The following is a 519871-nucleotide window of genomic DNA, read 5'->3' as shown; positions in this document are numbered from 1 at the left end:
ACCTTTTCAAAGCTTTTTTTGAACATTTACAGTAGATACTTGAACATGCTATTAAACAATCGAAGATAATACACGGGAACAACAAACACTAGGAAAAATGCTCGGAAATGTCAACCAGGCTAAACAAGACTTTGCAATGCTGTGTGTGAGTGCTGCTTATATGTGTGTGTAAATGAGGTGCAGGTGTGGCAAGGTGATAGTGATGCAGAGCCTCATAGGGAATGTAGTTCGGGTGTGGTGCAACAGTATGAGGGGTGCTAGTTTAGAGCTGAAGATCTTTGCCTGAACCCGACGGGACTTGGGGCTTAATTTATATAATCTTACGCGGACTCGGGCCGGGCTCGGGCTTGCGCTCCAGTTTGCAAGGTAAACGAGCGGTCATGTGATGTGTTTCGATTAACGCGAGAAAGATGCGAAATGAATGCTGAGTAGGTGTAACGGAGACTTGCCTCTGGCGATTACGTTTTGGTTGCACCAGCAACTAAAGCAAAGTCTGAAGTGTGGAAAAGTTTTGACCATGTTTATAATGAGAATAATGAGTGAATAATGACACACCATCAGTGAGCTTAGGAACGCGCTGAAGACATCTACAGTGGATTCAATCATTTTCCTCCACAAAAACATGTAAGCTTAGCCTAACCTCTGTGAGTAAAGGTTTTTCAAAAGATAACTAAATATTAATTGAGTCTTAAATGCATAATGTGGACAGAGTATTTACGCTAATGTTGGCATTATTTTTTATTAAATATCATCTGCCAGTGCGAAGCAAATCCGGCGGAGCATTTATCTTAATTTCGTTATTGCCAAATACCCATCTTAATTTAAAATTTATCTTAATTTGTTAAAAATGACTCGTTTTTACTGGTGCGTTGGCCTATTTATAGGTTAAATGAGCCTATGTCTAGAATGCTGAGATGTTACGATGTCACAAAGGACTTATTTTATTTCTTTATTCCAACTTCCAAGTGGTCTAGTCTATGTTTATTATGAATAAATTATGTTAAAGCATGTATAAATGATTCATTTGGCAAAAGACAAAAGGCAAAAGAGCTGTATGTGTGCGCACATTTGAATAATGTCGGGCTGTAAACGGGTTCGGGCTTAAAAAAAGTTGTCAATCAAAATGTACTTGTTGGGCTCAGGCCGAAACCTGTCGGGCTCGGGTCCTGTCGGGCCTAACTATTAAGGCCCGGTTGCAGCTCTGTGCTAGTGTCCAAGTGACATCTGGTGGTTGATGGGTGGAATGGTCCTCTACTGAAGTTCAAGGGCATTCCATCTAATGATCGTGGCAATTTACACATATTAACAAATAATCTATTAATTATTTGTTCACGTTTTTTGAGCCCCCCAACTAAAGTGGAAACTATTCATCATTGCAAATGTTTATAAATGTTTAATAATCATTAATAACTTCATGAGAAGTCATCTAGATTTATTTATCATTTGTTCATGTTTTTGCAGTAGCCAATCTAAAATTGTTCATTTGTAAATGTTTATAACAACTACTAATCATTTAGTATCTTTATGGGCATTGGACTTTTATCTAATTTAAATAATATTGTTAATATATGTAAAAATTTCTAAGTCATAACATAACATCATTTCATATATATAATTAAATAACAAAAAATAAATATTAAACTGTTACTATGCTTCCACTATTCGAGCTCGCTGATTGGTTTGAGAATAAACCACCAATTTATCTTAGATATTTTTGCTGCATATGCTACAGAACATCAAATTCAAACATGCATAAATGGCTGTCGTGTTTCCTAATGACTGCTTGCTCCAGTGACTATCTACCCGCTGCCGAGCTCTGCCTGGATCTGGTTGTCCCGTTTCTGAGTTATTTTCTGTTCATTTCCAGTCCATTCTAGGGCTGTGCGATTAATAGAAATCGTCATAAAATCACGATTTGAGAATGCGCGATTTCTAAATCGCTTTATAGCACGATTTTCCGCGGCCCTGTCCTCCCGTAGTATGCTATTCGATCCAATCAGAATGCAACGCGCCTAGTGCGAGAACAGAACAGATTGGGCATATGCCTGTAACTCCAGGTTCACACTCTGTCTGTGATGCGCCTTTTTTCAGAGCTCGTGTTAACGGATCAGAGCGTTCACACTGCATGCGGTAAAAGGCTAGAAATAATAATATCTATGAGCGATCTCTCTCAAATATTAGATGTAAAAGCATCATCTTATGTTGATGGTCAGTTTGAAAAAGGTTTTTGTCCCAGCCTCTGCAATTAACAGTTTTTTCAAGTGGATGGTGATAGGGTTGGTCCCCTGCTCTCCGCTGAGCTCTCTCTGCATTTCATTTGCTGGATGACTGCTTCTTTGAATCCTCCCAGTGTGGGACGAGATGAGTGTCAGTTCTTCTGTCGACTGTGGAGAGGGAAGAGAAGCTGAGTGAGAGAAAGCGAGAGAGAGAGAGAGATCCCAGTGGTCTTCACTCAGCTCAGCAAACCGGGCTGATGTCTCAGGTGATGGTGAATTTGCACGCTCTCAGCTCTGGGCAGAAAACATCCTCTCCACACACTCTGAAAACACTCAAACTGTGGAAGTAAACCAGTATGGGAAATTTGAATGCGCACTGATATGTACAACTTAGGAACACAATTTTAGAGATTACTGGGGAGGCAGGGTTATGAAAGTCATTCCCCTACGTTCACTATCTGCCAGCTCAGATGTTACAATATGCCTGATAACTCATTTCCATTAGGTACTAAAATTCAGTTTTTCCCAAAAGCCTGTTTTTATGATGAGGATTTGCATATAAATAATTTTTTGCTGCTTGCTATGGTTCTTGCTATGGCATACTTTTATGGATTTGGATGACCCTTCAACCCTAATACTTAAATGGGTTATGTTATTTATTTATTTATTTGTCCCTGAGCTACACTTAGTGTGTTTGAAGTCTCCTTTCTCTGAACTGAACAATTAAGATTGGTAATTTTTTTGCAGCTGTCTGCATTTTTACAAATGTTATTATTTATTTTGCATATTTCATAAAAAAATAGTTGCTGGAACCACCAAAATTTTAATTTATGTTTCAAGCATGCATTCCCTTTTAAAATGATAAATTTTTAGGTATGCACAATATATCAGTACTATATCGGTTTCTAATGGGCTTTTTTTGTTTGTTTTTGTGTTCTTTTAGTATTGGTTAATATTTTATATATCAGTTGGTGGCTGATATTTACAGTATTTTCTGTTTCTTTTTGGCATTATTATTATTATTGCTTCTTATGTCTGTAATGGTTAATTTTTGAAATACCGTAGATTATCATCCACAAAATTAACTCTTTCCCCAAACACAGAATTTTCCGGGTTTCTGTGCTCTCACTGTTATATCGTCGGCGGCACTATTACACATCTCCTAAATGAGTTCACCATCTCCCGATCAAAAACACTGACTAGGAGAGAAGGGTCTGCCTGCAGACTTGCACTTGCACTCTCAGATGCTTGCACTTCCACTAGTGATGTCACTTGCAGTCTTTTATTTATTTATTTATTTTTTGTTCTGTTTATTGATTACTTTTAGTTTGGATCGCTCAACATTTTACAACAGTATCATAAGTACTTCTCTGCAGCCATCTACTAGTGGTAATTTAATATATTTTTTTATTTTTTAATAATTGTTTGCCTTCCTACATTATGAAACTTTTAGTTTTATACACGGGGGAAACCTATGAAGGATGAACAACTATTGTCACATTAAAAATAACTTTCAAATTCGGTAATACTTAAAGCTTTGAAGTGCAGGGAAAAGTTGTGGGAAGCATTTAAAAACACATAAAAACATTAGACCATTTCTGCCACAAGTTGTTCCTGTAGTTTTACTATGTTAAATCCTTGGAGAATGGTGGTGATTTGTGTTTATTGAACTATGTTTTTCCTGGTTTCCACATTAGTCTTAAACAGAATTCTGCGCCGAATTTGAATACTTGTCACAAGATTTAACAGAGATGTTGATTCTGTGGCGAATTCAGTGTTGTGTGATCGAGATCAGCACGGGGCTCCGTCTCGAGCAGATAAACGGTCTGTGCTGCGTAGGCCAAACTAGTAGCATGGATTCGTTCTGCTTTCGGTCCTTGGCAACATGCACGATTTGTGTCGATTGCAAATGACGTCACGAGTGCAAGTGGCGATTGGAAGTGACACTATAATTTATTTTTTCTTGTCTTCCCCATTTGAGAGATTCAAATAAAAAGTAATAAAAAAAAATACTGCAAGGGAAGTCGCTAGCAGAAAAGCAATTGTCTGAGAGTGCAAGTGTGAGAGTGCAAGTGCAAGTCTGCAGCCAGATCCTCTTGGACTAGGAACAATCTCATATGTAAGCAGATGCATACTGTATGAAAATAATGCGATCATCAACAATAAATAGCATATAAACTAAAATTTCCTAATATTACAGAGTGAAATTGTGATCCTGAAAGTGGTAGAGGACTGTGAAGCTTTGGGTGTGTTGATGGAAGTGATCTACTGCATCTATGCTTTGATCATCAAATTAAATATGTTCCAGATATAGTCTTTAATAAAATAAATAAATAAAAATTCTCAGCTTTTGAATCAAAATGTTGCTTTTTTTATGAAACTTACCTACATTCAAGTGTGCTTGAAGGTACAATAAAAAGTTTTTAGGTATAGGCTCTGTTGTTTATTTTGAGGTATCACATGTTCAGATATTTATACAACAAAATTAAGATTTCAGACTGTAACAATAAAATCTCCATATTCATCCGGAAGAAGGAGGCGGGAACCGGCGGACAATCAAATAAGGACTTTAATTACAAAAATAAACACAAAACAGCGCATCAGCACCTCAACCGACAACTGATGCGCACAAATAAAAAGCAAAACATAAAATAAAGCCCAGGCCTGGTCCTCTCTCATCCTTCACTGTCGTCGCTCCAGTTTTATATCCTTCCATCTCCTACGTGGGACTCGAGATCGCAGGTGTAGTTCATCTGCAATCACTACACCTGGCCTCACTCCTCGATCCCACGTCCCTCGACCCCGCCCCACTCGTCACATACCCCCATCGCCCCTCGCAGGCCGGGGGGTACTCCTGAGACTGCGCTCTACTCCCCCCCCACCCCCCTGCTCACGGGGACCTGCGGGAACCTGGGGGTAGGACAGACGAGGTGAGAGAAAAGGAGATGGAAGGAGGAGCGACAGAGACGAGAGAGGGGAGAGAGAGAAAAAAAAAATTCCGGCTCCCAGACGCACTGCTGCTTGGCCCTCCACCAGCTGGATGATCTCCTCCGCGGTGCCTGGCGGTGGCACTGAACGGCCCTCGGCGGATGGCATGACACTCCTCCGCTGCCCGGTGGACGGCGACAGCTCCTCCGGTTTTGGGCAGCTGCCAGGAGTCCCCCGTTCCCTGCTCCTCCCTGTTCCGGCAGATGGCAGCAGGCTCTGGCCCCCTGGCGAACGGCGCCGACTCCTCCGCTCCCTCACGGACGGTAGCCACCCCTCCACATCGCGGTCGGCCGGCAGCGAGCTCGCCCGTCCCCGGCAGCTCACTCCAGCCCACCGCCTCGGGCGTCCATGACGGCACACTCCTTGCCAGCTCGATGACATCCGCGGATTCACCACAGCGGCGAGGGATCTTCAGCAGCACGTCCCTCCTTCTCCCGGGTTTCAGCACCACTGTAACAATAAAATCTCCATATTCATCCGGAAAAGGAGGCGGGAACCGGCGGACAATCAAATAAGGACTTTAATTACAAAAATAAACACGAAACAGCGCATCAGCCCCTCACGGACGACTGATGCGCACAAATAAAATCAAAACATAAAATAAAGCCCAGGCCTGGTCCTCTCTCATCCTTCACTGTCGTCGCTCCAGTTTTATATCCTTCCATCTCCTACGTGGGACTCGAGACTTGTGGTGGGTCGCAGGTGTAGTTCATCTGCAATCACTACACCTGGCCTCACTCCTCGTTCCCACGTCCCTCGACCCCGCCCCACTCGTCACATACCCCCATCGCCCCTCGCAGGCCGGGGGGTACTCCTGAGACTGCGCTCTTCTCCACCCCCCACCCCCCTGCTCACGGGGACCTGCGGGAACCTGGGGGTAGGACAGACGAGGCGAGAGAAAAGGAGATGGAAGGAGGAGCGACAGAGACGAGAGAGGGGAGAGAGAAAAAAAAAATTCCGGTTCCCAGACGCACTGCTGCTTGGCCCTCCACCAGCTGGGTGATCTCCTCCGCGGTGCCTGGCGGTGGCACTGAACGGCCCTCGGCGGATGGCATGACACTCCTCCACTGCCCGGTGGATGGCGACGGCTCCTCCGGTTTTGGGCAGCCGCCAGGAGTCCCCCGTTCCCTGCTCCTCCCTGTTCCGGCGGATGGAAGCAGGCTCTGGCCCCCTGGCGAACGGCGCCGACTCCTCCGCTCCCTCACGGACGGTAGCCACCCCTCCACATCGCGGTCGGCCGGCAGCGAGCTCGCCCGTCCCCGGCAGCTCACTCCAGCCCACCACCTCGAGCGTCCATGACGGCACACTCCTTGCCAGCTCGATGACTTTCGCGGATTCACCACAGCGGCGAGGGATCTTCAGCAGCACGTCCCTCCTTCTCCCGGGTTTCAGCACCACTGTAACAATAAAATCTCCATATTCATCCGGAAGAAGGAGGCGGGAACCGGCGGACAATCAAATAAGGACTTTAATTACAAAAGTAAACACAAAACAGCACATCAGCCCCTCACGGACGACTGATGCACGCAAATAAAAAGCAAAACATAAAATAAAGCCCAGGCCTGGTCCTCTCTCGTCCTTCACTGTCGTCGCTCCAGTGGTGGGTCGCAGGTGTAGCTCATCTCCAATCACTACACCGGCCTCACTCTTCGTTCCCACGTCCCTCGGCCCCGCCCCACTCGTCACACAGATGTTAATGCGAGTGCCATCTGAAATTTTCATCTCAAATAAAAAAAAAATATCTTTAACGGCATAGAAAATAACCAATAAATTGCCATTAAAGTAAAATTACTGAAACTAAACATAGCAGCCTGATAAAAATTCAGATTTTAGAAGAAAACGTCAGACGGCACTTGAAGGCATTTGTATCTGAACTCTTTAAATATACTGGAGACCATTCAATTTTTGTGAATGAACAGGCAACCTTTTTCCAAAATGCTGGTGGGTTAATTATCAGCTTAGCGGCATTGGCTAAAATCTGGCCTCTTCTCTCCATTTTGGCCTTCCATCCACACGGAGACACCATTGTTGTTAAAGAAAACAAAGCTCTTTGAAAATGCTCTCCAAAGTGGATAAATTTGAAAATACAGTTCCTCTTCGGGAACTCGAGCTGCATCGTAGCGCTTTTGGGGAACGCCTTTGGCAAGAACAACTCTGAATATCGTGTGCAATCAGTTCAATGGAAGAGCGTGACGTCACGGACGGGGTGACGTAGCGACCAGGAAGCTATAAAAGGCACGTGCCACGCAGCTGGCCTCAGCTTTCGCGTCTTTCAGCAAGCGCTCTGTGTGTGCATGTTCATAAGTCTGTCTTGTAAGTCTTATTTACTGTTGTCTGTCCAGTATTATTAGACTAAGATGCCTAAGTCTAAAGCAAAGACCAGACATTTGAAGGGCGAAACCAAATCGCGCTATAAACTGTGTGTTCCTCCATGACAGCGCTACATCACGGCTGGAGACACACATGATTTATGCGTGGTTTGCCTGGGGTCGAAGCACGCTGAGTCAGCTCTCGAGGGAGCTGATGCCAATGCGGACGATTCGATCCCGGAGGGCTCTCTTCGAGGAGGGAGCCTTCGCCAGCGTTCCCCGCGGCTCTGGCCCCGCTTCTGCTGAGGCAGAGCGGCTGCTGCACTCGTGGGGTTCGCAGGTGGATCTGGCAGAGGGAATGGAGACGGGCCAGTCCTTATCTCCTTCCTCGTCTGCTAGATCAGGCGCCCAAACCCTGGGATCGGAAGCACGCTCGTCGGTTTCTTCCCCCCAGGGCGAGGGGTCGACACTCCACCTCTCTTCGTCTGATGAGGTGGATGTGGAGACAGTTGGTAGGGATTCGCCACCCCTTTCGCCCCAGTATGAGGAGCTGCTGGAGGTGGTTACTCGCGCAGTCGAGAAGTTAAAAATAGACTGGCCCCCACAGAAAAAACATGAACCGCAGAGAAGTAAACTCGATGAGCGGTATCTCAGGCCCAGACAACCACCTCCAGCCCGGAGCCTTCCCTTTTTTCCCGACCTCCATGACGAAATAGCGAGGTCGTGGAAACACCCATATTCCACCCGTCTCTTCGGCCCTGATTCACAATATTATGGAAATGTGACAGGGCTCGATGAGCGTGGTTACAGAGCGATGCCACGGGTCGAACAGACGCTTGCGGGCTATCTGTCACCCGGTTCGGCATCGTCTCTGAAGGCTCCGGCCTTGGGTCTAAGCGACGCTCTGAGTCGGGGGCTCCTAGATTAAAATCTGATCTTCGTACAGTTATCGAAGCTAGGAAGTCCTCGACAAAGAGGTCCTGACGCCAATATCCCAGTGACCTCGAGGGTAGCCCCTACGGGGTCAGAGCGGTATCCACCTCGTTATACAGTGCCCGCCTCTCCCCGGTACCCTCTGGAGGCCGGTCTGCCAACCCTGCTGGTGCTTCAGGGCGCAGCGGTCTCCCGCGAGCGTCCCTCCCAGTTATTTCCGCCCGTGAGCGTAGCGGAGCTGGGAAGCTCGCCTCCCCTTCGGGGGCCTCTTACACCAGAGATCAGTCTCGAGAGACTGATTCCCTTAGTACATTTTCGAGCAGCGTGGAAACTTCTGCCAAATGTATCTCAATGGGTCCTGCACACAGAAAGAAAGAGTAGAAAGAGGCTATGCTATTCAATTCGGCCGTCCACCGCCGAGATTCAATGGGGTTACACCGACAGTCGTCGGCCCCCAGCAGGCTCTGGTTATGGAACAAGAAGTGAATACCCTATTAAGGAAGGAGGCCATCGAGGTGGTCCCTCCTCTAGACAGGGAATCCGGGTTCTACAGCCGGTATTTCATAGTTCCAAAGAAGGATGGGGGGTTGCGTCCGATCTTAGACCTACGTCAGTTAAACCTCTCAGTTATGTCACTGAAGTTCAAAATGCTTACTGTCAAACAGGTTGTAGCTCAAATCAGATCCGAGGACTGGTTTGTCACAATAGATCTCAAAGATGCATACTTCCACATATCCATCCTTCCACAACACAGAAAGTTTCTGAGGTTCGCTTTCGGGGGCAAAGCTTATCAATATCAAGTACTTCCCTTCGGCCTTGCACTCTCACCCCGCACGTTCACGAAATGTGTAGATGCGGCTCTGGTACCCCTCCGTATGCAGGGCATCCGCATTCTAAATTATATCGACGATTGGTTGATTTTAGCTCAATCAGAGCAGATGGCGGTTCGACATCGAGGTGTTGTTCTCGCCCATATTGGGGAGCTGGGTTTGAGACTGAATGCCAAGAAGAGTGTACTTTCTCCAGTTCAGAGAACCACCTATCTAGGCGTAGTATGGGATTCGACCACGATGCAGGCACGTATGTCTCCTGCTCGGATCGAGTCGATCCTCACATCAGTCAAGAGAGTCAGAGAAGGCCAGTCATTCACTTTGAAGCAGTTTCAGAAACTGTTAGGGCTCATGGCAGCTGCGTCCAACGTGATACCTTTTGGTCTCCTGCACATGAGGCCCCTTCAGTGGTGGCTCAAGACCAAGGGGTTTTCCCCGAGGGGAAATCCTTTCCGAACTATTCAGGTCACGCGGCGATGCCTTCGTGCCTTAGACATATGGAAGAAACCTTGGATCAGATCCTTCTTGAATCAGGGCCAGGTGTTGGGAGCTCTTGGTCGCCGTGTAACGCTAGCGACAGATGCGTCCCTCACCGGTTGGGGTGCGGTCATGAGTGGCCACCCTGCCCGCGGTCTGTGGAGTGGTCGCCATCTGACATGGCACATCAATTGTCTAGAAATGCTAGCAGTATATCGAGCTTTAAAATATTTCCTCCCAGACCTGAGAGGCTGTCATGTGTTAGTGCGCACCAACAACACAGCGGTAGTCTCTTATATCAATCACCAGTGGGGTCTGCGTTCACGCCCCTTGTACAAGCTGGTGCACCAGATCCTCCTGTGGTCCCAGGGCAAACTCCTCTCGCTAAGAGCAGTGTATATTCCTGGGCGATTGAATGTGGGAGCAGACATGCTGTCGAGACAGGGGCCGAGGCCCGGGGAATGGATGCTTCATCCCGAGGTGGTGAAGCAGATATGGCAAATATTTGGCAAAGCTCAGTTGGACCTCTTCGCGACTCGAGAGACATCGCAATGTCCCCTCTGGTTCTCTCTAGTTCACCCAGCTCCACTGGGACTAGATGCCATGGCACAGACTTGGCCGAGGCTTCGTCTGTATGCCTTTCCCCCCATCGCTCTGCTCCCGGGAGTTCTGGCGAGAGTACGCCGGGACGGGGTCCGTCTGTTGTTAGCAGCCCCGTTCTGGCCGGGCCGAGTATGGTTCGCAGATCTGATTTCTCTCCTCGACGGCTCTCCATGGCAGATTCCGATCAGGACAGATCTACTCTCTCAGGCGCAGGGCAAAATAATTCACCCTCGCCCGGAGTTGTGGAAGCTGTGGGTGTGGCCCCTGAGGGGGCACATCTGTTAGCAGCTGGTCTCTCAACCGAGGTTGTTGAGACCCTACTCCAATCCAGAGCTCCCTCCACGAGGAAACTGTACGCCCTGAAGTGGAAACTCTTCACTTCATGGTGCAGAGATCGCCACCTTGACCCTGTTAACTGCCCAGTTGGTACAGTTCTTGAGTTTTTACAAGCTAGGCTCTCTGCGGGGTTAACCCACTCCACCTTAAAGGTGTACCTGGCGGCCATTGCTGCTTACCACGTCCCTTTCAGTGACCAGTCACTGGGTAGACACCCTCTAGTTACACGTTTCCTCCGAGGTGCACTGAGGCTGAGACCTCCAGTACGGTCCCGTATTCCCCCATGGGATTTGGTTGTGGTGTTAGAGGCTCTCTGCAAAGCTCCATTCGAGCCAATTCAAGAAATCTCAGACATACATCTGACACTTAAAACTGCCCTATTACTGGCTATTACCTCTCTAAAGAGAGTTGGAGATCTTCAGGCCCTCTCGGTGGCCCCTAACTATCTAGACTTTGCCCCTGGTATGGCCAAAGCATTTATTTACCCTCGATTGTGTTACATTCCTAAAGTTCCCTCTGTCACACCACAACCTGTCGTACTGCAGGCCTTCTGTCTTCCTCCCTTTCGGGAGCCAGACCAGGTGAAGCTAAATTGTATGTGTCCAGTGCGAGCATTGGACGCATACATCCACAGAGCTGCCCTGTGGAGAAAGTCTGACCAATTGCTTGTATGCTATGGTCCTCCTAAAAAGGGTTCTCCTGCCTCTAAGCAGACCCTTAGTCGTTGGATAGTCGAGGCTATCAACGTCTCCTATGAGTCCTCTGGTCTTCCCCTTCCTTTGGGAGCCAAGGATCACTCTACGCGGAGTATGGCTGCCTCTAAGGCCTTTTTAGCAGGTGTGCCCCTCTTGGACATCTGCAATGCTGCGGGGTGGTCCACGCCCTCTACATTCGCCAGATTTTACAATCTCGATATGCGAGCCGCTCCTGGCTCTTCTGTCCTCTCGTCCTAAGCTGTGCTCTTCGGATACACACTAGGCAGGGCCTTGGTAGTCTGGCAGCGTTGGCACATCGTTCCCCAAAAGCGCTACGACGCAGCTCGAGTTCCCGAAGAGGAACGTCCCTAGGTTACGTATGTAACCCTAGTTCCTCGAGGGAACGAGACGCTGCGTCGCCGAGCCATACTCCCGGCACCCCTGCCTGCGCTTGCTTCCCTACTCGAAGCTGAGGCCAGCTGCGTGGCACGTGCCTTTATAGCTTCCTGGTCGCTACGTCACCCCGTCCGTGACGTCACGCTCTTCCATTGAACTGATTGCACACGATATTCAGAGTTGTTCTTGCCAAAGGCGTTCCCCAAAAGCGCTACAACGCAGCGTCTCGTTCCCTCGAGGAACTAGGGTTACATACGTAACCTAGGGACGTTTTCACATTCAAGTGTGGACGGTGAAAACGGAGGCTTTTGAAAATGATGACGCATGTTTAGTCATGTCACACATATTGTACCAATTAACATCTATGTTTATACAGGTATTGTGCCTGTAATGTGCTTTTCATTTTCACACTGTTGCTAAAGATATGTTACTTTGTACACTCTTCATATTACAGTCCAGCAAAGATGACAGGAAATTTACTCACAATTACTGTCCTGTAGACAGTGTGGATGAGAAACTTTTGGAAAACGCTAGTGCGGATGGAGAGCATTTTAAAATGAAAACACAGTGTTCATTTGTCTCTGGATTAATGTAGACGTAGCTTTAGTTATTTCAGCTGAGGCCATAACAAGTAGTTCTTCATGATTATGCTCAATTGGTCTCTGCTGAATGCTCATCTCCTCCAGAGACACTGCAGATCCTTTTATGTCGAACAAAGGCACTCTTGCTAGCATGTGGGGGGAAGCACTAGAGTACATGTTTAGACTAGAATTCATTCATGAATGTATTATCTTGGATAGTCCGTTTGGGTATTGTTGGTCAGGAAACTGCTTCTGGATGTTTCAGTACAAAACAGAAAACAGGGATGTCGGAAGCACTTGTCAGTACAGAATTATAATTTTATGATTTTCATGTTTAACTTCTTATTTTCTCTAATCCGTCAGCTCGAGGGGATGATGTTTGCTTGTTAAGCCTCAAAAGGCGTTTTGCAAACCATAAATTGCTACACTATGCAGTAAGGTGTGTATACATAACAGATAGATTGATCTTCCTCTGGCTATTCTCCTGGTGAGAAATGTAGAGGGGAAAGCAGCAGATGAATTGGATATTAATGATTTTTGTGCCCCATAGTGCTCTAGAAGCCCAGGGAATTATGCAGCTATTTAGCAGTGATTGATGAGTTTGTCGTTCAGCCTCAGAAAAGAGCGATCAAGCTGTTATTTGTGTTTTCGATGTAATCTGGCCTTGATAAGTTTGTATGCCGATAACATTTCCTGTGAGAGTCGCAACATATTGCGTGAACCACATGGAGCAATTTATTATTGCTCCACCAAGTCAAATAATTCATATGAAGTTGCTCCAAATGAGCATTTCGTACTTGAAAAAAGCTAATTAGAAATAATAATTAAAAAAAAAGGTTGCTAACTCTCAAAAATAAAGGTTTCAAAAGAGGTCTTTATAAGGCCTATTTTGAAAAAAAAAACATTTTTAGTAAACCAAAGGGAATAAAAGTGGCCAAAACAAACGGGATCTGGTGCCCTGCTGCATAGTCTCGTGTGGGTCGGGCAGTGTTCATGGAGGAAGGGTCCAGGTAGAATCCGATCTGCTCCTGCTCAAAGTTAAAGCACATGAGCAGATCATCTACGGGACAAGCAGACATCCACCAAAGCTCGCGCAATGAGTCATTTACATATATATATATATATATATATATATATATATATATATATATATATATATATATATATATATATATATATATATATATATATATTGTCTGTATTGGCACGATTGTTTAATTAATTCGCTAATTTAATTAATCATTATAAGTAGTAGTAGGCTGAATTGCAAATAGGTAGCCTAATTCTAATACACGCAATGACTATCCATCATTACATTTTTATATTCATGTAGCCTACACAATAATATTATTTTACATTGTAATCCTTTTGTTTTTAATATTTGGCATATTTGTATGATGCACATCCCTGTGTATAATAAGCAAAGTCAACGCGCACTGTGGACCCACCCAGAGGCGCATTTTCTACCAATGTGCTCTTGAAATAACAAAAAAAAAAAAAGTGCGCAATTAAATTTAGACTTTAGAGCAGGTTTGAGTTAGCTCCTTAAAATAGCAATGCGCCTGAACACACCTCTTTTTTAGACCAGCACGCCCATGGGCGCACAAATGGGCACAAATGCATTTGCTAATTAAATGAAATGGTGCCGGTCTGAAACTAGCAAACACACTTGCGCTGGGTGTATGATAGGGCCCAAAGCATTTCAGGTTTAATGAAATAACCAATTTATCCTTTAGTTTCTCCACTGGAATCAAATCACAGCGATCTGAGAACCAGCCAACCCTCTGCACTATAGCTTATACTAAAGTGGTATTCCCAGAAGAATTCAGCAGTTTTGCCCACATTTCAACACTGACTAATGGCACACTGTCTAACGACAGCTCTCATCAGCTCCTGACATGACATATTGAAATATTGCACAATAGTTTGGTCCAAAAAACACTTGACAGCCCAACTCTATAGTGCAGATAGAGCATTATCATTCATTTTTGAGCATATGCAGATCCCCACTGGAAGTCCATAGTAATTCAGGATCAGTCTTTTTGCTCAGGGATAAGCAAGAATGTGGGAGATGAATGAAGATTGTTTGCGACAGCATCTCCTTGATCTGGGTGCTTTAATGACTCCTTCAGATATCTGCCAGCTATTATAGATATGAACATACTTTCTTTACAGCTATTATGGAGGTCAGGGGTTTAAAGAGAGGTCTGAGTGGTGAATATCATACACTTATGAACCCTATAGAGGGATAATGGCCATTGTTATTAAGTCTAATCATATTGAATTAATCACTTTTAAACTGTAGAGAGTCTTCAGGGTTAATCACACTAAATGTGCCTTATTCTCATGGTGAACAAGATAGAATCCGCCAGCTGTGGTTGGTACAACTAATACAGGTGGAACTATTACATGACATCTTAAAGTTCTTCAAAACTGGCCTTGTTTATGAAGAATGCCATATGAACATGCACAGCAATAAACACACGTGACATTAAAAATACAAGAAAACAACTACTAAAAACCTAAAATGTAATAAAAGACCACAAAGTGCATAACTGCTAATAAAAATATGCACTATTTTTTTTTTATATTTTGAATCAGATTTTATTTTTATATATTTTTTAGCTTTTATGTTAATGCTGGCATCCCTGCAGATTATGTAGGTGTATCCCGTTGAGCTCCCGTTGAGAATGATGCTCTCGCGAGATCCAAGTTTTGTTTACAGCAAAGGAAAACCTCCTTTTGGCTTATATCGAAATCCTCTGACATTTTTCTATAGAAATCCTCTTTTTTTTTACTTCTAAATCATTGTTTTGTTTTGCTTTCTCCACATTTGCCTACATCGTACATCCACACAAGTAAATCATGGGCTAATTTTCATTTTGTGTGAACTATCCCTTTAAGGTATTAAATGTAAATTTTGTATGGTTTCGTAGTGGTAGTTAACTATAACAATCCTGCCTTACACAGGCAATATTAGGAAAGCAGTTTTACAGATTTGACTGTAAATAGGTTTTGATGACTTATATTTTTTTTTTACCCCCAAAAAATATTTCTGTTAACGTGTGTTGTCTTGTTAAATATATAATTTCACCATACATTGTCGCAATTCATAATTTCTTCATAAAATACTGTACAATTTGTTTCAGATATAACCTACTTTTTCCACGTAAGAAATGCTATTGTACCTAACCATAATTTACAGTTAATAGTTTTTGCTAAAGCATTTTTAGTGTTAAATTATGTATGGAATAAATGTGGTTATGTTTGCATTCAGAGTGTGATAAAAGCATTTGGGGTTTGACTCATGCGACACAAGTGTGCAACCAGTGAAGCAAACACCATCCACTCAACAGCCCATGGAGAAATGAGGCATAATTCAGAGCATTATCAACACAAGGTTAGAGTCTCAGTAGCTCAGCAGAAGCCCAGGATCATTATCATTATCTGATGAAGAGAATAGAAGATAATGACTGGCAGAGCGTGTATGTATTCATGTATTGTATATGGCCATGATAGGATGTCTCTAATGAAAACTGTCTGTCATTATGGGAATCGCCATGTGCCTTCAGAGCTTTGTTTTATTATTATTACACAATTGTACTGATTTCTTTAAACAAAAACTCAAACACACACAGCATGTATGTCAAACAGAAACACCCTGAAACAGCCCCAGCAGCATTCGGGTTCTTATCCTGTGAAGCATCTCATCTGGAGTTATGTTTGTTTGTGAACTTTTCCAGCCCTTTTTTTTTTCAACTTTATTTCATTAATTAAAAACAATTTTTACATGATTCGTGTTCTAAACACCCTTTGATTGTGTTCATCCTATGTATTCATCTACTGGAAAAAATGAAAATTTGAACAATTTCCCATGATTTACTTACCCTCAAGCCATCCTAGGTTTATATGACTTTTTTCTTTCAGACGATTACAATCAGAGTTATATTTAAAAATGTCCTGGCTCTTTCAAACTTTTTTTAATGGCAGTGAATGGGTGATACTCAATAGTTCAATAGAAGTCCAATAAACTGCATCCATCCATCATAAAAAGTAGAGATTCTCTGATCGATCAGCCAGGGATTGTTGACCGGCCGATAAGTCTCACTTCTTTCAGATTTTGAGCCGATCCGTTTTGTTATCAGCAGCACAGGCTCTCTTCTCTCTCACGTCCCCTTCTCTCTCACACACGTTTCATTCGCTCCGGGTTAAATACTGCTTGTATTGCACATTATTTTAGTAATTCTCGCAGGTTTTGCATGCACCACTGCTGATCTACATTAGTGGAGCACATAAGCCGCGCTCAATCTCAAACAGCTTGTGAGCCACAAATGCCCAAATGAGTGACCAACTGCGCTAAAACGTTCAAATACATACAAAATTATGTCAAAATGCCTGTCTTGGCAAATATCCAGTTAAATACAGTCAGTTTTGGAACTTTAAATAGTTGAGAAAGAGAACATGTGTTGTGTAACAGTATATTGGGTCCGTGGATAAACTCTTAAAGAACCGCAGTCAAACCTGCTGTCTCTAACGTTAATCAAAGAACAAATGAAAAAGACCACCACTTTATGCTCTTGACTGACTGTTTTATAACTTTAAAGGGATAGTTCACCCAAAAATGAAAGTTTGATGTTTATCTGCTTACCCCAAAGTCATCCAAGTTGTAGGTGACTTTGTTATTTAATTAGAACACAAACCAAGATTTTTAGTTCAAACATTGCAGTCTATCAGTCTTATAATGTAAGTGGATGGGAATCACAGCTAAAACATGCAATAAAACAACAACAACAAAAAACATACACAAAACCAAATTGTGCTGATACACAAAACGATTGGTGTGTGCAAGAAATTAAACAGTATTCATATAATTTTTTACCTTTGATTCACACAATATCTGAACTTTTAGAACTCCACTGAGCACAACCTGTTGTGCACTTTCTCAGCAACAGGCGTGTGAAGCATCTTCTTCTTTTTCTTGCTTTATGGCGGATTGCAGCCTTATAAGTGCATTACTGCCACCCAGTGGCGGCTCCAGACAATTTTGATTGGGGGGGCAATGGGGGGTCCTGGTTTTTTCAAGGGGGGTCTCATGAAAACCAACAAAAAATACAGTGGACATGGCTAATAACTGCTTATTACTGCTACTCAACAACAAAAACACCTTTGCAATGTAAACAAATGACAGGCTACATTTGTTATTCATATCCTTCACACTTCACTTTCATATCAGGTATATTATGCATTTTTATTGACATTGATATTTTTACATTTATTTCCAGATAGATATTATTGAGTTTACAGGCTAAATTGGTCTTGCTGTGGTAAACACTGTTGCTATTGTAGAAAAAATATTTGCATCACATTTAAACTATAATTATATTTTAATTCATTTCTGAATTGTTTTTATTTTTATAATGATAATTCAGAGAATGAGAAAATCTGAATAAGCCTTACCAGTGTTTTGATAATTATTTTTACATGTTAAAAATAAATAAGTACTGTAATATAATAAAAGTTTATTCAAATAACATAAAAAAGACCAGACCCCTCGATGCCTGTGAAACTTTCCTCCCTCAAACAGCACGCTATTGTTACTTCTACACTACAGGCCACACACAGCAATATAAACAACATATCTGCATGTTCTCACATCACATCGTTCTTGTAAAATAATAATAAGTAAATAAACATCAAAATCACTTCGCTGAGAATGAAACAACACCAGCTGCCACGATGTTGAAAATATCCTTTAGCAATCAAAAAATGCGCGTGCAGCATGAGGAATCTTCCAGGTTGGATGAGGTCGTTGTCAGGTGAACGGTCTTCATGTTGGTCATTTTATTTACGGCTAAATTATTACTAATAAATTGTACTAATATTATGATTGGGCATGGGCAGGCATTCACAAAAGTGTATGTTATTACAAAAAAAATTCGAGGAAATTTTGCTTTTGACAAAAGGGCACTTAAGGGGCAAAGGAGCAGGTGCTCAAGTGAACCGGTTCTTTCGGACAATTCGATCAAATAAACCAGTTGAGAAAAAAAATGGGTCACCGGTTGTTTTGCGCTCGATGTAATGCCATTGGCGATGATTGCCCTTCATTCAAGCCTTTGGTTTACCCGCGCTTATAACATTAGCACAGAATCAGTTCAGAATCAATCACCAAAAGAATCAGTTCGGTTCAGATGCGCTCTGTGTCATTCTGCTTCACACTGAATCACGCATGCGTAGTTATCATCAGCTCATCGGTTCTCGAATTGAACACGTCCGACAGAAACGGTTCTCGGTTCAGTGTATGAATAAATGTCGAAATAATTATTATTTATTCAGTGTTAATTTTGACAGCGAATTCGGATTTAGTCTTAGTCTTAGTCTTTTGAATAACACACCATTTAGTTTTAGTCACATTTTAGTCATCTGAAATGTTTTAGTCTTAGTCTAGTTTTAGTCGACTAAATATCATAAGAGTTTTAGTCTTAGTCTAGTCTTAAGTCTTTTAGTCTTAGTCTAGTTTTTTTTTTTAGTAGAACAAAGTCAACTTAGTTGATTTGACTAAATGTTTCCATCAGTCTGTTATGGAATGGTATTTATAAAATAAACATAAGGCCTGCTCTCAATGAAAAATATACATGCTCACTGAAAAAGATATGCATTCGTCCTGAATGATATGCAATGCATATGACATTCTTTCAAGATGAAGTACAGTATTATTGAAATAGACAACCACATTTATTATATTTGTATTGTTTGTTCATTCTATTTCTTTATTTGTGCTATTTACACAAAGTTTACATTTTTTTAAGTTTGTTTTTGTTCATTTAAAATAGCACTGCATAGTCTTCATTGTAAAATAAAATACACAATCAAACCAAAATGTATTCAGACACCTTCAACGTTTCTTACAATATCATAGTTTATTTGCTGTAGTTTAGAAATTGGTAATAAAATATGACAATAACTCAGGGTTAAACTGTGTCAGAACAACAAATTCATCTTGATAATGTCTGATGCAATGCTTAATTTGGTTCAGTCTGTGGTGTGAAAAGGTTGCATTAGCAATTAAAGAAAGAAACACTTAAGCAAAACATGGTCAGGTCCCTATTATTTTTATTTTTTAGTCACTAGTAAAACAATATAATCTATTCTATCTGATTTTTGGATTGACTTTGGATAAATTCTTGTTAAAACTACAAAGTAATTCAATCAAGAGCAGTGAGTGATTTACTTTCATTTTCATACATTAAAGACACTGACAGCAGAGCTAGTAAATTAGGCGCGGTCACTTTAAGAGACAAATGCATCCATTATAAAGATACGCATCCGATTTCTTTCCAACTCTTTACTTTCACTGAAGACATAACTACAGACTTTTTCGAACACACTTTCCAAGACGGGTATTTCGACATATTTAGTATGTATTTGTTGTCGGTACAAAAGCAAGAAGACTTTGAGACGCGTCTCTGCTTGCTCCCTGAACACCAGAACACCACACTGCTGAATTGAGCTCTTTCAATTTTCGCTCTTTTTCTTATGTTTATTTAAAATGCGATTTGTATTTGTTCGTTCAGGTGCAGGAGGACGCAAACGTCCTGAAAGAGAGCTCGGTTCAGTGTTACGCGAGTAACCAGCTGCTCAGTTCAACTTTCCTGCATCGCGGGGCTGAAGCCAACTTGATGTGTTGAATGCTCGGAGCACGTTATAAAACGTATTCTTAAAATACACATTTCTGTTTTAATAAATGCTCATATTAAAACATAGCATTACACATAAGTAGGTACAAAAATAATCAGTGATACATTTACGACCCCATAAAAATTTGGGTCCAAATGGCATTTCAAAAGGTCGCAGTGTAGTTCCCTGTGTAAACAACTTAACTGTTATGAAAACGTCCTCGAAACTGTGCGAATTTCTGCAAACTCATCTTTGTTCTCTTTTCTGTGTAACTGCTGCTGCGTTTGTTTAGCTGTTGCGCTTGCATTTGCCGCGGCTTTTTAAAATGGCTCGGCTGCTTCTGCATAGATCAACCTACCCTCAAAGATTCGCTCTGATTGGATCTCTTCTCCATTCGTCCCTCCCATATATTTTCGTCTAATTTTTATTCGTTGACTAAAGTGTCAGTTATATTTCGTCACGTTTTTCGTCATCATATCTGACTTTTTATTTAGTTTTTATTTAGTTTTCGTCCGTGAAAAAGGTTAGTTGACGAATATTTTTCGTCATAGTCTTCGTCAACGAAATTAACACTGTATTTATTATTGTTCTGCGTAGTTTAAAGAGAAACATTTTTGGATCTTTATCCCGAATATATATTTTTTTTAATCAGGAAGAGGCTGGGGGGTCAAATGGGGGGTCAAGGCATTTTTTGGCAGGGTCTTGAGACCCCCCAAGACCCCCCCTGGCGCCGCCGGTGCTGCCACCTATCTCTCAAGTGGACCATTGACACTCCCAATTGAGATTGTAGATAGTGCTAATGGTCCATCTGAGGTAGGTGGCAGTAGTGCACTTATAAGTCTGAAGAAGAAGACACCTCATGTGCCTGCTGCTGAGAATGACTGATGCACAACATGATTCTCAGGAGAGTTCTAACAATTCGGACACTGCAATAATCAGAGGTAAAAAATTATATAAATACAGTTCAGTTTCTTGCAGAGACTGATCGTTTTGTGTCGTAGATTTTGTTTGTGTGTTTTTGTTAGAGTTTTTTGTATGTTTTAGCCGTGATTCCCATCCATTTACATTATATACTAATAGACTGCTATGGCTTGAGCTAAAAATCTTAGTTTGTGTTCTACTAAAGAAACAAAGTCACCTACATCTTGGATGCCCTGATGGTAAGCAGATAAAGATCAAACTTTTTTTTTTTTTTTTGTTATCCCTTTAAGCGTAAGCATTAATTTGTATACAATTTTTACAGTGAAGACTACAGAAAATAAACATTTGATTACTTTAATTTCTGTAGTATTTCTTACCTGAATGAAAACTTAGTTTCATAACTCTCTTTTTCTTTTGCATTTATTTATGCTGTTATTTGAATTTATTTTTACTTGCATTTTTTTAATGAAAATAAACTTTGCGTTGAAGAAAAGTAGGTTTTTGTTTTTATATGCTGTCAACTATAGCTCTTAGAAGAAAAAAAATTGGAATAAGCAAAAATCTGTATCGGCAGATCACACTAACAAAAAATCGGAATACGGAATCGGCCAAGAAAATTGCAATCCGTGCAACTCTATAAAAAAGTGCTCACATGGCTCCAGGGGGTTACTAAAGGCCTTCTGGAGAGAAGCGATGCGTTTGTGTAAGAAAAATATCCATATTTAAAACTTTATAAACCATCATCTCTAGCTTCCGCTCACTGTCGTATGTTAGTACCCGAGAGAGTGGTGTCCAGCAGATGACATTGGCGTAGCAGTTTATTAGACTTCTAATGGATTCTTGAGTATCACCCATTCACTGCCATTGTAAAGCTTGGAAGAGCCAGGACATTTTTTTTTATATAATCATGATTGTATTAGTCTGAAAAAAGAAAGTCATATACAGAGGGCTTGAGGGTGAGTAAATTATGGGGTAATTTTCATTTTAGGGTGAACTATTATTTTAAGTAATGTAATTCTTTAAGAAGAATATCAAACCTGACACTGGCCGTTCTGTGCAGTACATGGTCTAACATTCTTTTTTGATTGAATTCCCTTTTTGCATCAGATGGGATGCCTGCAGAAACACTATGATTGCCCCTTCTATAGTACATCTTTCACCTCTATACCAACTGTTATTTTACTCAGAGGGTTCAGAAGTAAACTATTTATGGTATTTATCTGTCGTGTATGCAAGAATTTTTTTAAAATTTTTGTCCAAACAAAAGTGAAGTAACAAATATATACCAAAAGAAAAAACAGGGACCAAAGCACTACAGTGAGCCAACCCAGACATTAGCATTACTCTGGTTCCCTTGACCTGGTTACCCTTTTTTAACTGGCAGTTTGATTATTGCAGAAATAAGCTCTGTGATAACAAAAGTTAATGATTTTCACATATTTTGTTCAACATCATAATCTTCACAAATTAAAAATATTTTAATGATCTTTAGCAATCATCAGAAGTAAAGAGCTAAACGTACTACACCACTTCAGAGTCACCATTGCTTAGCTTCCGAAATAAAATAAATAAATAAATAAATAAAATACAAAATTCTCTGAAAATTTGAGTTCTGAATTGAATTCTAAACACAGTGAGGTTGTGAAAGTGGTCTGGTGAGAAGATGTGTTCACTTGATCGTCATGATGGCATTTAATGTTCTGCAGTCCCATTCACCTTATTTCAGGCCCTTAACCAAAAACTTGATTCAGAAACCCCATGGAATTTACGATGTTCAAGCCTACAGTGCTTGTTTCTTTCTTGTTTTTGGCATTCGAAAATATGCTATCCTTTACATATTGACAATTTGAACATTGAAAAATGTATACACTTTCGTATTGACTCCTCCCTTTACGGTATTATATCATTATACTACATTTCTAACATGTTTTTGACATTAAAATATACTATTCTGGGTGTTTCTGGGTCAGTCAGACCTAAATGTTAATATAAAATGTCATTGTCTACTTCAGAAAACTGCGCTTTCAAGTAGTTCCATGATTCATGCTCGAATCTTCTCCTTTTTTTCCCCTCCAGAATGCCCTCCCCACTTTCGGTGCACTTGTTCTTGCAATCCTAACCCCTCCTCACACTTTTACTATGATTGCCTCTCCTATAGTATCACTTTCCTCTCTTTACCCCTGCCATTGCACTCCTTGAGAGTTTTTTTTTTTTTTTTTTTTTTTTTTTTAATCTTTGGTCCATCTCTGGTTTATAAGCCTGGGGATGGATGCTAATTCCTCCCCGGGGTCTTGTTTTAAAGAATCCTGGATGTCTGTGGCCGGACCTAATCTGTGCTTGCAAACAACACAAAATGTTTTCAGGGAAGCACCTTTTGTATTCAGGGCAAATCAATCATCCCAACAGGGAGCATCGTCGTCTCATCTCAAATCTGACTGTGTCTGTGTTTTTTTTTTTTTTTTTTTTTGTGCTAATTTTACCACTCTTTATTCCACCCTCTGTTTTTCTTTTTTTCTCTTCAGTCATATCACCTAAGAGGAACAGAAATATTAGAGGAACATTCTCTGTGTGTCTTTCTCCTGCCGGGGAGGCGATGAGCCCTCAGTATGAAGTCATAGGAGCCTCTGCGGCTCACAGATTAAGTTGGAGGATGAAGATGTAGGCTTTACCTTTCACAAACACACATGGGATGTGTGATGCTGATGATGCTGGAAGGGTTACATCCAAACAGACCTAACAAATGTGTTTCTCTTGCAATGCTTTTTGTGTTCTTTTACACTGTGCCAGTACTTATAATTGAATGTTGTGTTGTCAGGGACTAAACTATTGTAGGTTGTGGAGTGATAACTTAAATGTATTTGAACACATTTGTCAAAAGTACAACAATATTACACCAAGTCTACTCTAATCAAATGATAACTATTTATAAGCCTGTTAGCTGTTGGTTAGCAACAGTGTCTGACTTTAAGTAATAACACATTAATAACAACGTAATAAAAGTAATTATAATAATAATTCTCTCTCTCTCTCTCTCTCTCTCTCTCTCTCTCTCTATATATATATATATATATATATATATATATATATATATATATAAAGTGTTGCGTTATTTCAGGTCACGTTAGTCAAGCTCGCATCAGCCTCAGCTGATCCACGTCTACCTATAGGGATACGACACCTACCACAGCATCCAAATATAAGGTCCTTCAGTATTATTATCTAGGGTTGTGCGATTAATCAAATTGCAATCGCGATTTGAGACACTGCAGTTTGCTAATTGCAAAGACTGCGGTCTAGGCGTGACATTACTCTGTTCCAGAATCGTTTTGTCAAAATAACTGGTACTTTGGTACCAAGTCTGTACTAAAAAAAATGAAAATGTTATGGTTCCAGTTTTTTTTTCAAGTACCAGTTTTACAGAGTTCCCGGTCAACTCAGTTCTTGATGCACTATCCAAAAGGTGCGTTCTCCTCATTAAAAGCACTGAGACGTGTCAACTTCACATTAACATTAAACTAACAAAATACTTTAAAGACAGGCACCCAATCTTTTGTTCATTATCTGGCTCTGCTCGGTGTTCATCTTCAGTTCTCTCTTCACAGCAGTTCAGTCAGTGTACTGTTTTAGTAAATGAATTACTCCGGGATATTGGTTTGTTTTAACTCAGAGGAAGTGTCAGACACATTATAAAAGTTAACAGCTTAAGTCATTTACGGATTAATGCTTATTGGTGATGTGAGCCATTTTAAACGATTCAGTTCGATTTGGTGAACTTGTTCAAGAAGATCCGGTTACATCAAATGATTCGTTCGCAAACCGGATATCACTACACTGTTGTGTTTTGAACTCTCTCGCAACAGACATCAAAATAGTCATTCATCAAAAATAAAAATTAGCTATTTTTGGACCAAAATGTATTTTCGATGCTTCAAAAAATTCTAACTGACCCTCTGATGTCACATGGACTACTTTGAAGATGTTTTTCTTACCTTTCTGGACATGGACAGTATACCGTACACAAAGTTTCAATCTCGGACTAAATCTAAGATATCTTAAACAGTGTCACGAATATGAACGGAGGTCTTACGGGTTTGGAACGACATGAGGGTGAGTTATTAATGACATAGTTTTCCTTTTTCGATGAACTAACCCTTTAACTAATTCTTCAGTTTAGTATTTTTGGGTAAGAATAAAATGCACTTCATCCGGTACTCATTGTCTTTCATTCCAGCATAAGAAAACATTTCTGGAATCTGCATGTGAAATAGCATGTATTTACATGGTGTATGTGTCTCAGAGGGGACATGGATGCATTTAAACTGCAGATACAGATGTATAAATAGGTGTAATGTTTTGTTTTTAACATAAAATGTTGAATACTGATATTTCAAATAATTTAAAACATTATAAAAAAAAACAATTGTCGAAATGTGAAATTAAAACCGGCAGTAGGTGACAGCAAGTGAATGTTAATGAGTGAGTCATTGAGACTTAACCAATTCATTCAAATGGCTGATTCATTCAGAAACAGAGCATTTAAACAGTCTATGATTTGACCATGTTAATGAGTGAATCGCTGAATCATTTATTCAACCGATTCATTGAAAAAGCTGAATCATTCAATAAGTAAACACTGTCCATTGCTCAGAGACGCAAAACAGTGCTGTGATCTGTTTGGAACTATTTTCGTTAGCAAGATTTGTCAAACACAAGCAATATTATGTCAAAATGTAAGTCATTTATTGCTTCACTGAACTTGTATAAAATTATTATTTAATGTGTTCATGCGTCTGCAGAAAAATGGTACTCTTTGTATGATATAGATTTAGTTAACTAAGCCTACATGAAATTATATAAATAGAAAAAGCATATAGAAGCATTTCTGCTGTCTACCATTTAGAATGCCTGTAATTTTGAGTTTTAATAGACCAATAAATCAATGTGCATGTACTCTGTGTATGATTTGGTGATATAGCGTACTTGATAATGTCAGATTGCACATCATTACAACAACACTTACCGTATTATCGCAGATGATGCTGTATCATTCACCCCTGACTCTACTTCAGTGGGAAATGAAATCATTCACTTGTTTGCACTTGAGAAAAGGTGTTTTTATGAATCTAACTTGCAAACGGCAGACCACTAATTCGTCAAACCTGCTTTCCTGCAGTCTGTGATCTTCTGACTATTTTGTAGTAAGTAACGAATATACTTAGGGCAAATGTATTGGAGTAAAAGTAGAAGTTGGCTGAAATATAAAAACTCAAGTAAAGTACAGTTACTCCCAAAAAATACTTTTTACTTTGTTACATTACACCACTGGTCAATTCCCAGAGATGTTGCATTTTGGGGAATATTTGCAGAATTTAAAATTAAAATTGGAATTAAATGATGTTTAAAAATGAAAAGATTCATCTTAAACATAGTTGAGAGTACGTGTCTCATATTGGCAGCTACAATAAGATAAGCCTAAACATTTAATAAATGAAATGTCAGGAGCAGGGAATAATATTTTATGAAGTTCAGACAGTTTGCCATTTTCCAGTTCTGCAATATCTGCAGAATGTTGTGCCTGAGTGCAGATGCTGCTTTGGTCTTCTCATAACCTATAAAAACAAACCGAGGCTCATTGGAAAAACATGCCTCTAACTACAGTACATTCCTGAAGAACTCCAAAAAAAACATTTCCAGCTTCCAGCTGAAATGAGCAATAGTATCAGTAAAACACCGAAGCTTGTATTCCTTTTTAACTTGTTTTTGTGTAGTTCCTTGCACAATACTGTTACTGTATGACCTCAAAACATGTTTACCATACCGCATGACTTGTGAACCAATACTTTCATGTTTGCATCACACAGTCACAGTAGTGGACGAAGTACACAAATCAAGCCCTTGAGTAAAAGTACAGATATGTATAATACAATATTACTCCAGTAAAAGTAAAAGTAATCCTTGTTCAATTTTACTCAAGTGAAAGGACAAAAGTACTAAATGTTTTATGTATTTCAGGAAAAAAGTACAGAAAGATAGATTTTGCAGTTTTATATAGGCTACTTAATTTCATTTTTTATATTAGCAAATTTTTTATATATATATAATCCTACTACTCAAAATACCTGGGATTTCCCCAAAACAACCACTATATAGAGTCAAGATAAATTTTTGTTGTTAATATGGACTATGTTGACGAGAGTAATGTTCCAAGTGAACCTTACACTTGCAATGTAACTGAGAGAAAACAGAGTTGACTAGTGGTCGACCCAGTGCCCTGTTGATTACAGCGTTTACTTCCTTTTTATTATATTTTTATTAAATATATGTTTATTTGTGAAAAATACTGTCATCTTAAGTATAAACATGTTTCTTTTACATATTTACTTTTTAATCCATTGTCAAATTATTTCACATTTCAACCACCCTGTAAAACCACCCTGGCCAAATGACCCCACAGGGCATCACTTTCCACTTTGATAATTACTGTAGTTACCATGTTACCATGTATGATGTAATCTACATAGGTGGTTGAATAAAAATATTTGGACTTAATTTAAAAAAAAACAAATGACCTCAACTTAGCACCAGCAAGCTTGTTAGCATCAGCTAAGAATATTTACTTATTTCCAGTATAGTTATGAATAAACATTCATATCTGTCTACTCTGCTAGTTAATGAAAACAATATAAAATGTATACTGTTGATAAACAATATAAAAACAGATGTCACAGAGGGTATGCGTAGCATTTTTCATAAAACTTTTAACATTACAGTGGGGAATTTGAACGTGCATGAGTTATTTTATTTAATGTGTGTTATTTTAAGGTTTTTTCTTTTTTTTTTTTTACCTAAAACATAAGAGACACTGATTGATGTGTCTGCATCGTCTGCATTCAAGCATTTCAGTGGGCTTAAATATATCACTATTTATAGCAGATTTAGTTTTGACCTAATTGTGATTTTTCAGTTACAATAATTAATCCTAAATTTTGACATTAATAACTTACTTTTAACAGCTTACTTTTAACAGCACAAGATCTCCCGGTTCTTACTTGTGAATTCAGTTTAATGGAGACTCGCACTAAATGGTTCATTTAAATCAATGAGTTGTCCACTCTAGAACAGCTGCAATCAGATCATTCTAATTCGTAAATGAATCGTTTGGTGCGATTTGCGAACTGATTCAAAAGGTTAATTGAAAAGACGTTCAATGAATCAGAAACCGCTTCTGCGTGTCGGAGCATGTGATATATTATAAGGAGTAACGATATGTTTTATGAATGAAGTAAAAAGTATGATCTTATGCTTTGGAATGTAGTGAAGTAAAAGTAAAAGTGACTCAAAATAAAATATATCCAGTAAAGTACAGATACTTGAAAAATGTACTTAAGTACAGTAACAAAATAAAGCTACTCCGTTACTGTCCACCACTGCACATTCATATCCATTTGTGCTGATTTTGTGCCATAGTAAACTTGCTTGGCATTTCACCTGGTACAGCACAAAACTTTGCCATAATAACATTCATCTTTTACAGATAAATCTGAACATGCTTTTAGAACCACTCTCTAGACATTTCACTTTGGAGGTTTTGCGTTTTAAGTTTTAACAATCAATGTATTAACATTTTGCAGAAATGTTGCCACAGCCATGGTTTGCCTATGAGCCTGGGTTGACAAAAACACAGTGCAGATTGAGGCATAATGCCCTTTGACAACAGCCGTATTTAGTAGACAATAATAATATCCAGTTTTTCAGAAACAAAAAACAACTTTGTCAGAAAGTCTCACAGCCAGAACGGTCATTCAGAGATTAATGTTCTGTGCTGTTCCATTATGAGCAGTGATGACTTGACTTGTTTGATATAAACCATCACAGACAAGAACATCACCAGACACTTCAGTACATTTTATTTTTAGGAAAAAGACAGGTACCTTCATCTACAGCTATTTGGATCTTTTTGAAAGTAAATAAATAAATAATAAATAATAATAAAACTCCTGTTTCCTCCTCTCTTTCTCCTCATCTGGCCTCTGTGCTATTATTGGAAGCTTATAATAATTGGTTATAAACTTCTTTTTTTTAGAATATTTGGCAAAAAATAAAAGCTTTTATCTAATTAAGAGCATGCAGAAACATGCAACTTGGACCATCAGCAGGGTGATGATGAGCCGCCGATGGGATTTGGCTAATTGCTGCCTGCTTTGTTATGGCTGGTGCACCCCATTGCATCTCCTTTGTTAGCTCTGTATATCATGTGGACCGCAGGCCATTCAGGTCAGCAGAGCAATTTTGCATAGAGTCAGCAATCTCGGCAGGGCCTTTAATCGACAATGCCCCAGAGCCACTTCCTCCCACAATGCAAATGCACTTTTATTTCCTCTCTCTTCACTGATTTGAAAGAGATATCTATTTTTTAATTCGAGATTTGCCTGCAGCATGTACACTGAGACTAATCACTCCCTCCCTCACTATCTTTTTGCCTTCATTCCTAATTGTCTTCCCCGAGTTCCTTGGAGGGCCAACTAAACCTCATGGATTTTCAATTCAGATCTGTTTCTGAACAAAGGAAGTTTGCTGAAAAGAAGCCTGGGGCAGACCATCTTAGATCTTCTATTGTTGGGGTGTTAAAATAAACATGAAATCAAAATTGACCCTACTTAATTAGTATTTTTCTAGTCTTATTATGTACAATTCATCAAACACATTCATCAAACAAATTGCCACTTTTAGGATATGAGACAAAATGCGCTGTTATTTGTGTTTGACCCCTTTAAATGAAAATGAGTTGCTACTCCCGCCTCCCTTTTCAGACAAGTGTAGAGCGACTGGAGCTTCAAGAGCTCATGCTCGTGGGCATACCGGTTTAACTAGTGGTGACTGTGTTACTTACTTCACTTTGCTTCCAAATGCAATTTTTAATGACCACATTCCTATTTACAAGCATTCTGGTAGCACATGAAGGGAACATTAGTGAAAACAGGCAGAGACAATGTTAGCTTTAGCACCATTAGAGAGAGCCACAAAGCTCTTTTGGAAAACAAAATATGATGCGTGATGCTTACTTTGTCTGTAGTCTGGATGTTTGTGCATGAAGAGTTGGTATCGATCCCTCTTTCAGAAGCAATCTTTGCACAACTCAAGCGCTGAACTGACCCTCGTTTGTGAGGCAGTCCGGTGTAAAATGTTACCACAAATGTATAGGACTTTTCTGTTTTTATTCCTGGAACATTTCCTTCGAAAATGAAAGTTAACCACCGGGTCCTCAGTGGTCTATGGAGACTCATTGGTGCATCCCAACACACAACACTTTTAATGACTCTTTGACGCTGACATTGTACCTTCAGCAGCTACAGCAAGAGAACAGTAATGGCGGACCGCAGCTTCTCACTCAGGGCTATGTATATGCTAAAAGGGCAGAGAGCATCACAAATGGGCGGGACTTTCACTGACTATGTCGTCATAGTAGTGAGAAACCTGGAACTGCTAGTGTGGAGAGACTGTTTATTAATTATTGGTATTATAAAGCAATGAGTGGGTGGATTTTTACCATTATAGGATGGTTTTTTCACACATTGCGGCCACACAACGGTGTTAAAACACCTTATAAAAGTGATTTTTGCATTCTATGGCACCTTTAAAGAAAAAGGATTAACAATATATCAGTTCCCTTTCAGTTGGTCACTCTCAACGTCACATCGGATGACCGATGAAATTGGGATATCGCATAGAGAGACCAATCTAGTTCGAGTGTAAACTAAATGAGCCAATGCACAGTGGCATGCAATTATTGCATCCAGCTGTCACTGATCACAGAGTGAGTATAAAGAGGCAGCTGGGGCAGCGGATATTCAGCTTTTTGCTATGGTGCCAGTTGGTGTTATTGTTCTGATCCTGATCTTCTGCTTCAGTGAATGTACGAGTTTGATTACAAGCACACTCTTAGGAAGCTCTCGTGCTGGTGGTACGGAGCTTCAGTGGTAGTGGTTCTTCCCATGTCAAGTGGGTTGCACACATCAGGCTGCACTACCCCCTGTTTGTGCTGCAGACGGCCATCTCCCTGTGCACTTCAGCACACTAAAAGAGCTGTTCTAAAAGAGCATTCATGGGTGGAATGAAGATGCGTCTTTTCAAAGATGCTTTTCCATCCGTATGTTTCTGGATGCGGTCATTACCTGGTGCCAGGTGTTGGTCACCAGAGGTGAACCAAGATGAATTGGGGACCCCAGGCAAAATGAAAAGATGAGGCCTTTCTAAATTATTATTTTGTTTTTATTTATATATATATATATATATATATATATATATATATATATATATATATATATATATATATATATATATATATATATATGTATATATATATATATATATATATATATATATATATATATGTGCACACACACACACACACCCACACACACACAACATACCAAAAGTAGGTAAAATATAATATAACATAAATTGTTTAATTTTTAAAACAAAGTAAAAGCTAAATTTTGATCATTGTTCTATCAGCTTTTACATACTCAATCTGCATATGTTACCTTAACAATGGCAGATTTTTACAAATGCATAAATAATAAACTGAATGTAGGCTAATAAAATTATAAAAACCATTCTCACGTTTCGATGCTTCGCTGCTTATTTATTTATATTTTTTTTATTATCGTTAACATTATTTTATTTTAATTTACTCACATATATGCTATATTTTATTCAGGTTATTTGTCCAGTTGGACGAGTAAAAACAAAAACATTTTAAACTAGCTAGAAGGCTGATCCACGGAGGAGAAGAAATTTTTTTTTTTTAATAATACGCAGAAGCCTCCAGCAAAGAGGGTCACAGGGAAGCCACCCTGCCAAACCTGGCGGCAAGGCTAAGAGCAAGAGGCCCTGAGATGGAGAGACCTGATCTTCAAGAAATGGTGAACACACCAATCCCTCCCCCAGAGGACCGGGCGGAGAATCTTTTGTTTCTTTTTTCCCCGCCACTGACTTCATGGTTGGCGGTACACAAAAACTGGCACCTTATGGCACCCTCGTCCAGACCTCTGGAAACCTGACATCGGCTGGATGTGATGCGGAGGTTCTAGGTGATCTACCCCAAGAGGTAGTTGACACCATCATTTCAGCCAGAGTACTGTCTACGAGACACGCTTATGCCTTGAAGTGGAACTTGTTTGTCAAGTGGTGCTTTTCTCACAGAGAAGATCCTTCTTGCAACAAGGGTTGGAGCGAAGGCTGTCGCCCTCCACCCTCAAAGTCTGTGTCTCTGCGATTGCTGCTAACCATGACGGGAAGTCGCTAGGAAAGCATGACCTGATGATCAGGTTCCTTAGGGGGACGAGAAGGTTAAATCCTGACTCTAGTGTTCATTTGAGCCTTTGCAGACAGTCGAGCTAAAGTTTTTGTCAATTAAAACTTTGCTCCTGCTTGCTTTGGCCTCCATCAAGAGGGTAGGGACATTTTTATATTGGAAATAACATAAAAATAATTATTGTCAACTTGCCAGAATTTATTTTAATGCATCCCTAATTAAATCAAATGTAACAAATTTTGCCTTCTTCAAACAGCTTTATTATGGACATTTGGTACCAAAAAAAAAAAAACATCCATGTTTTGTAGATTACATTTGAAACATGCTAAATTAGCTTTTTAAAATATTCATTCATTTAATCATTTATTTTGAACCTTCACAGAGTGGCACTCGGTAAATATAATCTTAGCTGACCTTTCGTAGAATTACACAAAATGCTTCAATTCTCAACACGTCATGCCAGGATAGTGTTCATGTGTCATTTTGTAAGATTAATCCTGTCATCTGTTTCTCAGGTGTCCATTAATCTGATGGTGTCATTTCTCAGTGACATTTCCTTTTGATGGAGAGAGTCTGGCTCTCTCTGCAATATGTAATTCACAGTGTAGTAAAAGCTCAAGCACTGCATAAAAAACTCAGGATACTGAGGTTCACAATCTAAACAAATCTGATTTGGTTTTCAAATCAATCTTTATGATTGACTGTGTGGACTTTATCATTTTTCAAGTGATGAAAAATGATCTGTTTGTTCAGCCATTGTAATCAGTATCCGGTGTGTTTACAATGGTTACTTCAGTAATGATAGAAGCGTCAGCACCATGCCAGGAGAGTTTATCATAAAAGTTTGAGTAGCTGTCATTGTAGAAAGAAAGGATGGAAAGCCATGAGCCATGTAAGACAACAGATGACAGAGATGTACTGTATCACGCATTCATGCGTATACTCTTTCCAAAACTGCTGACTCGTTTACTATATACTACATAGTGAATGTGACATGCTCGAAATATACGGTATCAAGCCTGTTTTCATTCAGTTTTTCCAAAGTAGTTTTGCTCAATTTTAAGTAATGCACTAAAGTTAAGTGAAAAAAGATTGTGTTGAACCTCGGTTACATCTTTAAACATTTTGATGCGCTACACCTTTTCTTTTCAAGACCAAGATCCTCAAGATAAAATCCACAAGCAAGGATCCAGTCATACTGAATGGAAGTCCCCTGGATGAAGACTAGTCCTTCATCTACCTGGGCAGCATCTTTAACCAAAAGGGTGGTACAGACACAGATGTCAAGGCAAGAATTGGCAAAACAAGAGCAGCCTTCATTCAGCTCAAGAATATCTGGAGCTCCAGAGACCTGTCCTTGCCAACAAAGATCCACAAAATTCAAATCCAACATAAAGTCAGTGTTTTGCTGTATGGAGCTTAACCCTCTGGAGTCTAAGGGTATTTTTGGGGCCTTGAGAAGTTTTGTCATGCCCTGACATTTATAAAATCATTATAAATATCTAAATGGGTAAAGTCTAATATCACTGTAATCAGCACAAACTGGGCTATAATAATATGTGAAATGCATGCATGTACATGATTGTATTTTTGAGAAAAAAAATGTTATGCATGGTTAGTGAAAAACTAAAAATGTTAAATCACTTGAATAAGGCAATAAAACACATACATAAAATTGGTTGCCGGACAAGTTGAGAACTGGAGCTTGTAGCCTAGAATTTTTCTTTCTGAATGATGTGAAAATCATCTTGTTTACTCACTCACAGAAAACAATATATTGATTTAAATTTTCTAAAACACTTTTTGTTGGTAAAAGTCATATGCGAGTAGGCGTCAACTACCATGAATATCATTGTGATTTACACCTGAGAAGACAAAGGCCTGCATAATGAGCTGCATAATGAGCCTCTCATTCAACTGTGCCACTGTGAGGGAGGACTTACAAGAAAGAATGTGAGAACAAAATAAAAGTATATAATTTTATGTTTGTAGTTTATTAAGAATATATTTAATTATCCCACAACATAATTTAATATCCACTTGGGGGAGCAGTTAAACAGTTTATTAGGAACAATCAAAGCTGACTTTCAAAAAAATTTTTGGCATCCTTCAGTCACACAGTCCTTCAGAAATCCTTTTAACAATATTATTTTCTACCAAATAAACCCCATTTATTATCATCATCATTATTATTTTTATTATTAATGTTGAAAAGAGCTGATAATATTTTTCAGGTTTTTTTAGGGGGAATAAATCGAAAGAACTGCATTGTTTTTACATTTGTTAGAGTTATCTCTATTTGTCACATTTATATTATTTACATCAAGCTTTTGAATGGTATAGTATTGTATATTGTTATTGAAACTTCATAATGTTTCACTTGATTATACATTTAGTCAGGAATTATAGTTTGGAAAAAGTATTTGGAAAAAGTCTAACTAGTAAAATGTTTACACTTTATGTGAAAACTAGTACAAATAAATAAAAAGAGACTTACTCATGTTTATGATCTCTGCTAAATAAAGTGCTTCATTCTTTTTTCTGAGGAAATCCATTTCTCAAATCCTCAACCACATCACATCTTTTTGGGGTGAATTATGTCTTAGTCCTCTCATCGTGAAGCAAACAGTAAAATAAAATAAAAACTTGAAGAACAGTCTCGCTGCCTTTTCTTCTGTGTGGGCGTATTCAAGCCGCGCGCTTCAGTTTGAATATGAATAGCGTGTTCAGCACGGGGGCGTGGTCACATTAAATATAATGAAGGGAGATATGAAAAACAGACATTGCGTTGTTTTCATATGGATTACTTTATCTCAGAATATTTGTTTTCGGCAGCACTTGTTTAGTTTAAAAGTAGACATTCCAGGCTTTCTATAGATATCTCTCTCATGTCTCTTCGTTGAGTATTCACGGAGTTACAGTTCATTTTAATGAAATGTTTGTACATGACGATCAGCGGAGACAAAGACTGTAGACAGCGCACCTTGTTTGTTATCTTTATTTTATAAGTGCACAAAGGTTTTTTGTTATTATGTCTGTATCCAAAAAAACTAGACCCTTTACAGATTCGATTGATGTATTGCTCTTATCTGTACGATTAAAACTGAGAGTGTAATTTAAGTTATTTTCGGGGTTATCAGGAGAAAATGACTCAAAACGCATATATGCATTAATCGACTCGAAAGGGTTAAACCTGGAGGACAACTAAGATGATCATTGGAAGGGAGAAACTCTTGATGACATGGCCTTGGTGCTGACATCGTCAAGATGGGAGACACCTGGAACCAGTTAGAAAGAATCCCCAAGAACAGAGGACTCTGGAGATCGTCTCGGTTACGTACGTAACCCTCGTGATGGAGGGAACAGAGAAATTAAGTCGAACGGCATATGGGGTCTCACTTGGGAGGCCAATCATCTCTGAGTTTAAGAGAAAATGCCAATGAAAATTGGCAGGTGGATTTAACACAACTGAGCCACTCCCAGTGCCAATGGGTATAAAGGGCGAAAGGTGCATCCACTCATTAGGTTTTACGCTGAGGAGCCGAGAATGTGTCCTGGCAACAGCAAACGGTTCAAGTTTGTGGCATGGGGACATAACGTCTCCGTTCCCTCCATCAGGGTACGAGGGTTACGTACATAACCGAGAGGTTCCCTATCTGTTGGTCACTATGAGTTATGTCGAACGACATATTGGGTCCTATGGAAAACGCCACAACACCAACACTGTCACAACCCTGTGGAGCTGCAATTGTCCGTAAGCTACGCTTAAGGTCGTAACCTTTCCAAAGCCCCAGCACAAATTTACTGACCTTGGTACCAAGGGGCCAAAGAGTGAGTACATCGCTGCTGGAGAAGGACACACTGCTGTTCCGCCCACACAAAGTTGGAGGAAGGGATTTCAACCGTCGGTGAAAGATTGCTTCAATTCTTCCCTATTTGGTCTTTCAGCTTGGCAAGACAATGGGGAAGCGAGCCTAGGAACAGGCCACTACAGAGACCACATCCTACCCGTAGGGAGGTGACATGTGGAGATACTGATATGGACTGACCCAGGGGGCAGTACTACATATGGAAAGGTTCTCTGAGGCAGGTCCTACCTTAGAGTAGGGATGGAACAGCTGCCAGAAGAGACTGACAGAACGGGTCTGTCAAGGGAATCCTGCAAGTGGGCCCTCACCCCCAGGGTGCCTGGCTCGCCTTGGGAACAGTACGCCAAGGCGATGGCATCCACTATCCAGTGGGCCAACATCTGCTTGGAAACAGCCTTCCCTTGCTGCTGACCTCCAAAGCAGACCAGGAGCTGCCCGTCTACGTGCGGTCCACGTATATGCAAAGAGCTCTTACGGGACACAGCAACGCCAAGGCTGGATCTGCCTCCTCCAGGGGCAGCGCTTGCAGGTTCACCACATGGTCTCGGAAGGGAGTGCTGGGAACCTTGGGCATGTATCCAGGCCGGGGGCTCAGGACAACGTGAGAGTAGGCTAGCCCAAACACAAGGCACTCTTCACTTACCGAAAATGCTTGGAGGTCCCCGACCCTCTGATGGAAGTAAGCGCAACCAGGAGCGCTGTCTTGAGAGACAGGAACTTAAGCTCGACTGAATCCAGCGGCTCAAAGGGACTCCTCTGAAGTCCCGACAAAACAATAGAGAGGTCCCAGGAGGGAACCAGGGGTGTTCTAGGAGGATTTATCCTTCCGGCACCCCTCAGGAACCTAACGATCAGGCCATGCCTCCCCAGGGACCGACCGTCCACTGTATCGAGATGGGCTGCAATGGCAGCCACATACACTTCCAGGTTGAAGATTACAGCCGATGCTCCAACCTTTCTTGCAGGAAGGAAAGCACGACTCTGACCGAGCATCTCCGGGAGTCTTCTCGGTGAGAAGAACACCAATTTGTGAACAGACTCCACTTCAGAGCATAGGCCTGCCTCGTAGAGGTGTGATGGTGAAACGATGTGTACCACGGTGCCATGCCCATCTAGGGCCTTAGGAGTGCAACTAGTGCTGAAGTGGCCTCATATGCAGAAACCAGAGCGGCGTGACTGCGGCTGCGTATGCCATATGCCCCAGGAGCCTCTGAAAGTGTTTCAGTGGTACCACTGTCCTGCCTCTGAAGGAACTCAGGCAGTTCAGCACTGACTGGGCATGCTCGCTGGTGAGCCATGCTGTCATACTCAGAGAGTCTAACTTCATACCAAGATAAGAGATTCTCTGCACCGGGGAGAGCTTGCTCTTCTCTCGGTTGACCTGAAGCCCCAACTGACTAAGGTGCCGGAGCACAAAGTCCCTGTGATCGCACAACTCCTCTCGGGACCAACCCATAATGAGCCAGTGTTCTAGATAGTTGAGGATCCTGATGCCCACTTCCCAGAGTGGGGCAAGGGTGCCCTCCGCGACCTTTGTGAAGACACGGGGGGACAGGGACAGGGACAGGGAGAGCCCGAAGGGGAGGACCTTAGACTGCCATGCTGGACAACAACAACAACAACAAAAACATTTATTTATAAAGCACATTTAACACAATAAAAATTGATCCAAAGTGCTGTACATAGTGCATAGCAGGACTACAGTATAAAAAACAACAATTACAAATTTCCAAAAGCTAAAGAATAAAAATGTGTTTTCAGAGTAGATTTAAATATGTCCAATGAAGGAGCAAACCTCACATGATAAGGAAGAGCATTCCAAAGCTTGTGCCCAGCCACAGAAAAGGCACGATCACCCTTTAATTTGATGTCAAATGTGAATGCAAACCGCAGAAGGTCTTTGGTGAGGGAGGATCAATTCATGAAGTACGCTTCTTTCAGGCCGATCGCTGCAAACCAGTCCTAGGACTGAATGCATTTGATAATGCATTTCTGCGTCAATATCTTGAACGGGAGCTTGTGCAGGGCCCGATTCAAGACTCGCAGATCTAGGATAGGTCGAAGGCAACCGATTTTCTTGGGTATGATGAAGTAAGGGCTGTAAAAGCCTGTCCTCATCTCGGCTGGAGGGACCGGCTCGATTGCATCCTTCGCCAGCAGGACAGCAATCTCCCACATCTCTGAGTTGCCTGTGTCAGGGCCGCTTAGTCGTCTTCCTATAGGATTTCGCAGCCTGGAGTGACACGGGGGGCACCGCTCTCCTGCGCCGGGCTCAACACGACGGCCTCGAAGAACTCTCAGCACGGGGTGGAGCTGGTTTGGAGGATGCGGGGGGCGCCCACGGCTACAAACAGGCTGAGGCACTGCCCGCAATGGAATGGTGGCAACCGGAGGATCACGTCAGGGCGAGATGTGCTGTATGGCCTCAGTCTGCTGTTGTTCTGTCAGGAGCTGCTGGGCACAGCCCCTGACAGCGTTGCCACACAGGACAGCCTGGGAGATGGGAGCGTCGAGAAAGTACACTTTGTCAACATCTCTCATACCAACCAGGCTGAACCAGAAACTGCACTACTGGACAACCAGAGTGGACATCGCCTTCCAGAGGGACTGCATTGGCTTGGTGAGTTTGCAGGATAGCTATGGCATGCAGGGCAGAGGCAGCTTGGGCCGCAGCACTGTAAGCCTTGGCAGCGAGAGCGCCCGACAGCATACAGGTCTTGGGTGAGATGCATGGACTATTCCTCCCAGTGGCGGACACAAGTGCACCGCAATCCCACTCTCCTGCTGGGGAATGTCGATGCACCCCTAGCTGCCCCCCATCGAAGGTAGTGAGGACGGAGGAATGAAACGAGCTGCTTCCGGCCATAAAAGGGGCCATCCACAACTACACTACTTTCCCATGCACATCCGGGATAAGAGGTCCGTGGGGCGTGGCCCGGCATTGAAGCTCTGACTGTCACCTTCAAATCTCCTCGAGCACTAGCCAGCGGTCCTCTGCTCATGGCAGAGAAACCGGAATGGGTAGTGACAGAGGGGTCTGCTCCTTTCCCGTTAAGAAAGGAGAGACATGATCGCATCATTGTCATGGCACACACGCAGTGCGTGCATGAACCATCCACGAACGCGTCTTCAGTGTGCTGAATGCCCAAACATGGAAGAACAGGAAATGACCTCATCCAGAAGGACACGGATGAAACGGCATCTTTAAAAAGACGCGAATCATCCGTGATTTGCTCTTTTAGGAAATCTGCTCTCTTAGTTGAAGCGCCCAGGGGAATCGCTGAAAGGGACACCGCTGTTTGTGCCGTACCTCCAACCAGAACAGCTTCCCGACACACAGCAGATGAATGGCTTTGTGGAGTATAACAGCTTTCATACAACTACTCGGCTCCGAAGCAAAAATCTAATGAGTGGATGCACCTGTCGCCCTTTATATCCGCTGGCACGGGGAGTGGCTCAGGTATGTTAAATCCACTAGCCAATTTTCATTGGCATTTTCTCTTAAACTCAGAGATGGTTGGCCTACCAAGTGAGACCCCATATGTCGTACGACATAACTCGTAGTGACCGACAGATAGGGAACTGGGGTTGGCAGTCCATACCCTTGGCAATGGTGATGGGCATTAGTAAGTACCCCGTTTCTGCAAAAAATCCAAAAAGATAGAAACCTGTCTACAGTCACATAAACAAATTTGTGTCTGTGGACACAGCAAGCCACATGTGAATGGATCAAGTGTGGTTTGGATCAAGTTTTTGTACTTCAAAATCGCATGGATTTGAGTTAAATAATGACTGTCCCAGGGTAGATTTAAATGCCCTCATGTTAAGAGTTATTGGGCAATAACTGCTCTATTCGTTTAACCCTCAATAATGCCACATCTGGATAAAACAGACCTCAAGAGTCTACCGTGCAGATATGTACTATATCAGGACCTTTTTCAGCAATAAAACAAAAGATTTGGTGTGTAACAGGAAGCTTATGTGGAAGATTTCAAATGCTTCCGGCTTCATTAAACATTATGTCAGTGGAGCAACCTGTGTCTTCTTTGACCTATGGCTGAGTTTCATTACAGAGAAAGCAATGAACGCCAAGAGGAGATACATGCAAATGCCGCAGCGCTGCCTGCAGAATACATGACGCCATTTGTTATTATTATGTCCCACACAGCAAATGCCTTCATCCAGGACAAATTATGTAATGCTGGCATCGCTCTTTGCATATTATTGATTTAAAGAGCATGACAGATAATGGGGAAGAGGAATTTCACCATAAATGCAACACTTCCTTGAGAAGTGAAGCTGTGCATTTATTACTGAAACACTTATCCCCCAAGGATGGGGCTGAAGGGACTGTGCCCTTATCACTGTAAGAATACCAATGGTGCTTTTATGTCAGCTTGGAATAATTCATGGAAAGCTGTAGAGAATGGAAAGACATACATATGTGGTATGAATGTGGAGATGTGTTGGAGAAGCTGGACAGATTTTAAAACTATTCAAGGTCAGGAGGCCTGAATTACCAACCACTTCAATTATGTCTGACCAGCAAGATGTTGTGAATAAAAAAAAGCCTCTGGTTTGTAAGATTGCTTTAAACTGCAGACTTGGCAACACTGCTTTTGGTTGAACGCTCACTTTAATGTCATTCTTTTAAATGTGTTTTATTTAAAATGCATTAAATATACACAATGAAATTAAATTTTCATACATTAATTGTGTAATTTAACAGAATTACAGTTTGATTAGAAATGACACACAATACAAATATTCTGTTCATTATTATGTTCTGCTCATAATATACTGAAACCCAATTTTTCTGTTTTCTTTTTGTATCATGTTTCATATGTTTCAGCATGTTAGCAATGCTGGAAATAATGCTACAACGGTGAAGTGTTGTTATTGTTAACTAAACCAATTTATTTTTTGTAAAATGAAGCTGAAACTAAATAAAATGTAACTATTCAATGAAAAACTTAGAAATTAATTAAGAAAGAAAATAAAGCTATATAGAAATATTTTAAATTAATACAATCAAAACTATTTAAACTAGAATTAAAATTTTAACTGAAAAAATATAAATAAAAAAGGTTAATTAAAAATATAAATATCATAATAATAACCCAGCAACTGTGGAATCATTGTATTTTGTGGAATGTAAATGTAAATAATATAAATATTATTAATTTAGTCATATACATTAACCTTTAGATGTTAATGATATTTGTATGACAAGATATTTTTTATTTTAATATTAAAAGTCCTTATAGAACATCAATAAATAAGTAATTTTTTTAAAATAAGTAAAAAAATGTATATATATATATATATATATATATATATATATATATATATATATATATATATATATATATATATATTGATGAAAGTCTGATAAAAAAAAAGTTTCCAAGACAATTTTACTTGTCAAATACAGTACTTGACTTGAACTTGGGAATGCTAATGAAATCTCCACCCTCAGGTCAATAAAAATGTAGTTAAAGAAACACAGATAAGGCATTGAAGTTTATCATTTTTGCCTTGAACTGGTACACTGATATTTACATTTGCTGTGCCACGTATACATTATTTAAATGACCACTGCATCTATTAAAGACTGTCTATGAAATATTGACTATGGGTTTACACTTGCATAGATTTAATCTTTCCTCTCTCTTCACCACAGCCACTGAAGATGCACTGCAGGAGCTGCGCACTGGTCACCAGCTCGGGTCATCTAACCGGTGGAGGTCGTGGAAAAGAGATCGATCAGGCAGAGTGTGTCATCCGAATGAATGACGCGCCCACGGCCCATGGCTACGGGGTGGATGTGGGTCACCGCACAAGCCTGAGGGTCATCGCTCATTCCAGCATGCAGAGAGTGCTGCGCAGCCGCCATGAACTCCTTAACTCCAGTCAGGACACAGTCTTCATCTTCTGGGGACCCAGCAGTTACATGCGACATGACGGGAAAGGACTGGTTTACAACAACCTGCGGATTATGAACCAAGTGCTGCCCAAACTCAAGGTCTATATCATCTCCTGGCAGAAAATGCTTCAGTTTGATGAACTATTCAAGAGAGAGACTGGCAAAGACAGGTAATGGGCACATTATTATGTTTTACAGAGCCAATTTAAAATTGTATTATTTGATAAGAGGCCCATTTTAGTATCTCTAATGATACGGTTCAGGAAATAAGCGTAACTATGCGATGATGTACTACTTTGATGTTTCACTGTATTTTTTCAAACTCAATTCTGAACTAAAATGGGTCTACAGAATTTGATTAACTGAAGGCATGCATTTACATTATTGAGACACCAGACGTTTTCATCATTGTGCCAGTTTTATCCATGTGAAATGCCCTAATTTTTAGTGACCTATTTTTATTTAAAAAAGGTGTTTTAAGGGAAAGATGATGCGTGTACTAGAAGAGAGAGGCAATTCTTATTTCACATTTACTGCTCGCTGAGAAGACCAATCTCTTTTTCCCTTTCAACTCCAGGATCACATGGGAAATCAGTTTGTGTGGGTTTCTAGATTTGAACATTAAGCCAAGATCTCCACTTAATCAAAGCAAAAAAGAGCTTAGTGTGTATGCAGCAAATGGGGTTGAATATATTCATTTTTGTCCACAGAACATGGACTCATTTGTCCCCATTTGTCATGCACTCTTAAAAATCTAGTTTTTCTATCGGCATCAATGGTTCCATAATAATTTTTTAACACAAACGAAACCCTTCCATTGCACAAAAAGTTCTTTATAGTGGAAAACAGTTCTTCAGATTATTATGTTCTTTACACTATGAAAAAAAATGTTATTTTAAGGACTGTTCACTGAAAGATTCTTTGGGGAACCAAATTGTTTCTCTGTGGCATCCCTGTTGGAACTTTTATTTTGAATACTGTAAATTTACAGGTCCTGGTTATATTCTGATACTTCAAACAAACACTAATCTAGTTATGGTGATGTGTCATCCTGAAGATCTCATTAGTGAATGTCTTTTCATGTGGGGTTTATCGCAGAAACACTATTTTTATAGGGTGCTTCTTAAAACTCTTTGGAGGCTCATTAAGAAATGTAAATATTGCTACTGATGAACTGGCTTAGAATATGTCACAAGAGGGTTTTTTAGCTGCTGTCCCTTATGAACACAGCAGTCTTATTCCAGCCATCAAAGTGTGTCTTTCTTTCATCTTGTGTCTGTTTCATTGGTATTATTCCCAAAAGTTGAAAATGAAAAGCAGAGAAGACAAAATATTGCTTTGAGAAGAATCATATCAACCATTCGCAACAAAAACCTGCCACTGTTAGATGTCAGAATTGGACTGGAATAGGATGGCTGCTGTTGCTTTATTGGTTTGATCAGTGTTTTCCAAAGTTTGTTCACATACAGAATTTCAAAGAGCTGGTCTATCAAAAGCAACTTTAAGAAACTACAGCAACTAATAATCGCTACTGCCTATAAATGCATTAATAATAAAAAAATCATATATCAGTAGGCTAATTAGTGTTTTTAGAAGGAAGTTTCAACTCTTGCATTGTCATGTAGGAAAAAGGGTGAATGCATTAGAAAAAATAATGATGACTAAGTGATGTTATACAGGTTGAAAATCTAAAATGCTAATTCACAAAACCTACTATGGCTGAGCTCATTACTGTAATTTACTGTAATTCAAGGAAAATTTCCATAAAATTAATGGACAATGTCCAGGCAGAACATTAGCAATACTTTTTATTGTGTACACTGACAATGCAGGCCAGTTCTCTGAACCCAGCATGCACATGACAAGATCAAGAAAAGCCTTATCTATCATTTGTTGTAGTTTAAACATGATGACTCAATTTTTTTCCCTTTGTTAAAATTTTTATTTTTTTGTTTCAAATGAGTAAACCATTTAAGTTTCTTCGGCTTTTTCTTTTCTGTTCTTTTTCTCTCTTTTTTTTGTATTTTTAGTTAAATTTCAGGAATTAATAAATACTGTGCCCACATGTTTTAACTCAAATGAAGGAAGAATATGGTAAAAAGTTATTAACAATTTCTTTAATTAATGGACATTATATTTTTTGCCATGTCATGAGCAGGACTGTTTAGTATACTGAATTAGATGTGTAAAAAAGGACAGATAGCAAGTCGGCTATGTATTTAAACTGCTGGAATGCTATTTGAATTATTAGTTTTAATCCTTGTTTGTGATATTAATGTGACAATATAAATTTACACACCTCAAATACTGGCTTATAGTTTACAGTAAAAAAAGCACATTTCAAACATTGCTGTCACTGTAATATTTCACTGTAACAGTAGTCAGATAGCTGCAATATTAACCATTTAGCTAATATGATGAATGATTAGTCGAGATTTAAAGGAACACTCCACTTTTTTTTTTAAATAGGCTAATTTTTCAACTCCCCTAGAGTTAAACAGTTGTGTTTTACCGTTTTGGAATCCATTCAACCGATCTCCGGGTCTGGCGGTAGCACTTTTAGCTTAACTTAACACAGATCATTGAATCTGATTAGACCGTTAGCATCTCGCTCAAAAATAACCAAAACGTTTCTACACTTTTCCTATTTAAAACTTGACTCTTCTGTAGTTACATTGTGTACTAAGACCGACAGAAAATATAAAATTGCGATTTTTTAGGCCAATATGGCTAGGAACTATACTCTAATTCCGGTTTAATAATCAAGGAACTTTACTGCCGTACAATGGGTGCAGCAGCTGCAGTGATATCACGCAGCCACTAAAAAAAGGCTTATTACCTAGCTGGGACTATTTTCAGGCCCTGCGTTCCACTCCTAGCCATATCGGCCTAGGAAATCGCAAGTTTAGATTTTCCGTTTGTTTCAGTACACGATGTAACTACAGAAGAGTGAAGTTTTAAAATATAGAAACTCTTTGGTCATATTTGAGCGAGATGCTAACGATCTAATCAGATTCAATGATCTATGCTAAGCTATGCTAAAAGTTCTACCGCCAGACCCAGAGATCGGCTGAATGGATTTGATAACGGTAAAACTCAATAGTTTAACTGAACTGTTAATAGGTGAGTTTGAAAATGAGCCTATTTTATTTTTTTATTTTTTTAAGTGGAGTTTTCCTTTTAATGTTATATTACTATATTATTTTTATTATATATATATATATATATATATATATATATATATATTTTTTTTTTTTTTTTCATTATTTTTTATCTTATTCACAAGTCAAAATGTCACATTTCTACACATTTCTACTACTATAGTGTAAACCCTCCCTTTCCACCACCTGTTGGTGATTTTGCGAACGACTTTTACATGAGTGATTTGTATTTACCACAGCGGTAATAGGCATTCTGGTTGACTACATGCTATAACTTTCTAGTAATTCTGAAGGCCTTGATTAGCTTGTTCAGGTGTGTTTGATTAGTTTTGAAGCTAAAGTCTCCAGGAAAGTGGACCATGAGGACCAAAGATAGGGTCGGCTCCAGTAGGGGCTTTCGCGGGTCTTGCCTCCCCCTCAAACAAGTTATTTTGCCCCCTTTCTCATTCTCACCCCTTCCTACTGAACTTGATTGCATTTGAAAGTGAAAGCAAAAGAAAAAAAACAGCAAGCACACGAAAACGATTGCACACATTTGTAAGGTTCAGTGATTACACACTTCCCACACTAATGTATGTATGCAATTCATTACAAAGAACCGGTACAAAAGGTTAATTCATTCGGGAATCAAACTACAATGGATGCGCTGTATGGTTTTAATTCACTAAAAACAAGCAGTTGTTAGAGTCATTCGTTTGGGAATAAGGCTACTGTACTTTGAGCTGTTTGTTTTTTAATCACTAAAAAGAACCAGCTCGCCATCCGTTCTATAATCAGACTACACTGGCCGTGCTCTCTTTTTTGCACTGTAGATTGAGTAATGGGGTTGTAGGGCAGGAAATACTGTCAGAGTATTTTTCTAGTGTGTTCCATTTATATTGGCAGAAGAAAACACATGCGAGAACCGTTAACGGAAATAACGTTATAAATGACATACGGTTTACAACTTTACAGATCTTTTAGGGCAGTGGTCACCAAACTATGTCCTGGAGAGTTGGTGTCCTGCAGAGTTTTGCTTCAACCCTAATCAAACATATCAATTTACATGCCATATAATAAATATCTTGTTGATTAGTTCCTCTGGAAATTATTCATTCTAAAATAAATGTTGAACATAAAAAACTGTTTATTGAACAGTGGTGTCTTATCATATTGATGTTTTTTTATAAAAGCCGTAAGCCACTCTAATCATGTAGTGGACACTCCTTACCCGCAGTAAAATAACGTATAGTGTCTCATGGCTTATTGCTTTTTTAAAGAATCTTATTGCCCTGAGAACCTCAGTCCTCACTCTCCTTCTGAAACGGTGCTTACAGTTACACCCCAAGACTTCTTTTAAAGTGATTCAGACTGATGGTGCTATAATTTGTGCATTGCAGGTCATGTAAATAGTCAAGCAGGAACCCTTGGCAGTGGGGACACTGTGTCTTTGCTCTCTGGCCTGGCAGAGACAGACATCCCTGCGGCACAAACACAACCCATTCTCTGGCATTATGTTTTTCCACGACTTAGCTGTTCAGTTTTCTCCTACGCTGTTGTTTTCTACTGCAACTGGTCACACTGGCTTCTAAACAGTCCTGCTTTGGAGAATATGGCCTGTCAGAACGTGTTTATAGGGATTCTGAGCATATATCTAACCACTATGTTTCCATGATACCTGGATAGTATTTGCTGGATATTGAACACTAAATATTATGTTCAATGCTATGACATCACTGTCCTCTAATAAAATACTTTATTTATTTATTTCTTCTGAAGAAGCACTAAAAGAAACTAGCACAAAAAGAGTTCTGTATCTATGATTTTATTTAACTCTCAATTGAAAGCATCTTTATCCTTGGATGGTTTCTAAATGAACCAACCAGTTTTTAATAACGAGTCAAACATCCTCTATTTGTACTTCAAGCTGAAATTTCAGAAACAAATCCATAACAGATAATGATTTTTCTTAATTATAAGTTCTTCCACATTGATAATATACATCTTGTATCTTTAGGGCCCAAGCCACTGTGGGGAATATATTTGGGAATATACTGCAAAATATAATACAATATATTCACTGATTTATAATAGATCAGTGGATATATTACATAATGCATTTCCATACATGGGAATCTAGTGCAATATGCATTGACCATTTATGACTATATATTGATATATACTGTATAAAAGTGTTTTAGAAATGAAGACAAAAATAGCATTACATGTAATATTCATATTCATAGTTTTATCTTTTATTGTGCACATACATTGCACATACATGTTTCCATATAAATGTACACACATATATACAAACATTCACAGAAAAAGTTAAAGCAGATTTTTAGTTCCCAGCAAGCTTTGCTTCTGACTGTTAAAGGAGGGTAAATCTTAAAACAATAGTGCTGAAGAGTAGAGCCTGTGGAACAACAAAATTCAAATATTTTAACTAAACATAAAACGAGAGAAAATATGAGAGTGAAAACTAATTCAAAATATTAATGAAATCTATAATAGTATCTCAGTGATACTTAAATAACCCTGCACAAGTAAGTAAAGAAAAAAAAATCGATAATAGACAATGTCTATAAAGGCATTTTTTAAAAGTTTGATTTTATTTACCTTTTTTTTTTTAAATGCCATGTCATGCATTAAATGTTGCTTTTGACTAAATAGAAGAAATTTGAAGAAATAACTAAATGACCACGGAAAAGTAGTGCAAAGATATGCAAAAACACGTTCTGTGTGAATGACCCCTTACTGTGCAAGAGGTTATAGTTCAGATGTTGATTAATTCCATTGTATATTCTAGCGCATGCGTGAGAGATTATTTGCAGTGCATCTGCCAGACAGTGAATGCTCTGTTGTCTGAGGTAATTTAACAGTAATCAGTGGCTTCTAATCAATCACGTCCGGGTTGTTGTTCACTAACGCTGTTTGTTGTCCTTTATTAATGTGTTATTTGTCAAAGATTCACCTGGGCTTTCATGTCAGATGGCAGGTTGGCAGAACTGATGAGCAGTTGATGATAACGTTCAGTTGTAGAAATGATCCTGACAGCTGGACTGCGCTCTAAACGCAACAGCATCTTTGTCTTGCATGTGTTGAATTTCTATCAGAAATATCTTCTGGAATATTAACTACAGCACGCCTCACAGTTTGGTATTCAATTGTATTGTTTTCAGCAGACATCCACTCTCTCTGTGTTTCTCTTTTCAGGAGGATCTCTAACTCGTGGTTAAGCACAGGCTGGTTCACAATGACTATTGCCTTAGAGCTCTGTGACAGAATCAATGTGTATGGCATGGTGCCTCCAGATTTCTGTAGGTGAGTCAGATTTCACTGCTTGCTTTTAGGTGTCAGGATACAGTGACGCCCAAACGTCTGAGACCACAAGTTAAAAGCTTCTCTTTTGGATTTTACATACACTACTGTTCAGAAGTTTGGAGTCTGAAATATTTTGAATCAATTTATTTGATCAGAAAAACTGTAAAACGCATTGTGAAATAATATTATAATTCAAAACTGTTTTCTATTGGAACATATTTTAAAATGCATTTCAATTTAAATTGGTGCTTTTCTATCGTAACAGTTGAAAACAAATCTGCTAATTAATATTTAATGGAAACCACATTATTGTTTTTTTTTTCAGGGTTATTTGATGAATATAAGGTGAAAAAATAATTTATAGTAATTAATAATAACATATAACAATATAAAATGTATTTATTTTAGAAAAAGTCTTATTGACCCCCAAACTATTGATTATTAGTGTAGTTCTGACATTTTAATTAAATTTTTATTTTTATTTTTTCAAAAAAGGTTGTTAAAAATGTGTTTATTTGATTACTGATATATGACATATGATAAGCCAATAATTATAAACCATTGAAAGGCAGATTTAAAGATTCTATACGTTTAAATAAAAATAAAATGGTAACACTTTACAATAAGATTCATTATTTATGATGAACTAAGTATGAACAATACTACTTTAAGAATCTTAGCTAATGTTAATTTCAGCATTTACTAATGCAGATGAACTGACAGTGAATAACGTCTCTAGGTTACGTATGTAACCCTAGTTCCTCGAGGGAACGAGACGCTGCGTCGAAACGCTTTGGGGAACGCGTTTAGCGTGAGCGACTCTGAATATGATATCTAATCTGTCTTATAGAAGAGTGTGACGTCACGGGCGAGGTGACGTAAGCGACCAGGAAGCTATAAAGGCACGAGCCGCACAGCTGGCTTCAGCTGGGGTGCCGGGGGTATGGCCTCGAGACGCAGCGTCTCGTTCCCTCGAGGAACTAGGGTTACATACGCAACCTAGAGACGTTCCTCTTCAGGAACTCGAGCTGCGTCGAAACGCTTTGGGGAACGAGTACCAACGCTGCCAGACTACCAAACCCCTGCCTAGTGTGTATCCGAAGAGCACAGCTTAGGACGAGGGGAATGAAGTGCCTGGAGTGACTGACTTGTCTAAGCCATATAATCTTTCAAAGTAGAAGGCTTGGAAACCCCGTAGCATTGCAGATGTCCAGCATGGACGCACCTGCTAGAAAAGGCCTTGGAGGCCGCCATACCCCATGTAGAGTGAACCTTGGCTCCCGACAGCGGGGGACGACCAGAGGGCTCAGAGTGGCGTTGATAGTCTCAACTATCCAACGACTAGTAGTCTGCTTAGAAGCAGGGAAACCCCTCTTGGGGGGACCGCAGCATGCAAGCAATTGGTCCATTTTTCTCCACAGGGCAGCTCTGTGGGCGTATGCATCCAGCGCTCAAGCTGGACCCACACAATTTAGCTTCTCTTGGTCAGGCTCCCGAAAGGGAGGAGGACAGAAGGCCTGCAGCACTACAGGTTGTGGTGTGATAGAGGGCACCTTAGGAACATATCCCGCTCGAGGGTATATGAACACTTTGGTCATGCCAGGTGCAAAATCAAAATAGGTAGGGGCCACTGAGAGGGCCTGTAAATCTCCTACTCTCCTCAGAGAGGTAATGGCCAACAGAAAGGCAGTTTTAAGAGTCAGATGTCTATCTGAGATATCTTGAATGGAGATTTGTAAAGAGCCTCTAACACCACACCCAAGTCCCACGGGGGAATACGGGACCGTACTGGAGGTTTCAGCCTCAGCGCACCGCGGAGGAAACGTGTAACTAGGGGGTGTCTTCCAAAAGACTGGCCATCGAGAAGGGCATGGTAGGCCACAATAGCCGCCACGTAGACCTTCAACGTGGAGTGGGTCAACCCTGCAGAGAGCCTAGCCTGTAGAAACTCCAGAACTGTACCAACCGGGCAGTTTGCTGGGTCTAACTGGTGGTCTCTGCACCATGAGGTGAAGAGTTTCCACCTCAGGGCGTACAGTTTCCTCGTTGAGGGAGCTCTGGATTGGAGAAGGGTCTCAACAACCTCGGTTGAGAGACCGGCTGCTAACAGTTGCGCCCCCTCAGGGGCCACACCCACAGCTTCCACAACTCCGGGCGAGGGTGAATTATCGTACCCTGCGCCTGCGAGAGTAGGTCTGTCCTGATCGGTATCTCCCAATGAGAGCCGTCGAGGAGCGAGACTAGATCTGAGAACCACACTCGGCCCGGCCAAAACGGGGCTACTAACAACAGACGGACCCCGTCCCGGCGTACTCTAGCCAGAATTCCCGGGAGCAGAGCGATAGGGGGAAATGCGTACAGACGAAGCCTCGGCCAAGTCTGTACCATGGCGTCCAGTCCCAGAGGAGCTGGATGAACTAGAGAGAACAAAGGGGGCTTTGTTCTACTTGAGCCCTGCCAAATACTCTCCATATCTGCTTCACTACTTCTGGGTGAAGTCTCCATTCCCCGGGCCTCAGCCCCTGCCTCGACAGTATGTCTGCTCCCATATTTTGTTTCCCAGGAATATATACTGCTCTTAATGAGAGGAGTTTGCTTCTGGGACCACACCAGGATCTGGTGCGCCAGCTTGTACAAAGGGCGCGAACGCAGACCTCCCTGGTGGTTGATATAAGAGACCACCGATGTGTTGTCGGTGCGCACCAACACATGGTGACCCCTTAGGTCTGGGAGGAAGTGCTTCAGTGCACGATAAACTGCTAGCATTTCTAGACAATTGATATGCCATGTTAGATGGCGATCGCTCCGCAGACCACGGGCAGGGTGGTCACTCATAACTGCACCCCAGCCGGTGAGGGATGCGTCCGTCGCTAGTGTTACACGGCGACAAGGAGCTCCCAGCACCGGGCCCTGTTTCAAGAACCAAGGTTTTTTTCACATGTCTAAGGCACGTAGGCAGCGCCGCGTGACCTTGATAGTGCAAAGTAGATTGCCCCTCGGGGAAAATCCTTTGGTCTTGAGCCACCACTGTAGGGGTCTCATGTACAGTAGGCCAAGAGGTATCACGTTGGACGCAGCTGCCATCAGACCCATCTCTGAGATTGTTTGACAGTGAGTGACTGGCCTTCTTTGACTCTCTCGACTGAGATGGGATCGACTCGATACGAGCAGGGGACAATCGTGCCTGCATCGCGCTCGAATCCCATACTACGCCTAGATAGGTGGTTCTCTGAACCGGAGAAAGCACACTCTTCTTGGCGTTCAGTCTCAAACCCAGCTCCCCCATATGTGCGAGAACGACACCTCGATGCCGAGCCGCAACCTGCTCTTCACTGAGCTTAACTCAACCAGTCGTCGATGTGGTTGAGAATGTGGATGCCCTGCATGTGCAGGGGGACCAGAGCCGTGTCTACACATCTTCTGGAAATGCAGGGTGAGAGTGCAAGGCCGAAGGGAAGTACTCGATATTGGTAAGCTTTGCCCCCGAAAGCGAACCTCAGAAACTTCCCATGTTGTGGAAGGATGGAAATGTGGAAGTATGCATCTTTGAGATATATTGTGACAGACCGGTCCTCGGACCTGATCTGATCTACAACATGCTTGATTGTGAGCATTTTGAACTTCAATCTCATGACTGAACGATTTAAGACCCTCAAGTCTATAATCGGACGCAACCCCCCATCCTTCTTTGGAACTGTGAAATACCAGCTGTAGAACCTGGACTCCCTGTCTTGAGAAGGGACCACCTCGATGGCCTCCTTCTCTAATAGGGTTTCACTTCCTGTTCCATAACCAGACCCTGCCCGGGGCCGACCATCGTCGGAATGACCCCGTTAAATATCGGCGGTACAGAGCCGAACTGAATACGGTACCTTTTTCTACTGTGTGCAGGACCCATTGAGATACATTTGGCAGTAGTTTTCACGCTGCTAAATAATCTACTAAGGGAATCAGTCTCTCGAGTCTGACCTCTGGTGTAATAGGCCCCCGCAGGGGCAGCGAGCGTCTCAGCTCCGCTACGCGCACGGGCGGAAAATACTGAGAATGATGCTCGCTGGGGACCGCTGCGCCCTGGAACACTGGCAGGGTTGGCAGACCGGCCCCCAGAGGGCGCTGAGGCGAGACGGGAACCGTGTAATGCGGTGTATGCCGCTCCACCCAAGTAGGGGCCGCCCTCTGCAGTCGTGACCGAAACGTGTCAGGACTTCTTAACCGAGGGCCTCACAGCCTGAAGTACGGCCCTCAGATCCGCCTTCGGCTGGAAAAAACCCTGGTTCAGAGCGTTGCTTCAGCCTCCGGTCCCTGACTACAGACTGGGAGGGCTGCTCTCGCCCAACAACCCCTCCAGTATATATAATTTCTCAGAGTGAGATAAGTGTCATTATATTCCTCAGAATTTAATGCAAACAAACAATCAGACGAGTAAACACGGTCTGCATTGTTAATATAATTCATATCTAACTTCTCATAGTCAGATAGATACTGAATTTAATTCCTCAGAATTAATGCAGTTAACCAATCAGACGAGTAAAGACGGTCTGGATTTGGTAAGATTTACATCAAAACTGAAAATGATGTAGTACACGCGCTGCCTCGGCAACACGCGAGCCGCTTAGTCACACAAACAATATAAATCTCCTAGAGATAAGTAGCTGCAGCTGCGAGTTCACAGAGGGGGAAGGAACCGCTTCACGTGCCTCCGAACCTCGATGAACTCTAAATCTAGGGAATACGGGTGGAGATAGGCAGAGCCGTCTTCGATCCGTCCTAGATATGCGAGAAGCACAGTCAGCACCCTTATTTTTATTTTTATTTCGAGAGCTGGCTGTGTGAGCTGCGGTCCTCATTAATGCTGCTCGTTATACAGTTAGGCATAATATGTTTGTGAAACTGATGCTTGTGTAACTGTTTGTCTGTGCAGCTGATGTTTATGCAGCTTATGTTTGTGCAACTGCGAGCTCATCGACGCCCTCCGTTTTAATCTCCTCGGAGAAAAAAAGGCGGTGCGTCACGGCCGTCACTCGGGGGGAAGGACCGAGCACTCGGGCTTCCGCACCCGGAGATCGGGCAGATCTGGCGGGTGAGGTAGGAGATAGGGACGCGCCCGTCTCCCTACCCTCCAGCAGATCTTATCTGCGAACCCAGCGAGTGCAGGCGCTGCTCCGCCTCGGCGAAAGCCAGCTGTGCGGCTCGTGCCTTTATAGCTTCCTGGTTGCTTATGTCACCTCGCCCGTGACGTCACACTCTTCTATAAGACAGATTAGATATCATATTCAGAGTCGCTCACGCTAAACGCGTTCCCCAAAGCGTTTCGACGCAGCTCGAGTTCCTGAAGAGGAACTGTATTTTCATTTACTAACATTAACAAGGATAAATAAATACTGTAATGATTGTAATGTCCATTGTTTATGTTAGTATTACCAGTAAAATGCATGTGTAAATTAAAAATAAAACTAAAAACTAAATTAATCTTTTAAATGCTACAAGTGAATTTAAGCATTCCAACATGCACAGTATATAGAATGGATATTAATTATATATAATTAGATATACAATACATAGTAATAATAATAATAACATATTATTGCCCTATTGACCTCAATTGAAACAGGGAAAATTTGTATAAACAATTATACTATAGGATATATGGATATATGTAGAATATATGTATAAAATATTGATATCGTGTGCCCCTATTAGAAAAAAGATCATTCATAAAATAAACATTTTTAGTCAGTATTTTTTTTTCATTTCATTTCATTTTGTTGTTTACAGTGTTTCAAAATCCTAAAACTTTCTAAAGTTTAAATTGTACTGTAAATTGCAGATTTCCAATATCGTCAAAGATCTGATCTTTCTGTGTGTTCATTCAGGGTTTCCTCCCTGTATAGTGGGTTATATTGTCACAGCAGCCCATGCGGTGTACCAGTGCTATGAGAAAAATAACAGAGAGCCGAAAATTAAATGATTCACTGTGCTTCCCTGCTGAGGCATGACCTCTCCCCCCAGCCATAATGTATTACATAAAATCTATTTATTCCCCTTAAAGCCAGTTGTTCTCTGAACCAAATCAGGTTAATTGCCTTGAAAATGAATATCTAGCCCAGGTTTAATTTGGGAATCGGGGAATGTAATGGTACCTTAACATGGTCCCCATTTTAATCTCTGCTCTCATTGTGAACAGGGAGTCTCAGCACCCCTCTGTGCCATATCACTACTACGAACCAACGGGTCCGGATGAATGTGCCATGTACATCTCCCACGAGCGAGGCCGGCGAGGCAGCCACCATCGCTTCATCACAGAGAAGCGAGTCTTTGCCAGCTGGGCTCGGACATTCAACATCCATTTCTACCAGCCAGACTGGAGTCCTCCGCCGTTACCAAGAAATAACACGGCAACCACAGCCTTCACCCGATCGCAGAAGACGTGACTCTTACTAGAGCCTTCAAAAGATCTCAAACTGCCTCAAACGGATCTCTGGATAATTCCTTTTGCCATGTGGATGGATTGACTGAGAGAGACTCGGACTCGTGGAGAACTGATGCTAAAACCTTTTCTTTTGCACATTGATTGTTTAGGTACAAAAGTCATTCCAATAGTGTGTACTCATCCACATTTCAGAAAATTTGATCAGTAGCTTCTTGAGCATCACTGGAAGTTCTTAGTTTTATGTGGTGTATAGAAAAAACTAGAAAGGGTGGTGGATCCAAGAGCTCTGGAGTGTCCAAGATCTGCTTGCAACAATATTTGTGCTAAAGACAATGTAAAACAGCACTCACAAGTCATTTTACTTTCATAATATCACATATTTCTGAGTGAAACAGGATAGTCAACGAAAGAACGGGAGGATGCCACTTGATTTTGTGGAATTGATTTGATTGTGAAAAGTGGTCTCTAAATACTCTCTGTCAGGTGGTTTACAACTGCAGAACAGGGACATAAAGAAAAATACTGACCTGAAATGTGCACCAAGTAAACAATGCCAGTTTTGATTCATGTTGACTTAAATAATCAACAGACCCAAAAAAAATGTCCCAAAAAATGTGTTTTAATGACCTGTACACTCTTTAAAATATATATTTTTTTTTTGGCATTGATGGTTCCTTGAAGGAAGTTTGAAATCCATGGAACCTTTTAACTGCACAAAAGGTTCTTTATAGTTTAGATTTTTTTTTTTTTTTTTTGATTATTATAATGTAAAGAAAATAATTTTAAGAACTGTTCACAGAAATAAAGTACTGTTTTTAAATATGTTTTACATGATCAAACTTAAACCTTTTTACAAGTTACATGAAACTTGATTTATTTTTTATTTTTCTTTTAAGAAAATTAATTAAATTTCAGTTGAAATTTCTTATTCAATTTCCAAATTGATTTTGCCAATTTTAGGGCATTGCTCCTATGGCATTATTTTTAGGAGTGTATAATATACATATATATATATATTTTTTTTTTACAGAAAAGTTAAAAATATTCACTGTGATTCTTCACAGATCTAGCTTTCTCACATTTATCAGAACTGAAAGTTTTTAAGATGAATCCAGCTGGAATGCGTATGGATCCACAAGAAACGCTGCAGCATGAAGGCTTATAAAAATGAAATCGTAACCCAGCATAAATTATTTTTGTGGTCAGTCTGGTGAGGAGCGTGTCAGAGGTGTACAGGACACATACTGGTGTAATTACGGCCGTCACAGCTGAAGGCCATGCATCGTTGACCATGACCACACTGCACCTGTCAATCATGCAAAGTATACACGCGTCGCGACTGTTAAAGCAGCCGCCGCATTAATGCGCCCCAGATGACTGACAACTTGGCATTGCTGTTGAATACACAATTGTTTGCAGACATGCTGCACAGCTTTGAGTGATGAGGCAGCCTGTTATAGCTTGAATTATTGCAAAAGCTACTGTTTATTTTATAAATGCAGAAATGCCTGTCCATCTCGGGGGGAAGAACAAGAATTTGGTGAGATTTATTTCTGTATGCTAACAGCTATAGAACAAATCAGGAAAAAATAACAGCAGTAAGAATTTTTTTTTCAAGATAAAGTAATTCCTGTAATAATAGGGTTGTTGTCTTAATTGACCTGGCCACAATAATTATTTATTTTATTTTAAAAGCAGAGAAATGATGCAGTTTTAAATTACATTGGTAAACAGCTAAAAGGTTAATTAAAGGAATAGTCCGGGTTCAGAAGTTGTTCAATCAACAGCATTTGTGGCATACTGTTGATTACAATGCAGAATAATTTCAATTTGTTCTTTAAAAAAAACACAAAAAAAAGGCAAGGCTGCAGTCACTTACACTAGAAATTAAAACGTTGCTTTCACCATTTCTAGATTCTATTATAATTAACAAATTATTGTATTTTTTAGCTGAAATGAAATAACAACAATATATATATATATATATATATATATATATATATATATATATATATATATATATATATATATATATATATATATATATATATATATTCAGCCACTGGTCAGAAAAAAGGTGCGCAGCAATAAAGGGGTGACTCTCCAGAATATCAGGAGTGCAAAATAGACAACAATCAATAAATGGAAAAAATACAAAAAGGTCTCTCTCTCTCTCTCTCTCTCACACACACACACACACACACACACACACACACACACACACACAAATGAACCGGTAAGACTGCAACAATAACATTTATTGAAGTACATTGAATAAAATATTAATTAATTACAAAATGTTTGTATAGTGTTTTGAATGATCACTTTTCATTCCTTGTTGTGTTAGAGCTTTTAATTATCAAATACGGAGTTACAAAAATGCTTTCTATGTGTTCCCTTTCTTACAAGATTTTAATGTTGTAAAATTCCCTAAAAATCATAAATAATAATCAAAAAATATTATTGAACAAAAATATATTACATTGGCTTTCCTTAAGAAACATTCATTCATTTTTGACCATGAAGAAGGTAAGTGTGACTCTTAAACGAAGAGGGCCATGGGTTAAATGACAAAGAAAAAACACATTTACTAAAACTATAAATTCAAATTAAAACTAATTAAATGATACTATGAAAGTATTACAATGATACTAAAATAACTGATGCTGTAAATTTGGATATAACTTTACTTAAATGTTGACAGGCATATTGTTTATATCTAAACTCTTGAATGAATGAGTAATATTTACAGATTCAATTCTACTGTAATTATCTTTTTTAAAACAAAAAGTATTTTAAAAATTGCAATCGTTATTGTGTCATAAAGCTGTCGATTAATCTTAATTTTTAATATAGCAATAATATTGGTACAGCATGCATGAGTTCTTGTTCATTTTATACAAGACCACTTTCTTATCTTTGGTTTCTCTGATTTGTGCAAATACTGCAGACATTCTCTGAAAACAGAGTTAATTTTTCCGGAGGATAAACACCATGAACAGAATAGCTCTAGTGTGGCACTGTGGTATGATACTGGAAGAGAGAATTGGTGAGAAATAAAGCAATATGGGCCAATGCATCTAGACCCAGATTACTACGCTAGGAGTCATTCTCTTGGTGGTGTATTGATCCATGGTGGCCCAGCTATTTTCCAAACAGTGAGTCGCTGACTGAAAGACAAATGTCTCCTGCTTTGAGAAAACAGACAGATGAAATAACTGGGTGCTGAGCTATAATTAAACCCAAATATGTCCATTTATATTTTATGAGCAGCAGTTAAACCAAACCTGGAATTACATGCTAAATGATTTCACATCACAAAATCATGAAATGTACTGCAGGATCAAAAAGAACTCAGTGATTTTCCCTCTGTGCCAGCTTATAATTGCACAAAAAGCCAAAAGGTCTGGTTGCATTAAGCTGCTGTTCACTCTTTTGAAGGATAGTGAAAAAATTGCTATATATATATATATATATATATATATATATATATATATATATATATATATAGATATATAGATATATATAGATATAGATATATAGATATATATATAGATATATACAAATTAAATAAATAAAAAAGAACACAAAAAACAACATGGGGCCAAGCACGGTACAGCAAGTACAGAAAACAGAACAAGCACAGCAATTACAACCAGCAGGGCAAGCACAGCATGTACAGCAAGTATAATAAGCACAGCAAACTCATCAAAACACATCACACTGGAAAGACAAAAGCTCTACAATGTGCATCTCAAAAGCACAAAACACTGTTAAGATTTTAGATATAAATGCACCACACCTTATGTGCCAAACTGGATTCAAACCCCCATCCTGAAAGGTTTGGGGTATGTAGCTTAGCATGTAGTGTGCACTTAGTTGGTGCATGCTCATCAGGTTGCTGAGGAGAGCTTTCAGTGAGAATGAGCACACTAAGTGTTCCCCATCTGTCGGTCACTACGAGTTATGTCGAACAACATATGTGACCCGTCACAGAAACCAGTGACACAAGTCGGCAGCACAACTTTCGAGCAAAATGAGAAAGAAGCATTTTTTTTTTTCAAAATTGGTGATTTTCGTTTTTTTTGCAGAATCTGTTAGTTGATATCACAAAGAAGCCTCTCCGTGTTTGAGATAGCAGTATTGGTATATTTAAAAGTGTACATTTTGAGGTTGAAATCAGGTTGTTTGTCTGAGATTCTAGCACGCAGTAGGGGCGTTTAATTGTCTGTCTGTATTTCCATACTGGATAAGCCAGCTTTTGTTTCTTTTGTTATTGTCCCCGCCCTCCTAGGGAAGCGTGGCTACTTAGTATGCAGCGCTCTGGCCGACTGAAAATGGACGCCGCAAAGATGAACGCAGACGAGCTGAACTGTGGCCGTTACACCGACAATGTTTCAAAGTACTTGTTCAACAAGCCGGATGCTTATAAACAAGCGCTCACTGATTCTGAAGACGATCTGAGCGACGTTGAAAGCGGCATAATAAGACTGTAATATCCCTAATCTACAACTGAGCGAAGATGATGACGAGGAAGAATGTATTGGACTGGCGTCAGACGAGTTGGACCGTAAGATATCAGAGGCTATATCGTTTCTTATGGGGTGAGTTTCCATAAACATCAAAGTTTGTCGTTTTGTGTTCATTCTAAGAACACGTACACGTTATCTCATGTTTAGTCCATGTTTAGACCTTCCCATATCTACCTATTGTGATATCCTCATCGGATATCACAGAATCTTGTTAAAAAAGTCTTAATGCTACACAATGAAATCAATTCACCAAGTTTTATGTAGAAAACCAGCAAATAACAAATAAAATTAGCATCAATATGTATGCTTGCCCAGGTAGCCGTGAGTATCGGGCTGGAGGTGACTACACCGCCCAGCCCCGAGCCCTAGCGGCTGGATGGTTGGTTTCTCGATGCAGAGCGCGGCTCACAACCTTGTTCTGCCCCGGTTCCTTTCTTCCCGGAGGTGCATGAAGAGGTGACGAAGTTGTGGACTTCCCCTTTCGTGGCCAGAAGCCGCTCGTCTCCCTTATCCATCCTCACCACCCTCGACTTTGCCCAGCAGTTCTCGGCGGTGGAAAAGCAGACTGAGGCCATCCAGCACATCTTGCCCCGACGTGATCCTCCGGTTGCCACCATTCCTTCATGGGCAGCGCCTCAGCCTGCTCGTCGCCACCAGTTCCGCCCTGTGCTGAGAGTTCTTCGAGGCCGATGCGTCTAGCCCCGTGCAGGAGAGCGGCGCCCCCCCCAACTTGGAAATTTCCCTTTGAGAGCAGTTGTGCGATCACAGGGACTTGGTGCTCTGGCACCTCAGTCAGTTGGGGCTTCAGGTCAACCGAGAGAAAAGCAAGCTCTCCCTTGTGCAGAGAATCTCTTATCTAGGTATGGAGTTAGACTCGGTGAGTATGACGGCACGGCTCACCAGTGAGCATGCCCAGTCAGTGCTAAACTGCCTGAGTTCCTTCAGAGGCAGGACAGTGGTACCACTGAAACACTTTCAGAGTCTCCTGGGGCATATGGCATCTGCAGCTGCAGTCAAGCCACTCGGGTTGCTCCATATGAGGCCACTTCAGCACTGGTTGCACTCCCGAGGCCCGAGATGGGCATGGCGCCGCGGTACACATTGTGTCACCATCACACTGATATGTCACCGCCGATTCAGCCCCGGGTCGGACCATGCCTTTCTACGGGCTGGCGCGCCCTTAGAACAAGTGTCCCGGCATGTTGTTGTCACAACAGATGCCTCCAACACGGGCTGGGGCACGACATGCAACGGGCAGGCGCTATCCACATCCTGGGGGAGCTCGATCGTGCAGGTGACATGCTCTCACAACAGCTCACCTTTCCTGGGGAATGGCAACTCCATCCCCAGACAGTCCAGCTGATCTGGAGTCGATTCGGGAAAGCCCAGGTAGACCTGTTTGCTTCCCATGAGTCCTCCCACTGCCAGCTGTACTATTCCCTGTCCCAGGCCCCCCTGGGCACGGATGCACTGGCACACAGCTGGCCTCGGGCTCTACGCAAGTATGCATTTTCCCCAGTGAGCCTGCTCACACAGATGCTGTGCAGGGTCAGGGTGGACGAGGAACAGGTCCTTTTGGTTGCGCCTTACTGGCCCACCTGGACCTGGTTTTCAGAACTCGTGCTTCTCGTGACAGCCCCTCCCTGGCGCATCCTCCTGAGGAGGGACCTCCTCTCTCAGGGGCTTGGCACCATTTTTGGAACCTCCACGTGTGGCTTCTGGATGGGATGCGGCAGACCTAAGTGATCTGCCTCCAGCGATGGTAGACACTATCACTCAGGCTAGAGCCCCCTCTACGAGGCAGGCCTATGCTCTGAAGTGGAGTCTGTTCACGAAGTGGTGTTCTTCTCACCGAGAAGACCCCCGGAGATGCCCGGTCAGAGTCGTGCTTTCTTTCCTGCAAGAAAGCATGTAGTGTGGGCTGTTACCTTCCACCCTGAAAGTGTATGTGGCTGCCATTGAAGCCCATCACGATGCAGTGGACGGCCGGTCCCTGGGGAGGCATGACCTGATCGTTAGGTTCCTGAGGGGTGCCAGAAGGTTACATCCAGTGCATAGGAGGAGGCTACACTCCATGTGGAGTGGGCCCCCACCCCCAGGGGGCATGGCTCGCCTTGTGAATGGTACACCAAGGCACCTCTCTGGCAGACATCTGTCGAGCTGTGGGCTGGGCGACACCCAACACCTTCGCAAGGTTTTACAACCTCCATGTAGAGCCTGTTTCTTCCCGTGTGTTGGGTAACTGGTAATTGGCGGGAAGGGCTGGCTGGGTGTCATGCTTTCTGTGCCATTCCACCTAACACAGGAATGTGAGCACCTTTCTTCTCCCAGTAGAGTTCCCCAGTTGGCGTACCCTGGTCGAGCATCCTCCAGCACCCTAGGCAGTCAGACTTGGTGGAGCAGTCTGTCGCTAGGCCCAGTACTGGTGTTAGCATGCCCGGAGTTCTGGTCAGCCCCTGTACTGGGCTAGGTGTTCATATGGCTTGATTCCCTACGGGTAATCCCATATGTGTTTTCTTCCATGGTAAGGTTTCCCTCTTGGCAAACCTGTGTCTTCCCTTGACAGACCTGCTCTGTCAGTCTCTTCTGGCAGCTGTTCCACTGTTCCATCGATACTCTAAGGTAGGACCTGCCTCAAGAGACCCATTCCATATGTAGTACTGCCCCCCAGGCCAGTCCATATCAGTCACCTCCCTACAGGTAGGATGTGGTCTCCGTAGCGACCTTTTCCTAAGGGCTGCTTCCCCATCATCTTGCCAAGCTGTAAGAACAAATAGGGAAGATTTGAAGCAATCTTTTTCCAAAGGTTGAAATCCCTTCCACTAACTTTGTTTGGGCGGAACAGCAGCGTGGCCTTCTCCAGCAGCGATGTACTCTCCCTTTGGCACCTTCGGTACCAAGATCAGTGAATTTGCGCTGGGGCTTTGGGAAGGTTACGACCTTGAGTGTAGCTTTTGTGGCACGCCAGGGCTTGTCGACCATTGCAGCACCACAGGGTTGTGATGGTGTTCAGGTTGTGGCGTTTTCCATAGGACCCCATATGTCAATCGACATAACTCGTAGTGACCGATAGATAGGGAACATCTCGGTTATGTACGTAACCCTCGTTCGCTGATGGAGGGAACGGAGACGTTATGTCCCCATGCCACAACCTTGAACCGGTCGCTGTTGTCAGGACACGTTCTCGGCTCCTCAGTGTAAAACCTAATGAGTGGATGCACCTGTTGCCCTATTTATACCCGTTGGCATGTGGAGTGGCTCAGGTATGTTAAATCCACTAGCCAATTTTCATTTTTGAAAAATGAGGCCGTCAGAATTAGCATAAACCATACCAAACTTTAGCATATTTTGCAAAAATCCTTAGATCTCTTTAACACTAGGTGGCAATGTGTTCAAACTTCTCAGGTACCTTTGGAACATGAGCAGTGCATTCCAAACTGGATTTATATTGCCCTCAATTGGGCACTTCAGAGTGAAAACAATCATTGCCGCCATATTAAAGGAACACGCCAACGTTTTTCCATATTCCACTATGTTCTTCCCCAACATAAACGAGTTGATACGTACCTCTCCCGTCTCTGTAATCGCTGTAGGGTGCATCGCCACTATGCTAGCATTTAGCTTAGTACTATTCATTCCTTACGATCTAAACAGCACACACCAAAACGCTTTCCCTTTCTACCAAACACTTTCCCTGTTTTCCGTTTTTAAAGACGGTTACATGAGTAGTTACAAGAGTAAGTATGGTGGCACAAAATAAACCGTGGCGATATTCTAAGACGATAAAAAATTATAACTATATTGAATGGTGGAAGAGCACTTCGCAGCGCTTCAACCTCGATGCAGTAATATCATCACTGTGCATGTTCCCTCACAAAAAAAAACAAAAAAACATATATTTTAAATAAACCCCAAAAAACACAACCTGGGATAATTTCACACAGCTTTACAAAAATAGAAGCCCAAAATCGTGTATAACACGCAGACTTGTTCCTTGAATTCATCAGTTTTTGAACAAATCAAGTGATCGAGTGATTCAAGTTGGACACTTTCCCTGCGTCCCAATGTGCATACTATCCACCTTATCTGCCCAAAATAGTAATATCACATAGAATTTAGGATTGAAAGTACACAATGCACATTGGAACACAGGTTTGTTTAATTTTTAATTGTATCAGCCGTTTTGAATGAATCGTTTGATTTGAACGATTTAATGAATTATTTACCAAAACAGGAGATTGCTGCCACCTATTGCCGGTTTTATTGTTATCATTATTTATCCAGGACAGCCCTAAAACCAGCCAAGGTTTCCCCACTTACTTTCTTTTTTTCTTTTCTTTTAAAGTCCATATCAGATTCTAAGGCTATATTAATGGCGAGAATAAAGTGCAATCAATCAAAAGGTTTCACCACAAAAGCACATTTAGCAAAATATTATTTAATTATCAATATTGACCAATATTCATCCATTTCAAGCCGAAAAAGGAAAAAAGCAGCTTATAAATAAAAGTTAATTTAATAAGACTCATTCAATAAAAACCTTTAAAAAAATGTGTAATCATTTAACATTAGCTACAGGACCCAGATACATAGATATAATTATTATATAATAATTTAACCCTTATCAAAGAAAATATCTCAAAACAGGGTCGCATCTGGTACTCACAAACAAAATTATGGGTGCACGTGCACCAGAAGAGGAACAAAATCCTGTTAAAGAACAAGAAAATCCACGTCCAGGCCCTCAAACACAGTTAGAAAGTTAAAAAGCCTTTATTATAAGACATGAACTTTCACCATGTATAATAGTGTTCCGATCAGTGCGTTTCCTACAGAGGTACAAAAATTCCCATGTGCAATGTGAAATTAGCATAATCAATAATAATTTATGAGTTGAGAGATCTGGCATCCTGTAATTTATATTTTAATAAGACTGTATTTCATAGCCTAATAAATATGTGTGAATATGTAATAGGTAGATATTTTAATACAACCTAACCAGCAACTGCTGGTGTTTAACTATTCACAGCTCCCTTATAACTCAACATTTTGTTATTAGAATTAATTTTCATAATGCTTCTCCATTGTAAAATGTGAGTTCGTTGCTCTTTCATTTCACACAGAAAAAGAGCTCCACTATTTTCTGCTGCTTTTCCACTTTATTACTTTCCTTCAAGTTTAAAAGGAACAGAACATGAAAAGCTTTCAGAGTCTTTTCACTCGAGGCTTTATTCAAAATGTCACCTTTAGCCAGTTTTATAATAGAAACATAAAGAAAAATGCTAGAGAACATAAATGGGAAAAAGACATAATGGCACTGTAGAAATTCTCATAATGCATTTACTCCGTGAGATCCAGTGAATATTTTGTGGGTTGCTGTCCTAAAGAATCATTGATGTCTTACCTACCAACAGTTAATGATGCATTAGACAGAGAGAATTGTTTTTTATTAAAGAGTGAAATTTGTCAACCTCTCATTCACACTTGCTGTGTCTGGGGCTGAACACAGTTCAAGTGCAGCAGAGACGCTAATGGACAGCTGTTGTGAGCTGATTGGTTGATGTACATTGAAATGTTGTTTGTTGTCCATTAATTCCACATATTTATTGTTGGGTCTTTCATGAAAACATCTAGGCAACAGAAGAAAAAACCCAAAGAGCTTAGGTGTTGCTTAAAAACAAAGCCTATTTTAGGACCAATGAGATATTTCATGACATGTTCTACTCACTTCATGTCAGTTAATTGTCAGCAGTTTAATGATGTGTGGAAAACAAGTGTTATATTATTTAAACTAAGGACAATATTGATATGTTATCATTTCTTGTACTTGATTTATGCGGATTTAAAAAGAAAGAAAAAACATCACTGTTTTACATTTACGACAAGAGATTTTTCTTTTCATTATGACAATTTGGGATTAAAATATGCTTGAAATACAAAAACAAAACATAATGATCCTAAAATAGGCTTTATTTTCTTTATGCAAAAAAGAACTCATTGTTTCAATCGTGGTAAAATGGGACCATACATTATTTGTGCTACACCCAAAAGTAGTTTCATTTTCCACTTCAAATAACCATTAAATAACAAAAATGCTAATTATAAAGTGCAATTGAAACAACAGATCAGCAATTGCATATACACATTTAGATAATCTCTTTAAAACAAATCTCATCCCACTGAGAACAAATGGAGAAATAAAGAACAAACAAACCAACAAACAAGCGTCTTCCCTGCAAGCTGTCTGTGTGTTTAGTTCAATAGAAAGTCCCTGTGTGAAATTCAAATGCTTTCCCCACTGAGCAACAAACAACAAAGAATGTTTCAACGTAAGAAGTCAGTGCATGTCACTTTCAAAAAAATGATACACGGCAAAACCCAAAGAAAACAAACTTGCATCAAAAAATAAATAAAAACCTATTCCTGACCAAATCAATCATGAACAAAGTTAGGGTGGGCTCTTTTATGGAGCGATGGGTTCTTTGACCTCTGCGGTGCTGGGAGGGATGAATCAGAAGATGTGTTTGAGATGCTTGATGCCATAGGTCTGGAAGAACACCAGCAAGATCAGAGTCCAGAGCCCCAGAATGAAGCCATCAGGTGGGTGCCAGTCTTTCTGCTTGGGTTTCTGTGAAGAAAGGTCAGAAAGGCGAGAGAGAGAGAGATAATTATTAATTTATTTGTTTGTTTAACATAGGTTACAATTATGGCACTTAAACAGATTTTTTAATATCTATATAAAAAAAAAAAAAAAACTTTACATTTCGAAAAAAAATTCCCGCCCGGCAGCGCCCTAGTAGGTCTATATATGCATGCAAAATACTTTAATGTATATTCAAAAATGTCAAAACTAATAAAATTATCTGGTCATGAGTAATCGCCTCCATGGAAGAGCGCTTTTCGCTGCTTAGAGACCATGGCGCCCATGGTATTTGGATTTTTATATGACATCGCATCTCTCAAAGAAAAGGAGAATACAATAGTTCTTCAGGATTGCTTAGGACTGGAAAAGGCCCTGACTCATGGAGACTTGCTGGATGTTGATGGCATGAATTGTTTGAAGAGCTGACTGCTTTGGGCAGACGCCTGGTTGCTGGATCTAAACCACTGGATGCGCTTAAATTCATCTGTGAAAAAGGGATGGAAAACAATCTTCCAAATGTTTTGTAGCATTGAGAGTGCTTCTCACTCTCCCCGTCACTGTGAGATCTGGAGAACGCAGTTTCTCAAAGCTTAAACTGATAAAAAAATTTCTCCGAAGTACAAGTTAAACTTGAGGATGCAATCAAAGCGTTTGCCGCTGCGAAAGCCCGACGTGCACGCTTCTGAAATGTAGGTGTGTGAATGTGTGCATCAGTCAAGAAGCTGTGAGCTAAAGAGTTTTGTGCATATGTTTAGTTTTATTATTATAGAAATATTTAGAAATATTATTACCAACCATAAAACTTTTCAACACTTTAGAAAGTGCTAACAGGAATGCACTGTGAAGAAACAGAATTTGGGCAAGAAAGTGAATCAAAAAAAGAGAAACAAGCAAGCAAGCAAGAAAAAACAAAAAGGGAAAACAAAAAATTTAAGAATTGATTCAAAGGAAAGAGAGACTGTTCAAACATGGACCAAAAAATGTGCGAATGAGCAAACGAGTCAAGAGAAAAAATAATGAACAGAAAGAAAGAATGAAGGAAAGAAAGAATGAAAGAAAGAAATGGTCAGAGATGAAGGAAAGGATGATCAAGTAAACAAAGAACATGCAAGCAAATAAATAATTGAATGGAACATTGCACAAACTAAAAATTAGCAAAAAAACATTGAATTCAGAAAAAAATGTAAATAACAGAAAAACACAATAACGGAAGAGTAAAAAAAAATCAAGAAAGAAAGAAAAAGACAAAGATAGATATGCATACTCGCGTATGCACAAACACACACTCATCCGCCTCACTCAGTGTTTGCACATTTATAGCTACATCATCACTATGTGTATGAATATTATACATTTAAATCAGCCACCATTAAACATGCATCAACAGACGTGCATTTATATGCTAATGCAGACTGAATATTTTACTGAGAAGAAAGATTTAATCTCTAAAAAGAAAGTGCTCATAACTTTTCCAACTCTAACAGAGGGGCTTGTGAAGGCCTGTGCTGCACTGTAGGTGAACACAAGTGTGTGTTTAACAGAAGACCTGAATACAGCTACAGCCTTTGGCCCGACTCAACAGTGACCTACAAATCAGACGGATGTTCCTATACAGCTGACCACATAACCTGACTCACGGATGCCTCCAACCACTGGAACACTGGAAAAAAGGTCTTTGCATTTCCCAGATGCATCGCTAGCTAATTATGGTTGCAAGTTCCATCGTTATCAGCATAGTTTAACTATGTCTGTGTATTTCATTTTTCAATTTTCGTTTAGTTTATGTATTTTTCCAAAAGTTATATTTATTCCAGCCTAATTTCATTGAACAAAAATGTTTACAACAGTTTTAGTTTTATTCGACAATAATCACCTTGCTTGATGCAGTCGTGAGGGTTTCTATATTATTTAATTTTGTTTTTCATTGCATGCTGCATGCTGGTTGGACCACATGATTTGGTCAGACTTTTATTTGGAAAAATATTTCAAATAAGTATAATAATAATAATAATAATAATAATAGTGTATATATATATATATATATATATATATATATATATATATATATATATATATATATATTATATATATATATATATATATATATATATATATATATATATCAATACAACTTTCTTTCTTTATTTTTTTTTTAACCATTTCATTCTTTAAATGCGATTTTCTTTTTCATTATGACCTCAGGACAGCTGTACCTTGCTAATATTTTATTTACTTTTCACATTTTTTTTTTTTGCTAAGCACATTCATATGGTGCAAGATGATGTCTCTTTCTGCACCGGATTCTAAGATAGCAATAATGAGTGGCTGTCATCTGCATAATACATTGCATCTGAGTGGAGGACAGCGGAAGAGACGTCCTGAGTGCTGAGGTAGTTAAACTCCACAGCTAAGAGGGACATGGGGGGTGACGACTTTACATAAGGGGGCTTCTCACATGGCTGAACACAGACTGATGGATTGACTCTGACGGATTGCTCAGTCTACCCCCGGGAGCAGTCGAGGAACTGAGCTGCCGTTAACAAGAGCCACGCTAATGAGGAAGAGGAGATTATTCCGAGATTATTTGCAATTGAAAAGTCAGGCTGAAAATTGTTAAGATCATAATGTTGGCACGTTGGAAGGCAAAGTCTTTTGATAGTCAGACATTTTCACTTGACCAATGATGGAATGGGTGAACATTTTCAGACACTGCAGGAGGAATGCAAGAGATTAGAATAAGTCCCCAAGTCTTGGGGATGGACTCTTTTGATTTGTACAAGGAAGTAACCATACGGCCACCTCAGAACAACATGCTAAAATCACCTGAACGGCATAGCATCGGCCAGATGTCGGGCTAGACATTATTGCAAAATAAACCTGGAAAGCATAATTAATTTGTCAAAACCAGCTGACTCTATTTCAGGTAACCCCAAACTTTTTTGTAAACTGAACTGATTAGATGTAAAATATATCATTTACCCCATTTTAAGATTGATGCATTTTCATGAATCACTGACATTGGTTAATCGTCAAATGCAATTAAATAGATATTTCAAAACATGTAATCTCTTTTTAGTAAATGCTGCGTTTGGTGTTTGTAATTGATTATTGTTGTTGTAGTAATACTGTGGAAATGCTGTAGACCTCTGCCGCCCAAAAATGTGAAAATTATGCAAATGTGTAAATAAAGGGGACCTAGCGCATGTTGCATTCCCAAATACATGATAAACTTGCAACATTAGCAGCATTTTCTGTGAGCCGAGTACACCAGATCATCAGCTGCTTGCATCAACAAAGTACCGTATCAGACTGAGCAACTGTCTAATTCAATCACACTATTTGATTTGATAATTGCACTAAGCTATATGGTGATTACTGTGCAATTATTGTGAAGTATTTCCAGATTTGGGCTGAATTTCAGCAGCTCCATTTTACTTTGCCAAATAATATCTGATATTTCAAAGAACTGTATACTCTACCACAGCTAAAGACACAAGAAAAACTATGATATTAGCCAAGGCAAGCTCACAAACAACATAGAACCTTGTTGTCAGTAACACACCCTTCTGCTTAATCACATGCTCATATTATATTATGAATAATTCAATCATCTGTTGTCAATTATTTCACAGAGTGCAGCGGTTGACCAATTAGAATCAAGACTTGAGAACTGAGAATCGGAGACCTAAGGAATGTGAAGTGACTATTGCAAAAAATGCTAACATACTGCATAAGATTGGTAATATAATCTTTTTTTTTTTTTTTTTAAACAAAACAAAAAAAACAGCTGTTTGTTTCTGTAGCAGTATTTAAACGTTTTAATTTATAAAAAAATATTCTACTTATTTCAATAACAAACGATCACTAATTATGCCAATCAATATGATGTGCTTGTTCTGAGGGCGAGGAAGACAATTTTCACCATTGTATGTGCTAACTAGACTTCTAATCTATTAAGATTATTGTGACTACAACGTGAGATACATACTGGTTTCCATGGAGATTAAGACCTTTGTATCCATATCTGGGAAATCTTTATTTTACTTGAGGTCTGTTAAAACTGAATACTTTTTACTCTGTTGCAAATTTCATGTGAACTCCAAAGTACACTTTAACTATGACATCATAACTTTCCTCAATGATTTAAAAATATAAATTTTCTTTTTCTTAATCCTAATGTGACTAACAATCCAATTATTCAGGCTGACATATGTTCATTTTTGGGTGAACTAACAGACTTAAAACATGTTTTTACTATATATAACACACACACACACACACACACACACACATATATATATATATATATATATATATATATATATATATACAAATGTTTATGATATCTAGATGTTAAGTAGAACACAATAGAAGCTTGAAAGTTTTGGATCATAAACAGAGGAAAAATTTAGAAAAAAACATATTTCGATGTAAGACAGAAAGTCATTCAAGGTTAGAAAGCCATGAGGGTTTGTAAATTACACAATTTCTGGATGAACTATCACTTTAGGTTCTCTGATAAATCATACTTTTTGCAATGAAATTGCACTGCATTCTGTTGGAATGGAAAAATCTCAACTCATGCTATTCACTGAGGAAATTATTTTCAGTTCGACTGGTTCACAACCCAGCCAGAAAAGGACAAAAGGAGTACAGCCATGCATCCTCCTCTTTCAGCTTTGATTCCCTAAAGCCATAGCTCTGAAGCATCAAACTGTCAAGCCAACAAAAGCTGAAGACAAGCCTTCTCAGAGCAAAATCATCACAACAAGCAGAGTAATTGAGTCTGGAGAAAAACACCTTCAGCGGAGTGCTCTGTGATTAGTCTCTGACATTTAAAGTCTGATTTAGAAGCGAGAACGATCGCTGCACAAAGCGGATAACCTCATCCTCAGCCGGAGATACACGGCTTGACGCAGGAGACAGCACAACTAACAAGTGCTCTTGGAGGAAAAGACGAGGTTATGCTCCAGTGTTCCCACTGCTATGACCTCAGGCACTGACTAGATTTGTTAAATACATTAAACATGGGGGATTTCACTAAGAATTAATTGTGGCCGCTGATGGAACGGTTTATTTGCATTTGCAGTCTGCACTGTTTTAGCAGCCAATTCATGAAAATAATTACACTTATGGGGTTTGGAATAATCTTTTTTTTTTTTTTTTTTTTTTTTTTTTTCTTTTTCATTTCCTTTTTTAAGAAGTCTGTTATGCCCACCAAGGCAAGTCACCAAGTTTGAGAATATATTTATATATATATATATATATATATATATATATATATATATATATATATATACATATATATATATATATATATATATATATATATATATATATATATATATATATATACATAATATATATATATATATATATATATATATATATATATATATATATATATATATATATATATATATATATATATATATATACATATATACATATATTATATCATTACTCCAGTCTTCAGTGTCACTTGATTCTTCAGAAATGATTCTAATTTGCTGATTTGTTGCTCGAAAAACATTTCTTTTTATTGTCAATGTTGAAAACAGCATGGCTGCTTAATATTTTCATGGAAACCATAATACACTTAAAAGTTCAAAACTTCAAAAGTTTGGTGCAAAAAAAACAAAATAAAACATTTAAAACATAATCAGCAAGGACACAATCAATTAATCAAAAGTGACACTAAAGACAATAATGCTGCAAGATTACTTTTATTTTTATAAATATGATATTATATTATATTATATTATATTATATTATATATAAATCCAAAAACAAACAAACAAAAAGAAACAAAACAAAACAAAAAAAGCAGAAACAATGAAAATTACTTAAATGAACTATGTCTGGTGAAATGTGTCCGTCTTAAGAGTTATTTAACTGAACCTTGATCATTAAACGTAATTTTTTTTTTTTTTTTTTTATCTAAGTAGCGATCTTAAACTAATATAGGAAAGCTTTAAAACGATGTGGCTTGCAGAGAATTACTTTGAAGTATCAGACATCACATTTTAACTGATCTATAGCTACACTGCATCAAACATTGAAATCAGTTCTGATTTTTCTAGGTTAGAAAAATTATTTCCATTTCAGTCTACACAAAATGTGATGAATAACTGATCAGGGAAAGTACAAAACAATATCCCTTTGGCCAGCAGAAAGCATGATTAGAAATACCAATTAAAGAAATTAAATAACGTTTTAAATTGCAGTAATTAAGGTGAGACACTGCAGGCAAAAACACTTGTTTTTTCAAGCATCTGTCAATTTTGAGATTTTGGGCTTTTTGGTTTTTCATAAAGTGCTTTTTCAAACTAGTGGAAGGAAAACAGACACTGTTAAGAGTTTCTTTTATAGCACTTTATCTGTTTGTGTCAATAGATTTCAATTACAATACATATTTTTAAAGGCCGTTTTCTCAAAATGAGTTTTTTCTTCAACACTGACCCATAAATCTCCACTAAAGTAGCACTTACACACACCAAACTTGACATTTTTATTCCTGTCTATATTCTGAAGGTTTTCACTGAGGGATTTGTTAATATATATTTTCCTTGATTATATACAACATTTTATTCCCCCCAAAATTGTGAAAATATTTTGTTTTCTGGCTGTTCAAAGTATTTTCTGAATTATGGAGTGACAAAAAAAGATAACCAGAATTCCCTCTGTAAAAACATTTGACTCTAATATGTCAATAAAAATTAAACAAAATTTTTGAAACTGACTTCATCTAGTGTTCAGATTTTTGTACTAGACATTTATGCTAATTAGCACATATTTCATTAAATAATGCCTCATTTGCATATTTAAACATAACATTTTTTAAAACTTGTAATACAAAAAATGTTTACAATAATCAATGTAATCAATCAACTGGTTAAGTAAGGTGATAACTATTAGTTATTTATTTTTTTGCCCTATTCACCTGCAGTGTCTCGTGTTTCTAAATTTACATTAGCCAATAACTTTTTTTTTTTCAAATAAGTAATTGTTTTATAATTATTTACAAATATAACTGAAAAAAACATCCCCATTTAAAGTAGTCATAGTGAGAGAGAAAAAAAGTATTGTTATATTATGTTTAGAATTAGTAAAATTCAACAATACTGTTTAAAGGTAACACTACCCATTAGTGGATGAATAAACTTTCAAGGGCTCTTGAAAGTCTTTATACCACGTGACACGAAGTAACGAGTCTTTGGCTTGATGAAAAATATGTCCATCCAGCATACTCCTAAAACACTAAAACACTTTCTCTCTGAAACAGAGCAAGAAAAACACCTTCATTATCTGTGACACGTGGCCACAAGAGAATCTGACCTGAAAACCACATGCTTATTTTTTGAGCATTACATTCTTTCACAAAACAGTCCCTGCATCACACCACAGCACATTTGCATTAAATTCTGCTTTCATAGAGTCTCTATGACTTCCTGATCCCTATTAATGGCTTAGACTAAAACTTCTAAGTTAATGACAGATATCATGTCTTATCTGCAACAATGTAAATGTTGACAAAATGACAGCCAATCAAAAAATATTTAATGTTTAATATTCAATTGTGGGTCATGATTTTGAGTGAGTCTCCTTATAAAAACAGCACATTCATTGATTTACCATGTTTTCCACCAAATCCATGTGTTATTTTAAGATGTACATTTCACAGTACTCATACACTGGGGCGCTGTAAAGGGGGGGTAAACGATGACGATTCTCGGGGCCCATGACTAAGAGGGGGCCCAGAGAAGCCCCCAATAAAATTGTGGTGCTAAAAAAAAAAAAAAATTGATAGTAAAAATTATTAACTTTCAATTATTTTATTTGCTGTTTCCTGGTGACAAAAAATTTATTTTTTTAGGAAACACAAACGTCCGTGGGCCCCTCACCCCTCTCGATTATCATATAATGGTTCAGTCCGCCCAAATTGTATCCAGTAACCAAGGCAACACAAACAGCTTTACTTCACTTATAGCGCCGGCAGATTCAACTTGACAGAGGATGTGAAAATTCCTCAAAAATCTGAAAGTCAAAAACGGAAAGAGAAAAAAATAAGAGAAGTGAAAGAGGCAAAGAGTTGACAGTATGTTACCTAATATTTCACAAGAAAAGGTGGGTTTGTAATTAGGCCTAAATTGTTAGTGGACTGCCCGTGACAATGATCGTAGCCTACGGCACTTTTCTGTGCATACGCACGCTTTGTACATGAGGCCCTGGGTCTCTACGGTAGCATTTTTCGATAAGTTAGCACGTTTCGATAGAGCAGGGTGCAGCGAGTGTACGGCTTTACCTCACATGCAGCCGGTGTCGGCATCTTTGTACGAGGCGGCGCCCACTTTTAGCACCCTGCTGCGGTCCACGCTGTTGCACCCGTCTTGCAAGCAGTCTAACTTCATGAACTCTGATAAAAATCCTCTGCCAGCTACTGTACAAACTACTATCAGCTGTTTGTGAGGTTTCAGTGCATCTCTTGAAGATGATGTGGAGTATTACTACTTGAGGTCTACAATGTCTCAAGAAAGGCTTTGCAGTCTTGCAATGCTTTCCATTGAGAGCAACTGAGTTGGCATGATTTAATGATTTTGCTGCTGAAAAGGTCAGACGTTTTTTTAAATTGAAGAGTTTTATTTTGAAATTTCAGTATCAGTGTTGAAGCAAATAAATATAAATACATTTCTTTGTATTAAGAGTGCTCAGTGTTTCCGTTACATTTCAACTGTCATGTTAAAAATATTAGGTTAGATTAGATTTACTTTATTGTCATTGCCAGTGTACAGTACAAATATGTACAGTACATTCATACAAATATAAATATATGTGAATACACTATATGACACATGTACAGCTATGCACAGTATATACATTATACAGTACTGAAGTAGTGCAGTATTGCAGAGGAAAAAATACGGGTGTGAACATGGGATGGAGTTAAATTGTCTGATTGACTTAAATATATGAGAATGATAGTCAAAATACCATAAAAGCGCATTATTTTATGTAAATTAATATGAAAAAAACTCTCAGCTGTGTTGGGGGCCCTGTCAAGATTCTTTTCATGGGGCCCAAAATACTTAGCAGCGCCCCTGCTCATACAAGTGTCATTTTCATGTTAAAAATTCATGAAAATCATGTAGTTCTTTTGTAAAGGTGTACTCAGCACAACACCACAGAAACGAAGTAACAAAATGTCCTGTTACTTGCTGTTTCTCACGGTTGCAGCTGGATAGGACAAAAAGTAGCTTATGTTGCATCATGCCTGGTTACAACACTGTGTTAGGTGCATGAGCATAGTGAGGTTTACCTTAGCCAGAATCACTAATGACAGAGCAGAACTGGCCCAGAACTTTTTTAATTTAGTTTAAATTTTATAAATTTTACATTTAAATATAGTTTGAATTGTACTATATCTGGCAACTCATAATACATAGCACCATATGAAGGACTAAATTGCTTCCCCAGTTCAAGAATCTGCTGCACTATTTGAAAATTGTGGCAGACAGTAAACATCCGACTGAAGCAAATCTGCCATGGGCCAAAATCACACCTGCACAGCTTTTTGTCTGCCTGATAAGAATACTGTGGATTTGGGTTAAAAGCAAGCAGAGAAAATATAAGTGTTTGAACATAATGGGAATGGCAAATAACCAAACGCAATTCCTTTATTAAAATATGACTTCTGGACAAAATGTCCAAGCATTTGAAATTATCCCATCTGAAGACCAAAAGCAATGATCTCATATGAACCTACTGATTAAATACACACACACACACACACACACACACACATATATATATATTTCAACAGTAGGTCACATGAGATCATTACGTTTGATCTTCAGATGGAATCATTTCAAATGCTTGGACATTTTGTCCAGAAGTCATATTTTAATAAAGGAATCAGTAAAGAGACTCTCAGCTCAACATTCTCGCTAACAGAAATTGATGAAGAGAAAGAACGAGATGGATATAGAGAGATCAAAGGTTCTGATGTAGTCTGCATGAGTCCAGCACGCAGTGGGAGGGAATGTCCAATCATCAGATTCCAGACTGAACGAATGCTAGAGGAACGACTCCTCCAGTTCCATATCGCCTGCATTACCCCCCTGAATAGAGCATTCACATATTTATGAACATCATTAGCAAATCTCTGTTGTGACAGTTCGATATCATCAATCATGGCAGCCCTGAATCCATAGCAATATCCTGTAGTCCTCCAGATGATTTCTTAAACCCACTGGGGTTTGGACAGCAAAATCACTGTATCAAAAAGTGACAGGTGTTCCTTCAGCCACATTTGGATATGACAATCCCTGGATCACATTCAGGAAAATATTCAGGAATATAAAAGAAATACTGAAATATGTCTTAGATTTACGCAGAAATTTAGGAGTCAGTGTCCACCTCTAACATTTGGTTCATTCCGAGGTAGTTTGCAAGGATTTGGGCTGGTATGTAAATGCTGGAAATTAATTTGAAACCTCTCTAAGGCCAGAAACATTAAACAAATGCCAGAACAAGAATACGGTGATAAAATAAATCTTATGTTCTATGCAAATAACTCTCAAAAGTTAACTACAGTATAGTAGGCAGAGCACAGCAAATATCATTTTTGCATTCATATTTGCTAGACCCATATTTTCATTTCCATTCCTCTCTAATATATATATATATATATAGAGAGAGAGAGAGAAAGAGAGAGAAAGAGAAAGAGAGAGAGAGAGAGAGAGAGAGAGAGAGAGAGAGAGAAAGAGAGAGATTATGGCAGCAGAAGTCAAAATTACACTCATTCCCTTCAAAGCTCTTATTAGAAACCACATTGCAGCTGTAGTTTCCTGTAATGTAATGCAAAGGTACAATAACACAAAAATAAAGTGATGTAAATATACATTCATACAAAAAAAGAAAGTTTCATTTGGATTATTTTACAAATTAAGTACTGCAGGTTTGTATAAATGACTGACTACAGTAAAACAAGTTATCACTATTATTTCAATCTTCCGATTAGTTTTATTTAACAGCAACAAGAACAACAACGACAACAAAAAGTAATTTAATGAAAAAATGTCAATGAAAAAAAGTGAAAAACTGTTACTTAGGTGAGTCATTTGTTCAGGGCATGTTACAGTATAATAATAATTGTTCTTATGTGGATTTTAACAGTTACACACCAAAACAATTCACGGCATAAACATCTGTCCAAATGAAAGGTGCTCAGGAATAATGATTGAACTCTGGTCATTAACAAACCTTGATCACCCTGACCCTGTCTCAGATCCCATGTTTCCACTGCTTTGAGAGCTGTACAACACACAGCTGACTGTTACCAATTACGGTGAATTGCTGTCATTGTTTAAAAGTCTCAAAGTCATTGCACACCGAGTCCGAAAGTTTTGTCCTAAATTTTCAAACATAAAAAAATAAATACGGCCTCATGTTATGTCAATCACATTTACACACTGCCTCCAAAATATTCGTCCATCATAAAAAAATTGGGATCGGGTTCGATTCCGTTTTTCACATTCGTAGCAGGCATTTTGAGCGGTGTTTTGGCAGTTCAGAGCCACCGTACAAGCAAACGCCAAAATCCAGAATGGCAATTTTTAAGTTGATCCACTTCGTCTCGCAGCACAAAGCACTGTACATAGATCCTTGCACATTGTGCTCACAGAAATTGATGGTCTTCTTTTTAATATGTGGCTCTAGTATCGCTAGCAAAAACATCAAACTGAGCCACTGACATCCTGAAGTAAACTCTGAATGCTCCTGAGGGGGAACTCTCCTTCCTCTCTATATCTCATGATTGGATGAACCCAATATTTCATTTCTTTTTCTTTTTAAAGAAGCGAATTTTCAGGTCTTATTTGTACAAGCCCTAAATGTTTCCTCTATGATGCTACATGAATCTTTGCAGTACAACAGTGCAAATTGGTGCACCTCCTTTGAATCAAATACATAGTTCAGCTGGTAATGGGTTTCAGTAAGAAAGCTGTTAAACCCTCAGCCTGCTGTTTTCCGAACATTTCCTTATTTACACTTTCCAGCAACATTGAACTGGTCTTACCTGATGAATAATTTCAGCCACTGGGAGTTGATCCGCATATGTCAACGATTCGATTTGTATATCACTGCTTACGGACCTGAGGAAAAAAAAAACATGAAGAGATAACAGTCTTTACAGCAGACAAATCAGGTCATTTTAAATGTAATGTTATCAAATTTTGCCTAAGGTGAAAACAAAAAAAATTACTTGTTATGTATTCTGTAACATTGAAGCACCTTCTAATCTAGCTACAATACTATGCAGTGGGCAGAAGAAGCCAACGTGCAGCCATCCCCCTCATGGCCCCTTTGGCCCTCATGTAGACCAGTAAAGCTCAGGAAAAGACAAAAAGAGTCGGCTTCAGCCCGTCTGTCAGGGACTTCATACATGAGAGGCTGCTGAAAATAAATTCAGTATGCAGCTCTCAATACCGCACAATAACTGACTGAGATCGAGTGTGATCGGGAGTGGAAGGTATCAAAACAAAAACAATTTTCCTCGATTTCCTTGACGAAAAGAGGAAATGGTAGAGCTGTATGAAATGTATCTGTATATTTCGCTCAAGGAATACATGCATCCAGAGTTAGCTGGAGCAACACTATTACACAGCTTGTAGGACAAATAAAATGAATCAAGCAGTTTAAATATTCATTGGGTGACGTGGTGGTGGTGATTGACAGGTAATTTTAGAGGTGTCTTTGCAATTCACTGAACAAACAGCAAACAAACTGAAAAGTGTTTGCCTGAAGAATAATACTGGAGGTTAACAAAACGACTGTAGCACAGCTATGTGTTTGAGACCGGAGGCAATTGGTAATCTATAGTTGGGCACAGCATTTCACATGACAAAACATTCCTGTATTTCAATAAGTGGCCTGCACAGCCAATTCACGGCCGAGGGGATGAGGCTTGTTCTGTTAGCTGACAAAATGGCCTGTCAGTCTAGCCATGTATAGCATTGGTTTCAGTTCAAATGGCTAGACTGCTAGACTTGAATTACTGCAAAACGGAAAAGCAACAAGAACACAACTAGATTATTTACTGTCGGCTACAAAATCTGCACTCGAGCAATGGAACAGCAATGAAAACACTGCAGTAGCAATGAAACAAATCGTTTTTCACTGTTTCATACTGACAAGTAGTAACAAACTAAATTTTTTTATTAACGTTTTCAGAAGAAATCGCACTCTCCACAAAACTCCACATTGCCAGCAATGAGCTTGCTAATATGTTCTGAATTGGTTGTATCATTGCTGCTATGTGGCAGATGGGATATTTTTGTTGGTTGTTTTGTACTTTCTTGGCAAAGTCAAAAGAGCACACCTTTTTATATAATAATCTGATCCCATGATTTATATGCATCTCATATGGGGTGGTGTTAGCGCAGTGGATAAGACACATGCCTTTGGTGTGAGAGACCCAGTTCGAAACCACTGTGAGACACCAATGTGTCCCTGAACAAGACACTTAACCCCTAGTTGCTCCAGAGGCGTGCGACCTCTAACATATATAGCAAATGTAAGTCGCTTTGGATAAAAGCGCCAGCTAAATGAATAAATGTAAATGTAAATCCCAATATCTCAGAATCAGCCTTCAAATCTTTGTTGAGAATCTCCTCTACAAGCTGCACAGTTCAAGGTTCAATTCATGTATGTAATACAAATGACACAGGAAAAGTAATGCAACAAAATTTAATACTTAAGCCTAATTACACAGACACCAATTAACATCACTGGAGGTGATCCGTTGGTTTGCTACTTGACTCCATTATCCGACTGTGATACTTCCATTGGTTGTTGCTACATTACACTGCATTTGCATAAAGGCCCAGACACATCAAACAGATAAAAAAAGAACATCACCTCACATTGCCTGCCTTTTGGTCAGAAGGTTGTGCTTTAACATACCGCAAAGACTACAGTCCTCGGCCAACAAGCACATATGTTTTTGGCCTGTGTGAGCGAAAATTACTATTTTACTAAATTACCGAATTTATAGTATTGGAAAACAAATAGCGGGATGACCTACTACTTCCACCTGGATTTTGAAGTGCACATGCGATGGACACTTTACTATCCCATGAGGCCACGGCAGAGGTTTTTTGAATAACAGTGAATTGACACAACTGACACTGGTATAGGGCTGTAGCTATCAAATATTTTAGTAATCGAGTATTCTACCAAAAATTCCATCGATTAATCGAGTAATCAGATCAAATTAGTTTTTGCTTAATTAAAGTGCAATATTAATTATGCAAGAGAAAATAAGACTCCTGGGTCTCTTAAAATGAAAAACTTTTTCATTTTTTTTTTTTTTTTTTTAAATGTATAGAATGCAATGCATACATCAAAAATAAGCATTTAATTATTACCCATTGTTTCTCTGTCTTTACTTGTACTGTGAACAATGACAATAAAGTTGACAGATGAATTAAGTACATTTAAGTGCCATTCAGTTGGGGTTTTAAATAAAGCATTTTTTGAGACGCACATTAAACACATAAAACATTAATTTATCTTTTAATTATTTAAAATTTACTTAACTTTTTGGTAAAAAAAAGGGGATTTACTATAAAAAATAAAACATGGAAGAAATGTTGTGTGATTAAAACTTAAAAAAAAAAAAAAGGAAGATTTTTTTTTTTTTAGTAGTAGGCTATGTACATTCTGCTGAACAACAGTCTTTAACCGGACTTTTATTTTGAAGGGTTGGCGTGCCTTTCAAATGCTCATGAAGGGACTGTCAGAGCAGTTCTGGAGATGTTTACATGTGACGCGCCTCCATTCATTAACAGAGACACACATAACATGCAGGATTCATATTTAAACGGACTAATCCGGCTTAATATTTACAGATATTAGTCCATATCATGATTTGATGTAAATGCAATGAGCTATTTTTGATGAATTCATTCAAAATTAGGCAAATTCCTTGCCATTCCGCGTTAAACTGTAAATTCCATTTTTATGACTGGATTCCGCGATTCCCTCCGCGTTTTCTGCATCGCGGAAATCATAAGGCCCTAGCTGTGGTATGCCAGCTCTATCTTGCAATGGACACACGCCACGACGTTCTCTTTACGTTTGCCCGCGCCCTCAAATCAAAACACTGCTGATTCCTTGCAGTATGCAACTTCGGACGCAGAGCTTGTGTCTCCTTCCGCTTTGTGAGTGATGTAAACGCGTTGTCACATTAAAAAAATCATTGCCAAAGAACCTGATGTGAGATTTAAAATAAATTAAAAGAGGCTTCGAGGCAGAGGAATTTGCCTTGATCATTTTTTGTAATCGAGTTACTCGAGGAATCGTTTCACCCCTACACTGGTAGGTCATGTGATGTGTAACAGCATGGCAGATGTAGTACTGTACTGTAGAATTTAGTAGACTAAATCTACAGTAAATTCAGTCGGCTAAAATCGAATGTGTAGTGTAGTGCATTTATTAAGCATTTCTCTAAAATTTCTGAACTCATGATATATGTTTCATGTTAAGGTTTTATCATGATAGACACTGATTTAACTGCAGTGACACACAACATGCCTTTATGTTAAAATTAAATAAAACCACTTCTCATTAAGAACAAGAACATGGTCTTATTAATGAAATACCAATGGTTATATAGACTATTCATGCATTCTTTATAGCAACTTTTTCCATATTCTTTATTCTTTAAAGCAGACATACAGGCGCATCTCAGTAAATTAGAATGTTGCGCAAAAGTTCATTTATTTCAGTAAATCAACTCAAATTGTGAAACTTGTGTATTAAATAAATTCAGTGCACACAGACTGAAGTAGTTTAAGTCTTCGGTTCTTTTAATTGTGATGATTTTGGCTCACATTAAACTAAAACCCAACAATTCACTATCTCAAAAAATTAGAATATGACGGCATGCCAATCAGCTAATCAACTCAAAACACCTACAAAGGTTTCCTGAGCCTTCATAATGGTCTCTCAGTTTGGTTCAGTAGGCAACACAATCATGGGGAAGACTGCTGATCTGGCAGTTGTCCAGAAGACAATCACTGACACCCTTCACAAGGAGGACACGCCATAAACATTCATTGCCAAAGAAGCTGGCTGTTCAAAGAGTCCTGTATCCAAGCATGTTAACAGAAAGTTGAGTGGAAGTAAAAGTGTAGAAGAAAAAGATGCACAACCAACCGAGAGAACCGCAGCCTTATGAGGATTGTCAAGCAAAATTGATGAAAGAATTTGAGTGAACTTCACAAGGAATGGACTGAAGCTGGGGTCAAGGCATACAGATGTGTCAAGGAATTGGTCTACAGTTGTCGTATTCCTCTTGTTAAGCCACTCCTGAACCACAGACAATGTCAGAGGCGTCTTACCTGGGCTAAGGAGAAGAAGAACTGGATGTTGCCCGGTGGTCCAAAGTCCTCTTTTCAGATGAGAGCAAGTTTTGTATTTCATTTGGAAACCAAGGTCCTAGAGTCTGGAGGAAGGGTGGAGGAAGCTCATAGTACAAGTTGCTTAAAGTTAAGTTTACACAGTCTGTGATGATTTGTGGTGCAATGTCATCTGCTGGTGTTGGTCCATGCAAGCCACAACACCCGTTTACCAAGAAATCTTGGAGCACTTCATGCTTCCTTCTGCTGACCAGCTTTTTGAGTATGCTGATTTTATTTTCCAGCAGGATTTGGCACCTGCCCACACTGCCAAAAGCACCAAAAGTTGGTTAAATGACCATGATGTTGGTGTGCTTGACTGGCCAGCAAACTCACCAGACCTGAACCCCATAGAGAATCTATGGGCTATTGTCAAGAGGAAGATGAGAAACAAGAGACCAAACAATGCAGATGAGCTAAAGGCCACTGTCAAAGAAACCTTGACTTCCATACTACCTCAGCAGTGCCACAAACTGATCACATCCATGCCACGCCGAATTGAGGGAGTAATTAATGCAAAAGGAGCCCGTACCAAGTATTGAGTACATGCAGTAAATGAACATACTTTTCTAGAAGGCCAACAATTCACTAACACATTTTTTTTTATTGTTCTTATGAAGTATTCTAATTTGTTGAGATTGAACAAATTAGGGGTTGAATTGGTGGGGTTTTGTTAAAGGTGAGCCAAAATCATCACAATTAAAATAACCAAAGACTTAAATGTGTGTACTGAATTTATTTAGTACATAGTTTCACAAATTGAGTTGAATTACTGAAATGAACTTTTCCAGGACATTCCAATTTATTGACCTGCACCTGTTTTTATTTCTATAAATAAATTTAGATGAATCTTTACGGCTACTAAAGTCAAGAGCAGTGAGTGATTTTCTTTTGTTGCTTAATTAACATCAATGACTCAATTGCAACTAAATTAGTCCCTTTAAACCGAATGCACAGTTGCAATGGATGCAATGTTCTGATACGTTCTCTCTACTGTTCATGTTCACTTAAGAAGTTATCAACTGTGTTTACATGAAGACTTGTCAAAAGAGACAATTCAACATAATTTTGTCTGTAATTCTTTATTCATCTGACACGAAAGAGGCCACTCCCACACTGTGAGACACGCTTTCTGTGTGTGTATTCTTTAGTGTCAGCGCCCTGAAAACTGGACCGAATTAAGTTCTCTCTTGAGTCGTCAGATTTATCCATATGTTTGCTCTTCTCTTACTCCCACATATTTGAATTTTTGACCATTTTATGAGACATGTAGCAAGCGTATTTTAGCTTATGTCCTGCCAGTTCAAATGTACGCATCTTAGCTCATAACTATGAAGTAGAGTCCTTCTGAATGAATCCCTTTCCAAATCGTCCCTCCCTAACATTTTTGACTCTTTTTTTTATTTGTTGATAAAAATGTCAATAGATTTTCATCATAGTTTTTGTCATTCAAAAGTAGTTTCGGTTCGTTATTGTCTTATTGATCTGGGTGGGGAAAAAATGTAGTTGACAAAAATTATTCGTCAACGAAATGAACAGCTTTTGCAAACACCACTAAGTCAGGAAATATGTCTCAATGCAGCAAATAAACCATTTAAAGAGACTCAAAATGATTCATCATTCATAACTGCAATTTCGCAGCTGTTATACAGGATAAACTTTTAATCTAAGAGTTATGGTAAATTCATAAGAAAAACCATCAGAAGGTTTCTAGAGAGGGTGAGTGTGTACTGAAAGTACACTTCCATTTCCTTTACGCCCACACCATACCTCCTGATTTATTTTTCATCTCGTAACATCACCTGACATTTAATTACTTTGAGACTTGAGATCTGCGCTAGGCAGTCAACATCATCACCCTCGGCAAACCTGAATCACAATATAGTCTGGTAAAGAGTGGGCATGTATTATAAAGACGAGTGGGGAGTCTATTAAACCGTCCTCCTCTGTAAACTTAATTTACCTAATGGAAGCCCTCTGATAAAGCAGCAGTGAATGCGGAGGAAAGGAGGCAGAAAACAGGATGGCTAGAATGATTTAGTGTTGTAACACCTCTACTGTCATGCTCAGAGAGACATCTTATGGAGGGAGAGAATAAGAGCCGTGTTGTTTTAAACACACTAGAGAACATGATGTTCTGCTATGCTGGAAACCTAAAGGGGTAATTCACCCAAAAATGAATATTCATCATTTTCTCACCCTCATGTTGTTCCAATCTAGTAGGACCTTTTTTCATTTGAAAGAGTACACCTGCTATTTAACTAATTTGATGTGGGGGTTCAACTGAATTGACTGGAAATCAATAATGACACTATTGTCTTGTGTAGTTGAACTATAGTTGAACTGAACTTGTTTCACGATTGATGAACTCTGATGAACTCTTCACAACATTGACCCTGTTACTGAACTAAACTGAATCAGCACTGGACTAAATTGAGCTGAATGACACTATTGTCTTCCATAGAGCTGCTTTTCAGCTGAAACTGAATTGGTTCCATAATTTCCTGTTTTTTATACTGTGAAGTTGCTTTGAAACTGTGTGTATCATATGAAACCCTTTATACAGTGTAGGGAAACACCGATACAACTTTTTCCAGTACTCACCTGATACCGATACTTTCATTTCTGGTACTTGCCGATACAGAGTACAGATAACAATATTTTTATTGCATTTGTACATTTTGAAAAAATTGGGTAAAGAAACCAAAAGAGTATTGATTTATTAAATAGATACAGTCAAACCAAAATTTATTCAGATGCCTTCAACATTTCACATAATCAAGGTTCATTGCTCCATTTCAGCGGCTTAGTGCTGTAATCATGCGCTTTGCTGTAATGATGCAGGGTACCACTCATTATACATTTTCTAACTGTGACATTTTCACAAATAGAAGTCGCTTTTTTTTTTATCTGAAAGTCGCTGCGATTTATATTCCAAAGCCACTCATATAATGCAGAAAAACTCAAGCGAGCAAAGCGCAAAACATCATGCATGTACGTATCTGCACTGGTGCTGGACAAGTATAACGCACTGCCTAGTGCATTACACGCAGCCTGCTAGATTCACTTTCACCAGACAGTCATGCATGCCTAAGGTTGAAAATAAATTATGTTTGTAGCGAATGTCCCTATAAATGGTCTTATTTTTACAATTTAGTTTTAATCTAAATGTGTTTGCTAAGTGAGTGAACATCAAAGATCACACAACAGAAGTGCGCAAGCTCTCTCTCTCCCTCCCTCTCCCAACCTATAAGTAACTTGTTGCATTGTTTTACTTACTTGTTTTTTACCTATCCGACCAAACCACAAACTTTCCAGTGGTTAAATGTATTCACTCGACAAGCTCAAGCATCTCTGCCGCCGCACGCTCAATCGACTCAGCTCGCACATGTCAGATATACATGCGTTAATAATAACTCAATTCTCCTGTCTGTTGTTCTGTTGGCTGTGTTTCTTTGTCTGAATGTGGCACTTACCACATTCTGTGTGGTATCGGCATTTGGTATCAGGGCATGTACGAGAACAGGTGCCCAGTATCTGTATCGGTGCATCCCTAATGGGGTACAGAAAATAATCACACCCCTTGATAATAATTATATTTTGTTGCACTACGAAGGACTGAAATGCTCCAGGAAAGCTCTTTTCATGCTGAGCCAATCAAAATGACACAGATGATCACAGTTGGAAGTCAAATGGCTTTGTGTGTCATTGAGAAGGTGATTAGATACACCTAACTGAGTTTACAAGTCATTTTTAGGAGGGGGTGATTATTTTCCCAACTCAGCGATTCTGTTTTTTTTTATTTCTTACATGTTGGTATATTTTTCACTTGAATGTTATAAGTTGCACTGAAATGCACCTGGATAAAAAACAAATGCTGTGTCCATCTTCATTTCAGGCTGATTGGGGTGATTATTTTCTATATCCACTGTAAATACCGTATTTTTCGGACTATGAGTCGCATCAGTCCAAAAATACGTCATGATGAGGAAAAAAAAAACATATATAAGTCGCACTGGACTATAAGTCGCATTTATTTACAACCAAGAGAAAACATTACCGTCTACAGCCGCGAGAGGGCGCTCTATGTTTTCAGTGTATGCTACAGGAGCACTGAGCAGCACAGAGCGCCCTCTCGCGGCTGGAGACGGTAATGTTTTATCTTGGTTAATTTCTCTTTGTTCATGTCAAATTAATTTTAATAAATAAATCACACCTGACTATAAGTCCCAGGACCAGCCAGACTATGAAAAAAAAAGTGTGACTTATAGTAATTGTGTAATTGTGACTTGACTATAAGAAGTGAACCTGTACATTTTTTTTATTTATCTGAAGCCATACAATAGCTTTGTGTGAGGAAAAGACTGAAATTATCTATTAAGATTTTATTAACACTTTACAATAAGGTTCAATAGTTAACATTAATCAATTACTCTAGTTAACATGAACTTAAAATGAACAATACTTCTACAGCATTTATTAATCTTAGTTCATGTTAATTTCAAAATAACACAAAACTGTTAAATATTTCAAATGTTTTTGAAAAGACTCTCATGCTCAACAAGACTTGATTTATTTTGTCAGAAATACAGTAAAACTTTAATATTGTGAAATATTATTTCAATTTACAATTAAAATTTAAAAGAACCGTTTTTGATTTGTATATATTTCAGAATTTAATTTATTCCTGTGATGCAAAGCTGATTTTTCAGCAACCATTTCATCACTTTAGTTTCACATTTTCCTTTAGAAATCAATAAAAAATTATGATTTGGTGTTCAGATCTTATCAATTATTATTGTTGCTTATTTATTAACAATGGCTCTTATTATCATCAATATTGAAAACAGTTTTTGCTGATTAATATTTTTTGTGGAAACTATGAAATGCTTTCAGGATACTTTGATGAACAGAAAGTTCAATGAACAGCATTTATTAGAAATAGAAATCTTTTGTAACATTATAAATGGCTTTACTGTTTATCAATTTAATGCATTTTTTCTTCTTTTCCTTTTTTTTTTCTTTTTTAACTTTCAAGTTATGACACTCTTTGGAAACCTGAAATCTGGGTTCCATAGAAGACAGAAAGTCAAAGCTGTTAACCAAAGAAGGTTAAGTGAAAGCTGTCCACCCCTAATGGCTTGTGGGCACGTTGTTTCCACATGACAGACAAGTGTTGCTCCAGATGTGACACAACTAGTCCATAATGTCAGAGGCCCAGACAGAGTGAGCAAGGTGACCGGGCCTTCGAGACTGGACTCATGTCCTTGTCAAGGCAGTCTGATGGTAAAAGACAGCAGGGACATCAGCCATGCATGACAGCTGTAAGACAGCGAGAGACAGGGGACAGAGACCTCCCCTCAGGTGCATATGCTGCCGTTTCAGCCACAGATGTGCCAGTATAGTGAGTCATGACAGCCTGTGACCGTGGGGAAAGAGAGAATACTTCCACTTCCCAAAGCAACAGTCACTGTTAGAAACTAGCACTGGTTGACAGCTTGTTCAGAGCATAGGCTGATGAACCGGTGACCTAACCTACTTCGGTATGCTTGAAATGTCAGTTATTAAGAACAAAACTAAAACTATCACCATTATTTAGTATTATTTTACTATTTTTTCTGTTATGATTGTGAACTATTGTGATGCTTTTATCAGCTGTTTGGACTCTCATTCTGATGGCACCCATTTACTGCAGAGAATAAATTGATGATGAAATTAGTCTGTTCTGATGAAGAAACAAAACCATTTACATCTTGGATGATCTGGAGGTCAGAAAAGTTTCAGGAAATTTTCATTTCAATATACTCACCTGCCAATTTTTTTTAAATCTGTGTGAATTTATTTGCTTTTGTTGAACAGAAAAGAAAATATTCTGAAGAATGTAAATAGTTGGTGGTAATCACTGAGTTACATAGTATTTTTTTTTTCCATAATATGGAATTCAATGGCTCCCATCATTCTTTAGAATATTTTCCTTTTTACTCAATAGAAGAAAGACACTCAGTACAGGACCATTTCTCACTATTAACCATTTGCTTATTAGCATGCAAAATAATAGCATATTGGCTGTTTAGATAATTGCAAAGTACATATTAAAGGGACAGTTCACACAAAAATGAAAATTACCTCATGATTTACTTTCCCATTTCTGAAGCAAGGTATTGCCCATTATTTGTATAAGAAAATATCCATATTTAAAACTTTATAAACCGTAATCTCTGGCTTCCGCTAACTGCTGTACACATTTTCACAAGAGTGGCATTCCGGACGAATGCAGACGACTTAGGACGTAGACGACTTAGGACGTAGGCATAGTGCAATCTCTGGTGAAAATATGCCAAGTCTCACGAGAACCAAATTTGGTTTACAGCAAAGGAAAATCAGTCTACTGTACTCTTGGTTTATACTGGAATCCTCCGACATTTGTCTTTACAAATCCTCATTTTGTACTTCTAATTTGTGACCAGTCTATTTTGTTTTCTTACGCTACACATACATCTACGTAATCTGCTGGAGCGCTACTCTCTCATGTACGTGCGTATGACAGTGGATTATGGTTTACAAAGGTTTAAATATGGATATTTTTCTTACACAAACGCATAGCTTCACTTCAGATGGTCTTTATTAACCCCTTGAGCCATGTGAGGCACATTTTATGATAGATGGATGCACTTTTTTGGGCTTTAAAATCTCGACCACTATTCACTGCCATTATAAAACCTGTAAGAGACAGGACTTTTTTTTTTTTTTTAAGAATGAAGTTATGTACACCTAGGATGGCTTGAAAGTGAGTAAATCATGGGGTATTTTTTTTTATTTTTGGGTGAATCATTTCTTTAATGCCTTATTCCGCATGACCTTATTTTAGATGATCCCTTAAAAGGGTCATTATATATATATATATATATATATATATATATATATATATATATATATATATATATATATATATATATATATATAAAATGTATTTTCCACATACTGTACATTATTGTTTCTCCTCTAATGCCCCTCCTTTCTGAAAGGTCTCGATTTTTACAAAGCTCATCAGTTTGAAAAGTGAAGTGTGCTCTGATTGGCCAGTTATCCAGTGTATTGTGATTAGCCTCAAGCCTCAAGCGTGTGACAGAAATGTTACACCCCTTAACATACTGTGATGCATGCCCCAGTCAGAACACCGGCGCGACAAGACAATAACAATAAAACCCATTACAAACAAGCCATTTGTTGCATCCAGTGGGGACATAATTAAGGATTATAATGACCAGTTCTGCAATTGTGATTAAAGATCAGATTAGGGGGGCATGGATGAGTCTTGACTTTTATAAAGAATATCTCTTTGAGTTGAAAACTTTAGTCTTTGCAACTTTAGGGATTTAATCAATTCACAAACAGTGTGTAACACTTCAAAGAGAAAGGAAAATTTTAAATCGCATCATATGACTCCTTTAAACCTACTCCATACACTCTCAGGAAAAAGGTACAAAAGTTGTCACTGGAGTGGTACCTTTTCAAAAGGCACATCTTTGTACCTAAAGAGTCCATATTAGTCCTGTACCTTAAAGGTACATATTAAAGTGAACATGTTTGTACCTAAAATGTACAAATGTGTACCCTTTGAAAGGATACCACCCCATTGACAGCTTTTGTACATTTATTTCTGAGAGCGAACATTAACTTAACAACTACCTTTGCTGAGGAGAAACTGAATATACGTTCCCTAATGTATTCCCTAATCCTAAATGATTACTGCAATATGCCTTTAATCATGTGATGTAGACAATAGGTACAGCCTCATTTGACTGGTTTATCCTAAAGAACTAAGAATCTAACTTTCATTAGATTTAGGAAAATTTTGTAAAATTCTTTTTTCACCTTCCAGCCAAAAGAAAAAAAATAAATGCAAAAAGGACACTGGAGGGGATCCAAGAAATTCAGCTTCAAGATGATAAGGGACGTGTGTAATCACTTATCTAATTGTGTATGCCTGCAGCAGACTTAAATAAATAAACAAGATAATTCATTCATTTATGTGAACACTGCAGAATGCAGTGAAATAGTATTATTATTATTCAAAAAGTTTCCATGGTCCATAGTTCAGTATAACTTGGTTTTCAATTAGAAATTTTTTTTTTTTCAGTAACCAACAATATTAATAAAAAGAATAATAATAATAAATCAGAAAGCATGGAAGACTTAAACGATTTAGCTAAGTGAGCTGTACATGTTAATTAGTTATAAATTATCTTTGAAGATTAAAAAAAGGTATAATGTTGTTTACATAATCTGACTTTTAACCCTGACAAGAGTAAATAATGAAATAATGTAGTAATGCAGGCTTTCTGGTCAAAAGCACTGTAGTTTCAGATGAATTAGGATTCAGATAGGTCCAAATTTAATTTAATTTTAATGATATATGCTGCTATTCAAATACAGCTACAGTAAGTCAAATTAATTCACTACAAAATGATGCTAAGGAATCTAATATGTGTTTATCTAGTCTTATCCACACACTGACTGCATTACAGAATAGTCTGACAGCAGAGAAAACCTGTAATATATATATATATATATATATATATATATATATATATATATATATATATATATATATATATATATGATTTTCTTTTCAGATTAGTAAACCAAGAAATACTACTGCCATCTTGTGGCCTACATGTTTCATGGCACAATGCTGCCAATGCTGTTAGTTTTTTAGTCTCTAGCACCCATTTATCATTACATGGATCACTTTTTTGAAACTCTTATCACAGTAAGCTCAACAGCAGTCTTCACGGGTCAAACTGTGTCTCATTGCTTTGGCACAAAATGCATTTAATGACTCCATCAAACTGAATTATTTTCTCACTAAGACAACCACCACCAAAATTCCTACAAAATGTACATACATGCCATTTGCATGTTGGCATACACTTTTCAAAATGGATAAAAATTATGTTCAAAACTTAACATAATACAAAACTGAATAAGACTGTAATGTAAAATCACACATATTTGGAGTAACTTTTGTTACAGTACTGTAGCTGTGGTCATGCTCTCAAAAATTTCCTGCTCCTATTTGGATTTGATATTCTTCCAGCCCCTTCACCAAAGGTCAACTGCAGTCGCACAGATCTCATCTGAGACTAGGCCTTCCTTCTTTTTGTCTTCCGCCCTCTTGGACATTTCCCTCTTGTTTTATTTGAGCACTTTGTTTTGACCTGAAGCCAAAGGACCCTTTTGTAGCTACTTTATTCACAGTAAGGTTCTGAATAATGGTGTTTAAATAATTCAGCTCGCTCAAGTTCACATAGCGAGGACTGTCTGCTAAATGTGTTTTGAAGAGAAGGTTTAACAGATCTTTCTATTAGAAAAGTCATATTTATCATACTGGAAACCTATGTGACCCAATATGGGAGATTTCTCAATAACCATGGTTTCTCAATAACCAAAATCATTAGTGGGTCATTAGAGGAGTCAACATAACTAATACAAACAGCTACAATGCTTCTAATGCTTCATTAAATTAGACTGCTTGCTCTGGAACATTTCAAACGGGTTAATAAGGCCTGTCGCTCATAACGCCAAACACTCATTAAAAAATATATATTAATTAAGCCAGACCAAAGAAAATATATAAATATTATTATTAAATATATTTTAAATTTTCACATTAAAAGGGACATTCAATTATGAAAGCCAGTTTCAGCCACAATATAAAAAAAAAATCAATGAATGAATAAATTAAAGTGACTTTTTTTTCTAGCAATTCAGAGAAAATACATTTATAAAAATAAAAATTGTGAGATAAAAAGCCAAAATTATTTTTATTATTTTTTTTTTTAATCAGTGGTGGAAACAATCTTAAATATTAAATGGCCAGTCCACCCAAAAATACAATGTTGGTTACCAAAATTCTTCCAAATATTTTATATTACGTTCCACAGAAGAAAGAAAATCATACGTTTTGAATATCATCCCTTTAAGAGCATGCCTATAAGCAGGGATGCACATCATTTTTTTCCACCTGGTTCTTATAAGAGAACCTTGAGACTCCTCACACTGCATATAGCGTGACCCATTAAAGGCAACTATAAAAAATTAATTAATAATAGTTATAATATTATTACACTTTATTTTTTTTAATTAAATAATAGTAAATAAACTAAATAATAGTGTGTGATATTATTACAAATAAAAAGCAGTCCTAGTATTAAATACAAATGCATTTATTTTATAGTAAATAAACTTAAAAATAAAATGCTAATATTTCCTACTACATTGTTTGCCTCTTTAAGTAGAATCGCTTTATGTATTCCCCAATTTTAAGTCGCTTTGGATAATAGCGTCTAAAAATAAATAAATAAAAGCGTTTTCATCATATCCAAACTTAAAATCAGCAGGCTTTTATTTTGGCAGGTTGCCGGCAAGTAAGTATACGCGCTTCCGGATTTAGCACTGCTGCTGATTAAAGAGCGTCAGTGGATGCTAGAAAAAACTGCTAGAAAAAATGTCAGAATTGTGAGATAAGTCACTTTCATTCATTCATTCATTGATTTTTTTGTTATACTGTGGCTGAAACTGGCTTTCATAATTGAATGTCCATAAAGCGATATATACCGTATTTTTCGGACTATAAGTCGCACCTGAGTATAAGTCGAATCAGTCCAAAAATACGTCATGATGAGGAAAAAACATATATAAGTCGCACTGGACTATAAGTCGCATTTATTTAGAACCATGTTTTCTCTTGGCTCATTTCTCTGGGTTCATGTCAAATTAATTTTGATAAATAAGTCGCACCTGACTATAAGTCGCAGGACCAGCCAAACTATGAAAAAAAAGTGCGACTTATAGTCCGGAAAATATGGTACATATATATAAACACCAAAAGGGCTAATTAACTCAATTTACTACAGAAGATTCACTGCATTTTCCAAGGAAACTCAAGATCATTTAGAGACTAACAGCTTCTTTACTTGCCTCTTTATTGGCGGTTCTACAGGGGACGTCAGATTGATAGTATCCTTGGTGATCTCCACTTTGCGGACACTTCCGAAAAAGTCAGTGATGAGGACGCTCCCCGGATCCCTCTGGAACAGGTCAGTTCGGTGACCCGGAGTGGACACACACTGACTCTGCGGGCACACCTTAAACTGAAACAAACACACAACTATCAGTCAAATGAGACTGAGACACACAAACAAAGAGATTAATTATGGGTTGCCAAGTTCTAAGAGCGCATTCATTCCCAAATGGATTTGCAGTTTAATAGAACTGCAAGCTGTCAGAAATGAACACAAAAGAAAAAAGAACAAGAATTACCATTTAAATAACATCTGTTCCCACACATCCAGATATGGAAAGTGCAGGAAAGTGTCATTAAACTTGTGAATTCTTATGAAAACGGACTCTGAAAATTAATGAAAATCGGTTTGAAAATGAAACATGGACATGAAAATGTAATCAGTAACAGCTGTTTAAACTGGGATGATCGATCATAGAGGTTTTCAAAAAAACATGAAACCAATGAAATTAAAATGTTGCATACATTCCATCCTAAACAATTAAACATTTGTTTATTTATGTACAGAGTTACGGTTAGGTTTAGGTCATTATCTAAACATTTAATAAATCTAAATTTGGGACTTTTGACTCTTAATCCACCCTACGCTCTAAATCATCCTTTTTACTATGACCTCAGGATGCAATATTTTAAGAACCAATCCTGTCCAGCTGGAATGAGGTGTGTGTGGGGGGAAGGAGGGGGTCGACATTAAATTGCATTCACAGTTCATTTTTTTTCTTCCCCAATGTGATATATTTCAATGAATATTCCAAAACTGAACATTGAATGAGATTCAATAATGTCTGATTTTATTCACTGGGAAATGATTGGATTGTGAAAAGTGGACTTTCTGTATCAGAATGGATCCAGACTTGAATGCGGGTTTGCAGTTGATTGCGGAAAGAATGGACATTTTTTGACCTGCTGGGAGCTGAGATCATGACTGGGGAATGGAGACATATTTTTCCCCTCTGGAATAGAGTGAACATATGAATAATGCACAATAAGACCAATAATGTGGACTAAGATTTTTGATTGAACAGGAACATGTGCAGACGTATATCAGCTAACAATAACGACCGCAATATAAAATAATAGAAAACACAGAAATATAAAACAGTTTTAAAATGATACAAACCTACCTAATCAGGATCATTTAATACAATTATCAAAAACATCAAGAAGAGCTCGTTTGAAAATGTTTGATGAATGAAAGCATTTGAGAATAAAAGCAACAACTAAATGGTAATTTAAAAAAAAAACGACAACAAAAAACAACAACATTTGGATTAAAGACAAAGTAGTTTTGTAAATTACTGACTATTTGAATGTTAATGAAAAGAAAAAGCAGCTTTTAATGAAAACATCACCATCCAGCAATTCTAATTAACATCAACAGTTTAATAATATTAATAATAATGATAATAATGATAATAAAAACATAAACATTTAACATCTAACCCTTTAAAATTTAGTCCTGCAATGGCAAAGCTGATGCAGCACAGTGAAAGCCAGAAAGAAATTTCACAATCTCTCTGACGACAGTGAAAGAGAGATCATTCATGAGAGTTCAAGTGCTCCTTTTCCATCAACATTAACACCTCTCTCTTTCTCCCATGGGAAATCAATGATAACGTTGCTAATCCAGTAGAATGGAGAGAGAGCGAGAGAAGAGCATGGGGAACAAAACAGCACCAGAAAAGAGGCTGTTGTTGGACCCGTTTGATCTAGGAAGCACTGTGCCAAGCAGAGAGGATGTGGAGGGCAGGAGAGATCAAAATGGATTGTGGGAGTTGGTGGGACTCCAACCACACAGATGAATGGAAGAGAAACTCAAGCTCAGCCAGGTCTTCAGAGAAAAGGTCTCCCTCCTGACTGTTTCAAAGCTGTCTGACCTACACCTGTATTAGCCACTCTGTTTAAAGTGACCTGTGGTCCACTAAGGCTGTTCTTTTCATCTGAGGCGACAGGACGTCTTTGTGATGGATGCTTTTTAAGTTCAGTTCGTACCAGAGGAATTATAAACAGGCACCACACACACACACACTCTTACCAGATCGTTCATGTTGGCCTGGCTAGCGGGGTGGACTTCCTCCAGGAACTCCAGTAAGTAGAAGGTGTACTTGTCCATCAAATGCACTCCTATTCCCAAGTCTGGCTGATGCTGTATGGATAAAACAAAACAGGAGAACCAACTCCAATTTCATATCCTCTCCTAATAATTTAAAATCTTTATTAACTATAACAGTTTAGGGCTTTCTAGGGAGTCATGGTGTACAGATTTAGAGTCTAGTTAAGTGTACTGTAGCGTGTTCACCAAGTCCAATGTAACTAGATAAAACTATATAAAATATTTGCAATACATTTTTTTAATGTAATTTAAAAATCCCATATTTTGTCATTTTGTCATTTTTATATACATACACAGTACAGACCAAAAGTTTGGAAACATTACTATTTTTAATGTTTTTGAAATAAGTTTCTTCTGCTCATGAAGCCTGCATTTATTTGATCAAAAATACAGAAAAAATAATTGTTTTTTTTATTTATTATACTTTAAATTATCATTTATTTATGTGATGCAAAGCTGAATTTTTAGGATCATTATCACATGATCCTTTAGAAATTATTCTAATATGATGATTCATTGTCAAAGTTGGAAACAGTTCTGCTGCTTAATATTTTTTCAGAACACGTGATACTTTCTTAGGATACTTTGATGAATAAAAAGTAAAAAAAAAAAAGTTTTTAAAATATAAATATTTTGTAATAACAATATACACTACTTGTCAGTAATTTGGGGTCAGTAATTTTTTTCTTGTTAATAAAATCAATACTTTTATTCAGCAAGGATGTGTTAAATTGATAAAACGTTTTTTCTTTTTGAATAAATGCAGTTCTTTTTAACTTTTTATTCATCAAATATATTAGACAGCAGAACTGTTTCCAACACTCATAATGAATCAGAATATTAGATTATTTAGTTCAGAATATTAAATTATCATGTGATAGACTGGATGTTACATGTGACACTGAAGGCTGGAGTAATGATGCGGAAAATGATGCTTTATATATATATATATATATATATATATATATATATATAATTTTATCTCGTCAAAGTTTATTCTTTTTCACATATTTTGTCAAATTTTGAAACATTCAAAAATGTGTAAACATGTATTAAAGCATGTATTAAACATAAATATGTATTAAAAAAAATACTGTACATATTGTTCTGCCTCATTTTATTACACTAGACCAAATAGTAATAAACCATTCAGAATAAGTTTTGACAAGATTAAGAATCCTTAACAAGATTATCAATGCTCACATAGCTGGTCAGATTAAACATTTTAGACACACTTCCATTCAAAGGTTTGAGGTCGGTAAAATTTGTATTTTTTTGTTTTTGAATGACTTCATTTATTTGAGCAAAAATACAGTAAAAACTGTAATTTCATTCTAATTGACTTTAAATGTGATATCTTCCAGTCTTCAGTGACACATGATCCGTCAGAAATCATTCTGATCCTAATTCTAATATGTTGATTTGGCGATCAAGATACAGTTATTATTGTCAGTGCTGAAAAAGGCTGAGATGCTGAATATTTCTGTGGGAACGGAGATATTTTTTTTCAGCATTCTTTGACAAACAAAAAGTTCAAAGGAACTGCATTTATTTTTTCTCCATTATAAATGCCTTTACAGTCACTTTTTATTAATTTAATGCATCCTTGCTTAACAAAAGTATTCATTCATTTATTTTATAAAGATGCTTAATTATTCAAAGCAGTTAGCACTCGTTACACATTATCCTCGATGCTTGTTTGGTTTGTTCCCAGACCTCATCATGGTCTATTTAAACTCCAAAAACCTTGTTATCTATGATTTTTATGTCAATGATTTTCAAAGGTTTTGCAGAACAGCTTCAGCTAAATGTTAACTGTCAGGTGTGCAGAAGGTTAAACTCACAGAGAGCGAGTCCTCTCCCACTTGGCTGCTGGCCAGGGCCATGAGGTTGGGCGAGTAAAACCTCTCGTACATGGAGGCCCCCTGGCACGTGTCTATGATGAACAACAACTCGTTGTACCTGCAAAGAAAGGAGGCCGTTTTAGAGCCGGTGGATACTTGGCAGTTTGAAATGATTTTCCTTCTATAACATTGCAATCTAATGTTGTTTAGAATTAAAGCCGGTGGTGAAGTAAGAATAGCCAGATCTGACCTCCAGCACAGGGAACAAGGCTCTGTGAGCAACGTTCACTACACGACCAACACAGCGCTCACTGCAAGCCGTTGCCACGGTAACAAAGAACTCAAAGAATGCTCCATTCACAAAATAAAACATATAATAAAAATTAGAAACCACTTCTGGCCATCTCTGACTAGCGAGAGAGAGAGAGAATGAGAATGAGAAGGCTTGGAATCACACGAGAACATAAGATGTAATGAGGGGAGCAATCACGCACAATAGGGGCTTTACTAATTTATTGGATCAAGCCTGCAATTACCACATTGACAGGCACAAAACATCCTTTGCTGTAGTCCTCGACAGGAAGAGAAGAAGCTCTCATTGCACCTAACTCTAGCCTCCCACAATATTTACACAGTGCTCGAACCTAAACAGCTTATTAGAGCATTTATAACACACAATTAATACGTTAGGCAGCTGCAGCACTTCAGCCGTGTGCTGTACATCAACACTGTGTCCAGGAGCCACACGATGAAGGCTAGACTGCAGATTTTATGTTGTGCTTTGATGTCATTTGATGTGCGTTTTGGGATTTGTTTTGGTCAGTTTCTGCAATGCAATCTCTGCAGTAAGTATTAAACTGAATGAATACATTTGCTGATACGACAGGAACTGTGACATTGCTTATATTCAGCGGTTGAATAAGCATTCAATGAACATTTATACAGAGTAACTTAAGTACTTTTATTTTTCCTCCTCCAATGAAAAGAGTTTCAAAAGAAACCAAGCCGCTACTAAATGAATCTGTCTGTTGAGTGCTAATAAAGATAGTTGTTGGTTTATTCCTGAATAAATCAGGGATGAACCTACAGTGCATGAGGATATAGGGAAAAATTCAACCTAGATCCTGTATGTGTGTGCGTGTGTGCGCGTGTGTGTGTATACAGTACAGACCAAAAGTTTGGAAACATTACTATTTTTTATGTTTTTGAAAGAGGTTTCTTCTGTTCATCAAGCCTGCATTTATTTGATCAAAAATACAGAAAAACAATAAAATTGTGAAATATTATTACAACTTAAAATAATAGTTTTCTATTTGAATATATATAAAAAAAAATGTATTCCTGTGATGCAAAGCTGAATTTTCAGCATCATTACTCCATTCAGTGTCACATGTAACATCCAGTCTATCACATGATCATTTAGAAATCATTCTAATATTCTGATTTATTATGAGTGTTGGAAACAGTTCTGCAGTCTAATATATTTGATGAATAAAAGGTTAAATAGAACTGCATTTATTCAAAAAAAAAAAAATTCTAATAATATATTTTCTTTACTATCACTTTTTATCAATTTAACACATCCTTGCTGAATAAAAGTATTGATTTTATTTAAAAAGAATAAAGAAAAACAATTACTGACCCAAAATTACTGACCAGTAGTGTATATTGTTATTACAAAATATTTATATTATAAAAACATAGCTTCTTTTTTTTTTCACATGTTCTGAAAAAAAAAATTAAGCAGCAGAACTGTTTCAAACTTTGACAATGAATCATCATAGAATAATTTCTAAAGAATCATGTGATAATGATCCTAAAAATTTAGCTTTGCATTACAGAAATAAATGAAATATAATACATTTAAAAACAATTATTTTAAATTGTAATAATATATCACAACATTAAAAAATGTTCTGTATTTTTAATCAAATAAATGCAGGCTTGATGAGCAGAAGAAACTTCTTTCAAAAACATTAAAAATAGTAATGTTTCCAAACTTTTGGTCTGTACTGTATATATATTATTATTATTATTTTATTTTTTTTTTTTTTTACTAACTAAATTATTGTTATTGTTAATTATTTTTTTAAATCATACTAACAATTAATATTATTATTTAGTAATAATAACAACAACACATTTTCATCCAAATCATCTTACAGTACACTTGTTATAGTGGCAGTCTCCCTGTCACAACCCAAAGTTAAGTGGCTCTGTCAAGGGTATAACAGTGATATCGATGGATAGAGGGTGGGATTCAAACCTATAACCATTCGTTCACCAGGACAGATCTTTCACCACAACACTGAGATTGTCATAAATCAAACTTATGTGATAAATCATGATGCTACAGTTACTGTGTGTCCACTGCATCTCTTTCAACAATTACCTTCTCTTTTGCCACATCTGCTCAAAAGCATCAGCCAGCTCCATGTTGCTGATCTCCTCAGAGTCCTGAAACTTCAGGAAGCCGTTTCCACCGTGACCTGTGGAAACAGAGACCCACAGATTCAGAAAAAGAAGAAGAAATGCAGAAAAGCCAGTAATGAGGCTGTTACCGGTCTGACCTGTCAGGTAGATGAGAATGTTGCTGCGGTCGTCGGAAAGCAGACGTTTGGATCGAGGGGTGCTGAGGGGGAGACGCCCTGTCAGGACTCGCAGGAAATTCTCTACTGTGACCTGGAAAACAAAAAAGACATGCTTTTAAAATAAGACCTGCCACAGTAAGTGTATAGTCTTGATTTGGGTCTCAAAAATAATTCTGAATAAATAAATAATTCAGTAGTTCCTGTGGCTCAAGTGGTAGAGCGTTGCCTTTGCAGCGCAAGGTTGTTGGTTCGATTCCCAGGGAACAATGGTTAGGTACAAAATGTTAGCCTGAATGCACTGTAAGTCACTTTGGATAAAAGCATCTGCTAAATGCATACATTTAAAAATGACTGACTGTCCTTAAGTGAGTAATTGGTTATTAAAAAAAAAAAAAAGAAAACAATCATTCAGGACACATCACTATTGTATGCTGCTGAAAGACAAGAAATCGTTGATTCTGCTTTGACTGCGTTTAGAAATATTTTAATTAAGTTGAAACTTTTTCTTGTGCTGAAACAGAACAAGCCTTACTGGCATCTAATATTAGTGATATTAGTTTAAAACCAAAAGCCGCTTCACCTCATATCCGCGGTAATCCACCTCCACGTCATCTCCATACACGTTCAGCTCCATGTTCTTATGACTGAACACAGTGGCTGGCTTGGGGTTTCTATAGTTACAGGCCATATCATCGGCTAGCATCAGCACAATGTGACTGGGAAAGAAGGGCAAACACATCTAATCAGAGCAGACAGGAACACAAATATCACTGCCTCGTTGAGACAAAAGAACAGCTATCTCTGGAGAAAACAGATATTTTCTCAATTTTTCTCCACATTTAAACAATATGTCACTGTGTAATGAGGATGCCAGGAGGAAAAAATTGTTGATATACAACAGTTTGGTCCAATGGTATATTATCATTCAACAGGCCACTGTTTTTTTACAAGTGTCTAGAGAAGATGCTTTAAAGCATAATTGAAGTAAATGAGTAAGTTTACCTGTCTGGAATGCCTAGTCTCTTTACACTTCTGTAAACCGACAGCGTGTTCGCCACATGCCGATAATTAAACCAGAATCTAGACGTGCAGACCTAGACATAAACATGTTTATTAACTTCAAAAAACATGGAAAAAAAAGTAGCATTTAAGAAAACATGTTGGCAAGTTAGAATTCAAAAAACATTATGAAACCATGTTATACCTCTAAATTACCTTTTCTTCTTCTTTTCTATTATTGCTATTATATGCAAGTACAATATATATCTATATGTAACCTTAATTACATTAAAGCTAACCAGCAATAAATGCCTGCGTTAACTTAAAAACTAAACAGCATTAACCAAACGTCTGAGCCATCTTCTTCTCCTATTTAGACTGAATCTATTTTTATTTTACCTTTTGTTTAGTAATAGTAGTAGTGATGTTATGACTTCAACTTTTAAGTTTAAGTTAATTAATATAATGTGTATATTTTATTCAGCTTTATTTTAATTATCAAAAATAATAATATAGTTTTAATTAACAATGTCAATACTGACTGCAACACAGTGGTTCTTAAACAGTGGGTTAGAGCCCACTAGGGGGCCTCAGCAAACTTCTAAGGGGGACACGAGATAAAATAAAACATGCATTTAAATAGGTGAAGAAGAAAAACTATACTACTACTATACAACTTTACGACTGTTTCAAATAAAAATGGAGTCTTATTTTAAAAATGTGAATTCTAAACCTGGAAAACTCATCATGTATATGAATAAATTCACATATTTCTATACATTTTATACAAATATACTTCTTACTAGTTATGCCAAGCTCTACTTTAAAATTTATTCTACGTTGTCACAGGATAAATGTAATTTACAATGTTGAGCATTTGAAAATTAATTGCTTATCATATGTTGTTGTCTTGTTAGCAACAAAAGTACACATTTAGGAATTTATTCATTATGAATCCTTATAAATTCTCAAAATTCAAACTTACCAGGACTGCCCAGTTGTTGGTGTGGCCACTGCTGAAAAACTGTCCAGCTTTGCTCTAAAAAAAAACACAATTCTATAATAATGGTGTACAAAAACCATTTGAAACATTTGATACCAATTCGATTTCAGACATTGTGGGTCCTTAATGCAGACTAATAATGCATTCATAATTTAATCAAACTCTCTAAAGAAGTACAAAATGTGAAAATTGTCTCTTTCAGATAAATCCATGGGCAAAAGAAAAGTAAATGGAGACCATACATTCAGTCTTTGTCCATTTTAGCTACCGTATGGAAGCTTATGAAAGCCACTTACATTAAGTAATATGATGGCAAAGTGTTAACAGCACAAATTGCCTTCACGTGTACTGAATGAATGCTGTATGCACTTTATAGAGAAAAATTACAAGTAATGAAATGACTGCTTTGAGATGCATTTGCACATAAAACTTCATGCCCAGGTTTTGAACCAGTGAAGCTTTAAAACTAGTTAGACAAAGAAAACAAAAATTAAAACATTAACATAAGAAAACATATAATTTTACATCCTTTAAAAAAAGAGTTCTTACTATGAAAATATTTAAAATAATATATCCAAGTGGGAAATTAATTTAACAATGAAATGTGTCATAGTTTAAATTGATATAAAATGTTAATAGTTGAACTTAAAGGGTTATTTCACCCAAAATTGGAAATTAGGCTGCGTTTTACTCACCCTCAAGTAATCCTAGGTGTACATGACTTTCTTCTTTCAGACGAATCCAGACGGAGTTATATTAAAAATTGTCTTCGATCTTTCAAGCTCTTTCATTGCAGTCAGCGGGTGTTGCATTGCTTCAGTCCAAAAGAAGTTAAATAAAAAACACCCTTCCATGAAAAAAAAAGTGTCTCACTTGGCTCCGGGGAGTGAACAAAGGCCTCCTTTAGCTACTGCGTTTTTGTAAGAAAAATATCCATATTCAAAACGTAATTATCACATGAATCTAGTTTGCGCTCACTGTTGTAAACGAAGCACGTTTAGAAGTGACGCAAACAGAAACACAACAGAGAGATCAAAACAAAACAACGGTCACTAATTAGAAATACAAAACTAGGATTTATAAAGAAGAATGACGGAGGATTTCATTCCAAACAAGAGGAGACTGGTTTTCCCCTGCTAAAGTAAGGAAAAGCTTCTTTTGATGGAGCTTTGAATAGCCAGGACAATTTTTAATATAACTCCGACTGGATTCATCTGAAAGAAGGAAGTCATATACATCTAGGATGCCTCAGGGGTGAGCAAAACACAGCCTTATTTCCATTTTTGGGTATATTATTCCTTTAAGTCATTTCATAATTATTTCTACTGTCTCTGAAATGGGTTAAAGTGTACTGTTGTATCTATTGATGATTTACACATTTTACAGTATTTTACATATTATATCAATATATTTGTTTCAATTAAGAACATTTAAAATATATAATAAAGAATATACAGGTATGATAGCAGGAAATTGGCGAAACAGATTTGGTAAACGCCCCAGTGTATATTTGTGTTTCCGCTCTGGAGAACATCTCTGCAGACCTCGCACTTTAACTCGATGTAAATTAGTGGTTCATTGATTACAAAGAAACTTTGTGAGTTCGCTATGAAGTAAGTGACAAATTATTGTAGATTATAATGGAAGGGCTTTATGTGCACTTTCTAGATGAAATATAATCTGTTCAGATTTCAAATAAAAGGTTTGTTTTCTCTTTTCATCTGAACAGAAAACTGTGAGACGAGATAATGAGTACTGAAAATGCCTAAAGAAATACATTTGATCTGATCACATGTGATGTTTAGAACATACTGGCCAGCATAATGTAACACACAGGCTGTGATTCAAAAACCTAGCAAGCTCCCTAATGTTACTGTTTTTGGCCATCACAGGCGTTACATGTATGTGCGTGCTTATATATAAAAAATCGGAATGAACACAGCCATAAAATAACATAACAGACATTTTAACATCAGCTACTACTGAAAGCTTAATTCCATTCAATGAAACAAAGAAACGTTTTACAACAGCTATGAATAAAGACACTTACCTCAACATAATTACTGTATCCATGTGGTATGAAAACAAGCAAATTAATAAGTGCAAATACTGCAATTAAATTGTAATAATCCATTTTGTTTTGTCATCGGTTTAGTGACAGGCTAGATTTGCAACTGCAACCAGGAAGCGTTTAACTTCCGGTTTGATTAAAAGTCCCATTTTCCGAAATAAAAGTCATATCTCTGCTCAGATATTTACATGTAGCAAATAAAACGGAGGACATGAATATATGATGATGCATTACATTTTTATAAATAACTGTTTTCTCAGAAACCCATAAATTTATGGGTATCCAACAACTGTGGTACCGTTTACTGTTTTTTTTACTGAGTTATTATGAACTTTTAATAGGGAACAGACCTTAAGCAGATTGTTTTCTGTATTATTCTCTTTTCCCCTACCAACAAATTAATCAGATAAATTCCGTGAGTATTCCAACAAAGGCTTATGCAGATTAATCTGAAACTGGCTCTTTGTTTATATTTAAGACTTTTCAGATGGACAGATGGAAGGCTAAAAATGTCAAAATCCAGCATGAAACATTTGGTGCCTTTGTGACACTTACTGTGAAAATGATGTCAGGGGTTACTCCACACACACACTAGTTATATAGGCCAGTGTAGGTTTTTATTAGTCTCACTGATGAAATATTAAACTCATCAATGATTCATTAAATTATTATTATTATTACTATTTTATTTTTATTATTATTATTTTTTTATCTGCAGTGAGCATATTTTGTCGTTATTTTTTTAAAAAGCATTGTATTTAGGACAATGATTATTTTTTCAGCTCTATTAATTCATTCATAAATTATTTTGATAATTAGATTTAAGATACTAGATTTAAGAGATTTTAATACAAAACGTATAATTAAAAGGCTGCAATTCCATTAGTAGTTTTTTGTTGTTGTTGTTGTTGTTGTATTAATTCATAATAAACTATTATTATCTGACAACATTTTGTCTTCCAAATCAATACATAGGATGCCGTTACCAACATCTTATCTTGTTGTCATGTGGCAGTTGTAACATAAATCAGGAAATTATATCATATAAATAATAAAATCGTTAATATAAATCGTTTCCTCCTGAACTCCAGAGACGCGCATCAGTCTTCTGGACGCGCGCATCCGCCGGACTAACACACACTTGAGTCACTCCATCAGCGCGCGGGCAGCGTACAGGTGTATCGCGCTGTGTTGGCGGTTTCAAACACTGAAGAGAGCTACTAGACCAAGACCAAAACTAGAGGAGAGCTTAGAAGCAGCATGTAACAGGCTCAGCAGTTTACTGAGAGCGTCGCTGTCTCCGTCCACCTAGTTTAGTAGGCACTTGGAGAATGCGTTAAGATCGCAACAACATCGCGGATTCGTGAAGCTGCAACAGAATACCTTCTACGCTCAACGCAAAAGGATCGATAGTTTTCCAAAAACAGATATGAACACCAACGATGCGAAGGAATATCTCTCCAGGAGAGAGATACCTCAACTGTTTGAGGTGAGCATTTGCGTGTGTGAACTTTTTGTTCGAGTGAATCCTAAAGAAGATGTTTCCACATCAGCTGTTACAAATGAAGAATAACATGAAGTTAGGCTACTTGCATAGAAACATAATCAGTAAACCAATGTTGGTTCGGTATATTTACAGTTATGAAAAGGTTATGGATATGATTAAAGTTGATTCATAATTAAAAAAAAAAGGTAATGATTCATTTAAAGGTACGTGTATGTGGGGTACTGAGGGTTGTAAATAATGCAAACTTGAGTTGCTGAGTGTTGCATCAGATTAGATTATATGGAAATGATCGAGGTTTATGTATGTGTTTATAGTCGGTAGTGTATGCGCGTCTTTACGCACAAAGCTGAAAATGACCGTCGATCGTGTCTGAAATGCGGGTCAACATTGCTGATTGTCCGTCGTTGTTTGTTATGGTAGGCGAGCTGTCAGTAACCTACACATGCTTATCAGAGTCAAGTCTGATAAGAAATAACAGGATATAATAAGATAATTTAATGACTGTTTTCAGTCACCTATATTATTGTTTCGTAAACAACATCATTTTGGAGTCAATACCTCTTTTTAAACTGTTGGTACTTATAGGAGCGCAATGGCAAAAATTCCCTTTTACTCAGAGTTTGGGCCGGCTTGGGTTGGAATATCCTGGGCATATGATGAGGGTAATGATTTCCAGTAGGGTATTTGCATTAAATATATAGGAAAGTGTATATTTTAGGTGCTTTCACTCTGCACAGTTTGTTTATAACCATTTTAATCACCCTTTGCCTTCTCTAGTTCATTTTAAACAACCCTTATGTGTAAAAAAAAAATGTTTTCAATGTGTAGTCGCTAAAGGGTGTCATGCATAACAATTATAAAATAATGAGCAAAAAATCTGTTAAAGCTTAAAAGTAATTTAAAATGGTTTCACACTGCAATATACCAGCTTCCCATTAAATGCTGGATTCATTTATTGCTACTATCGTAGTTATGTTATTCTACTGACTGATTCTATTCTGATTTGTCACTTGTTTCTCAGAGTCTGCTGACTGGTCTGATGTACTACCGACCGGATGACCCCGTAGACTACCTAGAGACCTGCCTTAAGAAGGTGAGGGAGCTCGGCGGGACTGACCAAGTTCGGTGGGACACGTTCGTTGGACAGGAGAAGAAGTCGTTACCGCCTCTCAATGGTGGGCAGTCACGTCGATCTTTTTTCCGCAATGGTGAGTAGGAGGTGTTGTCATCAGCCAGTGCAGCTCCAAATTGTAGGCAATGCTGAAATTCATGCAAACTAGAACAGGCCACTGCTGTGTAGTGGTGTATTGCACAGCAGGCTCATGATTCATTATTTGGGTGTTGTTAGAGCATGGCAACCATCGGTAGAGGTTTTCATTTCTTTGTGCTGGGCAACATTGTTCTACCCACCTCGAGGCAATACGAAAAGGCAAATGAATGCAAAGTACCTTTACAGTAAAACAATGAGTTTGTCATTTAATCAGAGCATGTTTTTTCAATGATATACTATCATGGGATTTCCTTTTGCAATATATTGTTGCGGATATCAGAAGCTCTTATGATTAACTATTTGCATTCTTCCATACAGTTCTCCCGGACAGTCCCAATTTCCCCTATCGGAGATATGAGCGCCTCCCACCCATCAACCAGTTTTCCATTGAGAGTGACTCAGACTTGTCTGAGACAGCTGAGCTCATAGAGGAATATGAAGTGTTTGACCCATCTAGACCCAGACCCAAAGTCATCCTCATTATAGGTAAGCTCAAAGACTGGGTACTTCATCACAGATGCCAGGCTAATGGAGAGGAACGGGCTGGTGTTTGTGTGCGTGCACTTTTTATGTTGGAATTTGTATGAAAATACACTGCCATTCAATATTTTTTTCCCTTCAAGTATTAAGCAATCAATGCTTTATTTCAGTAAGAATGCATTAAATTGATCAAAAGTAATAGAAAATTGTAATCTTAAAAAATGTATTTACATTTAAATAAATGCATTTTAATTTACTTTCAAAGAATCCTAAAAGTTTTATAATTTTGATAATGCTAATAATAAGAGACCAAATATGCATATTACGATGATTTCTGTTACTTTAAATTGTTATAACAATATTTTACAATATGACAGTTTTTATTGTACCTTTGATCAAATAAATGCAGCCTTCGTGAGCATAAGAGACTAAAAAAAAAATCTTACATTCCAATCTTTTGATTCTATAGTGTGTGATAAAACAATAGATGACAAAGTGACATAAGTAACTCCCACTCACTTGTTTATTATTATTATATAAAAAAAAATTGTGACTAAAAGAAGATGACCATCTGATCAGCCCAAAGTGGTTCAGTTATGCCATTTGCAGTGATCATGAATAAAGTGATACAAAAATTAATTGTCTATTAAATGTCCGATATTGTCTAAGAATATTTAATTATGCATGCTTACTTATATTTTTGCTTTTAGATTGCCATTTTCATTATTTTATTCTAACTTATAGTTGCAGTTAATAAAGTAGGATAAAGACAATACATTTTGAAAATCCAACTTTATTTAAATGTTATGCTTAAATTATCTTGTAAAGGTTACAAAGCTTTATTTATTTTTTTATTTTATTTTTTTGCCATTTTAATATTGGCCATAACATGAAATTAAAATTTTAATATTATTAAACTAATATTCCACAGGTACAGCATTGGACTAAAGTAACTGAGTGTTCGTTTCAAATGGTTGTGTTTGTGGTTAAATTAAAATTCAAGTAAGGTTTATTTAAGAGCAACACTATTGACTTTCCTGTTATGCATGCAGTAACACACTGATGTAATAAATGATGTTATCATGAAATCAGAGACCATCCCCTCATCAAAATCCAATTACATGTGTTCACTGGGGTTGTCTTTGAGATGGCTACCTGCTGTAAACAGGATCGCTGAGTGCTAGGGATGCTATAGTTCAGACAGAGCTATCGTTGTACACTTCCCTCCTGCCTTATCAGACTTCCCTGAACAGCATGCAAGTCTCTTTAAGTTGACTGATGTAATTTGTGAGGGAAACGTTATCTGTGCAGAATGTAACCAACAAGCAAATCTTATTGAGATATTAGCTCTAGCTCAGTAAATGTTTCCCAATGCTGCACGGCTTGCTATTTTGTTTACCATATTTTCCGGACTATAAGTCACACTTTTTTCATAGTTTGGCTGGTCCTGCGACCTATAGTCAGGTGCGACCTATTTATAAAAATTAAATTAATTTTACATGAACCGAGAGAAATGAACCAATAGAAAACATTACCGTCTCCAGCCACGAGAGGGCGCTCTGTGCTGCTCAGTGCTCCTGTAGTCTACCACTGAAAACATAGAGCGCCCTCTGGCGGCTGTAGACGGTAATGTTTTCTCTTGGTGCTTGGTTCTAAATAAATGCGACTTATAGTCCAGTGTGACTTATATATGTTTTTTCCTCATCATGACGTATTTTTGGACTGATGCGACTTATACTCAGGTGCGACTTATAGTCCGAAAAATACGGTATGTGTTTTAATACTGTTTCTTATAGTGGTCAACTAATATTGATAACCAATGCCTGTAGTTTGTTGGGCATTCAGTCCATAATATGCATTGGTGTAGGTAGAATTTTTTTATTATGTGATGTTTATTAATATTATTTATTGTTGTACAGCAATTACTTCTATTCCTAGAATTTCCTGGTGTTTAGTCCAACAGCAATCGGGCTGCTTATTGTTTTGTTCACTCCGATTGTCTGTGTTGGAACAGACAGACCATCAGTCTGTATATTAGTGGTGTGGATGTTTCAGTGACTCTTTCTGCAGGGTACATTGTTTCGCCTATAGTAACTGTCTATAAGTCAATGAATTATTCATTCAACAGATTTATGAAAACTTTGTTCAGAAGCAAAACAACTGACTGTCTGTATGAGGGAGTAATTGAATTATTCACTTAATCAATCCGTTTAAACCACTGATTCATTCTGGAGCATAACAAGTGGAAACTGTTTTCTTTGACAGAGCAAAAATAGATGAGCTGTCTAAAATTACTCAACATTAATGGTATATAAAAGCAATATGGAATTACGTTATGTGTCTGAATATCACAGCATCTTGCATATGGCTACATTTATTCAAAATATGCTTTTCTGGAGTGTCTGCATATATGTGGGTGTCTGTGAGTGAGTCAGTATGGGTTCATAAGTCTCATCACTATCTTCTCTAACAGGTGGCCCGGGCAGCGGTAAAGGTACACAGTGTCTGAAGATTGCTGAGCGTTACGGCTTTGAATATGTCTCAGTGGGTGAGCTGCTCAGGAAGAAGATGATCCATAATGCCACCAGCAACAGGAAATGGAGTCTGATTGCCAGGATCATTACCAATGGAGAACTGGCACCACAGGTATGTACATGAAGTCAGAATGTCAGAGAATATAAAGGTCAAAAACACATGCCAGTAATTAAATATGTCAATAAATAGGACATAGCTGGACTAACACACACACACCTAGAATTTGGTTTACTAAAAATCAACAGTGGTCAAAATAGGAATTGTTGAACTGTCAAAACTAGAATGTTATGCTTCTAAGTTTGTTTGATTCTTATTTTTGAAGTCTTCCTATTTATCATTAACGCATCAAAGACTGACCCATTTTTAGAATCACAAATGCAAGTTTATCTATGCGAAGACAGTGATCAAATGCACATAACATTTATTTTTACTTTAACATTCAACACTGTGAAGAGTTGGGGGGGGGGGGGGGAGCCGTGGGAACGGAGCGAGGCCTGTGGAGTGATAGGGAAATGAGCAACAACTGCTCCACTCACCGTTCTCGAATCCCACGGAGGAGATTGGAAGGATACAAAAGAGGAGCGATGACAGTGAAGACAAAATAAAGCCCTCTGTCGTCGCTCCTCTTTTGTATCCTGGCTTGTAGCTCTTTTGACATGGCTCCCAACTAGCTATTTCCAGAGTTCATTTCTTACTTTTACGACTGAAGTGTCTGTTATTGAAGTGACAATCTCAGTTTGGTGAAAGTAACTCAAGGGCTTGCTGCATTTCTTTGGTCTGTATATATTACCAGATCTAACAATAAGACCACTTCCTAACTTCCGTCTCTATAACAACATACCCACACTCCCTTTCCTGCGTATTAACTTTCCATTTGGGAACTGAGCACAGAAGTGTGGAGCTGGAAATGAGGGCACCACATTTAAGCGAGGAGGCTTTTGAAAGAGAAACAGAAGATAAGAGCTCCTACTGGGTGATGATTCCCAGAAGAACTCCACAAATACTTTGTACATTTCTAGGAGAGGCAGTGTATCTGCAAAGATTATTAACTAGAGGATAAAATGGTCAACCCTTGTCATTTAATCCTTAGCTGCATTAAATACAGCATTGTACTGAGACAAAAGTCGAGTTGAGCTTCTGTCAGGGAAATAAAGCCACCTTCCACTAATGACTTCCTGGATTAGAGACGCAAAGGAGAGTAGGAGACTTTTCCCAGACTATAAAAGGGAATGTATAAGAGTAAATGTTTCAGTGTCATAAGATACACCTGTACAAATCAGACATGGATTGTATCATGAGAAAGCTTTATTTCAAAACTCAAAATGTTCTCACTATTGCAAAACTTGGTTGAAAGTAAGGTACCGAATCATCAGACCAAACACATTTACACAATGCCCATTCAGCGTTCAGCAACTTTGCCCATCCACTCTCAGTAAAGTAATAAGCAGGAAGCAATTATAGATGCTATCAGACGTTGCACTACAAATAATTCTCATCCATCATTTTGATGGACTGGGTTGTAAATTCTCTGTGACATTGTATTTTTATTCGTCAGTGAAATATAATGTGTTGTTTATATCAGTCTTGCCAAGCACTGTGTCGCTGGTTCTTGCATGTTTTTTTTTTTTTTATTCTTCTCTCACAGTGTGAATAAGACAACAATGACATGTCTCTCTAGGGCATTTATTTTCCACCCTTTTCTTCATTTCTATACACATCTCAGTAACACTTCTCAGTAAGATTGCATTAGTTGATTCAATAGTTAATATTTTACTGAATATGTCTAAACCAGAGAAAACAATATATCAGATATTGTATAGCTTCTTGCAGAATAATAGAAAACGTTTTTGCATTTGCCTTTGTAAATTGACAGCTAACTTCAGCTAATTCAACTTTTTCAGACACTATAAATTTTTGGTTCCCAGAAAAGACCAGGAACCTTTTTTATGTGAGTACAATGTTCCCTTCAGGTTTGGAGAATGTTTCCCTAATGTAAGAGTTAATTTAAGGTCATATAAATAAAACTTAAAAAAAAAAAAAAACTTTTGAAAATGTTTCATATCAGTTATTAGTTTGTCACACAAAAATCTAATTTCAACCTAGTTTAATTTAAATTAAGCTGAAGGTGGAAACTGTTGATCCTAATCAATATTATTGTTTTGGAACATGCTTGACTTAAACTATAAGTGTAAAATGTATAATATAATCCATTTAAAGGTTTCAGATTTTAAATAATTAAATTTGTCTTGATCTTTTGAGTAGAACCCCAACTCTATGCCATCATTGCGTTATAGGCCAGTTATGGATAAATTTAAACATTCAGAGCAATTTGTGTAAATGGTGCATGTACAAAGCAGTAAATATACTGTATGTTTACCTTTGATGCCACACAGACTTACATCATGCACTTGAATGTTGATTGCTGATACATGTACATGTACATGTACACAACAGGCAGAATAGAAAACTTTGCCAGTCTAACTGCTTTCTTGTGATGTAAATGAAACTTTTGGAGCTCCAGCTCTTTTTGCCCATACATTGAAAGTCAGTGGGGTCAAAAATAGCAGTGGACAGCACTGACCTTCATTATATGAACAAATAACTTAAAGGCATTTTTCAAAATACCTCTTCATTCTCTCATCTCTTTGCATTCTAAAAACGTCCTCTTCTTTGAACTGTGTCTGGATCACTTCAGATAGCGGTAAAAACAGTAAAAGAGTCATACAAATTATATAGTGGGCCACAAATTATGCCTGATGTAAGAGTTATTTTTAGAGCAATCTGGTACTGACGCTAGATCTCCTTCGTAAATGATGCCATCCACATCATTAGATTTGCTACGGTTGAATATATTCTCCCTCCAGCGGTTGGCAACATTGGCGCTGCGAAAATGCTGCTGCACTCCTCAATTACACCAGAAATCACCTATATGGAGTCAATTAGTGTGGGTTTTTAATTATGCAGTATAGTTTAATTGTAATGTTCATTACAACTTCCATTAGAAAAAAAAGAGTAATAATATGTTTTAAAAATAATTACCTCTGTCGTACAGATGCTTTAAGAAAATCATGGAATGTTCTGAAATGCTCTTGTGAATAATGGAATTATTTCCCTTGAAGTCCAACTCATCTGAGACATCATGTCACCAAATTTCATCCGAACCGATTCAGTATGCTTTTTAAAATAGTGCATAATAACAAAGCACATTTTATCCTAAACCTACCCGTCTCCTCCTCCTGGATCCTATTTCACCCCTAAACCTACCCGTCTCCTCCCCCTGGATCCTACTTCACCCCTAAACCTACCCGTCTCCTCCCCCTGGATCCTTCTTCACCCCTAAACCTACCCGTCTCCCCCCCCTGGATCCTTCTTCACCCCTAAACCTACCCGTCTCCTCCCCCTGGATCCTACTTCACCCCTAAACCTACCCGTCTCCTCCCCGTGGATCCTACTTCACCCCTAAACCTACCCGTCTCCTCCTCCTGGATCCTACTTCACCCCTAAACCTACCCGTCTCCTCCCCCTGGATCCTACTTCACCCCTAAACCTACCCGTCTCCTCCCCCTGGATCCTACTTCACCCCTAAACCTACCCGTCTCCTCCCCCTGGATCCTACTTCACCCCTAAACCTACCCGTCTCCTCCCCCTGGATCCTACTTCACCCCTAAACCTACCCGTCTCATCCCCCTGGATCCTACTTCACCCCTAAACCTACCCGTCTTCTCCGCCTGGATCCTACTTCACCCCTAAACCTACCCGTCTCCTCCCCCTGGATCCTACTTCACCCCTAAACCTACCCGTCTCTACCCCCTGGATCCTTCTTCACCCCTAAACCTACCCGTCTCCTCCCCCTGGATCCTACTTCACCCCTAAACCTACCCGTCTCCACTCCCTGGATCCTACTTCACCCCTAAACCTACCCATCTCCACCCCCTGGCTCAAATGGTTCCATTTACTCTTATAAATATTTTTGTTACAAAATGTAGTTAAATATTTCCTGTTACAAATTAGTACTTACACAAACCATCCTGAGGGTTCTTATGTATGTGTAGTTACAGAAATATTACAGCTGTGGATACTATGCACCAATGTGTACTTACACTGTGGTTACATACTACATACACATTTAGTTACTATGCAAGTAAACAGGTATTAGGGACACTTAATATAAAGTGGGACTAAAAGAACAAATAATTTACAATTTACAGTAAAAACACACACACACACACAAAATACTGATAATTGACATTATCTCAGATTTGAACTTTTTTTTCAATGAAATCTTATTTTCTTCTTACTAATGTAAATTTGGGTGTTATGTTATTTCTTATGTTATATATCTCATATTTTGACCTGAATATGTCATCCATGCCCATTAGGAAACAACCATAACTGAGATAAAGCAGAAGATCATGAAGATTCCAGACGCCAGTGGTATAGTTATAGATGGCTTCCCTCGAGATGTGGGACAAGCACTTTCTTTTGAGGACCAGGTGAGTGCTTTATAATACTGGTTCTTGCCAGAACAAGACTGTTACCTTGTGGATCCTCAAATGTGAAAAAAAGCATACAGTTATAAACTTCAGCTATAGATCCGAATTGAATATAGTAGTATGCAATGCAATTATGTGACTGCTTTTGACAAACCTGTGAAATGCTTATGAGAACCTCACTGCCTTCACAGTATTGATTTGGCTTCCACCAGTTTTTTGCCTCCAATTTGCATGAAGTTTAACTTTTCTCACATTTTTGACACATTTGTGTCATCACTCTCCTTCACTGTCATTTCCACAATCCCTTGTGTGAGATCTGCCATTCAGTTTATCTCCAGTGCTGGGTAGATTACTTATACATGTTAGTCAATTACTGATTCCAAATTGCGTGACAAAAAATTGAGTTAGTAACATAATCCATTACATTAGGTAATATAGTAAAATTACTTTTTGATTACTTTTAGATTACCTTTTACCTAAATCATCACATTGATTTAAATAGGATAGTCTTGTAACATATTGATATAAAATACAAAGTGAAAGAAAATATATTCCATTGCTTGTTATTAGCAATATGAAGTTTATTAAACATTGCATTACATCGAGGTTTCCCAAACCGGGGTTTGTGAAGGGACTGCAAGAGGTTTGTGAGTTTGAAAGGGTTCAGTTAACAAAAAAAGGAATCCCTGCATTACATGTAAATAAGAAATAACAAGAATTTTGACACATTTGTTGGCAGGTTTATTTGGTGAATTCAAATATGAAATTTAATTGTAAGCTTAGTGAACAGTTTTGAAGAATTTGATTTTTCATTTATTCATTCATTTACATTTATTCATTTAGCAGACGCTTTTATCCAAAGCGACTTACAGATGAAGACAGTGGAAGCAATCAAAAGCAACAAAAAGAGCAATGATATATAAGTACTATAACAAGTCTCAGTTAGGTTAACACAGTACACGTAGGATGGGTTTTTAACTAATATAATAAATAAAAAGAAAACAGATAGAAAAAAAAATAATAATAATAGAGCAAGCTAGTTAGAGGTCTTTACACATACACACACACATACATATCAGTGTTAATTTCGTTGACTAAATATTTTCGTCATTATTTTCGTCACGAATATATTTTTGCGGACGAAAACGAAACGAAAACTAAAAAAGAAGGCACTGATGGAGACTAAAACTATGACTAAATTGATTGACATTATCGTCAACGAATAAAGGACGAGACGAAAATAGACTGTGACGAAAATCAAATCAGCATACGGGAGAGATGCGAGGAATGAACAAAAGAACCGGCAAAACGGAACAGGCGAGACTGCGTGAGAGAAGAGAACCAATCAGAGCCTGACTTATTGAGACGTGAAGCGAAGGTTTTCAGTTTTTAAATGAGCTCCCGGGAAGACGGCATTCGAAGAGGTGATGTCTAAAAGAGCGACAAAATGTCCACAGCTCACTTCACGTTTGACGACGAACAAAACAAAACAAAGTGTAAAGCACGCGGAGCGCTCATTCGTGGCAAGAACACCACCAATTTGAAAAGACATTTACAGACGAGCCACCCGGACATTTTCTCAAATATAATTTCACAACGATGTTCTTTTGTTTATTGAGCTAAGCAAAATTGGAAGACTGCAGTGCGTAGATGTTGTAGCATTAAATATTACGAACTGAAAGTACTGTAAAATAGCCCCTTCTTCAAGTTAGATGAGAGCACAATACTAATACGTAATATTATGATACATACATTTGATTAATACTAATGTTTAGTATATTTTATAATGTTCTACTTGTTGACAATATCACAAATGTTTCTATATTAGTCATGTAAAACGACATTCTATCACTATACATACTAATCTAACAATATTGTAGTATTTAAAACATACAATATTGCTAGATGATGAATACCTTATAAAATCTTGTTACTTTTTTTATCCACCCAACTTATTAAATAGTTACTTTAAATGTATGCACTTATTGTTCAGCTCAGCTGTAAGCTTTAAGGTCCTGGACCTAACTTTATTTTTCTTTTATTGATGGTCAATTGGCAGCTAGTTATTGTTTACATTATCATGACAGTGTTTGTTGCTGGAAGCTTTTGAATCGAAATAAAGACACCGTTGTGTTGAAATAAAGTTGAATTTGTGTTTTATATATTTTGGTTAAGTTTGTTTCCTATACCAGCTGTAAAAAATTGTCTAGTAAATCTGTTATTGATTTTAGTCTTATTTTAGTCGACTAAAATACCAAGCAATTTTAGTCGACTAAAATACCAAGCAATTTTAGTCGACTAAAATAAGACTAAAATTAAAACAAATCAGATGACTAAAACTTGACTAAAACTAAAAAGAATTATAGTCAAAAGACTAAGACTAAAACTAAATTAAAATTTTGTGTCAAAATTAACACTGATACATATACAATTGCATAATAAATGAAAAGAAAATAGAATACAAAAAGATTAGAAAGGTAGTTAGATTTTTTAAAGAATAGAATTAGTGAGTGTTAAAGTTAGAGGGTCAAATAAAGATGGAAGAGATGTGTTTTAAGCCGATTCTTGAAGATGGCTAAGGAATTGTGACGATTGGGTTTAGGAAAACACAAGGAGAGGGTAGGATCCAATTGCAGGGTATGATTTATTGTAACAAAGGAAAAATACAAAATAAACAGTCATGGGAGACCAACAAAACAGGGAACCGGATGAAACGGATAAGAACTCGGAGGAACAAGAAGGTAACGGGAAGACTCGGGAGACAAGCACAACTCACACATAGGGTAAGGACTCCATACAGACAACAAAGAAAGACAGCTCTATATAGGGAGACTAATGACAAAGGATTGTCAGCACCTGTGCAATTTAATTGGAGTGCAATTACTGTGACGACATGACCAGACTAGCGGAATTAAAGTGCCTATGGTGAAGTGCCTAAGGAGAAGTGGGCTCACTAGGGGACACCCAGGAAAACAGAGACTGACAGCGTGACATTACCCCCTCCCCTACGGAGCAGCTCCAAGATGCTCCACCTGAAACCCCGGAAAACCCAACAGAAAAAGAGGTAGGAGGGAGGTGAAGCGGCGGCAGACTAGGGGGAGGGACGGAGGGTCAGAAAACAGAGACAAACAACCAGGTGGAATGTAGAGACAAAGACAGGACAACCAGATGGAATGGCGAGGCAGAAGCAGGAGAGGTGAAACACAAAACAAGGAGTCCAGGAGGGTGGTGGACCGGCGGAGGAAAAACAAAGGGGAGGGACGGAGGGCCAGGTCCAAAGGAGGAAAATAGACAAACAAATGCAAACAAAAACATGGGTAGTAGAGGACATTAGGTGATGCCCACCCGGGCGGAACAGAGGGCCATCACACCCATGTGGTCAAGGCAGAAACCCCCCCAGGGCGGAGTGGAAGACCACCACATCCTCGTAGTCAAGGCCAGAGTCCCCCAGGGCGGAGCGGAAGACCACCACATCCTCGCAGTCAAGGCCAGAGTCCCCCAGGGCGGAGCGGAAGACCACCACGTCCTCGCGGTCGAGGCCGGAGTCCCCCAGGGCGGAGCGGAAGACCACCACATTCTTGTGGCCGACCCCATGGGAGGACGAAGATCACCGGTGACTTGACTCAGTCCTCGAAGATCACCGGTGACTAGCCTTGTCTCTGGAGAGTTCATGGGAACCTGACTCGACTCTGAAAGGTCAATAGAGACAAACCCTGACTCTGGAAGGCCATCGGTAACTAGCCCTGACTCTGGAAAGCCATCTGTGACTAGCCCTGAGTCTGGAAGGCCATCTGTGACTAGCCCTGACTCTGGAAGGTCATCGGTGACTAACCCTGACTCTGGAGGGTCCACGAACACCTGACTCGACTCCGGAGGGTCAACCGGGAACTGACTCAACTCTGAACAGTCAATGGGCACCTGACTTGACTTAAGACTGCCTGTGGAGACGTGAGACACCTCTGCTTCGGGCACTGCCTCTGGAACGGCCTCGGGCACCGCCTCAGTCACCACAGTCGGTGGCACCTTATCAGGAGACTCAGGCGTTAAATCGGCCATCTTGTGCTGTGGTGCTAGGCTGGCGGCCATCATGGGTTGTGGCGCTGGACTGGCGACCATCTTGTACTGTGGCGCTGGACTGGCGGCCATCTTGTACTGTGGCGCTGGACTGGCGGCCATCTTGTACTGTGGCACTGGGTTGGCGGCCATTTTGTGCCGATGCACAGGACTGGCGGCCATCTGGTTCCACGGCGCTGGATCGGCCGATCTGCGTTTCCCCTCTCCTCTCGGGAAATACTGGGGAACTGGCAGCCCCCAACCGAATCCCGGGTCGACGGGTTGCCCACAGTGGAGATCGCTGCTGGACCTCCTCCCGGCTGTTTGTTCCGGAGTGACCTCCCCTGGTTCCCCGGAACACCACTAGGCGAGAGCCCTCGAAGCCACCTTTCTCCCGCTTGCTGGCTGGGGAGAACATGGCAGCAGACATACCGCTGGATCCAAGTTGATGGAGTCCTTCTGTGACGATTGGGTTTAGGAAAACACAAGGAGAGGGTAGGATCCAATTGCAGGGTATGATTTATTGTAACAAAGGAAAAATACAAAATAAACAGTCATGGGAGACAAACAAAACAGGGAACCGGATGAAACGGATAAGAACTCGGAGGAACAAGAAGGTAACGGGAAGACTCTGGAGACAAGCACAACTCACACATAGGGTAAGGACTCCATACAGACAACAAAGAAAGACAGCTCTATATAGGGAGACTAATGACAAAGGATTGTCAGCACCTGTGCGATTTAATTGGAGTGCAATTACTGTGACGACATGACCAGACTAGCGGAATTAAAGTGCCTATGGTGAAGTGCCTAAGGAGAAGTGAGCTCACTAGGGGACACCCAGGAAAACAGAGACTGACAGCGTGACAGGAATCAGCTGCTCGGATTGAGTTGGGGAGTTCATTCCACCAGAAGGGAACATTTAATTTAAAAGTCCGTAAAAGTGACTTTGTGCTTCTTTGGGATGGCACAATCAAGCGACGTTCACTTGCAGAACGCAAGCTTCTAGAGGGCACATAAGTCTGAAGTAACGAATTTAGGTAAATGGGTGCAGAGCCAGTGGTAGTTTTGTAGGCAAACATCAATGCCTTGAATTTTATGCGAGCAGCTATTGGAAGCCAGTGCAAATTGATAAACAGAGGTGTGACGTGTATTCTTTTTTGCTCATTAAAAATTAATCTTGCTGCCGCGTTCTGAATTAATTGTAAAGGTTTGATAGAATTGGCTGGAAGACCTGCCAAGAGGGCATTGCAATAGTCCAGCCTGGACAGAACAAGAGCTTGAACAAGGAGTTGTGTAGCATGTTCCGAAAGAAAGGGCTTGATCTTCTTGATGTTGAATAAAGCAAATCTGCAGGATCGGACAGTTTTATCAATGTGGTCTGAGAAAGTCATCAATCATAACTCCAAGGCTTCTAGCTGTTTTTGAAGGAGTTATGGTTGATGTGCCTAACTTGATGGTGAAATTGTGATGGAACGATGGGTTTGCTGGAATCACAAGCAGTTCTGTCTTGGCAAGGTTGAGTTGAAGGTGATGGTCCATCATCAAGAAAGAAATGTCAGTTAGACAAGCAGAGATGCGAATAGCTACCGTCGGATCATCAGGATGGAATGAGAGGTAGAGTTGAGTGTCATCAGCATAGCAGTGGTATGAAAAGCCATGTTTTTGAATAACAGAACCTAATGATGCCATGTAGACAGAGAAGAGAAGTGGCCCAAGAACTGAGCCCTGAGGCACCCCAGTAGTTAGATGTTGAGACTTGGACACCTCACCTCTCCAAGATACTTTGAAGGACCTATCTGATAGGTAAGACTCAAACCATTGAAGTGTTGTTCCTGAGATGCCTTTCGCCAGTAGCGTTGATAGGAGGATCTGGTGGTTAACCGTGTCAAAAGCAGCAGACAGATCAAGCAGGATAAGTACTGAAGATTTGGATTCTGCTCTTGCCAGTCTTAGAGCTTCAACAACTGAGAGCAAGGCCGTCTCTGTTGAATATCCACTTCTGAAGCCAGATTGGTTGCTGTCAAGGAGATTGTTGTGTGTGAGAAATGTAGAGACTTGTTTGAACACAGCTCGTTCAAGTGTTTTTGCAATAAAAGGAAGAAGGGAAACTGGTCTGTAGTTCTCTAAAAGAGATGGGTTGAGGTTGGGTTTCTTAAGTAGTGGAGTTATACGTGCCTGTCTAAATGATGAGGGAAAAACACCAGTGTGGAGGGAAGTGTTGATGATGTGAGTGAGTGCAGGTACAACTTCAGGAGAAATGGCTTGAAAGAGATGAGATGGAATTGGATCAAGTGGGCAAGTTGTAGGGTGATTAGAAAGGATGGGTTTTGACACTTCTGCCTCAGAGAGTGAAGAGAAGGATGTAAATGAGTGTAAGTTTGCTGGTGATATGATCTTGACTGATTGTGGTGTGGAAAATTGTGCACTAATGTGTCTAATTTTATTAATGAAAAACGTTGCAAAGTCATCAGCTATTAGAGATGAAGCAGGAGGAGGAGGAGGAGGACAAAGAAGTGAGGAAAATGTTTTAAAAAGCATGCGAGAGTTAGATGAATTGTTAATTTTGTTATGGTAGTATGTCCTTTTAGCAGAGGAGACATTAGCAGAGAAAGAAGATAGGAGTGACTGATACACAATAAGATCAGTAGTATATTTGGACTTGCGCCACACCCTTTCAGAAGCTCTAAGCTTAGAACGGTGTTCGCGTAGAACAAGATGTAAGAGTGGAGCAGAAAGTATCAGTAGCACTGTTTGCATCTTTGGATACGGGAAGGAAGTGAAGATGAAACCATTGCAGATAGCCGGGAGGGTGAAAGTGTGCGTAGGTTACGTTGAAAGATGACATGTGGAGGGGTAAGTGATATGTCAGGGATCATGTTGAGGTTAAGAGTGAGGAGGAAGTGATCCGACGTGTGCAGTGGAGTAACCAGAACATGATCAGTAGAGCAGTTTCGTGTATAAATAAGGTCCAGTTGGTTGCCTGATTTGTTAGTAGCAGTAGTTGACACTCGGTTGAGATCAAAAGAGGCAAGCAGAGTGTGGAAATCGGCAAACAGAGGTTTATCTAGATGAATGTTAAAATCTCTAAGCATAACTAGGGAAGTACCATCCTCAGAAAAGGTTGAGAGCAACACATCTAATTCATCCAAAAAGTTACCCAGTGGTCCTGGGGGTCGATAGACAACTAAAAAATTTATTTTAAAAGGGTAGGTAACAGTAACTGAATGAGATTCAAAGGAGCTGTTGATACCCAAAGATGGTAAAGGATTAAATTTCCAATCATTAGAGATGAGCAGACCAGTACCTCCACCTCTTCCAGTCAAACGGGGAGAGTGGGAAAATGAGAAATTATTGGAGAGTGCTGCAGGTGTAGCAGTGTCCTCTGGTTTGATCCAGGTCTCTGTTAGGGCCATGAGATTGAGCTTTGAATGACTAATAATAGAAGTAATGAAATCAGTTTTGTTTACAGCAGACTGGCAATTCCAGAGACCAATAGGAAAAGAAAGTAGTGTATTAGCAGACATAGGCAAAGTATGCAGGTTGTTAAGATTGCACTGTCTACATTGTGTGTTGCATGGTTTACGAGTGGTAATGATAGTAGGGATCTGGAAACACATAGTAAGATTTGGTTATAAACAAAAAACAACTGAAACAGAAATGAAACAAGGAAAAGGAAAAAGAGTAATCAAAAAAATACTTATATCCCCTGCCGGTGTCCCTGCCCGGTGGAGTCGCACGGTAGAGTCGATGGTCTTTACACTCTTCGGTCTTCACACGAGGAGGGCTTAACTGGAGGGCTGCCGCCACTGCTGCCGCGGTATACTAATCTTTTTTTTTTTTAAACCCGACAAAACGGAAATTGAATTCAGCTGAACGTACTTTACTGTTTATCACAATTAAGGTCTAAGCAAGCGCACAACACTGACAACGTATGCGATAGAGTACGAGACCAAACGCAGCACGTCTCAACACAGTAAACAAACAAGTTTTTCCTAGCAACGACAACTGCGCTAAACACTAATGAGACAAGAAATAAATACACTTACGATCTGCTTTTAACTCCCGCTGATTTAACTGCTTCTCACAAAGGGTATTTCTTTACACTCTCTTGGCTGGTGCTTGAACACACTTTACAGTTTATCCCCATTCAAAGAGATAGGAGCTTCATTTGGATGCCCGAGAGGGGTTTTAAAGATGGCCGCCGAGTGACATGACTTGTCTTAAAAGGACTTTGGTAGTATTCAGGTGACTGTGATCGCGTTGGATTGGGGATTGGGTCTGACGAAGCTGTTTTTTCCATGACAGTGACTGGTCTTTGTGTGAATGTCCACAAAAATGGAAGATTTTCTGAATGTATATAAACTGAAGGCTATTAAGATGACAAAGAAGAATTTGTGAGAATCAATAAATTCTGAAAAAACTATTGGTATTGTGTGATTATGTAATCAAGTAATCAATAAAAAAATAACTGTAGTCTGATTACAAATATTTTTTTAATGTAATATAATTAAATTACAAGTACTTAATATTTGGAATCAGAATATGTAATCCAGATAACATGCAATTAGTTACTTCTGAGCACTATCTCCACTTAAAGTTCACCCTTTTCAGTTCACCCAGATAGCAAAATTATGTAATTAATAACTTACCCTCATGTTGTTTCAAACCCGTGAGACCTCCGTTTATCTTTGGAACACAGTTTAAGGTATTTTAGATTTAGTCCGAGAGCTCTCAGTCCCTCCATTGAAGCTTTGTGTACGGTATACTGTCCATGTCCAGAAAGGTAAGAAAAACATCATCAAAAGTAGTCCATGTGTCATTAGAGGGTCAGTTAGAATTTTTTTAAGCATCGAAAATACATTTTGGTCCAAAAATAGCAAAAATGACGACTTTATTCAGCATTGTCTGCTCTTCCGTGTCTGTTGTGAGAGAGAGTTCAAAACAGCAGTCTGGATATATGGTTCGAGAACGAATCATTCAGTTCACCAAATTGAACTGAATCGTTTTAAACGGTTCGCATCTCTAATACACATTGATCCACAAATGACTTAAGCTGTTAACTGTCAGGGTTAGGCAAGGAGGAACTCAGGTGCAGACAGGGATTCTCAAACAAAGGGTTTATTACAAAAAGGGGAAAACAAAACCCACGAGGGGGAAAACACGGAGCAAGGTAAAGACTAAATAACTAAAACAGGACTGGACTGACAAGATAAACAAGGACTCTAAATACTAACTATAAACACTCACGGTAATACAAGGACTTCAGCGGGTACAGCACAATCTCACACACAATCACAATTGTAGAACTCAGTTGAGGTACAATCACAATGACAATGAACCGACGCAAGACAGAGCACACTAGGAGATCTAAATAGGGGTACTAATCAAGACACGACAGGTGTTACAGATAGGACAATCAAGACACGACTAGGTTAACAAGGGGGGCGGGGCAAGGGAACGAGACAACACAAGCACATGGCCCAAAGGCAAGGCCATGTGCTTGTACACAAAACATGGGTCTGTCATGATCCTGCCTCAAGACTAGGAAAAATCAAGGACACGAGGGCAGAATCATGACAGAACCCCTCCCTTAAGGAGCGGCTTCCAGACGCTCCTCAAGGGAACATCAAACACGGGACATGACTGACATGACAGACTGGGACACAGACACAAACCAACAAGACATGACAAATAATAACAAAGGCAGACATGAATACACGACGGCAGGGTTAGGGTGACAAATCAAAAAAAACAAACAGGGAAGGGGAGGAGGCGGGACCACAAAGTTCATGGGGGACAGACCAGGGTGAGTGGGTGGGGCAGGAGTTTTAGGAGGACAGGACGAAGGCTGACGACGGGGGGTACGGGCAGGTCTGGGTGGTGAGGGGCGGGGAGGGGTCTCGGGACAACTGACAGGGGACATGATAGGAGCAGACAAGGGACGCGGGGCAACACTTACGGGACGCGGGGCAAGACTTACGGGACGCGGGGAGACGACAGCTGGACACGGGGGAACAACATCTACTGGACACGGGACGACAACATCTACTGGACACGGGACATCTACGGGACACGGGGCAACATCTACTGGACACGGGGGGACAACAGGACACGGGACATCTACGGGACACGGGGCCACATCAACAGGATACATGACTACATCAGCAGGACACGGGGCAACACTCACGGGACACGGGGAGACGACATCTACGGGACACGGGGAGACGACATCAGGACACTCGGGATTTCTGGGGACAGGGTCTGAGGACAAGACAGGACTGACGGGGACTTCTAGGATACGGACAAGACTAGACAAATAATCAGAAAAGGCTTTAGCCGCCAAGACAATTGGCATCTCCTTACGAGATGAGATACACTGAACTAAAGTCTTTGCTGCAGAGTCGGCCGCGGCACTCTCCTGCGCTCTCACGACTGCCGACTTGCATACTGCCCTCTTCTTTGCCGGCTCGGGCACGCCAGCGCTCACCGCTGCTGGCTCGGACACGCTCACCGCTGCTGGCTCGGGCACGCCAGCGCTCACCGCTGCTGGCACGGGCACGCCAGCGCTCTCCGCTGCTGGCACGGGCACGCCAGCGCTCACCGCTGCTGGCACGGGCACGCCAGCGCTCACCGCTGCTGGCACGGGCACGCCAGCGCTCTCCGCTGCTGGCACGGGCACGCCAGCGCTCTCCGCTGCTGGCACGGGCACGCCAGCGCTCTCCGCTGCTGGCACGGGCACGCCAGCGCTCACCGCTGCTGGCACGGGCACGCCAGCGCTCACCGCTGCTGGCTCGGGCACGCTCACCGCTGCTGGCTCGGGCACGCTCACCGCTGCTGGCTCGGGCACGCCAGCGCTCTCCGCTGCTGGCACGGGAACGCCCACCGCTGCTGGCACGGGCACGCCCACCGCTGCTGGCACGGGCACGCCAGCGCTCACCGCTGCTGGCACGGGCACGCCAGCGCTCACCGCTGCTGGCACGGGAGGAAACAGGGTCACAGGACCGGCAGGCCCCCTCTTCCTCCTTGGGCGCGGTGCAGAGGCCACAGCTGGGTCAGAGGCGGGTTGGGGGAGTTTGGTCTCGGGCAGGGCAGTCTCGGACGCCGAAGACTCAGAAGTTGACTCCCATGAAAACCGTCTCCCTCGTTTCATGGGGAGACTGCTGGCTGAGGAGGGCACCTCAGGACTCTGGGAGGGGCTTGCCTGACCCCCCAGGGTTGCCACGGCCAGGACACGACCCTCCGGGATCGCCGGCAGCTGGGTAGGCGGGGACCTCTGGGGCTCCTCCTCTCGCCCGCTCGCTCCGGAACGACCTCCCCTGGTCCCCCGGAACACCACAAGGCGAGAGCCCTCAAAACAATCTCGCTGGCTGGCTGATGCCATCCAGCATTGCCTCCTGTCTGCTGAGTTCCTTGGTGGTCGGTTCATTCTGTCAGGGTTAGGCAAGGAGGAACTCAGGTGCAGACAGGGATTCTCAAACAAAGGGTTTATTACAAAAAGGGGAAAACAAAACCCACGAGGGGGAAAACACGGAGCAAGGTAAAGACTAAATAACTAAAACAGGACTGGACTGACAAGATAAACAAGGACTCTAAATACTAACTATAAACACTCACGGTAATACAAGGACTTCAGCGGGTACAGCACAATCTCACACACAATCACAATTGTAGAACTCAGTTGAGGTACAATCACAATGACAATGAACCGACGCAAGACAGAGCACACTAGGAGATCTAAATAGGGGTACTAATCAAGACACGACAGGTGTTACAGATAGGACAATCAAGACACGACTAGGTTAACAAGGGGGGCGGGGCAAGGGAACGAGACAACACAAGCACATGGCCCAAAGGCAAGGCCATGTGCTTGTACACAAAACATGGGTCTGTCATGATCCTGCCTCAAGACTAGGAAAAATCAAGGACACGAGGGCAGAATCATGACATTAACTTTTTTTGATGTGGCTGACACTCCCTCTGAGTTCAAACAAAACAATATCCCGGAGTAATTCATTTACTCAAAAAGTACACTGACTGAACTGCTGTGAAGAGAGAACTGAAGATGAACACAAAGCCGAGCCAGATAACGAACAATAGACTGACTCGTTCACGAGTCAAGAACCGTTTCTGTCAGACGCGTCCGATTCGAGCTGATGATACTGAGCATGTGTGATTCAGTGTGAAGCAGACTGACACACAGAGCGCCTGAACTGAACTGATTCTTTTGGTGATTGATTCTGAACTGATTCTGTGCTAGTGTTATGAGCGCGGGTAAACCGAAGGCTTGAATAAAGGGGCAGTCATCGCAAATGACGCCATTACGTCGAGCGCAAAAGAACCGGTGAAACCGTTTTCTTCAACCGGTTTATTGAATCGAACTGTCCGAAAGAACTATTGGTGATCCGAACACCATGCAATGCGACCGGTTTTTCACTCGTGAACGAGTCAGTCTATTGTTCGTTATCTGGCTCGGCTCGGTGTTCATCTTCACAGCAGTTCAGTCAGTGTACTGTTTGAGTGCATGCATTACTCCGGGATATTGGTTTGTTTGAACTTAGAGGGAGTGTCAGCCACATTAAAAAAGTTAGGTCATTTGTGGATTAATGCGTATTAGAGATGCGAACCGTTTAAAACGATTCAGTTCGATTTGGTGAACTGAATGATTCGTTTGCGAACCGGATATCCAGACTGCTTTGTTTTGAACTCTCTCTCACAACAGACCGGAAGAGAAGACAGTCGTCGTTTTTGCTGTCTTTGGATGTTGCTATTTGATGATGTTTTTCTTACCTTCCTGGACATGGACAGTATACCGTACACACAGCTTCAATGGAGGGACTGAGAGCTCTCGGACTAAATCTAAAATACCTTAAACTGTGTTCCAAAGATAAACAGAAGTTTTACAGGTTTGAAACAACATGAGGGTAAGTTATCAATTACATAATTTTGCTATCTGGGTGAACTAACCCTTTAAGACTGAAATACATTACATTGCCCCGCATTTCTGCCAATTTACTTTCTGGAGAAGTTGACGCTAATTGCCAAAAGTTAGAACCAATCTGCAGATTTGAGCTGATGGATATAATAAAAAAACATGTTGTTTATGATGGTCATGGTTTTAGCTTCAGACAATGATTCCTTCCAGTCTGAAAATATCAAACATGTTTGTTATTTTCAGACAATTTTAGAACACACATTGTTTTTATTTATCATGTGTCTGCTAACAACAAGGCACACATTTCTGCTTGATTTTATTGTGATTGGAATGACTTTAAAGTCTTCTAATGTACGATCCTCAGTCATTTAGTGTATGATGCCGAGTTTTTCCTTTGTGACCGTTTACAAAGTCGGTAAGTGTGTGATGTCTAGCATTTAAAATCTGTTCAGATTTAATATTCAGATTGTATTCCAGCTTTTGCCCTGAGAGAGCAGACACATATGGTTATTATTGCTCATACCTGTTGTAGAGGATTTGAACAAACCCCTGAGGTGGCTTTCACCGCTTCTCTGAGAAATCACTTTTGAAGACTTGAGGTTTTGATGCCAGAAGATAGACGTTATTATCAAAAGATAATGAAGCCGAGAGACTCTGCCGAGGATCTCTTGAGTCTGTGCCTGCATAGTCTTTATATAGGTTTCCATAAACAATACATATCATTCAGGCCATCATGGCTAGTCTTAATACTAGTCATGACTGCATATTAGAAACACAAAGAGGTCTTAGATGATCACATGTTTTTTTTTCTCTTAATAGCTCATCATATTTGAACACACACAGCCAAACACATGACTACAATAGTAGAATAAGAATATGTAAACAGCCATATTCACACTGACCACACCTGACACATCTTGACCTACAAAATCCTCTACACCACTAACCTTAAGTATTAAAGTTATGTGTGTAACTTGTCTTGTACCACTTGTGCTATGAATGATTCATGTAGTTTCTTTAGTTGTGGTGTTACTGTACTTCTCTAGATTTGTGCATCTTGCAGACCGTAAAGTTACCACCAAAAAAAAAAAAAAAAACAAATACAAAAAGCATACTTGCAGGAGAGACTAGGAACCAGGATATCACTGGACTTGAGCTCATTGGACTTGAAGCACTGTGGTCATAGTTTTGACTCTGCCTAGTGAAGTAATGCCTAGCAGCCACCTTGAACACCCTAGCATTGCCCAAGCAATCACCCATAACACCCTAGCAAAACACTATAAACTACTCATAATTCAGTAGCAATGCAGCAACCATTCAGAACTCCCTTACAATTGGCAAGTAAGTAGTGACCACTCTGGTAACTGCCTAATACACCCTAGCGATGCCATGGCAACCACCCATAACATTCTAGCAATACTACAACATCCCCACAAAACACCCTAACAACACACTAGTGTTCACATTTATCACTTTAGCAACTAACTATAAATCCCTACTCATGACACTACTACCATACTTATGTCACCAAGTCAGTGGCTACCTGTTTTTGAGAATAAAAAAATATCAACACAAAATAAATACCCATGGCTCATGGCAATATATTGAGGACTTATGCATCAAAATAGTCAGTCTGAGCAAGAAATGGAACATTATTTACAACTTTATTACCTGTAATTCAGAGTAGAGTACTTCACAGATCTACCCAAGCCCGAGTACTCGAGTCAACCCCGCATCACAGTTAGGTACAGGCAAGAAGGCTACTAATGTAACATTAGGTAAGAAAAAAAAGTTCATTTTCACTATTTGTAAATTAACTTGTAAATATTAATTAGATGTAGAATTAGATGAAGAACTGAGACATGTCATAAACATACTACTCGGAAACCGACCTGGACCCAGCCTGGAGACACAGACCCATATGGACCAGATCTGCACAGATTCCACATCTAATTACTATTTACAAGTTAATTTACAAATAGTGAAAATGAACTTTGTTTCTTACCTTATGTTACATTAGTAGCCTTCTTGCCTGTACCTAACTGTGATGCGGGGTTGACTCGAGTACTCTGGTTCGGGTGGATCTGTGTACTATAGTACTATACTCTGAATTACAGGTAATAAAGTTGTAAATAATGTTCCATTTCTTGCACAGACTGACTATTTTGATGCATAAGTCCTCAATATATTGCCATGATCCAGGGGTATTTATTTTGTGTTGATATTTTTTTTTATTCTCAAAAACAGGAACACTAGTGTATTTCTAAAGTGTTTTGTGGGGATGCTGTAGTATTGCTAAAAATGTTATGGGTGGTTGCCATGGCATCGCTAGGGTGTATTAGGCAGTTACTAGAGTGGTCACTACTTACTTGCCAATTGTAAGGGAGTTCTGAATGGTTGCTGCATTGCTACTGTGTTATGAGTGGTTTATAGTGTTTTGCTAGGGTGTTATGGGTGATTGCTTGGGCAATGCTAGGGTGTTCAAGGTGGCTGCTAGTCATTACTTCACTAGGCAGAGTCAAAACTATGACCACAGTGCTTCAAGTCCAATGACCTCAAGTCCAGTGATATCCTGGTTCCTAGTCTCTCCTGCAAGTATGTTTTTATTTATTTATTTTTGGTAACTTTATGGTCTGCAAGATGCACATATCTAGAGAAGTACAGTAACACCACAACTAAATAAACTACATGAATTACAGTTGTGGGTTCAGTTCACCTCTGGCCTGATGAAACCAGCATGGTGTGGTTTAATTCCAGACTGCAACACAGGTATAGAGGACTTGTCTGGTTCCCATGGTCTTGTGCCGATGGTCTTCGAGGTGAAAAGGTCTCTGCAGGGGATCTGTCCCTAGGGCGCATCTAGTTGACCTTTAGGGCTGTAGAGGTCGTCTCTAGGTGCTAATCCACAATCTGGTTTGGATATAGGGCAGAAACGATTCCTCGAGTAACTCGATTGAAAAAAATTATCGAGGCAAATTCCTCTGCCTCGAAGCCTCTTTTAATTTATTTTAGATCTCACGTCAGGTTCTTTTGCAATTATTTTTTTTAAATGTGACACAACTCGTTTACATCACCCACAAAGCGGAAGGAGACACAAGTGCTGAGTCCGAAATCGCATACTGCAAGGAGTCAGCAGTGTTTTGTATGGAATGTTTTGATTTGAGGGCGCGGGCAAACGTAAAGAGAACGTTGTGGCGTGTGTCCATTGCAAGATAGAGCTGGCATACCACAACTAGGGCCTTATGATTTCCGCGATGCAGGAAACGCAGAGGGAATCGCCGAATCCAGTCATAAAAACGGAATTTACATTTTAACGTGGAATGGCACGAAATTTGCCAAATTTCGAATGAATTAATTAAAAATAGGTAATTGCACTTACATGAAATCACGATATGGACTAATATCTGTAAATATTAAGCCGGAACAGTCTGTTTAAATATGAATCCTGCATGTTCTGTGTGTCTCTGTTAATGAATGGAGCAGAAGTGCAACTTCCTTTATTAACACACACTGAAGCGCGCATGACGCTCGCGGTGATTTCCGCTTCTGTCCTCTCACTAAGTAAGGATGTGAACACATGAACAACATCTCCGGAACTGCTCTGACAGTCACTTTAGGAGCATTTGACCATTTGATTTGAGTAAAACTAGCGTCACATCACATACACAGAACTGTAAAGGTACGTAAACCCGTCAAAATAAAAGTCCGGTTAAATATTATAGTTCAGCAGAATGTTAATAGCCTACTACTACTAAAAAAAAAAAAAAATCTAACTTTTTTTTTAAGGTTTAATCAAACAACATGTCTTCCATGTTCTATTTTTTTTATAGTAAATCCCCTTTGTTTACCAAAAAGTTAAGTAAATTTTCAATAATTAAAAGATCAATTTATGTTTAATGTACATCTCAGAAAATGCTTTATTCACAACCCCAACTGAATGGCACTTAAATGAGCTTAATTCATGTGTCAACTTTATTGTCATTATTAACAGTACAAGTACAGACAGAGAAACAATGGGTATTAATTAAATGTTTATTTTTGATGTATGCACTGCATTCAATGCATTTAAAAAATAAAAATAAAACATTTTCTAAAAAAGGAAACTTAGTTGTTCATTTTAAGAGACCCAGGAGTCTTATTTTCTCTTGCATAATTAATATTGCACTTTAATTAAGAAAAAACACATTTTATCCGATTACTCGATTAATCGATGGAATTTTTGGTAGAATACTCTATTACTAAAATATTCGATAGCTACAGCCCTATCTGGATACAAATAATAATAATATTAGTGTTGATGCCATTCATCTTAGCGAGTACATTGGGTGTTTTTATGGGAAGTGTTCCTGGTTCCAGTTGACCTAATTAATGCAGCCTAAGAATAATTTCACAGATTTAAATTATAGAAATGCAATGATGTATTAAGTGTATGCCAAGTAAAAGAGACTAGGTTTTTAATCTCGATTTAAACTGACAGTGTGGCTGCCTACCGAACAACACAAGGTAGATTTTTCCAGCGTTTGGTTGCTAAATAGGAAAAGAATCTGCCAGGCACTGTTGATTTTGATATTCTAGGTATTATCTAATTACCAGAGTTTTGAGATCGCAACGAACATGAAGGACTTTAATGTGTTATGAGCTCACTCAAGTATTGAGGAGCTAACCTATTCAGGGCTTTATAAATAATTAGCAACATTTTAAAATGTATTCAATGTTCAATAGGGAGCCAGTGCAGAGTTGACAGAACCAGGCTAATATGGTCATACTTCCTGAGCTCTAGCTGCTGAATTTTGGACCAGCTGGAGATGCGCAGAGCAACCACCCAATAAAGCATTACAATAATCTAACCTTGAGGTCATGAACGCATACATTAACGTTTCTGCATTTAACTTCGAGAGTACAGATTGTAGTTTAGATATATATTTAAGATGGAAAAATGTGGTTTTACAAATGCTAGAAACATGGCTTTCAAAGGAAAGATTGCTATCAAAAAGCACACCTAGGTTTATAACTGATGACGAGGAATTAACAAAGCAACCATCAAGTGTTATTACATGCAGAGATTTTCCTTTTTCAGAATTATTTTCAAATTATTTATTTTTGAAAGATTACTTAAGTATATCTTTTTATATATAATTACTACTGTTGTCTTTGAGATATGGTTGATTATGGTTATTTTATATTATCACCAACAAAATAATGGTTTTAAGCCAGTTATTTATATATTTTGCTATAGTGTGTCAGTAAGAACTGTGGCAACATATCTAAGACACTTGAAAAAACATTCCTACAGAAAACCTATTTGTACAGTTGCTTTTTAGGAAATATGCTTTTAAGATTTGAAGTACCCTGCAAGTGTACATTCAATACAATTAAGCACACTTCTTTTCACAAGTGGTTGCTTTAATGGGGAATGATCAGACAAATCTATCTCTGACAAAACATTGAGACAGTTCTGGCAACCTGTGATAAGAAGAATGGGTTGTGAACTGATATCTTGCACCCTGTTGATTCACATCTGAATGAGTGACTTGTCTGTGTAATACACACCAGAATTCAAACCTATACTTGAAACTCTTTATTCCCTGTGTTTTTGACAGGAACCATTTGACTCACATGAGACTTATGCAATGGCAGGTGTATATTAATGTCCATAAATCTGTCTAAAAGGAGCTAATGTCAGCCTCACAATAAGAGGAAATCATGTGACATTTCTCAATTGCAGGTGTCAATGCACATTCATTTCTAAATGACAGCCTTTCCTTCAAGTTTCATCATGGCTAATTAGCTTACAGTATTCTCACACTTTTTTCTATTTCCTGTAAGACAGCAGGTTAGGAATTAGTATGTTAGCTATTATGGATAACTCAAAGCTTGGCTGCCCCTTACCCTTCATCGCACTTGATGTTGGTCTCGAATTAAACTTTACGTTTTACATAAACACAATATTGCCAGTCTGGATCTGAAATTGGTAGAAGTCACCAGCTGCAAATGTCACATAGTGTGGTTCACAGGCTGTGAATGATGTGATCACCCAGTTCAGTCTGTCTACATAAGCAGTACAATGGATACCAATAATCAGGTATGCTTCTGTATCGCTCTCTGTCTCTTTCCATCCCTCACACTTGTTTCCAGCCTTCCTCATTTCTCACCAGTTATCTTAGAGGTGCTTTAACATAGGCATAGAGCTGTGAGGAACGCACTTGTTGATGCCAGAAAATAGATTTGCAACACTGTCTGCTTTTCTCAGAAGTGAACTCACGATGTCACATTATCTGCTTGACTTTCTTTTACAGGTATGGCATGTAATGGCATGCAAGTATTTTTGTTCAGTGTTGGGTAATTTTGATTATGTACCAGTCACACTGGTGGACAAAATGTTACACCGTGTCCTAATCAAACTCGACTGCATCATTTTCACACTGACACATCACAATCACCAGCCTCTATCTATCTATGTATGTATGTATGTATGTGTGTGTGTTCAAAAGCAAAGCAGCACTGAAGACGCAATATAACATATCAGAATTGGCGTAGCTAATGGACTTGATTCCAACAGTCGAGTGGGTAATTACGCATATGGATGATACAGTTGCAAAGAAGTAGACATGCCTAGTCAAAAATATTTAATATTACTGAATCAACCTGATTATGCTGGTTACACTGTTGATTTTAATTTTAATAGGATTTGTTTCAGTCCAGTCAGATCAGGTAGAAATGGGTCCTTCAGCTAGAATTGCACAAATTTAAGTAATACAATTATAAAATTCCAGGCTCTATAGCCACCATGGGTGTTGGTGATTGAGCTAATTTCTCATCCTTTTCAGAGAAGAAATTTCACCAAACCGGATAAAGATGCCCTCAAAAATCCAAGGTATGGGTGCACAAAATGCCCCTGTATGAAATCCTTTTTTTTTCTCCATAAAATTCATAACATGATATAGTAGACAGTAAACAAGAAGTTAATATAACTTAGATTTAGACATTAAACATAGGCAACACACTAATGTTCTGTTACTGTATTATTATTTTTTTGTTTTATTAATGTAAATGCATTAACTCCACCTCTGAACCTCATTAAACAGTCTTATTAAGTACAGACAAAATGCCACTTCAAATGCATCTTCTGTGTCTCTTCTGCAGTGCAAAGATAGATTTTGTATTTAATTTGACTGGTAAAAGTGCTGTAGTAATTGCATTTATTGATTCAGTTCAATAATTGCATGCATTTAATAGGGTTAGAATAAAACTACTCCTGGAAATCAATTTAAGTAGGGCAAATATCTCCCCTTAATGGAAAAGTTCATTTCTGTACTTGCCCATTTTATATTAAGATCCTGTATATTACAAAAGTAAACGTTCAGTGAGGGCTGGTTTTACTGTTGCATTAATTCGTTTACTTTCTGCCTGCTGGCTGTCACGGTTTAATGGGGACCCAGATTCAGGCACTGATTCCCTTATGTGCATCCTTATTCTCCCTACCTCCGCCTTTTCTGGAGGTGCCAGCACAGTCACTGAGAGGATTTATGAGTAAAGGCATGCCAGAAAAAAAAAATCCCAGCCTGCAACTTGCAGATCTTCTAGGGAGCAAACAGCAGTCGACCAGCACCACAGCCTTTCAGCTTTTCTCACCACCATGTTTAATTAAATAGGCTAATCATGTACTTCTTGTACTTTAATTAACTTTTTATTTAAAGCCAATTTAATATGAAAGAGTCTGCTTCACACATACAGTATGTTACACTATTGTACATTATTTTTAATAGTCAAATCGGGTCAAAATTTCTGTAATCCTCTATGGCCCTCTTCCTCAAATCTTGCCCTGGAGGTCCAATGCACGGCAGAGTTTAGCTCCAACCCTGATCAAAGTCACCTGCCTGTGATTTTCTAATGATCCCAAAGACATTGGCTGCATCCGAAAACTTAGGCAGGTGACTTGCTGCCTTGCTGTCTTAACAGGCGGAGTAATGGTTTAATGATCTACAGCAAAATATAGAGAGCTTTGGTGATAACTAAGTGGATATTTCATTACTTCTCGCTAGAAATGACATAAAAAGTGGAAAACGTTGTTCAGAAACATACATTTACACACAAACTGACAACCGACAGCAACTTTCAGACGCCATCTTTATTTTTTGGCTTAACGGTCACAGAATGGAACGCACAGGATTGTGGGATATCAAAGGCAGCGAAGGATACATTTATGCTGCCTTCAAAAACCGACCAGATGAAGGCATCTCAGGAGACAGGAAATGAAGCTGACATTGATTTCGGACGTGCCTTGATGTCTTCCTACCTTGGAATGCGTCCTCCAAAGGCAGCATTTTTCAGTTTTCGGATGCAGCCATTGATTGGCATTGATTAGCATGCTAAGGTGTGTTTGATTAGGGTTAGATCTAAACTCTGCAGGAAAGTGGATCTCGAGGTCCAGATTTGAGGAACTCTATGGTATCTCTATGCTCTATGGTATAGTTTTATCAAACGGCAGTGTCAATTTTTTACTTTCATGCTATTTGAGACCTAAAACAAAACAAATTGCATTACAAAAATTAGAATGTCAGTCCTTAAAGAAACCAATAATGTGCTGGAATTCTGCTGTTACTTTGCCCTCAAATCATGCTATTAGATTATAAAATTTAGCTGGAGACGAAGAGTGTTGTTGAAGAGGATCTATAGCAGTAGTTTATTAAGAATGTAAAGCAAAAACAACAAACAAAACCAATACATCAGTACTAAAAACAAAGAAAAAGTACTCACATAACTGTGTAGGAACACAGTAAATTGAGAAAATATGAATGTTTCCATATGGCAACTCTGGCCACTGTGGAACTTGGTACCACCATCAAAATAATGTATTTATTTAGAATTTAGTTAAAACAAAATGCACACAGTAACTGTGATGGGGTTTGACTGTAAAAGCGAGGATTGTTGAAAAAATAATAAAGATGTATGATAATGATTAACTTGTATTTGATGGTTAAATGGAATAGGTAAATTCTATCATTGTGTACGCATTTATGTTGTTCCAAACCTGAATGATTTTCTTCAGTGGAACACAAACAAAGATCTTTTTGAAAACCAATCCTTACAACACTGGACTTTCATTGCAGGGACATTTCGAAATATCAAGGTATCTTTTTTTTGTGTGACATATTTCTTTTTTGGATGAACTATTCCCTTAAGAAACCATCCAAATCTTGTTATTCCCAAGAAGCCCTCCACTGAACATATTAAAAAGAAAAATTAAAAAAGTGAAAGAAAAAAAGATTCTGATATGGCTGAAATCTTTAAAGAATACTTATAGAACAAATATGGAGAGTAGGAGATCAGCTTAGATGTAATGAAAGGAGTGGATACAATGAAACCTGATCAGTGAAGACGACAACACGCTTGCCAGTGCACTAGATGATATGAATAGCAATGTCTTTCTTATTATCTGTCTTTTTGTGGGATGGAGAAATGGTTGAACAGACCCTAAACTGCATGTTGTGTGACAGTGTGTTCGGTGACCAGGCAAACAATAATAGTGTCACCACAACTAACCTCAGTAACTGAATTAACTTTGACTCTCACAGAATAGAGATAAGCAGCAGCAATGAAGGGATTTAAAACCCAATTATGAGAGGAGCACAGAACGAGAGGTGATCAGAAGACAGCGATCATTTCAGGATTACCAAATACCTCCGCTCTGAGCAAAGCCGAGAGACACTGTCTCCCCAGCCTGTTCAAATGTCAGCTAAATATTATTCCAGTATGTCAGTCCCGGAGAAGGTGGCATGAGCTGACTCAGCGAAATTCATACATCCATTATCGTTATTGACTCACCATAAGTGGTGGACAAAATACATGATTCAAGTACTTGAGTAAAAGTACAGAAATCCTAATAACGTATTACTCCAGTAAAAGTACTTGTTTTGTTTATTTATTTTATACATTTTATAAAAAAGTAAAAAGTACTGTTCAACATACCATGCATATTTATTTTGAAATTTTATTTACTCCATCATACACTAATTTAAAAAAAAAAATCTGTGACTGGGGGCACCTTTTCAAAAGGTACACCTTTGTATTGTTTTTACCCCTAAAGGGTGCATTTTGGAATCTTAAAGATACATTTTAGTACCTAAAGTATACATATTGTTACCTTAATGGCATATCTTTGTACCTTTTAGAAGGGTTCCATCCCAGTGACTGATTTGATAGAACTGGCTGACAGAGGTGATCGAACTGGATTTGGTAAAGCTCAGTCTAACTTTATTAGGAATTGTTATGAATTTTCAGCCAGAATGTGTTAATAAGAAAGATTAATGGACAGAGATATTTAATATATATGGATCTTTTTTTTCAATAGTACAAATCCAGGCGTACTACATTTGCCATGTTGTCATCATCACATGACCTATCAGCATCAGTTGCATCACACACTGCTATTCACAAATCCCCACATGCGCTAGTAAAGTATCTGTTGGATGCACACTTCAGATTCACGCCTGAAGAAGTAGGGCATCTGAGTGAATTAACATACCACTCTTTACACATACTGTTTTTCCCTTAACATATATGTTTTAGTGGCCTTTACTGTTAAATTAATAAAATATTGTGTCATCAAGCCATTTTCTTTGTGTAGTTAGCATGCAGCACTATGTAAGCCTGTTTCGTATACTGAATAAAAAATGAAACAAGGTAATTGTGACTTTTTATCTTTTTTTTTTATAAAGTCAAAATTGCATGTTATAAAGACTTTTTTTCACAAAAATTTTGAGTTTATGTCTTGCAATTCTGATTTTATAACTTGAATTTTGACTTAATACTCGCAATTGTTGGTTTATATAATGCAATTATGACTTTATAACTCACAATTGCAATTATGAAAAAAAGTCAGAATTGCAAGATAAAAAGTCGCGATTAAATTGTTTTATTTTTTATTTAACAATACAGTTCAGCCCAAAATAAGTTTGGTCATGCTGAACTCCCCAGCCCTGCCTTTTTTTAGGTAACTGTTCCTTTCAATAGGTGTATTTAACACAAAACTAAAAAAGGAAGGGAATTCACTGACTGGAATGATTGAGGTAACAAGTGGAAACTAAAAGATAAAAACAGAACACTATTAATAGATTTTGAAGATTATCATAAGGCAAATTCCACAGAGAGACCAGTGAGAAGATTGGGACAGGAGCATTTCTCAGAGGGTTACCATCACGTTTAGGTAGATTGGCAATCTGTCATGTGTATTACACATGGGGAGGTATAAATGGCAGGGCTCTGGCAGTTCTTTTAGGTGTAAAACCCTTTAAAACAAGACTCCAGACATTTTCTGACAATCCTCTGAGGCACATTTATCCTCAATGCACGCCGTCCCACAGGAATTTATCCAGCATCTTTCTATTAAGCTTGCCCTTTAGCTTTATGCATTTCTTCAGGATGAAACGTGTGCTTCTATGGAAACCAGAACATCTGATCTTTTGTATAAAATTTGTATAAATATGTTTTGTACAAAGAGTTCACATGGTCAGTGTCACAAATGTGCTTTTTGAAAAATGACCTAAAAATAGTGCAGAGTGTTAAATAATTCTCATTAATTTTAAAAGCCATAATAAGAATCGTGGCAGGATCGTTATTAGCTTTTGTTGTATGGAAAAGAACAACCTAGATGTTCTGCTACGAGGTTCCATGAAAGCAAACACAGTTTACCTGAATATTAACATATGATATAGCATAGCATTTTAGCTGTGATAACATAGCTTTTTGTATAAATTAAAATGTATTCTGTTTGATAAATACAAAACTCTTTAGAGATTGATTTGTATATAATATATATAATATATATATAATATATTTTTTTTTTTAGATATTGGACGAAAAAATACAGTTGCACCAGTAAATAGTGTTAATTTATTTTTGTGATGTCAAAGTTGAATTTTCATCAGCCATTATTCTTCTGTGTCACTTGTGTAATACATATATACAGATAGATAGATAGATAGATAGATAGATAGATAGATAGATAGATAGATAGATAGATAAGTAGAGGAAAGGATAGAGGAAAGTTTTCATACCTTTTGTTGATTTCAAAAACTATTGGGCAGTTTTCCCACCTTAGTTATCTTTGACTTTTCTAATGATTTTTCTTTCTATATCCAGATACAGTTTTACAGAGAAGTTTTGATGGAATGGCAGGATTCTATTCTAATTTCAGTGTTTTAGCTTCCACTGACAATTCACCTACAATGCTTCTGTTGAAATAATCGGCCTGCTTTTCTGTTTTGTGACAGGCTTTCAGGCTTTTATGAACTGACATTTGTAGTCTTTTATTTTTTTTTCTCCATCTAAGTGCACATTCCCAAAAAGCTTTCCAGCAGACAACTTGTTAAGAGGATGACAGTGCATTTCAGATCAAATATCTGTCCTTTGAGGTCATTATTTTGTTAGCACTTAATGCACATTATGTCACTTCAGGCCTGCTGCCAGTGTGACAGATAGACAAAAGACAAAATCAGTGTATTGTATTTTAATGTTCCCACTTTTCAGTTAGTTAAACAACAAGCAAAGAATTAACAACACAGCTGACATGCTATTCGAGCAGATACAATTAAGACCTTTGACATGTTGTGCTTGATAAAGAGGTTGCGACAGGCAAGCATTGTTGAAATGGCCAATATGTGTATTTTGAGTGCCAAAGCAGCTAGCTATGTTATTACACGTTACAAATAAGACAACTGATGTATGCTTGTTTGCCTTTGGTCCACATCCGATCTCATTCATTACAGTATGTCCAAAACTCATCTTAGACTGGCAAACTTACTCGAAGATGTGTTAGACATATAACCTCAGAGTGGTTCTCAATAGCTACATCTTCTCAGATCACTGAGACCACAAATCACTTTGATCTTGACTGCCAGAGGGTGACTATACCCATCAATATCAGCTTGAATTGACTACTAGTTAACAGACACTCACCTCACTCCTTTTCTCTCTGTAGATCTGTACTCCAGACCTGGTGGTGTTTCTGGCCTGCTCTAACCAGCGTCTGAAGGAGCGCCTGGAAAAGCGTGCGGAGCAGCAGGGTCGCCCAGATGACAACCCTAAAGCTATCGACCGTCGCTTGACTAATTTCAAACAGAACACCATCCCTCTGGTCAAATACTTCCAGGAAAAAGGCCTCATCGTCACAGTGAGGAACATTTTTGAGTATATTGCTCATAAGTCAGTGCGACTTCAAATGGAAATAACAAATGGAAAACTTTTAATCAAGTAGTTCATAGAATTATTATTATTTTATTATTTATTTACTTGGAAGGAACCATGTACAATATTAAATGTAAATTTTTACATTTAATGCAATGTACAACACAATCTCTTATGGAGGGTAATCTAGTGGATTTATTTAGTGGATTTATTTAGAATGAAAATTACCAAAATTCTGAAATACAGGAGGGTCCAGCCTATTTAAGTATATATATATATATCTATATATCTATATATATATATATATATAGATATATATATATATATATATATATATATATATATATATTAAAGCTCAAGGAATTATGTTTCTTAAAAAAAAGAATCTATCATAAGACAAATGTAATTAAAGCAAGAGACTATGTCAATATTTTCACCATTAATAAAAGTCAACTCTGAAAGACTGAAATCAATAGGGATAGTTTACCCAAAAATTTTAATTCTGTAATCATTTTCTCAAACTTGTGTCTCAAACCCATAAGGTTTTAGTTCATATTTGGAACATAAATGAGGATCATTTTTAAAGAAACCGGAGAGATTTTTGTCCCTTTATTTCAAGTATTGTCCCTTTATTTCGAGTAATCCATGTGAATAAAGCGTTTTAATTAAAATCTTCTAAAAAGGGCCAGGTGCTTTATATAATGAATAGATTTAATTTAAATTCACATATTAACATTGATCAATCTTATGGGTTTGGAATAACATGAGGTTGAGTAATCGATGAAAGAAGATGGGATAGGATAGGATAGGATAGGATAGGATAGGATAGGATAGGATAGGAAAGGATAGGATAGGATCTGAACAACCAAACCTGTTTTTAACCAATTAAACTATTTTTCAATGAAGGATATACAAAGAAGTAACAGCAAATAAAGCTATAAATTATACCTTATAAACAGTAGACAACATTAAAAGTGGATTATATCAGGCTACAGTGTAGATAATGACATGCATCATGTGGATCTTGTGCATTTATCTTACATAATTAACTGGTATAAATGTTCACACATTTATGATTAAAAGGTAAGTGGCAGTATATTACACCTGCGCTCGTTTCAAGATTAATTTCTGGAAATCTCAACGGCATACACTGAGTGCTGGACTGGGCACTGACCAGGTGCACTTCCACCACACAGTCCCAGTGCTGTCAGTTTCATTAAAATATGCTCTTTATCACTCTGAGTAATTAATACAGACATATAGGGTGATCTAGGACAGCCGGAAATTAAAAGGCAGTTAAATCCAGCATGTGACAGGATCCCAGTGGAGCCACTTATTCAGCAAGCTAGAGAACTGTTTTCAATTACTAAACAAAGGTAATAAGGATATGTCATTAGAAACTGTGTACATTAATCAGAAGTTAAACCTGAAATTTACAGGAAACATACAATTTAAGAGACATCTATAAAAATACAAGGAGCAAGGGAATTTAGAAAGAAGAAAGCAATAAATGTCAAATCAAAGTTTACGATCCAAAGGTTAAATTGGGAAATACCAAGCACGGCATACTTCATTCTTCATTATTTTCTGTCTTAAACTGGTTGCAGTGTAAAGTTCTTGCAAAAAAAAAAAAAAAAGGAAACCAAAATACTACATACAAAATGAAAATGGATAGGGACTGGGACGGTCAAAGTCCAAAAAAAAAAAAAAAATGAGGCCTGTGTGGACAAAATTGGTTGATCAATTTTAGTTGAATATTAATTTTGATGATTATGAACCAATATTGATTTTTAAATTCCAAGATCAATCTTTGTGTTTTCTGTTGATGCGCTAACAAAACGTTAAATCATTTGTAGTGCACATCTCATGCAATAATTGAAATAAGCCTTGTATTGAATTACTTTTTATATGACTCAGATTCAGTCTATTTTATTATCAAATTCAAACAATACATTTTGCTCTTTAATGTGGCATGACTGCTGAAGTTGCCTCAACATGAAGCAGCAACATGAAGCACATTGAACTGATCATCTCTTCCTCTTTATTGCTAGTTATAGCATGAAAGAAATTTGAATGAACATCAGAAGGTTTTTTGAAAGAAACAGTCAAATTTACTGAAATGTATTATGTCTCATGTAATCGCTCAATCATTGTTACAACTACAGAAAGACATCAATAAAACAGCTGGTAACACTTCATTATAAGGACCAGTTCTCACTATTAACTAGTTGCTTATTAGCATGCCTATAATTTACACAGTGGCTGTTTATTAATACTTATAAAGCATTTACTGTACATGACCATATTCTAAATTCCTTATCTTACTCAATACCTAAATTAACGACAGCATGACCGGATCTGAACCACGTGTGTAATCAGTCTAATTGATGGGCAAGACGTCACGGGTGGGGTGACGTAGTGACCAGGAAGGTTAAATGCGGTGAAACAGGCGTCAGCTTCTAAGAATGAAGCAAGTGCCTGCAGGGATGTTGGAAGTATGGCCCCAAGACACAGCATCTCATTCCCTTGAGGAACCATGGTTACATGCGTAACCTGAAACATTCCTCTTCAGGAAATATAGCTGCGTTGGAGGATGCTTTGGAAACGAATATGCCCAGACTTTTAAATCTCTGCCTAGTGTGGAAGTGCACAGCTAAAGCAAGAGAAAGAGCCAGGAGCCAGACAAGTAATCAGGAATATCCCAATGGCCAACTTCACACGGAGTGAATCTTGAGCTCCAAGAGAGTGGAGATCAGTAGACTTGAGTCTTTAGGATAGCATCCTGATCCACTGCTTAGCATAAGCTTCTTCTGGCCAGAGGCCTCAGCCTCAGTGCACCATGGAGGAAACATGTAACCAGAGGGTGTCTGCCCACTGACTAGCCACGAGAAGGGTGCAGTAGGCTGCAATGGCCACCATGTAGATCTTCAGGGTGAAGTGGGTCAACCTGCTCGGGGCCCACCAGGGTGGTAAAGGCCCTGTTGAATTTAAGCGGCAGAGAATCGAACTTCTGTGGCCTCTTACTACAATGTGCAGGACCCACTGAGACATGTTTGGCAGTAGTTTTCATGCTGCCAAATAATCTACTAAGGGAATCAGCCTCTCAAGACTGATCTCTGGTGTCATCAGAGGAGTTAGCTCGGGGCCCTGAAGCGACGCACTGGCAGGAGAAGGCCGAACTAGCCACTCTGGTAACCTCAATGGAGGTCGCAAGCCTTTACTTAGCCTCTTAGTTTCTGGGCGGTAACTAAGAGAAGTGCTCGTCGGAGACCGCTGTGCCCTGGACCAATGGCAGGGTTGGCAGATCGATCTACTGAGAGCACTGTGGAGAGATGGCCTCCATGTAATGCGGTGTACACCGCTCTTCCCCAGAGGGGCCTGCCCTACGAGACCCTGAGCCACAGCATACACAGAACTCTCATAGCTGAAGTCTCCTATTAAAAACGACAGTCCTCAGACCCACTTCGTCTGCTAGGAAGACTAGACCAGTGCCTGCTCGGGGCAGGACCCAATTAAGCACACTTAACAGGGGCTCCCACACTGCCATGTTACCTCCAGGGAACTGATCTCCTGAGGGCACTGAGGAGAGATGGGCACCATTTAATGCAGTGTTCACCACTCTTCCCCAGAGGGAGCTAGCCTAAGCTTGGACTATCCAGTGAGAATGACGGTCTGCAGAACCACCTTCCGCTAGAAGCCTTCGACCTGGGAGTGCCACTCTGACTCTAGACTCTGTGGAATATGATAAGTGACACCCCCAGCATGAGGGGCTGGATCACAATAGGGTTGGGACTGCTCCCACCCAGCAGCCCTTGCTGACAGCTTCAACCTCCTCAGAGTAAAAGAGGTAAACACGTGTTGTACTCAACAAATTTTTATCCCAAGAGTCCCTGTATATCTAAATTCTCATAGTCAGATAAATATTTAATTTTTATTCCTCAGAATTGGAGTGAAGTGAAGTGACATTCAGCCAAGTATGGTGGTGAACCATTTAACCCATCCGAAATGCACACACACAGAGCAGTGAACACACACACACACTGTGAGCACACACCCAGAGCAGTGTGCAGCCATTTATGCTGCGGCGCCCGGGGAGCAGTTGGGGGTTCGGTGCCTTGCTCAAGGGCACCTAAGTCGTGGTATTGAAGGTGGAGAGAGAGCTGTTCATGCACTACCCTTCGATCGGGAGTCCAACCCTCTAACCATTAGGCCACGACTTCCCCACAAAATAATTAAATGTAGTCAATCCAACAGATGAGTAAGGGCAGCTGGCGGGTACGCCTAGGACGTGGGGAGAACACATCAGAGAATTGACCGACCAGATGTTGGAGCTCCGTCCTCTGGGCGGCCGACAGTTGGGGGCTGATGTCAACAACCACGGGAGAGTCCTCGTCCCCTCCCAGCACTTCAGGAGATTAATGTGGTATAGTTGACTTTCCTTCCTTCGTCCAGGCTGACGTACTCTGTAAGTCACGGGCTCCACTTTCTCGATATACGGGCCTTGCCATTTAGCGAGGAATTTACATGCTGCCGTTGGGACGAGGACTAAAACGTAATCACCTGGCTGGAATTCCCGTGGTTGGGCCGCCAGGTCGTATCGTCGACGTTGGGCTTCTTGAGCTGCTGCCAGGTGTTCCCGGACGAGGGGCATGACGCGGTCGATCCTTTCCCTCATCTCCCTCACGTGCTCAATTGTGGTCAAAGGGCACCTCGATGATGGGCAGCGGAATTAGCGTAGCTGGGGGAGGGGTATGTGGCGACGTCCGTTGGCAGTCCGGACAAGCCTGACAAAATCGTTTGATCTGCGGCTTCATGCCGGGCCAATGGAATCTGTCTTGGATCCGTTGGGTAGTATTCTGCGCCCCCAGGTGGCCACCCATCGGATGGGAATGGGCGAGCTCAATGACCATCTGTGTCCTTGTATGTGGGACTACCAGCAGTTTCACCTCCTCCCCTCTCCGCTGCGTGACACAGTACAGCAGGCCTTTCTGGACCACGAAGTGTGGGGTTGGGTGCGGTGGTGGTTGGACCTCTTTTCCCTCAACCACCCTTACTTGCTTCCAGCAGTTCTTCAGCCGATCGTCCCCGAGTTGCTCCTCCACAAATTTTCCCCCACCCCTTACCTGCTGGAAGACATCATAAAAAAGGTTAGAACTTTGGGGGGGGGGGGGGGGAGCTCACCATCTCGGGCGCTGTCCGATGCTAGGAGGGCAGGGGACCGTCGGGGAGCAGGCAGGTCCTTGACCACACCCACTTCCAGGGGCAGGTGCTGGTTTTCGCGGAGATGGTCACCAGTCGGGTAGGTACGCTCTGGGTGTCACCATGGATGCATGTGATGGAAAGGCGGGCCTTGGTTCCCACCTGTGGGGGAAACATAGAAGACTGGACCAGGCTTACCGCGCTCCCGGAGTCCAACAGAGCTGTAAACGGACGGCCATTGATAAAAACCTCGGTCTGGGGTGCCCCTCGCTGCAGTTCCAGATGGACTGCACAGCCTGCCAGCCAGGCACGGGCTGGCAACCGACTGTTGTATTCCCATGTTCTGAACAATTGGGCCGCGGCGATGGGAGACAGACCTACGCGGGCCAGGATTTCCTTCCGTAGTTCGTTGTATCGTCGTGGTGCCAATGATTCTTCAGCAGTTTGCCCGCATTCTTCATCAGTTTCGTGGGCTGAAGAATCACACGACAGGCTGCATTGAAAGTTTAAAGCCCTGGAGGGTGTATTTATTTGGGGTTGTGACCGTGAGGGTGCCAATGGTGTCCGGTGCTCGTCCTCGGTGCTGCGTGATCCTGTTCGCCGGCCGGCTGAGTGCAAGGGAAATCGGTGTCCGGTGCTCAGGTGGCGGGCTGGTCGGTCAATCGCTTTCTGGAGGGACAAGAGACACAACATTAATTGGCTGTCTTCTGGAGAACTTTCTCACCCATGTCTTCTCGGGTACAGCTTTTGTAGTCCTCTCTTCAGCGTCTTCAGCTGGGAACGATCAGCCCGCGGTGATTGTGTGCAGGTGGATCTCTTTCGTTGCCAGGGGGACGGCTCAGCAACTAGCTCCCCATCTAAGAGGGTTTTTAGTTTCAGTAGGAACATAGTTTCATGCCACAGAGCTTCTCTTAACTCCGTTGACAGACTTGTGTTATTAGCTTAAAAAACTTGTAAAAAAAAATAAAAAAATAAATTAGGGCCGGGACTCGATTAAAAAAATTAATCTAATTAATTAGAGGCTTTGTAATTAATTAATCGAAATTAATCGCATTTTAATCGCATATAAATATTTGACCTGAGAACAGTGAGAAGTAATTTTTTTTCACATGGATTTATAGTATACCATTGAATAATGACTGAATACATAAGCTTAAGCAACAAAATATTGTTTATCTTTGTTCAACCAAGTCTAGCAGACCAGTGCAATTTTTGCCATGAAGTGTAGCAATAGCATATTTAGAAACAATTTAGAAATAGTACATTTCAGAAATTCAGGAAGCTTATAGGTGCTGGAACCTTCTGTAAAGTGTTTTTTAAGGAAAACACAATACTGTCAATTAAATTCAGAACATTGGAAAGACTATTAGAAAACATCTCTCTGTTGCTACAGAGGCCATAACATACTACGTCCAACTCTCAATAACCTTGGCCAAAACAATAAAGAGTTCAATAAAGAATAATACATAGTTCAACATAAAGTGTAAAGTCCACGCTAGCTGCTATATGTTTTGCGTTGAGGTGATCCTTGAGGCTCAATGTGCTGCGGTGATATGCGAAGTTTGCGAACGCTAGTTGGTGCTCCAGTATAATCGGTCCGCTGAAACTCATCCAGTGAGAAACGTTCCGCGGTGAAAAAATAAGTTATAAAAAATGAGGGAATTTTCTTTTCCTGTAATTAATTAATCTTAGTTAACGTGTTATTTTTTTGTGTAATTAATTAATCTCAATTAACGCGTTAAAGTCCCGGCCCTAAAATGAATAAATAAAATACTTATCCCAGTTTAGTTATTTCTTCCAGTTGCATAGTTTAAATTGTGAATTGCATGCACTAAAAATGTTGACAGAATGTACTTTACGTACTTGTTTTGCTCTACTTCAGTTACACATATGTGTTCATTTAATAAAAAGCAGTAAGTGATCACTTAGTCTAGATTATTGGTGGAGAGGAGACAGAGTGATGAACCCAATCAGTAGATATGGGGATTATTAGGAGGCTATGATGGTCAGAGGCCAATGGGCACATTTGGCCAGGGTGCCGAGGTCACACCTCTACTCTTTTTCAAAGGCCTAGGATTTTTAATGACCACAGAGGGACTTCGGTTTAACTTCTCATCCAAAGGAGGGTTTTTTTTTTTTTTTTTTTTTTTTACAGTATGCTGGGGCACTTGGACCCACACAAATCCCCCTGCTTTCCTCACTAACACCTCTTCCAGCAGCCACCTAGTTTTCCCAGAAGGTCTCGCATCCAGGTACTGACAAGGCTCAACCCTGCTTAGCTTCAGTGGGCAACCAGTCTTAGGCTACAGGGTGATATGGCTGCTAACTACGAACTACATAAAAACATGACGTGATAATCTTTGATCAGTTTAAAACATTTAGTTTAGTCTAAGCGTAAGAACTTTATTTTACCTTGTAAATAGCGTAAACATTTAATGAATACTGTATGTGGAGGCTGTCATGAGGTACATTTTTAATAAAATGTGTTATGTGTCTGGTGTAAAATGAGGAGGTTTGTGTTAAATCTGCTGGCATTATAATGGCTAGATGTGATTCAGACACGACGCAGGTGAGATGACTTAATTTAATCTCTCCCATCTGCGGCACACTAAACATGCACACTAAATAATCAGGTGGAATAAGCTGTACGCCATTTCTTATTAATGTGAATATATTCCCTCATCATCCAAGGAAAGCGTAACAGTTAATATCCTAACAGTTTGGATAGTTCGGCTTTTTTATTCAACTCCCATGAGGCTTTAGACTTCAAGATTGAATATGAAATGGCACTGCCACCTTGGTGGAACGACACTATTATGGGGCTTCAGGGATGGTCATTTACTAGTTTCTGACAAAACAGAAGCTAAACATATAATTCACAAATATAAAAGAGGGCTTCCTCCTCTCCTCTCTGTCACAGTTTCACTATACATATGACATTTGCATTTTTTTATGTTCCAGTCACAAAGATGTACATCTGCAGTGGCATTGTTTCTGTGGTGTGATGTATAGCAACTTTTTTTTTTAAAAGATGTGGAATGGTGTTCTCATCAGTTCATGCATGAGCGTAAATGAGGATGTGTTGATTTCTACTTCGCTGAATGGGAGTAGAGGGGAGATACGTTTTTTCAAGATAGATTTTCATGAAAATAAGTGTACTTCTTTAAAGCACAACAAGCTTATGAAAACATAATGATTTCAATTGTACTTTAAAGAAAAACTTTAAATTTGACTATTATAATGTGGCTGAAAATCAATTTTACAGTGAACAGTTAATTATTACAGCTGAATCTTCTTAAAAGCTTTGTACTTTTTTTAAATACTGGTGCCACCTGAAGACGGGATTCGAAAAGTTCCCTTTTCATTTCCCTCTATGTGAATATGCCAAAGGAAACTATTTTCGCATACCATGAGATAGAAAATCATATTTTAAGCAAGTAAGAAGTGAGAAAGTGACTTACCAGGTCATTGGCGTGTCAGACCATTAACCTCACATCAATCGTAGATGTCAGAGAACTGTACCATCAAAGCTCAGCCAAATTACATGGCAGCGGAGGACAAGAAGAAATCACACCAGGGCAGGAACACAGGGAAATAGAAGATGGCTAATGGAGTGTGTCATCCTCAACTCCAAGTGCTGTCAATTCAAACTGAGTTCACCCAAAAATAAAAATCTAAAAATCACCCTCATGTTGTTCCAGACCCATTAACAAATGTCTCAGTGTTTGTTTTTGGTTTTTCCATGGACAAAATACAGTTGAAAATGAAAACATTCTTCAGAATATCTTTTGTATTTTACAAAAGAAAGTTATGTGAGGGTGAGTAAAAATGACAGAATTTCCATTTCTGAGTAAACTCTTCTTTTGAACTCAAATGACAATTGTCATTTAAATGACATTTTCAGCTTTCTTTCCCTTCAGACTCTGACAAGTTAATATGTCACTGTAGAACAATCACATTTATTCTCATAAACATTCTCTTTGATGAAGACTCAAACACGCCTGTTCTTCTGTATAATTAGACTGTCAAAGTTAAAGGAATAGTTTGTCCAGAAAAAATCATGCCATAGTTTACTCATTCTCAAGCACATTTAAAAACAGAAGAAATTAACCAAAGCATAAATTCCAATCTTGGCATCTTTCTCGAATGAATAAATCAATAAATGGATGGATGGACAGTTTGGTTACCAACATGCTTCAAAGTATATTTTTTTGGAAAGAAAGAAAGAAAAGTTTGTCAGGCAGATATTTTTTTCGGGTGGACTATCTGAGTTGCATTACTGCAGGAGAAAATCTGATATATAATAGCTGGTTATTTCAGAATTTTAGAGTGACACCAAAAAAGCATGGTCACCCTCTGATTTTAATTTGATTTCAGCAAATAGCAGGTAAACATCTTTATAACAGCTAATATTAATATAATTTTAGCTGACATTTATGAAAAAAAAAACACTTTTGTGTTAAAATTTCATTATCATTAAAGGTCAGCATATCTGAAACATCACCGTCAAATAAAATACCATTATTGTGAAGGCCACTGGATATCTGCAACAAATAACAGCTTTGAATTATTTTTTTTTATTTTTTTTTGTTTCCTTATAAAAAGGGGAACTATTTAGAGTAAATCTCATTCTATTAACCTTAACAACAATAATAATATATAATAAAACATAAAACAGAAAGAAAGGGATGCGTGAGGTTTCCTCTGTTGTACGGTGTGGAAGGGAAAGCCGATCAGCTGACGTGGTTGACTGCCGCTGGTGTCACACAAAGGGAATTCATGTTACGCTCTCTTCTGAGAAGATATGTTTGCGTTTCAGTGATACTGGGCTGAGGCTGGCATCTCATGAAACACAACTGCCTGTGTTTCAGGTTGGATAAGCCGAAGATGTGAAATCTTTCCCCAGTCACCCCCACAGTTCCCATGGCGACGGGGTCCCTGTGGGTTCCAGGTGAAACTGATATAAATAATGTGGCCTCTTTTAGTTTCTTTGGTGCTTCCTGTATATGCAACAGGTTTAGAAACATACTTATTAATAATAATTATTAATAATAATAATTTGTTACATTTATATAGCGCTTTTCTAGACACTCAAAGCGCTTTACATTGTCAGGGGGTATCTCCTCATGCACCACCAATGTGCAGCATCCACCTGGATGATGCGACGGCAGCCATATTGCGCCAGAATGCCCACCACACACCAGCTTACTGGTGGAGAGGAGACGGAGTGATGAAGCCAATCAGCAGATATGGGGATTGTTAGGAGGCCATGATGGTCAGAGGCCAATGGGCGAATTGAGCCAGGATGCCGAGGTCACACCTCTACTCTTTTCGAAAGACATCCTGGGATTTTTAATGACCACAGAGAGTCAGGACCTCGGTTTAACGTCTCATCCGAAGGACGGTGCTTGTTGACAGTATAGTGTCCCCATCACTACACTGGGGCGCTAGGACCCACACAGACCACAGGGTGAGCACCCCCTGCTGGCCTCACTAGCACCTCTTCCAGCAGCAACCTAGTTTTCTCAGGTGGTCTCCCATCCAGGTACTGACCAGGCTCAGCCCTGCTTAGCTTCAGTGGGGATACTTCTGACTCATTCATTAGAAATGGGAAATTTAAACCAAATTCTAATGCATGCATGAAACTGACACATTCTGCTGGCACCACGAGTATGGAAGACTACTGAATTTGTTTGCAATTAATTGGTTTAGCAACCATCCTCTTGTCACTGGATGTTGCAAATACTGGTGATGTAACATTTTTAGAGATTTAGGAAAGTCATAATGTCATATATAGGAAATATTCAGTTATCCTGAGATTATTGAAGTGTGTCATTTATCTACTTAATGTCAGCCACATGCAGTAGAGTTTGTGCACTGGCTGTCAGAGGGATATCTTCAGCTTGTCAGTGCTACTCTAAACTTTGCTAGTTTGCTGCTTTAGGTTTCTTTCTTCCTGCAAGCACTTTTTATGGCTGAAATTGCTAACTAAACTTGTATAGCTAAAATTACCCTAGGATGTAGCTATACAAAGCCACATTTATTTCATCTAAACTGAGAGCCTGAGTCAAGTTAATAAAACTGATCTGAACAAGAACCACATACAGCACAAGTGAAAGCACTTTTCAGAGTGTTTGTCCAAATATTCATCTTCCTTGCCTTGTTAAGTCTTTTACTGTCACTTTTTTAAGATAAAACTGACTAAAATATTGGACCTTCTTCTTTAAAAGGGATAATTCACCCAAAAAATTAATATTCTGTCATATTTTACTCTCCTGCATGTTGTTCCAAATCTGTTTGGCATCTTCTGTGGAACACAATAGATGACATTTTTTAAAATGTCTGTGTTGAAATCATTAATTTATTAATCATTTCAGTGTCCTGTTAATAGGCATGACATTGTTCCATCTGGGATGCTTTCTTGCCTCGTCAGCTTAGTCAGCTGTTTTCAGTCCTAAAAAATCCTTGATTCAGGACAGGCTACATTTTCATGAACAGCGAAAGTAAGTTGAAAGTCTGTGTTTGTCTTTTGGAGATTCTTCACATTGATTAGAATGTGTGATTATGATTATGGCACCAGCTCATTAACCTGTAGGTTCTGAGACCCCCTCTAAAAAAGTGAAATATATTTGGATGGAAATTGCAATTGTTAAACTTCTCCAATAATAATCTCAATGAAAAAAAGGCTCATACCCAGTGCCTCTAACTATGTTTCTACAAAACTCAAAAACCATACCTATACATAAGAATCACTTGCAGTTTCCATTAGAAATTAACACTAGAGACAGTAAAACTCCCAACAACTTTTATTACTTTTCACACAAAGTTTCAATTAAGAAGGCCTATTTTTCGCACAGTTTTTTGCACAATATTATTTTATGACCTCAAAACATCTTTAAGCTGCTACAAGATTTGAAAACTGATCATTTTGAGCATTAGCATCACATATACAGCTTCACATGGATGGGGTTTCTAAAGCACAAGTGTTGCACTTGTGAAGTTAAAGGGATACTCCACCCCAAAATGAAAGTTTTGTCATTAATCGCATACCCCCATGTCGTTCCAAACCCGTAAAAGCTTTGTTCATCTTCAGAACACAATTTAAGATATTTTGGATGAAAAACGGGAGGCTTTTGACTGTCCCAGTAAATTATACTGTCAAGGTCAAGAAAAGTATGAAAGACATCGTCAGAATAGTCCATCTGCTAACAGTAGTTCAACCGTAATGTTATGAAGCGACGAGAATACTTTATGTATGCAAAGAAAACAAAAATAACAACTTTATTCAACAATTCATCTCCTCTGTGTCTCTCCGCATTGTTACGTCATTTTGGAGAACATTCGCTGAACACTAACCTTGTACGATATTATGTATCAGCCACCAGTGATGGAGTACTCGAGTCCTGGACTCGGACTCGAGTCCGACTCGAGTCACTATTCTTTGGACTCGAGTCCGACTCGAGACTCCATTCTCTGGACTCGTGACTCGACTTGGACTCGTGGACTGATGACTCGTACTTGGACTCGGACTCGGATTTGAGCATTCATCACGTTGTTTTTGACAAAAAATATTATAAAAAATGTTTCGTGCCCAAGACCGGCCGGGATCAGACACTGCTACCGCTCGCTCTCTTTGCTTGACAACACACTCACTGACGTCACTCACTTTGCTTTTTTTTCCAAAGCGCTCGGGCACTTGCGGGAAAGGATGAAGCTGATTGGTTAGTTCTTGTCACATGACCCGCGGTGCGCTTGTGGCATTCTGAAAAGTTGAGATGTTTTTAACTCGTTGCGCGTTGCGGACGCCCCTGGATGCTTCCATTATGAGCGCGCATACCGCGCGCCTACATTGGAAATAACGAACATGAGTGTAACACACACACACACATTCACTTTAACACATACAAACGCACTCACGCTAAATCACTCGTCAATGAGCGTGAGAGAGCGTTTGTGTGCGAGTGATCACTCACACACAAACGCGCTCTCTCTTTCTCTCTCTCTCACACACACACGCACACACACAATCATTGTAATATGCACGTTTCTTTTTTTCGCCGAGTGTATTTCTGTAATACAGTGTTAAAGGATTAGTTCACACAAAAATTTAAAATTTCCTAATCGTTTACTCCTCCCAATGCCATCCAGGATATCTATGGCGTTTTTTCTTAAATTATTTTTTTTAAGGAAAACATTTAATGATGTTTTCTTCATATAATGGACTTCAATGCTTACCAACTCAGTTGGTTGCTATTGTTTCCTCAAAAAACTAAACAAAAAAAAAATCCAATAAGGGACTCGAGACTCGACTCGGACTCGAACTCTGGTAATGGTGACTCGACTTGGACTCGACTCGGACTCTTCTTTGGTGACTCGGACTTGGACTCGGACTCGAACACTGGGACTCGAGACTCGACTTGGACTCGACAGTTGGTGACTCGACTACAACACTGTCAGCCACAAAACTGAAAATAGAGCGACAGCCCCTCACAGACGGCTGCCGCGCACAAAATATAAATGTATTATATTATATTATATTATATTATATTATATTATATTATATTATATTATATTATATTATATTATATTTAGCGGTGTAACGATACGCGTATTCGTATTAAACCGTTCGGTGCGAGGCTTTCGGTTCGGTACGCGGTACGCATTATGTATACCGAACGGTTCGTTGGACTAATTAATTCTATTTGAAAAAAAAAAGAGAAATATAATGATATGCGTTCAACAAGGTAGCCCAATAACCCAAACGACGTAACAGGCAACGCCCCTGACACTCCCGAAGAAGAAAAAAACACCAACTTATAGTTATATGTTTATGTTAGGCTACTCAGCAGGCGCTCGCTCACTCAGTACGTGCTGAAGGCTCATTGCAAAATGGCCAATGCGTTTAACAGACCAGAAATAGAAGATCCTCCAATAACCAACAGGTCTGGTGTTTGGGTGCACTTTGGATTCCCTTTAAGCTATAATGGTGATGGCAAGAGAGTGGTGGATAAAAAAACAACGGTCTGTCGCATCTGCTACATGACAATAGGGTACACCAGCGGGAATAAAAAAAATAAAAAAAACACCAGCTGGAATACTTGAAACATGTCATCTCATTTACGCCGACATCACCTTATTGTGTCAGTATCTGGGAAAAGAAGAAAAAAAAGGAGAAACATACACGCAAAAAACTATCCCTGCAGCATTTAGACACCGGTACACCATTATAGCTTACAGGGAATCCAAAGTGCACCCAAACACCAGACCTGTTGGTTATTGGAGGATCTTCTATTTCTGGTCTGTTAAATGCATTAGACATTTTGGAACGAGCCTTCAGCACGTGCTGAGTGAGCGAGCGCCTTAGGAGCCGTTCACATGTCGCGCCTAAAAACGCATGGAAAACGCTAGTCGCGCCGCTTTCTCCTCCTTTCCAAAGCGCTCGGGCAGAAGCGCTCATGAAGCGTCTGTCTTTGCTAAGCAACAATGACGTGCTCTCTCCATTCGACGCGGAAATTTCAGCAAAGAATAAATGGATTTGCAGCTCTAAAAATCGCTTGCAGTAGCTGTGCTACTAAATTTATTTCAAAATTGCAATCCATATACAACTATGATCAGCTGTTCCTTCATCTTGGCTGAGTTTTCAACGTTGTTACGGGAAAGGATGAAGCTGATTGGTTAGTTCTTGTCACATGACCCGCGGTGCGCTTGCGGCATTCTGAAAAGTTGAGATGTTTTTACATTTTGCTGTATCTAAAACGTACCAAACCAAACCGAACCATGACATCAGTGTATCGTATTGAACCAAACCGTGAATTTTGTGAACCGTTACACCCCTAATTATATTATATTATATCATATTATACTTCATGTTAGCAAAGATAAACTAACCATTTGCAGAAAAAATATAGACTAACTGATATGTGTTTGCTGAATGTTAAATAAATATTGTGTACTGTAAATAGATTAACACAATAATTTATTTAATATGAAACATGGATACTTGTTTAAACCATTTCACAAAAATAAAATGCAATTTTTATTATAAAAATAAATAAAAAGGGAAATGTAAATGCTCATAAAATTTACTTGTATAGTTTTAATAACTTTTGAATTTAGTAATTAATAGCAATTCTTGATTTATTACAGATACACTTAAGTATAATAACGTAATTTATCAGAATAGTTTTTTTTTAATTATGAACTCCAAACCTTACACAAACTATGGTGCAAAGTTGTAAATCATTTGTTGTGACTCACTTTGTCAGTATTTAATCGGCACTATAGGGTGGCATTCTGTTTCCAAGTCTTTATTAACTCTATAAATATTTATCTTTCTTTCTTTCTTTCATAAATTTGTCTCCGAAGCAGTTTAGCATGTTGCGTTTTGTGCTGAACAGCAGGGCACCATAGGTGCTGATAGTGGATGTGTATGTGGCAGAGTATGACACAATGTTAACCTGACTGAGCCCAATCTGTTAAGTTGGCTGGAAATTCGAATCCCTAATTTTTTTTTGACAAGCTCCTTGGGAGGGATGTTGCAGGTACAAATGTCATGTGGAGAAATTTCTACTGGAAAGCTTGTAATTACTTGTTTGTTGGAGTTTAAAGTAAGTTCTGGCTGTGGGTAACCCTCAGTGACGTTCATTTTAAAGGTTTGTGAAATGACAGCAATGTGAAGAATGACTCGGGAAATTATGTTTGGGATCCTTTTGTGTCTTCAGTGATTTCTTCCACTTGTTGCTATGGTGAAGCGACCTTCATTAGGCTGTTTGAAGGGGGAAGAAAGTAGCCTCTGCGATGAATACAGTATGTTATTATTAGTGCTGTTAACTATCTCATTACCCTGTGACAGGAAGATGTTAGCTTCACAAAAACATGATACATCAGTCTGTAGCCTTCGGTCAGATCAAGGGGGAGGTGAAGTGTTCAAGTGTTTCAACCTTTGTAGGATATCAACAATTAAACATTTGCAACTGGCCTGGCATTCATACTTTCATAAAACATTTATTAACACCTTTTTGCTTTATATAATTAATAATCAGAATGTCTCTGCCCAGTTTCAAGTGCTTATCTATTGAAGCTTATTTCCTATTTCAAATATAATTAAAGCTGCAAGCAGCGATGAACGGGCCCTCGCACCCGGGCTCACCGCCATCGTGTGGCTTTAGTAAAAAGGTGAACGTTGAGAAATATGCATTTAATGTCCTAAATATAAGTGGAATATATCAAAGTATATCCCATATATGTGCCAATCTTACCGTTGCCAGCAGGTGGCGCTATCATTATAATGGAATATTGGCCTTCAGATGTGTTCAGGCCAGGACTCTTATCAAACAAGTGAAGTTTGGGGAAGATTGAACATTTTATGCTTGAGTTACAACAACTTCTCTTGCTGTGGCAAGACATCAAATTTTGTCATGGCGCCATGGAAACGCCCTTTAACAAAAACTCAAGATCTTCAAAAGTTAACATTGCACAGGCCTTTAGATTAGACTGACCACAAAATATATGTTAATCTCAAAAAAATTATAGGAGTAGTTTGTCGCAGTGTAAAATATGTAACTTCCTGTTGCCAATAGGTGGCGCTATGACTATAACTGAATATTGGCATGTAGATCTGTTCAGGTCAAGAGTCTTATCCAACATGTGAAGTTTGGGGCAGATTGGACATTGTATGTCTGAGTTACAGCAACTTCCTTTTTCATGGCGAAACATCGAAATTTGTCAGGCCGCCATGGACCCGCCCTTTAACGAAACCTCAAGTCCTTCGCAATTTATTATCGCAAAGGGCTTTAGATTACACTGACCAAGTTTGGTGTTGATCTGAATAAATCTCTAGGAGGAGTTCGTTAAAGTACAACCCATGAAAATGGCAAAAACAACACCAATTTTGAAGGGAAAATTCAAAATAACCGACTTCCTGTTGGGATCCGGATTTCGTACCAAGAGACTTTTTTGTAGGTATTGGTGCGTTACATGTGTGTACCAATTTTTGTACATGTACGTGAAACATAGCTCGAGGCGCACTCCGTTGAAAGTGTATAGGTGGCGCTATAGAGCCATTCTGCCACACCCGGTGGAATATTGGCCTGCAGATCTGTTCAGGTCAGGACTCTTATCACATAAGTTTGGGGAAGATCGGACATTTTATGCCTGAGTTATAACATCTTTTATTCCCATGGCGAGACATCGAACTTCGTCGCGGCGCCATGAACAAGCCTTTTAACGAAAACTCAAAATCTTCACAACTGAACATCGCACAGGCCTTTAGATTAGACTGACCACAAAAAAGACACTGATGTCATAAAATTTCTAGGAGTAGTTCGTCGCAGCGTAAAATATGTCACTTCCTGTTGCCAATAGGTGGCGCTATGACTATAACTGAATATGGGCATGTCAATCTGTTCAGGTTCGGAATCTCATCAAACATGTGAAGTTTGGGGCAGATTGGACATTGTATGTGTGAGTTATAGCAACTTCATTTTTCATGGCGAATCATCGAAATTCGCCAGGCCGCCACGTACACGCCCTTCAACGAAAACTCAAGATCTTCGCAATTTAACATCGCAAAGGCCTTTACATTAGGCATACCAAATTTGGTGTTGATTTGAAGAAATCTCTAGGAGGAGTTCGTTAAAATACAACACATGGAAATGACCAAAATTACACAAAATATGCTCATAATATTAAAAATAACCGACTTCCTGTTGGGTTTAGAATTTCGCTCCAAGAGTCTTTTTTGTAGGTATTGGTGTGTTACATATGTGTGCCAATTTTCGTGCATGTACGTGAAACATAGCTGGAAGGCTGTTGATTTTCTTGGTATAGGTGGCGCTGTCGAGCCATTTTGCCACACCCTCTTCTGAATCCTATATCAGACGAAAATTTTCACCAGGTTTGACGCGTGTGCAAAGTTTCATGACTTTTTGAGCATGTTAAAGCCCTCAAAAATGCGATTCATTCGGGAGAAGAAGAAGAAGAAGAATAATAATAATAATAATAATAATTAAAGCTGCAAGCAGCGATGAACGGGCCCTCGCACCCGGGCTCACCGGCAGCGAGTGGCTTTAGTTAATAAGTGAACGGTGAGAAATATGCGTTTAAACTCATAAATATAAGTACAATATATCAATGTTTATTCCATATATGTGCCAATCTTCCTGTTGCCAGCAGGTGGCGCTATCATTATAGTGGAATATTGGCCTTCAGATGTGTTCAGGGCAGGACTTCTGTCGAACATGTGAGGTTTGGGGAGGATTGGAAATTTTATGCCTGAGTTACAACAACATCCTATTTCATGGCGAAACATCGAAATTTGTCAGGCCGCCATGGACACGCCCTTTAACGAAACCTCAAGATCTTCGCAATTTAAGATCGCAAAAGGCTTTAGATTACACTGACCAAGTTTGGTGTTGATCTGAATAAATCTCTAGGAGGAGTTCGTTAAAGTCCAACCCCTGAAAATGGCCAAAACAACACTAATTTTGCAGAGAAAATTCTAAATAACTGACTTCCTGTTGGGATTCGGATTTCGTACCAAGAGACCTTTTCATAGATATTGGTGTTTTACATGTGTGTACCGATTTTTGTTCATGTACGTGAAACATAGCTCGAGGCGCACTCCGTTTAAAGTGTATACGCACTCCGTTGAAAGTGTATAGGTGGCGCTATCGAGCCATTTTGCCACACTTGATGGAATATTGGCCTTCAGATCTGTTTAGGCCAGGACCCTTATCACACATGTGATGTTTGGTCAAGATCGGACATTTTATGCCTGAGTTATAAAATCTTTTATTCCCATGGCGAGACATCGAACTTCGTCAGGCCGCCATGGACCCGCCCTTTAACGAAACCTCAAGTCCTTCGCAATTTATTATCGCAAAGGGCTATAGATTACACTGACCAAGTTTGGTGTTGATCTGAATAAATCTCTAGGAGGAGTTCGTTAAAGTACAACCCCTGAAAATGGCAAAAACAACACCAATTTTGAAGGGAAAATTCAAAATAACCGACTTCCTGTTGGGATCCGGATTTCGTACCAGGAGACTTTTTTGTAGGTATTGGAGTGTTACATGTGTGTACCAATTTTTGTACATGTACGTGAAACATAGCTCGAGGCGCACTCCGTTGAAAGTGTATAGGTGGCGCTATCGAGCCATTCTGCCACACCCGGTGGAATATTGGCCTGCAGATCTGTTCAGGCCAGGACTCTTATCACACATGTGAAGTTTGGGGAAGATCGGACATTTTATGCCTGATTTATAACATCTTTTATTCCCATGGCGAGACATCGAACTTCGTCGCGGCGCCATGAACAAGCCTTTTAACGAAAACTCAAGATCTTCACAACTGAACATGGCACAGGCCTTTAGATTAGACAGACCACAAAAAAGACATTGATGTCATAAAATTTCTAGGAGTAGTTCGTCGCAGCGTAAAGTATGTCACTTCCTGTTGCCAATAGGTGGCGCTATGACTATAACTGAATATGGGCATGTCAATCTGTTCAGGTTCGGAGTCTCATCAAACATGTGAAGTTTGGGGCAGATTGGACATTGTATGTGTGAGTTATAGCAACTTCATTTTTCATGGCGAATCATCGAAATTCGCCAGGCCGCCACGGACACGCCCTTCAACGAAAACTCAAGATCTTCGCAATTTAACATCGCAAAGGCCTTTAGATTAGGCATACCAAATTTGGTGTTGATTTGAAGAACTCTCTAGGAGGAGTTCGTTAAAATACAACACATGGAAATGACCAAAATTACACAAAATATGCTCAAAATATTAAAAATAACCGACTTCCTGTTGGGTTTAGAATTTCGCTCCAAGAGTCTTTTTTGTAGGTATTGGTGTGTTACATATGTGTGCCAATTTTCGTGCATGTACGTGAAACATAGCTGGAAGGCTGTTGATTTTCTTGGTATAGGTGGCGCTGTCGAGCCATTTTGCCACACCCTCTTCTGAATCCTATATCAGATGAAAATTTTCACCAGGTTTGACGCGTGTGCAAAGTTTCATGACTTTTTGAGCATGTTAAAGCCCTCAAAAATGCGATTCATTCGGGAGAAGAAGAAGAAGAATAATAAATATAGCTGCAAGCAGCGATGGCGGGCTCAAGCCACCAATGCCATCGCCACCCCGGTGGCATCAGGTAAACTGTGCCCAGCGGGCACATGCATTCACAATATCCCTCTGGCAGTGAGGTTTTAAAGAATATGGCAGTTAAAGGGTTAATTCGAATCATCTAGACTTTAAAATCACATTCACAGAACAATATATATATATATATATATATAAAACTTTAGTAACACTTTACAATAAGATTCCATTTATAAACATTGTGTTAACATGAACTATATTTATATATCATTCATTCATGTCAGTTAATATTCCAAACTTAAACATTAAAACATTGTTTTATTGTGATTTTTTTCCAAGCACATTTTACCAATTCCAAACCATATCAATCTTAATAACTACCATTACTTTTTATTTAATCATTTATGAGTGCTATACAATACTCCAGGAAAGCTGGAAGAGAAAAACAGGTCAAGAAGAACTGACAAAAGAATTGCAAAAGAATTAGGAATTAATGTGAAGATTAATTTTTAGTCAATTCTGCAAGACAGACTTTCAGGAAAGAAGGTGGAATAAAAATGAGCTCCTAAATCTTAATCCCGGATTCTGGAAGATATATTCCTCAAACCATCGGACAAGAGGAGGTGGTGCTGGTCCTTCACGAGTCACTCTAATCTGTTCATTAAGCCTATATATAAAGTCTTAATATATAGTATTTCACAATACTTCATGGTATTCTAATTAAAAAATTTTTTGGGAATCTTAGATCTCTCAGAACCTGACACATTGTAATTCTGAGACTCCAGGAAAGTGGCAGTTCTGTAAAATGTTGGTGCTGGAGACTAAATGTTTCCTGATAGTTTCACACCTAATTCACTTAACACACACACACACACACACACACACATTAACCACAGTGACTGAGGGACAGAGTGACATCAGATGTATGATAGTTTTTTAATTTTCTATCATCCATATAATGTTGTATAGTCATGCAACTATGCATATTTCCTCAGAATGACTGGTCTTCTATGTGTAAATTTTTTTGAAGTGTTTAGAAGCTGCACTTTAAAAAAATAAAAGACATTTACTGGTTCCTTTTTTACTGTTATTTCAAAAAATCACCACGACAAAACCATTCAAGCTATCCAAAATTCATTCGCACCTGTTCTGTAAGATAAATTCTTTAAACAGTGGTAAAAGAGGATGTGGTGCTGAACCTTCAAGAGTCACTCAAAACGTATCTGTCCATAAAGCTTATAAAGAATTATTCTTAATATACAGTTCACAATACTTCAGCTTGTTATTCTAATTAAGTGAGGGTCATTTTATCAGTAAAATACATAAAATACATATTATTTTTCTTTGAAAGATTTCTATAAATGATTTAAATCATACTTGTTTTACAATAATTATTTAAAAGTATTCCTATAGCTCCATCTGGTGGCCATTATTGGTAGTAAGAATTGCAAGCTTGATTTATAAGTTATGATAGTTTTAATTTTATGCTGGCTCTTGAAAATGATAAAGCTATGAAGCTTACTGTGCTTCCTTCAAATGATGACTTCTACGTATATAAAAAATTATGAAGAGTTGGAATGAAAAATTTTAAAGATATAGTAAAATAACGATTGTATTTTTTTTTTTTGTTACTTTAATAAATCGCTATGGCCACACCATTTAAGGTATCCTAAACCCATTCGCAATTTAACATCTTCAGTATATTAGCTTCATGTTAAAAAAGTTTGGTGTGAACTACTTGTGTCTTCTTGGAGGAGTATGAATTCATTTACAGGCTGATTTTATCATAAATCCACAATACAATTTCTGAGTTCTGTATCAATCTGTGTTGTTGTTTGTTTATTTTTATTTTTTTATTTTTCATAGGAAGATAACTGACCCTTTACTCTCCTTTTTAATAAATGTGCTTATAAACCAAGAACAAACTTTTTATAGCTATATTTATAAACTGCTTACTACTGACTATTAATATTGGGACAAGGCTTTATAAAGCATGAACTGAATATTTACTTTTTGAGTTTGAAATTATTATTTGCAGCACAAATAAGGTTTTTTAGGATTTTTAAAAATCCCTAAAACTGTCAGAAAAGGATAAGGCCTTTAAGATTTCTATGTGAGTGGCTAAATGTATTTGTTTTTATAACTATAATGCATAAACTATGAAATTATACAAAATGTATAAAAATGTACAACAGTTATTGTTTTCCAATGTTTTTTATTTATTTATTTAATTTTTTTAATTTTATTTTATTTACATTTAAAAAAATTGGCCTACTGCAATCATTCTAAACAGCTTGAATAAAACCTGTTAATATTTATTATAGACCACTGTAACTGTGTATAATCTAACAAACAAGTTTATTATGAAAATAAAAGTGTACACCAGATAAATTGGACGATAAAGAAATTGCTAACAATAGTATAATAGAGCATGTTTTAGGTTTTTAGGCGTTTAGATGCAGAAATGGACAAATCAAATGTAAAATAAAATGTAATTGATTTAATTAAATATAGATTAATTGTTGTTAGAGCAAAATAATAAATAAATAAATAAATAAATAAATACGTTCACACATTAAAAAAAAGCAGCCAAGATGAATGAATTTAATTTTTTATATAGATTAAAATTGAAGACAGAAGCAGCTGGTATATGCGGTCACTTAATATTAAAATCCAGTAGATCCACTTCAGATTTATTTCTCAACAGTTTATGTTCACGTGGCTGTTTTCGTTTATATTCGCCAAGCTATTATGTGTTTTGAAATAATCTTGTCCGTGATGTGTTCGTTCGTACGACGAAAGCCAGAATCCTGCAGCTCAAGAGATACATGTTATTCTGCCAGTCGCGCTTTCAAATAGTCTTTCACACTTAAACGGGTCACAAACACCTGCATTTAGCTCTTGTTGTGTTACAATGGGTTTATTGTGTGCATTTGTGGTAATATTTTATTTAAAAAAGCTCTTAAACAAGAATAAATTCGTTTGTTTTGAGCTCGACACTGTACGCGCTGATCGGAGGCAGTGATTTCATATAGGCAGCCACAAATATTTCATTTTCACACAAACAGTTCAAAAACATCTGAATTTAGCTCTTGGTGTGTTCTAATTGGTTGATTGTGTGATATCGCTGTAATAATTTATTTTTAAAAGCTTTAAAACAGGAATAAATTCGTTTTTTCTGAGCTCTTTACTCCAGACGCTCGTGATCACAGCGGTGATTCATCTCTCCTATTTCTCACGTATCTCTGGCCAGAAATAATTTATCCATGAGTCCTGAACCGGTAATAATCAGATATGTTGGTTTAGCTTGTCAGTGTGAATTAAATCTAAGTATTTATTTGTATTTTTAACCGATTTAAAAGTGAAAGTAAAAGTCCGGTAACTGCACCTGTAGGGGCGCAATTTCTCTCAGACAATGGAAGTCTGAAGCACATACTCAAACAGAGGGACAGAGTGAGATGAGATGTCTGACAGTTTTTTAATTTTCTGTTATCCATACAGTGTTGTAAAGTCGTGAAACTATCCATATTTACTCAGAATGACTTTTTTTCTGTATGAAAAAAGGTTTTGAAGTGTTTGGAATCTAAAAATGCAGGACAATTAATAATTCCATTTTTACTGTCATTTAAAAAAATCACCACGACAAAACCGTTCAAGCTATCCAAAATCCATTGGCAATTTAAGTTGTTTAAAATGTTTTGGCATCATGTAGACAAAGTTTGTTGTGTATAGTGTTACTCTCCTCTGAGCAGTATGCATTAATTCACAGCTAAATGTAAAAAAAAAATCCACATTCAAATCAAAATAGCTGACTTCCTGTTGATCGTAGCTGATGACTGTGAATTAGAAAGTTGTCCGTCTTGATAAGAACAATTTTTGTACCGAGTTTGGTGTCTGTAGCTAAAACTAACCCCCCCACTTTTGACAAAAGGTGGTGCTATAGAGTGCCTCTTCCACGCCCTTTTAAAAGCTTTTTCCATTGTCTAGCTATCAAGAATACTGATATGTGTTTTGAGTTTCATGTAAATCTGAGGTTGTTATCTGCCTCAAAATCACCATAACAGAATATTCAAGTTTGACACGTTGCCATGGCAACAATATATAAGATATCAATATCCCCACAACAGATTTACATCGGCCATGTTTTGACATTATTCTGATGAAGTTTGAAGCAAATCGAGTAAAAATAAGATGCTGAATTCAAAGCATTTTGAAAATGACTCACTTCCTGCTGCCAGTTGGTGGCGCTATAACGTTGACTCTTAATAGTCACATATATACGATCGGTATCATACATCGAAAAAACCGATGAAGTTTGATCAAACTCAGGCAATGTATGTGGATGTTATTAGGCATTTCCTGTTTCTCACTTTTTGCCCTAATTTCAACGCCTCGCCACGGGCAAACCGTTCGAGATATCAAAAATCCCCTCGCAATTTTTCATCCCCAATGTCTTGAGATCATGTTCACCGAGTTTGGTGGCAAACAAGTAAAAAACCTATGACAAGTATATCAAATTCCAGAGCATGCTTTTTTTAAACAGCCATGAATAGCTGACTTCCTGTTGGGCGGAGCCTTTGACATAGAGCGCGAAAGTTGTTAAGCTCAATGAGATCTACAAGTGTACTGAGTTTCATATAAATATATGCAAGTGTGTGTGAGCTATGGTTCAAGATTTCTGACTGTGTTCCAGGGGGCGCTGTAGAGCCCCTGTGCCACGCCCGGGTCCCAGTCTCTGTGGCGTCCTAATGGCCGCAGATTCCAATGTGTGTGCCAATTTTCAAGAGTTTTTGAGCATGTTAAGGCCCCCAAAAACCCCCGGAAGGTTTAATAAAAAATAAAAAAAATAATAATAATAATAAGAAAAAGAATAATCCTTAGGGGAACAATAGGGCTCTTCGCCCCTTCGGGCTTGAGCCCTAATTAAAGCTGCAAGCAGCGATGAACGGGCCCTCGCACCAGGCTCACCGGCAGCGAGTGGCTTTAGTTAATAGGTGAACGGTGAGAAATATGCGTTTAAACTCATAAATATAAGTAGAATATATCAATGTTTATTCCATATATGTGCCAATCTTCCTGTTGCCAGCAGGTGGCGCTATCATTATAGTGGAATATTGGCCTTCAGATGTGTTCAGGGCAGGACTTTTGTCGAACATGTGAGGTTTGGGGAGGATTGGACATTTTATGCCTGAGTTACAACAACATCCTATTTCATGGCGAAACATCGAAATTTGTCAGGCCGCCATGGACACGCCCTTTAACGAAACCTCAAGATCTTTGCAAATTAAGATTGCAAAAGGCTTTAGATTACACTGACCAAGTTTGGTGTTGATCTGAATAAATCTCTAGGAGGAGTTCGTTAAAGTCCAACTCCTGAAAATGACCAAATCAACACTAATTTTGCAGAGAAAATTCTAAATAACTGACTTCCTGTTGGGATTCGAATTTCGTACCAAGAGGCTTTTTCGTAGATATTGCTGTGTTACATGTGTGTACCAATTTTTGTACAAGTACGTGAAACATAGCTCGAGGCACACTCCGTTGAAAATGTATAGGTGGCGCTATCGAGCCATTTTGCCACACCCGATGGAATATTGGCCTTCAGATGTGTTCAGGCCAGGACTCTTATCACACATGTGAAGTTTGGGGAAGATCGGACATTTTATGCCTGAGTTATAACATCTTTTATTCACATGGCGAGACATCGAACTTCATCACGGTGCCATGGACACACCTTTTAACAAAAACTCAAGATCTTCACAACTAAACATCACACAGGTCTTTAGATTAGACTGACCACAAAAAAGACATTGATGTCATAAAATTTCTAGGAGTAGTTTGTCGCAGTGTAAAATATGTAACTTCCTGTTGCCAATAGGTGGCGCTATGACTATAACTGAATATTGGCATGTAGATCTGTTCAGGTCAAGAGTCTTATCCAACATGTGAAGTTTGGGGCAGATTGGACATTGTATGTCTGAGTTACAGCAACTTCCTTTTTCATGGCGAAACATCGAAATTTGTCAGGCCGCCATGGACCCGCCCTTTAACGAAACCTCAAGTCCTTCGCAATTTATTATCGCAAAGGGCTTTAGATTACACTGACCAAGTTTGGTGTTGATCTGAATAAATCTCTAGGAGGAGTTCGTTAAAGTACAACCCCTGAAATGGCAAAAACAACAGCAATTTTGAAGGGAAAATTCAAAATAACCGACTTCCTGTTGGGATCCGGATTTCGTACCAACAGACTTTTTTGTAGGTATTGGAGTGTTACATGTGTGTACCAATTTTTGTACATGTACGTGAAACATAGCTCGAGGCGCACTCCGTTGAAAGTGTATAGGTGGCGCTATAGAGCCATTCTGCCACACCCGGTGGAATATTGGCCTGAAGATCTGTTCAGGCCAGGACTCTTATCACACATGTGAAGTTTGGGGAAGATCGGACATCTTATGCCTGAGTTATAACATCTTTTATTCGCATGGCGAGACATCGAACTTCGTCGCGGCGCCATGAACAAGCCTTTTAACGAAAACTCAAGATCTTCACAACTGAACATCGCACAGGCCTTAAGATTAGACTGACCACAAAAAAGACATTGATGTCATAAAATTTCTAGGAGTAGTTCGTCGCAGCGTAAAATATGTCACTTCCTGTTGCCAATAGGTGGCGCTATGACTATAACTGAATATGGGCATGTCAATCTGTTCAGGTTCGGAGTCTCATCAAACATGTGAAGTTTGGGGCAGATTGGTCATTGTATGTGTGAGTTATAGCAACTTCATTTTTCATGGCGAATCATCGAAATTCGCCAGGCCGCCACGGACACGCCCTTCAACGAAAAGTCAGGATCTTCGCAATTTAACATCGCAAAGGCCTTTAGATTAGGCATACCAAATTTGGTGTTGATTTGAAGAACTCTCTAGGAGGAGTTCGTTAAAATACAACACATGGAAATGACCAAAATTACACAAAATATGCTCATAATATTAAAAATAACCGACTTCCTGTTGGGTTTAGAATTTCGCTCCAAGAGTCTTTTTTGTAGGTATTGGTGTGTTACATATGTGTGCCAATTTTCGTGCATGTACGTGAAACATAGCTGGAAGGCTGTTGATTTTCTTGGTATAGGTGGCGCTGTCGAGCCATTTTGCCACACCCTCTTCTGAATCCTATATCAGACGAAAATTTTCACCAGGTTTGACGAGTGTGCAAAGTTTCATGACTTTTTGAGCATTTTAAAGCCCTCAAAAATGCGATTCATTCGGGAGAAGAAGAAGAAGAAGAATAATAATTAAAGCTGCAAGCAGCGATGAACGGGCCCTCGCACCCAGGCTCACCGGCAGCGAGTGGCTTTAGTTAATAGGTGAACGGTGAGAAATATGCGTTTAAACTCATAAATATAAGTAGAATATATCAATGTTTATTCCATATATGTGCCAATCTTCCTGTTGCCAGCAGGTGGCGCTATCATTATAATGGAATATTGGCCTTCAGATGTGTTCAGGGCAGGACTCTTATCGAACATGTGAAGTTTGGGGAAGATTGAACATTTTATGCCTCAGTTACAACAACTTCTCTTGCTGTGGCGAGACGTCAAATTTTGTCATGGCGCCATGGACACGCCCTTTAACAAAAACTCAAGATCTCCACAATTTAACATTGCTCAGGCCTTAAGATTAGACTGACCACAAAAAATACATTAATGTCAGAAGATTTCTAGGAGTAGTTTGTCGCAGCGTAAAACATTTCACTTCCTGTTGCCAGCAGGTGGCGCTATGACTATAACTGAATATGGGCATGTAGCTCTCTTAAGGGCAGAAGTCTTATCTAACATGTGAAGTTTGGGGCAGATTGGACATTGTATGTCTGAGTTACAGCAACTTCCTTTTTCATGGCGAAACATCGAAATCTGTCAGGTCGCCATGGACACGCCCTTTAACGAAACCTCAAGATCTTCGCAATTTAACATCGCAAAGGCCTTTAGATTTAACTGACCAAGTTTGGTGGTGATCTGAATAAATCTCCAGGAGGAGTTTGTTAAAGTACATCCCCTGAAAATGGCAAAAACAACGCCAATTTTGCAGAGAAAATTCTAAATAACCGACTTCCTGTTGGGATTCGGATTTCCTAACAAGAGACTTTGTGGTAGGTATTTTGTAGGTATCTACCAATGCATTTACTAATGTTAAAAAATGAGACATTATTTTAATTTGTTACCAAATCCTTAAGTAATTAAAAGTGTTTTGTTATAAATTTATTGACCTATAAGCATTTGTGAAATAGTTCTGCTTGCATCACAGCTTGGTCGTCATCTGTGAGCTGAACAGTTTTACTGTTACATCCATGAGATTATATAAATTCAGATTAATGTCAATCACAGGGTGTCAGAGGTCAGTATCAAATGAGTTTGAAATTATGGACCCACTTTATATTAAGTGGCCTTAACTACTATGTACTTACATTTTAATTAATAATTTAGTACAATGTACTTATTGTGTACATACATGTTTTTACATTGTACAAAAACTACATGTAATTACATCTGTATTTAATTTCTGTAATTGCATTTATAAATACACTGTTGACCCATACTTTACACCTTAACCCACCCTTAAACTTACCCATACCTCCAACCCTCTCCCTAACCTTACCCCTATCCCACCTCAATAGCAGCAAAAGTGTTTTAAAATACAATATGAACACAATAAGTACATTGTACTTATTTTTTTATGTAAGTACATAGTAGTTAAGGCCACCTAATATAAAGTGGGACTAAAATTATTATTTGCAGCACAAATAAGTATTTTTAGAATTTTTTTTTAATCACTGAAACTGTCAGAAAAGGATAAGGCCTAAGATATTTCTTAAGCTGTAATGAAAACAGCACAATTAGCAACAACAACAAAAATCTGGTGATTAAAGAGATGTTTAAGTCCCTCTCTCTCTCCCTGTCTGTCTGCCACTCAGCTCATGCCCATCCCCCACTCACACTCACTCACACACACACACACACACACACACACACTCAGTCAGCACACATACATTCCTCAAACAGAGGGACAGAGTGAGATGAGATGTCTGACAGTTTTTTAATTTTCTTTTAATCATACAGTGTCGTAAAGTCATGAAACTATGCATATTTCCTCAGAATGATTTGATCTCTGTATGAGAAAATGCTTTTAAGTGTTTGGAAGCTGCAATTTAAAAATACAAGACAGTTAATGATTCCTTTTTTGACTGTCATTTCAAAAAATCACCACGACAAAACCGTTCAAGCTAACCAAAATCTGTTTGCAATTTAAGTTCCTCAATGTTTTTGCAACATGTAGATAAAGTTTGGTGAGTATAGTGAACTTTTCCTCTGAGGAGTATGGATTAAATCACAGCTCAATTTTTTTTCAAAAATCCATATTCAAATCAAAATAGCCGACTTCCTGTTGGTCGTAGCTGATAACTGTGATTTAGAAAGTTGTCCGTCTTGATAAGAACAATATACGTACCGAGTTTGGTGTCTGTAGCTAAAACTAACCCCCCCACTTTTGACAAAAGGTGGCGCTATAGAGTGCCTCTTCCACGCCCTTGTAAAAGCTTTTTCCATTGTCTAGCTATCAATAATACTGATATGTGTTTTGAGTTTCATGTAAATCTGAGGTTGTTATCTGCCTCAAAATCACCATAACAGAATATTCACGTTTGACACGTTGCCATGGCAACAATATATAAGATATCAATATTCCCACAACAGGTTTACATCGGCCATGTTTTGGCATTATTCTGATGAAGTTTGAAGCAAATCGAGTAAAAATAAGATGCTGAATTCAAAGCATTTTGAAAATGACTCAATTTCCTGCTGCCAGTTGGTGGCGCTATAACGTTGACTCTTAATAGTCACATATATACGATCGGTATCATACTTCGAACAAACCGATGAAGTTTGATCAAACTCAGGTAATGTATGTGGATGTTATTAGGCATTTCCTGTTTCTAATTTTTTGCCCTAAATTCAACGCCACGCCACGGGCAAACCCTTCGAGATATCAAAAATCCCCTCGCAATTTTTCATCCCCAATGTCTTGAGATCATTTTCACCGAGTTTCGAAGCAAACGGTTGAAAGCCCTCAGAGGAGTATTTCAAATTCCAGAGCATGCTTTTTTTAAACAGCCCTGAATAGCTGACTTCCTGTTGGGCGGAGCCTATGACATAGAGTGCAAAAGTTGTTCAGCTCAATGAGATCTATAAGTGTACTGAGTTTCATATAAATACATGCAAGTGTGTGTGAGCTATGGTTCAAGGTTTCTGACTGTGTTCCAGGGGGCGCTGTAGAGCCCCTGTGCCACGCCCGGGTCCCAGCCTCTGTGGCGTCCTGATGGCCGCAGGTTCCAATGTGTGTGCCAATTTTCAAGAGTTTTTGAGTATGTTAAGGCCCCCAAAAACCCCCGGAAGGTTCATAAAAAATAAAAATAATAATAAGAAGAATAATCCTTAGGGGAACAATAGGGCCCTGCGCCCATTGGCTCGGGCCCTAATAATAAAAAACAAAGCAGATACAAGAGGGTCCTCGCACCTCGGTGCTCGGGCCCTAATAATAATAATAATAATAATTAAAGCTGCAAGCAGCGATGAACGGGCCCTCGCACCCGGGCTCACCGGCAGCGAGTGGCTTTAGTTAATAGGTGAACGGTGAGAAATATGCGTTTAAACTCATAAATATAAGTAGAATATATCAATGTTTATTCCATATATGTGCCAATCTTCCTGTTGCCAGCAGGTGGCGCTATCGTTATAATGGAATATTGGCCTTCAGATGTGTTCAGGGCAGGACTTTTATCGAACATGTGAGGTTTGGGGAGGATTGGACACTTTATGCCTGCGTTACAACAACATCCTATTTCATGGCGAAACAATGAAATTTGTCAGGCCGCCATGGACACGCCCTTTAACGAAACCTCAAGATCTTCGCAATTTAAGATCGCAAAAGGCTTTAGATTACACTGACCAAGTTTGGTGTTGATCTGAATAAATATCTAGGAGGAGTTCGTTAAAGTACAACCCCTGAAAATGGCCAAAACAACACTAATTTTGCAGAGAAAATTCCAAATAACTGACTTCCTGTTGGGATTCGGACTTCGTACCAAGAGACTTTTTCGTAGATATTGGTGTGTTACATGTGTGTACCGATTCTTGTACATGTACGTGAAACATAGCTCAAGGCGCACTCCGTTTAAAGTGTATACGCACTCCGTTGAAAGTGTATAGGTGGCGCTATTGAGCCATTTTGCCACACTCGATGGAATATTGGCCTTCAGATCTGTTCAGGCCAGGACCCTTATCACACAAGTGAAGTTTGGGCAAGATCGGACATTTTATGCCTGAGTTATAACATCTTTTATTCCCATGGCGAGACATTGAACTTCATCACGGCGCCATGGACACACCTTTTAACAAAAACTCAAGATATTCACAACTAAACATCACACAGGTCTTTAGATTAGACTGACCACAAAAAAGACATTGATGTCATAAAATTTCTAGGAGTAGTTTGTCGCAGTGTAAAATATGTAACTTCCTGTTGCCAATAGGTGGCGCTATGACTATAACTGAATATTGGCATGTAGATCTGTTCAGGTCAAGAGTCTTATCCAACATGTGAAGTTTGGGGCAGATTGGACATTGTATGTCTGAGTTACAGCAACTTCCTTTTTCATGGCGAAACATCGAAATTTTTCAGGCCGCCATGGACCCGCCCTTTAACGAAACCTCAAGTCCTTCGCAATTTATTATCGCAAAGGGCTTTAGATTACACTGACCAAGTTTGATGTTGATCTGAATAAATCTCTAGGAGGAGTTCGTTAAAGTACAACCCCTGAAAATGGCAAAAACAACAGCAATTTTGAAGGGAAAATTCAAAATAACCGACTTCCTGTTGGGATCCGGATTTCGTACCAAGAGACTTTTTTGTAGGTATTGGAGTGTTACATGTGTGTACCAATTTTTGTACATGTACGTGAAACATAGCTCGAGGCGCACTCCGTTGAAAGTGTATAGGTGGCGCTATAGAGCCATTCTGCCACACCCGGTGGAATATTGGCCTGAAGATCTGTTCAGGCCAGGACTCTTATCACACATGTGAAGTTTGGGGAAGATCGGACATCTTATGCCTGAGTTATAACATCTTTTATTCACATGGCGAGACATCGAACTTCGTCGCGGCGCCATGAACAAGCCTTTTAACGAAAACTCAAGATCTTCACAACTGAACATCGCACAGGCCTTTAGATTAGACTGACCACAAAAAAGACATTGATGTCATAAAATTTCTAGGAGTAGTTCGTCGCAGCATAAAATATGTCACTTCCTGTTGCCAATAGGTGGCGCTATGACTATAACTGAATATGGGCATGTCAATCTGTTCAGGTTCGGAGTCTCATCAAACATGTGAAGTTTGGGGCAGATTGGTCATTGTATGTGTGAGTTATAGCAACTTCATTTTTTATGGCGAATCATCGAAATTCGCCAGGCCGCCACGGACACGCCCTTCAACGAAAAGTCAGGATCTTCGCAATTTAACATCGCAAAGGCCTTTAGATTAGGCATACCAAATTTGGTGTTGATTTGAAGAACTCTCTAGGAGGAGTTCGTTAAAATACAACACATGGAAATGACCAAAATTACACAAAATATGCTCATAATATTAAAAATAACCGACTTCCTGTTGGGTTTAGAATTTCGCTCCAAGAGTCTTTTTTGTAGGTATTGGTGTGTTACATATGTGTGCCAATTTTCGTGCATGTACATGAAACATAGCTGGAAGGCTGTTGATTTTCTTGGTATAGGTGGCGCTGTCGAGTCATTTTGCCACACCCTCTTCTGAATCCTATATCAGACGAAAATTTTCACCAGGTTTGACGCGTGTGCAAAGTTTCATGACTTTTTGAGCATGTTAAAGCCCTCAAAAATGCGATTCATTCGGGAGAAGAAGAAGAAGAAGAATAATAATAATTAAAGCTGCAAGCAGCGATGAACGGGCCCTCGCACCCGGGCTCACCGCCATCGTGTGGCTTTAGTAAAAAGGTGAACGTTGAGAAATATGCATTTAATGTCCTAAATATAAGTGGAATATATCAAAGTATATCCCATATATGTGCCAATCTTACCGTTGCCAGCAGGTGGCGCTATCATTATAATGGAATATTGGCCTTCAGAGGTGTTCAGGCCAGGACTCTTATCAAACATGTGAAGTTTGGGGAAGATTGAACATTTTATGCTTGAGTTACAACAACTTCTCTTGCTGTGGCAAGACATCAAATTTTGTCATGGCGCCATGGAAACGCCCTTTAACAAAAACTCAAGATCTCCAAAAGTTAACATTGCACAGGCCTTTAGATTAGACTGACCACAAAATATATGTTAATCTCAAAATAATTATAGGAGTAGTTTGTTGCAGCGTAAAACATGTCACTTCCTGTTGCCAATAGGTGGCGCTATGACTATAACTGAATGTGGGCATGTAGATCTGTTAAGGGCAGAAGTTTTATCTAACATGTGAAGTTTGGGGCAGATTGGACATTGTATGTCTGAGTTACAGCAACTTCCTTTTTCATGGCGAAACATCGAAATTTGTCAGGCCCCCATGGACACGCCCTTTAACGAAATCTAAAGATCTTCGCAATTTAACATTGCAAAGGGCTTAAGATTACACTGACCAGGTTTGGTGTTGATCTGAATAAATCTCTAGGAGGAGTTCGTTAAAGTACAACCCCTGAAAATGGCAGAAACAACGCCAATTTTGCAGAGAAAATTCTAAATAACCGACTTCCTGTTGGGATTCGGATTTCGTACCAAGAGACTTTTTTGTAGGTATTGGTGTGTTACATGTGTATACCGATTTTTGTACATGTACGTGAAACATAGCTCGAGGCACACTCTGTTGAAAGTGTATAGGTGGCGCTATCGAGCCATTTTGCCACACCTGATGGAATTTTGGCCTTCAGATGTGTTCAGGCCAGGACTCTTATCACACATGTGCAGTTTGGGGAAGATCGGACATTTTATGCCTGAGTTATAACATCTTTTATTCCCATGGCGAGACATCGAACTTCTTGACGGCGCCATGGACACGCCTTTAAACGAAAACTCAAGATCTTCACATCTTAACATCGCACAGGCCTTTAGATTAGACTGACCACAAAAAATACATTGATGTCATAAAATTTCTAGGAGTAGTTCATTGCAGTGTAAAATATGTCACTTCCTGTTGCCAGTAGGTGGCGCTATGACTATAACTGAATATGGGCATGTCAATCTGTTCAGGTCAGGATTCTCATCAAACATGTGAAGTTTGGGGCAGATTGGTAATTGTATGTCTGAGTTATAGCAACTTCCTGTTTCATGGCGAATCATCGAAATTCGCCAGGCCGCCACGGACACGCCCATTAACGAAAACTCAAAAGCTTCGCAATTTAACATCGCAAAGGCCTTCAGATTAGGCATACCAAATTTGGTGTTGATCTGAATTAATCTCTAGGAGGAGTTCGTTAAAATACAACGCATGGAAATGACAAAAATGACACAAAATTTGCTCATAATATTAGTAATAACCGACTTCCTGTTGGGTTTCGGATTTTGCTCCAAGAGACTTTTTTGTAGGTATTGGAGAGTTACATGTGTATACCGATTTTCATACATGTACATGAAACGTAGCTCGAGGCGCACACCGTTGAACGTGTATAGGTGGCGCTGTTGAGCCATTTTGCCACACCCACTTCTGAAACCAATATCAGACGTAAATTTTCGCCAGTTCTGAGGTGTGTGCAAAGTTTCATGACTTTTCGAGCATGTTTAGGCCCTCAAAAATGCGATTCATTTTGGAGAAGAAGAATAATAATAATAATAATAATAATAATAATAATAATAATAATAATAATAATAAACGGAGCAATTCCAAGAGGGTCCTCACACCATCGGTGCTCGGGCCCTAAATATAGCTGCAAGCAGCGATGTCGGGCTCAAGCCACCAATGCCATCGCCACCCCGGTGGCATCAGGTAAACTGTGCCCAGCGGGCACATGCATTCACAATATCCCTCTGGCAGTGAGGATTTAAAGGATATGGCAGTTAAAGGGTTAATCCGAATCATCTAGACTTTAAAATCACATTCACAGAACAATATATATGTATAACTTTAGTAACACTTTACAATAAGATTCCATTCATAAACATTATGTTAACATGAACAATATTTATATAGCATTCATTCACGTCAGTTAATATTCCAAACTTAAAAATTAAAACATTGTTTTATTGTGATTTTTTTCCAAGCACATTTTACCAATTCCTAACCATATCAATCTTAATAACTACCATTATTTTTTTATTTAATCATTTATGAGTGCTATACAATAGTCCAGGAAAGCTGGAAGAGAAAAACAGGTCAAGAAGAACTGACAAAAAGAATTGCAAAATAATTAGGAAATAATGTGAAGATTAATTTTTAGTCAATTCTGCAAGACAGACTTTCAGGAAAGGAGGTGGAATAAAAATGAGCTCCTAAATCTTAATCCCAGATTCTGGAAGATATACTCCTCAAACCATCGGACAAGAGGAGGTGGTGCTGGTCCTTCACGAGTCACTCTAATCTGTTCATTAAGCCTATATATAAAGTCTTTATATATAGTATTTCACAATACTTCATGGTATTCTAATTAAATCATTTTTTGGAATCTTAGATCTCTCAGAGCCTGACACCGAGTAATTCTGGAGACTCCAGGAAAGTGGCAGTTCTGTAAAATGTTGGCGCTGGAGACTAAATGCTCCCTGATAGTTTCACACCTAATTCACTTAACACACACACACACACACATTACCCACAGTGACAGTGGGACTGAGTGACATCAGATGTATGATAGTTTTTTAATGTTCTATCATCCATATAGTGTTGTATAGTCATGAAACTATTGTCATGAGACCAGTCATTCTGAGGAAATATGCCTCAGAATGACTTGTCTTTTATGTGTACATTTTTTTTTTAAGTGTTTAGAAGCTGCACTTTAAAAAAATAAAAATACATTTACTGGTTCCTTTTTTACTATTATTTAAAAAAATCACCACGACAAAACCCTTCAAGCTATCCAAAATTCATTCACACCTGTTCTGTAAGATTAATTCTTTAAACAGTGGTAAAAGATGATGTGGTGCTGATCCTTCAAGAGTCACTCAAAATTTATCTGTCCAAGCCTATAAAGAATTATTCTTAATATACAGTTCACAATACTTCAGCTTGTTATTCTAATTAAGTGAGGGTCATTTTATCAGTAAAATACATAAAATACATATTATTTTATTTGAAAGATTTCTATAAATTATTTAAATCATACTCGTTTCTCCAATAATTATTTAAAAGTAATCCTATAGCTCCCTCAGGTGGCCATTATAGGTACTAAGAATTGCAAGCTTGATTTATAAGTTATGATAGTTTAAATTTTATGCTGGCTCTTGAAAATGATAAAGCTATGAAACTTACTGTGCTTCCTTCAAATGAGGACTTCTACTTATATAAAAAATTATGAAGAGTTAGAATGAAAAATTGTAAAGATATAGTAAAATAACTATTGTATTTTTTTATGTTACTTTAATAAATCTCTGTGGCAACACCATTTAAGCTATCCTAAACCCATTCACAATTTAACATCTCAGTATTTTGGCATAATGTTGAAAAAGGAGTATGGAGTAGTATGAGGAGGAGTATGAATTCATTTACAGGCTGATTTTATCATAAATCCACAATAAAATTTCTGAGTTCTGTATCAATCTGTGTTGTTGTTTGTTTATTTTTATCTTTTATTTTTCATAGGAAGATAACTTACTCTCCTTTTTAATAAATGTGCTTATAAACCAAGGACAAGCTATTTATAGCTGTATTTATAAACTGCTTACTACTGACTATTGATATTGGGACAAGGCTTTATAAAGCATGAACTGACTATTTACTAATGAGTGCAGTTATTATAAAGTGTTATCAATGCATTTGCTAATGTTAACAAATTAGACATTATTTTACAGTGTTATCAAATCCTTAAATGACTCATAAGCATTTGTGAAAGTTCTGCTTGCATTACAGCTTAGTATTGATCTGTGAGTTGAACAGATTTACTGTTACATCCATGAGATTATGTAAGTTAAAATAAATATAATGTCACAGGATGTCATAGGTCAGTATCAAATGAGTTTGAAATTATTATTTGCAGCACAAATAAGGTTTTTTTAGGATTTTTAAAAATCCCTAAAACTGTCAGAAAAAGGTTAAGGCCTAAGCTATTTCTATGTGAGTGGCTAAATTTATTTTTGTTTTTATAATTGTAATACACAAACTATGAAATTATACAAAATTTATAAAAAGGTAAATAAATAAATACGCACACATTAAAAAAGCAGCCAAGTCGAATGAGTTTCCTTTTTTATATAGATTAAAATTGAAGACAGAAGCAAGTGGTAAATGTGGTCACTTTAATATTCAAATCCAGTAGATCCAGTTTATGTTCACGTGGCTGTTTTCGTTTATAGTCGCCAAGCTATTATGTGTTTTGAAATAATCTTGTCCGTTATGTGTTCGTTTGTACGACGAAAGACAGAATCCTGCAGCTGGAGAGATATGTTATTCTGCCAGTCGCGCTTTCAAATAGTCTTGCACACTTAAACTGGTCACAAACACCTGCATTTAGCTCTTGTTGTGTTATAGTGGGTTTATTGTGTGCATTTGTGGTAATATTTTATTTAAAAAAGCTCTTAAACAAGAATAAATTCGTTTGTTTTGAGCTGGACACTGTGCGCGCTGATCGGAGGCGGTGATTTCAGATAGGCAGCTGCAAATATTTCATTTTCACACAAACAGTTAAAAAACATCTTAATTTAGCTCTTGGTGTGTTCTAATTGGTTGATAGTGTGATATCGCTGTAATAATTTATTTTTAAAAGCTTTAAAACAGGAATAAATTCGTTTTCTCTGAGCTCTTTACTCCAGACGCTTGTGGTCACAGCGGTGATTCATCTCTCCTATTTCTCACATATCTCTGGCCAGAAATAATTTATCCATGAGCCCTGATCCGGTAATAATCAGATATGTTGGTTTAGCTTGTCAGTGTGAATTAAATCTAAGTATTTATTTGTATTTTTAACGGATTTAAAAGTGAAAGTAAAAGTCCGGGAATTGAACCTGTAGGGGCGCTATTTCTCTCAGACAATGGAAGTCTAAGCACATATACTCAAACAGAGGGACAGAGTGAGATGAGATGTCTGACAGTTTTTTTAATTTTCTGTTATCCATACAGTGTTGTAAAGTCGTGAAACTATGCATATTTCCTCAGAATGACTTTTTCATCTGTATGAAAAAAATATTTGACGTCTTTGGAAGCTGCAACTTAAAAATACAATAATGATTCCCTTTGTGAGGTCATTTAAAAAAATCACCACGGCAAAACCATTCAAGCTATCCAAAATCCATTCACAATTTAAGTTCCTATCAGAAATACTGATGTGTGTTCAGAGTTTTGTGAAATTCTAAGTATGTTATTTGCCTCAAAATCACCTGAGAAGTATTCCAGTTTGACATGTTGCCACGGCAACAATTTTTTAGATATCAATATCCCCCTTGCAGATTTATATCGGCTGTGTTTTAACATTATTCTGATGAAGTTTGAAGCAAATCGAGTAATAATAAGATGCTGAATTCAAATCATTTTGAAAATGACACACTTCCTTCTGCCAGTTGGTGGCGCTATAACTTTGACTCCTAATAGTCACATATATGCGATCGACATCATACAACGAATAATCTGATGAAGTTTGATTAAAATCAGGAAATGTATGTGGACGATATTAGACACTTCCTGTTTCTCATTTCTCGCCATAATTTCAACGCCTCGCCACGAGCAAACCGTTCGAGATATCAAAAATCCCCTGGCAATTTTTCATCCCCAATGTCTTGAGATCATGTTGACCGAGTTTGGCGGCAATCGAGAAAAAAACCTATGACAAGTATTTCAAATTCCAGAGCATGCGCTTTTTACATAACTCTAAATAGCTGACTTCCTGTTGGGTGGAGCCTATGACATGCAATACGCAAGTTTTTCGGCACAATGAGATCTATATGTGTACTGAGTTTCTTATGAATATGTGCAAGTATGTGTGAGCTATACATCAACATTTCTGACTGTGTTCCAGGGGGCGCCGTAGAGCCCCTGTGCCACGCCCGGGTCCCAGCCTCTGCAGGCTCCTAAAGGCCACAGATTCCAAAGTGTGCGCAAATTTTCAAGAGTTTTTGAGTATGTTAAGGACCCCAAAAGCACCCACAACTTTGACGAAAAATTTGAATACTAAACCCTAAATAGCCAACTTCCTGTTGGGCGGAGCCTATGATATGCAATACAAAAGTTGTTTGGATTGATGAGATTTATATGTGTACCGAGTTTCATACGTTTACGAGCAAGAGTGTATGATATATGGCCCTCCATATTCCAGGGGGCGCTGTAGAGCCCCTGTGCCACGCCCGTGTATCAGTCTCTGCCCGGCCCTAATGGCCGCAGGTTCCAATCTGTGTGCCAATTTTCAAGACTTTTTAAGCACGTTAAGGGCCCCAAAAGCCCCCGAGACGTTGGAAAAAAATAATAATAATAATAATAATAATAATAATAATAATAATAATAATAAAAAATAATCCTAAGGAAAACAATAGGCCTCTCGCCCTTTGGGCTTGAGCCCTAATAATAATAATAATTAAAGCTGCAAGCAGCGATGAACGGGCCCTCGCACCCGGGCTCACCGCTATCGTTTGGCTTTAGTAAAAAGGTGAACGGTGAGAAATATGCATTTAAAGTCTTAAAAATAAGTGGAATATGTCAAAGTCATTTATTTGTACCAGTCCTCCTGTTGCCAGCAGGTGGCGCTATCATTATAATGGAATATTGGCCTTCAGATGTGTTCAGGGCAGAATTCTTATCTAACATGTGAAGTTTGGGGGAGATCGAACATTTTATGCCTGAGTTACAACAACTTCTCTTGCTGTGACGAGACATCAAATTTTGTCATGGTGCCATGGACACGTCCTTTAACAAAAACTCAAGTTCTCCACAATTTAACATTGCACAGAACTTTAGATTAGACTGACCACAAAAAATACATTAATGTCAAAAGATTTCTAGGAGTAGTTTGTCGCAGTGTAAAACATGTGACTTCCTGTTGCCAGCAGGTGGCGCTATGACTATAACTGAATATGGGCATGTAGATCTGTTAAGTGCAGAAGTCTTATCTAACATGTGAAGTTTGGGGCAGATTGGACATTGTATGTCCGAGTTACAGCAACCTCCTTTTTCATGGCGAAACATCGAAATTTGCCAGGCCGCCATGGTCACGCCCTTTAACAAAACCTCAAGATCTTCGCAATTTAACATCGCAAAGGCCTTTAGATTTAACTTACCAAGTTTGGTGTTGATCTGAATAAATCTCTAGGAGGAGTTTGTTAAAGTACAACCCCTGAAAATGGCAAAAACAACGCCAATTTTGCAGAGAAAATTCTAAATAACCGACTTCCTGTTGGGATTCGGATTTTGTACCAAGAGACTTTTTTGTAGGTATTGGTGTGTTACATATGTATACCGATTTTTGTACATGTATGTGAAACATAGCTCGAGGCGCACTCTGTTGAAAGTGTATAGGTGGCGCTATCGAGCCATTTTGCCACACCTGATGGAATTTTGGCCTTCAGATGTGTTCAGGCCAGGACTCTTATCACACATGTGCAGTTTGGGGAAGATCGGACATTTTATGCCTGAGTTATAACATATTTTATTCCCATGGCGAGACATCGAACTTCGCGACGGCGCCATGGACACGCCTTTTAACGAAAACTCAAGATCTTCACAACTTAACATCGCACAGGCCTTTAGATTAGACTGACCACAAAAAATACATTGATGTCATAAAATTTCTAGGAGTAGTTAATCGCAGTGTAAAATATGTCACTTCCTGTTGCCAATAGGTGGCGCTATGACTATAACTGAATATGGGCATGTCAATCTGTTCAGGTCAGGAGTCTCATCAAACATGTGAAGTTTGGGGCAGACTGGTCATTGTATGTCTGAGTTATAGCAATTTCCTGTTTCATGGCGAGTCATCGAAATTCGCCAGGCCGCCACGGACACGCCCATTAACGAAAACTCAAAAGCTTCGCAATTTAACATCGCAAAGGCCTTCAGATTAGCCATACCAAATTTGGTGTTGATCTGAATGAATCTCTAGGAGGAGTTCGTTAAAATACAACGCATGGAAATGACAAAAATGACACAAAATTTGCTCATAATATTAGTAATAACCGACTTCCTGTTGGGTTTCGGATTTTGCTCCAAGAGACTTTTTTGTAGGTATTGGAGAGTTACATGAGTATACCGATTTTCATACATGTACATGAAACGTAGCTCGAGGCGCACACCGTTGAACGTGTATAGGTGGCGCTGTTGAGCCATTTTGCCACACCCACTTCTGAAACCCATATCAGACGTAAATTTTCGCCAGTTCTGAGCTGTGTGCAAAGTTTCATGACTTTTCGAGCATGTTTAGGCCCTCAAAAATGCAATTCATTTTGGAGAAGAAGAATAATAATAATAATAATAATAATAATAATTAAAGCTGCAAGCAGCGATGAACGGGCCCTCGCACCCGGGCTCACCGCCATCGTGTGGCTTTAGTAAAAAGGTGAACATTGAGAAATATGCATTTAAACTCAGAAATATAAGTGCAATATATCAATGTTTATTCCATATGTGTGCCAATCTTCCTGTTGCCAGCAGGTGGCGGTATTGTTATAATGGAATATTGGCCTTCAGATGTGTTCAAGCCAGGACCCTTATCACACATGTGAAGTTTGGGCAAGATCGGACATTTTATGCCTGAGTTATAACATCTTTTATTCCCATGGCGAGACATCGAACTTCGTCATGGCGACATGGACATGCCTTTTAACAAAAACTCAAGATCTTCGCAACTAAACATCACACAGGTCTTTAGATTAGACTGACCACAAAAAAGACATTGATGTCATAAAATTTCTAGGAGTAGTTTGTCACAGTGTAAAATATGTCACTTCCAGTTGCCAATAGGTGGCGCTATGACTATAACTGAATATTGGCATGTAGATCTGTTCAGGTGAAGAGTCTTATCAAAAATGTGAAGTTTGGGGCGGATTGGACATTGTGTGTGTGAGTTATAGCACCATCATTTTTCATGGCGAATCATCGAAATTTGTCAGGCCGCCATGGACACGCCCTTTAACGAAACCTCAATTCCTTCGCAATTTAACATGGCAAAGGGCTTTAGATTACACTGACCAAGTTTGGTGTTGATCTGAATAAATCTCTAGGAGGAGTTCGTTAAAATACAACCCCTGAAAATGACAAAAACAACACCAATTTTGCAGGGAAAATTAAAAATAACCGACTTCCTGTTGGGATTCGGATTTCGTACCAAGAGACTTTTTTGTAGCTATTGGTGTGTTACATATGTTTACCGATTTTCGTACATGTATATGACATGTAGCTCGAGGCGCACTCCATTGAAAATGTATAGGTGGCGCTATCGAGCCATTGTGCCACACCCAATGGAATATTAGCCTCCAGATGTGTTCAGGTCAGTACTCTTATCAAACATTTGAAGTTTGGGCAAGATCTGATATTTTATGACTGAGTTACAACAACAACTACTCCCATGGCGAGACATCGAACTTTGACATGGCGCCATGGACACGCCCTTTAACGAAAACTCAAGATCTTCTCAATTTAACATCGTACAGGCCTTTAGATTAGACTGACGACAAAAAAGACATTGATGTCAAAAATTTCTAGGAGTAGTTTGTCGCAGCGTAAAATATGTCACTTCCTGTTGCCAATAGGTGGCGCTATGACTATAACTGAATATGGTCGTGTCAAACTGTTCAGGACAGGAGACTCAGCAAACATGTGAAGTTTGGGGCAGATTGGTCATTGCATGTCTGAGTTATAGCAACTTCCTGTTTCATGGCGAATCATCGAAATTCGCCAGGCCGCCACACACAGGCCCTTCAACGAAAACTCAAAAGCTTCGCAATTTAACATCGCAATGGCCTTTAGATTAGGCATACGAAATTTGGTGTTGATCTGAATTAATCTCTAGGAGGAGTTCGTTAAAATACAACGCATGGAAATGACAAAAATGACACAAAATTTGCTCATAATATTAGAAATAACCGACTTCCTGTTGGGTTTCGGATTTTGCTCCAAGAGACTTTTTTGTAGGTATTGGAGAGTTACATGTGTATACCGATTTTCATACATGTACATGAAACGTAGCTCGAGGCGCACACCGTTGAACGTGTATAGGTGGCGCTGTTGAGCAATTTTGCCACACCCACTTCTGAAACCCATATCAGACGTAAATTTTCGCCAGTTCTGAGGTGTGTGCAAAGTTTCATGACTTTTCGAGCATGTTTAGGCCCTCAAAAATGCGATTCATCTTAGAGAAGAAGAATAATAATAATAATAATAATAAACGGAGCAATTCCAAGAGGGTCCTCACACCATCGGTGCTCGGGCCCTAATAATAATAATAATAATAAACGGAGCAATTCCAAGAGGGTCCTCACACCATCGGTGCTCGGGCCCTAATAAAATATAGCTGCAAGCAGCGATGTCGGGCTCAAGCCATCAGTGCAACGCCACCCCGGTGGCATCAGGATAACTGTGCCCAGCGGGCATAAGCATTTACAGTAACCCTCTGACAATCAGTTTTAAGGGATGCGGCAGTTAAAGGGTTAATCCGACCAATCTAGACTTTGAAATCACATACACAGAACAATATATATAACTTTAGTAACACTTTATTTTAATATTTATAAAAAATGTATAAGGTGTGCATTGTAGCTGACACCTATATGAACACATTACAATTGCTTTGTGACTGCAAGTCTTTCTTCTCAAATGCTATTGAGCTTCAAATTTGCATTTGAGCCCATGTGAAAAAGTTGCATAATTTACATATGACTTACAGTTTGTTGTAATAAATATCAAACATTCAATTTAATTGTGCATTATAGCTGTCACCTAGATGAACAATTACAGTTGTTTTTATGACTGTAAGTCATTCTCTTCAAATGCTACTGACGTTAGAAAAGTGTATAACAATATCACATGTAACTTTAGAGACCTTCCCTAAATTTGAGACTCTAGAAAGTCCAATGTCAAGACAACTTTATGCCTGTTTTATTTTCTTTAGTTTTCTTTTCTCTGTGCCGGATTGCTGATGTCCTATACCCAGGCATAGATGTCCATCCATCAATTACGAACATTCAGCCGCAAACATGAGGTGTGAGCGGTCGCGAGCGCGGATGGGAGAATGACGCATGTTTTTTTTTTTTTTTTTTTTTTTTTTGAGCAACTGGGATGGTGCCCCCTCTGGGAGTTGGTGCCCTACGAAGACTGCATACTATGTTATACTGCATAATGTTAACAAATTAGACATTATTTTACAGTGTTACCAAATCCTTAAATAATGTATTAGTGTTTTGTAATGATTTTAATGACCTATAAGCATTTGTGAAATAGTTTTGCTTGCATTACAGCTTTATCTGTCAGTTGAAGAGTTTTACTGTTACATCCATGAGATTAATAAATGTCATGTCACGTCACAGGTTGTCATAGGTCAGTATCAAATGAGTTTGAAATTATTATTTGCAGCACAAATTAGGGTTCTTAGGATGTTTTTAAATCCCTAAAACTGTCAGAAAAGGATAAGGCCTAAGAGATTTCTTAACCTGTAATGAAAGGAAAAAACACCACCATTAGCAACAACAAAAACAATAACAATTTAAAATACAGATTTTTTTTTTCCTGATTATTAAAGGGATGATTAGGTCTCTCTGTCTCTCTCTCTGCCAGACAGCCCCTCCCTACAGTCCACACACACTGTCACAGTCACCAACCCCCTCACACTCCCCCTCCCTCTCCCCCTCCCTTCCCTCACACAGACAGGGTGGCCAGAGTGAGATCATGTCAGTTGAGAAGTCTGACAGTTTTTTAATTTTCTTTTATCCATACAGTGTTGTAAAGTCGTGAAACTATGCATATTTCCTCAAAATGATTTGATCTTTGTATAAAAAAATGCTTTGAAGTGTTTGGAAGCTGCAATTTAAACATACAAGGCAATTAATGTTTCCCTTTTTACTGTCATTTCAAAAATTCACCACGACAAAACCGTTCAAGCTAACCAAAATCCGTTCGCAATTTAAGTTCCTCAATGGTTTTTCTTCATGTAGACAAAGTTTGGTGTGTATAGTGTACTTCCCCTGTGAGGAGTATGCATTAAATCAGAGCTCAATTTAAATATTCAAATCAAAATAGCCGACTTCCTGTTGGTCGTAGCTGATGACTGTGAATTAGAAAGTTGTCCGTCTTGAAAAGAACAATTTATGTACCAAGTTTGGTGTCTGTAGCTAAAACTAACCCCCCCACTTTTGACAAAAGGTGGCGCTATAGAGTGCCTCCTTCACGCCCTTTTAAAAGCTTTTGCCATTGTCTAGCTATCACTAATACTGATATGTGCTTTGAGTTTTATGTAAATCTGAGCTTGTTGTCTGCCTCAAACTCACCATAACAGAACATTCAAGTTTGACACGTTGCCATGGCAACACTATATCAGATATCAATATCCCCACAACAGATTTACATCGGCCGTGTTTTGTCATTATTCTGATGAAGTTTTAAGTAAATAGAGTAAAAATAAGATGCTGAATTCAAAGCATTTGGAAAATGGCACACTTCCTGCTGCCAGTTGGTGGCGCTATAATGTTGACTCTTAATAGTCACATATATACGATCAGTATCATACAGCGAACAAACCAATGAAGTTTGATCAAATTCAGGAAATGTATGTGGATGTTATTAGACATTTCCTGTTTCTCATATCTCGCCATAATTTCAACGCCTCGCCACGGGCAAACCGTTCGAGATATCAAAAATCCCCTCGCAATTTTCCATCCCCAATGTCTTGAGATCATGTTGACCGAGTTTGGTGGCAATCAAGTAAAAGACCTATGACAAGTATATCAAATTCCAGAGCATGCTTTTTATAAACAGCCCTAAATAGCTGACTTCCTGTTGGGCGGAGCCTATGACATAGAGTGCGAAAGTTGCTCGGCTCAATGAGATCTATAAGTGTACTGAGTTTCATATAAATACATGAAAGTGTGTGTGAGCTATGGTTCAAGATTTCTGAAGGGGGCACTGTAGAGTCCCTGTGCCACGCCCGGGGCCCAGTCTCTGTGGCGTCCTGATGGCCGCAGATTCCAATGTGTGTGCCAATTTTCAAGAGTTTTTGAGCATGTTAAGGCCTCCAAAAACCCCCGGAAGGTTTAATAAAAAATAAAAAAAATAATAATAATAAGAAGAAGAATAATCCTTAGAAGAACAATAGGGCTCTTCGCCCCTTCGGGCTTGAGCCCTAAATATAGCTGCAAGCAGCGATGGCGGGCTCAAGCCACCAATGCCATCGCCACCCCGGTGGCATCAGGTAAAGTGTGCCCAGCGGGCACATGCATTCATAATATCCCTCTGGCAGTGAGGTTTTAAAGGATATGGCAGTTAAAGGGTTAATCCGAATCATCTAGACTTTAAAATTACATTCACAGAACAATATATATATATATATATATATATATATATATATATATATATATATATATATATATATATATATATATATATATATATATATATTTATAACTTTAGTAACACTTTACAATAAGATTTCATTTATAAACATTATGTTAACATGAACAATATTTATATAGCATTCATTCATGTCAGTTAATATTCCAAACTTAAACATTAAAACATTGTTTTATTGTGATTTTTTTCCAAGAACATTTTACCAATTCCAAACCATATCAATCTTAATAACTACCATTATTTTTATTTAATCATTTATAAGTGCTATACAATAGTCCAGGAAAGCTGGAAGAGAAAAACACTTTATATTTATGTGTAGAATTATTAGGCATGTTTTCTTTTGCAGATGGAATGCGCTAAAAAAGAGTTTTAACTCAAACTGTAAAGTCGAAAATTATGAAATACCCATGAGAAATATCAAACACAAATGCAATACAGAAATGGATAAGTTAAGACTTGACCATTATACAAAAAATGCTGACTGGGTCATGAGGTCAGAAAAGAAGAAGAAAAAAACAGGTCAAGAAGAACTGACAAAAAGAATTGCAAAATAATTAGGAATTAATGTGAAGATTAATTTTTAGTCAATTCTGCAAGACAGACTTTCAGGAAAGGAGGTGGAATAAAAATGAACTCCTAAATCTTAATCCCGGATTCTGGAAGATATATTCCTCAAACCATCGGACAAGAGTAGGTGGTGCTGGTCCTTCACGAGTCACTCTAATCTGTTCATGAAGCCTATATATAAAGTCTTAATATATAGTATTTCACAATACTTCATGGTATTCTAATTAAATCATTTTTTGGAATCTTAGATTTCTCAGAACCTGACACATTGTAATTCTGAGACTCCAGGAAAGTGGCAGTTCTGTAAAATGTTGGCACTGGAGACTAAATGCTCCCTGATAGATTCACACCTAATTCACTTAACACACACACACACACACACACACACACACACACATTACCCACAGTGACAGTGGGACTGAGTGACATCAGATTTATGATAGTTTTTTAATTTTCTATCATCCATATAGTGTTGTATAGTCATGAAACTATGCATATTTCCTCAGAATGACTTGTCTTCTATGTGTACATTTTTTTGAAGTGTTTAGAAGCTGCACTTTAAAAAAATAAAAGACATTTACTGGTTACTTTTTTACTGTTATTTCAAAAAATCACCACGACAAAACCATTCAAGCTATCCAAAATTCATTCGCATCTGTTCTGTAAGATAAATTCTTTAAACAGTGGTAAAAGAGGATGTGGTGCTGATCCTTCAAGAGTCACTCAAAACGTATCTGTCCATAAAGCCTATAAAGAATTATTCTTAATATACAGTTCACAATACTTCAGCTTGTTATTCTAATTAAGTGAGGGTCATTTTATCAGTAAAATACATAAAATTCATATTATTTTTCTTTGAAAGATTTCTATAAATGATTTAAATCATACTTGTTTCTACAATAATTATTTAAAAGTGATCCTATAGCTCCATCAGGTGGCCATTATTGGTACTAAGAATTGCAAGCTTCATTTATAAGTTATGATAGTTTTAATTTTTTGCTGGCTCTTGAAAATGATAAAGCTTTGAAACTTACTGTGGTTCCTTCAAATGATGACTTCTACGTATATAAAAAATTATGAAGAGTTTGGAATTAAAAAATTTAAAGATATAGTAAAATAACTATTGTATTTTTTTATGTTACTTTAATAAATCGCTATGGCCACACCATTTAAGGTATCCTAAACCCATTCGCAATTTAACATCTTCAGTATATTGGATTCATGTTAAAAAAAAAGTTTGGTGTGAACTACTTGTGTCTTCTTGGAGGAGTATGAATTCATTTACAGGCTGATTTTATCATAAATCCACAATAGAATTTCTGAGTTCTGTATCAATCTGTGTTGTTGTTTGTTTATTTTTATTTTTTTATTTTTCATAGGAAGATAACTGATCCTTTACTCTCCTTTTTAATAAATGTGCTTATAAACCAAAAACAAGCTATTTATAGCTGTATTTATAAACTGCTTACTACTGACTATTAATATTGGGACAAGGCTTTATAAAGCATGAACTGACTATTTACTTTTTGAGTTTGAAATTATTATTTGCAGCACAAATAAGGTTTTTTACGATTTTTTAAAATTCCTAAAACTGTAAGAAAAGGATAAGGCCTAAGATTTCTATGTGAGTGGCTAAATTTATTTGTTTTTATAACTATAATGCATAAACTATGAAATTATACAAAATATATAAAAAAGTACAACAGTTATTGTTTTCCAATGTTTTTTAGCCTACTGCAATCATTCTAAACAGCTTGAATAAAACCTGTTAATATTTATTATAGACCACTGTAACTGTGTATAATCTAACAAACAAGTTTATTATGAAAATAAAAGTGTGTACACCAGATAAATTGGACGATAAAGAAATTGCTAACAATAGTATAATAGAGCATGTTTTATGTTTTTAGGCGTTTAGATGCAGAAATGGACAAATCAAATGTAAAATAAAATGTAATTGATTTAATTAAATATAGATTAATTCTTGTTAGAGCAAAATAATAAATAAATAAATACGTACACACATTAAAAACGCAGCCAAGATGAATGAATTACATTTTTTATATAGATTAAAATTGAAGACAGAAGCAGCTGGTATACGCGGTCACTTAATATTCAAATCCAGTAGATCCACTTCAGATATATTTCTCAACAGTTTATGTTCACGTGGCTGTTTTCGTTTATATTAGCCAAGCTATTATGTATTTTGAAATAATCTTGTCCGTGATGTGTTCGTTCGAACGACGAAAGCCAGAATCCTGCAGCTCGAGAGATATATGTTATTCTGCCAGTCGCGCTTTCAAATAGTCTTGCACACTTAAACGGGTCACAAACACCTGTATTTAGCTCTTGTAGTGTTACAATGGGTTTATTGTGTGCATTTGTGGTAATATTTTATTTAAAAAAGCTCTTAAACAAGAATAAATTCGTTTGTTTTGAGCTCGACACTGTACGCGCTGATCGGAGGCGTGATTTCATATAGGCAGCCTCAAATATTTCATTTTCACACAAACAGTTCAAAAACATCTTAATTTAGCTCTTGGTGTGTTCTAATTGGTGAATTGTGTGATATCGCTGCAATACTTTATTTTTAATAGCTATAAAACAAGAATAAACTCGTTTTTTCTGAGCTCATCATTCCAGATGCTCGTGATCACAGCGGTGATTCATCTCTCGTGTTTCTCACGTATCACTGACCACACATCCATTATTAATGAGCCCTGACCTGATAATAATCATATATGTTGGTTTAGCTTGTCAGTGTGAATTAAATCCAAGTATTTATTTGTATTTTAACCGATTTAAAAGAGAAACTAAATCTCCGGTAATTGCACCTGTAGGGGCGCTATTTCTCTCAGACAATGGAAGTCTGAAGCACATATACTCAAACAGAGGGACAGAGTGATATGAGATGTCTGACAGTTTTTTAATTTTCTATTATCCATACAGTGTTGTAAAGTCGTGAAACTATCCATATTTACTCAGAATGACTTTTTGTCTGTATGAAAAAAGGTTTTGAAGTGTTTGGAATTTAAAAATGCAGGAAAATTAATAATTCCAGTTTTACTGTCATTAAAAAAAATCACCACGACAAAACCGTTCAAGCTATCCAAAATCCATTGGCAATTTAAGTTGTTTAAAATGTTTTGGCATCATGTAGACAAAGTTTGGTGTGTATAGTGTTACTCTCCTCTGAGCAGTATGCATTAATTCACAACTAAATGTAAAAAAAAATCCACATTCAAATCAAAATAGCTGACTTCCTGTTGATCGTAGCTGATGACTGTGAATTAGAAAGTTGTCCGTCTTGATAAGAACAATTTTTTTACCGAGTTTGGTGTCTGTAGCTAAAACTAACCCCCCCACTTTTGACAAAAGGTGGCGCTATAGAGTGCCTTTTCCACGCCCTCTTATGAACTTTTGCCAGTGTCTAGTTATCATAAATACTGATATGTGTTCTGAGTTTGATGAAATTCTAAGCATGTTATATGCCTCAAAATCACCTGAGAAGTATTCCAGTTTGACATGTTGCCACGGCAACAATATTTTTAGCTATCCAATTTCCCCCAGCAGATTCATATCGGCTGTGTTTTAACATTATTCTGATGAAGTTTGAAGCAAATCGAGTAAAAATAAGATGCTGAATTCAAAGCATTTTGAAAATGACACACTTCCTGCTGCCAGTTGGTGGCGCTATAACTTTGACTCCTAATAGTCACATATATGTGATCGAAATCATACAATGAATAATCTGATGAAGTTTGATTGAAATCAGGAAATGTATGTGGATGGTATTAGACACTTCCTGTTTCTCAATTCTCGCCATAATTTCAACGCCTCGCCACGAGCAAACCGTTCGAGATATCAAAAATCCCCTGGCAATTTTTCATCCCCAATGTCTTGAGATCATGTTGACCGAGTTTGGTGGTAAACGAGTAAAAAACCTATGACAAGTATATCAAATTCCAGAGCATGCGCTTTTTACATAACTCTAAATAGCTGACTTCCTGTTGGGCGGAGCCCAATGACATGCAATACGAAAATTGTTCGGCACAATGAGATCTATATGTGTACTGAGTTTCATATGAATATGTGCAAGTATGTGTGAGCTATACATCAACATTTATGACTGTGTTCCAGGGGGCGCCATAGAGCCCCTGTGCCACGCCCGGGTCCCAACCTCTGCAGGCTCCTAAAGGGCACAGATTCCAAAGTGTGCGCAAATTTTCAAGAGTTTTTGAGTATGTTAGGGACCCCAAAAGCCCCCACAACTTTGACCAAAAATATGAATAATAAACCCTAAATAGCCAACTTCCTGTTGGGCGGAGCCTATGACATGCAGTACGAAAGTTGTTTGGTTTAATGAGATCTACATGTGTACCGAGTTTCATGTGTCTACGTGCAAGTATGTATGATATATGGCCCTCAGTATTCCAGGGGGCGCTGTAGAGCCCCTGTGCCACGCCCGTGTATCAGTCTCTGCCCGGCCCTAATGGCCGCAGGTTCCAATCTGTGTGCCAATTTTCAAGAGTTTTCGAGCATGTTAAGGACCCCAAAAGCCCCCGTAACGTTAGAAAAAAATAATAATAATAATAATAAATATAGCTGCAAGCAGCGATGGCGGGCTCAAGCCACCAATGCCATCACCACCCCGGTGGCATCAGGTAAACTGTGCCCAGCGGGCACATGCATTCACAATTTCCCTCTGGCAGTGAGGTTTTAAAGGATAGAGGGGAGCGTAGAGGGGAGCGTGCATTTGCAGTGGCTGGGCCACGACTCTGGAATACCCTGCCTTTAGAGATCAGACTGGCCCCTTCCTTGTCTATTTTTAAATCTTTGCTAAAAACTTTTTTATTTTCCTTTGTGTACTGACTACTGTGTTATGCTACATTTTGAAATGGGTGGTTTTAAATTTTTTGTCTGGTCTATTTTTATGTATGTGTAATATTCTTGCTCTTATGTTAAAGCACTTTGGTCAGCCAGGAGGCTGTTGTAAATGCGCTATACAAATAAATTTAACTTGAACTTGAACTTGAACTTGATATGGCAGTTAAAGGGTTAATCCGAATCATCTAGACTTTAAAATCACATTCACAGAACAATATATATATATATATATATATATATATATATATATATATATATATATATATATATATATATATATATAACTTTAGTAACACTTTACAATAATATTTCATTTATAAACATTATGTTAACATGAACAATATTTATATAGCATTCATTCATGTCAGTTAATATTCCAAACTTAAACATTAAAACATTGTTTTATTGTGATTTTTTTCCAAGCACATTTTACCAATTCCAAACCATATCAATCTTAATAACTACCATTATTTTTTATTTAATCATTTATGAGTGCTATACAATAGTCCAGGAAAGCTGGAAGAGAAAAACAGGTCAAGAAGAACTGACAAAATAATTGCAAAAGAATTAGGAATTAATGTGAAGATTAATTTTTAGTCAATTCTGCAAGACAGACTTTCAGGAAAGGAGGTGGAATAAAAATGAGCTCCTAAATCTTAATCCCAGATTCTGGAAGATATATTCCTCAAACCATCGGACAAGAGGAGGTGGTGCTGGTCCTTCACGAGTCACTCTAATCTGTTCATTAAGCCTATATATAAAGTCTTAATATATAGTATTTCACAATACTTCATGGTATTCTAATTAAATAATTTTTTGGAATCTTAGATCTCTCAGAACCTGACACATTGTAATTCTGAGACTCCAGGAAAGTGGCAGTTCTGTAAAATGTTGGCGCTGGAGACTAAATGCTCCCTGATAGTTTCACACCTAATTCACTTAAAACACACACAAACACACACACACAGTGACAGAGGGACAGAGTGACATCAGATGTATGTTTTTTAATTTTCTGTCATCCATATAATGTTGTATAGTCATGAAACTATGCATATTTCCTCAGAATGACTTGTCTTCTATGTGTACATTTTTTTGAAGTGTTTAGAAGCTGCACTTTTTTTTACTGGTTCCTTTTTTACTATTATTTCAAAAAATCACCACGACAAAACCATTCAAGCTATCCAAAATTCATTCACACCTGTTCTGTAAGATTAATTCTTTAAACAGTGGTAAAAGAGGATGTGGTGCTGAACCTTCAAGAGTCACTTAAAACGTATCTGTCCATAAAGCCTATTAAGAATTATTCTTAATATACAGTTCACAATACTTCAGCTTGTTATTCTAATTAAGTGAGGGTCATTTTATCAGTAAAATTCCTAAAATACATATTATTTTATTTGAAAGATTTCTATAAATTATTTAAATCATACTCGTTTCTCCAATAATTATTTAAAAGTAATCCTATAGCTCCCTCTGGTGGCCATTATAGGTACTAAGAATTGCAAGCTTGATTTATAAGTTATGATAGTTTTAATTTTATGCTGGCTCTTGAAAATGATAAAGCTATGAAACTTACTGTGCTTCCTTCAAATGAGGACTTCTACTTATATAAAAAATTATGAAGAGTTAGAATGAAAAATTTTAAAGATATAGTAAAATAACTATTGTATTTTTTTATGTTACTTTAATAAATCTCTATGGCAACACCATTTAAGCTATCCTAAACCCATTCACAATTTAACATCTCAGTATATTGGCATCATGTTGAAAAAGGAGTATGGAGTAGTATGAGGAGGAGTATGAATTCATTTACAGGCTGATTTTATCATAAATCCACAATAAAATTTCTGAGTTCTGTATCAATCTGTGTTGTTGTTTGTTTATTTTTATCTTTTATTTTTCATAGGAAGATAACTGCCCCTTTACTCTCCTTTTTAATAAATGTGCTTATAAACCAAGGACAAGCTATTTATAGCTGTATTTATAAACTGCTTACTACTGACTATTAATATTGGGACAAGGCTTTATAAAGCATGAACTGACTATTTACTAATGAGTGCAGTTATTATAAAGTGTTATCAATGCATTTGCTAATGTTAACAAATTAGACATTATTTTACAGTGTTATCAAATCCTTAAATGACTCATAAGCATTTGTGAAAGTTCTGCTTGCATTACAGCTTAGTATTGATCTGTGAGCTGAACAGATTTACTGTTACATCTATGAGATTATGTAAATTCAAATAAATATAATGTCACAGGATGTCATAGGTCAGTATCAAATGAGTTTGAAATTATTATTTGCAGCACAAATAAGTTTTTTTTAGGATTTTTAAAAATCCCTAAAACTGACAGAAAAAGGTTAAGGCCTAAGCTATTTCTATGTGAGTGGCTAAATTTATTTTTGTTTTCATAATTGTAATACACAAACTATGAAATTATACAAAATGTATAAAAAGGTAAATAAATAAATACGCACACATTAAAAAAGCAGCCAAGTCGAATGAGTTTCCTTTTTTATATAGATTAAAATTGAAGACAGAAGCAAGTGGTAAATGTGGTCACTTTAATATTCAAATCCAGTAGATCCAGTTTATGTTCACGTGGCTGTTTTCGTTTATATTCGCCAAGCTATTATGTGTTTTGAAATAATCTTGTCCGTGATGTGTTCGTTCGTACGACGAAAGACAGAAACCTGCAGCTCGAGAGATATGTTATTCTGCCAGTCGCGCTTTCAAATAGTCTTGCACACTTAAACAGGTCACAAACACCTGCATTTAGCTCTTGTAGTGTTACAATGGGTTTATTGTGTGCATTTGTGGTAATATTTTATTTAAAAAAGCTCTTAAACAAGAATAAATTCGTTTGTTTTGAGCTCGACACTGTACGCGCTGATCGGAGGCGTGATTTCAGATAGGCAGCGCAAATATTTCATTTTCACACAAACAGTTCAAAAACATCTGAATTTAGCTCTTGGTGTGTTCTAATTGGTTGATTGTGTGATATCGCTGTAATAATTTATTTTTAAAAGCTTTAAAACAGGAATAAATTCGTTTTCTCTGAGCTCTTTACTCCAGACGCTCGTGATCACAGCGGTGATTCATCTCTCCTATTTCTCACATATCTCTGGCCAGAAATAATTTATCCATGAACCCTGAACCGGTAATAATCAGATATGTTGGTTTAGCTTGTCAGTGTGAATTAAATCTAAGTATTTGTTTGTATTTTTAACCGATTTAAAAGTGAAAGTAAAAGTTCGGGAATTGAACCTGTAGGGGCGCTATTTCTCTCAGACAATGGAAGTCTGAAGCACATATACTCAAACAGAGGGACAGAGTGAGATGAGATGTCTGACAGTTTTTTAATTTTCTGTTATCCATACAGTGTTGTAAAGTCGTGAAACTATGCATATTTCCTCAGAATGACTTTTTCATCTGTATGAAAAAATTCTTTGACGTGTTTGGAAGCTGCAATTTAAAAATACAATAATGATTCCCTTTGTAAGGTCATTTAAAAAAATCACCACGGCAAAACCATTCAAGCTATACAAAATCCATTCACAATTTAAGTTCCTATCAGAAATACTGATGTGTGTTCAGAGTTTTGTGAAATTCTAAGTATGTTATTTGCCTCAAAATCACCTGAGAAGTATTCCAGTTTGACATGTTGCCACGCCAACAATTTTTTAGATATCAATATCCCCCTTGCAGATTTATATCGGCTGTGTTTTAACATTATTCTGATGAAGTTTGAAGCAAATCGAGTAATAATAAGATGCTGAATTCAAATCATTTTGAAAATGACACACTTCCTTCTGCCAGTTGGTGGCGCTATAACTTTGACTCCTAATAGTCACATATATGCGATCGACATCATACAACGAATAATCTGATGAAGTTTGATTAAAATCAGGAAATGTATGTGGACGGTATTAGACACTTCCTGTTTCTCATTTCTCGCCATAATTTCAACGCCTCGCCACGAGCAAACCGTTCGAGATATCAAAAATCCCCTGGCAATTTTTCATCCCCAGTGTCTTGAGATCATGTTGACCGAGTTTGGCGGCAATCGAGAAAAAAACCTATGACAAGTATTTCAAATTCCAGAGCGTGCGCTTTTTACATAACTCTAAATAGCTGACTTCCTGTTGGGTGGAGCCTATGACATGCAATACGAAAGTTGTTCAGCACGATGAGATCTATATGTGTACTGAGTTTCATATGAATATGTGCAAGTATGTGTGAGCTATACATCAACATTTCTGACTGTGTTCCAGGGGGCGCCGTAGAGCCCCTGTGCCACGCCCGGGTCCCAGCCTCTGCAGGCTCCTAAAGGCCACAGATTCCAAAGTGTGCGCAAATTTTCAAGAGTTTTTGAGTATGTTAAGGACCCCAAAAGCCCCCACAACTTTGACGAAAAATTTGAATACTAAACCCTAAATAGCCAACTTCCTGTTGGGCGGAGCCTATGATATGCAATACAAAAGTTGTTTGGATTGATGAGATTTATATGTGTACCGAGTTTCATTCATCTACGAGCAAGAATGTATGATATATGGCCCTCCATATTCCAGGGGGCGCTGTAGAGCCCCTGTGCCACGCCCGTGTATCAGTCTCAGCCCGGCCCTAATGGCCGCAGGTTCCAATCTGTGTGCCAATTTTCAAGACTTTTTAAGCACGTTAAGGGCCCCAAAAGCCCCCGAGACGTTGGAAAAAAAAAATAATAATAATAATAATAATAATAATAATAATAATAAAAAATAATCCTAAGGAAAACAATAGGCCTCTCGCCCTTTGGGCTTGAGCCCTAATAATAATAATAAAAAATAATCCTAAGGAAAACAATAGGCCTCTCGCCCTTTGGGCTTGAGCCCTAAAAACAAAGCAGATACAAGAGGGTCCTCGCACCTCGGTGCTCGGGCCCTAATAATAAACGAAGCAATTCCAATAGGGTCCTCACACCATCGGTGCTCGGGCCCTAATAAAAAACAAAGCAGATACAAGAGGGTCCTCGCACCTCGGTGCTCGGGCCCTAAATATAGATTTTTTTTCCTGATTATTAAAGGAATGATTAGGTCTCTCTCTCTCTCTCTCTCTCTCTCTCTGCCAGACAGCCCCTCCCTACAATCCACACACACTGTCAGTCACCAAAGATTCACAGTCACCAACCCCCTCACACTCACACTCCCCCTCCCTCTCCCCCTCCCTTTCCTCACACAGACGGAGTGGCCAGAGTGAGATCATGTCAGTTGAGAAGTCTGACAGTTTTTTCTTTTCTTTTATCCATACAGTGTTGTAAAGTCATGAAACTATGCATATTTCCTCATAATGATTTGATCTCTGTCTGAAAACATGCCTTGAAGTGTTTGGAAGCTGCAATTTAGACATACAATACAATTAATGTTTCCCTTCTTACTGTCATTTCAAAAAATCACCACGTCAAAACCGTTCAAGCTAACCAAAATCCGTTCGCAATTTAAGTTCCTCGATGTTGTTTCTTCATGTAGTCAAAGTTTGGTGTGTATAGTGTACTTCCCATGTGAGGAGTATGCATTAATTCACAACTGTAAAATCTCAAAAATACACATTCAAATCAAAATAGCTGACTTCCTGTTGATCGTAGCTTATGACTGTGAATTAGAAAGTTGTCCGTCTTGATAAGAACAATTTAAGTACCGAGTTTGGTGTCTGTAGCTAAAACTAAATAAAATGCATTATTATTATTATTAGCTGTACACTTGCTAAACATTTTTAAATATAAACTTATGCAATTGTGTGTGTGTATATATATATATATATATATATATATATATATATATATATATATATATATATATATATTTATATATATATATATATATATATATATATATATATATATATATATATATATATATATAAATTCAAGTGTACAGTTTTCTTTTATTGCATCTTGAAATAAATATTTATGAGTTCTGTGTTTGTTTATTTTATTTATTTTATTTTTTATTTTACATTTTTTTAGGGAGATTACAGCCTTTAATCTCCTCAAAATAAATGTGCATATAAACCATGAACAATTTAATTATAGCTGTATTTATAAAATGCTTACTAAAATATTAATTTTGGGAGAAGGCTATATAAAGCATGAACTGACTATTTACTAATGCTTAGCTAAGAATTGCAGCTATTATGAAGTGTTACCAATGCATTTACTAATGTTAACAATTGAGACATTATTTTAAAGTGTTACCAAATCCTTAAATAATTTAAAAGTGTTTTGTTATGATTTCATTAACCTATAAGCATTTGTGAAATAGTTCTGCTTGCATTAAAGCTTAGTCTTCATCTGTGAGCTGAACAGTTTTACTGTTACATCCTTGAGATTATGTAAATTCAAATAAATGTCATGTCACAGGGTGACAGAGGTCAGTATCAAATGAGTTTGAAATTATTATTTGCAGCACAAATAAGGTTTTTTAGGATTTTTTTTAATCCCTGAAACTGTCAGAAAAGGATAAGGCCTAAGATATTTCTTAAGATGTAATGATAACAGCACAATTAGCAACAACAACAAAAAAATAACTATTTAAAATACAGTTTTTTTTCTGGTGATTAAAGAGATGTTTAAGTCTCTCTCTCTCTCTCTCTCTCTCTCTCTGTCTGTCTGCCACTCAGCTCACACCCCTCCCCCACTCACACTCACACACACACACACAGAGTCAGCACACAGAGTGACAGAGTGAGATCAGATGTCTGACAGTTTTTTAATTTTCTTTTAATCATACAGTGCTGTAAAGTCATGAAACTATGCATATTTCCTCAGAATCACTGGTTTTCTAAATTAAAAATGTTTTTTAAAGGTTTGGAAGCTGCAATTTAAAAATACAAGACGATTAATGTTTCACTTTTTACTGTCATTTCAAAAAATCACCACGACAAAACCGTTCAAGCTAACCAAAATCTGTTCGCAATTTAAGTTCCTCGATGTTTTTTCTTCATGTAGACAACGTTTGGTGTGTATAGTGTACTTCCCCTGTGAGGAGTATTCATTAATTCACAACTGTAAAATCTCAAAAATACACATTCAAATCAAAATAGCCGACTTCCTGTTGATCGTAGCTGATGACTGTGAATTAGAAAGTTGTCCGTCTTGAAAAGAACAATTTATGTACCAAGTTTGGTGTCTGTAGCTGAAACTAACCCCCCCACTTTTGACAAAAGGTGGCGCTATAGAGTGCCTCCCTCACGCCCTTTTAAAAGCTTTTGCCATTGTCTAGCTATCAAGAATACTGATATGTGTTTTGAGTTTCATGTAAATCTGAGCTTGTTGTCTGCCTCAAACTCACCATAACAGAACATTCAAGTTTGACACGTTGCCATGGCAACACTATATCAGATATCAATATCCCCACAACAGATTTACATCGGCCGTGTTTTGTCATTATTCTGATGAAGTTTTAAGTAAATCGAGTAAAAATAAGATGCTGAATTCAAAGCATTTGGAAAATGACACACTTCCTGCTGCCAGTTGGTGGCGCTATAACGTTGACTCTTAATAGCCACATATATACAATCGGTATCATACAACGAACAAACCCATGAAGTTTGATCAAATTCAGGAAATGTATGTGGATGTTATTAGACATTTCCTGTTTCTCATTTCTCGCCATAAGTTCCATGCCTCGCCACGGGCAAACCGTTCGAGATATCAAAAATCCCCTCGCAATTTTTCATCCTCAATGTCTTGAGATCATGTTCACCGAGTTTCGTGGCGAACGGGTTGAAAACCTCAGAGGAGTATTTCAAATTCCAGAGCATGCTTTTTTTAAACAGCCCTGAATAGCTGACTTCCTGTTGGGCGGAGCCTATGACATAAAGTGTGAAAGTTGTTCGGCTCAATGAGATCTATAAGTGTACCGAGTTTGATATAAATACATGCAAGTGTGTGTGAGCTATGGTTCAAGAATTCTGACTGTCTTCCAGGGGGCGCTGTAGAGCCCCTGTGCCACGCCCGGGTCCCAGCCTCTGCGGCGTCCTGATGGCCGCAGATTCCAATGTGTGTGCCAATTTTCAAGAGTTTTTGAGCATGTTAAGGCCCCCAAAACACCCCGGAAGGTTTAATAAAAAATAAAAATAATAATAATAACAAGAATAATCCTTAGAAGAACAATAGGGCTCTTCGCCCCTTCGGGCTTGAGCCCTAAATATAGCTGCAAGCAGCGATGTCGGGCTCAAGCCATCAGTGCAACGCCACCCCGGTGGCATCGGGAAAACTGTGCCCAGCGGGCATAAGCATTTACAGTAACCCTCTGACAATCAAGTTTTAAGGAATGCGGCAGTTAAAGGGTTAATCCGACCAATCTAGACTTTGAAATCACATACACAGAACAATTTATATAACTTTAGTAACACATTATTTTTATATTTAAAAAAAATGTATAAGGTGTGCATTATAGCTGACACCTATATGAACACATTACAATTGTTTTGTGACTGCAAGTCTTTCTTCTCAAATGCTATTGAGCTTCAAATTTGCATTTGAGCCCATGTGAAAAAGTAGCAAATTTACATATGACTTACAGTTTGTTGTAATAAATATCAAACATTCAAATTAATTGTGCATTATAGCTGTCACCTAGATGAACAATTACAGTTGTTTTTGTAAGTAATTCTCTTCAAATGCTACTGACGTTAGAAAAGTGTATAACAATATCACATGTAACTTTAGAGACCGTCCCTAAATTTGAGACTCTTGAATGTCCACTGTCAAGACAGCTTTATGCCTTTTTTTTTTTTTTTTTAGTTTTCTTTTCTCTGCGTCGGATTGCTGATGTCCTATACCCAGGCATAGATGTCCATCCATCAATTACGAACATTCAGCCGCAAACATGAGGTGTGAGCGGTCGCGAGCGCGGATGGGAGAATGGCGCATGTTTTTTTTTTTTTTAAAGCAACTGGGATGGTGTCCCCTCTGGGAGTTGGTGCCCTACGAAGACTGCATACTCTGCATATAGGGAGTGGTGGTACTATCTGGAAGATATATTCCTCAAACCATCGTACAAGAGGAGGTGATGCTAATCCTTCAAGAATCGCTCAAAAGCTATTTAAGTGTACAGTTTCATTTTATTGCATCTTGAAATAAATATTTCTGAATTCTGAGTCAAACTGGGTTGGGTTTATTTATTTATTTTATGAGACAACTGAGACTTTAATCTCCTTTGTAATATATGTGCTTTTAATTAAACCAAGAACAATTTATTTATAGATGTATTACTGCTTAATAATGACTATTATTAAGGGAAAAGGATTTATAATCATGAACTATTTACTAATGCTTAGCTAATGAGTGCAGTTATTATAAAGTGTTACCAATGCATTTACTAATGTTAACAAATTAGACATTATTTTACAGTGTTACCAAATCCTTAAATAATTTATTAGTGTTTTGTAATGATTTTAATTACCTATAAGCATTTGTGAAATAGTTTTGCTTGCATTGCAGCTTTATCTGTCAGTTGAAGAGTTTTACTGTTACATCCATGAGATTAATAAATGTCATGTCACAGAATGTCATAGGTCAGTATCAAATGAGTTTGAAATTATTATTTGCAGCACAAATAAGGATTATTAGGATGTTTTTAAATCCCTAAAACTGTCAGAAAAGGATAAGGCCTAAGATATTTCTTAAGCTGTAATGAAAACAGCACAATTAGCAACAACAACAAAAAAATAACAATTTAAAAAACAGTTGTTTTTTTTTTCTGGTGATTAAAGAGATGTTTAAGTCTCTCTCTCTCTCTCTCTCTCTCTCTCTCTCTCTCTCTCTCTCTGTCTGTCTGCCACTCAGCTCACACCCCTCCCCCACTCACACACTCACACTCACACACACACACAGTCAGCACTCATACATTCCTCAAACAGAGTGACAGAGTGAGATCAGATGTCTGACAGTTTTTTAATTTTCTTTTAATCATACAGCGCTGTAAAGTCATGAAACTATGCATATTTCCTCAGAATCACTGGTTTTCTAAATGAAAAATGTTTTTTAAAGGTTTGGAAGCTGCAATTTAAAAATAGAAGAAGATTAATGTTTCACTTTTTACTGTCATTTCAAAAAATCACCACGACAAAACCGTTCAAGCTAACCAAAATCTGTTCGCAATTTAAGTTCCTCGATGTTTTTTCTTCATGTAGACAAAGTTTTGTGTGTATAGTGTACTTCCCCTGTGAGGAGTATTCATTAATTTTACAACTGTAAAATCTCAAAAATACACATTCAAATCAAAATAGCCGATTTCCTGTTGATCGTAGCTTATGACTGTGAATTAGAAAGTTGTCCGTCTTGATAAGAACAATTTATGTACCAAGTTTGGTGTCTGTAGCTAAAACTAACCCCCCCACTTTTGACAAAAGGTGGCGCTATAGAGTGCCTCTTCCACGCCCTTTTCAAAGCTTTTGCCATGGTTTAGCTATCTTTAATACTGATATCTGTTTCGAGTTTCATGTAAATCTGAGCTTGTTGTCTGCCTAAAAATCATCAGAACAGAACATTCAAGTTTGACACGTTGCCATGGCAACACTATATTAGATATCAATATCCCCACAACAGATTTTCTTCGGCCGTGTTTTGTCATTATTCTGATGAAGTTTGAAGCAAATCGAGTAAAAATAAGATGCTGAATTCAAAGAGTTTTGAAAATGATTCACTTCCTGCTGCCAGTTGGTGGCGCTATAACTTTGACTCCTAATAGTCACATATATACGATCGGTATCATACAACGAACAAACAAATTAAGTTTGATCAAATTCAGGAAATGTATGTGGATGTTATTAGACATTTCCTGTTTCTCATTTCTCGCCATAATTTCAACGCCTCGCCACGGGCAAACCGTTCGAGATATCAAAAATCTCTTCGCAATTTAGCATCCCCAATGTCTTGAGATCGTGTTCACCGAGTTTTGTGGTGAACGGATGGAGTTCCTCAGAGGAGTATATCAAATTCCAGAGCATGTGTTTTTCATAAAACCCTAAATAGCCAACTTCCTGTTGGGCGGAGCTTATGACATGCAGTGTGAAAGTTGTTTGGTTTGATGAGTTATATATATGTACCAAGTTTCATATGTATACGTGCAAGTATGCATGATATATGGCCCTCAGTACTACAGGGGGCGCTGTAGAGCCCCTGTGCCACGCCCGTGTATCAGACTCTGCCCGGCCCTAATGGCCGCAGGTTCCAAGGTGTGTGCCAATTTTCAAGAGTTTTTGAGTATGTTAAGGACCCCAAAAGCCCCCGAAACCTTGGAAAAAAATTAGAAGAATAAAGAAAAAAAAAAAAAAAAATAATCCTAAGGAAAACAATAGGGCTCTCGCCCTCCAGGCTTGAGCCCTAATAATAATAATAATAAAAAATAATCCTAAGGAAAACAATAGGGCTCTCGCCCTCCAGGCTTGAGCCCTAATTAAAGCTGCAAGCAGCGATGAACGGGCCCTCGCACCCGGGCTCACCGCCATTGTGTGGCTTTAGTAAAAAGGTGAACATTGAGAAATATGCATTTAATGTCCTAAATATAAGTGGAATATATCAAAGTATATCCCATATATGTGCCAATCTTACCGTTGCCAGCAGGTGGCGCTATCATTATAATGGAATATTGGCCTTCAGATGTGTTCAGGCCAGGACATTTATCAAACATGTGAAGTTTGGGGAAGATTGAACATTTTATGCTTGAATTACAACAACTTCTCTTGCTGTGGCAAGACATCAAATTTTGTCATAGCGCCATGGAAACGCCCTTTAACAAAAACTCAAGATCTTCAAAAGTTAATATTGCACAGGCCTTTAGATTAGACTGACCACAAAATATATGTTAATCTCAAAAAAATTATAGGAGTAGTTTGTCGCAGCGTAAAACATGTCACTTCCTGTTGCCAATAGGTGGCGCTATGACTATAACTGAATGTGGGCATGTAGATCTGTTAAGGGCAGAAATTTTATCTAACATGTGAAGTTTGGGGCAGATTGGACATTTTATGTCTGAGTTACAGCAACTTCCTTTTCCATGGCGAAACATCGAAATTTGTCAGGCCGCCATGGACACACCCTTTAACGAAATCTAAAGATCTTCGCAATTTAAGATCGCAAAAGGCTTTAGATTACACTGACCAAGTTTGGTTTTGATCTGAATAAATCTCTAGGAGGAGTTCATCAAAGTCCAACCCCTGAAAATGGCCAAAACAACACTAATTTTGCAGAGAAAATTCTAAATAACTGACTTCCTGTTGGGATTCGGATTTCGTACCAAGAGACTTTTTCGTAGATATTGGTGTGTTACATGTGTGTACCGATTTTTGTACATGTACGTGAAACATAGCTCGAGGCGCACTCCGTTTAAAGTGTATACGCACTCCGTTGAAATTGTATAGGTGGCGCTATCGAGCCAGTTTGCCACACTCGATGGAATATTGGCCTTCAGATCTGTTTAGGCCAGGACCCTTTACACACAAGTGAAGTTTGGGCAAGATTGGACATTTTATGCCTGAGTTATAACATCTTTTATTCCCATGGCGAGACATCGAACTTCATCACGGAGCCATGGACACACCTTTTAACAAAAACTCAAGATCTTCACAACTAAACATCACACAGGTCTTTAGATTAGACTGACCACAAAAAAGACACTGATGTCATAAAATTTCTAGGAGTAGTTTGTCGCAGTGTAAAATATGTAACTTCCTGTTGCCAATAGGTGGCGCTATGACTATAACTGAATATTGGCATGTAGATCTGTTCAGGTCAAGAGTCTTATCCAACATGTGAAGTTTGGGGCAGATTGGACATTGTATGTCTGAGTTACAGCAACTTCCTTTTTCATGGCGAAACATCGAAATTTGTCAGGCCGCCATGGACACGCCCTTTAACGAAACCTCAAGTCCTTCGCAATTTATTATCGCAAAGGGATTTAGATTACATTGACCAAGTTTGGTGTTGATCTGAATAAATCTCTAGGAGGAGTTCGTTAAAGTACAACCCCTGAAAATGGCAAAAACAACACCAATTTTGAAGGGAAAATGCAAAATAACTGACTTCCTGTTGGGATCCGGATTTCGTACCAAGAGACTTTTTTGTAGGTATTGGAGTGTTACATGTGTGTACCAATTTTTGTACATGTACGTGAAACATAGCTCGAGGCGCACTCCGTTGAAAGTGTATAGGTGGCGCTATAGAGCCATTCTGCCACACCCGGTGGAATATTGGCCTGCAGATCTGTTCAGGCCAGGACTCTTATCACACATGTGAAGTTTGGGGAAGATCGGACATTTTATGCCTGAGTTATAACATCTTTTATTCTCATGGCGAGACATCGAACTTCGTCGCGGCGCCATGAACAAGCCATTTAACGAAAACTCAAGATCTTCACAACTGAACATCACACAGGTCTTTAGATTAGACTGACCACAAAAAAGACATTGATGTCATAAAATTTCTAGGAGTAGTTCGTCGCAGCGTAAAATATGTCACTTCCTGTTGCCAATAGGTGGCGCTTTGAATATAACTGAATATGGGCATGTCAATCTGTTCAGCTTCGGAGTCTCATCAAACATGTGAAGTTTGGGGCAGATTGGTCATTGTATGTCTGAGTTATAGCAACTTCATTTTTCATGGCGAATCATCGAAATTCGCCAGGCCGCCACGGACACGCCCTTCAACGAAAACTCAAGATCTTCGCAATTTAACATCGCAAAGGCCTTTAGATTAGGCATACCAAATTTGGTGATGATTTGAAGAACTCTCTAGGAGGAGTTCGTTAAAATACAACACATGGAAATGACCAAAATTACACAAAATTTACTCATAATATTAAAAATAACCGACTTCCTGTTGGGTTTAGAATTTCACTCCAAGAGTCTTTTTTGTAGGTATTGGTGTGTTACATATGTGTGCCAATTTTCGTGCATGTACGTGGAACATAGCTGGAAGGCTGTTGATTTTCTTGGTATAGGTGGCGCTGTCGAGCCATTTTGCCACACCCTCTTCTGAATCCTATATCAGACGAAAATTTTCACCAGGTTTGACGCGTGTGCAAAGTTTCATGACTTTTTGAGCATGTTAAAGCCCTCAAAAATGCGATTCATTCGGGAGAAGAAGAAGAAGAATAATAATAATAATAATAAAAAACAAAGCAGATACAAGAGGGTCCTCGCACCTCGGTGCTCGGGCCCTAAAAACAAAGCAGATACAAGAGGGTCCTCGCACCTCGGTGCTCGGGCCCTAATAAACAAAGCAGATACAAGAGGGTCCTCACACCATCGGTGCTCGGGCCCTAAAAATGTTTGAAGTGTCGTAATCGTAGCCTTTTTTTTTACTTTTCATATAATTATGACTTAGTATGTAAGTACAACAAAATCCTTTGATTTCAAATGTCAGAGACCTGAATGCATTGAACACTTGCATTTGCAAAAATGTCTGTTTTCATATCAGCAACTTGGTTGATCCAGTTACAGTAAGGCAATGAGCAGGGAAAAATATATATTCTACTATTCCAACATAAGGAAAGACAGACTGATGTTTATTTTACATTTTACATGTGATTAAGACGTTTATATAAATGTCTTAAAGGTGCAGGGTGGGGGGGGGTGCAAATGCTGATAAATTATTTGGTTAAAAATATATACACTATTATTGTGAATAAACTAATATTGTGGAATATTGTTACAATTTAAAATAACAGTTTTTTATTTTTATTTTAGTATGAATAGAAATTAAACCATTTGATATCTAAATAAATAAATGTGACATTATAAACATATTTAACTGTCACTTTTATCGATTAAATGTGTCATTGCTGAATAAAAGTATTAATTATAATAGTGACATTCGGAGTAGACTATGACATTGATCATGTCAGTTACATTAAATGTAAATGAGATGTTTACAAGACCTAAAATGAAGTTTCTCATTAAGTGTCTCAAATGATTCATGCAAACATTTTCAAAATCATTTATAGCCAGTTTCCTTTCCATTCTGCCAAAAATCAATAACTGGACCTGACAAATAAACCCCAGTGAACGGAAATGTACTCAGTATCTAGCTCAGCATCTGGCCTTTGTACAGCAACAAATTTTGATTGATGTCATTTGAGGTCAGTAATTACACAGACCTGACGTACATGCATAAGAGATAAAAATAAGTATCACACACAAACACACAAATTTAGAATCAAACTGCAACAATATTGTTTGTTTCCTGTGCCCTGGATCTCATATATGAGCAATTCCAGCAGAACGCTTTGATGACAGGCTCTGCGTTAACCTTTTTAAGTGTAACTGAAAGCGAGAGAGTATTGATTTATTGTGGATCTTTGATTGAAGTTCATCCCTTCATAGCAAAAAAAATAGACCCATTTAATTAGCTATCTATAATGCTTTGGCGGCGAGTCTCTTTGGTGTCGCCACATGGGGTTTGATGTCATTTCTTTAAAGTCAGAGCCTTTTAACCCCTCTCTGAAATGACCTCTGAACGAAAGCTGTGGTCATTTCAGAGTGGTTAATTTTAGTAAAAGTTAATTTACTAACTATTTTGATATACTTATGTTGAGGCTTGAGTGTATGCAAGATTAATGGTGGAGCACCCCATTTGGGGTGGTGAATATTTCATGTTTATTTTTCTTTTCTTTGTTGTTTATACAGATTTGACAGTAAAGCGCTAAGCTTGAGTTAAGATGCATACAAAACTGTAAAATTCTGACAAAATATGATTTCTTGATGAGTTTATATTTTATAATAGTGATTTTATTTCTAAATATATAGAAAAAGTAGAAATGAATAACTAATAAACCAATAAGTGCTCCTCTGGTGCTGTCTACTGGTTGTAATTGTTATTTGATGTATTTTTTATTTTTATTTTGCATAAGTGTTTGTTTACCATAAAGTATATTTTGTTCAACCCATTAAAAATCAAATTAAAACTGGATCATTTTAGAGGTTTAAAGTATGGGAAATAGTTGTGTGAAATGCTTGAAAGTCATTGAAAAGTGCTTGAATTTCTCTCTCAAAAGGAAAGTACAAACCCTGAAATGAATTATGTAATGCAATCGACTATTTATACCACAACACCATGGTTACAGTTAGCATTAACATTTCTGGTTTCCTGATGTACTGTATGCCAGCGCTGTTTATAAAAGATATTTCTGTGCAGAGTTTGAATGATTGTCACTAGATCTTGCATTAAACTTTTAATTGTGTGGCGAATTCAAACGCTTCTCACTGGATCTCACAGCAATGTTGCATCTGTGCAGTAACAGTGTTGAGGAATCAATTTTGATTCCCCTTGAAAATTAGCACGGTTTAGTTTCACTTTAGTTTTGTTTGCTGTTTGATGTTTCCCAAATGCAACAGAAATGGCAACGCAAATGAGTTGGGCAGTGCGGGGATTGCACTAGTGTGACCGCTCACAAAAAATAGTTCCACCGGCAGAAAAAATGGTTTCAAAATGTCACAGTCACAGTCTGGAGCCCTTCATACATGTATATGTGTGTGTGTGTATATATATATATATATATATAGAGAGAGAGAGAGAGAGAGAGAATCAGAATTAGAATGAGCATTATTGCCAGTTATGTTTTCACATACGAGGAATTTGTTTTCATGACAGAAGCTTCCACAGAGCAACAGAATGAAAGCGACATAGCAAAAAGACAGATAATAAAATGCTAATAAAAATAAATAATATGTATATTGACAATTGTATTTTCAGGTATATTACAAAAAACAATTTTGTATATACAGGTATATTATGTGCAAATTTAATGGGTAAGTATGTGTGTTAGATAAACAAGTGTATAAGTGTATAAATAGTGTGTTATTGTCAAGTGTTCATGAAATGGATTGCCTGTGGGTTCCTGTGTCTGGCCGTTCTGGTGATCAGAGCTTTGTAGTGTCAACCAGATGGCAACAGTTCAAAGAGGGAGTGTGCTGATTTGAGGGGTCCAGAGTGATTTTGCTAGCCCTTTTCCTCACTCTGGATGAGAACAGTTCTTGAAGATAAATATATATATGCCTGCCTGCCATAGCGCCCCAGCCTGCTTCCGCACCACATTTGCAGCAGCCTTTAGCCAAGCAGTGCCTTGGAGCAGGGCATTGGCAGGCCAACCCGATTGTCCAGGTCCCCATCAAACCTGGTGGCAAGCGTCCCTGAGACAGGCGACCCAGAGATGAAGGGATCTGCTCTTTGGGAGATGTAAAACTCCCTCCCCCGGAGGAGGGCCAGGTGGAGAATATTTTGTTTTGTTTTACCCCTCCAAAATCTCGACAAAAGAACAGTTTTCTCTATCTCTGGGTCCCAGGAGAGCATGGAGAGTCGCGGATGGCCCTACTCACACACACTCTGCCAACCTGTGGAACCCGGTGCACACTCAGACCCCTCTTCGGTCTGCTCACAAGTTGGGTCCCTGTGTTCCACCTTGCTGCCCACTGCGGGTACGGCGGTGGTTCCATTGGTCCTACTTGCACTGTGTCTGGGTGCCTGGCTAGTGCTACCCATCCCATCTTGCTGGGTTCTGCGGACTGTCAGTGGCATCCACTTCATAACAGTGAAGACGGTCAATGTTCCTGTCTTGCTTGCAGAGATCACAGTTCTTTGTAAGGATGTGATAAAGCTGGTCCCTCCAGTCGATATGACGATGGTGTTTGACAGCCCTTGCTTCATTGAACCCAAGAAAGGTGGTGGGTTACGACCAATCTTGGACCTGTGTTACTTGAACTGGTCCCTTCACTGGTTACCATTCAAGATGTTGATGCAGAAATGCATCTTCGGGTGCATCCATCCCTGAGATTGGTTTCCAGTGATCAGTTTGAAGGAAGCTTACTTTTATGTGTTGATCCTTCCACGGCACAGATAATTTATGCGGTTTGCTTTTGAAGGACATGTATACCAGTATAAGGTCCCACCCTTCAAGCTGTCCCTTTCTCCCCATATCTTCATGAAAGTCTTGGAGGGGCCTCTTGTTTAGAGAGTAGGGTGTTCACATCCTCAACTATCTCGACGATATGTGCTTCTACTAGCACAGTCTCAAGATCAGTTATGGAAGTGTAGGGACCATGTGCTCCAGCAGCTTAGCCTGTTGGGTCTTCGGGTCAACTGGGAAAAGAGCAAACTGTCCCCGACACAGAGGATCTCTTTTCTCGGTATGGAGTTGGATTCGGTTGTGCAAACAGCACACCTCACAGAGGACCATGTGCCGACACTGAGCTGCTTGAATTCATTCAAGGGCAGGACAGCGTTCCCACTGTAACTATTTCAGAGGTTCCTGGGGCTTATGGCAGCTGCAGCGGCAGTTACACCGCTATGGGTATTGCATATGAGACCGCTTAAGCACTGGCTTCATGGCCGAATCCCGAGGTAGGCATGGCAGCACAGCACTCACCAGGTCCAAGTTACACCAGCCTCTCACCAAACCTTCACTGGCATATCAATTGCCTAGAGTTGTTAGCAGTACACCTTGCCTTGAACTGTCTTAAAGAGTGATTACGAGGCAATCACTTGCTGGTCAGAACAAGGTGGTTTGCACACCAGTCCCATGTCACAACTCGCCTGCACCTCCTCTTTTGGAGTCGAAAGGTTGTGAGGTCACTTTGTGCCATTCACATTCAGGGCCTGCTCAACCATACAGCAGATGAGCTGTCTCGAGCTACGTTACCGGGAGAGTGGCATCTCCATTCCCAGGCAGTCCAGCTGATTTGGAAACCTTTTGTAGCCTCTCAGGTAGACCTGTTTGCTTCACCAGAAACCTCTTATTGCCAGTTGTCCTACTCCCTGACAGAGGGAACACTCAGCATGGACACAATGGCACACAGCTGGCCATGGGGTCTGCGCAAGTATGAGTTTCCCCTAGTAAGCCTTCTGGCATGGACACAGTGCAAAGTCAGGGAGGACGAGGAGCAGGTTCTGCTTGTGGGGCCGCATTGGCCCACTCGGACCTGGTTCCTGGACTAGTGCTCCTCGCGACAGCCCCTCCCTGCCAGATTCCGCTGAGGAAGGATCTTTTCACTCAGAGACATGGCACCCTGTGGCGCCTGCGTCCAGACCTCTGGAAACATAATCTCCAGTCCCTGGACGGGACGCAGAGTTTCTTAGTGATCTACCCCTAAGAGTTAGTTGACATCATCACTTTTGACGAGAGCAAGAGCATTTCTATGAGACATGCTTATGCCTTGTAAGGAAACCTGTTCATTGAGTGGTGTTCTTCTTGTTGAGAAGACCCCCAGAAATGCCAGATCAGGGTCGTGCAGAATCCTTTTGCAGAAAGCTTTGGAGCAAAGGCTGTCTCTCTCCACTCTTAAAGTCTATGCCACTGCGATTGCTACTAACATGACCCAGTGGAAGGAAAGTCTTTAGATAAACATGACATGTTCATCCGGTTCCTTATGGGGGGAAGAAAATTAAATCCTCTATGGCCCCCCTCCATACTCTCTTGGGACCTGTCTCTAGTGCTTAAAACACTACAGCAGGGCCCATTTGAGACTTTGCAGTCAGTTGAGCTAAAGTTTCTTGCATTGAAAACTCCTGCTTGCACTGGCTTCAATCAAGAGGGTAGGGGACCTGCATGCATTTTCGACGATTTGTGCCCAGGGTTGGGCTGGGCAACCCCCAACACGTTCGCTAAATTCTATAGCCTTCGTGTGGAGCCAGTATCCTCTTGTGTTCTCACCTCAAATGGGAAGAGGCATTGAGTGGCCATGGTTTAGTGTTGACTTGCTAAAAACTGCACCAGAGTCTCCATACTGTAAGCCCTGTCAAGTTCCTTCATCCCCTCACCAGCCAGAAGTAGGCCATAACGTCCAATGCCAGGCCTTCACTTCACATAGAAAAATGTCAACATTCATCGGCTCAGCTCCTCAGCGAAAACCTGGTATGCATTGCACAGGCTGCCTTTTTATGCTCACTCTGTGATCAGAGGCAGCTGGATGTAATAATTGCATGCCGATGTGCATTGGCTAGTTTAATTACACTCGAAGTATGTAACTAAGGTTACATCGGCAACAAAGACGTTATCGTGACTGTGTTTCCTCTAGTTAGATTTATATCTTAAGCATATTTTTGGAAATAATAATAATTCCAAAATAATGGAATCAGATCAGACTGAATAAAGTTGTGACCCAATTTTAGATTTCATAATGCAAAATTAGAGTAAAATTTTTCTAATCCAATTTCTACTGCATGCATAGGAATGAAGAAAAAAATGCAATGCTTGCTCTGATGTTTACCATGGCATACCATGTTTTCTTAACTTGTACTATGGCAAAATACCAATTTTGTTTTCTTTAAGTACCAAATTTCAGACTGTAGATCTAAAAATAGAATGAGATAGATAAAAATAAATGTGCTTTGGCTAGACATACATTTTGGCTTGCAGTCTTTGAGTCAGAAAATAAAGAAAAAAAATGTAATTTCTAATTTCTTAATTTCCAATAATCAACATCTTTCTATGTGTCTAATGATAATATGACAGGTACACAGTCTTCTGAAGCTCGAGGGACACTCCCACACACTACATGCTACGCTGTGGCCCATTATAGTCTGTTGTCATGGAAACATTCAGACAGGTTGGAGGGGGTTGTTGCTTTGCCTCCCCATTTCTCAAGTAACAGTGCAGTACTTAGGCAAGGTTCCTGTGAAGTGTCTTTTAAATGTGTTTTGGTTCTTTGCATTTTAGTACTAAGCATTAGAACTTAGGTGTATAGGAACACATTCTGTTCCTATCCTTTTGCAATGTGGAAGAAGTGAATAGTACAGGAATAATGAGACTCTGATGAAGCCTGCTTTCATTGATGAATCACATCATGGTTCCAAACAAATCACTTTTTGCCCAAGACTTAAATTGATTTGCTCCTGTTGTCTGTAATCTTGCTTACATGACTGTGTTATGTAAAATATTTACAGAAAATATTATACTAAACCAAAATGTATTGTTTTGATTTCATTCTGAATATCTGTATTTTACAAATATATATTTTATAACGATGATAAGTGGTTGCATAAAATGTGTTTATTTATATATGTTTTAGATGTATTAGATGAACGTTTTCAATTGCAGCCTTCAACCAATCTTTAACCAGATTTCTTCCATGTTTAATATTTATGTTTTTTTAATAGGATGGACATCCTTTATTGAATTCCATTCCCGATTGTTCAGTAAGGGTGAAATATTGAGTATGAGCAATGTTTAGTTAGAAGGAACAATAACAGCATAGATAACACTAATCAGACATGAAAACAACTGCAACTCTTATTCTTTACCAACTGTCCTCATAAACCCCCATTCCTTGATTAAAGGGGTCATATGATGCTTTTTCAAAAATAATTATTTTGTGTATTAAACACATTATTTTTCAAATATCGTACATTATTGTAGATCCTCTATGCCTGGCCTTTCTCAAATGCGTCGTTTTCTACAAATTCCCTGTAACGCGCCTTTTCATAATCGAGAACTTCATCTTTCAAAATAAATGTAAAGACAGTTAATAATGTCCTTAGTCTTTCCATCAGTTCAAACCCAAAAGGGAAACAGAGTGGCGTGACAGTCACAGTGATGAAGCTCATATGTGTTTGACAGCTGACTTCACTGTGATGTGACTGTCTCTCTCTTTCTTTCTCTCTTTCTTTTTCTCTTTAACACACACACACACACACACGGTGCGCAAAATTCCGCATTTGAACAGTCAATAGCAAATACATAAACTAATAACAAAACATATTCACAGTAGCTGATTCAGAAGCATCAGATTGTCATAGCAAAGTCAGAATTACCTCTTCTCCTAGGTTCAAGAAACGGTCGTCCATAAAATGCGTTGCTGTTCTGCTGTAAGTAATCTTAAAGATTCCTAAATGCATCTACTTTCGGAAGGTCAAATAAAGTGCTTTTGCTTTCGTCTAGATACACAAAGCATCTCCCTGACATGGCTGCTTCAACACTAACTGCAGTTACTGAAACCAAGCCTTCTTTCTTTGCGTGAACATTTAGGTGGCATTAAGCAAATATTTACACATTGTGACGTAGATGTGGGGGCATGTTAAAAACAAGCCCTCTTTTATGGGTGCATGGCAGAGTCTTAACTTTGATAGAGAATATCCCCTTGGATTTAAGACTTTTGGCCTTGCAACTTTACAGATCTTCTTTATGCACCAATAGCTAATAACACTCCAAAGAGAAAGGAAAAATTTGAATCACATCATATGGCCCCTTTAAATATTCAGGGGAACATGGCAAAGGACACTCATGCACAGATGTCCTGACAGGACACTGAACATAATATATATTGAAGCATCTTTATTATTATTAAAATTTGTTTAATATGAATTTAAATTTTAAAATGAATTTAAATGTAAAATACATCGAAACGGAACAATATTTGATATAGTAAAATGTATCTAGGGCCAAACCTAGATTTTTGTGTGTGTGTGTGTGTGTGTGTACCCTCAATGCCTGACACAAATGCTCTCTTGTTTATACAGCTTGATGCAGATCGAGATGAAGAGGAAGTCTTCTATGACATCAGCACGACAGTCGACAACAAACTGTACCCCACCAAAGAACCTGTGGCAGGTAAAGATGTGGAGTTACTACTTCATTACTTTATAAGGTCCATCATAAAATCAACATTGATTTTACCTCTTGTTCAAATTCAAGATCTTATGAAAGCAAAATGAAACTTAGTTAATCTTTGAAACATTTTGTTATATTTTAAGCCATCTACAGTATTTGATAGCCTACTCCTAAAAGTGGACAAGATCTTTTTTTTATTTTCTTCAATTTTATACATCATTTTGTTAAATCAAATGTTCACTAGAATATTCTTTAGCCTTTGCCAGGAAATTTATAATACTAGGAAAAGCATTAGCCAGTACTCAAGTACTTTGAAATATTTGAAATATTGTATTTGAGAGGAACCATCTTTGAAATAACAATTTAAACCAAAATGTCCAGCACCAGCTTTCTGTTTCATTAGGAAACCTGTCAAAACAGGAAAGAAATGTGTGTTTATTGTGTTTATACTCATGCCACTTAACGACACCAAAGCATCCAGTCAGGGGCGGACTGGGACCAAAAAGTGGCCCTGGACTTTCTGGCCCACAGCAGCCCACCACATCATAATGCATTCACCCCTATTTGGATGTACTTTATTAATTTAATATTTAAGTATGCAGTTGGGGAATTTTAACCAATAGGGCAACTGATCCCCTGTTAAAAAAAAAAAAAACCTGGGTGCAGCAGCTGTTCATTTAGCGACTCCAACGTTCATGATACATGCTCACCATCACAAACATTCTCCTAGAACTCCCACTTTGCATTCAGTTGACAAATCCATACGAATCATGCATGGAATAGAAGTTTATAAACTCAAACGATAGCTTTATGTGCTTTACAGATGAACTCGAAGTCTTTATTCATTCGAGATGTTCAATAATACATTATCTTTGACCCGGTAATACAAGTTCATGATCCAATTCGTGAACAGATTCTTTTGAATCTGTTTCAATCTTTCAAAATAATCATTTCTTTTGTTGAATTGTTCACAAACTGGATAGATCCGAGGTGCAGGGCTTGCAAAATGGCCAGCCGGACATCCTGGGGCTATTGTGTTTTCCAGTCGGGCTCCAAAATAAATCCCGCCCTGTCCGACAGGCTATCTTGAATAGTTATGTAAAAATTTTTAACTTGATTCGCGTTGTTAATTCGCTTGAAAGGGGTGAAACGGATCTTAGTTGATCATTTGTTCCAGCCCATATTGGCCAGCAGCCCACCGGGAAAAGTCCCAGTGCTCCAGATGGCCAGTCCGCCCCTGCATCCAGTGGGAATTTGATCTTCATACTGCAAAAAAGTTTCACATATGAGCTCAAAGTAGACATCCGTTGGTCTCCATGTGTTGCATCATGTATGTGTCGGTTTCCCCTGATGATTCTTTACAAGCGCTGGATGCGCTGCAGAGCGAGGGATTAGAGGATGAATAAGGAGGTCAGGGGATGGGAAAGGTCTGTGTAATAGTGCAGGCATTAATGCTGATGTCAGTCTCTCCGGGATCTGTAACCTTGAGGAAGTGGCAAAGTGCTACATTCAGGTGGAGCTTTCCCTGGTGCTGCCTGGTGTGGCTGAGATCACCCAAAGTATAGGGAGAGTTTGAATGAATTGGCCTGAATGGAGTTTGTGAGTGTTTTTTTCGCTTTTGTCCTTCACTTGCACTTGCTGATTTATTCATGTGAGTGTCAGGGCTCTGCTTGTCTTACACTGAGAGCAGTTGATATTATACATTATGTATCTATATTATGTACATTATCTGCTGTAGCTTAGATAACACAGTCCATTTGAATTCATACAGTAATAACATATAAAACACATTTATGCATAACCAAAACAAATATTTGTATGATTTTATCATTAAATTAAACAATTTTGTAAAAGCAATTTTTAACAGTACACTTTGAATGACATAGAAAAGAATGAAGAAATTATAACACTAATTTATTAACAAATTGTAAATACAAATTATAAATGATTATTAAATTGGACCTAAAGGTCACACTTACAGATACAGTAATTTATTATTATTATTATTATTATTATTATTATTATTATAAATTACTGTTATTATTATTATTATTTGTTTGTTGCTGATTTATTTATATATTTGCATTGATATTGTAAGAAAATGTCAAATTGGAGAGCATTTTAAGGAGCTTTATGTGGTTTCAGATTTGAGACTGAACAGTTAGAACTGTCAATTTACTTTTTTTTTTTTTTTTTTTTTTTTTTAGGACCTATGTGTCAATACATATGCCAATTTTTTCAAAACTCTTCATACAGTGAGCACAACAGCAGTCTATATGGGTGAAATTGTGGATGATTTTCCATTGCTTTTGCACAAATTACATGTTAGTAATGTGTGCCTATAGGTGGGAGAACAATGTGCGCAGACTATGCTTATTACACACACAGGGATTCGCAGCAGTGAACAAACATGCCAAATATTAAAACTGAAAGGATTAAAGTGTAATAGACTATTATTGTGCCCTGTAGATCAGGGGTCACCAAACTCGGTCCTGGAGGGCCAGTTTCCTGCAGAGTTTAGCTCCAACTTACCTCAACACACTTCCCTGGAAGTTTCAAGTATAGCTAATAAGACCTTGATTAGCTGGTTCAGGTGTGTTTGATTAGGGTTGCAGCTAAACTCTGCAGGACACCGGCCCTCCAGGACCGAGTTTGGTGACCCCTTCTGTAGATGGTCTGCTCATGTGCTTTAACCTTGTGCATGAGCAGAACCTTTACTCTCTGGAATAGCTTTCAGTCTTTGCTCTTGCAAAAATAGTGAATCTGCCATGGCGCGAGTGCAACTTGACTTTAAAAGGAAATGGGAGATGAGACTCTAATTGGTTTATTGCACATTATGCCCAAAACACACCTATGACTCATTAAGAGAATATTTAGGACCATGCGCCCAGTGCGCCGACGTTTTCCCCATTGTTAAAGTAGCAAAAGTGGATTTGGACACACCTTAAGTGCACTTGTGCAATGCACTTTAGACCATGCGCTTAGATCGTTAAATTATGGCCCTTTCAAATTAATTACTATCTTTAAAAAAGTAAGCAATTTTGGACTGTAATGTAAACAAGATTTTTTTAATGTTTTTGAATGTAAACCAAGACTGCATTTATTTGATCAAAAATGCAGTTAAAACAGTATTTTTTTATATTACAATTTATTACAAAAGAACACTTTTTATTCCTATGATGTGATAATTCATTCCTATGATGTGAAAGCTGAATTTCCTGGAGCCATTACTCCAGTCTGACATGATTCTTCATTCTAAGGCTACATCCATATTAATTCAGATATATTTAAAACAGTGTTTTCATTTCAAAACCATCTCTGACTATTGCCATCCACAAGTTCTCACACTATTCTTCTGGCACAATCATTTTTTTAACAAATATCCCACCACTCACTGGTATGTCCAGTGCCAACTGTAAATCACCATTCTATCTTTGATCTAAAATGCAACTGTCATCATCTTTTGCCACAGTACAGCAATTGCAAATAAATATTGCCATCTTAGCAGGATAAAAATATGATGAAGTCATGTTATGCTGCTGCAGGAAGAACATTTGAGAAACAGAGTATCATTCACAGTCTTTAATGAAGAAAACACAGGATAATCCACAATAGGAGCTGAGCAAACACACATAGAAACAAGTGGACCCGACATACACTACACTCAAAAGCAGAGACTGAAGGGGTGGTCACACTGCACCTTTCATTCCATTGATTTCCATTCGTATTTCGATGCTTTCCAAAGCTCAAGTTTTGTGAATTTCTCTGTACAGAAATTCATAAATTAAGGAACTGCTAATTTGAGCCATAGTGCCACATCCTATTTTACATAATACATCTTTAAAAGATTATAAAATAAAATTAAAAAAGAAGCTGCATGGTTCCCAGTGTCAGTGGAACGTTCTCACACGTTCAAAGTCTAGTGTGACCGGCCCTTTAAATACAAAGGATAATTGGGAAAACATAGAATCAGACATGAAACAGGACCAAATAAGGACAAACAGTAACAGAAACAGGCAAATCACGACACAGACAATCCAGAATCCTGACAGATAATTGTACAAAGTAAAAGGTATCTTTAGTAACATCATTAAAGTGAATAGCAAGAACAACAATGTTGGTACAGCCATAGCTACAGTATATGGTAAAATTTATGTCACATAATTAAACATTGTTGAGTACCTCCATCATCATCATTTTTGAATTCCCTTCATTTTCACAGCACACACTACATGAAAATGTTGTTTTAAAATGTATCCACTTGGAAAGCTTCAAAAGGCTCAGTTTTCACTGGACAAAACCAGCCATCATTCCATCTCAATGTGGATAAAATCCTAAAAGCAGAGAAATATGCATTTCCAAATTCATCTGGATTAATGTGGATGTAACCTAATATGCTAATTTGGTGCTCAAGTAACCTTTTTTTTATTATTATCCATGTGCTTACATTTTTTAAAGCAAAAATAAAAATATGAATAATAATAATTAAATAATATTTTTATTTACTATCACTTTTAAATGAACTATTGAACAGTAGCATATGTCCAAAAATGTTTACTCATCTAAGTCCCTAAAAAAAGATCATCTTCATGGATACTGTCCATTTTGGTGAAGGCAACAATTTGCCATACATTTACCACATTACACAGACAGTGCATAATTACAGTGGCTGTGTTATTAATTATATGCCACCGTGCTTGTGGGATTCAGTAGGAAACCAGGGCAACTTCTAATTTTATTGCATCAAAGGCTGATGAGGCTCGGTCAAGCTTTAGCCATTTTCTTTGTGGACCGGGTCTGTGGTGTTTGCCGATCAAATTGAGCAGAGGTTAATTACACCTCCATCTCACGCCATGTTAACCCCGCTGCTAAGGATTCTAGTGTCATTATCCATTTCATGCAGACTGATCAGAGTATGTTCCCCATGGCTTATTATTAGTTGAATATATTTATATAATATTTTATATGAAAAACTGACCTGAAACCTAATAAATAAATAAATGTTGCTTTGGCAACTTACTGAAAAGAATTTTGTTGAAGTACTAAAATTACTAATGTAAAACTCAAATAAAAAGTGTCCAATTCTCTAGTTGCTTATTAGCATACCTGTTATTAACATATTGGTTGTTTATTAGTATTTATAAACCTTATTCTGCATGACCATATTCAACATTCCTAATCCTATCCCAAACCTAAACTTAAAAACTTAAAAACCTTACTAATAATAAGCAGCAAATTGGGTTAATGGTTAATAGTTAATGGTTTGTTAATAGCGAGAAATGGACCTTAAAATAAAGTGTGACCAAAATAAGTTAAAGCTAGGAATCATAATCTTTTTTTTTTTCATGTTTCATCAATATATCATTTTCCTTTCTGTAATCTTTGTAATAGACTTTTAAACAACAGCAACAGCAAACAGTTCAGTAGTGACATAATTATGCAGGAAATGACATCAGCAGCATTTCTTGCAAAATACGTTATCAAATCATTAGTTATCTATAGTTTGTTCTCTCATGTAAACTAACTCCCAGTTCCTCACTGAGATGCTTTTCTTATCATCAAGTTTCAATATTGCCATAACGGTGGCTGAGAAGGACCAGAGCATATTTCTGTAAGTCTGTTGCCCTTTTATAGAAATACTTCAGGCATGTTCATTTATTAGCAGTGGCAGAGTTCAAAAGGTACTGCATCATAGGAATGACCCTGCCGCCCACTCGCACGCTCCCTCAAATGCTCCTCCAATAATGCCACGTCTGCATCAACAAATAGATTTCTGTGACTCACAATCCTACTGGGGCAAGAAATGTTCCATTACTTCCTGTGGTCTCAGGTGCAAAGCCTCTTCCTTAATACATAATCCCACCACATCTCCTTCATGGTACGAGGAACAGTTTGTCAGACAGCTGCTCTTCCCAAAAGATTCATTCAGATGACTTCACGGAAGGAAAAAACAGTATGAAAAAGGATAAGCTGAAAAGCCTGTTCTTTCTGTAAAAGAAGATGCTGTCACTTTTGGTTTAGGACTGGAGGTGTCAGGGGATGCTACAGCGTAGTGTCTATTATAGAGACGACTGGTGTCAAAAGACATCAGCCTCTTCCAGCCTGTGGTATTGCAATGCAGAGCTGAACAGATGCTTTCATGGGAAACTTTTTTACCACATGACTGAGGTCAGACCTCAAGTCTTCATGTCAAAAAAATCAATGATCTGGCAGAATTTCTATGAAATATTTCTTGCAGTTGAGACCTATTTTCCTCTGGACAGCTGCTATTTTGCTGAAAAAATAAATATTATTATCCAGATCTTTTATGCTATTTAAAAATGGACAAATGTCTATAGATTTGAATAAAAAGAAAAAAACTCATTATTACTCATTATAACACTTAGGCATAATCAGTTTTAGAACAAAAAAACAAAAAAAGAAATGAAGCCAACGGAAATAATTCTATTTCTGTTTTTAATCTTCCCAATAATTTATCCTATGCTCTTGAATAAGTAATCAAAATTTTGTGATGTAATTGTGCTCTTGAATAAGTAATCAAATTTTTGTGATGTAAATGTTATCACTATCAATTGAAGCATCTTTTCAAGTTGTATTTAAGATATTTCAATTTTTCTAAATATATTACTGGCTATATTTCCAAGTAACACATTTCTAGTAACAACATATGAGAACAACATAGAATGTTGTACTGAAACTGAATTAGCAATTTTATTTACAACTTCAAAAAACAATTTTACAGTACATTTTGTGTGTCCAAACACTGTGATGTAAAGCTACATGTATTTCAGTGTGATTTTAGTCTTCTCTGTACTAAGTATGGCCACAAAAAGGGCTTCCAGTTTAATGAATCATTGCAACTTGCAAGTATGACTCCACTTTAAAAACATCTAAACAACTGTGTAGACAGCAGCACGTTCAATAGCAGTTTCAATATCTATTCCCTTTCTTAGGAAACATGTACTTGTGCTACGGATAAATGACTCATGAACACATGGGAAACCTTTGTGACACAGAAACCTTGTGATTGTTGCCTACGCTACTGAAAGGACTCCAGAGTTCCTTGTCCAATTACTGGTGCAGAACATTGCAGAAGTCAGTGTACAGCAGCACCTCGTTTCAATGATGGACAGTAGTTTGGACGACCAAGAGTGTCTTTATTTTCACACAAGGCTTTGCTGTAATTGCTGTATCTTTGAATCACAGACATCATGCTTCTCTTTTTTTTAACGTCTTTTCTTACAGCTTGATTATATCTTTTGCTTTTCTCTGTAGGACCCAGTGAGCTCGACCTCAGTCTGCTAGCAGACAGCAGCAGCCTGGCAGATGTTCCCACTAAATTTGAGGAACAGGTATGAAAATGTTTTTTTCTAAATCCACACACTGGCCTTTGGTTGAGCACTTCTTTCTTTGCTTTTCTTTGTTGGCTTCACTTAAAATTGTGTGACTGTTGTTTGCTTGCTGCAAATTGGTGTACACAATTTTTTCTTTTAGAAGAACTCCAAGACTATCTTTCAACATTTAATTTAACGTGTTACTTTCTGTCTCTTTACAATTGATTGTGAACTTACTAGCCATTTCTGAGTTAAAATTGTTTCTACAACGCTTTTTTTCAATGTAGGATTTACAATTTTCCCTCAACTTGAAATTGATAGTACATCTCACAAATAATTACAAAGATTAACACATTGAATTAAACGTGACATAGACTGAAATCTGTACTTAGAATTCTTAATACAGGAAAATAAAATGGTTTGATCGTATCATGTATGTAAATCTGAAATCACAATATCACTCAAAAAAATGCTGGGTTGTTTCAACCCAACTTTGGGTCAAATATGGACTAACCCAGCTGTTGGGTTAATTTTTCTAAATACAATTTTAACCCAAAAGTTCGGTTAGTCCATATATGACCCAAAGTTGGGTTAAAACAGCCCAGCATTTTTTAAAGTATAGGATCTAGAGCATCAAAAAACCCATTGTCCCATTATTTTATTAAGAAGTTATTGGAATCTCAGATTAGGCTCAGATGAAACCGCTGAAGGGCTGTTATAGGCAGACCGAGTGAGTGCGAGATGCTGTATTTAATGGAAATGCTTGCTGAGTGACAGTCCTGCATTAGCGGATGGTCATTATGAATGATTCTTTCTCCTGCATTAGCTTCTGTCTGGATGAAGCTTAAGCCAAAGTCCTTGACATTCATTATTAGTCTGCTATTTGAACTATTTTTGGAACAGTCGTTTAAAGAAAAGCCGCAGAAGAATGCCCTGTATATTTGTTGGGTATTTCAAAAGCACAAACTCATTATTGCATTAATAACTGGTATATAGTCCCTGACCTTCAATATGGAAACGCAATCAACGTTTCTGAGTCATTGAGTGTGTATGATACAGATATAATGAGACAGCTCGATTGTTTCAGACCATCTTTTTTCTCAAGGTCAGGAAGAATGTGCTATATATTATTTACATAATCCCCACTGTCTCTGAAAAAGCTTGTAAAGAGATGTTATTGTAGTATTGCGTTATCTAATATAGAGCTCAATACATACATATTCTTTGATCTCATGTGATGTAATGCATGCAAACTCTGGAATCCATTACAAAAGAGTAAAAAAACTATTTAAATATAAATATAAAATATTATTAATATAATATCAGTGAAACTTGAAATAACACTGATAGACTCTAGACAGCCTTAAATACATATAGTAACACTGGAAATGTGAAAGGGGAAATCTACAAGTTTTGCAAATACAACACATGTATGCATGTCAAGTTTAACAGCAAACTTATTAAATATATACCTATATAAACCTATGTAAAATATACCCCATGGGTGTTTCTGGAAATATGGATTTTGGCTTAATTTTAACTTGTAGAAAATAAACTCTTAAATGGATAATTCAGTCATCGTGTAATACATAATTTACCCGCATAATGTTCCAAACTTGCATGACTTTGTTTCTTTTATAGAACATAAAAAATATTTGTTTTAAATTCCTGTTTTTTACTGTCAATACAATTAAGGTCAAAGGTAACAAAAATGTTTGTTACCAACTATTTTGTGTGTGTTCTATATATAAATAATGTGTATTATATATATATATATATATATATATATATATATATATATATATATATATATATATATATATATATATATATATATAGTAAGAAAAAAAACAATAAATGGCTTTTTTCACTTATCTCAAGCTTGTACTGTATAATCATCACAAGCCTATTCTTTGATATGTGAAAAGCTCTTCACATTGTCCTTGATAAATTTTAAACACTAAATTTTACAGTTTGCATCTGTTATCATTGTTATTTTATACATGCTGATCATTAGTTTTTTACAATCTCAATATATATATAAAAGATCATTACTCTACATTCAGCTTTATAGATTCATGCACAGTTCAAAATAAGCTCAAAACTGTAAGGAACCATCAGTGCTCCTGTCATGGATTGTTTGGATTGCTTTTGCTCTATTTTTGGAAAAGTCTTGTTCTCTTCACTTGCTTTTTCCTTTCGCCTCATCCTCATCTCCAACCACACAGAGTACAAACACACACACACACACACACACACACACACACACACACACACACACACACTACATAGAGAGACTTGTTATCTTCTATTCAGAGGGTTCTCACTATTTTCCAACAGATACAGCAGGGTAACATGAAGGCAGACAACAAATTAGACCTTCCCTGTTGCTACATGCCTGTTAAACTAAATCCCTGAATCTGTTGCTTCTCTGTGTATTTCCATGGAGATGTTGTCATGCTTTCTCTATTATATTTGGTTAAAATCATGTCTGTCTGAGACAAAAGCAGTCGCTAGGGCTCCTTCGTGGAGGATGGTGTAAGGAGTGTTTATGGATGTGGATCAACCCACATTCCCACCGTGACCCTTTCATCTGTGTCCATCAGTGGTGCTGCTGTCAGCAAGCTCTCCATGCTGTCAGCATCACACAGGGAAAAACACTTCTGTAGATGAGAACAAATCTCAAAGCAGTCTTCAGCTCAGTGTGCGATGTGTTCAGAAGGATCTTGGCTCAGGCCATGCTGACTTGGTTCTGTGCTGTGTTTGCCAACCACCTGCAATAAGACGTCCATCTACACTGCAGAAAGGCTTTAGTACAAGACAAAATATTTATGACCTCATTTTGTTCTATACCTTCATATTTTTAGCAACCCTTGACATTTTACTAACATATAGACAGTAATAAATTAATGGAAAATAAAATGTCTTGCCTGTTGAGTTCTCGGGTCACCAGTCTCTGGAACTCTGCTGGGATGGTTTTGATGATTGAGGTGGGATGCAGTATTGTGGCACAGAATAAAAAAACGGCATACTTGGTTACTTTTTATGGAAAGTAGTGCATTATGTTACTTTTGCATTGTTTTTGTCACCTGGGCTGGTCTTGTTAATTTGCTTTTAATAAAAAAAAAAGTTACTTTTGGCAACTGTAAAGGTCCTTTTTACTTAAAAAAAAGTAATCTGAATATGTAACTTGAATTCCTTGTAATGTGTTACCCCCAACACTGGCAATGTCTAACACAATGATCCACTTAAGTAGCACTCAAATGAATGTTTATATGTAATTTCACAATCATGTTGCCTTTTAAATGAGGTTAAAGTTCAGAATGTACTGACAGATATGTCATGTATTTAAATATATTTGTAATTACACATACTATAAATCTGATATCATTGCAGTGTGCACATTTTAAAAGTTCAAGTGCTTAAGTGACCGTTTATTTCATTAATATGTTATCTTAAAGTACAGTTTTATAAAATGACTTGTAACATTTGAAGTACATTGCAAGATGCACATTAAATACAAGCACTTCTTTTTCACAAAGGATAGAAATGTTTCACCATAGGATAAGAGTGATCAGTCAGAACAATTTAGAATTAATCTAAAGTGACTCTGCCCTCAAAGAAGGGAAACTATGTCAGCAAAAAGCCCCAAGAGCCACTGGATTTTCTTTTAATCTTCTCCCATCTGTTATAACAAGCGGTTATGCACATTCACATAATAATGGTAGATGTTTGTGTTATGGATGTTTGCACTATAATGTGCAGGCTACATTTGTTGTCATTTTGTAATGCTGTGTAACATGTAAGTTCAATTTTTTTGACATGTAGCATTTAAGTTCTCGGGCTTGTATTATGTTTTGACCATGTTTTTTTAAATGTTTTTAGAGGCAGTACCATATTCAACATGGTAATATTATTACTGGACAGTCACAATGATAGTGTCATGTTTTGGACATGCACTGTACAATGGTAGTGACATTTTTTCCCCCTGCACCTTAGTATTCTTTAAAAGTCCATTTGAGTACCATGACAATTCTTAAGTATATGGTATTAAATTCCAAAGTATTACAGTAATACAGTATTAATTTAGTAGCATACTATATTATTAGGCATATGGTATTTATTACCATCACTTTACCATAGTCCCCTCACAGTAGATTTTATATGGGTTTATTTTTGCTCTTTTACATTTATGATTTATTTTTAAATGCAGTTACAGAAGGCAGTGTAGATGAGATGCAGCACAAGAGGACAAGCGACTCATCCAGCAGCTTGTGCTGTGTTATGAGACAGGGGTGTCTGCTGAAATCATGCATACAGCACTTCCTGCAGCGCCCACGGCTCCTCCACACATAAAACAAGGCGAACATCCACAGCACATCAGACGACCTTCACTGCTGTTCAGTCTGCACAGCTAATGAATGAGAGGCAGACTGATATTCATGAGAAAACATCCTCCATGGCCAGAAAGAGAGAAAAGTAATGGAGTAAGAGTAATAACATGTGATGGAAGGAATTACACTTAAAGGTCTTCACTGCAAAATAATTATGAATGTGAATATTGACTCTTTGATCCTCTTTTGTAATTCACTTTAGTTAAGGGGTTAAAGTGTCTGAAATCTACATATAATATAATATATAAACCTCTAGAATATGGAATTAAGCTGGCAATAATATCGTGAAGAAGCATTTGTAGTAGAAATAGCCTTCTAGCCAATCAGCTTCATCATGCGTTCTAGTCACTGCCAGTGTAGCGGTTGAAAGGTAAATGGTAAACAGCAGCTAAAATCTGGCTTTATATGTTGCAATTAGGTAAAAAAAAAAAAAATTGAATAATAATAATTATATATATATATATATATATATATATATATATATATATATATATATATATATTAGTGGTGGGCATAGATTATTATTTTTTTAATCTAGATTAATCTCACTATAATCTTTGGAATTAATCTAGATTAAAATGGCTCATTTGAATTCTGCCGAAGGCATTCAGAATATGTGTGCTACCCAAATATATAATGACTAAAAGTAAGTCTTTTATAACGGGTTTCTCAAGCCAGGTGGTGGATTAGACCAGGGGCTCATCTCCTGTTTCCAAAATGCATCACAAAGTGCTTGAGAAAGCTGTAAACTAATTCCACATTGCACAAGGTGCAAACAACATTATGCCTGTTTCACATAGACTCCGTATGCAGTGCGTATGCGTTTCGTATTTTCTTACGCACCCATGTTAACAGATTCCAGCTTTCACGCGGTTACGGTCCGTCAGTGCATTCCAGGAGCGGTGGGTCTGCAGCAGTGCAGTGATTGTTTACATACTATTTACGTACAGAGTAGCGGATTGCAAACGCGTCCTATGTGAAAGCACAATAGCCGTGTTTCCTATGTCGAGCTTAAAACGGAAATAGTGCGTGCCAGGGCCAGTCGCATTTCCACTGTCACTCGCCGGGGCTTCCTCGGGGCCAACGGCCAGGGTTTTTTGGCCTGACGAAAACCTTTGGCCAAAGCGGGCCAGCTGGGGTAGAGGAGGGGTTATGAACAAAGGAGGAGTTTCTCCGCATCTGGAGAGCTCAGCTCCACGGATCATTACAGAAAGATAACTCCAGCATTAAAGACTTTTTAAAATAAAAGGGAGAGAGTTCATAAGAGTTAAAAAAAAAACTCTTACTCAGAAGCGAGTGTTTAAAATGATGTGCACTATAATCACTAAACAAAGCAGGAATATTTATAAGCGATCTAAAAGACTGTGCATGCTAAACATTAGCGTTGCCATAGTAATCATGGTAAATACAACCAGGAGAAATCAGAAATCAGCTTCTTATTCTCTATCAAAATTGTGTATTTATCTAGTAACATACGTTATCTGTCATAAGTCTCATCTTGAGAGTTTAGCTCCGCGTAGTATATTTCATAAAAAATATAATATTGATTTTTGTCTGGGAGCTTTTATAAAAATAGAGAGTCGGCGCTGTGGATCATCTTTAGAAAGCTAACAGCTATAACACCAGCATTAAAAACTTTTTTTAAAGAAGTTGATCAAAACTCACTTTCACTCAGCAGCGAGTGTTTGAAATAACGCGATCCGATCCGATGTGGCTTATAATGACCATACATGGCAGAAATATTTTAAGCGATGTAAAAGACTATGCATGCTAAACATGTTACCATAGTAAACATGGTAAATATGACCCTTGAAGAAATCAGACGTTAGCTTTCTTATTCTCTATCACAATCGTATTTATTTAGTAACCTATATTATCTGTCATGAGTCATGTCTCAAGAGTTTAGGTGCACATTGTCATAAAAATATAATAATGTTTTTGTTCGGTAGCTTTTATAAAAATAAAGATATTATCATTCATTCTAAATGTGATGTCTAAGCTACTGTGGCTACAAATAAACAGAAACAGATATGAATAAGCAGGTTATTTTCATAAGCGTTAAAAAAAGAATAAATAAAATAGAAATAAGTGTATTTAAGTGTGATTAATTTTGACTCCTAATAAATCAATTCATTATGATCAATGTATCACTTATTCTATAGTTAAAACATCAATGCTTTTGAATTTGAATATTTAACAAAGCATGTTTAACATCGCTCATGTTCCAGTGATTTATTTCCTATTATTTCTGATAACTTCTCTTTGTTGGTGAAATGATGAGGTTGCATGAAGTTGTTCATGAGAGGCATGTAAAGGGCGTGTTTTAGTAAATCGCAGCAGAGCTTCAGGCTCGACTGTGGAAACCCTGCGTTATTTTGGCCTCGAAGCTACTGGCCAGAGGCTATTAGCCCCGCCCGGCCTGTTTTAAGCCCTGGCCCGCACTGGCCCGACAGTGGAAATACGGCTGATATGAGTATGAGTCCGTGCTGCTTCAGCACCACATACGAAACGCACATGGACTCATACGCACTGCAGATGTATGCAGAGTATGTGTTGAACAGGCGTGCGTCTTGTCAAGGTTTCCATTGGGAAGCTTCTTAAAAAAAAAAATCCCTGAAGCAAACCTGGCGGCTTAAGCTGCATCCATGTTAGCACGTCATATTTGATGTGGTAATTTCACAGTAGGCATACACACAAGTTTAAAGACTCATTCTCAACCCCTACAGATTCGGTTAGGTATACATCCGCGCTAAAATATCAAGGTGAAAGTCATCATAGCTCACCTAGTGTAGACCCAGCTCCCAACCCAACTTTGAGAATAGATTAATGGCGATATTTTTTTTTATCGCCCGATAAGAGTCTCCCATTAACGCAGCACATTAATGCCAATAACGGCCCACCACTAATATATATATTATGTTTATGATGGTACACACACACACAAAAAAACCTACTAAGCTCTCTTTTGATGTGATTTGCATCTAGGGAATATTAAAGACTGGAAGGTCCAAATATAAAAAATATATAACACTCATTTAAAAAAAAGAAATAGTGATCAAACACAAATGGTAATTCTCAGTGTCTATGGCTGGGCTCTGTGGCCTGAAAGGTTCTAGTTAGAGCTTGTTTGCAGGCTTGTGGGTCTGTGTATCGTTTCTCTCTCTCTTTCTGCCAGTGAGTCATCGGACCGGCTGGCCTACCCACATCACAAACACGCTCATCAGTGGTACCCTGCACTCCTCCCACACACACACTCTCTTTTTCATCTCATCTTCTCTAACGCTAAAACAGTGGCAAGTTACTGCCTAAGGTTTTTTCTGTTAAACAGCCCAGAACTCTTTTAATCACAGTAATCACGACACAAACAATCAAGTTCCGAGTTTTCTGCGGTGTGTTTATGTTAAAAAAATTCCCATTTTCACCATCAGGGCAATAATAAAGATGCTAGAGTCACCTGGAGTTAGTTTGAGGATAGTTTGAGTGGTCAAAGACTCTCCAGGCATCACGGCTTAATGATCAGAAGACCTCGAAAAAAAAAAAAAATATATATATATGAAACTAAATTTAAAAAGCACACATAGTGTAGGTTTAAAGGGATCCACAGGAATAAGAAGTACTCCATTTCCATATACTGCCAGATCTTTAAATGATGTCGGCCTATTTTTCTGCTGGATATCTTGTTCAGATCAGAAGTTGCAAAAAGTATTGGAGAAAAAAACATTTGTTTTCAAGATTATAGAAGAGCAAAGTATACATATAGAGATGTTTTGTGAATTCAACCACTTTTGAATAATAAATTCCATCTTTATTGAATGTTTCAATTCAAAATAAGCATTCTTGGGTCAGGTAATATGTGTAAACTCATTGAGGGTCAGATGTGCAGTTCCGGTGCTGGTTTGGATGTCATGTTATTCAGAGAATCTCTGGATGGTATTTATTCATAAAATCATTGTCTTGTGTTATTGTACAGATCCTTGAGCTTTTTAAAAGGAAATGTAATTCCTTTTCTTATGTGTCTTGTTCTCTATGGCAGACCAATGAAGAGGTGGCTGGAAATGCAGAGGCGACTGGAGAAAGTGAGTGCAGTATCTCTCAAGTGACCTTTGTGTACTGTGCTTGTGTGTAGGCTTATTTGTTGTAAGGAAAAACAAATACACTCTTAAAAATAAAGTTGCGTCAAAAGGTTCCGCAAGCGATGCCATAGAAGAACCATTTTTGGTTCCTTTAAAGAACCATCTCTTTCTTACCTTTTTGTAATCTTAAGAACCTTTTTTCGCCACAAAGAACCTTCTGTGAATCGGAAAGGTTCTTCAGATGTTAAAGGTTCCTTATGGAACCATTTAGACAAAAAGTTTCTTTTATGGCATTGTGAAGCACCTTTATTTTTAAGAGTGTATATGCTTATTGATGTAGTTCTGAAAAATAAAGTGAAATACACAATTAAGAATATATAAATAGTCTCACCAGACTTAAATTCTTGGTCTGGGGTTGGGAGGTCTTGTTTGATGTTGCTAAATATTTTAGTCATGAAACATCATCTCATTTTTTCCTATTAGTTATATTTTATTTTATTTTATTTTATTTTATTATCATAAAGAATTGAACTGTTCTGCATGAGAGATTTTTTAAATGATTTTTTTAAATATAATTCTTTGGTAAGTAACTCAGGAGTGTAAAAAGTTGCATCAAGGGTCAAATTAAATATAAATAGTACATTAAAGTTAAAAGTTGCACACTTGTGCGCTGTACAGATCTGGTATAAAGAATGTTTCTGCTTAGGTGGCTGAAATGTCCGCACAATAGTGACAATTTTTGCTCAACAAAAAAGAGAATTAGAGGGATCATTGCATATTAGTAACTGAACATCACCTTTGAAATTAAATCTTAATGTTGAGTTGTGGAATTTGGGTTGTAAAGTCAGGTCTCAGCATTGAGGTGGCTCTGAACAATAGTACACTGAGTTGGAATTTGCCACTAAAAACTTGAATTTCAAAATGTAGGTTCATTCGCACAAAATTTTAGCAATTTTTAAGAAATTCTGACTTTTAGTAATAGCAAATTGCAATTTTTTTTTTTTTTTTAACAAAACTGGGTATAACCATTCTGATGCATAACCACTGGCACTGAAAATTTCTCTTGGCACTGATAAAAAATAATAAAGATTGTATTTTACTATAATGTATTTGTTATTGGTATCCCTGCATTTAATTTTTTATTTACATTTTTTGTCATTAATTTCCACCGTTAATTGTACTGCATGTCATTACAAAGCCATATTTTGACATTCTAAAATTGATTATCTGATTGTAATTTTTTTTTATATGCCACCAGGTTTTCCTGTGGAGACCAAGAAATCAAAGGTCATCTTTGTGATTGGTATGTCAACTGACAATACTGCATTATCACATTATACAATAATTTCATCACACATTGTTTTCATAATAGACAAACACTCAAAGCAATATTTTATTGTGTTTACATTTGCCCCAGAAGAACAGGTCAGGAGCAATGTTGTGATGCAAAGTACATACATCATAGCTTATTTAAAATATATCAGACATAATAACACAAACTACCAAGTTTCTTTTGCAGCACAAACACACAAGCAGAATAATGAACTGTGAAACTGGGGGCAGGTGAAAACTTCTGAAGTTTCCTAATAAGATTTGTAATTAAAAGAGTTGGCAGTCTTTATCTGAAAATTCTGGAAAATGGAAAGCAGGCAGTCAAGATGGTACAAGTCTTTGTGTGCCAGGGGCTTTCCTCCCCTCATGTTTGTTCAAAAGTTCTAGCCAACTGGGATGTAGTGAGCCGAACTAAATGCCAACTTTACATTTCACTTTGGTAGAAAGAGGAGTGAAGAAATCGATTAGGCGGTCCTTTGAAACGGACCTGTTGGAAACGGTCTAAGGTCCTGTCCTCTGTTGCATCAGCGTTGTGGTACAGCAGTTAGGCTTGTAATGTTGGTTTAGCTATGATATACAGATCTGAGATTGATAGCTTGAGTGAATTACACTCTCCAATGCACTTGACCACCCTGACACGTTAAAAACTTGTTGAAAGATTTATCAACACTGTATCTGCACGTCGTACCTGTCCAGAAAAAGAATTCGATTAGACTTAATAGCCAGACTCAGGACACCTTTAAAAGCATTTTATCTCACTTTTTTTTACTCTGACATGTAGAATATAATAGAGAGATTCAGAGTAGCTTGACAGAGTAAAAGCACAATTTTCTGGTTTTTGAGCTCACATGTGTATAAATAAACGTGTCCGAAATGGAGGCGCATGAAGAATAGGATAAACTCAAGCCTTATTGAAGTGCTCACATTTGAAGGATTGAGAAACAAACAGCCAATGGGTAGGATTTCTAGATAATGCATTGTGATCTGTAGTGATTCAAAATCCAATTTGACAGGAGAAAAATCTGAGAAGCAATACATATGAACAAATATCTCAATTTGTTCTCCATTGTATCTCAGTGCTGTTTAGAAGAAACAGCTTTAGAGAGGCTGAAAAGATTGTTTTATTTTTGTGGGCAAATATCATATAATCCTAGTATCAGTATGACATCAAATATTAGTCAAGACTTGATCGAGATGCTGTAACATAATTTTAAACTCGCTATTTCTTCCAGTGATAATTGTTGAAAATAGGAAGTTAATCCCACAATTAAAAAATAATTAAAATTTGTGCACCATCATTTTTACTCCACTTCCTGTGTCTATTGCTGTTTGGTTATTGCTTTATTTGTTTGCCCATTACACTCCTGATAATGGTGGCGGTTTTAGAAAGAGCAAAATGCAGGATCCAGTTGCAATAAAAAAAAATATTTAAAGAAAACCCAAGCAAAAAGAAATGATTAGAAATCAGGGAAAAACAGAACCAAAATAAACATGCACACACAAAACATCCAGGAAGGACAAAGCAACACTTGAAACTTGAACTCTGAGTTGACTTACCCTGAGATTGGACACTCATAATATCAAAGGTAAAAAGTGTCAAAGTGGTAGGTATTATGAATTTTCATAGTATCATACAGACAAAAGAAAAAAGAACAAAGCAGCTAAACATGAAGTATAAAAACAATTAAATCAAGGTAAAGCTTTAAGCATAAGAATGGAAAAAAAATCTTGTTTCCATTTGCATTAGTATTATTTTTCTTTTTGTAAGTGAAATGCACTTGCAGTGGAGAAAATATATATAAAAAAAAATATTTCACTCACTGAAATGCAAATCAATCGCTAACCTTTATTTAATGTGTTTTTTCCATTCAAATAAACTTACTATAAAAATGACAGACCTTTAATTTCTTTTTAAGTGGGCAAACTTACAAAATCAGTAGAAAATCAAATAAATATTTTCCCCGCTGTAAATTAGGTTCCAAAATACTCACTAAGAAATAAATTTTTGCATTTGCTATTTTTTTTTTCTTTTTTTTTTTTTTTTGCAGTGGAAATGAATCAATGAGGTATTTAAACATTGCTTACACTTTAAAAAGGAGGAGGAGATTAAAATAAACTCTGGGTTTAATGAAGAAAGTCAACATGGTAACTGACTCTTTCAGAAACGGCTTGACTTACCCTGCTTTCTTGGGTTTGACAAGCCTTTCATTCTGAATGGAAAACCCAGTTTCCCTCATTTCAGGGTTAACATACTCAGGGTTTTCACTTAAACCTTGTGCGCTGTTCAAATTCACTACCCTTTCATTATGTTCGGGATTTTTTGTATAAATCTATTAATCAACCTCAGTCCTGATTTTTTTCTCCATCACTTACTGTTTGTAGCTGATTTTGCTCCATGGACTTCCTTCCATTAATACAAAATTTTTTGATTGCCAAGCCATGACACCATAAAATCATGCATTCTTAATGGTTGGTGGTTTTTAGGGGTGCTCCGATCACGATCGGCCGATCGTTATGCGCATCTCGTCAGTAAAGCCGGTTCTCTAATCAGCGCTTAATTCCATCAGGTGCGTGATTTCACATAGAGCAGCTGTTAATACACAGCGCCGTTGTTAATAGAGAAGATGCGCAAATCCACTTCATTTTCAGCGTTTTTTGGCGCATCTTCTCAGTTAACAACGGCTCTGTGTAGTAACAGCTGCTCAATGTGAAATTACGCACCTGATGGAATTAACCGCTGATTAGATAACCGGCTTTACTGACGAGATGCGCATTAACGATCGGCCGATCGTGATCGGAGCACCCCTAGTGGTTTTCCCTGTTGGGGAGAGGTAAAGTTTGTAATTTTTATGGTTGATCATTAGGTGGGACCATTAACCCTTTAGATAGGCCTGTGCAAAAAAAAAAAAAAAAAAGCTTAGTTTCTGGCTAAGTTGTGGCCAAAATAGGACACAACTTTACTCAATAGTGGACGAAAACATCCCCAACACTGCATAAGGGTTAACCTCCTTTCTTAAATGGGCCTCTGACCAAGAACAAGGGAAAACGTCTAGGTTTCGTATGTAACCCTCATTCCCTGAAGGAGTGAACGGAGACGTTACATCAGAAAGAGACTGATGAATGGGGTCTCGCCCAAGAGCCCAATCACCTTCGAGTGGGAACAAAATGAGCCAGAGTACACAGAGTACCTTGGCTCTGTGGAATTTACAACTCGCACAAGTCTTCACTTCACGTAACGTCTCCATTCCCTCCTTTAGGGAACGAGGGTTACATACATAACCTAGACGTTCCCTTTCAGTCGGTCACGTTCTACGTTACGTCAGAAAGAGACTAACAAATGGGTTCCCGTACAAAACGCCACATGGCTGTCAGAATACACTGAGTAGCATATTCCAGCTGGACATATGCTAGCAGGCTGCCTGCTCGTAGGAGGACATACAAAAGCAGGTATCAACCGAAAGCTGGTAATACTCATTAACTCTGTGGTACCAGCCCGCAGGGTAAGTTTCAATGACAGAGCTGGCAAGGTGCTTGCCAAGGGAAAGACACATGCTACGAAGAGACTCACTGTGGAAATACACACGTGGGATTGCCCAAAATGGGAATCTTAACACATGGAGGCACCTAGTCCCACACAGGGCTGATCAATAGGGCATGCATGCAAGTGCTGGACATCAACAGTACTGGAGGAACCCAGGGTTCTGAATTGAGGAACTCACCTGAGGGGAATAGCGCAGCAAGGTGCAGCAAGCAGATTGACACTGAGCAGGTCCTTACTGGCCGAAGGGGCGAGTACCCGGGAGGACACGGGCTCTGCACAGAGATTATAAAATCTCGCAGATGTGTGAGTGTCGCCCAGTTCGCAACTCTACAGATGTCTGTTAGCGAGGCGCCATGCGCCAGCACCCAGGAGGAGGCTATACTCCTAGTTGAGTGAGCTCTCACCCCTAGGGGGCATGGCAGGTCTTGAGCCTGATAACCCAGGATAATAACATCCACTATCCAGTGGGATTACCTCTGCTTGGAGACCTTCTGCTGGCCTCCGTAACAAACAAAGAGCTGGTCTGAGGTCCTAAGGCACTGAGTTCTGTCCACTTAAGTGTGGAGCGTACGTACTGGACAGAGCAGTGCCAGGGCTGGGTCTGCCTCCTCCAGGGGCAGTACTTGCAAGTTCACCACCTGATCTCTAAAGGGAGTAGTGGGAACTTTGGGAATGTACCCAGGCCGGGGTCTCAGGATAACATGAGAGTTGGCCGGCCCGAATTCCAGGCACGCTCTGTCAACTGAAAATCCCTGCAGGTCCCCGACCCTCTTCACCAAAGCCAAAGCTGTCAGGAGCGCATTTTTCATTGATAGAAACTTTAGCTCTACTGAGAGCAAGGGTTCGGAGGGAGCCCTCTGCAGTGCCGATAGAACCACTGCGAGGTCCCAAGAGGGAACTTGCTGAGGGTGAGGCGGATTGAGCCTCCTGGCCTCTCTCAGGAACCTGATGATCAGATCAAGTGATGAAAAGGTTCCACTTCAAAGCATAGGCATGTCTGGTAGACAAGGCTCTAGCTGAAGTGATGGTAGCAACCACCTGAGGTGGCAAGGTACCTAAACCTTCCGTGACTAGGGCTGGGACAACGCGTCAAGGTCATCGATGACGTCGACGCAAAAAATACGTAGACGCAAAACATGCGCATCGATTCGTCGACCTGTTTTTATTTCTCTAAAAAACGTTTGCAAAACGTTTACCTTATGTGCGCTGAATATACGCAATGGCCGGATCAACATTCTGCCCAACGTTATATAACCAATCCAGGGGTTTTTCTGCATTGGTCTTTTTTTTGGCGGCTGTCAAAGCCTTTTTGATCGGTGAGTGATGTAGAATGTGACAGGGCGCGTACGAAAGAGAGCCCCGGCTGCGCACACTCACAGTTTTCAAACAACACGAGCGCTTCTTTCTCTCTCTCTCCCTTGTGCATATTAATCAAAATCATTAAACATGATAGAAAAAGGGCGAAACACCAAAGTTTCATGCATGCTCGTGCACTCACAGTCTTCAAACTACACGAGCACTGTCTTGCTCTCTCTCTCTCTCTCCCTCGTGCATATTAACCAAAATCATTAGACACGATAGAAAAAGGGTGGAACACCAAAGTTTCACATGGAGCATTCAGAGTTTTTTTTTTCTCCATGACAGGCTGTTGGCTCCCACTGTTAATTTTTTATTTTTATTTTTTTGGAAAAGCACTCTCTGTATTAGATTAAAGCTCTCAATTTTACATTGGTTACTGTATTCTTTCAGTTGCTCTAAACAAGTATTTTGGGTGAACTTTTTTACTGAATGCTAGAAAAAAAGTTGTTGTTATTTTCGGCTGAAAGAAGAAATTTTTTTCAGTAAGCTAGGCCCTATGTGTTCAGTAAGCTTGTTTCAGTAAGCTATGTGTTTTCAAGGCTTCAAGGTTTTATTGAATGCTATCTTTATACAACTGCAAAGTAATGCATTCTTAGTCAGTCTTTTATTTTGTAATTTTAAGAGCAATAAACATATATTGCAATGTTAAGGAATTCATATTTTTTTCATTCAGATATGTAAATCAACATGTATAAATTGTTAGTAGTCAATTAATGGGGAGATAATCAAAATCAAATCAGTAAAATTTATTTACTCGAAAAAGTCGAAAAAATTAATCGTTAGATTAATCGATGCATCGAAAAAATAATCGCTAGATTAATCGTTAAAAAAATAATCGTTTATCCCAGCCCTATCCGTGACCCATCCAGAACCCACACATGTAGGTTCCAAAGAACGGGAAGCGGGTGCCAGAGGGTGCCCAGTCTCTGAGAAAGAAGGTCTTTCATCTGAGGAATTGGCCAGGGAGGGGCTGTCGCGAGGAGTACAATTTCGGAGAACTAGGTCCGGCTGAGCCAAAAAGGCGCAACCATGAGGATCTGCTCCTCATCCTCCCTGATCTTGCACAACATCTGTGCAAGAAGGCTCACTGGGGGAAACGCATACTTGCGAAAGGTGCCCTCGGTCAGGGAGTAAAACAACTGGCAGTGGGAATTTTCTGGAGAGGCAAACATGTCTACCTGAGCGCTCCCAAATCAGCTGAACCAACTGGGGGTGGAGTCTCCATTCCCCGGGGCGAGACTGCTGCCGTGAAAGCTCGTCGGCTGCACGATTGAGCTTGCCCGGGATGTGAATCCAACCACGAGGTGAAGGTTCGGAGGCAGGCTGGAGTGACTGTCACTCAGAGTGTGCCCTGTTGCCATGCCCATCTCGGGACTCAGTCGTGAAGCCAGTGCTGAAGCGGTCTCATATGGAGCTGGCCGAGTGGTATGACTGCCGCTGCAAAATCCAGGTCCCCTACCCTCTTGATGGAGGCCAATGCAAACAAGAGCTGAGTCTTTATTGAAAGAAACTTTAGCTTGACTGCAAAGGCTCAAATGGGACCCGCTGTAGTGCTTCAAGCAGTAGAGACAGGTCCCAAGAAGGTATAGAGGGAGTTCAAAAAGGGTTCAACCTTCTTGTCCTCCTAAGAAACCTGATGAGCAGGTCGTGCTTCCCCACCATTCTCCCTTCCACAGGGGGCATGGTTAGTGGAAATAGCAGGGATGTAAATTAAGGGGGGAGGGAGACAGCCTTTGCTCCAACCCTTGCCGTGAGAAGGAGACCAAGACTCTGATCAAACATCTTCGGGGGTCCTCTCAATGAGAGTAACACCACTCGCAGAATAGGTTCAACTTCAAGGAGTAAGCGTGTCTCGTAGATGGTGCTCATGCTAAAGTGATGGTGGCCACTACCTCTTGGGGTAGTACACCTAGAAACACAGCATCCCATCCAGGGACCAGACATGAAGTTTCCAGATGTCTATATGTGGGTACTGCAGCGTGCCCTGTCTCTGAGTCAGTAGATCCCTCTTCAGAGGAATCTGCCAGGGAGGGGCTGTCACAAGAAGCATCAGTTCAGCCAGGTCTGAGTTAGCCAGTAAGGCGAGTAGCAGCACAAGCAGGACCTTATCCTCCCTGACTTTGCAAAGTTTCTGTGTGAGAACTACATGCCTGCCTTGTGAGCATCCTTTGCGATGGATCAAGGCAAGGGGCACTGCTAACAAGGCAATTGATATGACACTGCAGTTGTGGGCCCTCCACACCCCCAAGACTTCTAGCTCATTGTACAAGGCACTGCAGCCAGTGGTGGAGGCATCTGTGTTTACCACAGTATGCCTTGATATCTGTTATGGGGCACTCCTGCCAGAAGAAATGCAATGGCTGACCACGGGGTGAAGGTTTGGTTGCAGGCCGGTGTTACTTGTAGCCGATTAATGCCACGCTGCCACGGCCACCTCAGGTCTGGCCATGGAGCCAGTGCTAAAGAGGTCTCATATGAAGCAGCCCTTGCAGTGTGACTGCCGCAGCAGCTTTCATATGTCACAGTAGCCTCTGAAATTGTTTCAGTGGGTCTGCTTGAAGACCCAAAGATAGAGGAAATTGTTTTTTTGTTGAGATTTTGGGATTTTGGGTTGCCCGTCACAGGGCCTCCTGCTCTTCTGCTTGCTGCCAGGTTTGGCGGGGGCCTGGACAGGAGGGGTGGCTGCCCTGCAACCAGTTCCACAGGGCCACTTAGCTGTAGACTGCTGCTGTAGCATGGGAGAGGGGCTGGACGCAGGGGTCGCAGAGCACTTTCAGAACTTCAGAAGCAGGTTCTTCAGTGCTTGAGCCTGATGGACCTGCAGTAATGCCATGGCCTGTAGGGCGGAGGCAGTCTCTCCGCAGGCCGCATAAACAGTGCTGGTCAGACCAGACAAGTACCGACAGGCCCAGAAGGTAAGGGATGGTTTGCCCTGCAGTACAGGCAGTACTAGGACACAACTGCATCGCTAATTACTGCTCAACCCGGGGGATTTCTGTATCCCCTGGCTGCTCCTTTGTCGAGGGTGGTGAGGGAGGAGGAATTACCAGGCCGGTTACTGGCAGTAAAAGGTGCCATCCACAACCTGGTGAGCTCTTCATACACCTCCAGGAAGAATGGCACTGGAGTGGGGCACTGAGAACCAGCGCAGGCCACCCCAAGAGACCAGTCATCCAACGTTGGGGGCTCAGGACGTGGTGGAGGTCTCCAATCGAGCCCTACCCTCTAAGTGATACAGGTTGCGGAACACTACAGAAGTGACTGTACCTGGGAGGTAGGTTCCTCTGAGTTTGGTTCCTGTCCCTGGCAGGTTGGTTCCTGCCCGAGCTACAGCCTGAAGTAGTCCTCCCCTTCCGCCTGGAAGTGAACTATATCAAGGTAGATATAGTTCACTTCCAGGCAGAAAGGGAGGATCACAATATTAGTGTTTTACTGTATGTATAATCAAATAAATGCAGTCTTTGTCAGCAAAAGAGGCTTCTTTTCATGTTCTGCCTTTTTATTTATTTTGCACTGTTCTCTGAGGTCCACTCATAATGTTATCAAAGACTTAGAAGTAATAGGCTTCTGTCCTGTTGTGTAGTTTAAGTTACTATGGCAACGAACACTGCTAAAAGCCAAGCCACTTACATGGTACCTAAAACCCAGGATTGGTGCAAACTAAACTGAAACTTACTTGGCTAGCCAGCTAATCCAGCTTTATGGTACATGCCATTGCATTTTGCTCTCTTGTTATTTACACCATATGTGCAAATCAGTGGGCAGGGCTAAACAGGCAGTGATGTAGAAGTAGGCATTGATCTTCTTCTGCAGAGATGGGTTTTAGCCTCACTATAACGTTAAAAAATGGCACATTCCACAACCTGTCGTTTTGGCAGATTGGCTTCAATAAAAGCTTTTTTTAGACTAACAAGAAAGTTTTGAGTTTTAAAACTTACAGGAGGTTTTTATTTATTTTTTCATAGTACAATTACCTCTTATATGTCAAAAGATCAAGGGATTGTTATGGCTTATCACTGCCAGTTGTTAATTTCTCAATTCATGACCTCTTTAATATTATAAAAATTCTTACCGACTTAAAAAATCTTTAACAGAAGCACAAGATAAATAAAAAGAGATAAGGCTTATTTAATGTTTAAAAAAATGGCTTTTAAATATAATGGTTAAAGCTGCAGTAGGGAACTTTTGATGCTCTAGTGGTTAATAAACAGAACTGCTTGCGTCTTGCGGAAGAACATCGTAGCCAGAACTACTTCTCTCTGTTTATGTCTATGAAGAATCACAAAGGTACTGGGTTACTCCGCCGCGGTACCCCCAAAGCGATCTAAAATAGTCCAAATATAAACACTTATTATAGGTGTACCCTAGTGATTCAGGACAAGCTAAAAACACGGTTTGGAAAATGGATTCATGATGTACTCGCTTATTATGTACATTTTTCTACATTTTGAACACAAACAAAGTTAAGGACCGCAGCTCTGATTGGTTGTTTTTTACCGGGAGCGGATGACTTTCTGCAAATGGCAATAGGACCACTGGGAGGAGCCAGAGGAGCTTGATTTTTTTTTTGATCTGTCTCATATTCTACTGTCAGGACATAAGGACAGGTTTAAAAAATTTTTTAAAAATATGTTTTTACAAAAGTTCCCTACTGCAGCTTTAATGGATAAAAATTATAATTTTGTCTTTAGACAATGAAAAAGTTTTAAACTACAGAGGTTAGTAACATTGAAACATGATTTGTCACCCTCCACTAAAAGTGAAAACAGAAACAATAGTAACATTTAATCATATAGCAATGCAACGATAAAGCATTGATTTTAAACCAATGATATTTATCCAGTAAACAGAGCCCAAGCAATTAGTGAAGTATGCCTCCACTCACTGATTTTTGTTTGCTTTGATGCTTGATGATTGTTATTTTTGTTTTTTCATTAGCATTCTTACAAGTTTGAAATATGCTTACCACATCATCATCATCAGTGTTATAGACAACAGCTGTTGGCAGAGTAGAAGACGTTAACTAGGGATGTCTGCCTGTGGACTGTTTGGATAGATAAGGGCTGCCCTTAGCTGTGTGCAGAATCTTAATGAAAGCCTTTGGGAGTTCAGTCAGATGGCAGGGTTGGGGTGGGCCAGCACACCATGTGAGGTACAGACCATAAGATATCTGCTGATAATTCATCCCACATCTCCCAAGACAGCCAATTACTGAGGATCTGGCCCTTGTCCCCCACTATTTAGAACAATCTTTCCCATCCATTTTATTTACAGCTTTTCATTATAAACTGTTCTCAACTTTCTCATTCTGACCAGGTGGGCCAGGATCGGGGAAAGCTCTCCAATCGGAAAAAATAGAGGAGCGGTACAGTTTGAAGCGCCTTTGTCCTGGGGACATCCTGTGCAGCGAGTTGCAGTCTCACAGCGAGAGAGGGCGGTTTCTCCGAGACCTTTTGGAAAGAGGAGAGCAGCTTCCCGAGGTGAACAATCTTCTTAAAGTCCTTTGCGGAAAATTACAATGATCAGCTTCACCTTCCCTGGATTTAACACTTATGACACAAACACAGGAATACACACAACTTTATAACACTTATAAATGTAAATTCATTTGCACTTACAGTTTTCTCTCCTGGATTGACACATTTCCTCTCGAAACAGGAAGTTATGCTGGGACATCTAAAGTCTTCCTAAAAAAAAATAGTCTTTTAGTTAAATCGCATGACAGCATGTACAATGAATACACAAAAATAATACATTTCAGACATGTACTTCTCAAACAATAGGCTTTTGGGAAAATAAATAAAGTATGATGAGCACAGTCAAAGACAGAAGAAATATAGCAAAACTGAAAACACATGGACAAACCCCAATTTTCAACTCCCTGGTGCTAGCTGGAGGCAGGTAGCAATTATAATTTAGTGAGAGCAGACAGTCTAAGCTAGAAAGCATTGGACAAAATTGATATATGCCCCCGAAAAAAAAAGAAAGAAAAAAAGGAGAATAACTATCTCTCCACACTAAAAGAGAGAATAACAACAACAATAACATCCAGTCAGATAGCTATATACAGTTGTGGAGCAGGATTGTAGACCAGTGAGCAATGGACAAATTACATTCTACTATTGGTAAATTTTCCCAGAAGAGAAAAACTTTAACGCTAAACAGTGTTTATCCATTAAAAGTTAATTTTGTCAACTTTTAAGAGCATATCTGGAAAAGAAAAAAATATATATATTTTTGTGCATTATTACAGTTAAAGATGTCATGAACAAAAACAAATTTGGTATTCAGTCGGGACTACTGTTTGATTAAAATTATTGTAGAGGTGCTGAACATTATTTTGGCAGCAAGCTTTGCTCTGAAGGATTCAGATTCTGAGTTGTTCACAAGCAAACCTCACTGATGTTTGAAACCCTCAACACAATGATGAAGAGATGTGATGAAGAGATGGAAGAGGTGGTATTAAAGGGAGTAGTCTTGATATTAAAGGGAGTAGCTCCATACTCTGCCTCTGTCCCTCCTTCAGTGACCACTAGGGTCACTACATTGATAAACTGCTGCACTTCCTCAATCAGTTGTCCTCCAACCATCAACATTAGAACATTGGTCAGTGCACCTCCAACTCTCATGGATCAGACTTAGTCTAGGCCCTACTGATTCTCTGTTCAATCTTAACTTTTGTGGATGCTCTCTTGTCTCAGCATAGCAGATAAAGCTTATTTAAATTGTTATTGGAGACACTGTTCTCTGGTAAGTGATTAGTGATGGTATTAACTGAAAACTGATGTACTTCAGACAAAAGCTCAATTTATTATCCCCCTCATCAAAACTGTGTATAACAGTTAGCTTACTTGAAGATAGGCGATCATTGTTCCCTTAATTGTAAGCTATTGGCCATAAACAAGAGCCTCGAACAACAGGTATGTTTCCAATAATAAACTAAAAGCTTTGATCAACAGTACATTTTCTAAAAACATGCAGCTTAGCTGAACAACGAGAACAAAAATAAGTGCTATGCGACAGAGTATAGTGATGGAAAGCTGACTTAAGCCCGGCTCAGACTACACGATTTAAGCCAGATTTTGGCACGATCTGCTTGAGTGTCGTTGGGATTCGTAAATAACATTGGGTGTTGGGATGCAAGATTCAATTGTCATAGTGGACGACAACTGCTTCACGACGTCGACACAGAAAGGCTAGCATGTTGAATTTTTTTTTTCATCATCCACAACGAGTTCTGTCTCATCTGTGACACTGGCCTTAATGTGTCTGTCTGACAAAAAAGAAAGCTGAATTAACGTTTGTCTGTGTGACTAGCGTGTTTCTCTGCGACGGAACAAAGGCTGATTTAGCACATATTTTTGTCAACGAAACTGTTTTAGTGCAAGTGTGAGTATGGATGAACTTACATATCTTATTTATTTGTAGTGGGAGTAGTTAAAATCAGCAAAGCGTCAGATGATACTATGCCAGATCTCCATTTGTCAATCAAACTACTTACTGTTTATGCAGAAAAAAGAATGGTTGTTTGATTGGCTAACATAATTTCATAGGAAATAGTAGCAACAAGTGTTTTGACAACATTATCCATATAAAACTGTAATTTAAATACAATGCAACATGTGCCTCATTTACAAAACAATCTGCAGTCAAATGCTCTGAAAAAACATATATTAATCATTAAACACGGTTCAGGACACCACTGAAAATAAACTGTCAACTCGTTGCGATAGAATTGTCTGACTCGCTGACAAAGTAGCCTATTTTAAAAACAAAATATGCAAATTACCATTTTCTTCAAGTTGTATACTTCAAATACAGTGGTATTTTTCATAATGTTGTGGAGATGACTTCACATGCCATCATCACCTCCTTGCAGCTGCAGTTGGACAGTAAGATATTACCACTTTACCGATTCAAACCAGACAATGGACCGTTCGACCGTTCGAAGTAATTTAGCACATCATCATACTTTCTCATGCCAGGAAAAATAGTGCGTACACATGGTCTAGAATGTCCATAAGGTGAGTGCATATTTACGCTAAGTTTATTTTTGATAAATCCCGATATGTATGTACAAAATTGCGTGCCCAATTTCTATGCCTATTTTGTGCGACCACAGACTGTATAAAAACATGAACGTAGTGTCCGTGATATCACCCGTAGACTACTGAAGTGTGTTTTTGAAGCCTAAAGGGTGCAGAGCGGGCCGTCGCCATCTTGGCAGCATGTCACCGCGCGACTCTCCCGAACAATAAAAAATGGCCAAAAAGGCGGGAGCTACTTGCTGAAGCCACGCCCACCTAGCGCAGCGGCACTGTAAGCAGCGGCAATCCACCTGTCACTCAAGTGGCCACGCCCTTAATTATGCAGAACTTTAAGTCTTAATATAATTTGAACAGATGAGTTATAAAAAAAATCACCCCCCTCACAGTTGTCATGAAGGGCAAAAAGCTATTTAGCCCAAAATCATTTTTTGCACCAGGCTGTAAACGTTTTTTTTTCAGCTGTAAAGTTGGCCATTTTAACATGGGGAGTCTATGGGACTGACTCCCTTTTACAGCCAGCCTCAAGCGGCCAGTCGATGAATTGCAGTTTTAGTCACTTCCTTATTGGCCTCACGAGAGAGAGCGGGAGGTTGGCGCTTGGTGCGTACGCAATGTTAATAAATGAGACCCCAGGTCAGGACAGAAATAGATAGGAAAGAGAGATCAATTGTCTACCATGCAACTTTAGAAGAATCAAACCAGTGTTCTGACGAATTGTGCTAACCTTTCAGATTTTGCTACCTCCCATTGAAACAGTAGATAGCACAATGCGACAACAAAAAATGCTATCCATTAGATTATGCTTTATTAACACATACACCTACCCCAACCCTTAACCTACCCTTACAATAATGCAAATACAGTAGTTATGTGTTGTTCTGCGTGAGAAAATTGACTCAATATGGATGTGCACACTCAGAATAAGCCCTGGTAGGACAATCTGATGGGTATGAAGTGTTAGGACACCAGTGTCAGCTACGCAGAAGAGTTAGATGACTGAGTTATGCAGGTATAACAGGTGAAGGCTGGGTTAAGGAAATGACCTGCAGTGTTTAGCTCCATCAGTAATGAAACACACTTAAATCTTCAGGGTTATTGTAAAAATTACAAGCAGGTGTGTTTGATTAGGAATGGATCTGAAATAGGCAGACAGGCCCTCCAGCCACTAACTTAGGCTCTCGTTGTTGTGTTTATTTCCTAAGGTTTGGCATGTTGCTCAGAGTAATTCAGACTTAATCAGATGATTTATGTTACAGTGGTGTTGCCTAGCAACATGACTGTCATTAACATTTGCTGTGAACTACTTTTAGTTGTCCCAGACTTCTCACTTCTAATCTAATGAGCGTGTTTGTGTCTGTGTTCTAATGAATCTGTATGTGAGTGGTCATCTGTTTTCCCTCTTCTGTGTGTGGTTAAGGACACGCTGCTGGATCTGTTGTGCGAGGCTATGACTTCTACTGTGCGTCAGGGGAAGGGCTTCCTGGTCACTGACTTCCCAAAGAATGTGAAGCAGGCACAAGAGTATGAAACCAAGGTCAGTGCTTTTCAGAAAAAGACAAAATCACAATACAGTCCCAAATGACAAACACTGTAGCACTGCCGTTGAAATCGGTTGGGAAGCAATGGGAGTTTTAGGGAGTACGTCTCTCAAAAATGAAAACTGACATTTTTACTCACTCTCATGTTGTTTCAAAGGCATATGATTCTTTTATTTGTAAAACACAAAATGAGCCATTTTCAAGAGTGTTTATGCCCACAATGCAGATTTCAGGTCTTCAAATGCAATGTGATGGCATTCTTTGACATACAGGTGGAAAATATTTTGTCATTTGCTGAAAATCTTCCTTCCACTGCAGCACTCAAATGACATTTGCGTATGAGTATTTTTAAATGTAGTATGAGAATGGTTGTTTTTTATTTAAATATTTTTTCACTAGATTAAAACAAGCAAATACTGAAGAGTTTAAGATTGGATCATGATTGAAGTAATTAACATTTTTCTTTCAACAATGTCGGAAGACTTACCTATGTGTAAATTCCAGGATGGCAATACCAAGATTCACCAGGTTTAATTTGTGAAATAGTGACTCAGTGAGCATGAGGAATCATTTTCATGTATGAATTGACCACCACAGAGTCCTGAGCTGAACCCTATTGACAATCTTAAGGATGTGCTGGAGTTGACTTTACAGAGTGGTTCAACTCTACCATTGTCAATACAAGATCTCAGACAAAGATTTGTAGAAGGAATAATGCTTTGATGTTGCATGAGTTTTTTGGGGAAGTTGTGGCCTTATGGCTAGAGAGTTTAACTCCTAACCCTAGGGTTGTGGGTTTGAATCTCGGGCCAGCAGTGTGTGTTCACTGATGTGTGTGTGTGTGTGTGTGCACTTTGGAAGGGTTAAATGCAGAGCACGAATTCTGAGTAGGGGGCATTTTAAAGTTACCTCTAACACATCCCAAAGACTTTCAGTGGAGTTAAGATCAGGACTCTGTGGTTGTCTTTCACAAATTGAGCCTGGTGAATCTTGGTATTGTCATCCTAGTATATGGACATGGGTATGTCTTCTGACATTGTTGTTTGAAAAATAAAAAGCTATGCACTGCATAAGTTAGTAATAAAAGTATTGTTGCCAAACATACAGTATTGTTCAAAATAATAGCAGTACAATGTGACTAACCAGAATAATCAAGGTTTTTCGTATATTTTTTTATTGCTACGTGGCAAACAAGTTACCAGTAGGTTCAGTAGATTTTCAGAAAACAAATGAGACCCAGCATTCATGATATGCACGCTCTTAAGGCTGTGCAATTGGGCAATTAGTTGAATTAGTTGAAAGGGGTGTGTTCAAAAAAATAGCAGTGTGGCATTCAATCACTGAGGTCATCAATTTTGTGAAGAAACAGGTGTGAATCAGGTGGCCCCTATTTAAGGATGAAGCCAACACTTGTTGAACATGCATTTGAAAGCTGAGGAAAATGGGTCGTTCAAGACATTGTTCAGATTTTTGATTAAAAAGTTGATTAGAGAGGGGAAAACCTATAAAGAGGTGCAAAAAATGATAGGCTGTTCAGCTAAAATGATCTCCAGTGCCTTAAAATGGAGAGCAAAACCAGAGAGACGTGGAAGAAAACGGAAGACAACCATCAAAATGGATAGAAGAATAACCAGAATGGCAAAGGCTCAGCCAATGATCACCTCCAGGATGATCAAAGACAGTCTGGAGTTACCTGTAAGTACTGTGACAGTTAGAAGACGTCTGTGTGAAGCTAATCTATTTTCAAGAATCCCCCGCAAAGTCCCTCTGTTAAAAAAAAGGCATGTGCAGAAGAGGTTACAATTTGCCAAAGAACACATCAACTGGCCTAAAGAGAAATGGAGGAACATTTTGTGGACTGATGAGAGTAAAATTGTTCTTTTTGGGTCCAAGGGCCACAGGCAGTTTGTGAGACGACCCCCAAACTCTGAATTCAAGCCACAGTACACAGTGAAGACAGTGAAGCATGGAGGTGCAAGCATCATGATATGGTCATGTTTCTCCTACTATGGTGTTGGGCCTATTTATCGCATACCAGGGATCATGGATCAGTTTGCATATGTTAAAATACTTGAAGAGGTCATGTTGCCCTATGCTGAAGAGGACATGCCCTTGAAATGGTTGTTTCAACAAGACAATGACCCAAAACACACTAGTAAACGGGCAAAGTCTTGGTTCCAAACCAATTTCCAGACCTTAATCCAATTGAGAACTTGTGGGGTGATATCAAAAATGCTGTTTCTGAAGCAAAACCAAGAAATGTGAATGAATTGTGGAATGTTGTTAAAGAATCATGGAGTGGAATAACAGCTGAGAGGTGCCACAAGTTGGTTGACTCCATGCCACACAGATGTCAAGCAGTTTTAAAAAACTGTGGTCATACAACTAAATATTAGTTTAGTGATTCACAGGATTGCTAAATCCCAGAAAAAAAAATGTTTGTACAAAATAGTTTTGAGTTTGTACAGTCAAAGGTAGACACTGCTATTTTTTTGAACCCACCCCTTTCAACTAATTCAACTAATTGCCCAATTGCACAGCCTTAAGAGCATGCATATCATGAATGCTGGGTCTCATTTGTTTTCTGAGAATCTACTGAACCTACTGGTAACTTGTTTGCCACGTAGCAATAAAAAATATACTAAAAACCTTGATTATTCTGGTTAGTCACATTGTACTGCTATTATTTTGAACAATACTGTACATCATGTAAGAAACATAAATCACTGCTATGATTCAATCTTAAGATTTTACATTATTTACTTTTTTTGGCAGGTAGTGTAAATGTGAGTAAAAAAACTAAATTGATCATGTTGAACCAGTATTTCTGACCCTGGACCACAAAACTAGTCATAATGGTCAAATTTTTGAAATCGAGATTTATATATGCTGAATAAGTAAGCTTTCCACTGATGTATGGTTTGTTGGGATAGAACAATATTTGCATAAATAAATAAATAAATACAACTATTTGAAAATCTGGTATCTGAATATTGAAAAATCACCTTTAAAATTGTCAAAATGATGTCCTCAGCAATTCATATTTAAGATATCAATGTTTGTTTATAATGAATGTAAATAATTACAATTATGTATAATAAAATATATAATTATGTTATTAAGGAATTAAACAGGACAAGAGCACAACATATTTGAAATGCTAATGATAGATATCACTGCCTGCATCAACACCCCCCCCCCCCCCCCACCCCCGGCACTCAGTACTCGTTCGCTTTCGCTCCCTTTCTTGAAATATATGTTTGTGTTACAGATGGGGCAGCCCGACATAGTTCTGTTCCTGGAATGTTCCGCTGACATCATGAGTCGACGGCTGCAGCAGAGGGCCACCTGCAGCCTGCACACTAAAGAAGCCCGAGACCGAGACACTCGCCGTAGGGTAGAGGGATTCTGCAGCCTGGTCAATCCCCTGGTCAGTCACTATGAACACAGAGAAGTTCTGCACAAGGTGGGTATGGATAAGCCAAGCTACAATTAATCCGAGCAGTGATGTTTCAGTGTAATTTGGCCATTGAATGGAACGTTTTGACTGGTTACACTGACCTAAAACTCAGGAGAACATCTTAGGATCAGCACAGAGTAGCTTATTAATGATTTTAGTCTGTTGTTGACAGTCTGTTGGTGCCTCTGATTTACCAGCAAACACATCCTCTGATCTCTGGGGAAGAGAAGCAGTCTTTTAAAGAGATAGTTCAACCAAAAATGCAAATTCTGTTATTTACTCACCCTCATGTTCCAAATGGCTTTCTGTGGAACATAAAATATATTTTCAGAAATGTCTTTTTTTTTTGGTCCATCTATACAATGGAAGTCAATGCTCTACAAAAATATTTGGTTACCATCATTCACTAAAATATCCTGCAGGAAAAAGACAGTGATACAGTTTTGGAATGACATGATGGTGGATAAGTGATAGAATTTAAATTTTTACTGACTCATTACCATGGTTCACAAAGGTGCTTTAAAGAATACATTGATTCTGCTGTGGTACATGTACAAAAAAACACAGTAAAACATTTTAGTATCTGGATTTTATAGTGATTTGCAAACCTGGAATTTTTTGGGGGAGATATTATAATTTTACATTCATGCATTTAGTAGATGCGTTAAAAGCAACTTACAGTGCTTTCAGCCTATGCATTTATTAATTTTTTTTACCAGTATGTGTGTTCCCTGGGAATTGAACCCACAACATTTTGCACTAACGCAAAGCTCTACCAGTGAGCCACAGGAACTCTTTAATAATCTTAAAAGGCAAACAAGATTACAAGATACAAGAGTGCTGTAAAATATTTAATTTGGTAGATATTGCTCTTTGATCAGTACACCCACTAAGCCATTTAGATATAATAATCATTTAAATCTATTTATTCAGAGTAACAGACACGCACATGTAAATCCACCCCAATATCTATAAAATGATATTTATAGCTCAAAAGCTAGGCAGCTGTTAGTGCATGAGTGTAATACAAAATAATTGCTTGCCATGAATGTATATAGAGAGAGAGAGAGATCGCAAAGGAAAATTCAATACTGTTAATGGTTTAGTCTCAGAGCATTTGTAATTGTAACCTCTTTATCAGTTGGAAAACACATTTATTAGAAAAGAATGGAATAGTTAACACTGTATTCATATTGATCGAGTGATGGTGATGACAACATTAAGCAGACAGTTTAAATTGTCTCTATATATGTTAAGACATAAACACATTCAGAGCAGCTGCGTGTTTGTTGGATTTATTAGTGCTGTATAACAGTTCTTTTGTGGGTTGATGCCCTACTTTTCAGCTTATGGTTTCTAACAGCTGTGTTATGTGTGCGTGTATGTAGATTGACGCCGAGCAGCCCCCAGAAGATGTCTTTGAGCAGATCTGCCTCGTCTTGGACTCCTGCTAGAGAGCTTGGACTCGCACTGCCCCCTGGAGGACAAAACCATCACCTATAGCTGCACTGCAGACTGACTCATGTCACACACCACACAGTTCATCACACACACACACACACACCTGCGATTACAGCTTCTGTATGGCACAAACACTGGGAAACTACCAACCAGCAACTGGCACCTGTTCATTTCACCCCATCGTCGTTCACTGTAAATACTAGCTCATAAATCAACAGTGTTTATCTCTTGGTATTGAACCTGTATGCTTTAGCTAGCTATCAGCTCCATAAAACACAGACAGGGTTATTTACGACAGTCTGGTGCCGTTTTTGTTGTTTTTGGACTGTCGTTCAGTCAGTATCCTCGAGCACTGAAATCAGTAAAACTGATAAGCATGACAGGCTGGCCACTGAAGAGCCTTTTTATATTTTAACGTCATGCTTTGTATCTCGCTAAACATGTCAGAATAGTGATTCATTGTATAGTTGAAGCAGAAATAAATGGAGCTGGAGAGAGAAGTCTGGCTTTCACGAGTGCAATGAATGGATGATTTTCACAATGAGGTCTGATAACTGTATTCTTCCTTATCAAACAGAGTGAAATAAAGTCATTTCATATGTTTAATGGTTTTATTTTTACTTTTCTCATAGCTACTGCTTTTAATGTTTTCATTGTGGTTAAAGGAAAAGTTAACCTGAAAAAGAATATGTGCTTAAAAATGTACTTACCCTCGAGCCAACAAAGATGAGATTGTTTCTTCACTGGAACGGATTTGGAGAAATGTAGCATTATTACTTACTCACCGAGTCGTCTCCAGTGAATGGGTGCCGTCAGACCGAGAGCTGATAAAAACATCACAGCAATCCACAAAACTCCAGTTCATAAACTAATAAGGCCATCATTAAGATGTTAACTTCAGACTAAAATATGGCTCCTATCCATAGTACTGTTTTCTCAAGTGAAAAAGTTGAATTGTTTAAATAAGAAATATATACTGATCAAGCGCCATTTACAAGCAAACAGTTCATAACAAATATGTGGGTAGATTTTGATGTGAGAGGATAACGGGGTGAACTTTTTCAGTTGAGGAAATGTTATTATGGACATGTATTTTGGCCAAAAGTGATGCTTTAAAATGATGGATTTGTTCAGTACAAACATGCATCTTTGGACTGGAGTTGTGTGAATTACTTGTGGATTACTGTGGCTTTTATCAGCTGTTTGGATTCTCATTCTGATGGCAGCCATTCACTGCAGAAGAGCTATTGGCCTGAGGCCGAGTACATTTTCAGCAAATTTTCATTTTTGGTTTAACTCTTCCTTTAATAGTATGTGTGGGTATGAAGGTGAAAAAAGGTGTTACAAGCAGTTTTTTCTAGCAGCACCAAAATTGCCATTAAATGTGGTGAAGCATGTCATATGAAAACGGATACTAGACAGGGTATTTACTCTTTCCTCACTAAAGTACATATTGGCTTCATCACGGTCTCCTCTCCACCAGTAAGCTGGTGTGTGTTGGCCGTTCTGGCAGACTATGGCTACTGTCGGATCCAGGTGGATGCTGAACACTGGTGGTGGACGAGGAGATACCCCCTCACAATACACCATGCTTTGATTGCTTAGAAAAGCGCTATATAAATGTAATGAATTATTATATTTTTCTTCCAACAACCTGTCACTCACATAAGATCCAACTATCCAATCAGTTCCCAATGGAAAATTCGCACCTACATTATTTTCAGTTCTAGAAGCCGTTTAACAGCATATCGACGGAGGTGGCAGCACTCAGACGTTTAGTGAAACCTCATTTCAATATGGTAAAATTCAGCTCAACCCACAACCATGTATTACTAAAATATTTTAAATAGAAAAAGCTTTGAGTACAGTATTCATCTCATGTCAGTGTACACCATTCAGATGACTCTTCACAAGTCAATACATTTAAGGGGTCGTATGATGTGATTTCAAGTTTTCCTTTCTCTTTGGAGTGTTACAAGCTGTTCGTGCATAGATAAGATCCCTAAAGACGCAAATCCTGCTTTCTAAGATATGAGTAGACCACTATCAGAGAACAGATATTTCCTATGGCTGAAGGATTTAAATTTTCTGATATACATTTATTAGGTACAACTTAATAACCATGTAATACAATGACATTGTACCACCCTCTGGTGGCTGAAGTGTGACAGAATCTCAACCCTAAAAATAACGTTCAAACCTAATTAGTCTTCTCTTAAATCGTACTTTTAAGCTTAAAAACTGAAGTGAACCTGAAAGCAAATCATAATACCAAAGTCATGTGGTGTAGAAAGACTTTTCACATACTTTTATTTCCACAGTTCTCCTCTAACTTTTTTTTCTTTTATTTTTTTACATTATTTAAGAACAGACTGTTATACACAGATACTGAAGCGGGTCAAGGGAGGGGGAGGTGAACAGAACAGAACCCAATACAAAATGGTCTACTCAAAGCACAACAAAAATGCGTGTGTATAAAACAACATGGGAGTGTGGCGCATGTGCGACGACTACCACCAACTCTTGATTTCTTGTTATTCTTTAGCTTTTAAATAGATTAATAAAAATACAATCTTTTCATGGACCGTGAGGAAACTGCAAAAATTAGAGTGATCTAAAGGCGTGATGATGGTTGGGAAGTTTTTCACAGATGGCAAACGTGCCACAAGTTCTTCATTTTCTTCTTCTAAAACAAGTGGCCAGGTTGGAATCAACTGGATAGGGAAGAAAAAAAAAAATGGCACACGGCAACTACCACTGGCTACTTTTCACCATATATTTGAATACTTCACATGATCAACAACAGTACACATTGAGAAAAGAAAAGAAAGCCCTCCACAAGCGCAGAGAGTGCTATAACGCCTTCCGGATCTCAGCTGGTCTTCTCCGTGCTGTAGTGCTTCGAGGTTTGAGAACCTATAGGGTTAAGTGGAGTGGCTTAAGTTGGCGTAATTAAAAAAAAAAAACTAATGAACGTAAATAAAGTGACAACATCATGAAGCGGTCGTAAGAGGAAACAAAGAGCAGCTTCTAGTGAAAATGGTAGTCCATGGCAAGAGACATATTGGGTCTGTCAGTCGGGATTTTTTTTTTTACCCGTTTAGAACGTTGGAGTTGTGAGCAAACCTCCTCGATTGGTTAAAAACCTGGTATGAATCAAAGACGACAGTCTCAGCACCAAATTCCATTCCTTGTACTCCCCCCCTCACGAAAAGAGCTCACACACGAAGCCTCACTTATAAATAATTCAACTACAGACAACATTTTGCACTTTAACGCGAGCCCAACCCCACTCCCGCCGGTGAAGAGGTGCGTCACTGACACCCGTCACTCAAACAGCGGAACAAAGGGAGGCGTCGTGTTGCCTTCTAAATGTCCAGGGATTGGGAATGTCGGTGTGCCTTTTCTTTTGTTCATTCTTTCCTCTCGTTTCTTTTGATTTGAGATAGTGTTACTTGACGAGACCTGGTAAGGTTTGACAACCACGGCAGGGTGTTGGCCCCTCCCTCCCCCGAACCCTCCCCCACCCCACCCCCCTCCAGCAGCAGGTCGGGGCGAGGTGCGGACCATCTGCGGTTCCCTCTCGTCCCAAACGTAAGCATTTCTTTGACTTGGATGATGGAGCCATGCACAGAATGCCCTGGGGGCTGTGACCCAGCCCTGGATACTAGCGCTGGAGCTCGTCCCTGTCATCTGTTGGCAGGGAAGTAGTTGGGGTCCAGGTAGTTATAGCCTGTGCTCTGCGGTAAGCAGTAGTCTTTGTCCAGGAAGGTTTCCACCTGGCAGACTGGCTCTAGTCTGTGTGTGGGCTTGTGGGTCTCCGTTTTGAAAAAACTGAAGGGGCAAACAGAAAGATGATTGGTTAGGATGAGACTGCCGTGCCAACTGACCATACATGCACTTTATTATGTTTCAAGTCAACACAGAATAGGAACTTGTGGATATTTTGTAGACAAACCAAATGATTTATCCACATCAGACCTCATTTATTTAAGGTTTAATAGTGTGAGCAAATCCATGTGTGAGATGACTAAAATAAAAATATCTAATATAATACATATTAGAATAAATCTTGTTATAAAAGTGCTTTATAATTAATATATCAATAGAACTTAAATATTACCTTACATATCACATATAGTAGCGCTTTATTTTACATATATATATATATATATATATATATATATATATATATATATATATATATATATATATATATATATATATATATATACACACACACACACACACACACACACACACACACGCACACACACACACACGCACAGTGTTGCTTGAAAGTTTGTGAACTCTATAGAATTGTGCAGAATCTCTGCATAAATAAAAATAAAATATATAAGTCAAGTGTACTAGTCAAGTGTAAATTACTGTGGAGAAAAAAAAATTCTGAAACCCATGTGGATTTACACAAACTGAAAAAGTCAAAAAGTATTATTTCGTGCCCTGCTCTCCCCTACCACTGTTAATAAATACATTATAAATTCCCATCACACTTTAATTCCCTTTGAATGTAACGTGTACATTCCCTTGGAACTGGGATCATGGGGGAATTTCATGAGGAGTCCACTTTGCAGTGCACTTATTCGAATAAGACAACGCTTGAATGCTGCTGCCTGAACAAGAGACCTCCTTACTGAAGTGAAAGTGTTGACTGGTGTCGACTATCTCCACCAAATTCAGTCGATCCCTTCAGCGCGAGGAGCCCTCTCAAACATCACCCTCCACACATTGGTATCCCCCCGGGATCGCTAGATCGGTCAACGCCGGACTTTGAATTTAACCACCTGTAACTACCGAACCCTGGGGGCTATCGACACTTATCATTCGAAAGAGTGCCTCTAGACATACACTCGATATGCGTTCGAGAGGGTTCCTCGAGCTGAAGAGATCTCCAAATTTGATGTGGATTAACCGCACCATTACAGAGAAATGGCCGTTCAAAGTTTCAATGGTTTTCAATAGATTAAGCTTTAAAGTGTTTCATCAAGAAACCAGTAACAAACAATAGAGCACGACAAACCAAGTAATTACACAATTTCAAGCATTTTATCTGCATTTTAGGTTCTGTAAAAAAAAAAAAAAAAATTCACATCAGTGGCATATCTGGGCCATTTTCACAGATACCAATATAACGGCGACAGGCTCATATCGGCCGATAATATCGGTCGCACAAAGTTATCCAATATTACATATATGTGAAAAAAGTAAGTTTATCTCTAAGATTAGCTGTTAATTTGAAGGTGAAAATTAGTCCATCTGTTTAGAAGGGTTTATAATCAGTGAGATGACTATCATGTGTCAGTGTGTGCCCGGTTTTATTTAAAGAACAGGGATCTATAAAAGTTTGGTTATGTTTGTGGAAGTGTATCATGGCACAAACAAATGAGATCTCTGAGGACATCAGAAAAATAACTGATGTTAAGGCAAGAAAAGTTTACAAAGCCAGCTCTAAAGAGTTTTGAACTCCACCAATCCACAGACAGACTGTGTACAAAAGGAGGAAATTGAAGACCACAGTTACCCTCCCCAGGAGAGGTTCACCAACAAAGAACACTCTAAAAGCAAGACATGTGAAAGTCCACTAGGTTTGAAAAAGGACTGCAGGCTAACTTCTAAGTAACTAAAGGCTTTTCGCACATTGGCTAATGTTAATTTTTATGAGCCCATCACCAGGAGAACACTGAACAACCATGGTGTCCATGGCAGAGTCGCAAGAAGAAAGCCACAGCTCTTCAAAAAAGAACATTGCTGCCCATCTGCCGTTTGCCAAAGATCATGTGGACAAGCCAGAGGAACACTATAGAAATGTTTTGTGAATCGATAAGATCAAAATAAAACATTTTGGTTTAAATGGGCAGCGTTGTTTGGAGAAGGAAATCACTGTATTCCAGCATAAGAGCCTTATCCCATCTGTGAAACATGGTGGATGTAGTATCATGGTTTGAGCCTGTTTTGCTGCATCTGGTCCAGGGTGGCTTGCCATCATTGATGGAACAATTATAATATATAATTATACCAGCAAATTCTGGAAATGCCAGGATATCTGTCTGAGAACTAAATCTCAACAGAAAGTGGATCATGCAGCAAGAAACGACCCCAAGCACACAAGTCGTTCTACCAAAGAATGGTTAATGTTTTGGAATGACTGAGTCAAATTTCAAACCTTATCCAATTTACATTTTGTGGAAGGACCTGAAGCAAGCAGGTCATGGGAGGAGACCCACCAATATCACTGAGTTGAAGTGGTTCTGTAATGAGGAATGGGCTAAAATTCCTACAAGCAGTTGTGCAGGACTGATAAGCAGTTACAAGAAACATTACTTGCAGTTATAGCTGCAAAAGGGGGTCACACAAGATACTGAAAGTAAAGATTCATATACTTTTTCCACTCATAAATATTTAACACAGTTTCTCTTTGTCTACTTTCAGGATTTGTGTAAAACTGTTTTGGGTCATATTTATTCAAAATTACAAATTCTAAATGGTTCACATCCTTTCAAGCAGCACTACATATAAATAAAAAAACTATAATATTGTTTATTATATCCATGTTGTAATAATATATAATATTGTGCGCCATCTGTCACACCCACTGGAGTCTCGTAAATAGGTCACGCATGCGCTAATAGCTCTGAAGTAAACTAACCCTGGAACATAACCTACTCTGGAGCAGGTTATGTTCAGAGAGCAAGTTGCTATGGCTCCTTGCATACCCTGAAAGTTAGCTCAGTATTTAAAACCAAATGCTGGGTTTATCCGCTAACCCTTAAAAATACCTGGATATGTCATATAAGCTGTAGGGCTATCAAAAAAAAAAAAATCTAATTTTTGCAAAAACATTGCATTCGAATTGTAGGTGTGCGTTAAGAAGGCAGCCTTATCAGTGGCCCATGAGATGCAAGGATGATGTAAGTATCGTTGCATTATAATGTTTCTGTTAGATTATACAGTTGAAACCACTAGATGCGGCGCTTCTGCGTTGTTCATTAAAATACTGCGGAAATAGAGAACATGAATGCGGAGAAGATCTTGTTTACATCAAAACTGAAACCAAGCCATTCACACAGAATGCATATTTCGCACATTTTTTTAGACACATCTATAACCGTTGCACTCGCATCTTGCACAAAGGAGCTGCATGTTTAGAAAGCCATGAAAAATAAAAAAATACAAAAAAATCGAAACTTTATGGCGTGTTTTTTCCCCATCTAGCATTTCACCCTCTGTATTAAACTATGCATCCATACATACATGATGCTGTTTTGTTTATAGTTGTTTAAGCAACTTTATCATAATTTGCTTATGAACATTATTTTAAACTATCACTTTTTGCACAGATAGTTATCTTTGAATACACATACATTAGTAATATTTTGCTCGATAATCCCTCTTGTGGCCTCAGAAGAGAAGCCAAAAGCTTTTCTTCACCCTAGCTGAAATTCTGCATTTAAAATTTTAATATAATTAGAATTTTAATTATATTTAAGTACAAATGTTGAATTTAGTTTTTCAGCCATTTTGACAGCCCTAATAACCTGCTTTCTGGGATACCCCCCAAGTCTTAAGTTTTTATGAAATTTAAGGTCATTAAAATTTGTCTTAAATATCTTCAGTGGTAAAACAAACTTCCTATTTTCGGGGATTTGAAAACCATGAATTGTAATGCAAACTAATCTGATTATTAAACCTCAAAGGCTATGATTTCATTAAATTAAATCATGTTTCAAATGGTGCACTGAACTCATGTCAAAAAGATGGTATTTATGAGTTAACTGTACCTTTACACCACAATGTTGTAATTACGAGTGGGAAAAGCCTAGCTCCACTCACCAGTTGGAGCAGGAACTGCAGAAGTCCATGGCGTTGTCCTGTGGACAGTCCTGACAATGCCACCGTACACCCTGGATGGGCTCCATGCCACATATGTCACACTGAGTGAGAATTACATGAAAACATGAAGAATGAAAAAAAAAATGCTGATTATGAAAAAGAGACACATTATATTATATAGTTGTCTAAGAGCCCGAAAGTACTCCTTCATGGAAGAGATGGATTTATTACTTGCAACTTTGTTGTGATGTGTCTGGTTAAGCCAAAATATTAAAGGGGACATAACACACACTGTTTCTGCAAATATCATGTTAATCTTGAGGACCTACAGAGAAGTATTGCATCTAGGGATGCACGATATTGGATTTTTGCGGATTTTTGATATGCCAATATTGTTCAACTCATTTTGGCCAATACGGATTGATTTCCTTTTGTTTGGAAACAACACCAAGTCTCTCCTGTGCAGAAATTATAAGTAATTTATGTTTTAATTTTGGTTCCTATTCAACTAGAACTTATTTATTAGAATTAAATAAACAATAATGAAGGTTTTTCGACAGCACATTGGAGTTCTGAATATAACAATAAATAAACTATATATCAATTGCTGCATTTTTTTTCTCCAGAAAGATGCAAGGTTAACCCTAACATTTTATTTTAAGATTTAACATTTGTAGATGGTCTAAAGCAAAAGAGTTGTAAAAATATTGAAAATATTTTAGAGCTTATATATATATATATATATATATATATATATATATATATATATATATATATAAAACATTACACATTAATTAATCAGTTTATATAAAATGATTTAATTTACAAGCTATAGCTTCTGACCTTTAAATCAAAACATACTCATTTAATGATATCAATTACTTAAAAATAGTCTAAATGTTATTTGTGTAAGATATTTTACTTTTTAATTTAATTAGAAGTAGGCCTAAAGCGCCCCCTACAGATTAAATGCATTGCTCTTATCTGCAAGACATATCGGTAAAATTATTCATTTAAGGGTCAATGCCGATATTTACCTTTAAAGCCATTATTGGCCTATTCCGATATTAGTCCGATAATATCGTGCATCCCTAATTGCATTCTTCAAATCTCTGAAAAATGGTTAGTTTTATCAGATTTATGAAATACAGGTACTGCTTTACGCTTCTCTCCTGGAGGCGTGCCGTGGTCGAAGCTACAGAGTCACGAGTACATCAAGCTATCAGGTGTGTTCGACTTGAAGCAGCGCTGCATAGATCGATCAGTGTATGACATCAAAGTACCGTGAGAGCTACAGAGGCTCATGATACATGGCTCTGCTTTCTAACCGCTCTCGCGTTCCTTTGATGTCAAACACCGATCAATCTGCACAATGCCGCTTCAAGTCGAACACATCTTTTGCGTTGTGATCGTGTGCAAGATTCGACATCGACATAAAACGGGAACAAAAACTTTACTGACTTAAATTTTATTTGTTTATAAAACATTCATCACTGAAATGCATCTACTGTTCCCTTAACGCTGGGCTTTATACTCTCTTAAACTTATATGAACCCTGAAGAAGTGTAATTTGCACAGAAATACTCGGTTATACATCCAACTCATGTGCTTTTTTTTTTTTTTGGTAACACTTTAGAATAAGGTTCCATTAGTTAATGTTAGTTAATGTATTAATTAACATGAACAAACAATGAATAATACATTTATTACTGTATTTATTCATCTTTGTTAATGTTAGTTAATGAAAATACAGTTATTCATTGTTAGTTCATGGTAATTCACAGTGCATTAACTAATGTTAACAAGCACAACTTTTGATTTAAATAATGCATTAGTAAATGTTGAAATTAACATGAACTAAGACTTATAAATGCTGTAGAAGGATTGTTCTTGCTTAGTTCATGTTAACGAAAGTAGTTAACTAACATTAAATAATGGAACCTTATTCTAAAGTGTTACCTTTTTTTTTTACTTTGGCCATGTTTAGCATGAGGATCCAACTCTTAAACAGCACAAATAAGTCAGAATGCATGAAATAGCATTAGACCATATACTTAAACTTAGAAGTTAAAGGGATAGTTCATTCAAAAAAATTTTTTGCCATCATTCACAGTCATGCCCAAAAATATGGACAAAAATATGGACGATATGGTAAATATGATCAAAGGCGGTTGTGAAAATTAATCTGCATTGTTAATCCTTTTGATCGTTTATTTAAAAGAATTCACAAAAGTATAACCTTTCAATCAATGGATAATAGGAATTTATAATGGGGGGAAATATCATTATGAATTTTTTTTTTTTCTCTAATACACATTGGGCACAATTAAGGACACCCCTAGAAATTCTTATGAGTAAAATAACTCTGAATTATATTCCCATTCATATTCACAATTTTGAGTACTCCAGGGTGATTATGAACATGAAATTATCCAGCCATTGCTTCCTGTTTCACAGAAATATAAATATGGGGGAAAACCAACCCCAAATTCCCTTAATCATGGGAGAGAGTGAGAGAAACCAAAGAATAGATTTCTGATGTGCAGCAAAAGATAATTGAGCTTCACAAATTAGTGAAGTGGCTATAAGAAAAGAGCTAGAGCAGTGAAAATTCTTATTTCCACCATCAAGACAATAATTAAGAATTTCCAATCAACAGAAAGTGTTACAAAACTGCCTTGAAGAGGACGTGTGTCTATATCGCCCTAATTCATGGTGAGAAGGAGAGTTTGAGTAGCTAAAGACTCTCCAAGGACCACAGCTGGAGAATTGCAGAAAATAGTTGAGTCTTGGGGTCAAACAGCACCTACATCACCACATGTTGTTTGGGAGAGTTTCAAGAAATATTCTCCTAGCTCATCCAAACTCCAGCATATTCATTTATCAGACACGACTGGAGCTTCAAATGGGACTGGCTTCTATGCTGAGATGAAACAAAAAAAAATATATAGCTTTTTAGCAGCAAACACTCAAGATGAGTTTCTGTGAAAACAGGGATAAAAAGTACCCCATGTGTACAATGAAATATACAGCTGTATTTTTGATGTTGTGGGCCTATATTTCTGCTGGAGGTCCTGGACATCTTCTTTAGATGCATGGCATCTTTGATTCTATCAAATGCCAACAGATAAAACAAATCTAAATTTGACTGACTCCGTAAGAAATCTTATAATGGACCATGTTTGGATCATCCAACTGTACAATAATACAGACACAAACCTCAAAAACAACACAGAAATGGGTCACTGAGCTCAAAACCAAGCTTCTGCTATAACCATTCCAGTCCTCTGACCTGAACCCTACAGAAAATGAGAGGAGTGAACTGAAGAGGAGAAGCTGGGAATCTAAAGGGTCTGGAGTGATTCTGGATAAAGGAATGGTCTCTGATCTCTTGTCAGGTGTTCTCTAACATTATATGAGAAAATTTAGTACTGCTAAACTGGCAAACGGAGGTTTCAAAAATAATTCAATAAAAGGGTGTATCAATTAATTGTGGCCAATGTGTATTAGAGAAAAAACATTTCATAATGATGTTTCCCCCCATTTTAAATTCTTATTATCCAATGAAAGGTTAGATTTTTGTGATTTTTTTAATAAAAGATCAAAAGGATTAACGATGCAGATAAATTTTCACAGCCGCCTTTGATCATATTTACCAATGGTGTCCATATTTTTGGGCATGACTGTACTCACTCATGTTGTTCCCAAATCTATTGGATTTTCTTCTGTGGAACATGATATTTTTAAAATATCAGTAAAGTCAGTCATACAGGTTTGGAACAACAAGAGGGGGATTAAGTGATGACCCAGTTTACATTTTCAGTAATCAAGGAGACATCTCTGTGGAAATATTCAGGTAAAAGTGTGTACCTTATAGCCAACATGCTGCGTGACAGCGCTCTCAGCCTGGATCTCCTGTAGTTTCTGTTTCTTGAGCTTCTTCAGCTCCAGTAGCTCCTTATACTCCGGCAGGTGCCTCAGCTCCACCGGAACCCCGTCCTCATCCTGAAACATCACAGCAGGGTCAGAACAGTACAACACTCTCCACCTCATCAGCTGACACTGCTACAAAGGCTTATTTATACTTTTAATTTTTAGTGCAAAATCTAAACTAATCCGTAATGAGTCTGAAATATTAAACTTCAATGACCCATTGTTTTTGTTAGGGTAGGATGAGGCTTTATTTACTGACCCTGTTCTCCCATTATTTCTGGTCACAACATAAACAATAATGTAGGCATAAATTAAAAAAAATATATACAAATTTGACAATTAATTGTAATATAATCAGACACATTTTTCCAAAATAATTATATTTTTTGACATGACAGATCATTTAAAAATAGTTATGTTACTGTCAGGTAGTAACGGAAATCATTCTATTTTGTTGATTTGCTGCTCAAGGAATATTTCTGACGATTACCAAAGTAATTTTTGTAGAAATCATGATATATATATATATTTTTTTCAGGTTTCTTTGATGAATATAGAGTTCAAAAGAACAGTATTTGAAATTAAAACCTTTCGTGACATTATAAATGTCAATTTTGATCAACTGAATGCATCCATTCTGAATAAAAACATATGTTGTCATTTTATTACTGCATGCAGTATTATGAATGATCACCACAATATTGCAGTGGGATAATTATAATTAAATTGGGTTTAGATTATTGACAGGAAAAGCTCAATTTCTAATATTTACATGCAGGCTTTACATACGGCTTGTGATGTCATGATCTGAAGTAACTCTATATTTGGTGCATGTAAGGTTCACTGATGCTTGGCAATGCGTGACTGGTTATGTTCTCTGCAGGGTCCGCTGACCGGTGTCGCATAAAGGTTACATATCAGAAGCAAAGAAAATGTCAAGCCACTGCAGTCAGTTCACAGTCGCTCAACACACAGTTCAGCTGAGGAGACTCAAACATAGTCGTCTCTAATGATTTTGGCAGCGGTGTCTGTCAAAAGGCAGCTCATCATTATCAAATGATCATACATCAAGCAAATCCCAACTGTGGAAATGCCAGTTTGCAGTCTTTAATGGATTTACTGTTTGAGAAAGGGCGTCAAATGTTTGCTAGAGGGGAATAAAGGAAGTCGCTATGATGAAACAAAATGGCTTTCAAGAAGCAGTAAGAATTTTTCATCAGTTGCTTTCAGGTATTTTTTTTTTTTTTTTTTCAGTTTTCAGCTTCTAAATCATTTTGCTTGAATATGATCTGATATGATATCTTGTTCAATCATTTATGCATTTCTCTGATGATTAGTGACCCGATCAATAACAGCCCAGATTTAACTGAAACTGAACTGTGAGATCTCAACCAGGACTGACCGAATCATCTGCCCCATTATCCTGAAAGCTGTTGAAGAAGTGTGAACGTTCGTCTTCGTCATCCATGTAGACGGGCGGCTCGTATGAGGTGAGGAACGTCGAGGGCCTGTACAGGTGTTTATTGAGGTGGTGCTGTCGCTTACTGGAGGCCTGCAATTACAAACAACATACTCGGTCAATAAATATGCACCGATGAAGCATTTTAGTGATGCCTTAACATATTCATTCATACATATACAATACAGTTCAAAACTGTAAAAAATTTTTATTTAGCACAAATTCAATAAATTGATTAAAAGAGACAATAAAGACATTTCTACAAAGCCTGAAATAAAATGGATCATGTTTCCACCAAATTATTGCACAACTGTTATCAACTGTGACAATAACAAAAAATGTTACTTGAGCAGCAAATCAGCATTATAATGATTTCTGAAGGATCAGTAATGATTTTCAGCTTTGCATTTTCGGAAATAAATTACATTTAAAAATATATTAAAACAGAAAAAAGATGTTTTAAATGTTTGTTTGTTTTTTTGACTGCCCTACAGGTTATATGTATATTTAAAAGTAGTGTATGGTATTATATTAAATTATATTATACATTTAAAAAGACCAATTTACCTTTTTACTGTACATGCACACATTGGGTGTCCTCCCCGGTACTGGAATACCAGCTTTTGTCAGTTTAATGAAATATTTCTGTACCCTGCTAGCAACCTGTGAAGTAGAGGAACAAAATCTTACTATACAAAAAAAAAAGCTGGCTCTAAAATCAGTGAGTAATCTTTCCTACCACAGATTTTAGATGTGTTTCCCATTAGTGAAGAAACATCTTTAAATAATAGAAAGTCTCCATTAAAAGAGGCTGTGAGGATGTTAATTGCCTGACTGGTTTAGTGAGCAGTGAAAAGTGACTAGAGATCTCAATGCCCATCAATGTGGAAAGAAGATCAGCTTCAGGTGTAGAGCGGGGCCTGAAGATGCACCTGTTTGGCAGTCCTGTTGCCAAGTTCATCAGCGATCTTCTGCCAGCGTTTAGACTCAACCTCCTCTGGTGGAAACTTCAAGAGCAGCTGCTCCAACTTTTTCTAAAAGTTTCACATATAAGCTGTGATGAGCAGACAGCCAAACCTTACCGATCAAGAGCTACACAAAATAGTAAAGTGTACATTCTATTTAGGTCATAAATGAGCTTATATCAACAATTAGCTTCATGGCACTAATTTAAAGTAGCTTTTTAAGAGTGGTACAAGTGTTCGCCATTACACTTTTCTCAGATGTTTGTTCATAAAAGGCTCCAAGCTCATGGCCTCTAAGAGCTCTTGTGTAACTTCATACCTGCTCCTCAATGGTCCACAGCTGGTTGAAGGTGTCAGGTTTGTTCTGGTCGCACAACCTCCCTCTGATCATCTGCACAAACATCATTCAGGAAGCGTTAGCATCAGCACACAGTTCAAAACCATACATGGACATTAACTTTTGAGTGTTCAGTGCACCGGCGTCCAGGTGTGGGTTAACAGGTTCAATGTGAAAAAGGAAAATCTAGAAGCTTTTACAAAATATAGGGGTACACGATAAATATCGGCTGATAATTAATGTGTATGTCATCAGTAAAGCCGGGTTCTCTAATCAGCGGTAAATTCCATCAGCTGGGTGATTTCACAAAGAGCAACTGTTACTACACAGAGCCGTTGTTAACTGACAAGCTGCGCAAATTCACGTTCATTATCAGAGTGGAATTGCGCAGCTTGTAGCTTTTAGCACAATAGCTTACACAAAGCACAAGCCTGATTTGTGAGCTGTATGTGAGGTGCCCTTACGCCAGGTTCACACATAATCCTACTCCATTTGCAGCACGTAAGTGGTAAAGAAGCATAGACTGTAAAAAAAAAAAAACATGGACGTAGTGTCTGTGACATCACCCATAGATTTCTGAAGAGCATTTTTGAAGCCTAAAGTGGGCAGAGCCGGCCGTCACCATCTTGGAAACATGTCACCGCGTGTCATTCCTAAATAATCGAAAATGGTCAAAGAGGCGGGACGTGGGTGGAGCTGGTAGCTAAACCACGCTCGCCTAGTTTGACGGCAGTAAAAGCAGCTGTAAACCACCTGTCACTGAAGTGGCGACACTCTTAATTATGCAGAACTTTATAATTTAAATGGATGAATTAAAAAAATGTTTATATATAAACATTTACCCCCCTCAATCATGCGATCATGAAGGGCGAAATTAGCTATATAGACCAAAAACAACTTTTTGTTGCAGGTTGTAAATGTATTTATTTTTTTCCTGCTGTTAAGTTGGGCATTTTAACATGGGGGATGTGATGTAGAGACTTTGAAATTGTCTTCAGTTTTTTTTGTTTACTGTTAATGCTGTATGCTGGTTTGTATTTCTTTGTCTAACTAAGTGGGCGTGGCAATAGGGAGTGCAAACTGAGGAAAACAAACGCTCCACTCAACCAGTGTTTCTTTTTTATAAAAAAAAAAAAAAATGGTAATCTCCAATTTAGAAAGAGCGAGAACAAAATATGTATTTAAGATGGCCGCCATTAGTAGTAGGGGGGAAGGAGAGAGTGCTTGATACAAGATGGTGGTGCTGTGTAGCATGTGAAACTCCAGCCTCAATCGTAGAGGGGAGTTGGTACGGTTTTTAGTACAATCTTTGTTTTAAACTCTTAAACCTATTTATTTGCACATAATGCACATTTGCTCTCAATAAACAACCCTTTAGACCCCAACTTCGCTAGTGATCCTCGTCGTTATCACAGGGGGTCTATGGGATTGACTTCTTTTTGGAGCCAGTCTCTAGCGGCAAGTTGATGAATTGCAGTTTCAGTCACTTCCTTGCTGGTTTTAAGAGCGAGACTGGAAGGTTACCGCTTGTTTCACACAGAGGTCTGCTAATTTTGTTTATTACAACAAACACAACCTTTATCCATTTCGATTTTAAATCCAAATGTTGTTTCCGAAGATGCTATTTGAGCATTGTGATTCTCTTTTTACGCTCTACAGTAATACAATCTTTCATAGACGTGTTTAAACTTAGCTTTAACTTATATAAGCAAGAAAATGTGTGAACCTGGCGTCATGTGTGCACGCTTTATTATGCATGAGCGCACCATCTCCAGGAGAGTGCGCAGGTGCTGAATGGTTTAAACATGGGCAAGAATGAAAAATAAATGAAAATGATAAACTATTGACTTTTTACAATTAATAATGAAAGTGGATCTGCCTAGATTTCCTAATCTACTGAGAGTCCAATGGAAATTCTTTATTCCTTTATTCATCAATTTAACATATATACATACACACACACACATATATATATATCAGGCTGTCCAGGACAAGTGGATTTTGTGAATGGACAAGTGAAAGAGAACTTTACTTCCCGAATTTGATTAAAATTTTAACAACAAGCAAGAACTAGGGCAGCACCGAAACTGTGCGGAGAATGATGTAAATTTTCAATCTAAATGGTGACTAATAACGGACAATGTATTGACACTATCAAGGTCACGTCAGTTGAGGCTCCTGTAGCCGGTCTGTCTTGCGGAGAAATCAAAACTAAAGTGCAACAGCACACACAAAGAAACAAACATGAACAAACATACTGTGGTAGAAAAAAAGATAAATATTCTCTATAATATATGCAACATCACACGAACAAGAGTGATGTTTTCCAGACTTTCAGCATGATTGCAAATGTGATACTGATTTTATACAACTTTAGTTCAATAAACAATTAGTAATAACTTACAGTTTAGACACATTATTGATTTTTTGCTCCATTAATTCTAAGCAAAGCCACAACAGAAGAGTCATGCATCTCCGAGCAACACACAACTCTCTTTTGAATAAGTCAATGATTCAGTGAGACATTCTAAAAGACTTGCTTCATTTATTGAATGAATCAGCTGTTTGAACAAATTGACTGAGTCAATGGTTCACTCATTAAGACAGTGACTTTCAACAACCTACTGGTGGTCCAATTTCATATTTAAAAGTAGCATTGCATTTTTTTAACATTTCATATTTGTATGTCAAAAAACAACATTAATAACATTATGCATTTGCAATTTTGAGTAAATGAATTTATGGAACCTCTTATCTTCATTAAACAGTCTGGGTAAATACATTTAAATGGCAGTTTTGATGCAGCTTCTGTGTTTCCTCTGCAGTGGAAGGATTGAGTTTGTTACTCATTTCAACTGAATAATAACAACCATTCAGAGTCTTCTTAATCACAAAAATAAAGTATTAAAAGTATTTATCAAATTTCAGAATTTGACGTAAATGGAGACATGTACATTTAATCAGGTTAGGAAAATATTGTTCTTCATAAAATTCTAAAGTGTAACAGCAATCAATTTAAGGCAAATATCACAAATATGCTGATTAAAGTAATACCTGATAGAGCACTGATGAGACCATTGCTTCAGAATAAATTACATTTGCGCAAAAATTTCCCCCGGACATGTAATTTTTTTTAATCAGGCAAGTGAATGGCTGATTAACTCGAAGGACAAGCACATGTTAAAGCTTAATGTCAAGCCTGTATATATATATATATATATATATACACACACACACACACACACACACACACACACACACACTATTTTAAAAGGAGGGCAAGGTTTCTCTCACTAGTTTCCATAGATACCATCTTTTCACTACATGTGCTGCATACATGAACATACTGAACAAGAGAGATGGGATGAACTGACTGGTGTGAAACTGCAGGTAAAAAGATATATTGTCTGAACACAGCACCTCTATAAAACGGGGGCCAAGAGACACACTGTTTTTTAATAGTTATTTGTGTTCAGCAAAATTCAGCATGCTTGCAGTGCATTTTTCTGTTGAAATGTTACAGCAGAATGAATATGGATGGAGAAATTGTGCTCTCAGGGAAGATGGTGTGTATGCAGAGCACATCCGAGTTCATGTCCTAGGGCTCAAGCACATATATAACAAGAAACAATGTCAATTTAAGTGCTAGGTCTTGATCTCATTATGTATCGGATGCAGTGGTGTGTGATGAAACATGGTGAAATCATAGGTCATAGGGAAAAAATGAGCAAAGCATAAAGGAGAATCAGTAACCCTATGTTTTCCTCCAACTACAACATGCAGGTTCATACTATGTGATATGTGATATAACTTTATCGTCAGACAAGATCTGAAATTTGTCTTGTGTTACAGCAGGTTCACTCACAATTACAAAACTTTATAACATGGACAAAAGACAGACAAGCCTATTAGTCACAAAAAAAGAAAAAAAAAAAAAGAAAAAAAACATTTATATATATATATATATATATATATATATATATATTTATATATAAATTAGTGCCGAGCAATGATTATTATTATTTATTTATCGTAATTTAAATCGCATGATTGTCTGCGATTAATCGCAATTAATCACATTCTTATACACACAACTAATAATGGATTCAAAATTAGTGTATTGTGCAGTTTTTTTTAATTTAAAGAGCCACACAGATGGGAAATCAAAAATTACCTGTATTACAGTGTATGGTGTAGCTGTCCATCAGTGTAAACAATGTGCAAAGTAATTAAACCAAAAAGTACAAGATTTATAAAGTTATTGGCTTCTAAAGTAAGGAGTCGACTCTGAATCGCTGAAATGAGTCGTTATAGTTTTCAAATCTTTTGCCTATCTCTATGTACGTCACTAGGAGCACTTTGCATAATAATCTCCGCCTACCGTCTTGGGAGAAACCGAACTCTGACCTGCCCCACCCCCCACACAGACACACACACACACACACACACACACAGACGCTCTGTTTGGTGTGAGAGCATCATGTCGAGGAGACAGTGTGGCTAAAATTCATTTTTACCACAATACCAGAGCAGTAGAACAAATCCCTTTTGTTGTGTCCACAACATTTCACTGATGACTGCTTTTCTAATGTCGGTGAGTACAGCGGGATTTTCAAAGCATTTGGCCATAAAAGATGGTTCCAACTTTATTTAGAACAACGAGCATCTCCGAATCACAACCTGTAAGTATGATTATGAAGTTATGTGTTTGTTTTCTCCCGAGCGTCTTATCAGTATGTGTGCTGTCTGCAGCCTGTCTGCGCTGATCGTCATGTACAAACATGTCATTAAAATGAAGTGTAACTCCGTGAATACTCAACAAAGAGACATGAGAGAGATATCTACAGAAAGTTTGACATGTCTACTTTAAAACTAAACAAGTGCTGCCTAAAACAGATATTCTGTGATAAAGTAATCCATATGAAAACAACGCGATGTCTGCTTTTCATGTCTCCCTTCGTGACCACGCCCCCGCGCTGAACGTGCTATTCAGATTCAAACTGAAGCACGCGGCTTGAATACGCCCACACAGAAGAAAAAGCAGCGAGACTGTTCAAGTTTTTTATTTTACTGTTTGTTTCGCGATGAGAGGAATAAGACATAATTCACCCCAAACAGATGCTAACGAAAGGTGGGGTTTAAGGAAACTGAATCTTTTGAACAGCTTCACGCGAAGCGTTTGGGGATCTCTGAGAATTGAGGTAATTTTAAAATGATATTTTGACAAAATGACAATGTTTTTTAACCTTGGATGGATTTAAACCTAATGTACAGGACTTATAAACAGTGATAGGAAGCTAAGAATTTTCATCTTACTGGCTCTTTAAAAGTACGACTATATGAACAAAAGTTCAATAACATTTGTAACCCTGGACCACAAAACCAGTCTTAAGTCACTGAGGTATATTTTTAGCAATAGCCATACACTGTATGTGTTAATATTATCCATTATTTTTTTATGTCAAAAATCATTAGGATATTAAAAGTAAACATCATGTTCCATTAAGATATTTAGTAAATTTCCTACTGTATATATATAAAAAATTAATAAATTTCTTGGGTTATTTCAAATTAATTGTTATATTTAAGCAATTCAACAACAGCTACATATAATGCATAGTAGGACTAGGGATGTGCACAAGTTTTCTGAAGGGACAGCGATGACTGTTAATGTAAACATGATCGCTCATGATTAGCCTGTGTGTGACTGTGACGCTGCTTTTTGCTGACTTCAAAACTCATTAGCAACTCTAAAACCAGTCAGATGGGAGCTTTAATTGAAAACCATACATTTTTTATTAATTTTTATTTTTTTATTTTTTTATAAATGCATAATCTTTGGCAGTATTCAGCGCATATGAATGCGCAGGACGCATTTGCTGTAGAAGCGGACTCACATACCGGAAGCGTTCACTCAGATGAGAGCACAAAAACATGGCACAAATATTAATGAAACATATCACTGCAGCTTGAGACAGGCTTTTTTAAAAGTAACTGTTCAAAAACAGGCCACATTAAAACGTGATGCTGAGTGCCAGTCAAAGTCGTAATGAAAATATAGTCTATGGTGAGGGCTTATTATGATTACCGTATTTTCCGGACTATAAGTCGCACTTTTTTTCATAGTTTGGCTGGTCCTGCGACTTATAGTCAGGTGCGAATTATTTATCAAAACTAATTTGACATGAACCGAGAGAAATTAACTAACAGAAAACATTACCGTCTACAGCCTTGAGAGGGCGATCTAAGCTGCTCAGTGCTCCTGTAGTCTACACTGAAGATATATAGAGCGCCCTCTCGAGGCTGTAGACAGTAATGTTTAATCCTGGTCCTTGGGTGTAAATAAATGTGACATAGTCCGGTGCGACTTATATATGTTTCTTTTCCTCGTCATGACGTATTTTTGGACTGATGCGACTTACTCAGGTGCGACTTATAGTCCGAAAAATACGGTATTAGGGTAATCTACAGGAAGCGCAAAAATACAATAGTGTGAGTTTAGCAGTGTGTCATGTATTCGTTCAGATAACGGCTGTTATTTTCTTCTTAAGATTTGTTCTTAAGGTTGTTCTTAAGACTATATTTAAGAACTTAAGAATTTTTCAAGAATTGCACATAAGAACATTCTTACAAACTTCATGGAATTTTTCCTAAGAAGTTTCTTAATTTATTTCTTAAGAAGATATTTTTCATGAATCTGGCCCCAGGTCTTTATAAATTGAGATACTGACTCCATTTCATTTTTTTTATATTATTATTTTTTTATGTATATTTTTAAACATACTTAAGCATGAACATTTTGTTAGAACCACTAGTAATATGTAGATTATTTTGTTTAGTTTTCTAATCCTTTTTTTCTCCAGAATCGTGATCTCCAATTTTTATACATTTTCAAAGCTCCATTTTATTTTGTGTAACTTGTTCTGCTCTAGTACAGCTTGGTCTACAAAGGAGTATTTTAACCTAATTCTAGTCTAATTCTAATAATACTAGTCAAGACGTCTGTTAATGGTGACAAAATACAAATGAGGGTAAGTACAAAGACTTAATCGGAGTTTACCTGAGTTCTGCTACTGGACATGCTGTGTTCTGGACCATCACTTGATGGCAGGGAGGAGGAGTAGATGGATGAGCAGTCACCCTCCTTCTTGGAATCCACAGGACTTTTTGGTCGAGCAGGCAACCCCACTACAGACAGACAATAAGTGTTTTAATTTTGACATATGTCTGGTCTATGAACTTGCCACTGAATACACATACATAAGGAACACTGTCCTGTAACAAAAGGGTCCAGTATTTTTTATTAAATATACCATTTATTAAATTATAAGCATTTATTTGTGGTATTACGAAGGAGTAACGCAATTTCAATTCTCTGTATGTATGTGCTGTACATGTGGAAGAACTGACAATAAAGCAGACTTGACTTGAACTGTAAAATTATAATATTCATACTTTCTTTTATATATTTCTTTTCAAACAATAAACCATCAAACTTATTTTACCAATTGCTTTTGATTTGATAATCGCATATTATGACCCATATTATGATTTCTGCTGATTAATCACGCACCCCTGATACAAGTATTTTTAAGCCCACTAAAGTACATCTTAGTTATTGGACCTGAGGCCCTTCCATGAAAATACACACACATACTCTAAAAAAAAAAAAAAACATTCACCTTTGTCAAAGATTAACTGCAACTGCCGTGTTTTGCGCTTCTTGTCACAGAACTCCCTTTCGAAGTTGCCACAGCCTGAGGTGTATTGGTCCCATGCAATGTCCGGGAGCTGGACTACTCTCTGGGGACGAGGCAGACCCATCTCCATCTGTGATGAAAGCAGATGATTAAAAACCTTCTTAAACCAGAATGCAGGACAAAGTAATAGGCATTTCAGACAACAGCAATGGACATCCCAGAGGAAGCTTCTGCACCTGTTTCTGTAGCTGGTCCACAAAGGAGATGGGGTCGGACAGGGCTTCCTTCTGATGCCGTGCCAGTGTCTCCAGGTCCAGGATAGCTTGGGCTCGCTGGGCCTCCAGTACACTGATGGTCTGGAGCAACCTCTGATAACTAATGTGGAGGACAGAGGAGAGGGAAGGGCAGAGATGCTTGGTACATTATGAACAGCTGATGCTATGCGTTTATCCATTAAACTTTCAGCAGTTATTTGCTATTTAAATTTTAGTGCAGCACAAGCACACACTTTACTAAAGAAAGTCCCAAACGTTCCTATAGAAATATTTGGTAACAGTTTATTTTAAGGTCCAATTCTCATTATTAATTAGTTACTTATTAGCATGCATATTACTATCATATTGGTAATTTATTATAAGCACATGTTAATGCCTTATACTGCATGAGCATGTTGTAGATCCCTTAACATGACCCAATAACTAAAACTTAGTACTTAGTTTAATTAGTGCACTGCAAAATAAAGAGTAGCCAAAATCACTATATAGGTTCGTGTTACATAATCAACAGTTCTCACAAAAGAGAGAGACAGAGAAAGAGAAACAGGATTTCATGCCACAAATCATTTTATGGGATTCAGAAGCTCACATTTGAAAAAGCTTTTCTAGAGTCATCTTGTTAGCTACGAAGAGATGACGTTCGCTGAGCGCTACAGAGCTTTGACCTTTTCCCTGCAAACCCTCAGGAAAAAGAATCCACAAATAGGAACACAGAAAAAAAAAAAATTAGACAAAGATGCTCTTCTAAACAGGAGATTCGGCCTACTGCTAAGTAGTAATCTTATTCAGAAGCTCAACAGACCTTGTATAATCAATCTAGCCTAACATGCCATGAATGAAAACCAACTGATGACAGCAAGCATCCAATCTCAACAAGAATTCATTTAGATGACTTGCTCCATTTGATTTGTCTTACTTGAGGGCAACTGACTAGTTTTTCTTCAATTTCCTTGCCATTTAATAACTTAGACCCCAGAAGAGCTGCTAACAGCTTCTCGATTTAGATGCACAATGAAAATAGGCATGTAGCACCTCAGGCTGGGGGAACAGCCAATGAGCCCAAAACTGACATTTGGCTGGCAATGCACTGCCACCTATGGGTCACCCATCTGAAAAGCAGACTAGAGCATTGACTATAAACCAAAGACCAAAAAAAAAAAAAAAAAAAGTATATAAATATATATATATATATATATATATATATATATATATATATATATATATATATTTTTTTTTTTTCATATATATAAAATCAAATATATAAAATCGCTCATATATATATGGGCTTTAGGCCATTTTAGCCTATACTGCGTCATTTAACCTGTACTGAATACCCACTGGGATGCCATACAACAACTGCTCATAATAACCCCTATAAATATTTTCAGATTAGTAGCCAATGTGAGCACGTTTACTGTGTGATGCCTTCCTTGTTTTTGAATGAAAGGCAGACGGGGCCAAAAGTCTTTAAACTGAAAGTCTGAAATTTATCCACAAATTTGAATGTCTATCGCAATACGCACACTTTTGAGCCATGTTCGAATACGTAATACTAGTTTCGGTTCTCGGGCCAAGTGCATCCAGAATTTTAGGTTTCAGCCCAGAATTTTCATTTCAGTGGATCCCTAATATTAACCCTTTCTTTTGTTCACTGTGGAACTCCTTTACTAATATATACTGCAATAAATTAAGACTTTTCTAAAGAACATGAACTACATTTAAAAGGGCATGACAAATCACGACATACGGCTAACAGAAAAAACAACAACGTAACGATGCATTATCCCTCATGAACAAATATATATCAGGTGATGTTTGCATATGTGCATACCAGACTACCACCACTTAATACTACTTCATTAATAAACATGATGTCTGATGTTTGCAAGCAAATTTTGTCTCAAATACAGTAATTTCATTGGCTGCTGTGCATGCTGTCACATTAATGTGAACTAAGAACAAGTTGACATGGTCGAATTTTAATGCGTTACATTTAAAGACGTTTGGTTCTGTCTGCCTTCCGTATTAGTTTGCTTTTTACAGGCAACCATCACTATAATGTCATATCAACAAACTTCTTACCCCAATCCTCCACATTAATGGAGACCTCAAATCTGAGGCTTGTTGATGAATACTAATCTAAATGATCTGAAGATCATTACAAGATCACTACATAACAACCTTAGAGAATGTGCTAGCAAAGTCTTATGGACCAACCAACAATGCTTTCAAAAAGATCCTCAACACTAGCATCACCCTAGTGACTACAATCCCATTGGCACTGTGATGACCAGTTTTGCACAGAAAAGCACCCCTTGTTTGCTTCTCCAAAGAAAGTAATCTGCATGGATATATCTATAATTAAAATCAAACATACAACAAATCCAAATGAAAATGCAGGAGAAATACTGTCCCAGATAAGAAATGAGAACGATTTAACATAACAACAAAAGATAAATAATTCAGACAGGCCTCATAAACTGACGTGACTGCAATCTCTTTTCATTTCTATTGACCGAGCCAATCCAGTTGGCAGCTCCTGATCCCTGCACTCACACTGTGAGATGGGCACACGCTGAATGAGCACGACCCAGGACAACCTGTCCACCAGCAGCAGGCCTTCCCTCGCTTATTACCTACCACCGTTCTGGAGACAACAGCAGCTGTTGCTCTGCAAGCACAGTTGACTATTACACTCCAGAGAACAAGTATGCAGAGTTAAGCAGAAAACACCGAGATGTTTATCTAGGCCAACCTCTTCAAATTACAAAAGCACAAACACTATGAAAGCTAAAAAGACAAAACAAGACTCTAAACAAGAACAGGGCAGACAAAACAAAACCTGAAATTTCTGAGTTTTGACAACCAAATAAGTTTCCTACTACTTTTAAAGCAAACCTTTATAATATAATAAAAATAAATTTGATTTATGAAGCTATAGAAAACTGAAATAGTAAGACCTGAAAAATACTAGTGGTATTTGCCCCTGCTAAGAAAAAGTTATGCGGTTGCTACTAGGGCAGGGCTATTCAATTATCTTCATTTAAGGACCGGATTATCGAATCGAATATTTGAAGAGGGTGGGGGCTGTCCCAATCTCTTTCTGGGGGGCCTATAAAATTAGAAATTAAATTGAAATGCATACTCAGCGGTAAATTAACTAACAAATGAATATTACCAACACCAACATCTATAAAAGGTAAAAAGAGCCGTCTGTCAACTAGGGTTGGGCGATTTTTCCGATTTTATTGATTAATTCATATTTAATGATTTGCCACAATTTAATTTAGTTCTTTTTATAAATAGAGGAATCACGATTTTGAATAGAAATATTACCAAACGTTACAATTAGACACTTTTACAATATGACAATGTTAACAGTAAAAAGAAAATAATGATTTAACGGCATGCTATTAACTGCCCACATGTGACGTGCTCTGTGAAGGACCAGAAGTAGAATATATCATCAGGTGCCATTCACACAGAATGCACTTTTGTGCTGACAAAGATGCGACACGGGCAGTGGAATCAGAAAAAAAAGGAGGAGGATCAGGGTTGAACTTCATTTAACTCGAGCACCGCATTGTTAGAATGCCATTTCATGCAAGAGACATGAGCGCAACAGTCAAACGCGTCCATGTTTACACAGAAAAACAATGGAAAAGCAGCGCAATAGAAAGAAAACCTGTAAAGAACTACTACTGTATTTATGATAGTTCATGTTTGCATCATGGTAATATCAGGCTAAAAGTTGCTGTTCATTGTTTTTACAAAACATTTATAGTTAGTAATAGTCTATAGTTTTAGACGTTCAGTCATTTTGAAATTGAATTACCTTGACATTTTTTTCCTTGTATAATTTCTGTTCATATGTATAAGACACTGTTGTGCAAGATGTAACTGTAATACATGCATCTTTTAGCAAAGATATTTAGCCCTAACAAGTTATTTGTTTTACATTGTTGACTTCATGTGTGGTGCACTTGGAATATAATTGTTTTTTTAGTTAACTAATAATTTTTTTTATTTTATATTTATATATTTATATTGTCATAATATATTAATGTCATAATTTAACACTGAACCTCCAAATTAATGTAGAAACAACAAAGATGGTATATTTTAAATGTGTTTAATGACATCTTTTTACGAAGTAGCCTGTTATTAATAAAAGCCAGTGTCATTGGTACAATACTGCTACTAATGTCTCTATTAAATGCATTTTCTCCCCAAATTAAGCTATTAATTTAAGCCATTCTTCTTCCCATTTAATAGGCTCTGAAATATATAACTTTTACTTGAAGTGAACTTAAGACAATCTTCATAAACTATACATTGAATATACAAATTATATAGATATTTTTATATTCAAGCCACAAAAGTTACTCAGCGAGCAGAGCAGCAAGTGGTTGCCTGATTCTAATTTTAAATGGAAAGAGCACAGAAAACGCTTATATTTATTTATTCGTGCTATTTATTTGATTTGGGGCTTGTTTTAAAATTTCTATTTATTTTTGTTATTTACATTCATATTATATTTAAATTGTGCTATTTATCATAGAGCAGAAGATCTTTGCCTGAACCCGATGGGACCCGACGGGTTCGGGCTTCATTTATATCATCTTACGTGGGCATGTGTTTGTTTCGATTAGCGTGAGAAAGCTGCGAAAATGGATGCTGAGTAGGTGTAACGGAGGCTTGCCTCTGGCGATCACGTTTTGGTTGCACCAAAGCAAGTTTTGACCATGTTTATAATGAGAATAATGAGTGAATAATGACGCACCATTAGTGAGCACAGGAACGCGCTGAAAACATCTACAGTGGATTCAATCATTTTCCTCCACAAAAACATGTAGACCTAGCCTAATCTCTGTGAGTAAAGGGTTTTAAAATGATAACTAAATATTTATTGAGTCTTAAATCCATGAGTATTTACGCTAATGTTGGCATTATTCTATCTGCTAGTGGCGAAGCAAATCCGGCGGAGCCTTTATCTTAATTTCGTTATTGCCAAATACCCATCTTAATTTAAAATGTATCTTAATTTGATTTGTTAAAAAAGACTCGTTTTTATTGGTGCGTTGGTATATTTAAAGGCTAAATTTATAGGCTGTGCGTGTGCGAACAATTGAATAATGTGGGGCTGTAAAAGGGTTCGGGCTTTTAAAAAGCTGTCCATCAAAATGTACTTGTCGGGCTCGGGTCATGTCGGGCTTAACCTTCACGGCCCTATTACAGCTCTAATTTAGCAGACGCTTTTATCCAAAGCGACTTACAAATGAGCACAACAGAAGCAATTACAACCAACAAAATAGCAATAATATGCGAGTGCTATATTAGTATATTATTAAATTGTTATATTTCAGTATCACAAAGAAACATGCAGCATTTTGTCCAAGCAATAATAAAAGGATACAAAATTATCTTAAACCTAATTTTGTAAAAAAAAAGAAAAAAAAGAAAAGAAAGAAAAGTGAATCGAATCGAATAGTAAAATTAAAATTGTGAATTGAATTGAACTGATTTGTGAGTTGAGTGAATCGAAAATCTCTACCTTGTACAAGGGCAGGGTTCCTCAAATCTGGACCTCAAGATACACTTTCCTGCAGAGTTTAGCTCTAACCCTACTCAAACAAACCTGAGCATGCTAATAAATGCCAATCAATAAAATCACAGGCAGGTAACTTTGATCAGGGTTGGAGCTAAACTCTGAAGCACATTGGACCTCCAGGGCAAGATTTGAGGAAGGGAGTAAACAGGGCTTTCTAGGATATCTGTTTTGGGCAAAAGTTAAAATAATAAACCACACCAACTAAAGATACATGATGCCCCTTTTTTTTTTTTTTTTTTAGCTTGTGTCTACTACACCCAATATCCTGCAAGGTTAAGCTCCACCCTGATCAAAACCAACTGAGCCAGCTAAGTAATCTCTTAGCAGCACTCGATAATTACAGACAGGTGTGTTGGAGCAGGGCTGAGACTGAAGTCTGCAGGTAAGTAGATCTCCAGGAACAGGATTGGGCACCTCCTTGTGTAGTTTAATGCTTTTAAAAGTTTAATACTTTGGGTTTGGGGTTTGTTCATAGAAAACGCATCAAATTAATGAATACAAAAGGGCACATTAATAAACAGGAAAGGGGTTAAAGGACAATGCATATCTTGGTTTACCAGAACTGATGACTTCAGACAGGACAGCATAAACCTGAACATACTCTTTGTTGTGTTTGAGAGCCAAGTGATCAGACTCAAAATAGTAGACGTCCTCCTCTTCCTCCTCATCTTCCTCAGCCTGAGCGGCCAGCAACTCTTTGGTGGATCGTGACACTCTACTATCTGACACTCCAAACTCTCCACTGACCCCTGCTTTCATGAGTTCATTGTCTGCCTCGCTAGAAAGCCCCAGTGCATCATGGGGAAGGTCTTTATGGCTGGTGTCCTCAGAGGAAAGAGAAACTGGCATGGAATCCTCCTTCAGTGAACCATTGTCTATGTGTTGGGAACTGGGTTTGGGGGAGCTGGCTTTGAGCCCACTACCAAAGGCAGCACGGCGCGGTGAAGTCCTCAGGGTGTATCTGTGTTCTTGAGGCTCTGTGAAGGAGGGGGGCTCTGCAGGCAGCTGGGAGGCAGTCAGCACCACCGTTTCTCCTGAGATATTCAAGCAGTTGTCAGAAGGGTCCTGCGGCTCAGCCTGAAAGCCGCCGTTGGTGCTCTCCTCTCTTGCGATCTCATCCTGAGCCTGGCCGGCATCCCCTATGACATCCACTTCTACCTCCATTTCTGGTTCCCGGGATAACACGACCTCGGCAGCTTCCTCGGGGGTAGAGTTCCACTCACAGTCAATCTGAGTGCTGTCAGACTCATTGGCTTGCTTGGGATGAGGGGATCTACAAGGCACAATAGGGTCGGGGGATGAGGGTGCAGCCTGGCTGCCGTTTAACAGTGAAGGATTGTTGTTAAGCATGGCAAGAGAGGCACAGAGCTCTGGGGGTAAGGCTGCAACTTCTGAGTCCTCCTTATGGAGGTCAGTGAGGCCATTGGTGGCCTTGATGTTCTCGCCGACCTTCGGCGGAGGGGCAATCTCCTCCACTGGGCCGTTCTCTTTCTGCTCTGTCTCTTTGTTGAGACTGAGTGGAGGGTCCAAGGACAAGTTCGATTTGACGCCCTCGTCATTTTCCTTCGGTGCAGCACAATCAGGGCTCTCTGGTTTGAGAGAAGGCTCCTCCTCTACCCCCTGCGATTCACCTGAGCGAGGGCAACGTTTGGCCTTCTTCAGGGCGGGGGATGCTTCCGGCCCACCTCCAGCCCTAGGACGCTCGCAGTTGTCTGATTTGTCTGACTCGTCCTTCTCGGAGCTTGGCAAGCCTCGCTTTCCGTAGGCTGGCAAGGGCTCACCCTCCGCCTTGCTCTCGGCTACCTTTCCGACCTGTGCTCCGGTCTGCTGGTAGTCCTGCTTCTTCTTGGGTGAGCGGGCTCTGGGCACAGGAGGCAGAGAGCTCTCTTCTGGTTGGGCGATGCTGCGGTTCCTGAGGGTTCGACCACAAAAATTTTCATCCAATCCATTAATCCCCACTGATGATCTTGTGACGCGCGAAGAGCGGGATGCGGCCATACTATGGTGGGTGCCTACTGTCTCCTCATTGTGGTGCTCTCTCCTCAGCAGCAGAATGTGGGCACCTGAGGGACATGATGAGAGAGAAATTACATATAATTGAGATTCAAAGTTCCATTTACTACACTGAGCCGTTGTTCACTGACAAGCTGAGCAAAACATGAGCAAAATATGATTGTGTTTTGCAGAGATTGTCAATGATTAATGGCCGTGTAGTAAATGATGCTGCATGTTAAAGAGTGCAGGTGATGGAAATTTACCGCTGATTACAGAACCGAACTGACAAGATGCTTATTAAATATTGCATGTGATTTATCGTGCAGCCTTAACGTTCAGTATACTAAACATCGCACATCCCACAATGTGACTATCGTGGATATGTACATCACGATATCGATGCTCAAACTATATATCGTGCAGCCCTAATTCTTACAGTGTACAATAAAAAAATCCAACATAAAGACTTTTTCTGCAAAAATTGCTAGAAAAATAGCTACAAATCAGACCGCTATAAATTCATAAACACATTAATGCTGGACACATTAACAAAGGGATGCGTTTATTATTTTTAGCTCATTCTAACTAGGGATGCACTGAATTTTTGGCAACCGATATAACGAATAAGGTTTCCTTCTGAATTTCAGTGATATACAAACACCTGTGGCGGTTTTTAATTTTTAAACGTGCAGTGCTCATGTTTATTCAACAAAGTCAGAACCTTTATGAAAATCTATTTGTGGCGGTCAATTTAGATATTGTGGTGGCCCGCCACAAATAAATCAATATATAGGAAACCCTGAATAATTATTACATGGACTGGATAATAACAGACAATTAGCCTACAACAGCTCTGTTGATACATATAATATTCACACATAGTGTTAAAATTGGGATCTCTAATATATTCTAAAGTTTTAAAATAATTCTCTTCTACTCAGCAAGGCAGCTATTATTTGTACCGTAAAAAATACATGCCTGATTCAAGACTCAAAAATGGGCAAAATATTATTTTACTAACTTACTAAATTTAAGTTAAATTGTGCTTTGTTTGTATAATGTCTGCTAGAATGTAAAAAAAAAAAAAAATTCAGTGTTCAGTAAAGTGTTTAAAGTTAAGTGTTCCTGTAGCTCAAGTGGTAGAGCATTGCGTTATCGAGCACAATATTGGGGGTTCGATTCCCCGGCAACACATGATGGGTAAAAATTGATAGCCTGAATGCACTGTAAGTCACTTTGGATAAAGGCATCTGCTAAATGCATACATTTAATTAAAATTTTTAATTTAAGTAAATATTTAAAAAAAACACATTTTGGCAATTTAATTAAATGCAATGGTGAAAAATGGGAGGGGGGGGGGGGTGAAAACCATGTTTGGTATTCGGCCTTGGGCCTAGTGTTTCATTTTGTTTGACTTCGACCAAGAATTTTCATTTCGGTGCATCCCTAATTCTAACACTTCTAGAACAAACACAAATCATTCTTGCTATTTCTGTAAAACATTGTATTTAAAAAAAACAAAAAAAAAACACAAGAAGATGATTTATAAAAAAGATAAACACACGATGGTCCAAAGTTAAGGAAAAATTAAGTAAAAGAAACATTTTAGCTAAAGTTTAAAAAAGTGACAATCTGTTTGCTGGATGTTCCTTCACAGTGGATCGATGAGAAAATAACAACTTGTATGTCAAGAATGAGAGTGCATTCGTGGAATATCTGGAATATTTCTAAGGAGAGGAAAGGAAGGAGAGAGGGATCTTTATTTATAGCTTTTCATACTACTGAAAAACATTAACTAGATTTCTGAAGAAAATGTGATGTCTGCCTGTGCAAAAGTTGCAACCACAATGCCAAGATCCTGCTATGAAACAATTTTCTTGTTCAAGACAGTAGAGCCAAGGTCTTAGATCTTTCCTTCAAAGCAAACCTGTAAGAATATTTTGCTTGCTTAAAAAAACCTAATAGTACAACCCTCCTTAAAAAGCTGCACAATTGGAGATAATATTAATGTCAATAGCACAAACATGATCTCCAGTTTATTACTATGTGCATTAGTAAAAGTGATGACGCATGAGCAAACAACAAGATTCCCACAATAAATCTTTAAAATGTACACAATTTCAGAGGAAAATCTTTATTGCAAGTTCTTCTCTATTACTCTCAGTGTCTTTGGGTTCGGTAAAACAGAGTCAAACATACACCACTGGAGAAATAACAACCTACGGGCAGGCTATGATCTACTGTTATCTAATATTCTATAAATACGTTTGATATTCCGACGTTATCTGAGAGTTTCCCACAAGCTATCAATCTACTTATCACACATGTTATCGTTAGGCTTTCCCTGGTGCATTTCTAACAGTTGGTAAAGCTGCAGATGTGAAGGGGGATGGTCTGTATTTAAGCTCTTTCATATCTGAGCTATAAAAGAGCTTTTCAACAACAGCCACTATACCACAGACCTTCAGTCTTGAAAAAGTTATCATGGGTGTCTCTAATGAAGCAGTAAGTGCACCGCAGAATCCTGTGGCCAGGGTCCAAAATTAACATTTATAAAACTGATCATTCCTCCGCTTCGTGTCATGCCTAACAATACCCCTTAGTGGTTATAAATTCACTGTAAACCATGGCTTCTTGAGGCTTATTGCTTTATTATGAAGCACCAAAGATTTGTGTTGGCTGGTAACACTAGGTACTGCAAATTTACATGATGTAAACTTAAATGATAACAATCTAAACCTCACTGATGTGTAAAGCCAAAGTACACTGGGTGCTTTCAAGTAAAATTATACATCCATGTTCCATTCTGGCTTGAAGACATTTTCATTTTCAAAAACAGTCTGCTGGTTTCAGCTCATCCATGTACATGAAGACTTGTGCAAGTTATTTTAATGCTTAGAAAAGAAAAAAAAAAAAAAGGTTGAAGCTACAAACAGCCATCCACACTCATGGTTAATGGAGTACACTTTGAAAGGCTTGACCACTCAACTGTTCAAGATGGAGCAGAATGCAAAAAATGTGATATACCCGGGTCCTCAGAGTCACATCAGATTTAAATCAAATGGCCAACTAAGGAAAAACTTCCAATCAAATGTCTTGTGAGTCGTGACCGCCCCTTTACGGATTTGGAATGACGAGGGTGCTAAAAGAATTTAAATTTTTGGGTCAAGTATCCATTTAAATGTTTTAAATGTCCCATTATTAATAAAAAAAAAAACTAGCCCTAAATAACATTTAATGGTAAGTTTTCTCCAGCTATGGAGGAACTTCACAAGGCATCGGCATGTGTGGCAAAAAGCTAATTTTGGACCCTGAGTATGACAAATGAAGCAGTCAGCCCAAAGTTCATGGGAATGGTAAAAATTGACAAAATCTACAACTCAGCAGCAAAAAGGCACCACATTTGAACTGCCTCACAGGAGTCTGAAAGGAACACTGGGCTGGTCCTGTCGTCTGCATTACTCAATAATTAGTGTGGTACTAAAGTCAAACAGAAGCTTGAAGTGAGACAAATAAGATTACACCATATCGAATTCCTCAATTGCCTCTATTCTGCTAAGGCTGTGCAAGAGGATACATCTAGGACATATGCAGTAGGAAAAAAGGGATAATTTTAGGTTTTATTACCAGAACACTTCCATAAAGCCTGTCCTTGAAGAGAGAGAGAGAGAGAGAGAGAGAGAGAGAGAGAGAGAGAGAGAGAGAGAGAGAGACTGTTTTTATGAAACTATGGCTCTAGATATTTCACTAAAGACCACATCACTTTCTGCAGTCCACACAATCACTGCCATGTACCATTAGTGTGATCCGAATGAAGAGAGGCTTCGAATAAGATTTTGTACTGCTGACATTAGTTTTGCTTGAGAAATGAGAGGCACCTGAGGACAGTCTTACACGCATCCCTTATTCACACTCCACTGAAGCCTCCTGGTGGGTGTCTAATGTGATTTGACCATGCATATAAAAAACGAGACAGAAAACAGACAGAAGGCGTGGTGTCAGGCCTGAATACTAAAAGCACTAAAGCGGTTAGAAAGCATGATTTTCCATTACTACCCATGTCTGTTTAACTACTAGAATCGATTTTCCTCTCTCTAGAAATACTATTAAAGAACTGATTTTTCCATACAGCAAATCCAAACCTGTGGTCTGAGCTGAAACAAACACATACAGGCTGAGAGACCAAGTTCAAATATAAAGGAAACCTTTGTCTTCGTTTCCCATTCTCTCGTTTATATCAATTTACTCTGATCTAAAAAAAAAAAAAAAAAAGAAAGAAAAAGGACAACTATAGTCATCACGATCATAAAACGAGCTTTTGCTAATGGAGGAGTCACCACTAATGTCATCACACACACTACAACCATTCTGACATGAGTCATTTGTGCATAATGAGGTTATCTGGAAACTCAAATATGAGTAAGTGAAGGTTAGGTTGTTTGTCTTGATATCTGGAGTAAAGCTTTAAATAACAGAGCACAATGGGTGATGTAACATGCTGAAATCAATTCATGCTATAAACATCTGAGAATTCACTAGAACCGACTTTATTAAAGCAGTGGTTCTCAAGCCGGGGCCTCTGCAAACCTAGAGGTCCACATGACTTAAAATGAATTATACTGAAAAAAATATAGAGATGCAACGATTGCAATTTTCTTGGCCGATTTCGATTCCCAATATTTTGGTGTGATCTGCCGATACTGATTTTTGCCGATCCCGATTTTTTTTTTCTTAGATATATAATTGACAGATTATACAAACAAAAGTCAACTTTTTTTCAATGCAATTCAGTTCTTCTTCTTCGTTGATGGAGAGGAGAAGCTAAATATCTACTATAGCATTTTATTTTGTGAAAATTAGATAAAGACGTTTTCACACTGAAAGAGAAGTGATCTCGCTCTCATGGACGTGCCAGGCTTTATCGCAGCTAAACTGAATAAAAGCAGAATGAACTGATGAAACGTAAAAAATAAAAAAAAATAAAATAAAATGTATGAATGATGCAGTGCTAATTGACATATCATTTATTGCAGTACAGAAACTATAAAAGTATATTTTCTACCTTATTCTGTGCAGAATAATTGATAATTAAATGTAGCTTAATATATAAAACAATAATAAAGTAACCATTAGGAAAAAAATATTGATTACAAATAATTGATTATTGTCCAGCAGTGTATTTGATTTCTTAAAGCTAATTGAAAGTAATAAAGAAGAGAATTCCTTGTAAAAAAATAAAATAATAATAATTATAATTATGATAATGCATAGGCTACATACATAAAATGATTGTATTTGACATTTTATGTCACTTCTGAAATGATGGCTACGCCCCTGGTGTGACAAAATGTTAGCCTATACATAATACTCTTAAAGCTGTTTTTTTTTTTTAAATCTTGGCTTACATACAGTTGTACGTATGCCATGTCGCATCATTAAACTAGCATTTAACAATGGACAACTTTTTTTTTTTTTTTTTTTCCTAACCTATGGTTCTCTAACCATGAAGGCTGCTGTAATTTGCCCCCTGACTAAGCATTTAAAGAATTTAAGGGAAACGTTTAAATAATCCTGTGAATGCACTTAAAGAATGCAGAATCGAAACGTTACAATCGAATCGAATCAAATTCAATTGTGAATCGAATCGAATCGTTCTAAACTGGCAAAAATCGTTCTTGAATCGAATCGAAAACCTATGAATCGTGAATCGAATCGCTGCCTTCTCAAAAATTCACAGCCCTAGCATTTTGACATCATTTTGTATGTTTTTGAACGTTTTATGGCAGTTAGCCAGTAATTTAGGTATTTGTGGCTCACAAGCTGTTTGAGATTGAGCACGACTTGTGTGCTCCACTAATATAGGTCAGTGGAGGTGCGAGCGCTTTTGGTGTAAGCGCGAAACCTGCAGGAATTACTAAAATAATGTGCAATACAAGCAGTATTTAAGCGGAAAGAAAGAAAGAAGTGACACTTAACGGCTAGTTACCAATCCGGTCTGATCATAAGGAAAATCGGTCGAATCCCTGGCTGATCGATTGATGCATCTCTAGAAAAAAAAAAAAAAGTAATACTACCAAATTTTGCTATAAGTTTGATCGCATCATATAATAATTGCTGTTAAAGGTCTTCATCGTCTGTTTAATAACATCTTTAATAATTTTTTTCCCATACATTTCTGCCATATTGTAGAAACTTAATTTTCTGTAAAGTTGCTTTGCAACGATTTGTATTGTGAAAATTGTTGTACAAATAAACTTGCTAAAACACATGCAAATAACACACACAAAAATCAAGATAGATGTAAAATTAATGTTAATCATTGAATCTTCTGGTATCACAAAATTGTTTAATTATTTTTAATATATGGACACTCACAGTTAGAAAAGCAAACTTTTCTGACTGATATTTTTAATTTTTTTTTTTTTTTGAAAGCTTAATGTATTTTTTATTTGAAATTTTAATGACTGTGACACTGAAGTCACATGATCGTGGTGTAGATTGTTTGCATTTTATGTTTGGATTTTCACTTCTGCCGATTGTATTTATCCTGTATTATTCTTACTGGGTTTTTGTTAAAGAAACAATGGTGATGTTAAGTTTTGTGTTGGACTACAAAAATACAGCATCACTACAGCACTCTATCAGAATCAGAAGTTATTGCCAAGGTGTGAATTTGTCTTAGTGACAGAAGCTTCCAGTGCAGTTTTATTAAAGACAGTTCAACAACATTTCAGATGTACATGCATATTCAAGGCCTTTGAATTTGTGTCAGTGTCAAATATAATTCTTCATGTCATTCTTGACCAATCACAACACAGTACATTTAAATGTGGAGGCACAAATGAAATTTAGGAGGCTGCTGCACAAGACAACATTTTGAGGAATAACAACGTGCAATATAGCTACTGAATTATATGACCCTTTAATTACAATTCTGCATGCACAGAAGAAAGTCATGTGTTTAGAGCATGAAGATGACTAAATTATTAACGTAGTCCCTTTAAATAGCATTATCAGCTAAACAATAGCAGTCTTTTTGGAATAAAATCAGCAAAAAATTAACATTACAAAATAATGAATTAAAAATGAAGATGTCAATTTTGGCCTTGTTTAGTTTTAACAGAACCAGAATCTTTGGATTTCAACCTGCTTTAGTGAACACTAAACACACAATTAGAGGAATCGCTCAGACCCCAGCAGCCCATCTGTGCAGCGGCTCTTATTGTTCCTATGACAGCCAATGGAGACACTTCATTAGGGCTGTAGTACTCGAGTCCGGTCTTGGACTCGAGTCCGGACTCGAGACATTTTTCTGTCGTCTCGGACTTGTCTCGGACTTGTTGAATTTGCACTCGGACTTGTCTCGGACTTGGCCATTGGACTCGCCAAGTCTTCTAGTTGGTCTCGACCGAGTCCAGCAAAAAAATAAAATAAAAAATTTCTCCTTCAAAACAAAACCACATTTGCATGATGTCGCGACTGAAAACGTGTGGGAAACGCTAGGCGCGCCGCTCTCCTTATTTCCAAAGCACTCTGTAGCCTGCGCTTGCGCTCCAGTGGCGTCTGCTGTTGCTGGGCAACCATGACCCGCTCTCCATGATGACGCAGAAGTTTCAGCAAAGAATAAATGGAATTCCAGCACTTAAAATCCCTTGCAGTAGCTCTGCTAATAGATTCATTTAAAAAATGGCTATCCTTGTACAACTATGATCATCTGTTTCTCCATCTTGCCTTAGCTTTCAGTATTGTTCCGGGAAAGGATGTACATGACCAGTGGTGCACTTACTGCGACCTGAAAAGTTTAGATGTTTCTAATTTAATTTTTTACCTGTTAGATTGTGTTTTATTTACGTCTACACCTAGATAGCCTTTTTTTATTATCAATAAACGCGTATTAATGTATAGCCTTATGCAACAATTACATATGCAAATTTTAAAAACTTTATATATGACATTACATATTTAAATTGTCATGTAACAGCCAGTATTTGTATCTGTAACAATCACAAAATTTTTCCTATCTGCATTCGGATACAACATCGTACAGTTACTTGATAAGACTGTTATGACTTTTTATATATTTTTTCGTAGTTATCACTGAACAAGTATGTCGTGTTAAACTGAAATAATTATTAATTTCTAAAATAATATTTATCATGCAAGCAGAGAGATGTCATGACAAACGTTTAGTGATCATTTGAACACGACTGAATCCATTCAATGCACACATTCTCATTACGCAGAACACTTTGAGCGAGTCTTAATGTTAATGAACTTCACTAAACAGATGTGTGTGTTCCGCGCAAACCAGCAAAAGGTAAATATGCAAACATGTAGGACAAGTAGACAATGTATCCGTATCGAAGCTGATTATTAGCCTACTCTTGAGAGAGAACTGATTTGGTTTTTGAGAGACTGAGACGCGCAGCGCGGCTGTTTGATTGGCGAGCGCGCTGTGCTTCGTATCATGGTAGCCTAAGCTTTCAATATTTGCCTTTTAAATATATACAAATAATATAACGTGTAGCTATGATGTATTATTATAGGTAAAATTACTCTTGCAACGCTCTGATTTCTGAGAGATAAACAGAGAGGCGACAACAATGCGGTGTTTGATTTGTGCTCTTTTCACTCATAAAGTTTACATTCATTCACTTCTGGCGCTGATGCCCTGGCTCACCTGTTATCTAGCAAACACCAGACTCTGTCAGCTTTAGCCGAGTATTCAGGCAGAATTATTCCTTGATCGTTATTCGTTTTTTAAGCCATTATACTTGCCATTCCGAATAAGGCATTCGGCTTCAGGCACAACCCTAATTATTACATATTTTATTTTTACATGCAACATAGATAAGGTCATATAGTAGTAACAGCTCCACGCAATATTGTAATTCTAAAATTCACGTCGTACTTGCAAACACTTTGTATGCATTATGGTTAATGCATGCTGGAGTAGTCGATTGTTTCCGACAGAGTTCGACTAGTCTATGCAAGCACTAGCACAGTATGACAAAAATTTCGCTGTATTTATGTGCGCATGGCTAGTAGAGCCAAACGTATCCATTCTAGCCTTGCTGCGCGCATTTGTCATATCCCGAGCTTTGCGTGTGTCTGTGCACTGTGCCAATTAGGCATAGTCATATACATTTTTGACCACAGATATAATGTCAACAAAAAATAAAGTACATAAAAATGATTTGACCTTACAGTTCCAAACTTTGTTTGCTTATCCAAGTTTAGCTCCCAGGGTCGGACTGGGGGTAAAACCAGTACTCATTAGCAAGGCCCCAAAGGAAGAGAGGGCCCTTGAAAAGTATGAATCTGAAATATATATTTTTTACCTGGATATTTTCATGGGTGGGGGCCATGGGGGCCCATCAGGACTGCCTATGCATAGGGCCCGGGATCTTCTTTAACGCCCCTGTTAGCTTTAACCCTAATTATACACACTTGAACCTAATCAAGCTCTTACTAGACACACTAATCTTCCAGGTGTTTTAAGGCCAGTTGGAGCTAAACTTTTCAGGACATTGGCCATCCAGGATGTAGTTTGGAGACCCCTGTCCTACAGAGTTGTTACTTTGCACATGCTTTTTGATCATTACAAATAATAATGTAAAATGATTTTCTTAGAATAGGAGATATGCTGTCTCTCGCATCACAAACATTATCAGTAGTTAAGTATGTGGTCTTGAAGAGGACCCTTTTTTCTTTCATTTGGACTCGGTCTTGGACTTGGACTCGAAACTTTTGGACTTGGACTTGACTTGGACTCGAACCTCTTTGGACTCGGTCTTGACTCGGTCTCGACTAGTCCTGGACTTGGACTTGACTTGGACTCGACAAAGCCGGACTTGACTACAGCTCTACACTTCATGTCGTCTGGCATCATTCACAGACAAAACTGGACAATTAAAAGCAGAAAGAGTCATTCCCACATTATGTACCCGTCCTCATATTGTTCCAATTCAGTGTGCTGTTCATCTTTTGGATTGGGATACTAAAAAAAGCATCAACAAAGTAGTCTATATGACTTGTGCTCTATATTCCAGGTCTTCCCTATTTAGACTGAAATTGAAGTCAGGATCCGATGGCTTGTCTCTTTTGTTTACGGCACATCAATGAGGTCAATGCTGGCACAGCACATAAATGCACCAATTTTGAATGTGAACATAAAAGTAAATGAGATTTAAGCTAAGGTCTTTAGTCTAAATATCAGAATTAACTGCTTTTATATCGTTATAAGCCTGCAGATGGACATTAACTATTACTTAGTAAGACATGGGTGACCCATGATGCTTAACCAGGAGGAAATGTACAATAAAGTCTAGATGGAAACACACTGCAATTCAATTGAGAAATCATTTATTTTTAGGGCAACAACAACTGATTAATAAAATCGATTATTTTTATTAATCAACTCTACACACTATGCAAAGAAAACATCTGCCACTTGAGTCACTTCAGAACATTGACTTAGAATGAACTGTTGTGAGAAAAGTGCACAACTTGGGCACATCTTGCGCTTTCAGGCGAGGTGTGTGCTGTTTAATGCTCACACTGCGTACTGTTTTGAGAACAACATTTGACAGGATGTGAAATTTTGGAAGCAGTAGATTAAAATGTATTATTAAATTGTTGTTTTGGGATTTTTTTCCCCCATCCAATTAATCGAAGAAACTACTGAAAGATTATAAATGACAGGTTCTGTCCTACATCACACCTTGTGTAAGAAGCCCCAGAACAGACACTTCTACCTCAGCCACTGGCAGGTGCCAACAGAAGCTCATCCCAGAATGGTGGATCACCGCCAGCTGCCCTCAAACTGGCGCAGACTGTTTTTATAGACCTGTAATATGACGTTGCTATTATGCACGCGCCGCATTAAAACTTCCTGAATAATCGTAGAACTCGCGCGCGTGGCGAAGAACTTTAAATTGACACGTGCTCACCAATGAACTATCAGAAAACACTCCAGCACAGTCCAAATGACCACGCAGGAAAACACTTGCCCCTCTGCATGTTCTCTAAATTGCTCGTCGCAGTGGGTGCAGTGAACCCAGTTTGTCTCCGTGCTTGAAAAATGAAAAGCCTTATTAAAACACATGTTCATGTTTTCCCCTGAAACGGGTTCGTCTTCATAAAGCTGACACACTGACAAACAAACGGTGTCTTAAGCACTATTATTAGCAATTATTAACTCGCCGTTATTTATCTAGCACAGTCGACATTAGTAACATTTTCTCCTACGATTGCATTTAACGGGCCTCTCCGGCAGCAGCGCCCCGCGGTTCGGCATGATGTGCAGCCCGGCTGCCTCCCGAAACCCCGGGGCAAGTTTCTCCAGCTTCCGCGACTTCTGAGCGAACTTCTGAATTAGTATCTAATGCAACACGTCTGCTTCATGCATTTCATAAAATGTGTTGAAATACATATCTACTTTTAAGACACAACGAACCGTTTAACGGAACAAAATAAATATGTAGACAGGGTTTTAATAGTTCACCTGCTAACTGCTGCATTCACAGCATACGCAATTGCACCAATTTTGTGCTACGATTAATACAAAATATGAATCGTGTAGATGGCCACGCAACAACGAGAAAAAACAACAATTACGTTTCTTTTTGCCACTACTTAGCATTTTGGCTAAGAGCGCTAATAACGATGATAGACTCACTTTAGCATGCTAATGCTAACGAATTTGGCGCACCCTATTTTACGCACATTCATAACACTTGTTAACGAACGGAAAAAAATGTTTCCCCGTGACAAATAAATGCAATTAGTAGAGCAAGTGAGTAAATCACTTTTGAAGATAAAAGGGCCTAAATGTGGAAGCTAACCGGCTAGCGTGGAACAGTGCAGAGGAGCGGTGGCAGTGAACATACACTACTGATCAGCCGCAACAACTTTGCCCATCAAATCCGCTTGAACCGCTACAATCAGAGCGGTTCCTGAATCAGAGTCTGCTTTAACTGCGAGATAAAGTCGGGGAATTGGACTTTCGTGACGGATAATTCAATGTAAAAGGGTTTATGTAGCTACAGAATTACACTTACCTCACTTCCGCAAATCGTTTGCTGCACATTCGGCAGCCGCCATGTTTTTTTTTCTCCCTCGTAGTCGGTGCTGCTGTGAATGTGATTCCCACAATCCTCAATCCCGCTCACTGCGAGACTGTACAGGACAGCAGCCGCGGCCCACACGCGCGCGCTTCTCATAATGACCGGCTCTTACGAGCTCTGCTGTCAGCCCTGATCCGACTGACCATTTCAGCTGATGATGAGCAGCATATTGTACTGAAGAATGCACTATTGTGTCCTATTGATCGGTCTACGAATGGAAACTATACGGCTAGACTGCACCAGTGCTATTTAGGGCTCAGTAAACAACTTTAATTGTATTTCATGTTAAGGTCGGTGAATTAAGTTCAACAGTCAAAAGAATGCCTTGAAATATGGTGATGACAGACACTGTCTTACATGTCAAGCATTTTCCTCAGGGAGTGCTAAATGTTACAGAAATAAATAAAAATTAGTTTATATTTGGTAGTAATTTTTATTATAATAGCTTCATGCTAATTTGAAAGCCACAGAAAAAAAAAATCTACATGCATTACTGTAATGAGAACTTGGGTGGAAATGTGCTCAACTGTCCTGAAAATAACATCACAAAATGTCCTACAAATGTCTTGTATTATTTTCTCATTTGATTGTGTGTGTTCGTGAAGTATATCAATTCACGGAGCAATTTCTTAACTTCTTTAGATCAAAGAATGATGACAGATATCGACAGCATAAGATTAGGATTTAATAGTAGCAACTCGGATACAGCTTTCATCTCTGCGGACAATTAATATTGACAAATGACTTCACATCCTTCTATACATTAAATAATGCCTTGAATGTACATTACTGATTTCCTTTTACATAGCATTTTTAAACAAGACAGGCATTGATGTTCAAATGTGCACCTTATTGTTTGCATCTCCATGCAACTAAGCGGCACAGCTATGCAGCAAAAAAAAAACAAACAAAAAAAGGAATCGATTTTCTTGCCAGCATAATGTGCCACATCATTCCTATTAGCGTGTTTTCTGCTTAGATTTAGCTCCCCGAATCATTTTCAAACAAAGAAAACGTTCATGAATGCCAGGATAATCATCCCCCTCTGGAATAAATAACATTTAGTGCAGGAACGTGTTCTTTAAGTACTAGTACATTCAAATACATATCGAACATCAGAGCTGAAGCATGCTTGCTTTTGAATCTACAGTACAGTTCTTTCCTGAGACTACGCAGCATTTAGTATCCCTTCATACCCAAAACATGAAGATTTCATCCACTAAGACAACATGTTCTTTCATTTTCTTGATTGAAGCAGTGCCTCAAAAATATCTAGATGCAGTGGAATTCATTTTCAGTGTACACATATCATGTTCTATTTGGCCTGGGCAAAATCTGTCGTGAACGCAGCTGCACAGAAATCAAATGCATTAATGGACTGTGAATATGTGCCTTAAGTCTACTTGGTTTCTAGTGTCAAGAGGAAGTGGATGTGTATGATATATACAAAGAAAGCACAGTAGAGGATGTTTAATCCATCCATCTGATCCATAAAGAAGAGTCATAAAGGGTATAGAAAGTGTGGCAGAGGTGAGTATGCTGAGGTGAAGCTGTAGGTCCTTTACTTGAACACTTGAAAACAAAAGTGAAGTAGAAAATAATGAGTGTTTCTAGGTCCCCTTGTGGTCTAGCAGCATCTTGGCACAACTACACGGAGCGCGTCTCCACTTCGATCTTCTCCTCTGCTTGAGAAGTTTCGGCGTCCTGATGGCTGGCACTGGGCCGCACGGTCACCACTGGCCCTCCTCCGTAGATGGAATGGAGGAAGTTCCAGGTCTCTTCAGATATCTGACCTGAATCAGCACCTGTTGAAGCGGAGAAGCAGCAAAACGCATTAGTTGTTAATCATAGTACTTGAAAGAAGTACACTACTTAATTTAGGGCTGCATGATTAATCATTTTAATCATGATCTCTGCTTTTCTTGATTAATTAAGTATAAAAACAATATTGGCAAGCTTTTTATTATTATTATTATTATTTTTTAATTTATCTGGTCTCCACAAGCATTTAAATATTAAGAGCTTAATACCCAATCAGAACTTGGATTTTGAAGAATGTTGGTAACCAAACAGCTGACGGTACCCATTGACTTCCATAGTATGGAAAAAATACTACGGAAGTCAATAACTACTATCAACTGTTTGGTTACCAACGTTCTTCAAAATATGAGACAAAGAAACTGGAGTTGATGACAATTTTCATTTTTAGGTCAATTATCCCTTTAAAAGGATTTTGAATTACTTTATTACTAAGAATTTTACAGTTTTAGCTTTTTTGAGAAGCTTTTCAAGATTTTGTACAGAGTGTGTTAAAGCAGCTATTATGTAAGTTTTTTTTTGTTTTTTTTTTGCAATATTCATGTCAAAATCATTCTGATAGTACACTAAAATTTAATAAGACAAATGGCATTTGGTTCTTTCATACAATATACAAAACTACATGTATGATGGATATAATAAATCAGGAAACTAGATGTGGTAAAATAAACCCTGCATATTAATGAACATGCCCTTGATTTGTGCTTATGTGAAAGTGCAATAAATCTGATTAAATGTAAAAGGAAATTTCTCAGAAAAATCCATTGTGATTAATTAATCACAGTTTAAAATGTTAGCAAAATAATCATGATGAATTTAACCATTTTGAAAACAAAAAGCTAATATTGACCTAATTTACTTTCCTAAAAGGACAAAGATTACTTAAATGTACAGTATGTTATTTAACTTTACAAATATTTTAAAGATTCAACTTCAGCTGGTAATACACCGTATTGAAGAAGTAAAATGGGTTATGATTTCTGTTTTATGGTAACTGTAAACATAAAAATGTAAACATAAAAATACCTGGCTTTAATGTGATGTGTCCGTTTTTATTTACAGCAATCTTGGAGTTATCAATTGGTCCTGGTGGGTCTGGAAAACACAAGACCATCCATCAATAAAAACACACCAAATACCCCAAACAACCGTGAGAAGCAAACAAAATCTATAATGAAATTCTTCAAGAACTCCTTAGTCATCAATAACTGCAGGACATAATGCTGATATTCAATTTCAAACTTTCAGATAGTTTCGAAGTACAGCAGCAGGGATGAGAAATGACTTACCAATGTCCTTGCCTTTGACAAAGCCTTCCCATTCCCGGAACCAGTGCATGCTGATACAGTATATCACCACAGGAGACTCCTCCTCCTGAAACGCCTTATTGAGCTACACGAAGGACAGAAGAGATGGGGAAAGAGAAAAAACACATGAAGACAGAGAAAGATACCACTACCTGAGTGTTTCTTCGTAAAATATCATCCTACCTCACTAAAGCCAAACAAACAATTACATGTAAAACTGAGACAGAAGCTATGTTCCAAGTCTTAGTGAGCTACATTGCTGTACACAACTGAATTTAGGCCTCACAGTTATATAATGTACAGTATGAAAATGTTATAATAATTTTGAGAAGACACTGAACAGGGTGGTTCAAAACTTAAAATGATCATACTGTAAAAAAAAAAAATCAATTGATTTTAGCTTTTCATTTTAATATCAGCCAGTTAGACATTATTAATCATAACAAGCGAAGTGAAAACATTCACCAATCACAGCTCTTTACACCAGGGAATAATGCATTTTTATGAAGAAAATGCATATGAAAACCAGGTCACGGTGTGAGCTGGTGTGGGAAAGTGTGCAATCCAAGAAGGATTTATATCAAACTCTTCTTATATGATTAATCAAAGTAATAATCAGACTAATGAATGATCAAAATACTTGTTAGTTGCAACCCTAAACGGCTTATTGGTACAGTTAAAATTCCATATTATCAGTGACTTGGCCTTAACTTGAACTAAGCAAAGCATCTCTGGCTGAAATCAATTACTTTTGTCCTCATGCATTAATAATGAGCACAATTTGGGAGGGGGGCAGGGGTCACACTTCTGATCTCATTCTGAGAGGGTGTTTTTGGTGGTGTTGATGGAGGGGGTGGGTGTGTTTCTGTGCACACATTAAGAGGCCAGATAACAGTGCAGGCGTTAGACCAACCCAAAACAATGAGATGCTTTTCGCTTTAGATGTCCCTTTAGGGGCTGTTTACACGGCAATATTTTTGTCCAAAAACTGGAAAGTTTTTATACATTTTGACTGTTCGCTTACACAACAACGGCATTTTGGGGACTGAGAACGCATGTTTATGAAAACGAGCTTCAAAGTGTTTTTTTTTTTTTTTTTTTACGGCACCCTTATCGTTTCCATGTAAACACCCAATATAGGAATCTTTGAAAACGGTGACGTCATGTTCGTGCATAAGGTATGTAGACATGCGCAATACATGTCAATTTTAAAGGCTAGCGCAAACAAACATACACAACAATGGCGAAGTACATGGTACTGTTGTTGCTGCTCAAGAGTTTGCTAACGCTAATTCAGCAAAGTGTGTATTTACTTTACCAATATTACAACCAACAGTAGTTACTGACAAGGTGACTGCACCAACTACTGGCCTGGCATATGTGATGCAGTGTTTTTGTCCGTTTTCATGAAATTGTATAAATGCGAATTGTTTTGAAAACGTTTTCGTGTGTATGTGAAACCATTTAAAAACACGAAAGGAAAACGTTTTCAGTTTTTGACTACATCGTTGTCATGTAAACGTTTCCTTAATGCTCTACAATGCCATTCTGGCTCCTACCCGAACAAACATGTCCAGCTCATTCTTGTGGCGTTTCTCCAGCTTCTCAATCTCGTTCTGGCAGGTGTGGCAGACATATAAGTGATTGACAGCGGGACCGCCTCCGTACCTATTCAACAACGAGCCAACAATTAGCATTTAATAAGAAGCTGAACTTCGAAAGGAAGTTATAAAAAAGAGCAGTGACAACTCTTACCTGCTATAAAGATGATCCCATACATTTTGGGGAAGCATCATAACCAGATCGTCAATAAATGAGGCTTTATTTGGAGGAACACCTATTTGAGAAGAAGAAAAACAAGAGGTCAAAATTTCTAACCACCAACTAATTTATTTTCTACTCAAAATAGGCATCTGTACCCAGAAAGTCATCATGAAACGGTGTGCAAGAAGATTTATAAATAATAAATAGGAAACTTTTCCTTCAAATTCATTAGACTCAGTTCAAACAAATCAGATCAAGGGGATAAAAATGCTTTGAAATGCTTTCTTAAGAAATTTGTGTTAGTTTTTTCTGCTGACCTCATATTGCACTTTTTAAGTGGGGAGGAAAAGAATTTAAAAAAACAAATGGGTCAAGTGGGAAAGGCCTAGATCTTAATAAGAGTGGTCCTCACCTCCGTGGGCACACAGGAAGTCATGGTTGGAAATGGGTCCTGGCTCAGCGAAGGTTCTGAACTTGTTCAGCCACTGGCGGGAAATGTAGAACTGCAGGAGGCTTGGCTCCATCATGTTGAGCAGACTGGTTACCTTCCGCCTCTCCTTGCGAGTCTCATCATTACTCTTCCTGTTGCACACACACACACACACACACAAATGACATCAATGCCATTTAGCAACTGTCAACACACATGCTTCACAACAGCACTGAGATTTACAGTCATACTCGAGGCCATTTGTCCTGCTCAACATAACCTTGCGCTTTTCTGCCTAAAAGAACAGATGCATCTTAAATCATTGTTTGTTTATCACCAATTCAGTGAAGATCCCAAGATAACAGCTCTGAGTGTTTGTTTGGATCATTGTCCTGATGGGGGATCCAACCACGGCCCATTGTAAGATTTCTAAGAGGCAGTCATGTTTAGATTTTTTTATCTCTTGGTAATTGATAGAATCCATGATGCCATGTATCTGAACAAGACGCCCAGGACCTCTGGCAGAAAAACAGGCCCACAACTTTAGAGGGGACCTATTATGCCCCTTTTCCTGATGTCCACAAAGTTTGTATGTGAGGGTTTAGCTCAAAATACCCCGCAGATCATTTTTATAGTTTCTTGAAATGAGCCAAAATGTGCTTTAAATGCAAAAGAGCTAGTGCTCCCGCCTCCCTTTTCATAAGAGGGCGGAGCTTCAAGATCTCATGCTCCAGCATACCAATGCTGCCCAAATAAACATTATTATAAATATTAGTATAAGCTTGTTATCTGCTCAGAAAATATACTCAGTTTAAAAGTCAGTCATCTGCTCAAACTCAAGTGATTGCATCAGCGCCACATGCGCGCAAACTGTGACAATGCAGCCTATTTATTTTCATAATAAATTACAGTCAGTCAAACAAGAAAAATACAACAATACACTGTTCAATTTAAATATGTTTTAAAATATGTGCAGTTAAGTGTTATCTACATACCGTGATGTTATGGATCATGGAACATGAGTGAAGTACATAATAATAATTTGGCATTCAAATACACTTGATTTAGTGTCAATTGAGAGACCCAACGTTAGTTTCGTTTTAGCCTGAATGACTTTGTTTTGGCTTGTCGTTTATATTGCTATAGCTTCTTATATTTTTAATTCTCGTTCTTTTCTAAATACTGTTAATTGAAATGATTTGTTACGGAGTGAGGGGAACTAAAATAGCCTAGCTATGTTTAAAGTGTTTGTTATATAATGTAAACATTTTGCATCTGCATTAGGCCTAATTCTGAATTAAATAATAAAACGTTACTTATGTTTTTTATGTTTTTTCTCTCTCTGAATTTTTTTTTTTTAATACACACAGCATATTTTAACCATGCAGCAAAGCTTTTTAAATATCTTGATAAGTTACAGAAAAAAATAATAAATAAATGACTTTTTAAAACGTTTAACTGATTGTATTAATCAGTCCAAATTCTTAACGGTCGGTTAACGGTTAACCGATTAAAATGAACATCCTTAGTAGGGGCTGTTTGATTTATAATTTTTTTTTTTTTTTTGGCCTTTCAGACCCCAAGACACAACTAATCTCTGTGGTACTCCAGCAGTGATCATTCGAGAGTCTTTGGCCACTCAAACTCTCCTCCTCACTGTGTATAAGGTCGATATAGACACACATCCTCTTCCAGGCAGATTTGTAACATTCTGAACGTAACACAGTTAGCACAACTGTTTTTTTGTTTTGTTTTTTGAAAGAGTATTGTCATGAGTTATTAATAATATTTAATTGTAATTAATTGTAATACAATTTTGAAAATGTGCTGCTTTTTACATGTATTAGAAGTAACATCAATTTATTGTTACTTAATATATGGTAATATTTATATGGTTATAGGTTTCTAGGTTGTATTTGTAAGGTTATATGTCAGGGAGGTTAATAGCATTAGGGTTAGGAATAATACATAGACATTGGTTCTTTATATCGGTTTATGTATGTGTATGTTCTTACTTGTAAAAGAGCACATATGCCTCAGCGTTTTGAACACAGGACTCCGACACCTCAGTAACGCTCTGGTCATCAAACTCATACCACAGCTGGTTCTGCTCGTTCCGACAATAGGCAATATAGTGGCCACCTTGAACAAAGCAAAAATCACATTAAATATTTACGTTTTGTTGGAGACGTAACCAGACGCTACTGCCACATCTTAGTTTTTTCCTGTTTTTTTGCTGTATCACTGAATTATTATTAGTGGCACAAAAAGACTACAACTTCACCACCTGAAACCACTCACACACCTCTAAATTAAAACAAATCACATTGATTTATCATACTATGCATTAAAGTATTTATAAACAATACTTTAAAATAATATGAATAATCTTTTTTTTATATAATATAATAATATGAACAATAATAATTTCTATTATAATGTGTAACTGCTGTAAATGATATATGAGGTACTGTAATACTTTTATAAACCGTATCCCTTGTCTAAAAGACTTACTGCTGGCAGTGCCGTGGTGACAGATGACTGACAGTAGGTCATACGAGGTGATGTGGGCGGAGCAGTCCTTGGCCAGGAAGGGCTGCATTTCGAGGCCTTCCAAAGGGAAGGACACATGAGTGCTGATTTTGGTGGAGAACATAAGTTCGTGTCTGAAGCGCTTGAGGTGAATGCACAAAATCTGTTTGAGAGACAGAGAATTTGAACAAAGCATAAAATCTAAGTTCGTTGTCAGATTCCAACAATAAAAATAGCAAAAACCTGCCATATCTGTTCATATAAGAACATAACTACTTGGGCAATTTTTACAGCATGGCTGTATGTGTAGTACTACCATCATGGTGGTCCAGTAAAATACTTTTGTCCATTTTACAGATGTCCTGAACAATCATCAGATCTAACAACCCCCATAGGATGGCTGCTCTTGCCATTAAAGGTCTCAGATCAAATTTACCAGATAGCAGCAGATATTATATTTGAAGGCATTCTTAGTCTCTCTCCAACCATAAATCCACTGGATGTAGAAAACAGATGACTCAACAGAACCTATTACCCATTATATTACTAAGGGTTTTAGTTTTGTTTTCCTTTCAGGCGGACTACAGAACAGGCCAAGACATTGTGGACCTCATTTATGGTGTTTTTATTATTTTGTGTACTTCCCTTAAGCTAATGTAAAGCTGATGGAAATATAACAACCATAATAGCTCATCTGTGTTCTTACCTCTGGCAAACTCTGAACTTTGCAGAATTTGACTCCATTCCGTAACCTGAAAAAAAAAATCAAAGAGTCAACATTAACACTTTAATTTCTGCAACCCATCATCTTCAATACATTCTCCAACAAGTTCATACTCACTTCTTGCATTTTTCACAGCTGTACATGTTGTCTCCTGAAAAAAAGCACAACCCGTAAGAATTACAGCATTTGTATGAACACAGAATTCCATAAAGATTTCCATATTCATCTTCTTTGATGCACAATCAGCAACTGATTAGTTTCGTTTCAGAGCAAAATTTCAATTTTGAGAGAGAGGGGGATAAAAATAAAAATAAATCCAACCTTTTAGTTCATCTCTTGCAAAAAAGGCTGCCAAGCAGTCCTGCAGCGTGACCACAGGCCCCCAGAACCAACTAAAAATCAATGAGCAGAAACAAACAGTAAGGGTCATTCAAAAGAAACATATCAAAGCTTCTTCCACACAGAGATTCCAGAAAATACTCATATAATGTGTCCTGGGATCATTTCATTTTGGTTCATTCACACTGCCAAACACATTCCCTAAAGATCTCTTAACCTGTTAACTGTCACTCACGTTTTTGAAGATAGACTTAAATGTGCATGATATAAACCTAAATTTGTATAATTCATGACTGAAAACATTTTGTAACATGATTTTGATGTGCCATTTACATGGTAATGCAATGTCTGATTTTAAAATGGGTTTTAAAAGGATGAATTTTGAGATTTTATGTTTTCAAGAGATATATAACTTCTGATGATTTCTAAAATGTGAACAAGGAAGTCTTTTTTTTAAACAAAGGTCAAAACTCCTTTTGTAATGTAGATTTCTGAGGGTGCACTCTTGTCATAAATTAATCTATTACTTTTCCTACATAATTTTTTATAAAAAATATTGGTAAAATATATATTTGGGAGTCTTTCCAACGATATATAGTTTGTCAAGATTAGATTAGATTTGATTGTAATATAGTATAGTCAACGTGACAGTTAACAGGTTAAAAACGTGACGTTTGGATATGACATGTGATGTCACGAGTACCGTTTCACTAAGTTTGCGAACAATCTCAGCTTGAGCCCGGACACCAACAAGGATGTGCTGTTTCTATGTGTATTTAGCTATGATTTGAAAGAAAACAGTGCATCTTTGTGACACGGATGATACAGAAAAGCATACGCAGCATGCAGTGATATGGAGAGACACAGATGACACAGCTGACAAAGGACTTGTTGAATAAAGTAATTATTTTTGTTTTCTTCACTTACAAAAAGTGTTCCCGTCGCTTTATATAACCCAGATTGCATATCTGATGGCAGATGGAGTATTCTGACTACATCCTTTCATACATTTCTGGACCTTGACACTGTTATTTACTTGGCAGTCTATGGGACAGTCTCAAGCCTCCTGGATTTCAACCAAAATATATTTTTGTGTACATTGTGTTCCAAAGATGAACGGAGCTTTTACAGGTTTAGAACGACGTGGGGGTTAGGGCTGTGCAAGAAATCGAAGGCGATTTTCATGCGCATCTAGACAGTAAAGGCGCTCCTAGTATATCTCCAGCACATGCGTTCAGATCAGGATTGCCAAGTTTTCAAAACAAAACCTGTCCAATTGCTTCACGTTTCGTTCTGGGCGATAAAATACATTTTTTTTCCTTGGTAAAATTTGTATTTTAGGGGCTAAACATCACGTTACTGGGATTGGGGTCGCTTTGACCCGCAGACATGAAAAACAACCGCAGACTTGGCAACACTGGTTGGACTTTACTATACAGAGCCGTAGTTCACTGACAATCTACACAAAATCGATTTCGAAATCGCATGTGGTTCATTGCCGATTTTGAAAGCGATTTTGTGTAGCTTGTCTGTGAACTACGGCTCTGTGTAGTAAATGCTGCTCCACCTGAACCAGTGTTGCCAAGTCCGCGGTTGTTTTTCATGTCCGCTGGTTAAAGCGACCCCAATCCCAATAACGTGATATTTAGCCCCTAAAATGCAAATTTTACCAAGGCAACCCTGCCAAAAAAACGTGCATTTTAACCCCAGGATGCAATTTTTTATCGGGGAACCCCCTGCAAATGCGATTGGGCTAGTTTTGAGAACCGACTGGGCGGACTTTGTTGTGAAAACCTGGCAACCCTGATCTAAATGCACGTGCTGGAGATATACTACTAATAAAAGGAGCGCCTTTACTGATAAGATGCGCATGAAAATCGAATTCGATTTTTTGCACAGCCCTAGTGGGGATTAGTGATTAATGACAGAAGTTTCATTTTGAGGTGGAGTATCTATTTACAAGTTTCACTTAAATAACATTTTAAATAATTTTAATAACCTTGTCAGACTTTAAATTACATACTAACATAGTAAAGCACATTTGTAACTGTGGTTTGTAATTTAATATTACAATGAAAGTTAACATTTTAAATATTGAAAATGTGTCATTACAAATAAATTAACATACAAAGAATTGACTTCAAGTGTAGTTTACCATAAATGCTTGTCAATACTTTTTGCATACTTCAACCATATTTCAAATATAATTTTATATAGTGGGTCAAAACCACACTCTCAAGTTAAACTAACTGCAATTAATCTTAATGTAAACTATAATAAATTTTCATTTGCTTGCAATAAACATTCAGTTCAAACTTATTTCCAGAATAAGTACTCTTTTTACAAGTATGCTTAACTGTACTTTTTTTTGCTCACAAGGGTACACATAAGACAAATGTCAACATAATACCTCTTGATATATTCCATGACGAAAGCAATCCAGCCTTGAGCGGCGTAGGCTTCTCCACACGAACCAGCCTTGACTAGAGCCGTCTGGTGGGAGGAAGAGTGCAGCTTGGCAAGGTCCTCTTTCCCTGGGATGGGCAGAGAGATGTCCTGGAAGTTCTCCAAAGTCACTGAAACCTGAGAAAGGAAGGACAAGTAACAGAGGAGCTTAATTTAAAATGTTAATCTGTAAGTGCAAGTACTGTCTAAAACAAATACATTAAAACAACAGCAAAATAGCATCATCATGATGACAAGTTTTGTTCATTTTTTCTTCTATTATCACTGATCGTTTTTTTATATGCAAGCGATGTTGATTTAAAATGACTTATGTTTGTGATTGAACTACCAAAGTGAAAAGACAACTAAAACAACTAAACTTAACTGAACCATTTTGAACCAATGGGTTAATTAGTACTGAAATATGCTGTGTACAAATTTATATCTGATTAATTACCTATATCCATTACATCAACATAATATTAGAACATGAACATGCAATGACAATGAAGTAAACATTAAAATTTGTATCAAGTTTTCAAATAATTATCAAACCATTTAAAATAATTTTGAACATGATCATAAAAAAATATATATATTATATACACAATATACACTTGTGTTTGGCTTTTTCGGTTTTAAATGTTTTTATGGTTTTTTTAAGTCCTTTGGTGGAGGGTTGAATGCAACACTCTCAGATTAGCTCATGTCTCAGTCACCAGTGAGAAACTATTACAGTACAAAGCGCATAACATTACAATAATAATGCCTCCCATTCTCGCGCTGTCTGCAATAGTGTAACAGAAAGTGCTGATGAAGTATAATACCTGCATAAACAGGGTGCGCGGAGGTATGCAAATACATACATTAACACACAGTCTGAGGGAAATGATCGGACAAACATTTTATGGTCCTACCTTCCACAGATGATATAAATACATATAAATAAATCTAGACCATGATTGCGATCGGGATGTGGAGAGACTTTCAACCAGCATAACAAAAAATGTTTTGAACCAAATCACCTTGTTGCCTTTAATACCTTTTAAAATGCAATCTATTCCTGTAATGGATCTTCAGCATCCTCCCATTTTCACAAGATTCTCCAGAAACCATTTTGATATGCTGATTTGGGGCTCACGAAACATCTCTTACAGTTAACAGTCAAAAAAAAAAATACCTTGTACTACTTAATAGTTTTGTGGAACCCATAATAATTTTTTTTCTTCTGTATTCTTTGATGATCAGAAAAGTTCAAAAGAACTGCATTTATTTGAAATGGAAATCTTTTCTAACGTTAAATCTCTTAATGGCCAATTCTGATCATTTTTTTTCTACTTGATAAATAAAAGTATTAGTTACAAATAAATAAATAAAAACATTTATACGCTAATTTAGTCAAAAGTAAAACTGCCAAAACGTTCCTTTGAAGGCTTCATTTGATACTTACAGGAGCTTTCACTCTTCAAACTAAAGAATCCAATGCTTGTGTTCACTTAGTTTATTAAAGTGAGGTTATCTGGGGGCATGTCTGGGTGAAGAACACACAGATCACTCACCCTGTCACAGGTCAGGCACTGAACTGAGCTGACAATGGTGCCGTCGAACACTTCAGAGATGATGCTGCGATATTTCCTCTGCCGCTTACTCTTTAGTGGGGTGAACGAGGGTACTGTCAACACATCACAACCATTTCGAATCAATGTCAAATCGGTTTCAGTTCAGGTGATGTTCACAACAGTTAAATGGTACTAATGATGCACTGAAATTTCTTCAACCACAGATAGTTTTCGAATATTCCGCTTTAATGCGTCATTGTGACAGATCACTGTAGTGCCTCAATTCAAGCAGCACATGAACCGATCATCTCTTCCTCTTTAGTGGTTACAACTTAAAATAAACATGAATGAACATCAGAAGGTTTAGGACTTACTAAAATGTACTCTGTCTAATGTAATCACTCAGTCAAGGTCTCAAATGCAGAAATATGTTAATAAAAGAGCTTGCAAACTGTCACATAACATAACATTACATTTGCCTCTTAAGCCATTCAAACTTCTATTACTTAAGCTGTCTTCTTGATGCATTATTCAATATTTGATTGAATAAATATGTCATGAAAACCACCATTTACAGCCACCATTCAAATGTTTATATTTCAACAACAGATTGAAGTAGAAACCTAAATCTGTTATTAAAAAGATGACATAAAAACTGCCAGTGACACGTTTAGGGACTAGCATATTGCGCTGTTTTAGTTCAAATCGAAGTGGAAATACATGTAGAAAACATATCCTTGAGTCGTGGTTGACAGAATAGCGTATGCAGTTTGCATTCAGTGGATGCTCTCCAAAATGGTGCTAAGGTGATGCGGAGGAACAGAGGAGACAAACTATAGAATAAAGTTGCTATTTTTGTATTCTTTGCGTACAATTTTTTTTCGCTGCTACATTTAATTTAAATTGAACCATTGATGGATGGACTTTTCTGATGATGTCTTTCATGCTTTTCTGGACCTTGACAGTGCAATTTACTTGGCAGTCAATGGGACAATCACAAGCATCGCGGTTTTCATCCAAAATATCTTAAATTGTGTTTCCGAAGACGGAACAAAGCTTTTACGGGTTTGGAACGACATGGGGGAAAGTGATTGATGACAAACTTTTCAAACCTTTAATTAAACAAAACACAACCCCCAAACTGTCCCAAGGAGAATCCAACAAAAATTCTGGTACCTTTCTTGTGAGTAGAGCTCAGGCTTGGCCACATTAAGGATTTGGGAAGACTGCTGGACAGTCTAGACGTGACACCCTCATTTCCACTGGGACTCTGTGGTCTGTTGGTGCTGCTGACCTGGATTTCAGTGTTTGAATCTGAATGGTGGAAACAAACAAGCCAGTCAATAAAAGCAAGCAAACCACTAATAAAAGCAAACGAACACTGCCCACAATGGATTTCAACTTTGGCCCTGATATCCTTCAAACAAAATGTGTGATGTCATTTTAAACAAAATCTGGCCTTGCAATGGCCTTGTATTTACCAGAATTTCGGCCCTGAGCTTTAATGGCTCCTTGGCTGCTGATGATTGGCCTCAACTCACTGGAGGTGTCCACGTCTTTATCCAGGTCACCATGGGAGCCTGCACGGTACAGGTTGTTGATGAGATTCTTCTCTTTCTGCCAATCTCGGTTGTTTTGGTTCTGCTCTGAAATCAGCATCTCAGCTTCGTTAATGTCTTCTGGAACTCTGGGGCCTTCGTTATCAGCACGATCGCTGCTGCCACAAGACTCGCATGTCTGGAAGTCGTCTGATTGGCTGTGGTTGTCCTCGTCGGGACTGTCATCCATGGCCACAGCCTGATTTGGGTCCTCCGGTTCAGGAATGGGCTCCTTGAGCTCTTCATGGAGTTGGTCCATCAGACAACGCAGGAACTCTTGAGAGTCCTTAGGACAGAGACAGGTTTTAATTAATGTTAATTAAGAATGTTTAATAAACTCTCCAAAAAAACTAATCTAAGTTCACACCACAACTAGAGAAATAAAGACACAAAGAAACAATATAATTGGAATCACATTCAGATATTACTTTATTTTCCAGCTGAATGCTAAAAAGCTTGTTAGCCTATCAGAATCTAATTGACTTTAAAGCGCTTCAGCATTTAAAGAGCAGACAAACTTTACAGTTATCATTTTAGTATTGTTCTTGGTGGAAAGGGGCCTTTAAAGTTATACTTTAAAGGTAATGTTTATGTTACACTAGTCAATATTGCAGTATCTTGGACACTGCCACCTAGTGGTGTGGATACAGCATCACACAACATCAAACATTTCTAGCTCCTGGAACACATTATTTTTTGATGCCCCCCAAAAATGACATGTTTGAAAAAAATAGATACAGTAGCCACTAATACATTCCCATGATTTATTTATTGGTGGCTCAATTTTTTTCTCTCTTAGTTTTATCTTAAAACCATAATTGAATTCAAATGATGGAACAAATGATTGCATTTTGGGAGCAAATTCTTAATTCAGGGGTATAAGATAGTTTAGGTGAAATTTTTTTTAGGTGAACTTTGCCTTGATATTTTGCCTTAAATCTATCTGTCTTGTTGACTTGTCCATAAACTCTGCAGTCAGAACCTGACACAATGACAATCACACACTTTTTGTCCGAATGTTTCAAGGCATTATCAAAAAAAAAAATGTAACGTGCATGGAGGCTGATGTTTTATACTGCAGATTAGCCGGTAAATCGCAGGAACCCCATCAACATAGAAACAGCTGAAGCTTATCAGAACAACATTCAAAATTACAGAATTACTATAGAAATGGGGACAGGGTCTTGTACAATCAGGCCAGGAACACACTGAACAAAGAGATCAGAGCGACTAAAAAGACCTACGCCAAAAAAGTTGGAAGACCAGTTTACTTCCAACGACTCAACTTCAGTGTGGAGAGGTCTAAGAGCCATCACGAACTACAAGACACCATCCCCTTGCACAAATCAACGACTTGCTAACGACCTGAATGAGTTTTATTGCAGATTTGAAACCCCCAACACCTATTCTGACCATCTCCCTACACAACCATTAACACATCCTGCAATCCCACCCTCCACACCTCCTGCTCTTCAAATCTGTGAAGATGATGTGCGCCAGGTCTTCAAGAAGAACAAAAGAAGAAAAGCACCAGGCCCAGATGGTGTTACACCAGCCTGTCTGAAAATCTGTGCTGACCAGCTGGCCCCCATCTTTTCACAGATCTTCAACAGATCCCTGGAGTTGTGTGAAGTGCCTTCCTGCTTCAAACGCTCCACCATCATCCCCATCCCAAAGAAACCCAAGATAGCAGAACTTAACGACTACAGACCTGTGGCTCTAACGTCTGTCATCATGAAGTCGTTTGAAAAACTGGTTCTGGCTTATCTGAAGGACATCACTGGACCCTTACTGGACCCCCTGCAGTTTGCTTACCGAGCAAACAGGTCCGTGGATGATGCAATCAACATGGGATTGCACTTCATACTGCAACATCTGGACAAAACAGGGACTTATGTGAGGATCCTATTTGTGGACTTTAGTTCGGCATTCAACACCATCATCCCAACAGCCCTTCAGACCAAACTGACCCAGCTCTCTGTTCCTAGCTCTATCTGTCAGTGGATCACCTGCTTTCTGACAGATAGGCAACAGTTGGTGAGACTGGGGAAATTCAAATCAAACAGCTGCTCCACCAACACTGGCGCCCCTCAGGGATGTGTTCTCTCCCCTCTGCTCTTCTCCCTGTACACCAACGACTGCACCTCTAAAGACCCCTCTGTCAAGCTCCTAAAGTTTGCAGACGACACTACAGTCATCAGGCTCATCCAGGACGGTGATGAGTCTGCTTACAGACAAGAGGTTGAGCAGCTGGCTGTCTGGTGCAGTCTTAACAACCTGGAGCTGAACACGCTCAAAACAGTGGAGATGATCGTGGACTTTAGGAGAAACCCACCTGCACTTTCCCCACTCACCATCATGAACAGCACTGTGACTGCAGTGGAGTCATTCAGATTCAAGGGAGCCACCATCTCTCAGGACCTGAAGTGGGACAATCACATTGACTCCATTGTAAAAAAGGCCCAGCAAAGGTTGTATTTCCTTCGCCAGCTGAGGAAGTTTAACTTGCCACAGGAGCTGCTGAAACAAGTTCTACTCAGCCGTCATTGAGTCTGTCCTCTGTACTTCAATAACTGTCTGATTTGGTTCAGCAACAAAATCAGACATCAGAAGACTACAGAGAACTGTTCGGGCTGCTGAAAGGATTATTGGTGCTCCCCTGCCCACCCTTCAAGAACTGTATACATCCAGAGTGAGGAAAAGGGCTCAGAAAATCACTCTGGATCCCTCATATCCAAGTCACCCCATCTTTGAACTTTTGCCATCTGGCCGGCGCCTCAGAGCCGCAAACACCAGAACAGCAAGGCACAAGAACAGTTTCTTCCCCCAGGCAATCTACCTCATGAACAGTTAAATGTTCCCTACTTATGCTTATAAACGTGCAATATCCTTATATTTATTTGTTAACCCTCCATCCTAAAACATTCCTGCATCTCACTCAATCCTATTCCATTATCATTTATAGCACAATTGTTTATACAATTATTTCTTTGCCAATTTGTAAATCTCTCTTTTTTTTTCTTGTCTGTGTGTTGTTGTCTCTGTGTACTGGAAGCTTATGTCACTAAAACAAATTCCTTGTATGCGTAAGCATACTCGGCAATAAAGCTCTTTCTGATTCTGATTCTGAATTGCTAGCCGGATGTCCCAAGGCTATCGGGCTACCAAAATGTATCACCTCCCTGCTGGATGGGCTGCCTTGAATAATGATATAAAAATTCTTCCTTGACTCGCATTGTTCATCGACTTGTAGAGGTGAAATGGATCGTTGTTGATCATTTGCACATTTCTGAGTCTTGCTGATTTCAACATTCAAGCATTTAAACCATTTAAGCACATGAAGAGAACTATATGGAGGGCCATGCAAGCCATAATTCATTCTGGTGCTCTCACAAACACACATTCATCCATTTTTGCTCTCATAGTCACATTTAGCACACACATTCATCCACTTAGCTCTCATGTTTACATATATTAACTCACATCTATACATTTTTATTATTTGCTTTTATAAGCCCTATTCGGACGGGACTAGTTTTACAGGGGGTCGTTAGAGAAATCTGCGTTCCACAGACGTACTTGGTGATTTTAATCCCGTCCAAATCTGCCACGTCTGTGTTTTTTTCACACAACCTCTGTGATAATTCCAGAGCAAATTACCTACCGTTTTTCAGCAAACTCAGTGATCCTCTGGGAAAACGAATCCCATCCGATGGCGAATGTCTGTGATTGCCGGTGATATTTTATTTCACAACGTGTTTCCTTGTGTGTTTTGGCCAACGTGAATTACCGTAGATGCTCTTACCGTGCGGATGTTTGATAGATTTGCTTAGCGGCAAATAAATAATAATAAAAAAATAACACAAATAATAAAATCAAGAGCAAGATCGCGTAAACTGTTAATACCGGCTATTGTTATATCAGCATCAGGTAAGATTACTCACGTTCATTTATGTACTCAGTTACATAATGTTTTAATTACATTTAATAAAAAAAAAAAAAAGGAAAACAAGTTAAACTAAAGGAACCACACATTAACATGGTTTTGCTATACTAGCCATTTAGTATTTATTGTGTAATAATACTAAGGCAATCATTCTGAATGAATGCAATGCATGCATACAGAGCGCGTGATCTCTGTTACGCCCAGATGCACATATCAGACCCTCCCACCTCTGTAATAAACACGGAAATGTTAGTCCCGTCCGAATTGGTACATGAAAATCACAGACGTCAGGTGGTAAGAATCGAAACTCAAACGTAGTTTAGAAAACTAGTCCCGTCCGAATAGTGCTATAGTCACATATTATTATGCACAGATTCATACATTTTATTTTTATATTCAAATATTTATGCACACATTTATACATTTTGCTCATGCTTATATATTCAAAGTATTCATTTATTTATATTATATTAAGTCTGCAAACAGGATATTAACAAAGGCCAGAGATGTGATGCACTGAAGATGTACACGAGGAGGAGAGGATAGTCGCAAAAGCAGAGAAAAAGTGTACCAAATTAATTGTTTGCAATGCTCTAGATCAGTGGTTTTCAACCTGTGGGCCGATGGTATTGCAGGTGGGCCGCTAATAACTATTAAAATAAATAATAATATTGCTCATATATGTACAAATGTCTAAGACATAACATAATTTCATATATATATATATATATAATTAAATAACAAAAAATAAATATTAAACTGTAACAATGTTTCCACTATTCAAGCTCGCTGATTGGTTTAAGAATAAACCGCCAATTTATCTTAGATATTTTTTGCTGCATATGCTACAGAACAACAGCAGTTGTGCCAAGCTGTGCCAGCTCGAGTTATTTTCTGTTCATTGCCAGTTCATTGAATAAAGACAGTTTACAATCTAGCTTCTAAATATTAAGTTATTAACCTTAACAATAGCGGGGTCAGTTAATTTTTTGCCACGCTAACATATGTGTTTGGTTGTGTGGGCCGCGAGTTGAAAAAGGTTGGGAACCACTTCTCTAGATACTGGAGGAATAACATAAATATTGAATTTATTAATTGAATAATATTAATGTGTTTAGAAGGAGAACCGTCTTTAGAAAAGTTTCGATGGCATTTCTTTCCCTCTTACCTCCGTAATATATATATTAAAGGAGTGTTAAATAAGCGCAGTGATGCTTGTAAACAGCAGTAACCAGGGAAAAGCTGTATTGCTGCTGTTCTATAAATGCCACCTACTGTCAAAAAGTGTAAATTTGCATTTTCATCCAGCCACCATTTGGTTTTGTTTCGTGCAGTTGCTTCATATTCAGGATTTTTATTTTTGTTTATGGTCAGTATGGCTAGTAACAGAGCAGAAATTTTTTTTTTATATATATATTATATTTGTATAAAAGCGTCTGCTAAATGCATAAATTAATTTTTAATTTTTAATATATATATATATATATATATATATATATATATATATATATATATATATATATATATATATATATATATATATATATATATATACACACAAGCAACATTTAAATTGTAAAAAAAAAAAAAAAGTAAAAAAATAAAACCGACATTGTAATTAGGTGTGGATCGTTGACACTCCTAATTGAAATTGTAGATAGAGTATCAATGGTCAATTTTAGAGATATGTGGTGGTAATGTGGTAATACAAAGTCTGCGATCCGCCATAATGCAAGAAGAAGAAGTAGAATGCCTCACATGCTTGTTTCTGTGCAGCGCATTCACAAGAGTTTTAACAGTTCAGACATTCCGTGAATAATAAATACTATTCAGTTTCTCACACAGACCAATCGTTTTGTGTCTTTACACATCTATGTATCATCACGAGCCACAGGGTTTAATTTGGTTTTGTCTGCGCATGTTTTTTTTTTTACTCTCAGAGATTCTGTTACCATTTGCCATGCATCGTACAGCTGAGAGACTGCAAGGACAGTAGCTAAAAATCATTATTTGATTTCATTTTTTTTCTACTGGAGAAATTATGTGACCTACATCTTGGATGCACTGGGGGTAAGCAGATAAACATCTAATTTTCATTTTAGGGTGAACTATCCCTTTAAACATTAAAATAACCTTTTTTTTTTCAGAAAAGTGATACGATCCGTGACTCAAAATCCGGAATATGTGAATTTTGTGATCCATTCTACCTCTACCACTTGTCTTGGTATTTAAAGACAAAAATACAATCACTGTAGTTTTCGATCATACTGATTTTGTCCACAGTGAACTTCAGTCAATGTCTTTTTTATTCAGTCTAATTAAATTCATTTGGGCTACCAATATCTAAAGAATGCCTGCCTGAAGGGCTTCTAGGTATTTTGAAATTTTGCAAGCCCTGAGAACATCAGCCATTACTGGATGAGCAACTGGCAACATGGCCAACTGGCATTCTAACATCCTGGTATTAGGAATCCTGGTAGGCAAACAAGTTTCCAACAACAGGACACAGCACATTAGATCAGAAGGTCATCGCTGTATTATGTAAATGCAGTACAAGGACAAAAGGTTTCCTCTTTTTAATACAGCAAGGGTTTTAAACAATGCCCAATTGCCTTTATACTTAGTAGAGGAAATGACTTTAAAACGAGGCATTAATTGGCTTTGACTGAATGTGCCCTCTACAGGAGTCCCCAGTCTATCGGAGCTTCATGAAAGTGAGCTTGAAAATTAGATTAATGTTTAATACGGTCTCTGAACAGCCTATGATGGCTCATTCTTGTCAACGCTAATTCTCCAAACGGCCTTCCTCTCCAGCCAGGCATGACAATAGATATATTCCACTGGCTGAAGGTAATCAAACATCTAGAGAGACTCTGAAGATTGGGCTCCATACAAGAGAACAAAATCTTTCAGAACGAGAATAAAAATGGTTCTTTTCAAAAATGCAGCTAAAGGACAATGTATCAAAAGAGAAAGTTTTTTATAACCAATGAGAATGAGGCTCTATCAGATGAAATTCCCACAGCAAGCAGGGTAATTTGAGTTTGACCTCATCTGCCACTGGGCAAACTCACACCATTGGTTGACTATGTTGGGCTAGTCAGGATGAGCCTATACAAAAATATATCAAAATAATTCTAGGGCCCTATGAAATCAATTATATTTTTCCCCTAATTCTGTGTTTTACATTTGAATGATTCTGGATACCACTTCAAGAGTTTCATTCCATTTGAATCATCAGAAACATGTCTAAATTAACTAATATTAACTAATATTTTTAGTTTTTTCTATAATGGTAATATTGCCTTAGGAAATCTTGTTTTTAAAATTAGTTTCAATACTAGGTGTGTACCAGACAATATTGAATATTACAGGACGGATTAACATTTCTCCTTTTTTACATTCAATTTACTAATTGACATCATCTAATCAATACAATCATGAATAATTATATTTCTATTGTACATTATAATGATGTAATGCCTAAAGTCAATTTTTTTTTTTTTTTTCAGATCGAGACAAAATCTTTTAAAATACAATAACATTCAAAGGTTTGGCGTCAAATTTATTTTTTGAAAGAAGACTGTTATACTCAACAAAGCTGCATTTATTTGATTTAGTAATAATAAAAAAATAAATTTGTAACCTTTATTTTTACAGGCAAGTCATTAAGAACAGGTTCTTATTTACAATGGTGGCCTGACAAGTGGAATAACCATTTAGGGAAAGGGAAGTAGGGCTAAAATAAATACAGACACACTGATGATGGCTTAGGCCGAAATGCATCTGTGTAAGACATGGTACGAATAAATTTATAAAAGGCTATCTTGAGAGTGCCCTTTTTTCTCTTATCTCTGGATAACTTAATTACTCACACCAATTAAACGACTTGGGAGTTGAGAGTACCTTCTCCACTATAAAATAAATACAGAACATTAGAAATACATACAGGTTAGCATTTATATAAATACAATTTAAAACATCAATCATCATTATCAATATATTTGCGGTTTAAAAACAAAAAACAAAAACAAGTATGATATAATAGTTTTGAAGGATGAAATTTTATCCAGTTTGAGAATATTTTGCAGAGCATTCCAGTTGCGAGCGGCAGCAGATTGAAAAGATTCAAGACCAAATGCAGAGTTGGTTTGTGGAATGCTTAGTTAAAGATGAAGTGAGGACCAGGTGTTATATGTGACAGACTTTGGCTGCAGCAGGTGACCTAAGTAAGGAGGTGAGTGGCTGAGAAGGGTCTTGTAAATGAAGCTGAACCAGTGAATTTTAAGGCGATTGTAAAGGGAGGGCCAGTTAACAGATGAATATAGAGCACAGTTGTTGTGTAGTGAAGGGAGCATTTGTGGCAAACCTGATAGCGGAATAATAAAGAGCATCAAGTTCTGATAGAGTGGACTTGCAAGCAACCCTGCATATAGTGTGTCCATAGTCTAACATGGTTAGAATGTTCATTAGAATAAGTTTGGCAGAAGTGGAGAAGGAAGCCAAGCTTGGCTTTTGACCTTAGATTGCACCTTTGATATTTGAATAGAGAAAAAAAAATTAAGTTTCCAACCAGATGCCCAAGTAGTTATATGCAGTGACTTGTTCTAGAATAGCCACCTTGCAGATGGTGATGTTAAGGGCAGGAGGAGGCGTAGTACCCTTACGGTAAAACCACATTATTTTTGTTTTGGAGGTATTGAGAGTGAGTTTGAGTTGTGTAAAAGGCTAATGTAGTTGGTAAACGCTATCTTGCAGGGTAGCTTGAACAGCATCAGGGGAGGAACCTGTGGCATAAAGGATTGTATCATCAGCATCTAAGTGAATTAGTGAATTACCAACTGCCTGGGGAATGTTATTATTATAAATTGAGAAAAGTGTAGGGCCAAGGATGGAGCCTTGGGGGACACCCCTGGTGACCGGGAGAGAATGGGAGAAAAGGTTTTCAAATCTTACATGTTGAACCCTGTGAGAGAGATCATTTATGAATCAAACCAGTGAGTGATAGGTGACACCAATGCTGCGGAGTCTGTGGATGAGTTTATTGTGGTCCACAGTGTCAAAAGCTTTTGCAAGGTCAATGAAAATAGCAGCGGAGTGTTGTTTGTTATCTAACACAGATGTAATTTAATTGAGCACTTTAGTTGTAGCTGTAACACAACCATTCCCTAATCGGAAGCCAGACTGTGCCCCGGAGATGATACAGTTCACATTAAGATGCTTGATTAGTTGTTTGTTGACAAGTTTTTGGCAAGATGGAGATTGGCCTGTAATTGTTTAGGTCAGCCTGATCACCACCCTTATACAGGGGAAGCACAACTACTGCTTTCCAAGCAGGTGTAATCTCGGCTGTATGGAGGGAGAGATTAATGAGGACTATTAGAGGAGCCGCAATGACGAAGGCAGCAATTTTAATGAAAAAAGTGTCAAGATCATCTGACCCAGCTGCTTTATCAGGGTCCAGAGCGGTCAATTCCTTCAGGACTTCCCCCACTAAAACAGCCCGCATGGAAAAACTGTGAGGAGGTGCTAAAAGGCTGCAGGTATTAGAGGCTGCATGGGCTGTAGCAATAGGGTTTAATGCCTTGGAAACAAAGCCAGAATTTATGAAGGGGGGACTGAATGCTTTAGCCATGGAGTTTTTATTAGTGACGACTATGTCATCCACTTTTAGGGACAATGGTATGGTCCTCGGTTTGTTTTCAAGTTTTTTTTTTTTTTTTTACCATATTCCAAAATGCTTTTGGATTCGGAAAACAAAGTGTGAACTGTTTTTTTTTTTTAAAGAAGCCAGCTTTAGCCTCTCTCACAGCTTGTGTGGCCTTGTTCCTTATTTGAAGAAATAAAAGGTTTTCTTTGACAGAATGTGTCTTGCATGCTTTGCGCCAGGCTGTATTTTTTTTTGCTGAAGCAGAACAGCTAGATCACGATTAATTAATGGGCTTAACTGATTTTTATGCGTATCTTTTTGTTTGGGGCATGTTTGTTGATCACAGCAGTGAGAAGATCTTTAAACAACAACCATGCATCATTCACAGCAGTGATTATGGCTTTTTGACATAAGGTTGTTTTCTAAAACAGGCAATAAAACAGTGGTTGCTGAGGTCATTGCAAAAAACACCCGATATGAGTAGGGCATTTGTAAACACAACATCTATCAATGTGGCCTTGTCACAATTTTTTGGGTTGTCTCTAATGGGTAGGTTTATGATTTGGTCAAGGTTTAGGCAGTCAAATTGTTGTACAACTTTCTCAGGGGGCTTAAGCATGTCCCAGTTTAGATTGCCAAGTATTATCAACTCAGACCCATGCATTGCTTAAGGCCTCTAGGGTTCATGCTGGTCCTGATGGAGGGTGATAGCAGCCAGCCACAGATAAAGAAAAACCATTTGATAATTACATGTTAAGAACAAGAAGATCATACTGTTTGGCTATAGACTTTGCCTGGGCTATACTACATTGAAGATATTCTTTGGTGAAAATTGCCACCCCCCAACCCTAAGATCACCTATCCTGCCGAAACAGGTTGTAACCAGATAAACACAGGTCAGGGTAGGGAATAGAGTTACGCAACCATGTCTCAGTGATTACTAAAACATCAGGGTTAGAACTCTCAACCCATACTTTAAGCTGGTTTGGTTTAGGTAATATGCTTCTTACGTTTACATGCAAAAACCCAAGATTATTGCGGTTACAGAAATCATCAAAACATATTATTTAAGGCCAGAAAACTGAAGCCATATTTTTTATATTGGGGCATCCCCAATGTTTTAAACAAATTAATTTAAGAAAACATACCTGTTGGGAATAACCACGAAACATTGGGTTTACAGCCTTAATGCCTTGAAACAGATTTGTAGGAACAACATAGGAATTCCTGCAATCACACAAAACAAGAGCAAAGAAAGCTATTAAAAAAACATACAAAAATGACACTGAAATAGGAAACGGCAAAAGAGGAATGTACCCGTTTTTGTGCCACAGGTCTGTGATGAGTTTCTGATAGCTTTTGCTTAGCGCTGGCTTCTTGTCTGTCTTCACCAGACCACCACATTCCAGGAAAAACTGTGTCAGTGGAGGACTAGAAGATAAACAACAAAGTAAGAACTGGATTAAACTTGAGTAAAACCAGACTGAAGGAGAACAATTAGGTCATGGGGATAAACACCATTCTGATTAGTAGGGTTCTTACCAGTTGGAAAGCGCCTGGAGAGCTGCATTCATGTAGCAGGTATTGCCAATGTTCTTCAGTCCAGTCAGACCTGTGAGCAGGAACAGATGAAGAAGATCAGACTAACAGTGTAGAATGCAGAGCACATCCACAGAACACCAGACATGAGAGATGAAGGACCTCTTGTCCTCAGTTCATCCTCTTCCTCGGTCTCCATGTCCACGTCATCACAGGCTCCTGCTGGAGGAACTCTCAGGGAGGTGGGGCTCCCAGGGGCTTTGAAGTCCTGAGAACCAGAAAGACAATGGAAGAAGATCAGCCATAGCACACCTTTAGCAAAGCAAGCAAATAAGTGCATCTAAACAACGTGCAGAAAACCTGCAATCTCAAAATCAATCAGTAGAAGACTTTAATTACATTTATTTAAAACAAAATTCCATCGCTACTGATAGAATGTTCAGCATTCAAAATATAACTGACAAAAATGACATCATATTTACATACTGAATAGTGATTGGTCTTTTGTCTTACATCTGTTTGCATACTGAGACTGTGATTGGACTTGTCTTCTTTGCAAATATGTAGAGTCGTGTTTACATTGCAAAGACCATGTTGTAAATATAAAAGGAGGATTTTTATCGAAGCACAACCAAACTTCTAATCTCTGCTTTGCATTCACAGAAAGTGCATAAGAGTTCTGACCGGGCTCGGGGTCTGTCCTGGGGAGATGGGCTTGGTAGAGCTGGACGCTGCGTGTGGACCCAGTTTTCTTTCCAGGAAAACCTCCTTGGAACAAGCATAGCACCACACTCTCAAAGTGGTCAGATTCACCGTCAAGTTGTGCCGTGCCTCCTGAAAGAAAAAGGCACATTGCTTAGACATTTAAGTGCAAATAAATTAGTATCTGCAAGTTTAATGATCAAAATGTAAATTATAAATAATAATAACAAAACAATTTAAATATAAACCATTTATTTCATTGTAATTACTAAAGCTGCAAAATACATTTAGGACTACATCAATGTCAGCTTCTATAATAATAATAATAGTAATTAGTAGTAGTAACGTTAGCATTCATCTGAATAGGAAAATATATATATTTTTTAAATCACCAATTTATCCAGAAAACTCGTTTTTTTTTTGCCAATTACCCATTTTCAATGACCGATTTCATTTGAAGACAGCGAGTTATGAGTCTTGTGTGTCTAGAAGTGTCATTTTAAATCCTGTTATATAGGTTTTAATTAACCAATGGATATTGCAATTGAAATCAACTAGTGATCGCCCTGCAACTGTTTTGAATAAATAAATAAATAAATAAAAATCACACACTATATTTTGGCCTTTGAATAAATATTGTCATTCAAAATCCATGGTTTTAATGGTTTTGAAGGATTAAAACATGTCAAATTCTACACTAAAGCTTTTTTGTTAACACATTTTTTATTAAAATCTCAGATTTAAAATATCTGCTGCCAGTTATTAGGCCAAAACTTCTGTTTAAGTGTTTTTTACTTCCTCCATAAAAGGCAGTCAGAATGTCGAGCTCTTTCTCAACATATGAAACCTACAATGCAACAGAAAGACTCTTCAAAATTTAGGGCAAAACACGTGAAAGTGAAAACGAACCAGGGGAAATGGGGAGTTGCAACATGAGGACAACGTGAGGGCTGGGCAAGCACACAGCGGTGGCTAGCAGGTCTCTACATTATTCATGTGACTGGATTGGCTTTCGCTGCGGCACTAGAACTGGTTCAACTGCAGCCAGACAGGGCATTAAAACATTAATGAGAACAGTGCCAAAATACGAACGCTGCCAAAATCTGCAACTCTGACCATTTCAGTGATGGATCGGAAGTAATACATGCCCATATCCATTTAAACTCACAGCACAGCAAGGATAATAGAAAACTCATCTACATCGTATGCCCAGTGCACTCATGATCCTGGCAGTTTACACAACTGAAAAAAAGATAAATTAAATAATACTAATAACCTACATATTAGCCTACATAATACTTGCTGAATGATATTCAATACTCGTTTCTTACTAACGTTGGGGTGCTGATTCCAAAAATGCACTATGAAAAGTATCTTTATAAACAAAATGTTTAAGAATCATATACTTTCATTATTCACGAAACTTATTTTCTGCAATAATCCTAAAGCCAATGGAAAAATCCTATTGGGTTTTTGTCGAGGCAACCAGAGTGATGCTACCTTCTGTGTTCACATACAAAAACACATCATCACCGCAGCGCTCTATCCCCACAAGCACTCTGCTAGAGGAAAACAACTTAGAGGGAGAAAAACAAGGGCTGATTTTCATTTACTTCAGCATATGCAGGTTATTGTGGCGGAAGTATAGCTGATGGCTCTGTCTTCTCTCAGTCGCTTTAACACAGACACAAGGGTGTTTTGAGAGCATTGTGGGATTTTGGTAATGGCTAATCAGAATGGGCTTTAGTGGGAAGGGAGATCCCCACTGGAGTGCTGATTAATAATGGATGAGTTCAGCCTGCAATTCAAAACACACTTCAGCGATTCAGAGCATAATTCAAGCCTCCAGTCACAATGACAATAACAGAAATCAACACGAAGTGACACATGCGATCAGGGATCAGCTAAACCGGTCTGAATCGGCCAACAAAAGTAATCGTAAAGCTGTAATGCTATAAGGGTCACTAATCCTGTCTGAAATGTACAATGACAGCTCACTGTAGGTGAAAACGTCTTCAAGAGATGCAGCTGCTGCTCCCCATTGACTTACATAGTGTTTTTATCCCCCCATCCGATAAAAATCAATTGGGACCAGCAACAGATGGTGAACTATCCCTTTAAACTGTACGTACACTTATACAAACAAAATATGTATTATTAATATTTCAGTAAAATATAATAGATATACAAAGAGCTGTTGATACACAAAGTGCATTCATTTGAATAATTATTTCACAGAAACAGTAGAAATGAAGAATAAGGAGACTAACCTGAGAGTGGACGGTGCTGTGGTCCGCATGTGATTCCCCACAGCCAACATATGAACAGCCATTCTGATGAGACATAAACATGAACTTAAATGATCCTCTAGAGCCTTCATTATAAACTAGCTTTCAATAATTAAGACTTCCTCGTCACCATTCATAAGACTTTTTTTTAATACACAAAATAGCCATTTATCAGTTATAAGGTATAACATCAAAATAATTTGCAGTTAATCGCTATCACCGCAGTATTTTAATATTGGCACATTCCTATCACACACCAAACTTGTTAAAGATCATTACCGAATATAAAGATAACTTACCTCTAGACAGGCCCAAAGGTTTGGTCCCCCAACTTTACAGTCCTGGCACTGACCCTGAAAACCAACACATTTATACTTAGCTAAGTGTCTTACCAAGTCTTTATGCCAGGTACACCACCGTTTCAAAGTATGGGGTCTGAAAGATTATTTTAAATTATTTTAACTAACACGGCGGAATTTGCAAGCGCAAAGACAGAACGTGTCTCCTATTTCTGATACATGCAATGACTATCCATTATGACATGTAGGCATTTTTATATTTATGTAGAATACACAATAATATTCCTTTACATTGTAGTGTATACTGTATATGCAACATGGGTTGCACGACTACTGATTTCTGCTAGTCAATTTCTTATTTAAAAAAAAAAAAAAAAGAAAAAAAAAAGAAAAAGTCCCTCAACTACTCGTGGTTCATGCTACTGTATATGAAAATAAATAATCTGATCAATAAACGCTTATTAATTCATAGCCTACTGCAACAATTACAAATGTAAATTGTCAAAACTTTATAATTATGACATTAGATATTAAAATATTTATGTAACAGCCGGTTTTTGTATCTGTATTTGTATCTGTAACAAAAAAAAAATTGTGTGCCACACAAACCAGCAAAAGATAAAGATCCCGACATGTAGGCCAATTAGAAAATGTATCTGTATCTAAGTTGATTGTTAGTCTACTCTTGAGAGAGAGAACTCGTTTGGTTTTTGAGAGACTGAGACTTGCAACGCTTGTTTGATTGGTGAGCGCGCTGCTTATTCCATTCATTCATATCATATCGTAGCCTAAGGTTTAAATCATTGACTTTTAAATATATACAAATAATAGAACATGTATGATAGGGCTGTGCGATATGTGGAAAATATCAAATTGCGATTTGTTTTACAGATACTGCGATTGCGATTTGATTTGCGATTTTATATTTGCAAAGTCAAACTTCAGCTCAATACACAATAATGTGCAGCACAGTATGAGTATGAGAAAAACAACAACAACAGAAACAGAAATTATTACAGTTTCCATGAAACCATTACAAAATTTTTTGTTTTTGTCATTATTCCAATAGAAATTACTGTTGTTCTATCCATTACAATTACCATTACAACCCTGAAATACTTTCAAATTTAAATTGTGTTTTGGGAGGGGTTCTATATATCATATTATATTACATTATATTATATTATATTTTATTTTTCGGACTATAAGTGGCACTGGACTATAAGTCGCATTTATTTAGAAACAAGAGAAAACATTACCGTCTACAGCCGCGACAGGGCATTCTATGTTTTCAGTGTAGACTACAGGAGCACTGAGCAGTATAGAGCACCCTCTCACGGCTGGAGATGGTAATGTTTTATCTTGGTTCAGGTCTCTTAGTTAATTTCTCTTGGTTCATGTCAAACTCTGTGCATGCAATTATTTTAGTTCATGTCGCACTGACTATAAGTCGCAGGACCAGCCAAACTATGAAAAAAAGTGTGACTTACAGTCTGGAAAATACGGTATATTATATTATATTATATTATATATATATATATATATATATATATATATATATATATATATATATATATATATATATATATATATATATATATATATATATATATATATATATATATATATATATATGTTTTTTTTTGTTGTTGTTTTTTATCAGCAGACAAGATCATGATTAAGATTTGCGCCTCGTAGGGAAGAGAGGAGCGAGTATGAGAGACATTCAAAGACAAGCTGTATGTGTGATCTTCTGAATTGGGAATAGCGAACATGCAATAAGAGATGCTCTTGATATGAGGTGCCCTTACTCTATTGGTAAGACTGTCACTCAAGGCTGCAGTCATGCGTATGTTCTGAAACAGAGTAATATCACGTCCACCTCGCAGGCTTTTGCGATTAGCAAATCGCAACGTCTCAAATTACGATTTCGATTCGATTTCGATTAATCGCACAGCCCTAATGTATGATGTATTGTTATAGGTGATATTACTCTTGCCAAGCTCTGATTTATGAGAGATGCACGGAATAGCAACAGCAATGTGGTGTTTGATTACGCTCTTTTCATTCATAAATTTTGCATTCATTCACTTCACACTCTATTGCCTGACTTTAGAGGTCTGTGTATAATATTGTGCTGATCCCCTGGCTCAACTGTTATACAGCAAACAACAGACTGTGCCAGCTTCAACCGAATATCCAGGCAGATTTATTTTTTTTCCGTTATTTGTTTTTGAAGCCATTATCTGTGCCATTCCAAATAAGGTATTCGGCTTTGGGCACACCCTTAATTATTACACTACATATTTAAATTTTACATGCAACATAGATAAAGTCATAGAAAGTAACAGCTACACGCATTACTGTAATCCTAAAATTCACGTAGTTGCAAACTCTGTGCATGCATTATGGTTACTGCATGCTCGAGTAGTTGGTTGTTTCTGACTGTGCTGACTAGTGGTTGAAGCAGTGGATTACTCGACTACTCGATTAGTCTATACAAGCCCTAATATGTGACGGAGCCCATATTACACATTATGGAAAAGCTCTTCTGAAAACATGAATTCTATTAAAGGTGCAATCTGGCAAGCAATTATTCGGCAACCGCAAATGCTTTTAAAATACATTAAAGTTTAATGCATCCATAAAAATGCACATTGTTTCCATCACACTCTTATCAACAGCATGCGCGGTTTATAGCCTAAGCTCTTATATTAGTGCCTATGGCAAGTTCGCAAACTCTTTAATAGGGATCATTACTTTGTTAATAGTGCACAGTGCACACTACATTTGGCTTATGAGAAATGGGTGGAAGCAAAGATATAATGAGGGTGCAACTGGGTCTTGGTGGAGACTCACATGGGACTTCTGGATGAGCTCTTCCTTAGTGATCTCTCCCACACAGTCCAAGTGTGGACAATCATTGCTTGACGCTGCAGACATCACTCTTCTGGAAAGAAAGAGTGAGACAGATGAACACATTAGCACACTACTAGCTGGGATCTGATTATTAAAAACACATAATTCATAGTGTGAACAATGGAGACACATTTGAGAGAAATATTTTATATGACAGAACAAATCACATGAACTACTTGTATCACCCTTTTAGGTAATTGTGATGATTTGCCATTATAATCACTTCCTCTCATCCATCTCCTATTTTGTTCCACAAAAGGAAACAGCTTTGTAACACAAGGTTGAGTAAATGATGAATAATATGCCTTAAGTATGTAATATGCCCAAACAATGCAGATTTTAAACATACATTTTTTTTATATTTTATATAGTTTTGCAACACAAAGTTCAGTGAAGATTAACCTTACTTTTTAATCTTTAACAGTAACTGACACATCTATAAGAAGAAAGACTTTCAGAGGTTTTGCGCGTCTCCACCCTGATTTGTCATTCTTCTGCATTACAGAGACATCTGTAACAGGGTTAAAACCACTGGACAGATGCCATATCATCCAAAGGGCCAAAACGAGCACAATGCTTTAGACACACTTGTCTTGGATAGAATAATTATCAGAACAGAAGCAAGTTAGACCAGGGCAATGCTGAGTAAATATCAATAGCAATCCACCAGTCACTCTGACCATGTGACCATCTGTATATGAACACATCTCACTGCTATCATATAAACTATTAATATCATTCACCATGAAAACACGGCAGCACAGTGTTACACTATTGCAGAGCATTAAAAAAAAACATGTTTATGAAGTCTACCCTTGTTGAAAATATATATTAGCCAATTATTTTAAAGAATATCAACATTTTAACGTAAAACTTGACATTATTAAAGTGTACTTAAGTTTGTTAAGAAAATAAGTCATGAAACGGTGTTCTCTTTAGATACAATTTAGTAGCCTTTTATTTCATTAATATTACATTACCTGCAAGTACAGTTTTTTTTAAAACAATACTTTTTTAAGAGATTTGAAGTACACTACAAGTGCACGTGTTTTCACAAGGGTAATGAAGCCTTCAGAGGTGCACAGGATGTTCCATTTAATATATATATATATTTTTTTTTTTATAAATTGTGTACAAAAGTCTTTGTGGTTACTAAGTGTAATTCAGGACCAAGGTCTAGACATACAATGTGCAATGACAAACAACAAAAAACAATGCCGTGTCTTGAACTTCTGACATAAATCTACAATACAGCACTGATCAAAAATGAATGTTGTCCGAGTCTTTAGTACTCAGTCTATAACCTGTAGCCTAATGAAAATTTGTGACAGGACAGCATATGCATGAAAATATGTATGGCGTGCTAGGCTTGCCGTGATAGACGGTGCTGACAGTGATACCGATCTTAAGCTGTAACACTGTTTATGTCACTTGCCCACCACGGTACCGACCCCCACCATTGTTTTGATTATTTTTCGAATGATTTAGTTTCCAAACAAAATACAAAAAAGCGTGTGTTTGGCAATATTTTGGATTTTTAAAAACCTGTGAACTTTTGCCGTTTACCTGGGTGATTTTGGAAGTTTTCATCAAACATATATATATAAATGGTTCATTGTTCACTAATTTTTATTTTATTTCAACTTTGTGTCATTTATTTATTTTATTTGACATCAAGGTGTATGTTGTGCCTCCAAGCGGTCTTACACGTTTTGCTAATAAACGTTCTACTCTTCTTTCTTTATTTGGTTATATTATGCAGTTTTGTATACCTATTTAAACTTTATGCAAGTTATTTGTAATTTTATATTAGACATAGTCTGCCCTAGCACAGTGCATTTTTATTTGTTTTGTTAATAAAAGTTATATGTTTTATATATTGGCTAGAGAGATTGACATTGTATTTTGTTGTTGCAAAGGAAACAACAAAGGAAAGCGAGGAAAAGAGGGAAAATTTAAACAAACTAAATTACGATTTAATGCCGAATTACTGCTGTTTGAAAGTGATAGTAAAATATCACGCAGCTTTTACATGCTATTTAAAAGTGAGGAAAAGAGGGAACACCCCCACAGTGATACCGTTATTACCCGTGTCGTCACAGGTCGCTCAACCGGTGGGAAAATTTCCTCACCATCACAAACCTATGGTCTGCACATACTTTACAATCTCTAAGCACTTTAACGTTACATAAACTGAAAACCATAATAACATAATAAAGTTTTATCTTTAAAAACCAGCTTTACAACTGAGACTATTTACAAGACTACTATATATTATCTATGGTGAGGTTTCTCAGACAGGGGTTTATGAGAGAATTGCAGGGGGTTTGTGTGAGTTGATGCAAAGTTAACAAGAAATTAAATAAGAGGTTTTTAATGTTTACCCCCAAATCATCACATCCTTGTTTGCGAGAACCCATCCCAAAATTCTACAATTTAAGAAAAGCACAAGCCTATATAGTTTCTTGCATAAACAAGTAACTTCTATATTGCATCTATACTCATTAGTATTATATTTATTTACTAATTTATATAGTTACTTTGACATATTTTAAATTATTTATTTATTTTACATTTTGATTGTGATTTTCTAAATATGTAAACTTATTTTAATTGTAAATTTAATTGCATTTACTAATTAACTTAATATTGCATATCACTTTTTCTCTAAACATTTCCACAGACCCCTTGCAGCCCTCTTTTTAAATAATAATATAAAAAATATTTCAAAATAAAACTCATAAATAAATATCTATTTTATTTGTTTACCTGCATGTCACCTGGCCATAATCCCACATCAGAAACCATAAAAAAGAAAAAAAAGAGTATTTAAAATAGTGCGGGAATTCCAGATAATAATAATTTGAAGTAATAATTATCCTGGATAATTATTTTTACTAGTAATATATTTATCATGTACATTGTGAGGTAATGTACAATCACATATACAGTAAACGACCGTTATGGGCAGCTACAGCTGCGTGTGACGTCACTCCGGTAACGCGTCAGCATAGCCAGAATCTTCGCTAGGATACTTAGCAACTAGCTTCAGCCTGTCACGCACATATTCCTCCACAGCTTTTCCTACGACTATGAGTCTTTCAGTCATTGAAACCATTATAACAGCTAAAATCCCCGCACAATGTCCCTGGATGAGGTGTTTACGGTGAATGCAGAGCAGACACAAGGCCTGTGAATGCCGCGGGCTAAAGCTAAAGTCAGAGCGCCGCTCATCATCTGACAGCTCTGACTCTGCATCAGCGCATATCACAACACAACACTTACAACAGAACTGTTTCATATGAACTCAGCTGGACGAAAAGCTTTTAATACGCCGTGTTTCAGGGTTCACCCAAGCCAGTGATATAATATTAACGTTAACTCACCTCTAGGGAAATCAACGACGGTTTCAATAGAATATATTATCGCTTCTGATATGCTGATGAAGATACCGGCGGTTTAAAGATGTCTTCCGTCTTATTCGCTACATATCTGTAGTATTCTTCAGTTTGCAGAAAGCGGGTTATCAAACGCCTGGCGTCGGACACTTTAACTTCAGACTGGTGCTACATGGCATGACCATAGACTGTAAAAGGGTATGACACATTCAAATAGCTTCTTCCGGTTGTTGTGGGGTGCTGAGAGTGAATGTGGGAAACAGGCAGCGGCGGTGCCTCCTAGTGTGGACGCGCGGAACGACTCACAGACGACACCGAGCGGGATCCATCATCCATCCCAGCCCAGACGCCCCCGTGTGGCCATAGAGTCAAGTACATTACGTTAGAAGATGAGCTGTTAGGACTTGGTAAAATTATTTCGTTGATGTAAAATACATTAAAGTAGGTATACTTTATTTATAGCGCATAACATCATGAGGGCTAACCAAAGTGCTGCATACCAAACATAAGAGGAAATAAAAATACAGTAAATAAAAATTGCTATATTATATATATATATATATATATATATATATATATATATATATATATATATATATATATATATATATATATATATATAGTTTTGAGGGAGCATGCAATTGGGATGCTGACTGCAGGAATGTCCACCAGAGCTATTGCCCATGAATTGAATGTTCATTTCTCTACCATAAGCAATCTTTGGCAGTACATCCAACCAGCCTCACAACTGACCACATGTAACCACACCAGCCTAGGACCTCCACATCCAGCATCTTCACCTCAAAGAACATCTGAGACCAGCCACCCAGACAGATGCTGCAACAATCGGTTTACATAACCAACGAATTTCTGCACAGACTGCCAGAGACCATCTCAGGGAAGCTCATCTGCTGCTTGTTGTACTCATCAGGGTCTTCACCTGACTGCAGTTCTTCATCGTTACCGACTTGAGTGGGCAAATGCTCACATTCGATGGTGTCTGGCACTTTGGAGAGGTGTTCTCTTCACGGATGAATTCTGGTATTCACTGTACAGGGCAGATGGCAGACAGCATGTATGGTGTCGTGTGGGTGAGCCGTTTGCTGATGATCAAGTGGCCCATGGTGGCGGTGGAGTTATGGTATGGGTAGGCGTATGTTATGGACAACTAACACAAGTGCATTTTATTGATGGCATTTTGAATGCACAGAAATACAGTGACGAGATGCCATTCATCCAGGACCATCACCTCATGTTGCAGCATGAAAATGCACAGCCGCATATTTCAACGATCTTTACACAATTCCTGGAAGCTGAAAACATCCCAGTTCTTGCATGGCCAGCATACTCACCGGACATGTCACCCATTGAGGATGTTTGGGATGCTCTGGATCAGCGTATACAACAGCGTATTCCAGTTCCTGGCAATATCCAGCAACTTTGCACAGCCATTGAAGAGGAGTGGAACAGCATTCCACTGGCCACAATCAACCACCTGATCAACTCTATGTGAAGGAGATGTGTTGCACTGCATGATGCAAATGGTGGTCACAGCTAATACAGACTGGTTTTCAGACCCCCCCCCAGTAGAGTAAAACTGCACATTTTAGAGTGGTCTTTTATTGTGGCCAGCCTAAGGCACACCTGTGCAATAATCATGCTGTCTAATCAGCATCTTGATATGCCACACCTGTGAGGTGGATGGATTATCTCAGCAAAGGAGAAGTGCTCACTAACACAGATTTAGACAGATTTGTGAGCAATATTTGAGAAAAATAGGTCTTTTGTGTTCATAGAAAAAGTCTTAGATCTTTGAGTTTAGCTCATGAAAAATTAAAATCATGTAAAACAAGTGTTGCGTTTATAATTTTGGTCAATGTATATATACTACATTATATATGTGTGTGTGTGTGTGTAGTAAATTGTGCCTAAGAAATGTGACAGGGTAAATGGAGGACATCTGCTACAAGAATACAAACAAAAACTTTCTTGTGGTAAATTTCCTCCATTTATCAACTGCATCAGATATCACATTTCTTAGGCCTCTGAATTATCAACAAGATCAAACCTTGCTAAAAAACCTGCTGTACAAAATATTTTTAGCCAGAAAAAATACCTTTTAGTATCATCATCCTAAAAATGTCAACATTCCAGTGTCTTTTTGTACAGTGAAAGCAAGCATAGCTGTCATATTGTTAGTAATATAGAACTGCTTACATTTATTTAAATATTTAAATTCAAAACATTGAATTATAACACGTATATTATGATCACTTTCTTACATATTATTATTATATTATTACATAACTATATTAATTATTACTATATATAATTTATATGTAATTTAACATATCATAATGTATTTTATCTTAATAAAAACTTTGACTGTTATAAAAATAACCAAAACTCTTAATAAACCTCTCGTTCATACTGCTTATTGCAATAGGCTATGGAAAAACGTATAGCATCTTTAAAATTTAAACGTAATGCCTTTCTTTTATTTTCTTTTTTTTTTTCCAGTTGAATATTTTGAATGATTTTTTTATTCATTTGTTTTTGCTATTAGTTGTTTTGTTATTGTTTTTTTATTATTAGTGTGTTTGTAACCTTTTTATGTTGTTCTGTGGTTTGTAATAATAAAGACATAAAAAATAGCACTTTCTTTGCTGCTTTAATGAAAGAAACTATTCTTTAATTCAATAATTTACACCTGAAAGGATTATTAAAACATCTAGTAATTTATAGTATTCTTTGGCGGTAATAACCCCTTTTTTATATATAAACCAAGGAAAACACTCGTTTAAAAAAAGCAAGTAAGTAAAAGATGAGATAAATATCCTTTTTTGAATTAACCTGCCGAGTCGCTCCACAAGTTAAAGCCAGTATCCTGAACTTTTATTTTGGAGTCCCAGTGGCACCGGAAGTGAGTTCCAGATTCGCGGAGTCTGTTAGCGGAGTCCACGTGAGCTCAGTTATCGCAGTGAGTGATGGAGGACAAATGGTGTGTCTCGTAGATACAGCGTAAATGTAAGCATTGCAGTACTTTTTTTTTTATCTGTTGCCCTCAGTTTATAAATCTCAGTCAGTACCAATACTTCAGTATTTCTGATGATGAGTTTTATAAATTTGTTTAACAGTTTTGAGTTAACGATCGAAACGGGATAAATGGGGGTCATTTTTTCATGGTCCCATTTTTTTTTTTTTTGGCCATGATCGTTGGGTGTTTTTAACAAAAATTGGATCTCGTCATTTACATGCCACCTGTCTGTCTCTAGCTCCCTCTTAATCAGTGTCAGCTGCTCAATCCTACTGATAGATGCGTAATGTTATGATCCTTAATTCAGCATCTAGATATAACAAATGTAATGTGTGTTTCTTTTAGGTTGGCCTGGTGAAGTGGAGAATGAGCTGCAGTTGAGATCCAGAGGGGTTATGGCATGATGATGACCGAGGACCTGTTTAGAAACACACAGGTGTCCATGAAGCTGGCCACTCTGCGCTTTATGGACTTGCCACTGTCAGTCTATTCCTCCCTTCCACAGGTAAACTGTGTTCTAAGCTTATCACATCGTCAATATATATATATATATATATATATATATATATATATATATACAGTACAGACCAAAAGTTTGGAAACATTACTATTTTTAATGTTTTTGAAAGAAGTTTCTTCTGCTCATCAAGCCTGTATTTATTTGATCAAAAATACAGAAAAAACAGTAATATTGTGAAATATTATTACAACTTAAGATAATAGTTTTCTATTTGAATAGACTTAAAAAAAAATATATTCCTGTGATGCAAAGCTGAATTTTCAGTATCATTCCTCCAGCCATCAGTGTCACATGTAACATCCAGTCTATCACATGATCATTTAGAAATCATTCTAATATTCTGATTTATTATGAGTGTTGGAAACAGTTCTGCTGTCTAATATATTTGATGAATAAAAGGTTAAAAAGAACTGCATTTATAAAAAATAAAAAATTCTAATAATATATTTTCTTTACTATCACTTATCAATTGAACAAATCCTTGCTGAATAAAAGTATTGATTTTATTTAAAAAAAGAAAGAAAAAAAAAATTACTGACCCCAAATTACTGACCAGTAGTGTATATTTTTATTACAGAATATTTATATTTTAAAAATATAGCTTATTTTTTTTACTTTTTATTCATCAAAGTATCCTAAAAAAGTATCACATGTTCTGAAAAAAAATTAAGCAGCAGAACTGTTTCCAACTTTGACAATGAATCATCATATTAGAATGATTTTTAAAGGATCATGTGATAATGATCTTAAAAATTCAGCTTTGCATCACAGAAATAAGCGATAATTTTAAGTATAATACATTTAAAAACAATAATTTTAAATTGTAATAATGTGTCACAATATTACATTTGTTTCTGTATTTTTGATTAAATAAATGCAGGCTTGATAAGCAGAAGAAACTTCTTACAAAAACATTAAAAATAGTAATGTTTCCAAACTTTTGGTCTGTACTATATATATATAAAACATATGCAAGTCTCTGTAGACCTCAATGTTAAAGACTTATATACAGATACATTTTTAGCTTTTAAGCTGTAAAAAATATTCAATGAATGTATTAATTCTTAAAGTTTTTTTTGTGTGTGTTTTTATTAGTAATAAGTTTGAAAATCCACAACCTAGTTTTTGCTTATGGTCTTCTATTCGGCTTTTCACCAAATTCCCATTGTTTTGATCTCCATTTTGAGCAGTTTAGTTAATAACTATCATCTATATCAATCAGACACAGCTGTGAAATCCATAAAACATAACTTATGTTTTATGGATTTCACAGCTGTGTCTGATTGATATTTGAATGCTGGGATATGTGTGTTGCATGCACTGAGCTCACTGCCATGGAGAAGATGGGTTTTAGCCATAGACTGGTATTAGCAGAGCACAGGTGGCATTGCTATTCTCGCCTGCAAGCTTATGTCTTAAAACCGATTCCTTCAAAGAGATCGTTTTCCATTCCTTTTTGGTGTGGCTTTCTACTGGGAAACACAAAAGCTTTGGTACCTGTATAGGCAACCAGAAATGGTCAAGCTCTAGAAAAGTGTTCTCAGTTTCATTATTCGGTGCCAAATTAGGAAAAGCTGTGTCATGTGTAGCTGTGCTTCATGTAGCAGCTAGGATAAATAAGTCGACGCTGTTTGCTAATAATAGGCACTGTTGTTCTACGTGTTACATGGTGTCATGTATAGAGTTCTTCTTGTTTTTTAATGGAGGACATGAATTGAGGAAAGTGTTGCTCATTAACAATGTTTAGGTCATTCTCACAGACACTAGTGGATGGTATTATGTGTCTTCTCATAAATGTTGTGCCTGCGATTAGCTTAAACTTGCTCAGTAGATCAGATCGCTCAAGCCAATCACCGTACGCCCAGCTAAATGCCAGGCTGTCAGTTCCAGTCATGTAATCCCTGCTGTCACCCCGTCTGACTGTCTCACCCTCTCTTAACGGCAGTTCTCACTCCATCTCTGTGCCTTGAGTTGAGCGCTGGATCTACAGTTAAACGTTGTCTTATGTCTCTCCATTCTCTCACTGAGCAGGTGAGTCTGAGCACCAGCACCAAGAAGCTCTTTGCCGCCACTGCCTTCGGCGCGATCTCCCTTATCTACCTCGCCCGGCGCTTCAGGAGGAGGAAGGGCAAGAAAAAAGCCGGTTCGCCTGTAGAACAGGAAACGTTCGAGTTCCTCAACACTGTCCCACTGAAAAAAGGTAAAAACCGATCGCAAATCACCTTTAAACAACAAGGAGTATTATTACAGTTGAAATCGTTTTATGAGAAAATGTATAGTGTGCTACTACACTATTCAAACATTTGGGTTCAGTAACATTATTTTAAAAGAAATGAATAAAATGAAATAAAATATAACTACCATTATGTATTGATACACTGGCTTTATTTTTTTTCTCAGGTTTTGAGTGTCAAAATCTCCCTCTGCGCTCAAAGAACGGCTACTCGTGTAATGTGGTGTCCAGTGGTAGCCTGTACAGCAAGCTTTCGGGCTCCCTGCTGAGCCTGGCCTCCGTAAGCAACTTGTTTTATTGTCATCATCTTTAGTTAGTTGTATATTATATCTGTGACTTCAGCAGTCTTGTCAAGTGAGTGCTTTACTGCGAAACTGCGATGTTGAAATCTCTTCTCAGGTGAGGAGCAGGCACTCCTCCAGTAGCTCCACCTGTGCTAATGGCTCCAGTTGCTGGGACGGAGCAGGAGATGACAGTGACGTCTGTAATGTGCTCAATATCCCTGTCACAACTCCAGAGAACCTCTACCTGATGGGTAAAAAAACTCATCTTACATTACATTTATATTTATTTTTGGCAGAGGATTCTATCCAAAGTGACTTACAAATGAGGAATATATAGAAGCAGTCAGAACCAACAGAAGAGCAATAATATTTACTGTATTTTCCGGACTATAAGTCACACTTTTTTTCATAGTTTGGCTGGTCCTGCGATTTATAGTCATGTGCGACTTATTTATCATAATTAATTTGACATGAACCAAGAGGAAAAAAAATACGGTAAGTGCTGTGACAAGTCTCGATTAGTTTAACGAGGCACACATAGTTTTTTTAAAATATTTTTTTATTATATATATATATATAATAAAAAGAAAGCAAGAAGATAAAATAGAAACATTATTAGTGCCGTCAAATGATTCATCGCAATTATTCGCATCCAAAGTAAAAGATTTTTTACATATGTCTGTGTACTGTATTACTATATTTATGTATATATAAATATACACATATATTTTGAAAATATTTACTTTTTTAATATATATATATATATATATATATATATATATATATATATATATATATATATATATATATATATATATAATGTATATTTATATATATGTATGTATATATATGTGTGTGTATATATAAACAAAAAAAAATTAACATTTTACTTAAATGTATTCATGCTGGAAAGCATTGTTCAATTTTAAGCATAATTTGTGTACAAACATTTGATAATGTCTTGAAACAATTTAAATCTGATGTGTGCATTCATCTACAGAAAGTTCCACATGTTGAATTGATGTCTCACCTACAGGAATGGAGTTGTTCGAGGAGGCTCTGCGGCGCTGGGAACAGGCGCTAACGTTCCGCAGCAGGCAAGCGGAAGATGAGGAAAGTTGTGCATCCGTGAAGCTGGGAGCTGGAGATGCCATTGCAGAAGAAAGCATGGAGGTATTACTAGCCAACCACTGTAGTCCTCAGTAGGAACGGGAGATATTCCTCATTTTGCAAAGCGGAAGTATGTTATTTTCAGTGAATGTGTGACTTCATTAGCTGCTATTGGTAAATAACTAGAAGAGTAACAAAGTGCTGTAAACTGTAAAACTATTTGCCCCGTTAAACCAACGTGTTTATGAGTTCCAATAATAAAGGAATATAATATGGTAACTAGGGCTGTCAAGCTATTTAAATGTATAATATAATTAATTATATGATGTGCCAATAAATCACAAAATAAATCACATATAAAGGTTTGGTTGAGAATTTGCCCCCTAAAAGATCATTAAAATCTTTTTTTAATATTTATATTTTTTAAATATTTAAATTCAGTGGTGCATAAATAATGTATGGGTATTAATGTTTGTTTGTTTTTATAGATGAATATTGAAAAAAAAAATTATAAAACCGCCAATAGGTCTTAATAGTGGTCGACCGTTTTTTGTTTTCACAGCCGATGCCGATATCTTGGAAAATAAACATAATTTTTTATTCATATTTAAGAATTTTAAATCATTTGACAATGGATTATAAAATAAATGTGCAAAATAAACCTACTTCTACTTGAGATGACGCAGTATTTTTTTCAAAAAATAAATATTTAATAAAAATATAATTAAAAAGGAAGTAACAACTGTAATCAACAGGGCACTCAGTATTCTGGGAAGTTTGTGTGCATTAGGAATCATATTTTTCAAATAAAGCTAAGGTTACACTCATTTTCATACAGCACACAGAGAAATTGACATGACTATTACTGTGGGCAAATGCATAAAGAGCAGCATAATTGGAAATCACGTTTAAAGCATTCAATTCACACGGACCGACCATCACGATCATACAGGATAAAAATGCACACTCCACAAGGTTTGTGAAATTAAATATTCATTAGTCATTCAAAGATTTGTTTAAATTATATAAATGCGTATTTGCTTAATGCTGATGGCAAACGAGAAAGTATTAGAATTGCCTGTCTATTACTAATAAAATAGAAAGCAATCTTTAGAATACTTTTTGTATACATTAATTCTTTTAACCATCTGATTATTAGACAGACTTCTATTCGTATTAAACAGAACTGTTAACATAGACCACAAACAAAAGAGAGAGTGTGATCACTGCGTGCGCTCAGGCACTGCCTTTCTCTGGAAAAGATGAGCAAAACAGAATACGGTGTCTAAATTTTTATACAAGTTAACTTATTGTTGAACTGTTTAAATGTTTTTTGAACTGGTTAATACTGTTAAATGTAAACCAAATGTTAATGTTTGGGCCCAGTTTAGCCATGTTTTCTAAGATGAATCTCCATGCTCTTAAAACAAACTGTTCTAATGATAAATTTGATTCTTTATTAGGACATCATCAGTGTAGATTTCATTCGAAAGCTGGAGTCCCTGTTACAGAGAGCATATCGGCTCCAGGAGGAGTTTGAGGGAGCACTGGAAATGACAGACCCTTCAACACATCCTATAAGCGGTGAGCGGTAAACTAAAGATACATCAATAGATGAGTAAGTGGAAGTGAATGAATGTTCGCATGTAATATTTATCACTAGGATTGGCTCTGTGCACTGTAACTCTACTCTAAAAAATTGACTTTTAATTCACGAGTGACAGGTTGACGCATTGTTGTTCAATTAATTTGTATTTTTAAATATTTAAACCGTAATTTATACTGGTTTCATATGTAAAAAATAATGATAATAGTCTAAGAACTATGGCTGTTTAAAGTTTGTAGGCAGAATTTATACTTGTCAAGAATGTATTGCACGGAAAAAAATTACAGATAAGAGACTAAAGTGTCCCAAAGATTTCTTATAACAAATAGCACACACAACAGCAAATGATTGTGGAATTAAATTAGCCATCTATATCTAGCCATCAAGTTTCAGCATACTACGTGCAATGCCAAATTTTTCTAACAGCATTTACTGTGTACAGTCAGCTCGCACATGCACCTTGAATATTTTTGGCATCACTGGTCTGGTCCATTTTTTTTTTCCCAGTCAAACAATAAACACATGAACAACAGACCACTTGAGACCGCAAGGACATTAGAAGCCTGCCTTGTGTAAGGAAAAAAACACTGTAAGTGCACTGAATAAACACTAAGTAAAAACAATACTGCATTCCCAGTCCAAGGGTCTTTGGGTCTGGAATTGAACTCATTTGTATATTCAAGCAATGAATAGATCAATTAAAGCCATTTAGATGATAACTGGCTGCAGGTGTAAACCGACTGTGGCCAGTAACTTGGTTTTCTTCATGCAAACCTGTCACTTTCATTCTGCTGTGGAACACACCAGATGTTTTGAAGAAGTTTTTTTTTTTTTTTGTTCTATTAGTCCATACAGTGAACATCAGTTGGACCAAAAACTGTTCTGCAGAAAAAAAGTCAGTCACATACATTTGAAACAGTGTGAGGGTGAATAAATTACTAACTGTTCATATTTTAAGTTCTAAATCAAACAGAGAACCAGACACTGTAGATGTGCAGCTTTGCGTGTTCTGTTTACTGAGGTCTCATTACTCCGCTCATGTTCTGTATCTAAATAAAGAAGCTGGTCATGGGCCAACCTTACAACTGTTTACGAGTCTATCTCTTACCCACTCCTCAGAGCACATGGCACTCGATTCACACCCATCCACATGCAAACCCCATTAACTCATTTGTCCTGAATCGGTTTATGCAGTCTGCTGTTTTGGAATTAGACCAGTTCGCTCACCTATACGAGATAAGGGCACTTCAATCTAATCTTCCCTCATTTGTGCAGACAAGCACATGGATCTCTCCGTGCGGGAGGACTTGGAGGACACCTGTCTGAGAGATTCAATCAGTATCGCCTCAACAGATTCCTTCGTCTCTGCTGCAGAGGTGAGAGGGAAGTCTTTGTGCAACCTGTGTAACAGAAACAGAAGGTATGAGAAATGTTTTCTTAAATTTAGCATATTGTTTCAGTTAACTGAGCACAGAGAGATGAGAAGTGCCCATGCCCTGGAGTCACTGTGTCATCACCCCTTCTATGAGGACGCCCTGCAGATGGCTGAGGAAGGAAAGATCTCCTGCCGAGTGCTAAGGTGAGTCGAGTATGTCAGGGATTGGATATTTGAATGTGGCTTATCCAAACTGATTTGAGAGTATGAACGGATCTATTTTATAGGTAAGGGTATGTTTGCTCAAATTTAAAAAATAATGCACAGAGCTGATACTATATTAGGTCGATATGCTTTGTGTTGTTCACTGGTCTTTTTTTTTAAACAACAGAACTGAAATGCTTGAATGTCTTGGAGACACAGACTTCCTGGCAAAGCTGCACTGTATACGGCAGGCATGTCAGGTAAATTATTTCTTTCTTATGTCCTGATTGGGGTTTGGGGTGGTATTGCATTTGTTTAATTCATCATGTTTAATCGACAGTCTATGTTAATGGCGTTGCATTGGACAGATTAATTTACTCTGTAGTCCCGTTCCACATGGCACCATAAACCCTCATAATTCCTCCTCAGGGTTGCAAGGTCTGCGTAACAAAATTAGCCCAGCAGGTCCTCAAAAACATACTTCATTCTGAGGGGATGGGGTTTGCTAAATAAAAAGTGTAAAATAAAAGTAGCCCAATTCCGCAGGAAAACTGCAGACTTGTTGACATTGGTCTTCCTTCAAATCCACTCTTTTATAACGTTAAGATGCTTTAACTTTAGGGTTGAAGTCTGCTGTGCATTTAAAGCTGAAGTAGGTAACTTTTGTAAAAATGTATATGTGAAACCTGTCATGTCCTGACAGTAGAATATGAGCCAGATAATCTGTGAAAAAAATCAAGCTCCTCTGGCTCCTCCCAGTGATCCTATTGCCATTTGCAGAAATTCATCCGCTCCCGGTAAGAAACAACCAATCAGAGCTGCGGTCCGTAACTTTTTTTTTGTGTTCAAGATTTACAAAATGTATATAATAAGCGAGTACACCATGAATCCATTTTCCAAACCATGTTTTTAGCCTGTCCTGAATCATTAGGGTACATCTATAATAAGTGTTTATATTCGGACTAGTTTAGATTGCTTCGGGGGTACCGCAGTGGAGTAACCCAGTACCTTTGTGATTCTTCATTGACATAAACAGAGAGAAGTAGTTCCGGCTACAATGTTCTTCCGCAAGACGCAAGCAGTTCTGTTTGTTAACCGCTAGAGCGTCAAAAGTTACAGACTGCAGCTTTAAGCATTTAGCAGATGCTTTTATTCAAATGGACTTACATGAGGACAATAGACTTACATGAGGACAATAGAACCAATCAAATCAACAAAGTGTAAGTGTTGATATCCAGTGCAAACTGATGAACAGAGGTGTGATATGTGCTAAAGACTAATTTTGCAGCCGCATACTGGATTAGTTGTAGAGGTTTGATAGAACTGGTTAAAAAAGACCTGCCAAGAGAGTGTTGCAAAAGTCCAGCCTGGACAAAACAAGAGATTGAACTAGGAGTAGTATAGCATGTTCTAATAGAAAGGGCCTGATCTTATATTATGTTGGGCATGCACATGTGTCCATTAAGCCTGCAAGACTGCAAAGTACATGAAGTGAGTCATTTGGAATGGGGCCTGTTTGGGGAAAAAAATTTAACTGTACATTGTATTTTAATTCAGGTCATCTTATGTGAAAGAGCCACCAGAGCATTTCTGGCTGATACAGGAAAGAAGATACTGTCTTCGATTATAGTCAAAGCAAGGAAGGTGAGTGTTCTTTCTCTCTACCATGTGGTTCCACATGAAGTGTCCCCAACCCAACTGACCTGTTGTGTGGTTTGAAGAGCCCAAAGAGATTTGAGGAGGTGTTTGAAGAAATGATCTGCTTTCTGGAGCAAACGGACCATTGGGAGAACACGGAGATGGAGCTTTCTTCAAGAGGGGTGAGACATCTCTTGTTATACAGATACAAGACTGGTCCTGGATATTAAACCGTATTCAAGTTTAAAGACATTAACTTTGTTGTTTAAGGTTTGTGCTTTTTCTCTTCAGGTTAAACATCTGAACTTCTATGACATTGTTCTTGACTTCATCCTTATGGACTCATTTGAGGATCTTGAGAATCCACCTATATCCATTCAAAATGTGGTCAACAATCGTTGGCTCAACAACTCTTTCAAAGAAACGGTGCGTACAGAATCACCAACATTTGATCTAACCTCAACAAAATTACATTCCGGTTACACTGATATTTAATAAAGTTGTATTTTCCTATCATAGGCTGTTGCATCAAGTTGTTGGTCTGTTCTGAAACAGAAGAGGCAACATATGAAGGTATTGTGGGAAATGTAAACGTTTTGATTGCTGTAGAGATTAGAATATTTTAATCTCTCCAAACAGCCAGAAAGATATTTTTTTTTATAATATTTAATTTTGTGTGTTTAGGTTCAAGATGGTTTCATCGTGCATTTCTATGCAGTGTGTGAACACATAAGTCCTGTCTTGGCCTGGGGGTTTCTAGGCCCTAAAAGTTCCCTGCATGATTTCTGCTGCTATTTCAAGGTAAGCTGTAATTTGATGACCTCTGTATCTGCATGTCAGTCTCGGATGGCATGCCTACGGTACAAGGGCTAGTACTTGTCCATGAACTTTTGCACAACTGAAAAAGACCATGGTTTGTCCTGGGAGTCCTATCCTGTTTCCAGATGACCACTTTCCTGTAGAGTTTCCTCAAACCCAATCCAACACACCCGCCCTGAAGTTTCTGGTAAACTTGAAAATCCTAAGTAGCTGCTTCTGTTGTGTCTAATTAGGGTTAAAGCTAATCTCCATAGAATTGGATATCCTTGGTCCAGAGCAAGGGTATCCAAACCTGTGGAGTGCCACTGTCCTGCAGAGGTTAGCTCCAATCCTATTTAAGCACCCCTGAACCAACTAATCAAGGTCTTCAGACTCAATAGAAACTTCCAGGCAAGTGTGTTGAAGCTGGCTGATGCTAAACTCTGTAGGATGTTGGCCCTCCAGACAAATGTTTGGGCACCCCTGGTCAGGAGGGGGTCTTTTTTGATGAAAGTAGGGTGTTCGATCTTGCTGTAGGAGGGCCAACTTCCTGCTCCAACCTAGAAGTTAACTAGTAACCCTGAAAAGCTTCATTCTGCTGCATTCCATTTTGAAGGGCTCAACCATACCCTGGAGTTCCACTGTCTTGCAGAGTATAGCCCAAACCCTGATAAAACTTCATTAGTAACTCTGAAGACCTTGATTTAAGTTGATTAGCTTGCTAAGGTTTGTCTGAGTAGAGATTGAATTCTGCAGGGCCCTCCATGGCTGGATTTGAGGAACCCTTAGTAGGCTAGAATAAGACTGTGTTCTCCATAACTTTATACTGATGATCAGGGGTCTGTTAGACAAAGGTATAATCTTCACCAAATGTCTTCAATGTCAGATTTGTTGAATGTAGTCGTACAGTAATAAAACGGTCTTTTGTCCACAGGAACAGGTGCTGTTCTTCATGAAGGACATTTTTGATCTGGATAAAGTACGTTACTGTAGTCTGGACACTTTGGCTGAGGACATCCTGCACTTGCTTCACCAACGCTCTGAACTGCTTCTTGCCTATCTGGGCACTGACATGATCCATCACCTAAACTGCTGTAGTGGCACACCTTTGCACCTGGTACCCAGTGCGTTGATGGAAGCACAGGTTCAGTGAGCTACATCTGTCTGTCATACCCTCCACATTTTCATGGTTACCTACAGCTGCGGAGTCCACTGTACGTCATGACTCTTGTCTTTCAAGTTGTTATTAGTGCCATGTCAATGAATTATAAAGTTTGTCTACTGTTTAAAATGAAGTGGGTAAGAACAGAAAGAGATGTATATTTTATATGCCTTCCATGTGGTATTCCAGTAGCTTTAATTTTTATACTTGAGTGATATGCTCAATGAATGATCAAAATTTTTGGGTACTTGTTTTGAGACTGTGTTTTAAGTATGAGTATTTTCATAGTTCTGAAAACAAAAGTTTATTCTCGAGGTTTTTAAACCAAATGTCTTCATGTAGGTCACTTAAGAGTCTCAGAACATTTATGGGAATTAATTTAACACTAGCCATGAATTCAGTTTAGACTTCCCAACAGTTAGAATACATGAAACAGCTGGCTGTTCTAAATTTAAGTCATTACATGATCTATTAAAGCTCAAACAATTGATGTTTTTTGTAATGTTCTTTGGGATTAAAGCTGCATTTTGTTCATAAACATGTTTAGCTAGTACACAAGTATGAATTAGATTTAACACTGCTAAATAAAAACCTCAAAAAACAATTTTAGTGATTACAATTTTATTGATGACAATGGCAACAATCTTCAACATTTCAGACCAACATCAAAAAGTACATTCAACAACTAACAGTTCATGATAGTTTTACCTCAAAGGCATGCTCCAAATTTCTCAGATAGCCTCCGATTTTCTCTTCGTTTTAAGACCCCCACGAATTCTGTTGTGAACAATTTGCTCAAAAGGAAACATCTTGCATGCATACAAATAGATATGCAGCAGTAGATAAACACTTTGTTTAAATCAACTCTCGTTTAACTGACAAAAACCAGTCTAGCAAATGTATTTGAAGAAAAAAAAAAAAAAAAAAAAAGTTCCTGGTCATGATCCACCTGTACAGCACTGATGACTACACTTAAAAGGCAAAGCATGTACTCAAAAACATTTCATAGAACCATCAGATAACCAATAATACAGAGACATTGCCACATATAATCAAAACTAACTGGCATTACCCTAAACTAACAGTAACATTGACAGATTCCTTGTGATATTTTTACCTTATAATTGGAGCCTTTGAACAGTCTACGTTCAGTGGAGACACAGACTCAAAGGATTCCTCCTTAAGGACAAACTAGCTCAGGACCTGATTTCTACGAACTACGCCTGCAGCATCTTCAACACTGTGAGTGAGAATGAAGGCAGCAATGTGGGACAAACATTAGCACTACAGAGGGGCAACAAGAAAGCTGCAAACCAATGAACCAATGACATGAGCATACATACAAGTATACGTCAGTTATCAGTGAATGCATTCATAGGGCTAACTCTGGATCATTTCACATCTGCATGCATTGTGTAACAGTAGAAGAGGACCAGACTGAAGACTTACCAGAAGCTAACAATTAAGCAATCAAATCAAAATCAAATTGGTTTCAATTAGTAAAAAAGTAAACAGGATAATCCTAGTTAGATCTCCATAGAGGGAAAACATTTGTTAACTACAGGTCAATCTCATGCAATTTATATGGAAAAAAATAAAATAAACATACTTCCGACATATCTAAATTATGACGATTGTGGCATACGTCAGTTTATCTCCTATTAGAGACATCCTTCATTAAAACAGCAGCACATATTGACCTCGGTTTTTAAGGTGAAAGGCATTACACTAGATCACAGGCTCAATCGTTTTGATTTCTTAGGATACTCTTACCTGTGTTATTGCTGAAGAACCTAAGGTGCAAGGTCAGAGATGACACTGCAAGATTAGACAATGCACTGCTCACTAATGAACAGCCAAAAATCGTCATAGCATCAAATTTACAGCCTCAATGACCTTAAATCACAAACAGGTCAGAAACCGGACATTAAAACTAATCAGTATTTGTAAGAGGCAATTGGTTGATGGTAGTTATGGGCTATGCAGTATAAATACTTGACAAATCACAAGACAGACAATTTCCAGGTCTATTCAATGTTAAACCACACATTGGCAGATGGAAAAAGATGCTGTTTCTACAGTGACTGATTAAAAAACAGTGATATAGTTAGCAGTTTCATATTATAAGTCCGAGAGAAGACCTAAATGACTAAAGCAGTGTCAACATAGCAACGACTCAATTTTTAAATATCACACAATGCTGTTTAGTTTATCCAAAGATTATCCAAAGAGAAAAAGGGTCAGGTCATTGTCTTAAACATGTCAAAACAAAATTACACCCCTGACATACTTACCCCAAAAAAGGGCATTTGAACATTTAGAGATTTAAATACATTGCGTTTCATTCAGTCAAAGAATGCATTGACAGGAGGAAAAAAATCAAATTGGCCCGTTAAGTCATGTACATTTTGTACTTACAGTGGAGAGCTCATATCACTGGTGTAGGAGGCCAGAGTCTCCAAAAACCTATAGGCCTATATTGGAGGAATGCTAACAGACAATGGGCAGAAAAAGTAGTCGACGTTTGCATTCTCAAGCTATTTTTAATTGTATCAAAATGTTTTTAAAATGGCAGCATTATTGATATAAATATATATACACGATTTTTGGATTTTAGACATACAAAATATAGGATGTGGGACAAATAATTTCGCAAGACATAACTGTTGATCAGAATACTTGACCTGCCCTGTAAAAAAGCAGCAAACTTGGAGAACAAACTAAAATACTTGCAACATGATTGCAGTCACAATATAAAAAGCAATAGTTTATGTAAAGACGCATACTTGCTTACCACCTTCCTAATCTCGCCTGTGAGGGAGGAAATGTCTCTCATTAACAGTGCAAACTACCTCAACACACCAGGTAAAATGCAGTACAAGAATGAGCAACACTACAGCACTGAAGAGTTATTGCATGAGTCACATACCTTGCCAACACCAAGCCACCTTGCCTTAGATAACCTGCCTACACCTACATCCACAGCAATGACCAGTCAAAAAACGCAGAATAAAAACAGAGCTGTCCATTTGTTAAACAAGCAATGTCAAATGATCAATGATCGAGATTTTTAAACAAACCAGGAATCAAAAGAAAAATTCAGGGCAATAAAGACAGTTGAAAAAAAATTAAATAAAAAGGAAAGAGCATTTTTGTAAATTTGCATACCACTCCCCCAACCCGGTCCCAAAACATGAAATGAAATTTTCACAGAACATTCCCCACTGTTACACCCCACTTACCAACACAGGAGGTTTCATTGTTTTATTGCAAAACACAACAGGCATATCATTTTAGAACGGAGATGATTTACAAGAAAATGACTATTAATTAGTCTCAAAACTACATGAGATACAGGAGATACAGAAGCTGGAATGACCAATATTACCCGACTAAAAACAAACCGTTCATTTACAAGAGTGGCAAAACAGAAAGGAAAAAATATATATATATTTATACTTGACTTTAGAGCTGGTCTGCGATCTAGCTTAAACACTCAAACCAATGAAATTAAGATCTTCATCACGGCGTCTGCATCCAAACATTTAACAAAGGTTTTTTCTGACAATGTAGCATTTACTTTATGTCCACTTCACATTACTGGCCCTGTGCAGAAGAAATACATAAGAAATACACAACATGTTAAGAACAGAAACATTTATTCAACACCCCCCACCCCCCCAAAAAAGAGAAGCCTGTTTGAGGAGGAAAGAGTTAGGTTGTGTTGTATCGATGACTCATCTGGAAACCTGCTGAACCTGTGAAAGTAAATGTTAGAAGCAAAAAAAAGGTGTAGAGTGCAAGAGACAGAGCAGTGCATTAGCGGAGGTGTACCTGCTGAGCCTGGGGTGCAGCTCCCATTGCCTGAGGGGCACCTTGGCCATAGTACGCTGCCTGCTGGCGGTAGTATTCTGCCCACGCTGCACTGTAATCTGGCTGACCTCCTGGTTGAGACGCCGTCGCTGCAGCTGCCTGAGGCGCAGCTTGACCTGAGATTAAATCAAACCCAAAGCATTACAGATGGAAGGTCAAGCAGAAAAAGAGTCTGGCAGTGTTGTAAACCACTACTTAATACAACATTTTAGGATAAAATACTCCATGACAATGTTTGTAAGAGGGGGAACGACCCCGGCCACACTACCTCCGAGTGGCGGGACAGAAACCCGCTAATTTACTCTAGGGCAGCCCGAGACCACAGCAGCTCTACTGCAGAGGACTGTGAAAGAGCTGCAGCTGCCCAAAACTTAGAAAACAAAGCATCTACCATATCTTACCTTGTTTCTTATAGTACTCTTCCCATGCCTTTGTGTAGTCCTGCTGAGGCTGACCTTGACCTGAAGAGACGAGATTAAACAGACATTAATCAAGAGCTAAAACATAACAATTACAATTAATTACTGACAAAAACATGCAACTATACTAAAAGTCTACCACCAATTTTTTTTTATACTAACATTAAAATAACTGTTCAATTAAAACAAATTTAGTTAGCATTAAAATATCATATTTACAATTACAATGAAACCGTAAACTCAGGCACAAATTTGAGAATGTGTACATATGTATTCATTACATATACAAAACTGACCAGTATAATCTCATTCCAGTTTTTCAGATTTTTTCCAGTTTGTGGTAATCCTATTCTATCTGAGACACTACAGCTCCTCATTCTGAACAGCAGGGTTTGAGACCAATATTTCTGTGGACAAGCACCAGAGACAAAACTCGGCCACTAATATACCCCGCTAGACTGATTGGCTATTCAAGCCCTGCTGCTATTTAACCTGATCTCTCAAAGAAAATAACCTCAAGCTACATTTGGCAAGATATTTATACCCAATTTCTTGTAATATTCCTCCCAGGCCTTGGTGTAATCTGCCTGTCCACTTTGACCTGGAGCTTGCGGGTCACCTGTTAAAAATGGTACAATTTTAGAAATTGAGAACCATTCTTTCTAAGGCTGCAGAAAGTCCTCCACCTAGCTAGGTGGTGCACTTTGCACAAACAGGTCGAGTGTCTCAGAAAATGCCCTGTCCATGAATGCTAGTCAAAAATGGCCATCCCAGAACAACGTATAAAACTAATAGAAAGACAACACTGTACTGTGCAGTGATGGCTACACTGAAAGGCTACTAAGTACTACTGTGCAACAGACAACAGTAGATCTAGAGTGAAGGGAGGTTGACAGTTTTTTAAATACTACTACTAATAATTGTACCTTGTCCGTTGGTTTGGGTTGTGCCAGGGGCTGCAGAAGTTGGTGTCATGGGGCCCTGGGGCTGCTGTTGGTACTGAGAATAATAGGCTGCCCATGCAGCTGCATTAGCATCAGCCGCTGCTTTATCTGCAGAACAAACAAGCGATACTTAAAAAAAAAAAGCCACAAACCGACAGTGGAGGACACACACATATATATATATATTTTTAAAATAATTATAATAACCTTTAAATTAAAGGTCACATGATGTACACCTTTCTGGAGTTTTTTTAGGTTTTGATGTCCTTAACAATATATATTTGCGGTATAAGTATCAAAAACCATCTCAATATATTTTTACAGCTCCTTTCTCAATGGGTCTGCTTGAGAACAGGTCGATTTTTGCCTTTCTAATATTCATGAGGCCCTCTTCTGATTGGCCTGTTGTTGAGTGATGCACAACAAGGCCAATCACAGCTAACTAGTGTTTGCCAACGTCACCGCGCTAGCTGGAGGCAGCAAAACAAAAGAGAAACTGGAGACGGCCCATTCAATCCAGTGCAGATTCTAATGTATGTAAATGCCGGGATACACCAAGCTGATGGTTGGCCAATGTTGTGCCGACGGTAAACAATGGTTAGGCTAATTTGTTTGGTGTGTTCCACTCATAATTTAGAAGAATGACTGAGAATTTCTGTGCTGAAAATCTTACTTCCGGGTTGGTACAAGTTTGGGCTGTTTTTTTTCGATCATGGATTCAATGACGTAGACGAGAGTGTAACTCCTTACATGAGCATTTCTCTCGGAAAAGCCCACCTGCGCACACGTTGACCAGAGGAGAGTGAGATCTTGCATATAAACGCACTTCATCGGGAAATAGTCGCCAGTGCTGGATTTGTTCAAGAACGTCTCCAAATTAAGTGCGTTTTTACCGTGTTCAGCTTCCCAAAGAACCCAGGGTTACATGAACAGTGGATGCAGTTTGTTTTTCTGGGGCAGTAACAGAGTGCATCAAGTGCGTTTGTGTGTTCTGGTCATTTGAGTGAATAATGTTTTATAAACAAGGCCAGGTCCGACACTGATTTGACACATGGAGCGATCCCAGTGATAAAAGACCCCATTCATGTAAGTAAAATTGCATCAGATTTCTGTCTTTTGTTGGAAATCACAGCACATAAGTGAATATATGTTAATGGAAACAACACGAAACATCAGTATCATAGCTCCGCCCATGGCACGCCTCCAGGAGCTCTGCTTTTTCTGGAGAGAATCAGAAAGCTGTTTTTATCTTTTATAAATATAAAACTAAAGACTTTTTGGATATATAAAGGATGCAGTACTACTCTATAGGTACAACAAAACAAGCACCTATATATAGGCGTTACAGACAAAAGGCAGTTTAAACGTTACGTGATCTTTCCCATTCATTCTTATACACAAATGTTTTCACATGAGCCGCTTAAAATTATTAAAGTTATCAACTAGTGATTTTCAAAATGATAAACAACCACGGTTTTGTTTACATTTTGTATAGCTGCGCTTATCTCCTATATCTTTGATTCAGTTTCTCCTTTTGAATGACGAATATATACTATTAACAGTGGCTGATATGGACAGCTCGTTCCTCTCACGCATGCGCAGAACGCACATGTTAATTTGCCGTCAACTGCACTCTTTGTGGTGTGCTTGAGTGCAGCTTTTTTGTCATGATGTTGTCTATGGGTTTGGCAAAAGTAGAATAGAATGGTGGGGGGTGCTTGGAGTGGTGACTGAAGGCAGTGACTGTCGTTCAACTTTTTATGCAAGTCACAACAGTGAAAAATCACAGCTACTTTATGCAGGCTGTAGGGCTGTGCAATTTTGTGCAATTGCGATTTGATTTGCTATTTTAAATTTGCAAAGTCAAGCTTCAGCTCAATATTGTAAATAATGTGCAACAACGTTTGAGTATCATTACCCTGCTTTTATAAAAAAAATATTAATAAAAAAAAAAATCTTAGTTTCCATTTAAACGGTTACAAAATTCTTTTTTGTTTTAGGAATTATTCCAATAGGAATTGCTGTTGTTCTATTGGTTGCCAACTGCCATATTACATCCCACCAATAGAATCCATCAAATAGACACCATTTTAGTTTACATTAAAACCAATAGAATTCCCATTATAACCCTGAAATTCAATACATTTTCAATTGTGTTTTGGGAGGGGTTCTATATATATTTTTGTAAGATTGTAATGGTATAACTACTTTTACAGAATGAACTTACTGAATTTCACTGGAAATATTTGTTTATTTTTTATAAAGAACTATTTCTTTAGTCAATTATTAAAGTATTACATTTGTTACATTGGATTTTGGATTTTAAGAACAAGTGGAAAATGTGCTGAATTTTTCTTTTCATTCATGTGATATTAGCAAGCAGTTAGAATTTACATTCGTTTTAAACGCGGAGCCAGGCAAAAGTCGACGCAGTTTGCGCACGTGCGTCAAGCCTCATCCATACTGCCAGATGCGCTCAAGGAGAGGTGCAGGGCCACAAGCGAATATAACCGAGTATTACGAAACCAGCTGCGTGAATGCGGCAACTGTATACGGCTCGTCCACGACTCAGGATTTGCACCGCATGGGGCAGAGAGGAGGGAGTATGAGAAGCATTCAGAGACGTAGTCTGTGTGTGCAGTCTTCTGAATTGGGAATAGTGAACATGCATTATAAACTTATTTTAAATTAATCTGTTGGGGAGATAAAATGTGTAAGATAACATGTACTAACAAAACATCTAAGAATGTATCTTTTATTCTCCGGTATTGAAAACAGAACCGATAAGGGAGCTCTTGAACGTTAATCCTTGAATTGTGACGTAGCTCTTGCAAATTAAATTTACAATAAAACCTAAGCCACCTAACCCCACTACAATAATATCAGTTACAGTACTAATAACAGGAAAGTAGACAGTATTCTTTGTAGGGATGCAACAATACAGTTAGGCTTGGTTCTGGTGGCTTGGCACATCAGAGTGTTTTTTGCGAAAAAAAAAAAAACTCCTGAACATTGGAGAATAACATGGATGATTATGTGTCTACTTCAAATTTCTTCTGAGAGAAGTATTATTTCTCGAGTGCTAAATGCATGTAATATCAGTTTCATTTGTACTGGAAGCCTGAGGTCACCCTCACGCAGAAACTCCACATATGGATCACAGAAGTAACAGAACTCATGACACTCCTGAAATTCCTAATATAAACTAAGCCATCCAGCCATCAATGTGACTGAATAAAAAGACAGAAAATGTTTTGAATGATGAAAAATGAACAAACACTTGACTGCAATGATGAATGGTTCATCTGTTCTTCAAGCCATGTCTGGTATTTTCAGAAGTAGATTTATAATCCATTGCTAATCAACATGCCTTTTTTACAGTATAGAATATATTTTCTGCCTAATTCTGTGATATGAAGTCACGTCAGATCACAAAAGAAAGCATCTGACTGATGTTGTGTGGTAAAAATATGTTAATGTTCTGTTCTGTTTTGTTGGAGAACAGTCTTAGATAAGAAACACTTCTCATTGCAAATCATCAAGGGAAGTTTAGCTTTAGGCATTTTATTTTAAGCACGTTAATGTAGCTAGCTAATGGTAGGCTAACTACTCCAAATACTTTAATCAACAGCTCAAGCATTTAAATGGCATCGAAATCTGCGTTCTGATTCAGTTTTGTACACAACAGTCATAATGGTAACCTAATTCCAAACCAACCCTAGTTAGCACAGCTATGAAATGAGCACTTACTGGGATCTGGCTGACCTTGCTGCCAGTGAGGGTATCCGTTGCCCCAGCCTTGAGGCTGGTATGGTGCCGGGGGACCACTGTAGAATAAGAATACATTTTATTTTAAAAATAAGTGTCAATAAAGACTAATTGAAAAAAACTGACACATGCTAAACATCATGAAGGAGAAACTCCTTACTGTGGTCCAGGAGGGCCCTGGCCATAGGGCCCAGGGTTGTATGGACCCATGGGAGCAGGTGGTCCTGGTGGACCGGGAGGGCCATGAGAAGGACCTCCATGGGGCCCAGGAGGACCACCCATAGGGCTAACTGGACCCTAAGACAAACCAAAATCATTTTAAGTATAAATCAGGCAATAAGCAATAAATAAATTGAGATAATTTGTCTGAGAAAGATTTCAGAAAGACAATCAATTAATATGTTAACCCCAAAAATGAGCACATTTAGGCATAGTGAAAATTCAGGCACTCACTCCAATCTTCTCCTCGACCAGTTGTCTGGCATAATCAATCTGTTGAGGTGATCCACGGACTGTGAAGATCTTTATATTAGGGTCTGAGTTAGGTGGAGGGTTTCTTTGTAACTCTATCCTGGCTCCAGACTGCTGGCTGATGTTCTTAATGGTTTCACCACCTAGAGAGAGAGAGAGTGCGAAGAAATCATCATCATGTTCATTCATTACAAATTTCTGTCATATAAAAATTGCATATCCCATTAAAGGTAAAGCAATTATCAACAACTTACCTTTTCCAATGATTAGGCCGGTCTTCATGGTAGGCACAGTGAAAGTGAATTCCTGCAGGCCTCCAGGAGGGCCCATGTTCCAGTTTCCCTGTCCACGGCCCCTCCCTCTGCCCCCATGACCAGGGGGGCCTCCGGCCTCAACACTCCGCAGCAGGTCAGATATGATATCTGCTGCATGCTGTGCCCTGTCTGGAGGCCCCATAATCTGAGCGATCCTCTCTGGTGTGGAGCCATCATCTGAAGCAAAACAACAAGTATTTGTATCAAAAGTCTGGTTGGCTAGTGATTTAACATCATGCTAACTTCCTTAACTATTTTCATGGCGATAAACTAGTTGGAGAGAAAAAAAACACTTTTATTTTTATATCAAAGGTCTGAAAGCTATTTGGATTTAAAAAAAAAAAAAAAAGGAGCACATAGGAAATCTTTCTTACCTGGTTTGAACTGAATCCTCACACCAGTGTCATTCTGAATCTTTTTGATCATTTCACCATTCCTACCAATCACAATTCCCACTGCAAACCTTGGCACAGGGACCTAAAGCAACAGCAAAACACTTAGTAAACTGCTTTTCAAATTTCTATCTAAATGTATAACATCACAAAGAATCTAAAGGTTATTCTTATAAAACCGTACATACATCCAGACTGTCTCCACCGCCTACTCTAGAACCATACTCTCCTCTCTGTTCCCGGAAACCCTGATCTCGGATTAGATCCATCACCATGTCTTTAGCTTGCTGTACAGACCAAGACATTTAAATTGATTTAGATATACAGCCCATAATTTGGAATAACTTCAACGTAGTTTATATGTACCCACCTGAACTTTAAAAGGATCGCCAGAGATCCTGAGTGGTTTATCAGCACCTGTGTTTTGGGGTCCATCTTGAATCATGACCATTTTGACTCCAGCACGTTCCTATTACACAAGTGTTGAACAACTAAATAAGTAAATGTCTGTTAAGAAAAAAACTTTTATGGTAAAAAGTGAAAGAAAATGTAGAAACTTTAAACCAAATAACATAATTTGTGCACCTTACCTGTAACTGTTTGATAGTTTCTCCTCCCTTTCCGATGACCAGACCAGCTTTGGAGGCAGGGATCATCATCTCCTGAACAGACATCCCTGGTCCATCATTGTGGTGGAATGCTGGAGAAGGTCTGCCTTTCTCTACAATCTCCGAGAGCAACCTCTTTGCAGCCCTATTACAAAAATTTCTTTTTTTAATTTCACCCACTACAAAAAAAAAATACCCCACCAAAAATTATCTGAATATGTGGAGATACTCACTGGATTGAATCAGGTGCGCCTGTTAATGTCACTGACCTCTCAGGCATGCCACCACTGTCTGTTGGGTAGAGTGCAGAATAAGCATTGCCATTTTTTTTTCCTCTAAAGAGCTGACAACAATCAGACTTGTGAAACACACACAGCAAGGACACAGCAATTTGACTCACCAGGAGCAATCTGTATTTTGCAACCGGAATCCTGCTGTATTCTAGAAATCTGTTCTCCTCCCCTTCCAATAACTGAAAACAAGGGTTTAATTAAAATGGCATTTTTTTCTTTTATTAGATTTAAATGCAATTTCTCCAAAGCACGTAGTAATGGATATTTGTTTTTCCAAATTCGTAATGTTGCTTTTCCACTGCATGGAAAATTCATATCTTGCGATGTGGGAAAAAAAAAACAAAAAAAAAAACCAGATGACTTCAATAGCTCTATTTGGAAAAAAAGAATCAGTAATGGGGATGATTTTGTAGGGGAGTTATTCAGCTTAGGAAATAAATTACAAGCATAGATTTTTTTTTGGAAAAGCACTTTCTGTATTAGCTTAAAGCCCTCAAGTTTACATTGGTTGCTGTATTATAGTATAGTATATTGCAATGTTAAGGAATTCATGTTTTTTTCCTTCAGATATGTAAATCAACATATACAAATTGTTAGTAGTCAATTAATGGGGAGATAATCAAAATTGAATCGGTCTGAAAAAAATTAATCGTTAGATTAATTGATGCATCGAAAAAATAATCGCTAGATTAATCGTTCAAAAAATAATCGTTTAGCCCAGCCCTATTATAGTCCTATTGTATGTACATTAGATGTGTGACGGCATCAAATTTTCACAATCGCTGAAGCTTTTACCACGGTATATAGTTATAGCACAAATAATTAAGTAAAAAAAAAATAATAATTCAGCCATCTGCTGTTAAAAACTAAGCTCAGAATCGATTCAAGAGAGAATCGCGATGCCTTCGGAAAATCTCAGAAACAATGCAAGATTCATGTCTCGATTTATGATGCATACATTTATTATCCCAGCCCTAGTACTAACTGCAGTGGAAAAGCAAACCGATCAGAGCCGTGCCGAGTCGTACAACGCAGTGAAAATGTGCCACAAGTCCACTTACTGAAGCCAACCATGCCATCTGGAACCTTGAACTCTTCTGATATAGACCTGCAGAGAGATGTGAAAACAACATTAGACGAAAGGCAGAGCAGAAATGTACCATTATATTTAAATTACAAACGATCAAATTAACCATTAAATAATAAAACTGTTACCTTGTTGGGCCACCCATGCCTCCCATTACAGATGAAAAAGCTGATGCAAATGAAAGCATGAATTTATGAGATGAGCTACAGACATATCTTTAAAACAGTTAAATACATATTTAATAGCTAATTTGTTCCTTCTAGAAGACAATCGCAATGCTTACGATCACTTGGTGGAACCTTCTTGGTTTCTGGTTGATCTGAAGAGAGAGAGAGAGAGAGAGAGAGAGCGAGAGAGAGTGTGAGAGAGAGAGAGAAAAGAAGACCAAAACAGCTTAGACCAAAACACTGGAATCTAAAACAATTAATAACATCGCTGACCAGAGTACAAAATAAGTATAAAAAAAAAAAAAAAACACCCGCATTTTTATATTAAAATAAATGTTGCATATTGTGAGGCAGTGAGTATTGTTTCATACCATAAAATCCAGTCAAAATATAAAAAAATACATTAACTAAAATATAACAATATATTCATTATATAAATTAAGAATACCACAGGATTTAAGGAGATTATACTGTGATTTATGTTGACTATTATGTACAACAACAAAACCACTACAATGTACCAATGAGCTTACCTCCATCTTCAAGAGGTCTCTTCTGTCCTCCATAACCAAACTCATTGGAAACTGGAGAGGGGGATACTCCATCACCTCCTATTTTGGCAGCTATCTAAAATAATATAGTGATACGCAGAGTTAAAAAGTTTTTCAATAACTCGGTATGATTATAACACTGTAAAAGTGTGTGGCCTGCACTGTTGTCCTGAACAAATTAGGTCGATTCAGCAGGACCCAAAACCGTAGGAAGTTGGAATTAACGTTAACTTACATGCCTTATTCATAATTGGATGGAATGAAACATTATCAAAAACATATACATTAAGGTCCTCCTATACCTTGTAACCTAATTCCAGCAATAGGTGACTATTTGTGCATACGCAAAATCACAGTTTACTTAACTGTCTAATAATTCGTAACGTAAGTTTAAACTACTAATTAGCTCTTTAGCTCGTTGGAGCGAGTGTGAAATGGGTTCATCATTTATCAAAAGCATTCGTCTTAAATTAAGCTTTAAAATAAAAGAGTAAAAAAGAAAGAAATAGAAGAAAAATCTGAACACACAACTGAAACCTCTTTGTTACAACGCATCAAGGCCTCAAGTTAGCACGTTAGCTAACGTAACGAGACGGTTACCTTTCATATCAATTTTTTTAAATTTAAAGTTTAAAGACATGAACGGTTTTTTTGACGTTTTCAAAACACTCACTTGTCTGGCTCTCTGTAGAGCGTCTTTAAAAGCATCGTTCATCCCTCCACCCGTGTTTGAGGATGGCGGAGCGACATTAGAGTAGTCGGCCATGTCTGCAGGAACGGTCTTCTCGAGCTGAAGGAAGATGGCCGTGCGAGAGAGCGTGATGAAGAAAACTGCCTGCAGCCGCTTCGATCCTGACTCCACTTCCGGCCGGCAGAATACCACGGAGATGGGATAAAAGTCCTTACTGTGGTTGTTTCTGCCCAACCATAATACTCATTATTTTAATTCTATCATGAAAATTATATTTATTATTAACGATACTAATAGTAGTCCTATTATCATTACTAGGCTAATTTTGATAATAATAATATGTTTACTAGGGATGTTGTTACGATTCATTCAACTCACGATTCGATTCACGAATTTGATTTCACTAATCTATGCAGGGTTTTTTTTTTTTTTTTTTTTTTTTTTACAAAATAAGATTTAAGAAAAAATATAAATTAAATGTGTCATTTTATTATTGCTTGGACAAAAATGCTGCACAATGTTTTAAAAATTAAATATAACACTACTAATATACTTATATATCACTTGCATATTAATGCTCTTTTGTTTTGTTTTTTCGATTTGATTGCTTCTACTGTCCTCATTTGTTAGTCGCTTTGGATAAAAGCGTCTGCTAGATAAAATTTAGGAGGTCATACGGGTTTGGAACAACATGAGGGTAAGTTATTAATTAGCTCTCTCCATTTACTCCTGAAATCTGAGCCATTGAAGACGATGTAGATTAAATTTGTTTTTGAAGAAAATGTTCCCTCAACTCTACTGAAATTTGTTTATGTCTCCACGAATCATTTACACCAGCCTGCTTTGTGAATGAGGGTCAGTGTAAAGCAGCCTTTGGACAAAAGTTCCTCCTGAAGGATGAAGCAGTGCTAACTGTTCATGATCCAGCTACACCTCCAGAAGAAGTATCATGTAATAGTTTTCCAAGTTGCCTTTCTGAAAGAAATTCTTGGCACTCTGTAAGGCTAATGTTGCTAAAGCTACCATGGTCTTTTTTTTTTTTTACTGATGCTGCCTTCAAGTGCTACCAGAATGATTGTGAATAAAGTGGGAGTTCAAATTGCATATGAAAGCAATGTGAAATCTACCGCTGAAATCTAATCACAAGTTTGTAAAAGCATGCGATGGCACCATGAGTTATTTTTTATCATGCCATGCTCCTGTCCTTGTATTCATAAAGTGCATTTTTTTATACAGTGCAATCAGATGACTGACTTTTAAACCGAGTGCATTTTCTGTAAAGATAATAGGCTTTTACTAATAGTGGATTGTTTATTTTGCAAAGGCTAGCACCGGTATTGTAGTAGATTGAGCCATTAACAGTAAAAGAAATGGGCACAGCGACCCAATTGGGTTCAACTGAGACAAGTGAAGTCAATTAGAAGCACACACTTCCTGGGGGTCTAGCATACTGTGCAGACTCAAACTGAGCTTGATGACATAAATGTGACGTGAGCAACCTGTCTGACAATTGTAAGTCTTCTAATAGCTGTTCCAAGAGAAAACGGAATCACCCATCGAATCTTGCTGAGACGGTGAGCATGAAACAGAAGCAAATTTTGGTAAGTATTCTATGGGCTTCTCCCTTGACTTTATGGCTCCACTTTCCCCCGATTGCCTCATAGACAGTAAAAGATGGTCTGCGAACTTCTCCTCCTGTCCATAAGGTAATTTCTCTACTGTGTGACAGAGAGTCACAGGTTATGATCAGAATCAGAATCAGAATGAGCTTTATTGCCAGGTATGTTTACACATACGAGGAATTTGTTTTCGTGACAGAAGCTCCACAGTACAACAGAATGACAGCGACAGAACATAAAACACATAATAAAAGAATAAAAAATACAAATAAGTAGATAGTGAATGACAATATACAAACTGACAATTGTAGGCAGGTATATTAGAAAATGCAGTTATGTATGTACATGTGTATTATGTGCAAAGTTAAAGTGTATACTAAGTATGTGTGTTAGATAAATAAGTGTATGTGTATATAAATATAAAGTGTAGTGTGTTCGCAGTTATTATCAGCTGTTCATAAGATGGATTGCCTGGGGGAAGAAACTGGTCCTGTGTCTGGTCGTTCTAGTGCTCAGTGCTCTGTAGCGTCGACCAGATGGCAACAGTTCAAAGAGGGAGTGTGCTGGATGTGAGGGGTCCAGAGTGATTTTGACAGCCCTTTTTCTCACTCTGGATAAGTACAGTTCTTGAATAGAATGGAGGGTTGTACCGATGATTCGGTCAGCAGTCCGGACTACCCTCTGTAGTCTTCTGTGGTCAGATTTAGAAGTTGATCTGAACCAGACAGTTACTGAAGTACAGAGGATGGATTCGATGATGGTGAAGTAGAACTGTTTCAGCAGCTCCTGTGGCAGGTTAAACTTCCTCAGCTGGCGAAGGAAGTACAACCTCTGCTGGGCCTTTTTCACAATGGAGTCAATGTGAATGTCCCACTTCAGGTCCTGAGAGATAGTGGTGCCCAGGAACCTGAATGACTCCACTGCAGTCACAGTGATGTTCATGATGGTGAGTGGGGGGAGTGCAGGGGGGTTTCTCCTGAAGTCCACAATCATCTCCACTGTTTTGAGCGTGTTAAGCTCCAGGTTGTTGAGAGTGCACCAGACAGCCAGCTCTTTTACCTCCTGTCTGTAAGCAGACTCGTCACCGTCCTGAATGAGGCCGATGAATGTGGTGTCGTCTGCAAACTTCAGGAGCTTGACAGAGGGTCCTTAGATGTGCAATCATTAGTGTACAGGGAGAAGAGCAGTGGGGAGAGAACGCAGCCCTGGGGAGCTCCGGTGCTGATTGTACGGGTGCTGGATGTGTATTTTCCCAACCTCACTAGCTGCTGCCTGTCTGTCAGGAAGCTGTTGATCCACTGACAGATGGAGGTGGGCACGGAGAGCTGATTTAGTTTGGGCAGGAGGAGGTTTGGGATGATCGTGTTGAAGGCCGAGCTGAAGTCCACAAACAGGATCCTCACATAAGTCCCCGGTCTGTCTAGGTGTTGCAGAACATAATGCAGTCCGATGTTTACTGCATCTTCCACAGACCTGTTTGCTCTGTAGGCAAACTGAAGAGGATCCAGAAAGGGCCCAGTGATGTCCTTCAGGTGGGCCAGCACCAGTTTTTCAAATGACTTCATGACTACAGACGTTAGAGCCACAGGCCTGTAGTCATTTAGTCCTGTAATTTTGGTTTTCTTAGGGATGGGGATGATGGTGGAGCGTTTGAAGCATGAAGGGACTTCGCACAGCTCCAGCGATCTGTTGAAAAACCGTGTGAAGATGGGGGCCAGCTGGTCAGCACAGGATTTTAGACAGGCTGGTGTAACACAATCTGGGCCCGGTGCTTTTTTCCTTTTCTGCTTCCGGAAGACCTGGCGCACCGCATCCTCCCTGATCTGAATTGCAGGTGTGGGGGAGAGGGGGGATGCAGGAGGTGAGAATGGTGAGAGTGCTTGATTGGAGAGGTGTTCAGGATGGGTTGCAGGAGCTGTTAGTGGTGTGAACGTTTGTTTGGAGAGGCATTCAGGGCTGGATGCAGGAGTTATGAATGGTGTGAATGGTTGTGTGGGGAGGCGTTCGGGGCAGGTGATGGGGGTTCTTTCAAACCTGCAGTAAAACTCGTTCAGATCGTCTGCCAGTCGTTGATTCTCCACAGTGCTGGGGGGTGGTGTTTTGTAATTGGTGATCTTCTTTAGACTTTTCCACACTGATGCGGAGTTGTTGGAAGTGAACTGAGTCCTTATTTTTTCAGAATAGTTCCTCTTTGCCACTTTGATCTCTTTTTCCAGTGTGTATTTAGCCTGTTTATACAAGACATTGTCCCCCTTCACGTAAGCATCTTCTTTGGCCTGACGGAGCTGTCTGAGTTTTGCAGTGAACCACGGTTTGTCATTATTGTAAATTAGTTGAGTCTTTGTAGGAATACACATATCCTCACAGAAACTGATATATGATGTTACGGTCTCTGTGAGTTCATCCAGATCGGTGGCAGCAGCTTCAAAAACACTCCAATCAGTGAGGTCAAAACAAGATTGTAAATCCTGCTCTGCTTCATTAGTCCATCTTTTTACAGTCCTTGATACAGGTTTAGCTGATTTTAGTTTCTGCCTGTAGGACGGTATAAGATGAACCAGAAGGTGATCAGAACGTCCTCAAGCTGCTCGTGGAACAAAATGATATGCATCCTTTATTGTGGTGTAACAGTGATCCAATATATTACTGTCTCTTGTGGGACATGTAACATGCTGTCTTTATTTTGGCAGTTCACGGGAGAGATTGGCTTTATTAAAGTCCCCGAGAATTATTAAAACAGAGTCCGGGTGATGTTGTTCTGTGTCTGTGATCTGATCAGCGAGTTTCTGTAAAGCTGAGCTCACATGGGCTTGCGGAGGAATGTAAACACTGACCAGAATGTACGAGTGAAACTCACGCGGCGAATAGAACGGCTTGCAGTTAATGAAGAGTGTTTCGAGATTTGAGCAGCACATCTTCTTTAACACAGTTACATCTGTACACCACCGTTCATTGATGTAAAAGCATGTCCCGCCGCCGCACGATTTCCCTGTTGATTCTGCGTCGCGATCCGCTCTAAACAGCTGAAAGTCCGGCAGATGGAGCGCGCTGTCCGGTATGGTGTCATTCAGCCAGGTTTCTGTGAAACACAGAGCAGCAGAGTTTGTGAAATCCTTATTTGTCCGAGCAAGCAGAAGGAGTTCGTCCGTTTTGTTGGGTAGAGAGCGGAGATTTGCAAGATGGATGCTAGGCAACGCGTTCGAAATCCGCGCTTCCTGAGTCTGACGAGCGTTCCTGCTCGCTTCCCCCGTCTGCGCGTCCTGAAGCGTTTGATCAGCGCCGCTGCTCCTCCGATAACAATGTTCACTAAAACGTCTGAATAATTGAAATCCGGAAAAACATCTTGTGGTGCGTTCTGCCGAATGTTCAGCAGTTCATCCCTGGTGAAACTGATGGCAGGAATATAACTAAAGACAGGACAAACTAACAAAAACACAAAAACATATGCGGAGCACGTCACGGAGGCAGCCATCCTGTATTGGCGCCACACACATGCAATCGTTAGTCTATTTTTACAAAAACTGCTTCTATGGGGCATAACGTAGGATACTAGGTAATGGAGCCTTTTATACAATTTCGTGTTTCTTTAGAAATAATTAATGGGCAAATGGAGTCTTTAAACACCTCAGATGTAAAGTTATTCACTGTCAAAGTGATGCCAAAATGAATGGGAGTCAATGGAATGCTAACAGCAGGTGGGGGTCCGCTAATCAATGGCGGTGCCTGGAGAAGCTTCAATAAAATATGAAACCCTGCCCCCCTGGCTTGAGCTCTTGAAGCTCCGCCCTCCGCCCTCCGCCCTCTTCCCTGGAGCACCAGCTCATTTGCATTTAAAGGGGAAGACACAAAAATGTTCTGAAAAACATTTATAAAAAATTATCTGTAAAGTATTTTGAGTTAAAACTTCACATACACACTCTGGGGACATCAGAAACTTATTTTACATCTTGTGAAAAGGGTCATTAAAGGTCCCCTTTAAGAAACTATCAAACCATGTCTTGGTTGCACATGGCTGCTTAATGTAATAGGCTTTTTCCGTTTGTCAGTTTTTTTTATATACCATTGTTGATAAGATCCACTATTAAAACTTTAGGATCAAGAAATGGAAGCTCTTCATCATTGTATTCCATACTCAATTTAATAAAACCACAAAAACAATTCACTTACATGAAAAGACTGTATTCCTCCTTTGAGCCCTTGAATGTATGACAGAAGATTACTGTTTGAGAGGGTTGTTAGACAATACAAACCTGTCTTACAAAAAACACAATTTTCAGCATTGGAGTCAGGGCCAGTCACCGTTGACCCTTCCGGAGTCAGGGCCAGTCGCCGAGGAAATTCACGGACAAGGGCCAGTCACCATTGATCTTCATGGGCAAACGCAGGTCACCAATGAACTTCATGAGCAGAGTCAGGCAACCAATGAACTTCATGAGCAGAGTCAGGCCACCAATGAACTTCATGAGCAGAGTCAGGCCACCAATGAACTTCATGAGCAGAGTCAAGTCAGCAATAATCTTCTGGAATCCAGTAGAAACACCATGGGATTACCAGAGTCTCTTCACGTCTCTGTGGAACTACCAGAGCCTCCCCATGCCTCTGCTGGACTACCAGAGCCTCTCCACGCCTCTGCTGAACTACCAGAGCCTCTGTACACATCTCTGCTGAACTACCAGAGCCTCTGTACACATCTCTGCTGAACTACCAGAGCCTCTGTACACATCTCTGCTGAACTACCAGAGCCTCTCCACGCCTCTGCTGAACTACCAGAGCCTCTGTACACATCTCTGCTGAACTACCAGAGCCTCTCCACGCCTCTGCTGAACTACCAGAGCCTCTCCACGCCTCTGCTGAACTACCAGAGCCGCTCCACGTCTTTGCTGAACTACCAGAGCCTCTGTACACATCTCTGCTGAACTACCAGAGCCTCTCCACGCCTCTGCTGAACTACCAGAGCCTCTCCACGTCTTTGCTGAACTACCAGAGCCTCTGTACACATCTCTGCTGAACTACCAGAGCCTCTCCATGCCTCTGCTGAACTACCAGAGCCTCTCCACGTCTCTGCTGAACTACCAGAGCCTCTCCTTGGCTCGGCGGATCTACCAGAGCCTCTCCACGTCTCTGCTGAACTACCAGAGCCTCTCTTCGGCTCGGCGGATCTACCAGAGCCTCTCCACGTCTCTGCTGAAAGACCAGAGCCTCTCCACGCCTCTGCTGAACTACCAGAGCCTCTCCACATCTCTGCTGAACTACCAGAGCCTCTCCACATCTCTGCTGAACTACCAGAGCCTCTCCTCGGCTAGGCGGATCTACCAGAGCCTCTCCACATCTCTGCTGAACTACCAGAGCCTCTCCTCGGCTAGGCGGATCTACCAGAGTCTCTCCACGTCTCTGCGGAACTTCCAGAGCCTCGTCACGTCTCAGTCAAACTCTCTGAGTGCCCGACCGATCCTGTTGTGGCCACGGAGGCTACCCTTAACTTGTTCATGTTCTCTGTTTCAGACTTGTTTTGACAAATTATTTTTGTTTCTCTCCTGTCTGTTTCCATTTATGGACCTGGCCCTCCGTCCCTCCCCCTGATCCTCCGCCGGTCCACCACCCTCCTGGGCTCCTTGATTTTGTGTGTGCACTTCTTGTCTCTGTTTCCACATTGTACCTGGTCCTCTTCTCTCTGTTTCCCCATTTTACCTGCCCTCCGTCCCTCCCCCTGGTCATCCGCCGCTCCACCTCACTCCTGGTCTATTTGTGTCTTTGGTCTCTTCTTGGGTTCGGGTGGAGCATCTGGTAGCTGCTCCGTGGAGGAGGGGGTAATGTCACGCGGTGCCTGTTCCCTTCCTGCTTCTTCTTTGTTTGTTTGTTTGGACTGTTTTCTGGTTTTGACCCTGGCTTGTTTTGGATTACGTTTTGGATTACCCTAATAAAAACATACCTGCACTTGGATCTCTCTCTCCCTGTATCTCACTGGGTCGCAATCGTCACAATTATACAGTTTTCTTGGCTCAGTATCAGTCCATTCTGCAAATACTTAGTTTTCTTAAAGGAGAATTCTATGCAAAATTCACTTTCACATGTAGCTTGGACATACATGTGTGTTGGCAGTGTGTGTACACAATCACCCTATGATGATAAAAATCCACCCAATCCTTTTTTTTTTCATCCTTGTAAGTAAAAAGCAGTGTCTCCCAACTACCTGATCAAATCAAGAGCCCAATACAATGCCTTGTGTTTGTTGACATAAATAATTTTCATGTACAAAAAAAAATATTGTCACATGACAACAGACAAGAGGATAAAAATGGACACTCATGTCAAGCTTGATGAAGATTTAGTAAAGCTTTGAAAGGTAAACTGAGAAAAAAATTAAGCATATCTATGCAAATTATAATACATATGATATATTTTAAAGGTTCATTTTAAAGGTTCTGTGCGATTTGTAAATTGGTCTCAAAGATTGAATGCTTTTGTAGAATTGTGTTTTGCTGAGGAGGTGGTGTGTTCCCCTTGATCTATCTCCAGCTAGGTAGTTCTGATATTTTTTATGATTTATTATTATTATTATTTTGGTCAATAGTTAAATATATGCTGCTGGAATTTATGTATGTAATGTAAAGAAGTACAATTAAATCACACTAAAATACTTGAAGTGGTTTAATTTTAACAGAGATAAATATTTAAATTTTGCAACTATGTTGTTCCAAAATAACACATTTAAAATCTTTTTTGGGGGGGACAACTGTAACGCATCATCACTAGACGGGGAATCCATTTTGCAGGCTTTATTGAATAACTCGTGGTCGTACAGGCAGGGATCAGAACCAGCAAACACAGTAGTAGAGAAAACCAGAATCGTCGTCAAACACAGGCAAAAGATCGGGGTAGCAAGCAATATTCAGAGTCCAATAAACAATCCAAGGTCAAGAGGCAGGCAGCAATGGTTCAAGAGACGGTAGACAAACAGAACTGGTAAACAGGAAATCAAACACGGGAAATAACGCTTGGAAATGTCATCCGGAGCAAAACAAGGCTTTGCGTTTGACTGAAGGATTAGTGCAGCTTATATACCCGTGCCAATGAGCTGCACCTGTGTGATGATCAGAGTCCGGGGCACGGGGATGATGGGTAGTGTAGTGCGAATCAGTATAAGTGAGTGTGAGAGTCAATATTCAGGAGATGGAGCCCTCTGCTGGCCAGTAACGGGAATCACGGGGTTCGTCTCCGTGACAACAACATTCTGCTTACAAAAAATTACAACAGATCTCAGGTCAACATGTCTCAGTGATGAATATTATAGGAAATATAAAATGTACTAGCAAGTAGTCACTACTGCAGCAAATAAACAAACCGCGATAACCCGCAGCTTCTGTGCCATCAGTCAAGTATAAACTTAACAGTCACAGCCAGCACACCTGCTTCACCTTTTTATGACATAAATACAACTTTCCTAGCTTTTAAATTTGTATTTTCTTATGTGCTCATAATGTTTCATTTAGTGCCTTGTGAAACTGATAACCAGTAGTTACAGACAAGGAAATCAAGGGAATGTCTCTAACTATGTCTGTAAAAAATTTCTTTACAGGTCTGTGACCTTCATGACAAATTTATTTACTTACATGAATTTACCAGAATGATAATTAGCCTATGGGGCATGTTAAAATTACAAGTAACTAAACTTGAAACTTGAAAGACCCCTGCCCTGCTCAACCACTAGCATAATTTTGGCCATAAACTCACACATACACATGCAAACACACACACACACACACACACACACACACACATTTCCTAATTACACCACCAGGTGTTTCCGATTAGCACTCTGCTGCATAACAATGCTGCTAAAGGAGAGCTGACAAGAGGACACTGCTGCCAGTATAGGTGGATCCAGAACTGCTAATTTTTGTTTTTATGTTTTATGTCATAATGTACATCCTTTCTTTTTTCCCCAGATGTAATCTATATAGATGGTTTGATAAAACTTTTTGGACTTTCTATATAAAAATGACCTCAACTTAGCACCAGCAAGCTTGTTAGCTAGACAGTTAGCATGAACTAACAATATTTACTTTTTTTCAGTATGATTATGAATAAAAATTAATATCTGTCTACTTGGCTAGTTAATTCAAACAATATAAAAAATATATACTGTTAATAAACAACATAAAAACAGAGGTCATGTAGGGCTGAACACGTAGCATTTTAATAAAACTGTTAACATTGCAGAAGCAGGGAATTTGAAAGTGCATGAGTTATTTTATTTAATCTTTTATTTTAATGTTTCCTTTTTTTGACATAAGAGGCGCTGATGCTAATGTGTCTGCATTCAAGCATTTCAAAGGGCTCAAATAGATCACACTTTACAGCAGATTTAGTTCACAAACAAATGTCAGTTTTACCTAAATATGATTTTCAGTTACAATAATTAATCCCAAAATTCGACATCAGTAACTTACTTTTAGCAGCATCAGTCACGCGCGCTCACAAGATCTCCTGGTTCTTACTTGTGAATTCAGTTCACTGGAGACTCGCACTAAACGATACTCGAAAAGATACTTGAAAAATGTACTTAAGTACATGAACGAAGTAAAGCTATTCTGTTACTGTCCACCACTGTACTTAAGTAACTTTTTCTGCCTTTTTTCACCACTGGTCAGGGACTCCCTATGTGTGCAGAAAATTAAGAATGCAAGAAAATTACAAACATTGAAACACTGCATATTAAATGTATATACACATAAATATACACTGACTAACAATGGAATTCAATGTATCCCCCCTTACTATTGTTTTTCAGTTTAGAGTAACATTATAACCCCCTATCATGTTTTTTAAAAGGTAAGTGATTACCCATAATTTTATACCATCTGAAATTACAAAAAGTGTGACACTTTTCACAACAAATGTAAAGTATAATGTATTCATCCATTACATCCTGTAAAGGATGATGTAAGTCAAGATGTAACTGTATTTCTGCTTTAACTATGATACTCATTACTGCTCTATGGTAGTGTTTCTTGCTTGTGCTACTCCACTGCACTCTAATGTGCAAACCAAATATCACCAGTGTTGGGTATAGTTACTTTGGAAAGTAGTTAGTTAGGTTACAACGTTACCATCAATTAAAAGTAATCAGTTATGATACAGCGTTACCTATTCATAAAAGTAACGCGTTAGAGTACTCATGCGTTACCAAAAATTAAAAGCCGTTTGCAGCGGCTCACACATGACAGACACAGCCCCCGGCCCCTTTAAATGCACCTAGAAGTCGTGACTCCCGACAATGAATAACGTCAGTCACTAAATTAACACTGCAGGATAACAATAACAGGAAAGACAGTCAGCAATAGGCTATTCCACATGGCGTTTTATTCATTTATTATCACAGAACATATTATTAATCAAAATTCGCACCTAACGTTACCCAGCCCGGGTAGCCTACTGTATATTATGAGCACCACAAGATAACTCCTGATTTTTCTTTAACTTTAAATAATGCAGTTATCAAAGTACAAGTATGCTTACTTGTAAACACAACCTTAAACAGGCTTGCAGATTTAAATCCATTTAGAAATGATGAACAACCAGCCAGCCAACGATCTAACAGAAATTAACAGCTGCCTGTCAAACAAAAATGATAACAAACCGAATTAAATCCTCCACTTCCACACAGGCAAATGACAAATCGCTTAATAGCCGAACTTATTATTATTAAAGTGTCACTCACAGTCACAAGCCTAAATTCGCTTTAACACAGTCCTCTTACATTTACTCTTCAAAGTAGTGATTAAAACGTAGCGTTAAATTTGAGGTAGAATTTTTGGCGGTCGACAGAAGCTTTTCACCAAAGCAGAGTGTGCATTTTACCGTTATGCTCTTTTCTTTTTCGTTGACAAATTGAAAATAATGTGCGTACTTCCATAAACCAAACGCTGTCCTCTCTGCCATCTTGCCGGGAGTTCGAGAAAAAAAAAAAAAAAAAAAAAAACACACACACAGGGTCAGGCGCAGGGCACAGACGCATCACAGCCATTGACTTTACGATCACAGAGCTTCGGCTCCGCTGATACATCCGCAGGTGGCACAGTAGACCTAGGACTACTGTCTGACAAAAAGCAGGCTGCAGTCGGGATTTTCCTTTCCTTAAAATAACGGATTACTTTTTTTTTTAAATAACTAAGTTACTGATTACTTACGCACGAAACTAACGCGTTAAGTTACAAATTTCAGGAAAAAAGTAATTAGAGTACTCTAACGCGTTACTTTGTAACGCGTTACCCACAACACTGAATATCACACTTATTTTCTGTTTGCTTCAGTTTCAGTTTGTTGCAGACTTTTGTTGGCATAGTTATGGTTAATGATCTGGCGATTACCAGGAAACCGGTTCAGTTCTGAGAAAATGCACACAATGATATGGATTGTTCTCATAATGACAAAGCACTTTTCTGGTATGATAACTGAATGATCTAATCTAGTTTCAACTGCATTCTTCTTGTAGGACAGACGGGAGGAGCAAATGTACCTTCAGACAATGTGTCGGTGGCACCTGGTGAGAGTTGACATATATTTGACAATCTTATAAAAAATATTAACAACACTTCAAAGTCAATTAAAAGTCAAAATATAATTTCAGTGTGTTACTTTTTCTAGATCAACAACAACATGTACATTCTCTTCACTTTATGTGTCATGTATCTGAACATATGATGAATAATGTGTATAGAGTTCACATACTGTAAGCATGTTCTTCTGTGCTGCAGGTTATATGCAACCTCAGGTCTCAATGGTCGTGCCAGTGCAAGACGGACGGCCCGGCTGAACTGGCCCTGGAATACCTGACCCAGGTGAATAACAGTACTCTCAACAATTAAACAGTTACATTCACTTGAGAAAAAGTAATTCTTTATATGTAAACCTTTATTTAAGATCTGTGTAATGGGAATATAGGAATGGGAATCATAAATAATTTAATGATTCCAATTTGATCCTTCCTAACAATTCCTATTCATAACAAGTTTTTAAATACACATTCAAAAAATTTTGCAAACTGAATTCCAAAAAAGTTGGGACACTGTACAAATTGTGAGTAAAAAAATCTCATAAACTTATATATTATTCACATAGAATATATGTTGAAAGTGAGACATTTTGAAATGTCATGCCAAATATTGGCTCATTTTGGATTTCATGAGAGCTACACATTCCAAAAATGTTTGAACAGGTAGTAATAAGAGGCTGGAAAAGTTGTACATATAAGAAACAGCCGGAGGACCAATTTGCAACTTATCAATTGGCTATAAAAAGAGCCTCTCAGAGTGGCAGTGTTTCTCAGAAGTCAAGATGGGCAGAGGATCTCCAATTCCCCCAATGCTGCGGTGAAAATTAGTGCAGCAATATCAGAAAAGAGTTTCTCAGAGAAAAATTGCAATGAGTTTGAAGTTATCATCTACAGTGCATAAAGAATCAGATAATCCGGAACGATTTTTGTGCGTAAAGGTCAAGGCCACAAAACCATACTGGATGCCCGTGATCTTTGGGCACTTAGACGGCACTGCATCACATACAGGAATACGTCTGTAATGGAAATCACAACATGGGCTCAGGAATACTTCCAGAAAACATTGTCGGTGAACACAATCAATGAAGTCATGAATGAAAGACTATGAACTCATCTTAGTTCCTGATAATTCATGAGATATTAATGTATGAAGTAATGCATAATTCACACATTAATGTATGCATTAATTCATGGTAATTTGTGTACCCTTACCATAAAGTGTTACCAATTGTTTATTTAACAGAAATCTAACTTTTCAAAAATAACAACAAACAACTTGTTTGAACTACAATGCATATTTTCCAGGACGAGACCTGGTTGAGCTGCAGTAGAGAAGGCAACGAGTGTCACCATGTCGGAGAAACGCTAGCTTTCCCAAGGCAGACAAACTTAGAATGGTTACGGCCATCCAGGTTTAAATCACGCTCAGATCGATTAGATTTTGATTCAATGTTTACACTGAAGCTTGTAGGTAGGGAGAGTGGCCCAAAAAAAAAAAAAAAAAGGGGCAAAAGGAAAGTGGGTGCTTGTTATTACAAATTATCCAGTTGTTACAAATATACAATTGAAAGAGAATACAGCACACTCTGGAATATTTGCCTTTATTGTAGATGTTTTGATAAGAGTGGGCTCTCCCTCACTCTCTGAGCCTGTTTCTGCCTCATCTTCAATGCAAGTAGGGGAGAGTGAGGTAAGTTGAGCCAGTGTGTAAGTTGACCCACTTCCTTCATCTTGGCAACTGTGCACTTTTACTATCATGTGACCATGTATTTTTGAACCACCCATCATTTCTGTCAGTGTGGTCTGGGTGGGAATTGTGCTATAATAACCCCACTCATTATATATACTAAACACTTTAAAAGAGAGATATATAAATGACTGTGAAAGAAGTTTTCTCTGTTTTGGAGGAACGAGCATTGTTAAATTATGGTATATCTATTGATTTACCATTAAAGGTTAGGGGTGTATAATTTTATCAGTTGTTTATTATTTATTCAGCAATACATAGGCAAATTACTGTTATAGTTTTCATTAATAACCATTGCTATCTAGATGATAACTTTGTCTGGTGTCCTTTATGAATGATGTTGGCATGAAAATTTAACTACAATATGAAATGGCATTAACATAACATACTTGCTACAGTTCTCTGCACTAGTGTTATATGCTACTGTTCTGAGAGCGTTAAAGTTTCTGACAGATAATATCATGTGTATTTTTTTCCTCTCTCATTTGCCTTAACTTATGTGCTATCCTGTCAGCAATAACATGTCACGGGACGAGCACAAGACAGACACAGTGGGCGTGGTGTCAGGCCTCAGAGAGGCTTTTATTAACAGAAATCAAAACAAGGGGATAAAAGGTGACCAAAGGGGTGGGGAGGGGGGTAAGTGTCCAAAATAACAGGGAATCTGGTGTCCTCGTCGTGCTGCAGGGTTCATGTGATCCGGGGCGCGAGGGGCGGCGGTTTTAGGGGATGGACGGCCCGGCATCCTGGCCCATCGGCCGTGTAAACGAGTGCGGTTCTCCTCCGGATCGCAGGTCCGGCAGCTCACGTCTCTTGTGGCGCGGGAGTCCCTCAACGCAGCCTTCCTGGACCCACGAGGACACCAGCGTGCATGCACGGGGAAGAGACCGGTCTCCCGAGGAGAGGCGCGTTGGGCTTTTAAACAGCGGCCATGATGAGGCTCGAACTTCATTTGGTTTATGTTGTTAACGTTAACTTTAAGAAAATAAATATGACTGTCTGTAAAAGGAAATTATTAAATTAGTTTTTATATTGTTATTAATTTCACATTTGTTTAAATGGCCATTTTACTGTGACGGTGGGTAAAAGGACAGTCTGGAAGCAAATGCAAGTTTACTGATTTAATGAGAAGATATCAATTGATACAACTGCTCAAAATGATAAGTAACTGTTGCATTACTCTTATTGCATAGTTGTATGGAAACAGACAAAAAATCTTCCATGTGTACTGTAAATCATGAATGTTTCAAGATAACGAGATTCATTGTCACCAATTAGCGTGGAGCATGAACCAATTAGACTACAATATCCATGGATGTAGCCTAATATTTTATCATAATGCTTCATCACACACTGTGTCTATGGCCCCAAATACTGTACCACCTTTTCAGACTATTTACAGTATACTGCACTGTATAGATGCAGGCCCCTGTAATTGCTTGTCCAATTCTGCCAACTAATTACTGATAATTGAGTGCACATTGTGGAATGAGTATATAGTGAAGAGTTGATTGGGATCCAATTGCAAGAGCATAGTGATACGTATCATTGAGCCAGCAGGTGATCCAGGTCATAATGGAGGTCAAGCAGTGGTGGGAGGAAGACGAGGAAGACGTGTTGGTCAAAGGAATGGCAGGGGACAGGCCCCCCTTCTGAGAGGTGGTCGTGGGCCTCGTTTGAGAGGTGTGGGGGAACGTGGCAGAGGACAAGGCCACCAGAAGTTGGTGTGGTGGGACGCAGTCCTCATATTGGATCATATAATGCAGCTCTCCTTGTCACCTTTCTTGATGAGCTCGATCAGGTTTGTAGAGCTGAAGTTGTGACGTATGTCAATGTGTGGGACAATGTCAGGTTCCATCATGCTTATGTGGTGCAAGCATGGTTTCAGGCCCATGCACAATTTACCACCCTGTATTTACCCATACTCTCCCTTTGTTAACCCGTACTGCAGTACTTTTACAGAAATGTATTTATAGTACCATAATGAAACCTGTATCACCTATTTTGTTCTACAATATTTAATGATCGTATGAACAATGACTATCGGTTGCTTGCTTGTGTGTGGGTGATCTATAGTTATGTTTCAATGGTATTTCACAGTAAATTTGTGTTTTGAACCAATGATTGTGCAAGTGCAAGATTTCTTTAAAGATGTGAATACGAAAGGAAATGTTTTGAACATTAAACCACCTGTGTTACAAGTGATAACCGTTTTGTGTCTAGAGTTTTGAAAAATGACATCAAGGTTCTGAAAATCGTAGCAAAGTGATTGTAAAAAAAAAAAACTGTAAATGGAAAAAATAGAATACAAAAAGATTAGAAAGGTACTTAATTTTTTTTTAATGAATAGAATTAGAATAGGGAGTGCTAAAGTTAGAGGATCAAATAAAGATGGAAGAGATGGGTTTTAAGCTGATTCTTGAAGATGGCTAAGGACTCAGCTGCTCGGATTGAGGTCGGGAGGTCATTCCACCAGGAGGGATCATTGTATTTAAAAGTCAGTAAAAGTGACTTTGTGCTTCTTTGGGATGGCACAATCAACCGATGTTCACTTGCAGAATGCAAGCTTCTAGAGGGCACATGAGTCTGAAGTAATAAATTTAGGTAAATGGGTGCAGAGCCAGTGGTAGTTTTGTAGGCAAACATCAATGCTTTGAATTGGATGCGAGTGTCTATTGGAAGCCAGAGCAAATTGATAAACAGAGGTGTGACTTGTATTCTTTTCTGCTCATTAAAAATTAATCTTGCTGCTGCGTTCTGGATTAATTGTATAGGTTTGATAGAATTGGCTGGAAGACCTGCCAAGAGAGCATTGCAATAATTCACCCTGGACCGAACAAGAGCTTGAATAAGGAGTTGTGCAGCATGTTCCAAAAAAAGGGTCTGTTCTTCTTGATGTTGAATAAAGCAAATCTGCAGGATCGGACAGTTTTAGCAATGTGGTCTGAGAAAATCAGCTGATCATCAATCATAACTTTAAGGCTTCTGGCTGTTTTGAAAGCGTTATGTTTGATGTGCCTAACTTGATGGTGAAATTGTGACGAAACGATTTGATTTGCTGGAACCACAAGCAGTTCTGTCTTGGTAAGACTGAGTTGAAGGTGATGGTCCATCATCCAGCAAGAAATGTCTGTTAGACAAGCTGAGATGCGAGTAGCTACCGTCCGATCATCAGGATGGAATGAGAGGAATGACCTGTTTCTGAATGATAGAACCTAATGATGTCATGTAGACCGAGAAGAGAAGTGGTCCAAGAACTGAGCCCTGAGGCACCCCAGTAGTTAGATGTTGTGACTTGGACACCTCACCTCTCCAAGATACTTTCAAGGACCTATCTGATAGGTAAGACTCCGACCACTGAAGTGTGGTTCCTGAGATGCCCTTTGCCAGTAAAGTTGATAGGAGGATCTGGTGGTTAACTGTGTCAAAAACAGCGGACAGATCAAGCATGAAAAGTACTGAAGATTACGCTCTTGCCAGTCTTAGGACTTCAACAACTGAGAGCAAAGCAGTCTCAGTTGAATGTCCACTTCTGAAGCCAGATTGGTTGCTGTCAAGTAGGTTGTTCTATGTGAGAAATGCAAATACACACACAGTATTTATACTTGGTATAACATTTGAGTACTGGATAAGTCAAATACAAGTCTTCATGGTCTGACACACACACACACACACACACAGACATCTACTGTAATTGTCACCAGTTCTGTCAGCTAATCTGAACTTTATTTCCCATTATCCCTCCTGCTGCTCACATGCTCATTTTCAGCTTTTTCTATGTGGTTTAGCAAGTTTTCAAATGCAGTGCGGGTCACTAAAAACCAAACTTTTTTAAAAATCCCTGCCAGGATGAAGATGATCAAAAACTTCGAATGCAGTGTTATCGTGTATACAGCAAAGCTGGAGTTTTGGCTTGTAACTTCGGAGCCAGTGCTGTTATTTCTGACTACTGAGTACTTTTTCGTAGTGGTGGGCAGCTGAGGCTTCATGAAACAGTCGAAGCAAATGTGGCGAGGCTTTGAAAAACCATTTGATACCTGTCTCCACGGTGACACATAGTGATCATTTAATATTGCCCTGAAACCGCATTGGTAATGAATCAGTTGAATGAATTTAACATATGTTATACTTGTCTTTCAGCATGCAGGTTGGGGGAGGGATTAGTGTGCACACCTGGCATGTTGTCAGAACCAGTGGCGAAGCTGTGGCCCACCCTGTGAGAAGCTGGTCATTTTCCAGATGAATGTTATTTATCAAAAGTTATAAATGTATAGTTTCATTATAACTTAATATATGTGCTTTAAAAAGTTTAATGTGAGTTTTCTTGGCCAATTACAGGCAGTTTATTAATTTTCCCTCTTACTATAGGTGCATACCATACGCATGTCAAAATAATGATTGGTCAGTTTCTGTTAGTCACACCTAAATTGTTAACTATGTGAGGACGCATGTTTGAACATAGTGTTAAATTTAAATGTTGAAGCATAATTCATTCATCTGCGAAGCTCCATCGTCTAAGGCTTTACATACAGAAAACTTTAAACTTAACATTAAATAAATTTGTTAGGGTAAACATGTATAACTTTTAATTTTAATAACGTATTAGTAAATGTTGAAATTAAAATGATTGTTTTCATTGCTTTAGTATCGTGTATTGAATCGTTGTGCTGTATGTTCTATTGGCAATTCAATATGCAGTTTTCATACACTCTGCCCCCCAGTTAAACATTTCTGGCCTCGCTCCTGTCACTTTAGGTTTGAATACAGGAGAAGCATGAATATAATTATAATAAATATTTGAAAGTCGTGTTTTTGTAATGTGTGGTAAACTCTCTCTGACAACTAAATTAACTCTTTGTAAATATCATTTTGGTCATGAAAAAATAAACATTAATAAAACACATCTGTCAGGAACCTGCCAAGCTAAGCAGCCACACCTGTTCCTTATCAGCATTAACGATCTCATCAGGGCACTATAAAGCAGTCATCTCAGCCCCAGTTCTGGGTCAAGCCTCTAACAGGAACAGACCATACGCAGTTGTCTCCTGAGCCCCTGACACATCATTACCAACCAGACATAATGTATACTCACCCTTTTGAAACGCTAACCTGTGACCTTGTTCTACTGCCCCCAGGACCCCGGAGCATTCTATCGCTATCTGTGATCCAACAGTCTCTGTAGTCTCTTATGTTTATCCTGAGCTGGAATTAACTTCGGCATCTGTAAGGGAAGAGAACGAGTATGAGCGATCTGTGACTGTGGCTGTGACATTCCTGAAACAAACGTACTCACATCATCGCACTGCCCAAACTTGAAACACGAAGTATCCACTGTGCACTTAAATCACAAATAAACACTGTGTACTGAATTCACCTACATTAGTCTCCTGTGCATATCCTGATAACATCAAGTCACAACTGTTTTTTTTTTTTTTACATTTTGAATAATTTTTTATTTAAATATATGAATTGTTCAGCTGCATCAACTCCACATTTATACTTTGCAGGAGTTGGGTTAAGACAGATGTGCGATTGTGTGGTTTGTTACCAACCTTGTCGGAAGACTGTACGCTGCCTGCATCAGCTCACACTCTCAAAAATGTCCCTACAGTGACATGGGGAGAGATGGAGAAGACGAACTGTTGAATAAAGTCATTATTTTTAAAGTATCATTACTTTTCTGTACCTTGACTTTCTCCCATACATAAGAGGTCACCATGTGTTGGTGCGCACCGACAACACAGTGGTGGTCTCTTATATCAAACACAAAGGGGGTCTGCGCTCACACTGTGTGTACAAACTAGCGTACCAGATCCTTGTGTGGTCCCAGGGCAAACTCCTCTTGCTGAGAACACAGTCCTGGGCATCTGCACTGTCCCTTTTGGTTCTCTTTCTGTCTCATCCAGCTCCATTGGGGCTTGATGCCATGGTACAGACGTGGCTGAGGCTTTGTCTGTATGCCTTTGCCCTGATTGCTCTGCTTCCCGGAGTTCTGGAGAGAGTGCGCCAGTAAGGGGTTGTTCTGTTGTTAGTAGCTCCATTCTTGCTGGGCCGAGTATGGTTCTCGGACCTGATTTTCCAGGGAAGATTCCCATCAGAAGGGACCTCCTCTCACAGGTGGAGGGCATGCCCCCACTGGGAGTCGGAAGTTATGGATTTGGCCCCCTGAGAGAGCACAGCTCGTAGCTTCCGGTTTCTCAACCGAGGTTGCTGAGACCATCCTCCAATCCAGAGCTCTCTCCACGAGGAAACTGTACACCTTTAGGTGGAAACCTTTCACAGGTTTTTGGTGCGGAGACCGCCAGCTCGACCCAGTTACCTGCCCAGATTTTACAGTTCTGGAGTTCCTGCAGGCCTTTCTCTCCGCAGGTTTCACTCACTCCATCCTAAAAGTCTACTTGGTGGCCACTTCGGATTAGCGCCCCCTCTCTTTTGTCAGTCAGTGTGCAGTCACCCTCTTGTTACATGTTTCTTCCACAGTGCGCTGAGGACTCCGGCCAGAAGAAGTATATGCTAAGTGGTGGATCAGGATGCTATCCTAAAACCTCAAGTCCTCTGATCTCCCTCTCTTGGGGTCAAGACTCAATACTTCTGAAGTTTGGCCATTGGTTGTGATGTCCCCAATTACTTGTCAGGCTCTTGGCTCTTTCTCTCGCTTTAGCTGTGCTCTTCCACACTAGGGAGAGATTTTAAAATCTGGCAGTGAGCATAGTCGTTCCCAAAGTATTCTCCGACGCAGCTCGAGCTCCTAAAGAGGAACGTCTGAGGTTATGCATGTAACCATGGTTCCTCAAGGAGATGAGACACCAATGAGACACTGCATCTCGGGGCCATACTTTTGGCATCTCTGCCGGCACTTCATTCCTAGAGGCTAAATGCCAGCTTAGCTGCACATGCTTTTAAGCTTCCTGGTCTCTGACATCACCGGCCTATGACGTCTCGCCCATCCAATGGACTGATTACACACATGGTTCAGAGCCGGACAAGCTGAAGGGTGTTCCCAAAGTGTCCTCTGACACCACATCTCATTCCCTCGAGGAACCATGGTTACATGCATAACCTGAGACTTTTTTCTAAAGTCTTGTTTTCGGATTTACTGTAAAATGACTATGAACTATAAAAAGTGAAGGAAGGCCCAAAGTCTCATGTCATTTACAAATAAATAAATAAGCCCAGACACTAACAGCCTAGTATTTTAAATTATTTAAATACTTAATATAATAATAAGTTACTTATTAATGGTATAATAATTAAATTCTTCTTTTATTTGTGTTTGTAAAACTCATGTTTTATTATTATTATTATTATTATTATTATTATTATTATTATTATTATTATTATTATTATTATTATATTACATATCTCCACAGTCTAGAGTTGTGAAGGAGAAATAAAGAAAGTGGTGGAGGGATGAATGCTTTCCCATTCTACTGACTCACATGCAACACTGTAAACGATACAAAACACAAGGAAGCATACTTCAGGAAGGGTCAAGGCCAATTTAATAAACAGAACATAACCCCAAAAGCAATCTACCTAATCTAACAAGAAAGAAAAAAAGTACAAAATATAACACTAACTCCCTTGCTTTCCTTTAACAGGAGAAAAAGTTAATATAGTCAAAGTAAAAATAGATGGTAACCACCTCCATACAGCTTCCCCAACAAAAAATTTGGGATTCAAAAGTGGAAACACTTCAGGAGTGTCGAAGTCGTCATCGGATTGGTTGAATTCTACAGGATTTCCGTGGGACGTGTGTGTCACATTCTTTAATGGTCTTCCTTGAAACAAAGATATCGTGGCGCCAAATTCCTTCACGGAAGAAAAAGCCATCGTGTTTACAACTGTGATAACAAGCGCTTATCAGGATCAACTAAACGTTGGATTTTCAAAAGTATGTGAAATATTTCAAGTTCGCAGCATAGAATCTTTAAAATATGTCAGAGAGTTTTACACACCAGTCTGTTATTGTGGTGACCTTTCCATGCCTCGAAATTTGACGATGAATGAATTGAACTGTGATTGTTTGTTTGACATGTCAGTCAAATGACCTTGTGGGTGGGCCTTGGCCAGTGAAAGCAGCCATGAATTTCGGTCTGCTTATGCGAGACTACCACAATGCAGACATCTCAGCTCTGCTATTTAACTCCAAACATTTCCTCTAGTTGGTCAATCAGGATAGTGCAGTCATCAGCAGAATCAGTTTTTTTTTTTTTTTTTTTACATGAAAATGCTATTCCCACACACATTATATAAGCATCCAGTGTCTATATAAATGGGAGAATGGAATTAAGAACAGATAATTTTTTTTCAGACAATACTTCATTTTCTTTTACAATTCTTTATTTTCATTTTCAAAAAGCTATTTTATTTTTTTCTCAATACTTTAATTTTCCTTTGCAAATGTTTTTTATTTTGAAATACAAATTCTTGTGATACTTAAAATGTGACCTTGTTTTGACTGCATTGTCGAATATAAAAGATAAATTGTCTCGCTGTGAAAGAGATTATTTTGTGTATGTCATATTTTGTGCTTGCAGTATGAAGTTCCACTGATTTAGAAATTATTTTCTACACCACTTTATGTGTCTAACTGATGGACATAAATCTAACAGTCTCATGCTTATGTGATGCCAGGTGATATGGATGAGACATCGGTGATTGGTCGAATTAGCAAACAGTGGACAGGATTTAAGGATTTGATTTCCAATGGATTTGGATGTGAAAATAAAAGCAGTTATATTAGGATTCAGCTTTCTTATTGTTAGCTTATTTATACTCTATATTAATACAAATAATAAAATGTATCACTTTTTTTTTTCCCCATCAAATTTTAAGAATATTTCCATATATTTGGTTATAATAGTCATGGTGCAATGAAACATATTTATGCTTAAAACCATATTTAGCATATGTAATATATTATTTATTTACCTAACTGCATAAATCCTTATCAAATTAATTTACTTTTGTCTTTTTTGTCATTTTAATTATACAGGATTTCATGTATTTTGAGCACACTCAAAAGCAAGAGTGAAACCCATCTTGGGTCTTTTTTCCCCATTTGATTAAGTTATGTATTTCTTTGAAAAACATATGCTGTACAATTTTCTCTTCAAACTACATGTCTTAACTAATGATTGAGTGGGTCATAGACATGATTTTCCTTTACAAAACTGTCGTGTTAAAACATTCACCTATCTCACCTGACTTATAATTCTTACAGTTTTCCTCTTCCACCCTCACCCCCTTTTCATAGTATATTCATATCTATATAATAACAGAAGTAAACTCTTTTAGATCCTTTTCAAACTTTTTTTCTTCTTTTCACTGCACCTATATTTAGTTGAATAAAGAAAGGTGTGTCCACATAATTCTGTTGTAACATGTCAGTCCTCTAAAACATGTCAATGTTTAACTAATCCATAAAATGTTAATTTAAGGATAAACAATGACCATGAATCTATACACCCGATTCCAAAAAAGTTGGGACACTGTACAAATTGTGAATAAAAACAGAATGCAATGATGTGGAAGTTTCAAATTTCAATATTTTATTCAGAATACAACATAGATGATATTAAATGTTTAAACTGAGAAAATGTATAATTTTAAGGGGAAAATAAGTCGATTTTAAATTTCATGGCATCAACACATCTCAAAAAAGTTGGGACAAGGCCATGTTTACCACTGTGTGGCATCCCCTCTTCTTTTTATAACAGTCTGCAAACGTCTGGGGACTGAGGAGACAAGTTGCTCAAGTTTAGGAATAGGAATTTTGTCCAATTCTTGTCTAATACAAGATTCTAGTTGCTCAACTGTCTTAGGTCTTCTTTGTCGCATCTTCCTCTTTAAGATGCGCCAAATGTTTTCTATGGGTGAAAGATCTGGACTGCAGGCTGGCCGTTTCAGTACCCGGACCCTTCTTCTACGCAGCCATGATGTTGTAACTGATGCAGTATGTGGTCTGGCATTGTCATGTTGTAAAATTCAAGTTCTTCCCTGAAAGAGACGATGTCTGGGTGGGAGCATATGTTGTTCTAGAACTTGGGAATACCTTTCAGCATTGATGGTGCCTTTCCAGATGTGTAAGCTGACTATGCCACACGCACTCATGCAACCCCATACCATCAGAGATGCAGGCTTCTGAACTGAGTGCTGATAACAACTTGGGTTGTCCTTGTCCTCTTTAGTCCTGATGACATGGCATCCCAGTTTTCCAAAAATAACTTCAAATTTTGATTCGTCAGTTTTCCACTTTGCCACAGTCCATTTTAAACGAGCCTTGGCCCAGAGAAAACGTCTGTGTTTCTGGATCATGTTTAGATATGGCTTCTTTTTTGATCTTATAGAGTTTTCACAGACAATGTTTTCTGTAAGTATTCCTGAGCCCATGTTGTGATTTGCATTACAATTCAATTCAAGTTTATTATAGCATTTTTACAATACAAATAATTGCAAAGAAACTTTACAGAAAATTAAGTTTCTTCAATATTTACAAGTAGCTTATAAGTGGTGACTGTCAGTTTTTGAGCATATGACAGAAATAAAATAATAATAATAAAAAAAAGATTTATCCAGGCCATTAACACTATTAACAGTAATTATTATGTGATTGCATAGTAAGTAGCAATATTTGTGTATTTGGCCCCAATTGGGATGTCCCCAATTAGTTATAAGGCTCTTGGCTCTTTCTCTCGCCTTAGCTGTGCTCTTCCACACTAGGCAGAGATTTTAAAATCTGGCAGCGAGCATACTCATTCCCAAAGTATCCTCCGACACTGCTCGAGCTCCTAAAGAGGAACGTCTGAGGTTATGCATGTAACCATGGTTCCTCAAGGGAATGAGACACTGCATCTCGGGCCATACTTCCGGCATCCCTGCCGGCACTTCATTCCTAGAGGCTAAATGCCAGCTTAGCTGCACGTGCTTTTAAGCTACGTGGTCTCTGACGTCACCCGTCTATGACAAAGATACCGTGGCGCCAAATTCCTTCATGGATGAAGAAAGCCATCCTGTTTACAACTGTGATAACGAGCACTTATCAGGATCAACTAAATGTTGGATTTTCAAAAGTATGTGAAATATTTAAAATTCGCAGCATTGAATCTTTAAAAAAGGTCTGTTATTGTGGCGACATTTCCATGCCTCGAAATGTGATGATGAATGAATTGAACTGTGGCTGGTTGTTTGTCATGTCAGTCAAATGGCCTTGTGGATGGGCCTTGGCCAGTGAAAGCAGCCATGAATTTCGGTCTGCCTACATGAGACTACCACAATCCAGACATCTCAGCTCTGCTATTGAACTCCAAACAAAAGAGGAATCTAGTTGGTCAATCAGGATAGAGCAGTCATCTGCAGAATCATTTAATTTTTTTTTACATGAAAATACTGTTCCAACACACATTGTATAAGCATCAAGTGTCCATATAAATGGGAGATCAAATTAAGAACAGATATTTTTTTTCTTTTGAAATTCTTTATTTAAATTTTTAAAAAGCATTTAAATTTTTTCTCAATACTTTAATTTTCCACTGCAAATTTTTAATTATTGTGATACTGAATATGTGACCCTGTTATGACTCCATTGTCGAATATAAAAGATAAATTGTCTCGCTGTGAATGAGATTATTTTGTGTATGTCATATTTTGTGCTTGCAGTATGGAGTTCCACTGGTTTAGAAATTAACTTCTACACCATTTTATGTGTCTAACTGATGCACAGAAATATCATGCTTATGTGATGCCAGGTGATATGGATGAGACATCGGTGATTGGTCGAATTAGTAAACAGTGGACAGGATTTAAGGATTTGATTTCCAATGGATTTGGATGTGAAAATAAAAGCAGTTATATAAGGATCCTGCTTTGTTATTGTTAGCAATTTATACTATACATTAATACAAATCAAAAAATTTATCACTTTTTCCCCATAAAATTTTAAGAATATTTCCCTGTATTTGGTTATAATAGTCATGGTGCAATGAAACATATTTATGCTTAAAACCATATTTAGCATACAGGTAACATGTTTCGTAGCTTGGCAATGTTTTTGTAACATGGGAAATATGATTTTCAAAAGACAAGTCGCTGTCTAATATAACACCCAGATTTTTGACTGTAGAGGAAATAACAGTACATCCGTCTAGTTGCAAACTGTGTTCTGTTTTTTTGGTCCAATAAGTAATATCTCTGTCTTATCCTAAGTTAACAGGAGAAATGTATTGGTCATCCAATCTTTTAAATTTTTAATACACTCTGTTAGCTTAGATAATTTAGAAGTTTCATCTGGTCTCGTTGAGATATATAGTTGAGTATCATCAGCCAAAAGTGGAAACTAATCCCATATATTTAATAATATTACCAAGGGGCAACATGTATATTGAAAATAGAAGAGGACCTAGGACAGGTCTTGTGGCACTCCATATTTTACTGGTGATAAATGATATGACTCCCCATTTAAATAAACTAAATGGTAGCGATCGGACAGGTAGAATCTAAACCATTTTAGAGCCTGCACTTAAACACCTGTATAGTTTTGTAATTGATCTATGAGTATGTCATGATCTATGGTGTCGAACGCAGCACTAAGATCAAGTAAAACTAGCAATGGGATGCATCCTTGATCTGACGCATGAAGCAAGTCATTTGTAATTTTAACAAGTGCAGTTACCTGACTGAAATTCTTCTGAAATTCTACAGATCATTTTTTTGTAGGAAGGAGCAGTTGAGCAGACACAATGTTTTCTAAAATTTTAGACATAAATGGAAGATTTGAAATGGGCCTATAATTTGCCAGTTCACTAGGATCTAGTTGTGGTTTCTTAATAAGATGCTTAATAACTGCCAGCTTGAATGGTTTTGGGACATGACCTAAAGATAACAATAAGTTAATGATATTGAGAAGCAGTTCTTCAGCAACAGGTAACAACTCTTTCAGTAATTTAGTGGGTACACGATCTAATAAACATGTTGCTGGTTTAGATACAGTGATAAGTTTATTTAGCTCTTCCTGTCCTATAGATGTAAAGCACTGCAGCTTATCTTTGGGTGCGATGGATGAAACTGAAGTATTAGATGCTGTAGAATCTACATTTGTAATTGTATATCTGATGTTATCTATTTTATCAGTGAAGAATTTCATGAAGTCATTACTATTAAACTTTGATGGAATATTTGAATCAGGTGGCGTTTGGTTATTTGTTAATTTAGCCACTGTGCTAAATAAAAATCTTGGATTGGTTTGGTTATTTTCAATAGGTTTGTAGATATGCTCCACCCTGGCAGTTTTTAGAACCTGTCTATAGCTGGACATACTGTTTTTCCATGCAATTCTAAAAACATCCAAGTTAGTTTTTCTCCATTTGCACTCAAGACTACGAATTTCTTTCTTGAGAGAGTGAGTATTACTGTTATACCATGTCACAGTACATTTTTCTCTAATCTTTTTCAATTTGATGGGGGCAATGGCTTCTAATGTATTAGAGAAAATATTTCCCATGTTGCCAGTCATTTCTACTAGTTCATGTGTATTTTTGGTGTAAACATAGCATTTGAGAGAAATCAGGCAGGCTATTTGCGAATCTGTCTTTGGTGGCTGGAACAATAGTTCTGCCCAGATAGTAGCGCTGAGACATATAGTTAATATCAGTAATACGCATCATGTACATGTATGATGCAAGGAAATGGTCTGTAACATCATCACTTTGAGGTACGATATCTATATCAGTAAGATCAATTCCATGCAATATCATTAAATCTAATGTATGATTAAAACGATGAGTGGGCCCGGTGACATTTTGCTTGACTACAAAAGAGTTTATTTTAAGTCCTAATGCATCATTTTTATTATCAACGTGAATATTAAAATCTCAGACAATTAACGCTTTATTAACTGTAACCAGAAGGTCTGAGAGGAAATCTGCAAATTATTTAGGAATTCAGTATACGGCCCTGGTGGTTTATACACAGTAGCCAGGGCAATACAATAGATTTCTTTTGCATATCAGACAGTGTAACATTAAAGGGGGGGTGAAATGCTATTTCATGCATACTGAGTTTTTTACACTTGTGACGGTTTGTCACAAGTTTAGGAAAGTTTTTTTCGAGTATGGCTCTGTGTGACATTAGATGGAGCGGAATTTCCTTATATGGGTCCTAGGGCACGTCTGCCGGAAGAGCGTGCGCTCCCGTATAGCAGAGCACCTAGAGCAGAGGCATTCAGTGATCAGAGAGAGAGCGTTGCGAAATGTCACAAAAGAAGTGTGTTTGGTTGCCAGGACAAGACAACCCTGCACAGATTACCAAAAAAAAAAAAAAAAGCATTAAGGGACCAGTGGATGGAGTTTATTTTTACAGAGCATCAACGGAGTTGTGCAAGTGTTTGTTCCCTGCATTTCGAAGATGCTTGTTTTACAAACAAGGCCCAGTTTGACGATGGATTTGCGTATCGTTTATTTCTTAAGGATGATGCAATCCCAACGAAAAAGGGCCACGATTGTGTGTTGGAACCGCAGGCGGTGAGTAAAACTGCTTCAAATATCTCTGCCTCCTTGTTAGTGCGTCCGCCTCCCATCCGAGACCCGGGTTCGAGCCCCGCTCGGAGCGAGTCGTTGCTGCTGCTGCTCTCGTTCAGTTTCAGCCTCGGGATCTGATTCTGGATCATAAATATACACTGAATCTGACTGATAGCCATGGTTTGTTTTGGTTGGTTTTTTCCTCACGGTGTAACAGCTTCCAAACGCTCTCAACGCAAAAGCCTACTCGCGCTCATGATTCTTTAGCTCCGCCCACACGTCACGCCTCCAGTCGGTCGTGTTTTTCCGGGAAAAATCGGTACAGACTATCTTTCTCTTATAAATATAATAAAACTAAAGACTTTTTGGAGTTATGAAGGATGCAGTACTACTCTATAGGTACTCAAGATTAACAGGATATTGTGTGAAACGAGCATTTCACCCCCCCTTTAAGCAGAAGTATTTAGAAAGAACTCTTCTCCAGGTAGGGTTACGCACCAAGGCCCAGGCCGATCGCTACCGGTCAAAGCCTCCCGTCTACGTCGTTGGTCAAAAGGTGTGGCTTTCATTTACTGATATTCCACTCCGCTCCATTTGTAGAAAATGAGCTCCCAAATTGATTGGCCCATTTACCGTTACCAAGATTCTTAGTCCGGTGATGGTCCGCCTTAAACTTCCTCCGGCATACCGGAGAATTCATCCCATTTTCCATGTTTCCAAAATTAAGCCCCTCATTCGTTCTGCTATTAATCTGCCTACCCCAGTTCTCCCATCACCGCAAATTGTAGATGGGGAACCAGCTTATTCGGTAAGTCGTATTATGGACACAAGGTGGAGGGGACATGGATTCCAGTACTTGGTGGACTGGGAAGGCTACGGTCCGGAGGAGAGGAGTTGGGTTCCTGCCCGGGACATATTGGATCACTCCCTTATCGATGACTACAATCAACAGGTAGGACCCTCTGAGAGCGTCAGGTGACGCTCTACTAGGGGTTGGGTAATTTTTGCTCATTCTGTGTCACTGCTCTGATTTGCCATAAGTGTCAGGTGATGCTGACGAGCAATCAGATCAGCGACAGGTGTGTCTTGTTTCTGTGGGCCTACTGATAGTCCTGTGTTTGTCTTGTCTGGTGTCAGATTGTTTGTTACTGTTCTCTGTCATTCTCGCTCCTTACATTGCCGTCTAGTCCAGTTTGTTTGGAGTTTCATGCCGTAGTCCTAGTGCTTGGATTTACGGGTTCGAGTTGGCGTGCCGCCTTCACTGTTTCCTGTTTCAGTTCCTGTGTTCGAGGTTATGCCCACTGCAGTCCCTGCGCTGCCAAGGAGTGACTGCCGACCGGAGACTTGTTCCTACCATCTGGCTTCTTTTGCTCTCTTGAACATTTAAATAAACACTTTTTTCATTCGCAACTGGATCCAGTGTTTCTTGCCCTGACAGTTCCATCCTGCTTTTAGATTTACAAATCTAGTTCATAACATCATGGTCATTGTGTATCGTGTGCATTTTCGAAGGTCTGACTTTATCAGTCTGCTATTTTAAGTCACAGATGCTTCTGCCCGACTCCCAGCCCTTCTTGGACATACAAGATCACAAGCTAACTTTGCAACAGAAGTATCACAAAAGGTACTGCATGTGCAATTGTTTGAAAGTGCTGATCTGTGTTTGGACTACAAACTGAATTAGAATACAAACGTATGTATGTTACATTGCAAGTTTGTGTTTGTTGTTGTATTTCTGTGAATGTAATTTGATGCATTTATAGCTTTTTGTCATAAATCAATGTTTGTCATAAATGTATAACTTCAATTTTTGCTAGTGTTTTGCACAACTGTGTTTCTGGCTGTTTCTCCAAAAAATAAATAATAATAAATAAATAAATAAATACATAAATAAAATGTCAATTATATAATAATATTCTGGTAATAAATCTCTTAGAGAACCAGTTGTAAAGAGATCCAGATACAGACAGTGCATTCATTCATGATGTGAGGAAGTAGCCTCCTGCTGCTCTTTATGTGGTAAACCACTAAAGTTTTTATTTTATTTTTATGAATAGATTGAATGTGTGTGTGTATAATAATAACTTTTAGAAATTAAATGTTTTAAAGAGTAAAACTTTTTTATATAAACAGGCTTATGTGACATTTAAACAATTTATGACAGCTAAGCCATTCAGTTCTGCGTTTTTATAGTTTAAAACTATAAAAATTTGCATCAAATTTGCATTCCCTTTTTTAATAAGCTGTTTCCTGTTAGTTATAGTTTTCAGATCAAGTCACGGCTCATCTAATTTCTAAACATAAAAAAGCTGTTTTTTTTTTTTTTTTTTTTTTTTTACGAAATGTCGAATAGTAAGGTTTGGAAAAAGCAGAAGCAGAAATTTTAAATAGCCTACACCTGAAAGAAAGCTGCAGAACGTCAGTCTTAATGTTGACAATTTCCATATATATGAAAATAACTCTCTATAACCATGGAGACACTTCCATTTAAAAGCCAGACCAGTCATTCACCATAACCTACCAAAAAAATACAAATAAAAATAAAATAGGCTTGTCGAGACACGGCTAGCTTCGCCTGACATTTAGGTGATAGTAGGCTGCTGCAGTGAGGGGAGGAGTGAAATAAGTGCAGTCAAGATGGAAAGATTTGACTTCTTGAATTAGAGCAGACACCTGTGTTCAAAGGCGGATATTGCGTTATTCACACTTATGCATTGTGTTGCTGATAAACATGATATCATATCCTTTCTGTTTCTGTTGCTTTTATTTGAAAACAAATATAAAGAACAAGACACGCAATTTACTTGCTATTCATTCCATTCGAAATACGTATTTATCAATCATTTTTACTTTAATACAAACCTTTAATTCCTCTCAGATTCTACTTTCGTTTTAAGGGGCCTCGTTCCCCAATGAGAATACATACAGTATTGTTCAAAATAATAGCAGTACAATGTGACTAATCAGAATAATCAAGGTTTTTCGTATATTTTTTTATTGCTACGTGGCAAACAAGTTACCAGTAGGTTCAGTAGATTCTCAGAAAACAAATGAGACCCAGCATTCATGATATGCACACTCTTAAGGCTGTGCAATTGGGCAAATAGTTGAATTAGTTGAAAGGGGTGTGTTCAAAAAAATAGCAGTGTGGCATTCAATCACTGAGGTCATCAATTTTGTGAAGAAACAGGTGTGAATCAGGTGGCCCCTATTTAAGGATGAAGCCAACACTTGTTGAACATGCATTTGAAAGCTGAGGAAAATGGGTCGTTCAAGACATTGTTCAGAAGAACAGCGTACTTTGATTAAAAAGTTGATTAGAGAGGGGAAAACCTATAAAGAGGTGCAAAAAATGATAGGCTGTTCAGCTAAAATGATCTCCAATGCCTTAAAATGGAGAGCAAAACCAGAGAGACGTGGAAGAAAACGGAAGACAACCATCAAAATGGATAGAAGAATAACCAGAATGGCAAAGGCTCAGCCAATGATCACCTCCAGGATGATCAAAGACAGTCTGGAGTTACCTGTAAGTACTGTGACAGTTAGAAGACGTCTGTGTGAAGCTAATCTATTTTCAAGAATCCCCCGCAAAGTCCCTCTGTTAAAAAAAAGGCATGTGCAGAAGAGGTTACAATTTGCCAAAGAACACATCAACTGGCCTAAAGAGAAATGGAGGAACATTTTGTGGACTGAGGAGAGTAAAATTGTTCTTTTTGGGTCCAAGGGCCACAGGCAGTTTGTGAGACGACCCCCAAACTCTGAATTCAAGCCACAGTACACAGTGAAGACAGTGAAGCATGGAGGTGCAAGCATCATGATATGGGCATGTTTCTCCTACTGTGGTGTTGGGCCTATTTATCGCATACCAGGGATCATGGATCAGTTTGCATATGTTAAAATACTTGAAGAGGTCATGTTGCCCTATGCTGAAGAGGACATGCCCTTGAAATGGTTGTTTCAACAAGACAATGACCCAAAACACACTAGTAAACGGGCAAAGTCTTGGTTCCAAACCAACAAAATTAATGTTATGGAGTGGCCAGCCCAATCTCCAGACCTTAATCCAATTGAGAACTTGTGGGGTGATATCAAAAATGCTGTTTCTGAAGCAAAACCAAGAAATGTGAATGAATTGTGGAATGTTGTTAAAGAATCATGGAGTGGAATAACAGCTGAGAGGTGCCACAAGTTGGTTGACTCCATGCCACACAGATGTCAAGCAGTTTTAAAAAACTGTGGTCATACAACTAAATATTAGTTTAGTGATTCACACGATTGCTAAATCCCAGAAAAAAAAAAAATGTTTGTACAAAATAGTTTTGAGTTTGTACAGTCAAAGGTAGACACTGCTATTTTTTTGAACACACCCCTTTCAACTAATTGCCCAATTGCACAGCCTTGCGTGCATATCATGAATGCTGGGTCTTGTTTGTTTTCTGACAATCTACTGAACCTACTGGTAACTTGTTTGCCACGTAGCAATAAAAAATATACTAAAAACCTTGATTATTCTGGTTAGTCACATTGTACTGCTATTATTTTGAACAATACTGTACATACATATACACACACAGACACGCACACACGCATGCACGCACACACACACACACACAGTATTGCTACTGTGCTGCATAGATTGGTATGACATTTGAAAACCGGATAAGCCAAATGCAAGTCTTCATGATATGACACACACCTACACCTACACCCGTTTACTGTACAAACACAAAATTTAACTATCTGCATTTCTAGTGAAACCCTCTTTCCTTAGCTCAAGTATGCAAACTTCTTTGCCTCATGCACTGGAATATGTATTACACTGAAAAGTTACATTTTCAAATGAAAATAGCAACATGATCATTTAAAAAGTATGCTTTCATATATGCTTCATTTTCACTGGAGGAAACCTGTTGTGTGATGAGGGGTGAACACAGCAAAAACTTAGCCTACAGTAGATGGGGAACTGATTGCTCCCCAATGATATTTTGTAAACTGTATGAACTGCACAGATGCAGATATTATAGCAGAAGTGTTGGTTAGTTACTCAAAAAAAGTAATCCACAATGACTAATTACTTCTTTAAAACTGCATTTTGATTGCATTACTGATTACTGCATTTAAAAAGTACTAATTACTTTACTTTCAGGTTACTTTCAAGATTATTTTACTTTTCAGGTTATCCAACCTATACACTACAAAGATAAACTCATAGTTTTTTAATTAATTCAATAATGACGGAAAAAATACACAAGCCTATTAGTTTTATAGCCTATACACTCCCAATATCTAAAAAGTTGAAGAAACTGAGAAATACAGTATATCTAAAGAAAGCTTTGTGTCTTTTATTACATGAAGTTAGTCATGTTGAAAACAAATATTCTCTGTTAAAATAATCCGTATGAAACTGTCTTTTCTATCTGAGATCACCTATAATGTCCGTGCACAACGCGCACTATAGGATAATCATTTACGCGAAACCAGGCTGGAGATGCGCGAACACAAGTGTTCAAAACAAAGATTCAGGTTCATCTCAGCTACATTTCGTATCTGAAAGAAGATGCACTGTGAGGAATAAGTCTTGAATTGTGATGCTGACGTGGCCTAATGTCACGCTGTCTAGTCTCTGTTTCCCTGGGTGTCATCTAGTGGGCTCACTTCCCCTTAGGCTCTTTACCATAGGCACTAGAATTCCTCTAGTCTAGTTCTGTCTTCACAGTAATTGCACTCCAGTTAATTGCACCAGGTGCGGAAATCTATTGTCATTAGCCTCCTTATAAATACCAGTCTTTCCCTGTTGTTTGTATGGAGTCCTTACCCTTCGTGTTACCAGTGTTCTCGTCTCCCGAGATTTACCCTTGCCTTCTCATCCTCCAAGTTCCCGTTCCTTTCCTTCCTGTTCCCTCTTTTGTTTTGTTTGTTCCTTGGACTGTTTATTTGGATAACCTCATTTGATTAATAAATCTTACCTGCTATTGGATCTCTCCCTCTCCCTGTGTCTCTCTGGTGCACGGTCGTTACAGAAGGACTCCATCCAAGAGATCCAGCGGTATGTCTGCTCCAATTTCCTCCCCAGCCATCAAACGGGAGAGGAATGGCTTTGAGGGTACTCGCCTGATTGTGTTCCAGAGTGAGTAGTCGAGAGGAGGTCCAGCAGCGATCTCCACTGTGGCCTCCCGTTGACCCGGGGTTCGGAAGGGAGCCGCCATTTACCCATTGTGGACAGTGAGGGGAGAGGAGGCACAAATCTGTGAAAGATGGCTTCCAGTCCAGTGTCACTGCACAAGATGGCCACCAACCCAGCGCCGCTGCGCAGCATGGCCGCCAACCCAGCACCACGAGGCAAGATGGAAGCCAGCCCCATACCACAGCACCAGATGGCCGCCAGCTCAGTGCCACGAGGCAACATGGCCACCAACCCAGCACCATGAGGCAAGATGGAAGCCAGCCCCAAACCACAGCACAAGATGGCCACCAGCTCAGCACCACGAGGCAAGATGGCTGCCAGCCCAGTGCCAACACCCAAGATGGCCGCAGAGATGTTTTTGGATTATTTCGCCATGCTGTCAAAAATCCTAGAGATTCCAAAAATTGTTCACATCACGTCTGTGAGCCAGCACCACAGTATAGGATGGTCACCAACCCAGCGACACTGCACAAGATGGCCGCCAGCCCGGAGCCACTGCAGAGGATGGCAGCTACAGTGGGCTTTCCTGAGTTGAGTCAGGTTCCCGTTGACCTTCCAGAGTCGAGTCAAATTCCAGTTGACCTTTCAGAGTCAGGGTTAGTCACCGTCAACCTTCAAGAGTCAGGGTTAGTTACCATTGACCTTCCAGAGTCAGGGCTAGTTCCTGTTGACCTTCCAGAGTCGAGTCAAATTCCAGTTGACTGTCCAGAGTTGAGTCAGGCTCCATTTGACCATCCAGAGTCGAGTCACGTTCCAGTTGATCCTCCTGAATCAATTCAGATTCCTGTTGACCCTCCAGAGTCGAGTCAGGTGCCCACTGACTTTCCAGAGTTTAGTCAGATTCCGGTTGACCGGTGTACCCTCCAAATTCGAGTCAGGTGCTCATGGACCCTCCAGAGTCGAGTCAGGTGCTCGTGGACCCTCCAGAGTCAGGGTTTGTCACCGTCGACCTTCCAGAGTCAGGGTTAGTTACCGTCGAACTTCCAGAGTCAGGGTTAGTCCCCGTTGACCTTCCAGAATCAGGGTTAGTCACCATTGACCTTCCAGAGTCGAGTCAGGTGCTCGTGGACCCTCCAGAGTCAGGGTTAGTCACCGTTGACTTTCCGGAGTCAGGGTTAGTCACCACTGACCTTCCAGAATCAGGGCTAGTCACCATTGACCTTCCAGAGTCAGGGCTAGTCACCATGGACTTTCCAGAGACAAGGCTATTCACCATTGACCTTTCAGAGTCAAGTCAAGTCACCGGTGATCTTCAAGGACAGAGTCAAGTCACTGGTGATCTTCAAGGACAGAGTCAAGTCACTGGTGATCTTCAAGGACAGAGTCAAGTGACTGGTGATCTTCAAGGATAGAGTCAAGTCACCGGTGATCTTCAAGGACAGAGTCAAGTCACCGGTGACCTTCAAGGACAGAGTCAAGTCACCGGTGACCTTCAAGGACTGAGTCAAGTCACCGGTGACCTTCAAGGACTGAGTCAAGTCACCGGTGATCTTCAAGGACTGAGTCAAGTCACCGGGGATCTTCATGAACAAAGGCAAGTCACCATTGATCTTCATGAACAAAGGCAAGTCACCATTGATCTTCATGAACAAATGCAAGTCAGCAATAATCTTCATGAGCAGAGTCAAGTCAGCACCGATCTTCTGGAATCCCGTATAAACACCATGGGATTACCAGAGTTTCGTCCTCCCGTTGGTCTGGCTGCATGGATGTGGTGGTCTTCTGCTCTGCCTTGGGGGCCTTCGGTGACCACAAGGATGTGGTGGTCTTCTGCTCCGCCCTGGGGGCTTTCTGCATCGACCACAAGAATGTGGTGGTCTTCTGCTCCGCCCTGGTGGACTCCGATCTCGACCACACAGACGTGGTGGTCTTCTGCTACGCCCTGGGGGGCATCCGTTCTGACCACATGGTTGTGGTGGTCTTCTGCTCCGCCCTGGGGTGCTTCCGTCTGACCACCTGGTTGTTCTGGTCTTCTTCTCCGCCCTGGGGGGCTTCCGCCCTGACCACACGGTTGTGGTGGTCTTCTGCTCTGCCCTGGGGGACTCTGGCCTCAACCACAAGAATGTGGTGGTCTTCTGTTCCGCCCTGGGGGGCATCCGTCCCGACCACACGGAGGTGGTGGTCTTCTGCTACGCCCTGGGGGGCTTCTGCCCTGACCACACGGTTGTGGTGGTCTTCTGCTCCGCCCTGGTGGGCGTCATGTGACGTCCTTCATGGACTTATGTTTTTGTGTTTTTGTTTTTTTCTGTCTTTTTCCTCCCATGGACCTGGCCTTCCATCCCTCCCCCGATCCTCCGCCGGTCCACCTCCCTCCTGAGTTTCTAGTCTGTGTCTGTCGTTCTGTTTCCCTCTAGGACCTGGCCCTCCGTCCCTACCCCTGATCCTCCGCCGGTCCACCACCCTCCTGGACTCCTTGTTTTGTGCTGCACTTCTCTTGTCTCTGTTTCCCCATTTTACCTGGTTGTCTTGTCTCTGTTTTCCCATTCTACCTGGTCCGCTTGTCTCTGTTTTACCATGTTATCTGGCCCTCTGTCCCTCCCCCTAGTCCTCCGCCACTCCACCTCCCTCCTAGTCTCTTTGTCCGTTTGGTTTTCCCTTGGTTTTGGGTGGAGCATCTGGCAGCTGCTCCGTGGAGGAGGGGGTAATGTCACGCTGTCTAGTCTCTGTTTCCCTGGGTGTCCACTAGTGGGCTCACTACCCCTTAGGCTCTTCACCATAGGCACTAGAATTCCTCTAGTCTGGTCCTGTCTTCACAGTTATTGCACTCCAGTTAATTGCACCAGGTGCAGGCAATCTATTGTCATTAGCCTCCTTATAAATACCAGTCTTTCCCTTTTGTTTGTATGGAGTCCTTACCTCTCGTTTTACCAGTGTTCTCGTCTCCCGAGATTTACCCTTGCCTTCTCGTCCTCCGAGTTCCCGTTCCTTTCCTTCCTGTTCCCTCTTTTGTTTTGTTTGTTCCTTGGACTGTTTATTTGGATACCCTCATTTGTTTAATAAATCTTACCTGCTATTGGATCTCTTCCTCTCCCTGTGTCTCTCTGGTGCACGATCGTTACACCTAGGCCTAATGCAGCAGATGATCTCATTCTAATTAGTCATTTATTCGTACTTATACTAGTGTCACTGTGACATAAACTTGTACACATTCATTTACATTTACATTTACATTACATTTACATTATTCATTTAGCAGACGCTTTCATCCAAAGCGACTTACAGATGAGGACAGTGGAAGCAATCAAAAACAACAAAAAGAGCAATGATATATACGTGCTATAACAAGTCTCAGTTAGGTTAACACAGTACACGTAGCATGGGATTTTAAATGATATAATAAATAAAAAGAAAACAGATAGAATAAAAAAAGAATAGAGCAAGCTAGTGTTAGAGATCTTTACAAATACACACACATACAATTGCGTCATAAATTAAAAGAAAATAGAATACAAAAAGATTAAAAAGGTAGTTAGATTTTTTTAAAGAATAGAATTAGAATAGTGAGTGTTAAAGTTAGAGGTTCAAATAAAGATGGAAGGCATGTGTTTCAAGCCGATTCTTGAAGATGGCTAAGGACTCAGCTGCCCAGATTGAGTTGGGGAGGTCTTTCCATCAGGAGGGAACATTTAATTTAAAAGTCTGTAAAAGTGACTTTGTGCTTCTTTGGGATGGCACAATCAAGTGACATTCATTTGCAGAACGCAAGCTTCTAGAGGGCACATAAGTCTGAAGTAACAAATTTAGGTAAATGGGTGCAGAGCGAGTGGTAGTTGCAAACATCAATGCCTTGAATTTTATGTAAGCAGCTACTGGAAGCCAGTGCAAATTGATAAACAGAGGTGTGACGTGTATTCTTTTTGGCTCATTAAAAATTAATCTTGCTGCTGCGTTCTGAATTAATTGTAAAGGTTTGATAGAATTGGCTGGAAGACCTGCCAAGAGGGCATTGCAATAGTCCAGCCTGGACAGAACAAAAGCTTGAACAAGGAGTTGTACAGCATGTTCCGAAAGAAAGGGCTTGATCTTCTTGATGTTGAATAAAGCAAATCTGCAGGATCGAACAGTTTTAGCAATCTGAGAAAGTCAGCTGATCATCAATCATAACTCCAAGGCTTCTAGCTGTTTTTGAAGGAATTATGGTTGATGTGCCTAACTTGATGGTGAAATTGTGATGAAATTATGGGTTTGCTGGAATTACAAACAGTTCTGTCTTGGCAAGGTTGAGTTGAAGGTGATGTTCCATCATCCAGGAAGAATTGTCTGAGATGCGAATAGCTACCGTCGGATAATCAGGATGGAATGAGAGGTAGAGTTGAGTGTCATCAGCATAGCAGTGGTATGTAAAGCCATGTTTCTGATTGACAGAACCTAATGATGCCATGTAGACAGAGAAGAGAAGTGGTCCAAGAACTGAGCCCTGAGGCACCCCGGTAGTTGATGTTGTGACTTGGATAGGTAAGACTCAAACCATTGAAGTGTGGTTCCTGAGATGCCTTTTGCCAGTAGGGTTGTTAGGAAGATCTGGTGGTTAACCGTGTCAAAAGCAGAGGACAGATCAATCAGAATAAGTACTGAAGATTTGGATTCTGCTCTTGCCAGTCTTAGAGCTTCAACAACTGAGAGCAAAGCTGTCTCAGTTGAATATTCACTTCTGAAGCCAGATTGGTTGCTGTCAAGGAGGCTGTTGTGTGTGAGAAATGTAGAGACTTGGTTGAACACAGCTCGTTCAAGTGTTTTTGCAATAAAAGGACGAAGGGAAACTGGTCTGTAGTTCTCTAAAAGAGATGGGTTTGTCACCGGGTGACTAATCCGAGCGGAACTTTTTTTTCTGGGCGGAACTGAAGTGTGCGAAATATTTCCGCCCGGACTAATTTAAGTGAAACACGAGTTCTGTTCCGGTTGGCCCAAGGCGGGGAAATTAGCCAAGATACACGTCAGGTGTGGGAAGAGGACGTGTCGGATACCGATTGGAGGATCGGGAAGGAAGCAGAGATATAAAAGGGGCTGGTTTATGAACAGGAAGGGAGTAGTTTGTTCCGCTGTTGTTCCACACGATACGGAAGTGGCTGGTGTGGCGTGGATGTTGTGATTTACGGGCTGCAACGGAGAATCCAAGGAAAGTGGATATTGGAAGTGCAGAGGAAGTTAAGTGATCAGCCTTTTGTATGTTGTGTTTACATCTTATTGTGGATTGAGTTGAAGGAGCGATCCTATGTTTGGAAGGTCCCTGAGTGAAGGAGATCATTGAATTCGTATTGGGAGAGGACAACACTGCGTACTAGTGGGTGAAAACTTTATGAACATTCCTTGTATATTGTGGAGAGTGGATGACGGATGTGGAGGGAGACTAACTGCCTTTAAGAAAGGGTTCCGACTGCATATTTCTCCGTAGCAGTGGGTAATTCCCCCCCCTCTCTTGTGTTGATCTAATAATCCTCAGTGCTTGTGTGTTTACTCAGTGTTGATAGTAGTGCCTTGTGTTGGAGATCACTGGGAAAGACGGAGAGACTCCGGTGTACGATATATACGCCTGCTGTGGTCTGCCCCCTGCCTTCGTCCATCTGGCACGCCCCGCCAGGACTCTGAGCCCGAAACGGGAATACACCACGGATCATCTTTCACTGAGTGTGTGGAGTGCGGTGAATGCTGCTATATTGAAGTGTACACACGAGAAGAATTGTAGTGCCTTTGTGGTGTGTGGTGTTTGTCCGTGGCTGTGTCCCCGGTCGTAGGAAGAGGCCTGACGGAGAGGAGCAGTGTATTGGTGGCGACCACAGTCTTTACCTTAAGTAAGCTGGAGCTTGGATGTGTTGGAGGCGCCTCTGGAGGAGGTTAGATGACGTCGCCCACGCAGCGATCTCTCAACCACCAGCCTTGTGCGTGTCGTCTGTGCTGTCTCTTCGACGAGGGAAGTGAAGGACAACAGCCGATCCTCCCCCGTGTGCCCCCTTGCCAAGCTGGGCGGGAAGCCCAGTATTGTTTGCAGTCTCACGTGTAAGACCCACCAGCCGTCAGTCATCGACCAAACCCGTATCTGCTTAGAATACCGACCTCTGAATATCTTCAGTGGTGAGTAGCCAGTTAACAGCCCAGCCCTGTGAATACTCACCTGTGTATTGAACTCTGTACTTACCTGAGAGCTAGAGAACCCTGCACGCTAACAGCCCAGCCCTGTGAATACCCACCTGTGTATTGAATTCTGTACTGACCTGTGAGCTAGAACCCTTGCACGCTAACAGCCCAGCCCTGCGAATACCCACCTGTGTATTGGACTCTGTACTTACCTGAGAGCTAAAACCCCAGCCCGCTAACTGCCCAGCCCTGTGAATACCCACCTGTGTATTGAACTCTGTATTCACTTGAGAGCTAGAACCCCTGCACGCTAACAGCCCAGTCCTGTGAATACCCACCTGTGTATTGAATGCTGTACTTACCTGGGAGCTAGAACCCCTGCACGCTAACAGCCCAGCCCTGCGAATACCCACCTGTATATGGAATTCTGTACTTACCTGTGAGCTAGAACCCATGCACGCTAACAGCCCAGCCCTGCGAATACCCACCTGTGTATTGGACTCTGTACTTACCTGAGAGCTAGAACCCCTGCACGCCAACAGCCCAGCCCTGCGAATACTCACCTGTGTATTGGACTCTGTATTCACTTGAGAGCTAGAACCCCTGCACGCTAACAGCCCAGCCCTGTGAATACCCACCTGTATATTGAACGCTGTACTTACCTGGGAGCTAGAACCCCTGCACGCTAACAGCCCAGCCCTGTGAATACCCACCTGTATATTGAACGCTGTACTTACCTGGGAGCTAGAACCCCTGCACGCTAACAGCCCAGCCCTGTGAATACCCACCTGTGTATTGAACTTTGAACTTACCTGAGAGCTAGAACCCCTGCATGCTAACAGCTCAGCCATGTGAATACCCACCTGTGTATTGAACTCTGTACTTACCTGGGAGTTAGAACCGCTGCACGCTAACAGCTCAGCCCTGTGAATACCTACCTGTGTTCTGAACTCTGTACTTACCTGAACGCTAGAGCCCCGGTGAGCTAATAGCCAGCTTGTGCTCATCCACCTGTGTATGGAACTTTGTACTTACTTGAGGGCAAGGACCCCAGTAAGCCAACAGCCCAGCCTTGGGTCTTGAAGTCTACAACACCCCCCCCCCCTCCCCAGAGCCAGAAAGTCCCTGCACATCAACCGCCTAGCTCTGTGAGTATCTACCCATATATTGCGCTCTGTACTTACCTACAATTGGAGTCCTTGTGAGTCTGCAGCTCCCGCTGTATGTGTTCATCCCCTTGTCCACTAGTGCTTTAAACTTACCTGGAGTGGAGTCGGCTGGAAATTAAGGGCTGAAGTGGGGTGTTGTCGAGGAAGGGCTGAAGAGGAGTGTTATCGAGGACTGGAATCCGTATCTGTGGACAAAAATAGTTCGAGTCATTAGTGGTTTTAAAGTTTCCCCTCCCCTTTCCCCAAACTTTTAAATAAATAAAATTGTTACATTTTAATCTTGGTTGTCTGTCCATTCATTGGGGTGTTGTGGGACCTCCTCGAAGTGGAAGTTAGAGGGAGGAGCGAGACCCGTTAAATTGGTGGTCCGCTCTGACCTGCAACAGATTTTGGCGTAGTCGGCCGGATTCCACCTCGAGTTGAGCGACCGCGGCTCCCCAATGGCGGACGAGGCAGTGCCTGAGGCCCCACCCCAAGTCATGCCCATTTTTCTGGGAGCCCCCTGGGCACCAAAGTATGGAGGGCCGGGATCTGAGATACGGCTGTCGGAATGGAAAGCCCAGGTCGAATATCTGGCTGGGATTCAAGGATTGAGTGCCCCCCAGAAACTACAGTGTGTGATAAATTCCCTAGAGGGGGAGGCCCGACGGGAGGTCCAGGCTGCCCCAGAGGTGGTTCGAGCTACTGCACAAGCTGTGTTGGACTTCCTCACAGGACAATATGGGGATGCGACCCCAGTAGCGGTCCTTCGGGCCCAGTTTTTCAATTGCAAGCAAGGGCAGCAACAATCCTTAAGGGCCTTCGCACTAAGGCTGCGGGAGCAGTTCATCAGGCTGCGAGAGCAGCGGGACCATGGCCTGGGAGATGGAGAGACTCTCTTACGAGACCAGTTCCTGTTGGGGCTGCGAGAGGGCCCAGTCCATCAGAGTCTACACGTCCAATTTCGCAGAGACCCAGCTATGACGTTTGAAGACCTGAGAGCAGAGGCTCTGGCCCTAGAAGCGGATCAGGCGGGAGTGGTGGATTCCCCAGTGTGTGCAGCAGTGAGTGGAGAAGCGGCAGCTGCCTCTGGATCAGGGGATTGGAAACAGGCCTTACGTTCTGAGCTCTTGAAGGATGTCTGGGAGCAGATGGCAGAGTAATCTAAAACCCTCCTAGAAGAGATGCGACGAGGCCCCCAACGCTTACCACCAATGTCACGGGAGCGGTTGCACTCCGAGGGAGGACGAGATCTGGAGAGAAGTCCAGTACGGGAGGCCCGAGCCCATTTTCAGTGGGACGAACAGGGACGCCCCATTTGTAACCGGTGTGATGAGCCAGGGCATTATAGTCACCAATGCGGCTCTCGACGGGGTTCCGAAGGGGATTTTTAGGTCAGCCGGCCATTGTGGGTCAAGTGGCTGGGACCTCTGTGAGTGACCCAAATTGGATGAGCACCCCCAGGAATCAGCTGATCGGGCATAGCCCAGTGGTAGAGGTACGGATCCATGGGGTGAAGATACGTTGTCTGGTAGACACTGGGTCTCAAGTCACCTTAGTCTCAGAGAGCCTGTCCAAGGAGATGTTTCAGGGTAGCCAGGTACAGGGAACAGAAGCACCCTGGCTGACCTTTGCGGGGGGCTAATGGACTGGAGATCCCCTATGTCGGATATCTAGTCACAGATTTGGAGATTCATGGAATCACTATGCCCCAGAAGGGGGTCGTTATTGTCCGAGATCATTGCCTAGGAACCCATAAAGCCCTGTTGGGGATGAACGTAATTGCAGACTGCTGGGAGGAGTTGTTTCAGGCTAAGCCTAAGAAAACCCTACCACAGGCAGAAAGACAAGAATGGGAAAGGATAGAGGCCGATTGTTGTCGGGTACACATGGCCAAGGCACGGAGGAGTCAAGAAGGTATCGTGCGGGTTGCCTGCCGATACGCAGTTTCTATACCGGCAAGGAGTGAGGCCATTGTCTGGGCAAGAGTACCATCGCACGAGTGCGGGTCTTCAGGCTGGGTGCTGGTCGAGCCCCATATGGATTGCCAGAGTGTAGCAGTGGCCCATGGACTGGGCAATTTTTGAAAAAATTGATCGCTGGGAAAGACGGAGAGACTCGGGTGTACGATATATATGCCTGCTGTGGTCTCCCCCCTGCCTTAGTCCATCTGACATGCCCTGCCAGGACTCTGAGCCCGAAACGGGAATACACCACGGATCTTCTTTCACTGAGTGTGTGGAGTGCGGTGAGTGCTGCTATATTGAAGTGTACACACGAGAAGAATTGTAGTACCTTTGTGGTGTGTGGTGTTTGTCCGTGGCTGTGTCCCCGGTCGTAGGAAGAGGCCTGACGGAGAGGAGCAGTGTATTGGTGGCGACCACAGTCTTTACCTTAAGTAAGCTGGAGCTTGGATGTGTTGGAGGCGCCTCTGGAGGAGGTTGGATGACGTCGCCCACGCAGCGATCTCTCAACCACCAGCCTTGTACGTGTCGTCCGTGCTGTTTCTTCGACGAGGGAAGCGAAGGACAACAGCCGATCCTCACGTGTGCCCCCTTGCCAAGCTGGGCGGGAAGCCCAGTATTGTTTGCAGTCTCACCTGTAAGGCCCACCAGCCGCCAGTCATCGACCAAACCCGTATCTGCTTAGAATACCGACCTCTGAATATCTTCAGTGGTGAGTAGCCAGTTAACAGCCCAGCCCTGTGAATACTCACCTGTGTATTGAACTCTGTACTTATTTGAGAGCTAGAGACCCCTGCACGTTAACAGCCCAGCCCTGTGAATACTCACCTGTGTATTGAATTCTGTACTTACCTGTGAGCTATAACCCTTGCACGCTAACAGCCCAGCCCTGCGAATACTCACCTGTGTATTGAATTCTATACTTACCTGTGAGCTAGAACCCCTGCATGCTAACAGCCCAGCCCTGCGAATACCCACCTGTGTATTGGACTCTGTACTTACCTGGGAGCTAGAACCCCTGTACGCTAACAGCCCAGCCTTGTGAATACCCACCTGTGTATTGAACACTGTACTTACCTGGGAGCTAGAACCCCTGCACGCTAACAGCTCAGCCCTGTGAATACCCACCTGTGTATTGAACTCTGTACTTACCTGATAGCTAGAACCCCTGCACGCTAACAGCTCAGCCCTGTGAATACCCACCTTTGTATTGAACTCTGTACTTACCTGAGAGCTAGAACCCCTGCATGCTAACAGCTCAGCCCTGTGAATACCCACCTGTGTATTGAACTCTGTACTTACCTGGGAGTTAGAACCGCTGCACGCTAACAGCTCAGCCCTGTGAATACCTAACTGTGTTCTGAACTCTGTACTTACCTGAACGCTAGAGCCCCGGTGAGCTAATAGCCAGCTTGTGCTCATCCACCTGTGTATGGAACTTTGTACTTACTTGAGGGCAAGGACCCCAGTAAGCCAACAGCCCAGCCTTGGGTCTTGAAGTAACGCCCCCCCCCCCCCCCCAGAGCCAGAAAGTCCCTGCACATCAACCGCCTAGCTCTGTGAGTATCTACCCAAATATTGTGCTCTGTACTTACCTACAATTGGAGTCTTTGTGAGTCTGCAGCTCCCGCTGTATGTGTGCATCCCCTTGTCCACTAGTTCTTTAAACTTACCTGGAGTGGAGTCGGCTGGAAATTAAGGGCTGAAGTGAAGTGTTGTTGAGGAAGGGCTGTAGAGGAGTGTTACCGAGGACTGGAATCCGTATCTGTGGACAAAAATAGTTCGAGTCATTAGTAGTTTTAAAGTTTCCCCTCCCCTTTCCCCAAACTTTTAAATAAATAAAATTGTTACATTTTAATCTTGGTTGTCTGTCCATTCATTGGGGTGTTGTGGGACCTCCTCGAGGTGGAAGTTAGAGGGAGGAGCGAGACCCGTTAAATTGGTGGTCCGCTCTGACCTGCAACAGGTTGAGGTTGGGTTTCTTAAGTAGTGGAGTTATATGTGCCTGTCTAAATGATGAATTTGTTGAAATTTCCCAAACTATAATGCCAGACTAAAATGTGTTGAGGTCAACATTTTGAAATATGATTCATACGAACTGAAATACAACCTTTGCATCGAAATGTTGTTGGACTCAGAAATGTTGCCTTTTAGCTTACATTCTCCAGTGATTTATTAAAGGGCATACTGACCCGCAAAACATGATTTTTACTTCGTAATTTTTAACACTGCATTTCTTACTTAAGTAACGTATATTTATTGGCATAAGTAACTGTAATCAAATTACATACATTTAAAATGTAATGCATTATTTTACTGCGTTACCACGGAAACTAATTAAATGAGAGTAACGCATTATAGCAGTCTATAGCAATCAATCAATAAACACAAACCTTGTTCTATGTTTCTCGCTCTGCACCACCGTGGTCTGCGATTGAAAAATGAATGCACTGAAAGACGGGGAAGAGTCTGCTGCCATTTACATATGCAATTTAAATTCGTGTACTGGAGCTAATTGCAAAATTTTAGGGGGGCTGAGTAGTCATTATATATGAACCCCCTAAAATGGCCTAGCGACGCCAAAAATTCTAACTTTATTATTATTATTATTTTATTATTAATATGAGAACTATCACATATCTCAAACAGAGAGAACACTTTTATTGTGTTTTAGGCATATGCATGCATAATTTAAACAAAATCACATTATATCAGATGATTAAAAAAATGTTTTAGAAGAGAACGCTTTTGTTTAGAGCAGCTGGGGGAGAGAAAAGTTTGGAAACATTACTATCTTTAATGTTTTTGAAAGAAGTTTCTTCTGTTCATCAAGCCTGCATTTATTTGATCAAAATACAGAAAAAACTGTAATATTGTGAAATATTATTACAACTTAAAATAATAGTTTTCAATTTGAATATACTTAAAAAAATGTATTCCTGTGATGCAAAGCTGAATTTTCAGCATCATTACTCCAGCCTTCAGTGTCACATGTAACATCTAGTCAATCACATCATTCTAATATTCTGATTTATTATGAGTGTTGGAAACAGTTCTGCGGTCTAATATATTTGATGAATAAAAGGTTAAATAGAACTGCATTTATTCAAAATAAAATACAAAATTCGAATAATATATATTCTAATAATATATTTTTTTACTATCACTTTTGATCAATTTAACACATCCTTGCTGAATAAAAGTATTGATTTTATTTAAAAAGAAGAAAGAAAAAAAATTACCGACCAGTAGTGCATATTGTTATTACAAAATATTTATAGTTTAAAAACATAGCTTTGCTTTGTTTGTTTTTTTTACTTTTTATTCATCAAAGAATCCTAAAAAAGTATCACATGTTCTGAAAAAATATTAAGTAGCAGAACTGTTTCCAACTTTGATAATGAATCATCATATTAGAATGATTTCTAAAGGATCCTAAAAATTCAGCATTGAATCACAGAAATAAATGATAATTTAAAGTATAATACATGTAAAAACAATTATTTTAAATTGTAATAATATATCACAATATTACATTTTTTTTCTGTATTTTTGATCAAATAAATGCAGGCTTGATGAGCAGAAGAAACTTCTTTCAAAAACATGGATGTGGATATATATATATATATATATATATATATATATATATATATATATATATATATATATATATATATATATATATATATATATATATATCCACATCCACAGCCACATTTATCAAGTACAGTCATTCGTACGATGAGATTGGCAGTATATGAATGTTTCATGAATCGCACGTGAACTCTCGTTTCTACGTTAGATCGATAAATGAGGCCCAAGGACATGGCCAGGAAAAAACTAATGTGAGCCGAACATGTTCTCTCCCGGTCACCGCAGTAGGAAATAAGCATACTGAGATTTCTTCGACAGTCTATTTCGTTTTCATATAAGGGGTGTGTGTTCGTGAGAAGAAGCAGATTGTTTCCCAGGAAGGAAACACATGTAGTGTGTGAGGCAGAGAAAGAGCGTCGAGAGAACCGCTCTGCGTGACTGTCTCCCACTAAAATAATAATAATAAATATAAAAATAACCTGTCTCTCTCTGAGCGTAATTTAATAAAGTAAATTGAAGTAAAGGACTAAAATACGAGATCTACGGCATCAGTATCCACAGCACTTCACTTTGAACAAATAACAGGTGAGTTAGTGTATTATATTAATAATGCAGCATACACTGTAAAATTTTGTCAGTTAAACTGTAACGTTAACGTCAGAACTAATAAGAAGGATGTTATGAATCAACGGAGCAGACTATTAATGGTAAAGTCAGGTAGAAATAGATCCTTAAAGTAACAATTGCATGTTTACAGCTGACACAGTAGCCTATCTATAGCTCTGGAATCTTATAATTGTTATGTCATTGTTATTAATTTATGCATAATATTTCTTCACTGAAGGCCTAGTATTGTGAAATTTTTATTAAGTTAGTTAGTACTGTATATATTATAATGATGTGGTTCGCGGGGTAATACAGTTATTAATTATTTAAATAATTGACTGATTGTTTAAAAATATTTAGTTTCCTTAAATGTACTTAAAGTATGGTAATTTAATATAAATGTATTAATTCGCTTTTTTATTCATAAACTAAATTATAAACATATTTACTATGTTACAAAGCTCTTGTATCCAAGTGGATTATCCTAAAATGTGTTTAGGAAGACTACATGTGATTTGAATTTTGAATTTGCTTTCCAACTTGCCAGTTATTTCCTGGTCAATTCCCAGGTGTCCCATGAAAATCTTGGGTGGTCGAAATTCCATTCCCTAAAGAGCATGGACAAAATAAAATAAACAGAAAACATAAACATAAAAAATAAAATAAAAAATGCTGGAAAACATTTGCTTAACTTGCTTTTCTGGTTTGCATGTTTACAGAGCTTAATTTGCAGTCTTCCGTCATGGCAACAAATAATGGTGAGTGTGTCAAACCTTATCATTAGCAACCTGATCCAGAAAGGACTCTGTTAAATTGCTGTTATACAGTATCTAACAAAGAAAGGCTTTCATATGACATTGTCAGTTGATGTTCTTTGATACTCTTCTTTAATTCTCTTTCTTTAAACCAGGTCCCCCAATTGACCTCCAACCACAGAAAAATGCAGTTCATCCCACCCCTCCTTATAGCCAGGGACCAGCTATACCAGGCCAAGGTAAGGGAATCTGAGGAAATTTTCAAAATTTAATCTCCCTTTCTCACTCCTAATTTTCTTATCTTTGCAAGGTCAAGTGCCCATGATGCCAGTTCCACAAAGACCCGCTGGCTGCCCACCTGGACTGGAGTACCTGACCCAGGTAGAGCTTTACTGCTGCGTATGAACAGCACAGTGTGCCACTGTAGGCAAATATGTTTTTGTTGTTGTTGTGTGTGAAATGAGATCTTCTCAGGAAATGGTAATTCAGTTTGCATTGGTTTCCTGAGTTTTAAAATTATGTAGTCCTATTGGAAGAACTGTTTATTACTTATGAAATACTCTGGAAACACTTTAAAAATGAATATCATGCCATCCAAATTTCTAAAGATGGATTTCAACATTTATTCCCTTTTTACAACACAGATCGATCAACTTCTTATACAGCAGAAAGTTGAGCTGGCTGAAGGTAATTTTGTGATGTTTAAGTTTTTTTTTTTTTTTTCAACTGCTATTATTTGAATGTTTTGCGAGTTCTTTTAAATTGAATGACTATTATGTCAACATGACAGAAATTAACTGACCCTGGTTACATTTGCTTGAATCATGCAAGCTTTACACATTGTTACAGTACATCTCTCCAATCTAGAGTTTGGGAGCTAGTAACAAAGTAAATAAAACAAAAATATATTTCAGTTAAATTAAAAGAAAATAAAAGAATACATGGAGAGATAACCAGGATGATCCATTCTCCTGTCCCAGAATCAACACAATAAATATTTCTCTTTTAATCTGAATAATGAAAACTTATAACAAATCACAAAAGAAATGTCCACAACAAATTTTAATAATTCCAGCATGTGTGTGTGTGTATGTATGTATGTATATATATAGGAAAGGAAAACTAACTTCAGGCGATGGCTCAGCCATTATAACAAACAAAAACTTAACCCAAAACCCTCTAAATTACCTAGAAAAAAACTATTAAAGAAATAAATGACAAAGGACTTCCCTCCCCCTTAACTAACCATAAAAAAGGAGAAACAGATATTCAAATGAAAAAGGCACCCTCCCCCTACATTCCTCAAACAAAAGAAAAGGAGGTAAAGATATCTAATTAATCCATCATAAACACAATACTAACCAAAACACAAAAAGATCACAGAGATTAATTTCTCTTTCTACTAAGAAACAATTAACTTGCTGGAAAACAGGAGGAAGAATTAATACCAGCAAAACTGAAGTCTTTCTGCACTCCACAGATTACACATATCTGCTCAAGAATAAAAGTGTGTGGATCATTAAAACCTTTTTGAATCATGCCCATGATTTTCATAGCAAGTTCAAAAACCTTTACCAAGTTTGTATAATTCAGATAAAGTAAAAGTTATAAAAAACAAAACATACTGTACATTTGTTTTTTTATTTTATTTTATTTTGATAAAAAAATTCTAAATGGAACCAGAGGGTTAATACAGTTTTATTTATAGGTTGAAAATATATTCTACTGAAATGTATTCTACTCTGAATACTTTTTGTCACTTATTATAAGCGCCTCAGTCAAAGTATTTGACCTTGTTTTTGTGTAACATCTATAATCTGTAATGTTAAACTATCCAAACACACTTCCATGTAGTTAGACAACAGCAAGGGCTTGTCTGATAAAAGTTGCCAGGCAGTTGCAAGACAGAATTGGCTAGTAACCAAGGCAGAGTTTACCGATGGGTCAGTTAATGTAGTTCACTAAACTTGACAAAATGCATGAATCATACTTTTATATTCAGATTTTTAATTTGTCGTATCACAGTTGTATTGGGCTGGGAGACCAATAATAAGTACGTGGTGAAGAACAGTATGGGGCAACAGGTGTTCTTTGTGGCTGAGGAAAACGACTGCTGTAACAGACAGTTCTGTGGACCACTGCGCTCATTCGTCCTCCATGTTCAGGATAACCTGGGACAGGAAGTGATGACACTCACTCGTCCTTTGAAATGTGGAAGCTGCTGTTGTCCCTGTTGCCTGCAAGAGGTAATACATATTTTGGTTCTTGAAGTCACATTCTTTTTTTGTAACTCACTTTATTTCTGGTTTCAAAGCCTTTGATTTGAAACTCATGCTTCATTGTTAAAGATATAAGCTGGTTGAAAGATTGTAGGTTCAAACTAGGTTCATGTGGGTTGTAGATTCATGAACTATCATCATTGTGCTGTTTGTGTAGAAAATCAAAAGATGCTTTGGATGAAATCCTTTTACAAACGTACACTACTGTAGAAAACTTTGGGTTTGGAATTATTTTTATTTTTTTTGAGTTTTTGTAGAAATTCTCCTAATGCATCTTAAATTTGAACAGCGCTACATACAATCTTTGCTCCACTTTAACATCTTCCTTGGACAACTTTTGCCCACTGTTGTCTAGACCAGCACCCACCGCCCCATCTGCCCCCTGGCTTTCCGAGGTTCTCCATGAACATCGCTCTAAACTCAGGGGTTGCAGAGAGGAAATGGCAGAAATCAAGAAACTCTACCGACCTCAGTGTGTATCAGTCTCTCCTCTCTTCCTTCTCTGCAAATGTCTTCATGGCTAAAACATCCTACTACCACAGCAAAATTAACAGCTGTTGTGTTGCTCTTCAAGATTTTCTCTTCTCTGCTTAATCCGCCGCCACCACCTCCTCCATCGACTCTTACAGCAGACAACTTTGCAGTTTTCTTCACAAATAAGACAAGAACCATCAGTGACCAATTCTCCACACCACAGACTTGAGGACAACTTCACAATGACCGACACACACTCTTTCTCCTCCTTCTCCCCACTCTCAGAGATGGACGTTTCCAAACTTCTCCTGTCCCATCATCCTACTACTTGTCCACTTGATCCGATCCCCACTCACCTCCTTCAAGCGATTTCTTCTTCAGTCATACCTTCGCTTACTCACATTATCAACTCCTCTTTTCACTCTGGAACATTTCCCTCAGCATTCAAGCAGGCTCGAGTAAGCCTCTAAATCCAGCGCTGCTTGAAAAGTACAGAGCGGTATCCCTTCTTCCATTCATAGCAAAGACACTTGAGCGAGCTATGTTCAACCAGCTTTCTATGTTCCCTGTACAGAACAACCTCCTGGACCGCAACCAATCTGGCTTCAAAAGTGGCCACTCAACTGAGACTGCTCTGCTCTCGGTTACTGAAGCCCTGCGACTAGCAAGAGCAGCACCAAAAATCCTCAGTACTCATCTTACTGGACCTGTCTGCTGCTTTTGACATCGTTAATCACCAGATTCTCCTGTCCACCCTCAGAAAGATGGGAACCACACTCCTGTGTGTTTAGTCCTACCTCTCTGACAGATCCTTCAGTGTGTCTTGAAGGGGTGATGTTTCTAAGTCACAACACCTTGCTACTGAGGTTCCTCAAGGCTCAGTACTTGGACCACTTCTCTTCCCCATCTACATGACATTATTAGGATCTGTCATTCAGAAGCATGGCTTTTCTTATCACTGCTACGCTGATGACACCCAACTCTACTTCTCATTCCAACCAGATGGCCCGACAGTAGCTGATCTCATTTCAGCCTGTCTGAGTGACATTTCTAGCTGGATGAATAACCATCACCTTCAGCTTAACCTTACGAAGACAGAACTCCTGGTGATTCCAGCTTACCCATTGCTTCATCACAAATTCTCTATACAGCTGGGTCCGTCAACCATTTTTGAGGACAGCCAGAAACCTAGGAGTTGTGATGGATCATCATTTAACCTTCACAGACCACATTGCTACAACGACCCGGTCCTGCACGTTTTCCTTACACAACATTAGGAAGATTAGACCCTTCCTGTCAGAGCAAGCCACCCAACTTCTTGTCCAAACCCTCTTGTTCTCTCCAGACTGGACTATTGTAATGCTCTCCTGGTGGGCCTTCATGCATGTACTGTTAAGCCTCTGCAATTGATCCAGAATGCCATTGTCTTCAATGAGCCAAAAAAAGTACGTTACTCCTCTCCTCATCAGGTTACACTGGCTACCAGTAGCTGCTCGCATCAAATTCAAGGTGCTGATGCTTGCCTACAAGACGACCACTGGCACGGCACCAACATACCTAAACTCATTGGTTAAATCTTATGTGCCCTCCAGAAGTTTGCGCTCTGCAAGTGAATGACGCCTTGTGGTGCCATCCCAAAGACGTTCATAATTACTCTCACAGACCTTTTCCTGGACTGTGCCCAGCTGGTGGAATGACCTCCCAATCTCAATTTGTACAGCTGAGTCTTTACTCATTTTCAAGAAACATCTAAAGACTCATCTTTTTCGACAGGACTTAACCAACTAATACTAGCACTTCTCATTTTCTTGTCTTTTCATAAAAAAAAAAAAAAACTGGCTATGCGTTTTATACTAGACTAACTGAGACTTGTCATGGCACTTGTATACTGTTGTTGTTCTCTTGTTGACCTGACTACTTCTATTGTTCTCATTTGTAAGTAGCTTTGGATAAAAGCGTCTGCTAAATGATTAAATGTAAATGTAAGGTGTGCTCTGATTTCTATCCAGTGCATTGTGATTGGTTGAATACCTCAAGTGTGTAACAGAGATAACATACTGTGACACAGTCTCCCGCCACGACACAATAAAACCCATTACAAACAAGGCATTTGTTGCATCTAGTGGGGACATAATTAATGATTATAATGACTTATACTGTCTTTTTATACGTTGCATTAACGTATCACGTTGGGTAAACATAAAAACATGTCTGCATTTGTGATTGGAGAAACGACAAACAACAAGCGCTACTCTAAACTGCTCAAAACTTGCATTTGTATTCTCAGTGGCAAATTCTTCAAATAAAAAAAAAAAAAACGGGCTGTGTCAGAAGTGCCAGACTGTCCTTGCAAACTTGGAACTGCCCCACTTTATAGAACAGCCTTTGAGTACAGATGCATTTTAGGCTACTCTGCAGGTTCAGGAAACAGTCCTCATTCTCCATAAAATGCAGTACACATCTCAATATTTGGGTTGAACTGTTCTGGAACAATGCTGTAAATGCAACTTCACTTTTTTTAAGGCAAAACAAAGTAGTTTCGCTTTCACAGTGTCACACTGTGGGCTTCCGGCAACCACATGTGACGACCCTAGGCTGGACTCCGCTTTGTCCTCTGTGAAAGCCGATCCAAGATATTTCCTCAGCAACCAGCATGGTTCTATAAAACAATACATTTAAAAATATATTTATAAATAGACAAAATAAAAAATATTTAATTCATGTTTTAAAACATGGATTAATAATAATAAAAAAAAAACTACATTAATATTTTTAAATGCACATTTTAAATGCATTGGCAGTTGCTTTTGTCTCTCTATTTGCTAATTGCTTATCTAAAAAATTCAGTTGGACAGTAAACACGTGGGAGCAACCAATCAACTTTCACCATGATTTGACGAGCTAACCCCTCTCTCGCTTGTAAATGTAAAACGCACTCTCATTGGACAGTGAGTAGAGTTTTACGTCATTACCGTGGAAGTATGAAGACTGATTCAAGCAACACAAAGTGTGAGGGGAATCTGAACGTGTTTGGAGAGGGATTGTGGATGATTTGTTAACTTTAGCTGATTTCTGCTAAATAAATTCTCTCAGTTATCGTGGGCTGACGCAAATGCGGCTTTGGCATCTCACAGTGGAACTTTCGGCATCATCTCCAGCAGTAACTTTATGGACTTTCTTCACTGGCCAATTACATAATTTGATACAATACTTTTTTTTGTATATTAAATACTACATTTCAACCACAGGACTGTCATTTGTTCTGACATTTGTCCATTATATACCACAGGACTGTCATTTGTTCTGACATTTGTCCATTATATAACACAGGACTGTCATTTGTCTGCCATTTATCAAAAAGTTTGTTAATAAAGTCATTTTATAGTTGAGATTCGCTGCATAATCGTCTAGGCCAGGGGTAACCAACCCTGCTCCTGACGATCGACTGTCCTGCAAACTTGTATATTTATTCATCACACCCAGACTGATATATTTCAAATGCTTATTTCTTTTAATTTTGATGTTGATAACTGACAACTAAGGAAAATCCCAAATTCAGTAACTCAGAAAATTAGAATATTGTGAAAAGGTTCAATATTAAAGACACCTGGTGCCACACTCTAATCAGCTAATTAACTCAAAAATCCTGCAAAGCCTTTAAATGCTCCCTCAGTCTAGTTCTGTAGTCTACACAATCATGGGGAAGACTGCTGAATTGACAGTTGCCCAAAAGACGAACATTGATACCTTGCACAAGGAGGGCAAGACACAAAAGGTCATTGCAAAAGAGGCTGGCTGTTCACAGAGCTCTGTGTCCAAGCACATTAATAGAGAGGCGAAGGCAAGGAAAAGATGTGATAGAAAAAAGTGTACGAGCAATAGGGATAACCGCACCCTAAAGAGGATTGTGAAAAAAAAAAAACATTTATAAATGTGGGGGAGATTCACAAAGAGTGGACTGCAACTGGAGTCAGTTCTTCCAAAACCACTACACAAAGATATGCAGTATGCAAGACATGGGTTTCAGCTGTCGCATTCCCTGTGTCAAGCCACTCTTGAACAACAGACAGCGTCAGAAGAATCTCACTTCAAAAAGAACAGGACTGCTGCTGAGTAGTCCAAAGTTATGTGCTCTGATGAAAGTAAATTGCATTTCATTTGGATATCAGGGTCCCAGAGTCTGGAGGAAGAGAGGAGAGGCACACAATTCACGCTGCTTGAGGTCCAGTGTAAAGTTTCCACAGTCAGTGATGGTTTGCGGTGCCATGTCATCTGCTGGTGTTGGTCCACTGTGTTTTCCGAGGTCCAACACAGCCATATACCAGGAAGTTTTAGAGCAATTCATGCTTCCTGCTGCTGACCAACTTTATGGAGATGCAGATTTCATTTTACAACAGGACTTGGCACCTGCACACAGTGTCAAAGCTACCAGTATCTACCCGGGTATCTACTGAAATATTCTGCAATTAAAGATCAAAATAGGGTGCAAGATGATATGTAATTTTTTATTTATATTTGAATTAACAGGTACGCCAACACAACATTTGTCATTCACTCAGTATTACTTGATGTAATTCTATCTCAAATGTAAAAATCGTCAAATCCATTTCTGAAGATTTCTTTGCCACCCCAAACTGTTTGCTGGCCCCTTCCTGGCCACCCCTATGAAGACATCCACGGCCTAAGAGGGCAAAGTGATTAATATCAGTTCATTTCTGACTATCTCTATTGCTCGAGGGGGGAAAAACACATTTTTGTGAATGGGCATTTGATTTACATTTAAGAGAAATGTGTGGTGTGTGTGGTCATCTGTGTGATTTCAGTAGATTCCAGTGAGTTGAAAACATGCTATGGCGTGCATAATGTAAGCATCATTAAAAATGTGAAATTATCGAAAATAAAACTTTATTAAATTATTGGGTATTAAAAAAAAAACGGCTGCTTCACTGCTTAATAATATTGTATATATTGTCTAACTAATTAAAGTGCCACTAAAGTACAAGATTATAAATACATACATAGAAACATCTTCACCAACGTACTGTTATGAATTATGTGTTGCATGATGGGTACTCCGCAAAGCCACTGTCATGGGTCATGCTTGTGACTGATTTAACAGCTTAAATGCAACCTTTAAGTTGTGAATCATTATACAGTTCTACTATATTTCACGAATAATTACGCCTAAATTCAAATCACTATTTTATGTGTCTTCTCTGTCTTCCTCTTAGCTTGAAATCCAGTCTCCACCGGGGACCCCGATTGGATATGTGATCCAGAACTGGCATCCTTTCCTTCCTAAGTATACCATACAGAATGAGAAGAAAGAAGGAGTTCTGAAGATCATAGGGCCGTTCTGTTCATGCAGATGTTGCGCTGATGTGAACTTTGATGTATGAAACATACAAGACTGGAAGATTAATGACAGTTTGATAATTAAGTTTTTGATCTTGGTCATAAAACTATAAAACCATGTGATCCTTCCATAATACATAAAAAAAAAATGGTCATGATCATAATTATTATTATAATTTTTTTTTGTGTCTAAATAGGTTTTCTCCATGGATGAATCAACAAAGGTGGGCAGAATCTCTAAACAATGGACAGGTCTGGTGAGAGAAGCTTTCACCGATGCAGACAATTTTGGAATCACCTTTCCTATGGATCTGGACGTGAAGATTAAAGCTGCTCTTTTTGGAGCATGTTTTCTCATAGTAAGCATAAATAAGGCATTATTATTTGTCAACATATTTCTGATTAGACCAGTATATATTCTTCTAATGTTGCTCGATAAGCTCTGTGTTTCAGCATAGTGAATAATCTGATATTATTCTTCTTTTGTAGGACTTCATGTTCTTTGAACACGATGAATAAATGTATTTTCTGGAGGTCATGTAAGTATAATAATATTGCATGGCTATTTTAAAATGACAACATGATTTATGAATGCATAGTTTTAATTATTGTCTTTCAATTAGTATTTCAGGTTGAATTTTGAACAGAGAACTCCTTTCTCTGAATATGTTAACCATGGATTCAAATGTGGATCAAAATATTACACATATAACTATGTACAATAAATGATGGAGTCTATTCCTTCACTACTGTTCATGAGCCACCACTAGGTGACAGCAGTTCCCTTTACAGTAATGATGAGATGCCTTCTGTATCAACAAAGTACCTGTTCTAAATGTGCTGCCAAAAAATGTACTAACTAAACATTATATACAGTTAACAAACTTGTTACAAGCAAAATGTTGATTGCTTAAGTGTGCTCCATTTTTGTTTTTATTTAATTGTAATAAATAGTAAAATGATGTGTTATATCAGCATCTGCTTCCAATGTTTGCAGTCATTCTTACAAATGTGTAATACAATTTCCATTCCATAGGTATAGGAGTAATTCATATTATATTAATAATAAATAATGAGATGATAAATAAAACATATTTTTCTAAATCATTTTCCCAGTTTCATTTAGCACCCATGTCTTATTCCCGAAGTGCTTCTCAACTCTTCATTATGCCTTCTTGGAATTAAATAATGAATAACAATTTCTACTTTTTATTTCCAGTTGAATCTGAAAAAAAAAAAAAAAATCCCTCTCCTTGAACTGTCACCTTATCGTGGTGGAGAGGTTTGAGTACTCGAATGATCCTGGGAGCCATGTTTTCTGGGGCTATATGCTCCTGGTAGGGTCTCCCAAGGCAAACAGGTCCTTGGTGACGGGCCAGACTAAGAACAGTTCACAAACCCCTTATGTTAACATTCAAATCAAAGACCGTGACGTTGCCCGGCATGGTGCAGCCGGGGCCCCACCCTGGAGCCAGGCTCGGGGTTGGGGCTTGTATGCGAGCGCTTGGTGGCCGGGCCTTCCCCTATGGGGTCCGGCCGGGCTCAACCCGAAGGAGTGACATGGGGCCGCCCTCCTGTGGGCTCACCACCTGCAGGAGGGAGCGTAAGGGGCTGGTGCATAGTGGATCGGGCGACAGTCATAGGCGAGACCCCCGACGACCCGATCTCTGGACACGGAATCTGGCTTTAGGGACGTGGAATGTCACCTTGTTGGTGGGGAAGGAGCCTGAGCTTGTGCGGGAGGTCGAGAGGTACCGACTAGAGATACACTCTCTACCGCTCTGGAGTTGCCCATGGTGAGAGGCGGAGGACTGGAGTGGTTTTGCTTATAGCCCCCCAGCTCAGCCGCCATGCATTGGAGTTCACCCCGGTGAACGAGAGGGTCGCTTCCCTGCGTCTTCGAGTCGGGGATAGGTCTCTCACTGTCGTTTGTGCCTACGGGTCGAATGGCAGTGCGGACTACCCGGCCCTCTTGGAGTCTCTGGGAGGGGTGCTGGAAAGTGCTCTGACTGGAGACTCCGTCGTTCTACTGGGGGACTTCAACGCTCACGTGGGCAGTGACAGTGACACCTGGAGGGGTGTGATTTTTATCTCTCAATATGGTTTTATTTCTCATTTTTGTGACTTTATATTTCACAATCTGTCAGTGTATTTTACAAAGTGACTTTCTCATATTTCTTACTTTATATTTAATGGGACTTTACATTTACAAATTTCACAGTGTGTGACTATTTCTCATTTCATATCTACCTCATTCTCATTTCATATCAGTTCTGGATAAAATCAGTTCCGGTCTTACATTTTTTTCTTTTGGAATATTCTGTTTTACTCATAAATGTTAAATTGCAGAAGTAATATGTTTTGCGACCTGTATTTAAGCTCTAAAGTCTCTGACATTGAACACGTTAAATAATTCTGACTTGTCCTTCAGTTTTTGAGAACTTACATTTACAATAAGTTTATTGGACAAGACACTTGTTTAAAAACTAAATAACTTAATCAAATGTATTAATTCTATATTCTATAATTCTGTATATATATTCTATATAATTCATTTTTATTTCATATTTGTGTTGATTACAGTTTTTTACAGATGCTAGGACACATTTCTCAATACTTAGGTCACTTTTGCAAAACTCTTCACACAGTGAGCACAACAGAAGTCTATTTGGGCTAAACTGAGGATCGATTATCATTGCTTTGGCACAAAATGCATTCAGTGACTACATCTCTCAAATTTCATGAATTATTTTCTCACTCAGACACAACAACTGCCAAAACTCTTTGTATGTACAAGTCAATTTGCACATGCTTACTGTTTTCAAAACTGTTAAACTTATGTTCAAAACAATAACATAATAAAAAACTGAATTTTGTACATTTCTACAGTAATATTTGAATGAAATATATTTTAAATCTTAAAATTAAATGCTATAATAACAATTGGACAATTAGTAGATTAGCATTACTATTGTATCTGTATCAGTGGATGGTGTGTACAATTTCTTCTATTTTGGAATTAATCAGTGCAAAAAAAGAAAAATAAATAAACGACATAAAATATTGACAAATTCTGCATCATGTCTGATTCATTCCAGTAACATATATTGCAGTGAATTATAAACAGAGATTTGTCCTTGTTTTACACAAGAAAACATTGTATAATGCTACATGTTGTCAGTGTTTTTTAGGTCATTGTTTTGTGGCTGACAAAGTATGTTTATCGGCTGTCAACCTTTGCTATAGTGTTCTGGAAGAATGAGTTGATTTGAGACCTGAATGAAGTGTTTTGGTAGTTGTAGTGCATTTTGTATGTGAAATGAACTGCTTTGCCAAGCTTAAAGTTGGTTAGGAGAACTGTGTGAAGAGTTTTGCAAAACTGACCTAAGTATTGAGAAATGTGTCCTAGCGTCTGTAAAAAAAAACTGTAATATACTAGGTATAAGACCCATGTAATTCAGTTCTGCATCTTTGAGGAAGAAACCCTCTGTAAACTGTAAACTTCCAAGCTGGGAGAAATAGTGGTAGCAGGGCTGTTGGATGTATTTGGTTTGATCAGTATTGGAGGACTCATCTGCTGATGGAGGCGCTGAGAGACCTAGACAGCCTCTAATGAAAGAGCTTGATTGATGTTGTGCTCTGATGTTTCTGTGACAGCAGCCAAGGCCCTCACCTCATGCAGCTCCAACTCACCACTGTTCACACTCACACACACACTTATTATAATTATTAAAGCGTCAAGTTGGTGCAGTAGTTTAATATGCTGTGTCTCATCATTAGGATCTTCAATTTGTATCCTAGTGCTCACAGACTGAGGGGCACTAGGATACAAATTAATTGTGAGCTGCATCTTCTGATTAATCTTCTGATTCAAATTATAGGTCTATTATTGACTGTGGTGTAGCCTAGTAGTTCTTGGTTTGCAACCAAAAGTTTCATTGATGAACTATGACTTTCTTAATTCTGAATCTGAAGTTACAGTTTTTTTCGATTGCTAAACAACAGTGGGCACAACTGGAGTCACATGTGCAAAACAGCAGTTCATGTGGACCAAACTCTAGTTCGTTTTTCATTGCTTGAACACAGTTTTCAAAACCCTGCATACTTATCCCACGACTTTAACCACAACCTGCACAACACTGTGGATTCACAACACACTGCTGTCAAAACTGTGAAGCACACATTCAAAACAGAATAGATTTCAGCCTTGTGCCGTTCAAACACTGCTGATTGCAATTTCAACTGAAAGGCTAAGCTGGTGTCTTGTCTTAGATTTGTTATACACAAACAAATACATATATTTATTTTGTATTGCAAGTATAGAATATTTACACAGATATACATTACAGTAAGTTTGACTGTAAAATATATTTTACAGGACCCAAAGGCTGCTCCCAAAAGGAGGAAGAAAAAAAAAATTCAGATGCACAGAAAACTGTTGACATGCAATAAACAATGCAATAAAACTGAGGGAGATTCAAGATGGATTGCTGGCCGATAATGATATATTTGAAAACGGTGCAGAGGAAAGAATGTTATAGGTCAAAGGGCCACTGCGGAGGTTCCAGGCCATAGGGGGGGAAATATCACCATGTGTGCTGCAATGGCCAATTATGGTTTGCTTCTCAACACAGCACTCATTGGCTCATACAACACAGAAAGGCTTATAGCTTTCCTAAAACAGCTCTATGCTCAGCTAGTGCCAGCAGAACAGGGGGAGCCACTAAGAAACCCACTAGCTTTTGTCATAGTTTGCGATAATGTTGCTTTTCACCACTCTGCATCTGTGACAGTTTGGTTTGCAGCTCATCGCAGATTTATGGTTTTGTACCTGCCTGCAGATTCACCCTTCTTCAACCCAACAGAGAAGTTTTTCTCTGCCTGGAGGGGGAAATTGTTTGAACACCACCCACATGACCAAATGTCTCTTTTCGAAGTCATGTGTGCCGAATGTGAGGACACGAGTCCAGAGGACTGTCAAGGATGGATAAGACACTTCCCCAGGTACATGGCAAGAGAGAACATTACATGTGATGTTGATGAAAACCTGTGGCCTGATGCTAGAGGGAGGCAAGATTAGCCCCTCAATGATTTGTTTGAATTACAGTATGTACTTTTAGTTTCTACCTTTTTTTCTCATTACTGTAATTCTGTAAATTACTACAGACTACTGAAGCAAACTGCTAATTTTCATTTACCTTAAAGAATTGTTATGTTCTAAAAATGTAAATAAATCATGTGAAAGAATGTCACTCTTTCATTGAAGAAAATATTATTTTGTATGAAGTCAATGAAATTGTTCAAACTATAAAGATGAAAAGTTAGTATTTTCTATATTGGTGTTTGATGCTAGTTTTTTCCTCGCAGTGTGTTCTGAGTGACAGTGTGTGTTATCTCATTGAGGGTTGTGTGTAGTGTTTGGCTGCACTGAGCCTTTTTTGTGCCATGTGTTAAGAGTTGTGTTGCTTGAAATGAGTTTTGCAGGTGATGTGAACTGTTTAGCTTAGGTGACTGTTGCTAGTGCAGACTGTAGTTAGAGTTTTGCACATGGAGCTCCAGTTGTGCTCACTGTCGTTTAGCAATCGATAAAAACTGTAATGAGGAAGTTCCAGAATAAATTTGCATTTTGAATAAGTCATTCAAATATATGCCACAAAAGGTAATAAGAATGGTAAGGAATGACTATAGTTATGTTCCTTGAACTTGAACTTGGTTTTGCATTGTAGGATTACAGACCGTTCTTGGACTACAATTCTTAACACAGTTGGCTAACCATGCTGAACCATTCTGCTAGAGAGCATGTAGTGGCATCGGCACTCAGAATGGCCAACATGCGATTTCTGTAAAATAAACAGAAATATCTGATCGTCTTGAAAGACACATTTGCATTACGAACTCTGATATCAGACCTGCAGTGGAAAATGAAACTGTACCTGTACCAGTTCACATAATTACGAAATGGAATAGTTAAGCAAAAAGAACAGTTTGGCCTGATGGTGGAAAAAGAGCTAATGACTCACTTATAAAAAAAAGTCACTTGTTGCCATCTACCACATAACGATGTAACTGCAAAAAAAAAAGTTACTGAAAAATCCCCACACCATTGCAAGCAGCCTGTCTGGAATGGGCAAACACAGACAAGTGGAGTGATACAAAAACTCAGGCACACACTTATTATTAGTCACAGGTGAGTGACGTGACATACCTGACATCCTAACACAGCATTTTATAGAGAGAGAAGAAGACTATCCTTAACTAGTCTGCAGCTTCTATTTGGATGATGCAATGTCTGTCACAGTGCACCACACACCAGCTGCCAGTCGAGAGGGGACAGAATGATGTAGCCAGTTCATGGAGGGTGCTTGTTAAGAGACATAAGTGATAGAGGCCTTCTTATTTCGAGGAACACCCTGTGATCTCTAATGACCATAGGTAAGCAGCAACATTTTTTTTTCCCCAATGACCAGGTACTGGACTTGTTCAGCTCTGCTAAGCTTCATTTAGTAACCAGTAGAAAGCTACGTGCTAATGGCTGCTGTCAAATTACATAACATATTGCCAATGGACTTCTCAAGTTAGTTAATTGGTACATGTATCACATTGGTTCAAAATAACACAAGCATTACACTTTTCAGTCTACTGATTTTACATTAATTTAGCCAAATACCCTCGTGAAAAGAAGTGTGCTTAATTGTCATGAATGTGCATTTGTAGTGTACTTCAAATCTTAGTACAGTGTTCCGAAAAGCAATACAAATTTATGGCAACAAAAAAAACAAAAAAACAAAACAAAAAAAAAAAACAGGAAGTGTTATAACTACAGCATCGATTGACTACTAATAAAAAATATGTAATTAATGACTCACTCTCATTCCAAACCCGTAAGACCTCCGTTCATCTTCGGAACATAGTTTAAGATATTTTAGATTTAGTCAGAGAGCTCTCAGTCCCTCCATTGAAGCTGTGTGAACTGTATACGGTCCATGTCCAGAAAGGTAATAAAAACATCTTCAAAGTAGTCCATGTGACATCAGAGGGTCAGTTAGAATTTTTTGAAGCATCGAAAATACATTTTGGTCCAAAAATAAGAAAATTATGACTTTATTCAGCATTGTCTTCTCTTCCGGGTCTGTTGTGATTGCGACTGCTGTGACTGCTGACGTGATGCTGCTCACATGTTTTCTGGTGCGCCCAATAACAAAGATAACACGTCAGCAGCATCATACATCAGCGGTCACAGCAGTCGCGCTCACAACAGACCAGGAAAAGAAGACAATGCTGAATAAAGTCGTAATTTTTATTTTTATTTTCAATGCTTCAACAAATTCTAACTGACCCTCTGATGTCACATGAACTTTGGTGATGTTTTTATTACTTTTCTGGACATGGACAGTATACCGTACATACAAATTCAATGGAGGGACAAAAAGCTCTCGGACTAAATCAAAAATATCTTAAACTGTGTTCCAAAAATGAACAGAGGTCTTATGGGTTTGGAATGACATGAGAGTGAGTCATTAATGACACAATTTTCATTTTTGAGTGAACTAACCCTGTGTTTCAAAGTGTTTGTAATACCTTCTCTCCAGCTCCGCTCTAAATTCCCATCAGTCAAGAACACCCCCCCCCCCATTTTTTTTTACTCTGAGCACTAAAAAGTCTCATAATATGCTGTCCACGTAACCACGGAGTAAAGACAAATGTGAAGAATGAGAGAGGGGAAAAGTTGCTTGTTGTTTATTTATTAATCGCATTGTGCCAACACAAAGCAGCTAGGCCTCCGTTCACTGTCCATTGTAGACATGCCCACGGCATGGATCTGAGCAATATAAAATATGTATAAGTATTCAAACTGAGACCTGCACTGCGAGGCAACCAACAAGCTTTGGGTCCATCTCCACAAACCAGCCACCCACGCACAGCTGTCCATTAAAACAGCAGAGCAGGTCAGGGGCTCTGTGGACTCATCATCCATATCAATATGCAGAGCGAGAGATGACCAATATGAACAAAGGATGAGTGAATTTACTCAGCGGCCTGTCAAATTGAAAATACAAATCTTGTCTAATCCCAGGCTATCTGTAATCAGAAGCACATTTACAGTTTTTCTCAGTCACTTTGGTGCATTTTTCAAAACAGAAATGAAATTTTCAAAACTACTTGTACAACCTCCACATCATCTAGTCATTAATACACATCATAAAACCAGTTTCTCATTCTTTTGAACAAGTTGCGATTGCTATTGTACATTCATGCAATTGATTACGCACATTTATCTGCGGTTTCCTACATTATCAGTTGCTAATGTCATGTTGCTCAAAATGTATTATACAGTTTTCCATGAAATAGTCTTACCCCCCAAAACATCTAGTCTTTAGTTCATAGTATAAGTCATTAAATGCAAAATGGTTAATCTAGTTGTCATAAACTGCCAAGCACACTTTTTATTTGTATTTTTACACACTATTATTAGATGTTTTGTCAATTTGGCATGAATTGTGCAAGTGAATCTTTACTAATGAAGAGAATGTAGATGATAAACCAATGATAAACCATTTCTCTGAAATAGCTCAAAGGTTCATCTCATGAATCTTCAGTAGGAAAGCTTATACTGTATAGACAAAGGACAACACAAGAGTTACAAATTCTGAAAATGGAATTATTTTCATCTTTGTTCCCATATTTCCTTTTCTATATCACAATGGCATTGTAAAAGTATTTTTTATTTTTTTATTTTTTTGGTCAGACCACTAGTAAAAGTGTAACTGGGAATTCTATCCAGTCTCTTTCAATCAACATCCCACAAACAGTAATGTGTAAATGTGTAGTTTTGAAATGGATATATGGCATACATAAGCATATGGCATACTGTTCAATACAGTAGTTTACATCAAAACATACATCAGTTATGTTGACAACATGACTAAGCAATTTGACTGTCTTATCCGTAAACTATGACACAAGGACTTGTCATTCTGATGGCACTGACATGTTCATTGACACAGATATTTATTTTTGAGAGATGAACTAAGGATTTTGAGCAAGAGACTGGCTTTTGCAGGTCATCCATTGTGTTTTGATATTTGTAGGAGTTGTTTTGAGAAATGCACTTACTGTTTTGCAAATCTCAAGAATGATTAGAGAAATGTACCAAAGCGACTGAGAAAAACTGTAAAACATATATAACATATATAATTTAATTTAATACACAAGTGTTTCTAGGGGCGTCGGACTGGGGTAAAACTAGTACTGATTACCAGGGGCCCAAAGGAAGAGAGGGCCCTTGAAAAGTCTGGAACATATATTTTTAAGGGGGTGGGAGGCCCATTAGGATCTTTTGCAGCGCCCCTGAGTGTTTCACTAACAAAATGTCTGAATAATCAAAAACTGTAAAAATATTTTCTGGGATATGTTGCTTAATGTTAATTACTTTGCATCTGGTAAAACATGGAAGAAGAATGACTAAACACAGAACAAACAAGAATTGCGGAGCTCAGCACTGTGACACCATCTTGACCTTCACTTAGTAAATCTTAGTAGATTTTCGCAGACCAGTTCGTAAGTCATTAATAAACATACGCACATTTATAAATTTAAACAATATTGTGGCAGGGGGGGGCGTGGTTTTGCGAAGTCTGCAGCGGGAGAGAGAATCAGGAGAGGAGCGGTAAGTGAGTGGTTTGGGCAAAAACTATCAACACCTGTTTCTTGTTTCAGTAATTGGCGCGTAGAGAGTATAAAACGGCAGGAGAGACAGAAGCAGTCGAGAGAGAGACGGACTGCTGACGTGAACTGGCAACGGAACTGCAACGAGTTAACCTGAAGTGTTGTGCGATCATGTCTATGTTGATGTCAGAGTAAAAGTCACCATTGGTGATTATAAAGATTATGTTTTATTTTGAGTTAATAAATTCGTCAGCAGTCCAGCCGACCCCTTTGTCCTCTTCCTTTTCTCTCACGGACTTACTACACTGGTGCCGAAACCCGGGAAAGGAAGAAGGAGTGCCGCCGCTATGCAGAGTCCTTTCTCTACGCCATTTGCGGACGTTATTTAATCCCTCACGGCCCTACATCAGGAGCAACACCAGGCCCTGCTGGACTTGAGAACGGATCAGGAGCGGCGATTTCACGCCATCCTTCAAGCCCAGCAGGAGGACCGCGAGAGGTTCCGGAGCTGGATTGACCGGGAGGTTTGCTCCGAGGCCACGGGAGCGCCCGCGGTTCCCACTCCCTTACCCCTCCACAAGATGGGATCACAAGACGACCCAGAAGTATTCCTAGAACTGTTCGAGAAATCAACGGAAAATTAGTCTCGGGCGAGTCCCAGGTGGCCGCACAACAGCTACCAGTGGAGAACCTCTTAGTCTTCGACGACCTAAAGAGGGCCATCATTCAGTGGGTCGGCCGGACCCCAGAGCAGCACCAGCGCTTCCATTCCCTGGACCTGGGGGAATCTGCTCGGCCCTTCGCGATGGCCCAGCAGCTCCGGGATTCCTGCCACAAGTGGCTACTGGCCGAGGGGAGTGACGTGGAACACATCATCGACCTCGTGGTGCTTGAGCAGTTCATCGCTCGGCTACCGAAGAAAACAGCTGAGTTGGTCCAGTGCCACCATCCCACATCACTGGACTCGGCCATCCATCTAGCAGAGGACCACATGGTGGCGTGCCCAGGGGTCGGCGAACCATTAACATCTCTCTCTCTCTCTCTCTCTCTCTCTCTCTCCTCCCCTTCTCTCTCTCGACCTGTCCCTCTCCCTTGGTCCCGTCCATCCGGCCCTCCTCGTGTCGCCCCCTGGGGGTGGGGCGGGATTGACCAAGGGCATTTCGTGAATCCAAGGGTCTCCGCTCTCTGCACCAATTCTCCAATCCACTGGTCTGGGCTGGCCTGTTGGCGTTGGGTTCTGCTTCAGAGGAACCAAGCAAAATCGGGAGACTTATTCTCTCGGAGCGTGATGACTTTCCTCTGGAGCAGTCTCAGGATGAGACATTAAAACACGTGTTTCAACAGGTCCGCTCCATCGATGGCTAACCTCTCCAACCTGCCCACCCGCTCACCTATCTGTATTTTGCTATTTTAAGAGATCGGTAGTATCAAGTTACCCAAGACACTCGGACAAAAGTGAATACAACCCAGTTGTTGATTCCGAAGAGCCGGGAAATGCTTTTCCATGCGGCTCATTCTAATCCTATGGCGGGCCATTTGGGACAGGCAGCAACACTGAATCGCCTCATGACCCGTTTCTTTTGGCCGGGCATTCATGACAATGTGCGCAGGTGGTGCGCATCTTGTCCAGAATGTCAGTTGGTGAACCCACCGGCCGCCCCAAAAGCACCTTTGTGCCCTCTTCCCTTAATGCAGGTCCCCTTCGAGATAATTGGTATGGACCTCATCGGGCCATTAGAGCGATCTGCATGAGGACATCGCTTTGGATTAGTCATAGTTGACTATGCAACACAATATCCTGAAGCAGTGGCCCCCCTCAACATTTCCGCTAAGAGTGTTGCGCTTGCCCGGTTTCGTCTTATCTCCTGGGTGGGGGTTCCGAAAGAGATCGTCACCGATCAGGGCACAGCGTTTATGTCACGTACACTACGCAAACTGTATGGATTATTGGGCATTAAATCAATTCAAACTAGCATCTATCACCCACAAACCGACGGCCTGGTCGAACGGTTTAATCGCACACTTAAATCCATGATCTGTAAGTTCGTTCATGAAGATGCCAAGAATTGGGATAGGTGGTTAGAGCCCTTGTTATTCGCTGTGCCAGAGGTCCCACAAGCCTCCACGGGGTTTTCCCCCTTTGAGCTTCTCTATGGACGCCAGCCCCGAGGGGTGCTGGATGTACTGAGAGAAACTTAGGAGGAGGGACCATCTCAGGGCAAAAACAAAATTCAGTATGTGCTGGACTTGAGAACAAAACTCCACACGTTGGGGCGGCTATAAATGGAAAATTTGTTACAAGCCCAGGGCCGCCGGAGCCAGCTGTATAACAGGGGAACTAGATTACGCAAATTTGCCCCGGGAGAGAAAGTACTTGTATTACTTCCAACGTCGAGCTCTAAATTAATGGCTAAGTGGCAGGGACCATTTGAGGTCGCACGACAAGTCAGAGATCTCGATTATGAGGTAATACGGTCCGATAGGAACAGGGCCCATCAGATCTATCACCTCAACCTCCTACAAAAATGTAATGAGGCAGAATCAGTGATGTTGGCAATGGTGATTGGTGGGGAGGATGATCTCGGACCAGAGGCTAATGTCAGACCACAATCCCTCGCCCTGGCCCCAGGGGGAGATCACCTCTCACTGTCCCAACTCACTGATTTAATGAAATTACAGGCAGAGTTTGCCAACGTCTTCTCGTCCCTACCGGGCCGTACTAACCTGATTCAGCACCATATCGAGACCGAGCCGGGCGTGGTAGTTCCCAGCCGGCCGTATCACTTACCTGAGCACAAGAAAAAGATAGTTCAGGCTGAATTAGGCGCAATGCTTGACATGGGGGTAATACAAGAATCCAATAGTAACTGGGCGAGGCCGATAGTTTTAGTTCCGAAAACGGACGGCTCAGTCGATGCTGTGTCGAAATTCGATGCGTATCCAATGCCGCGGGTTGACGAGTTGCTTGATCGGCTAGGCACGGCTCGTTTTAATTCGAAATTGGACTTAACAAATGGTTAATGGCAGATCCCCTTGTCTCCATTTCCCAAATAAAAGACAGCTTTCACAACGCTGTTTGGATTACACCAGTTTGTTACCCTTCCATTTGGGTTGTTCGGGGCACCGGCTACCTTTCAGCGCCTCATGGATAAGATTCTGCGGCCCCATGCTGCATATGCGGCTGCCTACCTGGATGATATCATTATATTTAGTAATGATTGTTAATGAATGATTTTTACAGAAATTGGCAAATAAAATAAACAAAACGGGCATAAATCTAGAAGAAATTACATTTAAATCAAGGTCTGGTCCTGGAGCATAAATAAAAAGTGGAATGAACTTTCTATTTCACACAAACACACACAAACATGTATGTGACTGTAACAGAGAGCATTTTTATAGAAATTGGCAAATAAAATCAACTAAACTGGCATAAATCTAAAATATTTCACAAATGCAACATGGAACAAGCACGTTCCCTCACTCACACACACACACACACACACATATACATACACGCACGCACGCACACACACACACACACACACACACACACAGAGAGAGAGAGAGAGAGAGAGAGAGAGAGAAAGAGAGAGAGGGGAAAAGGTATGTTTAAATTTATGTATAATAATTAGCAAAAGCAGATAATTGAAAATATATCAGACAACAACAACATATTCTAAATTTGACAAAAATACAGATTTTTCAGAATGTTTAAATATATATTCACAAAACTACATTAAGTTGTAATTCACATAAAGTTGTGAGGAGAAGTTGAAGCATCAAGAAAAATTAAGTGAAAATGAAATGAGTCCCTATGGACCTCTGTTGGATATATGTGGTCATTGCACTTTTTTAATTACAATTTCTAAATTATTCTAAATAATTTCCACAAACCAGCAGATGTCAGTATTCTATCCCTAACACATAATTTTTCATGAGCCAATTTATGGCCTAGTTAAAGAGCCAGTAAGATGAAAATTCTAAGCCTCCTATCACCGTTTATAAGTCCTGTACATTAGGTTTAAATCCATCCAAGGTTAAAAAACATTGTCATTTTGTCAAAATATCATTTTAAAATTACCTCAATTCTCAGAGACCCCCAAAAGGTTCGCGCGGAGCTGTTCAAAAGACCCCTTTCGGTAGCATACTGTGTTCTGATTGGTCACCTAACATAGTCAGGTTTGATTGGTTGTTCCGCACACACCTCCACGGTAAACTATGCGTTAGCATCTGTTTGGGGTGAATTATGTCTTATTCCTCTCATCGTGAAGCAAACAGTAAAATAAAAAACTTGAACAGTCTCGCTGCTTTTTCTTCTGTGTTGGGTGTATTCAAACCGTGCGCTTCAGTTTGAATCTGAATAGCACGTTCAGCGCGGGGGCGTGGTCACATTAGATGTAACGAAGGGAGACATGGAAACAGACATTGCGTTGTTTTCATATGGATCACTTTATCGCAGAATATCTGTTTTCGGCAGCACTTGTTTAGTTTTAAAGTAGATATGTCAAGCTTTCTATAGATATCTCTCTCATGTCTCTTCGTTGAGTATTCACGGAGTTACACTTCATTTTAATGACGTTTTTGTACATGACGATCAGCGCAGACAGGCTGCAGACAGCACACATACTGATAAGACGCTCGGGAGAAAACAGACACATAACTTCATAATCATACTTCGTGTTGTGTTTCGGAGATGCTCGTTGTTCTGAATAAAGTTGGTAATTAACCCTCTTTTATGGCCAAACGCTTTGAAAATCCTGCTGTACTCATCGAGATTAGAAAAGCAGTCATCAGTGAAAAAGGGATTTGTTGTACTGCTCTGGTGTTGTGGTAAAAATGAATTTTAGCCATTGGTCCTTCTTATCTTCATTCTTTGGCAGTGAAAATACAACAAACTTGCCTTTACAATTAAAAACACACTGTCTCCTCGAAATGATGCTATCACACCAACCAGAGCATCTGTGTGTGGGGGTGGGGCAGGTCAGAGTTCCGTTTCTCCCAAGACGGTAGGCGGAGATTATTATGCAAAGTGTTCCTTGTGACGTACATAGAGATGGGCAAAAGATTTGAAATCTATAACGACTCATTTCAGCGATTCAGAGTCGTCTCCTACTTTAGAAGCTAATAACTTTATAAATCGTGTACTTTTTGGTTTAATTACTTTGCACATTGTTTACACTGATGGACAGCTACATCATACACTGTAATACAGGTAATTTTTGATTTCCCATCTGTGTGGGAAGTAATTGTACAGTAAATAGGTTAAAAACTTCCAAATTTCCACAAAAACACAGCATAGATGTATATTTGAGAAGTAAAAAAAAAAAGATATAAAAATGATATAGTTGATAGTTTTCCAAATAAAAAAATATATATATATTTCCTCATGCAATCGCTCTATCAGACCCCAAACAGCAAAAACATTATCTTTTTTGAACACTGATTAAAGGTACAATTTGTAAGATATATATTTGCTGTAGAATATCCAAAAACCATTAGGCTATTGTTATATATTTTGTCCAACTGATTACTAACAATATCTCTAATGTTTTCAACTACCTGTAAATCATCAGAAAATTCCCATTCTAAACAATGACACGGGCAGTGCAGTCACCTGTCAATGACGTTAGTTACCCTTTGTTACCGCCTTTACAGACGTAGAAACCACATGACAACAGTGTCGTAGACAAATGCGGAAGTAGTGTCTAGCGTCCAGCAAATCACTAGCTTGCTTCAAGCAGTTCCTTATTTACTTCTTCTTGCACGTTTTATGTGGACTGTGTTACTTATTTATGGAACATAATTACTGTTTACCACCGGTCACTGGTTCTGTTGACAAGGACAGGTCCCGTAAACGTAAGCGTACAGACCAACCAAACGACCCAAGAAGAGTTTGGGACAAGAGGAGAGAAAAGAGCGAGGATCAATATCGGTGTTGCATTTTCTAGATGGAGAGAGCTTCGCGACAAACTTCAACTAGAAAGATTTGTATCTTTACAGAAAATGTATGTTATTATAGTGGCAGGTCCTACAACCTGTACCTTTAAGGGTTAACCATACAGCCTATGAATGAATGAATGAATTAATGTACATTTTTAATTAAAGATAACTTAAATTAGTTTTTTAAAAATAAGGTCCAAGTTAAAGAACATGCTAGAAATTAAAATGTTATAACAAAAGTGAAAGACTTCCCTTAGGTAGATTGTATGTTTTCTTGCCTAGCTGGATCTTGTGCTCATGATCAATAATAACATTGTTTGCATTCACCCAAACTGATTTGCAGCAATGAAAACGTGTAAAGTGAAGTCAAGTGAGTTTAGTAACACTTCTTTGATGCCTTAAATAAGGGACGATTCAGTTTTATATGGAATGTTTGGCAACCCTACCTGTTGATGGCGTGCCAGGGAGGTAGAAACTTCCTCATCGTCACCAGGCCTTGTGTCCGGCTGTCCATCAAGTCAAGTTTTTTTACTAAAGAATTTAAGCAGGGAGCTCTGTAACATATTACTATAGCAATGATTCGTTTCTATATGGTTTTTCTAAAATTCTCTATTGTTTAGAATTCATGGCAAACGTCCCCATAGATGCTTGGGGGGGGGGGGGGGGTCACATGTTTAAAGGGGTCATACAGTGCTTTTTAAAGATAATTATTTTGTGAATTTGGTGTAACAGAATGTTGATATGTTCTAATTTTAAAAAAACACACATTATTTTTCATTATTGTAGGTCCTCTATGCCCCGCCTCTCTCAAACATGTCATCGGAAATGTAATTTCCCATAATCGCAAGCTTCTTCTTTCAGAAATCACTACAGTTTCCGCTTCTAATTGTTTGACTCCGCTCACATGAATTCAATGTCTGTTCATCTTCTGCTCTATTTATTCCCGTCTGTCACGCCTATCGGTGCCAGATCATTGTTCGACAAAAGTAGCGTGCAGCCATTCTATCAGATCCTGTCAAGCCTTGTTCTGTCGTGCCTTTTTGCTGCTACTGGTTTTGTTTTGTTTTTCTATTTTTCCCCTCCCTCATTTCCTAGACCGGGCACCGGCATTCCTCAGAAGAGTTTCTGTTTGCTCCATCACTGGCTCTCTCGTGGCTTCCTCCTCTCTTATTTTTCTGTTGGACATTTTTCCTCATTTCCCGGCCTGTTTTGTTCGTTGGAAGGAGTTTTTTCTTTTTTGACTTTTGAATAAATTGGTCAAGCACTGTAACCTCTGTGTCCAGTTGTGTTCTTGACACTTTACTGCTCATATACGGCAATGCTCAAGTTCTAGCAGAACAGTTAATGTTAATAAATAGTGCATTCATAAAATTTTAAGCTTTACATTTCTGTTTTTATCTTCCAGAAATTGTCCCTGTTTATTTACATTATCAGAACTGTAACCTCAAACAAAAGGGAAAAACAAATGCTGTTGTTTGAGCTGAACTTCAGCTGAATCCAGAATATTACATGTAAATAAATAAATGGTCATCACCGCTTTTGTCTATTGACAGGCTTTCTATTTTTATTTTTTTATTGTTTTACCTTTGCTGATGTGATTTATTTTATTTTATTTGTGATGTTGGGCTTGTTATCTCATTGACTAAATTAACTATTTTTTTAGAGGGGTTTGTGTCCTTTTGAGCACAGGGAAAACAGCCAGACTTTCTTGGAAATACTTCTGACTCTGCGCGCACCAGATGTTTCTCCCGCACTTAGATATCTCAGCCTGTTTGAACCCTGTGAGTGTTAGAATCCAGAAGGGAGAATATGAAAGGCACAAATTCTATGTTTGAAATATCAAAGTGTAAATATTATTAATGTTCCACTCTTAATGCCGTTGCACATTCAGTTTAGTCTGTGCTACTTGCAAAAACAGTTTATTTCAACACTCTTCTAAAAGTACAAATAACTAAATGAATATATTTTTATAAAACAAAAGTAAATAAAATTAAAAAAACAATTCAAATGCTTCTCAATCCTTTAGTAAAACAATGTGTGAATTGTAAATGTGTATAAATTATCCTATGAACTAGGGCTGTGCAAAAAATCGAATACGATTTTCATGCACATCTCATCAGTAGAGACGCTCCTGTAATTAGAAGTATATCTCCAGCACGTGCGTTCAGATTATGGTTTCCAGGTTTTCACAACAAATCCTGCCCAGTTGCTTCTCGAAACTCTAAAGTCGCGTTTCCAGGAGGTTCTCCGATAAAAATTGCTTTCCGGGGGTTAAAATGTAAGTTTTATGGCATGGATGCCTTGGTAAAATTCGCATTTTAGGGTCTAAATATCACGTTATTGGTATTGTCGCTTCGACCCGCGGACATGAAAAAGAACCACAAACTTGGCAACATTGGTCACTCACTGACAATCTACACAAAATCGATTTTAAAATCGGTGGCGATTCTTTGTCGATTTTGAAAGCGATTTTGTGTTAGTTGTCGGTAGACTACGGCTCTGTGTAGTAACTGCCGCTCCACCTGAACCAGTCTTGCCAGGTCGCGGTAGTTTTTCATGTCCGCAGTTCGAAGCAACCCCAATACCAATAACGTGATATTTAGCCCCTAAAATGCGAATTTTTTACAAGACAACCATGCCAAAAAAAAACAAAAAAAAAAAAAAAACGTATATTTTAACCCCGGGAAGCAATTTTTTTTTTTATCTGGGAACCTCCTGGAATCACGATTAGTTTTGGACTAGTTTTGAGAAACAACAGGAAAGGATTTGTTGTGAAAACCTGGCAACCCTGATCTGAACACACGTGCTGGAGATAATACTTCTAATTACAGGAGCATCTTTACTGATGAGATGTGCATGAAAATCGCATTCGATTTTTTGCACAGCCCTACTATGAACTTCTAATTGATGTGTTGCACATGTAATGTTTGTGCATTTACTCAATGTAAAACATTAAACAGTACCTTTATGCTGTCTTTGCTGAGTTTGCACGTAATAACAAATAGCACAAAACTTAATGTTTAATTCTCTAGCTTTAAATGGTTGAAAGAGGATGCTTTACTCAGCATGTAGAGACAGGAATAACTGATTGTCTTAACATACCACAAATTGCCTTTGATATTTGTGTTGTAATATTCAAGAAAAGTGTTATCATCGCTGAAGAAATGGTTATTTCTAATGTTAATTTTCAGACACCTGTGAACACCGTGCAATGCTTGGAGTCCTTTGTCCTTGGAGTCCTTGGAGTCCTCTGTCTGGACTAGAGGCAATCAGGAAGTAAGTTCAAGTGAATGTCTGCAATGATGATTACACCGTAAAAACTGGGGCAATCTTAGTTGAGGAGACAAAAAAATTATAGAAAGCTATTGGTCTGCTGAATGTGTAGGTTTCAAGCATTTTATTGCCGTATTCACAATTTTTTTTCTGCATATTGACGGCTTGTGAAGTGTTTCTACTAATTTACTTAAAGTATAGTTAACTCAGTATTCTTTCAATGTACCTTATTACAGAATTTCCCCCTCGTGTTTTTCAAACCCATGACTTGGTTTTTCTGCAGCACTCAAAAGATGATACTATTAAGAATGCAGGTAATCAAAACCAACATGTTGGTCATGTGAGGACAACAAGAGGAAGAGTAATTGTGTTATTTTTTGGCAGTGGTTAGAAGGTTTTTTAGATGAATACATACGGTTTAAACTGGTTTTGACGAGATTTCAAACAACCTGTCAACGCAACTCACACCTCATTCTATACCCAGACAAGATTTTTAGCTAGACAAAGTATATTTTTACACACTTTTAGACTAGGAAAAATGACAACTAAAGTGCTTTTCAGTTCTGTGCCAAACATGCGTGGGGCTGTTAATGATGCAGTGGAGGTGGATGAGGTGGATATATCTTACTCTTGCATGAAAACACACTGACAAGCTCTACTTATCTGCAAGCAGCTTTTGTTGTGTACTACAACAGTAAAATGCCATCTGTCTCATAATGGGTATAAGAAAGGCTATACTGGAGGTTTCCTTATCTTCAGGTTTCTATGTTTTACACTCAGATGGAATGGCCAATTTTGCTATCAAGTAATAAATAATTTACTGGTGAAATAAATCACACATTAAGGTAATAAATGTTTATCATTGCTGGCACCTATTGACAGTTTCCTACTTCTGCCGATAGGATGTGTGTGAAACAAAGGTTTGCTTTTTCAGTTTAATAAAGGCACAAAAGTTTCTTCAGTTTATAGTTGATGATGTTGGTGCTAATGAAAACAATCTCCATATTTCAGTCCCCTAAAAACTGGCATAACAGCACCTTTTTGTTTTTAAACAGACCAATGTCCCATCAAGATCACTGAAGGACATACAGTCTGATTTCATTTATCAGTGTCATGTTTCCATACATCTTTTATTAAGTTTATTTAGGTTTAAAACCCAAGTCTTGCTATTTTCTTGCAAGTAGTAAACTGAATGAGTGTGGTGGTTTTACATGTTTGTAGGTTTACTGAATAATGATGGACGTACTGTAGGCTGTCCCCTTTTACTTCTGAAAAAAATATCACAACAGAAGAAGTGAGTCATCATGGCAACCATGACCCACAGTTTTATTTCTTTATTGTATTGTAATGCTGAATTTTGTTAAAAAATACAGAGGAACGATAATAATAGATAAAGAATAAAAACTACTATATTAATACAGTAAAATAAAATTAAAATGATACCGTATACATGCATTTGTTTTTTATCTCATCTTTAACATCTTAAGATCAGTGTTACAGAAGTGAATATATTAAGTTTTTTTTGTTATAGTCTTGAGAATTAAAAACAATTCTTGAATAATTAGAAGATTAATTTATAAGTTATTATACAAAAAAAAAAAAAAAAATGAAAAGGTTTTTTTTTTTTTTTTTTTTGGTGTAACAAGTGAGATAAAATTCAACCTGTGGCTGACATTTTAAAACTTATTTTCCGTTTAAAATACAATTCATATACAAAATACAATACTATTCAGTAATTCTTTCGAAAATATATATATATTTTTTTTGGTGCACACAAACACCTACACACGTCTTTTTCCCCCCAACACACATAGTTATCATTTTGTGAGGGATCAACTGTTTTGATCCTTCGATCTTGCATAGCCTTTATGAAAGTCAATGAGTATCCAATAGAGGAATAGGAATAGAAATGGTGTTTTCAGGAAATCGGTCATGATTTACAATGGAAAGCATGTCTCCCGATGAATCGATAGCTCTTAGAATGCTGTTTATATGCAAATGAACAATAAAGGCCAGAACAGCAGAGTCCAACCCAGTCTCACGGCAGTTCGTCATTGAGGACACGAAATTTAATCTATTGAATCGTCTTTATGGACACGAATTTCCCTTTTTTTTTTTCGTGTCATACAGAATGACCTTCAATCTAATGTATTTCAATGGGACGTTTTTTTTTCGCGGCTGCACCTCGTTTTTCTTTCGAGAGCACAGTATTGTTTTTTTCTCATTTGTTATTAATTTTGCAAACTTTAAGGGCTACACTACCCAACATTTAATCAGGAGATTTTAAGCCTTTTTGTATTGCTTTATATTCGATAGGCCACTCAAAATGAATATATTTATTCGTGTCCATGGGGACGTCTTTCAATCTAATCTATTTGATGCACCTCGTTTTTCTTTTGAGAGTACATTATTGTTTTTTTTTTTTTCTCATTTGATATTCATTTTGCAAACTTTAAGGGCTACATTAATCTACATTTATTAAAGAGATTTTAATCCTTTTATTGCTTTATAATCTGTAGGTTACTCAACATTGTAAACCATCGTCAGTGCTCCTAACAGTCAAAATATAATAAATATATTTTTCCTGGATGCGACTGCAGAGCTTGAGTTACGGCTATCGCTGGTTTCTTTATAGAAATACCGGGTTTCCATCGGTTTAATGTGTCAAATCTTAGAGTAGCCTAACTACATTTCCCATGAGCCTTATCGACCGTTACAATGCTGAAGACGACAGATGAAACTGCGGACGCGCCGCCGATCCTCTTTTAATGATATCCTCATCTTTTTTAAACCCAAAGCAAAATTGTGCTTGATAATTCAACAGTACTATGTTATGGCCATCAGTTTTATTTGTTTCCAGCATTACCCATGATCATCAGCTTCCATTGCTATGGAGACGGAGCCAGCCCGCTTTGCAATTGGGTGATTTCTTCGGTGATTTCTCATTGCGCTCAAACCACTTTCCAGGTAAGTTAAGTTATGAGGCTCCTAGATTCATATGACGTAACGATTACGTTTTGCTTAAATGCTATACAAATTGTTGTCTTTCTTTGCCATTATAGATTCACATTGTTTACACGTTAGGGCAACGAATTAAAGCCCGTCCATGGTTTCCTCATTATCAGAAAAGAAACCTGTGAAATTAGGCTTGCTAAATGGCTAGCCAACTTTAACATAAGATAACAATTCAAGTTATCTAGATGATGTCATTTTATTTCGATCATCGTGGTTCACACACAACGTCACTGTAATGTGTCAGTAATAAAAATATTATAACTTGATCTAACGTTATACAGCACATAACGCTGCCTTTAAATCTGGGATGACGAACTCCAGACACATGTTAGGGGCTTTACAAATTACGCGCCTTTTTTTTTATTACGCGCCTTTTCACCGTCGCAAAGGAAATAGGAACAACGTGAATATGTATCCATTTATCTTAAGTATTTATTATAAAATGAATCACTCACTATTAGGGTACACTTTTTAAATGATTATATCAACATAATACTACATAATTAACATTTTCTGTTGTTCTCCTTGCAGATCCTGTCAAACTCATCACCTGTCCTATAGCTACACCTGATTTTTAAAACCCAACGGCACTTTTAAGAGCCAACCTCTATTTCTTTATTTTCTATATCTTACATTCTCTCTGTTCTTAATATCTATATTTCTGTCCATCTCTTCAAACTTTATCTGTCTCACATCTATTGCTCTTTCTTTTCTCCCTGTCTGTCTTTGTCTACCTGTCTTACCCATCTTTGTCTGTCTGTCTGTCTGTCTTCTGTCTGTCTGTATCAGTTTGTTATAATGCCAGGGGGGTCTATAAAAAAGATCTGCCCCTTTTGTCAGGGGATTTTATATTGTGCACAAAAGGTCTGCTCACATTGCAAAAAGGAGCAGCCTCTGAAGCAGTGCCTCAAGAAGAAGCTTCAGAGGTTTGAACAGAAGCGAGAGGAATGGGTGGTTGGTTGTAAGAAAAACCACAACTCTGCATCCATCAAGGATGAAGCCAATTTCATACATGACAGTAAACTGACCAGATCCTCTAGGTACATTCAGTGGTACCATTTGTTATTAAGTGAGCATGCCAGCGCAGGGTCAGAAAGGTATTGTTTTTTTGCCAGTATAGATCCTATATGTCCTCCCTGTGTCATCATAAACACTTTAAAAGTATAATTTAACTATTAACTTTGAAGGCACACTTACCCTAATTGTGATTTCTATTTGTTATTTTAGTGGTGGTAATGCAACCATAAAGTTATCACATCTTCACCGTAATACATCACATACCTAAATGATCTACCAGAGCAAAATTTGAATACACAGCAAATATAATTTAAACTCAGGAATTATTGAGTTCATAACATATACAGGCATGCATTATGACAGAATTACAGGGGCAATTTAATAATCAAACTTTCTTATCAAGTGGATGTGAAATTTCACATGAACTGCATTCATGCTGTACTACTCAAAGCACTTTAAATTGTGAATGCGTCAACTATAAATATGTGCAGCATTCACCCGTCACTAAGGTTCTGCCTTTATTTTTAATAAATCTTTAGATTGTCATTGTCCAGTTACACAATGGTTACATAATCTTATCAATGTAGGTGCAAAACCCGAGCTACTGATGTTACAAAAAGTAATATTTATATAAAGTTATATAAAGGTGTCAGATTCATCTTTTTGCTGTTGTTTATGTAGAGTTGTTTTTTCCTTCTTTTCCAAACTTAAAATCAGTCATTCTTTTTTTTTTTCTGCTGCTGAATGGTTGTATGATCATAGTCTACTCTATGTGAAGTCTCTACCAACACATTTAATGTAGACGCAAATGGGTCGAAAAACATAAAAAATTCACACCTGGCAGTTGATTATGGGAATTGAAGTAAACTGTTTTAAAACAGTAGTTTCCTGCAACTGCAGTTGTTGACATATAGATTCTAAGTGTATTGAGCCCTGTTTGAATTAATAGCATGCAGCACACTGGTCTACAATGGGATTTGAGCTACAATGAGCCATATTTCATTTCTGTTTTCAGCCCATATACAACCATATTTTTAATGTTTAGGCACACTGACCACAGCAATTTTTGTAGGGACATACTAATTGAACACATTACATTTGCAAAGACCAGTTTTGGTCACTGGTTCAATGAATCAAATGATAATGAATCTATATATACTTAATGAAACAATATCAAGGACAGTGCTAAAATGTAGGTCATTAACGGAAATAACACAATGAAAAAGAAAACCATCAAATGTTTGCTGGATACAACACAAACTTACACTGCTACTAACTTTGAGGAATAAAGCCCAAAGTTTTTTAGCGTACACAGTACAGTCTTAACTGAATAGTTTGACCCAGACTGTAAACAAACATTATACTTGTCATTTTTTGAATAGATATTATGAGCACTCTAGGTGTTATTTTCCTGACTTAAAGATAAATTGTATTGTTATCGTCATAGAAAATTAATTACATATATATTACATATATCTATTACAGTATATTACAATATATTATAGATATTTACATATTTACATATTTACATAAGCAAGAAATTGAAACACGAGGGGTTAATGGAGCAACCTTAATTAAATCGCAATAAGAATGCATGCACTTTACACCTATTAATACATGTACTGCCACACTTGTGCAATGTTGTGATCTTCTAGTATTTAAAAATAATCAGTTAAAGATTTATTTGGTATATGAGTAATTTTCTTTCTCCAAACCCACAGCTGTCTTCACAGGGTCAGCCAGGGACACAGTCGCAAGTCGCAAAAAGAAAAAGTCAGGTATGTAAATAATGTTTGTTCGTCCTTCGGATGAGACGTTAAACCGAGGTCCTGACTCTCTGTGTTCATTAAAAATCCCAGGATGTCCTTCGAAATAGAGTAGGGGTGTAACCCCGGCATCCTGGCCAAATTTGCCCCTTGGCCTCTGTCCATCATGGCCTCCTAATCATCCCCATATACTGATTGGCTTCAACACTCTGTCTCCTCTCCACCAGTAAGCTGGTGTGTGTGTGTGGTGGGCTTTCTGGCGCAATATGGCTGTCGTCGCATCATCCAAGTGGATGCTGCACATTGGAGGTGGTTGAGGAGATTCCCCCTTCCATATGTGAAGCACTTTGAGTACCCAGAAACGCACTATATAAATGTAATGAATTATTATTATTATTAGGCTAATTATTAGTGGTTCTGATAACTGTTACCATAGCTCATTAGTCAAGCAGATTCTCTTATAAGTAAATTAATTACTTAAATAGAATTTAAAGGGGACCTATTATGCTAATTTCCAGTTCTATATTTTTATTCTGATACTCCACTAGAGTAGCTTTGCATGATCCTTAAAAAATTCCTTATTTATCTTAAATTGGTCCTTTATGCAGACCCTGTCTGAAACAGGCAAACAGCGTGTTTGCACACACATTAACTGAAGAGGATGGTCTTTTCACATATTTCAGGGGTGTCTAGACACACCAGGGACACATATTTATATAGAAAAGACATTACAAAGTGCATTTTGTCTAATTATTGTAAATGTGTTTTGTTTTTTTCTGAGTGGATATATTACTGGACTGTAATCTTATACTCCACAGGGGGACCAAGGCATATGCCTGAAAGGAAAAGGCAACAAAAGAGTAAGTGCATGTAAATGCAATGATTAATACTTTGTTAAACATTGCAACTTAACCCCTGTTTATTTGATTTATTTCAATTGCTTTTTTTTTTTTTAACTACTACAACAGACAATTACCGGTAGTCACAATTTTATTTATTTAATTAATTATTAAGCAAACGTTTTTATCCAAAGCGACTTACAAATATATACAATATTTACAATACAAGCAGTCAAATCAACAAATGTGGTTTTATTAACAAAGTTCGGGAGAAGCACGATCAGATAATCATCCAATTTGGTACAGGTGCATCTCGTTTAGCTAATCATCTTATAGCACGCACGCGTATATATATCCAGTCTTCCTACCTCCTGTCCCACGACAGTTTTTCGGCATAGACCGTTTGTCAGCATTCGGTTCGCTCTGTCAGCATTCGGTTCGCTCTGTCAGCATTCGGTTCGCTCTGTCAGCATTCGGTTCGCTCTGTCCGTCATCTTATCACAGGCCCAATCTTCCTTCCGACGAAGATATCTATCCGCCGAACACCAACAAGCGTCATCGCGTCAGCTGCTCTTCTCGCCAAGCCACACGTTGTGGCCAAAAGCTCGTGCAAATCCTTGAACTCGCCTCACTCGACAACACGATTTTCTCGCCAGGACCGGGCTCTCTTATAATGCTGGATCGCAGCAGTGCTCCAGTTCTCCCCGCAGTAAACCTCTCTCGCTTTTTCAGCCGTGTCGCAGTTCGATGCTGCCTCCACTAGCGGCGAAGACCGTGCGTTGTTGTAGTGGCATGTCGTTCGTGAAAGAATCGTTTTTTCGAATGAATCTTCTAGGCGAACGAATCGTTCTCAGTTTACACTCATTCATGAAGAATTTTTCAGTTGTCATCCACAATGAGCGAGTTTCACATGAGTCTCAGAGATCGAGAGCTCTCATTCGTGAACGAAAGGACTAAACCGGTATACATGTCGAGTTGATTAAACGGATACATGTCGTTCGTAAACGCAATGAACTGGTACATATCTTATCTTAACAAAATTGATGAGAGTAAACCGGGTCAGTTAGACATTTAGCTATCAATCTTGCAAAATGTAAAGCGCAGTTATAGGTACTGTGCACATATGCTTGTTTACATATTTAGCATACAAAAGATAAATTCCACGTTTAATCCCCGATTTATGAACGTGAATATATAGATCAATATATGAACCGTCTGACCAAACAATTAAAATGCTAATCATGCAAGAAAACCTCGTGATTTGCTCATCTGAACAATTTAAATAGACGTTATATATAGAATGCGCTTATGAAGACGCCAAAATTTGTTAAATGGCGTTATGACTTAACTCGAAGCAAAGGCTTTTTGCAGAGTTGTCATCCACACCGAAATGTCTAAAGACATTACACTTACTTTACTGTGCATGTTTAAACCTCACTGAGATGATACAGACATAAGTTTCATGCAATTATTCCGGCAGGATCAATTATTTAGGGACATATTTCACCATTTACTGGCATGATTATTCAGAATTTTTCAAAAAACGCAACTGCCTCGTGTTTGGCTGCAGAACAACAAGTGTGAGTAAATTTTCTATCGTCTTTTTAGGACTGTTATATGAAAAGCATGCAAAGTAAATGTCTTTAGAAACGGCTTGAATTTGAATATCACATTACTGCAATTAACGTTACTGCTATAGACATGTCTATTGGTACAATGGTTTATAAAACTAAACATGCTACATCGTTTCAAAGCCTCTATTTTCACAGTCCATACTACAACAGGAAAACAGCATCCCAAATTTATCTGCTCTGGAGGCTGTTTAAAAGGGCCCGAAGGCCAAAACGAGAAGGAAAGATGCTTTTCCAACAGGACCGTATTAATTCAGACAAGGTTTGAGCAATTGTCAAATCAGCCAACAACTACAGCAGCCAAAGCAAGCATGAAGCTACTTTTACTTGCAACACGGGCCTGCACATCCCAGTATTTCCATCCTGTTACTTCTGCTAGCAGTGCAGGCTACACAGGTTCTTCAAGACATTACACACCCCAGCCCCTTCCCACGACCCACAGCAGCTGAAGCAAACGTGAGGCCGCCTCCATTCGTAAACGCGCACTCAACTCTTCCGCTCCCTCATGCTACTAACCATTTTTCTGTTCAGTGGCCTCCAGCTCCAGATTTGCCAGAAGGCAGAGGGTACCAAGACCTATTAGTGGTCAGGCCGATTATTTTATTTATTTATATATATCTATCTCGAACCCTCTTCAGCCAACCCCTCTAACGCCAGCTCATCCCCTTTCACTAAAACTCCTAATCTACCATAGCTAACTCTCCTAACATGCCCTATCTGTCTGTAACGGTCAATCCTCACTTCAGCCATCCTTCCGCAGGAGCTTTCTCTGTATCTCCCCACCGCCGGAGCATTGTCCGCTCCTGCAGGAGCCTTTTCTGTTTTGTCCTCACTGCCGCAGCAGTCTCCGCTCCCGCAGGAGCCTCTACCTATATTTCACCACTGCCGCAGCAGTGTCTGCTCCCGCAGGAGCCTCTACCTATATTTCACCACTGCCATAGCAGTGTCTGCTCCCGCAGGAGCCCTTTCCATCCTTCCCTACTGCCGCAAGAGCCTCAAAAAAAAAAAAAAAAAAAAAAAAAAAAAAATATATATATATATATATATATATATATATTATGTCCATTCTCCAATTCAACCTCATCAGGCTCTCTTTTGTCGAACTCCGGAACGCCCAATCTAAATTCACGACGGACCCTCCTTTTAATCAACGACTCTGGTTTAAAAATATTAGTAATAAAGTATTCTTCAAAAAAAAAAAAAAAAAAAAAAAAAATCCATAGATTAATCGAGTAATAAAATGTGTTTTTGCTTAATTATACTGATGTGCGCATGCAAAGTAAATCTGATGGGTAGGATAAAATGTCAGGACCCCGGACTTTTATTTAGTCGGGTTGACGTACCTTTTCAGTTCTGTGTATGTGATGTGACGCTAGTTTTACTTAAATCAAATGGTCAAATGCTCATGAACTGACTGTCAGAGCAGTTCTGGAGATGTTGTTCATGTGTTCAAGTCCTTATTTAGTGAGACCGCAGATGCAGAAATTACTGTGAGCGTAACGCGCTTCAGTGTGTGTGTGATAAAGAAAGTCGCGCTCCTGCTCCATTCATTAACAGAGACACACAGATCATGCAGGATTTACGTTTAAATACTGTTCCGGCTTAATATTTAGAGATATTAATTCGTGAATTGGATGTAAGTGCAATGACCTATTTTGTTTAATTCATTCATTCATTCAAAAAAAAAAAAAAAAAAAAAAAAATAATAATAATAATTGGCAAAGTTCCGTGCCATTCCGCGTTCAACTGTAAATTCCGTTTTTGTGACTGGATTCCGCGATCCCCTCCACGTTTTCTGCATCGCGGAAATTGTAGGGCCCTAGTTGTGGTATGCCAGCTCTGTCTTGCAATGGACACATGCCACAACGTTCTCTTTACGTCCTCAAATCAAAACACTGCTGACTCCTTGCAGTACGTGATTTTCGGACGCAGCGCTTGTCTCCTTCCGCCAACAAAAAAAAAAAAATAAATAAATAAATAAATAAATAAATAAATGCGTTGTCACATTTAAAAAAAATAAATAAATAAAAATAAATAAATAAATAAATCATTGCGAAAGAACCTGACGTGAGATTTTGAATAAATTAAAAGAGGCTTCGAAGCAAAGGAATTTGCCTACATCATTTTTTGTAATCGCGTTACTCGAGGAATCGTTTCGGCCCTAAACCTAAGCAGCTCAAAAGGGGCCTCTCACATAATCCGATAGATGCCCTCGGTTGTTGTTCATCAGACATTAAAAAAAAAAAAAAAAAAAAAAAAAAAAATAATATTTCTCCTTAAATCATGTTGTGTACTTGAATAATAGAAGCCTCTCAGTTATCGTTTCTTCGGCCAAAGTAAGGGCCCTCCAGTCATCGTTACAATCTCCTTGCCTATTTCAGCATCGGACAGGGCTCTCCCTTCCGGTGCAGCTGGGCAGTGGCTCCCTTCGGTCGCAGTGTGAGCCTTTCATCTGTCATTGAGTTGCGCTGCGCGCTCAGCGGCAGATGGGGGTATCCCTCCCGGTGCAGCAGAGCCACAGGCCCCATTCGGTCGTTGTGACAGCCCTCCATCCGATGCATCAAATTAAGCCGCTTATACAGTCGCAAGGGGGACTGTCCCTTCCGGTGCAGCAGAGCCGCAGCTCCCTTCGGACGCAGCGAGAGTCCCTCCATCAGTCGCGTTTTCTTGCCTACTCCGTATCGGACGGGGCTCCCCTACCGGTGCAGCAGACCCACGGCTCCCTTCGGTCGCAGGGTGAACCCCCCGTCTGAGTTATGTTGCATGCTCAAGGGCGGACCGGGATCTCCCTCCCGGGGGAACACAGCCGCTGGCTCCCTTCGGTCGCAGCAGGAGCCCTCCATCCGATGCATCAAACCGTTCCTCGAATCTTCTTGCCTATTCTGCATCTGATGGGGCTCTCCCTTCCGGTGCAGCAGACCCACGGCTCCCTTCGGTCGCAGGGTGAACCCCCCGTCTGAGTTATGTTGCATGCTCAAGGGCGGATAGGGTTCTCCCTCCCGGGGGAATAGAGCTGCTGGCTCCCTTCGGTCGCAGTGAGAGCCCTCCATCAGACGCATCAAGCCATGCCTTGCATCGCAAGGGGGACTCGCCTTTCCGGTGCAGCAGAGCCGCAGCTCCCTTCGGACGCAGCAAAAGTCCCTCCAACAGTCGTATTCTAGTTAGCGTCAATCAGGGCTCTCCCCTCCGGGGCAGCACTCCTGCTGCAGAGTTGCGAACCCCCTACGGAGGCTGGGAGAACCCTCAGAGGCAAAAAACCGTGCCTCCATAAACCCGCAATGGGGGACTCCCCCTTCCGGTGCAGCAGAGCCGCAGCTCCCTTCGGATGCAGCGGGAGTCCCTCCAACAGTCGCGTCTCTTTGCCTTCTCAGCATCGGACTAGGGCTCCTCTTCCGGTGCAGCAGACCCACAGCTCCCTTCGGTCGCAGTGTGAACCCCCCATCTGAGTTATGTTGCATGCTCCACGATGGCTAGGGATCTCCCTCCCGATGGGGTACAGCCGCTGGCTCCCTTCGGTTGCATTAGGAGCCCTTCATCCGACGCGCCAAACCGCGGCTCGAATCTCATTGCCTATTTAGCATCTGACGGGGCTCTCCCTTCTGGTGCAGCAGACCCACGGCTCCCTTCGGTCGCAGTGTGAACCCCCCGTCCGAGTTATGTTGCATACTCTATGGCGGCCAGGGATCTCCCTCCCGATGGGATACAGTCGCTGGCTCCCTTCAGTCGCAGTGAGAGCCCTCCATCAGATGCAACAAACCGCGCCTCGTACTCAGCCGCAAGAGGGACTCTCCCTTCCGGTGCAGCAGAGCCGCAGCTCCCTTCGGAGGCAGCAAGAGTCCCTCATTTCTTGATATCTGGCATTGTGCTCCTCCCATAAGCGGCATGGAGGGCTCGCTGGTAAGACGTTGCGAGCCGCAGCTCTCGTCGAACACTGCACGGGCTCTCCAGGTCGCTCTGCATTTTCTTCCCAACACGCATATTTTGGGGGGCAACTAAATTTTATCTCTCTGGCTGCTGTCCTATGGCTTTAAGCTTCTTTTGGGGAGTTATTTGGGTTCGGGCTATGCTCCGGGCCCGGACCCCTCCCCCAGGACAGCACGCCAAAATATGCCTACTATTTGCCTTCAGATTAGATGTAAGGGTGAACTCGTGAAATGTGGTTTTATTAACAAAGTTCGGGAGAAGCACGATCAGATAATCATCCAATTTGGTACAGGTGCATCTCGTTTAGCTAATCATCTTATAGCACGCACGCGTATATATATCCAGTCTTCCTACCTCCTGTCCCACGACAGTTTTTCGGCAACCCTCCTCCACCCCAACTCCTCACTTCTAATCTATTTATCCCAAATTGGGATAGGGGGAGTTATTTGGGTTCGGGCTATGCTCCGGGCCCGGACCCCTCCCCCAGGACAGCACGCCAAAATATGCCTACTATTTGCCTTCAGATTAGATGTAAGGGTGAACTCGTGAACAGGGCAACAATATTAAAATGTCGTGACCAGTCCAGCTAGTCTAGCGTAGCACACACACCCATGATTATTCATAATAGATATAGAATAGGAATGATTACTATTATTGAGATTAGTGCAATTGACAACCTATAAAATCCAACAGGCTTAATTAGTCAAAATTGACCAAAATGCATTGCCAATTAGTAGTAGTAGCAGCAGTGGAGTATTCTTAGTTGTGAGCTGTGGCTTAGCAGTAGTATGGTTATTCAAGCAAGCATACCACATTGGAACCGAGAGTAATTTGATTCCATGATACATGTTTTGATTAGTGATAAACATCACTTGTCATCCTTGCAAGTCTGGTCACTACTTAAGTATTCATAGTTGTGTTTATTTTGTTCATAATCTAACTATTTAAGAAATATTTGAAATGTGTTTTTGATGTTCACAGATTGCTCCTACCCCACTCGCCTAGAGAAAGAGTGAGAAAGGTTAGACAGTCATAAAGGAACTGCAGAGTTTAGGCAGTATGCAGAGTGTAATATAGGATTTAGAAACTTCCTTGTGTGTTGTCAAATACATATTATACATACCATAATTGTTAGGTAGATACTTTTTGTGTTCAGTCTTTTTGAATTACAGTTTATGAAGGAGTGTCTACTGAAAATCAATGAAACTCAATGCCTATAACCAGACATAATAGCCTTATGCTAAGAATGGATTTTTTTGTTGTTGTATTTTCTTACATGACTGGGAGCCTTGTCCAGTATGGTATGTATTATTCTGTTCTTCTGCTTTATGAATTAATGCATTCATTATTTATTTACTTAAACCTTTTTTTTTTTTTTTGCTACAATTATTTATTATTAAAGGTGCATTCAGCGATCTCACTTATTTTTTAGGCCAAAACATTTTGTTTCACCTACCGCAAACATCTCGTCACTATCCTCTATCTGCCTGTCCCCTGAACACACTGTAAAGAAACGCGATCTCTGTAGATAGCCTAGTCTCCACAAACGCAGGTCAAACAAACTGAGCAACAAACAGATCAACCCATATCACGAAACATAACAGACTGTTCCAGCTAATCACCGACAATAATGATTTGGGGTGGGGTTTGGGGGGTTATTGCGCTGATGAGGAGGAGGGAGGGTCTAGCTAGCCTCCGTTTTGTTTGATAATAATTTCAAACATCAACAAGAGGTTAGGCCAACTGGGATCGCTGAATGCACCTTTAATCTGTTCTGTTTTAGATTAAACAAGCCTTTTAAACAAGTGAAAAAAAAAGCACACATCATTACCGAAAATGTCTTTTATAAGTATAACAGTTTTATTTTCCGTGCATAAAGGTGGTGGTCCTTCATAGATGGAAAATAAAACTTATACTTATAAAAGACATGTTCGGTAATGTTGTAAGTTTATTGGAAACCCCAACCAGTAACAGAAAAAAAATCCCTTCTGTTTTTAGTGGTGAGCAGTGGGCCCATTCCTTGCAGCCAAAGGATTCACTCCAAAATAATGAAAATAAATAAAATGTATGTTTAGAACTCTAAACATTTTGGTTTCAGCCTATTTATTAAACTGTTTCTTTGCTGCATTTGAAGTCATATCTCATCTTTCTGTAGTAGTGAAAAGGGGAACATCTCCAAGATTGTGACCTGGAGTTTAATCTCAAAAGGGAATGTACTAGAAATTTACTCAGTCCAACTCAATTTGCTTTTTCAGATGTTATTCAAAATCATGCTTTTTATATTTCATGATTATAAATTGCACTGTTATTTTATTACAGTTGACATGTAATTTGATTTCATTCAGTTCTGTTTTCTGTGCTTTTCAAGTTCACTTAACCTCACAGTCCACTGTTAAGAAATACAACCTTATGGCTTGTTTGACATGAAGCTTAAATATGAAGTTTCAACAAATAAGACTGACCTTCTTTATACTCACACATTATATCATATCTTTTAAATTGTCTCTCTCACTCTCTTCTACTTCAAACTTATCAGCTGACTGGGTGTTTTATGTCTTAAACAAAATGTATTTTCATCTCAACCCTCTTGAGCCAATCGTGTCATACAGTAGGTCCCTCCACCGTGGTCATCAGGAGAAGAGCTCTACATTCATCTAGATCTCAACATCTACCCACCCCTTCACCACCACCAGTGTCGGCTCCATGTAGGGGATATCCCTTTTTCATATCATGCATTTATTTTAAAAGAATGATGTCTTGATGTGGTCCAATTGCCAAAGACTTTATAGTTTCAATTTGTTATGCACCTTGTCAATAAATTTGTTTGATCACTCTTTAAGCCTCTAGTGAGTAATTAAGCAATAAATAAGCATTTGGCGTATTTTCACTTACATTTTTGTGAAAGATCACAAATACACTACAATAACATTTGCAAAAAATGATCATTTTAGTTTTTTACTTTTCCATACATAAATTTAATTCAAAACAATATGAGGATGAAGTGGTTTCTGACAAAAGAAACAGGCTACATTGAGCATATTTATACGTGGATTTTTTTTATTTTTATTAAAATTTAGGTTAACATATATAGTTAAATCAGTGCTCTAAAGTTTTATAAAAAAATTAGGAGTGAGGTTACATTTGTTAGGGGAGGAGCCAGTCAAATATTTGAAAATGGCCCCAAGTTTTGGTTGCAGTTCAATTTTATCTATTGTTCTTGACCAGCACGAATTATAACAATTGGTAAATCTGATAAACAGACTAATTCATCCAAATAAAATAAATGATTTTAGCTTCTAAAATTGAACAGTTTTTGTCTCTAATTAAAATACAAATATATATTTATTGTGAAGGTCTTGATCTGGAGAGTAGCCTATATCACACATTTTGGAAATCTTTAATATTAGGATATTGTTTGCATATCTATTGCACCTAATGCTGACATATTTATAAGGGGCAGTTTATTACATTCATCAGGTGGTAAATCAAACATTTGCCGGCCATAATTAAATATACATAATGTTAAATAAACATATATAAATATAGCATAATGTATGTTTAATCTGTATAATGTGTTTCTTAATATAGAATAGTAAACGCACATTTTTATAATCCTATTCCTGGTCAGGAAACCAGAAGAACTACAAGAATGGTGATTGATTTATACACCTTGTAAGAAGTTCAATGGTGCGTCTCTTGTGGGAATTGTAGTTGTGTGCAGTTTTGGAAAAGTTTTGAAAAAAGGTGAAATAGTTTTGAAAATGTGTGCAAGCAAAAAACTGTAAATATTGTACATTGTAGACGGCCCTGATGGTTGTTCTACAACTACAATGACAGTCAAATATACTCAATGACCTGATAGCCTCGTGATTTTTTTTTATCTTGATCATTTAAATATAGTATAATGTATGTTTCAACTGTAGGAGATTGTTGATGTACACTCACCTAAAGGATTATTAGGAACACCTGTTCAATTTCTCATTAATGCAATTATCTAATCAACCAATCACATGGCAGTTGCTTCAATGCATTGATTTAGGGTTGTGATCCTGGTCAAGACAATCACCTGATCTCCAAACTGAATGTCAGAATGGGAAAGAAAGGTGATTTAAGCAATTTTGAGCGTTGCATAGATGTCCATCCCTTTATGACCACCATGTACCCATCCTCCGATGGCTACTTCCAGCAGGATAATGCACCATGTCACAAAGCTTGAATCATTTCAAACTGGTTTCTTGAACATGACAATGAGTTCACTGTACTAAAATGGCCCCCACAGTCACCAGATCTCAACCCAATAGAGCATCTTTGGGATGTGGAGGAATGGGAGCTTCGTGTCCTGGATGTGCATCCCACAAATCTCCATCAACTGCAAGATGCTCTCCTATTAATATGGGCCAATATTTCTAAAGAATGCTTTCAGCACCTTGTTGAATCAATGCCATGTAGAATTAAGGCAGTTTTGAAGGCGAAAGATGGTCAAACACAGTATTAGTATGGTGTTCCTAATAATCCTTTAGGTGAGTGTATATAATAAAGCTACATTTTTATATAGAGCTGTGGGAACAGAGGGATGATGCCGGCACAAATCTCATCTGAGACTGCTCGTCTCTTTGCCCTTCCCCTTTCTCCTCCCCCTCTCATCTTATCCCTTTCATCGATCTGTTGAAGGTTCTGATTGCTGTGTGATCAGTTTTGTGTAGTGCTTTCTAAATTACAACATTGTGTAGACAATGATAAATGGATATGTGTGTAAAGATTTGCAGTGTAAGTTTAACAAATCTGACTCGTGTCAAAACTGGGGAGTAGTGTTTATTGTTCGGGGAAAAGGGTGTGCTTTTTGATAAATGTTGTTGTGGTTTTGAAATTTTAGTTCAAATCCATAGTTATAGTATTTCAGCAATTGCGAAAAACTGTAACATATACACCTTGGATACACATTACTTATTATGATAGATCTTGTTTAATTACAAGCAAGGTTGATTGTTTGAAAATAAGTAAAAAGATATGCATTAAAGTAATTAATTAAGAATGCATTTTGATGTTAAACAGAGATAGTCTTCATCAACTATAAAAATATAAAATATTGTTTTTCAATAACAAAGTATGAAAAAGTAAAAAAATTAAATAGTAATCTTTGGAAATACTTTATTTCTTGTCTTTCATAACAATACCAGTGAAAATACACCAAATACATATTTGTCAAACAAGCCATAAGGCTGTATTTAAAAACATTGGACTGTGAGGTTAAGTTCACTTGAAAAGCTCCAGCAGAAAAAAGAATTAAGTCATCTGTCAACTGTAATAATATACAATATAAAATACAATCGTAAAATAAAAAACTGTATTTTTCTGTTACATACTATAATGCATCTTTGCAGTAATATAAAGTAACACAACAGTTATATAATACACTCAATCAAGTAGTGATCCATAGGCAGCCTCCTCTGGGGAAAAACAAAATGTCATAGACTGACACGGCACCACAGAATAAGTGAATATTGAGAAATGCAATCAAGAATGAGTTTTTACATTAAGGCCTAAATGTGATGATAGAGGAATTGTCATGAGGTCTCCAAAGTCATCATGTGCTTACAAGATTTCATGGCAATCTGCCCAATTAGACAATATTCAATTTTACATTCTGGTCTAATGATTGTGCTACAGGGAATGTCATAAGGTCAACATGAAGTGATTCATTGCTCAGAAAATTACAGAAATCGGTTCATAACATTTGTTGTGTGCAGGTCAAAAGTTTGGCCTAACGTTGGTGCAAAAGGAAAGGTTACAGGGTCACCACAATCAAGGGGAGTCTCTCTTTTAGAAGAGTGTACACTACCCAAATATCATGAGCACAGTAATTACATCTGGTAATATCATACATGCAAAGTTGACATTTTTGGCTAAGATTGGTGCCCCTATAATGAGATGTTTGTGCATTTTCAATGAACTCTGCAATGTGCTTACTAAATTGCTTGGAAAATCTAAAGACACAGTTTGAATTTTCAACAAGATTTTGATGTGGTTAATTAATCAGCATTCTAAAAATACACAGATATAGGGCAAGTCCATTTCCTTCCACATAGTCCTTCGTGCAGCTTCCATCTGGGGAAATAAAGAATTAGGATAAGAGGGTGAATTTCAACTGTTTTAGAATAAGTGAGGTGTGTAAAAATAAATTATTAAGAATAACAGCAACAGGGGGTTATTCCAAAAACAAACAAACAAACATACATAATAATAAATAAATGACCTAAATTGTGTTTTCCTCTTCATCCTCACTGGTGTCTGGACTACTGAGGTCACTTTGATCTTCCTCTTCAACATGTAGAAGGACAGAGGCCTCAGGACCTAAGGCAGTCTTGTACTGTTGGAGGACCATTTGGAACCTTTCTGACACCTCTGACAGTCTTCTTCTTAAGAGACAGCAAAATCCCTCATTTCCCTGGTCTACGTCTCAAAATACAAACGAGATTACATTAAAGACAAACTATATTAAGATTGTTTCATAAGGCCAAAGAACTTAAATGGAGTAAAAAGATATCACCTATTCAAATCTACATAGCAGGATGATTGGCATTTTTACGTATATCGCTGACATGGGACCAGGCTAGCTTCTGTATAAAACAACTTAAGGCAACATGGCTCACTGAGGTGACTTTATGGAGGGAGGCCCAAAGCAGCATATATATATGATATCTGACAGCTGTTTTAAGTTAACAGTTTTCTTCTTCACTATAGTTGTGCTGAAATAACACATTTTCTTACTTGCTGACCAGCAAGGTTTTCTATGTTGACTGGAGGAGATGATAATAATAATAAGATTAATCTTGATGTTATTCTAACCACGTGTAACACATCAGGACACAAATTTCAATGTTCAAATTATTTTGTTCATTTATGCTTTCAAGTAACAGAAATACTACAACAAATCTGCACAGCTTTCAAGCAAATGTGAATCTTTATAGCCGTACTGACTTGTTAACATAGCTACAGTAACAACTTTAATCCCCATTTTATGTACGTGTTAAAGGACCTCGGCAAAGAGAGCAATAACCGTTCTACTCCATCAAGTTCTGTGACTGATGTGTTTTTTTTTTGTGTGTGTTAGATGGACAGGGTTTTAATTAAACTTACCCTCTTCAGCCAACTTGTTCTTGAGAACCATTGCCAAGCTCTGCAACCATGTGCAGTGTTGTGCCATCTCCAAAACCAAAACTCTTGTTTCCTCATGCAGTCGCCTTGTTAACATCACTTGGTCGTGCACTCGTTTCTTGATTGAAATGTTTGCTAAGAATCAATAACAGTTATATGTATACATGAGACAATCTTGCATAATCACTACAAACATTTACTTTTTTATCAAATTGATACATAAGAAAACAGAAAATACACCAATAAACTAAATTAATATTACAACACTCAATATGTAACATGCATGCCTTAGTTCAGTATACTCTATAAAGCAGAACTGAAAATAAATTCCTGTGAAGCATCTAAAAACAGACATACCACTGCCATGAACCTCCCACGGCCAAATTTGATACACAGTATTCTCTCCAGTTAGGGAATGCTCCACCACAGCTACATCAATGGTTGTTGCCGATTCTAGTACAAGATCATTGTATTTCTGTATCTCCTGAAGAAGGAGTTTTTTGTCTTCTGCCAGCTTCCTTCGAAGGCGATGGCGAAACTTGCTGCTGTCTAGAAAGACATGAAGTACAGAGGCAGAGGTTTTTGACAGCACTCTTAAGCAAGAAAGATATTATAGCACCAAAAACTTAAAAAAAAAAAAGGTGTTGAAGTACGTGAAAATTATAATGTAGACTGACATGGGAAACAAAGGTCCAGTGTGTAAAATTTTGGGGGGAATCTATTTGCAGGAATAACACACACACACACACACTTTTCATGATTGCCTGAAAATAATAATTGTGCATTAATTACTTTAGAATGGGCAGTTTTTTTTTTTTATCTAAATACATTCCCCTTCCATGGAGGCCGCTATGTTGCACCTCCATGTTCCTACAGTAGCCCACAACGGACAAACAAACACTGGGTTTAGATAGTACCTCACACATTTTCTTGTCGGCTACTGTAGCTTGGAAAGACAAGAGGTGAGGAAAGCTGGTTGCAATCGTCAAATCTCAATGATCGATACCACTAAATCCTACAGACTTGTCATTTAAAGAACAGAATTCAATGATTGAGCTGAACTGTGCTACTACATTATTTGCTAATTCCATGTTGGTGGAGTAGGATGCATACAGTAGCTTGAATTTATCAGCCTATTGTATTGTAGAGTTATACCATTCTGACGGTAGAGGGTTCGCTTCCGGTGCCTCACACTAAGGTAGAGCCCCTCAATTGACTGCTGAATTTCTTTGTGTGTTGTGCCTTGACTGACACGAGATGTACCAGGTGTCTCTGTAGAAGAAATAGTGAGAGCAAATTCACTGTTAAAACAACACAGAACCGCTTCTCTGTTTGAATTTTATGTTAAACCTTTTAATCAAACTTATTTAAAGTTAGTATGTATGTGCACTTCCTGCAAGGAACTGGAATATTCTAATAAACCTGACATAAATGTGGCATCACATTAGATGATGATCCGCCTACTATTTTTTCTGCTCTTTAATATCAAACATAAAATGTAGATGGTAGAAAGGGATGTTTGTTGTTTCTTTTATCTGGTCATGCTTACCACCAGCTGCCCATTCCTTTACATCAGATAGCCACTGTGATACCAATTCATCTGTGCAATCTAGCTCTGTTTTTAGGTCAGCTAGCCTTGCAGTCTCATCATGGAGTCTCTGACAAGTCTGATGAACAGTGTTATACAATAATCAGGATTACAACTTTGTATGATTACCAACAGGCCAAGTAAACACAACAAAAGGACACACAAAACAATTAATAAGAGACTTACCTTCACATATCTTGTGGAAAGTGCCTGATGTAAAGAGAGATTTTTTTTCTCGTTCCACCCCATTGCATGCAATGTAAGCATGTCCACCCGTGCTGTTTAAAGCAAATAATGAGGTTATGATGATCAATCTAAAAAAAAAAAATATACAGGAATTTTGCTCACCAGCGGTTGTCCCTGCTCCTTCCTGGTTCCTCCCACTCCAATTAATCTGTTATTAAAGGGTGGAAGAAACTAAATTAAATTAAATTACATTTATATAGGACAATATCACAAAACACAATCTGCATCAAAGGGCATTACAATCCATGCAAGAAATGGTATTAATGTGCTTGTTAATATTACAAATGTACATATGATGCTAAAATATTATACACACCTCACACTTAGTAGCATGGGCTCGAGCATGCATTACACTGAGAAAGGGTTTCATAGTGGTCAGCTCCTGAAGAGCAGGAAGGACACTAGCAACTTTCTCCAGGTATGGCCAGTATTTGCATGCCACATCCATTGCGAAGAATTGTGCCTTGGCTGGCATGAGCTCCTTTTGAAGGTACAGAGGGTAGGCAAATATCTCTCCCCTGTACATATTAAGGGCTTTCAAAAGGAACCCATGGCGACACACAGCAACCTCCATCCCCTCTTCGTCCAATTTTGAAGCCCTCCTTGAAGTTTCCCTCGCTGCTGTCCATTGGGAGTCCCCACATGTGCCTCTTCCCTGTGTCTATGACACACAAAACAAACATGACAAATCAAATAAAAGCAATGATGTCATTCAATATATGGCATTCATTCTCTCAATTTGATTTTGGAATTGGTAGGCAGAAGTAATTGAAGTTGGGGTTACGGTTATTATTGTAACAACTATTTTGTCAACTTGCATTTTTCACTGCTTTCTCTATGGTGTCGACAAATCTAGACACCACACTGTCTTCAGCCACAAAGAGCCCCTCAAAAAAGCCAGGATCATCAGAGCTAAGGAAGAAAGAAAAATAAAAAATCCATTCAAGAAATATATGAAGGAAGAAAATAAATCAATAAAAAGACTGGAAGAAAGATCACCTTCCGTTTCAGCGAAAGCGATATAGCTTTCTATTTCCATCTGCTGAAACAGCCAACATTTCTGGTGTGCAGGCTGGGCAGGTGAAAGGAGCACCAAAGCAGAGCTGGTCTTCCTCAAATGATGCATATGAAAGCTCTAAAAAGCTGCGCTGCAGTGCATCGCCGTTGATAGGTCCAGACTGGAAAATATATAGAATGAAATATTATTTGTGATGTGGTCTTATAGATTATTTTTATTTATTTTTTTATAAAATGGTATTAACATTTACACTTCCTCCACACTTAGTCCGATGCTCCAGCAGCTTTGCGAAGGCTTGTCTGGAGAATCCCGGAGATATGATCTTGAGTTCCTGAAGGGAGCTCAAGAGGTCCAGGGTATAAAGTGTGGAATTGGTGATGGAGGCTGGCCAATATCCACTTCTTAGGAGGTCTTTAAAGTCAGGGGTCCATTGCTGCTGGCATGTTTGACATTCATACAGTGGCTGATGCAAGTCAAAACGCCCTTGGAACAAAATATTTATTAAAAATATAATACACATTTACCACATACTTAATTTTACAACACTTAGTTAATTCTGCACATTGTGAATGGTTGAGAGATATTGCACAAGTTCCTATAATCCCACATTATATTATAATTTTATAATATATACATATTTTCTAATTCACTAAATTCCACACTGCTGTGGCGATTGGACATCATGCTGGAAAGATGGTTATATGTTTTTTCTTTGTGAAGGACAAAAATAAAATAAAAATCTGTCTTTGTTTCAGTTAATAACAATATCATGTGCTATTCCATATGTTTTGACACTTCTGCAATTGTAAGCCCAATGCCACAGCACACTAGTGTGAAAAACATCAAATCTACAAATAAAAATGTTAATATATATATATATATATATATATATATATATTTTTTTTTTTTTTACCATTGATGGTAATTAAAATCACTGGTTTGCCTGGTAACACAGTGAAGTTTGTGCCTCCACAGGAGCAGTCTGGCATCTTCACAGTTGGCAAAATGCAAGCTGGCAAAAAGAAGGAAAACCAATCATTTAGATTATCTGTAACTGTCTGCAGACACACATTGAACAGCAAAATTAAAGCTTTCGTGAGAACGTACCTTGCTCATGGGTGCAAAATCCAGCTTCCCCTTTGATGATGCATGTGGTTGGAGGAATGGCTTCAAAAAAACCACGAATCACGCATTCCCTGTTGTGGAGTGGCTGTTTTTTGTGATGCAATACATCACAGTCCCCACAGAACCACTCCTCAGGAAGACACTCTCTGCACCTAGGGAGAAAAGAAAACAATATTATAATATAATACATTATTTCAGGTGAATAACTCATATAAAGTACTGTACAGTCTATTTAAGCTACTTCACTTTTACTAGGTTTGATTTTATTGTATAGGATTAAATAGTGCCTCAATGTTTAGCACTGTCACCTCACAGCAAGAAGGTCCTAGATTTACTTTTCTCATTAATGTGTTTTTCATCTGGGTATCTAAGTCTTCTCCCATCCCAAAAGACATGTCACCTACCCTGGGCAATTAAAGTTTGGTATTAATGAAAACCAACTTAATAACAGCAGGCTTGTTGCAAAGGCCACACGGGATGACCAACAGCCTCTTTTGAAATAAGGCATTTTAGGTGGTATGGTCTTGCTTCTTTCCAGCGCTCTGAGGCTTTCTGTTGCCGAAAAGACCATGATGATGCAGAGCTACTTTGAGGCTGACCAGCAGAAGGACATGACGCCAAAATGTCAGAGAGCCTCTCCATATTTTTTTCTGTAAAGAAAATACAAAAATAAAGCGGTAAGGGATAATTTACTGTAGGTAAGAAACAATTAAAAGTCAACTGATCAGTATTAGAATTAACATTTTTTTTATTTACTGTACTTGCATAAATTAATCACTGTGAATTACCAAATTCCTCTTGAGGATTTAGTTTAGTTGAGGTTGCAGTAAAAGGAACCTCAACACTGGATGAAAGGGAGCACTCAAACGTGGGATATGTGGCTGTAAAACAAGACATAGAAGAATAAGAACAAGTTAGGCTATCACACTCCATTCTTGTTCTTCTTTTCAACCTATATACTAAACAATTTATGAAATCAGACATACGTTTGTTAAGTACTTGGCAGTGTCTTCTACAATAGTGTCACTGAAAGGTTTATCTACTTTTTAATGTCTTTTTAGATATTTGAATTTTTTAACTCTCAATAAACAATTACATTGTTCTAATTTGAGTTGGTCATAGTAAATTCCTACAAATGTCAAATAATTCAAATATAACCTGTAGCAGAGGCATGGCGTCGCCCTCCTCGCCTTCCCCTTGGCTTACCACGTCCTACAGAGTCCCTTTTAGAGGTGTGTGGAGGGTCTCGTACACGTTTTCTCTCATCAGCTGCTCTCTGTGTATTGGAGTGAATATTTCCTGTAAGACTGATGTTTTTAAAAGGACTGTAACCAAAAGGGCAGGTAACTAGTGAAAGGAAAACACAACATAGTGTGTTAGTAAGGTGTTGAACAGCTTAAATGAGCCTTGGAATAGATTCTCCAAGTCTCTGTAACTCAGGGGGATGGAACTGCATATACTATTATTATTATTATATTCCCTTATTAACAGAGCATGGTAGGATGCATCATGCAATATACCTGTATTAAATCTTCTGCACTCATCATTCTTACACATTCCTCATCATGTTTTACTTTAATTTGTTATGTTCAAGTATAAAATGATTGAGGTGTACAAAAACTCTAACCTTGGCTTCAGCTAAAATGTGTTCATGTTTTAGCTCCAGAGCCATGCGTCTCCCCTCTTTGTAGTGGGGATCCTTTGAATCAAGTTTATGCTTGGTGGCCATTGCAATGCAGTCAGATACAGACAGACAGACAGACAGACAGACAGACAGACAAAGATGGGTAAGAAAGGTAGACAAAGACAGAAAGGGAGAAAAGAAAGAGCAATAGATGTGAGACAGATAAAGTTTGAAGAGATGGACAGAAATATAGATATTAAGAACAGAGAGGATGTAAGATATAGAAAAAAAGAGATAGAGGTTGGCTCTTAAAAGTGCCGTTGGGTTTTAAAAATCAGGTGTAGCTATAGGACAGGTGATGAATTTGACAGGATCTGCAAGGAGAACAACAGAAAATGTTAATTATGTAGTATTATGTTGATATAATCATTTAAAAAGTGTACCCTAATAGTGAGTGATTCTCATTTTATAATAAATACTTAAGATAAATGGATACATATTCACGTTGTTCCAATTTCCTCTGCGACCGTGAAAAGGCGCGTAATAAAAAAAAAAGGCGCGTAATTTGTAAAGCCCCTAACATGTGTCTGGAGTTCGTCATCCCAGATTTAAAGGCAGCGTTATGTGCTGTATAAAGTTAGATCAAGTTATAATATTTTTATTACTGACACATTACAGTGACGTTGTGTGTGAACCACGATGATCGAAATAAAATGACATCATCTAGATAACTGGAATTGTTATCTTATGTTAAAGTTGGCTAGCCATTTAGCAAGCCTAATTTCACAGGTTTCTTTTCTGATAATGAGGAAACCATGGACGGGCTTTAATTCGTTGCCCTAACGTGTAAACAATGTGAATCTATACTGGCAAAGAAAGACAACAATTTGTATAGCATTTAAGCAAAACGTAATCGCCACGTCATATGAATCTAGGAGCCTCATAACTTAACTTACCTGGAAAGTGGTTTGAGCGCAATGAGAAATCACCGAAGAAATCACCCAATTGCAAAGCGGGCTGGCTCCGTCTCCATAGCAACGGAAGCTGATGATCATGGGTAATGCTGGAAACAAATAAAACTGATGGCCATAACATAGTATTGTTGAATTATCAAGCACAATTTTGCGTTTGTGTTGAAAAAAGATGAGGATATCATTAAAAGAGGATCGGCGGCGCGTCCGCAGTTTCATCTGTCGTCTTCAGCATTGTAACGGTCGATAAGGCTCATGGGAAATGTAGTTAGGCTACTCTAAGATTTGACACATTAAACCGATGGAAACCCGGTATAGAGGTCGGGATCGTTGCGTCACGTCGCAATGCATTGTGGGAATCGCGGTACAGAAGTAGATGTACTGTATAGTAGGCATTAGGTAACGTTGGTCATTTGGTCATTAATTTTGATTATTTTTTGGAAAATGGTTCAGTATTGCTGTATTGTGAACTGCTGTAATCGGTTTCATGATCGACAGGGCAAACGCCTCGTGAATCATATTAGTTTTCAACATTTTCCTACTTGGAAAAAAAACACAAGGTGTCTGAAATCACCAAGAGGCGTCAGATGGCTTGGGTCGCCACTGTACGGAGGGAAACCATCACCTTCGATAATATTATAATACATAGTTATGGTGAGACATGTTGTGTATGGTCTCTCTCTCTCTCTCACATACACACACACAAACTCAGACACAAACACATTACGTTTTCTCTAGTTTTTGGCCAGTAAGGGAGTCAGTTTAGTGTCTGTATTTTTTGTTTAAACATTTTCTTTTGACCCAATCCTGAACTTAATTTGCTTTTTGATATTTTTGTGCTGACTGTATTTAACAAATTTGAACAACTTGTTTAAAAAAAAAAAAAAAAAACTGGAACGAACTTCAAAATAGGAAGTTAAGCGTCTTGTTTTGGTGAATGGTGGGTTGTGTCTGAGGTGAATGTTCGTCAATATTATACCGGATTACAGAACTACCGGAGGAAAACGGTGGATTTTTGCAAGTATGATAGGTGAGTAATTACTCCTGAAGTGTAACAAACCCGCATAGACAAGCTTCATAGCTCGCAGAATCTGATAAGTGTGTGTGTGTGTGTGTCACCACTGATGCTTGGTTAATGTTAACATTTCCTTAGTGAAAAATATTGTTTTCTCCACGTTTAATTTGCAGATCCATTTATGATCTGCAGGTGAGCCTCCAGTGACTTTTTAAAAAGTGAAAGTGACATTTTTAAATTGATCGGAGGTGTAAGCGCTCACTCCACAGACCTGGTAGGATAAATTATCAGGGAAACTGAGGCTTGGTAAACTTTCATGTGTTCATAGGGATCGATTCCGCCTACAACCTCTTTTTTTTTTTTTATTAGCGTTGTTTGGCTTCATTATTAAGTTTGTCCGTATAGGTATAGGCAACTTTTTTTGTCACGTTCTATAACTTTTTCTGGAGACTGGCTATTATCTTATTACAAACCTGCTTTGCGATGCCTCTAAAATGGCCGCCGTTACCCACAATGCACCATTCCATGACGTCTACGCCCGAGCTCTATTTCTATAAAGAATCCAGCGATAGCCGTAACTCAAGCTCTGCAGTCGCATCCAGGAAAAATATATTTATTATATTTCGACTGTTAGGAGCACTGACGATGGTTTACAATGTTGAGTAACCTACAGATTATAAAGCAATAAAAGGATTAAAATCTCTTTAATAAATGTAGATTAATGTAGCCCTTAAAGTTTGCAAAATGAATATCAAATGAGAAAAAAAAAAACAATAATGTACTCTCAAAAGAAAAACGAGGTGCATCAAATAGATTAGATTGAAAGACGTCCCCATGGACACGAATAAATATATTCATTTTGAGTGGCCTATCGAATATAAAGCAATACAAAAAGGCTTAAAATCTCCTGATTAAATGTTGGGTAGTGTAGCCCTTAAAGTTTGCAAAATTAATAACAATTGAGAAAAAAACAATACTGTGCTCTCGAAAGAAAAACGAGGTGCAGCCGCGAAAAAAAAACATCCCATTGAAATACATTAGATTGAAGGTCGTTCTGTATGACACGAAAAAAAAGGGAAATTCGTGTCCATAAAGACGATTCAATAGATTAAATTTCGTGTCCTGAATGACGAACTGCCGTGAGTCACACTGTCACTGAGTCCTTCAACAAAATGCTGCGGGACATAAATAAACAGCCACTGGAGATCTGATCTGTTGAAATGACCACAAGTTGTGAGCCATTAAAATGGACACGGACAGCTACTGTTCCACATTATTCTAACTATTTATAACAAATGAAAAAGAAGAACAGAAAAATGCAATGTGCAGTTTAATGTTCAGTATGCTGAGAGAATATGGCGCATTGAACAGAAAATGAATCCAGATTCACGGAGCATCCAGGTGTATGAGTCCCAGCAGGTGATGGAATGGATTCTGAGACCACAAAACAACGGAAAAAATATGTGTGATTGTGTGTGTGTGTTTGGTCTGTCCTATATATAAAGAAAACTCTTTGAATGAGAGAAATATAAAGAAACTCTTTGAATGAGAAGGTGTGTCCAAACTTTTGGTCTGTACTATATATATATATATATATATATATATATATATATATATATATTTACCTTTAGTTTACCATTTCTACATTTCTGTCATTCTGTGTCAAATATAGCAAATATTTTTGATGTTTATACTTTCATATAATGTCAAATTATTATTCTGAAACCTCTGGACTCTAGCCTGAAGCATAATCTGGTATGTAATCTGTGTGTTACTGACTGACATTTTCTATGTTGATTTGAATTATTGGAATATTGTCGGGTCTCTGGGCTAATCACCTGCTTTTTGGGGTTGTGGTTGAGTGTTTTGGTGTGTGTTTGCATGGTTTGACAGCTCAACGCGTGTGTCTGTTTGATTGATTCCCCCGCCTCCCTTGTTTCTCCACTTGTTACCTTGATTGTTTGCCACCTGGTCCCTGTTTCTTCTAATATCTTCCATTTATTGTTCTCTGTGTTTCTCTGTCCATTATCAGACTGTGTCACTTTGTCGTGTCTTGTCATCAGGCTCCAGTTCTTTTACCTGTTATTCTCTGCCTCCTGTCTCGTGAACGCAGTTTTTATAGAAGTCCTCCAGCTCTCATCTCCTGGATCTCGGCTGTCGAGCAAGCTGTCGCTTGGTGTAGCGATCCGACCCGCTGTCCTCTTCATGTCTCGCTCGGGTGATGGCATTCCTCGTCCATGCAAGCTGACTGTGGAACAATCATTCACCTGCTCTGCCTGTTTTGCTTTAATAAAAGCTCAGTGTAATCTGCTACTGAATCTTGCCTGTTTCCCCTGACAGAACAGTCTGACCAGAACATGGATTCAGTGGGATCTGATCCACTTAGCTCGGCTCTCGTACAGCAGGGAGTTTTACTAGGTCAGCATGTCACCCAGCTCAACACCACCGTACAGGATGTGGATACTCTTAATTCGAGCTGGGGTTCCGCCTTCGCACCGGTATGTCCCAGGATTCCGAACCTCATGCCAACAATCCGCTGGTCCACGATGGCGATCCAAATGCCTGTCAAGCCTTTCTCTCCCAGTGTTCGCTGGTGTTTTTCAGCCAAGAGATGGCCAAGTTGTTCGATCGCTCTACTCAGGGTGATGAGGCGGAGGCTCAGTTATCACGGCTGTCACAGAGGAAGAACTCAGTCACAGATTATGCCATACAGTTCCAGACGTTAGCCGCGGCGTGTGGCTGAAAAGAGAGTGCGCTGCACACACGGTTTTCTCGAGGGGCTGGACATTGCCATTGCCGACGAACTATGCAACAGATATGAGTCGAACCAGACAAATTAAAGAGTCTATCAAAGTGGTGTATAAAACACAGAGCCGAATTCCTCAGGAAGTCATAAATCAGTTCTAGTGCCACAAGAACCAAGCAAGATAACCAACCAACCAACTTGTTCACACAACAGCTTTCAACATTAACTTCACTAGAACAATTATTGACAATTTTAATTCGCAGAAGAGATTGTCAAATTTGTTGTTCGTAATTGAAATGCAACGCTGGACATCACATGGAAACCCATGAGTTAAACACTTCCGTTGACTTCCCCCCACCTAGCAGAACCATACCTGTCAAGTATCCCGTTTTGGCCGGGAAAGTCAAGTATTTTACCCTTCTTTCCCGCCGTCCTCCCGTATTAGTATTTTCCCGTAAATCTCCCGTATTTTTTTTTTTATTTTTTTTTTACCTGCGTTATTAATAAAATAATAATAATAAAAACATTCCCAATCTGAGCTCTGTCACTAGTCTCGCGATAACTCCCACCTGTAGTAGCCTGTCGCGAGGGGTGTGTGAGGTCAGATGACATGAGTTATAACGTGGGAAAAACAACAACAACAAAAGAAAAAACAGAGACGGATAATGGATGCTATGATAGAGAGTGAAGGCACACCTGCCAAAAAACCAAAACCCATGTGTAAATACCGTGATAAATGGGACAGCGAATTTACTTTTTTAAAGAATGCAAAGTCTGCAACAAATTGGTACAACAACTCACTAAAAGAGTAAAATAAAAGTTGTGAATGAAAAGAAAAACTGTAAAAGAAAAGCAATATGAAATGAAAAGAATGTATGGAATTAAAATAAAATGTAAATGTAAAAACAAGCAATGTTAAATTAACAGAAAATATGCAAATAAGCCTTTAAATAAATGCTCTTCATATATACCCTTTTGTGTTTTCATTTGGGCTATAACACCTGTCTTAAAATGTAAGGGACACTGGAGCTTTGTTGGGGTGGTGGGACTGCTTGCAATGGGCGCTGGAAAATTTCCCTTATTTTCTAATCCAAAACTTGACAGGTATGAGCAGAACCAGACTGAAATTCCTAAGGGGGGAGGGGCTTTAAGCCTCTGTCTTCACAGAACATCTCTTTATCATGAGAATGGCAAAGAAACTGCTTTTTGTACATATATATATGGACCAGAATGAACTCAAAAAGACTTGAATGAATCAGAAATGAATCAGTCCATCGCTTCACTCCATATTCATTTTTGTGTAACCCACACATTTGACAATCATGTTATAATCACTTATTGTGTATGTTTTTTTTTAATAACTATGGCATAGCTTAATGATGCATAGTTATGTTTGTATGTGTGTGATCGAATCTGCTTGCTTGATATTGTCCTGACAATCATTTATTTGTAAAATATATCATAACCTGGTAATAGGAATCATGTCCAAAATTAGACCCTGCAAGGCAGGAAAATTCGGACCACATGCTTGGTAAGATAAACATATGATTTATGATACCCCCGAGCCCAGACAATATCTGATTGGTCAAGACAGCATTTGAGGTGTGGCCAACAGGCCAGTTTAAATACCTAGGACACCATAAAATCTGGCTTTTAGTCTCTAGCTATGCTGCTGCTATCAGTCATGCCGGCTTTTAGTCTCTAGCTATGCTGCTGCTATTAGCCATGTCTGCTTTTAGTCTCTAGCTGTGCTGCTGCTATTAGTCATGCCTGCTCTTAGCTTTTAGCTTTTAGCTTTGCTACCTAGCTTTAGCTTCTAGCCATGCTGTTTAGTCATCACTGCAGCAAGCCTGCTGCTACTTAGCCATGATGGGAAGGAACACAACCTTGTCTCGTCAAACTTTATTTCTTTTCTTTTCCGTTTGAGAGTTTCGTGTTCTGAGTTAAGTTTTGTAACGTCGAGTCTCCGAAGCCTGACCTCGGGTGCCCGTTCAACTTCAACCAGCACACACGACTCTGCACTTTCAGCCAACGCCCAACAACCACGGGCTTCCCAAGACGTCACTTAAGCCACTACTGAACTTCCTGCCAATCAGCGACACCGGGATACCCCTTTCCACGGGACTCCCTTTCACAGGAAACCAAGGCAATGTATCCTCAGACATTTGTGCTGGTGTATCTAATATAATTTTAACCCCATTGAGGTACTCAATGCGAGCGTTAATTAAGTGATTGATGGTTGTTCATGTCTATGCAATTTAACGTATTGCTGGGATTCCATATTTCCACTCTCTTAAACTCATCTTTCCCTAACTTTCGATCTTCCTGGAACTTGTGTGAATGTGTGTGTGTGCGTGTGTTTATGTGTTAGATTAGCTTATATGTCTTAGATTTATCTAATAAAGCCCTATTCATATTGAAAAGAGAAGTATCTTGTGTTTTGTGCTTACAAGTTAATGTCTTAAACTGCCGATCGTTACTGTGCTAATTGATAGTATTTCACTATACTTTGAATATGAATATTCAGCGCAGATTTGATGTTAAACGGCTTGTTCAGTGAATCGCAGGGCGTCTCATTGATCAGCCGTGAAACATTGATTCTGTTCAAATTCCCTTTAAAATCTTAAATGATTCCCTTTGAGCTAAATTGACCTGTTTCTGTTACACTCGTGACATTAGAGCTTCTGCGGGAGCTGGATAACATGATAAATCTCGCACTCCGTGTTAAGGGCCGTCTCAGTCGCTGCTGCAAACATCGACAAACTTCTGCTCCGTGGCGCCACCTGGAGCCATTTTCGGCCAGTGCAACCAGCCTTCAGCTCTCGGAAGAGGAACCCATGCAACTGGGTTGTCTCCGGCTTATGCCACAACAGAAGCAGGAGCGTCTGTCTTAGGGGGTGTGTCTATATTGTGGCAAGGGAGGTCACTTCGCCCTTCAGTGCCAATTAAAAGCCATGGCCCACCAGTGATGGGGAGAGTCCTGGTGGGCACTTTTCACAGTTCAAGCACTTCAGGGCACGCACTCTGCTGCCGTTTCAGCTCTCCTTTCAGAGTAATTCACACACTGGTCTCACCCTTGTGGATTAATGGGCTGAGGGGAACTTCCGTGATGCTGCAGCCGCTCACAGTTGGAACATTCCGCTTATTCCTCTGGCTAGTCCCGTATCGGCATGGTCATTAGCAGGCAGTCCCCTTACCACCATCACCCATGTCACACCCAGTGTTAGTCTTCACATCGCTGGCAACCATTTTGAGCAGATTGAACTGTATATTATCGATTCCCCGAGGGCTCCACTAATACTGGGACACCCATTGAGCGGTCTTTAATAAGGCCCGGGCCACCTCGCTACATCTGCATCCCTTATGACTGTTCCATTGACCTTCTCCCGGGCTCTTCTCTGCCTAAGGGTCGCCTATATTCCCTTTCGGGTCCTGAAAGAGAGGCCATGGACAAGTACATAAGTGAGTCACTTCAGGCTGGGCTCATCCGTCAATCCTCCTCTCCCGCTGGTGCAGGGTTTTTCTTTGTTTAGAAGGACAGCTCCCTGCACCCCTGTATTGATTACCGAGGTTTGAATGACATTACTATAAAGAACAGGTACCCCCTACCTTTAATGTCTTCTGCTTTTGAATTGTTGCAGGGAGCTCTTGTCTTCACCAAGTTAGACCTCCGCAATGCCTACCATTGAGGGGGATGAGTGGAAAACGGCGCTTAACATCGATTTGGACACTATGAGTACTTGGTTCTTCCGTTTGGCATTACTAATGCTCCGGCAGTTTTCCAGGGACTCGTCAATAGCGTGTTGGATGACATTGATTAATCAATTTGTCTTTGTGTATTTGGATGATATCTTGATCCCCCCCCCCCCTCTCCAATTACACAGCCAGCATGTCAGATGGGTTCTCCAGCGGTTATTAGAGAACCAGTTGTTTGTCAAGGCGGAGAAGTACGAATTCCACGCTGAGTCTGTTACGTTCCTTGGTCACATCATTTCTATGAGAGGGACTAAACCTGATCCCGCTAAGTTAGAACCAGTTGCCCAGTGGCCGGTCCCTGATTCCCGTAAGGCTCTGCAGCATTTCCTGGGTTTTGCCAACTTCTACCAGCGACACATCAGTAATTTTGGTAAGATCGCTGCACCGCTCACGGACTTAACCTCCACTAAGGTGTCCTCCAGATTGAACTAGGAGGCTCAGGTAGCCTTTGACATTTTAAAGTCCCATTTTGTCTCTGCACCTGTTCTGTTGGTTCCAGATCCTGAGGCCCAGTTCATTGTCGAGGTTGATGCTTTGGACATTGGGGTTGGTGCAGTTCTATCTCAGCATTCCCTCCATGACGGGAAGGTCCACCCATGTGCATTCTACTCTCATCGTCTCAGCCCTGCAGAACATAACTATAACATTGGCAATAGAGAGCTGTTGGCGGTGAGATTGGCCCTGGGTGAGTGGCAGCACTGGTTGGAGGGGTCGGCGCAGCCCTTCTTGGTCTGGATGGATCACAAGAACCTTGAATACATCCATTCGGCCAAGAGGCTGAGCTCGCGTCAGCCTCGCTGGGCGTTCTTCTTTGCCAGATTCAACTTCACCCTCACCCTCACGTCCCCCAAGAACATCAAACCCGATGCTCTCTCTCACCTGTTCAAGGCCCAAGGGGGGGAGATTGCATCCGAAGCTATCTTTCCTGAAGGGGTGGTGGTCGGGCCCCTTGGTGGGGTAACGAGCAGCGAGTTGAGGAGGCCGGTCAAGGGGTGCAAGTGCCGGGAGAGCGCACTGCGCTCTGAGGTCCTTCAGTGGGGGTCACACATCCAGGTTAGTCTGCCATCCAGATATTCGGAGAACTTTGTTTGCCATCCGACAACATTTTTGGTGGCCTGCTATGGCCGTGGATGTTAGACAGTTCGTGCTGGCCTGCCCCACATGTGCCCAATGTAAGCCTGTGAATCGCCCTCCTGTTGTCTGTCTGCTCAATCCTCTCCCTATCCCTTCCAGCTCTTGGTCACACATTGCCCTTGATTTTTGTTTCTGGGCTTCCCCCGTCGAAGGGTAACACTGTGATTCTCACAATGGTGGATCGCTTTTCCAATGCAGTTAATTTCATTCCCCTGCCCAAACTGCCCTCCACCTGGGATTTCAGATAGAGGTCCCCAGTTCGTCTCCCGGTTCTGGAGGGAATTTTGTAGACAGATTGGGGCCTCTGCGAGTCTGTCTTCAAGTTTTCATCCCCAGACCAATGGGCAGTGCGAGCCGGCCAACCAGGATCTAGGAAGAAGGCTCTGCTGTCTGACATCCAACAATCCGAGTTCCTAGTGCCAGCAGCTCTCCTGGTTAGAATACGCTCAAAACACCTTTCCTGAGGCCGCGTCAGGTATTTCTCTCTTTGAGTGTTCTTTTTGTTATGACCCTCCTCTGTTCCCATCACAGGAACCCAATGCAGTGGTTCCATCCACCCTAGCTTTCGTCCAGAGTTGCCGTCGCACCTGGGAGAAAGTTAGGAGGGTTTTGGTCCGAACCTCTGGCCGAACCAAGACCGCAGCCAATCTTCGCTGATCCTCTCCTCCTGTTTATGTTTGTGGTCAGTGGGTTTGGTTTTCTACCAAGGGTCTGGCTCTCCGGGAGCCTTCTCGTAAGCCACTCCGCATCACCAAGTTGGTTAATCCGAGGGCGATAAGGTTTAGGCTGCCTCCTACTCTTGGTCGGGTTCGCCTGGTGTTTCATGTTTCTAGGGTCAAGCCGGTGTTCTCTTCTCCCCTTAATCCTGTCTGTGATCGCCCCACCTCCCCACCACCTCGTCTTGTGGTTGGATCTCCTACCTATACGGTTAGGAGATTACTTGATGAGCGGTGCTGCGGCTGGGGGTTTCAATATCTTGTGGACTGGGAGGATTATGTTTCAGAGGAGAGGTGCTGGGTGCCATCCCAGGCCATTCTGGACTGCCCATTGATTGAGGACTTCCGTCAGCGATAAGGTAGGCCCCTTCCTGGAGCGCTGGGTGGCTGTCGGGTCTCTGGGCTAATCACTTGCTTTTTGGGGTTGTGGTTGAGTGTTTTGGTGTGTGTTGTGTGTTTGGATGGTTTGACAGCTCGCTGCGTGTGTCTGTTTGATTGATTCCCCCGCCCCCTTGTTTCTCTGCTTGTTACCTAGATTGTTTGCCTCCTGATCCCTGTTTCTTCTAATATCTTCCCTTTATAGTTCCCTGTTTTTCTCTGTACGTTGTCAGACTGTTGTTAGTCGTACCAATAGCTCTGATCTCCAAGTTGGTCAGTGTACTTACCTTGTTGTGTCATGTCTTGTCATCAGGCTCCAGTGCTTTTAGCTGTTATTCTCTGCCTCCTGTCTCGTGAACACAGTGTTCATAGAAGTCCTCCAGCTCTCATCTCCCTGGTCTTGGCTGTCGAGCAAGCTGTTGCTCGGTGTTGCAATCTGACCCACCGTCCTCTTCATCTCTCGCTCGGGTGACGGCATTCCTCGTCCATACGAGCTGACTGTGGAACGATCATTCACCTGCTCTGTCTCTTTTGCTTTAATAAAAGCCTTATGGATATGTTGTTAGCAAAAAATCCAATAGCCTTTGGGATAAAGATTTACTCTGGTCTCTTCAGCTGTGCTTCACATATAAACATGTGTATGCTTTGACCTTCAAAGACCCACTTTAGCAAAACTGCTAGACTTGTTTAAAGCAATTTATTCAAACATATTTTTCACTTAACATAGGTTAACACAATTGAAGCAGTCCCTGATATGCCTCATAGCAACTAAATTTGGCACAAAAATATTAATAATTTGAATGTCCAAGCCTGCCAAAGTCACACAACATGATCACAGCCTGGTGGCTTCATTGCTGGGTGCATTAGATCACATTTAGTCAGGTGTGTTCATTAATACTAAATACTATTCTCTTCTTAAAGAGTAACTAAACCCTAAACCAACTTTTTTAAGTTAATGATCTGTAAGAATGGGGCTTTATTAGTGCTGTTCATTGATTCGAGTAACTTTTTTGACATTTGAGTATAAAGTGTTTTAATTCTACAATATATGGTGTAAAAACGTCTGAGTGCTGCCCTCTTCAGGTTGAACGGTGGCTACTGCAGCTGATTTTTCCTATTGGATGTTGCGGTGGCAAGTGACGTAAGTGGGGGCAGGTGACGTAAGCAGTTACCAGCTCACCACGCCCCTTGGTACGAGCTACCACGCCCTTGGCAGTATAAAATTTTAAATTAAATTAAAAAATGTATGCATTTAGCAGAAGCTTTTATCCAAAGCAACTTACAGTGAATGCAGGCTATCAATTTTTACCTATCATGTGTTCCCGGGGATACGAACCCCCAACCTTGCGCTCGACATCGCAGTGCTCTACCAATTGAGCTACAGGAACACTAATGGTATAAAAACCATCTTGTTCTGTCAATAACACTGTAGTGAGTCAGGATTCGGAATTGCAAGTATTGAAAACGACCAGGATAGACTATTATATAATCTATTTAGCATAGCAATTATATAGTTATTTAAATTATTTTTATATGTAGTAAATTAGCATTGTTAGTTGTTAGTAGCATAGTATTGCATCAGTTTGGATAGCTTCAAGTTGGTGTAGATTTATCTGTATTTAGTACAGTGGTCAGGGTGGTACGTAGGTGTAGTGTTGCTGGTTGCGACAGCACTGCTGGACTGCATAGTTTTCCAGCAGACTTTAAAATTAGGTGCCAGTGGTTACATATACTTGGCCTGGAATACTGCGAGTTCCCGCCAAGAGCTGGAGTGTGCAAACTGCGGGATTGCTTCTCCAACGCAGTGGAGGTGGAAATGGGCTCCTCCACACAGCACGTGATGAAAAGCGAAGTGGTGTGGGAGTTAAGACCGCAGTTTGAGCCAGCAGCTTGAATTGATATGGCTCAGGCCACAGACACCTCGAATTCTTCCACTTCAGGTGAAGGTGGGCGAGAAAAGTCCTCTACTTCAGATGAACACTCTGTTGCAAAGCTACTTGCGTCATTACAGTCACTCTCCATTTTAGTGACTCTGATAGCAGCTGTCAATCAATCCGTCACTGCGGGTCCCAGGTTCACGCCCCACCCGCTCAGCCCTGCCCTCAGTTCGTCCCCTCTATCTCCCGCTTTTCAGCATTTTTCAAATATTGCCAGTGGGTGGAGTCAGACTCTGACCAGGGGTTTAGTTACCCTTTAAATAAACTTAGATTTAATTTAAGTGGAAGTGTTTTTGTTGTTGTTTTAAACTACACTGCCTGGGTCTCTGGGGCCGTATTCACAAAGTTTCTAAGAATCCTCTCAGAAAACTCTTAATTTAGCTTAAAAACTTTTACGTAGGAGTCTTAGCTTAAGAGCGATTTGGGACCGATCTGAGAGCAACTCTGAGTAAGGAAAAGACAAAAACTTTCATCTTAGTGAGGAGGCGGGGTTAGGGTGACCACCCGTCCTGCGTAGCGCGAGCGCACAACGTTTGAAGCCCAATTCATGCGTCCCACAAATTGAGACTGTGTCACGCATAATCAATGCTTGCTCAAAAAAAAGTTGGTCGCCCATCTATACTTGGAGTCACCAACCTGTCGATTGCGGTCGACAATTCGATCTTGGAAGCATTTTAAGTCGATCCCGGAACAGACGAGACATTTATACTTGACGCAACTGTTTTAGACTGAAAACCAGACCATACAACTGATTTAAATGCGGGCGTAGGTGTGATGAGATGTACTAATTTCCATCTGCTAGGGCATGATTGTTTTAGGCCTGAAATTGATTGATTATTGAGGTAATAGGGATGACACGGTTCGCTGAAAAAACAAAAACAAAAAAAAAACCGCTGATGCATGTGCATTCTGGCTTCCCAGACTTTGCAAAAACATGAGAGAACCCCCAAACCAACAGCCACCAACACCGCCCCCCCCCTCCAAATTATTCACTCTTGTTTAATGCGAATGCTGTATATGAGCAGTACTTTATTCTTAAAATGAATCAATTGTAATGAAAAATAAATAGCTAAAGTAAATCGTAATTGGAAGTGCATTTGTCGATTCTGTCGTAAGCATACAGTACATCAGCAATTACACTTGTTTAGGGGAATAGGGCATTATTAACAGGGCCGTGCAGAGACCTTTGGAGGGGCAGGTGCTCGAAGTATAAAAGGGGTACATGGAACAAGTTTTAAATAGCGCGGTTCAAAATATCAGTACAACAATATATTGTGATGCATTCCTTGTCGATTCATGTGTCGATATGGATGATTATGTATTCATACGGCAGCAAATGCTGTGATGCACTTTTGAAAAAGAAACAGATTAGAAGAGACAATTTTAAGTTTAAAAGTAAAAAAAAATGAAAAATATTTATTTCCACCTAATAATAGCTCTGGGATAAGAAACTGAAATGTCTTAAATTGTCCCAACCTGATGCCTTTTTCTTCTCTGTTCCACAGAATAATTAAGAACAGCTGTTATAGTAAAACCTATAGAAAACACTTGTGCCTCTACATTTTCCTCTTTCTCACCAGCCTCTGTCTTCTGGCTTGCTGTTCCCTGCTCTCTTTCTGTCACTTACATTTTCCTCTTTTATTCCTCTATCTACATCTCCTCATCTGATCTATTACTTTCCACTCTATGTCCATCTAGGAACAAGGCTCAATTTACTATTTCAGCATTAATCTATTATTTTAACCATCAGTACTACTCTTGCACCTAATCAATAAGTCCACCTTAAATGTTGATACAAAACATAAAACAACTAATACACTGGAATATAGTGATTAATATTATTATTACTGTAGTAGTTCTTGTTGTCTAAAATTGAACACCTTTGCAATGTTAACAAATGACAGGCTACATGTGTTATTCATCTCCTTGACACTGCACTTTGATGGCAGGTCAGGTATATTATTCATTTTATATTGACATTGATATTTGTAAATTTATTTCCAGAGAGATATTATTGAGTTTACAGGCTAAAGTGGTCTTGCTGTCGTAAACACTGTTGCTATTGTAGAAAAAATATATATTTGTGTCACATTTAAAATATAATTATATTTTAATTCCTTTCTGAATTGTTTTTATTTTCATAATGATAATTCAGACAATGAGAAAATCTGAATAAGCCTTAAAAAATAAATAAATACTGTAATATAATAAAAGTTTAGTCAAATAACATAAAAAGACCACACCCCTCGATCAGGGGCGTCATGCATTGTTTTTAATATTTTCATAATGATAATTCAGACAATGAGAAAATCTGAATAAGCCTTAAAAAATAAATAAATACTGTAATATAATAAAAGTTTAGTCAAATAACATAAAAAGACCACACCACACATCAGGGGCGTCATGCATTCATGGTTTTTGAGGGGGCACATTGGGGGGTATAAGTCATGCTACGAAAGCACTGTATAACTGATATAGGATTATGTTTTATTTATTTTTCCTTTAATTCAAAACAATTCTAAACATGCTTAATATATCAGGAAATATCTCGATTCTCAAACGTGAAAGTAAACGCGTTTTGCACCTTTATAGATTGTTATTTGATCAATATATGGAAAAGTAGTGTAATCTATTAACTACACATAATACCCCGACTTTTTACTTAAGTGCCATATAATATTTTCAATATGACTGAATTTGCATTTAATGTAAATTTTAATAACAATATTGTAAGTTACTTATTTTAACTCTTTCATTTTACAGAGAGTAAAGAAAATTTACATTATCAAAGAACATTTTCATTCAGTCTAGCCAGAGTTCAGGCACTCTCAAAAACTCCCATTAAAATCACTGAAGCACTTTACATTACATTATGCACATCTGCACTTTTGTTGTTTCTGATGAGAGAATTCGCTAAATAATTCAGTCAGCGAGCAAGTGAACAAAACACCGCGTTTCAGTGACGACTCTTCTGCACGTCTCTGATTGGCCATTGCATTTATAAGCGCAACAGAATCGTTTCTGATTGGTTATCATGAAGCGTTATACGAACGCGTCTGTCTCTGGCTCAGCGCCAGTCAGCGAACGAACACAGATTTGAATTTAGCGTTGAATTTGGAAGCTGCATTTAAAATCCACTTTGCCCAGAACTCTTTGAATGGGCATGACGCCTCTGCCCTCGATGCCTGTGAAACGATTCTCCCTCAAACAGCATGCTAACGTTACTTCTACACTACAGCTACACACTGCAACATATCAGCATGTTCTCACATCACGTCGTTCTTGTAAAATAATAATAAGTAAATAAAAATAAAAATCACTTCGCTGAGAATTAAACACCACTTACCAGCTTCCGCGGTGTTGAAAATATCCTCTAGCAATTAAAAAATGTGCGCACGGCGTGACTAATCTTCCCAGTCGTCGTCAGGTGAAAGGTCATCATGTGGGTCATCTTATTGACGGCTAAATTATTATTCAGAAATGTTACTAAAATTTAGATTGGGCATGGGCAGGCATTCACAAAAGGGTACGTTATGACAAAAAAAAAAAAAAAATTTGAGAAAATTTTGCTTTGACAAAAGGGCACTTTGGGCACCAAGGGGCAAAGGGGCACGTGCTCAAGCACCCAACGCCCACCCCCCCCCCCCCCTCTGCACGTGCCTGATTATTAATATACCATGTAAGGTGCTGTGAGCTAGAAATGGGTAAACCACTATCAGTGAGTCTGCCCATGGGGTGGGGGCACCACCGCGCAAGGCAGTGTCCCACATTGTCCCTCAGAAACATACCGCTTGTCCCCCTTTGGGCTTATTAGCAGGTGGTCACCCTATCGTCAATTCACTATGAGCCTGTGTATCGTAGCAACGAGCACAAGACTGTGCTGTTATGAAACCAGTGGGAAAATAGATCTCGTGTATTGTTTATATATTTTGTAAGTGTATGTCTCTATGTGATAAAATAATTATTTGATGCAAATAATTCTAGCCGGCTCAGCCAAACTTTATCCGAAGGCGGCTCAATTTGTCTTAGGAAATTATTGGCTGGTGGCTGCTGAAATTCGAAATGGCACAAATGGTGGCATCCGTCGAAGGACTGTTCCAATGTCGAGGATAAAATTATTATTTGATGCAAATAATTCTAGCCGGCTCAGCCAAACTTTATCAGAAGGCGGCTCAATTTGCCTTAGGAAATTATTGGCTGGTGGCGGCTGAAATTCGAAATGGCACAAATGGTGGCATCCGTCGAAGGACTGTTCCAATGTCGAGGATCCTCGGAATTTCAAGTCCTTCGAGTCCTTTGTTTCGAAAAATATGCCATACACAGGAAAGGATGCATATGTGTATCCTTTGAGCTCTTCGCAGTCTCAAATCACCCACAATCCTATGCGCGCACCTTTGCTATCTTGTTAAAAAAATGTTGAGCGTTAGTGGAGTCCTAGCGTTAACGGTTTTTATTTACATTACCAAACATTTGTTATAATTGTAGTAAATATAAGTAAAGTTTAACGTTTAAATGCCAATACAAATTACTACCATATTGTGTTGTGAGGATTGGTTTGGGACGAACTCAGATGCAGACAGGATGTACTGAACACAAGATTTATTATACAAAAAGGGGAAAAACAAAACCCACGAGGGGGAAAACAAGGGCTAGGGTAGACACTAAAAGAATTCTACAAAACACAATAAACAAGGTAAACAAAGACTCTGAACACTAAATACTAACAAACACTCACTGCAAGACAAAGACTTCTTAGAGGGGTTTCTAGGACAAGGTATCTCAGGAGGCTGACAGGTAGGAACACATAAGTAGAACACTCACAATTGAGGTACAGGTACAAATCACAATCACAGGTGAGGAACACAATGAACCGACAAAAGACAGAGCACACTAGGGGATCTAAATAGGGGAACTAATCAAGAGACAACAGGTGGCACAGATAAGGCAATCACAACAAGACAAGGATAACAAGGGGGGCGGGGCAAGGGAATGAGACAACACAAGCACATGGCCCAAAGACAAGGCCATGTGCTTGTACACAAAACACGGGTCTGTCATGATCCTGCCTCAAGACTAGAGAAAAGTCGGGACATGAAGGCAGAATCATGACAGAACCCCTCCCTTAAGGAGCGGCTTCCAGACGCTCCCCAAGGGAACATCAAACGCGGGACAAGACTGACTGGGACAGAGACAAAAACCAACAAGACATGACAAATAATAACAAAGGCAAACATGAATAGACAATGACAGGGTTAGGGTGACAAATAAAAAAAAAACAAACAGGGAAGGGGAGGGGGCGGGACCACAAAGTTCATGGGGGACAGACCAGGGTGGGTGGGTGGGGTAGGAATCTTAGGAGGACAGGACGAAGGCTGACGACGGGGGGTACGGGCAGGTCTGGGTGGTGAGGGACAGGGAGGGGTCTCGGGACAACTGACAGGGGACATGACAGGAGCAGACACGGGACGCGGGGCAACACTTACGGGACGCGGGGAGACGACAGCTGGACACGGGGGGACAACATCTACTGGACACGGGGGGACAACATCTACGGGACACGGGGGGACAACATCTACGGGACACGGGGGGACAACATCTACGGGACACGGGGGGACAGCATCTACTGGACACGGGGGAACAACAGGACACGGGACACCTACGGGACACGAGGCAACATTAACGGGACACGGGGCCACATCAACAGGACACATGACTACATCAGCAGGACACGGGGCAACACTCACGGGACACGGGGAGACGACATCTACGGGACACGGGGAGACAACGGCAGGACACTCGGGATTTCTGGGGACAGGGTCTGGGGACGAGACAGGACTGACGGGGACTTCTAAAATCTGAACAAGACGGGACAAATAATCAGAAAAAGATTTTACAGCTATTATAATGGGCATCTCCTTGCGAGATGAGACCGATTGTAGTAAAGCCTTGGCTGCAGAGTCGGCCGCGGCTCTCTCCTCCGCCCTCGTGACTGCTGACTTAGTAACAGTTCTCATCTTTGCCGGCCCGGGCACGCCAGCGCTCACCGCTGCTGGCTCGGGCACGCTCACCGCTGCTGGCTCAGGCACGCCAGCGCTCTCCGCTGCTGGCTCGGGCACGCTCTCCGCTGCTGGCTCGGGCACGCTCTCCGCTGCTGGCTCGGGCACGCCAGCGCTCTCCGCTGCTGGCACGGGCACGCCAGCGCTCACCGCTGCTGGCTCGGGCACGCCAGCGCTCACCGCTGCTGGCTCGGGCACGCCAGCGCTCACCGCCGCTGGCTCCGGAGACCTCGCCGATTCAGGGGGAGACAGGGTTACAGGAACGGCAGGCCCCTTCTTCTTCCTCTTCCTCCTTGGCCGCGGTGCAGGGGCCACTGCTGGGTCATAGGTGGGTTGGGGGAGTTGGGTCTCGGGCAGGGCAGACTCGGACGCCGAAGACTCTGAAGCCGACTCCCATGACAATCGTCTCCCACGCTTCCTGGGGAGACTGATGGCTGTGGAAGGCGCCTCAGGACTCTGGGAGGGAGCTGCCTGTTCCCCCAGTGTAGTAACTGCCAGGAGATGACCCTCGGGGATCACTGGCAGCTGGGTAGATGGTTGGGACCTCTGGGGGGTACCCTGCGGCGCCTCCTGGGAGAACTTCTCCCACAGCCGGGCATAATTGTAGAGAACCCACTCGTTCTCAGGCGAGTATGGCAGGGCAACCCTTTTCTTCTCGGCGGGGGACGACATCCAACACTGTTGGCGGAACTCCAATTGGGATTGAGGAGTGGGGGACATCCTGTCTGCTGAGTTCCTATTTGGTCGGTTCATTCTGTTGTGAGGATGGGTTTGGGACGAACTCAGATGCAGACAGGATGTACTGAACACAAGATTTATTATACAAAAAGGGGAAAAACAAAACCCACGAGGGGGAAAACAAGGGCTAGGGTAGACACTAAAAGAATTCTACAAAACACAATAAACAAGGTAAACAAAGACTCTGAACACTAAATACTAACAAACACTCACTGCAAGACAAAGACTTCTTAGAGGGGTTTCTAGGACAAGGTATCTCAGGAGGCTGACAGGTAGGAACACATAAGTAGAACACTCACAATTGAAGTACAGGTACAAATCACAATCACAGGTGAGGAACACAATGAACCGACAAAAGACAGAGCACACTAGGGGATCTAAATAGGGGAACTAATCAAGAGACAACAGGTGGCACAGATAAGGCAATCACAACAAGACAAGGATAACAAGGGGGGCGGGGCAAGGGAATGAGACAACACAAGCACATGGCCCAAAGACAAGGCCATGTGCTTGTACACAAAACACGGGTCTGTCATGATCCTGCCTCAAGACTAGAGAAAAGTCGGGACATGAAGGCAGAATCATGACATATTGATATTGTCAATTATACAAATACAAATACAAATGGTTAACTGAACCGGACCTGTCATTTAACAATTGTCAGCTTGGTTGCGTCATCAGCATTTCTTTTATAAATAACTAGTTAAGTTGTCCAAAGTAATTTAACGATACCATTCACAGCGTTATTCAAACGGACCTTTTCACTGGCGTAATGACGCAATTACATGCACTTGCTAGCCAGTTCCATTTACGTTTTCTCCGAATGCTAAAGAAGAGTCTCGCCTAGCCTCTGAAGGAAGTGACTTTGAAGGACCAGTCCTGCCAAGAAAGTATCCTTGACATTGAGAAACGCCTTCTGCCACTCGGAGAGGCTCTTTTTATACCAAATCATGTTGCCAATTGACCTAATAAGTTGCAAATTGGTCCTCCTACCTGTCCCAACTTTTTTTATAATATGTAGCTCTCATGAAATCCAAAATGAGCCAGTGCTTGGCAAGACATTTCAAAATGTTTCACTTTCAACATTTGATATGTTATCTATATTCTATTGTGAATAAAATATACATTTATGAGATTTGTAATTTATATTTTATGTAATTTATTAATTAATTTGTATTTTATTTTGTCTGACTTTATCAGTATGCTATTTTAAGTCACAGATGCTTCTGCCTGACTCCCAGCCCTTCTTGGACATACAAGATCACGAGTTAACTTTGCAACAGAAGTATCACAAAAGGTACTGCATGTGCAATTGTGTGAAAGTGCTGATCTGTGTTTGTACTACAAACTGGATTAGAGTGCAAAAGTATGTATGTTACATTGCAAGTTTGTGTTTGTTGTTGTATTTCTGTGGATGTAATTTGATACATTTATGGCTTTTTGTCATAAATCAATGTTTGTCATAAATGTATAACTTCAATTTTTGCTAGTGTTTTGCACAACTGTGTTTCTGGCTGTTTCTCCAAAAAAAAAAAAAAAAATAAATAAATAAATAAAAAATAAATAAAATAAATAAATAAAATGGTAATAATAATATAATAATATTCTGGTAATAAAACTCTTAGAGAACCAGTTGTAAAGAGATCCAGATCCAGACAGTGCAGTCATTCATGATGTGAGGAAGTAGCCTCCTGCTGTTCTCTATTTGGTAAAACACTAAAGTTTTTTTTTTTCATGAATAGATTGAATGTGTGTGTGTGTGTGTGTGTGTGTGTGTGCGTCTGTAATAATAACTTTTAGAAACAAATGTTTTAAAGAGTACAACTTTTTTATATAAACAGGCTTATGTGAATACATGTAAATAATTTATGGCAATAAAGCCATTCAGTTCTGCTTTTTTATAGTTTAAAACTTAGCCTCAAATTTGCATTCCACTGTGTGTTGTTTTAATAAGCTGTTTCCTGTTAGTTGTAGTTGTCAGAAGTCACGGCACATCTAATTTCTAAACATGAGAAAAAAAACGTATTTATTTATTTTTTTTTACTTAAAGACGTGAAATGTTGAATACTAAGGTTTCTGAAAAAGCAGAAGCAGAAGCAGAAGCAGAAGTTTTAAATAGCCTAAACCTGAAAGAAAACTGCAGAATGTGTGTAAAAATGTTGACAATTTCCATATATATGAAAATAACTCTATAACCATGGAGACACTTCAATTTAAAAGCCAGACCAGTCATTCACCATAACCTATCAAAAATAAAAATAAAAAATAGGCTTGTTCGAGACGCGAGAGTAGGCTGCTGCAGTGAGGGGATGAGTTAAATAATTGCAGTCAAGATGGACCGATTTGACTTCTTGAATTAGAGCAGACACCTGTGTTCAAAGGCGGATATTACGCTATTCACACTTATGCGTTGTGTTGCTAATAAACATGATATCATATCCTTTCTGTTGGTTTCATGTGAAAACAAATATAAAGAACAAGACACACAAATTAATTCCTATTCATTCCATTCGAAAGACGTATTTATCAATCATTTTTACTTTAATACAAACCAAGGGTGATTCTACCTTTGTTTTAAGGTGCCTCGGCCCCCAATTAGAATATATATATATATATATATATATATATATATATATATATATATATATATATATATATATATATATACACACACACACACACACAAACACAAACACACACACACACACACACACACACACACGGTATTGCTACTGTGCTGGCTAGATTGGTATGACATTTGAAAACTGGATAAGCCAAGTCTTCATCATCTGACACACACACACACACACACACACACCTACACCCGTTTACTGTACAAACACAAAATTTTATATCTGCATTTCTAGTGAAACCCTCTCTCCTTAGCTCAAGTATGCAAACCTCTTTGCCTCATGCACTGGAATATGTATTACACTGAAAAGTTACATTTTCAAATGAAAATGGCAGCATGATTATTTAAAAAGTATGCTTTCATATGTGCTTCATTTTCACTGGAGGAAACCTATTGTGTGATGAGGGGTGAACACAGCAAAAACTTAGCCTACAGTAGATGGGGAACTGATTGCTCAATGATATTTTGTAAACTGTATGAACTGCACAAATGCAGATATTATAGCAGAAGTGTTGGCTAAGTTACTCAAAAAAAGTAATCCACTACAAATGACTAATTACTTTTTTAAAACTGTGATTTGATTACATTACTGATTACTGCATTTAAAAAGTACTAATTACTTCACTTTCAAGTTACTTTCAAGTTTACTTTACTTTTCAAGTTATCCAACCTATACACTACAAAGAGAAACTCAGAAATACAGTATATCTAAAGAAAGCTTTAAGTGTCTATTATTACATGAAGTTAGTCATGTTGAAAACAAATATTCTCTATTAAAATAATCCGTATGAAACTGTCTTTCCCGTCTGAGCTCACCTATAATGTCCGCGCACATCGCGCGCTATAGGATAATCATTTACACGATTATGCGCGAACACAAGTGTTCAAAAGAAAGATTCAGGTTCATCTTGGCTGCATTTCGTTTTTGAAAGAAGACGCACTGTGAGGAATAAGTCTTGAATTGTGATGCCGACGTGGCTTAGGCCTAATGCAGCTGATGATCTCATTCTAATTAGACATTTATTTGCACTTATACTAGTGTCACTGTGACATAAACTTGTGCACATTCACTTGTTGAAATTTCCCAAACTATCCCAGCCCACATTTCCATGTGGGCCCCATGTGGGTTTTTGGTGGGTTGTCAGTTGGGCCCTGCATGGGCAACCCAAATGGGACCCGTACATTTTTGTCCATCGGCTTCACTTCACATGATGTATCCATAGTGGGTTCCAAGTGGGGCCCATGTGGGTGTTCATTAGAGGGGCCCACATGGGTTCCTAATGGGTTATAATAACTGGGGCCAAGGTGGGCCACATACAAAACTCTTATGGGGGCCAGATGGGTGATTACACTAGACTCACAAATGACCCTTATATGGGGTTTTAGTGCGACCACAGTGGGTCAGAACTGGGCCCCATTTATATTTCTTTATTAATTCCTCTGGATAAAGTTAATGTGCTAATATGCAGTAACTCAAAATTAAAAATGTTTTATTTACCTAGAAAAATTGGTTCTTAATACATTTTAAATTACATGTTGAAATATGTCAAATGTGAAGAAAATGACTTCAACTAATGCACTGTTAATGATTTAGAATTTGTGGGGCTGAAAATGATTTTATCTCCTCAAATGTCATTCACTGTTTTATGTGTATATAGACCCCCTTCAGCAAACAATACATTATATGATCAACTTGCTGGAATTTTAAAAGAATGGAACCTTAACAAAGAAATAATTCTTATGGTTGATTTGAATTGGGAAGATAAATTAAAAAGGAAAAAATTTAAAATTTTTGCAGATAAATTTAATCTGAATCAGATAATTAAAGGACCAACAAGAATTGCTAAATCTTCAAAAATTCAGATAGATGTAATATTTTCCAATAGACCTGAAAGGATAATCAAGAGTTATAATTTGATCACTGGGTTATCTGATCACAATTTAACTTTAGTCGCACGGAAACTAACGAAAAACAGATTTAAAAATAATGTAACTGAAAATTAGTAGCTTTTGATGAGGAAATAGCTGATTTAAAGTGGAATGATATCTTAACTTCCAAGGATATAGATTATTGTTGTAATACATTTTATATTATTATTATTATTTATATACATATTTATATTTATTAATTCTGTAAGCGATAAATGTATTGTTAGTATTCAGAAAAAAAAAACAAGCATAAGAATGTTTTACCGTGGTTCAATGAGAATTTATGGAAGCGGATGAAAAGTAGAGATTCCGCATTAAAGAAAGCTATTAAGACTGGAAGAGACACTGATTTGCTTTGTTACAAAAGTTTGCGAAATAAAGTTATTCGAGAGTTGAGAGTTGCTAAATCCAATTATTATCTTCATCAAATGAATGAGGCTAAAGGTAATAGTAAGTCAATTTGGAAAAACATAAATACTCTTTTACGGAAGGAACCAAATTTTATAGGATATGTTAAGCTTAAAGTTAGAGGAAATCTAATTGAAGATGATTGTGCCATTGCTACTATTTTTAATAGTTTTTTATTAACTCTGTTAAAGTAAAAAATTAAAAAATTAGGGGATACATTTGCAAGAAGGGGAAATAAATATTATTCCGAATGAGGATGTATGTAAAGGTTTTAATCTGATTAAGACAAATGAAATGCAAGTTAATAAAGTTATTAGCTCATTGAAAAATTCAAAATGTAAATATGCACATTATTTTGATACTATTTTTGTTAAAACTCACAAAGATATTTTAACCCCCGTTATCACTCATTTAAGTAATTTGTCATTTGAAGGTAGTGTTTTTCCTACTGCATGGAGGAAAGCCATTGTTACTCCTAGTTTTAATTCTGGAGATCATTATAAGGTTAGTAACTACAGACCCATAAGCATACTGCCAGTACTCTCAAAGGTCACAGAGAAAATAGTTTTTGAACAGCTGACATCCCATCTTAACATCATTGAGTCTGGCTTACATTGTATGCAGTTTGGCTTTAGAGCAAATCACTCTACCGAAACAGCTACTTTACATTTATTAGAGCAAATAAAATCTAAAGCTGACAAAGGAGGATTTTGTTGGGGCTATATTTTAAGATCTACGTAAAGCCTTTGATACGGTTAATCATGCAGTGCTCCTTTCCAAATTGTCTACATTTCAACTTTCATCTGAAACTTAAGAATGGATATCTTCATACTTGCTAAATAGAGAACAATGTGTAAAAATCAAAGGAGCTAAGTCTAGCAACTTGTATTATACAATGGGCGTACCCCAAGGATCAGTACTAGGTCCTTTACTATTTAGTTTGTATATTAATGATCTCCCGCAACAGTGTGAAGGGACTCAAGTACAAATGTATGCTGATGATACTGTGATTTTTACACATGCGAGAACAGCTGAATTAGCAGCTGAGAAGTTAAAATCTGCTATTGAAAGAGTTACACAGTGGCTGGAACAATCATGTCTTAGCTTGAATATTAGTAAAACTAAACACATTTTTTTTCACAAAAACAAAAGTTAAATCTCCTGATGTTGACATATTTATTAATGGTGAAAAGATAGAAATAGTTAATGGATTAAATTATCTTGGTTTAACATTGGACTCTGATCTTAGTTTAAAAAAAACATGTAAAGAAAATGGTGAGGAATATTAAATACAATATGGCAAACCTCAGACAAACTAGACACTGTCTTTCTTTTGATGTAGCTAAGGCTCTGATGTGATCTTCTCTCACATGTCTTATTGTTTGAAATGTTGGGGTCAAGATGGTGAAACTGTTATTAAACCCTTGAAATCGCCATATAAACAGACGTTAACATTTTTAGATAAAAAACCTAACCATTTTCATTCTTGTAGGATCATAGAGATGTCATTTTTTAAACTTTGACAATTTTAGACTTTATTCAAGCATGTGTATGGTTCACAAAATTTTAAACGGTCTGGCTCCTTCTGTATTACGTGACTTTATTCATCTTCACTGTGAAACTTTTGTGAGATCAACCAGACTATCGCATATGACATGAGTTAATTGTCTTGTTCCCTTTCGTTGTTCTGCATTTGGGCTGTCATCTTTTACAGTGAAAGCCACTAATCAGTGGAATGCCCTACCATAGGACATAAAATGGTGATAAACTCATGGTCTTTTTAAATTTAAGTTAAACTCTTTTTTAAAATTAAACCAACTATGTAACCAGTAAGACTGTTGTAGATAAATTGACTGACTGATTTATTTATTTTACAGCCATTTATGGCCCTGACAGTATGTGTGTATGTATTTATTGTATGTTAATATATAGGTATTTTCTGTGTTTTGTAAGTGTTGACCTGCCCAGGGACTACGGACAAAAATTAGCCTTTGGCTAAATCCGGTGCAATGCATGAAATGTGAATTTTATGTAAAAAATTGTGCATGGTCCCTTTATAAATAAATAAATGAATAAATGAACTCAGAATCTCTAAATCAAAATGTTTTATTGGGTAAAACGAAATAAAACAAAACAGGATAAAAATACGGTAACACTTTCTATGAAGCCCATATTTATAATACATTATAAGGGTACTCTTAAGGCATTATAATGAATGCATAATGCATTATAAAAAAACACATAATATGTTATATCAACTCATGAATAATCATACCAATTATAATACATCATAATACAATACATAATATAATTCATCATGGTTATAAGTTTAAGATAATTATTATTTATAACACAATGAAAACCATATTATTTCTACTTGATTTACAGTATAACGGACTGTATCATATCTTGACATTGTTTATTTAAGGTCATGATTCTGCCTTCATGTCCTGACTTTTCTCTAGTCTTGAGGCAGGATCATGACAGACCCGTGTTTTGTGTACAAGCACATGGCCTTGTCTTTGGGCCATGTGCTTGTGTTGTCTCGTTCCCTTGCCCCGCCCCCCTTGTTATCCTAGTCTTGTCCTGATTGCCTTATCTGTGCCACCTGTTGTGTCTTGATTAGTTCCCCTATTTAGATCCCCTAGTGTGCTGTCTTTTGTCGGTTCATTGTTCCACATATGTGTTTCTACATGTCAGCCTCGTGAGAGAGTTTATCCTTGTAACCCCCTTTAAGAAGTCTTTGTATAACCGTGAGTGTTTGTTTGTAGCTAGTGTTCAGAGTCTTTGTTTATTGTGTCTTGTAAAGTTATTTAGTGTCTACCCTAGTCGTTGTTTTCCCCTTTTGTGTTAATAAATCCCGTGTTTGGTATTTCCTGTCTGCATCTGAGTTCATCCCAACCCCTCCACACAACACTGCACAGTATCTTATTACAGCTTGTGAGTGGTTAGATGTTGAGAATAACTCAAGTGTTTCCTTTGGAGCTAATGTTAATTGATGTGAGCTTAATACTCTTAACTGAAAAAAAATGCAACCTTTTATATGGTTACATTTTATTTTGATTGTCCCCTTAATCAATTGATTATAAGCAGCTTTGCCACTACATCCCTACTAACTCTTATTAGAATATTAATATGCTCAAGAATGGTAGAATCTAGTATGGTAGAATAAGTTGACGTACTTGCAAAGCCACTTATAGTCAGTTTATCTGTTGGTTGACCATCAAAATTAAGTGTTAGCATATATTTACAGTAGCAGACATAGTAATACTCCAATGACTGCTGGTTGATATAGTTGCAGAGTTACCCAACAGCTCTCTAAGCAGTACCATCAAAATAATCAAACTGATATTACAATAAAAGAGGTTCAAAGCAAATGTGTCATATAACAAATTCATCTGATATCTGATCTTATGGCTGTTTGAGTGAAATTTTTTTTTTATTATTATTACTACTTATAAGTGGTCTTTGACCGCTTTAAGTAAAGTAGCATCAGAAAAATGGCTAGATATGAGACTTATAATACATTATAACTATGAGAAATATAATCCCTTGTAAAAGTAGATGCAACGTGTTCATTGTGTTATAAATAATCATACTCTTAAAAGCTATAACCACAATGTGATCTGGAAAGATGAGGACCCAAAAGTTCTTGTCGGTAAACGGGTCAGCACTCGGGCAGAGTGCGGGGATGGGTGATCGCTGACCTCCTCTCTCCCTTACGAGACAACGTCAGGTGGCAGGAATGGTGACTGCCAAAAATACTCGTCAGCACCAGCAGGACTGGACAGAGAGCAGAGCAACAGGTTAATCCAGAGCACCGTTTGATCTGACCTGAGACTGGAGAACAAGAGGCAGGATAGGACCCAAGAGGACTGGACTGGAAAAAGATGATTGTGTAGCTTCTGCATCAATAGCAAACGAAATAATCTAGCAGAGAAAACAGAAAATGGGGAACTAGAAATAGCAAGGATGATTAGGGAAAAGAGAGAACAGGTGTGAATCTATTAGCGTGACAGAGGAGAGATAATGAGAAACAGCTGAAGAGGTGTGTGAGTGTAACAAAATAACCAGCAGGAGAGAAGGGAAACCGAATCCATGACACACAAATAAGTAAATATATTAAACCTGTTCTTATGAATATTCATAAGATGATCGAACATATTATAAGTTGTATTATAATGCATTCCTTATAATGCTTTAAGAATACCCTTATAATGTATAATATGGGCTTCATAGAAAGTGTTAATACAAAAATACTTGAACAGGATGAAATGGTATTATTCCTGGGCCTGTGCAGACTTCTCAGCTTCATACCTAAAAAAAAAAAAAACAGTAAAGAAAGAAAGAAAAGGCAATTATTTTAAAATACTACTAACATTTACAAAAGCATTAAAAAGCATTATAATTAAGTAGTGCCAGTACTTCATATTTTTGCCCAAGTTATACTACTAAAGGTAATATGAACAAGTTAACAACACAGATTTACCAGAATATTTACCATATTTCAACAATGAACATATAGCCTACAAGTAAAATCATAGATAACACATTTTGCCAGTGGAAAATAAATGGTGTAAATATAAAAAAATAAAAGTTTGAAGAGTTCATGTGCTTAATTAGTAAGACTATACAACAATATTCAGAGAAAACACATATAATCTCAAAACATATAAAATGGTCTTCTTTATGGAGATGACTCTTCCCGTCTGCCTCATGACGGTCAGTCAGCACCACTGACTTTTAGGTCTTCACGAGTCTCCCTATTGGTCTGCTGGTGCCACTGTGGGAGGAAAATACTAGTTTACTGGGAAAGTGAGTAAAAGGACTATACGACAGCTGACATATAGTGTGAGCAGAGTTCGCTCACACTATATTTTTATAAAAATAATGTAGCTTTATATCTAGCAAACATCATCAGAATAAAAGGTATAAAGTTAAAGTGAACTTACCACACACTTGTGGGCTTTCATCTTCACAATGAATCTGTCATGGTGCCATGTATCGCATGGGGAGATGTTTTGTTAACACATAAAAATTACTAACACCTAAAATGCAACTCATTACACTCTCTGTGCTGTCTGTTTTGGGGGGATGGACATTAATAAATCAGACATAGTTTATCCAAATTTGATACTTTACTACATGTTAGGTGTGGATAAATTTATTATTCATGCACCAATGCTTATTACTGTATTAAAAAGCATTGCTATATGGATGATAAAAACTTGCTCTCATAAATGTTTTTATCAGGATTTTTGTAAATGGTTAACTACCAAACTGAATGAAATAGCATAGCATTCTTCGTGACCAGAGTTGGCATATTTCATTCTGTAACCTATAAGTTACATTTTATGCTCTCCAAAAAGAAACTTATAATATCTGGATCTGGCAACATGACGGAGAAGCAACTCTCTATCAAGGCCCATTCGGTGACCAAATAAAGTAACGTTAAATGTAGGCTAATTCTGCTACTTTTGCTGATACCCATGATCATTAAACACGGCCGTTGAGCACCAATCGCAGCACTGGAATCGCAGCAGCAGCATCAACCAGCCTGGGCCGCACCTCAGTTCTTACTGCAGCAAGCCTCTCTCACTTCCCGCCGCGGCTCAGCCTTTCACCATGGCTTTTCCGGCCGAGGCGCAGTTTGAGGCCGGCGACACACTGGATGCATGGTGCAAGCATCTCAGCTGCGAGGAGTGTCCGTCTTTAATTCGGCTCCCATGTTAACAGGTTAGAGCTTGCAGACTGCCTGTGTGAGACAACGCGTGGGAAAATGCGTACATGCTAGAAATAGAACCATAGCCTATTTTCCATGCGAGTGGTGTGTAAAGACAGAAAATACGAGGCAGCCGCCATGCTCCTGACACGCAGCAGAAACGCAGCGTAGCCAGTGTGCCTCCTCTAGCAGCGCAGATCTTGCGTCGTAAATCAATACATTTTCAGGTGAAAACGCTAAATACAGGTTTCGCGGATAGAAAATAGTGCGGGAGCTGCGTGGAGTTCCATTCACATACGTATGCGGAAATTTCAGTTCCGATTTGAGTCTCGGATGCGTTCAAATATCTGAACTTCTGCGACTAGACCGTATGCAAACGCCCGACCGGATGTCATGTACTCTAATCAAATCTATTGGTGCGAGGTCAGAATTAACAATATTTTGTTAACTTTAACATTATTCTGCAAACACAATTTATGTAAAATGGTGGTTTATAATAATTATGGAATTATTTACGTTGATTAGCCCCATAAAACCTACTGCTTTTATTTTGGGGGCCATTTGATTTGTGACAATGTATTCATACCTTAAATACATTAAAATTATTAATTTTACCATGGTGAACATGCCAAGGTAACAGTTGCTGCACGACCAGTTTGAAAGTTCTGCACGACTGCTGCTAGAGGGAGAAATGCGACAATCATGCCGTGGAAAGGTGGCTTAAAGTTTGTTAAATGAGGCGATGTAGTTCAGTCGAATGACGATGCCATTTTTTTACCATGAAGCCAAAGCATTTTTTCCAGAGTCTTCATCCACACTGAAATGTCCAAAGATATTTTCTGCCTTACCTTACATGTTTAAACCTCACTGAGATTATACAGACATAAGTTTAATGCAATTATTTATATTTCTGGCAGAACCAATTTATTTAGGGACATATTTCACAATTTACTGGCATGATCACAATTTATCTAATACACCACTACCCTCGTTTTGCCGCAGGACAGCAAGTGTGAGTCAAATTTAGTTGTCTTTCTAGGACTGTAATATGAAAAGCATGCAAGTAAATATCTTTAGAAACTGCATGGAAGTGAATAACACATAACTGCAATTAATGTTATTGCCATAATCATGTCTATTGGAAAGTTTTACAAGACTAAATGATATCCATAGTTTTCAGAAGCCTCTGTTTCCACAGTCTATACTACAACCCCCAACTACTCCCGGGCGCTGCAACATAAATGGTTGCCTACTGCTCTGGGTGTGTGTTCACTGCTGTGTATGTGCATCTTGGATGGTGAATGAATGAAGAGCAAGAATTCCAAGTATGGGTCACCATACTTGGCTGAATGTCATGTCACTTTCACTTTTTTCACTTCCAACAACTACAGCAGCCGAAGCAAGCTCGGCAGGCGGCCAAAGCAGCTATCTCTCCTGCTTCTGTAGGAGCCTTTTCCGTATTTCCCCACTGCCATATATATATATATATATATATATATATATATATATATATATATATATATCTAAAGATAATAATAAAAAAAAAAAACACATTTGGTCTCACAGCGAGAACTTTCCCGGTAGAGCTCTTTCATCCAGTGAGCATTGGGTCTCACAGCGGACACAGTGTGAGAAAATCTCCCAGTCAAGCTCTCATTTTCTTCTTTCCTGTTTTCTCTTTCTGTGCAGCAAGCATTTGGTCTCACAGCGGATGCAGTGTGAGAAAATCTCCCGATCAAGCTTTCATTTCGCTCTTTCCCATTTTCTCTTTCTGTCCAGCGAGCATTTGGTCTCACAGCAGATGCAGTGAGAACTTTCCTGGTAGAGCATTTACTTTTTCTCTTTCGTCCAGCGAGCATTGGGTCTCACAACGGACGCAGTGTGAGAAAATCTCCCGGTCAAGCTCTCATTTCCCTGTTTTCTGTTTTTGTCCAGCGAGCATTAGTCTCACAGCGGAGAACGGTACAAACTCGCCTGATCACTCCAAATTACAATTGCTCCCCGTTGCAGGCCAGCAGGGCCTGTCAGTCCAGGTACAGTGAGCCGCCATCACGGGCCCACTGGCCAAACATTCGGACCCTTTCTCGAGATGCCAGCCCACCAAACGCGGCACTCATTTGGGGGGTGGGGGGTCTTTAGTTCGGGGGCTGTCCTCTGCTCTTTAGCTTTTTGGGGGGTACTCTAGGTTCGGGCCATTCCCGAGTTCGGAGCCCCTTCCCCGGACAGCACGCCAAATATGCATTATAATACTTCAGCTAATTATATGTAAGTGTGAACTCGTGAACTGTCGTTAAAACACCTGGAGTCGGCTCGTTTGTTTTATCAATTAAGCCGTGCTAACCAGCATTTCCCTCCCGCAGTGGTGCTGGCTGATCGGCTGGACCATCATGAGGCAGATGAGCATGCATCCTTCTTAATGAGACACAGCTGATATTTGTTCCCTAATTAAGCACATTAACTCTTCAAACTTTTATATTTACACCATTTATTTTCCACTGGCACATCCGACACGTTTGCCCACAAAGATAGCATTTTTAATATATTATGAAGCAGACATGCCTGTATGCGCTCACATTTAAAGCATTTTTATGGAAGTGAAAACGTTATTTGGGCATTTGCGTTACACGCAGAAACATTCAAAAGCATTGAAACTTGTTTTAAGCCTCTGCCCAATGAATTTATAAATAAAACATCCTACGTTTGCTAAGTAAACTGCCAACCTTTTAATTTTTGGTACAGCATTAACGTTAACACTTCAGCTACGACAGTTCAATCCCGACTGGCTTCGTTAAGTTTCATTAGTGACTCTGCCATTACTGTATTTTCAAATATTTTTTAAAAATATGTACATCCAATTATATAACAGCAGCAGTAATTAGGCTAATATAAAGTGAAATATAATTATCTTACCTTGATAGTTTAGAGAGTTTATCCATTGACACGCAGGCGTAGACCGTGTTGAAATGGAAGGTAGCAACTGTTTTTTTTTTTTGAATGAGAAGGGGCATGAAGACACACACGCCAATCATCGCATGACTCAAAGACCGCATACCACTAGTGCTTTTAGATTATAAGAAAGAAAAACTCTTTGAGATACTTATAAATAAAATAAAATAGGATTATTAATAAAATAAATAATCTTGTATTGTTACATTATGATATAACCCTAAATTATATAACACATGAAATACATACAGTTAAATCAATTTAATTGTTAGGTTTATGTAGCTACCCGTAACTGCATAGAAAGAAATAATCTGCAAAAAAAAATAATAATAAATAAATGTATATAACTATAAATATATCCTAATATAGCCCAAATGTGGCCCATCTGGGACCCACAAATGAACAATAATGGGCAGCCTAACTGGGGCCCATAACTGTATCCAAGCTGGGGCCCACATTCATCCCATCAAAGTCCCCACTCTGAGCCCATACCCAGTTGACACCCACATAGCCCAGATAAATCCATGTTGGGCCCACATGGACACGTTGGCTGGAATAATGCCAGACTAAAATATGTCGAGGTCAACATTTTGAAATATTCATACGAACTGAAATACGACCTTTGCATCTAAATGTTGTAGGACTCAGAAAAGTTGCATTTTAGCTCACATTCTCCAGTGATTTATTAAAGGGCATACTGACACGCAAAACATGATTTTTACTTCCTAATTTTTAACACTTCATTTCTAGCTTAAGTAACGTATATTTATTGGCATAAGTAACTAAAATGTAACGCATTATTTTACTGCATTACCACGAAAAATAATTAAATGGGAGTATTATAGCAGTCTATAGCAATCAATCAGTAAACACAAACCTTGTTCTCTGTTCCTCGCTTTGCACCACCATGGTCTGCGATTGAAAAATGAATGCACTGAAAGATGGGGAAGAGTCTGGGGCCATTTACATATGAAATTTAAATTTGTGTACTGGAGCTGCAAAATTTTAGGGGGGCTGAGAAGTCATTATATATAACCCCCCTAAAATGGCCTAGCGACGCCAAAAATTCTAACTTTTTATTATTATTATTATTATTATTATTTTTATTTTTATTTTTATTATATTTATTATTAATAATATGAGAACTATCACATCTCAAACAGAGAGAACACTGTTATTGTGTTTGGGAATATGCATGCATAATTTAAACATAATCACATTATATCTGATTAAAAAAATGTTTTAGAAGAGAACGCTTTTGTTTAGAGCAGCTGGGGGAGAGCAACAGCGCTCGACTGAAAAGCCAACTCCCTGTCACAAGAATGTTTTTGCTGAATATCGGCATGACATCAGACCAAACCAGACCGCCCTCAGACACATTTCTAAACAGCATGCATCTTGTGGTGATCACCAGTGTCGGTTCATTGTTATGTCTCAGTGTAAACATTGAGGTTACTCTGGTTTTTTGTTTCCCCTTTGGGTGGCTTCAGTTGTGTTTTTGTTTATGTTGATGAGTTATAAATAAAGAATCCTCATCTGCTTGCACTTTATCTTCGCCTCTCACGATCTGTGACAGCATTGCCTGACATTTCAGTTCCTCATTCTCAAACTTAATTGCAGTCAACCAAATATAACATTTACACTGTTTATTTTAAAAGATCCGCGGTGAAATCAGTGTGCAGTTCCCAAATAATTTAGTTTTTTACAAATGTGAATTTTACGTGAATATTGGAACATGAGTGAAGTAGGCTATAAAGCCATGTCTAGGCTACATAATAAACACAACCAAATAATAATTAAAAAAAATGACAAAAATTTAACTGTATATTACTGCTACTAAACAACAAAAACAACACAGCATCAACTACTTTGTTTTTAATTAATCAGTTGCAGTTTGCAAACAATATTCTCAAACTTTAAAGCGTTGGTTCATCCAAAATTTTGAATTATGTAATTAATACAGTAACTCACCCTCTAAAAACTATGACTATTCAGCATTGTCTTCTCTTCCGTGTATGTTGTGTGAGATTTCAAAACACTGCAGTTTAGTGATATACGGTTCCCGAACGAATCATTCGATGTAACCGGATCTTCTTGAACCAGTTCACCAAATCGAACTGAATCATTTGAAATGGTTCGCGTCTCCAATAAGCATTAATCCACAAATTACTTAAGCGGTTAACTTTTTAATGTGGCTGACACACGTTCAAAATATCAATACAGCAATATATTGTGATGCATTCATTGCTGATTCGAGTATCGATAGGGATGATAATGTACTGATACAGCAGCATATGCTTTGATGCAGTTTTGAAAAAGAAACAATAGAAAAGACAATTTTAAGTTTAAAATAATAATAGCTCTGGGATTAGAAACTGAAATGTCTTAAATTGTCCCAACCTGATGGCTTTTTCTTCTCTGTTTTACAGAATAATTAAGAACAGCGGTTATAGTAAAAACTATAGAAACACTTGTGACTCTACATTTTCCTCTTTCTCACCAGCCTCTTTCTCCTGGCTTGCTGTTACCTGCTCTCTTTCTGTCACTTGTGCCTCTACATTTCCCTCTTTTTCTTCCTCTATCTCCATCTCCTCATTTGATCTATTACTTTCCACTCTCTTTCCTTCTAGGAACAAGGCTCAATTTACAATTTCAGCATTAATCTATTATTTTAACCATCACTACTACTCTTGCACCTAATCAATAAGTCCACCTTAAATATTGGTACAAAATATTAAAAAACTGATACACTGGAATATAGTGATCAATATTATTATTACTGTTGTAGTTTGAATTGAACACCTTTGCAATGTAAACAAATGATAGGCTACATTTGTTATTCATTTTCTTCACACTGCACTTTGATTTCAGGTATATTATGAATTTTTTATTGACATTGATATTTTTACATTTATTTATAGGGAGATATTATTGAGTTTACAGGGTAAAGTGGTATTGCTATTGTAAACACGGTTGCTATTGTAGAAAAAAAAAATATTTGCGTCACATTTAAAATATAATTATATTTAAATTTATTTCAGAATTGTTTTTATTTTTATAATGATAATTCAGAGAATGAGAAAATCTGAATAAGCCTTACCAGTGCTGTGATAATTATTTTTAAGGCACTCTACATGTTAAAAAATAAATAAGTACTGTAATATAATAAAAGTTTAGTCAAATAACATAAAAAAGACCAGACCCCTCGATGCTTGTGAAACTTTTCTCTATCAAACAGCACACTAGTGTTACTTTTACACTACATGCTACACACAGCAATATAAAGAACATATCTGCATGTTATCACATCATCACATCGTCCTTGTAAACTAATAAGTAAATAAACATCAAAATCACTTCGCTGAGAACGAAACACCACTTACCAGCTGCCACGGTGTTGAAAATATCCTCTAGCAATTAAAAAGTGCGAATGCCACGTGAGGAATCATTCCGGTTGGATGAGGTCGTTGTTGTCAGGTGAAAGCTCATCATGTTTGTCATTTTATTTACGGTTAAATTATTATTAATAAATTGTACTAATATTATGATTGGGCATGGGCAAGCATTCACAAAAGGGAATGTTATTACAAAAAAAGAATTCAAGTAAATTTTGCTTTGACAAAAGGGCACTTAAGGGTCAAAGGAGCAGGTGCTCAAGTGAACCGGTTCTTTCTGACAGTTCAATCAAATGGTTCACCGGTTCTTTTGCGCTCGATTTAATGTCATTGGCGATGACTGTCCTTCATTCAAGCCTTCGGTTTACACGCGCCGATAAAAGTAGCACAGAATCAGTTCAGAATCAATCACCAAAAGAATCAGTTTGGTTCAGATGCTCTGTGTGTCTGAATCACACATGCGTAGTATCATCAGCTCCTCGGTTCTTGAATCGGACGCGTCTGACAGAAACGGTTCTCAGTTCAGTGTTCGAATAAATGTTGAAATAATAATTATTTATTATTGTTCTGCGTAGTTTGAAGATATTTAAAAAAAAAAATCTTTATCCTGTATATATATATATTTTAATCAGGAAGAGGATGGGGGGTCAAGGCATTTTTTGGCAGGGTCTTGAGACCCCCCAAGACCCCCCCTGGCACCGCTGGTGGTTATATACTGTAATTCCTCAAATAATAAACGGTAGTCAAATAAACGCCGGGCCTCTTATAGTGGCCGGGGACGCGGTCAACACAGACAAATAAAGGCCGGGGGAAAAATTGTGCAGCACAGCCAGATAACGAACGTACACGCCCACTGCCGGAGCGTTTCTTGTTCTCGAGAACCGGTCGCATCGGTTTTCGGATCATCAGTACACTGAACTGAGGGAGGCAGGGTTTCATATTTTTTTGAAGCACCCCTGGGCGCCGCCATTGTCTAGTGGACCCCCACCTGCTGTTAGCATTCCATTGACTCCCATTCATTTTGGCGTCACTTTGACAGCGAATAACTTTACATCTGAGGCGTTTAAAGACTCAATTTGTCCATTAATTACTGAAACACGAAAATGTATAAGTAGAGAAAACTACCGTATGGACAGGAGGAGAAGCGCGCAGGCAATCTTTTACTGTCTATGAGGCTATCGGGGGTGGGTTCTGTCAGACGCATCCGATTCGAGAACCGAGGAGCTGATGATACTGCGCATGTGTAATTCAGTGTGAAAGACTGACACGGAGCTCGTCTGAACCGAACTGATTATTTTGGTTATTGATTCTGAACTGATTCTGTGCTAATGTTATGATCTCTGTCCACTGGAATGCTATCGCTTTTAATTTAAAATGGGTTATTTAAAACAATTACTTATCAAACTAAATAAAGAAATAAAGGCCTGCCTCTAATAAAAGCCTGCTTCAAATAAAAGCCTTCTGCAGTTCAGGTAAATAAAGGCCCAGGCTTTTATTTGAGGAATATGTCATTTTATATCTGCTTATTTTGTCATTCTTGTTCTGTAATATCGCTAAATGTAAATAATTTGTTGTGAACTGAAAGGAAATAAATAGGCTAAATAATGTTTATGTTTGTAAAAGTTTCCTTATTTTTTACAGATATTTACATTAAAAATTATGTAATTGTTTGCAGTTACAAGGTTGACTGGTGTTTTTGACCTGATTGTCATAAAGTCAATGATATGATTGTTTTGAGCAGCCACATTTATCAAGTAGAGTCATTCGTACGATAAGACTGGCAGCATATGAATGTTTCATGAATCGCACGTGAATTCTGTCCTAAGCTTTGTGCGCACTGCGAACTGATCCGCGCTCGTTTCTACGTTAGATCGATAAATGAGGCCCAAGGACATGGCCAGGAAAAAACTAATGTGAGCCGAACATGTTCCCTCCCGGTCACCGTAGGAAATAACCATAATGAGATTTCTTCGACAGTCTGTTTCGTTTTCATATAAGGGGTGTGTGTTCGTGAGAAGAAGCAGATTGTTTCCCAGGAAGGAAACACATGTAGTGTGTGAGGCAGAGAAAGAGCGTCGAGAGAACCGCTCTGCGTGACTGTCTCCCACTAAAATAATAATAATAAATATAAAAATAACCTGTCTCTCTCTGAGCGTAATTTAATAAAGTAAATTGAAGTAAAGGACTAAAATACGAGATCGACGGCATCAGGATCCACAGCACTTCACTTTGAACAAGTAACACGTGAGTTGTTAGCGTATTCGATTAGTGATGCAGCATACACTGGAAAATTTTGTCAGTTAAACTGTAACGTTAACATCAAAACTAATGAGATGGATGTTATGAATCAACGGAGCAGCATATTAATGGTTAAGTCAGGTAAAAATAGTTCCTTAAAGTAACAATTGCATGTTTACAGCTGACACAGTATCTATCCCTCTGGAATCTTATAATTGTTATGTCATTGTTATTAATTTATGCACAATATTTCTTCACTGAAGGCCTAGTATACTGAAAACTAGTAGTTAGTTAGTTGGTACTGTATATAATGATGTGGTTCGCGGAGTAATACAGGTATTAATTATTTAAATAATTGACTGCTTATTAAAAAAATATTTAGTTTCCTTAAATTTACTTTAACGTATGGTAAATTAATATAAATGCATTAATTCGCTTTTTTATTCATAAACTAAATTATAAACATATTTACTATGTTACAAACCTCTTGTATTCAAGTGGATTATCCTAAAAAGTGTTTAGGAAGACTACATGTGATTTGCATTCTGTATTTGCTTTCCAACTTGCCAGTTATTTCCTGGTCAATTCCCAGGTGTCCCCAAACTGAATTTTGTGTATTGTTGCCATCCTGTTTGTTTTGTGGATTCATTGGCAATGAAAATCTTGGGTGGTCGAAATTCCATTCCCTACAAAGCATGGACAGAAAAAAAACATGCAGGAAATCATTTCCTTAACTTGCTTTTCTGGTTTGCATGTTTACAGAGCTTAATTTGCAGTCTTCCGTCATGGCAACAAATAATGGTGAGTGTGTCAAACCTTATCATTAGCAACCTGATCCAGAAAGGACTCTGTTAAATTGCTGTTATACAGTATCTAACAAAGAAAGGCATTCATATGACATTGTCAGTTGATGTTCTTTGATACTCTTCTTTAATTCTCTTTATTTAAACCAGGTCCCCCAATTGACCTCCAACCACAGAAAAATGCAATTCATCCCACCCCTCCTTATAGCCAGGGACCAGCTGTACCAGGCCAAGGTAAGGGAATCTGAGGAAATTTTCAAAATTGTATCCCCCTTTCTCACTGCTAATTTTCTACCTTTTGCAAGGTCAAGTGCCCATGATGCCAGTTCCACAAAGACCCGCTGGCTGCCCACCAGGACTGGAGTACCTGACCCAGGTAGAGCTTTACTGCTGCGTATGAACAGCACAGTGTGCCACTGTAGGCAAATATGTTTTTGTTGTTGTTGTGTGTGAAATGAGATAGTATCTTCTCAGGAAATGGTAATTCAGTTTGCATTGGTTTCCTGAGTTTTAAAATGATGAAGTCCTATTGGAAGAACTGTGTATTACTTATGAGATACTTTGGAAACACTTTAAAAATGAATATCATGCCATCCAAAGTTCTAAAGATGGTACTCCGCATTTATTCCCTTTTTACAACACAGATTGATCAACTTCTTATACAGCAGAAAGTTGAGCTGGCTGAAGGTAAATTTGTGTTTTTTATTTAAATTTTTTTTCCCCAACTGATATTATTTGAATATTTTGCAAGTTCTTTTAAATTGAATGACTTTTATGTCAACATAACAGAAATGAACTGACCCTGGTTACATTTGCTTGATCATGCAAGCTTTACACATTGTTACAGCTCTCCGATCTAGAGTTTGGGAGCTAGTAACAAAGTAAATAAAACAAATATATATTTCAGTTAAATTAAAAGAAAATAAAAGTAAACACGGAGAGATAACCAGGATGATCCATTCTCCTGTCCCAGAATCAACACAATAACGATCTCTTTTAATCTGAATAATGAAAACTTCTAACAACTCACAAAAGAAATGTCCACAACAAAGTTTAATAATTCCAGTGTGTGTGTGTGTGTGTGTGTGTGTGTGTGTGTGTGTATATATATATATATATATATATGGTTGTCCGTTAACGTGAGACTCTTGTCGGGCGATTAAAAAAAATATCTCCGTTAATCTATTCTCAAAGTTGGGTTGGGAGCTTCGTCTATACTAAGGAAGCTATGATGACTTTCACCTTGATATTTTATATAACCGACTGGCTGAGGCCAGCCTAAAAAGATGCTCAGGACAGTTGATGGGCCACTGCTGCGCATCGTCACGCAAGCTTATCTTTTTCACGTGTTTTTATGCCTTACCGCTTGTCGATTTAAACATTAAAGCATCCAAACACAAGATGCACAAAGTGTAGCTGGTTACTCGCGGCGCGTGCTGTGTTCGGTGCGAACGAGAGAGAGAGCCGCGTATCACGGACAGCGACACCGTCAACAATATTGACGGCAAACTATATGTTTGACAGGTGAAATATTCCAGTGTGTCACCAGCCGAAGGTTTTCAAAAGGCATCACGCGAGTGTGAACATCACTATAACTAGGAAAAAAAAGATTTTAATTCAAACGCAGCTCCTGTCGGCATTTAAACAGACCTTTGCTCTTAATTCCGATCGGTCCAACGCAATAACGAAATCTAAGCAGGTCTAAAAACTGAAACTGTTGACGCTGCAACTCTACACTTTGGAAAAATTATATATATACATTTTGAATATGAGCAGACCTACAAGCTGGGATTGGTAATGCTGCACTGTAATCATAGTTATTTATTTATATTTTTCATTATATTTTATTATATGATATTAGTTTGAGACAGAGTATTTTATTTAGTGGAGAACTTTGCAGCAGTATTTTATTTCTTAATCTTTTTTTAATTATATATATATATATTATTAAAAAGTATTTTAAAAAAGTGTAAACAAATTGTTAAAAAACGTTTATATTAATGAACAACCTGCAGTTTAATGTTTCCATTTCTTTCCCTTACTGTACCAAAAATGAGCCGAACTGTGACTTTAAAACCGAGGTACGTTTTAAAAAAATTTTCATACATTTTATATATATAAATAAATATAATCAGGAAATCTAACTTCAGGTGATGGCTCGGCCATTATAACAAACAAAAACTTATCCCAAAACCCTCTTAAGTTACCTAGAAAAAAATACAATAAGTAAAATAAATTACAAAGGACTTCCCTCCCTCCTTAACTTACCTTAAAAAGGAGAAACAGATGAAAAAGGCACACTCCCCCTATATTCCTCAAACAAAAGAAAAGGAAGTAAAGATATCTAATTAGTCCATCATAAACACAGTACTAACCAAAACACAAAAAGATCACACAGATTAATTTCTCTTTCTACTAAGAAACACTTCACTTCCTGGGAAAACAGGAGGAAGAATTAATACCAGCAAAACTGAAGTCTTTCTGCACTCACAGATTACAAATATCTGCTCAAGAGTGAAAGTGTTTCTGGATCATTTAACCTTTTTGAATCATGTCCATGATTGTCATAGCAAGTTCAAAAACCTTTACCAAGTTTGTATAATTCAGATAAAGTAAAAAGTTATAAAAACCAAAACATACTGTACATTTGTAGTTTTTTTTTTTTTTTTTTGATCAAAAATGCCAAAATGGAACCAGAGGGTTAATACAAATTTTATTTTTAGGTTGAAAATATATTCAACTGAAATGTATTCTACTCTGGATACTTTTTGTCACTATTATAAGCACCTCAGCCAAAGTATTTGACCTTGTTTTTGTGTAACATCTATAATCTGTAATGTTAAACTATCCAAACACACTTCCATGGAGTTAGACAACAGCAAGGGCTTGTCTGATAAAAGTTGCCAGGCAGTTGCAAGACAGAATTGGCTAGTAACCAAGGCAGAGTTTACCGATGGGTCAGTTAATGTAGTTCACTAAGTTTGACAAAATGCACAAATCTTACTTTTAATATTAATATTTTTATTTTGTCGTATCACAGTTATATTGGGCTGGGAGACCAATAATAAGTACATGGTGAAGAACAGTATGGGGCAACAGGTGTTCTTTGTGGCTGAGGAAAACGACTGCTGTAACAGACAGTTCTGTGGACCACTGCGCTCATTCGTCCTCCATGTTCAGGATAACTTGGGACAGGAAGTGATGACACTCACTCGTCCTTTGAAGTGTGGAAGCTGCTGTTGTCCCTGTTGCCTGCAAGAGGTAATAAATATTTTGGTTCTTGAAGTAATATTCTGTTTTTGAAACTCACTTTAATTCAGCTTTCAAAGCCTTTGATTTGAAACTCATGTTTCATTGTTAAAGATATAAAGCTGGTTGAAAGATTTTAGGTTCAAACTAGATTCATGTGGATTGTAGATTCATGAACTATCATCATTGTGCTGTTTGTGTAGAAAAACAAAAGATGCTTTGGATGAAATAATTTTATCCAGAGTTTTTAAAAAATTCTCCTAATGCATCTTAAATTTGAATTAAACTTTAAATTATTAAAGGGGTCATATCGCACTGCTAAAAATAATATTATGTTGTCTATTTGGTGTAATGAAATGTTTTTATGCGGTTGAAGGTTCAATAAACACATTATTTTCACAATATATGCCCCGCCTTTCTGAAACGCATAGATTTTTACAAAGCTCATTGGTCTGAAAAGCAAGGTGTGCTCTGATTGGCCAGCTATCCAGTGCATTGTGATTGGTTGAATACCTCAAGCATGTAACAGAACTGTTACGTCCCTTAACATTCTGTAACATATTGTCATTGGAATGACCTCCCAATCTCAATTCGTACAGCGGAGTCTTTACTCATTTTCAAGAAACATCTAAAGACTCATCTTTTTCGCCTGCACTTAACCTACTAACACCAGCACTTTTCCTTTTCTTATCTTTTTCATTTAATAAAAAAAAAAAAAAAAAAAGAGAAAAAAAAATACCTGGCTATGCGTTCTATACTAGACTAACTGAGACTTGTCATGGCACTTGTATACTGTTGTTGTTCTTTTGTTGACCTGACTGCTTCTATTGTTCTCATTTGTAAGTCGCTTTGGATAAAAGTGTCTGCTAAATGATAAAATGTAAATATAAATGTGACACAGTCTCCTGGCACGACTGGACAAAAACAATAAATCCCATTACAAATAAGGCATGTGTTGCCTCTAGTGGGGAAATAATTACTGATTATAATGACTTATACTGTCTTTTTATGCGTTGCATTAGCGTATCGCGTCGGGTAAACATAAAACTATGGCTGCATATGTGATCGGAGAAACGACAAACAACAAGCACTAAAACTTGCATTTGTATTCTCAGTGGCAATTTCTTCAGATATATATATATATATATATATATATATATATATATATATATATATATATATATATATATAAAAAACATACTTACAGGCTGTGTCAGAAGTGCCAGACTGTCCTTGCAGAGTTGGAACTGCCCCACTTTATAGAACAGCTTTTGAGTACAGATGCATTTTAGGCTACTCTGCAGGTTCAGGAAACGGTCCTCATCCTCCATAAAATGCAGTACACATCTCAATATTTGGGTTGAACTGTTCTGGAACAGTGTTGTAAATGCAACTTTACTCTTTTACAAAACAAAGTAGTTTCGCTTTCACAACGAAACACACAGTGTCACACACAGCGGGCTTGCGGCAACCACATGTGACGACCCCAGGCTGGACTCCCCTTTGTCCTCAGTGAAAGCCGATCCGATATATTTCCTCAGCAACCAGCATGGATCAGTTCTAGGCATGACCAAGCGGATACCGTTCTCTTTTGGAAGGCCAAACAAAGTAGTTTCACTTTCACAATGAAACACACAGCATCTCCGCAACATGGCGGCGGCGGCAACAACAATACTTCAGCGAGAATTAAAGTATTTCCTTCTTTCTTTGCGTGAACATGTGTTATGCAAATCTTACCACACAGAGACATAGACATGTGGGGGCATGTTTAAACAAGCCGTTTTAGGAGGGCGTGGATTATGGAGGACCAAGAGTGCCACTTAAAAATAAAATGAAGAATCAATTTATTGATTTAATAATTAAAACATAAAAATGCATATTAATTAATTAATATTAATTCATATTTTTTAAAGTTGTTTAATAAAAAAAATAGATTTAAAAATATATGTATAAATAGACAAAATTAAAATGTGGATTAATAAAACAATAAAAAAGTAGGTTAATCTTTTTAAATGCACATTTTAAATGCATTTAAAATGCATTTGGCAGTTGCTTTTGCCTCTCTGTTTGCAAATTGCTTTTCTAAAAAATTCAATTGGACAGTAAACACGTGGGAGCAACCAATTCACTTTTGCCTCGATTTGACGAGCCAACCCCTCTCTCGCTTGTAAATGTAACACGCACTCTCATTGGACAGTGAGAAGAGCTTTATGTCATTACTAGGGAGACCACCCGTCCCGCGTAGCGCGTGCGTGCACAGTGTTTGAAGCCCAATTCATGCGTCCCACAAATTGAGACTGTGTCACGCATAATCAATGCTTGCTCAAAAAAAGTTGGTCGCTCCCAGGCAGCCAAACAAACATTACTTGACAGTTCAGCACACTACTGTTGCCACACCCACCCGTCAGTTGAACTGCTGACTAGGTTGTTGTCAACTTTTTCCGTTGTTGAACAGCGCACGAACATGCATACCAGACACACTGGGAAGGATCTTTTAGATGCACGCTTTTCAATTCGAAAAATGGAGAAAGAGAGGCACCGCCATCATCAATTAAAAAAGAGAAGGTGTGTCCTGTTTCAAACTTTTTTTTTCATGCGCCTGCCTTTACTAACATGAAATTTCACCATCCTTTCTCACCCTTCTCGTTCCGTGAACCTCTAGAGTTGTGAGTTTAGACTTTTTATTTTTAACTGTTCCTGTGGTGTTGCGCAACTATTCATTTTAATCCTATAATTGTATATTATAATTTATTTAAAGTGAATACATTTTAATGAAAAATATAATAAAATAGCTAAAGTAAATCTTAATCAATCAATCAATCACCTTTATTTATATAGTGCTTTAAACAAAATACATTGCATCAAAGCACTGAACAACATTCATTTGGAAAACAGTGTGTCAATAATGCAAAATGATAGTTAAAGGCAGTTCATCATTGAATTCAGTTATGTCATCTCTGTTCAGTTGAAATAGTGTCTGTTTTTATTTGCAATCAAGTCAATGATATCGCTGTAGATGAAGTGACCCCAACTAAGCAAGCCAGAGGCGACAGCGGCAAGGAACCGAAACTCCCATCGGTGACAGAATGGAGAAAAAAACCTTGGGAGAAACCAGGCTCAGTTGGGGGGCCAGTTCTCCTCTGACCAGACGAAACCTTAAGTGGAAGTGCATCTGTCAATTCTGTCATGAGGATACATCAGCAATTTGTTTAGGGGGTATGTGCTAAAAATGGTTAAACCACTATTAGTGAGTCTGCCCATGGGGTGGGAGCACCGCCGCGCAAGGCAGTGTCCAACATTGTCCAACACAAAGTGTGAGGGGGATCTGAACATGTTTGGAGAGGGATTGTGGATGATTTGTTAACTTTAGCTGATTTCTGCTAAATAAATTCTCTCAGTTATCGTGGGCCGACACAAAATGCAGCTTTGGCATGTCACAACGGAACTTCCAACATCATTACTTGGCGTGGCCGCCATGTTGATGGCCTCTTTTATTGCTACTCGGACTACTGCGCAGTATTTAGACGTACTCCCTCTCAGCCATGTGTCTTAATTTGATTAATTAAAAATATATCGGCTTTATGATATGCAGCTCCTGAACCCATCCATTTGTGAACTGTACATGAGACTCCAATGACTTGTAGCTTCGGAGCTGTTCTGAAGTGTAGGCACTCTTAAAACAAACAAGGTAGCCAAAGATATCTGTAATGAAACAAATGTGGCAGCAAGTCGTCGTCCACATGGTTTTTGTCCATTATCCCTGGCATCCGTATTTAGTATATCCCTGTAAATCCCACAACCTTTTAGCGATTTTAGCATCTTTTTTCTTTCTCCCAACTCTGCTTCTTCTCATTCGACTTGCTGTATGTTTACATTCGTGAGGCCATTAACATGGCCGCCACGTCCCAGAATGCAACGCGGCACCCAAGCCCTATACTTTTGTTTTGTATTTTAAAAACTACATTTCAACCACAGGACTGTCATTTGTTCTGACACTAGTCCATTATATACCACAGGACTGTCATTTGTCTGCATTTATCAAGAAGTTTGTTAATAAACTCAGTTTATAGTTGAGATTCGCTGCATAATCATCTTGGCCTGCTTTAGAAACAGTCTGCAAATTTTCCTCATATATATATATATATATATATATATATATATATATATATATATATATATATATATATATATATATATATATATATATATTCATGTCAATATAAAGTGGTTGCATACTGTTAAAACTGACTATGCTAGGTTGGTAGGTATGTGGTAGTCAATAGTTCACCACAACATAAGAGAAAGCTGAAACTGCTGTGTATGTGTAATACAGGTGCTGGTCATATAATTAGAAGATCATCAAAAATTTGATTTATTTCAGTAATTCCCTTCAAAAAGTGAAACTTGTATATTATATTTATTCATTACACACAGACTGATATATTTCAAATGTTTATTTCTTTTAATTTTGATGTTTATAACTGACAACTAAGGAAAATTCCAAATTCAGTATCTCAGAAAATTAGAATATTGTGAAAAGGTTCGATATTGAAGACACCTGGTGCCACACTCCTATCAGCTAATTAACTCAAAACAGTCAAAACGGTCTCTCAGTCTAATTCTTTAGTCTACACAATCATGGGGAAGAATGCCGACTTGACAGTTGGAGGAGGGCAAGAAACAAAAGGTCATTGCAAATGAGGCTGGCTGTTCACAGAGCTCTGTGTCCAAGCACATTAATAGAGAGGCAAAGGGAAGGAAAATATGTGGTAGAAAAATAGTGTACAAAAGTCTTGAGGCAGAGAGGAGAGGCACACAATCCACGTTTCTTGAGGTCCAGTGTAAAGTTTCCACAATCTGTGATGGTTTGAGGTGCCATGCTGTCTGCTGGTGTTGGTCCAGTGTGTTTTCTGAGGTCCAAGGTCAATGCAGCCGTATACCAGGAAGTTTTAAAGTACTTCATGCTTCCTGCTGCTGACCAACTTTATGGAGATGCAGACTTCATTTTCCAACAGGACTTGGCACCAGTATCTGGTTTAAGGACCATGGTATCCCTTTTCTTAATTGGCCAGCAAACTCGACTGACCTTAACCCCATAGAAAATCGATGGGGTATTGTGAATAGGAAGATGCGATATGCCAGACCCAACAATGCAGAAGAGCTGAAGGCCACTATCAGAGCAACCTGGGCTCTCATAACACCTGAGCAGTGCCACAGACTGATCGACTCCATGCCACGCCGCATTGCTGCAGTAATTCAGGCAAAAGGAGCCCCAACTAAGTATTGAGTGCTGCACATGCTCATACTTTTTATTTTTATACTTTTTAGTTGGCCAAGATTTAAAAAAAAATCCTTTCTTTGTATTGGTCTTAATTTATATTCTAATTTTCAGAGATTCTGAATTTGTGATTTTCCTTAGTAATCATCAAAATTAAAATAAATAAACATTTGAAATATATCAGTCTGTGTGTAATGAATGAATATAATATACAAGTTTCACGTTTTGAATGGAATGAAATAAATCAACTTTTTGATTCTAATTATATGACCAGCACCTGCATGTGTATGTGCTCGCCCGGGTATCTACTGAAATATTCTGCAATTAAAGATCAAAGTAGGGTGCAAGATGATATGTAATTTTTTATTTATTTTTGAATTAACAGGTAGGCCAAATGCAAGCACAGTGCAGCTGTACTAGAAAATATGTGCACAACATTTGTTAATTTATGAAGTATAAAAATGAAAAGAAAAATAAACCATTTAAACGCATAACATAGGCCTAACTTTACATTCTTACATTATTTTCCTTTGAACAGAGCTCAATTTAGGCATGGCAAAAGTTAAAGTGAAAAAAAGGTAAAAGTGACGTGACATTCAGCCTAGTATGGTGACCCATACTCAGAATTTGTGCTCTGCATTTAACCCATCCGAAGTGCACACACACAGAGCAGTGAACACACACACACACTGTGAGCACACACCCGGAGCAGTGGGCAGCCATTTATGCTGCGGCGCCCGGGGAGCAGTTGGGGGTTCGGTGCCTTGCTCAAGGGCACCTAAGTCGTGGTATTGAAGGTGGAGAGAGAACTGTACATGCACTCCCCCCACCTACAATTCCTGCCAGCCCTTTCAATTGGGAGTCCGACTCTCTAACCATTAAGCCACGACTTCCCCACTGCAATGAAGTGCTGCAATGAATTCATTTTTACAACCAACAGAATGTTAAACATTGACTGATAACTTGTTCAAAGTTCATTAATTATGCTTACATAAAATTTAGTGAAGGTTGAATCTGCATGTCTCGTCAATGAGTGGGCATATGCAATGATGAAGAACAAGATTTTGGTGGTTTTAAGACCCAGAACCACGCTGACTGAGCAATAAAGCCATAGTGAGCCCTTTTATTAAAATACCTGGAGCCTAGGTATTACAAAAATAACAACATTTGTCATTCACTAAGTATTACTTGATGTAATTCTATCTCAAATGTAAAAATAGTCAAATCCATCTCTGAAGATTTCTGTGCCACCCCAAACTGGTTTCTGGCCCCTTCCTGGCCACCCCTATGAAGACATCCACGGCCTAAGAGGGCAAAGTGATTAATATCAGTTCATTTCTGAGTATCTTTATTGTTCGAGGGGGAAAAAACACATTTTTGTGAATGGGCATTTGATTTACATTTGAGAGAAATGTGTGGTGTGTGTGGTCAACTGTGTGATTTCAGTAGATTCCAGTGAGTTGAAAACATGCTATGGCGGGCATAATGTAAGTGTCATTAAAAGTTAGAAATTATTGAAAATAAAACTTTATTAAATATTTGTATATTTAAAAAAACGGCTGCTTCACTGCTTAATAATATTGTATATATTGTCTAACTAATTAAAGTGCCACTGACATACAAGATTATTATTACATACATAGAAACATAAAATAGGAAATTATATCACAGAGAGGACCATTGCAGATTCAATGACTGTGTGTCAAGGTCAATAAGTCTTTTACAATACCAGGATATTTGACATTTTAATGAAAATGCAAGGTAGCTGTGGTTTAGATAATACCATGAGTTTATGATTTTCTTAGTAATAATTCAATATACTTAACTCTATCTGGGCACTAGTGGACAATCTTAGATGTCTTTGACCCTCTTAATATTTTAGACCATTGCTGAATAGTTGCTCATAGGCTGGATGTCCATTGCTCATCCAGCCTATGCGTGTCATGCCTTCAAATCATCTTCACCAACGTACTGTTATGAATTATGTGTTGCATGATGGGTACTCCACAAAGCCACTGTCATGGGTCATGCTTGTGATTGATTTAAAAGCTTAAATGCAACCTTTCACTTGTGAATAATTTTACAGTTCTACTATATTTCTATATTTATATGCCTAAATTCAAATCACTGTTTTATGTGTCTTCTCTGTCTTCCTCTTAGCTTGAAATCCAGTCTCCACCGGGGACCCCGATTGGATATGTGATCCAGAACTGGCATCCTTTCCTTCCTAAGTATACCATACAGAATGAGAAGAAAGAAGGAGTTCTGAAGATCATAGGGCCGTTCTGTTCATGCAGATGTTGCGCTGATGTGAACTTTGATGTATGAAACATACAAGACTGGAAGATTAATGACAGTTTGATAATTCAGTTTTTGATCTTGGTCATAAAACTATAAAACCTTGTGATCCTTCCATAATACATAAAAAAAAATGTCATGATCATAAGTAGTTTTTTTTGTGTGTGTGTGTGTGTCTAAATAGGTTTTCTCCATGGATGAATCAACAAAGGTGGGCAGAATCTCTAAACAATGGACAGGTCTGGTGAGAGAAGCTTTCACCGATGCAGACAATTTTGGAATCTCCTTTCCTATGGATCTGGATGTGAAGATTAAAGCTGCTCTTTTTGGAGCATGTTTTCTCATAGTAAGCATAAATAAGGCATTATTATGTCAACATATTTTTGGTTAGACCAGTTTATATCCTTCTAATGTTGCTTGAATAAGCTCTGTGTTTCAGCATAGTGAATAATCTGATATTATTCTTCTTTTGTAGGACTTCATGTTCTTTGAACACAATAAATAAATGTATTTTCTGGAGGTCATGTAAGTATAATAATATTGCATGGCTATTTTAAAATGACAACATGATTTATGAATGCATAGTTTTAATTATTGTCTTTCAATTAGTATTTCAGACTGAATTTTGAACTCCTTTCTCTGGATATGTTAACCATGGATTCAAATGTGGATCACTCGGCTAAAAAAAAATATTACACATATAACTATGTACATTAAATGATGGAGTCTATTCCTTCACTACTGTTCATGAGCCACCACTAGGTGACAGCAGTTCCCTTTACAGTAATGATGAGATGCCTTCTGTATCAACAAAGTACCTGTTCTAAATGTGCTGCCAAAAAATGTACTAACTAAACATTATATACAGTTAACAAACTTGTAACAAGCAAAATGTTGATTGCTTAAGTGTGCTCCATTGTAATAAATAGTAAAATGAAGTGTTATATCAGCATCTGCTTCCAATGTTTGCAAGTCATTCTTACAAATGTGTAATAAAATTTCCATTGCTTAGGTACAGGAGTAATAGTTATAGGAGTAATTCATATTATATTTCTAATAAATAATGAGATGATAAATAAAAAATATTATTCTAAATCATTTTCCCAGTTTCATTTCATGTCTTATTGCTCCTCAACTCCTCATTATGCCTTCTTGGAATTAAATAATGAATATCAATTTCTACTTTTTATTTCCAGTTGAAACTAAAAAAAAAAAAAAAAAAAAAATCAAACCATATTATTTATTTCTTAGATGATAAACGGATGCCACTAAAGTCATGTTGAAAACCGCATATCATAGTGCTGGATGAAATATATGCCAATGCATAATGTGTGCTGTATCACATATTATGCGATCAATGGCAGACAAATGGAGAGAACTAAAATTCCCTGACAGTAATGTCAGTTAAATGCATTATTCCTGTCTGCCTACATTACTCTAACCCTTTTGAAGACTGAAGCATGTCATCCTAAACTGTCCACTCCACACAATTAAAAATATATCAGCAGTTGCAGTGCATACTACTGTGCAGAATGAATAGTCTGAATATCTGAGTAGCAACAGAAGGTCAAGACGTGTGCATAGCATTAGACCTGAAGACAAGAACTGTTCAGCAGTGACAAAGACACGATCAATTCACCCAACCATGAACAGGTTCAATATAACTTAAAGCCAACAAATAAATTCAAAATTAACATTTTCTTTATGAATTTACTTTCCTGATTTTTCTTTCTTTTGAGCATAATTAATGTTATGACAAAAAAAAAAAAAAAAATTGGAAAAAAAGAAAAAAAAAAGTGAGTAAAGAATGAATGAATAAACCTTGTCATCAAACCACAGGGCTCTGTAATTGGGTATTTATTGAAGCATGTTTCCACTTCAGAGTAAAATAACTAAATACTTTACATAAAGAATAAAATAAAAAGAATAACTACTATTTAGAGCTACGTTATAACCTGCGGTATGATTTTATTTATTGTATTTGTAACTTTATATCTCACAATGTGATTAGTCGTACTTATAAATGAATATCTTGCAATGTGTCTTTATTCTTAGTATTTGCCATTTTACGTTGCACATTTTGACTTTATCAAGTGATTTGATATATCATGGAACTTGATGTATTTGTGACTTTATATCTCAAATTATGACTTTCATGACTTTATTTCTCATATTTGTGATTTTAGATCTCACAATAGCCGGATTTCCACTGTCGGGCCAGTGCGAGCGCTTAAAGCGGGCCGGGGAGGGCTCATAGCCTCGGGCCAATAGCACTGAGGCCAGAATAGCGCAGGGTTTCCACCCAGGGGGCAAGGAACTCGACCGGAAGTTGAAGTCGGGTGGGGGCTGCCATCTTTTAGCAGAACTTCACTTGCGTTAGCATTCCCATTGACTCCCATTCATTTTGGCGTCACTTTGACAGAGAATAATTTTACATCTGAGGCGTTTAAAGACTCTGTTTGTCCATTATTTATTTCTAAAGATACACGACAATGTATAAAGGGCTCCATTACCTTCTATGTTACATTATGGCCCCGTAGAAACAGTTTTTGTAAAAAATAGGCTAACGATTGCGTCATAACCACTCGTCTCTCAGTCGCATTACCGTACAGACAGGAGGAGAAGCTCGCAGGCAATTAATATGGCGTACTGGCGTTACATTTTAAAATACTATACAAAATAATTAATCAGAATACTTACTCCTGCTCACTCACGACAAAGAACTCCCCGCTCAAGCTCGCCGTCTCTGCAAGATTAACGATGGCAGTTTACACACACAGCCACTTAGAAGATTTACATCTGTCAGACAGGTTGCTGACGTGGTCAAGCTTCGTTTTAGTCTGCGCGTCAGAAACGGAAGTGCTAAAAAATACTAAAAATGGGCTTCACTTGTCTCAATTGAGTTCCAATGGGGTCGCTGTGTCCATTTCTTTTACTGTCTATGTTTCCACCAGGCAGCAAGGAAGTCGACCGGAAGTTGAAGTCGGCCGCGTGCCGCCATCTTGTAGCAGAACTTCACTTGCGTTAGCATCCCATTGACATCCCATTCATTTATGCGTCACTTTGACAGCAAATAACTTTACATCTGAGGCATTTAAAGACTTCATTTGTCCATTATTTATTTCTAAAGATACACAACAATGTATAAAGGGCTCCATTACCTTCTATGTTACATTATGGCCCCATAGAAACAGTGTTTGTAAAAACAGGCTAACGATGGCGTCATAACCACTCGACTCTCTGTCGCACAGTAGAGAAATTACCGTACAGACAGGAGGAGAAGCTCGCAGGCAATTAACTTAATATGGCATAATGGCGTTACATTTTAAAATACTATACAAAATAATTTATCAGAATACTTACTCCTGCTAACTCACGACAAAGAACTCCCCGCTCAAGCTCACAGTCTCTGCAAGATTAACGATGGCAGTTTGCATGCACAGCTACTACAAGATTTACATCTGTCAGACAGGCATAGCTGTCAACCCTCCCGTTTTTTCTGGGTTTCTCACGTATTTTAGCTCTTTTCCCGCTGTCTTCCCGTTTTAGTATTTTCCCATAAAATATCCCGTATTTTTACACTCTGTGTTAACTCAGAACATGCAACTATCTGTGTCTGTGAATTGGCTTGCACTTGGGTTGCTAGACCTCCAGTAAAGCAGGTGGCAGTATACAGTAGCTTACCCCACCATCGAAGAAGAAGACAGTTGCAGCGGCGCCAGCGGGTGGGAGGGATAGGGAAAAAGTAGCGGGAAGTGAACTTCGAGAGTAGAGTAGATGAGTGTCATGTGCGATGATGGATCAGGATGCCGAATGCCAAAATCAACGAATTAATCACCAACCAAAACCGAGGACATTATGCCGATATTTGAGTAAATGGGAGTCCACCTTCCACTACCTGACAAGCACAAAATTATTATTAATATTAAATTATTATTAAAATTACCTTGTTCATAAATAAATCACTTTTAACATATCAATTGGTCTGTCATTCTTTAATATATATTGTGTAGTTATAAATCCTTTAGACTGTTAATGATAAGGGCTTTTTTTTAGTTTGTGGTTAAGAATCGTGTAAAAAAAATCCCTTATTTTGGGGATGGATTCCGGGTAATCTCCCTTATTTTCAATGTTAAATGTTGACAGCTATGGACAGGTTGCTGACGTCATCAAGCTTAGTTTGAGTCTGCGCGTCAGAAAAGTGCTAAAAAACGCTAAAAATGGGCTTCACTTGTCTCAATTGAGTTCCAATGGGGTCGCTGTGTCCATTTTTTTTTTACGCTTATGAAAATAGCCTGCTTATTCAGTCAAGTCTGTTTCTGTTTATTTGTAGTCACATTTAGAATGAATGATAAAATCTCTATTTTTCTAAAAGCTCCCGAAACAAAAACCATTATTATATTTTGTTTATGATAGGCAACGTGAGCTAAACTCTCGAGACGAGGCTTGTGACAGATAATATAAGTTACTAAAAATTGTGATAGAGAATAAGAAGCTGACGTCTGATTTCTTCAACTGGTCACATTTATCATGTTTACTATGGTAATGTTAATGCCTAGCGTGCACAGACTTTTGCATCGCTTATAAATATCTCTGCCTTGTATGGTGATTATAATCCACATCGGATCAAGTTATTTCAAACACTCGCTGCTGATTGAAAGTGAAGGTTTGTTCGACATCGGCTGCGGCTGGATGCAACCGATCGACGAGAGTAGCCGCGTGCAGGTGGGGAGGAGCTGCAAACGGAGATATGAAGCTGGACACGTTGTTTTTTTATTTTTTATTTTTATTTTTATTTTATTGCTCAATAACATAAGAACAATGTCAAGGAATTACAAAAGAATCATATAATAAATCAAAACAAGGATTATAATTAAAAAAAAAAGGATGACAAGACAAAGAGACGCAAGAATACATACATTACCACAACTGATACAATAACATAAAAACCTAAATATACAGGGAAAGCTTTTAATTACATGTGTTTTCTTTAAAAATTTCTTCATGATATTTTATAAATCTTAGGGATTTTTTGTTGTTTATATAACTAAGAGATTTAAGAAGTGATATTAATTCATTTTTAAAATGGGGATAGGATGGAATATTATTTGCAAACTTTTGTTTATGAATAAAGAATTTGCCATATAAAATAAAGAAATTAACAATATACTCTAGGGGTCTATTTTTATCACTAATATAATAAAATATAATGTCTTTTAAACTGAAAGAATAAGTAACATTGGCAGATTCAAAAATATATATAATATATGAATCCAAGATCAGACCAAAATTGCTTGGATATAGGGCAATCATAAAACAAATTTGCAAATGTTTCTTCTGATTGCTTACAAGCACAATACAGTATTTTCCAGGTAAAAGCCTTTTCCAATCTATATCTTCTACAAAAGATCTCCAATAGAACTTTCCTCTTCGCAAAATCTTTTTCTTGAATTGAAAGATTTGGCGTACATGTCTATTAGTAAATTTTTTGTCTAAAAAATCAATTCCATTCAAGAACAAAGTAGATTGTATTGTAATTGTTCTCCTTGGATTATATAGGGCGTGGCTTTTAACAAGATGAATTAACCCAGGTGAGATTGCTTTAACTAAAAAAGGTAAAAAAAAAGGTTACCCGAGTTTTCTAATAAAGAGAGAATACCGTTAATATCATTTTGCAACCACCTGGGAAGCCGGACATGTTGTGGCTACCGTAGTTTGCTGAAATTACGTCAGTCTTGGCAGATAACGTGGCGTTTGCTTACTTGATCGCAGACGAGCTGGAAGCAATAGAAAATCCACTATTTTTGCAATACATTGAGCACGATGAGCAAGAAAGGTGAGTAAAGGTTAAATGTAAAAAGTATATTTTTAAACAAATTATAGACACATTATCAATTTAGCTTTAAAGTTACTAGACCTATACCTAGAATCGGAAAATTATATGTTGAATAAAAATACTGTATCGAAAGTCTAAAGTCTTTGCAATGATGTAATTGTGTGTTTTTTGTAATCAATAGTTCTTGTTGCCTGCCTTTTAACAATAATTGTTATTATTTTGGTTTAATTAGAGAGAATGACTCATTCTGACAAATAAATAATTGAGTTTTACTCAAATTTTAACACTTCTGTATAGACTAATTATTTAATTAAAATCCCTATTCAACATAAAACACTGATAATAAATGTTTGACTAATGTTACATGTGTGTTCAGGTAGGCTACATGTACTGTATATAGTGAGTACAATTCCTCTTGTTCTTATATAGAATGGTTCCAAAAATAGACAATTTTGTGGATGATGTTGTCCCTCTATACAGTCTCTCAGAATTTAGAAGTCATTTCAGGCTTTCCAGAGAACAAGTGGAGGTTTGTACTGGACTGGTTAATATAGAATTAATTGAACTATTAGTGTTAGCATGTTGTCTTGATTACCTATTTTTCTACCTTTGCAGGATGTCATCACTACCCTTGGTCCTGTGTATATGAATTTACAACAGACCAAACTGCCACTCACAAACAGTGTTCTTGCCTGCCTTTGGACATTGGTGAATTAGGAGTCATACCGTGGGGTGGCAGATAGATTTAACATGTCAAAATCCACTCTTGCCAAGCATCTCCATGAGTTTTGTTACAATATTAACACACCCACATGGAAAAAACCTATGCAAACATATATGTTTCAATATAGGTTTTTATATAGGTTTTTAATATATGTGACATATAAAAAATGTATGCACACATATATTTACACATATATTTACACATATATGTACATATATATATATATATATATATATATATATATATATATATATATATATATATATATATACACATACAGTATATATACATATATGTACATACATGCACATATATATATTTACACATATATGTACACATATACAGTATTGTTCAAAATAATAGCAGTACAATGTGACTAACCAGAATAATCAAGGTTTTTCGTATATTTTTTATTGCTACGTGGCAAACAAGTTACCAGTAGGTTCAGTAGATTCTCAGAAAACAAACGAGACCCAGCAGTCATGATATGCACGCTCTTAAGGCTGTGCAATTGGGCAATTAGTTGAATTAGTTGAAAGGGGTGTGTTCAAAAAAATAGCAGTGTGGCATTCAATCACTGAGGTCATCAATTTTGTGAAGAAACAGGTGTGAATCAGGTGGCCCCTATTTAAGGATGAAGCCAACATTTGTTGAACATGCATTTGAAAGCTGAGGAAAATGGGTCGTTCAAGACATTGTTCAGAAGAACAGCGTACTTTGATTAAAAAGTTGATTAGAGAGGGGAAAACCTATAAAGAGGTGCAAAAAATGATAGGCTGTTCAGCTAAAATGATCTCCAATGCCTTAAAATGGAGAGCAAAACCAGAGAGACGTGGAAGAAAACGGAAGACAACCATCAAAATGGATAGAAGAATAACCAGAATGGCAAAGGCTCAGCCAATGATCACCTCCAGGATGATCACAGACAGTCTGGAGTTACCTGTAAGTACTGTGACAGTTAGAAGACGTCTGTGTGAAGCTAATCTATTTTCAAGAATCCCCCGCAAAGTAGTGGGGTTTGTGAGACGACCCCCAAACTCTGAATTCAAGCCACAGTACACAGTGAAGACAGTGAAGCATGGAGGTGCAAGCATCATGATATGGGCATGTTTCTCCTACTATGGTGTTGGGCCTATTTATCGCATACCAGGGATCATGGATCAGTTTGCATATGTTACAATACTTGAAGAGGTCATGTTGCCCTATGCTGAAGAGGACATGCCCTTGAAATGGTTGTTTCAACAAGACAATGACCCAAAACACACTAGTAAACGGGCAAAGTCTTGGTTCCAAACCAACAAAATTAATGTTATGGAGTGGCCAGCCCAATCTCCAGACCTTAATCCAATTGAGAACTTGTGGGGTGATATCAAAAATGCTGTTTCTGAAGCAAAACCAAGAAATGTGAATGAATTGTGGAGTGGAATAACAGCTGAGAGGTGCCACAAGTTGGTTGACTCCATGCCACACAGATGTCAAGCAGTTTTAAAAAACTGTGGTCATACAACTAAATATTAGTTTAGTGATTCACAGGATTGCTAAATCCCAGAAAAAAAAAATGTTTGTACAAAATAGTTTTGAGTTTGTACAGTCAAAGGTAGACACTGCTATTTTTTTGAACACACCCCTTTCAACTAATTGCCCAATTGCACAGCCTTAAGAGCGTGCATATCATGAATGCTGGGTCTCATTTGTTTTCTGAGAATCTACTGAACCTACTGGTAACTTGTTTGCCACGTAGCAATAAAAAATATACGAAAAACCTTGATTATTCTGGTTAGTCACATTGTACTGCTATTATTTTGAACAATACTGTATATGTGCATACATATACCTATATAGGTACATTTATGCACCTATATGTTCAGCTATAGTAGTAAAATTAAAATCCATAGCTGCTAGGCAACATAAATAAAAGTCCAAAATGTAGGAATGTACATTATTTATTTACTCAAGATCAAATAGTACAAAACAAAAAATATAGTACAAGAACAAAATAAGACAAAAAACCTGTCAGGCAACATAAATAAAAGTCCAAAATATAGAAATGTACATTATGTATTTACAAGAAAAATCAAATAGTACAAGAACAAAAATAAGACAAAAAACTGAACAGAAAAAAAAAATTCTTTATTATTCTTTGAAGGTCTGTCATGAGTCATAGACAGTAAAAAAAAAGTGGAAACAGCGACCCCATTGGAACTCAATTGAGACGAGTGAAGCCCATTTTTAGCGTTTTTTAGCACTTCTGTTTCTGACGCGCAGACTCAAACTAAGCTTGATGACGTCAGCAACCTGTCTGACAGATGTAAATCTTGTAGTAGCTGTGCGTGTAAACTGCCATCGTTAATCTTGCAGAGACGGCGAGCTTGAGCGGGGAGTTCTTCGGCGTGAGTGAGCAGGAGGAAGTATACTGATTAATTATTTTGTATAGTATTTTAAAATGTTACGCCAGTCCGCCATATTAAGTTAATTGCCTGCGAGCTTCTCCTCCTTTCTGTACGGTAATTTCTCTACTGTGCGACAGAGAGTCGAGTGGTTATGACGCAATCGTTAGCCTATTTTTACAAAAACTGTTTCTACGGGGCCATAATGTAACATAGAAGGTAATGGAGCCCTTTATACATTGTCGTGTATCTTTAGAAATAAATAATGGACAAATGGAGTCTTTAAACGCCTCAGATGTAAAGTTATTCGCTGTCTAAGTGACGCCAAAATGAATGGGAGTCAATGGGATGCTAGCGCAAGTGAAGTTCTGCTACAAGATGGCGGCACGAGGCCGACTTCAACTTCCGGTCGACTTCCTTCCCGCCCGGTCATGACGCGCCTCATCCTCCTCCTCCTCCTCCTCCTCCTCTTCCTCTTCCTTCCTGCACTAAATCCAATGACGTTTGATAGGGTGTCCGAGATTTTAATTTTTTCCTTTTTTTTTGGCGCACAAATTTTTTAGCGGATAGGCATTTTTGTCCACACGGATCTGGCATTTTGGAAGAGTAAAACCGATGTTTTGCAACCGGGTCCCAGAATGGATATATTTGAAAACGCCGCCTTTACGTTTCGTCTGGACGGCAAATCCGTACATTTTCTGAAAATATGACGTCTTCAGCCCACGTCTCGCCCCTAGTCAAACACCACTACATCACGTAACAGCAACAAAAACATGAACAAACACTGAACGCTAACATTAACACGGATTGATACATGTATTGTTCCATGTTCGTTAGTGTACCACGCGCAAGGTTATTCAGCAAATGTCTTCTTCTCCGTTTTAAGTGTATCTCTGTGGCAGAATTACAGCGCCACATGCTGGTCTGGCATGTATACTACATCGGTTTCGTGTGGACGCGGATATTTCTTGAGACTAGGGAAAAAAGATTGGGGGTAAGCTCCGTCTCCATGTGGACGGGACCGAAGAAGTAACGGGTCCTTACGGTTATGGATAGAAATGTAGCGGAGTAAAGAGTACAATATTTAAAGTCATGAGTACTCCCCAAAAATGATACTTGAGTAAAGTACAGATCCCTCAAAATTGTACTTAAGTACTGTACTAAAGTAAGTGTACTTCGTCACTGTCCGGCTCTGTATATCATGTTATTATATTGCCATAGTTAAATTCCATAACATGCCAATTACATGTGATACCAATTTCACATGTTCGCACATACATAAGTTCTTGCATAATTTTTTTAGTTAATTCTTAGTTTTTGCCTTGAAAATATGAGCTAGGCATCATGTATGACAGTCAAAAATGAGATATGAGCTACAAAATGACCAGATCCTGCCATTAGCTAAATAGAAGACATATCTTGTATGTATAGGGCTTATATGTGGATATGAAGAAGCAATACAGGAAACCTATATTTCCTGTATATGCACATATATGCACCTCAATTATGCCTATATGTGGCATATAAACGCATATATGCAGCATATATATTATATGTGCATATATGCAGCATATATGTGCATATGCACTGCTGTTTCATACGCATATACACACATATAGGTTCTTTCCATGTGGGCATACATGGCCCACCACATATCCTGGCCCAGAGGTTAAAGGCTGGAGATGTCAAAGTTAGGGTTTGACACAGCAGGGTTCCCCAACATTGTATGTGCAGTAGATGGGTGTCACATTCCTATAATGAGACCCCACTGTGATAATCCCCTAGCATACATGAATAGGAAACAGTTTTATTAAATTTAACTGGGTTTTGTGACAGTCAGCGGCGCTTCTGTCACATTAGTGTGGGTCACCCTGGGAGTTGGCTTGATGCCAGAGCATTTCGCTTCACAGAAGTTTGTTGTGTTCTTGAAGAAGATCTTCATTCACTTGTTCCAAAGGGAATGCACATAATTGGGGATTCTGCCTACCCTTTGTTGCCTCAACATATGAGGCCTTATAGAGACAATGACCACTTGTCTGCTAGGCAGCTCGCGTGGTCATTGAGCATGCATTTGGCATTCTAAAATCTAAGTTTAGGAGGCTCCATTACCTGCAAATGAGAAGCATTTCTAATATCAGCTCAGTAAACTCAGGCTGCTGCATTTTGCATAATCTTTGTTTAGAGCCCAGTGATCAAGTTGTTGTGGTAGGTGATGGTGTTGATGATGAACCATACCCCCAGCAACCCCACAACACTAAAGCATGTCATTATAGAGACCAGATTTGTGGCCAGATCTAACTTGTATGTGTATACTTAAACATACAAAACAAAAGATGAAAAGTAAAGATTTGAACGTTCAGAAATATTGAACAAATGATAAAACAAACAAACAGATTTTGTGTTGAAATAAAGAAATTTGTTTTATTGAACAAAATT

General features: G+C 38.6%; 10 protein-coding genes across 19 annotated transcripts in view; 5 read left to right on the top strand and 5 right to left on the bottom strand.

The window, feature by feature from the left end:
- st6galnac5a (ST6 (alpha-N-acetyl-neuraminyl-2,3-beta-galactosyl-1,3)-N-acetylgalactosaminide alpha-2,6-sialyltransferase 5a) overlaps nucleotides 1-56879 on the top strand; it is a 65028-nt gene extending 8149 nt beyond the window's left edge. Inside the window, exons 3-5 of the mRNA XM_052612623.1 lie at nucleotides 41829-42241; nucleotides 48431-48538; nucleotides 54723-56879. Of these exons, the coding sequence (XP_052468583.1) occupies nucleotides 41829-42241; nucleotides 48431-48538; nucleotides 54723-54969 (768 nt within the window). The 3' untranslated portion in view covers nucleotides 54970-56879. The remainder of the gene's footprint in view (nucleotides 1-41828; nucleotides 42242-48430; nucleotides 48539-54722) is intronic.
- A 7831-nt stretch (nucleotides 56880-64710) lies between these two features.
- On the bottom strand, nucleotides 64711-104447 carry LOC128025942 (GPI-anchor transamidase). Its single transcript, XM_052612578.1, has 11 exons — nucleotides 104290-104447; nucleotides 102222-102275; nucleotides 101240-101331; nucleotides 100818-100953; nucleotides 100217-100328; nucleotides 100039-100135; nucleotides 97647-97764; nucleotides 95725-95835; nucleotides 93587-93759; nucleotides 78220-78295; nucleotides 64711-66128 (listed from the first exon to the last, which is right to left on the bottom strand). The coding sequence occupies exons 1-11, from the start codon at nucleotides 104371-104373 to the stop codon at nucleotides 66012-66014; spliced, it is 1170 nt and encodes a 389-aa protein (XP_052468538.1). The 5' UTR covers nucleotides 104374-104447; the 3' UTR covers nucleotides 64711-66011.
- A 993-nt stretch (nucleotides 104448-105440) lies between these two features.
- On the top strand, nucleotides 105441-252995 carry LOC128025844 (adenylate kinase isoenzyme 5). Of its 2 annotated transcripts, none has more exons than XM_052612408.1 (14): nucleotides 105441-105799; nucleotides 106839-106992; nucleotides 107406-107573; nucleotides 110041-110213; nucleotides 114482-114595; nucleotides 140563-140754; nucleotides 215759-215849; nucleotides 223125-223201; nucleotides 231611-231653; nucleotides 232909-232953; nucleotides 243199-243362; nucleotides 247348-247464; nucleotides 250740-250934; nucleotides 252317-252995. In XM_052612408.1, the coding sequence occupies exons 1-14, from the start codon at nucleotides 105740-105742 to the stop codon at nucleotides 252380-252382; spliced, it is 1659 nt and encodes a 552-aa protein (XP_052468368.1). In that variant the 5' UTR covers nucleotides 105441-105739; the 3' UTR covers nucleotides 252383-252995. The 2 variants fall into 2 exon arrangements, with proteins under 2 accessions (XP_052468368.1, XP_052468363.1); XM_052612403.1 differs by having other exon boundaries at nucleotides 106839-107025.
- Nucleotides 252996-254682: 1687 nt separating this feature from the next.
- Nucleotides 254683-294838, bottom strand: LOC128025701 (ZZ-type zinc finger-containing protein 3). Of its 2 annotated transcripts, XM_052612194.1 has the most exons (13): nucleotides 294578-294838; nucleotides 288492-288561; nucleotides 281122-282583; nucleotides 274871-275009; nucleotides 274617-274764; nucleotides 273995-274122; nucleotides 266917-266988; nucleotides 266565-266666; nucleotides 266200-266295; nucleotides 265576-265725; nucleotides 264111-264245; nucleotides 260241-260341; nucleotides 254683-256223 (listed from the first exon to the last, which is right to left on the bottom strand). In XM_052612194.1, exons 1-13 carry the CDS (start codon nucleotides 294737-294739, stop codon nucleotides 256079-256081), a joined length of 2910 nt encoding a protein of 969 aa, XP_052468154.1. In that variant the 5' UTR covers nucleotides 294740-294838; the 3' UTR covers nucleotides 254683-256078. The 2 variants fall into 2 exon arrangements, with proteins under 2 accessions (XP_052468154.1, XP_052468165.1); XM_052612205.1 differs by lacking the exon at nucleotides 288492-288561 and having other exon boundaries at nucleotides 294578-294722.
- Nucleotides 294839-295308: 470 nt separating this feature from the next.
- LOC128025718 (ubiquitin carboxyl-terminal hydrolase 33) lies at nucleotides 295309-330183 on the bottom strand. The gene is made up of 24 exons (XM_052612245.1): nucleotides 329889-330183; nucleotides 326443-326533; nucleotides 323584-323637; nucleotides 323267-323329; nucleotides 320979-321128; nucleotides 320457-320562; nucleotides 320298-320367; nucleotides 320073-320186; nucleotides 319904-319982; nucleotides 309043-309445; nucleotides 308738-308875; nucleotides 307562-307674; nucleotides 305968-306140; nucleotides 303540-303610; nucleotides 303336-303369; nucleotides 303201-303246; nucleotides 302477-302657; nucleotides 301978-302104; nucleotides 299945-300114; nucleotides 299524-299605; nucleotides 299328-299436; nucleotides 297751-297853; nucleotides 297488-297556; nucleotides 295309-296448 (listed from the first exon to the last, which is right to left on the bottom strand). The coding sequence occupies exons 2-24, from the start codon at nucleotides 326524-326526 to the stop codon at nucleotides 296291-296293; spliced, it is 2697 nt and encodes an 898-aa protein (XP_052468205.1). The 5' UTR covers nucleotides 326527-326533; nucleotides 329889-330183; the 3' UTR covers nucleotides 295309-296290.
- A 2612-nt stretch (nucleotides 330184-332795) lies between these two features.
- Nucleotides 332796-344471, top strand: miga1 (mitoguardin 1). Its single transcript, XM_052612389.1, has 16 exons — nucleotides 332796-332927; nucleotides 333283-333442; nucleotides 335489-335657; nucleotides 335858-335970; nucleotides 336090-336225; nucleotides 337011-337147; nucleotides 338548-338668; nucleotides 339966-340066; nucleotides 340151-340269; nucleotides 340457-340529; nucleotides 341827-341913; nucleotides 341991-342089; nucleotides 342199-342333; nucleotides 342427-342480; nucleotides 342592-342708; nucleotides 343640-344471. Exons 2-16 carry the CDS (start codon nucleotides 333338-333340, stop codon nucleotides 343856-343858), a joined length of 1785 nt encoding a protein of 594 aa, XP_052468349.1. The 5' UTR covers nucleotides 332796-332927; nucleotides 333283-333337; the 3' UTR covers nucleotides 343859-344471.
- Nucleotides 344472-357630, bottom strand: LOC128025827 (far upstream element-binding protein 1-like). 3 transcript variants are annotated; one of them, XM_052612355.1, is made up of 20 exons: nucleotides 357428-357629; nucleotides 356737-356830; nucleotides 356320-356355; nucleotides 356165-356204; nucleotides 356011-356057; nucleotides 355057-355128; nucleotides 354890-354947; nucleotides 354639-354801; nucleotides 354419-354517; nucleotides 354237-354335; nucleotides 354031-354133; nucleotides 353597-353833; nucleotides 353325-353485; nucleotides 353032-353168; nucleotides 352854-352930; nucleotides 349086-349211; nucleotides 348704-348778; nucleotides 348142-348201; nucleotides 347702-347856; nucleotides 347117-347473 (listed from the first exon to the last, which is right to left on the bottom strand). In XM_052612355.1, the coding sequence occupies exons 1-20, from the start codon at nucleotides 357518-357520 to the stop codon at nucleotides 347465-347467; spliced, it is 1941 nt and encodes a 646-aa protein (XP_052468315.1). In that variant the 5' UTR covers nucleotides 357521-357629; the 3' UTR covers nucleotides 347117-347464. The 3 variants fall into 3 exon arrangements, with proteins under 3 accessions (XP_052468326.1, XP_052468315.1, XP_052468336.1); XM_052612376.1 differs by lacking the exon at nucleotides 348704-348778; XM_052612366.1 differs by lacking the exon at nucleotides 348704-348778 and having other exon boundaries at nucleotides 344472-347856; nucleotides 357428-357630.
- Nucleotides 357631-405280: 47650 nt separating this feature from the next.
- On the top strand, nucleotides 405281-509586 carry LOC128025993 (phospholipid scramblase 1). 5 transcript variants are annotated; one of them, XM_052612663.1, is made up of 10 exons: nucleotides 405281-405429; nucleotides 497623-497661; nucleotides 497814-497897; nucleotides 497969-498039; nucleotides 498308-498350; nucleotides 500704-500924; nucleotides 508351-508512; nucleotides 508673-508834; nucleotides 508964-509013; nucleotides 509098-509586. In XM_052612663.1, exons 2-9 carry the CDS (start codon nucleotides 497646-497648, stop codon nucleotides 508991-508993), a joined length of 789 nt encoding a protein of 262 aa, XP_052468623.1. In that variant the 5' UTR covers nucleotides 405281-405429; nucleotides 497623-497645; the 3' UTR covers nucleotides 508994-509013; nucleotides 509098-509586. The 5 variants fall into 5 exon arrangements, with proteins under 5 accessions (XP_052468623.1, XP_052468650.1, XP_052468632.1 ...); XM_052612672.1 differs by lacking the exon at nucleotides 497623-497661 and adding an exon at nucleotides 406170-406208 and having other exon boundaries at nucleotides 405323-405429; XM_052612654.1 differs by lacking the exon at nucleotides 405281-405429 and adding an exon at nucleotides 496609-496866.
- LOC128026016 (phospholipid scramblase 1-like) lies at nucleotides 405323-415367 on the top strand. Its single transcript, XM_052612703.1, has 10 exons — nucleotides 405323-405429; nucleotides 406170-406208; nucleotides 406361-406444; nucleotides 406516-406586; nucleotides 406850-406892; nucleotides 408231-408451; nucleotides 414190-414351; nucleotides 414511-414672; nucleotides 414803-414852; nucleotides 414937-415367. Exons 2-9 carry the CDS (start codon nucleotides 406193-406195, stop codon nucleotides 414830-414832), a joined length of 789 nt encoding a protein of 262 aa, XP_052468663.1. The 5' UTR covers nucleotides 405323-405429; nucleotides 406170-406192; the 3' UTR covers nucleotides 414833-414852; nucleotides 414937-415367.
- Nucleotides 450523-454408, bottom strand: LOC128025983 (uncharacterized). 2 transcript variants are annotated; one of them, XM_052612641.1, is made up of 7 exons: nucleotides 454317-454408; nucleotides 454092-454209; nucleotides 453698-453814; nucleotides 452900-453091; nucleotides 452525-452677; nucleotides 451641-451837; nucleotides 450523-451492 (listed from the first exon to the last, which is right to left on the bottom strand). In XM_052612641.1, the coding sequence occupies exons 1-6, from the start codon at nucleotides 454395-454397 to the stop codon at nucleotides 451641-451643; spliced, it is 858 nt and encodes a 285-aa protein (XP_052468601.1). In that variant the 5' UTR covers nucleotides 454398-454408; the 3' UTR covers nucleotides 450523-451492. The 2 variants fall into 2 exon arrangements, with proteins under 2 accessions (XP_052468601.1, XP_052468592.1); XM_052612632.1 differs by having other exon boundaries at nucleotides 451032-451492; nucleotides 451641-451843.
- Nucleotides 509587-519871: the final 10285 nt, after the last annotated feature.

Source organism: Carassius gibelio, chromosome A2 (genome assembly GCF_023724105.1).
Source record: "Carassius gibelio isolate Cgi1373 ecotype wild population from Czech Republic chromosome A2, carGib1.2-hapl.c, whole genome shotgun sequence".
NCBI classification, from domain to species: domain Eukaryota; kingdom Metazoa; phylum Chordata; class Actinopteri; order Cypriniformes; family Cyprinidae; genus Carassius; species Carassius gibelio.
Note: the sequence above shows the minus strand (reverse complement) of the source record. Positions and strands in the feature narration are given on the sequence as shown.

Bases quoted from the DNA above. Each gene is read 5' to 3' on its own strand.
- LOC128025942 (XM_052612578.1), bottom strand. From the start codon at position 104,373: ATGGATTATTACAATTTAATTGCAGTATTTGCACTTATTAATTTGCTT. The intron at 95,836-97,646 runs GTGAGTTTAACC...TTATCCATACAG, and splicing joins TGGGAGAGGACTCGCTCTCT to CATCAGCCAGACTTGGGAAT. The intron at 93,760-95,724 runs GTAAGAGTGTGT...TGTTTGTTTCAG, and splicing joins AGGCCAACATGAACGATCTG to TTTAAGGTGTGCCCGCAGAG.
- LOC128025844 (XM_052612403.1), top strand. From the start codon at position 105,740: ATGAACACCAACGATGCGAAGGAATATCTCTCCAGGAGAGAGATACCT. The intron at 215,850-223,124 runs GTAAAGATGTGG...TTTTCTCTGTAG, and splicing joins CACCAAAGAACCTGTGGCAG to GACCCAGTGAGCTCGACCTC. The intron at 247,465-250,739 runs GTCAGTGCTTTT...TTTGTGTTACAG, and splicing joins CACAAGAGTATGAAACCAAG to ATGGGGCAGCCCGACATAGT.
- LOC128025701 (XM_052612194.1), bottom strand. From the start codon at position 294,739: ATGAGAAGCGCGCGCGTGTGGGCCGCGGCTGCTGTCCTGTACAGTCTC. The intron at 282,584-288,491 runs GTTAAGTGTCAC...CATGTCCCTCAG, and splicing joins GACCGGATTGGTAACTAGCC to GTGCCCACATTCTGCTGCTG. The intron at 274,123-274,616 runs GTGAATGTTTTT...GTCTGTCTGTAG, and splicing joins GCAGTTAATCTTTGACAAAG to TGGGGTTGCCTGCTCGACCA.
- LOC128025718 (XM_052612245.1), bottom strand. From the start codon at position 326,526: ATGTCTGCAGCGTCAAGCAATGATTGTCCACACTTGGACTGTGTGGGA. The intron at 320,187-320,297 runs GTAAGAACCCTA...TTTATCTTCTAG, and splicing joins CTCCAGGCGCTTTCCAACTG to TCCTCCACTGACACAGTTTT. The intron at 300,115-301,977 runs GTAAGAACATAC...TGTGTGCAACAG, and splicing joins GCATATGTGCTCTTTTACAA to GAAGAGTAATGATGAGACTC.
- miga1 (XM_052612389.1), top strand. From the start codon at position 333,338: ATGATGATGACCGAGGACCTGTTTAGAAACACACAGGTGTCCATGAAG. The intron at 337,148-338,547 runs GTATTACTAGCC...ATTCTTTATTAG, and splicing joins TTGCAGAAGAAAGCATGGAG to GACATCATCAGTGTAGATTT. The intron at 340,067-340,150 runs GTGAGAGGGAAG...ATATTGTTTCAG, and splicing joins CCTTCGTCTCTGCTGCAGAG to TTAACTGAGCACAGAGAGAT.
- LOC128025827 (XM_052612355.1), bottom strand. From the start codon at position 357,520: ATGGCCGACTACTCTAATGTCGCTCCGCCATCCTCAAACACGGGTGGA. The intron at 356,356-356,736 runs GTAAGCTCATTG...CTCTCTCTTCAG, and splicing joins GAGACCTCTTGAAGATGGAG to ATCAACCAGAAACCAAGAAG. The intron at 348,779-349,085 runs GTACAATTATTA...CATTTTTAACAG, and splicing joins AACCCAAACCAACGGACAAG to GTGACCCGCAAGCTCCAGGT.
- LOC128026016 (XM_052612703.1), top strand. The intron at 406,587-406,849 runs GTAGAGCTTTAC...TTTACAACACAG, and splicing joins GACTGGAGTACCTGACCCAG to ATCGATCAACTTCTTATACA. The intron at 408,452-414,189 runs GTAATACATATT...TCTTCCTCTTAG, and splicing joins GTCCCTGTTGCCTGCAAGAG to CTTGAAATCCAGTCTCCACC.
- LOC128025983 (XM_052612632.1), bottom strand. From the start codon at position 454,397: ATGCTTACATTGCATGCAATGGGGTGGAACGAGAAAAAAAATCTCTCT. The intron at 453,092-453,697 runs GTATAACTCTAC...ATGTCTTTCTAG, and splicing joins AACCCTCTACCGTCAGAATG to ACAGCAGCAAGTTTCGCCAT. The intron at 451,844-452,524 runs GTAAGTTTAATT...TTGTATTTTGAG, and splicing joins GAACAAGTTGGCTGAAGAGG to ACGTAGACCAGGGAAATGAG.
- LOC128025993 (XM_052612663.1), top strand. The intron at 498,040-498,307 runs GTAGAGCTTTAC...TTTACAACACAG, and splicing joins GACTGGAGTACCTGACCCAG to ATTGATCAACTTCTTATACA. The intron at 498,351-500,703 runs GTAAATTTGTGT...GTCGTATCACAG, and splicing joins GAAAGTTGAGCTGGCTGAAG to TTATATTGGGCTGGGAGACC.